The sequence below is a fragment of the Falco punctatus genome (genome assembly GCF_963210335.1).
Source record: "Falco punctatus genome assembly, chromosome: 3".
Taxonomy (NCBI): domain Eukaryota; kingdom Metazoa; phylum Chordata; class Aves; order Falconiformes; family Falconidae; genus Falco; species Falco punctatus.
The window spans coordinates 50,567,812-51,051,188 of NC_137582.1; the positions used below are offsets into that span (position 1 = coordinate 50,567,812).

Below are 483,377 nucleotides of genomic sequence, written 5' to 3' on the forward strand. Positions count from 1 at the left end.
TGCATGATCTCTTTTACCTTCCTAACTTTCTCTTACACTTTGTAGCTTACTAACACATGCCATAGTCTACCCTTTTGCAAGGAAGAGGGACAAAATATATGTGGAGTACTACTATTAAGAAAAAAATAATGTCTAATAATGTCTACTAATGACGTAAATATGCTAGTAATTGTTGAACTGAGGTCCAGAAGAGTAAGAGTACAGGGATGAAATTTCTGCTTTTGGACTCATTCTACCACAGGTAGTTTATTAAGAGATACAAATCGTGGTTTCAAAAAAAAAAATGTGGAGGAAGAAATGTCTCCGTTCCACCGTTTAAAAGAGTAAACAGGTCTTTGCTGGGCTCTTGTTTCAGGGTCCTGGCTGTTTGTTGTAAATACAGTGTCTGTGTTACCGTTCATGCAAATATTGTACAAAAATCCTGCTTCCTTGTAAAACTTTTGGGATGATCACTCAACTGACTAACATAAATTATGCAAAAGCCACACGCAGACTAAATGAATAGCAGGATAGCACTTTTTTTCCCATTTTTTTCTTTACTCCTCCTCTCTGCCTCTCCTCTCCTGTTCTAGTCCCCACACACTTTTCAGCAAATCACTGAATTGTCTCCACTGGCTTTCCTACTGCCACGGTTTTATTATGCTTACAACCATTTTGTGTTCTAGTGCTTGATTAGACACAGAGACTCAGATTAAATACATTGATAACCATCACCCTTGAAGGTATAACTAGGCACAAAGCAAATTGTTTTTTCATGCACATTGTAATAGCTGCTTCATTTTATGTGGCACATTCTTGGCTCCAGAAAGCTATCAGAAAAGAGCTCTTACACTGAGGAGGGAGCACATACTGTAGCGTTATGCAGCACACTTCAGTGAGTGAACAAGTTCTAACAATAGCGCTGCAGAGCAAGAGCTGTTAAAAACAGCTTCTAATTTTACTTAACTGGAACAATACTGTTCAGATCTTTATTTTTATCCTTCTTACTCTGGGGACACGGTGTTAACTCATTCGAAGGGTATGGCCCTTCAGCTTCACACTGCAAAACAACCACAAGACAATTGCTCTTTGTGTTTGCCTCTCTTTACCGTGACTTACTCAAATCTTCAATTAACTAAACAGAGAAGTGGCAATCATGTCACTGTGAGATACTGGAGACTTGCAGTCAATAATCCCCAGGAAGCAGCCAGGCAACTCTGGCCAACTAAATCCTAACACACGATTGCATGTAATTTTCCAAACATATTTCAGATTCTTCAGTACGCTGTTCTGGATATATTTTGGCTTTAACTTCACTCAGTCTTACAATCTTCAGAGTTTCTATTCCATAAATAAGAATATTCTCATTAGAAATCTTTTCCTTTTAGAAGTTTTAACACAATTTCACTTCCGTTTATTCTAACAGATATTGACTGACCCTTTTGAAATGTATTGTGCAGACTTGGCATCAGCATTTTGGTCTATTTATAAAACAGAGAAAGTAATCAGAAATTCTAGAAATATAGGAATAGGCTTTGTATAAGACAAGGGTCCTCAAACTACGGCCTGTGGGCCGGATACGGCCCCCCAGGGTCCTCAATCCGGCCCCCGGTATTTACAGACCCCCCTGCCTGCCCCCCCTCCCCCCGCCGGGGGTTGGGGGGGAAACCAAGCAGCCGCAGGTGACTGCCTGCCACTGCATCTGCGCGCCGGCCCCCTGGTTAAAAAGTTTGAGGACCCCTGGTATAAGGTATGACAACTTACAAAACCAAGAATTATCCAACAAGAGGAGAATATTTCACTAACCTCTACTGTCAGTTCTAGGGGAGACTTGTGATAGAAAAGCACTGATGACACAGACATAATAGTAAACAGTAAAGAATCACTGCAGTTCAACTATGAGGGAATTGTGACAAGGAAAATGAAAATAACTTGACAGTGAAGCTGGCTTTAGAAAAAGGAATTTTAGGATCATTTTTTTTTTACCCAAAAAGTTTAGTTGGAAAATTTTGAAATTAAGTGGAATTGTTACTCAAAAAGATTTAAAATACTAAAATGAAATGCTTCTTTGATGCAAATTTTTTTCTGATTGTCAGCTCTGACACTTTTAAGAATTCAATTTTTTTTGTCTTATAACACCAGGGAAGTAATCCCTGTTTTCTGAAGGACTTTAGTAATCAAAATAACCTTCAGAAAATAAATATTACAAAATCAAACATGTGAATTTAAAAAAATATGTATCAATTTCCTACCATTTCCACATGAGTATTGTGATCTCAATTTAGTGTTTTTAACTTTACTAATATCTACCAATGTAAGAGAGCATTTAGCTAAAGGTTTAATTTCAAGAATAATAAAAAGGTGTCAGCTTTGGTCTCACATGAAGTATTGTCAAATTGGGGCAGAAGACCTGGTTCAAATGATGTCCCACTCATGAAGCAAATGAACTTCTATTTTAACTGCCATGTCCTTGAGTGTCTGAGCTGTTGCCCTTGTGCATGAGCTGCCCCCTTAGCATCCAATTTGCTACTACCTTTCTTTGTATGGAAAACTTGTGTTAACTCTGGTGTATTCCAGGTGTTCCTTCTGATTTATCATATTTTGCATTAAGAACAGCCTGTTAATTATTCTCTTACTCTCCATTGCAGAAGTGACCTCATTTGGTCAATCAGTGAAAGCAGACTTAAAAAAAAACCAAACAGCACCATCACACAGTATTTTGTGTCCTTTGGGTCCTGTACCTGTCTCGTTCTTGGTAACTACTGCCAGGGAAAATGGATACATTGCGGTATGACCAAGCAGACACCGTTTTTCACAGATCTCCATCTGATATCAGATAAGAAGATAACTTCCTCCCATTGTGCAGCTTCTTATGGTGACAAACCAGTTGCCCGTTATTGCTTTTGCAATCTTTTGTTAGTCTCTCCTGTCCTCTCTCCTCACTAAAAGTACATGGCTAGAAGAGGATCTCTGATCAGAGAATCATTTCTTCCTCTCCTGTCATTGCCTTCACTTTCTGTCTGCCCATGTGATCCAGGAAGACTAAAACAAATTGCAACAACAAAAAGTGCAATCATTTGGAGATTTTCTTTTAATATTTGTAACTCTGGTCAAATGACCAGCTGTGGAAGGAAGTGGTATGTAGAAGGATTAAAGTGATTGGAAAAGGAATGTTTTGGAGGAGCTAAGAAAAAGTGTTAAAGCAAAAGTCCATGTTTTATAAACCTTTTCCAGTCCTGCCATACCATCTAGTAACATGTGGATGGGCCTGGTCAAATGATGGATACTGGTGTGCAAAATAAAACATACCATATTTTTTTCTCATTACAAGCCTGCAAGTCTCCTTTGACCTCTACAAATCTCCACTGAATCAAGTGTACTGCAGTTCTGCCCTGAGCTTTTTCATGTCATTCATTGTCAGGCTCATTCAATAAGCCTAAGGTCATGAGACTTCAGAGGTCAGGCTCAAAGAGAGGCTGGAAAGTCCAAAACTAGCATCTTTCTCATCTATCCTAATAGAGAAGGTGAAAATTAAATGGGCATGGAAACTGAATTCCCTCTCATCCCTAGAAGTTTATTACAGACACATTTAGGATGGAGGGAAGATGTGACGTAGCTGTGTTGCAGTTAATCATGCTTTTTCTGCTATGTGGTTGAAGACTTGAATCAGGAGGTCTGTCACTCCAGTAGTTTTCAGAAATAGTAAACTATTTAGAGAGCAAATACACTTTCTATAAAGTGGCAGGAAAACTGGAAGGAATCTAGCATTATATTTTGGTTTGGCACATCACAATTACACTGTAGGGAAGCTGTAGTGAATGGACACTGAAGTCCATCTTTTGCAGACAAAAGTTATAAGACTGACTAGAAATGATTACACAGATTGGCTGAAATTCTAACAAAGGATATAGAAAAGAAGCCCTGCAGTCATGTAATATGCACTGAATGGCATCTGCAGCTACTTGCTGTAATGATTTTCCAACTTTGACAAGTCAAAGTTCAGAAGAGGAAAAACATTCATAACCAGCATCCAGAATAATGGAAAGTTCATACTTGTCTGTCTCCATTTTCCTGACCCAATACCATCCCTGTGCTTCTGCTTTCTCCATTAAGATGACTGTCATGAGATGAGAGTATTTCACGTATTGGTGATGTAAATCAGCAGGACTGCAATTGACAGAGGAGTGAAGAGATGAGATGGTTGCTAGTTTTGAGCTAGTTTTGAGATATGATGATGAAGTCTGCTTACATAGTCAGCATAGTGGATTATGGGTGAGTGTTTAAATCAATACAACATGCTGGCGTTTAGTTTCTAAAACTAACTAAAAATTAACGCTCAGAGTTATTTCGTAAAATCCTGGACCTACTGACTTCTGAGCTTCTCCAAAGGTACATTTCCCTAATAAAAGCTTTAAAATGGAAGAAGAACCAGATGAGCTCCCAGAGCCTGATTTTTTTTTTCACTACTGTTTCTCCATTACAGTTGTTTTTCTTAACCCAGTAATCCTAAGAATAGTCTAAGGTTTAATCTTTATATTACAATTTGTTTATGAGATGATGTCTGACGGCTATCATTTTACCCACAAGAAACAACAAAATCTCATAAAGTAGAATTTTGACATGAGAAAACCCACAGGACCTGTTCCTTTTTTCATAAGTGAATTCTCTCTGTAAACATGCTTATTCTTTTTTTTTTTTTTTTTTTTTTTATTTTAGTATGATTTTTACTTTTCCCACCCAGGCAGATTACTTTCCATGGCCCAGAATTACATTACTTCTTCCAAGAAAATGTAGGCTTGGAAAATGAGACATTGTCATTACAAATGTATCAAGAACAACGTTCCAGGGAGCGCCTGCAAATTTGATCCAGAGCAAAATGATCATTTCCTCTCATAAACATAGAAGAAATGTCAATATCCTGAATCTGTTCTTCTGTGAAAATTCGCTTTTTCACTGATGTTTTCTAGGTACTGGAATTAGACCTCACTGCCAATGTCAGGAGGTATCATTGCATCTGTCAATGGCATTATAAGGCGATGTGAACATCCAGAGCAGTCAGCAGAAAAGAGTGTGGAACTCGATAGCAGCAGCACTACAGAGAACCAGGAACTGTGTCCATACCCAAACCCACTATTAGCAAAATCCCAGTTGTTAGTCTTGTTTTCTCTCCTTTCTGCTTGACACATCACTTTGAAGCAATAGTTACTCCAACAAATGTAATGAAACAATATTTGTGTCAAAACCAATCTCAGAGGAGAATTATACCTTAGCCTCCAAAAGTAGGTCAAGGACTCTGTTTGTAAATGCAGGAAAATGTTGGAGCTGGTAGGCCATAAGCAGCAAATGGGCACAACCAGCCAGTGATACCAGCCAGTGACATACAGCCATTCCACAAAAGAAAGGTACTCGCAGAGTCTGGGCCCCAGAAGAGGAAATTAGCAGTCATATCTCTGGACACTCAGTATAAATCGTCTTCATTAGATTGTACTTATATGCACTTGATTTTTCACTAGAGTTAATTTTCCATTACCTTATTTTCCTTGCAGGCTGAGGAAGAAAATACAAATTGAGTATTTTGGCACTTTAGAAGAAAAAGTAGTGAATATGCAGCCTGGAATGGCTCAGGGGTTTGATTCCTGTTCCCTTCTGTAGATATAAGAAAAACAAAATAATGGAAGCTTGACTCGAGCAAGTGAATAAATGAATTTACAAGGGATAATCTAATTTGTGTCTTGGACTGCCTGCAATTATGAACGTTTATTAACCAGTCTGTCTGGCTTTTGGAAGGGAAGAGTGCAAGAATCCCTGGAGCAACCAAACTCAAACAGAATTATCAGTCAAAAGGAAAAATATATAAAAAAACCAAACCCAGGGAAAATGGCCAAGCAGCATGCTAAACAGTATGAAACTTCCAGTGTTACTGGTGGGCTTAACACGGTCTGAATTGAGCAAGCTTTATATGCACAGTGGTCCTATCGACTGCTCAGGAACCACTAGCATGAGTAAGGGGATATCAGAAATGACTGGATTCTCTGTCCTGCTGAGATAAAAAACAGGTGGCCAAAGCCCAATCCAGCAGCAGACGAAAGCATGTGAGTACACTTACTGACTTCAAAGGCACAGCCCACATGTTTAATGTTAAGGATGTGCTAAAGTCTTTTGCTGAACTGGAGCCCATGAGATTTCTGAGGTCTTCACTCCCAAAGACTTTGAGGTTAGCTGAAGTAGCATGTTAAGCCTGTATTTCCCCAAAGGATAACATCAAGATTTTCTCCTGCTGTTTTGGTAAAAAAAATAATGGTATCTTAGAAAATGTTTTCTTTTAGAAAGTCATGCAGTCAGTCTTAGGAAAGAACTTCCCTACGGTCCTTTAAAAGAAAAATTAAACAAACAAACCAAAAAAACCAACCCACTAAAATATTTATTTCTGTGGTGCCAGTATGTTACAGATAGGTTCATTAATGCCCATATCTCATGTGTTAATGCTTAGAGATGGTGGATTCAGCAATGAAAAGCAGCACAGCTTTTTAATCTATTCACTCCAATATATTTTTTGAGTAGCTAACAACTTGCATAGACTCCATACATGCAGCACTGTGCATGTTTATTTGAGTGCACAACCACTTCTGTACATGCAAGCCACACAATGTGGTTGCACAAACCAGAAAATAGCTGGGCAAGTGGTCATTTGTACATATAAATATCCCAATTACAGACCAGTCTTGGCAGGATTACCTACAGCTGTAGACAGTTACAGCTAGTATATTTGAATGCAGATTATGATCTTCTCTTTTTGAAAATAGAGGAATGCAGGATGAGAAGGGAACTCCTGGAGCTGTGAATCTATCTCCTGCAATCTTAGACAATGTAGTCCTCTACTGAGCTGATTGAGCCTCTTACTGAACTACACTAGGCCTCTTTTTTTACCCCTGCTATTCCTTGTTGATAAGAAACTCATTCTAGTTTCCAATCTTAATGTATTTGTGTCCAGTTTACAAACAATTACCCATACGCCAGGATTGTCCTTCAGCTTAACTAGCTCTTCTGTCTTCCTGGGACTTCCTTCTTTCAAGTGTATATATACCGACAAAAATTAATTCATCTCCCCTCTCAATCTTTTTCTCTTTATGAACTAATTGGATTCATACTTCATCTGTGTAGGCACAGCTCTTAGACAGGTGTGGTGCTCAGACTGCATCACCTGAGGAACAATTCAGGCTGGCAGAGTGATTTAGTGACACACCTGTGAGTCAACGTTTCTGCCCAGCTTTCCCTGTGCTGAAAGCCAGTAGTCATCTGGCTTACACTCTTTCCAGCAGTCATTGGCTCCTGGCGGTTTAAAGTACTGCATTATAACTAGGGGAAAAAATAGCCCTTTAAGACAAAGATTTCATGTAAAAAGAGGATCCAGTGCTTAGAATTTGGATTATAATTTATTCCAACAATGCAAGTCCTGCTTTTCAGTATGAACAGAGCACTTCACAGTGTTCATCTGGGATGTCATTAGACAGTAATCTCCAGCTGCTGCCAACACTTTGCGCTGTGTCTACAGTTTTACATAAACCTTTCATGACTGACCACTGAGTATGTTTCCTGGCTCATCTCTGGAAGACCTACATTTTCATTTAAGCCTTCATGATTATCCTAAATCCAACAGTAAGATTGCTTGGCCCCCTGCACTCAAGAACATGTTGCACACCAGTCACTACTCACCACACAGTTAAGAAGTAACTTTTTTTTTTTTTTTTGTGGTCTTTTATTATGAAGCAATTAATGCTGGAGTATGAGTTATTTCTCTGTTTCTAGCACATTTGTTTCAGCTGCCTGGAGTGTCTTATGAGGAATGGAAAGGCACTGTAACATACTCAGGGACTGTATCTCCTGTTCCAAGGTCCCAGCTGCTTTATCTTCATAATAGGGTATAACGCACATGTGTATGTCAACCCTAGAAATGCTCATAAGCATCACTATTTCCTTCATGATCAAAGCAGTTTCAACTATATAGGATAGTTGTTTTGATGTATTTAGTATCAGCTTGCTTTCTAATCCGTATTGCTTTCTAATAGATTGTGGTAAGATCACATGTTCATGTCATATCCAAATTGGATTTCTGTATTCCAAAAACTCAGCCATTACATCCTTTCTAGTAAAAACATACTTCTGTGTGTATCAGAGTTCCAGTGACAATTGCTGTGCCCTGCTTCCTTCTTTTCATAGCCCACCTTCCAAGACCCCACATGAGCTGTGTCCATACAACACCTTACCTGGACTTTGTATTCTAAAAGATGCCTAAATTCATCTTGTGCCACATGCACAAAGATCCTCATTTCTGCAATGCTAGAGGTAAGAATGTGAAAGCCTAGTCCTCCAGGAACACTGGCAACCTTCAATACTAGTGTCCAAGCCTTCCCTCCTTCTAGTGCCAGGTGTACTCAAAAATTAATCAAGATACAAATCCTGAATAAGAACAAGGACGTCACCATGCTTTGTTCATGTGAAAGCCAGTCAGACAGACACATCTGTTTTTCACTTACACCCACCCAGTCTGCCTTAGCCCCAGTCTGGGTTGGCACAGAAAACAACAAAAAAAAACCAACTTCACATTAGCTGAAACAATCTTGTTGACTCTATTTTTTTTTCCTAAAGACTTGTTACTTTTACAGACTTATATATTTGACCTTCCCTAAATTTCAAATGCAGAAGACTTGCAATTTATGCAGACATTTAAGGGAGAGGGAAGTAGACTTGACACTTGAGTATCACTTGGATGGGGTTTGCTTTGGGCATAAATCTGAGGTGCTTGGTCCCAAGGAACACACTCAGTTGTTTAAAGGTGTGTCTATGTAGACATAGCCACGATAGTTCCAGGGCTGCTCTGTTTGATAGTACTTAAAGCCTGATATATCATTTATATTTTTCTTTACTCCTTCAAATGCCTGTTTCTTGGTGTCTCATCGTACGCCCACTATGTGCTAACTGTCTCAAGAGTTCACAGGCTTCTGATAAGCATGTGCAGAATCTGGAAAGATAAGTTAGGCATCCCTATAAATCACTGAACTTCTTCCCACCCTTTAGTTCCTAAACACTCTACATTTTTCAGAGTGCAGCTGGAGTCTCTCAAAAGTCAACAGATGTCTAGGAAAGAAGCACAAGTTTTCTCAGCAGTTCTCTGTGCTTGTTTCAACAGGTGTATTGTTACCTCTTCTTTGCAGGACTGACAGTTCCTTCTGTCCAGTCTTCACTGGAGCTAAGAAAACTCTCTGTATTCTCACTGTCTACATGTTCAATGTGTTTCTATCTTCAGCTCACCACGAAGCATCCTCCTCTACCTACTCTAATACATGCTTTCTTTGGTTTTGCATGTTGGGTGAAAGCCAAGGTGACTCTTGTCCTTCCCTTTTCACTTTGAGGATATTTTGGTGTTGGACTGGAGCACAGTCCAACAAAATCACAAAGATTTGAAGTTTCCTAGCTTTCTACATGGGAAGTCACACATGTCATTTTTGTGTGGCAGCTAATTGAAACTATTTTTCTGATTATGGTTATTGCTTAAGATCAAGCCACAAGCATTCACACATACACACTACTAAAGGATCATGCCCCAGGAATCCTAGTTCTTAGGGGAGTTAAGACAAAGGCATTCAGTACAACAGCAGAGAGAATAGAAAGTACCAGCAGTTTCAGACCTTTATGTTTCTCAGAATACAAATCCACACCACTTAGTCACATCTTTACCACCTGACAGTGGTATTCCACAGTGCTGTTCAGTGTGGATGTGCTGACTGAAAAGACAAGGGATGAGTGGGTGAGGATAGAGCAAGACCATCCTTGTGAAGCTCAGATGAAGAAAGTGAAGAAAAGGGAAGAGAACATTTTTAACCTAACAGTCTCTCTGTGCAGAGCTGAATCCAGTCAAACATTGGTCTAGTTGCAATTATTTGGTGACATTTTACAAGTCTCTTTTTTTCCTTTGCCACACAGGAGGGTGAGGAGAAGACCTAGCCTAACAGTAATGTTCCCAAGTGGAAAGGTAGGAGCAAGAGGACTTTCTTCCAGTTGTTATCATCCAGCAAGCGCTGGAAAATATATTGTCAGCAGAGTTCCATCATTTCTCCTAGCACAGGGTCCTTGCTCTAGCTCAGTGCTCCTAACAGCTCCAGTCCCTTGTTTCACAAGTTTCTTATTCATGCCCATGCTTGCCTATGGAATCAGGACATTTTTATTGTATGCCACTTGCACTTGGTCACATTTCCCCAGTCTAATACTGCCATTTACCAGAGCCATTGGGATTATATTTTGCCCAGCTATATAACGTAGTTGAAACAAAAAGACTTCTGTCCATCAAAGGAAAGAGAAGAGAACCTAAACATTTTTAGAGCAGGCATCAATAAATTTCTGAGCAGGATGAATTGTAGTTTTCAGGGGATCACAGACTGTGGTCTGAGTTGGATGTTAGTCTAATGGCATAGTTGCAAGATTCATTTTCCCAGCTGTCATGGTTTAAGCCCAGCCAACATTTAAGTATCACTCAGGCACTAGCTTGCTCCCCCTCCCTGCCCTGTTGTGATGGGGAGAATTGGAAAAAGGTAAAACTCATGGATTGAGATAAGAACATTTTAATAATCGAAATTAAAACCAAATAATACTAATAACAAAATATTTGTAATGAAGAGGAGAGGGAAAGAGAGGAATAAAACCCAAGGGAAAAAAAAAAACCCAAACAAACAAGTGATGCACAATACAATTGCTCACCACCTGCTGACCGCTGCCCAGCCAGTCCCCAAGCAGTGATCGGTGGCTCCTGTCCAACTCCCCCAGTTTATACACTGAGCATGATGTTCTGTGGTACGGAATATCCCTTTGGCTAGTTCGGGTCAGCTGTCCTGGCTCTGCTCCCTCCCTGCTCCTTGTGCACCTGCTCACTGGCAGAGCATGGGAAACTGAAAAGTCCTTGATTTAGAGTAAGCGCTACTTAGCAACCAGTAAAACATCAGTGTGTTATTAACATTATTCTCATACTAAACCCAAAACACAGCACAGTGCTAGCTACTAAGAAGAAAATTAACTCTATCCCAGACAAAACCATGATACCAACAAAGCAGGGTGGCTGCATCCAGACTGCTTATTCAGAAAGATCCCTGCTTTGTGCTATCTCACATGCAGAGATTATCTGGAAAACATTTGTTGATATTGCTAGAGCAATAGCAGAGACCATGCAAACAAATGTACTGTTTGAACAATCATCAGCCACTGTTCAAGGCTTGACCTTGTTTTGTTTACCAGTATAGATGTCGCCTACAGCACTCGGAGAAATCTGTTCACTTTGTCATCAATGCAACCCTGTTGTCAGCAGAATAAGCATTTCTCTTCAGCGTTCGTATTCCATCTATTTTGTTAAGGTTGCAGCTAGGTTTCTCTCCATCAAGTTTGAGGGCACAGGGCTTGTCAGCTACCACCTTAAGGTGCCTCTGAATTTAGGATGTCCATTATGGCACCTGAGTGTGACTTGTTTTATTCCACTGTTTAATTTCTAACTCGTCTCCTTGACTTCTACAGAGACTAGGAAGTCTTCCACTGATAGAAAGGACAGTTGTATTTGGAAAGCCTTCAGTCCCAACATCTGTCCCTCTTATATTTTTTTCTGCAAGTAGGTGCTGCTTTGACTTCAAGATCTAGTGCCTTCTTTCTTACCAACCTCAGGACATCACAGTAGGAAACAATACAGACAAGCCCATGTTCTTGAAGTGGCTCTTTTCTAACAGAGCTAGTTTCAGAGTTGCTGCACTTGCAGTCCACCAGCTATGCAGAGGCCGACTTTCTCATGCTCCTTTCAAGCTCTTCCTCCTTACAACCTGTACTCCTCAGACTCGGTATTAGGAAGCATTTCTTTACAGAGAGTGTGGTCAAACACCGGAACAGCCTTCCAAGAGAGGTGGTCGATGCCTCAAGTCTGTCAGTGTTTAATGGGCATTTGGACAACAGCCTCAATAATTTGTTTCATTTTGATCAGACCTGAAGTGGCCAGATTGTTGGACTAGATGATCATTGTAGGCACCTTCCAACCGAAATATTGTAATATATTGTATTCTGTTCTGTTCTATTCCTTCCTTCAGGTTTGGTGTAGGTTGCTGCAGGAAGGAAGCCACCACTTAAGCTGTTCTCCCACCCACTTTCCTTTGGGGTAGGAGTAAACAGGCACAAAGTCCTAGCTATTCTTTCACCCCAGGACCCAAACTGCCTCAGGAAAGGGATCCTTGCTCCATTCCTCTCAGACATGCATAGTCCAGGTCACAACGTAGGGAAAGTTCTTAGGTACCAGCCTTCAAAGAATATCACAGAACATCCGTTGCTGAAGAAAGACATCTGCATCATCTGGATTATGTAAAACAAACATCTGGCAGCCATGGCTTCCTCTTAGCTTTGCTGTTGTATGTAGTAAATGGAAGCCCCAGCTCCCACAACTGTCATTTGGCTCCAGCAAGCATTATAACTCCCCTTTTGTGAGAAATAAAGAATAATCTGGCTAAATCCCAGTTTCAGAGCTAGCAAACACCAAAGGTCTAGTCCCTCCTGCTGTTGTTAAAAGCTGGCTCCCCACTTCCAGGGATTAGAAAACTATGCGGACATTCTTAGGAACTGAAAAATCAGCAGACTTCTGCTTTGCAAGCTCCTAGCAGAAGTCAGAACCGCTCCCCATTTCACTGCCATGACCAGCCATTTTCAAAGCCCTGGAGCAACAATGATATCAGTATCAAGCAAACTTTTGATTCTCATCTTTTGAAATCTTGCTGCATCTCAAGTGAACACATGGAATCTTCAGCAAACTCTGGACTAAATTATTTCTAAGCAAATAAATACATAAACATCATAAAATAACAAGCTAAACCCAAAGACCTAGCACCCAATAAAAGCAATGAAAAAGGCATCAGTGTCTGGAATAGCTTTCTGGAGTTCCAACACATTCTCAGAGAAGGATGTGGCCCTGCCTCACTCTGTATCCCCATAATCAATCCCATACCAGAAGTCCCCACTGAGACTGTAACAATGCACATAGTATATACTGCCCTTCTATTGTCTCTTTTGTCTTTGCCTAAGGAAAATACAGTGATTCTGCTGACAGTAAAGGCTCTGTAGCTGAGGAGCTGAAAACTAAATTTTTCTCCAACTCAAACAAAACTAAGTTTAAAGGGAGAAAAACCACACAGGGGAACAGTGCGTATATCTCAGTAGAGCTATATCCTTTCTCACCACAACTGCACTCTGAGAAATCTAAACAGAGGTAACACAGGCAATTACTATAGATCCTTTCAACAGGGGGTATTCAGAGCCCCTCTGAAAGTTTTTTTCCTGCTCTATATGTAAAACCCAAAAATTAAGCATGTATCTCTACTTTCCAGAAAAGAAATAGAGTCTTATCTACCTTATTACTTCAGGTTCCCTCAAACCTCAAGAAGAAATCTTCAGTTTTCTCCTTCTTTTAATTTTAAGATTTAGTAGAATTCAGGCAGAAAGAGCCCATGGTATCCGTCTGAGGTCATGGAGTGACCTGTGGTTCACATGCAATCTTTTTTACCATTTTGAGACCTCTCAGTAATTGGGCTTTAGCTTCAGGAACCCATCTTCTACTGAAACAGCTATCATTGCTGGTTTTTGAATTTTCTGCCTATAATTAGGCTGTCTATACCTTTCTTGTAAATCCAGGTACTCACTGTAAGTGGTCTATAAGGGGCTACAGAGCTACTATGACTACAATAAGAATCACAAGATTTGTTTTTTTCTGCCTTTCCCAAGGTACAGATCCACCTTCCCTCAATAGACTCCAAGACAATTTTAATCAATATATTCATTATTTGGTCACATTTTTATGTCTACATAGTTAAGGTGCTAGCAGAATGAACAGAACTGTGATAGTAACATCTCCTATTAATAAAGAGCACAATAAGTGAAATGCAGTAGCTAAGGTAGTTAATAGGTTGGTTAGTGGAGGTAGAGTTGGTTTTGCTTATTATACAAGTTTGCCTTTGACATTTTGCAACATACAGTCTGTCTTTTAGGATCAAATTTAGTGATCTACTGCAACAATGACAATAAAGATCCTGTTAGTGTTGAGTCAATGGGCTTTGCACTGTATGCACAGTACAAAATACATGCATAAGGCTGGCAGCTGCTAAACTCATTGATATATAACACCAGTCCCAGAATAGTGATATTTCACTTCTGGAGCTTTATAAATTGTTAAAGAAATAAAATCTGCCTTTGGGAAATAATGTTTCTTTATGTATCATTGTACTCATTCCCTCCCTCCTCCACTCCCTTCAAGATTAAAACAAATAGTGTTGAACATGTAAATCATCCCTATTGGCACTGGAAAGCCCTCAGAGATCTTCCTTCTGTGCCAGTTCAGTAGACAGAAAGTCTAATGTACAGAGGGGTGATGTTGCTTTATTTTTTTTTTAGGTAGAGAGACAGAAAAACATGTTCCACCTTGATCTCTTCGATGTACATCAATATTTCTTCAGTCATATTAAAGTCATTGCACATGCTCCAAGTGGTTTCAAGGAAAGTCACTGGGAAATGAAGCATGCCTGGGGATTTTAGCTATTATTGTCTTGTGTGGAGAGGTGCATCTCGAAACATTATTTAAATGTTGTAGGCAATGCCAGTAATAGAACTGGACCAGTCACTGCCCTAAATTGTACATGGTTTTGAAAACTCACTTGCAGAAATTCAACCTCCATTACTTTTTTTTTTCAGTGCACACAGAATTGCCCAATCTATAACTGGATAAGTGATAATCCAAGAATTGGATTTTTACCATGAAAACTCAAATTGAGAATTTCCGTAGTTTATTTAAAATTGTTTTTCTGCTATTATTCCTGAGAGTAAACTAGAAATTGCTCCTGGTTTTCGCAGACATCGATCAAGCATTTCTGACACATCTACCCACTTACATTTTTCAGTGACAGGAACTGTCTTTTTTTCACCCACCCATCATTTCCTAGCCTCATTTCCTTTGCTTTCATTTCAAGAAATAGGGGGGGGAAACATAACAGGTTTTTCAGAGGTTTTCATGGTAAACATGAGCTTTGCATTAGAATGTCCATCAGTTACAGCAAATTCATAACCAAAAAGACACAACCTTCTCTTCTCCACCCCACTTTTTTTGTCCTCATAACAAAGAAAAAAAACCCAAACCCAATCCCCCCCCAAAAACTAGGGCAAAATAATCAATCTCTAATAAAAGATCAGAACATTACTTATAAAAGCAAGTAAGTAAAATAACTGTTCGTAGGCTGCATTTTTTCCACTTGTAAAGCTGCACAGTGCAATCAAAGCAGAATTCCCAGCCATGCTCTCTTCCTTTATACTACAATTGCTCTCCTCAAAGGAGAGCCACTGTTGGAGGACACACCGAAGCCCGAATGGTACAAAGCAAGCTCAGGCCATCACTGCAGTATCTGAAACACCCCTAGGTGCCCTCAGGCACAGATATAAGCACTATAAATTAGCTGACAGGAGTGTGAGTCCTTGGATCCTACTCACATAACTGAGCATGTGGAAAGCCTCTCAGTAACAGTGGCATTACTGTGCATGCGTAGTTAAGGGCACGGAAATATTTGTGCAGCATTGCGACTTAAGAGAGGAAAAGATATCCCACTTTATCACAGTAAATTATATCACTTTGATCTTAGGCATATTTAGGCCTTTGTAGGTTTTCTGTACTAATCTCCAGTTTAATAGGCATGAGCTGGATTCTCATTCCTATGTCAGCCAAGGTAAGCACAGTCTCTGCAGAGCGGGACTGAGAGCCTGTGGGACACAGGGAAGGGGTTGGGGAGCTCTGCTGTTGTATACACATTGTAATTCTCCAACTGAGAGCATCTTTCACAAGTGCTCAGTCCACACACAGACACATCCCAAGCCTGTTCTGCCTCTGAACAACACCCTTCCCGCCCGCTGACACAGGTACCTGTAAATAATTTTTGCTGAGACATTCGAGCTCTGATTTACTTTGTGCTTGCCCATCTTGATAAGCTTGAATCAGCATCTGCTGCCATCATATAATATTGGTACAGACCTCATCCGAAGGAGGCCGATCATATCACATCATCTGGCCTGGCATTTGTCTGTCACGCTGGGGCAGGGAATGTGATACCAAGCTGACAAAAAGCAGCACAGGGCCCTGCCTGGAGAGCCCCTTTGTTCATCTAAGCCTCCCCTGCTGCTTTTGTAACTCCAAATGGATTTCTGATTCCCTATCTCTTGGCCTTTTCAAGCCAAATGGTTTGGTCAGATCACAAGACAGCAGGTGCTGCTCCGCTCAACATTTGCACCTTCCAATCCAAACACACCTCTCCCTACCGACCCTTAAAATCAATCAAAGGGACTTATCAGTTTGTTTTAGCTTTGATGTTTGTCTGGGGTTTGTTTATCTAGCAGTTTATTCCTGGGAGTATGTTCTTGACATCTTGGAGTAGGTGGTAATTAGCAACAAGGAAGAAGGGCTGAGATAAGAAGTGGAATTTGAAAGTGGTGATACTTGGGGAGGCAGCTGCACTGCGTCCCTCCTGCTCTCCTCTCAGCCACAGGGCCAGCAAGAGACAGAAAAGGGGCAAACAGCAGCCACCCTGCCCTTTCAACAAACACTGGCCAGCCACACCATGCCACGCAGCATGGTCCTCTGCAGAGAAGGAGCCCCCGAGGGGCCCACTTTGCCCCCCCTGCCATGTCACCACCTCCTCCGCCTCACGGGCACCCATTCGGCCTGCCTCTGAAAAGCCCTTTTGTCTGAACAAACTTTCTACCTGTTGGTTTCCCTGCAGGAGCAATTTCCTCAAAAGATGGCCTGAGGATCAGGTCTTACCAATGCGTGACATCCTCTCTGTCTGCTGTCTTCTACTGAGCAGCATACAGAGTAAAGACGACTCCATTGCTTCTGTAATAGGGAGAATAAATGCTGCTATGTCTCTGCATTTAAGGCATTCACTACGCACGCAGAGAGGGGCTTATGCATGAACATGGCATAAATAAGCACTCGCATGTCCACACACTGTATGGGCTGTCCTATGCATTCATGCATGCACACATATAGTGAGAGGCAAAGAGCAGTGAGAAAGCAGAGCAAAAAATTTTGCTCCAAACAGCTTTGGACTTAGCACATATTTGAAATATGAAGCAAGGCCTGGACCTGAAGTTTGCAGATGGCCCCTGTCTTTATAACCTTCCCAACAGAATTCTGTACCATAATGTAAGCCTTTAATTGCATTTTTGAGTACATAACGTGGAAGCAAAAGTACACTAACCTACTCCTACGCTGCATAGCCTGCAAAAGGACCCACATAAGTACACATTGCATGCTCGGGAGAGGAAGGACTCTTACAACCAGGATGCTCCTGAAGTGCTCTGAAGGGCACAGTGAGAGACATTCCCTGGACTGGCTTGTGGAGCAAAGCCAGTCTGCAGAAAATAGTGTAAAGCAGGAGGCTTTCAGAGGCTGCCTGAAATAAAAAGTCTCCTGGTCTGAACTGTGCCACAAAAATATTTTCTCAGTTCAATGAGTAAACCCTAATAGCTAAAAAGAAGCCCAACATTTCTTGAGTCAACCCAACTCCTGATTTATCTTACAAGCAGGCAAGATCAAAATTTTACTTAGAACAACCAGATCACCAGCAATCCCCACTTGCAGTCCTCTGTTTCCGGGGTGAGGGCTGGTACTTTTAAGTCCACATTTTTGTTATGATTATTACATGTTTTAAAAAGAAAAGATTAAGAAGAAGTCTTAACCAGAAAGGTTTTAGGGGTTTAATGTTTTGTTTTATTTATTTATTTGTTTGTTGTTGTTTTTTTGTTTGTTTGTTTTTGTTTTGGGGTAGGGTATTTGCCCCAGGGTAAAATAATGTATTGAAATTAACCTGAATATCTGCATGAGCAAAAATTCTCTGCCTTTCTCAGGAGCAGGCTCTGGGCAAACTGTTTCACCCAGATGTACTCTGGAGGATCCCTGTGGGAGGGTGCAAGCTCACTTGGCAAGGCATTCTCTGCTCAAGTAGTAGATGACTTCACTCTCATTATGCACATAAACTTTTCCTACAGAGTGTACATCAAACCAAAATTATATTGCATGTGTTAAGCTTGTATGCACCATTTTATAATGATCACATTGCTTGTGTCCCAAGGACATTTTAAAGGGGGTATTTCTGCCACTGCTTATAATTCTGTACATTGCAAATAGGCAGCAGTGTTTTAGCTGCATACAGAGCAGGGCTGTAGCTGCATACAGTGAGAAGACAGTACTTAAAAGCCAGCCTCAACTTTGAGGTTGCCCTTAAACTAAATGTCTTTTTTAATGCCAATTTTTGCTCAATACTAGTATCTATATTTACAAGTGACAAGTCACCATGGCTAAATGTCATGCATAATCACAGTTTGAATTAAAATGGTGTTTCCAAAGCACTGCAAATACCTGTCATTAGATATTGTGTTACAACCATTTGTTTCTAATGGAGCTGCCTTTTCCTGTTGGCATTGATTTAGCACACAGGCATCAGAGCATTAACAGATACAGTCCTGTCTCACGTGTAGGAAGACAGTTATGACAATGCAGAGTTCATGATTCTGAGCCTATTAAGTTTTTTTTTTTACTCTATTAGACATGAAACATTGTAAAAAACAAAGCAAAAAAAGCCCTCAGCAACATCAGGCATTTGCATTCTGTACACCCTTTATAGCATATGAACATAGAGTTTCTGTTCTGATTTGTTCTGTATAAAACTCAGCAACATTGTTCACTTCCTATTCCAATGTTTGGTGTCAACAGAAGTTTAGGATCTAGTTCGGGTCCCCACTGAAGTCATAGGAATCTTTTACTTGATGTTAATGGCAATTGGATCAGGCCAGTAATTGGAGACGCTGAAAGGAATCCCAGATGCTGCATAACAAATGAACTATCCACTGAGGTATTGACTCTGCTCTGGGAAGCTGCCACTGGGAATTGCTGCTACCTTTCTGTGGAAATGCTGCAAAAAAACTGATGTCAGATGTCAAAGCTGACAGCCCCACAGAGAGTTTTAGTGACACAGAAAATTCTTAAAAATCTAAACAAAAAAGAACGCCACAAAGCAAAAGAGCTAACTATTTGAGCTTTTAATGGGAAATAGAAACACTTGAAAACAGCAAATCATGTTGCTAATGTTAGGGAATCCATCCTTTGATAGAGCAGGTTAGCATGGTTTGAATCTGGTTCCCTGAACAATGGTGTGAGACAAAATTCTTCAGCTCTTTGCATGTAAAATTTAAAGCAAAACAAAACAGGTAAGCAAATTTATTCTCATTTATTTATTCATTACTAAGATCCCATACTCTTTGCCTAGTAATTCCCATGCTTGATCAGCTGTGGAAGCTGCAAATGTATTTTGCATGTTCTTTCACCTTCTTCCCCAAACTTTGCAAAGGGGCCAGGCATTCTGCTGTAGTGTGTGGCATTCACCTCCTCTTAGCATTAAAAAGGTGCATCCACCTCAGATCCAGTCATGACACTGATGTGCAGAGGCAGAACCAAAGTTACAGTATGGGATGCAGTGATTCATCCTTTCCTGAAAATGACTCAAAGAGGAAATTGCATACACTGAAATGACATACCTCCCTGTGACCTGTTGTGATTATGCCCACCTGCCATACCATACTCTGCCTTTTCCCTGAAAATTAGACAGACATGCCACACTTCAGATACAAACCACTACAAAGGCAGCAAGCTTCCTATTAGTCTGCCTTTCTTTACACAGCTGACAACTCCCAAAGTCTTGCTGCCACGATGATCCAATTCAGTGTCACTGGAAACACCCAAGGTAAGTTCAAGCGAGTAAGGGGTGTGAGAAACCAACACAAAAGTTAGCAGAAAATAAAAAGGAACTATGAAAAGAAAAAAAAGTGTGCCTAGTGTGAATTACTTACTTTTCAACATTCATAGTTGTCAACAAATAGAATAGTAATGAATCCTTTGCTAGAAACAGCTCTTAAAATTGCTGGCTGTGGCATATTTTCACATCAGAATAGAGACTCCTGCTCTACTCTAACCCTACAACATGAGGCAACGTGATTTTGTAATTAAGGCATAAGTCTATTCCTAGTTGTCTGCTATAGAATTTCCATACCAACTTGCATATATTGCTTTCCATTCTGTGTTTTTAAAAGCAACCTTTTACCTCGTTCATTGTGAGAATGAGTAGAAATCAATGTTATATTAGCACAGAATGAGTGAACTCCTGTGTCAGTACACCCATGGAAGACAGAGGCCTAAAAGGCCTAAGTTAGTCGCCTACCAAAGCACAACAGCACTTCGTGAAAAGTTGCTGATTGCTGAGTAGGACTCTCAGGTTATCTAATCCTAGCTGCTCTGCACAGCATACAGAATACAGACTTCAGCTATGTTTTCTGAGAACAGGGTAGCAATATTTATCTCTGCATGTTTGTGGGGACATCAATGAAACATTGACATTTTGCTGCATTGAAAGAAGCCTGAGATTTCCTGGCTCAAATATCTTAAATTACTAACAATGAAAACCACATTTGCAAGTTTCCTATTCCCCTTCTCACTGCAAAAGAAAATTCATCATAACCAGATTCTTTGCGAGCACACTGAATTTTGCTTCATTGACTGGAGTGAATCAGTGTTTGCTTACAACATCAAGGCTTTCAATACATGTTCGGCAAGGCTTAATACGGATTTCTGGGATAGGTGAAAGAATAATTAAAATGATAATTAAGGATAAATCCTTATTTCCAAATTCTCATAAATCTATACAAAGCTACTTCTCATGACAAACATCAGGATTTTTCTTATATTGCTGGCGACTTATTCTGAAAGCTTTGAGGAAAGTTATTCAGTCTCTGGCTGTGAAATAGGGATCTCCTTTGCTCCTCCGTTTTGCGCATGGTTGTCTGTTTAAACTCCAGTTTCTTTTGAATGTATACCTTTTCCATACTTGTTAGCATGTTAGGACTCACATTGGTTGACAGATCCACATGCTTCAGTAACAGCAGCAACACTAACAAGTCCTCAAATGTTTCTAAAGAGTCTTAAAGATACACATAGAGCTAACGCAGAGGCTGCTGGTTTTTGCTTTACAAAAAACGCTAAATGTCTGCCCTGGAATTCCCCTGATAGCTCTGATTGGGTCGTCTTACTCAGCTACGTTTAGATTGAACTGGTTCTTTGCACAAGCAGCAAGCATCTCACAAGGCTTTTGCTGGGGCATAAAGACTGAAATCTTAGTATCTCTGAAAAATCATTAGGAGGCTGAAGCAACATGCTTTCTTAGCAAAGTCCTAATATAAACTGTGGCAGAGGGAACTGATATGAGGGCTCTTATAACTGTTTCGTGAAAGGCTTATACCAAAAGCCTCTCAGAAATGTGCCCTGTCAAAGAGGACAATAACCATAAAAAGACAGGAGAGCTTATGATTTTATGTTTTCTTCATAGTTTTGCAGCATTCTGGTGTTTTATAGCACTAACAAAATACGACATTTGGCTTTCTCATGATACTTTGTTTCCCAGCTTGTGGGAATGCCACAAAAATACCAGATGATATGGTATCTGACAACATATATGGCCCACTTAGGCATTAAAAAGGCCAATGAAAATCATAAAGCAACTCACATACTGAGCTACTCAATTATATATCTGGTTCATCCAAATTTCATTTTTCCCCCTCTTTTCTTTCTGCCTGTCTCCCTTTTTGATCTTATAAGGCTACACACAGAGCCCCAGTAAGATTTTAACAAGAAGGGCCAGTCTTGCTCAAACATGCAGAAAACCTGATCTGGGGATCGGCTTCAGCCAACTAGCTATAATGATGGCCAATACCCATGAAGAGTGTGATGCCAGTGAGCAGATAACCTAATTGCCACAAAGAAAAGGTTAACCAATCTACACTGCTCCTCTCTCTCCGTTACTTTTCAGTCTGACACTAGAGTCCCTAGCCACAGACACAGAAATTGTTCTGTAATGACAGCCATCACCAAATATAAACAGCTGGTAACCCTAAAATTAGACCCGCTGGCTCTCTCTTGGTTTGGGGATATGTTTTATTATACCTTCCAACTGGCAAGCTAACTTTACAGTTAATTTAACCCATTAAAAGACCCTTTTATCTAGTGCTTGGGCCTGTTGCTTTGTGTACACTCTCTTCATTCTTATGAGGAGTTTTGCCAGCACAGAAATAGAATTTAGCTAAAGCTAGTTGAAACTTTTCCATCTAAAATACATTCTGGCAGATAGCTAAAGTTCTTGATTAAGCAAGGTTTTTACATCTGAAGTTTCTCTGCTTTCAGGTGACCATACAGAAGAACCATTCAGCAACAAAAGTAACCTGGAATAATTTTCAGGTTTTAGCTGCAAGGCCTCCTGGCCAAGGACTCATACAACGTACTATATGAGGCAAGAAAGCAGAGATACTATGATTCCACTCCTGGGATGCATGCTAGTGAAGAAACCTGGTGGATACCAAAAAGCTCAGGCATAACACACCCAAACTACAAATATTGCAATGCATCACTTAAAATTAATTCTCTACTTCTCAGTCCAAAATTTTCAGTTGTTTAGATTGTCATTAAGTTTTGAAATGTTCTCTGGGGAATAATCAGTAAAAGGAAACATAATTAGCTGTAGATATTTCCCCAACCTAAAACAGACTGCTGTCTTCAAAGTTAGATATACATGTGTGAACCCCGGCCACTTCTCTTTAATAACCATAAATTTAGAGCCTGATATCAGACACCTGTGTTTGACACTTTTTTAATCTCTGAGCTTGAAATTAGCTGGGAGTGTTGAATAACAAATTTATGTTTATTATTTAATTAATTTTAAGCAAACACTCCTTTTTTGACAATATTCATTCTGTCTTCTTGTATGACCACCACTACTGGGGGCATATGACAATCTTAGTAGTACTGCCAGATTCTGTTAACGTTTCATTTATTTTTCTTGTGTAGATTGGATGTAAAGCTGAATCTCTCCTACAAGAACTGAGCAAAGTGAAATTTTCTGTATTTAGTTGAAATGCTAACAATGACTGAGGGTCAAGATATTTGCTCTGACATTCACAAATGGGTGGAACTGCCGTCACTTTATTAAAACTGTTAATTAGGAAAAAATTTAGGTGGGAATCACGCTTGTACTTTGGTCACAGGGAAAGCTGGCAGGCTAAGGGAACCTTGCACCAAGTACGGAACAAAACGGCACCTCATGAGTCATGCACTGAAATCACTTCTAACCAGGAGCAACACACATCTGGCAGCGATGAATGGTGGATGATGGGATACCTTTTCATCCTTTCTTCTCTAAGCCTACCAGAAATCCCATGACTGGCTTCTGGTTCTCATGACTGTTAGCAATAACAGTGTGCAGGCAGGAAAAGTATTTCTTCAGATTCCAATCCAACAGCTTTTCCCAGGGTGGCGATTGGCCAAGCCCACTCTGCAGAGCTGTAGGAACATCACGCAGGACCTTCCGTGGTACTCAGAACATTAGGGCTTCCAGCATCTCCTTTTCACTGGCATTCATCTGATTTTTACTTCAGGTTTTCAGGGAAGCAAACTCCTGTTCCTTGGCAACACAAAAGGTGAAACTGGCCTGTTTCATGACTCTGTCAGAGTCTGTTAACACACCTTAATAAACCCAAAGGTATAATTTAATAGTGATCTTATGCAACTAGAATAGGTCAGAGTTCATTTTTTCACTTCGTTTTCCACAGTTTCTATATCACTCTGAGTTTGTAGTTTAGAAACCCATCAGTATTTCTTAGAAATTTTCATATCTTAAAAGGCCACCATCTCCTTAAATGTTAAAATACCTCATTCTGGGAGCACAATGAGAATAACTAAATGGTTTACAAACATATTACTGATGTGGTTTTCATACTTGTGTAATCTGCTCAAAAGTAGATCCATCTTTGAAAACTTTCTGGTCATTTTATCAGCTTCTTTTTCTCCCTCAGCTTCCTAAAATAAAATGCAAATATATTATTTAGTGCACTGCTACAGAAGCAAATGACAACAGAATTCTGCTTCACTATACAGAAGACTTAGTAATACTTTAGAGAGTCTTAGAGTATCTCCAGGCATATAAAATGTTGTCCATTACTTGGTAAAGTGGAAACCATGCAGGTTTGGCAGTCATGCAGACTACGTTTGCAGTTTCATGTTGCCTCTGAATAGTCCAGTCACAGAACACCAAAGCAGAGCCTGTTGGAAACCTTTCGATTCAATGTCCGGGAATTTTCTAGGGGGTCTTTTTTTCTTTAGTAAAACACAGGTTCCTTGAAACCATAACTATTTGTGTGAGTTTTTTGATAAACTTCCTTTAGGAAAGGTTTCTCACAGTGATGATCAAGTTTTAGTCAAAGTAGGGGGGGGGGGGGGGCGGGGGGGGAGGGGCGGGGGGGGGCAGGGCAAGGGGGAGGAGGGGTGAGTGGGGATGCAGAACATCAGAGAGGGAGAGACACGAACAGATAGCTGTGAACTGTTGTGGAAACTGTCCCAGGCTGCCCTTATGGTTAGGTCACCTACCAGAGTATGGAAAACTTGAGTTCATCTTTCAGTTCTACCTGCTTCAGAATAGGGACTTGGACTTAGATTTCTTACACCTCAGGTAAGTGTTATACCCACTAGGTGAACGGCACACAGAAGCACCCTCTGGAGTGCTAATAGCTGATTCATCCTGGGCACAAAATCAGTTTTCATTGAAACAGAGACTTAAAGCTGAGTGTCCTACATCAGTGTCTTTTCTGTTCACTCTTAACCAGCCTGGAGGAGGACTCTGTAGCGTACAGAAATTTTAAGGACTGGGTTTCAAGTTCATGCAAATGGCATAAAGGATGTGTTGCAAACATTTTTAAGGGAATAACAGAAACACCACACATTTAGTTTTACTTCAGGAGTGTAAGGTCTAATAAATGCAAGATACTTCAGGTAAGAAATTAGCTTGGTTGCAAAAGACTTTCGAACACAACTCTTCAATTCAATAAATAGATCCCGGTCCCCAGCTCACTATTTGCTGCCTAGACGCATTCAAGATCATTTTTACTTTACATTTAGACTATATGCAAAATACTGTTGAAATAGGAGATGCAAGAGCAATCCAGGACAACTTTCTCCTGGGTAACTCTCATGGCAGCAGCACCAACTTACAAGAATGTCTGTTTCTCAGTCAAATGATGCCCAGCTTCCACAAAGACACATTTCTTGGGCACAGTTTACTACTACTGCCCTGTGCCTCTGCCCCCTTCCATTCTACAAACTACAGAATCAAATTTTCCTTCCCAATCCCTTTGTAGCGATCTCAGAGCTATGGATGGGCAGGTCCATTAAAGGGCTCAATAACATTTAGAACCAGCCAGTGGCCAAAGCAAATAACAGTTTTGCTCTTCTCAGAGGTACTGAGGAAATATACTGGTAGCTGTATCCTGTAATTGTGATGTAATCCTCTTGCCACAAAAAATTATTAACAGAGAGAAATTCACTTAACACAGCAAGTACAACACTTGAAAGAAACATTTCAGCCGTCACTTTCACATCTTTGTCTGGAACAGTGATGTTTAACTTCACATACGGACAAAAAAATCAAACTAGTTCTGCTGAGAAAGAAATAGACTCACACTTCCGCCTACAGGGTCATGGGCAATTTTTGGCTAGAGATACTTCACTTTGAAAGAGATCCCATAACTTCTTCAGGCATGGAGTCTTCTCTCCCTTATTTTAACAGTCTCAACAGTAGCGGCCAATTCCATGGGTTTTTTCCGTTGTTGCTGCAATATCACGATTATGGGGAGACTTCATTTTGGTTTGTCCTCTTTTTAACTCACACATGTTATATCAAAAGGAGAAATTGGAAAGAACAGAGTGATATTTCAATCCAAATTATAATCATTTCTAGGCTTTAAGGTACATAACAAATTCAGGAATAAGTGTGTGTGTGTGCATATATATATATATATAAACATACTCTCTCTATAGATATATTGCAGCATTCTAGTAACTGATCATTATTGCAGCAAGAAGGAATGCTAGGACAGCTCATTCTGACCCAGCACATCAGCCCTTGAGAAGGGAAGGGAAGAGAAAGGACTTCTGAAATGTGTCTTCTACCGGGTACAATAATGCTGGGTGTCTAGAAATAGACATGAGAGCCAGTATAGTGTGGCAACAAGAAGTTTAAGGCCCCCAAGCAACAAGTGCAATTGATTAGAAAATGAGAACAACATTGCAAGTACCCTGCACAGGAGATGAAAAGGCAAAGGAGTTCAGTGCACGTTCACAGACCTTGTACAAGAATATACATGTAACTCACAAACAGGTTGTACCACACCACGCGGAGAAGCAAGTGCTGGCTGCAAAGTATATCATCCTGTCAGACCCCTGAAGACAATGGGACCTCACCCATGGACAGGCTACATCTTGTATTTGTCCCCCTATTCTACACTGGTTTTGCTGGGTTTTGTTAGCTTGATCCTTCCAGAGCAGCTGTTGAGGACAGAGAGGAGTGTGGTGGTCTTAGAGATAATCAAGTTCTACATCAGACTTGGGCTATATTCGGCTTGCCCTTCCTTCCCCAGATTTTCTGTACTATTTGAGCATATATATTGCTTCTGTTAGGCCAGGCTGAACTTCTACTCTGATTGCAGGAGCTTGGGCCATAACATAAGTTGATGGTGTCAAATTCATTCCAGTTTGGGAAGGTTTGGTGAGCAGTTTTTGTCCCCCAGTATGTCCCATTTTTATACAGCACCACTTCATTAGGAATTTTGGACTACAAAACCTTTAAGGCAAAGGCTGTTCTCCTTCATTAGTCATGGCAATACTTCTTAATGTATGAGCTACCTCCCAAGAGCATCATACAGCATATGAGTGCAAGGGAGAAATGACAGCTCAATCAGAACACCAAGGGGAAGGAGCAGCAGCAGAGGTGACCTGTCAGTGTTTTTACAGGCATTTCCCTTCTCACTATTGCACCAGCCAGGCCAAGCATGGTGATGGACACCAGGGACACCAATATTGCTAGTGTGAAATGTACCCACAGCTCTGCCTTCCCTGACAGCATGGGTAGTCAACAGTCTCTCGCCTCGCTGCCTCGACAGAAGCTGCAGCTGACTTCCTCAGGAGCTGCTCGTGGTCCATTACGTCCTTTCATGTGCATGATCTATTATTCCCTGCACAAGGGAGCTTCAGCCTTTATCTGGTAGTGGGGTTGATGCCGATTGATGCAGTAGTATGCAAAATCAGAGCATCTGCACAACCAACCTTAAAGTTAGAGATATGAAAACATAATTTTGAAAGGTATCCTAAATGACATTAAAATCTATGCAAGATCCTATGATCCCACAGCTGATTTCTGAGGAGGTTAAACCACTTGATTTCTATCCTAATGAGCTGCTACTATAATTTTTTGATAGTTTATGTACTCAGGGCTCTGTGAAGAAAAGAGATCATGAAAACATCAAAACAAAGGAAAATCTTCTTCACAACTGGTAGCATTGGTCAAAGAAGTTCTGGAAGACCTGTTTTCCAGAAACTGTCTTTTAACAGAAGAAAAACCTGCAAGTTTTGTAAAAAATGGTGGGGGTTTTTCCACCACAAATGAAACCCCAAAAGTTTCTAGGGAAATGTTTCAGACTTATATGTTGTAAAACATATATTAGAGCAGGGGGGAGCAAATTAAGTAGTATTTTGATGAGGATTGACATGTTTACAACATCATTTTCTTTCAAAGGTGACAGAAAAATCATAGTTAGTCCATTAAACCATCTGGTGAAGGTCCCATTTCCTGAGGTTCTATAGGGGCCTGGAAATGGAAATACTAATTGGTGGACCAGAATATAGTGCTGTCTAGAAAGCAATATAATAACTGAGTAATTATTTTCCACATCTTCTATTTTGTTTTGCCTTTGCTAAAAGCTCAGCTTAGCTACCACTCCGATTTATTTTTGTTGGTTTGTTTACAAAGGATTTTCACGTTTTCAAAACTGCAGACACATAGGTAGATGCAGGTCCCGATATCCCTAGCGTATTAAGTGATGCCTTCAGCCAGCTGAAAACTCTTTTTGATCTCTCTGATAATACCAGGAAAGCACTGATCTGAAAAGACAGATTACCCCCAAGGATTAGGCAGTACAATAGCATGCTGAGAATGCTAGAGAATGATGAGGTTTAGCAAACAAGCTTGGAATATTATTTGAACTCAACATCAAACCCCAAACCAAGTCATGGGAATATTAGAAGAGAATTGAGGGGGTCGGCAACTGCCATGAAAAATATTTTATGAGAGAGGGTAAAATTGTCTAGTTACTAGGTTTTAACTTAAAATCAGGACAGCTATTCAAGAGAGTACATTCTGCACAGAAAACTCTTCTCTAGCTGAATGGGCACAGAGACTCAGCTACACTAATTTTCTTGAGACAATCCTTTAAGGCATGTGGCTGGAGCAGGTCACTGCTGTTGCTGCTGTCCTCAGGCAGTATGACACAGTGAAGACAGGACTTTACAAAGCCCTTTTTTTTTTTAAAAAAAAAAAAAAAGAGCATTTTTTCTAGGACTAGCCACAGTAAACAGAGTGGTTATTTGGTATGTGAGATAAGTATTGGCCAATATCATTTGAACACACTAGTTTTCTTTCAGCATTTTGTCACTTGACCAGTTTAATGCTAAGGTTAAAATGCTGTTACACAATATGTATCCACCCTACTGTGTGCCAGAAATGTAAGGAATGTTTGCAAGAAACAGCAGCTTGCTTGCGTACAATTCCTGTCACCAAATCCCAAAGTTGAAATGGCTAACACTCCCTGGATCTGTTTAGCTCACCTACAGAGAAAGAGTTTGCAGTGCGTGTGTGCAAACAGGAGCAGAGTCATTAAAACTGGAGCAGCTTTTGGGCAAGATCCAGTTTGCATATTACATATTCATAAATAGCTGTGTTAGAATGGCTTCCAACAGTGCAAACGTCAATGAAGCCTGCTGGAGCAAGCCTTAGGTATGCCATCTATGTGTCTGATTGCCTGGAGTTCAGAGGAACTTGCTGAATGTATTACCAACGGGAATGAAAAAGCTTGCATCAGGAAAGCTGGCCAGGTCCAATTGCTAAATGCTTAAAGGGACGTGTTGGTGTCAAAGGGTTTCACGGCTTTAATTTTTTTAAATCATTTGTTGTTTGTGTAATCTTTGAGAATCTCAAACAGGAATATTTCATTTTTTTTGTTCTTTCAAAGAACATATTAATTTATGTTATAACAAAAAATGTTCATTAGGGCTTGGCTAAGAGCACTGATTATTTGTTTATTTTCAGTCTGTGCAGCCTATTTAATTGTGTGTACACATACCTGTAATTACCACTTTGAAATGCAAATACACAGTTACTAAGGATAACTTCTCGTTTTCAAGCAGCTAACATTTCTTTTTTATAAATACAAATCATATCCTAAGCTGCCTGGAAAACAGCACATTTTAAGCTCTCCCCACATTGCAATGGCTGTCTCCTGCTCCAGATTACTCTCTCTGCAACTATCACAGTTTCCTTTAATTTATCACCAGTCATAGCCCATGATGAGGGCTATGAGATCATTTGACTGAGGTACCAACCAACATACAGCTGACCTGATGCTGGGACTCCTCTAAGTGATAGGAACAGAAGTGGATGAATTTTCTGTGTCAAATAGTGTCTCATCAAGTCTTCAACTCCACTTGTAACTTATCCATGGAAAGACCTGGGTTGGCACAGGGTCATTGTTACTCTCAGTTATTCATCAGATAGTTTATTGATACTTGTTTCCACCCACAGATTGCTCTCACACTTTTATCTGCGATGGGATTTGCTTCATAAAGAGGATTTGAAATTTGACTAAGCAGCATGAACAGGAGAAGATATCATTTAACAATGGTCTTGCTTCCTAACTGTCAAACCCACAAAGTGCTTTCAAAGTGACCATACCAACCCATCTTCCCTTCCCCACCTCTCCCCCTCCCCCAATCCCAAATCCTTCTGCAGTTACAGACATCAGTGGTTACTCATGGAAGTTTCTCTTTGAGCAGTATTTTTGTGAACAAATATTTGCTTGTCCCCCTGTTCACAGAAAGCGCGTTAAAGAGGCATGTCAGTTAGCGTGTGGGCTGTCTTTGAACAGATGTTATGAATACTGTTTTGCAGGATTTGCCCAGCAGTAGATGAGAACAAGTAATGAGGAAACTAGGAACACGGGTAACGAGGCCAGAAGGTGTGGAAGATTTCCAGGAGCAGGGGCAGCTGGGTGGAGAAAAACTTGCCTTACCAATATATAGCCACAAACCTTTCTCAGACTTTATTCGTGCTTCTTACTGGCCACTCTCAAGAAAAAGTATTTACCAGGGCTCATTCCCTTGAGAATTAATTTTCCTGTGGCTCAAAAGTGAACACAGGCATGTACACTTCCATGTAACTCCTGTAATTCCATAAACATGGTATTGAGAGTGGGAAATTATTTAGGATTGATCTATCTTATGTATTTTAAGGGGGGGGGGGGGGGGGAGGGGGAGGATGAACTGTATACTCATAATCAGGTTGAATACTTGTAACTGTAATCTTCTCATAAAGACACAAAGAGCTCCTTCACCTGTGTGTTTTTCAACTAGTTTATTTGTTCTATATAAAACATATAAAGACAATTAATGGGCTGCATTGTAAAAGGGCTGTCCTTATCCCTTAGTGGGAAGCACAGGGAGAGGTAAAATGACCCAAATAATAATTACAATCAGTGAATGAACAGATGATATCTCAGTTCAGCTTCAAGCCCTATCCAACGGTACTTTAGTAGAAGTACCAGCAATGCAGCACACAAATAACATACATATCTTGTAGATTACATAATTTATTTAGAAATGTTTTCATGCAGTTAAATAAACTTCAGAAAACTACAGTGGAGCCTTCTTATAAATTAGCTCTAGTGCCTGAAATCCCATGAGCTATGAAATGTTAAAAAAGAAAAAAATTAAATACATAGTGTTGCTGAGCAACATAGCTCACTCTTAAACAACTTTCCCTTGTATGAAGTGCTTCAGAAAGGGACTACTGTGGAGTCTGTGTAAGTACTTGCCCTATGGGTAGTGTGATTTTGTTACAATCCTTCAAAAAACAGCTACACAGACTGTTACTGAATTCATTTACAAGGAGTCTCCAGGGTTACTCCATTACCTCTGCCTTTAGCCTTTAGCTCACAGTCTTAATTCAAAACTTAAACTATTCTTTTTTCATTTCAATAATTTTAAAAACCCACCACATTATATGAACTTTTAACATGGAAATGGCTAAAAAATCTCTTCTGCTGTTTCAGTTGAATAGGAGTACATTAGGAAAGTCTCTACCTTTACAAGCCTTTGCTAAGGGCAGGATAGGTTTCCCTCAGCCCTGCCTGGATGCATGCTGGATGCCCAGGGTTTGGCAAGCACAGAGCAGGACAGTGCCTGACAGGCTCTGCCCTGGAGCAGGTCTGGGCTGTCACTAGATTGCAAGCCCTGGGTTGCTGTGTGAGCATCAGCTCCAGGAGGACGAGCCCTTCCCCTGCCTTGCGGGGACTCTCCTAGCCAGCTCAGAACCCCAAAACTGTCCCAAACTATTAAAAAAATATATTGTTGCCCACAAGTTAGAAATCTCACTTCTTATTCTGCTCACGCTGGCACTGGGGGTGTTTAATAAGGTCACATTGCATTGCTCACTGCTGACTTCAGCTTCTGTAGATCAGCATTTCATCTGCATGCATCTACATGCATCTGCAATTAAGTTTATAATGACAAGGAAGGGGTTAACCCGGGGAGCAGGTGGAAAGCAACCCAGCTGCAAAAAGATCTAAAAAGTGGTAGAAGAACCCAGCCTGAAAGGGAAAAAGGTCGGCAGGCAGGCCAGGAGAGGAGGGTATGAGCCTGGGGAGGAGGCTGCCAGGGCCACCCTGGGGTGGGGGTAGCCGGCAGGCTGTTGCCTTGAGTGAGACAGGTGTCTCCTGGCGGCAGCAGATGTGGCTTTGATCTGTGGGCATACCTAGGTGGGGAGAGGTCTCTGTGGGATGGGGACACTCTTTGGGGAGCCGGCTTCTTTGCAGGGTTTGATTCAGTGTGGCTTTAGCTCTCCTCAGCTTCTCTGGGAGCTTGCATGAGGGATACTTTACCTGCTTGGAGCAATGTCATTATTTGCAGATTGATTTTTTTAAAGATCTTTAGGCCTCTCCTGCCCATAAAAATGGGAACTGAGCACTTAGATACCTCTTTAAAAATTGGGTCTTGGTAAAATTCCTCCCTCAGACCAGACCAGAGCCAAGCTTTCTGCTGAGGTTTGAAACGCTATAAATGAACTCTCTATATTGTTGCCTTATGCTTTCAACTTCAGGCACTTCATCCAGACAGAAAAGTAATGAAAGACCTGAAGAAAGTCGAGGGTTGGAAAGGAACAAAGCAGTCCTGTGGCTCTGGGTCCTGTTCCCAAAGCTATCGCTCACTCGCTGTGTGGCCTTGAGCAATCTGCTAACAGGCTGATCCAGGTCCCAGTAAAGTCACTGGGAGTTTTCCCATAGACTCCAGTGAATGCTGGATCAGGCCCTTAGATTCCTAAAGTCCCCTCACTACCCACCCCTGCAAAGCTGGGATAACAATATCCTTGTCTCACAGGGTAGTAAGGGGACTAATTCATTAATGTTCATAAAGCTTTTTCAGATCTACAGATGGAAGGCATTATGACAGCATAAATTATTCTTAATTATCATTCTCATGGTATTTCCAATTGTCTCTGCTCACTAAAGCCAAGAAGTTCCAAAAACTTGTGAGAAAGTTTCTTCTCTGAAGATTGCACCCCATTTCTGGCCAAAAAATATGTGGAAACAGATTCATTTAGATGGCACTAGAATGCAGGAATATATACTGAAAGAAGTATTTGAGTCTTTGGGGGTTTTTGCATGAACCCTGAAAGCAGAGAAGCATGCAAGACTATAGAAAGGACAGTCCTTGAATTTTATAAAAAGTACCTAGAACCATAGTCTACCAAGCAAAATGCTGAGGCCAAAATCTTCAAATCTGATTCTCAAAGCTTGCTGCCAGTGGGAATTCTTTAAGGTCTGCTCCCTTGTGTGTCAGAGCACTTTCAGAGGAAAGGTGGACTCTGGCTCAGGTTCCTTGTTGAGAGAAGGAAAGGAGGATTCCTTTCCCTCTCCACACCCCTATTGCCTGCTAGGAGTTAGTCAGGCATCAGGTACAGTCATGGAAAAGCAACAAGGTCAGGTGAGTAGGCAGCAGATAAGCGATTGCATTGGGGAGAGGTCAGCATAAGCAAGTAGTAAAGTATCATTTGGGAAAGGGAAGAAATGCTGCAAATCCTACATGCATACATAACTCACTCATATGAATGTGTGTTTATGTATCCCATAACATTCCCTACAGCTATTCTCTTTCATGTCCCCTGACCCAACTTTTAGATATGTACAGCTTTAACTATCTGACTTCAGCCATTCTCAGTACTAAAGGTCAATTCTAGAGAAACTCCACAGGTGTAAAAGTCATGTAAAGAGACAGACAGATACTGTCAGGAACATTGCACTGTGGAAACCAATGTCACAAATACTGCATTTCCCTTTTCCCCATCATCTCACTCCTTCCCCACATGTAACTACCCCCTTTCAGGTAGAGAGCTCAATAAGCTGCTTTGGGAAAGAGGTAAATCTTAACGTTCTGATGGATCCAGCTCTTTTAGCTCATGCATTATGTCAAAACTGGTCAAAGACAGGAAATTAACCTCCCTCCCCTGACTGTGCACACACGCACAGACACACGCATGCACAGCCACAGCCAAGGCCTTCGGCAAGCCATCTGATAGCAATCAGTATTTTGAGAAGTGATAGCTCATCTGTAGATTCAGCATTCTTTTGCAGCAGAAGGTATTATGCAAACTAGCCCCATTAGAAAAGCAAACATCAAAGCAAAACATGTTTTCGAAGAGACAAATGCATAAACCTTGTGGTACCTGACACTGAAACAGAAATAGAACAATTACCCTTGCTCTCAATGGAAGGCATAGCTTCAGAGGATAATAAAGGTGCCTCATACGCTCTACCCCATCGTTTCCTGTACTGTGCATGAAAGGGAGAGTAGTCAGCTAGGGAAATGCAGCTGGGGAGAGCCTGAAAGGGCTGATAGTGTCCTCCTCAGTGAAGGATGGCAGACCATGAGCTAGACTGCAGCTGACTGTGGAGCAGCGCTGCTATGCCTTGCCCTTGGTACCAGCTGGAATGCAAGGTGCCACTCCAGCCTTAGGGGAAAGGAAGAAAAAAAAAAAAAGAAGAAAAAAAAAAAAAGGAGTGCAGCTAAGGTTACACAATTACCTGTCTTGAAAGCACACAACTTTAAAAAAATATGCATACCTCCCTGACCATAAGTAGCCACAAAGTATGCTCCGTGGGTCTTTGACTAAAGTCTAAACAGAGGAAGTTCTCTGTAGGTAGTCTTTTGCCTAGCAGTGGATGCTGTTGCTCAGTCACTGCTAATGCAAGAAAAAAAAAACAACCTCATGGGCAGGATGGAAGATGGAAGGTGTGAAATGAGGCTTGGATGATGCTGTCACAGTGCCGGTAAAACAACACAGCCAGGTACCACTATTTCATTCAAAGGAAGAGCAGAGTAAATCAGAGACTATCAGGACTTGTATAAAAGTTGAAGAAACTTACTTTAGGGAAGAAATACTTGCTAAAATTCCCAGGGCAAGTTGGAAGTACATACACACGGTCTGTCTTTCCGTTACCTCAGCCCCCCTCTTTTTGTCTTTCAGAGCCCGTTTCTCCAGCACGCAGATCAGCTATCAGGCTGAGAGAAAGAGAGTGTGAGGTGGCCGACCTTGTCCTCCAGTGCTGAGGGCCTGTGGGTTTGGGCCAGGAACAGGAATTCCCTGTACAGACACTGAGTCTGCTGGAGGAGACAGGAGCGCCTACTCCACAGAAGAGCACTTTGTTCACTGCCACCAAGGAAAACTTACACAACAGACACACACAAACATGGAAATATGAATATTTTAAAAGTGTGGTTTTTTCCTAGAATACACAGTGCTCTTATTTCCTTAGGGGTGCAGTAAAAATTGGGCAAGAGCATATTGCCAAATGCATAAGAGTTAGTGAGGATATTAATCCTGCATGCTGCAGTTACGGAGGGCAGGGCACCAGAGCAAGGTCTGAATAGACCAACAATTCAGAATGAGTTACCAACAAATGAAATGTTCACCTATCGTGTCTAGCACAGAGGTCTTTTTTCTAAGTCCTCTCTGCTTTTTAATATCTTTTCTGTCAATTCATCACTTCTCAGAAGCTGCAGAGCTTAAATCCTTTTCCTGTTGTGCCCCAAAAGTATATGCGCATCTGTGTTTGTGTGTGTACATAATTTCTATGTGCAAAATTGGAGGTAGATATTGATACCAGATAGTGCTGGTGTGCAGCTGTTTTATGCGGCAACACTAGCACAGAGCAGCCCTTAAAATGGCCTGAGCAGCCTCGTGTGAATGTAGATAAGAAGGCGAGTTAAGACTCCAGCCTTTTATCAGGAAGCCTAGCCAGAATTCACATGCTTCCAAAGGTACCTTATTAAACTGCTTGGAAAGGAATTCCTCCTGCTTTAACCATCTAAAAGGTAGGTGCTACACTGGACACCCAGGCTTCCTATAGATACAACCAGGTGGTGATGCACCTTATCTTCAGAGTTACTCCATTTGTCTTCACAGTTACTCCATATGTCTCCCTTTGTCCTGCCTAAAGAGTGAGCCCAGATGGGTAGCTCAGGCTTGATAGCTAGCCCAGATGGACAGTTTAGACTTAATAGCTAACTTTTAGATGGCTAATGTTAACTGATCTCTCTCTAATCCATACTTCCCTATCTCACAGGGGTCATATGAGAAAAGTTCATTAAAGATTACGGGTTGCTTTTCTATAAAGAAATGTTGTATTTGCAACTGTGAACATGCTAACGTTATTTCCCATGCAGTTGAGTTTACAGCAGCAAAACACAACCCAGTTTGCAAAGATGCACATCTGAATGGGGAGGCCATGCAAATGCCCTGAAGCCCTGGGCTGGAGGGCCCCTGCACATGAAGCTGTGGAAATGGAGAATGACTGAGAAAGCTCTGACGGGGATGTTAGGCAGGTATTCCTATTTCATTCCTAGCACCAGGTCTGTGCCAAATACACTACGCCACAGTTTACTCGTGGTCTTCTAAGTTAAATTGGGGAACTGGCCTAGCAAATTATCACCACAGAAAACAAAGTCAGCTTTGTATCACCTTTCTAAACTCCACCTCCCAGACTAAGTAAGGAGCTTCTTGATGAGAAGCTCAGCTGTGGTTGGTAGGGTACATGGGTACATTACCCAGGGGTTACCATTAGAAGTTAGTTTCTGAGAACCACTGCAATACTCTGTGTGTGTGTGTATGCACATACACAAAGACTCTGTATATTGTACATAGGATCATGGTTTCCCATTTACTCAGTCCTGATTTAATTCTACGGATGATGGAGTTTCTCAAAAAAGTAAAATAAAACCCCTTATCTGAATTCTTGTGTGGTACATTTTAAAAATCTGTGACTAGATGTTAGCCAAAGAAAATATATTCTTATAGGAGACAAAAATTCTACATTCCTATGAACAGTGTTGTGTTGGGGATGCACTTTGCTTAGGTTACAAGTATCTTGCCATTCCTCTTGTGCCACATCAGACGGGGGACATTACATATCTCTGCCATGCTAATGTAAATAACTGCACAACACAGAGATGCATCACCCATACTAGAAAAATTTAACTTTGTAGATCTCAAACCTCTTAGCTTCTACGAAGTGTTACTATGAAATTTCTCAACCCATTTTACTTTTGTCCATTATATCTCCCAACCACTATCCTTATCTCAAATTCCTCATGCCCCACATTAGATGCTAAAAAGGACTGTGGTCAGTTGACCCTGGCTGGATGCCATGTGCCCACCAAAGCTGCTCTATCACTCCCGTCCTCAGCTGGACAGGGGAAAGAAAGTATAATGAAAGACTCATGGGACGAGATAAGGACAGGGAGAGATCACTCGTTGGTTCCTATCACGGACAAAACAGACTCAACTTTAACTTGGGGAAATTAGTTTCATTTATTACCAATCAAATTAAAATAGGATAATGAGAAATAAAACCAAACCTTAAAACACCTTCCTGAACACCCTTTCCTTCTTCCTGGACTTGACTTCACTCCCAAATTCTCTACCTCCCCCCCCCCAGCAGCGCAGGGGGACGGCACGGGGCTGGGTCAGTCCGTCACACGCTGCCTCTGCCGCTCCTGCCCCCTCGGGGGAGGCTCCTCACACTCGGGCCCTGCTCCAGCCTGGGGTCCCTCCCACAGACACAGTCCTCCACAAATTTCTCCAATGTGAGGCCTTCCCACGGGCTACGGTTATTGATAAACTCCTCCGGTGTTGGTCCCTTCTGTGGCATGCAGTCCTTCAGGAACAAACTGCTCCAGCATGGGGCCCCAAGGGGTCACAGGTCCTGCCAACAAACCTGCATGGGGTCCTCCATGGACTGCAGGTGTGAGATCTGCTCCACCGTGGACCTCCATGGGCTGGGGGGCACAGCCTGCCTCACCAGGGGCTTCACCACAGGCTGCAGGGGAACCTCTGCTCCAGCATGTGGAGGCCCTCCTGCCTCCCTCTGCATTGACCTGGGAGACTGCAGGGCTGTTGCTCTCACATAGTCTCAATTCTCTCTCCAGCTGCAGTTCTGCAGGTCTTTTTTCTCCTTGTTAAATACGTTATCCCAGAGGCACTACCACTGTTTTTGATGGGCTCGGCCTGTGGCAGGTCCATCTTGGAGCCAGCTGGCGTTGGCTCTGCTGGACATGGGGGAAGGAAGCTTCTAGCACCTTCTCACAGAAATCACCCCTGTAGCCCCCCCTCCCCAGCCAAAACCTTGCGACGCAAAACCAATATGCTGTCACCCATCTCAGGATTTCAGCAGGGTTTTAAAAACATGACTTGCTTCCTCCTGCACACCATTCCCCCATCTCAGTCTTTCCCTCAATGTTGCTTTCATGAATTATCAAGGATTTTCTGATTAATATAGACAGGGAATTATAGTATGTGGTTGATCAGGAAAAGCCAAGAGCCCATTAGCTATAGATGGGAATAAAGGAAGAGCACACACTCAGTAGTCACCTTGATGGATCTATCAGCTATGAGGTTCTCCAAAGGCAAGAGAGTTGCTGATGAGGGTGATAAGAGGAGAACTGCAGAAACTTTCCAGTTAGCTGGAAAAACCCACAGAACCTTCCAGTGAATAGGAAACTGAGGAAAACCCATTGGACATCACACAAAGGAGGGGGAAGTCAGTGCACTACTGAAAGACAGTGGAAAAGTAGATGCCTGGGGTCAGGAAGACCAAGTCAAAGGCTTAAGGAAACAGATTGTGTGTTTCAAACTTTTTTTGAACCTAACAAATGTTAATTTTGGTTCAAGGAAAAGGCTTAGGTTCCAAGTAGGTTCCTATTTTAATTGGATCAGTTCACATGTTTATAACTACAATAATGTGAAGGTATGTGATTTGTAAATCAACTAAGATGAAATCTAGCACACTGCATACTTCTTGCTTTTTAATAATATCAGCCAAGTTTATTGGCTGTTGCATATAGTCTGTATTTCAGATGTATACATAAAATTGTCTTTCTTTTGTAGATTAATATCATTACAAAATATTACAGATGTTTCATCCTAAAATAAATTATATCATGATGGTCAAGATACTGTTGTAACATCCGCACGCTGAACAGTGAAGGGGTACACGCAGCTTTTTATCAAAATTAGGCAAGTTCCAAAGACCTGCGGAACCCTTTGCCCTCAGGTGAGTTGGCATAGACTGTAACACATATTTTGGCGTCTGGGGAATGTTTAATATACGTAAAAAGTTATGCTTTCATTTCTGTTAATGCCAAAGCTCAAAACATGTGTTTCAAATTCCATAAGCGTACCAGGTACTTGGAGATCACAGCTTACTGTTTTGCTTTTGTAGATGCCTTTTGCATGTGCCAATAATGCAGTTGGATCACAAATAGAAAACACAAACAGAGGAGTGGGGAAAAAAATCACTTGCTGTTCTAGAGGCCTGGCTGAAGTACATTACAAGTACAAATGCTGGGAGAATATCATATAGTGTTACATCATGTACAACTTCATAACCATTCACAAAATAGCATTTCAGGTGCCAAACTGCTGCTCAGTAGCATTTTCCTGAGTATCACTAGGATGTGCAACTAATCTTTTTTGCTAGGCATCATTCCTCCACTTTGGGCAGTGAGCAGAAGACCCTAATGTGCAGTTATAGAAAATACCCTTTCAGTGTTTTTCCTTGGCACATACAAAGAAAATTCAACTAGTGGCTCTGGAGGAATCTCAAGTCTGCCACATAGGTGGTCTGCTGCCTGCTGAAGAAGTCTGGATATCTTTATATTTGGGACATAATTTTTCTGTCACACTACACTCACTGCTCAGAAATTCCAAACTCACTCCTTAAATCAAGCCCGAGGTTTCTCAAACACATAATTTGAAAAAAATCCTGAGGAAATACTTTTAGTGCTACCACAGAAAGGGTCAGAGAATCCCCACAAAGGTGAGGTTTAAGCTATGTATAGGCATGGCAGCTAACAGATTTCTAGGTGACTATAGGTGACACATTTCCTGTAGATTCTCACAGGACGTCTCATTTCTTCCAGTCTGAACTGCTTCAGTCATCACAGAGCTAAATGCTATGTCTTTGCCAAAAAAGTGAAACAAAAAAAAAATATCCCCAAACAGCAAACAGGACTGAGACTCAAACCAAGACATTCACTTTACAGAGTACATGTGTGTGTGCTCTTGTACACACTCTGACATGTACACATGCACACACAGGCAAACATGCATAATGTGCACTAAAAACATGTAGTGTCTAGGGTGCACAGAAACCAATGTTATCTTTCACTCAAAAAGCAGCTATCGACCCTGTGCAGAGTGTCTCTTTCAGGAGACAGATATCCCCTCAGAAAAATAGAAACTCTGTCTCTGGGGTGGGGGGGTGGGGGGCCGGGGCGGGGCAGGGAGGGGCGTGAATCAAACACAACACAGCAGCAGAATTATATCATAGCCCAAATGTAGTCTGGTCTGCAGAAGAAGCAGTCATGCTGCTGGTTGGCATAGATCAGGGGTCCTCACACTTTTTAACCAGGGGGCTGGCGCACGGATGCAGTGGCAGGCAGTCATCTGCGGCTGCTTGGTTTCCCCCCCAACCCCCGGTGGGGGGGGGGCGGGGGGGTCTGTAAATACCAGGGGCCGGATTGAGGACCCTGGGGGGCCGTATCCGGCCCGCGGGCCGTAGTTTGAGGACCCCTGGCATAGATAATACATTAACTCTGAGACAAAGAAACAAAGTCCTTGCTATTCACTCCTGGAAAAATGCAAGACTTAGCTAAGCATCTTTGTTCTTGGGTGTTATGGAAGTGACTTCAGCAGACTCAGCTTGCTAAACATACAAGTCTGCATTGCCTACAATGATTGTTAGAAAATACCAATATTCTTAGGAAATATATCTATATTCTGAAAAAAAATGTAATATTGTAGTGCCAAAACTACTGATGATTCTCTAATTATGAATAAAACGGAATTTGTTGACTCTGAACAAATGAACAGCAAAAGCTATCTCAATTCAATAAAACTGATTCATTGCATTTGACAATGCCACTGTACCATAAGATGACCACTGAACTTTTCTTCAAGTTAGACAACTATATAGAGCAGAAGCTCAATTTTCTTCTGTTTTCTCTGCTCCCTCCAAACTTTTTGACAGCTTTAAATGGTGTTATCTACATAAGAACAGATCAGCTTTTCAAGACTTGCATCATCATGTAGGTACAGACTGTGTTTACATTATATGCTAAGCTTGAAACCAAGGAAAGTTGCATCCAGTTGGGGATGGAGTAATCCAGAATTAACAGAATTGTGGCAGTGTTTCAACAGAGCAACACCCAAATATAACCCAAAAAGGAAGAGATGCACACAGAGAGAAAGAGTTCCAGCATAAGTAATACATCTTTCATTAACCTCAAGAAAGGTTAATTTGCTGTGAATAGCGCCATAAGTCTTACTTCAGCTGCAGGGCTTAATCATTACATGAAGGACAACAGAAGATACCTGGCACTGAAAGAAAAATTCAGGTCGAAACCAAGTCGGTATTCAAGGATCCCAAAGAAAAGAAGGATCAGCCAAGGAGAAATATCCAGGTGGAGAGCTACTTTTCTCAAACTCTTCACCACAGCATCTAGAAAGGAAACATGAGAGAGCACTCTCAGAAGCAGCTATCAACAAAATTCTGAGAAACCTATTTGCTCGGTTTCCACCTTGTTTACAGACAAATGAGCTCCATAGTAGATAGTAAAAGGAGTACAGCAGAAGAACAATAAACTGTGATCATATACAGAAAAGCTAAGGTTCCTTTCCTGTTCCTGGGCATGTATTCCAGAAGACAGAAAATCTCTGTCCACCTATTTTAAGTAATGTCTTCACAAAACCAAGACATGACATTGATAGAATTCAGCCAATTCCACAAATGTTTCCCTAAGAGAAGCCATCTGATGAACAGTGTTTTTACAAATTTACTCCTTTAGTCCAGGATTGCTTCAGGTGACCCAAGAGAACATAAAAGCAAGGCATACTAAGCAATGGATATTTGACTTGAATTACTAAGATTTCTTTGAAGTGGAGTTTGCTAGGCTAGTCTCCCAAAAGAAGGTGCAAAATCCCATCTGAGTAGAACCAAACTCATAAATCATAATCCAATATCCAGTGGAAATAAACAAATTACTTCAAGGACCAAGTATTCAGATTTGATTCAAAGAGTAGATCTGTAAAAATTAATCATAGCTAAAGTACCTGCCAACTTGCATTTGCATATACACAGATTGAGAAAATAAATTTAAAAACCAGATATTCCATGAAAAACAATTACACTATTTCCTATACTAGTCAAACATACCTTGGTGCTTATTTTATTTTCTAGTTTACCGAATAGAAGTACAGCACATAGTTTATCAATTTCAGTATTATAGGTTCTTTTTCATGATTTTAAAAAAGATAGGGAGGGATCAAAGATATATGATCATGGATTTAGCTGTTTGTGTCATGTGTTAGTGATTTTTTATTTTAAACATGTTTTTCCTATAGCATTCAGAATAGTGACTATTCAGTGAAATTATAGTATGAAAACCCTTATGGATCATATGAGAAAAAGATGTCTAGCATAATCCATCTTGGTAATTTTACTTAAAGGCTGTGATAAAGGAAATCCTGCCCAACACTGAAAGCCCATTCACTTCATCCATGAAGTAACAGTATACTTAATGCTAAGTATGAGCATAACTGTTTTACTGAATCTCAGTTGTGAAGAAAACCAAAGTTTTATATTATTAAGAAATCATTTTATATGAAAATAATCATCACCTAAAAATCATTTACATTGATATTTACTTTTTTTTTTCTAAGATTTTTACACTTTTTTTTCTAAAGTTGGACCTTTGCAAGGTTCTCAAGGTGACCGCTAATTACAAATCCTCTGCTTTTGCCAAACCACCCAGGATACGTGTTGCTAAAGCCCCCAGCTTCAGAGCCTTGGCCTTTAACTCAGGCTCTGAAACTTGTGGTGTTCACTTTGGGTCCCTGATATGTCAGCTAAGAGGGCAGCTGAAATACAAGCTGTGACTGAACCCAGACTCAGGCTGCTGTGGTCCCACATGCCTGTATGAGCCACTTTGGAACATGTAACTGTCTAGTTTGTGTGCATTACAAACCGTCCCAGTCTCGAGAGCCTGATCTGCAGAGGTTATGAGATTTTAAAACAGCCAGCTAAAAAGCTTTGGCTTCAGTTTTATGGCAGCTTATGCTTTGTAGCTGCATTCAAATCCTTCATGTCAGCCTGAAGGAGGTTGTCACCTTGAGTGCTCTCCACTGCTGTCAATAGCTGTCAAAGTTGAAGGTACTCAAGAATTCCTAGCTGCAAATCAAAGTGATGCTTTAACAAACAGAACTGCATTGAAGCAACATATTTTCCTTCTGGGAGTAAAATTTGGGCTGCAGATCATCTTATTTTGTCCTTCAAATTAGCTTAAATTAGCAAAAAAATTGGAACTTAATTATTTATTTGATGCAAGCCTGCACATTAGAGCAACACTACATGAATAATTACAAACCGCTGAACTGTACTCCCATTAGTCTCATGCTACCAAGGTTTCTTGCACACCAAACATGTATGACAACCTGTATTCCATGTGCTAAGTTAAGACCAACTCACTGGACAACATGCATTTTTTTATTACTATAATTTGCTTCACAATCATTTTGTGGAAAGAAATTGTGGAGAAAACCTTCAGGTCTGTATTTCCACTTGAAATTATAGAATGTCTTGGATACCAGTACAGCAACACTTGGATTACTCTATCAGTGAGTTGCTGCTGGAGTCTTCAACTTGAATAAAGGAACAGAAAAGCTGCATTACTTTCAAAAGTTTGAGCACATCCACAGTACGTGCAAGTATAAGATCTGCAGAGGAAAATGGGACAGGAATTCATATAACAAATTGAAATTAAAAATACCCATCTAAATGAGAAAAAGCATAATGATTATTGTTGCCAATATCTTGAGGTTTTAAGATAAAATAAAAAATTATTAAATGCTATTAAAAATCTTTAAAAAATCAGAAAACAAAGGAGAAGGAAAAAGAAAAATGGCAGTAGTAACAGAATAGCCAACTGGAATAGATATTTCCTTTATGGAAAAACTGTGGTTTATATTTCCCTTTGGAGTCATCTTCTTAAAAGACAGTTTTCAGGAACTGTTATGAGAACGCAGACCCAAAAAAAGTGCTTTGAAAGTATTTCTGTTCAGTCTGAAATACTCATATTTATGCTCATAAAAAGTTTGCCTCCCTTTTTGATACAATGCCCAAATACATCCTCAAAAAAGGAAGCAGCATTGCTATAATATTTTTTTTTTTTTTACTTACACCTAGAGGGGCTTTTTCCCCCCCACCATTCTATGTGCTGTATTGAGTTTGTCAGTTCTCCAGAGCACTGCTTTGAATTATATTTCCTCTCCTCAAAAAAATAGAAGCTAAAAATAGTCTAAAAAGAACAGTTGCCATTTGGAAAATGAACAGACCTCATTTAAACAGATAAAACTTATCTGGTAACAATTATACTTACATTGAATAAGTTAAAATGTTGCTCTTTTGTCAGCCCTAGTTAGGGAAAGGTGAGGACTGTGTTTCTTAAAATATTTGATGTGAACACCTTGTATAGCATGCGTCTGTAGCTGCAGAGTTTAAAATTTCCCAGACAGAGAAATAACTCTATTGCTTGTTCCCATATGGAGGCTCCTTCTCCCAGTAGCTCATGGGACCAGGCCAAGCCAAGCCAAACACACCTAGCTGGCTTTTACAGTTTCATCTGTGGCTTCATCACATATTTAGTAAGTCACAACCGTTGATGTTTGCATAACAAAGTGGATACCACGGACCCACATACTAACACAGTCTTACTTTCTTTCCTTACCCACAGCTACAGAGGATTCAGTCCCAAAATACCTACTGGGACTGTCAACACCTTTGCTCCTCAGTAACAAGAGCCTGTGTCTAAAAAGCATCCCTATTTGCAGCAATTAAATGTATTTTACATATTCATATGTGCTGTGGTTACCCTATAACATAAACATATTGGAGTATGAAGAGATTTAACTTTTCTGAACCACTGTCATATTGCCACCCATTTCATTTTAAAAATAATAGTAGTTCAAACATCACTTTATGGATGTGTGGATCCAAGTTTAACAGGATTCCTTGGGGGAGACTAAAAAGGCGCATCAAGAATGAAGGTTCAGGGACACAGGCTGGAGGTTGATAAGTATTTTCCACATGCTGGATGCATTGGGGAAAAGAATTAAAAACAACAGCAGCCTTTGTATCCTTGACCCTTTGCCTACTGTGCATTTTGGACAATCATATGCATGCAATCAGAGCCTAATGAGAGCCTGAGTGGCTTGCCAAAGCAAAAGTTTGACCTCAATCAAAAAGTGATTTCTGCAGAGATGAAGGAGGATTAGGAAAAATGTATTCCAATTTCTCATCAGGCCAATGCTAACCAAGCCAAGGAAGTTATCTTGCCCCCATAGAATCAATATTATATTAAAGAAGCCCTTACACTGAAGTTCTGAACTATGCAACCCAGTGCTGTGCCAAAAAAGCTGTTAGTGGCACGGTCACATCAGATTCTTCCCCACTATGATAGGGGATACTGCAGCTGGTTACGTCTGCGCTAAACTGCCACTACAGCTGATTTTTGGCTGAATCCCAGGGGAGATTCCATAAGCCTCATAACAAAAATTTTGGTTGGTTGGGTTTTTTTTAAGAAAGAAAGAAAAAAAAAAAAGCTCAAGATAATCTACAGATTTCAAATGTCTAAATGTATCACGTGACTCAAAACTTCTCAAGGTTTCATCAGCTCCAGACATTTCACAGTGCAATCTACACATATGATTTAAATATACTATTCCAGTTGGGAATGTAATCCTGTCCTCATACAAGCAGCACTCTGCAGAAGATGCAAAACATTCATGTCATTACTGTATCATTGTAAATAAACTAACATGCCTAATATGCTTGCTACCACCTAAATTAACAAGATTGCAAGATTTTCTTGGAAAGGGAGCAAATAATACTGCATTTTTCTTCACAGAAAGAGCAGTTGCCTGCATCTGCAGGAAACCTTTCAGCTTAAGAGCTGGAAATAACTTCTCAGGTGCACAGTGAGATTGCAGATCTGCACCTCCGTGGTCCACTTCTGCCCACCAAGAAAGCTAGCCTGTGCTACAGAAATGAGAACAAGATGTTTACGGCATGAACTCAGTTAACTTGTGGAGTGCTGAGACATAGTGTACATTCAGGGGTTGGGCACCATTAACATTAATGAAAGACTAGGATGTACATCTACAAGTTTTTACAGATGATGCATTAATGGATATGTATCATACTTCCTAAGGGCACTAAATCAGCAAAACAGCAAACCCGAAATTAGACAGCTCTGACTAGAACACAATACACTGAGCAGCTTATATCTTTGAGCAAATGGATTATGTGTGAAGGAAATCAAAAGTTATGACAATACATATGTGAAATGAATATAAAGATAAGCAAAACAAAGAACTCTGCTTGTGACCCTGTGTAATGAAATTCTACATTTAGTGTTTGCAGCTGGCTGGGGTTCAGATTTGTCTTTATTTTTTTCTTTTTTTTTCTTTTTTTTTTTTTGGGGGGGGGGGTATAAAAGCCCATAGGAACATAAGCAAAATAAAAAGAAAGGGGAAAAAAATCATAAAATTATTTGAAAAGGAAAATATGGCACTCAAACATAGTATGCCCAACAAAAGACATACCATACAGTGTAGTCATATACCAGCATTAAGTGATTCAAGAGTGCCCCTCCTAACTGTTACTGTCACAGTGCTCTTAATGGGCTGACATGAGCGGAGAGGAGAATATATTTTAGTTTTCTGTTCCTTTTTGGTAGGCCATAAATCCGTCTTCAGTTACATGCATGCAATGCTGCAGTTCCTCCATGGGGTCTCTGGTTGTGTAGTCACTTGTAAATAATATTTCTGTTGAGGCAGCTAAACTGGTAAAAAAGAGCAACATTAGTAGTTTTTCTACATTTTAGTGTCCAAAAAATGTGCTTGAACTCAAAACACAGGAAAGCAATTTTATTTATTTTATTCTTGATGTGAGGAAGGGTCTTTGTCATCAGGTGGTTCAAGCAATGCCCTGAGGTCCCCCAGCCTTCGCTCCCTCCCATTTGAACTGCCACTTTTCCTGCAGAGGAGCAGCTTTGCCTCCCCTAGTGAGGGAAAGGGGGCAGGACTGTGGGTCTGCAGGGGCCTCAGAGGGCAGCTCTGGCACTACCTTGCCAAGGACCTGATGCAATGGGGGAGAGGGAAGCAGGGGAAAAGCATCATCTCAGAACTGCAGCCATCTCCAGAAAGGCTGATCTGCCCTAACATGCTACGTATGGGTAAATCTGGAAAACAGGGGAACTAATAAGTACCTATTCAACCAAGCTGTTTCTTTTATCCTGTCATGGACAATACTGATCTGCCCAAGTATCTATTTTCCTTTGGAAATGAACTTCACATTCTTTATCCAGGCAAAAAGGGCTAGGAGCAAGTGGGAAATCCAGCAAGCAAAAGAGAATGAAATAAGAGGAGGAAGAAAGAAGAAGAGAGAGACAGGAGGAGGGAGGGAGGGAAAGGGAGGGAGGGAGTGCTGTGGTTTAACCCCAGCAACTAAGTACCATGCAGCTACTCGCTTACTCCCTGCCCACCGCCAGCAGGGTGGGGAGGAGAATCAGAAAAAGGTAAAACCTGTGGACTGAGGTAAGAACATTTTAATAATTGAAATAAATTTTAAAAAATAACAACAATAATAATAATAATTGTAATGAAAAGGAGAGGGAAAGAGAGGAATAAAACCCAAGGGAAAAAAAACAAAAGCAAGTGATGCACAATACAATTGCTCACCACCTGCTGACCGCTGCCCAGCCAGTCCCCAAGCAGTGATCGGTGGCTCCCAGCCAACTCCCCCCAGTTTATACACTGTATATGACGTTCTGTGGTACAGAATATCCCTTTGGCTAGTTCGGGTCAGCTGTCCTGGCTCTGCTCCCTCCCTGCTCCTTGTGCACCTGCTCACTGGCAGAGCATGGGAAACTGAAAAGTCCTTGATTTAGAGTAAGCGCTACTTAGCAACCAGTAAAACATCAGTGTGTTATCAACATCATTCTCATGCTAAATCAAAAACACAGCACTGTATCAGCTACTAAGAAGAAAAATAACTCTATCCCAGCTGAAACCAGGACAAGAAGGGAGGAAGGTGGGAAGGTAGGATGAAGGGAAGGAGGGAAGCCTTGCTTAAACAACCGAACAGCAAGATGTGACACCTCAGTCTAACTTTGGGATCTGCATTTAGCAGCCACCCAACCCAAGATACAAGGATTATTTAAAGACTTCCCATTTCCCACCCTAGGCAAACAAAGCACCAGTCTGCCATCAGGCCAGAGGAGTGGGGCATCAAGCCCTGCCGCAGCCAACAAACCCAGAGTCAGAGCAGACACCATGCATGGCTCTGTGGCAGGACCAGCACCTGGAGCTGCCTGTTGCCCCTTGGCCCTGGTGGGATTAGCACTGGGGGCTGCAGTGCCCTGCAGTCTCCTGTGCCTCCAGGAATAACAGCCACTGCGACATCCTGAGAGCCTGAGAGACTCAGAAGGGCATTACACGTGCACTGTGACATGGGAACTGACAGCACTCATTTTTTAGATACCAGGTCAGTCATCTGAGCACTGACCCTAGCAGTAAACCTGAGGAGGTTTGAATTCACCCAGGTCAGGCGAGCTCCCTTACCCAGACTTTGCAAGATGAGGCCTGAATGCAGGCCCTGCAAAGTGGTGTCTGCCTTTGCCTTGTTGAAGATGACCCACTGTCTATAAAACCACGTAAGACAGTAAGACAAAGAAGCAAGTTCAAAACTAAGCCTATAAATCTATGAATTAAGGTACCTTGATGGTATCTAGAAATCCTTCCTGGCTCACATTCTCTGTTCCTAGAGTTATTGCTTTTTTTTTTTTTCTTATTAAATCACTGTTTAATGTAAAACACGCAAAAATGCAGAAGAGAGGAGCAACACTGAGAATCACATTGAAAGGGAAAAGGGTAAGGCCTACACAAGTTCTTTGGAAATGGTACCATGTGAAAAAAACCCTCTGCAATGGGAAAATCAGTCATCCAAGAAGCTGATGGGTTCAAGGTGATGGAGATGCATCAACTTGGGTGTTTAATCTCCAGGCAGATAGATCATTGTTTCAGTACTCCCTATTGGGACATCATGAAAGAGCTGACCCTGCCTACCACTGGGAATTTTGATCTCCCTTCTGAAGCCTCAGGAGCTAGATTAGGGGGCTAGGCCTGTACAAATTAGGCATTATACTGTGTAATGTGTAAACAGTTTTGTCCTCCTCATGCTACCTCCCAAAGAGCTAGCAAAGTCTGGCTTGTTATTCAAACCTTTCCCTAAAGTCTGACTTTACTGAGAATTTTCTTGCTGTACATCTCAACTGCATTGCTTCTGTTCAAGCTTTTTTATTACAGGGGTTCTCATAATCTCTCCATTCCAGTTATCCCAGCACAAAGAATTTATTTTCCCATCTTAGCTTACATACCTGTTGGTGCTAGTTGGCACACTTTGGTAGTCATACAAAATTTAATGGAAGTTTAAATATAAAAAAAAAAGTTGAGTAAATAAATACATATTTCTCCGCAGCATAGTAGACACTATTACATTATTATATTTCCTCAATACTGCTACAAATATTAGATAAATTATCTCTGAGACAATTTTATGCAAAAAGGTGTAAGTAAACTTTTTACATAGGTTGCTAGTGGCATTTCTGTGGCTTCATCAAAACAATGCATTAAGACTGCAATATAATGTATCCTGCTTCATTTTTGCTAGAATATCTGTAGGGAGAGGACTGTGATTGTCTCAGTTCTTTTAATGGAACTAAAATCCATTGCTTATAAATGGAAAAACAATGTCATCTTGATTTCCCTTGTGATAGCTATTTTATATAGTAGAAGGGAAGTATTAGTAGTACCACTGTTATTAAATGAAAAAAATTACCTCTGTTCTATTCATGATTTTCTGCCTTGGAGGACAACAAAGAAGCAGAGTGATCCAAGAGGAGCTTGAAACAGATGTGGATTTATTTCCATACTTTGGGCTTAACTGAAACCTGGTATTCAGCGTGTATGGTACCGTCCAACTGGGAGAGCTGTGCATCATCATGAGCAGCTGAATTTACTGACATTACTTTGAAGACGTTAACATCTGCTCTCTGAGAGAGATTCTCTGGTTCCATTAATTAAAAGGGGCATTGTAAGCCAGTAGATATTGTTTTAAAATGCCAGATTACACTTGCAGTCACAAGTAGATAAGATAGTCGTAGACCAGAGCTAGTTTTCATTTTCATTTCCTCATTTTGTTAGGTTTGAAACAGTGAGAGTGGGCTGCAGTGATTAGTACAAACAGGAGAGCCACATTTAAAAGCTGTTAGGGTTTTTGTGTATCTGTTTAAGCTCCTCAGGCTAAGAAACAAGTCTATCCTTGCATGTTTACAATGCCCGCAAAGCATAACTGACAAGGATTTTCAGGCCCAACTCTAAGGGCAGAGCTCTTGTCCAAGCCTTGGACAATTTATGTCAGATTTTTGTAATCCACTCTGCTCTGCTATCAACAGCCACAAAAGGAACCCCCTCGAGATAACTCAGAATACTGCTGCTAACCCTTCTCTTCTTTCCTACTTGTGGCTATGTGCTACTTTGGTGTAAGCCCTTCCCCTTTTTCACTGTATCCAGCACAAATTTCTTGGCCTTATCTTCAAAGCCCATCACAATTTCATCCCACCCTACCTCTCCCATTGGGTCTCAATGGAGGTTAACTCCCACCTCGCTCCACAATGCTATGCTTTGTGCTCTGTCCCACTCACAAACCCTCACCAGCAAAGTTTCAAGTCAAATGCATCTCCTGACACACAACCTTCACCTTCCCAGGCGCACAGCTCACAGCCCAATGAACAAAGCAGGACACAGCTGTATTTAACGGTCCCGGCTACTGGTTGCAGGGCTTCTTCAAAACAGGGGTGCCATGTCTTGGGCTCTGCTACAGGGTGCTGCCAAGAGGTTGCAGGATTGCTTCTTCCAGCAGCATGGCTGATCCTCACTGGTTTGAAATGCATGTGCAACTGCAGCCTCACATTCAGTAGGTAACAGGATCTCAAGCAATGTTGGTATTAGCAAGTCAGGTTTACTATAGTGCAAGGAGGTCTGGGGATTTAGAGATTAGTGTGAGGAAGAATTTATTCTCTTACTTTTCTGTCATTTAGGTCAGAGTGTAACCTCGGTTATCCAGGGAGATTTCTCAACATGTACATTTGTTATTGTTTGGCATCAGACTCAGCAGTCTGAACCTTAGCTGTCAGAGATCCCCCATCTATATCACTTTTTCCATTGCTGGGCAGTGCATTTGATTGGCGCTCAACTTGCAGCCTGTAAAATAACAGCACATTACTTCACACTGTGCATGTGCTCCTGAGCAAACTCCCAGCAAGATACCACGTACAATGCTTGCAGAAAATTGTTGACACTTCCCCTAAATGTGCTGGCTGCTAGTGTGGGCTTGCATATCTATCCACCTAATACTCAAGTTTGACAGTAATGTGTATTCAGCATGTCAGGGGAGGTGGCACTTAAAAGATACTGGCACGAGCAAGGCAGGTGGAGCCTAGGAGGCTTTTACATTGCCAACAACAGCTGCCCTTTTTACACAGTCTCTCCTTTTTTTCTCTTTGTGTGTGTGTGCGCGTACACGCTGAAGATTTGCTTCATTGCAAATGCTTCCAGGAAAGTAACACTTCTGTCTACAATCCAAGTGACTTGTATAAGAATTGGCCCTTGGCATTTCAAACCTGATTACAGTTTTAATCACATTCATATGAGCACCCAGCCAGCCAGTTCAGTGGGCTATCTAAGACCTCATTATGAAGACATCTTTCTAGCCACATCAATCAGTCAAACAGAAGCTGGATTGAGATCTTCCACCTGAGCTTGCATTGTTCAGAATTAAAACTGAGATGAAATTTACAAGCATAAATTGCATTCATGTATTGTATATATCTTTTCTTTATAACAAAAGTATTTTAACTTTCAGGTTTTCTATGCGTGTCATTCATATATGATGGATAATTTGGCTTAAAGTAAGAACGGACACTAAAGCTATGTGTAAAATAGCTATTCTGTTTGGACTCCTTTATGTGAGTAAATATAAGCAAGTGATCTATTAATTCACTTCCTGATACTATTTGTATTCATGGCAAGGACACATGGAGGTTCAGTGATTAAGAAAAGGAAAAACTTACCAATGCTGTCTACAATTATTAATTCTCCCAAATCATGATTCATTTTATCAGAAGATTTCATGAGGGCACCTGGTGTTGCCATGGCTTTTCTTCTCTATTTTTGTTTGCTTCCTTTGTCAACAGATATTTGCCCTGAATCTATTTGGATTATAAAGGCCCAGTGAGCTAAGACCTGAAATGTAAAATTGATGCTACAGGATACCACCAAAATTAATCTCACCAAAAGCAAACATGACACATCTCTAGTCCCAAAGTAAGACAACTTTACTGTACTTTTTAACCACTGTCACAGTTAAAATACAGTCTTGCTGCCTTACACTCAAAGCCTCAAACCCCAGAGAAACCCACTCTACTTTTAATGTTTTTAACACTGATGTCCCTCAGCTGCACTGATGGTTACTCATGTTCTCCTGGCATTCACAGGGAGCTGCTGTGTACTTGAAGGTGTAGTCTAGTGCAGGTACCTGAAGCAAAGGACTAGTCATGAAGTTGTATCTTGCTGGTTCTACTCATGAAGTTGAACAGCTAGATGCATTTTCATTTCTGGGCTGGTATTCTCAACAGCACTTTCGCACTGCTAGATGCACTCATGCTGCTAGGAGGCTGGTATTACCAGTACTTAAGAGTTTACAGCTAAGCCTGTAAGCTCCACAGCAAGGTATACTGCTTTTTGTGCTGCCCAGCAACCTGTCCATGATTTTAGGCTGGTACAGTGACCCAAAATGTAATGGTGTGTATATATATATATATATACATGCATGCATGTGCTGTGTGAGTGAGGAAGTTACAAGCAACTAAACACTCCTAAAGTTACCTTATGCATTTGTTACTAGAATTAATAAGGATTTGCATAGAAGATGGGACCTTTTAAATACTGGGTAGTGCAGTGGCAGACAAATCATACCAAATAGCACAATACTTTCCATTATACACTAATCACCACATTTAAAATTGTTATCATCAGATTATGTGGATGCATGATTCACAGCCCACTCCCTGTCTCCAAAGAATCGGTTTTTAAGCAGGCTGCCACGCGCCTACTGCACCTGATTGTTTCATCGGCACATTCCAGCTAACAAAGGCGGACGAGCCAGGGCAGAGCCTGGGACACTGATACACTTGTTCTATCCCCACAGGTGTAGCAGCCTTCTGTTTTGAAAGCTTCTGGGTGTAGGCGTTAGGGCTGCATTCTTTCTTTAATTTGTACTCGCTTCGTTCGGAGTCAGATGGAAAGGCAGCCAAGTGAGGAGCACACAGAAGGAGCGAAAACCCACGTTCAAAAAGCCCTGCTAGAACATAGACCATTACAGCAGACCCTGAGCCCTTGCTTTCAGACAGAGGAAGAAGAAAGGGAAAAGAAGGGAATGATACGGGGGGGGGGGCGGGGTTAACATCAAAAGCTCCTTCCTATCCTCATGGATTTTCAGTCAATGTTGCTGGCAGAAAATATATTCTGTATAACATAGAATAGGCAGTTCCATGTGAATGTGTACTTAATCTGTAATTATTGATACAAGCCATTGTTTACATGGCAGTATAGGTCTACATTCCATATGTTTTATGTACAATTATTAGAACCAGCCATTATTTATATGGGACTACAGATGTACATACTCTTTTATTGTCAAACAAGCAGAGGGGAGACCACATTCTCCTCCCAGTTTACACCATCTCAGGCCAGAACAGACCACTGTACCCATCCAGTCTTATGTCTCACACTCTCACACTAATTTCCTCAGTAACACTAATTATAATTCTGAAGTCCCAGTCCCCAAAAGCCAACAGTCTTCTACATTAATGCTTGGGTAAGATGTTGCATTCTTTCTCTAATTTGTACTCACTTCTTTCGGAGAAGTCAGCACTAAAAACTGAAGGTGCTGATGTAATTGGAGGACAGCTGTGTCAGAGGCAACATGTCACCTTCTGAAGGGAGGGGATAGGTCACTACACCCCACACAGTCACTGCCACCTCTACTAAGGTGGTCCACAAGATTTCTTGTAACACATCTTGTGACAACTACTTGTTCACCAGGATTTTTATGGAGTTTTACCATTTTCTTGTGGATTAACTTACTCTGTCTGCATTGAACTGGAGACTTTTGCCAGCCAATTAGGAGACTAAATTAGCTCACTGATGCTTACAAAACTTCTGTGAGCAAACATAAGATTTGTATGAAAATTCAGTTTGAACAGGAACAATTTTTCATGGTCCATAAGAGGTAGTGTAAGATGCACAAAGATGACATTCATGACTCCTGCTCATAGCTCAGTTCTCTGCTTTTAATTCCCCACAGATGGAGCTAAGAAATTACCCTCGCATTTATTAGAGAAAATATCCAGGAAGGCAGATTTCTTGCAGCTCCACCTGCTTTTAAAGCCAGCTTCAAATAAACACAGAATTCTGCAATCTGAGAAAATAGCTTACATCTTCTTTCTTTTTCTTTTTTTTTTTCCACCAACCCAGAGTTCTGTTATCTTATACTTATTTTGATAAGCTACCTTCAGCTTTTCTGTCTGCACATGCAAGGAAAGAAATCCAGCTCCACTTCCAATGCAAGTTTAGACAACGTGGTTAAATTAACAGCTTGAACATTAGAAAAGAGATTAGGATAATTAATGCCAAGATGATAGAACTAGAAATGTTTTGTACTGTAGGTAGGGCCACTATTTGGGAGGCCAAAAGAGGAGTTTTACCACCAGCTTGCAACAGGTTCTAACAGTGGAACTTGAAAACTGGGATCACATTCCCCTGAAATGCTAGCCACAATTTCAAAAACATGTGCCACAAGCTGGTCTTCCAAATGCAAGTGGAAGCACCTGAAATATGCCCTGTTTCCCCATTTTAACAATAAGAGTTATTAGATGCCCACATTATTCTAGAAAATTAAACATTTCTTTGGATTACTTTGTGTGCTTCAGCTCAGAGTTGGCCAAAGAAACACAGGTTTGACACCTAAAAGTACAGAGTAGCTGCTATCTATCAAAAGCCCAGAAATTAATTCAAGGTTTTTTTGGAATTAAACATTTTATTTGCTTGCTCCAGGGGCTGTTCAATTCCCTCCCTAAAGACACTGAGATCATGAAATAATTAAGAGCATATTTCTTGACCTGGAATTATTATTTACTGTCAAAGTGCCAGGTTCTTCACAGAAAATGCACTACATAAAATTATACTGGGAATTAATGGCACTGGTTATACAGACCCAGTTAAATTTCAGGAAGACAGTTTCAAAGCCAGGGGGAAAGGGAGATGTTTGATTCATGTCTGAATCATTTACAATGTGCTAACTCCAGTGAAATAAGATGGACAAGAATTTCAATATTTTAAAATGTATTTTTGCAGGGAACAAATATAAGCTTTTCAAAGTCCAGTTTCAGAGCTTTTCAGCCCTCTCAGAGCATGTAGCTGTAAAGGCTACTTCCTAAAAACACATGCAATCACCATTTCCAGTCTCATGACAGTGCTTGATCTGTGTAGTGCATTGATGCTTATCCAGGAGGTTTTCCAGGGGTGCTGGGTGGGTCAGAATCCAACAAGAAGAGACAAATTTCTCCAGAGAGACCCTCCAACTCCCACCCCACCCCTCTCCCCACACACCCCCCCCCAAAAAAAGGAACTAAAAGATGGCAATTTTTCTTTCATTAAAACAATGAGGTGGTTTGTCCTCTGTTTTAAGGTGAGGTTTGCTGTTACTGTGTCTGCAGCCTTCTTTGACAGATGCAAGAAAAATGGATTTTAGAGAGAAGCACGTGAAACAGAGAAGCAGGAATACTGGAAGTTGGATCCACGGTTAAACCAATAAGTAGAAATGGCCTGATTTTAAGAAGTGTTGAGAACTCAATGTCCTATTAGTTCCCATTCACATCACTGGAAATTTGATACTCTAAAAACATTTAAATTTATATTTCCATAACTGTCTTACCTTGGCACCAGAATACAGGTTATCATAACTTTCTGTTCTTCTGTTCTACTGCCCAACCTCAGAGGACATAAAAAGACTCATGTTCAGAGGGCACAGGCTCAATACTCCCCCAAACCCCAGCTCTCTTAATGTCCAGAGTTAAAGATGCTCACTCTAAACTAGGATACCCAGAAGCATTAATTTCATTTTAAAACCTAGACTTTCAGTTCTAGTCTCTGTGCCCAAGTGTGATCCTAGGGCAGAAAACAAGTCAGTGACTGGAGAAGCTGCTCCCTGAATCGCCAGGGCTGAGGCCACCGGAAACGCATTCAGAGTTTTTCTCCCATCTCTTCTCAGGAGAAGGTGCTGGAAAATCACTTCATCAGAGTCATTACATCCCAAAGCAACATTAGCTTCGTTTGATCTGCAAACTGCTCTGTCCTCAGCAATTTGTGGCTTTCTGTGTACCCTTACACCTCCAGCTTGAACCCATCCAAAAAAATATTCCTCCCCCAAAGCACACATCCTTTTATTTATTTTTACCTACCCTCCTGCCTGTTTAGCTGTACACTGCTCTATTATGTGGTCTCTGTGTTTTCCAGGCAGATTTTCCTCATCTGAGGGATCTCTCAAGTGAAGGCTATTTGAATAAATGAGGATGATATAGCCCACCCACCCTAAGACCCCGATCTGTCTCCTGAGAGCTGGCCTTTGCTGAGATCCAGGAGCTTGTCTTTGGACTGCAAATGTCTAGAGGGATTCCTTTAATAACATGACTAGCTGTAGAGATTTGTAAATTAATAATTTAGATACACAGGCAAATAAAGCCTAAATATCTTAGAAAAGTAGACTATTGAAGACTTCTTTTCTTGCCACTGAACATGAGCTAACCCACGAACTAATTTTTATGATCTCTGCAAATCTGAGATATAGTTCTGGGAATCCTCAGAGACCCTAAGTCCAATCACACCAAATTACAACATTTTAGTTTGTGTGTGCACACAGAGAAGGTGTCCTGGGCCTTGTGGCTGTTTCTGTCTAAACAAGTACTTCCCTGAGATGCCCTAAGATCACAACAAACTGATATTTCACTGGACAGTAGATTTTGGTTTCTTTATCAACATCATATCAATGTTGCAAAGCTTGTACTTACAGATATAGGAACGTGTTATTGCTGAAAGAAACACAGAAAGGTTTTATGTATTGATACACTACATTTATATATTGAGCAGCTACAAGCAGGATCAAGCCAAGTGATGCTTGGAGGTGGGGGCTGGGAGATGGAGGGGCTCTTTTTGTACTGAAGGCATTGCTGCATATCAAATGGCAGGTATCAGAGTGACAGCTTTTGTTTTCATAGCCTATTGAAAAGTTAACGAAGTAAAGAAGATATAATCATTCAGGTAAAGCAGGATACAAAGCAGGCCAGGGCTTGCACTAAAAATGCATAAAGTTATTTCACTAAAAGACAGAGGCACTTGCCCATGGCAGGTGCAAAACTTAGGCAGTGCTCTGATTGCCTCAAGAAAGGAAAAAACCTGCAGAAAATGTTGGGACATGTTCTAAGCCTCCTCAACAGCCTCTCTCCCTTCCCTCCCCTCCCCCACCCCCACCCCCCACCCCCCCTTCTTTCTTTTTTCTTTTTCCTTGTTGAATACTTTAGGTCATATCTTTATTGTCTGCCAGCAAAGGCTGTGGTTTTCAGGGCTCCAAGCAATTGGAGAGGGAAGGCACACTCAAAAATCTTGAGTGGTTTAGAGGAGTCTCTGAATGAGGAGACTTCTTTTCATGACGAAGATGATATGGCACAGCTTTAAAGTATGCGTCTGCTGTAAACCAGAGAAAGGACAATATTAGAGGCTGACTCAGGTCTGTCTGACTCTGCTCATGGGTTGAAGGAAAAATGTCAACCTCACCTCAGCTGCCACTTGAAAACTGAGTGTTTGGTTTCCTTGGTTTCCCCTTGCTGTTAGGTGTTCGGGTCCTCATGCTTTTGAGACACACTTGCCCCCATTGCTCTCAGTGTATATACTTATTGCCATCTCACAGCATGCCCTGGTTGGCACCAGCTTCCTGGCTTCCTCGCCTTCCAGGGGGTAAGCAAACCCCCTTGCCTGGAGAAGCCAGAGCATGCAGTGATCCAGAGTGTAGCCCCTACCTGTGGTACAGGTGTGACCTGGCAGCCACTGAGGTCCCCATAGCATGAGCCAGGTGCCCGCAGCAGAACCCTTCCCATGTCTCAGTTACATGCAGCTCCTGTGGGGACCAAAAGGTCTGTCACACCCAGAAGGACCTTCACACCCCCTTGGCTTTCCAAAGGGCCCAAAGTTCAGGCCCAAGTGTCATCATGTGAAATGCTGTTCACCCACCTCCTCCAGCTGGCTGAGCCCAACTCTCATGCACACTCAGCAGAGACCACTGCCAAGACCAGGAGGGCAAAATTCTGTTCAGATCAATGCCTATAAAGCAAGGGCAAAACAATACACTGGAAGCAATGGAAGCCCTTGCAAAGCAAAATCCTTTAAGATCTGGTGAATCACCATGTGAAGAACCTCTCAAAGCTGCCAGAAAACACAGACACAGACAAAGGAAGTCTTTTGATATCAGAGTAGTCAAGAGATGCCAATTTGTTCGGCCAAACCCATCACCGTGTGATAGCACATTGATACCTGTTTTGCTAGCTGCCTTCTTTTGAAATGGTTAGAGACTCCCACTGAAAGCACGAAGTGGTGGGGATCCAGTTTAAAGGAAATTACTAATTTGGACTGGAAATTGAAGGTACTTAAAAACAAGTTAAACTTCTCACTATCATTGGGGAAAGAAATGGAAGCAGCCAAATTTATGTTATACCTTATTGCTCAAGCTCGGCAGTACCTGGAAGACTCAGAAGCAGGCACTGACCTGCATGCATTTTTCCAGTCCCAGCCCTTGATGATATGAGTAAGAGACAGGAAAACAGAAGAAGCTTTGAAAAACACAGGCTCAAAGGACAGAAGTGCCTGAGTGAGTCGTTTTCTGCAGCAGCTGCCGTGCACCAAGGACTGTACAATCTAACAAACTCCCTTGCAAAGCAGATGGCAGAGGCGCTTCAGCCAGGAAGAAAATTCCCTCCTGGATGTAGTTTTGTTTGTTTGTTTGCTTGTGTGATTGATACACACACACGCAAACACACACCTGTCTCTCTCCCTTCCTCCCTTACATGCACAGCCAGGAGCAAATTTGTGTAGGAGAGCCCTTTGGTAACACCACTCCTCCTGTCCCAGCAGCTCCTCGCTCTCCCTGGCAGCCACCGAAGAAAATGGATCACCGAGCGCTTCCCCAGAAAGAGGAATTTCGGTGCCTACAGGTAGATGGTGTGCAGGGGAGAGGCACAGTTATTGCAGCGGTTTCCTGTTAGCCTGCCATTCATCAGCCTTCCAGGCACACTCCTTTCCTCGCAAGGCAGGCCGCAGCACACTTGATCTTTCCACATCAAACCCAAACACTTCTTGACTTCTACCTCCCTGCCATCCTTTTCCCCTCATTTCCCATCCCGAGTTCCTCTCTGCTCCAGGTGTGTGTTTTAAAATAATTCACCGATCAGTCTCCCTCTGTGAGCCAGATAAGCCATAGGGCCAAGGGAGAAAGAGATCAAAACCACCACTTTTCTTTTGGCACATCTCTACAGCCTGCAAGCTTGTAGCTACCAGCCAGCTAGAAAGAATTGTGGTGACTGCTTGGACTTGGGCCGTCTGTCATAAGCCAAGGGCTGTAGGTGAGAACAGAACTTCAGCACGTGCAAGGAGCAGCCAGTGGATGGAAAGAGCTGCGGCGAGTAAAATGAGAATAAAAGTATACAGCCTACAGTCATGTCTACTTGAGGTAAGGGGGTTGCTGCATTGCTGTACGTCTACTCCGTGTAAGACTCAGTGCTGCTAAAGGCATGTAGGTAAACTTCCAGTCTATGTCGGGTTTCAAACTTCAACACTTTCAGATTCAAATTTAAACAGAGTCACAAATCCAGGGGAATACAACTTTATTTGGCCGGCCTTATTGGGATAAGCATTTGAAACAAGAAAAGGCCTAAAAAATTGTGTTCGTGACTATCTTCACAGAAGCTGATCAGCAGTATGGAAAAACTACAAAAAAAGACGCATAATAAATAACAACATGGAAGAAAACTAGTGGGAATGGCAGGAGAACTTACAAATGATGGAAAATGACTGGCTGAGAACAGGATGTCAGCACGAGTCCTGTTGGCAGATGAGCCACTGATGTGTCCTTAACTCTAAAGATCTCCCACCACCTTTGTACAGAACTCTCTACAGTTTACGCTATAAGCGTAAACAAGATGATACGTCAGTGAGGCCTGCTCCAAGTAAGGAAGATGTAAACCCTCACTGATAGCAGGGGATTTTTCCAGCACAAAGGAGGATAGCTTGGCAGAGGACACATGAGAAAATACTGGACTCAGAATTACAGTGTGATCCAAGATCTTCTCAAAGCAGGATCTCCGTCCAGATTCCCAGCCTGCCTGTCCACACTCAGTCGTTTGGGCCAAGGATTATTTTATGTCAATAAACTCAGCCCTTTTCCAGGGAAGAGGAAATTCATCCAGTGTGGATGAACTGGCTGATATATGAAAGGAACAGCTCCAGAGAAAATAATTCTAATTACATCGCAGGAGAGGCAGCACAGGCAAACAGTAGAAAGTAAAAAACTCAAGGGAAAAGGAAAAGCTGATTCCAAAAGAATAAGCCCAAAGAGGAGTTTCCATCTGAAGTGTCATCAGTGTATACTTTGCACTTCTCTAAGATGGACTTATAAAGATGTGACATGTTAACGTGTTGTTGCCTTACTCTGGGGTAAAGGGCATACTACATGTCAGGAATCTCTCACCCTCTATCAAAGGACTGATACCTGCACTGTGATACCACACATTCCACCTGATTATAGATAAAAACAGTGTATCTGATTGAATTTTTCAGCAGAAACTGTGATTCTATAACTCCCTTATTTAAAAAAAAAAAGGCAGCAGCCACTTGTACCTAGTATGGTGAGAAGGAAGTTCGGGGGTAGGAGGGTGGGGGTGGGGTTGTGTCAAGAAAAAATGTTCCCATTTTAAGATATAGCTGACCATCAGATCATCCAGATCCTGGGCCAGTAGAAAGTGGCAGGTATTCTGAGCTGCATTTAAGAGGAAAAATAGACTTTCTCAAGCTATTGTTCAAAAACCACCTGTGAGGACTTAATTTTTCTATGAAAAGCTGCTCTGATAAACTTTTTACTACTGGAAGGGGCAGGTTGCTCCTGGGATTTCCTTTGCTTAGTGCTCAAATCTGAGGAATGGCTTTTGCAAGAAGTCTTCTCCACTCTGTTGAGTGAGAAATCTTAGTACTGGTTTGGCCTTGAATCCACACTTTAACTAAAGGCCCAAATCAAACTGACAACTGATTTGCTCAACTCTGACTGCTATATTGCACAGGTGAAATGTCACCAAATGGACTAAAAAAAATATTAAGAATTGTTTTATAATTATCTTGGCAGCACATGTAAGACAGTTATGAGGAAATTGCATTTAACCACGTTTTATGGGTTTAATTTTCTGTTCAATTAATGCAATTGTTTTGCAATTGTTAATTCTTAACTTTAGCCCAAATATTTAATACCAAGGGAGAACAAATTTTTTAAAGAGCTTTATGGTGCTGATTTGTTGTGCATATAATAATAAGATCAGGTTGTTATAAAATGAAGGAATTCTTTATTAAATAGTCAGCTTTACTGATCTTAATTGCAAGCTGCATCTCTACACGGCACCTGTACATTCTGATGTGTTGTCATAACCCTCAGAGCTATGTAAACAAGCAAGTCCTGTCGTGTTGCTGGCTGACTCCAGCAATCACAGAGACAGACAAAGTGATCTCCAAGGAGTCAGGTATACATACGTATATTAAAAAAAAAAAAAAAAAAAGTAAAGAAGGAAGGATCAGTGGTTAAGCAATAGATGATTTTAAATATATACATGTTTAACGGGGAAGAAGGTGAATCACTTTAAAATTCAAAAGGAATACAAGATGAGCAGATCTGAACAGCTGAATTCCTGATTTCAAACCTAGTTTTTACAGGTGCTGGGGGTTTCTGGTTTCCACAGAGGTAAAACTAGCACCTCTGGGAAAAAGCCCACTTCAGTGTCTACATTTTTTTGTCCTGGTTTGAAACTGGGGCTCTCCTATTTTCTTGAGGCTAATTTTGAAACATGCAGCTCTCAACAACAGTTCCTCTGGTTGATCCACAGGTTTTAAAAGAAGATTTATAAGTCAATGCCATGCTGGTAGGAGTACAAGCAGCCAGATTCTTAGCTGGCATAAATCAGCATCATTCCACCAAGGTATATTGTGCAATGTTGATTTACACCAGCTATGAAATTAGCCCACAGTGCTCTGCCATGAAAAAATATAACTCCCGGCAGCAAAGAGGTGAAAACCTTCAAGCTAACCTGATATTTATCTGTCTGGACCAGACAGCTTTTGATCACTGTCGCATTCCCCTTTCATTTATCCATGTAGTGCTCCTTGGCTCCAGAGGTGAAATTTTCAGAAGACACTAATATTAGACTAAACTGCTTACACAGTGGGAGCAGGGTGAAGCTGAAGCTAAGCAGTTTACAAAATCTTGACAATCCACTCATTCCCAAGTTACAATGTGCACTGGGGCTGTTTCTGATGTAATGTGATGTACCCAGAGGAAAAGTGGACTTCCAGGGAAAAGGTAGACTTTCAGCAAAGAGACTGAGGCTGGTGATGTGTCTATAAGGGGAAGACTGAAAAACAAAAGAAGAAATTTTGCCTGGTGATCTCTGCCAGAATTTCAGTTGGACTGTTCATGTACCCATTCTTCAACCATTTGCACCTGTGAAGCTGGTAACATCTCCCTGTAATATTCCCTCAGCCCTTTGTGATACCAGCTTGGATCTTCAAAGAAGCACAAAATCTCGGGAAATAAATATCCTGCATTTTGCACTTCCTTTATTTGCAGCACTTAATAATCCAAAAGCACCTCTTAAACAGAATTAAATTGTTGAGGCAAGCATCATTCTCAGTCCTCTGGCTCTAATGTATGCATTGCAGTGCATGCTTTCATTTGATCAAACCATCTGTAGTAGTAAGGAGAAACAACTTGATTCTAAGTTCAGACTTTGCTTTGAAATAGCCAAAGACTTGCCAGAAAGCAGCCTTTTGAATCAGCCACAGTGTTCTCAGACACTTTGAGAGCCACTGGCAGATAAACCCTCTTAAAACAGTGATTATTCAAGCCTTGCCAGCAATATCTGTCGTGCAGCATACTTTCCTTTGCCTCACCGTGTGATCAGAGAGGAGTTTCCACAAGTTGTTTTCTTATTGATGGAAATCAGAAAATGATGCCTTCACCACCCTTCTCCCAGACTTTCTCGATACCTTTTTCCCAGGGTCAAAACTTTTTAGCCCATGCACAAAAAGCAAACAGAGCTAGCAGACACTGCCATTTTATATATATGTTTGGGTTTTTTTCAGTTTCACTTTTTCTTCTGCTTTTGCTTTGTTTCTACCCAAAAGGCAAAGCAAAATACAAACCAACAGTTTGCTGCGTGGAGACGCAGAGAAGGAAAAGTGGCTTCAGCCACGCTTCCAAGGCTCTGCCTACCTGCGAGCCCTCCCTGAGCTGTGCTGCACAGCTGCGCACACCTGCAAGGTGCTGCGCGGCTCGGGAGGTGTACGTGCTAATGTGAGTGCCCCCCTGTGGTACTGGGCTGCCGGCTGAGGCTCAGGGAAGAAAAGCCACTTGTTACCCTGCAATAACCTGTTCCTGCAGAAGGCATCGGGTTTCACGGCAGGTTAGCTTCCCTCTGCTGCGCGAGCAAAACAATTAGAATAAGCTGATGGAATCACCTTTGGTAAAGCCCATCTGGAAATGCTCCTAGGAGCATGGGAACGAAGCAGTGAAGCTCTTCACAGTGTTGAAGCTGTATTGAACAATGTCATTAAGGGCTGGGTTCAGCCGCAGTTGTGAGTTATTATGGTTTGTTTATTGTTAGCATTGCCCGGCCAGGCCTTTGAGGCAGAGGAGCTTAGTGTGTGAATGGCAGCACCTAAGTGAGAGTCACCACCACTCTTGACTTCTGACTTCAGCACAACTGATGACAGGTCCCAAGTGTGAAAAGAGCTTCTAAGCAAGAGGGGCATCAAAATTCCGGCATCACCTGTGATACCCTGAATTAAGTTTGCACAATCTTGTAGCTGTTTCTCTTCACTGAATGCAATGGCGGCGGCAGCAAGCTGGGGAGAAGCAGTGGAGAACTGGGCCATGTGCTTGAACACTTCCCTTGCCCCAGTATGTAGGGGAGCCACCACATGGTCTTCCCCAACAGAATGTTGCTTTAGCCCATGGGCAAAACTCCCCCAGAGCCTTTCCCCTGAGGCTGGCTGGAGCAGGAAGGGGGAAAATGTGAACCCTTGCAAGGCCTGTCTGTGACCTTTTGCCTTTACTTCTGTTACCTGCTTTGGAAACCAAGGTACTCGGTTCCCCTTCTTTCAGAAAAGCAAAATTGCTGAAGTCTGGATCAAAGCTTTCCTTTCCTGATCTTTCCACCCATTTGCGTTCAGTGTAGCTCTAGGTTCTGGTTCACACCTTGGGAAGCTGCAGAGGAAAAGTCACTTCTATTCACTTTGCTGGGACCTCTTGGTGACCATGTTCCTAATGTCACTTGTTTGACTGCTGACCTTTGCTTTACTGCGGGTAGTCCTTTAATCCATGCCTCCAGTCAGGAATTCCAATAAATATGTTGGATGTTCTCAGTCAACTATGTAATAACTCCATTTTCTCTTGCTATGATAATAATTTGGGGGTGGGGGGTCTTATGTGTAGTACAATGTGGTAAAGAATAGGGAGGATTTTAACCTACATTTTTGGGCAATATAATTTTAATTCCTTAATCTCAGTTATTCTCTGAGAATCAGGGCTGAGACCTTGAGCTTTCACTACTCTTAATGACAGTCTGTGTGAACCACCCCGCCTCTTTCATATCTTCCTTTGGATATTGTGTCAAACTTTCAGAACCCAGGTTTGAAAATGTTGCCCATACCTATTTACTCATGCTTGTAATTAGATAACAGTGATGGGAGGAGTTCATCTTTCTTTTACATGATTCAAGTAAGGGCACGTCCACTACCTTTCTCTGGAAATTACTCAGCCTAATAGCCTTGCTTTTCAAATCTTTTTCTTGACAATCAGATGACTTTAAAAGCTTGCTCTGTTTTCAATTCAAAAGTCATTTCATTCTCTCTTATTAGCCTTTGTGAGAAGCATCTCAGCATTTGAAGGAAATATTAGACCAATAAGTCTTGATTATGAACTCCACAGAGCAAGTTTCCTGACATTGCCTTGTCAAAGTATCTCAAGCATGATTTTTAGAAATTGCTTTAAAACTATTGCATCAAATCTCACCCTACCCCTTCTTAATGCTTTATCTCTCCACTAGGCCTGTGAAAGGGAGAGGTGGTTACTGGCTATTTTGGTGCATATATTAGGACATGGAGATATCCACAGGACCTCACTGCAACTGGTTCCTTACTGGCTTCATTGCTAAAAAGCTCCACATGGCAAGAAATGTATTTTCACTCACTACCAGACTAATATTTCTTTGAACAAGTGACCTAGAATGGTATTTCATCATCAATTCACTGAGCCATCCCATCCCCACAAATACAGTTTCACTTAACAAAATTGCATTTGACGAGTAGTTAATCAGGTTTATGCTTTAATCCCTTTTGGTATTTCAAAGAAAAAAAAATCAAAGCAGCTAAATATTGAGGAGTTAAAATTCACTATGGACTACAAAGTAATATTCTCCTAAGGATTTCAGGAAAAATACGTTTTGGATAAGAGGAGAGGAGATACATGGTACAAATGACATATATGGTTCTTACATATATTAAAACCCATCTTATATGATAAACAAGATTACAAACAAACAAGATATCTCACTATAAAAACAAATATGGACTAAGCCTTTTTAGAGTGCTGTCTGTATATATATCTGTAAAAATCAGAAGTCTGAATGCCCTTTCAGATCTAAGTATAAACAGCTTCCCTGGAGAACTGAACAAGGTTTTTTCAAGTCCCAGGAAAACATCTGAACCATCTTTTTGCCTTGCTGATGGTTACGGTGGTTTGAAGAACTATAGAGTGACGTGCTGAAACTCTGTGAGCTACCTACCCACTGTACCAAGCCCATGCTTTCTAGAATGACAATAAAAGGTGTTCCCCCCCGCCCCCCCACCCCCCCCACCCCCAACAATTCTGGGTTCTGGGCCTCTCAGGAAAAAAGAAGTTATGCTTCTCATTCCTCAACCCCATCCAGCTGTTTTTCATTTCTGCATCAGAAGTGTCCATGATGTTCTGTCTGCCAATATGCAATATGCTACTTGTACATCTGTGAGAAAACTTGCCCTGCCCTGCCCTTAATCGGAGAAGGTTCAAAATATCCTTGAGCAACAGTGACTCTATAGGATTGCAAAAGGGAACCGTTAAATGCCAGCCACCATCCCTTTCCTTGTATGTTCTAAGAGAGTGTTGTCATAGCATCTTAGAAATATTGCCTGGAGGGAAAACCTCTGGAGGTTGTCTAGGCCAGCTACAGACTGTGGCCAACATGAGGTCAGGTCAGCCGTTGATTTGCTAGATGAGTCTTAAAAACTTCCACAGGTCGCAATTCCACCAATCCTTCAGATATGCTGTTCCAGAGCCACGCTCTCTGCTGATTAATAGTTTTCAAAATTTTTAGTCTGAACCTCCCTAGTCACAACTTACAATTATGTCCCCTTGAATGTCTGTTTCCTCATGTAACTACCCTGTTTGTCTAGTAACTAACAAATAGTTGTCTGGAAAGAGCTTGGTTCATATCTTTTTTATTTTCTTTCCAGAAATTGTAGGATACATTTGATCATCTCTTTTTCTTCTCTATCAAATGAGACAAGCCCATGTCCCTCGGCCCTCTCTAATACACTGTGTGCTCTACAACGCTCAGTATGTTAGTAGCCTGACACTGGACCTTATCCAGTTTCTCAATATCTCTCTTTAACTGGAAAAACCAAATCTGGCACAGTATTTCAGGTGCAGCCTCACCAATGCCAAGTAGAGATAGATCCCTCAATCTGCTGTCTAAGCTCCTCCTAATGTAGCATGTGGTTTCCCTTATTTACACTGAGAGCACGTTGCTGGGTTATATGCCATTTGGCACCTGTCATAACCCTCAGGTCCTCTTCCACAGTGTTATTTCTCAGCCAGTAATTTCCCAGCCTGCACTGATGCAGAGGGTTACCCCACCCCAGGTGCACAACTTTGCACTTCACGCAGCTTTTGTTGGCTGAGATCTGAAGTTTCTCTTGGCCCTTGCAGTTCTGCTGCACTGCGTGTCAACCGCTCCCCCTGACGTGCCACCATCCACAAATCTCCAGAGGGTGTATTTTGTCAAATCATCCAGGTCACCGATGAAGATACTAAACAAATAATCCTAGTATCAGCCCTTTGGTTACTGTACTTATTGCTGGCCAACAAGCTGATCTCAAGCCATCAGTTACCACTCTTGGAGCCTGTCAATCCTGCTGATTTTCAAGTCTTCTAATAATTCACCCATCCCACATTGCCTCAAACTACTATGCAAAACACTGTGGGAGATTGTCTCAAAAGCCTTTCAAGATATATTGCATTCACTACTCTTCCTTCATCCACTGTCATTTCACCACAGAAGGCAATCAGTTTGGTGAAGCATGGTGCCCTTGGTATTTCTATGTCTACTGTTCCTCGTTACATTCTGGTCCTTCATGTGTTTGGAAATGGAGTCTAGGAGGATGTACCCCATGATTTTTTCAGACACTGAAGTAAAGCTGACCAGTAGCTCCCCAGATGGTCTTCTTGCCTGTGTAAAGATGAGCTTAACGTTAATCTTTTTCCAGCTATCAGGAATTATCTTCAGCCGCAATGGCTTTTCACTGAGGACAGACAGCAATCTTGCAATCATGTCTGCACCCTCAACACCTTCAGGTACATCCCACCAGCTTCTCCCTAACATTTTGTTTTCCTGTTGTTGGCTGCCTCTCCCACTCCCATTTATACCTGTACGCACAGAGGTCTGGGAGAGGGCTCTGCCTTTGAAGAATGAGACAAAAAATGTGTTGAGTACTTGAGCATTTCCCATGCCATGAAGTCTGGGAACCTCAACAATCGTTTATAGAGTGTGGTGTTGCCACTCAGTGCACACATCAATTCTTACATGGTATCTTGGTCCTTGTAAGTTTGGAGATTAAAGTCGTCATGGAGATGGTCTTTTAGCCCTGAATACTGCTTAGAGTTTAACAGCCAGTAGCCATTATCTACAAAATCCCCAAATTAAGGCAATAAATGTTAGGTGGAACAGGAGAGATCACTTAACTCTACTGTTCCACACATTACTGGATGTACACATCTATACAAAGGGACATTTTCAAAGGAATAAAGGAAATTAGGCTGCCAACTCCCTCTTTGAAAATCAATAGGCATTGCCATTTTCAGCCACTAATGTAGGTGTTTAACTTAGAAGATTGTCTTCTGGTTCAGTCAAAGGAGAGAAAGGCTTCCAGGAGGCAATTCAGTGTACCTAAAAGATAGGTCTCCATAGTGGAAAAGCTATGAGTTGAGGTGGAAAGCAAGCAGGGATGAGAAGGGGTGACTGTCTCCTTAGATGTTCTTCATATTTTTTTAAAAGGTAAATCCAGTATTCGTACCAAATGTGCAGTGTTCCTACTTCACTCTGGTCTTAAATGTCATACTCTCTCACTTATGAAGATAAACTTCTCTTACAAAATGTTCAAACACAGTTTTTTGCTCCACAACTGCATCTTTTTTCCACAAGAGGGAAAATAGAAGCACATACTTAATGCGCCAGTGCCTAGATAATTTTTTTAAGGAGGGCTAAGTAAAAGAATGATAGATAAAAGCAGGATTTTCCCAGCATATTAAAAAAAAAATCCTTTTTATTTGTCATTTTTTGGAAAGGAGAGCATGACAAGCATCTTTGATGTGGAAGAAAAGCTTGTTTGTATATGTTGGAGAAATTATTCAAGGACAGTTCACTCATATAAAAAATTACCCCTGCATTACTGCCAAGGTCAATGAGACCTAGAGCGACCTGCCACAAAATTGTAATTCTGTCTGCTTGTTTGGCCAGTTTATCCCTTTTCTCTATTTCCTTTTGGCACTTTGGAGACAACTAACACTCCCTCAGTTCCAGTGTACTTGGCACTTTACCCAAGATGTATGACAGTCCCTCAGAAGGATAATACTGACCTTATGAGGTCATTTTTTCCCACTCATTCTTTGGAGGTAGGTACAAAGTCATGATACTATATTGCCTATACATCAGTTGACAGGTGCCATCTTTTTTTCCCTAGTTGTATCCCCAGCTCTTTTACTAACTTCCACTAAGTCTTAGTACTTTAGCTGTTTATGCTTCATATGATCATAATTAGTTGCATCTTGCCATGGGTTTTATCTGCTGCTTATGAAAATCTGTTCCCCATCTCATGGGTCTCAGATCTTATGCCTGTCTAAAATACTACTGTTGATAATGTTAGGTATTGTACACTTTTTATGGTTAGTATGCTCGTGACACCACTTTTATTGCGGTGCAGTTCTGTTCTTTCCCCTCCCTCTAACTCAAGGAAAATGGAAGCTGTACCTTAAAAAACTCACAGGCCACGTAAAACTACCAGTGACATCAACTGGAGCCAGTTAGGTACATCAGAGGGATTAAAAACTGATAAGAGAGGGAAGGAGTAGGACTACTTTTTCATTTGTACATTAACCACACATTCCTCATCACTCATCTTTTTTGAATTCTTGGTTATAGTCAAATGACCTTAATTATATGGTAGCCTTTGTTATCTAGGAAATGAAATACAAATAAGACTTTGTTACAAAGGACAAAGACAACACCAAAAGTAATAATCACAAAGCAAAGAAAATCCTTTTAACCACCCCCACCAAACCCCAAAGAGAGATGCTGCAATTTTATTTACGCTGTAGACTGTAGGAACTAGTAGGTGAAATCAATGGAATGTGCCTCATAAAGACTGAAAAGAAAGAGCATATTCTTTCTCTATGTCCATAAGAACTATGAATGCAAAATTTAAGATGGTAATGTACAATAGATTTTCATTTTCATACAGTAATTTAATCTTACTGAGAGCACAAAAATCTCTTCTGATACAGTTTCATTTGCCCAGTTATTTACTTTTCCTAACATTGAGTACTTATCAAGTGAAAAATGTCATGTGAAAGCAGTGTATGCATGCATTTAAGTGTATGGAAATTTATCAAGGACATTGACTTCCCCCTTAGCACTAACCACTTCAGCTTAACTGTGCATCATGTGTTGGGGTCACAGCTGCATGCCCCTCCACTGCCCTCCCAGTCAAAAGATCCTATCGCCTCAGCGTATGTCCCCGCATAAATGCATATGTATGCACACGTATGGACACTTAATGCATGCACATATACGTATTCACACATACATAGTGCCTCAGTTTACCAGAGCCCACTTGAACAACTGGACAGAGATAGTATATGGTTAAAAGTGAGCTGAGTGAAGTAACAGTCATTTGGAGCTCCAGGAAAACCAAGTGTTTCATATGGAAGGGATGGCATGGAGCAAGTTTTTATGTCACTACTATAATATTAAGAAATCTTACCTAATTTCTTTAATTAGTCCTTTCCCATTGTGCCTATAGCCCAAAAGGTTTACCTACCTGAGCTCAAAAGGGTGGAATGTTTTGGCAGCCACATTAAGTTGCTTTTAATTGAGGTTTTTGGCTGTCTGCTTACATTTCTTTACTATACCTAATGTTGTGAATGTTACATAATAAAATTTTGCACAATTCTTTTTTCTTGGTTGCTATACTAACTAAATCCAGACCAAAGTGCCACTGAGATATTGAGAGTCCTACCAAAATGTAAATTAGCCCTCTGTCCATATGAGAATTTATAATTACTGCAAACTTTCAGATTTTTGTGGGGAGTTAAAAGTGCAGAGAACATCAGGTCCGGACTGACACTGTCCAGTTGTGAATTATTGGAAACACAGTCTTCCCCATCACTAAAAATGCACAAAAGCTTATGTAAAACCCATGGGGAAGGCAAAAGAAGAGAGCTTGATAGCAGCTGAAAAGTTCAAAATTAAAACCCAATTAAAATTTTGTGAAAAGTGATTTGGTTTTTTGATACCTAAACAAACAGTGTATGTATTACATGACAAATCCACTTTTTAAAAAATATTACTACCAACTTTACCAGTCAAACACTTTGCAATATCAGCCACTTATAAATATTAAAATTATCACAAAACGAGAACTGAAACACTTTTACAAAAGCTCCAGGGCCACCTTTTGAACATTTACATTCTTTTTAAGACTCCAGAGAGAAAGATGCTTAAGGCTAGCTGTGTCTTTGAAAGGCATCAGAAGCAACTCCATATAAGTTGATGGTGTTAGGTTAGGGTAAAACCAGATTCATAGTTAACATCTATATAAGGCAGATACAAGAAGATAGCACTGAGCTTCAGGGCTCGTGTGGACAGGAGAGCCCAGGCTGGAGCTAGAGTATGAGTTTGGTGAACACGGTACAACCATATGCTATCATAGCAGTGTGGGTACTCTTTGTACACAGCTAGGGTGGCTTTAAAGAATAAAACCTACTCTAGTTGCAATGCATTTTTTCAAACTCATTCTGTACCATAGAAAACCTGCCCTAGGCTCAGTACAACTGCAAAAGAAAAACTTCAGTAGTCACCACCAACTTCTATAAACACAATTTGCACTATGTGTAGCTGAGCCCTCCTCACCAAGCAAAAAGCACTTTGGAGCTACCAATTATGATATGAAATGTCAGCTGAAGTTTCTCTAATGAACTTCTTCCTATCATATGCTTCCTACTGGTATTATATTCATTTATTGATATGATTTGGGACTTTCATTTCCTCAGAGTTAAATCTGAAAATCTCAGAGGGCCTTTTGAGTTAGAGAGAGGGGCATAAAGGGGGCCTCCTCCAAAAGAGGAATGTGGAAGGGACAGCTGGCTTCCTCCTAGGCTTCCTGTCTTCATATGATGACACAACTGGACTAAGCCAATTCTTTTCCGCAACTCTTTTACCTAACACAAGGGTACACAGAGGTGTGCAGGCACCCATGGGGGAGAGGACTTACAACAGAATTGGGATTAATGACCTGATATCACATGTCCTGGCTCTCCCATCAAGTAATGCCATACCTTCCCCTAAACAACTCATCGCTGCTTTCCCGCCTTCTTGCTTTGTCTGCCTCTAAACAGGACTTCCCCTTCTGCTATATCATCTGCTTCTGGGGCTTTCCTTTTTGTTCCCACTCCTGCTCACTCCTCACCAGTTTTATTAAATGTGTAAGAAATCACTCTGTTTGCTCTCTTGTGTCCTCAGTCTTCCTCCTAGTGACACAGCCTGACACAGTATGGTTTCCTGCCCAAGTTCTACAGTCCTACTATGCACAGCTGCTTTTCCTCCTATCTTTCTCCTGCTGCCTACTTCTCTGCTGGTGTCCCTCCTGGGATTGTCCCCTACCCAGCTGTCCCACAAGCTTTCTGCTACACAGCAGCTGTGTACAGCTGCATACAATATATAACCCCAGGGTGGGCTGCATGGTGGTGCTTGCAGACACATAGCTATGCTGGTGATTTTGTAAATAAAATGGATGGTTTCGTAGAAATGATCCCACGTAGCAGTGTGCTCCACAGTTAGCACTTGAACCAATGTTCCTGGCCTACCATCACCTCTTTCTTTCAATCCTTCCTGCTCCAAGTTCAAGTGATAGTTGGGCATGGATTTTTTCTGAAGTCATCAGCACTCCTTACAAGTGGAGGTTATTAAGAGATAATACTTCTGTCCCTGAATCTCTTCCCAGCTGCTCCTTGTTGTTGTTCCTAGCTTCATAAATTCACTTCTAAATCTCATATCCTTCATTTTAGCCTGACTAAAGGTTTCAAAACAAATCTGAGCATATCTGGACTATTTACTTGCTATATATAGACCAAAATAAAATCCCCAGCTACAGCGTGAGCTAGTGAGAACATATGGAATGCTTCACAGATCTTAGCAAGAAACAACTAGCTATGGAAAAGTGTAATTAACTCATAGGAAGGCTACTGTGACGTGAAGGAACAATTTCTACCAGGTTCTGCTGCTGGATCTGGTTCGATCTTATAGAATACTGTACTCTGATATAGGGAACTTCTGAAACTTTTGGAAACTTTCACATACATACAGACACACGCATATATATAAGGCATAAAGTATAAAAATGTTAGAGGTGCTGAATTTGAGCCACAGTTGTGGATGAACCTTGGGGAGGAAGGGGGAATACCATAATTTTGGTAATGCTTCTGTTTAAATTAGCAAGTCAATTCTAACAAAATTCAAGGTATAGGAATACTGAGAGCTGAGAGTGATGCCTCGGAAACAGAATTTTCTGTTTTCTCTACAGAATAAGGTCTGACTTATTTTTCCTTTATATGAAATAATTGCTTAAAAAATCATTCCTACTGCAACCAAAAAGTTTAGTAAATACATACGGTCACGTCATTGACATTTCAAATATGCTTTATTGACCATGGTGAAAAAAAACAACCAAAGGATAGGATAGGGTAGGGCAGGGTAGGGTAGGCTGGAACAGAACAGGAGAGAATAATTTCGACTTCCAGAACTTCCATATGGGTGGCTACACATACTGGCTCTAATCAAACTCTTGGCAGAAATGAGGGAAGTATTGGAGACAGTATGAAAAATCGGAAAAACTTTGAAGTGCAGACTTTGAATTTCAGTACCACTGCCACATATATGGGAATCTTCAGAAATGCTGCTAAAATTTGGTATAAGGTAGAAAATATAAGTGCTGAAAAACACAGTAGTCATTGAAGAAAAGTTACAGTCAGCTTAAAAGTAAACTAAACAAAGCCAACTACTGCTCCACACATTCTCAGCTGATACATTAATACACAGCAAATAGGTATGAAATGTCTGAGAAGAAACACAATATAGAGAGGATCTGATGAATTAGAAAAGAACAGTGACAAAACTGGTTTTATTAATTTCACCAGCATCCCTAAACACTCTGAGCAGATCCTCAGCTAATTTGCAGCAGCTGAGGTTCTGCTCCCAAATTTTGGATATTGGGCACTATTTAGCAGTATTTGATCTAAGGTTTCTTCCTATTTTATTGTTAATAATCAGCTCCAGTGCACTGGCTATGGGCCACCGATAGGTGAAAAGTCAACAGACATTGCAATATGTTTGTCCTGTTTCAGGCTAACATTTGCAGGCCGCACCTTGCAGAAACGTTATTATGGGAGTTATTAAAAATCTATTTTTGTTGAAAACAATGCAAACGGAAGGAAGTGAGCCTGTCAGGAGACCTATTTCCTATTCAAGCCGACAGGTAGTTGGAGAATGGCCATCTGGAGTTTAAAAATTGCCAGTCAAGCCTCTCGGATCTGTCCCTTCCTGGATTAACACACTAGCTCTGGATAGCGCAGCGATGTTGTCATGGCATGACAAACAAGAAGCGACTTTCTGGTGGGGGAAGGAATCGAAGGAAGTTAGTTAGCCATGAGAAAACTTGTTTGCTTTTGCAGCGCTAATAGCCAAAAGGCAAACACTTGGACAAGATCCATTCATCTGGAAACATTTTTGTGTCGTGGGAGTGCCGAGGTACTAAGCATGAGAAGCCACGAGGCGAGGGCTCAGCCACTGGCACGGCACCCCTGCTACAGCCCACCTGCTGCCCCACAGCCAGATAGGCCAGCATCCTGGCGCCCATTGATCCTGGCAAAACAGATCATTCCTCCTGCCCACGGTTCCAGGGTACTAAACATTCATTTTCTGAAGACTGGAAAACTCTCCACCTGAAGCCCCGAGTCCTGCTGCTCCTTCTACAAGGATTTGTGCAGGGCCTCATCCCTCCAGTCAAGTGAGTCTAACAGAATCACAGCCCGCCTGGAAAGTGAGTGAAAGCTTCAGGAGAGAAAAATTCAGCAGCCCTCCATTGCCTCCCCCTGCAGCCAACCACCCTTTTTTGCACCGTGCTCTGTTAACAGGGTTACCCTACAGTTTTAGGCTTAACATGACATAAGACTTCTGAGCTAAAGTTCATTTTCCTCACTGATGAGTGAAGAGGAAACTACCCACGCAACTGGTTTGCTTGGCTTGTTGCAGTTCTTGTGTTGGCTCCAGCAAAAATTTCTTTTCACCTTCAGCATCCTTAACCTCCTGGCTAGGCAAAACATCACACTCCAAGGGTCTATCACCAGAGCACGGCTTGGCAAAAGGTGTGTGTTGCAAAATACCACCTGACCTAAAAAAGCCTTTACATAACAGTAAGCTGTCACACTTTTACAATCTCCCCTGCATATGTATTGTGTGCCTCAGTAGTTTATAGAATACACATACCACAAAGGCAGAGTTTCGTCAGTAGAAGCTAGAAAAAGAGGCATAAAATAAAGAAGTTAGAAAGTTTTGGAAACACTTCCATTGGACAGGGTTGAAAATTATGGAGGTTAGTAGGGTTTTTTTCCAGCTGTTAAAATCATAACATTTGGGGGGAAGATTACCAAACTCTTCTGCTCACCAGAAAGTGTAAGCACTGTGTACTTGGGGTGGGGGGTGGGGGGGTGGGGTGAGGTCTATCTTTGAAAATGTTGACAAGCTCGAGGAGAAAGAGCTTGCTTTCTCTCCACCAGACTTTTGGGCCCCATTTCAGCACCCTGCTGAATCGGGACCTTCGTGTGCTGAACAAGGGCAGCTGGTATTATTGAATATTAACATGGTAAGGTAATCCCTCAGCAATCCATGACACTTATGTTTTTGGTTTTACTTAAGTTGTAATTTTCAAAGTTGGACAGGCTTGGAGGAAAAAAACCACCTGGCAAACAAACAAACTTTAAAAATTAAAAGAATTTTCCAAGTTTGCTGGATTTGCAAGCCTAGGCATACTGCAGTTTAATTACTAGTCAATGAAGGAGAAACAATTACACACCAGAAAGTAACATTCAAGAACTCATGAAATGTGGCCCCAATGTGTTTCTAATTTTTTTTTTAATACATGAAGGACTCGGCTGCCATGGTGATAGGCAAATAAAATAAATAATTATAACAAATATTCCACAAATCGGAGTTGTGAAATCTGTGAACAACATGTTATTTTCTTCTTCCATCCTCTTTACTCCAGTTTGGAGGAAAGAGCTGGTCAAATGTGCTCTTTGAGCCTAAACTTGTCTGTTCCTCTTTTATATTCTTTATAACTGTTCTAATGTACACTGCCAGCTGGAAGGGATAAGGTGATGCAAGGTGAGAGTCTGATCTCAAAACTACTTTTGTAGAATGTAGAAATATGCATGAGACTTACAGAGATACTGCTCTTTACCCCAAAGAACTAACTACAATAAAAGCTACCTACATGCTACCTAAAGATGCTTAGACTTGCATGCAAAGTGTGTATTTCTTACCTTCTTCATTTAATCACATGAAAATACATGTCATCAGAGGGACCTTAGGCTATCCATCTAACCATAAAATCAATTTTCTTCCTGTATTTGCAGTGCAGAGATCCCATGCTGAACATTCCTTTACATTTCAGTTGCCCTGTTGGATTTCACGTGTGGAGTTTATACCTGGGGTATTTCAAACTCTGTTTACTGTTTTTCTTTTTCTAAAACGTGTTCTTCACCCCAGCTGAATGCTCATATTCATTGTTTGAATGGCACGTTTTATACTCGGCCTTGAATTCTTGGCAAACCATATACTCAAAATCTACTAAAAATATTATATCCTTGGGGAGATAGCAAATTCCCTTGAGCTTTTTCTGTAAAGACAGATAAGTACCATAATCATTTGCCTCAATTACACCTGCTATGCCATTTGCACTTTGATTTTGAAAGGTGAATTTATTCTTTTTAATCATTATTAAGAACATATGTATTTCCTGCCAAGGCAGTCTTATAAAAACATTGGAGGCATATGAGAAAAATTCCTCTGAGGCCTCAGGCACATTGAACTGTCCTGAGAATGTGAAGCGAGGAGAGATTGATGCATGGACTACTTGTCCAGGAATTCAGTAGTACTGGATCAGATTTTCCATGGTTCTCTCTCTTTATTTTTACTGAAATTACGTATCACTCGCATGTATGCATCCATGCACGCCTACAAATGTATGCACAAACGCACACAAAGTGCTCCTACATAGCAATGAGGATAATGTTAGACAAGATCTTGCTGCAGTTTAGTTACAGAGGGAAAAACGAATTTCCACATCTTCATATATATTTTTGAGAGCGTAATTTCCATTTTAGCTATATGGCTATAGCTATTTGTAACTTAAATATTACATATGGTCAATATCCCCTGAAAGCAAAGTAGGTGAAAGGAATAAGTAGTTACTACTGGAATTATAATTGTCAGTAAAGCATAGAGCCAAGACATGCAATTCCAAGGAGATTCTTTGATTTAAAAAAAAAAAATAATTCTATCTATTAATCTTTCTATTATCTCCTGGAAAACATGTGCTGAAGACCATTGATATTTTTTCCAGTGATGCGAATGAAGATGTTACATACAGAGCTACACAAAAGCATTTCAAAGTGAATCAGCTACTATTTCAAAAGTTCATCTCCTGTTTTTGAAATTCAGACACAGGACCGTAACCGCTGCTGGTTATTGGTACAAAATCAAGAACATGAATACCTCTTCTCCCTCTAGCAATAGGAATTAAGGCTAGAAGACAGACAGTTATGAGCCTTTAGTCTGACCTCCTGCATAACACCAGTCTTTGAATTTCACCCAGTAATTCTTGCAAACCCATCGCTCCAAGTTGGCTTCATAGTTTTAGAAAGATGTCCAGTTTTGATTTAAAGATTTCAAGGGATGGAGAACCCATCAAATCGCTGTGGTAATTTGTTCCAATGGATAATTATTATCACCTTTAAAAATATATTCCTTATTTCCTCTCTGTCCTCTTCAGCTTCCAGCCACTGGATCTCTATTGTTTTACTTTATCATTCAGAATTACAAAGCATTGACCTATGTAGGTAATTACAGATAGTGATTATCCTTTATTTTAACAGGCAAAAGGACGGAATGTCTTTCTTACTTTAGTCTCAAATGCTTCCCCTTTCCAGTTTTACTGGAAAGAAGGAGTAAATTCTGAGTGGAATTACTATGAAGCAGAAAAGATTAGACTTTTCCCTCAAGTTGTTTTACTTGTACAGGCAGAAACAAGGCATCTAATCCATAAAAGTCTGTACTAAAATCAACAGCTTTATTATGCCTTACTTTGCACTTTATTTCCATGTCACACAGTTTTGTAAAATAGATTTCATGTAGATTAGACAGTCAGTCCAAATTTTGTGCATTTAAGTCAGACTTCCAATATCACTTTAATGGGATATTTGGGTCAACAGCAACTTATCTTGACTTCCTCACTTCAAAATGAGAGAAACTCACTAGATTCTGTAGCTTCTCCAGGAGACATTTACTTGAAGCCAGACTGAATCCTAGGGGACAACTCCAGCACTGCCTTGTACCCTGTATCACTCAGCTGAGCGGGGTTTCACAGGATGTTCATCAATACAAAAGCTGGCTTACAGGCACTAAACCTACACAGTGGGCAAGGAAGCAGACAGGACAGCGACTTTAGCAAATCAGATATTTGCCTGACTAGCCATTTATAGCAAAATTAATGAATGGCATTCCATTTTTCAGCTTAAATTCTCTTTGCAACCATCATGGTAAAAACACATGTTTTGTAGTCTACAATCTTTTTTGGCACAGCTGAAACATTTTGCATAGCTTACTGATTTATTGTCTTGATGATCTTTTCTTTTGCCTTAGCAGTTCAAGATGTCTCTAGTGGGATTGTTTTTGTCAACCTGATACCTGAGTAGAACTCATTGCTCTTTAGCTACTACCAAAAGGTAACAATATCGATGATAATTTAATGGTTAGTAATATATACATAAGCCATACAGACCAGATCAGGTGACATTCACATGAAATGTTAGCCCCAAAACTAAGTCCCTAAATCCCTGTGTAATTACACCTATCAATATGTTTAGTGCATATGTATTCGCCATCTCCTGTACAAAAACCTTCAGTGTTCAGTTTGATCCTTTGCATGCAGATTTGCAGCTCCTGTGTGGTAAAGACCATGCTCAGCTACTATGTGCAGGAATCCTACGGTGTTTGGCTGAGCAGAACACAGTGGACTTTTTCCGATTACTTTTTTGTTGAATTTAAAGTGCATGTACACTGCCCAAATGTAAAATATTATTTTCCTCACTGGTTATTTGGATAGCCTAAATTTATTGCAGATTAATTCCTTTTTATTCCTATTTAAGTTTGCCTTTGTTATCAGTGCCAGATTTGCCAGTTAATAACAAAACCATCACAGCCTTACAGTCTGTGGATCAAGAACAGATCCTGGTGCTTCCTTTTGTCTTGAAGTTCAACTGCTAACGAAATGCAACCAGCAAACCTCGAATAGACTCAAGAAATGTTCAGTTCTAAAATCATTAATTGGCTTTCATTCCCTTTGCAGAATTTCCTTAAGGCGGCAGCTTCCCAAAACATTGCATGGTCTTCTCTTTGGGAAACCAAACGTCTAGAGGCATGTAGACTGGATCCAAACATGAAAAGATTCGCTCATTTGCAGTTTGTTTCTACCATATGTCAACACACTGGTCTTCCTTTCTGCAGCACAAACTGATGTTCCAGTGCATTTTCAGTACCCCAGCTTTTCTGACAAGACAGGAATACAAACCATCTGCTTTTCAAAGAGAAAGGCGAGGGCTCTGCCTAATATCACTTCCCTACAGACAATCGGGTTTGTGCCAATTTACTCAGGGGGCAGGAGGGAAACCTGTGCCTCTGCCTTGAGCCCTCACATGCCAAGCTGCAGTCTGGAATTTTTACAGCTCCGTCCTGAACCTCTGACAAGAAGGGTTTACAACAGAAATCTTGCCAGACCCTTAACTATAGCGACGCCACTATAATATTTATAAGTACATTATACTCCTTCCAAACATATGTGCTTATTACTTATGTCTCTGCTCCTGCCTCTCTTCTGGGGGACTTTTCTGTATAAGCAAAACAGATTCTCTTGCTTATACTTAGAAAATCTAATTGCTCTGCGTCTCTAGCTGTTATGCAAAAGCCCAAACAGCCAAGAGATTCTTTCAGTGCATTTACACAGCAATGATTCTCTACAAAAAACATAAACTTCCTTTTCCACTTTGCTCTTCTTTGCTTTCATAAATCTGCTCATTTCACTGATGTTTGGGTAAGATTCTTCTTCTAAAACAAAAAAAAAAAAAAAAAAAAAAAGGCAAGTCCGAGGTGGATAGGCCATCAGTTACACAGCCCAGCCTTACAAGAGCTGACAATTCTGTCCCTTTAAGTAAACAAAGGAACAGAAAAGATACATAAACAAAAAGACCACTTGCAGGGCTGAAAGCTTGTCTGCTCCAGCAAAAGCAGGTTCCCATGGAAAGTGATTGCCTAATAGTAATAGAGAGTGACAGGGATTTCCTAGCTTTTCCACGAACATCTCAAAGCAGTTCGGTCCTGGGCATGGATATGCCCATTTCTGTTGATGAGTTAGACAGATGTGGCCTGCAGGTGAGAAACTGCTCAAAAGTAGCTAACCCAGAGAAGCAAACATTCACCTTTGCAAGGTTTTAACTTCAAGGTCACCAGAGATTTTAAATGAACACAAACTGGGATGTTCTTGGCCACTTTTGAGTTGGGTTTGCATTGGGGATTCAGGTTTGGAAATCAAAGTCAAACAAAGGAACAGTCTCAGAATGGCTTCAAGTGAGCTTAAAGCAAAATGAAAGAGGACTCAAAGCTGAAATAGTAGAATTTTAGTGATCTTTCTTGTGAGATTTTAGCTACATTTCAAACAGCACTTGAGACAGGTCTCTTCCAACTATAAAACAATCAGACATCGAACATGTAAAGATATGAATATGTAGCCTGGTTCTAGTCAGGAGTGCCAGGTAAGTTTTTCATTTCAGCTGCTTTTTTATCCTCACTAAGAAATATTTCAGATGGATTGTTTATCTGTTTCAATGCTTAGATAATTCAGAAATTAAACTACTTGGAATTACAGTATGTATATAACATGTAAAAAGGAGGTGTTTGGGGAAAAAAGACTTCTAAGAATGTAGTACCTAGAACACAATATATACAGGAATTGTGTAAGTCAGGTAAATGGGTCCTGCATGGGATTTTGTGGAAAACAGCTTCTCTGGTCTGTCTAATGCTGATGCAGTCTCTCTTATCAGGAGACAGATCAGAAGGAAAGTGTACTGATCAGCATTTTTCTTCTACAGTTCTTCTGCAGTCATAAACAGGTCATAAAAAAGTGAAACAATTTTTCAAAGAAGCTACTATCACATAACAAAAGCTTTCTGAAAATATTCTTTCCTGTTGCACTTTATTCTTTCTGAGCGTTCCTTTTCTCAAATAAAGGATTTAGTTTTTGACGAGTAAGCTCTTCTGTCTACACATATGACATATGTGATACGGCTGCAGAAAAAGCGGGAAAATAGTAGACTCAAGCTATCCCTCAATTATACAGTGAGTGGTCTAAATGACTGATCTGATCGTAACAGTGATAAAATTATGGGATGTTGGATGAATGTCTATGTTTCTAATCCTGATTATTCTGAGGATGTGAAGACAAAGTTACCTGTGAAGAAAAAAGTATGGAAGATTGAGTATAACCCATATGTAGGAGGAATTGTATTAAGATTGTTCTGTAAATGTATATGAGCTGTGACTCCACTCTCAAAATATTTGCATTAAATTCTGGGAATTGACCTAAGTGGAACCTCTGACAAAACACCTCAGAACTCAATCACTAAAGCTGAAACCTGGCATTGATATTGAAAATACTTGAAAATATTTCTGATCATTCCTGATTCTTCTGAATTTTAGAACTAAACCCTGCTCTGAAATGATAAAGCATAGATTTAAAGGCTAATAAACTCTTTTATTTTCCCCTTATTTTTGGCATGGATTGTGTCAGAGCACTTTAGCCTTGGATGAACTGTTTCCTGACAACTAAAATCAGGAAGTCAGGAAATTCAGAGACTGTTAAGAAAAAGGAGACCACGGGGGGAAAAAAAATACAAATAGGTTTGATGACAAGGAACAAATTTCATTAAGAAGAAAACCACATGAGGAAAACCAGTTTTTACTTCACTGTTTCAATGGACAAAGTCAGCAATATAAAACAACCAGGTCATCCATCTATTCCTCCAGGAAAACCACTGGAGCCTTCAATATCATAGTGTCAGCTGCTTTTCTATAGCCTGACCTCATGAGCTCAGAAGCATGAACTCTGCTAAAAAAGATTCATTTGGGTTCTGTAAGGCTGCCTCCTGTTTTTAAGTTTTCTCTTTGTGTGTGTGTGTGTGGGTATTGTGACACCTGCAGTCTGATAGAGCTGTTATTGCTCTAACTATGCAAACTAATTTAGGCACCATGGCTTTTTTTCAGTTGTGCTTAAGTGGCTGATTTTAGCCTTTGAAAACAGGAAACAAGTGCTATAGTTTTAAAGAAATAATCTGGCAATCAACCCATCAAGAACAAGAAATCAAGGGTGAATTTTTGAGTCAGAAGCTTAAAATTGGACACAACTCAGACACCACTTTCCTTAACTAACCCCTGACTCTGCTTAGAGCAGTAAGGAAGTGGAGGAGGAGCATGACTTAAATGGACTGAACCAGAAAATAATAAAAGAAAAACAATGTTATTCTCTGGAGAAAAGAGTGCTATGATGAAAAATCAGTTTATTCTCAGTTAGAATAAATTTTGAAAGAACGAACACATAAGAAGATAATTTTCAAAGGAACTGCTCTCATAAAAAATTGATGTGCGTATCATGGGGATAGCTTTAAAAAGGAAGCAATAATTTAAACACCATTCCCTTTCCCAGAACCTTTGCTGCAAATTTATAACAGAATAATCAAGTGCAGAGGTGTTTAGAAAGGCAGTTAGATTCACCTGAAAGTAATTTGGGCCGTTTTTGTTTTCCCTCCTTTTGTTAATTTATTTTGATTAACAGCTAAGATGTATTTCAGTTATAAGCAGACCTAAGTTGTTAAATCAAACTTAGTAAACAAGAGTGACCAGCCAGGGGGAATGGAATCACTTTTCCTCCCCAGTGCCCAGCGCAGAATCAAAACCTCTGCTTTACAGTCCGTGAGTCAAATCATGACCTCAGATACACCTGTAACTGAAAGATCAGTGGGAACTGTAGGTGCACAGCTAATTAATAACTTTTGTCCTAGGTGCTAGAAGATGAAGCAAAGATGCAGCAAATCTCACTCCTAAGAAACTGAACCCAATTTTTTTGAGGAACAGGATGACAGATATATGCAGCCAGCTATGTAAATCCATGACTTGGCTTGTCGGCAATGACATTAGGCAGAGTTCCTGGGCAATGCAGGGATACAGACATCCTCTGTTTTATGTTTTGGACTAGAAGAACCTAATTTGACTCCCATAACTGAAAGTTTTGGATCTGGGTCTGCCTTTAATGCTTATTTGCTGAAGATGACGGACAGAAGCTGCCTCTAAACTCCTGCCTATATCCTGGCACTACTCCCCTGAGCCAGTGTACTTTCACACACAGTGTCTTCTCAGTATTATTCGACAGGCGTTTCCTCCTACACCATTGATACAAGAACAGACCACATGAAAATGGAATAAGCCCTAAGACACTGAGTATTTCCCCTCCCCATCCTGAATGTTTACAAGCATTCTTTGCTGTCCAAACAGTATTTGTACAAACCAGTGACTGTGCTGGTGTATTTCAGTCTAAGCATGTGGCTAGATATATAGAGAAACACTCAGAAAACAACTTTCTTAAACAAATAAACAGCTCAGCTCTTGAACTTTATGCTCACAGTAATCTCTGTCATCATTAATCAAACTCTGTTTGACTTAGCAGCCTAAATGGGCACAGGGGAGGAGGGGGAGCAGGAGGAGCAGGGGAGGAGGATAGAAAAGAAGTCATAACCCTCTGTTCAAACCAACTGAGAACCGTTTTCTTAAACATGAAATATAGGATGGGCCTGATCCAGCTTCTGGGGAGCACTGATCTCTTGAGGAGACAGACTTGATACCTTTGGCATGACTGTTACCACAAGGACATGGAGGACATTCACAGGTAATTGTTAAAAGCCCCAAAGTCCCTCACAAGAAGACTCCACAGACCAGCACAGTGTCTGGGGCTGTATATTAGCTGTTCAGCTAATACTGTTATAAAACTGTGATACTGTGATAAAAACACAATCCGACTCCTAAGACAGTTTCTGCATTAAGAAGATTCTTAGGGACTAGGATCACATTAGAAGCCTTGAAAGGAAGTCAGATAAGAAGCTCACAAACCACTTTTTCTAGCAGTACCCTTACTTCTCCTAAAATGAGTCTCTCACCTGTAGTCACAAATACAGTTCGAGAAGCTAAGGTAGTCTCTGTTGTTAACGTATATTATTTTCATTATTCTTCTATGACACCAGAACATTCTTGATTTATATACAAGTTATTGGAGTCATCCACTTTCTGTTCTTTGGAAAGGGTGAGGAAAAGAAGATGGCTGCTGGAAAGGTCCAGTGGGGCAAGAGGTGTGGGCAAGGAAAACTGATTATTGCTGCTAGCAAAGTTTGTTTTTTTCCCACTCATTGTCAAATAGTGCTGTTCAGCTGATGAAAACCAGCTGGGCCCTCAGACACTTGACAAAGCCATAAGGTCCACATGCTGAAGGCTAACATGAAGCAAAGGTGCTAATTACTGGCTTACAGGTAAAAAAAAAATAAATTCCACCTGCACACTATAACTTCTGAACCTTCATTTTCCCAGGAAAAGGAAAACTATAATTTAAACAACCTGTCCCCCTCATTGTTCTTTTATGAGGGAAAATTTGAATTTTAAGGTAGATTATGACCCTGAGTGACAGAAAAAACTGTGACCAGGTCTACACATAGAAATGATTTAAGAATCAAATGGCTTCTAGATAGAGAGATTAGCTGACACGTAGTGTAGGACCAGCTGTGTCCCTCATTATAGCCTCAGCCTAGTCAGAAATACAGTCTGAAAATCTTTAGTCCCCTGTAAACAAAATTGCCAGAGTCCCACAGCCTTAGCAGGTGGGCCTGATTCCCAGCTGCTGTAAATCAGCTGTGGATCCATGTATGAGATTATGGACTTTTGTGTCTATTAATCTGCTGCTAATGGAGTTTGTTCTGCTGCTCATACGTGAGAATTGTTTGCTTGCTTTCACAAACACCGCATGCTTACTGAAGAAGCTACAGAAGCCAGGAAGGTGACAGCCTTTCTGTCTCCATCCTTACTATTGTATCCCGTGATGCCACCACAGCATGATTAAACCTTGAGTCAAATGATGCTTGTGCTCATGTTGCCTTCCTTGCCCTGGTCTCTTTCCACAGTCCCATTTCCTTTCTTCCACTATCTTCTCTTGCCTTCGTTGAATTTTGTTTCAGGACAGATTTCCACCTTCCTGCATCATTTATTTTGTTCTCCTCAGAAGTCCCTACCCCACAGGGTAGGCGTGGCTGCAGCACGGATGTAGGTGGACATGTGGGACAAGCTAGATGCAGTTACGAGCCTGCCTCCAAGGCAGTGTTTGGAGGAAAGGTGGGATTGCCTCTGGCCAGTTAGCAGGCAGCAGCACTGCAGTATCATGCTCCTGCTTCTGACACACTTCCATTCAGCAGCTCTGCATGATGGGGTAGGCAGCAGAGAAAGCATGTCCATAGGATGGGCCTGTCTAAAATCAGCAGAGCAGGGCTCTCCTTGTGGACTTGTACCCAGCTCCCTGTTTTGATGCACAATTCCCTGTCTGCTGCTTAATCCCAGTTTGGCTTTAAAAGATTACAAAACATATTTTTGGCAATGGCTTTCTGAGATTCCTAGCAAACAAAACTTATTCTTGGGAAGATGCCGAATTCTAATAAAACTCTTTGTAAAAAATGTTTTCTAACTATAGCTACTATGACCACTTACTGCATTTAAGCACTGATGTTCAAAGTAAGCTGTTATGAGATAGATTGATACCACACTCTTCTGGAAATGATTTATTAGTACTGATGTCACCAAAAAAAGACTATAACCCTGTGGGACGGCATGACCCCTGGATAAGATTAGACATGAGGCCCAAGTTGAAACAGCTTTTAAATGTGATTCAGAGGACTGTGCCCTTTCACAACTGAAACTACAATAATGGGAGACTTGGAAGTAACAAATGCTACCAAATAATTTCTTAGATACCACTAACTTGGAGATAATTCTATAACATGGTATTTTAAACCTAAGGAATCATACAGAGTAGATGTCTTTGAGGTATGCAGTCTCTGAAACTAGAATAAGATAGAAGATTTTAAGGAAGGTATAACTAAACAACTACAGGAATGTTTGTGATACAATCCTATTAATTTGGGCAATAGGAAAATATATGGTATTAGAACACTACTCCATGGTTTCTGGTTGCACCAGAAATTTTATCTGCTTGATATTATTTTCTGCTGGGGGGAGGTGTCTTCCTTTTATTTAGCGTGTATTTGTTTTTTAAAGAGGTGTCATATCAAGTAGAATTTCCTCTGATATTCCTGAGTGTATGGATAAAATCATTCTGCAAAGTGAATGTAAGAAGTAGCAATGGACATGCCCTAAATCCAGCATATATAGTTCCCTCAGTGCATATATAGAGAAAGATCCCACAAGGCATCAGTGGACTCAAGATCAGAAGTTTCTTCATTTCATAGGTTTGTAAAATCCATTGTATGTCCTCAATTTTGCTGTAATCCAAGGGGTGCTTTTCAATCAATTAGCAGTATCTCAGAGGATTTCTCGGAAACGTAACAGTGATAAACAGACCTCAGATTAGGCAGTATTCCGTTAAAACCTTTGGAAAGCAAATGTTTCATGTCCTAGCTTCCTCATGTTCCAAATACTGTTTAGAGCATACAGTAAACAAAATCTAAATACAGCCAATGAATACAATTCTTACTTTAGTTCTATCAGAAAATTCTAGGAGACCAACTTATATCAATTTTCACTTGGCACCCAGACCATTCCTTTGTAGCACACGCTCTCTCCTAGGTCAGATCTAATAGAAATATGGTTGCATGGCAATACCTATTTTCTTATAAATCCACAAACTTTCTATGTAGATAGTCATAGGAGAACATTACACACACGCAGAGAAAAATTGGACTCCTGATTCCTACAAAAACATGAGGCATGAGCTTCAAATAAAACAAGAAGAGGTTTGGATAATTTCCATGTTAAAATGGTTGGATCTAATGCACTCAGATGCTAGACCATGTAAGATTGTATACATAAAACTTTTAAAATGCATTACAAATTGACTAATTATATCTTGGAATTACTTTCTTTTTTATTGGAAAGATGTCTCTGAGGTGAGACAAAAGAAGACTGAGAAAGGACGATGACAGTGTCCATCTTTAAAAAGAAGATAGAAGAGAAAAAAGGCAATTTTTACATTACAGCTCAAGGTTGCTGGAGAAATGCTAGAACAAATAGTCAACAAACCATCTGTAAATACCTAGAAAATAAATGTGATAAGCATGAGACAGTTTACATTTGCCAGAACAAACTGTGCAAAACCAAATTCCTACAACAATGTAACAGAACTTTCAGATAAAGAAGTCATAGTTGTTACATAGTTCATCTTAAGAAATGTACCAGACAGTATGATGTGCTCCATGGAAATTTATGGAATTGGGGCGCAGGTGAAATGAAAATACAATTCTCTTTTCAGAAGGGACTAATCAATGGTTAAAGGGTCTTTCCTACATCAAGTATAACTCAGTATTTTCACTAATGATCCAGGAAAGAAAAAAAAAAAGGTATTTATCAAATATCAAAATCAACCTATCGAATTTGAAGATGACACCAAGATGACAAGCTCTTAATGCACTAGAAGACAGAAAAGACATCATAATCCTCTTACATTAATGTTAAACAGTCAGAAAGCCATAGGATACCCCTCACAGGGGAGAGGACTATTTATTGCCTCTGTACAGGAGTAAACTGCTGCATGAATAACAGATAGAGAATGGGTGCCTACGAAGTATTTTGGTAGGAAAGAACTAGGAGTTATGCAGTGGATCACAGGGTGAACGATGCCATTGTTCAAATGACACACAGGAGTAGCCTGAAAAAGAAGATATGCAGCCTGCAAGAGACAAGATTCTCCTTCCCCTTTCAGAGCTCCCAAGACCTCAGCTACCATACCTGAGTAAAAATATTGAGGTAAATATTGAGAACTACAAATTATAAGCCTAGAAAATATGCCTTAGAGGAAAGACTGAAAGATCTGAGGGTGTTTGGTTACTGAAAAGAGGATGGAGGGGACATGGTAATTGTCTCAAAATGCACAAAATAAAGCTGCAAAGGGAAAGAACATGTTTTCTATGCCCTTGGTGTATTATTCGAAAGATTTAGATTAATGGAAATATTTAGATTAGGCATTAGCAAAGGCTTCCTAATATTATGAACAGTGAAGCTCTGGAGTAAATACATGAGGAAACTGTGAACTCTTCATCATGAAATGTTTTTAAAAATTGATCAAATGTGTAAGACATGATACAAACACGGTTGATATTGTCTTTCTTTGTATTCATTTTGGAGTCTTCTATTTCTGTGATCCTATGAAACCACAGAAAGCTGATTGGCTCTATGGTCACACTCTCTAGACCCCTATGAAACAGTGCATCTCTGCACTGTTCTCAGCTGAGTACAGTTCTCAAGTAAAAGTGTAATGGCAAGGGCAGACAGTAGTCCACAAAAAATTTGAGGTTTGGCAGTGGTGGGTTAGCTGAAAAACCTTGGAGATACTGGCACAGGCCCTACCTCAGAGTTTGAGCTCATTTTACATCCCACCTTTATTCAGCCAGAATCTCACTGAAATATGGCAAAAAATAATATTCAACTCCCCCCCTTTTTCTTTTTTAAACTCATGGAAAGCAGGAAATTCTCCCATTTTTGCCAGCGGTACAGCAGTACAATTTTTTTATTTTTTTTTCACGCAACCAAGGTGGAGTAACTTTAACCACCCAAGATGTATAATTATCACCCTGAAACGTACTGCCTGGAACGTATTATTGCTGTCATGAAATAGAATTTATACACAGTAAGGAAATAGTTAGCCCCACAGATTTACTGGACATTATCGGCAGGGCTATGACATCAAGGGCAGCCAATCCAACAGCTCCAAGCGAGCTCAGCACTCACAAACCATTTTGAACTTCTAAGTACTTATTACCAATAAAACAAATGTTATTACTGTGTATTTTTAGGTAGTCCAGTTGATTTGTCAGCCAGTCTTTTGTATGCTGAAGGCATCTATGTGGCACGGTGAGGCTAACTCAAGAGAAGTTGAAGACAAGGCGTTTTCTTACACAGCTTGGTTCTGCATTTCAGGAGCTGCTTTACAGTAGCACTGTTGAAGCAGAAGTTCACACACAGAATAAAACCACTGCAAACAATTTCTGCTGATGGAGAACAAATCCTCATGATGTTTTGGCATTTATAGGTATCAAACTGCAGCTGTACTCAAAGAGGAAAGAACTCCTGGCTATTCCTGCTGCAGCCCCAACCACAGTCAGCCCCAGCAGGCAGGCAGTGGTTGTGGGTGTCTCTGTAAGACCTACCCTGGTCTGATGGAGACACTCTGAGCAATATCTCAGAAATGCTCCAGCTCACCAGCACCAGACAGACCTCACCACGCATTAGGATCTGGCTAAGTTTTAGAGCCGTGACACATCCTGGCAGGTTGGCATCTGGTGGTTCAAATGCACCTGCTTACAATTAGTTACAAGAAATTCCACATAAAATACCTCATTGCTTGGATCAGGGTACCTTGTTCACATACTCATATTTTAACTCTTTCAGTATCCTAGCTTTATTAAATGTTAGCCACAGAGGTTTCCTTTAACTTTCCTTGACCTTTTCCTCTTCAGGGCTTCCCTTTAAAGAGTTCAATTTAAGGACCCGATATTGAGGACAAAAGAAAAAAGCCTATTAACAGTGTAGGAGACCGAATTGGACCATCTGAGGACAATTAAAGTAAACATAACCCACTGAACAGTCTCTGTGATTCTGAGCAGAAATAGATTAAGTCCTAATATGGAGTTAATACTCCTCCAAAACATACAATAGCATTTCCTTGTACTACTAATTATGACAATAAAACAACTGTGTTTGGAGAGGAAATGAAGAAACACCAGAAATCACCTGGCTGTCCAATACACGTGCATTATTGAGCTATAAACTTCCATTTTTGGGTACCACTACCACATTCTGCTGCTACACTGATATTTTTAATGCCTCACAATACGAACTTAAAGAGGTACAGATTGCCTGGTTTATATACTATTGTGGGAAATAGAGATTTTTACTGGGACAAAATAATGAACTATCAAACAAGCGTGCTCTAATTGTAGCTAATAAATAGTCACAAAATCCTGTTAACTCCAAAAGCCTGGGGCAAAAATGTATTTATTTCAGGAAAATAAGAAGTAAATTAATTTGGGATAGGATGCACCTGGAGGAAGTTTAAAGCTAACTCTTGGCCCAAACCAAATGTGAAGGATGTCTGGATCCAGTTCCATATTCATATTCCATCTTGCTTCTATCTCTTTAACGTGATGGAATAGGAAAAGGCAAACTCCAGATCCAGTAATACAGCATATTTCAAGGATTAATATAACCACTTTTTCTTCTTCAGTGAAACATAGAACAACCTTGTAGTCAACATGGCACAAAGTAGATGCAAACATAAGCATATAAAATTTAACTCTCTTCATCCATGTCATATTTCTTTTGACAACAGTAACTTCACACACCTAACTACATTATTTTCTTAAATTAAGAAAAATAATGCTCATCAACACCACAGCCCTATAGCAGAAAAAGATACAGAATAAATATTGAGTATCAGCCTTTCAAAAACCCCTTCCACTCAGGTTAAAAGTGGGTAAGGAAATTTGTTATCACAAAAGCATTTGGGCTGCTGGTCTCCCATTCTTTTTATTTTTCATTTAGGACTTTAGTTAAATTGAAAAAAATATCTGAATTTAGACTGAATGGGCATTTATAAATCAGTGTGTTCACAACAAGATCAACTCCTTCTTGTAAAACCATGGGATTAAACCCAAACTATATTGCAACATTTTTATTATTTTTTTTTCAATCATCAAGGTCAAAATAACATGGTATGCGTATCCTCCCCTACTCTAGCTGGCAACCCTTCTGCTTCCTTTCTCCAACTGGAGGGGAAGGTGAGAGACTGCTTTGCATTGTCTGGCAGGGGACGTTTGTCTCATGGGAGAGAAAATGCCTTCCTACAGACTACAAAAAAAGTCTCAATAGACAGGATATACAGCGCACTCCATGTAAACTTCATTTTGATGTAATTAAGTGAGACTCATGAGGCATATCACCTTATGTGTTACTAAGTTTGTTAAGCCCACCTGGGGCCAGAGAGCAAGGAAAAGGCTGAAGACTGCAGACTTCCGAGTACAAAACCACCTGGTAGGTTTTAGATACTTAAACCAAATTGTCACCTATGAAGGCACAGACTGGTTTAAGCCATGTGGATCTCGATGGCATCAGTATTAGAGAAGCTAATACACTTAGATAGGTATTGACAGATCTGTAAAGAAACATAAGGGGAACTGGAAAGGGCACAGAGATCCCTTACAGTCTTAGACAGTTAGTAATAGGGTCAATCCTGAAACCATCTCTGGTGCTTTCATAAACTCATTCCAGAAAAAAAAAAAAAAAGAAAAAAAAAACCTACAACCCTAAATCACTATTGCAATATACCAGAAGAAAGGAACAGGAAAATTACTGTACACAGCTTTAATCAGTTCAAATATCTGTATTATCAAGATAATACAACAATACAACCAAAGTATTTTTTTTTATATCTAGTCCACAAAAGCCAGATGCACTTAGATTGTGTGTGTATAGATATATAATTCTCAGTGTGAGTTGTGCAGGGGCACAGTCTTCTGACATGAAGTACTTCAGCCATGGAAGTCACAGAAAACTTACCTTGTCACTAGTCTCTTGGGGTGCCTCTGACTCCTATTCGGTAGCTCAGGTAAAGCAACTTTTTTTTTTTCTTTTAAGAAAAGCTCTATGAGGCTTTATTAAAGACTTCTATGTAGAGCAGGATTCACAAGATGTTTGCTACTCCAACAAAGATTTATGCCAACCAAAGCCAACATGGGTCTTCAATATAAACCAAATCCCCCTATATTTAGTTGAGCTTCAAGGATTCAGTATCACATTCACGTGAATCTAATAACTGAAAGGATAGTATCTATAACTTGTATTTCTCTCCCTATAATTCTTGTTGATTTGACATAGTACCACTCCCTCCTAACATACTCTTATTTCCCCAAAGCTTGAAAATCCAGTGAGAGCTGTAACAGCATCTCAGTCCAACAGCTTTCTGATTGCTCCCTCTTCATATAATGATTTCCCTGAGTTTTGTGCTTCCTTGACAGCTCTTTCTCATTACAGACCTTTCCCTACCTCATTACTCAGTATCCTAGCCTATATTGTCCTTGAACACAGAAACCTCCCCCTCCCACATTTCAAGTCTCAATAGGAGCCCATGACTCATTTTTATACTCCCTCCTCTGGAACCATGAGTTTCCCAGGTGCATTTCATAAGGGAGAAGCAAATGGTTGCTTAGGCAAAAATATCTTTCAGGTGAATGCACATCAAGGCAACAGAAAAGCAGCATGGAGGAACTAGATTTACCTTTCCCATTGTTTACTTATTCCCAAAACTAATTCCCTTCATACACTGCATCACCAATTCATCTTGTTCTTCACAGTTGGCCTCTGCCTTCCTATATCCTCTTCCCTCTTAATTTTAGCATGCTTAGGAGAAGAAAATCACCCCAAAGAAATTCCTGGGGGAAAGTCCTTAGGCAGCTATGAAGTATATAAAGAGGAGTTTGTTTGCTCAGCTTATTGACAAGTAGAAACTTTGCCAAGCTGTAAAGAGCAGGAGTGTTACTACTTGATTATGGACAGCTGTTTCACAGTTACAAAACTCAGTTTTGCTGAATGTTTGAATTTTGGCTGGTTTTTTCATAACTATTTTGTAAATGCTTGCGAAAATCTCCAAAGCAACAAATGGTATTTACTATCCTTCTTTTCCTATGGGAGTCATCCTTATGTTATCCATACAGGTGCTCTCCTTATAGCAGCCCTGGTACACAAAGTGGGGATCAGCGGCTCCATTGCGCCATTTTCATTCTCCTTGTGCTGTGGTGTCAAGATTGTTCTGCCTTCACCACCTGGTGCCTTCTCTGACCTCTCCTTCACTGAGCCTTTCCATTTGATTCCTAGTGTATCACACAGGGACTTGTTTTCAAAGGTGCCTAATTTCCTGTCACCTGTTGTGGTGGATCTTCCTAGAAATCACTACTGTCGCATCAGTACACTGTGGCCTTGTTCCCCTATCAAATTTCCTTGGCATTAGAAAAGAGCGATGGAGCTCCAACATGAGCAAATGTACTTGGGCAATTTCTTAGCTGGTGTCATCAAATAAGTTCACTCCTCCACACTAAATTGTTACAGAAGTTGAACTTACAGGGATACACAGGGATTTTTACTGCAAACTGAGAAAACTTTGATCTCCATCGTTCCCTATGAAATTGGCAGAAATGTTACGAATTTCTCCAGGCCTCATGGGTGGTTTTTGAAAGGCACAAGATTCAGTGAAAGTGTAAAAGAGGAGACCACGATACGGAAAGGAAAAGGAAAGTAGGAGAGGAGGCCCTCTGTAAGGGCAGCTGGAGAAAGAGAAACCCTTCAACTGCATCAGAGAGGTGGTGCTGGCTGCCTCCAGCCCTCTCCTCAGAGTCCACACAGGTGCTGGGCCCTCCGGTGCACTGCGACCTGCGGGCTGATGGCACGAGTGATGAATCACATGCTGCAGCCAGCGATGGCTCGTGACCTCCAGGTGGGAGCCCTGCCTCCTTCAGCGGTTGCAGCAGTGCAGTACAGATGCATGTGGCAAAAGGAGATGGATGAAATACATCTCACCGGAGGTGTGAGGTATGCTGTGTTCCCATGCAAAGACCGTGCCACTCGGTTAAAACCTCAGTCAGATGCAGCACTTTTATTCAGCAGGTTTATGAAGCGCATTAGGAAGGAGGTCAATGCTATTCCTTGTGTTTTGCAGACCAGGAAAAGGGGGCACAGGTGAATGAAATTACTAAGATCACCCAGGAAACATCTAACAAGGCCAGGAATTGAAGCCGATTCTAGCTTGGTGCCTATATATGGCTTTGGTACCAGATTATCCATTCTGGCCTATCAGGTACAAAGAGAAACACTTTACAAACAACCTTTCCTAACAAGGTTTTTTCTTCTATTATCATTCCTCTTAAAATAATCCTGCCATTAAAACACAAGTGAATTCACAGGCATAAAACTCCATTTAAATAATATTATATTGACAGAACCTGACACAAAGCCTGGAAATTCAGAGTTATGGTTGGCATTCCCTCCAGAACTCAAGTCACTGTGCCTTTTATTTTCCACATGAGCATTAGTGTCAGCCTTAAGTGTGGATTTCCTGACTTTTCAGCCTGTGTCACAACCTTCACTTTATTTAAACACAGAATTTTTCCTGCAAATATCTACTGAATAGGTCACCAGAATTACAGTGTCATTTTGCTGCTTCTAAAGTAAGATCTGGCAAACAAACTAAGAAACAGTACAAATCTTGATCCAAAGGCCAGACTAAACCCAGTCCTAAGTTTTCTGTCTTTAAGAAGAAGAAGATGGGTTATGGGTTTCCTTGAAAAAACAAAACAAAACAAAAAAAAAACCCACAAAACTATTTTGTCTCTTTTTGTCCAGGACTGGAAGGAGAAATTAAAAAACAAACAAAAGGTCTTTTCACATGGCTTTGCTCTGCTTTTGTGAAGGCGTGGAGTGTAGACAATTCAGTCATGGTCACATATCTGAGCAAATGCTGTTTATCAGATAAACCCCCTGGAAGTACTGCCAGGCCTTCCATCAGTGCGCTGAACTTTTGGCCATGACAAACCAACCAGGCAGTTAAAGTTCCTGGTGCGTGCATAAGGGAGATGTAGAGTCAATATGAACTGTGGGGTAATTAGTACAGTGGAGGAACACATACATTTTACTGTCAACATGCCATGCTCTCCCTGCTACTTGAGGGACACATCCAGATACACAGCATCATGTGTACTTGCCATGGACCCAAGTGATATGATGGGTACACAAGCAGTTCAATGGAAGCAGGACTGTCTTAGGAGATCAGGACTCAATGTGCATGGTCAGACCTGCACACATGCACACCTTCATGTGTGCCTAATGGAGATGGGTTGAAGGATGGCAAGGGCAACACCAGCAAAGAGCATACTGCCTCAGGAGAGAAAGGAGTTCTCCAGCCCTGTCTCTGAGGGACCTGCGAAAGAAGGTGATGGATGGGCAGGCCACAGGTTGGCTGTTTGGTCCTGCAAAGCCAAATCTGGATCATGAGTGCAACAGATAGAAATCATCCATTTACCAGCCCTGTGACATACCACAAATGTATCTGTAGTGCCTTCTCTTTAAAGCTGTCTCATGCCAAATCCCCTAAATTGGGCGTTTGCTCTATATTCTACCAGTTAAATGTACATATGTGCTGAGACCCCTCAGATGCATCTGTACAGGACTGAAGACACCAAAAGGGCTTTGCTGCTTATAGCTTCACAGAGCCCCAGCCCAAATCTGGCCCACAACCCAGGAGACTCAGCAATCAGCTTCTCCTTCAGCAGATGCTGACCTAGCTTCTCTCCCTGCTCTCCCTGCCAATAATCTGCTCCAGAGAGCTGCAGGGGATGAAGGAAGATCTCAGAGCAGCTCCTTTGATGGAGATGCAAAAGAGAAATCCTAAAACTTCAATCCATCCTTCCAGTGTGGATCATCCAGGTCTAAGTCATCTTCCATAAAGGCTGCAGTGTAAACGCAGTGGATGACCATTCTCTTCAAATTATGCTGAATTTCACACTAGTCCTTTAACTTACGAGTACCCAATTGCATGAGAATTCCCAAGGAATTACATGACTAGTCCTACCCAAACATAAATATGGGCAGAGTTTGGGCCCTTGTACTACCTTCAGCAAGCATATGTACAGGCTGCACTTGCATAGATTGCATTTATGCAGGTTGACACAAGGAATTAACAATTCCTTGTGGCAATTCTTTACCATATTTGCTCAGATTCTCTTGTTACTGGCAGACAGCAGGGCTGATTTCCCTCTGTATTAAGGCTATGTCTAAATCAAAGTTCTTGGTGCTCTGAGATGACAAATTGCAAATTTTTAGGTGTTATTTCAGTTTATCAGAATTTTACTGGTTGCCTAATTCCCAGCTTCTCAAAAATATTGCTCTAGAAAGTAGCTCAGCAGCAGAAAACTGGGAAGATGATATCTTTATTTGTCTCAGACATAGCCTGGTATTTTAAAACAAAACACTAAAAACTATTTCTATCACTTATGCAGTTTCTAAAGTCTGTGTGAGAAACTACAGGAGAGGGTCCAGTTCATATAATCCTCTTTAAGATAGAAAATAAGACAAGTCCTTATCACATATTTTACATAGAAGATCACTGTAAACTGTGGCTCATTTAAGGCTTGGTAGTGAGGCTGCAATGTTGAGATCAAAGTAGTATTCAAAAACATAATCTTCTTTTAAGAAAAATCTGTAGATTACTCAGTGTTTGCTGGGTACGCATAAACAACCAGCTTCATGAAACCTAATCACTTCGTAGTCTTGAGACAATGCTATATTTTTATGAAGCTTGTCTGTGACAACTCATTATGGCAGAAATCTAAACGCGTACATAGACCTGATTACTGAAAAATCTTTTCTCAGTTGAGGGTCACATTCTGCCTTATAAAAAGAGGAAAAAAAAATAAAAAAGGTGCTGTAAAGCCAAAAGAGAAAAACAAACCCCAGACTAAGGACAACATAGACTTGGACATATACATGTCTACAACACATCCCAGTATGGTGATATGTAGGTCTATTAACATGATCCAGAAGACAAAGAGGCCAAATACTTTGCCTCTCAGTTGTTTTGGTGCTGGAGAGGCGTGCAAGGCTGCTGGGACTAGAGCTGTCCCTAGGGTTTGCAGCCACACTTGTTTCCCCAGTGCCAGAAATGTGCAGCACAGAGCTGGCCCAGCACTGCAGACAACTGTGAGAAGTTCAAGGGAACAAGCAGCCATAGCCAGAACCATGCATGTAGCTCATTTTTGCAAGATCTCAAAACTATTCACTCTGGACCAAGCCAGGGACCTCAGTGCCTAACTGCCATGTATTTAGTGAGGAAGGCATTTGATTTCCTCTGTGGGTAGGGCCTCTTCTTTCTTTTTTATAAGCAATTAAGAAGAGGTAAGATTGTCATACTATTAGTTTTCAGGATTTCTTTCACAATATGAATATATAACCGTATACAGAACCAAGCAGCCCACTGAACTCCTCACTGACGTCTGGAAGGGGGACCAAGCAGAGAAACAAAAAGCCAAAGCCCATCTCATTTTCCCAGCAGGGCAACGTGCGGTGCTGCACGAGCACACCCCTCATTGCACAACAGCAACTCCTGCTTGAACACAGCAGGAACGAGCAGGGAGGCTGTGACAGAAGCAAACCTCCTCGCCTTGAAACACTGCCTGCCTTAAAAAGTCATATTTGGGTTCGGCCGTCTGTAAGGGCTGGGAAGCAGATAACACCTGTCAGTCAAATTCAAACCACCCGCAGAGACTGGGTGGGAGCAAAGACCAGTGGCACCCCCACAGTCCCAGCCCCAGCTGCCCCCTGGCACCCGCACAGTCCCCGACTCTCCTCCCATGTCAGGAGACCAGCAAGGGAGACTCCAAACCATAGGCTCTCAGCTGGGAAAAGAAAAGGTGACAGAAGGTTTTTAATCTGCAGAGTAGTCTTTTCCTCAATACATAATGTTGTGAAATCCTGTTTCATGCTTTTATGATTAGTAACCCACATGCAGCGCTTGTTCCTAAAATTACATCGGAAAGACTTAAGGACATGATGGATAAACATGCATGTTAGAACATAGAAGCTGTTCCCAAAAAGCTAAAAAGAAAAAAACTATTTTTTCTCAAATCCAGAAACTTTGACATCACATGTATGCATAAAAGATTAAGCAAAATGCCAAAAGTAACAGTTTCAATTGGATTTCATTACTCTGTGATGAGGTTGTCCTGTGTTATTTTTGGTATAGCTCTTAATGAGCTGAGCAACCATGCCAGTCTAATAAGCATTTGCTTCAAAGTCTTTCCTTAATTTAGAAAAAATAGTTTCAAAAAAATCCCAATTCATTCTGAAGACAAGTGACATAAAAGATTCAGTTACAGAGCAGAGCTTTCTTTTTGTGTCCACGTTCACGTGGATAAGAGGGTTATGCTGGTGACGTCCCTAACATTTCCTTTTTTTTTTCTTTTCTTTTTTTCTTCTGGATTTCGATGAAGCATGAACTGTTCTTTTAATGTTCTGGAACTAGAAGTTTCAGGGGGTGGAAGTGAAGAAAATGCGAGAGAGGAAAAATAATTTCACACTTAATACCTGATAGGGTGGGTCATTTTTGGAGAATGGAATATGATTTTTTTTTAATTTCTTCAGAGTAAAATACATTTGTCCCATGTTCCTTACACCTCATTCAGACATGAATGTCTCCTTTCTTCACGTACTCTGGAGAAAGATGTCTCCATGTTGGAAAAGACTAAGTTAGACAAATAAGAAGGAGATTCTCTGAGCATGAAATTGCTTAACAAAAATGGAATATTTCATAACAGAAATGAAAAATCAAAAAGACCTCTCCATGTCTCTTCATGAATTCTTTGTCTAAATGAGTGCCACATGTCAGGGCTTCTCATGGAGCAAGGAGAATTTTTCTTTCCGAATCTCACATATGGTACACAGTCTAAATCAGATGGAGATAAAAATGCAACCAAACTATGCACAACCATATTTTTTTTAAAAAAAAGGCAGAAAATACTCATTTTGCAGCAACCAGGCCCACTCCTTCCCAGTGAGATTATTAGTGGTGAAGTAGAATGTAATCTCATTAAAACATAATTTATTACCACTCTAGATACCTCTCCACATACTGCAAGTGATAGGCATCATTGAGACTTGAAAATCCATAGAGTTTGCTTTTAATACCTCAGAAACCTTGTCATTCTCAAGGCCATGGAAGACCTTTTGATGTATCAATACAATGATGCTACTCTGCAACTACAGGCTTTGGATGCAGGACCTCAAGTGTAAAAGACGGCAGGATTAGATCCCAAGTCTCCCTGGTTACCTCCTTAAACAGCTTCTTCACAGAGTCCTAAAGGTTCTTGATGGGCCTAAATCCCTTGTTTAAAAACACAGAAAGTTACTAAAGGGGAAAAATGTTCTTTGTTTTAATCAGTGCTTGAGAAGCAAGACTATATAACTAAGAGCATATTACCTTAAAATCCTTGCAAATATTGACATTGACTTATATCTTCCTAAAATAAAATTCACTTTGACATTCCTTCATAGCTAACCATATAAAAAAACCATGCCACAATTACCTCTCGTTTAATAAATTGCTTTTTCTACTTACCTGGCCTTTCAGTCTTCCCGGAATAGCCTGGCATATGCTTGGATGTCTGTTAAAAATGGAGATTAATAAAGTTTATGTTTTAAAGAAGTTTAATAAAGTCCAGAACAAATTAAATCAGAAGTAGCACAACAAAAAGACTATTAATATTGCTACACCAGGGACCTCTTAAAGGTACACAGCTTTGGTGCATTCCAAGTTTCATCTCTCACAGTACCTTGGACAGGATGTGGGTTGAGAAGGTTTCACAATGTGTTTGGTACTCAGTAAATCAGTCGTTACCTTTTTGGGTTAGTTTTCACTGAAATTGTCAAATGATCATTGTTCCCAATTTGATTTCTAGAGCATTTTATTCCCTTATTAGATGTATATTTCAGGGCACACAATGACACACACTGGGTTTTTTTTGATCTACCTCTACAGAGTCAGTAAGTTTAATTATTCTAATAATAACCCTCACAGTTAGGAAATGTTTCTGCCCCATTGCAGTACTTATACCCTCTTGGATCACCCAAAATAATTCCTTTTACCATGAAAATGTAATATTACTTTCAAGTTAGTGATCTTTTACTTTGGGAGTCAAAGAATAGAGTAGGATGTAGAGTACATCACTGGGATGAGCAAAAGCAGAAAAGGAGGCGTAATTCAGCCATGTTAATTTCAATTATCTATTAATATTTAGGGCACTTTGCTGAATTTGAGATGAAGAACAATTACATGAATCAAAATGCTGAGCTAGTTAGCTGCTTAGTTTGCAGTTTCAAAAAGCTGAATATATTTATTAAAATTTAATTAAAGTTCAAAACAACAAAAGATAGAAAATAACTTCTGAATATGAGTAATCATTCACAAATAGTAACAACCATGTAAAGGAAGCAAAGGCAAATACGTTCATATCATATATTTAATTTACTAACTCAGGAAAAAAGTATCCCATGTATAACCAAAGCAGTGTTAAGTCACCTGGCTATTTACAGTGAAGTATCTGGGGCTAAATCCACGCATGGGTGTGGGCATGCCATAGCTAACTTTTGGGGCCAACGTTAAATCCACTGCATTGACAAGTCTGAGTTAGCTGCCTCACATCCCTCCCACCATGAGCAGGAAAATGGGCAGTATGAAGCAAGGCTCACAGGGCAACAGCAGGGACACTCATGGAGACTACATGGGTTAAGGGAAGGAGAGATCATGTCTCTGCCATCCTGCCTCTGTCCTCAACCTTAAAAGCACTGATTTAAGCACCCATGGGAAATTGGTCTTCAGTGTCTTGCACTAGGCACCTACGGTTTCTGCCTGTGTGTGCGAAATAGGCCTATGGTTTCTCTTGAACCACAGCTGGAAGAAGCATCAGCACAGCCCATATTATATACAAGAACCTGAGCAGCACGGTCCCCTTCCTGGGTGCTAAGATACATCCTAACTTGGAGCATGATGTTCTTCACACCTCTTGAAACTGGGACACTGGACAGTCCAGCATACAAAATACAGAAGGACTGGCGAGAAAGAAAAAGCAAGACAATGCTGCATTACTTGTGACTTAATAGCAAGGGCAGTCTTGCTGGGAGAAGAAAGATGTGGATGGTGGCCAGAAAAGCATATCTAACACAAATTCCTATCCCATTAGGTTTGCACACACAGAAGAATACATACGTACCTTTTATCAAACTTCATCTCTCCCCTTGGAGACTCTTCTCAACTTTCTATCGAACTCTTAGGAGTTTTCCATCCTCTGTTGTCTCATGCTTTTAGTAACCTTCCCTCAGCCTCTCTGGACTTGGCTCCCTCTCATCATTGTTGCTGTTTGAATGAGATGGACAAGTCACTCACTCTAGGTTGTCTCCGTCTTTGCTCCTCTCACACAGCCTCTTTGCCTGAAGTGGGGCATCCAGCTCAGTCACTCCCAGGCCCAGCTGTGCACAGCACCATAGGATGCAACTACAGGCCAACTGTGAGCTATTAGAAAGCACATAGTGTATGTCAAATTCCTTTGCTTGTTAGGGTCAAACTTTTAACCAAATACCACATTCAGCAAGAACACTATTCCTGAAAAACATTCTTCATGTGAAACAAAAGACCCTGTTCTGCCATGCTTTCTTCTCTCAACAAAGAAAATTATAGCATGATAGAAAATAGTTTGGAAGAGATGTCAAAAGACTATTTGAAGAGATATCAAAAAACCCCAAAACTTTTCTGCTCAGCACAAGCTGGAATCAATTTCATCTGAGTTAATCTTGATAGGACATGTATGCAACCTATACTTAAACATCTCCAGTATGGCAATCCTGCAGCCTTCCTCAATATTGTATTTAAGACCTCAGTTATCTTTACAACCAGGAAGTTACTCTGAATGTATTACTTAAATCACTCTGGAGTAGTTTAATCTTTTCCCCTTCTTAATACCTTTTATGTGTTTAAATACAGCTATTGTACTCCTCAGTCTCGTTTTCAAGATAAACTAAGTTTTTCCAGTCTTTCCCATATCTCAGATTTGCCAGCCTAGTCTGGAACCTTCTCAATTGTTTCATGTCTTTCTTGGCATACAGTACCCAAAACGGTCACAACTCTCCAGCTGAGGTCTTGAGAGAGGAAAGATGGAATGGAAGATACAAATAGGCCCACCAAAACAAATTTTACTGAATTCACAGCAAAGTGTGGGTGTTGGTGAGTGAGGCTGGCACAATCACAGTAAGATTTTCAAAAGCTCTTAGTATTTTCTCTGCTCCTTTTTCTTACAAAAATGGTAGAAGGTTCAGTACTTTTTGGAAAGCAGAGCCTTCAAATGTGCATTAACGCATTATGTAGAATCAAACTGTCATTTGCAATGAATATCCTTGAGCAAGGGATGGCCAAAGGCTGATGTCAGCTCTTTTATCTGATACTACTAATCATTGAATGCGCTCCTATAATTTTTAGTTGGGGGATGAATTTCAGCCTTGATCCTGCAAAGGACTATATACCACCTAAGCCATATTTCTGTATAGCATTCAGGGGGACCCTCTGCAATGGGATTAGTTTCTGTTATGTAGAAAACCAGACAACTTTATAAAGGTGGGAGGGAAGGCAGTAGAAATTTGGGGGTTCTCAGAAGCTATAAAAAATTTTACTTTGAATATCGTTTGAGCCAAAAATAGTTCTCATAGGAAAAAAACATTCTCTTTTTGTCTAACACTTTCCAAAATGGAATAAAACCTTTAAATGAGCTAAAAGTTTTTATACCATGGTATTCTACAAGGTTTTAAATTATAGGTTCTTGATTCTTCCATACCTAAACAGTAGCCAAATATAATAATGTAGGGAATATAATGCCAGTTTAGCAGGTTTGGAAATAATGTTGTTGTGTTTCTTAATACAGAGCACTTTCACATGGTTCCTTCTGTGTGACTTTCAAGAATGGTGATGTGGCAATGTGCAGTTGGCAAGGTACACTCCATGACAACAGTTAATTAGTAAATAAATGGTCCCAGGCCCATTTCCACTGAGTTCCAGTTGTAATAGCACGGTACACAGGTTTAAGCTCCAAGCTGACTAATTCTAATAGTTATAAATGAAATGTTGCTTTGCTTTGATATATCCTTCAATTTCTTCCCTTGACAAGCAACAGATCCAGGATCCAGATATAGTTCTGGTCTACAGCACAGTGGCTCTAAACTAGCCAAAACCAGGGCAAACAGCTAGTGAAACATGTTGGAATGGTACAATCATGTATACACTTACAAATTATTTTAGAGAACAAACTAAAGCTGTTTATTCACAGAACTTCATAAGGACCCAGGACTGTCCCCCTGCTGCCAGCCTGTATTAAACCTATGGAGGGAAGATTCCTGCACATCCTGATCCTAACATCAAGCACAAGAAACAAGACTGTAGCAGCTCACACAGGGACCACATCATACGGTCATTTCTAGCAGGAATTTAAGCTTTCCTCTGACTTTGCCTTAAGGCAGAGTAGGAGCACTCACATGGCAAATTACAAATGGAAGGCAATTCGGGAAGTTACTACTTCGCAGAAACAGCCAAGGGAGATCCCTTAACACAACAGTGTGGGAGAATTCATCAGGCACAATTAGCTGGATGCTGGCACTAATCTTGCAAGCTTGCCATGATGGTGAATGCACACTGTCATCTCACTGAGCAGGCATAACCTCAGGAAGAAAGGTGTCCCTGGCAGCCTGGGATCAGAAGTCTCCGTTGGACTCCCTGTTCCACTAAAAGCCTGCTGCATGGCCTGGGCAAGCCATCAGCATTCACCTTGCCCTGCAGGACCTGTCTGTCCCTCATTCTCCATATCCCTCTATTCTCTATGGTGGGACTATCTTTGGTACCATGCTGATGCAAGACTGTCTTGGGTACAATGCTGACAGCAAGCCTTCTATTTTAATAATTTAAACAGCAAATTCCCCTGCAATTTATAAATGAAGGAAGTAGCTAGTGGCCTTTTTTAAATTGCTAAGCATGCTATCTAGGTCAATTGAGCTTCATCACAGATTCTAGGTCAAGATTTTCACATGCGGAGGGAATTCACATATGTCTTTCCTGTCTTGTTTCTCTGGTCTCTAATAAGGGAGAAATTTATGCTTCAGCCTTAGGATACTTCTGTAAAAGTCAACAGCAGCAAGGTACAAATGCCTTAAAAAGCAGATGCGTGTGTGTTCATTGAACCACTTGTTTGGTCAGATCCATATGCTGAACAGAACTTAATAACAAGGAGACCAAACTTTCTACTGCTGTACATCAGCAAACACCAAGGAACTCAATGAAGATTCACACTTACTGTGAATCTGATTCAAAACACAACATTTTCTACATGTACAAGTCTGGAGGTTGGCTGAAGCCTTCGTACACAGCCTTCGTACACAGAACTTCTATTGGTGCCAGTGGGAAGGCCTGAGATAGTGTAAATATTTTACACACATGCTGGTATATCCTGTGTCTGTAAAAGAAAATGTTTATTTAATTTAAACTAAATGCATGTAGTGGGTCACATCCTTAACTTGAATACACTGGCTTCTCTGCCAGAACCAGGTCATCTTCTGGTGCAAAAAGACTGCACAACTTTGGAGATGCTAAAATCCACAGCGAAGCTTGAGGATATTTTAAGATTCATGATATATAAAAAAAATACTTTTACTTTTTAAATATTCTGTACAAATTATTGCCATGGAATATTAAAAAGGATATAAGGAAGACATAGCAAAGACACTTCCACAGTCTGCTTAACATGAAACAGAAACTCATGATCATATAGACACGTTTCCTATACTTCTCTGAAAAGGATATTTTTAGGATAGTGGAGAAATTTAAATATTCAATAAATACTCAATAAAAGAAAATTTATGTAGAGTAAACCTTGTTTTATAGAAAGTCAGTTAGATAATCTTCTGACTCTCATCAGCTATTACTCTTCTGAAAAGTGTGAAAAATCCACATATTGCTATGTTTTTGCTGTTTATCACTGTTGAAGTTTCTAATAATGTATAGTGACAGTATGTTTCCCCATCTTATGGTAAGGTCAGCTGAGTAAATGTGGGGGTTTAAAAAGTGTATCTTGTCAGTTTTAGGGTGCAATTTTGTTGTAATTTATTTCATAAGCCATAGTTTGCAAAAATTACTAAAAAAAAAAAAAAAAAAAAGCCTTGGACAAACTCTGAACTTCATTGTACCAAGAATCAGGCCAGCTAATTTTCAAGGCCTGGTTTTTATCTCCAATGGCCAAAATTTCTTACTCTTGAGTTGATTTCAAATATATAGTGGTACTTTGCTGCAGCTCTGCTTCATCTGTGTGAAAAGTATGCACTGTCAAGTAAAATCTCAATTGTCAAGTAAATAGCATGCACAGTCAAGTAAAATCTCAATAACTATCTCCAGCATAGTTCCAAGCAAAGGTCCACTTTGGTTTGTGCTTTCACCCATTCTTAATCTTCAAGGATAGAAAACATGCAAAGGATGCAATTATACCATTTTAAGATTAGAAAAGATGTCTTTGAGTGAGATCTCTTCCCTAACCCTGGCCATAAGCTTTGCAATAAAAGCTCCTGCTTCAAGACCAGCAACTGTTTGACAACAGTGTATCTTTAGCAAAATAGCTGTGATTTGAACCATACCAATCGAGTCAATAGTCTAGTGATAAAGAATATAAAATGTAACTAAACCCTAAAACCAGATATCTACATTTAAAACACAGATCTTATTTCTACTTGATACGTGTTTGACTTTAACTTCCAGTCATTGGATATTGCTATACCTCTCTGTGAAGAGTCCACTGTCGACGATTCCCATTGCTTATGTAGGTATGTCAGAGTATCATCAAGTGACCCTGTAACCTTTGTTTTGAAAATAAATTAATGCCTGCACTTCCTCTGTTATAAAACTGTTTCTGTAATACTGTTTTTCTTTTGAAACCATCCAGTTTATCTTTGGCCTTCTTGAGTTGTACTAGAACTGGATGCAACATTGCTGTAGCAGTGCTCCTCCACCAAAACCAGAGGTAAGGCAACCTCTCAGTTCCCAGTCATATACCACCACTCACATATTTTGTTTTTTGTCCTGTAGCCAGACATTAAAGTAAGAACCCATAGCCACAAAAGCCCAGCTTCTTTTATAATTTTATTTTTTTCCCAGGATAGACCATTCAGCCTTTGTCTTTCTGCAAGAGTGACATGTGTTACTTGATGTATGACCTTAAACACAGTCAAAATAAAAAAATATGACTTATGTTTACAACCCATTTTTTTTTTCTCATCCCTAGTTATTACTAGCACCAAATTCACAGGGCTCTTTGCAAACCATTGATGAAATTGTTAATGTTAATGAACTTACACGGGAACTTGTCATGCAGTGATGATTTCCCATTTCAATTTATATCTGAACCCTATGACTTAATGAAGTCTTCATCTATTTCACATGACACATTACTTTTGAAAATCAGCCTATCTTGTTAATAATCACTATGCCATGTAATCCTGTGTCACGTGGCTTACACAAGTCTAGCTATATTCCATTATTCATTCCACTGAACTTTATTCAGGGCCAAAAAATGTTCATTATAGACAGATTGAATTACTTTTACTGGCAAGAAGTAGTTTCACAAAGACTCATAGGCTGACATCTACTTTCTATCCCAGGGAACCCTTAAACTGCCCTGCTGGAGTCCAAGTTTCAGGTCAACTTTTGGACTTAGGCTCTGGCTGTCAGGCTGAAGTCACTGACTTTGACCAAGGAAGGGGGGTGTCTCTACCAATCAGTGTCCACCCTACCAGTTTTTTTCATTTTCAACCATATTATCAAACATTTTCCTATTAAACAATTTTTCAAACTTCCAGTGGGTGCTTGGTATGGCTGAAAAAAACTAATGTAATTTTATACAAAAGATGTAACAGATAAAATAATTGTAACAAATCTCTTTTTTTTTTTTATAGTATTGCTGCAATGATGATGTATATGCAATGCATATGTAAATGAGAGAAAAGATGGAAAAGACTGAAAATGTAGATTGTCACCATGGGTTGGATTTATAGCCAGACTCTATTGCCAGCATTCACACTACGTTTTGCCTCACTCTCTGCTGAGTTTTGTTAAGTTTATCAGCGCAGTGCCTTCTTCTCAAGTTATTCTTCAGACAGTGCCGCTTCGTGGAATAATGCTTGCGTAGTGAAACAATTGGGTTCAGTAAGCTGTGTAACAAGAGAAACTTGGCAAATGTAGTTTGCCTACTTCTCATTTGGGCAATAGGGAATCACACAATCCAGCCTGGAAAACCATACCAGTAAACTTACACACTTTTCTATGTATCACAATATCATTGATCCGAACTGTGTAAGGAGTTCATTGAAATCAGGGAGGAAACCTATTCAGTGGCAGCTTCTGCATTGCATCTTTGCAGCACAGCTGTTTTCCCAGCAGATGTTGCTGCACTGTTTGAGGAAGATTCAGTCAGCAATGCCACAGCAGTGTGGGGCCAAACTGTTAGGAGTTGTGACATTGCATTCCTCAGCATCACAGCAGGAGGTATCATTTGTGCGAGGAATGAGGGAGTAGCTATGTATCGTACATAGCTGGCCACCATCCTGCCTGAGCATACTGGTAACCAGCACAGGTTCAGCAGCCATACTCTAAGGGACCAGCCCAGCACAAAGTAGTCTTAGGCCTGGAAGACTTCAGAGGTGAATTTTCCTTCTCCTCTTCAAACTACATGATGAGCAGATCACCCAGGCCCTGGGAGCTGACATTGTGTGCACATTTATTCAATCATTTTCTCTGTATCTCTTACTTCCCAAGTCCCTCCACCCTACCCCTGAGAAATGTCTTTGCTAACAGGATTTATTAAGAGATTCAGGTGCCAAAGCCACTCAGCAATTTGGTCATCTTGTTCATGCACTCAAGCTTACAACACTGCTAAAAGAAATGCACAAAAAGGTATGATTTCAAAATCTGCACCCTTATTCTCTGAAATAAATAAAATGCAGCAGAGAAACTCTAGTAGAAAAGAAAAAGTGAAAGCAAGATGAGCAACAGAATAAGTAATGGAGCGCAGAACTCCTTTCAGATGAATTTGGAAAAGAGGAGAGAACTGTAGTCATTCAGACATCCCAGAAGAGTCAAGCTCCACACCCAGGACTGGAAGTGTCTGTCACCTACAGATCATGCATGAGTGCAGGTATCAGTAGAGATTAATAAGCATTAAGGAGGAGAATTTTGTTTGATTTTTAAAGTTAAAAAATCATATGGAGTTCGTGATCAGATTAATGTCTTATGGGGAGAGATTTAGTTTATCAGTCACTATGGTTTACCCTTAATTTCTCCGTCACAATGCTCCATTAAAAATCATGTGCTATGCACACAGTAGGACTATAAATCACAATGCTCAGTTTCACCTTTCATATATAAATGCATATGTTGTTTCCTGGACAATTTGCTGAATTCAGGACACTGTTAGTCAAAATACATGGGGTGCCCAGGTAAATGCTCAGGGCAGTGGAGTTCAAAAAGTGGCAAGAATTTACTCTGCCAGGTCCTTGACCAGTCTCACCAAGAGGCTAACGGTGTTAACCAGCTTCAGCTGCCTCCACCATCTCACTGATCACAGTGCTCCTGCAGAGCAGACCTGCTGGGGGGGAATGCGTGTCTGAGCTTTAGCTTCCCCAGTTTACACATCTGTGTACTTTTGCAATGACAATTAACATCCACATAGGTTTACTGAGATGGTATTTGAACATAGAAAAGAGTAGCTTGTGAGAAGGAGGTCCAGAATTGATCCCACCATGACCTAATTCTGAAATTACCCCAAGCAGAATAACAGTTTGACATCCAAGGTCCTGATGTAATAGCTAAGTTACCACTGCAGGTACAAACAATTGCCTCACAGTGTACTTCTAACAGTTTAGCATCCGCGAATTTCACACACACAGTTAAGAGCGCTGAAAGGTGCTGGCCTCTCTCCACCTTTTGAAAAATGGTTACCGAGCACCTGACCCTTACTTAGAATATTAAGGCATGAAGGAAGAAAGAGAAACATGGATAAAACTAGGTGAGGCTTTAGTTCTGCAGTTGGAAATTAATTCTTTTTCAGTGTTCAGGGACCCTTGACAGCACCCTGTGAGCACACACCTATTTAAGAGAAAGACATCCTTTAGAATGGAAAAATAGATGCATTAACATGTTCTCATCACATCTGCCTGAGAGACCTGCCCAGGATCTCTGAAAATTGCCTGTGTCCAGTGACCATGGCTGACATTGGCAGTGGCCAGTAAGGGGGGAGGAGAAGGCAAGAGCCATTACTCCCAGCTTTTCACACAGCCGGAGTCCCAGCACACTGTGACTGCAGAACGGGGCCACTGGGGGACCCAGGAGGGACAAGTCACCCATGGAGACGTGGCCAGCACCAACTAGCCAAGCCCAGCAGAGGCACCAGCTGCAGGCAGCCCGGAATGTCTCTGTGAGACGATGGCTCCAGAGCTAACAAAATATCTACCCTCTTGTCCCATTCAACGCCTGCCTTCGCTGCCTCTTCCTCACTCTCATCAGTCATGGTGAAACCCCAGACACAAGCTGTGATAGCTGCAGAGTCAGGGAGAGCTGAAACGAATGGGGCAAAGTTTCCCTGGGCAGCACAGAGAGTGCTGGCACCGAGCAGTGGGCTGCCAGGGCAAAAGAAAAAAAAGAAATGTTTTGCTCATTTTATCTCCAGACCCATGGGAACTGCCCTGGGCTCCTGCCTCCTTCCTCCTTCCTCCCCCACCACCCTGGCAGCCCCCTCTGTGCTGTCAGGCACAAGCAAACCCTCCATTAGTCAGAGGAAAAACATTCAGAACTACTTGTTATGGATTTATTCAGTATAACTTGTAACCATATTTTGAAATGCGAGATCAATGCCACTGTATATCTACCATTATTTTTTATATGGAACAGATTCATTTTCACACTTGGCATGCAATTAAACACCAGAGTCATGAAGAAGCACAATTTCTAAAGGCCAGCACATTCCATGCTGGGACAGCACTATATAGCTACCCCTTAATTACATGCAATACAGACCACAGCAAGGCACATACAGCATGTGATAGTTTGATTAAAGTGAACACCGTGGCCAATAAACCAAATGCCTAAAACTGTAAATATTACCTAAGCTAAACATATTAAAAAAAAAAAAAAAAAAAAAAAAGGAATGCAGAAAACAGATCTGACAAGTCCTTGAACAATGTTTCAGCTTCTCATGGCTTGAAATCATTTTCTCATGTTGGGACTGTTATTTGCTCTAAAGTGATTCTTATGTGAGGGCAAATTCACTGTAACCTTTCCCACACGCCTGCTCTGCCGCATGTACGTGGCTTAAAGAGAAACTTCCATGTTCTGGAAAGCTCACCAGCACACCAGCATTAACTGCAAATTTCCTTCACCACCATCATGTTTCTCTTCATTAGTCTGCTCAGAGATGCCAATTACCTGCACTAGCTGTGTCCAAAACCAAGCTGCTTTCTCTTGCAAGCCCATTTTCTCTCCTCAGTTGAGTCTTCACAGACAACTGCAGGAACAGGGGCTGCATTTCACCCGTGAGGGTACATTTACATAGTGATGCAGACCCTTGCTTCTCTGCTTTTACTCCACTGAGCTAGGCATGAGCTGGTTGCATCCTAAAGGTCATATGGCTCTGTAAGCCCAGGATTATGCCAGGATGAGTCTCCCATGTGGCCACTACCATACCTGACCAGCCCAGGGCACAGCAAATCAGGCTTACATCTCTTATGCCTAACACACAGCCGGAGCAGAAGCAGAGGGGATTTCCCAAGGTCCCTACCTACAAGGGGTGCTTCAGCTGCATGCTCTGCTGACATGAAGTCCATTCCTCCGGGAGTGCTGCCTGACACCTGCACTGGAGCCCAGGAGGGATTGGTCATGTTCTATTCACACACACACACACACCATTCCTATAGGCTCTGGGACAACTTCCCACCACGGGGGTACACAGAAGATGTATTAACCTCTGTAAGCCCACAATGCTGTTTTCTTTCGCTTTTGCATAAAGTGTGCAAGGTGATGGGGAAATGCTTTGTTTGCTCTCACCCTAAGGACCCACATATCGGGCTGTGACAATCTGGCAGCATGGCCTGGATGCTCCAGGGCTTATGAAAATTCTTCAAAATCTCTTGCTTTTATTCTGAATTTATTCTTCCCAACATAATCAGAGTCTTTCTATCCCCTCCTCATCCCCCTTCTCCTGCACCTAAAGTGGCTCCTTACTTCTGGCTTCCAAGAACTCCCCTCTCTAAGCTATATTTTATCAGGGAAGTCTCAGTTTTGGCACACTTTCTTCTGGGCTCAGCTGGCTGATGTCTTCCCATCCCATGCATTCCTTAGGTCAAAGGTATACCCCAAAATGTACTCACTCCCTCTAACCCAAGGGAAGCATTGGAAATTGTCAGATTTGAGGACAGCAGCTGGATGAGCGAAGACGGCCAAGACTGTAGAGTCCACATGATTAATTTCAGGGAGGTATTTACTGAAATCATGTTAGCTTTAAAACAAAAATAAAAGGGGGAGGGGGAGGGGGGAGAGTTGAAAATTTGGGCTGAGGTTCATGGCAGTTGCTATTTTTATTGAAGTAGTTTACCCATCCCTGGTGGATTTGTGTTATCACAATAATTTCTATGCTGGCAGCAGCCTTGCAATGTCAGAAGCACAGAAGTATGATTTCACTGCAGCCCTAAGCCAGGGAAGAATCTGGATCATAAAGGAGAAAGTTCTGACCAGAACACAAATAGTTTAAGAAGTCACAAATACAGTTTTGGTGAAGTAATTTCTTTTCCTGAAATGCTCCTTCTCCCCACTTCCAGTCCACTTTCACTACTACATCTCAGGGTCACCTCTTTTGTGCCTTTAGGCACCAGCCTTGGCAAGAGAGGTCTGAGGGTGAATTGCTCTGGGGACAGCAAAACAGGTAGCAGAAAGGGAATAACTTTTACTCTTGGTCTTCAGACAACTGCACTATAATCTTTTAATGAGCAAAAGAATGTCATAAAATGCAACCCTCTATATATCTGAGATTCCTGCTGCAGAACCTCACCTACTACGAAAAGTCTTTTATCACTTGAGAAGTAGATAACAAACCTTCCATAAATGAATGTGCGTTTAAGGAGCATAGATGAAAGCAGTACAAGGCAGCAGAAAACTTACGGAAAATGTATGTCTCCTGCAATCAGTTTTCCATGAAGGAGGATCTCTTGAGGCAGCAGAAGCAAAATGGAAAGGCTTGGGTATTGCTGGAAATAGGGATTTTATTTCAGCATTCAAGAAATTGGTTTGTGCTAAAAGAAACAAAACTCCTATGTAACCCGATGATGATGATGATGAATAAATTATCTGTGCCCTACAGACCATTTAAAAAATAAAACCTGACTTTTTTTGGTTGATTTCACTTTTTCTGGTGCTGCAAACACAAGTGTCAACTTACATGAAGCGGAAAAGGTGTTTAGTGGTCAGGAAACATGTTCTTTCTAGTGTACAGGGAATGCAACTCTCAGGCAGAAATAGCCCACAAAAAAAAAAAAAAAAAAAAAACCAAAAAAAACCTTCATGATTTGTTATTCAGATTTACAAGCATGACAACTGTTACCTCTTGTAAAAAGCATCACTTTTACATCACTGCCGAAACCTATAAACACCAAAGAACAAAAAGCAAGATTTTGCTACCTTGCAACAGCAAAGTAAATTAAAATGTGGGTTGGAAAAAAAAATATATATACCCATTTCTGTTTCTGATAAGCTGTAGGAAGGTGCTGTGCTCACATTATTCCTGAGTGACCATGGCCATCCTAAGCTCCGTTCCTCTAGAACTGACACTGTTGTGTGTCATGACACAAACTAACAGGTCCTGCCACTAAAATACAAGCCACCTCAAAGAATTTTATTCAACACGGTGCTTAAAACAGCAATGGCAGACAGCAGCTTACTGCAGTTGCAGTATAGTTGAGCTGCAGCTCACAGGAGTGAACCAGCTTTTGCACAAGGGCCTTCATGAGCAGAGTGCAGCTTAATTTAAAAGGTAGCAGAGATGTCTCTAAACTAATGCAAAGTGCAAAATTCAGGAAATCCTACTGTGAGGAACCAAACAGCTCGAGGACTTCCACAGGCATCTGTCAGAAATACTCAAGATGAGAAGCCTTGGGTGAGAGAGCAGATTAATTCCCTCCTGGGTCTGTTTTTCTACCATTCTTCTTTACTAGGACACAGGAAAATTCTTGACCAACACTAAACAGTCATGTTCATACTGCAGAGTGGCTATTTTTTTAATAAATATTGCAAGAAACCTTGTGTTAACATCTTTAGGATTATGAAATAGTAATATACAAGACAAATGTATACTTTAAAAGTCATATATGCTGTCAGTACCCTAGGGTACTGAACAATTTTATCATGAAATCATGAAAAATGAACATATATGACTATAAAAAAACCAGCTTTGATTTCTTGACAGTTACCATCCACCATCTAAAAGTATGTAACACAGTTGTGAACCAAGCAGTAAAACAGAGACTATGCGCCACAAGTTTTTTCTTCATTGTTTTCCAAAAAGTTCACAGATTTCTTCTAAGCTAACAGCAAATATAACTTGAGAGAGTCATATGCTTCCAACATTCTGCAAAAAGCAAAGCACTTTTGTAGATGAAGTAGAAATAGAGCAGGTGAGGTAACCTGGCAGATATTTGGGGGTCATAATGTGAAACTTCAGGCCCAGAATGCAGTCACTTCACTTTATTGAGATATATTCCTTTTATTGCCTTAGTGTAAAAGCTATTGAAGCAGCTGCTGAGTACAAAACTGAGCTGATGTACCAGACAAGCCTTAGTGTCAGAGTGGGCTGGAAGAAACTTTCTTTTAATATGGGTCACGTTTGCATTACATCAACAGTAGTCACTCATGAAATCCCAGCTAATATGATTTGGGAACATGTCAGAGCTACTATAATACAAACATTTAGGCTGCACTGGGAATACACTAAACACACAATAAACTATACAGAGTACAAAAACAATGTGGGCAGTTTTCTGGCTGAATCAAAACTAACAAGAAAATAAGGAATTGAACCAAAAGAAAAAAAAAAAAAAGCAACAAGTCTGGTTTAACAGCTGTACAGCAAACACGTTAATAATGTAAAATCCTTGGGTACATCAGCCCATCCGCTCCTTTCTTAATGTCTTCCCGCCACATAATGGTTAATTCTCACAAAAGTACTAGTCATCTACAAAACTCTGTTACAAAGCCATTCCCACTGAAGAGAACAAATACAGCCAGACCTGCAAACAGCAAGGGAAGCTAATAATAGGGTACTAGAGAAGGTGCAAAAAGCTCTCATCTCTTATGAGTTGCTTTTTATTCAAATTATATTTCATATATATGTGGCAGGAAGAACGTAGGTGGTTTCTTTGACCCTGACTGATCTGAGGACCCAGGTGTTTCTGATAACAGCAGAATCCTTTTGTCCTCATAACATTTCATGTCTCTTGCTTCAATATCTGGTTTCTTGCTAAACATTTGCCTTGAAACCTGTCCCAGCGGTGCAGAGCAGTATGATCCTTCACCACATCAGCTATAAGGTAGCATGCTGGAGGTTAGCTCTATTACCACAGGGTACAACTTCCCCAAACTCGGCTATCCTCCATCCTCTTAAAGAAAAGTCAAAGCCTACTGGTTTCTCAAGTGGCTCTCCATTAGCCTTCCTTGCTGCATTATGCCACAGGGAGGTAAAAACAAGTTTCTCACTGCACTGACAACAGGAATCAGAACAGCAGCACTCTCTTTGGGGACACAGCTTGTTTATAACACAAAATTATCTCAAAGACTTTTAAAAGGTGAAGAGAGAGAACAAAGATTGGACTGCTTTACTACACTGGTTCCCAAGATGAAGCTACTAGTAGTTGTAATATTAGAACAGAAAGGAGAGAAGAAAAAGGTTGGTTATATTTTTAAAAAAGGAAATGTGATAAAAGGCACACCCACAAAAGGTTGAAAAACAAAAAGACTGCAAGTACTCAGTTCTTTCAGTGAACAAACACTTAGTCAAAGATAACCATGGTCCTTGGACTGACTCTTCCCTGCACACTGCCTTTGTTATCTCCTCTTGGTTTTGCAAAAGTTTTTCTCTTCCTTTTCTCAGCAGCTGTTGCTACAGGCAAAATCAGTGTCTTCTTCACCATTCGCAGGAAATTACGGTGCTAGACATCACTCCATTCACAAATCGTGGCTCCACAATGAGTACAATGATGTGAAGCCTGAGTAGCCCAACTGGTTTTAATTTACATCAGGTAACTGGATTTGCAGCTGTGCCAATGGGAACAGTACCTGGCCCAGAGAGCCAAGCCATAAACAGGTGGGAAGAAGTTTGGAGAGAGTTCATCACCAGGGATATGAGAAATGTGCGCGTGAAAACAGTTTAGTCAGCAATCAGTCACCTCTAATTTTATTATTTTTTTTAACCACAATGGGTTTATCCAAGAGCTCTGTAGACTTTAATCTGGGTACATTATGCAACCCTGTCTACTACAGCATTAAAAGGCAGGTGTATTCAGAGACATGCATGCAGAGATCATTCGCCATCTCTGAATCACAGAGATGTTTCTGCTGGCTTTTTGTTCTGCCACCTGTACACTCATCATTAAGTCAGAGAACAGACCCGCTGGCTGATCGTACAAGTTCAGAAAATCAAAGCCAGGCAGACGATGGCGTGGGAGGCTGAGCATGAATTGTTGCCGGGCTCTGACTAACACTCCAGCAGGGAAGCACGCAGGAAGCTGTGCAGAGCCAGGAAGGACGCTGCCCCGGTGCTTCCTTTCTGCCACTTCAAAAATATCGACTAACAGACCTCTTTAAAAAAAAAAAAAAAGTGCTTTGGACAGATCCTGACGTTAGCTCTTGGCCTTTGCCTCATATTATCTTACCAAAAAATAGAAGGAAAGTACTGCAAGTAGTTAATAGCTTCTCTTAAACAGGATGCTGAGGATAGTGATTACAAGGCACTCTGTAGAAAAGACTTTGAAACATGCAAGCTGTGTATTCAGTCTGGGCATGAATGCAGTTTGTACAAGTCCTTGTTACTGTTTTGTGAATAAAGAACACCGTGCTTTCTTTTACTTGCTCCCTTCCTAGTCCCTCTTCATGTACTCTTTCTCCACGTATTGTTTTAAAAAAGAACGTCAAACAACAAAAAATAGCCTTTATACTGGTTATACTGTATGCAGTCATTTGTGTTGTCTTTAGTTTTGGAGTTCACAGAGGCTGTGTTATCCCAAAGTCAGAGCCACATTGAAATCTCGGTTTGAGACAAAGCCACTGAACCAGTCTCTGACCTTGAGCAAGGTACTTGATCTCCCTGTGCTTGGATTAGTCATGTTATAAAACTGGGTAAAAAGCAGCACCCCAATGAAATGCAGATGCTTCATCAGAGATGAAGCTATCTTCCGTAAATAACACACAGAGGCACACACACAAGAGGGTCTCATACTTTCTTGCCTCATTTTGGTAGCTGCTTTGCTAAAATTCTGCACAGCTCCACATCTGTCCTCGTAGTATCAGCATATTGAACTTATGTACAAAGGCATATCTGATTCACAGCTGAAAAGTAGCCCTGATAAAATTCAGCTTTATGCAACGTGCCATCATAAGCCTTACTGAGCACTTAGCGTAAGCCATTGCAAGCAGGACTTAAAGTAGCAGGAAGCTTGAACTTAAGAAATGGCAGCTCTGTAATTGTTCCTTGTTTTAAAATTGATAGGTTTGACCTTTTGCATTTATCTTCTCTGGTCATTAATTAGTTCTGAGGTGAAAGCTGAAGTTGCAACATGGTAATCCCTTTCACTATTCATTTTTAGTTAAAATTCTAATCTTGCACTTTGTTTAATATTCCACACAGGGAGTGGGGTGAAATGGTCCCCAGGAGCTTGACAATCCATGCATAGCAAACCAAGGGCCAGGCATTCACTGTTAAATTAATTAACAGAAGTGCACACCAAATTATACTGTCTTTTAAGGCTGTAAAGGGATTTCACTCCTACCTACCAGCTACCTCCAGAAAAAGCTTTAGGATTTAAAAACACTATTCCAGCTACTGTATTCCCTGCAAAATTTCAGACAGAAAACCTCCAAATCCTTCTTCATAAATTCGTGAATCACAGACTCTTTGATCAACATCAACTGTACCATTCAAGGATTTTTGTAAATCCTGAGTGCCTTGGGAAATGCAATGTACATGTAGCAAAAAGGCTACCTAATGGCCATATGGAATGTAGGTTATTCTTGCCCACTTGCAAGTAACATAGAAATGCCTGTATGAAATGTCTCTGGGGGCCTGGCGTGAGACAGATGAAAATTCAGGAAATGGGTAGAGAGGGGAACGGAGTAGTAGCTTTCAATGTTGAACTACCATTCACATCAGCAGGACTTTGAGTCAAAAATGAGGACAGAAATGGATTATCACCTTTTATAAAGAGCAAAGTCTACGACATGATTTAAAGCTTGCATCATAGGTATAATCAGACTTCAATGTATGCGTGCTACACTATGCAGGGCTGCACACAGAGAAGATCTAAGCAGACTTTAGGAACCCGAGTAATCTACAAAGCCTCAATGCATGACCTTCATACATTTTTTTTTCAACCAAAAGCTATCTAAAAGAATGAGCGTTAAAAAAGTTTGATGTTGATTAACCGGGTCTGACTGTAATTAAGTTTATGAATAGAGAGAAAAATGCAAAATTTTATTAACTGTGGAAGGAATGTTGGGTCCTTAACTGCCCGGCAAGTTTGTGAAGACAAAGAAGATCAGTTTACAAGGGTTAAGTAAACATAATATTTTATATTACAGTTCAAATGAATCCAATTTCAACAAGACTGTGTAAGAGTCTAAAAATTGGTTTACCAGATTGAACATTTTTATGAACATTAAACCCCATTACATTGCTCTGAAGTACAGCTACTGAACAGCCAGAGCCACATAAAGAAACCATTTGTTTCTTAGCCCTATGGCTGAATTGCTTCTAGCCTCCTTGCTATTCATGTCTGGTGGGTTCCCTGTATTTATTTTTACACGCCTACATGTTGTGCATCTTGTATTCCTTTCAGTTTCTGAGGCCATGTCAAAACAAAATGCATTCCTCAGTGGGTCAGCATAGGAATAGCCACACCAGACATTAACGTAATAACTTGATGCTTACTGCAAATCTGAGAAAAGTAACCAGCTGTTGTGAAACACAGATTTCTGGTAAGGGAAGGAGGTAGTACATGAACACAGTGCTCTGAAAAATGCTGGTTAAGCAGTAATTGACCTTAAGGTCCTTTATTTACCTATAGAATAGATATAAATTTGTAGCCTCCTCATTCTGTTTAGCTAATCACTGGCTCTGATGAGACTGAAAACAAAGCTGTTAATTAGCACTAATTATGATAGCAATATTTCATTCAGATTGATGAGTCTGAACCACTGAGCTCCCTTGGAGAGGAAAAGTCCTTTTAAGCACGTTTCAGAAGATTTCCAGCACCCCAAAGAACTGGACCACAGATACTGTAAGCGTGTATCCAACACTGATAGCTCACCATCTGAGGGAAAATAAGCATTAGATAATGGAGATACTGTTATACAGCATGACACAAACAGCATGGATCCTGTGTGCCTCCTGTAGCATGCAGAACGGTTCCCCCATCAAACCACAACTACCTCTGCATAACACACAGCCCGTTAGGAGCCGTAAAATTCAAACAGTCTGCATCCTGCAGCTGATCATTCCTTTTCTGCACAGCTGCTGGTATTACAAGCATTATCAGTTGTCTTGCTTTACTGGGGCCATGCCTGTGTCATGGCCAGCACAAAATAGCTGAGGCGAGCCACTCTGCTGAGAGCCAATGGGCCAAAGGCTGCCCTGACACACGCACCAGAGGCAAGTCTGTTGAAGCCTATGTCAAGGAAAAAAACTGACCTTGAGCATTTTGAGCTACAGTTTTTCACAGTCAAATTACAGGGCAGATAAGCCTTCAATGTACCTCGTGAGCAAAGTGCACTAGTCCAGGACTAAGGTTGATGGATGAAGAAAATCAAAGAAATGAAAAGGTGTAGGTTGTACTGCAGGCTTAGCCACAGCGGCTCAGGTCCCAGTGCCCCAGCAGCAGCTCTGCATGTGGCCGTCCAGGGCTACACCTGGTCCAGCACAGGGATCTGTTTGGAAGCACTCTAAGAGAAAATCAATGTCACCACCAGCAGCTGCTCACGTCAGGAAGCAGCCATGGTTTACTGCACCTGAAACACAACACTTGGCTTCTCAGGACGTGTAAGTAACAGATTTGTCAGGTGAGCCAAAAGGGATCCTCCCCTTAGGCAGGCCAGCAGAAATGAGTATCAGGCTTGTCTCGTCCAGGACTGACTCTTGCTGCCATTACACTGAAAGGACACATTGTGAGAAGTGAATTATTAGCAACATTAAAACCACCCAGAGCATGGACAGGATTGCCCATACCATGTATACAGTAAGGGGAAATGCATGGTTTTGTTTCATGATGAGCTGTGGCTCTTCCTTACTCTCCTCAAGGCTCCACAGGAGCAGGTTGGTGATGGGCAGACTGCCTACCTGCATGGCAGGAGCAGGGCTGGGAAAGGGTCCAAAATCCAAAGTGGAGCTAGGGAGTAACCCAGTGACTGAAGGTCTGGTTTGACCAGGAAAAGTTCAGCCTTCCCAGTAAAGAAGATGATGAGTTGCAATACGAGTGGGTGGGTAGGGTGGGGCGAGAGAAAGCTTGAGAGAACTGAGCCCAGATGACTCCCACACTCCAGAGAGCTGGAGACTGGGAGACATCCTTTCTGGAAAGCAGTGTGCTGGGGTGTGCGAGTAACAGAGAAAGACATTACTTCTAGTAGAGATGGGTGGGAGCTGCAATATTTGGACTCCAGTTTTCAATACCACCAAGTACAGAACGTGTATGGGTCTGAGCGTGTGGACCTAACAGACCCATCTTAATTTCCTAAGAGTTGTAAAGGCAAAGTTTTAGCAACACAAAACATAAAATATAAAACGCAGGAAAACCTGCTTTGCTGGGGGAGGCAAAGAGGCATGCCTTAGCTTTCAGGGGAAAAAAGCTGTTTTGGCAAGGGCAATAATTAATCAGCCAGCGTCATTTAAAGGGGGCATAAATATTTGCATCCCAGAAACATTTGCCACCTTCTCCACACTCCCCTTCCCTCTGTTTTTTCCCTTCTCTGCAGTCTCCTCTCTCACGCGCTCTTTCGCTCTCCCCTCCCCTCCCTGCCTGCCTGCCTATCATCTTGCTCTAATTGTTTCCAGATTTGTGTGGGAGGTCAGGGCCCAGGAGTGCTGCTTCATGCCAAGTTTATAAACAGAGCAGTGTTTCCAGATGGCCACTGGCTCCAGCCTGGCTAGCAGGTTGATTGGGACCAGAATAACAACAGGTGGAGAACAGACAATGAATTCCTTGACACTTATTTTACTCCCTCTGCTTTTTCCCCCATTCCCTCCTCCCTGCATCCACCACAGCTACCACCAGCAGACCTTCAAGCTCTTGAATCAGGGCAGGGAGTCAGGACACGAGGGAGGGAGAAAGGAGGAGAAATCATGAAAGAAAGTGCAAGTGACTTCCCTGGCTGAAGAAATGGCAGGGCAGGAAAGGAGACACGCTGCTACTTCCCTGCCAGCCATTACCACTGCTGTTAATGAAAGTGTCCTTCAAGCCCTCATGGAAGAGACCCTCAGAGATTAAATAATAATGGAGAATAAACAAGATAACTTGGACAAATAGAGAAAATTATAAGATTGATTTAACAATGCTCCTTAGGCAATTGTGTGCTCTCAGTTATTGGCAAGGCAGTCTGGGCCACCAAGCCCACTGGCAGCGATGACACATCTGCAGCCACAGGGAGCTCTGTACTCTATTTTTCCAGACAGAGCTAGTCCCCCCCAGGCTCCGGTTTGCTACCCCCGCTCCCAGTCTCCTGCCCTTCCCAGTCTCCCTCGCCTCCGAGCTGATGTTTTCTTCCCACTCTCCACACCAAATTCCCACTTTCCTCATCAAAAGTTGTTTATAGAAATGATGGGGCCAAGGAAAAGAGGTTCTGCAAGGCAGTAGCAGAGGTGCTTTTCTTTCTGTTTCCTTGCTCATCCCAGTGAATTTGTGGGCGTTGTTTGGCACAACTGCATTGCTCCAGTGACTTGGATTAGAGCAGATCAAAAGGTGGCCACAGATGACGCAAAACTGCAGTAGGTTCAGGTTCGGGAGAAGCCTCACTCCAGCTGAAGGAAAGAGAGGCATAAATTAAAGCAGACAATGGCCTTGATTTTGGGCCTACAGTAACATGAATGCACACTTTATGTGCATACACGGAGTATAGTCAACCCCTGCTACGATATCACTCCTGGAAATCCCAAAAGAAGGCAGATCCCGGGAGCAAATGGGAGAGAAAGAGACAAGGTAAAGAAACAGACAAGGTCAGAGGAGTAAAGCTAAACTTTCAGAGCCCAGGCTGCTTCAATCTGTAGTAAAACTTTTAGGAACCCATCAGGATGAATTTGCAACGTGTTTTGGTTCTGGTGGCTGTGATTGCCACCTCCTCTGTCCCCCAAGAGACCACCAGGATGCATGAGCTGGATGCAGTTCCAGCTGTACACTAGAATGCTGGGACTCCAGCTCCTCCCCCTCACTGAATGTCCCAGGGATCCATATGACTGGGAGTTCAACTTCAGGAGATGGTGAAAAGGGAGTGAAAGAGGTACTAGTGAGGGGAAATAAGGAGAAACAGTCTTCCAGGTTAATTCATTTTATATTCCCAAACTGCAAATGTTCCTATTTCCCTGCTGGCCCAGTTCTGCAGTCCTTAGTGTAAGATAGCAGAACCATTAAGTAGCAAAATTGTGAATTATCAAAAAACATTACAATCTCAACTGAGTTAATTAGTAATGAGACAATTATCAAAACTGCTGGATAGGCTCAACAAATTTGTTATACACAAGAGAAAGAAAAAAGGGTAAAAATGTCTGTCCATTTCCCACTTGTGCTTGCATTCTCCAGATGATTAAATTTACACTAGAATGACTATACTAGAAATAAACCCATAGAGAAGTTTTAGGATTGTAAAATTCAAAGTTGCTGACTTAAAAATATTATTCCTTAAAAATTCAATGGCTGCCTTAAACTGAATGTTATCCAAAGTTTGTAATTAAACCAAGACGCCAAAATGAATTGTTTATTTTCTATTTGCTGCACTCCTTACACGTAGAGAAATTGAAAAGGCAGTGAAATGGCATACACAGTCTCCTCTGTTCAAATAAAGTGATTAGTAAACTGACTGAATTACTCACATGGGTGAAGCAGACAGGACTTACCCTGTTCAATATTAATAGTATATTTTCTTATTTGTAACCTTATATTCAGATCCTTAATGGTTGACATGTACTCTTGGGTTGTCTGTAAAATACCCCCAAAAAACATTTTTGGCATAAGTGTCAGCGTGAAGGTGAACTGAAATTTAATAAGACTACAGTTTGCTGCTACTCGGAAAGCTTTTATACAAATGGTGTGTGAAAAGCAAGCGTGATTTAAAAAGCATTTGCTAATATTTGCAATGCAAAAGACTTCAAATTCTTGCATATGAATACCTGGAAGCAGATTTGGAAGCATTTAGGGGTTTTCATGAATGTCAGCAAATTGTTAACAGGTTTTTATTTTCCTGGAGAAATTTCATGACTAGTCTTAACTGTCAAATTTTATGCTGTGTAAGTTCTACATCTACAAATAAACACAAAAACATATTAAGCCAGTTAAAAAATCTTTGCAGTTTCAAAGCCTCTTATATCTCAGGATCTCAAAATACTTTAAACAAACACTGTGCCTAATCCTAAAGATTGGTTTAAATGAGGTCACTCAGCACCTCTTAAGTAGATGTTTAGGATATTTTGCCAGATGAGCTTTTAAGATAGATCATTTTATGGCAATAGGGTAAGCTACAACAGTGTGGAGATTCTCCCGGGTTTCGGACTGTAAATTCTTTGGGGCAGAGAATGGCTTTGACCATGTGCTTAGGCAGTAGAGTCTTGATTTTACTGACAATTCTGGACATAACAGATGCAAGTAGAATAACAAAGAAAAAGAATAGGAAGTACTGAAGACAAAATGCTCACCAAGGCAGGATTTGGTTCTGATAAAAAATTGTAATTCTTATGTTCATGCGACTTCCAAAATTCTACTTGTGCACAAACTTTCCAATTATTCGTGGAGTATTATTGGGACTGTAGACTGATCATTTTTCATGCGCCACTAACACCACTGGTTTTGGCACAGCATTATGTTTTGTATAACTCAGAAACCCCAGGCCATGCCTTTCCTGTGGTTGCTCCTGTGTTCTACAGAAATCTGTGTACTAAGTTTTTCAAAAAGCAGTGCAGTTCAATGTTTGGTTCATGGAGGTTTTGTAATATCTGCGTTTCTGCTGCATGGAATTATCCAACTCTGACTTACCAAATCCAGGATAAGGAAACTTGAGATTTGACTGTGTACCAAACTCTACATTTCTATAGTGAAGGTATTGATCTCATGCTAAACTATGGATACTTATCTGCAATCCCGGTTTCTCTTTCAGCAGCTCATCATTGACTGTGACGACCAGAGTCACTTGTGGACACCTCTGTGGAAACAAGGCAAATGACATTTGCATTTTAAACCAAAAAAGAACAACTTTCAATAGGTGGAAAGCTGAAGATAGGCGGAATTACTAGCATAAAGTGATTCTTTTAAGGAGAAGAGTTTGTCTGCATAATGCTAATTTGCAGTGTTGATGTCCACATGAGCACAGTATGATAAGCAGGTGGTTTTGTTCTGGATGTGACTCCTTGCTCCTTTTCACACCCAGGCAGCACAGTGGGAAATGCCAGGGAGTCTAGCTTCAGTCACTGGCTCAGATATCAAGTTAAGATTGAAAGGTCAGGTTCTGGGAATCCACACTGCAGAAGCTTTATATGTAAATGTAAGCAGAACGATTCGTCTCACCTAACTGCTTAAGTCTAAAACATCTACTGAAAGATGCTTAGATTACAGATGCTGCTTCTATAATCAGCAGAGACAGACATCTCCACAGGCATCTTCAGTGGAAGGATCTCTCACTTGCACACAGTTGACTTGTTGTGGTTTAACCACAACAGATGTTAAGGACAGAAGGACTTCAGAAAACTGAGATAGCTAGATACATAAGTTCTTTTAGATGCTAAAATAAATTCCGCTCCAAGCATGGCAACAGCTTTTTGGACTTTGCCAATGATTGAGCTCTTCACACAGACATAGCTATTGAGACGTGCTGGTGCAACAGCATTTTCAAATGTTGAATGTCTCTGAAAATTCCTGCTATGGAAAGATTACATAAATGCTTCCTGAAATATAGCTTATTTAGAAATGAGGTGCATACCTGACCTAATGTTCCTGAAAAAAAACCAGCTAAGCTTCTCCTCACACAAGTTTTGAAACACCTCAAACCAGAATGAAGTTATTTTTCCCTTCAAGAAGCTGGCAGGGTAGTGAAAAGTCTTGTGTGGAGGAGGTGAGAAATACCGTTTCTAAATGCTGAGAAAACCAACTGTCCACAATGACAACCCATATTCAGTGACTAGATTATTTATTATGCTAGTTTGAACTGCTACTCTAAACCAATGATATAGGAAAAACTGTGACTGAAGGCAGGAGAACATGCAGATATTGTTCATAAATTTTCCTCTAAATTTTTAAATTAAATTGGAACTCAGGTTTTTGCATTCAGAGTCCACTCACAAATATTCAAGTAGTTGGGTGCACTCTCCAGAGTGTTCAGAGACTGCAAAGTATGGCCCTGTAAGAGGACCACTGTAAAGCCTCTGAACAGCTCAACACATACAGAGCTCTCATAAAAGCTTTTTTCAGGAAGCACCTTACAAATTCAAATAAACACACAGAGGATGAGATAACTGGGCCAAGTGAGTAAGTTAGCTTCATGTGACAGTGCCCATTCGCTGTTACTCTGAAGAGCAGGCTTCAACTTTGGGCCCTAAACTACTGGATTTCTGGACCTCTGTCAGCCAGAGTCCAGATTCTCTGGGCAGAGAGGCACAACATTGTCTCAGTGGGACACCACAGTCCATCCCAGGTGGTCTGAGAGTTACTCAGTATGTGCAGCAGGTCCTGGACATAACTATGGCACCTATCCCAGTTTGTGTGTTTTGAAAGGTGCATAAATGCTACCAGCAATTTCATTGCGAGGAGTCCTGCTAACAAATATAGGATTAATTAATAACAGACATTCTTCTGGTATGTTTTCTATGTAGGAGCTAATCAAGCCAACTCAGGCTGGTTTTGTGTTCTGTTGATTGTCACCCTAAAGACAGGAGAGCAAATACATCAAATATGCTTGACCAAAACAGAGAGCATCTTAAATGAAAAGCATGTAATGGTAGGGGCTGCTCCATCTCAGCAAAAAAGCAGATTAAAGAAATACAGGGAGAAAGATTATAACTATGATCACTGAACATCAGACGTAGCAAGTACACTTAGTAAAAAAGGTGACAGTGAACTGCGGATTGCAGGGAACCTAACTGGTGAAATTGCTCCAGCAAAATTTATTGATCATGAGGTCTAAGCAAAAGGAATTGCCTGGGAGATTTTTCCTGCATGTTTAATGAGATATTAACTGCAAAGCTTAGTTAAAAATATGTGAAGAAAAAAAAAAATGGTGCTTTGCTCACTCTAGATTGTAATACCTATATAAATATTAACGTGATAGAATAATCTGCTCCAACATTTTCATCTGTATCAGCGTAATTGTTGCATTGGACTGCTCGTTTGCTTAAGAACGCCATAGTACATCTATTTGCATATCTCCTACTGCTATACCTTATAGTGACACAAGACTCCAGCTCAAGGAATAAGTTTGTGGCAACATTCTGCAGTATACAGTTTCATAAAGGTATATTGATATGAATGCAATTTTTTAAAAAAATATTACAATGAACCTCAAATGTTAGTCGTAATCCCCTACTTGTTTTCTGATATAACTGCAAGTATAGTGGTCTGGAAACTACTGACAACTATTGACTGTATATTAACTAACACTATGCTGTTCTTGTACCTTTTGCATAGAACAAATTGACAGCAATGGACTTCTACCTAAGAGCTGCTGTGATATCAGGGACTGCACAGTGAAGCCCTAAGGTGAGCCACTAATGTCTGTAAACCATTATTATAATAATACTTTGCCTAATTGATAGAGACTAAAAGGTCTAATAGATTAACACATTCATCTGTCTGCCAGAGGGCTGCCCATGTTCTGAAACTTCACAACAATCCAAAGGAGAGCAAATAATAGTAATTAAGAAGAAAAGAACAATGTAGTTGTTGCACTGGAGTTGATCTCTGAAACAAAGCAGAATTTAGCAGCTAAATGAAGTGGAAGCTATTAACTGCATCTTTATTACTATGCAAAGGCAAGTAGCAACTGTGTAATTTAAATAGGTCCATTATGTAACATTTTTTTCTAATTCATTCCTGATCTGCTAAACTAATCTCTATTTTTTAGGGGGTTTGAAAATGAATTAAATGGAAGAAAAATGCAGCTGAAAGCCAGGATTATTTAAGGAATGAAGAACAATAGGAAAGCATGACAAGGAAAGATCAGCCATTTGACAATGAAGCAACATCCTGAGCCTGAAGCACAATATTATTGAGTAAGCATCTGAGAAAATGTTTTATTTCTTCACCCAGGATGCATTTTCTTTCCTCTTTCTCCTCCCCTCGTAGCAGTGGAGTTTGACTTGGTGTTAACCTAGAGAAGTTTAACTTGGGGTTTCCTAGATGGGACTAAGAACTCCATTTGTGATGTAGCTCTGTAATCCCATGTCCTATATTTATAGCGTATACTGCAAGTCACATTTTTGTCAAATATGGGCACTGAATGGAGGCAGCTACCTGTGGGCTGTAGGACCCCTAAATGCCCTTTACAAGTCAATGGAGAGAAAGAGAGACACTCCAACAGCTGACAATTCAAAGAACCAAAATATGGCTGACCTTCTGGAGATCTCTCTTCCTCATTGATTGTAAAGGAAACCTGAAATAGGTACACTTCTAACACAGGTGGCAAAAGTTAGGCGGGATGATTCCCATCCAACTTTGCATGTTCTCATGCTTTTACAACTCCTCCTTCACACCAGAAGTAAAGGTTCAAAAGGTTCTTCTCTCCACAATGTTTTTTATGTGGGTTTCAAAAGCTATTCCTACCACAATTTTGCAGGCAGCATGAGCAAGGATATTTACCTGGTTACAACGCTAGGTTCCTCCAAATAATGTCTTGTCATGTAATTATTAGAAAAGAAATGTTTGTCTATTGAATAATCATGCTGCAATCATGCAGGCCCTAAGATAAAAAGACAACCCTAAGACACCATGGTGCTTATCAGGATATAAGGACTTTTCACAGTGTTTTTTGATCATATGCACTAAGCCTTTGCAAGAGTGGTGCAGCACTGTCAGTTAATTTAGTGCAGCATCTCAATAATGGAAGTCAGGGACTTTTGAAGATTTGGAAAATATATTGAAAGGCTATATATTTAAAACTAACACCTTTTCATTTAGGCATGTAAAACTAGTGTTACCCTTTTATCTAATTTCCTGCCCCTTTTACTAGCGATTCTGTTACAGCTCTTTTCTGTTAGGAACTGGTGGTTCAGTAGTTCAGTGCACCAGAAAGTAATGTAATATTTTGCAAGTTTTGTTGGAAAAGTAATATGGTAGTGCTATTACTAATGAGGAACATACTCATACTACAACTGGACTTTACTTAAAAAAAATAATGGAAAATAACAAGTACGGCTCTGCCCACTGTTAGACTTGTATATTCCTTTGCAATTAACCTAAAGATACAACTGAGTCCTGTGGCTGCACTGAACCTACTAAAAAGCACCAAGTTTGAACAAACTCACTTACAGAAATAATTTAGACTCACACATTTCATTCATGCCCTGCATAAGGAATCCATCATATTTTCTTAGTTGGTGGACAACAGTATTAGAGATTGGTCTAGCTTGCAGCCCCAGCCAAAATGCATTTTATAGAGGTCCAAAACACAAACCTGATCCCAAACTAATTAGATTCTCCCTCACAAAAACACAGTTTCCAATACTCATTTCTTCCTCCAGAAAATCTGAGCAGGGGATAATTCTTTAGAAAATTGCAATTCTTATTTGTATAACTCGATTTAAAATTCATAGAGAAAAAAGTCTGGCTTGACACAATTATTAAATCATCGTTTGATGATCACTGAAATTTGTTGGAATCTTTCTTTAATCTTGGACATTTAAAAGCCCTTGAGTTTTATGTGTTGTGCTTCAGGACACCTGAATTGACTGCAATGACTGTGATTGGAATTTCACCTGCCTGATAATAATAAACTGTACTTTTGCAACAATTTTGTGGATAGGTTCCTTTCCCTCTCCCTTAACTTCATCTTTAAGCTCTTTTTTCACATCTACTGTATTACTTAATGTCTGAATTTTTATTCTTGTTGCTTTATTTCTACTTTTTTCCTCTTTTTCCCTCTACTTCATTTTTTTTCTGTTCTTCATTTTTGCTTAGTCTAACATTTATTGTGGTTTATTTTTTAGGATACATATATATGTGGTGTGGAATTATAATCTGAGCATTTATATACTGAATATATGTTTTTGTTGGAGAAATACATAATTGATGATTGTTCTTATTCTTCTGAGAAATGCCAATTCAAATGGTAGGCCCCAGTTCAATGGATCCTCTACTGCTTTAACAGAACAAAACACCAAAAGCAGGCAAAGGAAGTACAACAGTTTATCTTGGGGTAAGAAATACTGCAAATGTTGGTGCTCGACTGTTTTGCATCTGTCATAATCTTATGCTGAAATACCATTCAAGTGTTAATAATATATTTTGTAAAAAACATGGAACAGATATACCGTAAATAATCACATTGAGAGGAAATAACACACTTGAAACTGGAAATTCCTTTTCTACTTCTAGGCAGATTTCTCAGTTTATTTAGATGTTAAAGAGATCTATTGCCCTTTAAAGTACAGTATTAATAGCTAGGTTAGTTTAACTGCCCTTTTCCCACACATGTTTTTGCAGACTAACACCTACTGATACAGTTTTCAAACACTGAAATCTCCTCTGATTCTTTAAATGTTCTTCTGTCTTCATTTCTGGATGGTGGTCACAGAGAACAAAGCCTACTGGAATAAACAGTTTGTGAATGCAACTTCCACAGGTTTTGCTGCTGTTTGAGCACATATGTAGGTCCCAAAGTTGCATTTGCTTAAAAAACCCACACTGAGCTAAGGACTCTTTAAAAATTGGTTATTATTTGTCATGGCCAATTCTCTTTTAAATCTAATACATCTGGATAGGATTCAAAAGAAGCGTTACAGAGTGAGTAACTGAGTAAGGATAGACAGGGGCACATACTTAAAGTGAGGCACCCACATGAGCCAAAGGGACATACCAATACACAGTCAGGCACTGTGACCTTATTGGCACCACTCAGCTCTAGTAAATTTTTGACTTTTACTTTTGCTACATTAATCCACAATGCTTATTTTTTCACAACTGGTCTTTGTTGTTAGGTGCAGAAGATCTACTGTGAAGTAGTAGTTTCCAAAAGAGAGGACTGGGGAAGGGGGAGGTTGTTGAGTTTTTGAAGGGGGTTGTTTGTGTGTTTGTTTTCTGACAACTGGCAAAAGCCCAGCAGCTATTCTCCAGAAATTTCACAAGAAGCATTCATATGGGCAGGAAATCTACTGGCAAGAAATGGCAGATGAAAGAGTTATGTACTGCTGAATTAGAGTTTTGCACCTGCACATTGCTTAAGTTGGAGAACATGTTATTAATATAATCAAAATAGTATAACTAGTAGGATGCGTAGTCATCTACCAAGGAGATTTCATTTTGAGAATTCGTGGACGCTTCTTGCATTAGTGCAAAACAAGGAGTTGAATCAATTTCTAATGTGCGCTAAATGGAAAGGGGAACAAAAAGCAGTCAATTATTATCAGGATACCACATTTAAAATTAAGATGGGAACTGTGTAAGTGAGCTCAGGCCAGTCTACTGGAGGTCCAGGGACACAAGTGGGATTACAGGCAGATATGCCCAGTAAGTAAGGTCAGAGAAATCCTGCTTCAGGCTCACTCATTGGATTCTGTCTTATTTTTATTTTATTTATGGAGAAACCTTTTTTTTTCCCCTCAGGGTCATTAAACTTAGACTGGAATAGAGCTGTTCAAAAAACTCCTATGGAACATTTTTGGGGGTCAGGATTTGGTAATTCATTGAAATCAAAATATTTCCAATGCATATCAAAACATATCAACAAAATTTCAAAATGTGTTGTCCCAGTTTTGAAACCTGGAAGCCCTGAGGTCTCTAGTTCAAAGGTAGACTACTTGGTGGGCCATTCTGCAATGACAGGCCACCAATCCTCTATCCTGGCAGTCAGAGGACTGAGCAATGTTCTGCCAGCTAGGCAAGACTCCTCCAGAGCCCTGCAGGCTTCCAGAAGAACTTAGCCAAAATCCAACTGTCCCTGCAAAAAGTTTAGATTTCAGTCAACTGCCAAGGTCTCTCTGAAGTTTGCCAAACAGCTTTACTTTTGAGACTGGTTCCATCAGCTTTCTGTGTACAAATGTTGGGGGTTTGCAAATAAATAACTTCACCCCAAACAAACCATTTTATCTACCTCAGTAATCACTTAGATCATGCAAAATTATGCACCATCCCTGGATTTGTACCTGGACGCATGATGCTGCTTTAGGCTTCAGGCACAGAAAGGTTATTACAGACCTTGGAGATGTGCAGTTCAGTCTTTCCAAGTTGACCAACACCTCTGCCACGCAGTCAGTACCCTCCTTATTGTATTTCACCTCAAGTGGTTTTTAAACAGCCATAGGGAGGCAATGCCCAGTGCTTCCCTGGGTTAGAAGGCTGAGACCTGGCCAAGGTGGTTCATGAGGAATTTTGACTCTTTCCTACTGGGATCTGAAATGCCAGGAAAGTAAGAGAAAACATAATTGTGAAGAAATTACTAAAATCAGCTAAATCAGTATCCATGAAAAACAGTAATACAGAAGTATGCTAGCTATATTGCCATCTCTTGTACAAGAATTAAGGCATATCAACACAGAATATGCAACAGCAATTGTAAGAACCCCATGGGGGAGGCACTGCTGAAACTTTGCACTCCCACAGTGCAAGAGCTGCTGCCTAGCCACACTTGCAGCCCAGGCCAAATTTTCCTATGTGATAGGCCAGCCTCCATCAAGAGTCATGGAAGCAACCTACCCATCTGGAAAGCCACAACTGATCCACCAAAAGGCTAAAATACTGAGCATGGTTTGTGAACTGAAGGGAGACAATGAACGAACGCCCCTAGAAAACTGTATGGTGATCAAAGATTTTCTAATCCCATAGACAAAAATGTTTGGGGGGCTGACCCAAAGCAGTTTATTCGTAGATTTACTGAGCAAGATTGTTTAACAGTCTCCATACTGGGTAAACCACTGTTTTCATCAGAATGAGAATTTTACTACAGTCTTTAAAGCCAGCTAAATTAACACAGCCTGCATCAGTACGTTATCAGCAGCAATGTCTTCTGAGGTTTGTTTTCTCTCCTTTATTCACTGCAAAACCTATTGAGTTGCAAGGAATACTGAGTGGGAAAAGCCATTTTAAACTGCATGTTTATCATTTTAATGTCATTTGAATAACTAACCCATAAACTTTATCATTTTGCTATTAGAAAGAAGAAATAAAAATATATAAAACCTGTAAAGAATCACAGAGTACTCATCCAGATTGCTGACAGTCAGTAAATGCCTCAAAAATCTCTCCCACTTCTTTACAGAGGCTAAAATTCAGCAGTCCAGCAAACTGGACTATAAAATCAGCAGATCTGCCCCAAAATTAACACACTTTTTCTTTGCAGTAACAGAGCTAAAATGCATTTGTGGGACAGCAGGCTGGCACTGGGTCATGAAAGGTATTTGTCATTTTGTAAAACAAAGCAGCCATCCATAACCTTTTTCGTCTCCAGATAATAAAAGGGAAAGTCTCATTTTGCGACTATAAAAAAAGTTACAGCAGTACAGCTGTAAGCAGAAATCCAGTCCACTTGTGGTTTAGAGAGCTCCATGCCTACCGTACATAAAATAATATGCTGTTATCATTAACATAGACAACAGCTTGTTTTCAATTTGGCTGCAGATAATGAAATTATCCCCCAAATTGCCATAAAGTGGAACAAATAAACACAAAAGCAAACTCTTTCCCGCCCCGCCCCCCCCCCCCCCCCCCCTTCAGCAGAGCTGGCTTTCAGCTATTTAGAATAAAAGCAAAGCTTCTGTTTTTCCAGAGCTCCAGTTTTGACCTCAAGCAGATAAAGAACATGAAATGACAAACACGCAGCAAAGAGTTACTGTGTCCTTCCCCCCGGCCTCTGTTTACATTAGGAAATGTACCCAGGGAGGAGGGAAGGGGAGGCAGGAGGGCTGCCTTTCAGCGCCGTGCTCAGCTCCGCTGGCTCCGGCTGGAGCTGGCCCCTGTTTCTGAGTAAGCTTACTCCACTCCAGATGTGCCTCGGCTCCAGCGTGGCTGCCATGTACAGTAAATCGGCATCTGAGGGCTCGTCAATCTGTGGGGTAGAGCAATTGCGGTCTCGCCAGGCCGCCCCACTGGCACAAATAGAAATTTGCGCTGCTGAACTGGAAAAGGAGGAGGAGGAGGGAGAGGAGGGAAAGGGGCGACAGGGAAGGAAGGAGGCAAATAACGGGAGAGCACTGTGTGAAAGGTGAGGGGCTGGAAGGTGTCCGCTCCCGGGAGGAGAAGGGGAAGAAATAAACACTAACAGCCAGCAGGGGAAATGTTCTTAATGCATTTGTAAATTTACTTGTAAATGTTTTACACTTAGAGAGAAAGGGGAATGCTGCATATCATTTGGCAATGTTGGCTGTCTATAGGTCCCCGTGGATAGACTGATTTAGTACGACTTGTAACCAGGGCAAGAGAAACATAAAATAGCCGGGGAAAGACAGCCAATTAGTCATTACATGTAGATTGTAAAAACAAGAGACAGAGACGGAGAAATAAATACCCTTAGCAAATTGAGTGCCTCTTGTTTATGTCCCTGCAACATGAGTATGAAAAAGCAGAGGCAAGGATGCCTTCTAATCAAAGTGTAACTTGCAAACCCGTCAGTGCTCCCATTCAAAATCCTCCAGGGTTTCCTGACGCTCACAAGATTTACCTATTTGCTGTCATTGTAAAATACAAATTGTTTCACTAATCAGGCAGTTTGCTTTGGATCTAACCCCAGTTGTACAAACTCCAATTTGGACGTTCATTTCTGATCTCCTCCCGCCTACACAGCCGTTGCTAACTGAGTTTTAATAGGATGAGAAAACGATCTTTTCTTTTATAGTGGGTTCAAATGAGCTACCCAGCTTCAAGCTGACTATAGCTCTGTTTTCCTAATCACCATTTTTTTATAGCAATTCTGAGGATGAAAATGCCTGCTCCCCCTCCCTTTGCTTCCAACAGTGCCAAGTCTAAGAATGTAAATAAGTGTTAAATGGAATCACAGAAGAAAAATGGGTCAGATTTAGTGTAATTGAGTCATAGTTAAATTTAGGCTGCTTTTATTTGCAAATGTGCACTTTAACAGCAGCTCTATACAGCATCTCTGGGTAGAATGAGATGCCTCATTTATTTATTATTTTTATTGTGGTTGTGCCTGAAATTCTCTGCAAAGGCTCCCAGTCCCATTGTGCCGTGCACTGTAAAAGATGAGCTGTGCGTTTTTAAGACTCTCCTTTGCCAGAGAGGCTATCCTCTGAGTGCCATCTGGGTTAAATGGCAGCACCTTAAATGGACAGAAGTATTGTCAGCTGTTCCAAATTTTCAAAAGTTGTGAATCAAAGCTGAAAAAAATCATGGGGCTGCAGGAAAAGTCATAAGACTTTAGAAAGGGTATACACAGCATCCTTGCTTGTCTCCTACTCTGTGAGTTTCCAAAGCTTCCCAACACACTGTGTGGCTATGAAAGCTACTTTCTAAAAAGGAATACTTAGATTCTTGCAGTATCCATTCATTTAAGGAATAAAGGCTTAAAAACATCAAATATAATTAAATTTGAAATAAAACCATAAGACTTGGCAGTACAACAAACAGTTGTATATAGTACTCGATTTTCCTTAACACCCCATTGACAGAATGAGGTAGTAAGCTCTCTTCCCTCTAGGTTAAATCAATCCTGCAAGGTACGAGGTGCTCTGACTCTGACTACAAAGAACATATGTAATCATATACAATTAAACAATTAAATTAAATGTGATTATTCTTACGCATAAATTTCTTACTGGGTTTTCAAGCACTGGAGGCATTGAGATCATTACCTTAGATGCAGGGCAATACAGAAGCTCAACAAGCCCCCAGCAAGCAAGCAGGCATGCATCTGCCAAAGAGGACAAGTCCATGCACAAAGAGTATGTGTCACATTACCAGCTCTTCTGGTGGACCCAAAGGAGGCGTGCTGCCTCCCACTTCTTCCTCTCATCTCAGTGTCCAGCCCATACCCCAGCTAGCCCCTGAAGAGGGTTCTCACCATTGCTTCATGCTTTGTGCAGTCATTTACAGCAGGACAAAATGGACACAAAACAAATGTATCAAATCAGGATGGCAAGATTAGGATCAAAATTACCTCTAAATCTGACTGTTTAAAACTAGGCCAAAGCACTGACAAATGTACAGCAGGGACTTCCCTTACACTGACAGAAATATGAACTGGGTGATGGAACAGGTGTTTTCAACGGCCAGCATTTCCATGCAGAAAGGCAACACAGGCGGGTCTCATTAGGCAGTAGCAGAGTTTAACAAGGAATGTGACTTTTCCCACCCCATGTTGAATGAGTGGCCCAGGGGAAACGTGATACTTTGAGGACACCAAGAGCAGCACAGTTCTTAGCTCATCCACCACAATGGCACTAATTTGAGAATAAGTGAGCGTAAAGCTGATAATAGTTGTCTGTAAAGAACCATGTAGGATGGTAAGATGATATCAGACAATACTAAGTGACCATGGAGGAATGTATCTAGAAGCCAGGACACAAAGTGAGTGAAGCATGAAGAGGGTGTTGAAAATGAATCAGTGAGAGAGGTAGAAACAGCAGAGCAAATAGTGCAGTCCCTCTTCAGAGAAGCCCTGTTCAGTGTTTTGCTCCTAACTCACAGCAACAATGCTCTTCCACTGTAGTTTTAGGCATGTTTTCACAATGTAAAATCAAGTCCTTGCTTACATCTGTATCATACATGCAGCCACTTAACCTCAGGTTTATTGTGCATATGGTCAGAAAGGACAATTTCCCTGACAGAAGTTAAAGAAAAGGCAAAATCAACTGAAAATCTCACTAAAATATGGTATCTTCTTTGATGTCTCAACTAACACAATGTGCCCTCTTGCAGGACAGCAGGTACTAAAGCCTCAAGAAAAATTGCCTGGAAAAAAAAAAAAAAGATGGTTCATATTTCCAATGATAACTTCCTTTTAATTGCACATTAAAGTCTTGGATCTACTATTTTCTTCTATACACATTCCAATGCACCTGACAACTGAAGGAAGGACAGTACTGTCCAGCCATTGTGTGGGCAATGTTGTGAAAAATACCACAAAAGATTCTGCCAAGCCTCCCTCTCACACAGACCTCTGACACCTGCATTATTTGGAAGGACTACTTTCTGTATCAGTGAATTCCCCCCAGGGACTGAAACAAGATGAGCAACCAAGAACCTGGCTGCAGAGCAATGCTGCGGAGAGGATAGGGATGCAATTATCCTTTCCTACTTAAGGAAGATGCAGCAGCCCCATGTTCTAAGGAAGACAAAGATGGCTTCACACATCTTCTAAAAAAGTGGACATTAAGAAAAGTTTGTTAACTATCCTGTCTACAGTAATCTAAAAATAAAATCTAACAGCATTGCAGGAATAGGCTGTGTTGTAATTGAAATTGTCCATAACACAAACTGCAAACTTGGCATTTCTGTTCATAAAAGAACTATCAATAAGTTCACCAGGCTTATATATGTCAAATGTTCAACATCCTAGTAGCATGTTCTTTATGATGCCTTTGACACCTGCAGAGAAATTACATCAAATCTGTAACAGCAGTATTAGGTAATGCACCAGAGTTCAATGTTCAAAACATCCTGTTCTTTACATAGCCTCTTGTCTTACACAAAAGCAGTTAAAAATAATAGAGCTTGTTCAAGTGCCAGATTTACAAGCTTGTGTTCATTGACTTTGTAAGATTCATCTTGCAAAATTGTTTTGTTATACCTGTGGGCTGTGAAAGGGGTGGCAGGAGAAGGCACAAAAGGGAGGAAAGCTTTGTGAATTGGTGGTTTCAAGCTTTCAGGAAAAAATGAAATAACTTCAACCACTCAGCTTTTATGACAATTAATTTACTTTTCTGAAAAGTAAAATTAGTAAGAAGTGAATTTTTTAAGAAGTGAGTAACTGAATAAGTAACCTGTAGCTGGACTGGAGATAGATTAAAGTCATGGAATATTTATATTTGCAGTTTGAGATCTGGAGGCTTGTATCAGCTAATTAGTAAGACATATGCCATTTGCAAAACTTGGATGTTGATCCTGATGCAGATTTTGAGCTCATCAATCTTTTAGAATGTTTAGAGGAGAGGAAGCTTGGCTCTGCTCTCAAATTTCACACTAGAAGGCTCTAGCTGGCTTCAGTGATGAAAGAAAAAATGAAAAAAAAAAAAAAAGAAAAAATGGCTCTGTGTAGGCTTCTAGAGCCTTGCTATATAACGTGCACATTGTAACAACCTCAGTGTTGCTGTTACAAAACTATGTGAGCAATAGGCCCCCTCCTTATTGGGATCTGGGGTTCCTATTGTTGTTGAGAGAAACCTGAGCAGAACAACGCAATCCACCAGTGCCCTTCTGTTCTTGTCACATTCATGAGTCCTACGACTAATCTCTTTGCAATCAAGACCCAAAGCTATAATTGATCACTTTAGTCTTATTTTCATAAACTGTTGAGAGCTTTTCTGTTATTAATTCTGTTTATGAAATGCTCATTTTTACTGGGAAGCAGCATATTGATGGTGTGTTAGACTGGGAAAAAAGGGACCTGGCTCAGCACATCAGTGAAGTCTGCTACCAGCTTCTAGCTGTTGAAGCATTTCTTAAGCATGGATTGTATTTACAGTTATCAAGTCTAAAAATTATAAAGTCCTTCATCATTGCTTAATAGGGTGCTTTGAGATTACAGATGAAAAGCACCAGGAAAAAATAATTTGTACAAAAAAATAACCAGTGCTGCAGAATGAAGCACCAGATCAGAAACAAGATGAATTTCACACTTCCATTGAAGAGTCTCCAGTTCATACCAGATCAGATTTGAGCCCAGCTATTTTTTCCAAATACCTACATACAGTCTATTTGTAACATATCCCTCATAAAGCTCTTCCTGTTACTTCCTGTGAATAGGAATATTGCAAAACTGCACAGAGGAAGTGGAAGTTTAAAAGCTTTGCTGAGACCAGATGGAAAATGTGATAGGAAACTGAAAAACAAACATTTTGTGTTTTCATATATATTAATTACACTTAACAAAGGTTAACTTCCACTCATATCTTTCCCTCAATTTTTTTACCCAGAACTTTTCATTCTTGCACTAACAGTTATACACTGCAAGGGCTTCTACCAACAACAATAATAAGAGTCTGGTAAATGTTTTATTACCAAAGGCAGCAAAAAGTCTTATTTTATGTAGAAGAAATAAGCCAGAATCAATAAAGATATAACTTGTTGCCTTTATCAATAATCACTAGAACAAGACCTCTATTATTTTTTACTAAAATGCAGTTCCCTTTCCTAGGATTCTCTGGGTGACTTTTACCAAGGTTTTCACTGCAGGAAATAGTGGACAAACTCCAGATCTCTGAAAGAATGACAAAACAATATGAAATACAGGGGCTCCCAAAAGAATGCTAGGGACTTCATCTCTCATGGACCTGGGAAAGACCAAACAAAATTTACACATGGCCTGAACCCAGGCTGGGGTCTGGCATTTGAATAATCCTGGAGTATATTCAATACATCTCATTCTATCTTAGTAATTGCTTTATTGTTTAAAGTGCATTAAGCTCAAAAGATCTTACTTAGGCCACTGTTGTATCAGCTGATTTTTAAATTCTTAGCATCCATCAGCAGACCTGAAAATGAGAACACTCATTTTGTGTTGTAAAGTGTGAAACAGAAGTTTGAACATTGAAGTCTGTAAATTCAAATTAATCTGAATATTTAGTCTTTTGTAGTTACGGGCCACTAAAGATTCATGCTGCTCTGTAACTCCTTGCTGATGAACACATTCCTCTGGGTGCCTAATTTGTGAGAGATTTACACTGTGTAAACATTATTTACAGAGGGCACTTGATTCTCTCTAAGTCAATTAGATATGCCTTTTCAGGCACATTTTCTGTTGGAAGCTGTCAGGAGAGGGTTTTCTTTTTTACCTGTAATGGGGATTCCAAAATGACATCACTTCTGAGAAGCCACAGGGTGTCTGGGAAATAAAACGGTCCTGCCAGTGCAGCCTCCTGTATAATTGAAATGCAGTTTAAGGGGTCTTCAGAGGAATTTCTCCAACTCTGGAGGAGGCCGATCAGCAATCTGACCTCCAATAAAGACAGGAGAAGGGAGCTCTCTTTGGAAGATGGAGGAAACTTTTCTTCTTTGAAAAGCATTCTTACATGCCATCTGCTGATACAGTACAGACTCACCTCCTGAGGTCCAGACAAGTCTGTGTTAGCGATTATGCCAATATGTCTCATGCAGTTCTCACTGCCCTTAGCTAAAAATGAGAAAAGTCAAGGAGAGCAAGTGAAAAACAAAACAGAATCCTACCTAACAGAGAGGTTTATCATTAGAAGTGTTCTAAATGCACAGAGAGATGTCTCCCTGCATATATATGAAGTTTAGGATTTTTACTGTTTTATTGCTCTCTGGAAACAATGAGGCTGTCAACAAAAAACTAGCAAAATGTCTCTAAAAACATAGTGGATACATATACAAGCAGGTAATCGTATATGCAATTATGCATTGTGTGTGCAAAATGAGCATCTATACCTAAAGTTATGCATAAGTTCACGATGTTCAACACAGGCAAATACTAACTCCTGCATCTGGAACAGTCTAGAGGCCAACATATTAGAAAGCAGCTTTGCAAAAAGGACCTGGGGCTCCTGGAGGACAAACTGAGCATGAATCAGCAGTGCATCTTTGCAGTGTTAAAAGCCAACCTCATACTGGGCTGTTTTATTAAGAAAATAACCAAGTCAAGGAAGTGATTATTCCCCTCTGTTCAGCACTTGTGAGACCACATCTGGAGTAATGCATCCAGTTCTGAGACACTGACAAACTGGAGCAAGTAAAGCTGAGGGCCACCAAGGCGGACAAAGGGCTGGAGTATGTGACTTGAGAGAACAGCTGAGCAAGCTGGGTTGGTTTGGCCTGGAAAAGGGAGGGCTGAAGGAGAAGGCCTCACCACCACTGTCACAACCTAAATTATTCATTGAGTTTATATTAGTACACAGAAGTTCATGTGTTATCATGGCTAACCTTCCATCTCACACCAGAAACCAAGTGCATGATCTGTGAGTTAACAATTTGTGGGACAAAGTGACCCACTGCTGGGACAGAGTAAGACTAAAGAAGACCTGGAGTCAAGCCAACCAGCATTCCTCAAGGAAGCCAGAGCAGTGCAATAAACTAACCAAATCCATCCAACCTACAGCAAAAATTCTCATGACTCAACCGCCTCTGTAGCCTGTCAGCTCTACCTCCCACCTCTACAGCCCTATCTAACACTAGAGCTCAAGCTGCCAGATACTTCAATCCAGACACTGTGGTTATACAGCCCCCCTCCAAGACTAAGGCCCAGATCCATGAATCCTGCTTTAATCCACTCCTGAGAATGTGTGTATTTTTTGGGCTGAATTTCGGTAGCCTATATTTGGAAAGTCTCACCCACAGTCTTTAGCTAACTGAAGGAAGCCAAAGAAAATGCAAGATGTAGTGGTTACCAAAGCTGAAATCCTCCCTCAATATGACCATTCCTTATGTATTTGTGCACTGTATGTGTGCCTACCAAACCTCTAGGAACTCAGTCTGCTCCTTATTTTATTTATAAAGAACGGATGAGAAAGAGTCCATTTCTATAGAATTCCCTGGATAGAATCTACTGCAGAATACATCATTAATAAAGGATTTTTCTATTTATTTGTTTGACCTAGAGCAGCTGGTTAGTCATATCTCTCTGGGGCATGTCAACCAATAGTTATTATTTCATAAGCTGAAAATTTTTTAATAATACTGTCTTGTCCCTTCCGTTCGTATTACATTACATGGGAGTAAGGAAGTAAGTTTGCCTTATACTGTTGAAATTTAAGGGGGAAAATGTTTACGAAACACTAGAAAAGGATTGAGCAGAACTGACAATTATAAAAATGCTGATAAACCTTCTATAACAGGTTATGTTTCATACCGTTAAAGGCGGATGCTAAGAATATATCTGAATCATGCGCATGTGAGGTAGAACTAGTGCATGACAACCAAGGAAAATGTATTAAAAGCAGCAACTGGCTTTTTTTTCCCCCACAGATCTCAAAGCACTGAAGTGCCACCAAACTCAATAGGAATCTATTATTGATTTCAGTGAGAAATGCTGGCCCACTAGCCTCATTTTCACAGTTGGAGAAACTGAGACACAAAGATGTTAAATGAGTTGCAGGATATTACCCAGCAAATGGCAGAGCTGGGAATAGTACTCAGCTCCCCTGGAGGCCAGTCTGTGCGTCATCCACCACACCACTTCCTCATACTAGAAGGCAGCAACAGAGCACAAATTTCAGGGATTTTCTTTAATGAGAATGGGAGGTTGAGAGGTCTGGAGGCTCATCTCTAAAGTACAGGAATGCTGGACTTGTTTGACTGTTATATCCAATGCACAGCTGCTGACACTAAGATATGAACGTGTCTTTGCTCATATGCAGACTATTAAGGGAAGAGTCAGAGAATCAGGAAGCATCATATGGACAAAAAAAATTCATTTTAAAAACAAACACATAGCAGTGCAGATTCTGCACACATTGAGTCAGGAGGCTAGTTTGCAAATCATAATCAAATGTGATTTAAACACTTTCTGCTAAAGTGGCTGAATCAACTAGTTGGTTGGTGTAAAAGGAATACGAAGCAGGGGTCTTACATTACATCAGATGCCTACAAGTCCTGGCTTTTCCAGATTACTTCTCTTCTGTTTGAAACAGGTGATATCAGGCTCTTTAATAGAAGACATGACTTGCAGCGTTGTTACTTATGTCTTGCCACTATATGAGTGGCATATCTCTTTATTCCTGAGACAGATGCACTGGCTTTGCAGCTTATTCCTACAACGATATTTTAATCATTTAGAATTATGAATATGAATCCATTTTCACAGCAAATACTGTTTGACAGTTTCCTCTCCCTGTGGTCACTGCTGCACATGATTTGGTATTAGTCTCCCTTCCTAGGGAGGTTCTGCATCCTCAGAAGAATGCATGGGATGGGACAGGACTAAAAGACACCAACTTTTCATTGTCTGGCTGAATGGTTTCAGCCCATGGACCCAGCATATTTGCTCAAACACATGCCAATCCCAGGTAGGGGTCCCCTTCCTTTAGCCAGCAGATCATGCCCCCTGGTAGGAGTCCCCTGGTTCTGAGAGAAGAGCAGTGGCTACTGATGCCGCTGACACTGCTTTGGAGCAGACCCACCCGCCTCAGTGTGGCTGATGGTTGTGCTTACTTACTTGTGACTACCTGTGCGACACTTTTTTTCTAGGTTTCAAATCACTTTACCAAGCTGATTGCTACACATTATTATAGTGACAGTTTTGTGAAAAGGAAGGTTAGCAGTTACGGCCAAGACTGTCTGAGATGGTTGCTAATTTCAAGTGATTTAAATTGAACGACATTGTAAATACGTAACATGTTACCTTAAGTGAAGGCAGTGTGTGAATGGCAGGGCAGCAAAAAGATTATAGGATACATTTCTTACAGTTCAGCAACCTTTCAGATGGACCATGCCAGGATTCAGGGACAAATAATCCCTGCTCTTCAAGTCACTTCAAGCCCTCTGACTTTGTTGCTTTCATACAAACCAACCACATAATTGAGCTGCATGACTGCTAGTGGGAAGTAAATTTTAATGAAGCTTCAGACTTCGAACATTTCAAACTTTTCCTCCCATTTTAATCTTTGAAATCTTGTAAATAAATATGTAACTTTGACATTACAATCCTTCAGCAAACAGTTTCTTCTTAATGACATTTTATTCATTACACTGTTCCCACCTACCAGGAGCTTCACTTCTGGACTGGGTTTGGCTTTTATTGTTTTGGCTTTTTTAAAAAAACCTTGCCATTATGCAGCTGTGCAATATATGACAATAGAGGGTGATAAACACTGCACAGCTGAAGCTGAAAACAAATTGAGTTAATGGAATGAAGGTGATGACACTTCTTTCTTTTTTTTTACACAGAAATTCATGAGATATTTTAAACAATACGCTTTACACAGACACAAAAAGAAATCCTTCATTTTTCCCTGAAGAGTCTCTGATGCAAAATTCATTCCCATTGGAGAACACACACAAAATAAATAAATCCTAACCTCTATCTAATGACTTCATGAATTCACAGAAAGTGGGATAACATTTGTGCTTTTAAAATCCAGGTGAAGTAGCAATCCTCCATTCTGCTGCTAAAATCGTCTCTTGCTGGTGGCTGCTAGAAATTAAAGTGTTAAAACGGAGACCACTGAAAAAAGAGTACAGCATATGTTATATGCAGCATGTTACTTGTTCACTGGGCTTCCCATGGGCCAGTGAAGGTTGGGAACTACTTCTGTAAAGGAAATGTATATGGTGTCATGTTATTAGACAGTCCTGTGTGTTAGCTCCTTCTCTGCAACTGATTACCCCCAGAATGACTTTGGCCTCACATGGTTTCTTACAAACATTATTTAGTCAGGCTTCAACATTTAAATTGGCAACACTGTTATTCCCAGTTTACAGATGAGTTATAAGTGCAACAGGGTTAACAGCTACTGCAAGGGGACACATTAAATGAGCATCAGGAGCTGGAATAAAATTCAGTTTCCCAACCTTTGCCCACTTAATTGTAATGTCCACAGTCTAAACCACTTAGATTTAAAGAAAAAAGTATAAGCTCCTTCACTGAAACCATGTCCCCTGAAGCCATTTCTGATGCCTAAGTAAGGACTGTAAATTTAAAGCTACTGTGCACCTGTAGCTTCCAAATTGTTTCCATAGGTTGTCTACCTATCCTAATTTTTCCCAGCCCCATCTTCTTAAATCTTTCAAAACATGGGAAGAATAACTATCTGCCTCTCAGTCCTCCTGCTCACTGAGGTCAATGAGAGACTTTCCTTTGACTTCAGTGGCTGTAAGACTTTCATATTCTTTTCCTTCAGTTTTGGAGAGCAGTTGTCCCGGGGTGGGTAAGTGTCTGCTTCAAAAGAAACTGTTGTGTTGAGAATCACTATCTAATCACTACCACCCATACACCACACAATACAAACAGTAAAAATGACAAGCAAATAAAAATAAAGAATAAGAAAACAGCACAATCTTCCTAACAGCAATGACTGGAAATTAATCTTGGAAGGCTTAACTGTTCCTGTGGCACAGAAGCTAGAAGTGATTGTTCTGTACCACGATGGCGTTGCCCAATAACCCATTCTGTCTAAATTAACAGAGCTGGCTAAATTATCCTGCCTTGTGTTCTCTTTTAATTAATTGTTTGGTTTAAAGAGAGGATAAAAAAGTCTGGCTGGGATCCAAGCTCAATTGCCTGCTGCTATGACAGAAAAAAGTACAGATCAGAATATTTCCCTGCAGAATGAAATGTGTATCTCCTGGGCTTTTAGCAACAGCAAAACAGTTTACATTTCTGTCTCTAATACAATTCTGTCCTCTAAGTCATTAACAGTTCCTTGATCTCTTCTCTTATTCCTGCCCCCTTTATCTTATTTATTGAAACTTGTAATATAAACAGCATTTCTTCACCTACTGTCTTTTTGAATTGTTGATTGCCTGGAAAATGGCACTAGCGCAAGGTTTCAGGGCATTTCCTCTACATAGCAGTGGTGTTTCAGTCACATGTGGGTACTGTCAGACACCAGCTATCATTTAGAGCCATCAGGGGCAACCTGGAGAGCAAGATACTGGGCCAGTGTAAATCAGCACTGCACAATGTGACCTCAGGAACATCAGGCAGATTCACATAAGGCTGAGGATCTGGCCATGTGACTGTTTCCAGCTAAAACCGCATTCTTCTCCTACCACACACTGGAAAATTAGAGACTTCAGATCTTTCTGAACATGCTTATGGATGTAGAAAACCCTTTCATAACGGGGATGGGGGGCAGGGGGCAGGAGGCGAGGTTTCTTCTGAAAGGCAACATAGGACAGTATTGGAGTGCCAGCACTTTTGCCCCCTTGTTGTCACATTCCTTTCCCAGGCCCGGCTGATGAGGCGGTCTGTGAGCCATTCTGGCTGGGAAAGATCACATTGCTGAACGGGGATGGGAAAGGGAATGTGGTTTCCTGAAAGGTTTCCAGCAAGTACATGGGAATGGAGCCCTTGAAAGAGACATGGAGCTGGAAGCACTTCCCTTCTGAGAAACACTTCCAATCCACTCCCTAGGCCAAATGTAATAACAGCTCTGACATTATTATTACAAAGGGGGGAAAAGTCATTTTCCAGCTCGCTGCTGTGATTTCTCCATTTTGAAGCCACACCTTCTTTGAGACCTGGAAGTCATGTGGTTTAACATGCAAGCCTGCTCATAAGGGATGCTTCTTGGGCACTTCTCTACCAGCACTTATCATCAAGTCTTTCTGAAGGTGCCAGGAATGCTTCTGGCAACAAAAAAATGAACATAAAGATGATGTGTTTTTCTACTTGCGTGCCTCCTTATATTTCTTGATTTACATGGACTATATTGCCACAAGTTGTCTGTGATATGTGACAACTTTTTCCTACTGTCAGTCATGAGCCAGTATCTAGATACAAGGGAATATTTTGTGTGAAAGCCAGCTATTTTGCCATTTGATGTAGCAAATTTAGTAGGATCCTTCTACAGCTGCAAACTCCCTTTCCTCACTTCATACACTACACTGCACAACACGAGAAATTATTTGAAACACCTTTCTAAACAAGCCTACCGGAGAATATGCTAACCGGTCCTTAGGAGTGAACACCAGCAGAATTGTGCTAAATATTCGGACTATCACCAGAAGGGTTAGGAAATAACGTATGAAGGAAGAAATGAAGAAGTAAAAGCAGCAAGGGACCCAGTTTCTGGTTTACCATCCAGGAATATGCTGGAATATGCACAGAAGAGTTACAAAACAAGTGATGTTGACAGTACAAAGGGGAAAATAAAGCCATTAGTAACAGTATAAATTGTACTGGCATGAATAATGTTTCTCCCCAGGCTTCATTCTAGAAAAAAAAAAAAGGGGGGGGTGGCATTAAATCAGCAACCTCCGTTTCTAAATAGGTTCAGTTAAATTGGTACAATTTTTGTTTAGATAAGGCCTCAGACTCACTGACTCTCTGGAACCCCCTCTTAGTCTTACCTCTAACCACTTTTTCCAGCCCATGGCAGGGAAAAATGTACCACAGGAGGCAGAGCCAGACACCAGTAGTATCGTAACAGCCTCAACCAAGAGTGTCTCAGCAAACACAGGGCCAGAATCCACCCTTGCTTACAGTGAGCAATTCATTTGATTGGGACTACTTAAAGAGGCAACTTTTAAGCTGCCAGCTTACTGACACCTGACAGCCATCAGCCTGCAGTGCCTAAGCTGCTGTAAAACATGAGTCAGTCAACGAATTACATGATTTTTTGGAAAATAAGAGTAATTTAGAACATTCTATTCACATTTCTGTGTATGGATCATTTAACCTCGTGGGTGTTTTGGTTTTTGCTTTTGTTATTTTATTTTACTTTATTTTAACGAAGCATATAAAAGGAATAAGAACACAAAAGTTCTTACCAGTATCAGGAAAAAGTAGACCATTTTGTACAGGGTTATGTCCATATTCTAAAGGACAGGAAACCCTTTTGACTTTTGAGAAAATACAGCCTTGACTATAAAACCCAAAACTTACAGCCTACTTTACTTAAAATTCAAAACAGGATTTTAAACAGCTGATGGCTAATTTTAGCTGATGTTAAAAGTGCAGGTAACAATTGAAAGTGCTGTTTCTGTAGTATTTCTGCGTTTGTAGCTAACTTAAACATCCATACACTTCACAGCCTCATTCACATGGAAATTTTTTTTAGAAAATAAATGCACTACACTTTGGATGAGTGTTTCTTCTTTCAGTTTGATTCTTTCAGTGAAAGAATCAAAGATTCATAATAGAATCTAGAAAATACCATTAAAAATACCAAGTAGCAATAAAACTCTCATAGGCCAAAGAACTCCTAAACTGCAATCAATTTATGCAAAAGGCTGTACAAATATGCCTGAGGACACAGGTTCTTGCTGTCAGAGGTAGGTGGATATGAGGCACCTAAATCCGAAACAGTGACAAAAACCTCTGCCTAAACTTAAAGATAGCTGAAGTCACTGGAATCCTTCTTATATGACATGAAGTACACTAGGTTGCAGGAGATTACTTCTACAAAAGTGCAAGGTTATCAGAATCTGGTTTGATAAACACATTTACTCCTGAATACAGCTGTGATGTAGAAACAAGGTGTTTCTCAGTTTGCATCCTTCAAGGAAACAAATTCAACAGATGCTTTCAGAACAAGCTCAGCATACACTGGCAAACTGAGGTCTCCACAAAAAGCCGGTTTTGGACACTGTGTTTAAATGGAGCAGCAAGAGGAATTTGTGTCTTTGCACTTCTCATTCAACACCAGGTTAATAATATACAGACATGGGCCTGGAAGCAAGATTCCTCCCTCCCAACACGGTGCCCTAAGCACTAAGCAACAGTCACATTGCTTTTTGCTCACTCTCGTTCAATGGATCTCATGTTTCTTGCAAGCAGCTGACAGCAGCATAAACAAGAAACTATTCTGGGTCATCCTGTCTCACACCTGTAGCTGCACACCTTTTTAGGGTGAGAGCCTGAGGAGAGGATTTGATTCCTCCTTCCCCCTCCATACAGACTAAGGAGAAGACAGAACCCACATCTCCCTCACCCAAACAAGCACTCTAACCTGCAAGCTTTCTCTCTGGTTACAATGTGGAAAAGCAGTTGCCTGCTTTCTTTCACACATTTCAAAGAGGATACTGGTCTCTGGTTCACAGCTAGATAGTGGAATCTTCCTGCAAACCCTGCTGAGGTTTGGTGATGGCTATGACTTCAGACACATCCTAGCTAAAGTTCAGTGCTCCCTCCTGGCTTGCTCTAGACAGCTGGCTATTCGGTGTGGGGGTTTTCCAACTCATCCTTATGAGTCACTGCTTTTTTGGTGTACAGTCCAGTGTACTTAGACCGATGGTTTCCCATCTGGTGAGAAGATTGCTGAGCTCATCAGACATAGCATTAATTAACAGTGTGACAGTAACAGACAAACTGTTCTGGAGCAGTAAGTACCCCTTCATATTTGACTTGCTTTCTGAGTGACTTTTCCTGATGAAAAGGCACTGGAACAGCATGTTATTAGCATCCTGTTTTATTAGTATGACGGTCCTCATGTACGTCAACAAGAGATTTACATGGCAGACCAGCATGACACTGACATTCTGAATCACCAGCAACGCCATCTGTTTTTTGCAGGGTCTCATAAAACCAGCATGTGTGCCCGTAAACTCAGAAATGCCATCAGCACCATGGAGGAAGTTGCCACTCAGGCAGAGTTACCTTCATGTGATCTTCAGGGTTGCAGAACAACGTAATTTTCATCAGACCAGGCTCAAAAATTCTGACAGTGCAGACTGTGCATAAACCAGAGGAAGGAAACCTAGAGGCCAAACCATCAATAACCGTAAAATTAAACATTAAGTGACCAAGCAGCAGATAATTTAACCAAATTTAGGAAATCAGGGTCACCACTTTGATCTTATACTTGAATATTTCATAACGTCCTCTATAGTTCTACTTCTGCTCCCATTGCGCTTTTCAGCAAATACTCCATAGAGGCCTCACTGCTCTCCACCCCTGAGCTTGACACTGCTCCATGGTGAATTAATGTTGCAGCCTTGCTGGATGTGTTGGGCCTATCGCTCCAGTTAAGACAAAAGCAGATGAGAGAATGCAGCCACCAAATGGAGCAGAAATATGGCTGAAATTATTCTGAAATGGTCTTACCATCTACACTTGGCTCCCTGTCAAGCCTCCGCACCTCCGCTGTCATTTTCTCCCCTCTTTTATGAGAGTAAATGGATGCTAAATCAGCAAGTTATGTTCTCTCCTTAACATAACAATTACTAACAATACACCTTTTCCCCTTTGTTATAAATTACTTTAGTGTGCAATTCAGCCAAATGAGAAGACAGGCACCACTTATACACACTGTCTCCATTCTTTTGTGTAAGGCAGGACTAGCTGCATTCACCAGCCTGGAGATCTGCAAAACAACAGCTTTTTCCTTCCACTCTGGCAGCATCCATAGCTCTTTCTGATACTACCTCTCTTCATCCCCAGGAAACCAGGACCCCAGGAAATGAACTATTGCAAACAGAGGAAGAATGAGAATTCAGTCATTCACGATCCTGAAGACTAGAGTTTAACCTCCAGTTATTCCACAGATATTTTTTCTGTGAGATTGGCCCCAAAAACGTATTTAACACTATTTCCTACTCTTACTCCAAACTCTATTTGAGTTAGAAGTATACCTTTGGGGATGGGCCTTAGTTTCTTCAGCTATATAAAACATACCCTGTTAGGTCACTCCGGCAACAGTGGAGTACACCATTGCACAATCACCCACAGCACCCGTAGGCATGACATCAGACCCACAAAACCTAGTAACATCCAATAACCCCTTCCTACTGCTTTGCACTATACCCATCCCATCTGCACTGTGCTTACCCCACAACCTTAACATACAGCACTACCTGACTCATGCTGCTATTTGGTAGCCCTTTAGCACAGGGGGACCCAGGAGCATGAAGGGAAAATGTGAGCCAAGGGAAAGTGTGAGTCAATCACGTTCCAGACCCCCACTCTAGCTTAATGACACCCCTACCAGGCAGCTCCCATAGGAGAGAGGAGGCAATACCTGCCTCCGTAGCCTTCATGTGCCTTAATGTCTGCACGGAAAAGGGCTGTCATTTCCCAAAGACTCCGTACTGGGTTATACAAGCTTTACCTTGTATATATATTTACCTTGCTTCCTTAACGTATCTTCAAAGGCTTGAAAGTCCTCTCCCTGTAGGGAGCCTACAGAGCTAGACAAGATCACGAGGACTCACCAACCCTCATGCACACAGCAAAGCCCACATGGGGAGGGAGAGCAATGGAGAACTTCCTGACACTAGTATGTGTGCATATGCAGGGGGGATTGGAAGTGATTCCAATTCCAATTCCAGAGTGGGCCACTGGAAGCCACATAAAGCAATGGACAAGGAAAACAACCTTCCAGCCCACCCTGACCCGCATTGCAGCCCAGCAGCCCAGAGTCTAGCTTAATCTACCAAAATCCCGATATGTCAGCTTTGCAAAAAATAGGAAACATCAAGAGGTCTCTTTGGACATGGCTCTGCACAGATATCTTGTCAAATCTCTGTGCCGACAGCATTTGGCTTTAAGTCTTGCACAACCCACTGAAGAAGGACACGCACTCTCTGTTCTTCCTGGGCAAACTCCAAATCAAAATCAGAGTGACCATCCAGGGCTCTCAGACAGATGACATGGAGGGAATAGTGCAGAGGTCCTCCTAAAGCCCACTCCCTGACAGAAAAGGAAGGGAAAAGGGATGCCCTGCTGTCCTGCCTCATGGGGACTTGTTTGCTCTGACACCTTCTGCAGAGGAGCCACTGTGGTGGCTGTGGTGCTGCCTGCAGGACACAGAGGAAACCACAGAAGGGCTGTCGGGAATTTGCCACAAGGCTCAACCCTGATGTTTAGTTCCTGCCAGCCCTCCCAGCTGTTTCACTCCAAATCTGATTGTCTGAAACTTGTCAGCAGGCTGAAGAGATGAATTTCACACAGCCTAGGGATACCAAGTCATGTGGATATGCCAGTGCGTGCATAGTTTGGGCCCTAACTGACACCATGATGATTATCTGTAAAAGCCGAATATCTATACAAATTAGGAACATTTGGGGAAAAATTACATGCTTGGAATAGATCATGATAGCATTCTTTTCTGAGGACCAAACTCTCAGGTGAATACACATGCTGTGGACACTGGTGTGTCCCTGGTTTGTTCAGATTTCAGGTCCTATGCTTCCAATTCATTTCAGAATTTAGTCAAACTTAAAAGTCCATTGTTATTTCCAGTTCATTTGAGACAGCAAGCCTGACATTCACAGCTGACTACATTTTCTTTACATACGTACTGTGTAATTTTAACTCCCTCCTGACTTGCTCTTTTGTAGTCTATTATAAAAAAATATCATTATTAAGTGATTTAATCCAATATTAAACACTAAAGGCCAGTTCCATAATTTATGTGATCAGTGTAGCTGCACTGAAGTCCTTGAATGATTGCTAATTTACACCAATGGGTAGTCTTGTACTTTTAGTATCAGGATTTTTAAAAAGCTTTATTTTATTTTTATTTCTTATGCGGGGAGGAAGCAGTGTCATTACTCTTTGGCAAGACTCTCTCAGTTTCATATCTATTCTCATGAAGCTTCCAGTCAAGATTTTGCAAACTCAGGCATTTAGTTACTGTGGTTTCAATTTGTGCCTCAGCCTATAGATGCTCAGCCGAAGAAACCACCAATTTCAATCCTCTGGTAGTTCACCTATCATCACTGGTGTAAACCAACCAGCCTTTCTTCCATCAGCAGCCTAAATTCCCCGAAGCACTGTTTCCAGATGGGGAAACTGCCTTCACAGGCACCTGTTACATCTTATAATATCAGATAGCACAATGTCTGTAATTCTACCTCAGACTCATCCTACAACTTTGTGAGTCATATTACATGTTTCACGCACCCAGCAAACTAAAGCAAACAAACAGGAACTATCTGTATTCTTCTTATTTATGCCAGGACTCATAATAAACCCCTTTGGAAACACTTCCGAACAGGTAGCAGCCGGCACACAAGTTTTGCCAGGGATTTAAACTAGTCTTTACCTGTTGCAGCTGTTGGGAAATTTCTAGCCGTTGCTAGAACTGTACATGTACCTGCATGCTGAGATTGGGAGTGTGAGCAGGTGTTTGCAAACCACAGTTATATTGCTAACCATGCTTACTGTCTCAGACTCAATACTAATAACACTAGCAATGTCTGGTACCTGCAATATCTTGCTGCAAAGACTCTCATTCAATTTGTCTTACAACACTGATCAGAACTGCTCTAAACTATAAAAGCCCCTCTGGCTAATTTCTGTGTGCAGGGCGATGCTCCTTACCCTGAAGGCCCTTTAAGATTTGACCCCTTTCACTGTTTTTCCTGCTGTCAGCCAGGACAGCAAAAGAAGAGGTGGTATGCAGAATGAAAAGCCTAGCAGTCCTCAATCAGCCCTTTGTCTTTCATGACCGGCTTTTTATCCAGGGGCAACAGTCTTTTTCCATTACCAGTAAAAATGAACCCCCCAGTAGGGGTGATGAAGAAACAATAAAACTAATCATTAAGCAGGCCTGCTGAGAAGTGAATTCCAGTCCCAGGTCAGATCTAATTGCATTCTGACACTGAAGCAATGGCCTGGTCATTTATATTAACAATGTCATGTTTCTCTTTATTTATTTGTCTCCATTCTGCTCTCTGTCCCCATAAAGAAAGAAATATAAACATGTCGATCAATGAAAAGATGTACGTAGAGATCAAAATACACAAAATACAGTCCTGTGGTGTACTTTGCAAATTTTTAAAATACTCTCTTTTTAGCCAAAATCAGTTGTGGAAAAGCTAAAACCAAATATAGCTTTTTTGGAAAATGATGAGCAACTGTTAAAGGGAGATCTAGTAAAAATTGTGGTAGCGTCATGGCCTATTACCAAGGAAAACCATGCACACAGGGGAGGAAAGACAAATTTAATCATGCATATAAACACACAAGATACGTATGTGTAACTGTGATTTTTGAAACTGAGGAGATTTAGATCCCTACCTTTGAGCAATTACAACAGAGATACGCTACTTTTGAGTTCAAGTACAGCATATGCATGCATGTGGCATACACACACAGCCATGAATATATAGCTGAAAATATAACTATCTTTAACTCCCTTACCTCCCTTGCCACCTTCCTTTTACTGCTTTCACCATTACTGATGTTTTGCCCTGCTTTGCATCCTCAGCCTCCTCCCCCACTGTTTTTTGCCCAGACACCCAGCCAGCCTCCCAGCCTGAGACTCTTCCTTCGAGAATCTAAACAAGATGCCTTTGCATCTGACAGAACACAATGGGCCTCTCTTCAAAGCCAAGCAACATTTTTCCTATCATTGTTTGCAGGGGAAGAGTCACTCTGCACTCTGCTCAGATATTACGGTCACACAAGCCTTATTAGCTTACGGGTATATTTGCTGTCATAAGAGTGTTCGTACAAGTAACAAGATTGCTTAATCCCTTCCCAGGTCCCTCAGCATTTGTAACAAGTTTTGTAATTGCTTTTTAAATAAAATGCCCTGACCTTGGAAACTCATTTGCAAGCCAGCTCAACCCTCTGGCTTTTTTCCCGTCATACAGCTTTTATGACCTCTCCTATCTGGATATCAAGCCCTTTCTCAAAAGTATCTTAGTCCAATCCTCTTGATGCTATCCAGAGCTAAAAGCCCTCAGCATGTGCTTTGGATCCAATCCCTACCTGGCTGCTATGCGCAGAGGGGCGTTGATCAAATCTGGTAACAACAAATGAGGGCCCAGAAAATGTATTTGTAGAATCTGGAGTTGTTCCATCTAATTGCAAGCAGGCTTTCACAATTCATTTACTGAAGAAAACTTCCTTATCAGGTGAGGATGTGACTAACTTCCACTCAGATTTCATGCTGTGGTTCTTATCAAAAGCACTTGAAAAGATTTTTCCTTTATCCATTAAATCAGCTTTCAAAACTTGCTTTATTGAAAGCCACAGCACGGCACGGTGCCAATTTTGCCTAATATTTGCCATGCACTTCATGTTCTAGGGTTAGATGAACTACGCCTGCCCTGGTAGTACAGGACTGAAGCAGGCTAGCATAGGTATGCCACAGTTAGTTTTTTGTATTAAGCTCCATGTCACTATGAATACAGTGCTACCAATACCCACGGCAGCTAGTTTAACAACTCAAATCTTCTGAACGTTAATCATTGTCAGGGAGGGCACCCATTCCCTGTTGGGCTTGTGTGCCCATACTGGCTTTTTTTAGTTACCTGGGGTGAAACTCCTAAAAGTCACCCATGGATGCCAGGCTGAAAATCTCTGTGATGTTCTGGGAGACTCCAGCATTTCCTGTGCAGACATGCCATAAGAGCCAGGCTGTAACACCTGGGTTCTCCTTCTACCTCTGCTGCTGAATTGCTGGAGAAATTTGAACAAATCCCATAACTTGCGCCTATATTTTAGCCTTTCATCTAATGTATACAGGGGAGTTCTCTACTTCCCTAGGGTATTCTGTGGCTTAATAAACACTTAGAGAATGGGCTGGATCAATGTGTAACAAGGTCTAAGGTATTGGGACTTGCATTTAGAACTAATAACCTACCAAGGATCTAAATCACATTAAAAGCTACAGGGATTTCATTCCCAAGAAAGTGAGCATCTAAAACATACCCAAAATGTTACAGACATCACTGAAATGTAATTAAATAGTATATATTATTATAGTAATAACTTAGCACTTTGCTTTCCAAGACTGAAAACACATTTTGGTAAACTCTAATTAAGACTCGGCTCATGAAACACAACCTCTTTGCAGTGGATAGCAATATGGTTTGCAGCAACATGACCCCAACAGATTACAGCAGGACAGTGAGGAAGATCCAACCTTCAAGTTCATCCAACCTTCAAGTTCAGAGAGAATTAGGTGAACAGAAGGATGTCAGGTGGAACTGGGATTAGGGCAACTTGAAGTAAATTAACGCTACTGCCAGAGAAATTACTACAGAACACTTAAGACCAGTAATTGTGAAGAAGCTTTTTCACATCTTTCCTGAAAAATATTACTGGCATCGGTGATTGTCCCTATTGAGACATGAGTACGGACTCAGGTGAGGATGTGCCACCTACAGAGGAACTACTGTTGACTGCAGTACTTGGGGGCTGCAAGAACTAACCCAGTCCCACTGAGATGTCAGAACTGCAATATGCAGCAAGAACTTCTTGCACAAGACACTTCACAGGATCCTCTCTCTTCTCATTATCAAGCTGCCCGGGACCTTTCTCTCCCGTAGTTCCACAAATCTCAAAACATGAGCAGAGGAATTTAATTGCAAACAGGCTCCGTTCCTCTTATATCCAGACTATAAGCTGCTATTATGTTTTATACCTTGCATAAGTAAACTACATTCATTTTCACCAAATATTTTCCCTCAATCTCCATGTCCTTCCCTAATCTTGACAAAAATATTTGAAACTTTAAATCCATATTTTTTCCAGTATTTGTCATTACTGCAATGAGATTAGTCTTTTTCCTAAAACTCCAGACTATATCTAAAAAAAGAAATTACTTGTTTTTATACAAAACACACCAGTTAAAAGTACTGTATATCATTTACCTGAAATGAATGAAAAATTGCCATTTTATAGTTTTTATTAAGCATATAACACATCGCATGAATATATCTACTCAAATGTGCCCTGGTACTAAAATTTCAAACACTCCCAAACTCAAGACTTCAAGCTAGGTCTGTCAGGTCTTGATTCAAAGCTCTCTGAACCCAGAGACAATCAGTTCACTGACTTTTATCGCTTTTGTTCCATGCTCTTAAAGGTAACATCAGAACATTTGGAGACAGAGCTGAATTTTCACACACAGCTAACCTCCAAAGTCCAAGAAAGCTTGAGCTTTGGAAAGACAATCGCAAAATTATCCACAGAAATGGTCCCATGTAGCCAGAAAAAAAGTTGGAGATTTGTTATACTGTCTTTCTCCAGATCAACTTACCATCAAAAAAATACTATTGGGAAGAGTTTCTATTTTGTGGACATCTCACCAGCATCTCCTGTATAGAAACACAGGACAGGGTCACAGCACTACGTTTCAGATGGACACCACGCACAGTGCAGTAACCCTGGCATAAAGTTCAAAGCACTCACCCCATTTCACTTGCAGGCTGCTCAGTGGTCAACTGAGCTCAGTGGAGTCATTTGAACTTCCAGATACGCCACGTAATGGATTATCATCACTTACACATATCACTGAAAACTTCTCCTGTGACACTTGCACTTTTAAATAAAATCACTAGGCAAATGGAAGTTGGTAGACCATACCTTGTCTTGTCCCTCTGCTGCTGAATTTAGAAATGTCACCTCTAAAATTAATGTCCTCACACAAGTTTCATACATTGTCTCCTAAGCTCCCCTGAACCCCTTGAAAATCCATATGAACATTACTGAAGGAAAAAAGCAACAAACAAACAACATGTGAGAGGGTTGTCCAACACTTGTCAGCACTAAATTTAGGAAAACTGGAAGTAAATGTACCAGCAGACAATCAGGAACTTTCTAAAAGCTCTGAGAACAATTCTTTACTTACAAAAGCCTGATTACAGCCTTCGCAATACTCCCTCCAAAACCCTGTTTTGTAGGATAGTTATTCTCAGGTTTTCTTGTCATTTATGATTTTTATTAATATAAATATATCAGTTTCAGCATCCCATCATGGACTGAATTTCCAGAAGCTCCATTTCATAAAGGCCTGTTGAAGCCTATTGTACACAAGAAATTACTTGGATGAAAATGCTGGAGTCAAGACAGAAGAAAAATCTTTTCTCTTCTTCCATCCTCCAAAAGATTTACAGAGACTCAGTGTAAAAGCATATTTTACCAGTAGTTTTCTTACTCAGGAGGGAAACTAATTTAGTAACCCCACCGAACAAATGACAAGTCTGATTGTATCTGGGAGAGAAGTGAAGGAACAAAGAAACCTTGTCACATCATGGTTTTTAGGATGTTATTCAGCCCCCACACCCTTGCCAGCAATTCCCCATGACTCATTCTCTGAAAACACTGTTATTGATCTTACATTGAAACAATGAAATTTGACTAATTTGGTGTCTGTTTCTGTTCAGTTGCCCTTTCACAGAAGCCAGAAAACAGTATCTACATGTATTTATAAAAACTGGAATGCAGTAAGAAGATTTTGAGAGAACTTATTATGGGTAAGTGTGATGAATAAACAGAGGGCAAAAGTTACTGAGCATTCTTCCAATTCTACCTCTTCTGAGGAAGCCATAGAGAAAGAGTCTTTTCAGCCTCAGTCAGAGAAAACTCCAGTTTCAGTCTCAGTTACCTGCTAGAATCCACCAGCCCAGGTTCAGCAGGATAGAATACTGAATGCTCAACACCAGCAGCTATGTATTACTACACTGCGGATACCAACACAGAAAAGGCAAAGCCTTTTTTATTCTCCTTACACCGTCTAATCCTGACCACTTGCACCAGCTATTGCAGGTCTACAGTAATACCAGAATGGACAATTTTAGAACATGATCTTGCTTGTACTGAAGGCAACAGTAACCTGATTTTAGTGTGAAAGCCCTTTGGGAATCGCCCTCGATCAGAGAAGAGCCAGAGGGTAAATGTCACCAGAAGCATACTCCACAGGGATGATGAATAATGAAAAAATGAGGAGTTTAAGCCTAGGTGCTCTACCAAGATGTATCGTTAAGCAGGCAATCTGCTGAGCATCCCTTTACGCCTTGCCCAGCTCCAAGCCTTCAGCCCTGCTCCAAATGAGCCAGGTTCCCTCAGGCCCTTTCAGCTGCCAGAGAGCTCTTGAAACCTCACTGGGGCTTGCTCTCCCTCCTGCAGGACCAGGTTATTAAAGGGCCTGTATTCCTCTGCCTGCCCCCACAAACATAAATCCTCATTTTACATTGCCGTTTCTTTAACAGTGAACATAAAAGAATGTACTTTTTATTGGAGTTTTATCTTTGCCTGGGTTTCTAACAACCCATACGAAACACTCTGTTATTATGGCCCCTTCTGGATTTAGAGGCATATAAGCTGTTTGTGCTTGGCTGCATACATTGGTATTTTTATGTTCTTACGTATCTTTATCTGTACAGTATCTCTGACTACGCTTAAAATTGTTTCAAAAAAAAACATCCTAAGACTTCGTTCAAATACAACTATAGAAAAGTGATCTGCTGCATACATATTTCCTCATCACTTGAACTTTCATGTTCAGCAAGGGCTGGAGCATTTAATTTTGGCCATTTGTTTTAATTTGACCATCATAGTTAAAAGGCCGCGCCCCAGATTTGGCCCTGTGAAGAGGTCGTTTACTCCAGTTTAAATGGGTATGAGAGAATTTTCACATCATAAAAAATGCCTCTCTCTTGCCTTTTTTTTTTCCCCTAATGTAAATTTTGCAACGCTAATTCCTTTCATAAGAGACGTAGGGATAAGTGGTGGTTTACAGCTCAACCTTCCCTTGGTACCCATAAATATTTATTGTTTCTTGCCCTGTTTCAAGGCGCAGATGAAATTCATCTTCCGGGGGCAGGGAGGGGGCGGGTGGGGGGCTGGGGGGCAGCGGGTGTGGAGAGGGAAGGGATGTGGAGGGGCAAACATCATCTTTAACGTATAAATGTGAAGAAAATGAAAACAGATGCATGGAGAGGAAAAGAGAAGTTGGTGGGAACACGGCAGGGCTGAAGCACATTCTCCCTGGGAGACACCAGGCTGCACACTTCCCCGGGATGCCCAGCGGGCAGAGGGCTCCCCTGGGGACAGCTTCCCGGGAGGCCGCCGTGGGCTGGAGGGGCGCAGGCAGGCTGGGAGCAGGCCCCGCTCCCCAGCCAGGAGCCTGGCAGTGCGAGTGCACTGTCCCGTCTCTAGTTAAACCTCAGTCCCTTCCAGCCAGGGAGGAAAATTTCTCCTGGTCAGAAAGCAGAAGGGCAGCCTAGCGCTGTTCCCTCACCCAGGACCTCCGCGGGGCTCTGCAGTGGGGCGCTGGCAGCCCACCCCAGTGGGCGCCACCTTGCTAGCACAGGGCTCTGCAGGCCAAGCAGCTGGCGGCAGTGGGGAGGAGGAGGCAGCGGGGAGGAAGGAGGCGCTGGGAGGGAGACCGGGAAACTGTAACTCATTGTGGATGGGCAGGACTGGCCGGGGTGGCGAGTGCTCACAGGCCAGCACATCCATCAACCTGCCGAGCGGCCCGACAGGCTGGAGCCGCGGCTGCTCCCTCTCTCCCCGTGTCAGGCGTGATCCAGCCCAACTGCGCCGAGGCGGCGCGGCCGGGCCAGGCCAGCCCCGGCCAGCACAAGCCATTGCAGCCCAGCTGGCTGCCCAGCAAGCTCAGCCGCGGCCGGCTGTGCACCTCAGGCTGCCGGCAGGGCTCAGCCCCTGGTGCCTCAGCCCTCCCATGGCCTAAGTGTTCCGGCGTTTAATCCCCTTTCAATCCCTTCGGTTGCACCCAAGATCAATTTAACCCAGTCATGTCCACTCGCATTAAAAGCCCTGTTTGGTCTCACATCACCTTTAAATCGGCCTGACACCACCTACTCCAGCAGCCCCCATGTGTGCGAGGGAAGAGCCAGGCCCTCAGGCTTCCCCCAGTACTTCAAACAGGGTAAACCAAGCGCTCTGTTTTCCTCCATTTTATGAGGTAATTTGGGTTAAGTTCTTGTATTTATTTTTGCAGTCCTGCTGTAATGATGTTGCTCTCTAGCACAGGGCTATTAAATGCTCTCAGCTTTCTATCGATGATGTGCTTGGCAGAAGTGCCGCAGCCTGCCCCAGGAGCTGCCACGGTGGCATGGCACAGTGGGTCTCTGCTCCTCCGCTCTGGGGCACTGCCTTTTCTGTTGGCTGGTAAATCCATGGCCTTGAGAACCACAACAAGACAAAATGCCTGGGCACAAGGGCAAACCTTTGTTTGTAACTTGCCCCCCTACCCAGCTAATGAGACACTGGCGTGGGACATGAAGGCACTGGCTTTGCTGCAGTGCCTGATATGCATCAGCTGCAACACCTCCCCATGTCACAGGGCCTTAGCTCACAGCTCGTGCTCTAAACTTCCTGCACTTTGTCTACTTAAAGTAGAGCCAGAACACTACTTTATTGATGGGAGCGCTGAGAACGATTTGTCTAATTTCAAAGCTTTTGCTTGAAGGATTTCAGGATTATTTTTTTTTTTTTTTTTTGGTAGAGGCTGATTTAAATAAGCATTTTGAAAATACATATAATAGCACTTCCTAAATGTATGCAATTTTCCCAACACGGCAGACCAGCTATATATGATACAAACCCATCTCTGATATGTTTTCCACATCATCTCCAATTTTTCATTGATCTTTTTTGTTTTGCCAGAATTTGTATGTCCTAACATCCTAACATGCCCACATAAATTAATGGATTTCTCTATTACTATTGAATATTATTCAGTAGTGTGGTTTTTATCCTAAAGGAGAAGATACAATTTTCATCTCTAAAAATCCCAGTGCAATTTATAAGCTTAGGTCCTGCATTAGGTACACGTCAATAGGAGAGCAGTTAACATATTTTAGCTTTAGATATTTGCCCACATCCTGCTGAAGTCAAAGGTACTGGAGCACACAATCAAAATAGGGGAGGGGAGCTTTTATAAGAATAAGCCTCAAAATACCCAAAGAGCTTTCCTGCAACTGCCGCTTAAAGGGTACTTCTGTCTTAGAATTATTCCACCATCATCACAATGTCTTCTTTTTTTTTCTGGATTGGAACAAAGAAGTATGTACTGTATCGGGGGGAAAGTTAAATGGGATCCTGTTTTCAGATGAAATGACAGGGGGGATTTTAGATGGGAAACACAACTATTCAAAGAGGATTCTGCCAAGAAAAAAAGGATTACTATCCCTATACCTAAAGAAATACACAGTCAAGAGCTCAGTACAATATTCATCCAGAATCTGCAAGTTCTAATGGTACCGTTTTAAGCTCTGTTGTCCATGCAGTTCCAGCTCAGGAGGCCTAGTACAGATGTAATGATGATTTCATCGTGATGTCTATATTTTGATATAGCCTGACAGTAATATATATCTTACCAGGATAAGAGAAAAGGAGGAGGTTCAGGAAATCTATGAAATCACCTCGCAAACCTAGAGATTTGAACTGAAAGCACATCTTGCTGTATTCTAAGTGTTTTCCAGGAACCTCAGCCTCTGACAACAAGCCAGTCCTGTCATGCTCAGAATGCTAGATCTGACAGGATAACATAACAGAACGGTTCCCCTTGCCTCCAATATAAAATACTATATGCACAATGCGCAAGGTGGCTCTCATGTTTATGAATGAGCACACCTCTGCAGAGTCAGGCTCACCTCCAGCACTCTGATCTTTCTGCACATGTAATTAGCACTATCAGCCTAACATTTTCCTAAATGATCCCTCTGCATTCTGAGGACTGCATTTTCTATTCTCAGCATTCATACAAGTGGAGAAGCTACAAGTATTAGTAGCCAATTTTAAAAGTATCTTCATTGCAATCAGCAAGGGCAACTGTTTCTGCAGCAAAGCAGGTAGGAAACCAAAGGAAGAATTATATTTAGAGTGGTGGTGGTCCAGTTTGTAGTGTAGCTACTGCATTCTTACGAAATAACACCAGGCTTTCACTGGTGTCTCCAGAATATCATCTGCTGTGCAAGGTATGTGCTCTCTCAGCTGTTGCAGGACAAAGAACAATAGGGAAAGATTATATATGATGTCTCACACTGAAAGACCACTGTTCCATCAAACTTTTCCACTTCTAGAACTACATAATGTCAGAAAACACAGTAGGAAAAAAAAGGGAGAAAAAAAACAAGAAAAAACACCTTGAAAATGTGAAAGCATAAAGCCATGCTCTCACCAATGCAGCATTCTCGCCAATGTAGCAAATCTTAATATTTATAGAAAGACTGAAGAAATACACATCGGAGAAATTAATCAGGAATTACCTTTCAGAGGTGACCATACATGAGACAACTTTGTTAAGCCATTCATTGTTCATTAGAAGGAAGTAAAAAACCTATTAAAAGAGAAACGTTTTCCTCAGAAAACCTCTTTAAAAAGTTTGTTGAAGTTTAAAGTGAACCTATTAAAGGATGAGTACAGGCAAGTCTTGAAAAATATTTACGGATTAAAAAACTTTACCAAAATGCCAGCAGTCACACAGCAATATTTATGCTAGATGGATGCCCTGTATTAAATGATACAGATTAAAAAGGCTTCATCTAGTCAGATAACATCCAAATTATAATTGAATCCAAGCCAAAATCCTAGATCCAGATACTCACAAGCTTAGATATTTATGGAAACCAAATCCAAATGTAACATGATTTCATAGCTAACAAAAGAATAACAAGTAGCTGTTGCTAGTTACTGGACCTGTCATACATAATTAATTGTGCAGCAGCCTCGCCAGCTCTCATAGTTGTCCTGTGCTCAGCTTTTACAATAATCAGTATTTTTCTTGAAGTCCTCATTGCTGGAGTCATATGAATACATACAAATCTCACCTTTCTCTATATATTATTTTAGCATGTCCTAACAATTTCTCACAATAAAGTACTACATCTTTGCTATACAGAAGGGGAAAATCAGAGCCTTGTCTTACTTCCTTTAAAGCCTATAGAGAAACTCCAGGTTTATTTTCATCAAACTTTTGGCACAATACCTGGGCCTGAAATGCAGTATGTGTTACATAAGGATACACAACCAAACTGACTGAGATACTGCATCTTAATAAGCTATTATCTGTCAAGTAAGTGGAAGTAGCTGGCTGGGGGAGTGCTCCTACCATGTCCAAACTGTGAGGTACTTGTGAATTAAAATGCCTGTTCTGCAGCTGACATCGAAAGTGCCACTGACCCAGGAGCTAGAGGATAAGTATGAGCAGAATTAACAGCAGAATCTGAATTCATTATGAATCAACACTTTTTAATTCATTAGATAGATGCTCTTTCATCTCAATGAAGAACACAATGAAGTACACCTGGCTTCTGGCCATGTAGAAAAAACCTACTAATATTGGCCCACTGCTTCTACATCCATTTAGTAAAGCAGAAATAAGCCTATTGTAACAGAAGTTTGCTATAGGATCCGTATCTCCAGCTTTGCAAATGAACATGCCTTGATGTTTAATTTTCTGTGAGTTCCTCTGCATTTAGGTACCAGCAGGAGACCATTATACTGTGACAGCACTCAGGTCTGATGACATTATCTCAAACTTTTCCCAGTTGTCCGTCCTCACCCCTGTTGTGCTGCCATCATCTATTAACATTCCACTGACAACAATCAAAGATGTTAGAGCAGAGCATGTTAACCGCAGTAGCCAAGCTGGGGTGCTTTCACCTGGACGTACACAAACATTTGGCAGTAGCTAGATAGTTAATTAGCTGGATCACATCACGCCAATTCCTCACAAGGCTCGTCTGAGGTGCTTTGTATTTATAATTCATGTATTCATAGATTTTTACGGCCAGAATAAATCATTAGATCGTCAGGCCTCCCCTTCTCTATTATAAAGGCCATACAATTGCATTCACTTACTCCTGTTGTTAGCCCAATTACTTGTGTTTCACTGTCTTCCAAAAAAGACATCCAAAGACTTCAAAAGATGGCAAACCTACTTCTCCCTTGGAATTTTATCCCAACAGCTAATCACCCTGAGTATTACACAACTAATACGGGCTTGGGACTAATAAAGCTTAGTCCCCTATGGATTCGTATTTCATGGTTGATTAACTTCAATGCCTAACAAGCTGTGAGCTGTGATTGCAGTTTCTTCCCATATACAGAATATTTTTGAGGCATTTTCCCCAAGTCCTTGTGGATCCTCTGCATCTTACTAATGTGACAACTCACAGTATAGCCCTGACAGTACCTCAAATCATTATAGATCTCTGTCAGGATTCTTCTAAGAGAGTTTTCAAATATTCTTGACCACATACTTTCATGAAACCTGTAGAAACATAATTGTTTTTCAGATGTCCCCTCCACCAAGACTGACTTCAGAGAAACAACTTCAAATGGTATCAGAGGCACCTGTACATGTACATGCATGCACACATACAGATGGCATGATTCCTTGCATCTTATTTCCTGAATAATTGTGCCTTATTTCTTACTTATTTGCATTTGTTGTTCGCTTCCTCACTATGTCTTTCTTTTCCTCCTCAGTATGACTTTTGTTTCCAAATCAGAGCACCCCTTAGCACCTAGAATTTGCTCTTTACTGAAGACATTAATGGACCCAGTATTCTTTTTAATGTGATGAACACTTTGAGTTACTTCTCTTTCTTACCGTGTTGTGTTTTTTCCCAGATTGGAATAATTTTTATTTCTCTTTTCTGTACTATTGCAAATTTTTCCCAATGCAGATGTCATGATGTGAAAAAGGGCTCATATGCCCAACCATTTTTCCATATTTTTGCAAATACGTTAGCTGGTCCAATTTAAAAACGTGCATCCCTTCCTACAAATCTACCTTGTATCCTTAGACCACCATAGTTACAACAACATTTCTAAGAGACAGGAACAGTATGCAGTATTTTCAGTGTTAATCTCCCCAGCGCTAGACAGAGGTAAAAACACCTCCTTATGCTACTCACAACTCCCCTTCTTATATATCAAAGGGCCACATCAGTCTTTTCCCAGAACATCTCACTGGGAACTCATGTTGAGTGACTTGTCTTCTTTGACCTCTAAATCCTTTCCAGAGCTTTCTAAGACACAGTCTCCCTATTGTTCACAAAAACTGATAATGTTCCCAAAAATAATATACATATTACACTAGAAGAAAGGTTGGTTGCAAACAATTATTTTGAATGGACAACAGTCCATAGCACAGTTTCCCAAGTTTTTACCCAACAGAAAAATTTAAAATTTAGAGAGGCTGAACATACTATACTAATCTTAATATGTTAAAATTCTGCTTTAATATTGTTGGAAAGATGGAAAGAGTAGAAATGGGACTGCACATGCTAATTTTAATGATTTATTTTTTGGAGCAAGAAACAGAGAAAAAGTATGTTGGAAAGTTCTGTAATTTCCCCTTTTCTTCCCCATATTTTAGGCAAGCTTTGTTCAGTGATACTGATAATCAAGTTTTATATGTCTGAAGCTAGTGAACTGAAATTGTGTGAACCAAAATTAGAGGCCAGGAAGCTTGGCTTCCCTCGACCTACACTTCCATTTCAGTAATCACGATAGTAAAAATTAATTTGTATCTCAGAGACACTCATATTAACAGCTTTGACAGTCTCTTAGAAGAGAAAAGCAGATCTATAACCACTGAGAACATAGAATCATAGGATCATTTAGGTTGGAAAAAAACGTTGAGATCATCAAGTCCAATCATTAACCTAGGACTGCCAAGTCCACCACTAAACCATGGTCCTACATGCCACATCTACACGTCTTTTAAATAACTCCAGGGATGGTGACTCAGCCACCTCCCTCGGAAGCCTGTTCCAATGCCTGACAACCCTTTCAGTGAATAAATTCTTCCTAAAATACAATCTAAACCTCCCCTGGTGCAACTTGAGGCTGTTTCCTCTTGCCCTATTGCTTGTTACCTGGGAGAAGAGGCCGACCCCCACCTGCCTACAGCCTCCTTTCTGGTAGCTGTAGAGAGCAATAATGTCCCCCAAGCCTCCTTTTCTCCTGGCTAAACAACCCCAGTTCCCTCAGCCGCTCCTCATAAAACTTGTGCTCCAGCCCCTTCACCAGCTTTCTCGTCCTTCTCTGGACATGCTCCAGCACCTCTACGTCCCTCTTGAAGTGAGGGCCCAAAACTGAACACAGTGTCCGAGGTGCAGCCTCACCAATGCCAAATTACAGAGCAATGATCCTTCCTTCATCCTGCTGGCCACATGGTTTCAGATACAAGTCAGGATGCTGTTGGCCTTCTTAGCCACCTGGGCACACTGCTGGCTCATGTTCAGCTGGCCATCAACCAGCACCCCCAGGTCCTTTTCCACCAGGCAGATTCCCAGCCGCTCTTCCCCAAACCTGTAGCTTTGCGTGGGGCTGGTGTGCCCCAAGTGCAGGACCCGGCACTGAGCCTTGTTGAACCTCAAACAACTGGCCTCAGCCCATTTGCCAGCCTGTCCAGATCCCTCTGCAGAGCCTCAAGCAGACCAACACTCCCACCCAACTTGGTGTCATCTGCAAACTTACTCAGGGTGCACTCAATCCCCTTGTCCAGATCATCAATAAAGATATTAAACAGGACTGGCCCAGTACTGAGTCCTGGGGAGCACCACTTTGTGATCAGCTGCCAGATGGACTTCCCTCCATCCACCACTACTGTTCAGGCTTGGCCAGCCAGCCAGCTTTTAACCCAGCATAAAGTACACCCATCCAATCCATGAGCAGCCAGTTTCTCCAGAAGAATGCTGTGGGAGATGGTGTCAAAGGCTTTACTAAAGTCCAGGTAGACAACATCCACAGCCTTTCCCTCATTCACTAGGTGGGTCACCTTATCGTAGAAGAAGATCAGGTTAGTCAAGCAGGACCTGCTTTTCATAACCCCTTGCTGGCTGGGCCTAATACCCGGGGTGTCCTGCATGTGCCACATGATGACACTGAGGATGATCTGCTCCATAACTTTCCCAGCACCAAGCTCAGGCTGACAGGTCGGTAGTTCCCCCGATCCTCCTTCCTGCCCTTCTTGTAGATAAGCGTCACGTTGGCTCACCTCCAGTCTTCTGGGACATCTCCAGTTTGCCAGGACTGTTGATAAAAAAAATAATAATAACAGGACAGTTAAGAAATGTAGAAAGGGAGTTTTGATCAAGTTGCTTTTGACTGAAGCTTGCACACAAAAATAAATTTTAAATCTAATCTTTATCACAGTAGTAGCATTAAAGCAGTAGTACGATGCACTAATGATTTGATTTTCCTTCATAACTTGTCTAAGAATATGCAAATGCCCTGCAAGAAAAATGAGAATCAAGCCTTTTAATTGAGAGAAATTAACAGGTATTCTCTGTCCTGAATGTTTTCATTGACTTTAATGGTTGCAGAAATCCAATTCTGCAAACACTAATGCACAAAAATTACTTATCTGCATCAAGTTATTTTCATTATCAGAACCCAATAACGGCTCATTTGTACAGCTGTTAATATTAATCAACAAACCCAATAAAAAATGAAGTTAGAAAAAGTCTAAGCTGAACCTGAGGCAGTACATAAATTTGCTGAGACTGCAAAACCAGCACTCACTGCATCCACGGAAGAATAAAGCCAAGGGAGGCAAACTAGGCTTCTAACTATGGAAGTTAATTAGCCCTATTTTTAGCTAGAAGGGGATTTCTGTTTAATATTCAGCCAGGTTTCAGGTTACAATGATTTAAGACTACACACTGAAAATAATGTACCTGGAAAATTTGATTTAAGGCCTTGAACTACAAAAAAAACCCCAAACAAACAAAAAAACAAAACAACAAAAAAAAACCCAACAAACCAAACCACCACCCTTGATAAAATACTAAAGCAGTCTTCAGGATGCACCCATATGCTCCTTCCAGCCATGCTTGAAAAAATATTTGTCATGAGATTACAAACAAAGAGGGATTAGTTATTAAGAGATAATTCTCATGCATTGCACAATGCATTCATCTCCCTCAACTCAGCACATTTTACTGAATGATAATGTTAATAGCATAGGTTCTTACTGGTCAAAATTACATATGCATGATGCCTCTCAATTTTAAGACTGCAAAATCTTAAGGGTTTTGAATCTGTATCAAAGCATAGGAGACATCAGTAATAAGATGCAATTTCTAACATGGGTTCATTCCTGATCTGAACACTTTTTAGTTCAAACTATTGACAATGAACATGGGGGGAATTTGCTTTTGATTTTGTCAGCTTTGGGAACAAACCTATAGGAAATGTCATCAATGAAAGCTGCCAGTGCACATTCCCTTCGAAGATGATAACCTAGAAGAAAAACTATGATCCCTCTGAAGTCAAGATGATGTGAGAATTATAGGAAGGCTTCTAAACATCAAAGGAGGAAAGTTCTGGTACAGTCTTTCAATAGGAAAAGCAAAAATTTTAACGTAAACTTTAGATGGAGCTAGATTGGTTCATGAAAATGCTCTGTGGTGTGGTTGCCTGTGACAGCAGAGGACTGTTGCCCTAGAGGTGTCTTCCAGTCTTACATTGCTGTATTCGATGGAAAACACGCATTTAACATCATTGTACCTGAGAGCTCTCCATGTGTCCTGAATTTGACTGCAAGTCTACCTCTTCAGATACTGAGGTCACATTTGAAAGCACAGCTTTTAACTATTCTGCTTCTTTAGTCATGAAACAGGTACACCTACAGTAGGTGACAGATTCATATGTACATTTGCAAATAAATCATTGATAGGGACAGAAAAATCCCATGTCGCTTTGCTGTGCCTAGATACAGTGACATTTGAACACAAAACAAAATACATAGCAAAGAAGGTCTGAGAAAGAGGAGCCAGTCCTAGCAGCTATTGACTGAACAGAAATCTCTGGCAATTTTTAGCTGGGATTGTCAGGTAGCTCTAAGGAGATCAAGGATAGGTATCTTTATCATTAAGCAATAAAGCTCGAAGGCAGAAGAATATGCTTGTGAATATCATCTGTCTAACCATCCCTGATAAATTAACTGTCTTCACCCCTTTTCCCACTCCTGTTCTCCACCCGTCCTTTCTTTCTTGCAAGTGACTACACCCTTTCACCTGCTTCACCCTCACCCCTTGCCAGCTTCAGTGCTTAGAGCAATTGAGAGCCCTGCCAACAAACCTCCAGCTCCACTCACTGCTGTGCTGCTCCACCTCCTGTCTGCTGCTACAGCCTGTCTGAAGAGACAGAGATTGGCTAGGGGGCAGGTGAAACCCTCTGAGAAGGCAGACAGCGGGAAGCAGCAGGTTCCCAGCTGGTAGCAGACAGAATAGGACTTTACTTTTCTCCCACGAGACCTGAGTAACCCATAGCTGGATGGAGTTGCCCTCCAGTCACTATTCATTTTCCAGAGAACATCAAAGGTCTAGCATGCTACATTATGCACTGCTTCTTCAAAAAAGTGAGATGCTATTGAAAAATCTAGTAAATGCACAGCATTTTCATGATAAAAATTATAATTGCCAATGAAGTAGCATTTAATAATTTTTAAAAAAGCTCTGAGGCATTCTAAGAAAAGAAATATAGGACTAAGAACCTTTTGTAACATAATGCAAACCCCTCACTCAATAACATGTTAATGAAATGTATTTAATTAATTAATGGAAGTTAATGAACATTTAAACGTACTGTACCTTTGGCTATCACAGGGAAATATTCTGGTCAATGAATGAATCAAATTACTTAAGGGACTGCAAAGATTTTTTTTAAAGCAAGCATGAAAAGTTACCTGTAAAAAAAATATGCCTCAAATATAAAGAATAAGCACCTTGAACGTGTAGCATTTGTGTCTGAGGTCACTCACATTTAGAAGCTCACTAGTTCATTGCAGTTACAAATTAACACTTTTTCATTAACACTTGTATTTGTGGATATAAAGAATTGCATTGCAAAGCCAGAGAAAGTGCTGGCTCCAAACCAAACCAGGGTACAGAGAGGTGGTCCCTGAGATCACAGGAACTAAGTACAATGCTATACACAACATATATGATGATAGGAACAACAATACACAACATTTCACAGAAAGTGACAATCACCTCAATTTGCTAGTGCACTAAAACACTGCAAGAATTTTCTCCATGATCTTGAATTAGGAGTTTATAGATACTTTTCCATATTTTTTTTCAAATCAAGTTATTGGAAAACAACAACAAGGAAGTAACAATATATGAAGGAAAACATACTGTCTATGGGTCTTATATGAAAAGTCTACCAACAGGATCAGTTTTGGTAGAAATTTCAAATAGGACAAGCCTCCTAGCCTTTTGCTTACAGCAAATAATCATCTTAGCCAAAATCGCAACACTTTCTGGAATGCCAAGTTACATGAAGAAAAACGAGATATGAATCATGTTTATTCAACTTTTATTTAAAGATAGCAAGAATTTCTTTGCACTCTTTGGCAGCCTAGGGCTGCTTACAAGTTACACCTGTAACTTCCATTAGGTTAATAATATTATACCTACTCATTAACCCTCAGTGAATTAATGGCTAATTATGTGTCTTATTATTTAAAAATGGATGCACCCATGTGGGTTGGGGTATGGGAGGAGATGACCCAATTAGAGAGAAAAAGTTTATGTGTGTGAAATGAAAAGGTAAGGCTATATCTACAAAGGGTTCTTAGAGGTTAAATATTTCAGGTTAGGAGATTCATTATACTATATTTAGATTAAATGAATGTGCAGGTGGAATAAAGACAAAGCACTGATATTGTAACTTGCAGCAGCCATTCACTTCAAAGATGCTCCTGATATCAGAGTGAATTTCTTTAGTGTCAGTTTAATCTTCTCTCTAGTGCACTCATACGTGCCCTATAGCATGGAAAAGCACAAAATGTACAAAAAATCTGTTCCCAACTTCCCCTCTGAGACAGTATTAAATTCAGGTCATTGTAACTGCAGCGAGACAAAAATTGCAGCTACAGTCCTTTTTCAGAATAGAGGTGTTGAAATATGCTATGTAATGTGCAGCCATTTTACCCAATGATTTTGTGTAGAGGGGAAAATAAGGATATTTTAAAGCATTTTCAGTATCAATACTATTTAACTCTTTAAAAAGCTTAATATTGTTTCAATGTGAAGCATTTTGATCCCTGGATTAGAGAAAACCTTATTTTTAAATCCTCCTGAAGTTACTTCTCAAATAGTAAAACTCTTCCTCAAAATCTTCTCTGACCCCTTTTTATTCAGTTTTTCAGAAACTGCTAGCAAGCCAAATAACCCATCTTTCACAAAGTCCTTTCTCTTAAACACAGAACTTCTCAGACAGGACTTAGTCTGCTGAACCTCATATGATCACTACCACTATAGCACATTTATGGTGTCATGCAAAAGATAATGCCACTGAGTCTCTAGGTATGAGAAAGATGATTTGTTTGACTTGATATTTTTTTCCTCATAGCACTGAGAAATCCCTCTAGGTGAGATTTTTTTTTTTTTTTTTTTTTTTTTTTTTTTGCGGGCAGGGGGGCATGTTTTAATTTCTCCTTAAGCAAAAAGGAGTGGGACTCATTTGTTAGGTGTGTGAGACTTCGCAGGTCTGGTTTTACAATACACCATTTAGTCTTTGGTGAGGCTTGTTAAATCCTAAAAGAAAAGTCATGCATTGACTGAGTGACGCCACCCTGAGGTTGATTCCCAAGGGAAAATAAAGACTCAGTCCTGCCTTAGAATTGTTAGTGTGACCGAGAACACCTTCTAGCAAGTGATAGCATACCAAACCTTGGCAAGCTGCATAATAACATTAAACCCAGTGATCTAATTATTCACCTCTAATATAAAGGGCAGGGTTCCATGGGAAATAAGGAGCAGGGCTGAGAAGTACATTTCACAATACAAACGGAGGCAGTTTGTCAAGAATCTAACCTGGGAAAATTAACTTACGAAGCTGTCCTATGCATCTACTATGCCCAGTTCAGAATAATTTCATATTTATGCAGGGAGGATCTTTAAAGCACTAAATCATCAGCCTTGAACACCTTGTTTAAAATATCACTTCAATTTGTTGTGGCTCAAAGATCTTTAACTTTTTATTAATCACGGAGATACATAATATAAATACATAGATAAATAAAGGATAGGAATTTAAACTAACCCCTATTGACCTGTGAACATAAGATAAAGTCATAGGTAGAAAAGTAATATCTTTTATATATGCCAGCACTCAAGTTGGCAACACTCAAGATGGCATACAAGACCTTTCTCCAATTTAATACTTCTTTTTCATGATCACTTCTTCATTTTTTATTCTGTATAATCAAGTGCATTGCCATGTAAAAAATCTTCCTGTGTAAAGGTACAAATTTCAAAATATATCCCTAAATACACACTGAAAATATTTGCATGTCCATTCATTTGTACACCTGAAAGCTTGGATTTGTTTACAAAGGAATTGCTAGCTACACATGCCAAAGAAGTGACTGTTCTATACCCTCTGTACACAGAAAAATAGATTTTTCTGCAAGTATATTTCAGACTGTGGAATATTTGAACTGCAGCCCAAGTAATTACCTGAGCAGTCTACTGGGAATGTACATATTAGAACAAGTTGTAAAATAATCTCTTCCAACTAGCTATTAAAAGCAAAATTACAAATCCTGGGCCAGATCCTCAGCTGTTACAAATTGGTGGCTGTTACAAGTGTCTTTGACTTCATGTGTGCAAAGTTTGAACTCTGAGAGAAATTTTACAGTAAAACTACAAATTAATGAAAAATTAGGTATTCACACCATCTCCTTCAAATTCATGTAGGCATTTAGCTTGGCTGCTCTGAATCATGCCTGCCTTCTTTGCATCAGCAGTATGAGGAATCTGGGCTCCTCCAAGCTGCACCTTAACAGACAACTGAAGTATTATCAGCCAGACAACGTAAATGCCCTGAATATCACCAAAAAAAAAGATCATGTCTTCTGTCAATATAACTGAATTCCTAAAGAGACCCTGCCTTCAAGCAAGAAAAAAGTATCAAGCCATTTCTTTGTAGACATTGTGGTTATTTGCAAAAGCAAATCAATTGTTGCACCAACTTCTGCATCACTTTCGAATTTCTCTGGGATTCTCTTGATTAAAAAGTGTTCTGAATAATGTCTTGCTGTCTATAATAAAAAAGATTTTTATTTTCTTCTAATGATGGTCTAAATCTTGTGCAGTAACCAACTGACTAACACAGGGAAATCCCAATCTTTCAGCTCCGTTGTATAATTTATACAATATGTTCAACACTTTCCCACATAATAAACGTGGGAATCCCTTACAACCAGTCCAAGGTCTGAGGTTTTTTTGTATGAATCATGTTCGCTGCATCCTAGCTTTACCACACCCCCAACTGCTTCTGCTGGGAGCCAAAGAGTTACTGCAATCACCACTGGTAGGAGATAGCATGTGCAAAAGCATTATTTACAGTAGGATGCAGTGAAGATGAGAGCCAGAGTCTGATAACTTTATCTCAGGGGTTACCTGGGAAAGACTCCTCTAGGTCTATTTAAAAGAGTAACTTTAAATAATGAATAAATTAGGAGATATTATCATACAAATATTACTTCTTGCTATGACAAATCTTTCATGTAACCCTTAGCCAGGTTCTGTTTATTTAAGGTGATGCTCATTTGAATAGTTTGGGAAAGAAGTGCTTTCACTGTACCTGTTATTCCATTTGACAGTTCTTTGCAACACGGGAAAGAGTCAAGTTTGAACTTGTACAGAGAAATGTCATTGTCTTGTCTTTAGAAAAGATATTCAAGATAACTCAGATAATGTTCACATGCATTTAGCCTCCCTGACTGGCAATTTTACTGTCTGGCAGAAGTTTATATGTAAGAGGGAGGCAAACAACAACAGGTTGCACCATTATTAATGCAAAACTGACAATTTTAATCAGCTCTCAAAAACTAATGTATACTTTCTGAATTGTGCTCAGTGTAGGGAACTGAAGCAGAAGGTTGCCTGTGACATAGATGTCTCCACTGTACATTTATTCCTACTGCTTAGAGCCCTCATAGATGTACAAGTGTGTCATAGGGATAATCACCTCTTGGTCTTTTCTCCGTCATATATATTTCACTTCTTTTATACTGTATTGTCAGATGAATACCAGCTCCACCTATTGTAATCAGGGAACAAGAGTTTGTCAAGGCTTTAGGCACTCAGCTCAAATCTGAGCACCTAACTTTTGCTCTGAATCATTCTCTGGAAGAACCTCCTAGATACACACCTGTCTGTTGACTCCAGAGGGAACCAAATCTAAAGACTAGTCAGTTAACCTAGCCACCTAAGTCAGAATCTAGATTCTGAATGTGAAATAAAGCCACTCACTTTTTTGGGGAAAAAAAATTAAGAGCAGAAAAGGATCTGCTCCTTTATATATATTCACACACACACACACACACACATTCATAAAAGTGAATTTTTAGAGCATTTCACTCTCGTTAAAGCTAGTTTTGGAAGGGGTAGGAGGAATTCATAAAAGGAATTGCTTTTGCACTATTATGCAAAGGTGCACTAGCCACGATCCAGCCACTGGTTCTGTTGACTATTGGGAGTTTGCCTTGTCTGCATTTACTGCACAAAGCACTGGGGTCAGAAATAGGGATCCTGAGTTTGGTTCTTATCTGCATCACTGATTCAGTCTGTAATATTAAGTAAGTCAACTAAGTGGTGTCAGCTAGACACCACATCACAGAAATGCTGTTTGCTGAATTAATTTATGCTTATGAAGCACTTAAACTTTTTTGAGAAGTAGTGTAGTAGTATGAAAAGGACTTTCTCGTGGGTTCCAGACGAGCTGGGATCCATAACACTGTGGCAATCAATCAGCAGTATTACAGAGTGAAAGCACTGTGCCTCTGTGAAAGACAAGCATACACAAAAGTTAAGAAATTGTTTATTCCAGCCGTAATAGGAAACTTTTGTATATAATTTCCCTGCTTACTCAGAGGGCACTCTAACATCTGTCAGGCCAGGCCTAGCACTTAGCATACAGATCTGAGGAGAGAAACACATGCCCCATTTCCTGATAGCGGCTCACCCGCCACTGCTGCCAGACTCAGTGACCACGCATGAGACATGAAGCTCAGTTCCACCAATGTACAGTTAGACTTCACAGACCAAATCCAAATTTGCACACGTGTAAATGAGAGCCACCCAAACTGTTCAATGTCTTTAATGACATTTCAGCTCTGATTGCATGGCTCTTTCTTTTAACTGTTTGAGAAGGGATTAGGACTGAAGCCAAAAGCTGGTCACCTTCCATTCCTCGCTTCTTTGAGGCACACAGTATTTTAACCAGCATCCTGATCAGCAGCTCTGAACATCATTTCCCCCTCCACCCACTCAGGCAGTGCCAGCCAGGTCAAACAGCAGTCACCACAATGTTTGGAGTTTTTCAGGGGAAAGGTGTTTAAGGGGACCCACACTTTTCTTTTAGATTCCTGATTTCACTCAAAACCTATTCAAGGTCTAAAATAGAAATGCTGCAGCTTTAACCCCAACACCACCAAACCACTCTTCTTTCTTTCTTGTATTTATTCATAATTCTTATTCATTGCATTATTATTTTCTCCTAAATTTATACACCTGTGCTCCTCTCCACTTCTACCTATAAACTCATAACCTTTGGGGATCTGGTAATGTCCAATGCTGCCAAGTTTCCCCATGAGAGCAAGCAAGTTCAGAGTGTGACAGCGACAGTAATCACTGTAACAGAAAATTTCAAATATTATACCTCCCTCTTACACAAAAGGGACAATTTTTCCAGCTTAAAAAAAAAAATATATAAAAACTGTAAAACTTTAGAATGTATTTGAAGCCAGTCAGGAAAGCTATGCAGGCGTTTTCATTTTTATTCTTTACACCTACAGAAACCTACATGTGTTCACATACCTATACTTCAGAGTATTTTATCAGTTCAGTCATAATTCAGAATTTTTAAAAGGCATGCAATGCAAGATATTGCAACTGATTGCAGTTTATTTCTATCCCCCAAAGACTTTGGAAACATAAGCAATGTTGTATTCCTTATCTGCTGTAATTCCTTCTCTTTCTCTATTACAATACATTTTGCACCCTGACAGAGGATTAATCACCTGATGGGAATACCACAGACTGCAGAGATCTGCTGGGAAATATATTTCTGAATGACTTCACACTAGTCAGAAGTTCATGATGTCTATGATTTGTTGTCTCTGGTGAATTTCTCATTGCTGTTGAGAATTTAAACTAGTTCAGCTGCTTCTAGTGATGAGGCACAGAATGCAAATACAAGGCCACAGTAACGTCTGTGAAGCTCAAATTTGGAAAGCAGCTTTTCCAAAATACACAGAGAAATGATGAATTTAGACCTAAGTAGGAAAAGAGCAGCTTGCTTTTCAGCTGTTTCCACATTCCTTTCTGGCTGTGCCATAAAGCCTTGTACATAGCAGAAAGACAGAAGAAATGTGGCCAAAACCTGAAGTCCTTCAATTTTCATCACATTTGTATATGGCAAACTACCTCTCAGCATACTTCCATGTAATAAGATACATACATGGAAAAGCAGGAAAAAAACAAGCCCAAGATGTCAGGACTGCTCTTTGGCATATTCAGGAGGTACCAACTGGAAGCTGAAAAAAGAGAGAAGCTCAAGTAACCGACACTGTTGGACAGATGGGGTTTATATACCCAGGAGGGTAGAAAGGCTCAGTTGGATCAGTCAAAAGCACAGGCAGATGGCAACATGATACAAGTTCTACCTTGAATAAGAATTTCAGGTACAGAGCCCTGATCAGGAGTGAATATGGCTTGGCTGGCATCATTCAGTGTTTCAACTCATCTTGAAAGCAATTTGTATTTCTTAATATCTTCCTTATCGTTGCTTTGTTATTCAGTGCTATGCCTTCTCTTCAGCCTTGTATATGGTTAGGAATTCCTTTGGGATCATGAATCATTAAAAGCATTGTTTATTCATACAAAATAAGCACTTAACATTCTGCAATCTCTAAACATACTTCAGTGAAATATACAACATGTTTTTTGGCCCGAAAAGACTTTAAAGGCTGTTTTCACTCAGCAACATTATAAAAGGACTAAGAATATTCAAGATACTTGCAGTGGTTTAGATGTTAAAAAGTAAAACACATTTGATCATGCAAATGAACAAGGGTGTGACGTCCTGACTGGTTTGCCCCTGTGTAAAGGGGGGTAAATTTCTACCATTGTCATGTGAACAACTGAAAATGACAATGCTAAGCAAAAGTACTGGGAAAAAACTAAGGTTATCAATGAATCAACCAAGCTAGTGATCAAGCAGCTATTTCTCCGTAGTCAAATCTATATAAATCTGAGAAACTTATAAATTTGAGGGCACAACAAAAGCAGAGAATTGGCCTAACATATGACCTAGGAAAAAAGAGACAGGAAAGGGAAGCACACTGGGAGATGAATAGGTTGAGCTTTCTTACCTCTGTCATTCCCCTACAGTCTCGATGTGCCTGACCTCCATTTTGAGAATTTATGTGTTCCCCTGTAATGAACGGAGGTTTTGTATCCTTTCAGCTATCACATTCACTTCTTTCAGAAGGTTAGCTTTGCCCAAATTCTTTGACAAGGAGTGAGTGACTGAAGTCAGTGGGAAATTTGCCATTCACTATAACAGAGCCAGGATTTCACACAAAGTTTACATCCGTAGAAGACCAGACTGAATCTAATCCAGTGTTTTTGAAGTACTTTGAAGTAGAGAGTGTTGCAGCACTGAAAGTATTGCTATTATTATTATTGCTATTGAGTGCATGACAGAGAAGAAAGGTAGAAACCTCAGAGTGAACTGGAAGGAAATACTGATTCTGCAGATCTTTCTCAGAGGTCAGTACATGGCATTTTTCTAAACAGTTTCCTTTAAAAGTGTCTAGTAAAATTCTCTTTCAACCTAAGTACTTTCTTGGCATGTTAATCAGAAGCAGATCTTCCTACCAAGTACAGCCATCCTGACTGAACACATCACATCCTATCTTTTCTTTTGCATACTTTTCCTAGAGTTTTACTATTGCTCTCTAAGGATTAACTGAAGTACTCTACAGAGAGCTTGAAATGTTTTCAGAAACACTGCAAAAGCCCAAGCGGGAAGGGAGAAACAATGGTTTCCTTTCAGCCTGTCTATTCTTCCTCTGAACTACAGTGTGGCCTTTGCACTTCACTGGCCCATGGAAACGAGAGCCTGGGATTCAGTAAATGTTGGCAATGATAAGCTATTTCACTACTTGTGGCTGTCGTGTATGTATTACCACCAGACAAGACAACGGTTGATCATCAAGGGAAAAAAGCCCTCTCCCATGATCTCATTAACTAGTTTATTCTGCCACAGACTCATTCAAAATTCTTTTCAAGTTACATGGACAACATGGCAGTCAGGAAATGTGTTAGCTGCTACCAAATGAACTAGCATTTGGGTCCTGGCTGTCATTTCACCCCAGTATCCTCAGATCACAGTCCCTACAGTTCCCCCAAACATCTTGCTCACTAGAAAAGAACGCTCCCTGTAGGGTTCAGACATTCAGGGACGAATCTTCAACTGGTGTAAACTGTCAGTGCTCCGTTAACCTCAGGCAACCCAAGGTTTTAGGCTGCAGAGGATTTATCAGCAACTCGGCAGCTGTGAGAAGAGCACAGCGTTAGGTCAGAGAGTGAACAGGCCAGCAACTGTGATTCAGCCATTGGCACACTCAGCTCAGCTGAGAATTCCCAACCACAGCCTACAAAAGGGAGTTGTTACATCTTGATTAATTTCAAATTACACTGTCTTCTTCCAGTCTCTACCTTTTTTGGTTATCTCAGTGCACAGCAATGGTCCCAGTGGTTGAGCTCTGCACAGTCGAGTTCTTGACTCTGATCTTAATCATGTGGCCTGTGATGGAAACAGTGACAAATTACTGCTACTAGTAGTCAGTTACAAAGAAAGGACAAGCTTGTATGGTCTCCCAAATTTAATCCACCCCACTATAATCCAAATAAAGGCAGTGATGTAAAATATGCTATCAAATACTTCACTAAATATTAAGCAGCTAGAAAGAAACATTAAATGCCATAACCTAAGAATTTTATGAAAACAGTTTCTACATTTTCTGTTCTTGATCCAGGTGTCACTCACTAACAAGCTATTGCTGCTAAGACTCAGCACATTAGGTTTTAGCTGTGCTTGAGAAACTTGCCTGAATGTTACTTCTTTGGACTTAATTCAGGCTTAAATTCATATTTTTAATAGGTGAGACAGCTAGATTCTCCAATGCAGATATGCAAATGTAGGTAGGCCTCAATGTTATATGAAGACACTTCTATAAAAATATCTGTGTAGACCAAAAGTCCTGTCTTAATAGCTTAAACTCAGCACTGCATCAATGCACCTATACAGCTTCTGGAATGAGTCCGGAATGGATCTGGTTTCTATATGGACAATTCCTTCTGCAGCTCAGGAGAACACAACTGTCTGCATGCAATCATGTCAGCACTTCACCTGATGCTCATACAATTATTTTTCAAGAAGGCTCTTAGTCTCCCAATACTTTGGAAAATGATACCACTTCTTTGTAAGTTGTAACATGGATTTAAATGCCTAACTTTATACAGACAGATCTTAAAACATTGGCAAGAGTGAACAAGTATATCAACAAGAGCAAAAGCAAAAATAACCTATTTAAGCATTTGCTATAAATATATATCTATATGCCCTATTTAAGCTTACCAGTATAAAATGCTATGTTTGGATGTAGCATTTCAACCAATAAACACATACTTAAGGGAAGATATAACATGCTTTTCTACCACCCATCACAATCAAACTCAACAACTCCATGTGTTCAGGACAGTTCATATCATACTTAGCTCTTAGTGCTGCTTTTCATGGCTGGTGACATAAAAAAGAAGGTAACTGGGCCCCACTTGCCTTTCTTAGGAGGGTACACAACACTGCACAAATCAGTACTTCCTTCATGCAGCACTGCTCTTCAGCATCCATGTGTGACCTCAAGAACACAAACTGGTTTTTGACTCCAACAGAACAGGCAAGAGAATTTAGAGGAGAAAGACAGACAGAGAGGTATCCATCCCCTCCTGTGCCCTCAAAAACTACACAAACAGCTTGGGCTAGAAAGACTTTGCAAAAAGGATAGGTAGTTTGCAGGCAATAATCTAGTATTTTACAACTCTCTGAAATCAGCTGTAACATGCTTATGGATTTTAGTGGGGTCAGGATTTCCCTTGCTCTGTTTTTTCTTGACAGAGAAAGTTTAATGTTTTGTTAAATTAACTTAATTGGGGTCTCTTATCCCTTTTCTGACATTTGGGGCAGCAAAAGACCTAGTGCTGCTAACAACCCTTTGATGTGCCAGCCCTCTACAGCTTCCAGGTCCATGTTGCCTTTCGGGGTCACACCTGCTTGCAGCCCCATGACTGAACATTACCTCTCAACATGTCTTCCCTGCCTTCCCTACTGCTGGGAACACACAAGCATCCTCTAGAAATGCATCTTGTCTTCTCAGCAGCTCTGGAGGCCTGTGGTGGGTCGGCTCCACTGATCAGCTGGAGATTTTGTTTAGAAGGCTTCTTTATGCTGTTTATGTTGCTGTCAAGTCTAGCTCACCACAGACCTAACACTGCCACCTCTTTGTTTACATACCTCCACTCCAGGACATTATAACCTTCCTCTACTAACACTGCCCAGTGTGTGAGGGCGCAGCTTCTTTTTTATTTTTATAAGGTTTGTTAACCACATTGCTATAAGATATTCACATTCCACCCAAATAGACCTCTTGCTGTCAGCATTTAATTATGCCTGCATTCCTATGTAAATAGAGTGTTAGCCAAAATAGAGCCTATTATAGAAGATAAGGTCAGACACATCTTTACAAGAAAAGGAAGCTTTGGAACCTTCTGTACTTTTGACAAGAATAACTTTCTGAATGCAAGAATAAAACATAGAGAACTGAGCCTGTTCTGCTGGGGATAAATCACGCTATTTAAAGTAGTACTCTTTAGGTATCTTTCTTAGAAAGTTTAAAAGGACATATTTAATATGTGTATGTAAAGTATGTCCTTGTAAGACTACAAAGTCTTTTCAGATTTCCCTAGAAAAATAATATACATGTAAGATCACTCTTTTAAAAGATTCACAGCTCAGGAAAGATTTCAACCAAGATTTTCTCCCAAGCTGGATATCATATTATTTGACAGTCTTCTTCTCAGTTTGGCTCATGTACATAAACATCTGGAGAAGCATTATGTTCTAAGTTTAACCACAGATTTTATATCATAAGATAAGCATACATTTTAAATCCTCATTTAAATCTTAAAATAGTGAAATCTCATAAATTCAGATGGGTCCCTGGTCTTCCAAGTATAAATGTCCATTTCCCTTTCAAATAGGTTTAGAAAAATAACATAATCCTTCAAACAAAAATATCAGACCCCACTGTATTTAGATTGATGGAAATTGCAGCAAGCCTCATATGATTTTTCCTCAGAAACATGAGTCTTAAATCAATTGTCAGGTTTTCTGTCACCTCCAATCTAGATTCCTGTGAAAGGTCATATATATCTAATGCAGTGGCTCAACTTTTATTGTACCGGGACATTGTAGTTAACTTAAGATTCCCAGCTAGCATTCTCAGTAACCACACTGAGAGGCAGTACTGAAATCACGCTGAACAGCTACAGAGGGCTATTTCCATGACAGCAGCTTGTGAAGTTAAACTTGTGCAAGTTTCTAGATGATGAGAAACTGCATCAGCTATTTCAGCACTTGTTTTGGTCACATTCCATTTACGTGAACAGGAATTAAATATCAGTTAACCTGTTGCTGCTCCAGAAATCTATATAGAACACAATTCACTGTACTCAAAATGAAACTTAATGTTTTATTTTCTTGTGGCACATTTGCCTTGACAATACAATCTCAATTTATCCAAAGGTTCCTAAGTTTCTAATAGTGTCAGAAGTAAGTATCAGAATAATTTTTGCTGTAATAGTTTCTATGGATCACCCAAGTTCTTCTTTCTGAGACACCAGCAGAAAATTAAAGCAGAATTTGGCTCACTGTATTTTCACTTGTAGACCTCTAAGTACCCTAAAAGTGCTTCACAATGAAGATAATAATGAGGCATTTGCAATTAACTTATTTTATTGGTGAGTACCACCCCAGTATTGTAATGTAATTCACCTGCACTGTTTCACCTAAAGGTAATTTGAGCAGTTGAAGCTGACATGTATTCTCACAGATCCGCCCTGTTATCTAATGTTGCCTACTGCTGCATTAGAGAAGTGTAAAAATTATTTACATATAAATATAAAATCAGTTTTATACAAAGTACTCTGAACAAATGTCTTCTACTATATACTTTAATAAAAAGACATTTTATTTGGCTGGAAATGCTTTGGTAAACAACAGGTCTCATTGACTGCAATATTGAAATGCTCTAATGAATTTTTAATGTCTTTAAGTTGTTTAACTGGATCTTATTACAAAGAAGCTGAAGACACAGAAGCATGATGTTTCCTCCGCTGGCACATTTAAGAAATCAGCAGAGCCATGCCAAGAAAATGTTGTGCTTTCAAAACAAGGCTCCAAGACTGAACTCAGGGGGGAAAATACAAAGCATTTTTTTATGGCTTCTAGAATTAAACTAATGCTGTTGATTTGAAAGCTATAGTACCATTTCCTCAAACTGACTACACTTTGTTCTGTCCTTTACATCACTGCTGGTACAATATTGCATCTGTGACTGGCTGGCAGGTGGCAGAAACTGATCACAATTGGAAACAAATTAAAGGTCAGAGAGCTCTGATTGCACAGACAGTAGAAGGGAAATTCTATTACATAGTCTCCTGTATGTCCCGTTTCCCATGAAGTTAAAACATGATTTTCAAGATGATGTGTGCTTCACTTATCATTGCACAAGCCTACGGACTGCAGAGATCTGCTCTGTCCAGGAACCCTGTACTAATTAACAAGATGGAACCAAGAAAGTTCACCTTAAAAATTTTCCTCAGGTCATTCATTCATTATCAACACCCCCATGTCTGCTGCAGGTTTTAAATCTCATATGCGGTCCTGAGCAACAGAAACCCAGGCACATTAAGACAATAAATCGTTACATACTCCTCAAGCATTCTGCTGTTTGTCTGGCAACCAACCCATTGTGCTTTGAGAAGCCTCCCAGCTTGCCTGGAGGCTTACTTTGCTGGAAAAACCTATGTATTATCATCACCAGCAAAACAATGGAGCTGACTGCAGGCACAGTGGTAACACAGCACACAAGCAGAAAGAATAGCCCCATGCAGAGCTTGCAGAGCAATGATTGTGAGGAGTGTAATACAATGAGGCCTGCAGAGTGCTAATGCACATTGGGGTTGCTGTGCCAGTGCTCCACTCAACAGGCTGCATCTCCTGGCAAAGTGACAGGGTAGTATTAGTGCTGGTCAGAAAGCCAAGCTACTTGTTCAGTTTCCACATGTAAGAAGGACAGGAGTAATACAGCAGGGATAGGAAGAGTTTCAAAGCACACAAGGACATGAGAACTGTTTCCACACTGAATAAAAAAATATAAAAAAAAAAAAAAGAAAGAAAGAAAAAAGACCTGCTCCTTCCTGCACAGCCTTTTCTGAGCATGGTGAAGAAGGTCCCAAAGTTCACCTGCCCATAGATTTCCTTGAATGAGAAATAATGTGTAGAAAACGGGTGTCTTCTTCCCAGAATACACTCCAGAGTGTTTGAGTATGTACCTCATCCTCCCCCACATTTGTTTGTTTTATCCATCTGTTATTGCCCCATATTTGATTATGAATTGAAAGCATTCTTCTGGAGCTGCACTCTGAGCATTTTAAACTGAAGTGTTTGAATAAGGCTTGTCACTACAGGAAGGATGTAGAGGGCATCACATTCCCCAGCTGCCTCCCATCACCCTTTCCCCCTCCCTGCACCTCAGAGCCAGCAAGCAGCTCCGATGCAAATGGAGAAAGCTCTAAGCAGCTGCTACCACTTCCCTGCTTCTCCTGCTGAGCAGCTTCCATGCAGGAGGTGAAGAGTGGCTCTGTTGCTTGCTTTCAAGTAAGCTGAAGGAGCCTGAGGGCTAACAGAATGGTTCATTGGGCTCTGTCTAATCCTACAGTGGCACATTAGTAGACGATGTGTTCCTCCATCCTACACAGCCATGAAGAAAAGGCAGACAAATACGTGAAAAAGGGGTCATGCAGCTCCCTGATTCTCCCTGCCCCAGCCACAAAGCCTGGTTAAAGAAATTTTCGTAATTTTTCCCAGATGAGTATCCCAAGGAACTGTGCATAGTCCTACAATGCACTTCTTCTGGAAAGGTTTGCAGAAGTAGGATGTTTTGGCGGTACTCTAAAGCGGGAAGTCCCCCTTTCAGAGGACCTTCCAGGAAGGGACGTTTGGGAGTGATTTCCACTCCCTCTGCACTGGCTGAACTGACATATGAAATAGCCTGGGCTAAAACAGTCTTGGGCTGAGAAGGAACTTCCCTGCTTCAACCAAATGCCCTGCAGAGCAACCTAGAACTCTTCTGCTCAGCCTAAAGCATATCTCTCTGCCACTGCCAGAGTGTGACAGAACCCATCAGGCTGTATGGCAGCCAGCAAAGCTGGGAACATCTGTATTTCTTGTGCACCATTATTGAGGGAGCAGAATATAAATCTTTTAAACGTATAGCCTGTTTCTTAAGAAGTTTTTTGGTTTTTTTCCTGAATTACTCCAATAAACCGTTTCCATTTTATAATTCAACTGATACAGGGGCCATTTCAGGTAGCAAATTTGTTGCTTTGTTCTTCACAACATGAGGAAATTTAGTTTTAAGAACAGGTTTTTAACTTCAAAGCTTTATAACCTGACATGAAACACAGCGCACACAAACCACCCTGCTTCGCATTTTGGCCATTTGCAGAGCCGAAGAGGTGTGGAGCCAGCTGACAGTAAAGGGGATTGAAAAAGAGTTTCTGTGTGGGCTTCTGCTGCAGCCAGATTAGATGAGGGAATTAGAGATAGGGTGTGGTTCCCACCTAGAATGCCTCTCCTGCAGTTCACAGACCTTCACACTGTTTTATTAACGCTCACTTCCCTCTCTCCTTCCAAATATGCAAACTGCACCCTCTCCCAGGTCCCTCCTTAGCTTAAGGGTGCTGGCATGTTCTCTGCTGACTTTCTGGAACCCAGGGATTTCCAATTATTTCCACATCCTCCTCCTGTTTCTTTTCTGGCTGTGGTGCCTCTGGGCTGCCTGCTTGACTTCCCACTCCACAGGTCTGCAAGGCAAGGGCAGAAAGGCCAAAAATTAAACGAGCAGAGAGATATTTGCACAAGGCAGAAGGGAAGAAGAACAAATAGAAATCGCCTGGGGCCAGAACTGCGTATTCTATCTTGCTCTTCTCTCCAAAAAGACAGCCTTCATGTCTCCTCAAATTCTTGTTAAAATTCCCAGTTACCTTTTATTTAGCATCCATCTTGGTCTCTCTCAGTTCCTAGGAAGAAAGGAGGAGTGTCTTCTTTGCCTTTAGGCACAAAAGGCTGCATTGAGGTGAGGTACAGGCAGCATGTTTTATTACAGCAGGGGGCATAACACAGTGCCTAAAGCACCTGAGAGGCCTTGAACGTATTATTGCAGTGTTTGAAATTCTTGCGTTCGGTGACATCCCCCCAGATCAAAAGTTGGTCCCAGTCTTGATAAGTGACTATTTTTGAGCCTGCACCTCAGGCCTGTCCATCACTCAGCCTAGCAATTCCCTCACCCACTTATCAGCTTGGCCCAACCACACAGCCCTCACTCCCTACCTTGACTTTCCAATGCTTGTTTAACTACTCTTCCATTTTGCAGTGTGTCAGAGAGAGTCCTCGCTCCATACCTTCCAGACTAGAAAGCTGGTGGCTATAGGCAGTCTCCTCCAAATCCTCCCCCGACCCAGGCTACAGAGGACCTCCACCCCCTTGTTTGCTGCGGGTACTACTACAAGCAACCCCCTTCCCCCTGCTCCCAGGCCAAGTACTGCAGGGAGGGAAAGGGAAGGAAGGAAAAGGAGATAGCAAACTGACTTATTGTTCACAAGAAGGGTGGGGGAAGCATAGAGAAAAGCTGACCTGAGCTGCAAAGCTCTTTTAGTTTCCTTTTTCTCCTGTAAGGATGATTTCTGCTGTTCCCACTCTTCCCCACCCCACTCCCCCACTCTTATCCAAATACTTCCTCTAAAGGAATGGGAGGAACTGTGCCTGCCTTTTGCAGAAGTCCTGGCTTGATGCTTTTCTGTAGGAAGTCAGTCAACCAAAGCAGTGCTTCCCACTGGCAAAGCTGGGAGTCTTGTAAAGGCCTAGGGTCAAGACGTTGATAGCACTGTAGGTCTTTAAATGCCTGCATATATTGGGTTGCTGCAATAAGATAGGAACCAAGCATTTATCTGGGTAATTACTCCTTTCATTTTCTGCATTATTCCCATTTCAAAATCTGTATGTATACATTTGTGCATCCTAACAATAGCATGTTTGTGTGATTCCAGCTGACCAAACAACAGAAGTTATTTATAACTACAGATGACCGGACTCTGCTGTATTTTCACTTATGTAGTTTTCCTTAGATCATTCATTGGAAAGTGGTCATACTTTCATGTTTCTCACACGCAGAGGCCCTGTAGGTTAGCACACAGGAGATTAACCTTGGCAGTCCGCACTGCTGGACTGCCTGAAGAGGAATTCTCACTGCAGCTGTCTCAACCAACAACCCACAGGGGCTGTGGGGGTTAGATAGCTGTTCTCAGTGCCACACCAGGCAGCAGGTGGCTGCAATGGCAGTACTGATGATTTTCAGATATAAAGCTTTGTAAAACTGGTATTGGTTTGTGGGTTTAGTGCGTTTGGGGGTTTTTTGTCAAGGCTCACTGGCATTGCAGTAGAACAATCAATGCCTGAGAAATTCCAATATGAGTAAGTAGGATATTGAGAAGTGGTATTAATTAAACAAGATAAATGATCATAAGGTGAAGAAACTTCTTAGACAGTAAACAGAGCCACGGCATGTCCATCCATGCTAACAGAGCATCACTTCCTATCCACATAGATGCATTAAATTCAATAATGTTTTTAATATTTTCAGACGCTTTTCTCTGTACAGGCTTAAATAGGCACAGGCATGAATTTGTATGATAACACCTGGGAAATCAAAGGCTATCTCTTTGAAACCATTCTACCTACAACCTTTTCACATTATATGGAAGGCTTACAGTAGGTAGAGCACTTTCTGTAGACCCTTCACTAGCTGGTAACACTATCCAAGGCAAATTCATTCAAACAAGTATACTACTAACAAAAAAGACAATTTTCAAAATCCTTTGTTTCTGTATAGTAAGAAGGGAAGTCCTCCACAAGGCCCCTACAAGAAAAGACAAGACACAAATGGAACTGCAGCATTCAAGGTCCCCTCTGAGGGTTGCACATCAAGATTCAGAGCAGCCAGATAGAGACAGCAGTGCATTTTACAGTATACAATGTATGAAATAGGCCTCACAACTAATCCAAACAGACACATATCCAGCCAGAGCAGATCTAGTAAATAAAGCCACAAAACCTTGTCCTTAAAGTAGAGAGTATTAAGGAATTTGGTGATTAAAAATACACAATAGAACTCATAGCTGGCAGTAAACAGGACAAAAATGAAGTCACTGAGGTTGTATTACTTTATCTTGAAACAGCCTTCTTAGGCCTTCTTATTTGGTCCAGCCAAAATACCAGATAACAATTTATTCAAACATTCAAAGAAAAAGCAAGGATCTTCTTTGGGTCCTTTAAATATTAACCTACACTGATGAGGCTGTGTTCATGCATATGAATAGCAGTGCTGTTCTCGTCTCTAGAACAAAAAATTTTCCTACTTCACAGCGGGTTATATTTTCCTTTTTTTTTTCTTTTTTTTTTTTTTTTTAACGGGAAATTTAGGCATATTCAGAAGAGTTCAGAAAGGGGAAGCTGGCTGGTATTGGGAATTCTGATATCACAGCCATGGAATGCCACGCACTTATTTAGCCAAGTGTTTCCATCCCTCTGTATACATGACTTTTCCCTCAAGCTAATAATTTTCATAATCTTTTGCCCTTTCCATGGCATCATAGCTATTTAGTAATATTTATTCTTTTTCCCATCTTGTTAAGCCTGCTAGCCTTGCTAGCTTGTGGCTGATCCCTACATAGATCAACTCAAACTCAAAAAGTAGTTCACAGAGTCTGTGTTCTCTGACATACTTTCTTCCAACTATGTTAGTCAATACCTACTAATGCTCCCTAAGGAAAAAGACATCCAAATGATTAGGAAGGAAGAGGAGGTACCACAGCTTTTTAAAGCTGTTGTCTGGTGCTTTTAGTCTCAGGCACCAGTCTCACAACTGAATTTTCTGGAAGAGCTTTTCTCTTTTGAAAACCAGTGCCTTCTGGGCTAATACTGAGAACATGTACTTGGCACCATATCCAACATAAGTTTGTAATTAACAGCCAGTATAGCACTTCTGTTGACCAAATAACCAGCTGAGTTTATTGCTAAGGATTTATTCACAATATTATTATCTACTAAAACTAGACATTATTGTAACTGCTATATGATTTAGGCCAGCTAAAGTTCTATTCTCTTCCTCATGTCCACTCACAAGAACCATGAACACTAGCTAAAGTGCCAATATTTGTCAACAAGTTCAAGACTTTCTTTACAGAAGAGCAGAAAAGATCCAGCTGCAATTTTTACCTCAGAAAGAAGACTGAAAGTACTTTTATCCTAATTCCCAATGTAGAATGGCATGTGAATGATTTTTTTCATCATATATATTAAAATGAATGACTGTCCAGAAGAGTTGAATCAATTAACCAACTTGAGCAGCTACACTTTCAGTAAGACAAAACTATGTTGCCTAGTGACTGTTGAGAAATCATCCTGTAGAGAATAATGACAATTTAAGAATATAGTTTGTATTTCTTCACATCCTGGAAAGTCTGTACTGAAAGAAAAACTGATTTGAAATATGCACATTTAATTTTTACTGAGTCCAGAACTGTGTCTGTGAATAGTACGTGCTATATACAAAGTTCATTTTGCCAAGAAACTCCAGGAATATACACCTCCCATATTGCAAATCAGAACAGAAGTGTCCCAGACCTGCCAAGGTTCCCTGTGGTGCTGTGTGGGTACCTCAGAAGCTTTGTGCTTTGCATCCTCTCTTCTCAGCACGGCGTCATCTGCAGTCTCTGCCTCTGAGAGCGATCCTTTGTGGCTCCTACTACCTCTAGCAAACTCATATAAAGGATCTGAAATACAGAAACATAATGTGGGAATAAACCAGGGTAAAACTCCTGTTATCTCTCTAGTGCGTTGAATTTTCAAAACTGTGAACGCTTTCTTAGAAATCTTACAGACTAAAAAAAAGTATATAATGAAGTGTAATACTGACCCTTAGTCCTTTTAACCTTGAGCAGAAAAAGTAAAGGAACAGTCAGCTTGGGAAAGCTTACAGAAATAAATGCATTTCTAAATGTTTCTAAACAGTTTGGACTTCATGGAATTTCTGTACTCCTTGGTAATCTTCTCTTGCTGATGACAGTCTCTTCTTTATCTATTAGAGGTCAGTCCTATCATGGCAAAACATCATTGGATAGTGACTAATTATGTAGTGAAGTCAATAAAAATGCAATAATTTTCAGGTGAATGAAAGAATAAGAAAATAATAAATGAAGAAATGCTATGTCTGGAAGTCTTGCATACACGTGGAAACACTGCAGAGAATATCAGTAGTAGCCATACACCAGGAGAAGCACAGACTAATTATACAGAATTTAACTCACACTTGCCTGCCTGTACAGGATCTCTGGTGTTAAAAACGTAATTTTCAATCAAGATGCTGGTGCTGCTGTTGGGATTTAAGGATATCAGTTCAGCTTTTAAAATTCAGCTCAGCTTTCACAGACTTCTCTCCTGGGAAGCAAGAATAGAAAAACAGAGCTGTGGAGAAGAAGCTGTACAGAACAGGACCTGTGTTCTCCTCCAGGTTGCTCACACTATATGACATACTGCCCGCAGCATTGCTGCTAGAGGCATTCCTGAGAAGCCTGAAGGAATTCAACAAGTGTCTGGTAAAATATGCAGGGATCTCTGCAAGATTCAGGCCAAGCATGGAACTTTTTATTCCTGCAACACTGTTGCCCTTTTGTTAGTTTGCTTGATAAAAGCCATAATCATTCTTCTCTGGAGAGTCAAAGCAACATAAAGGCCATTTAGGCTGCCCACCATGTATGGGAAGCCTTGGGTAGGAGATCTGCCATACAGGTTTGTGTAGCACCTCTCCCCCAGCTCCAGAAGTTGAAGGGGAAACTGTAAAAGACAGTGTTACAAACCTCTAAAGTATGCTTGGTATCGCCTATCCCTCATTCACCACCAATACTAGCACTACGGACCTGTCCAATTTGGAAATATGAGTTCAAAAGCCTTTTGACTCTCTCAGCTGACTTCCATGCAGCTGCTTAACTTGTGCTTGATATGTTTAGGTCAAGGATTTGGTGTAAATGGGGCTTATTTTGCATAGCTGTTTGAGAATGTCCCAGCACTCCCTTTTCAAAAATAGGCAAAAGACCAAATATTTCTGTAAAGCTTTTAAAATCCTATAATCTACAGATGTTAAATCTGCTAAACCAAAATTGAACATTTTCAGAGAAAGTGTGCGTTTTTCTGGGAGAATGTTACATTGCTAAAAATGTTGAGTTTAAAAGCTTTCAGATAATCCTTATCAATAAACTGTACTACAAAGCAGAGAGGACAATTCCGCATGAATTCTGCAGCTTCCAAATGGCTATAGGTTCCTTTAAAGATTGACCCAACAAGGCAGCATAATATAAACTCTTAGTAGAAATGAAATTAGTAACAGCATTGCACACAGTGATGGGTTTGTAATGTACCTCATATTTATTTTGGTCTCAGATCCACCATGAGAAGAGAAAGAGGTTGTAATTTCTTGAAGTAATTTAGTGAATGGGGGACAAAGACAGTAATTTAATCACTGGTTTAAAGAATTTATGTGACGGCCATGCAGTTCCTTTAGCCTCTGTTACACAATGTGTCCTTTTTTTTCCTAACACTTTGACAAGTGTGTGACAGCTAAACCCAAGATTTGCAGAAAACCCAGGGTCTCTGTGACAGAGAATCAGACTGCAAATGAATTAATTCCTCTTTGCTGCTTGGAATCAGACTTGTAGGCACAGCTTTTCCCAAGTTTTTTTCACCCCAAAAGCTACCTAAGTGTACGTACACATTTTCTGGTGGGCATTACAGCATCACAGCAACCCTTGCATGGGGCAATACTGAAAGATTCCAGAGACAAGACAGGGAATGGTTCGAGCTGTGCTCGGCCCAACACTGATACGCCTTTCCCTATGCAGCTGAAAAGTCTGGTGAAGAGGGCCACATGCACAGCTCAATCAGACCAACCAAAAGGATGCTAGGTGACCTTAAGAAAATGCCATAGGATAATCCAAAGCCATAGGTGGCTGAAATCTGTTTGACTCTACCCATTGATGTCATTAGGAATATTCATCTCCAGCACCAGTCAATCTGGCTTTCTTTAGCTCCAGGACCTGCAGACCCCTCTGCAGAAATGTTTAATAGCCATTTAGACATTTCTGGCTCATGGTTATTCTTATTCTGGAGAACAGATTGCATTCAGAAGCTCTTGGGTTTTCAGGTGTTGAAAAACAGGAAAAGTTGAAAATCAAGGACGAGAAGTAATCTAGTGTTATTACCCCTCTTCAAACACTGTACTTATCTTTGAGGCAGGAAAAAGTAAAGTATGAGACATCAGTGAATCGAGCCTCTTTACCTCTCAGATAAGTTTACATGGGAATTCAGATGTCCTGGTATAATTCACAGATTCCTGAGTTCACATGAACAGCAGCAAAAGAGGAAAATTGCTCCATATCCTGTAGAGAGGAAATGAAAGGTATCAGGAAGAGAAGAATGTGCTGTGTGGTGCGAAAATGCTGTTTTGATTCCTGATGCTAAACATCTGCCATATTTTTGTGTGGAATCACTTGACTTAGTGAGAGAATAGCATCCTCAGGATTGTGCAAATCCTATTCCAGACTGGAGCTGTCTGAATTGGCAGCTGTGGGAACACCCACAGGAAGCATGGGACCCTGGAAGAAAAAGTGTAGGAGTACATCCTGTGGGGATAGATAAAAGTCAAAGCTGGGCTATGGGAACCTCTTCAGAACAAACATGCAAATACAGTTTCGCAAGTCAAAGTCCCAACTGTTTGTTTAGGGATTTTTTTGTTATTTGTTGCTTTTATTTGGCTTTCACAGAAGAGAAACAGAAAAAGGATCTCAGAAAAAAAAGATGAATGAAATTAAAACCTTAGATGGTTTCTTTATTGTTTGGTGTGAGTTCATGTGCTTCGTATGCAGTGCCACAGCTTGCTTCTTCTGCCTTGCATTAGAAGAATGCCATAATATACCTGTTTCTGGTCCACTGAGTTTCATAGTCTGTCTCCACACGCAGAGTAGCACTAGAGCAGAGCTGCCCATAATTTCTCACTGTCGTTGTTTCATGGACAAATACCTCCTCTCATCCACATGAAATCTTACAATTCCCAGTGATTAAATTATTCATGAGGAAGAGTAACAATGGGAATTTGATCAATTTATTAATCATTAAGTGCTCCCAGTTACTGAAATCAAGTAGAAATCAGTGTCGTGCAAACAGATGGCTTCCCATGAATAGCAACAGGTGACTGAGAGACCCCCTGCCATAAGAACACATGTTCCCTTGTTACTCCCATTGTCAAGGTAATATGCTCATCTTCCTTCTTGCCTTTATATGCCCTGTTGAATAAAGTTAGATGGATTTATATTTATCTTACCTGAATGACATTTTCATTTAATATTTGTGCCAAATATTTTTGTCAGATTTTCAGCGAACTTTCTGTTATTTGTACAAATGATGTCCTGCAAAATCAATGCCCACAGATTGATTACATGTTGTGTCAATTGTTATTTCCTTTTGTGTCTTAACGTTCCCAATTCCTAGGTCACAGGAAAGGTTGAAAAGGAGTTTTAAATAGCTTTTCTGCCTACTAACTATTATTTCTAGCGTGACCAGTGCTATATGGTCTCTTGTTCTTTTTACTTTCCTGAGTAAATAAACCTAATCTTCTTAATTTCTTCCTACAAGGAATATGTAGCTCTCTGATATTTTCACTACCTGCCTAGAGCTTGTTTCTACTTCTGTGCCTGTCTTGTTTTAGATGAGGTTATTAAAACCAAATGCAATAATCAAAATGAGGACATGTCATCTTAAATGCAACATGTAATACTCCCCATGTGATTGTCTACCCACTTCTAACGTGCAGTCTAGTAAGTCATTTTTTCTGTCACACACCCAGAACAGACATTCACTGTGTTGTCCATGATGACTCCTAGGTCTTCTTGTTTCCCAGGAGGTTACTACTACATTCAGAACCCATTTATATGAAAGAATAATTTAAAATGTATTTCCATGTCCTTCTGTTGTTAGTTTCTTAAAAAAAAAAAAGAAAGAAGAAAGAAAGAAAGAAAGAAAGAAACCACCAGCTCAGTAGAAGTTTAAAGAAGTAAACATTTTACAAGTTATCATGCAGCGTAGAGAATTGGTGACCATCTCTCAAAGCGCCTTTTGATTCCCCAAATGCTGATGGGAAATATTCTGGAGGCACAAATAGACTGCAGATGTTGGAGAATACATCTTAGAATTCTGCTGAACATATTACTCTACTGGGAGGCTGTTTCGAGTCTCCGGGGACATTCCTCTGAGAGCCCAGCTGATTGTCTCATATTGAAACAACATGTCCGAGATACATTCCAAGTAAAAGAAAATAGAACAGGGGTACTCTGACCAAATATAAATCATGGGGCTAAAGGGCAGTTTATCTTCCTTCTTTCTACCATTCCTTTTCTCCCCCAATGAATACTCCCCCCAGGGAAACAGACCACTGGGTAAATAACTGCCAAACATGATGACTCAGACATTAGGCACTGTCCCCAAGTGCTTCACAGATGGTGTCTGGATGGGAAACCCAGAGCTTTCGGCACCATAAGCCTTGCTACTTTTTTTTTTTTTTTTTTTAAATTCACTGCAGCATTACTTCTGATCTCATGTCAAGCCCTTACAGCACTGTTGCCCCCCACAATGAGTTCTGATCCTAACCTTATAGTAACCAATGTCATTGGCACATAAAAAAGATAGGAGAAAAATCCTAGCAGACCTAGGGGAGTGGGAAAAACAAAGCTAAAATAAACATATTACTTAAAAGATTAACTTGTATCTAACTAAAAAAAAAATACAAGCACACATTTAAATAGAAAAGTCTGCTGTAAAAGACATACTGCGAATTGTACATTAGTACAATTGTATAATAGTAGGTGCTATGACAGAAAATGTTTTCTGTACAGTTTTTATTGGTCTGCTTCTTTTTGTGGAATCCTGTTTGTTTCAGTAAAATCCTGTTCCTTTCAGTTTGCTTTATGTTCCCCAGAGCTAGCACATCTTGGGATGCACATCTGGACATGGGCAAGCTGAAAGCAATGGCATATTGCTCTGCCTCTCCAGTATTGTATGTTCGCACTAGACACTGAAAAAGTTCTCTGTGGAAAAAAGCAGCTATTTTTCCTCCCATGAAGACAAGCTCAAGAAAAGCCCTGTAAAGGCTTGAAGATTATGCACAATGAATCCAGCTATCACAACCCTTAACAAAACACATCATGGGAAATGTGAAATAGCCCTTCCTCTCAAACACACACGAACACACACTCTCACATACACACAAACCCAGCTGCAAAGGATAAAAAAGAAGGAATTGCACACTGAGAAGAACCAGGTCCAACACATAAATTTTTCTTTCTCTTCTTCCTCTCCTTTTGTTTTTAATGTTTACCACCAGTATCATCCATAAGAAACAAAAGAAGAATTGTTTACTCCAACTGGAAAGGAGAAATAACTAGGTATTTTTTGTGGGTTTCATTATGTCTCAAAGGTTATGAAGCAACTCATCGAACTACTCCAATTTACACAAATTCAGCTGAGCAGTAATTCCATTTAAATCCATGGAGTTATTTGAGCATGTGTATAAGAGAGAGAAAATACAGCCATTTTTCTTCCAGATCCAAAGTAAAAGGTCTCAGAATTAAAAGCAGCAACAATTAGGTCAGTTGGTTTCTCTGTTATTTAAGAAGGGCCCCCTGATAAAGTTGATAGCACTATGCAGAGCAAATCTGCCTGAGCCCTGGGTTTGACAAGCTGCATGAACCCTTGCAGCACTCTGCCTGATGGACCAAGTCAGGGTCACAGATACTGACTACCATGGGTTCCTCACTGGGAGACAGGCACTTCAGAGTCATGACAACTGGAAAAACATATTTCTTAACAGCCAGTTGGTGAACTGCTAAGGAACCAACGGTGTAAATCAGCAGAAAACTTACCAGCTTTCTAAAATATGCCTGGCAGGCAGTTTTCAAGCCCTGCCTGGTTTTGGAAACAACTTTGTCAAAATTGGACCCTCTCCACAAAGTGCTTTGATGTTGATGAATCGGTAAATTCCAATGAAAACTTGTTTAGTCAGAATTTTTCTGACCAGCTCTACTTCCTCCTTCTGCCAAGCCTGTTTACTGATTCTCAAACTCTCCGTTTGGCTCCAGGTGAAGGTTTTCTGCCAGGACCATCACAGCTGCAGGCACCGCTGAACACAGGCACTTGCCACTGGGATCCTCCCCTTTCATGTCCCCACGGGAGAGCAGCACCATGCCGCAGCACAGCGCTCAGCCTCCCTCTCCATCCACAGCACCTCCCTAGCACATCCATAGCTCCATCCAGACCTGTGTAGCTCAGGAGGCTTTGATATAGTGAGTAAAGTACCATTATCCCCGTTTTACATCCAGAGAAACTGAAGCATAGAGAAATAACCAGTTAGGGAGTGTCACAGCAGCATTAAAAGCAGACTCCCGCTCCTGATGCCCGGCCTCACATTGAGTTCAATGGTCAGTAACATCTACTGACACATTTAGATTCACAGCTACCGTTGCGAACTGGAGTCCAGCATGCATGTGGGTGAGCCTGTGCGTAAAATGGGGAGAGAGGCTGGGAGAGAATACACCAAGATTATATTAAACCATTTCCAACCCAGGCTTGCAAAAACAATGCATTGCGCTGAGACGAGGTGTTATTGTCTGCTTTTAAGTGTACCCTCCCTTTCAAGTTTTTCCTTCTTAACACAGTATCTGAGGTCATGCTATTGTTGTTTGAGCTTGGCGAGTGCTCAGCAGCTGTCACCGTGGCAGCAGGAGTGTGCCTGGTGCCAGTCCCCTTTGTCACGACAGCCACAGCAATGTAAGGAGAAGGGCCTTGCAGGATGCAGGACAATACTGGGAAGGAAAAGGAGGGAATCCTCGACCTTGGGCCAGGGCCTGGTGGCAGACTATTGAACCCTGCGCATCTCGACAAACCACAAGGAGTAAAAATTCTTGGAAGCTGCAAAGGTTGCAAGTGAAAACAAAAGATTCTATCATGTAGGAAACAGAACAAAATGCAGAGAAATTTGTTTTGTTTTCAGAGATAAAATAAGAAAATAGTACTCTGTGATGGTCAGGAGCACTGCACCCTGCATGCAGCACTCACAGCAGGGCAGAAGGCAGAAAAGGTGGAATGAATCTGGAAGCAGGTAGGAAAATGCTCCATAGCTTTCCAAATCTTGCATTGTGGGCAAGGGACTCCCTCATGGAAAAAAAGGACTATGACACTCTACTAGAATCTAAAACATAAAATAATCTATCCAAACAAAACCCTGATGATGCAATACAATCAAATAATTATCTTTTGAGCCCAGAGCTGAGGCAACTGATAGAAATACATGAATCACCACCACTGAGCTTTGCCGGCTGGGTGGTTGGAAAAGCCCAGTACAGGATAACTAGCACCAATTTCCTTACAACTCAGTTAAAGCAAGACTAAAATCTGCACCCATAAGTGGCTGCACACACAGACACTGAGGATGGTGTTATCAGTCCATGGAGACTTCTATTTAACTTAATAAATGTTTCCCAGCTGATGTGCTGGATTATTTTGTCCCTTTTTTATTTTGTGTTTATATCAGTAACACACAGAAGTGGCCTTGACTCGGAGCTGCTCAGTTGTTTCTTTCCTGCTCACTTCTAATCTGAAGATCCACTCCAGAAATACCAGCAATTGCTAACCCACACATAGTAAACAGTGCCGCCTGTTTTGCACCAGAGATCCTTGTGTACTCCATATGCACAACTTTCACAGCTTTGTGGGTGTCCCTTTAGGACAGGAAGTGAAGAAATAAATCACAACCCAGCAGAATCGCTGGTGGAGCTCTGGGCTGGTGGGACACTGACTAGGCTGCAATTTGGCTGGGATGCCTGGGCCAGTACCCCTGTATTTTGAAAAATACCGTGGCGTTTTGAATGACCACAAGTAGCCAGAACCTCAGCTTTATTCCTTATCCAAAATAAAAATACCTTTTGGAGCAGAAAAGCCCCACAGTGGGTGAGCAGGACTCACAGTGCCATCTGCTGAAGCACCAGGGTTGCTCAGGGTGGCAGCTGACATCCCTCCAAGAGGCCGGGGAAGGCTAGCTCCATGGCTGTTGCAGCCAGCCCAATGTTAGCACCAGCTTGTCCTGCCCAATTTCCTACCTGTAAAAAATGTACCTCAGCAGATCAGGGGGAGAGGTGCAGAACTCTGTGACACCGTGGGAAGGCAGCAAGGGATTGGGTTTTGTGATGTGAGAAAGATACTTGCCTTTCAGCAAAGCTTTGGGTCACAGCAGCCTCTGTGCCAGCAGCCGCACTGGTTATTACCCTGAGACAATACAACTTGTTCTTTTTCTTTCTCAGTAATTTCACAGCTTCCAGCCCCTGCTGGAGTCCTTCACTCCCCTCCTCCCCACACTCTAGTCTGTGGGTCCATTGAAAAAAGATGCTGGTAAATCTCCCTCATACTTAAAAGGAGGCGGTTAATTGCAACAGACTAAGGACACATATTTTAACCAGCTCCTTTTGCCTTTTTCCTGTCCTCTCCTTTGTCAGTATGGGATTGCAAGTAGCTAAGACCTGGGAAAAAAAGAGCATCTGATAGAGTCCTCCCTCACACCTGACAGTGTTGTGTAGTCAGTCACCAGCTCCAAGAAGCTCACATCCAGTAACAGCAGTAGAACTGACCCATATATTCCCCGACAGCAGGTGCATTATTCCCCTGAGCTATTTCCATCATAAAAGACCTCACACAAACTGCCCCTCTGTTGTATGACACCACCATCTGAAATGATATAAAGCATCTGAAGAAGGGGGAGAGTGTCCTTGGTGTACTCCATAACAGAGAGGAATGACACCAGGATGTGAATAAACAGGGTTGGTTTTGTTTAGGCTCAGGTATTGTATGCCTTTCAAGAGAGCATGATAAAACCTCAAAAATTAAGCAGAAAGGTAAATATATAGTATCTTCCCTGTGAGGGTAAAAAAGTAGCATAGACTATTGACAGAATAAACTGGCGCAGGGAAAGAGGAGTCCAGCTGGTGGGTAACAGAGACATTGTACAGTCCAAAATTACTTGGGGAACGTGTGTGCGGGATGTATTTTTCCAGGCATGCCTACAGCAAAGAGGTTCACATGGTACTCACAAATCAGCTGTCCTTTCCCTTGTACCCTGCTTAACCTTATTTATGCTTACCATCTCTTCCACTTTTTTTTTATATTACTAGTCCAAAAAAAAGAGAAAAAAAAAATCAGTCTCTCGCCTGCTCATAAACTCTTCTACAGCTTTTCTGTAGAGAAGAAATAGAAGGGGGAAGGGACAAGCAAATGTGGCATTGGCTCTGTGACTGTGGTTTTTGTTTCCATAAACCTTAGAGCACAAGAATGCATGAGATATTTACACAAATCTTTCCACAATTCCTGTGGCCTTTGGGAGCATTGCATTTGCATGACTTCACCACTGTGGCTGGTTTGTGCTTTCTCAGCAGCATTGCCTGCAACAGGGAGCAATCCTGGCCATTCCCAGTAGTTCTCCCTCTCCCACCCTCAGATATGATCACACCAGTGCATGTTTAATACAAACTATGCTAATGCAGGAGTTCCTGTCCTGCTTGTTGTCCAGTTTCCCAGGGATGGTACAGGAAGTTTCCCAGTCCATCTCATAAATACAAAGAAAGAAAAATGTTCTGCTCAGAGAAAGTGTTGGTCATTTAGATCTTGAGGGAAATATCAAGGGATATAAGGAGGAGGAGGATGCTTCTGAAAGGTTACTGAAGTGAGACAGAAGTTGGTCAAACACATAAGGAAAAATGTAAAACATAGCTTTTGCATCAACAACTCACCTTACACCTACTTGCCCTGCATCACAGGATGGTGGGAAGCTGAGTGGCGTGGAGACAGTGTCTCCAAGTGAATAGGCTACTGAAAAAGAACTTGGCTACTGGGGCTCTGTCCTTCGTTGCCCTAATCAGGGACTTCCAGCAATCACTTTGCTCTGCCTATACCTGGTTTTCTCAACCTAATAAAGGGATGTTGCTCAACCTTTGCAAAATACTTGGAGTCAGTGCACAAAAAGTGCTGTGTTAGGACCAAGGCATTTTTTTAACTGAATGGGAGTATCAGGTCACTCAACACACAGGCTGCCAGTTGGGGAAACAAAGCCACAATGTCTACAAGGCAAGGCAGTGTTGTCCATTCTCACTGTTGCAGCTGTGACCATTTGGCTGTGGCAGCTCTGGCTTCTCCAGTGCTAGTAGATGCCTTTAAAAGGGAGGTTGCATCCTGGCTGTTTGTTCTGGAGGATTTGAGGGTGGCGGGGCTGGGGGGTGGGGGGGGGGGTGGGGAGGCTAGTGAAGAAGAGCACACACCACAATACATAAGTCTCAGGACTGTTGCCATGCTCTTTACAGGGCAGCCAGGTTGCTTCAAACCATGTTCAAAGCCATGCTGCACCTCTCTTCCCCACTCTGGCTGAGCCTGAGGGAGATCCAGCCCAGTGGCAAAAGTAATAGCAGATTCACTTGCAGGAGTTGAACACTTGATATCAGAACCAGTGTGCAGTGACATAAGGCAGAAGTATAACCACAGACAGCTTGTAAAAATTCAGCTTTGTCCCTCACAAGCAAATCCATAATTAAAACTGCAACTATAGTCCATTGTATGTATCCAGCAGGAGGACTCACTCCTGCTACCACTTGAGTCAGCAAGTTTCTCTATTTACAGTAATCCTTTACTTTGTCTTTCTTTCATTATTATTAAAACAATTTAAAACTCTTTAATGCCAGCCAAATGGTGTTTCAAATTATATTTTCCAGGAAAGAAAAAAAAAAAAGAAAAAAAGACAGTTGAATGTTCAGAGGGGATCACTTAGTTATGTTATAGTTCAGCCTGAGACACTCTGGTGACTCTTAGAAAGTGTTGAAATTACAGGTTCATGACGTACACGGTGTTGAAACACCATGTTACTGCAACACTTGGTCCAACACGAACTTGCAATTTCAACACTTCCTAGGTCTTTTGTAAAACCCCATAACTGACCAGAACAAATGTAAATTCCCCAGAAGTCTAAAGCAATGTGCTGTACAATAGCACAGAATGGAAAACCCATTTCATTTCCAGTGCTGCTACCCTTACACAGGATAATCATTCTCAAAGTATGTTTAATTTGTAAGAAACCTGTCATCCAGGATTAGCGACTCTCACAGCAAAATACTAGTCTCAAGGCACAAGTGTCTGATCCAGTATGGTATTATCTGTCCTCTTCCAACTTGTTAACTTTTTCCTTGGTGTCACAAAATATCCAACAGGAAAGTACCTGCCTCAGCCTAAGCAAAGATATTCACCAGCAACCTCTAAAATGTGCTGTCCTGGAACTTAGCAGAGACCATAATAATAAAACATTAAACGCAAGGATAAAACCTTCTCAACCAAAGGGAAGCTGCAATTTCAAAACACAGCAAAATTTGATATTTAAAAATACACCATGGCATTATTTCAAAATACCATTTGTTATACAAGCAGGAGGCAGCGGAGCAGGCAGGATCATGGCTCACATGATGTTTGTTTTGAAGACATGGAGAGTACAGGATTTGTGCTCGACCTCTTCGCAGGTTACACTTAGCTCATTCGGTTTCATTTACAAAGGAAAAGAGTTTTCAGTCAGGGGAGTTGCTGAGAAACAGCTTTATGCCCCAGCTCCTGTAAGCAGCTCGGATCAGAAGACTCCTACACTTAAAGCCAGCAGAGGTGCAGCCACCTGGAGTGCTTGGCAGGATGGGGACACCTGGGTTCCTGCCCCTGTGAGCAGGCAGGGCACCATTCATGACTGTCGCCACTCAGGGCTGGGGAAAGGATGGAGTAAAACAAGCCCCCAGGCTGAGAGTCCACACAAAAGCCAGGTCTCATGTTAAGTGGGACTGACTGGAAGGGATGTGTGCCTGCTGGAGGAGTCCCACCGCCAGCACATATCCTGTTCAGCACTTACACAAAGCACCCTCCAATAACAGAGGTGAAATGGGAGTTTTAACAATATATTGCCTTTTCGTTATCTGGCCCTGTTCTGAACATTTAATGCTAATTTTAGTACTTGGGCAGTTGGGAAAGGATAAAACAGAATAAACGTGTTGTGCATATTGGGCTGTAAATATATAGCCCCCTACATAGCAGCCTGGGTTTCTCTGCATCAATCACAGCTGGAATTACAGCAGAAACAGCAGTTTTGGTGTTATATACAACTACAGTTCTCATTTATTTTTAGAGAACATAATTTCTTAAGATAGCAGAGAGCTTACTTGGAAAATCATGATAAATTATAATAGTCTCTCTTCTCCGCGACTTCTTACAGAAGCTGCTTTTTTTTGGACCATTGCAGTGTGCTGCATACTAGGAAGAAGGTACTTAGGATAGGATTTATTTGTAGCTGTGAGCCAAAATACATATTGCCTTAGACGAGAGTCAGTATTATCACAAAGAGCCATGCCGACTGGGGTTTAATGAAATTGGACCTGGGTGTCAGATTTTAGCTTGGTAAAGTAGCAGCTGGGATGAATTGGACCAGAAATGTGCTGTGTAACAGGATTTCACTTGAATCCTTGTGAAAAAAAAAGCCAAAAAAACCCAACAACAACAAAAAAAAAAAAAAAAAAGCAAAGCAAAAAAAAAGTATGTGGAATATGTCACGCTAACAGTTGACAGTGTAGCTGTAACACCAAACATTAAATAAATACATTCCATACGTAACACAGGCACAAAAAAACTTTTCAGGAAAGTGCCTCAGAGCTGTATAGCCTCGCATCTATAAATCTCCATTAAATCAGTTTCAGTGGGGCGAGTGTTAGAGACAGAGCTGCCAGAAATAGCTCTTTTCCTGCAAGATGTAGAAAAGATTACAGCTGAGATTGAGACGGCGGGGTGGGGAGGGAAAGCAGGGGAGGGGTGGGGGGAAGAGCGGCAAGGAGTTGAGCTGGAGGAGGCGGAGGAGCTGTGAAAGGCATCTCATAAAAGTCCCATTTGTTGGAAGGCTGCAGGAAGTGGAGGCAGCTTTGGCACACGTGTCCATGGTGCTAAATTAACTGTTAACACAAATAATCAAAGTGCAAGGCCCATCAAGCCGCTGGCGCCAGCAAAATGAGGGAGCGGCCAGGTCAGCGCTGCCTCTCGAGTGAGCCGGCTAGCAGGTGGAGACCAACCAGGGACTCGACAGGATGGAAGTGCTTACAGAACACAGTGACCCACTGACAGAGGAAAACACCGCTGCACTCTTGCTTTCCAGCTATTGTGTGCAGAGCGTCTTGTATGTGTATTTTTATTTTGCATTTGTTTATTGTATTTTGTGTAATTTTTTCCCCATTTGATTTTATTTTATCTTTTAAAAAAAAAAAACTTTTTTTCACTGCAGTTAAGAGATTGGACACCCCAGAGTGAGTTGTAGTACAGCTCAGCCTTTATCTGGCAGCATTGATGGAGGAATAGCTGAGCAAGACAAAGGAGGAGTTATCAGACGCAAAAGCACCAGTTACCCTCCAGCGCTACCCTTTGGAAGAAAAAACACTGCTTTTCAGAAATAGATGCTGAAAAGCAAGGTGCACAGGGGTATTTCTATGTGCTTTGTTCTCTCTCCCTTTTAGAGTTCACAGCCCCATTCTGTACTGCAAATATGATGCAGATGCTTTACGTAGGTATCATGGCAAAGCAGCCACCCCAGCAGTGAAGCACAGAAACCCACCGCAGTGAGCACTGCTCTGTGCAAGTGGAGGCAGGCAGGATGGTGGTACTCACTCCCGCCGAGGAGGATTAGACTTGTAAGCAAGCAAGACTGCTCCTACAATCAAATTTGGACATGCTGAGGTCCACTGCAAGTCTCAGAAGATCTCATTGTATTGTACTGTGGAAACATAAATTGCTCCAACTATCACCCTGCTCCGCTCTCAGTGGTGAGATAGCTCCGTGGAAAGGCTGCCTGGTGAGCGGCTTTCACCACACCAAAATAGTAGGAGTCCTGTGCTGGATTAATTGGCTGCTTTGCTCAGCTTTCTGACACAAGACAGCTGTAAATCCACTTTAACTGCCCAGTAAAGCCAGATTTACAATTACTTTGCATGACCAAAGGCCTGCAAAGCAATCACAGCGCAATGGTGACTCAGGTCCTGGAAATACCAGGATCTTTCACCTCCTTGCCCAGGTACAATACCTACAGCTAGATGTTATAATAAATCACTTACCTATCATATACATGTGCTATGTACATACATATTTACATGTTTCATTTCTCTTATATATATTCTCTACAGATACAGCTGTGGATGCATATATTCACAAAAAAACTACATGCATTTATAAGGTGTTACAATAGACAGCATGTATCATTGCTTAGCATAAAATATGCTCCAGAAAACAAAACCCAGAAATGAGCACTCACCATGCAACAAGTTACTTATAATTATAATTACTTATATAATGAGTAGTATGATAAAAAAAGATATTATTTCAGTGAGGATACACACCATCAAAGCATCTAAAACTTAATACACATATTCAGAGTACTTAAACCTTAACTATGCTTTTAATTAATAACTGAAATGATAAAAATCTCAGGTATCTTTAAAAATTCTCATTAAATTTATCTCAACCGACAGCAAAATGCTCAATAAATATGTGGAGGGTGGGGGTGTATAATCTTATCATAGGGCATAGTCATTGCTTTAAGTGAAAAAGTTACTAATAACTAAAATTACAAACAAAATCATAATTAAGTGTGCAGTAATAGTCACACATTTCCTAGAAACAATGTTTTAGTGAGGTCTAAATTTATAGAAATTATATATAATCTTCTCTATACTCCACAGTCACTTTGACATCTATTTGATACAAAGTCTGTGGTAGATCCAAAAATGTATCGCAGTTCTAACAGTATTTCAGATCAGCACCTTTAATATCATCTTTAGCTAAACTTTGTAAACTTTAACTTGAACCATAGCCAGCTGCATGATCTGTACAAAGAACATTCAGGAACTTTAGCAGCAGACATCTGATGTGATCCAAGAAGCAGGTATAAAGATAATTCGCTCATAAGTCAGTTAGATTTGTGTAGACTTTACCAGGACAGGAAAATGTAAGATCTCTCGGGAGAAGAAATGAGGAGAGAGACACAGAGAGAAAAACAAAGACAGAAAGAAACAGAGAGGAAATAATACTGTCACAGGCTAAAATTACCCTTTGACTCCTTCTTGATAAGGGTTAAACCAACTTCACTGAAACCTTCCATGTGTAAAAGTCAACTTGACACAGACAAAAGTTTTCTACAAGAGGAATTGGAGAAGCTACAAAAAATTGAAAGCTGTGACTTACACCAGAGGTTAGGTGGCCTCTGGTTTATGTGTCGCTGTCAGATTTACCTCTAGGGACACATCACACACACACCCCTTAAAGATTTCACTGTGTGTGAGTGGGTGGGTGGTTGAATGCATGCATGTGTCAGAGATGGCAAGTGCTATCACAGCTACCAAATTAATGTAAAAGTTAAAATTATTCTCAAAAATGGAAGCCAAGCACTTCTTGAGTAGGCAGGAAAAAGTAATTGCAAATTTTAAAGACTAGAGAATCTTTGTTAATTGAATAAGAAAACTAAAATCCCATTAAACAAACATGTACGAGTAAAAGCCCCTTTCCTGACCCTAAGCCCAGTCAGGGAAAGAATATCATTGTTACAGTTTGATAAAAACTATTGAAGATACAAAGAAACCAAGTCAGAAAAACAAAGTTCCAGACATATAAAGATGAGATCGCTCCAAACACATCAAGATTGGGTAAGAGCTAACTTGGCTCCTGTCCTACAACTCATAAATCCAGCCAAAAATTTGTTACTAGAGTTTTCAGAGTATATTATAGCTAGCACTAGCTGTGTCATGTTTAGCATAACCAGCTCAATGGTTATCCCTTTTCCAATACACCCATTTGTAAAGACACCACAGCCTTGGGGTCTGGTGTTCCCTGTGGCCAAACCTTGGGGTAGGGCTCTCCACAGCACTTGTCTCCATTCTGTGCCTCCTGCTGCTTGTGGGACCTGCTGAAGCATGTTATTGCTTCATTTTGGCCTGGGTTTCCTTCCAAAGAATACTCTGGCACGAGAAGAGCAGTCCAACCAGAATTTGGGTCATAACTGAGCTGAACTCCTGTGAGAAAAGATGGGCATTGGGGCAAGTAGATTTCCTGTTAAGTGATGCAATGTATATTACTCTGACCCCACTACTGATTTATGCCAGTATGATATAAAAACTACCCCACCCCACCCTCCTTTACATATTTATATATATGAACTGTTTGTCCTTTCAACTGTCAGGAAGGAATTTCTCCTCCCCACTGCTCAAAGCAAAGACAACAAGAACAAGACCCTCACTTCGGTGTGAGAGAGGGGGAACAAAAATTCCCTTTAGACAAAATAACTCAGGAGACTGCTGTAGATCCAGACCGGGAAGGAAACCAATCACTCCTTAACACATAGGAATGAATGTCTCCTAGTCTGAAAGAATAAAGGTCAGATAAAAGGGGAAAGTGAGCCTGGGCCCATTTAAAAAGCCCTAGCCTGGGGTTCAGAGGTTTTTTTATTACCTAAAATCTAAACACTAGGAACCCTCCACCAACATCTGTACATGAAAATCACAGAAATTCTCATTCCACCCATTTTTTCTGCTCTTAGTAAGACTCAAAATATCCAGAATAGGAAACAATAATACAGTGAGACATCCAAAACTGTAACAAACAAGGAAGAAAGAAGCAGCAAGGGTTTACCAGAGACAAAATGGTTGGGAAGACACAGGCAAGGTATTCTGTTCAGAGGTACATTCTTCCCACTCCCTGTTGTTTGCTGAAATAATTTCTGTGTACCTTTTGCAAGCTCAGTTCTAAACTCTCAAGAACCCAGAGTTGTAACTGAAGAACACACAGTATAATTTGGCCAGTATGTTTGGAAATGATCTGTGATTTGGCCCTTATCTTCTATACAAGTAAAGAATACTTAGTCTGTGCAAGAAGACAGTCACAAGTCTCATATGACACCAACATCGTGTAATGTCCATCCCTAATGAAAGCTCTTAGATATGATCACTGGCAACCAGGTTCCTGAAGCACAGGGATGCATAGACTGCAGAACTGGTTAGCATAGTTTGGGATGGAGGCCATCTACCAACACACCCTCTCAAACACAGACAAAATGCAGTGGTTTTCTGCCACTTATTTCTGTGTTTAATTTCCTTTAGTTGTTTCGCAGACAGTATCTGTGAAGCTTCTTCCTCTGCAGGGTACTACAAGACCGCTGCCCTGCCAATAACCACGTATGTTGAAATTGGAAGTTCTCAAGATTTATATTAAATCCTTTCAGGCAACTCATCCAAACAGATGTCAGTTTATACAACACACCATCTAATGCAAAGAGATTTCCAGATCTAGTTCCAAGGAAATTTTTGCCAGCCTCATTCTGACACAACATCATGCACCATTGCTAGCTCAGAACCTGCAAGCAGAAGTTATGTTAGCACTACATGGCACCAAAGCAAACCAGCCCTGCATCCTTCCCCCCACCCCCTGTAAAGCTATACTAAACCTTTCAGACTCCAAGCTAGCTCACCTGATGGTGGTTCAGGGATGTCTACACCGCTTTACATCAGCGATACGCATTTTCATACTCCTGCCCTTTCTTACAGCCATGACTGCCCGTTGGGCACAACCAAATTGTCAGATAATAGACCTAAGAACGTTGAGAGGTCTGAGAGCAAGCCTCCATCTGTCCAAGTCATATCTGTGTAGTAACAGAATAAGCATCTGTTTCATTTCAGCAAGTTAGTATAAAGCTAATTTCTCCAATTTACTTTTCTCACAGCAAAGATGAATCATAGAATCATAGGATCATTTAGGTTGGAAAAGACCTTTGAGATCATCAAGTCCAACCATTAACCTAGGACTGCCAAGTCCACCACTAAACCATGGTTCTACGTGCCACATCTACACATCACCAGGGATGGTGACTCAGCCACCTCCCTCGGAAGCCTGTTCCAATGCCTGACAACCCTTTCAGTGAATAAATTCTTCCTAAAATACAATCTAAACCTCCCCTGGTGCAACTTGACGCTGTTTCCTCTTGCCCTATTGCTTGTTACCTGGGAGAAGAGGCCGACCCCCACCTGCCTACAGCCTCCTTTCTGGTAGCTGTAGAGAGCAATAATGTCCCCCAAGCCTCCTTTTCTCCTGGCTAAACAACCCCAGTTCCCTTTCATGAAGTGACACTGGCACACCTGTACCAGTCCAGAACCGGAGACACAGAGCTGTTAGAACCTTTAGCTGAGACAGAGAGAGGCAAAAGCCAAAGTGAGATACTCAAAAGCAGCTCCTGCCCCAGCACAGACAGGCATACACCCCAGGGCACACTAGCTTAAGTTCTTCTTTATTTCCCCCAGGTCCTGCCAGGCTGTGCAATGCATTTCCCACCAAAGGCTTGAAAACCGTTTGTATCTGACCCACAACTTCAAATGAACATGCAGGAAAACACAGCAGAATGGATCTGGTGAAGAAAGCTTTCCCATTGTTCTCAAATGGGTCAACAAACACAGGCTACAACTTCCCAAGAATTTATAATTCCCAGTTCGGCCCATATCAGTACATACAATGAAAAGTGAACTTGATTTAACTTTAATTTCTTGTATCATCAGCAGAAGTCCAAGGAAAAAATGATCACTGAGAACGGTCACTAAGACCCTGTTTTCTAGAGGATTGGGTAACATGGCTATTCCTACGGGATTTCAGAAACGCTGACTGCAAACCACTGTTTATTTCATTTCCATCTTCAGAACAGGCAATTCTCAAACTACTGACAAGCAAACCCAAGAACTCCCCGTTTCATAACATAGGTGTCCACCTACACTAACCTAATGTGGTTTGCTGCCTTTGGTTTCCAGGCTACATCTGATCCTAGAGTCACATAATAGGCAGTACTTAATGTTGCCCAAGTGGCCTTAAATAATCCTTTCATTTTCAGTTGCCATTAATCCATGAAAGGAAAGAAGAGGCTGCCTGAACTAGCACTTTCTCAGTTTGTTCTATCATGAACTGGTTTTACTCAATGGAATTGTGCACAAGCAGTAAAGATAGCTATGCCAGGAGAGGAAGGGGGGAAAGGAAAGAGGCTTTTTACTCCTGAGGGCTTTTCCTCTTTCCTTGTCATTTTCTGGATGATATAGCTCCTCTTTTCATTGCCCAGCAGGGAATCCCAGAGGCCAGAGGCAAATTTTCCCTTTGGTCTTGGAGCATTCATGACGGATTCTTGTTTTAAGAAGAGGTTATTAGTTGTTTGCTCTTGAGAATTATATCATCACCATTACAGCAAAGTTGGTCTCATTCTAAATTTCGTTTATTCTTTGGCACACATGAGGTATCTTGGGTTACACAGCTAACATCCCTTTATGCAACAAAGTCAATAAAACCCTTTCCACTGGCTCCAATGGTGGCAGATGAAAAGTTGCAAAGGTGCTGAAAAAATTATTTCTTTAGGGCTTAATTCTGTTTCCACTGGTAAAATTCCCTCTGACTTTGACAGGGGTTGCTTTAAGCCCACCAATTTAAACAGCTTTTTAGAAACCATGAAACTATTCAGTTATCATATAAGCTTCTGCTTGATAGGGGATGCTCATAGACTTTGAACTTTGTTTAGGTTGCACCTTGTTAATAGAAGTTATCACTTTAAAATGTCTTGGCTACTGTTTATATTTTCATTACTTATAATTCATATAAGTTACTGCAGAAATAGCAAAAGATACAACATTTAGAAGAGATACCCAGTTAGGCACAGTATCTGCTTAAATTTTTAAAACATCCTAGTGTTTCCAGGTTCTTGATAAATAACAGAACATTGCTGATCCTGATCAGAAATTTCACCTTCTATTATATAATATATAATATTACCTTATACAGCCATTTTCAGCCCCTTTCATTTAAGTTTCACGGTTTGGGAAAATACAACCTAGCCTCATCTCAGTGCTTAACTTCCCAAGGCTCATAAGCAAGCAAAAGATTCCTTTGGTGCTTTTCCAGTTTTGTAATAACACCGATGTGCAGAAAAAGATCCATTAGTCAAAAAGACTCTGCACATTCATGGATTAAACACTATTTTTATCATTTTTCTTCTCTCAGTATGTCTTTGCTTAACAAATTAAGACAGTTAAACATGCACACAGAAAATCAACCTTCCGTATACTTAAGGTATACTTGGGTAGGAGGTGCTTTCTCTTGTTTTTCTGTTGTTGTGCCTGAAGGATTATTTTTCTGCATCCCAAAATAGTTTGTGTTATCATGTATTAACTTCAAGAAGTTCAAGAACCTACAACCAGAAAACTCTCAATGTTCAAAGAAGAAAAAAGGCACCTTTTATCTTATCTGTTCCACACATACTTTTAATTCTGAGTCTGACATCATTGCTGGCAAAACCTTCATAGTTACCAGAGAACTAGCAAGTTCACTACGGTAATGAGCTTCAAAAAGTAAACTTACTGAATCTCTGTTTACAGATGTCAGCATCAAAGAGTTTGAAAATTCAGAGTGTTACCTGATATTTCTCAGAATACTGACTTTAATTTTTCCACTCCCCATTGCTTCGTCATCTCTGCTAGCTCTGGAGATGGAGTGTGAGAACTCCGATACAAATTATCATGTTTACTTTGCGAAGAGTTTCAGCTCTGAACACGGTTAAAACCAACCTAGTGATTTCAAATTCTTTCAAACTTGCACTGTACACTTGATAAAATTGACTAACCCTCCCTTCACTTCTGCTCCCACCACCACCCCCTGAGACTGAAGATTCCCATATTCCAATACTTTAATTCATAGTGCAAAACAGAAGAGAAATGAAATGTAGGTTCCTGGAAAAAAAATAATTTACGCAAATATTTCAAGAGCTATTTTAAGATGTTTTATGCATCTCTAGGTTTGCCACTTGCACCAGAGCAAGATCTAGCTATGCCAGTTAATTACTTGGATAGACTATCCACATTTATTAACCACCTAATTTTTTGCAGTGAATGTCAAGCATTGATGCCTGATACTTGGGAATAATTGCTTCCACAGAAGAAGGGCTTGCAGTACCTTTGAATTTTCTTTTCAAGGCTATCAGGATGAGGTCATTAAGGGAAGTCTGTGTCCTGTTATGCATAACAGAGCACTCCCATCTGCTTTCTCTGCTTTTGCACAGTACTCCTGTGCTTACACAGGTAATGCATACTGCAGGAACAAACAGCCAAGTATGGCTTGTGTGTTTACACTGCAGAAGATGTTTGGCCAAAAAATTTTCAAAAGTGAGCACCTGCCTTTAGATTTTAAAAAAAGCAGGTTTTGAACACCTACTTAAGTGCTGGCATCATCAGAGGTGCCAGCAAGCAATCAGAGGGTTACATCTTATTCTCTTCCTTGGGCTGCGAGACAACCCTGTGTTCTCTTCTAGCAAGGGCTAAGGCAAAGCAGAAACACTCATACAAAAGCCTGCAAAGGCAGAATTAATAGCAGCCTCCAGGGCAATCGGAATGGCGCTGCAGCAGAGCAGCAGGTGTTCAGCTCTTCCTCTCCTACCCCACCGCAAAAGCTCAGTTTCTGTCTGTCTTTTTTTTTTTTTTTTTCTTCTGAGCTAGTCATGCTTCATCTTGACTTTTTGTTTGTTTGTTTTAAGGAAGAGCAAGGCAACAGCCTCGTCACGGCTTCAAATGCTGCCATTATATGCCACAAGTGGGAAGGAACTGGTTAGTAGGTTAGACAGGGAGTCACCCGGGGAGGAGGAGAGGCAAGAGGGGCTGCGGACAGGAGGGAGAAGCAGGATGGTTGCCACTGGGCCCCTCAAGGCCATTACACAAGCTCTTCTGCCCTCTCTAAGCACCATGACCTTCTCTGGGTATTAAATAGGGCTGTTTTGTTTTCTTCGAGCTAGGATGATTCCTGCCACGTATTTGATATTAGAATCTCTCTCTAGTGGTTTGCAAGTATTTGATCCCCTAGGGCTTGTGATGCTGGATCCACTAATGATTCACACAATGGCATTAATGTCATTCATGGATGAAACCACATTTCCTTACCCTACAGGGTGAGAGCGAGATGGGAAGACTGTGGCTAACATTAGGAAGGGACTGGGTGGGAAATAAAAATTGAAGTATTCAGGTCAAAAGACAGTGGGTGGCTAAATAAAAATCCGTGATTTCTGATCGTTTTGGAGGTGGGGTGAACAATAGAGATTTCACCCTCAAATGCCTGAGGATCCAGCACTGAAAAAAACAGACAATAAATGACCCCCCAAGTGAGCAATTTAAAACGATTCTCTTTGAAAACAGTTCTTGAAAATGAGTTGGCAGAACAGTTAGATCTCCCCACAGCAATGCATCATGAGATCACGTACAAGGAAACAGCAGAAGTATCAAAGCATGCTTTACTAGAGTATGCCCTTAGTTGCTCTGCCGTCTTAAGCCAGGCAGCCCAGACTAGTGCCTAACGGCAGAGGCTGAGTGAGGAACTGGGTAGATGTTGCCAGCCAAACAGTGCCTTAAATCCTTGCCTTTGCGTGGGAAATGGACTCTCAATTTTTATTTATTTAAAGTAATCACAGCAGACTGAAAGTAGGAACTTACATTTAATTGCTAATGTGCATGCAAATTTTGAAGGAACATTTCACATACTAATTTCCAGGGGAGCTTCCACTGATGAATGGTATGAGGAAGGTGAGCAATAACACAGGAATGTAGGAACCAACAACTTCCAGGAGTACAGAGGGACTGAGCCAGCTGACTGAGGCTGGCATGCAGGAACATCTTAACCCAAAACACAAAAAGAAGGTTGAAACAAAAGCAAAAGACAAAAAAAAAAGTCCCTGAAGAAGTGCATCAGAATTATCTGCTTGTGTGGGGATGCTGATAGCACCAGAGTGATCATCTTAGAAAAACATGCCAGAGAAATTTCCAGCAGAAAGGTCTGTTCCAAAGCTGGGCCAGACCTAGGTGACTCAGAGGGCCTTCCCAGCTCTGGGGTGGAAGAAAGAGGAAAGATTTCCAGTTCCTCACGAGAAGGGAAACAACACTTGGACCAGATATCAGCCTTATAATCAAGGTGCACTTTTTGTAATCTTGAAATGTCCAGACTGAGAAAATACACATTGTTCACTGGTTAACAAAACACAATAACTGTCAGAAAAGGGGCTTGCATATTGATTTGTGGATATAATTTATATGCAGGAGAGTCTCAGCTCCAGCTTCAGTTTTGTGGGTGCCAATCCTACCATTTAAGGATGTGATCTTGGAGACAGCTACTCCTCTGAGCCACGTCACTGACGTAATTTCCCAGCGAAGTCCCCTTACACCCACAAATCAGGTGCTGAAATCCCTTTGTGGGATAGTAAAAATGCTGGCACAACTAACTGCCAATGTAAAATTATTCCTGAAAATGAGAGGGACAGGTCAAAGCCCCTTTAAAAAAACAAGCCTTGGTGGCTACGCAGAAAAGGATTATATTATGCTTAGCTAGTGCGTGGGTGTAGAGAACAAGGGACAGAGACAGTCTTCCTCAGTACACGCTCCCCACAGCCCCTTGCAAGGCAGAATACATATGCAACTTTTCAACCTCAAACCCACAATCAGATCGAGATACACTGGAGGGGAGAGAGACAGCTTGCTTGTTTTTTAATAAAAGGTAGGATTAGGAAAAGACGTAGGTGGGGAAGGTGCAAAACAAGCAGGCAGGCAGTCCTTACTCAGCTTCCCTCTTATATTCATTGCTCTGAGAAGTGGACAAGCCTTAGGAAGAAATAAGACACATGGCTGTGGGTAAAGGGAGGGAGGAATTAGAAACTGTAATTCAATCTAATATTTGAGGCTTGGCAAATGCACCTATGGGATTTCATGAAAACCCCTGAATCTTTTTCATTTCGGAGCAATTAACCAGATCCCAGCATCGCTGGCTCCAGTGAGCCGCTTAGCTCTCTGTTTTATTACCCATTTCCTTTCCCCCTCGCCAGCACTAGCTCCCATCCTCGCACTTGGGGAAAAAAAAAGGGGAAAAAAAAAAACCCACACTGTTACAATGCCACAAAGGGGCCACCACAAACAAGTGCCAGCCAGTGCATTTCAGAGCAAACACAGAACACACATAAATGAGGCTCACATTTGGATTAAAACGCTGTTGTGTTCAGGCATTTATGTGTGGCATAATTAAAAACATCCAGCCGTAATTTAATAGTTCCCACCAAGCACAGACATAAAGTCTAGCAATTTTTTCCCTCTGCATATTTAACCCTTAGAGACAGAAGGAAGAGGAGGCGGGGGCAGGGGGAGGGAGCAGGAAGCCAGGGAGAGACAGAGGTCTTTTGAACACATTTTTTTCCCCTTCCTTTGTGTTACTCTAGTTTGCTTTTTACCTTCTCTGATCTTTTGCTTCTACAGAGAGAAAGCAAGTATCTTCTGGATGTCGTCGAAATAGGAATCACATTTAGATAGCATTTCTGTAGTTCAACAGCAGCAGGGCTGGGTACAGGATCCTCGATTTGCAGAGGATAACATCTGTAGCTGGATGCACTGATTCACAATTTGTGAAGATGCCAGATTTTTCAGGCTTAAAAATCAGCTACTAAAAAGACAGGCTAATTTCACCACCATTACTCACCCTGAGCACAGTCTTTCTATTCAGAGCTGCCCTTCTACATCAAAGGCAGCAGTGACAAGACTAAGTACAGTGTTAGGACGGGGAGGATAACCCAGCATTTGCAGCAGTAGCTGAGCACCTGGGACACCAGGGTGGGTTCAAGTCCCTGTTCTGCCATGTCGCTGACTTTCAGAAAGACATCTCTAGGGACTTTTTTTTTTTTTTTAAATGCCTAGCTACCAGCTATGAGACTGAGGCATCTGAGTAAGGTCACATCTGTACCACTGGAAACCTGAGTGTTTTGAAGTTTTTTACCTCTCCCCATGTCAATTCCCTATAGGCAGATTTGGGAAGATAACTTTTTCTTCCATCACAAAGTATGTTACAAAGAGAAACATACTAAAGATTGGGAAGTGCTCAAATCCCACAGCAAGGAAGAAAGTTAATAAAGAGTGGAAAATCTGCTTGGCCCTACATTTCTAGATGCTGCAGTCTTCATGCAGGCAACAGTCCATTACCTTGACTCAGCTGCACAGCAGAACTTTGCTTAAGCAAGGAACACAGAATCCCACCCTTATTCTGAGTGAAACCGAAGGAATTGCTCTGCATAAATTAATAATCTCAGTCAACTTTGTCCCAATTTTCCATCAGTTGTGTATATAATAATTAGCCTAGGACCTTAGATCTACTAGTCTTCAGAGACAGAAGACTACCTATGCCTGTAAAAGACATATAAGATTTCTATGACTAGCTGTTCAGCTCTACCCTTTAAAGATGTTCCTGCCCAAAAGAAGATATGTGTAAAAATACAAAGAGGGCAAAGGAAAAGGACTTCCAGGTCAGTAATGTAAAACAGAGCAAACTGAGAAACAAGCCACTTCTGTGTGTATAATTTTTTATTTTAAGATCATTCACTCCTCCCTTCAGCCTTTCTTTGTCACATCTAGGTCAGTATCTACTGGCATGAAAATCTGTAGAAAGTGTATGTCAATCTTGCCATTGTGAGGAATAAGAGGAAGCATCCAACCTATTCACTCATGATTATGAAAGCCAGCAATGCTGTGAACTTGTCCCAGGTAGGTCAGAAACAACAACTTGAAAGTCCTGGTACCTAACTGCAAAGTAGCAGTCAAGAAGCCTGGTGATGCTCACAGAATGGTTCATAACCAACATACAGAGAAAAGATCTGTGAAAAACAGCTTTCTAGAATATGTAAAGCAATGAATGTGAGAAAATGATGACCAGTTCATACGTATCCTGCCTGCTGATAAAAGAGAATACATCAACTTCATTCTGAACTATTTGCTCAGCTGTACTACCAGGTGAGAAGCACTGCTACCTGTGTCAGCTGCTGTCCTACTGTCAGTGTAGCCAACTAACCACAGCTATGGGGTGAAGGAAAGGACTGCCTAGTGGCTGCAGCAATAGCTCTGGATTTGTGAAATGTAGGATCACAGGATCATACAGTAATTCAGGTTGGAAGGGACCTCAGGAGGTACTTTCAGCTGCTGTGAGGTAAGTCACTCAGGCATATCTGCTTTACACTTCAGAGCCCCCAAACACTGACAGCTCTGACCCCCCAGGCACCATTTGGCTGCAGTGCAGCACAGTATGGTGCAGAGACGTGGAGAAGTTCTCACCCAGATCTGCTGGCAGGGCAGGCCCCCAGGCCCAGCACATCCCTGAGAAATACAGGTTTCTCCTTAGGAGGGTCAGTTAACCTGGTATGATGTGGCACTGATGTAAATGTATTGGCTCCCGGCTTCAGAGTCATTACTGCCATCTCTGTACTCCGTACCTGTAGTGTCCGTATATCCTTACCTCTCTGCACTTCCCCTTCCCAACAATAAAGCCTTCCAGGCTGCTGTGAGAAAGAACTAAATTTAAGAGTCTGACGGCCCCAAGTACTCCGAAGAGGAGACTCATGTAGGTGCCTAAGACAGATAGCTGTGTGGGAGGGGGTTAGGTAAATAAGTTCCAAACGAAATCCCACAAACTGCAGCTCAGGACTACTGAAGCGTTGTTTTTGATTGCCACTTTATTACCGCTTTTATTGCCTCTCAAATAGATTGCAGAGAGCATGGCATGCCAAGAGAGAAGAATGAGCCCCCCTGTCCTAGTAAAATCATGGGTTTCTTCCAACTAGAAATCCTAACCCTGATCTCTTTTTATATAAATAAAAGTCAGAGCAGGTCTTGCACTGTAGCAATTTCTTACAATGTCATTTTAAAAGTGCTCTGCTGCAAACCTCTCTGCAAATGAAAACAATCCGTCTTCTCAAGGCATCCTGCAGACTGTGTAACTTTTCAGGCAAGGCAGGAGTGGGTGATGCTGAAATGAAGATGGAACAGGGTGACACAGTATACCAGCACTTCATGAGATCTGTTTTCTGCATCCTGACGCTTACTAATGAGAAAAAAGCTCTGCTGTGCCTTAAATATCATGAAATTGCAGACAAGAACAACTAGCTGATAATGTCTGCCAACAGTGCTTCTTTTCTCCCTCTAAACCTCCACACCAACCAGTGAGTGCTGGGCTTCAGTAACACACGTAACATGGACTAATGACATGAAGGCACCCAACCAGCTGAGCAGCAGATCTGCCAACCTGCTGCTTTTGGTGTTCTGCTATAATGATAAAGTCCTGAGCACACAGGTAGGACAACAATGTTTTACATGGATATTTCTGTCATAAAGTTGCCCAGGTAAAAAATACTTGAAAGGCACTAAAAGTGGAGAGAGTCATAGAATGAACAGGTTTTCTGTTTAACTGAGCCAGAGCTGATGCTGAGGTTCTAGCCAGTCCTAACAGGGAAAAAAAAGCATTTTTTCTTAGTTTCAATAACATGGGTGAACTGGAAAGCTGCCACCTTTCCCCCATAGCTATTTTGCTTTAACTTCCACCCACCTTCACTATCCACCATCATTTTAATGCAATAGATTGCACATATATAGTACTATATAGGTGTCAACCATGTTACAAATAAAGAAAAAGAGCAATCGAATCTGTTCCATACATCTTATGTCACTGTGGCACCCCAACATCACCACAATGAGAAGCACTTCCACCACACAAGCTGAACCGGTGAGCCCAGCTAACCCAACGACGTCAGCAATGAAGCTTCAATATATAACTCACTCACTGCTTCAGAAATCTGCATCACCACCAAAACTCAACCACTGCTGGACTGGAAGTCATCCACTGACTCATGGCTTGCTGCACAACAGTTACTGTGGGACATAATTATAGTCAAGAACTCTGCAACAAACCACTACTCTTAGGAAAAAGCATAGCGGCATCTTTAATGTCTGCACAGAGCAGATGGGGACTGGGAGTCCAGCCCTGCAAGCTTGACTAAGCACATTAGTAAGGCTGTGAGCCACGCCATGAAGCTTCCTGGCATGATAGGGGCAGAAAGTATGACAGTGAGCTCTGAGGAGCTGAATTCACACTTAAGAGAACAGCACCGCGAGGCCGTAGATACAACTGTAATTCACACTCACTTGGAAGCCCCTTTCCCTTTGCCAAGCTGGTAGGAGTGTAAATAGGGCTCAGGAGCCAGGGCTTGAAAGAATGAAGCATTGTTTTTCTTAAGGCCATGTTTTAAAAAAATATAATAATTATAATAAATAATAATAATCCCCCTATGTTTTTCTCCTGCGCTTTGCATGCTAGTCAGAATGCACTTTCCTGGGAAATGCATTATAATAACCAGCAATGTTTAGTATCACATCTGAAGTGAGCACATCCCAGTGATTAAAATCCAGGCAACAGAAATAAACACATCAGCAGGACATGCTGCACAGTACTGAATTGGGATTTCTTTGTTTTATGACTTTCTTGAACGTTAAATACTGTGTGAGAAAAACATTGTTCAAACTTAACCATCTGTATTTGGTTTCTTCTGAGTGCATTACAATCATCAGTAATCATTTTAAGCCTAAAATCAGAAAACCTGGTTGTACTTGTGGGAGACTAATTGCGGCAGTAAAAGGTGGCTTATGCAGCAATAGAACCATTTGATTTATTTTTTTATGTGAATTTATTAGAAACTTGTTTTTACATGGGGCTACTCCACGTTAAAGTGGCACAGCCCATTATGTTAAGCTGAGAGAGAAACGGTTTCCCTGTAAACAGTTTTCTAGATATCAATATTTTTTCCACACTTCCAAGTGGGAGGAAAAGTTATTAAAATTATTGAAAATTATTAAAATTTTCAAGGCCAAAGACCTAGAGCAAAGAAAAAAACCCTGGAGCTCAAGGCCAACATTTTGCTTTGACAATTTCAAAACATATATTTTCAGTAAAACTTTTAAAATATGCTATTAAGTTTAATATTCAAAACAAAAAGTAAATTTGAATGAGAAAGCCATTCGGTTAGAAACTACGAAAACATTCTGACAGTTCCAAAACTTTATTTCCACAATAGTTTTCGAGTCAAGATACTTGTGAAAGCCAACCCTTTCCCACAAACAGTCTCAATTTCTGTGAATCAGCATGTTCCATCTTCAAACACTTTATTACCAGCATGACACAAAGGCTCCCACCTCACAAGACCTCTTCTCCAAGAGCCTGTTACTCTCACACCCTCCTGGGAGCTGCCACCACAGGGAGCGCTCCGAGCTGATCTCCCACCCCTCACTGACAGACGATGTCCTGCTGCCAGCTGAGGTTCTCAGCAGAGGTCTTCTGTCTTTGCAGAAGTGTTATATCCCTCTAGCCAAATACCAGAAGCTAACAGAGAGGAAGAACACAGGGTAAAAGAAATGCTTCACCTGCAAGCGTCACCTCACACCTACCTCTTGGGTAAAGCTTCAGATCCTTAGAAAGGTCACTTGGAGAAGATCAGCATGAAGAGGAAGAAGCTGGCCGTCCCACCCACAGTTCCTTGAAATCTCACAGTACAGAAGTACAGTAGTAGCCATCAGGATATCTGGTGGTATCACAATTGTATTTTAATCATCTACACTGAAAAGCATTGAAATGGTCTCTCTCATTTGTCCTACCTCATTGCACAATATAACTCTGGCTTCCAGGTCACCCTCCAGGCCTCTCTGGCCACGTCCATGGTCACAGGATGTCTGTTACCCTGGATATGTCACCTCAAGGCTTCCCAGCCACAGCCTCAGCACACACCCCTCAGCAGTCCAGCTTACAGCATCCCAGGGATCCTCTCATTCTACCAGTTCCTTGTTCCCCATACCAGAGTTAGCAGCTGTTCTCATCGCTTTTGAGCTCTACTCATGGAAATCCCAGCCTAGGCACAGAGGCTGGAAAAACTGCCTTAATCCAGGGTAAAACTTTCTGCTCCACACATTAGACCTACTTGCGTGTTGAACAAGTGACTAGCTGGTTGGATGTGCCTGCATCATTCTGCAGTCTTAGTAGATTAACCAGTTGAGGCCATACTCAGCAAAAGGCATGCAGGAGATGCAGGCAGTTTTGTGCCCAAATAGGATAAAATCAAAACTTGGTTTCTAAATTGCTTGCAGAAAGGCTGCCCACATAATCCCACTCTTCCTTTCTCTAGCAGCGTCAGCATTAGGGGTTTTCTGCGTGTCTTGGGCCATTAAAGCCATCCAACCTTTGGCCTCATGCCTTATAACTCCACCCAAGGCATGTTGTAATTCCCTAGAAATGCACTGTTTGCCATGTTTTATTGTTTAGCTACAGTCCGGCTTTATTTTATTGATACATGTATGTTTCTTGACTAGCTGCATGGGATTTTTTATGCTGCTGAAGGCAAGAGTGGGAGCAGAGATGCTCTGCAACCATTGCCATTACCAGAACTGCGGTACTCAGCACCTGTCCTCTTCTGTTTGCTGGCCTTGCTCGTGTCCGCCCTGGAAGCATGGCCCTACCGATGAGCACAGTGCCAGCAGCAAACTCTACACTGTTCATATCTCAGAGTGGACAATGTCATCGCGTCACATTGTGTATCCCCAGACTCCCAATGATGAGTTAGTCATCCTTTACACCTTGGTAATTTCTTAAATCAACAGAAGTGAGCAAAGGAAGCAAATGAGCTTTTATTTGAAATATTATCATTTTGATGCAAGTAGTAAAGTATTTGTCTTCACAGATTTTTATTCCAAGAACCTACATCAGCAGGCACCAAAAAGAATGAATGAACAACACATCTAAGATGTTAATCAGAAAAAAAAAAAGAGGGAAAAAAGCAAGAAAAAAATCAAGTGATTTGGTCAGTCATTCCCAGGTCCAGGATGTTTACATGTCCTAGAAGTATAGAGTCTTAGGATGGAGGAAAAGCAAAGCAGGCTGATGCAGCTTCATTTCTCAAGGCTTGGCCCAGCTGAGCACACACAGAATCTGTGGTAGTACTAGACAGACTGACAAGGTAGAGCATCCAGTAGGAGGATAATTATTTCCACATCAAGAATCCTGAGGTCATTATTCATATAAATTCCCATGGAAGTTGAGCAAAAGTTTGAAGAATTCCCCCACAAATATGAAAGTATCATAAGGGTATTTACAGTAAATTTCAAAATATAATCAAAGTTGGATGGTATGCTCTAGAATCACTCTCATTCTTACTAGCTATACTGATCTTACCCCTCTCCTCTTTTTCCTCTAGACTGACCAGTTGCAAGAAATATAAGTCTTACCTAGCTGAGAAATCCTTTCAAATAGGAAACTGCCTATTTGGAAGTGCGTAAGAAAGGAGGAATAACAAGCACCCTCTGTAAACATCCCTTACCTCCTTTCATTTTGCCCTTTCAGAGAAGGGAATTTGCCATTTGGAGCCAGTAAAGTCTTTTTGTTCCCTGCTTCTGGGTCCCAGTTGATCAATATTTCCCAAAACACAACACTGCTGTTTGAGTTGCATGTTAGGCATCTAGAGTTCAACAATAACAGAATTCTTTCTGTTTTGGCAGAGCTTGTCTCAGTTTGGAAACTTTCAGACTTGAGTTTGATGTCACTTACAGCAGTCAATATGCCCATCCAAAAAAATAATGCTAAGTAAATAGAATTACTGCAACTTCTGCTAAGGCAACGGACATCGTTATACGTTTCCAAAACTTTTGCCAGTCCAGGGATAACAAACAAGCAATACAGATTTCATTATATATATATGCCTATATAGATGTATTATAGATATATATTTAGTTTAACTGATGGATACTGTTAGGGATTAAATTTGTGTAACTGTCAGATCACAAGCCCAGGGAAGGCCAATTGCCCTCATAATTTATGCCACAGCCTATAGAATCTATGATGAGATTAAGGAAATAATAGTAATAAACTAGTTCTTTTGGCTAACAGAAATCCTCCTGAGTGTGAAATTGCCAAACTTGAACCAGAACACTTTTGTGAGTCTGCAAAAAGAGAGGCTGAAGCAATAACTGACAAGGTGTCTCTCCTACGTTAATAGTTAACTCAAAGGACCGCCCCGGGACATTGAAAATGCCCATGTTGCCAACTCTTTATTGCACAGGAAGGAGGAGGAGACATGACCCCTCCTCTTCAAACCCCAGAAAGCATGGGAATGAGAAAAGAAAGCTAAGGTAACTGTTAATAAAATTCTGGATTATATGCATGACATTTGCATGACTATGCATCTCTGATCCCCTCACAAGGAAACATTACCTCTGTTTTTCACCTTGCACCTTCTTTGATCCCTAATAAAAATTAACACTGAAATACTCTGTCTTTAAACTAATGATTTGCACATGAAATGTCATTTGCTACAAATTGATTTTTAGACTTAGCTTGTAACCTCTAAAATTAAACATTACTAACCATCACCTCATATCTTTACATGTCAAAAAAACTAAGGATGTTTGCCCATTCAATGATCACAGACAACTTCACATACTGAAATGGCTCCATAAGTACTGTGGGGTCCTCACTAGACTGTTTTCCTAACAGCCTGATGTTTCTTGGTAGTTATGGTATGACACATCAATCACAACACTTTTTAAGTATAGCCAACTTAGAGAGTCTGTGAAACCCACAGCTGCAAGGGCTTGGAAAAGCAACTTGCAAAGTTACTTTGAAAAACTTAATTTTTGAGGGGAAAAGTTTCATTTAGACATTTTGATGCTTTTATCACCCTTTGAGCCTGCTTTATTTTTTAAAAATTGGATTGGCTTCCTATGAAATCAGTCAACAGTTAAGTAAACGAACATCTATTTACTTGGCCTGCTACAAATAACAAGAAATCCCTCCTGTATTTAACAAAGTCAGGGATGGTTCCTGTGTAGTTGTCTGTCCCCTTCCTATTTGTCCCTGAAACATATTTATCTTTTTCACTAGCTATGAGCTAAAGTTTGGATAGACCTGCCTGCAACTATTTAAAGGTCTCTTCCATAAACAGTAACAGCTAACATGGAGTCTAGCATTGAATAACATAGTCGCAACTGATTCTCCTCCCTAAATGAATTATTTTGCATTTATTAACATACAATTTCTAGTCATTAAGTGTTATGACCTTTTTCTATTGCCCTGCAAAGGACTTTCCTGCTCAAATAAGCCAACGTTGCCCTTCATCCTCTCATAAATACACCAACAGGCCCAGGTACACAGACTAATCTACTAAGACCCTAGTGGAAAAGTCTCTTTACTCCGCAAACAAATTTTTACTTCTCACATCCTTCTCAGAAGGGAACCTTCCCACTTAACTGAACACCATAATTTTATAAGAGGAATGGTGGTGGTGGTGGATGATGTTTCTCGGAAAGGCAGCACACAGCATCCACCAGTCCTACTTTAACTCCTTCAGAAATATCAGTAGAATGTTGAAGCAGGGCTACAAAACCACAATGTCAGTTGTTCATGATACATATTCCTGTGCCTCTTCACCTCATCTTCATTACTTAGCTTCTAACAGCCTGCCTGACACAAAGCCAGACACTCTAGACTGGCAACGCAAACAGCCACTTTCCATCACTCTGCTAGTAAGAGCTAGGACGTGTATCCCAGTTAGACATTTGGCAATTTCATATTTGCGTCATTTAAACTCCTGGGTAAGCAGCATCTGTCCTCAGAATTTCGTAAGAACTATGTTATACTCAGCCTAAAACTCAATTTGAATATATTTCCTTGCCTCACCTCCTACACAAAAAATGTAGCAGCTGTAAGCTCCTTCATATGGAATGTCAGTACCATGCCATCACTCTCCTTCCATATACTGATTCCACAGATACACCAGTAGACTATATAGAGTTCAACTTCTAATGTGTTTTGAAATAGAACTGATTTACTTTTATGTCTTTTGTAATTTTCTTCAAAATATTTTTGGCATACCTTACTATGGTTTGACATGCATTTTGTGAAATTTTGTTCTGTTTTGTATGTTCCTTATTTGGAATGACTTCCACATATTCAGTTACGTCCCTTTATTTATTCTTTTTTAGTCTGTTTAGAAACTGATTTTTGGAAAGCAAATGCACACTACCTACCAAAAAGACCCTAAAGCCACCCCTTATACTTCATGGTACTTCAGGAAATTTAACATTTTGGCTGTTTAAATTTCCTTTCAGAGGGGTTTTCTCACTTTTATCTAACACCTCTGTGGCTCTTTCATTCCCACAAGAATATTGTGCTTCAGTACACAGTGATCACTGTTGCACTGACTCTTTGACAGTTACATTTAGGGCCACATCTGGCACAGTAACTCTGGCCTAAATCACAAGCTGTTTCTTCTCTTGTTTGTTCTTTGACCATTTACTCTAAAATTTCATTCATGGTGTCAAAAAAAAAAAAAAAAAAAAGTCTTTGTCTCATATACCCAATATGATGCTTACACTGTTTATACAGAAACAAAGTTTTTCATTATTATTGTGATTTTTTTTACTCTCTCTTAGCATATCATGTTCATTGTTAGTTGCCCAACCAAGAGATCAACATTGTAACGACATTCTAATATTCCTTGTAATTGAAATCCACAAGCACACTGTGATACCATTAATTTATTTAGCTTGTTTGAACCTGAATTTTAATGTATCATGACACTTCTTCATCAGCAAAGGTATTCTGTTATTACGGTATGTTTTCTACTCTAATATTATAGCTGCTTTCATTCGTTCTACCTATTGGCATACTTATCTTAATATCATTTCTGAGCTTCTAAATATGCCCAACACAAACAGGATGCTTCCAGAGGGCTGAATAAATTTAGGGCACCTCTTAGTGGCTGATGAGGGCCCGTGTGCCAGCTCTGTCTACATTCCACAGAGTGGAAGAAGCCAGGTCTAGTCCTGCAGCCATCACAGTGGCACCATCTAGAATGATGCCGAGTCCTTCCCATCTGGAAGTGAAGACAATTTCACAAGCAAAATACCATACTAGCATCACTGTCATTATTCAGGAGATCCATTATCCCTGCTTCCTGAACTGACAGTGCAAGAGGAGAAAGGATGAAGTCTTTGGTTTCTACACAGCAAGGCATGCCTGCAAATCTTAGGTCAGGACCTGGACAGTTTAAAGAAAAGAGAGGGAGAGAGCTCTCGTCTCCTACCCTACAATCTAAGCAAAACTGCTCAACACAACAGATTAGCATATTTCATTTTTTAACAATTAGAATTTATTAATGTGGCTGCTTTTTTCTGAAGAGAGCCTGCCTTTCCAGTTAAGAATTAAACAGGGTAAAAACCCAGAGTTTAAAAATTTATCATTCTTGTCAAGATACAACCCATTTTTAATAAGGCTTATATGACAAAAAAGCCAAGAGGTATTGGTAACTTACAAAGGAGCAACAAGTCCCTTTTTCCTTACTGCTTTTCTGTGGTACAATCCAGAAATTCAACAGAAACCACCATCTCCATTTGGACCAGTCCCCTGATCACACAGGCTATAACTTCTGGTTGATTTACAGTGTATATCTTTAAGAAAGATACCTTGTTTTAAAGACTTCCTTATGGACAGTCTACTATATACCTTAGCAATTTTCTAATAAATATTTGCCCTTGCTTAACTTATTTTTCAATTTATTCCCAGGTTAAATCTGATTAGCTTTAAATGTCCAGTCTTTAGATTTTGTAAACCCTCTTTGTCAAAGTAAAGAACCCTGAACTATCACCAACTTTTGCTCAGATACATATTTAAAAACATAGAGATCAGCCATCTTTAGTCTTTATTTTTTCTGCACAGACTGAGTTATGATGCTTTTCTGCTGTTGCATTGAGGAAAAGAAGTGAGAAGCTAAAAGGAACCAGAGCAGAATCAAAGTGAGAGTGAAGATGAATGGTGATGATGCCAGCGTTTATTTTCTTTTGCCTCCCTGAGGCAACTACTGTCCCAGTGTCCCAATGCTGTGAGATGTGGAACACAACCAAAACCCTCCAGCCACTTCAGTAAGTCCTCCAGGTATCAAAGTCAAAAGCATCATGGGTGTATAAACTTCATTAGTGATGATTCAAACTACCACACAATAGAAGCGTTTTGCATAGCTCAGCAAAAGATTATTCAAAGATGTAAATCCAAATCAAAGATATGGACATCTTTGTTTTACTGTTAACTGTTTGGTTATTAATAATTGCTTATATGATTCCACAAGTAAATGTAGCCTTTAAACAAAACCAAAAACCAAAAATCAGGGTAAGACCTGTTCTTTACAATGAAACATAATTTTAGCAAGACACCTGCAAAACAGACATGCTTCTGCATTCAAGGAAACTAGTAAGGAACCTGGCAACTTAACAGAGCAGATTCTGGTTATAAAAACAAACACAGGATCTCATTTCCCCTGATTCTACAGCACGTGCATTATGCGTACATGTGAACAGGACATCTCCACTCCATAGTCCATCACTTGAATAAAGAAAGCATATTTCATCTACTGAAATGTGACTCGTGCCAATCAATAGTAGACACAAATACACTCCTATGGCTCCTTCCTCGGGTTCAGAAAGGAGGGTACTGACTTTGCAGTCTTCCTTTACTGTTTTGACTGACCATCATGCAAGTAGCTTGTTGAAACTTCAGTAATAAAGCAAATACAAAGAGCAGTTCTGGAGGGTCTGACTGGTGCTAAAGATTCTGGCTTACAATTTCAGATTGTAATCAGACAAACAAGCATGGTGATTTCAGCTGCATCTCTCTAACAGACATCATACACTCAACATGGCATAACCAAGAGCTGACTCCAGGAGACCACCTGTTGAAGTCACTAAGGCTTTTCTCCCAAGTAAGGACTAACGAGGAAATGGAACATTGACCCAAGGTGCAAAAGAAGAAGACGAACTTAAACTAAGGAGGAACTAATGCCTACAAAATCTGTGGATTTGGGGAAAAAAAAAGAGCAAGTGGTAGAATGTGTTTGGAAGTATAAGCAAAATGACAGAAATGTATCACAATAAATGAAATGTTTAAGCATGTTCCTAGCAGCAAAACAGAAAGTATGCATCCTTTTCTATCAGTCATGCTACAGCAACCAACAAATGAAAGCAGATAAAATGTCATATAAGATCTGTATTGATTTATTTCTTTGATTTGTTATTTTTTTAGAAAACAGCCATTCACAAATAAACCCAAATCAAGTCTGCTATTGCTCTTCATCAGCAGGAGGGAGGACTGTAAGATTGGGAGCTTTTCAGATGTTATTTCCCTACAATGCTGGTGGTCTTAGGCTCCTGGCCTTTTTAAACTCTTTGCGCAAGCCAGACCAGCATAACAGAGACTGGGAAGAATTAACACCACTACAATAGTAAGAGTCCAGAGCATTAGCAACACCTAAAGAAATGGATCATATTTCCAAGTTACATTGAAATATAAAAATATTTCATGGCAACATGTAGAATCAGTTCAAACAAAAATCATCAGTCACCATAAAGCATATTGTTGTTTTCAAAAACTATAGACCGGATAAAAAAATAACATGTAAGAACGTGAAATTTAGCTAAGCAAAAAAACATAACCAGGATTCTGAAAACCCTGTAATTTACAGAGCACAGAGATACTACATTTGCCTGTTAATTATCTGCTCATGAAAGCTTAATTCTGCTTGACTTCAGCATATGCAAATCCCACCACCAACAATGGAGAGCTGTGAGCAAATATTGAGAGAACAGACAGTACTGTAAATAAAATGTTGATATAAATGTTCAGCCTTCTAATAATATTCCCCTTCAAAATACAAAGTTTTATGAAATTCTTTAATTGCCTGTATTCAGTCTTGGATATAGGGCAGATTTTAAGGACTATAAAAATATCAAATAAGGAAATTAAATTCTTGAGCATAAACCACGTGTGCCAAGGTTGTAAGAATGATATGAAAGATAACCATTGTAGCAGTGCCTTACAATATCACCATAACTTCAGGGCTGTCATTTGCTTTCTAAGTATACACTTCTTTCTTACAGTACATGTAAGCTGTGCTGAAGCAGCATTGCTTATCTTGTTATGTGCACTGTGTGACTCTAAAACTGTCATTTTATCCTGGTTAAAATGCAACATAAGAAAAATTTATTTTCACACTCAGCACCCCTAGACCTAAAATGATGTGCACTGAAATACAGACGTGCCTTATTACTTCTACATGCACTGACATCTTAGAACAAAGATGAAAGAATATTGAAATTATATCTCAAATTCCTGGCATCTTAAACTGTAACTTCCTTCTCTGCATTGTACGGGTTTATGTTTTAGGCAGACAGGATTCTGGCTTTTCTATTTCAATTCATGCAAACTGCATATTTTCACAAGATTTATGTTAAGGTCTTAGACAAAGATTTGATAAAAAATCAGTGATCTCATTTTATTAATTACTCACAAGTATTTAATGAAATTTCACTTAGGTGATTACTGATAGAAACCAATAATCTGACGTTTCTCTCATTTAAGCAGTAGTTCAAAATCAAACACCAGCTCATCAATAATAACCAAAATTTACCTCATGGCCATGTTTTCAAAGCCTATTCAGAGGACATTTCATATGGCTCAAACAGATATGTTTGGCTTTCCTGCCTTGTTCAGACTGCATCAGTAATTGATCCAGATTTGGGATTAGACCACTCAGAAATGTACCAGCAAGCCTTCTCAGAATTTTTCTGCTATCCTTATCCTATGTAAACATCCTACTCATGATATATTATCACTAAAAGTTAGACAACACTGAATTATTTTCTGCCCAACATGCAAAAATATATGACAGACTAATGGTTAGTACACTCTTAAGTCCTCTCTAAATTTATGCCCATTTTAAACACAGATTTCCATATTCAAACTGCTGATCACTTCTGGTGTCTGTGGAAAGTTTCAGTCCATCCAGTGTATGGAGAGTTCAGACAACCAACATACAATAGAAATTAGTGAACTCCACTGTGGAAGGTGGGAAAATAAAAATGGTGTAATGCCGTATCGTGTTGCTATCAGCCAAAAACCATTGCCAAATCTCAACCTGTGTAAGCTACTGGCTCCAAATAAGGTCATTTCTTCCACAGAGAGGTTAAGCAGCAAATGCAGAAAGTTGATACAGAAATCCTCCAGTCTTACATCATCAGTGCCAGAGAAATGGCTTCGCAACTATCATGTCAGGAACACGAATGAATGATATATGTGCAGTCACTAGATGTGAGACTAACCACAAAAGCGTCAGCGTAGTATGACAGATTCAGTGGAAAGCTTTATTTTCATCCTTTTCCTCAAAAGATTTGGGGTCTTTGGAAGTTTCTTGGGTTTGGTTTTATTTTTCCTTTTAAACACAAAGAAAAACATTCATCTCCTAGAACTGCCTTTTCCTCTGTCAAGAAGAAACCACTGAATTCAGACAACTTCAAATATGCTATTGTAGTGATCACCTGCATCTAAGGAGGTATTACAATCTGCTAATTTACATAGATATACATAACATTACTCTTACCATGTTTTCCCATCACTTTGCCTTCCCCACCGACCAGTCCAATCATTTCTTGGTCAGATGGCTAATACTAGACTCCAGTCCCACAGGGGACTGGACTGCCTTTGAGCTTTTCATTCAGTCAGTGTTTACAGCACAGAAAATGCACTAGAAATAATAATAAAGAGTTCATTGAAATCATCTTCTATACTCCTAAACCGCCTCAAGGGGGGAAATAGTACAAATACTGAAATTCAGCATCAAACAAATGACATGCTTTCTTGTTCACATGCAAAGGTCCGCTAGCTCTCTAAAGAAAATGGATCTGACAGAGCAGAACCACCACACACATGCCAGTCTGCCAAAGTCCTTGCAGAAGACAGGAAAGCAAGAAGCTCCCTGTTCTGCTTTCCATAGTCTGACTTTCTCCTCCCTAGTCTTCTTGATATCTGGGGCTCTTTCTGGATTACAATTGGTGAGGCACAGCAGATCCCCCTGAGCTTCCCTGCTCTCTGCAGCTGGGTAGCAGCCTGGTGACTTTGGTGTGCTCTTCGAGACCTCACCCGGGGACCGAGGTCTCCTGGGCAGCTCACTCCTGCCAGTTCTCCAGACAGGCTGCTAAGGCCAGGGCAGACCACACAGGCTGCTGCAAGCACTGCCACAGCAAACATCGCCACTCTTGCAACACACTAGATTCCCATGCCTGGGGAGTTGCTGGTGTAAATAGTCGCTTTTCATCCTTAGTCCCTATACCTCAGCAAAACATTTATACATAGAGAAGTACACATGTACACACTTACACACATTGCTATGCTGCAAAGCAATGTTACAGACTTGTTCAATCAGAGATTTACTTAGAAGTAGGTTTAAGTTTTAAGCATTTTTTTTTCTGGAAATATTAAAATGCAGAAACAGAGAAAACACAGAGAAAACGGGGGTAAAGAATCCACAAAAATACACACAAAGACCTTTTCATCCAACGAGAATCTTGCAATAATTATTTCAGTCCTGATACTTTACTGAATATTGGGAACTTGTGTGAGTACACAGTTGGTCTGGTAAGCTTGTCCACCCACATTTAGTTTTAATTTGGCCTTTAGGATGAATACCCTAAAAAGCCCTAGTCATTTTGCAGCCTCAAAATAAATTAGCTCTTCCTCTGTCCCAAGTATTCCTTTAGCACCTTGGTGAGCTGAAGGCAAGCCTCTTATTTGCTTTTCACTCCTGGCATTTGTAAGGGGAGACAAAACCCAAAATACTGATGTTACTTAACAATTTATGGTTTCAGTTATCATAGACTTGAAAGTATCTTACATTTGCTATATAAGCTCTTTCATTCTTATATATTTGTCTTATCATACACCACACATCATTTCATGGATACAACAGCACATGGATTCCACAAATATCATAAACCGTTGCTCTTTGTCTGCAAACTGATGTGTGCCAACTACAGTGTATAAGATAATGAAACACTTCACATATTATTGGTAAAGTATATGAGCTGTTAAATATGGGACCTCACAGTCTTACAGCCAAACACCTGGCAAAGTTCAAATGAATTCCACAGGTTTGGTAAAAGCTCATTTTTCGTCACTTATTCCGTGTCTACTCAGAGACATTTTGGTTGTATAAAACTATGTATAGCTCAGTGTCTGGGGAGGAGAATCTTTCCCATCAGCCTCCCCAAATGAAAAGCAACCTAAAAAGCATCACTTAACATTCTGCCAAAATAAGCCTTCTTTGGAGGCTGAAAAGGTTTGGCAAGAATGGCATCCCACAACCAGCATTTTCTCTCCTGTTTTTGCCTCATCACTGAACTCAACTGGGATCAGCAGAACATCAAGAAAACAGTCTATCTAAACACCTTCTGTTCAAGGCAAAACAGGAAGCCCTGTCATAAGTGAACCTGCTCATCGCTTCCTGTCTCCAGCCTGAGAAGTTCAGACAGCCTGGATGAGTCACAGAGAACCTAAAGATGACTTCTGGGGTATTCAGCCAAATAAATCCCAAATTTCAAAAGTCTGGAAGCCTAGCCATCTGTATGAGCATCTCCTCAATGAGGCTGTTTCTCTAACTTCAGAAAGAGGCTGTTTCTCTAACTTCAGAAAGAGCATTACAAGGTTTCTTCACATGTATGGACACCCTGCTCTGGATTTGACTTCAAAAAGTCTGGTGAGTGCTCAACACAGCTTTTGTTTGCTAAATGCATACTAACATATGTGAAAAGCATTCTTTTTTCCAAACCAAACATTTCCAAGTCTATGGTATATTCTGCTGCACAGGTATGCTCACTCATGACTACTATCACCTTGAATGCCACATGCATGCCTACGCTGACAAAAAAAAATTCTCTGTGATCTCAGCTCTCAGCTCATCTGCCATTACAATTGCTTTTAATACTGTCTTGGGAATCCTCTTTTCATAGTTTTATGATTTTAAGACATAACCTTGTAAAGCATAATGCATCCTGTCAAAACGAACACCACAAAGTCTCTTAGAATGGGATGCTAATGGATAGAAGATGCCTAGAAGAACTGCACGGATCCACAGCGATCCAACGAACTCAATGCTCCCATCTAATCTACTTGAGCTCTGTAGGAGGATGACATCCAGCACACTCCTGGGGGTTATTTAAAAGCCCAGTGAGAGACTGAAAACACGTAGCTGAGAAGGATCCAGTCCAAAACCAGGAAAGTCAAACAAGGATAAAGGCATTCAGAACCTCTTCTATCCAGGACATTGGTTAAAAAATGTGATAACCAAAGTTGTTCCCATTTGACAGCTGTTTGGTAGCCTACACAAAAAGAAAGAGTGGTTTCACTGCAGTTGGTAAACAGATGTTTACATTATAGATGGAACTACATGGCAAGTTCAGCAGGGAAGCCAAGCAGTTTTACTAGGTTAACCCACCAGCAGTAACAGAAGGCAGCATCCAAGTCTGACACTGCTCGCCACCACTTGCTGTTCATGGGGTCAGTCCAGGTTGCAGCCAAGAAGCCACGCAGGAAGTGCTTATAATTCCGCTATCTGCTCCGTTTGCAAATACAGAAGTCCAGACAATACAGCATTTCACACAGATGCTAAATTAGCATTTGTAAGCATTTTTAAGTAACACAAACCTCTCTTCAAAAAAACCCGAACAACTACATGTGAAAATGGCTTATATTCCTTTAGCCCCTAAACAACTTCATACTGTGAACTGACTTTGAAATATGAATAATCCCAAAATCTCAGTGGCCTTGGCCTCCTTGAGAGTCAGTCTTGAAGTGTGGAGAAACCGCTCTTGATGTTTTCCCTGACGAATGCACGCAGCCAGCGTGCAGTTACAGCATGGGGCTGTGTTCTTCACATGGTTCTGTTCCCCAAACCCATGCATGCAGTCAATGCATCCGTTCTTTTAGGGAGAATATTCAATGAGGGAAAACTGAAACACGCAAGGTTCAAAAGGGCAATTGCTACCGAAATTCAGCATCCAAACTACTTGCTCTGATCCATTTGAGGGCTGCTTGCTGTTTGTCTTAAAGAAAGATCGCTCGAGAGCCCCTCTGACGAACAGTGCACTCGGTTTCAGTCTCTGGCATCTACCCCTGTCACCATGAGGTGACCCCTGTGCTGGCAGCTCCGTGCTCCCTGCAGAGGCCTGACGGGTCGCGGTCAGTGCCAGGGTCCCCAGGGCCTGAACTTAGTGACCGTGCCAGGCCCCACCGGGGCCGCTCCCAACCCCGCCCGGGGCCCCGGGCCCATTTCCCCACAGCGCGGGGCCATTAGCCCCTGCCACGGCCCCCGCCCCGCCGCCGCACGGCCCCACCGCCAGCCTGTGCGGCCAGTGGCGCAGCCGGTCCCCGGCCTGGCCACCGCGGGGCTGTGCCTGGCCCCGGCCCCACGGCCCGGCCGCTGGCCCAGACCCGCTCCGGAGGAGCGAGACCTGACAAGCCGCCTCCTCCGGAAAACGCCGCGAGGCAGCGCAGCCCCCCGCGCTGTTCTCGGGGGCGGAAAGGCGGCACCGCCAGCGCCAGGCTCGGCACAGGCGGCGGGGATCGCGCTCCCCGGGCGGCCGCGCAGGGACCGGAGGTGCCGCCGCGGCCCCGCCGAGCCGCCGCCGCGCCGCCGCCCGGCCGCCGCGCCCGCCGCCGCCGCCTCCAAGCCGTTGGGCAGGGCGGCATCTAGCGGCCGCTGCCGGCGCCGCCGCTCCCGCAGGCGGGGGGCCCGCCCGGCGCCGCCGCGGGCGGCCAGGCGGCAGGTCCGAGCCGCGGCGGGGGACGGGGCCGAGGCGCCGGGCGGCGGGCGGCGCGGCGGGCGGGCTGCCGGGGCGGGGGAGCTGGTGGCGCCTTGCCGCCCCGCCGGCGGCCTTGCTCGGTGGTCTCCCGCCTGGCGCGGGCCGTGCCGCCGCCCCGGGCGCGCTGTGCCGCCGCTCGGGTCGCGATGCAGCGCGGAGCGTAACCGCGGCCTGTTAATGGCGGGCGGCACGGTGGGGAGGCGGCGCTGCCCAAGGTGCCTTTCCGAGCCCGCTGCCAGCCTGCGCCCTCGCTCCCCGTAGCCCCCTCATAAGTCCCCCTGCAGCCGCCAAATAACGCTGTAACCCCCCGACAGGTACCGCCACCGGTAAACCGAGCAAATGTTACAGAGAACAACGTGCGTGTAGCAGGGAGTTACAGCTACACAGCAGCCACGCGCAAGAGACTCCTGGGTCAAGAAAGCCATGTGGCTTGGCCAAGAGCAGGGCTGGTGGCGCCGGGATGGAAAGCCAGGCCAGAAAGGAGACACGCACCTCCGCACATCCTGCGGAGACGGGTGGTTGCAAAACACACGCAACCGGGCTGGAGACCAGGCCAGATGCAAGATCTGAAATCCATGCTCTCGAGAAGAAACAGCACGTAACGCTTAACAACATCAAATGGTCACGGCCCAAGTTTGAAATCTCCTCTGAAGGAACAGCATCTCTACTAATCCAGTTCCCACTATGAGCACACCAGGGCAGCGGTTCAAGGATGACTGGGAGGGAATGCTGCCATTTCCTGACTCACCAGCCCCGCTTCCTGCAGCCCGGCCTTTCAAGTCTCCGGCCCGGCCCGTTACCAGCTCCTGAAGTGAACCCTCTTATCGTGTGAAGTGCAATGAAGTCACAGGCCCCCCCAGACTATGTCTATACATACTCTCCCTCCTCCATGTTTTTGTCTGGAAATTTGTTGCTCATACTGTTCATGTGAACATTTTTCACACCCAGATCCAAGTAAAATTATTCATAAAATGAATCAGGTTTGCCAGTAACTACATGGATTGTGAGAGCTGGTTAAGTTATTTTGTACCTGTGGATGCTCTGATGCTGTTGAAAGGCTTCCTATTAGGTTTTATTCATAAAAAGCTGAAAACTCACTTGACAGTGCTCCTCCTGTCAAAAATACAAGTAGAATGAACGCAGAAGTATTTAGTAAAAAAAAAAACCCTCCCGTTAACAACAGTAGGTATGAGACAGAGATGTTACTCCCAAATGATAAAAAAAAAATTCCTCTCTGTATCAGCGATATAGTGCATGCTTTATCTGCCGCCTCCAAAAAAAATGGAAGAGCAGGCCTAAACAACAGCATATACTGAGACATTTCACAGCGAGAGGTCACAATTTTTTGGGTACAATTTTAACCAGCTAACTATGTCTGGTTTAGTCTGTTCAGGAAAACCTAATTAACATCAAACAGCGTTTTGCAAAGTGCTAGCTCTAATCTTAAAATATATAAATCACTAGGGAAAACTGCATGTAGCCCCTGATCTGCTGTGTTTATTTCTGCAGAGATCTTTCACGCAGCTTTACCCAGGTTCACTCAAGTGTACAAAACTCTAATGAAATAGGTGAAATTCACTTTGGTGGCATCTCACCCGTGGGGCTGTCAGCTTGCCTTGGGTAGCCTTAAGGAGGTTATATTCTGAGCCCACTTGAGCTGGACCTGCAAAGTAATTAGAAAGCGAATGGGCAGGGAAGGCAGCCATTCTGAGCACACCCGCAGTGCCAGGCAATGGAAATTCAGAGCCCTCTGTTTCAAAAGGAAAAACAGGAGTGCTGGAAGCCTGGCACAAGTCTGGAAAATTACTTTGACACAAGGAAAAGCAAGGAGATCAAAACTGATTAATTCTCTATGCCAATATCCAGGCTCTGAAGCAAAGCAAGTGAATTTTCCTGAATTACTGCAAACAAAAGAATTCTCATGAAAAGCAATGAGGAAGAGGCAATCAGTAGCAAGGATGAAGAAATAATGCCCAATAAGCTATAAAAGAAAGTAAAGAAAGCAGAAATCTGGGGACAAAATAACAGCGAAATTCAGCGTGGAAAAATGCTGGTAGTACAACTGCATTGCAACTTACATAACTAATAGGAAATAAAAAGATGCTGCATGACAGAGAAACAGCAAATGGTCAAAATTTCAAAAAGAAAGTGACCACAAATGAACATGAACTGATGGGGCATTAAGGTGTCTGGCCTGCAATATCCAAGTGTAGTTTTAGGTCCCTGGCCCGTGCACGCATCTTAACAATATCCTAACTCCATGGCCATAGGAAACCTTAATTGGGCACCAAGCCTACACAATTATTTGGTCTTGCAGGAAGGACATACAGGCACAGAGGCCAAAAGGGCCCCACAGAGCCTTTTGACCTGGCCTCCATCTAGCTTGCTTTCCAGGGAAAGTGCCTTACTGTGTGCAGATGCAGCCATAGGTCTGCTTCCTCTTGAGGTACTCGCTAAACTCTTCTTGTGGCTCTCATTGCTGAGGTCACCCCACTGCAGATCTCCCTCATGGTGCTTGCAGCCTGATTTTCCATCCCACACATTGGAAGGACCCCATTTTCAATATTTACTGTGGATCTCTTCTTTATTTTCTTTGGTCTTCCATCTCCGTTGCCACCAACATGCAAACAATTTAAGGAGAATTCTTTCTGGCTGAAGGAAGCAACGTAACAAAGTAGGAGTAATAGATACAAAATGAGCATCTGTGGGTGAGAAGGGCTTCATGTTGGGTAGATGCAAAAACAACAGCAGCAAACAAATACAGAATCAATTAACTCATACCAGAGAAATTCCCGAGGACTATATGGGAAACAAGATGCAGAGGTACAAAGCTCAGCCTGTCCCGAGAAAGCCAGAGAAACTGTTGACAAGTAAGTTTATCATTCTGTGTCCCGCCAACCTCCTATTACAGCATCCAGCAACCATCAGCCCACCCAAGTCCTACTGTCAAAAGAGCTGTATGTTCTCACTGACAAACGTAGAGAGTTGTGGAAAAATGTGTCCAAACCCCAAAGCCTCACACACAGCACCTTACGATTTTTGACTGTTATAAAACCACCCTGAGTAATTTCCAAAATCAGGGCCAGACCCTAATGAATAATTTTTCAAAACAATATTGTGGATGTTTCCGTTAACAAGTTGAGTCTATAATTTTAATTTCTTCATTTGGAGTGACCCTGTCCTAATATGCATTATGTTCCGTTCAAAAGGCAGCAGAGAACAATGCGGCTGCACTCAGTCAGGGGGCATCTTCTGGAAGGAGAAGGAAGTTGTGCTTTTCCAAGAGCAATTGAGCAACTTTTCAGGGAAAAAGTTTCTGGAGCACAGAGCAAGTCAGAGAGAATGGAGAAATGCACAAAGAGGAGGAGCCTGGAGCACAGCGACAGCAGAGCTCTGAGACAGGCAGAGGAGACATACACAACCAAGGGCCCAAGCTGATGTAAATACTTCTCCCAGGATGCTGAGAGAGGATTGTGAAGACTTCCTTACAGTGCATGAAGCCACTGAAATTTGTGGGCTGAGAAAAAGACCAGAACATAAGGGTAATGAGAGAGAAGGCAGAAATGGGTTAAAAGCCTTTAATTTCCATTGTCTCAAAGTTTCTTCTTTTTAGAAAATTCATAGTTCTAGCTTATCTTCTAATGAAATCATGTTCTCTTTGGCAGCCTATATACTAAAATTCGAATGATACGGAGAAGATTAGCATGGCACCAGTACAAGCTGGTTTGGGGTGATGGGAAAGCTCCACAGTACAGGAAAAATACTGACACACCGGAGCAAGTCCAGCAGCAGGCCACCAGACTGTCCAGGGGGCTGGAGCACGGGCATATGAGGAGAGGCTTAGAGAGATGAGCCCATCAGCTTGGAGAAGAGGAGGCTTAAAGGAGCCATGACTGCTGAAACTACCTGGCCTCAGGGTACAAAGAAGACAGAGCCAGACTCTGCTTGTAGGTGCACAATGATAGGCAATGGACAAAAGTTGGAGCACAGAAAATCCTAATTAAATATAAGAAAAATCTTTTACCATGAAGCTGGAACAGAAGATGTGGGCTTTCTATCTTTGGAGGTGTCAAGGGCTTGACTGGGCATGGCCCTGAGCTACCTGATCTAGTCAGACCTCGTCTGAGCAGGAGGTTGGACTAGATGACCTCCAGAGGACCCTTCCAACCTAAATTCTTCTGTGACTCTGTAAAACTCACCTTATAGGTTCAAAGAGCTGATGTTTTCAGATGTTCTTCGCCTTAAAGACAAGGTGCAAGACAGATCTCTGACAGAGATCCAATCAAATTAGGCCAATTAAAGAAATGTCGTGGCGTTTTTGTGATTAACATTTATGTTTTGTACTGTTGATGGCATTTCAGATAAATATCACTCCTTTTTATTTGTATGTCCTGCAAGACTCTGCTATCTTGGGCACTTGATTCACCAAGCTACTTTAAATCCCTTCTGTCTGTTTGACCTCTGTGCCCTGCTCTCAACCCATAACTCGCATCAACACTAATCCCTATCCTATTGTTTACCCCCTGAGGACTGGAAAAGTTTCTACAGGTAGTGGTCTGTATGATTGTAGGGTAGTAAAGCTCAAGATATACATAGCTTATTTCCCCTTTTTTTTCCTAAAAGGAAATGTACATCCTCATCCAGTGCTTAACCTGTCTTCTAAACTACAAATGATAGTTACAAAACAACGAGGTTCCTTACCTGCATATGTGTGCACACACCCACATAGATGTTCGCATCTGCATGTATACACACATACCAGACATATCAAGTCTTGTGCATTTATTGTTTTCCATCTCATGCTTTCACAGAAACCCATACCTTCTGCATTTGCAATGCAGTGACTCAGCAGTGGTCCTATCCTTTGCTGTGCTGACCAGCTGTACCCAGTGTATCTCAGGAAGGCTTTCAGGCTGCATTCACATCGAGAGCACTCATACAGGACTACAGTGCCTCCTGCACAGGTGCAGTCCTCACAGCCCTCCCTGCTGCACAGGTGGCTTTGCTCTGTACACCAGGGACAGCCCTGTCACACTAGAAACACTTCCTTCTTGTACATCAAAGCCGACAAAAATGTGAGTCACACAACTTGCCGTGCCTTCCCTTAATGCTAGCTTTTGGGTCTACTTTACAAGTAAGAGCTTAGTATTGAGAAGAAAAGAAGTCAGGAGCCTGAAGTTCTCCTTTTGCATTTGCCACAGACTCACTTTCTGATCCTCAGGAGGTACTTCACATGCATATTTCAGCTCCTCCGTATATAAGAGGGGTGATTATAGCAACATCACAGCAGAAGCCCTGGGACTTAAATCTACAGAGCTCTTTGCAAATATAAACTGCACAAAAATACAAATTCTTGACTGTAACCCCTTCAAAATAAAATATGCAGAAACTGGTACTTCCTCACTGTTTCTCTGCTGGCACGGAGTAAGAAGTGGCCACAGTGACAGAATGCTGACTCTTTGTACACAGTCTATGATCTCAGACAAGCAAGATTTGCCAGTTTAATGAGATACCGCAAGTTAGTCAACCATTTCATTGCTTTGGCCCCTAAGAAGTGTGCTAGGCATTGATTACAATCACATAGTGTAAGTTATTCTGGTTTGTTCAGTACCTCAAGCAAGCAGCAGTAACTCCTCATGTGTTTGAACTCTGATGCTGGCATTCCCACGCCGTACCGTGTTAGACATTCAGACAACTGTGCTGATCACATATTTCCTCTTACTTTAATAGGCCTTTCAGGATTGAACAAGCGTTCCCTTGTATACTACTATGGTTCCCATCACTTGATGGTCACACTTAATTAACCACTAGTTTAGCAGAGAGCTGGTTACACTTCATTTCATTAAGTGATTTCACGATCACCAGAGGTACACTGACAGCTCTGTTAGCTGAAGCTATGTGGAAAGGGGCAGCAGAGACAACACTAACATTTTGCAGCACTTCCTCATCAGTGATTTTCCAGGCGCTACTCTTGCAGAGTACAGCTGGTTACATTTTCATTCCCCTTTAGCTTTTTGGCTCAAGGCTATCTCAGCCTTGAGGTAAGATAGACTATATCCTATTACTAGTACCTTCAGCAGTGTTGGTCGCTGCATCTTTAAAGTCATCATTTTTATATAGACAGTAAGAATTTCTTCATCTGTCTTCCCTCCTTTAGGCTTTTCTGTTCATGGTCAGCAAATAAATGTGTACAATTACAGGACAATGTCCCATTTAAAAATGCAAGGAATAATTAACTGGAAAACAAGAAAATGTTAAAAGGTTCTACAGCGTGATAAACCAGGCAGTTTAAAAACACTAGGCAATTAACTCTAAAGTATGTCAGTATCACATGACAGGAAAAACACCTCCAATGTTACATACATTAACATAAGCATGTAGACATTACAGGATACCTGTAAAACCATGCATTAAAGCTGCATACCACAAAAGCCTTCTCACAATAGTTTATGCTCATATGTAATGCACAGATGGTTTTACGTTTCTAATGTGAAAGCATTTTTTCTAATTGAATGGGGGGAATTTTGCATGGCTGTACTTCAAACCTAGATCTAAAGTTCAATCTGTCTGTGTTTTAAGCCATATTTCTGTTTAAGAGAGAAAGAAGTGTTAGAACAACAGAATCATAAAGGAGGGTGAGATGAAAGAGGTACAGATGCATAGTATAAACCAAAAATAATGCCAATTACTTGAATTTTGTTGTGAAGTCCTTCATCTCTGTCACAGAGATTTGTGTTTAGAAATTGTGAAAATTCATAAACAAACTATATTTCATATAAAAATAGCACCTTTTCTGTAGCTATCTATTTTTTAGTTCAAATCATATGAGGAAATAGTAGAACATATACCATTCACTATAAGCAGACAAGGAGAAAACCCAAAGTACCTTGTGCCAAACAGTCAAATGATATGACTACTTGTTACTGCCGTTCCTTAGAGTCTTGTTCTATATAAGAATCATGAGAACTGCGTATTTTCCTACCAATTCCTACAAATTTCATGTTTTCACTTTCATATATGTATTACACTATGAGGGTTTGTGATGAGATGGAATTGTCCCTGGAGTCCAGAATATAAGGGAGCCACTTGTTTCAGGAAGTCCTGGGAGGAATTCTGGTTTGTGTGTATTCAAAACACAAAAAAACCTCATCTAGCAATGGAACTAGTTAATAATGTATGGAAAAATGCAACATGCTGTCCCCCACCCAGCTCACAACACAGTTAAGAGAAGTTCCATGTAAATTTTGTGAACTTTTCTTCAGAAATTGCACTTGTTACTGATGGCGGGGGAATTCCATCCCACACTGCTTTTTGCAACTGGCCTGCACAAAATATTATTATAGAGTATAATATCTTTCACACATGTTCTTTTCACAGTAACTATGGTGGATCTGTATCACTGTTCCAACTGTAAAGCAAGAGCAAACAGTATGCCAAGCATTTAAGTGACCAGTTCAAAGTTGGGTAATGAGTTACAGATATCCTGGCTGTCCGCAGCCCTCGTACTCTGCAAAGTACACCCCAGCTACAGTTTGTACTGAGTCATTTAGCCACAGATACTATAAGCAAAAACAAATTAGATTACTCAGGTCTTAGAAGGGTGATACTTTGTGTACTCAGTAAATAAAGGAAAAGGAAATCAGCAATGGGCTTTGAACCAAAAATGCAAATTCATGGCAAGGTTATTCAGATTTGATTATCAAGAGGAGAAGAAGAGATTCTCACATCCTTAAGGGGAAATCACTAGGGGGTTCTAGATTAGATCTCTTGTTCTGCTAGCGCACAAACCCTAATTCCTTCAACTTTGCATTTTTCAGGTAGGTGAGGCATAGATCAATAGTGACAATGACCTTACTAGTGTACCAGTGAAAAAAAGATTACTAATTTAACAGGATCTAAATAAACATCCACCTTCATATCTCTTGGATGGGTGATTTGCAAAGCATTTCTCACCCCACATATGACATTTTAACTGACCATTTAAAGCACCCTTCTCACATACCTTTACAAGTTTCTGGGCTGCCACCTCTTTGAGTTGACTGGACACAAGTTTTAAAGTGCTGTGCGTTCTCTGTGGTGCTACAAAAGCAAGATTATTGATGATAAGGACAGGATCCAGCAGGGAAAACAGGAGAAAATCCAGCAAATCTTTGATCCATAGGAGACTCAAAGCTGCATGATTCAAATACCAGAAATTCACTTTCAGGAATTTTGTCAAGTTTTTTATAACCAGTAAGTTGTTACTAGTTTTCCTTGGTATTTATTCTAACAACATTAATAGTGGTGGATTCCTTCATACATGTTTGATTTTAATATCCAAATCTGTGGGAATCCCTCTGGTATTTAACAGAACAAAATTAAACATCAATTACAAAGTCACAGAAGGAAATCTAAAAGTGTCTTTATCCAAAAAATTGTTCACATCAATTTATTAACAAACAACACTTTCCAAGTTTTCAAACATTGTATGACTCAAAAATCATGAAGAATTAATTAATTTGCACTCAGTTTGTAAATATGCTGCTATATACACAAAAACTACTCCCACAATTGATCATGTTGCTTCCCCATTATTAAAATTTGCCCCATACCTCACTGCACATGAACATAACTAAAAATGTTATCATGCCAGATGGAAGGAGAGAAAGAGAGCCTATTCCAGGAGCTGCAGAAATTGAAAGAAATGTAGGCAACAGAAAACCATGTTAAGTTTCTCTTGCTGAGAAGTGTGATGGGAATTTGGAAGGAGCCCCACAGTCAATACCTTTCTGTCATGCACAATTCCCCCTTTCAACTTCTAATGCATGTAGGCCAATAAGAAAGGCCAAGCCCTTGTTCCTTTTGGTTGCCCACCTCTCTCAAGGCAGTATTTCCTCTCACTTAATCATACATATTCCAACATAAAAACACTGATATGGAAACATTCTCCTTTTTAACAGGCAGATACTCAGAGGCTGAAGATTTAGTCTTCACTGAAACACTTTGCCAACGTAACCACTGCCAATGGTCATGATATTTTTTCATTGGGAGGCATAGACGGTGTGACAAAAGCATTCTTGACATCCATCCCTTCACATCCAATTTTATGTACATCTTCCATAAACACACGAACTCTTATTTTGTCTCACAAGCATTTAAATTAATGGATTTCACAATCATCAAACAGCTGAAGAGACATAGCTCTGGGCTCCATTCCTACATGTCTAGATACAATAGCTTTTAAGCATCTCTTCTCCAGAAGGGATCAAATGGAAAAGCTCTGATTTTTTTTTTCCCAAGGAAGAACATGGCCTCAAAAAGAAGTGGCAAAGCCTAAGAACATATCCATGGCCATGAATTCAGGGGCTGTTCACCTGCATCAGGGCTCTGTGGTGCCAGCTGGAGCCTGAGCCTCTCCTTTAGTGGGAAAGGCAGCAGGTCCTTCCTAGTGATCACCCCAACCACTCAGTTCTGTGGGTCAACAACAGTAAGGTGGCGCAGCCTAAGGGTGTGGAAGATGATGTAGGTGTGTTGCAGTGAGAAATGAGCTTGGACTGACATTGCAGAATTGTTTATGTATGGGTCCTGTAAGGCAAAGAGAGAAGACATAGGGAGAACACAAAAGCATGAGTGCACCCCTGCCACAGGGGTGGGAAGGAGAGGCAGAGGAAGGAGGCTGGGGAGAGGGGTAGCGGAGCTGAGGGACAGGAGCCAATAAGAACATTAATTCTTCTCTCCCTGTTCCCCATCCCCAATTATACCTAAAACACCAGGAAATACCATAGTAAAAAGACACTTTCTTTTTTTGGTAAACCATCAGGTTCACTCTAAATAAACTATTATGACTGGAATGTACCCAGATCTCACAGGCTAGAAAAGCTAAGTTGAGCTCCATTGATATGGTCTGAGTTTTTACTTGGAAATAGTCAGTGACCTTAATATTTATTAAGTCTTAAGTTTTTTTATAGCTGCTATCTCATTACACAACCATTTATGACATCCTGTAATATTTTGCAGTCAATGCTTATAAAAGTCAATTCACATAGACTGCAGGGAAGAGGACAAAGAAAACAATCATATGGCTCTAAGAAGAAGGTCTGCAAGTACTAAACTGGTCACTGAAAACTATGAAGGCTATAACTGTTTCTTGATAGGAACAGAGCTAAAGACCGCTTTATTGTTAACCAAGCTGGTCTTTATAGCTTATATAGGTATTCACTAGGTTTTTACTTTTCATTTAATTCTACAGCATCCTTCTTATGACTTGGCCTGTTCTGCCAGAGAAGGTATATTATGCTTCCCAGGTGTATGCTTCCCCAGACAGCAGGAAAATGAAACAAAGACATGATAAAATAATATAAATCAATGCACAGATAGAGGGGCACATCTCTTCTCCCTCTTTCGTTTACAGGACTGACAAGACATTCAAAGAGGAAAAAAATTAAAGGCAAAATGGTTTCTTCTTTCTATACCACACATCATTTTGCTGTGGAACTCACTGCCACAGGAAATCATTATGCCCAAAGACTTCACAGTGGTTATTTCTGTGGATATCAGAAACAGAGCTTTCATGAGTGATAATAACAAGTTGTAGGAAGGGATACTAAAGTTTGTGCTTCAGGAATCACATCAGGCACTAAAAGGTTAGGTATCAATGTGAAACCTAATTGAGTGCAATAGGTTTCCCATAACAAGTAACTTGTGTGGCCCAGTGGTGCAGGCACTGGACTGAGTCTTGGCTGAGCTGGCTTCTACTGCCATGTATGACCTCATCTTGAGCTTTGAAAAGCCATGCACCCTCTCTCTACTTCAGTTTCCCCATCTGTTAAAAGGAAACTCTTAAACCAAACTAGATAATGGATATTAGGATTGTTGTGGGTTTTATAACTTTTCTCTCCTTCTAGCTATTCTCAAAGCAAGGGATTCAGACTAGATGAATCTAAAACTCAGTCTCATCTTCGTTACACCTAAGTAAACAGAAGCAGATTTTATATCTTCTTAAATAAAACCCATCTGAATTAGGCTCTCTGGCCTGGATTTCCTAGGGTCCTCCCCGCCTCAGTTTCAATGCTGCAGACTGGAAGTCACCAAGGCAGAAACTACATTTGTTTATAACATATTTATTTTAGGCTTTATTCAGTATACCAAACGCATTATTGCTTTTGGACCCAGTATTTTAGTATAGTATTTAGGAAATAAATGTGGCAATGTCATAGCAGGGATTAAAAAAAAAAATAAAAGGGGAAAGAAATATAGCTTTATTTATAAGTTGATGTATAGGCGCTGTACCGTAATGGAGCCTAAAACCTCAAAAGTATTGCTTTGTATTTGCTTTATAGGACTACAAGAGCCAAATAATGACATTTAAATGATCTATTCCATTAACATTGTATCATTTTGTCAATCTGGAATGTATTTTAATCAAAAGCCCCCTTGAAATGGTCTCTTTTGTTGTATTTTCTTTTTGGCTCATTTTATCAACATCTGTTATGTTTATACAATATGAATTAAAACTTCGGAATGCTGTTTGTACTCAGCTACTTTTGTTGAGAATGTAGCGTCCCAGGATTGGCAGTGTTTATGTAAATCAGTGCGGCTGACACAGCCATCATAAACAAATGAGAAAATATAACAAACACATTGTTCATGAAGGAAATGTTTGTTTTTAGAGTTGGCTTCAGTCTTACCAGATTGATGAAGAGTTGCTGATACCGGGGATCTGTAGCGTAGCGATTCAGCAGCATGGTTAGGTGCGACAGATTGGGCAGCTTCTTCACTGTTATCTGGAATAGGCAAGAATCCATTTCTCTTCCTTTCTGTGCTGCACATTAGAACCCAAGGTTCAAAAGCTTCCCAGTCGGACTCTTAAGAAAAAGTTTTCTAGCAGAGCTACACTGACAAAGCTTGTCCAAACTTTACAAATTCTTTTGCCAATAAGGCTTAAATAAGCAATTTAAAATAAAACACTTTACTTAGTGTAACTGTATCTCTATTAAGACAACGTAAATTCTGTTGACTTAGGGGTGAGGTTTTTCACGCTGTGAAAATTCACACACTAAGTGGTAATTACATGATAGCATAGTGCAGAAAAATGCAACAAAACTGGTATCAGCCATCAGCTGAGCTTCAGCCCTCTTCCAAAGGAGAAGCTATTTGTATCCTGGCACCTCATCCTATACATAATTGCCCCGCTCCTTCTCAACATTGTTTTGCCAGCCAGATTCCCATTTGCAAACCAAGCTTCAATAATATATGATGACTTCCCAGCTGTGCCTGTATAAATTGCTCAAAACTATGTTACCAGTCTTGCCTTGGTAATAAACTATTTTCTTCTACCACGCTTAATGTTTACTATTCCTAAAAATCCTTTAGTCATTTATCAAAGGGAAGAATGCTACATGCTTTTCAAGTTTGAAAGCTTTTATAAACACTCATCATTCAGAGAGATGCTATCCCATACAGAATTAAATATTATAATAATTCTGCTACCCATAGAGAAGTTGAGAGAGAGAAGATTGGACCAGCTTATCTGAGCAAGGAAATTCTTTGCCAGCAGTCTTCCACAACATCCAGACTCCAAGTGGCATTATAGTTTATGACAGCTGTCCCTGGAAGGTCTCTGGCCATCCTTTAATTTAAATTGCACCTGAACACTTCTTTATCTCAACCACATACATTACATCATTCCATCCTTCATGGAGAACTCATCCTAAATCACCCAGTATACATGCTGATTAAAGGAAAGAACTGAAAGAAAAGAGGTTAGCTTCTCATAGCAGAGAGGATGAGAGGAGGAGAAAGACTCATCATTTGTCTCTGGTTCAGAGATGCGCTCATTCTCCAAAAGCATGCACAGTTCTAACCTAAGGTTAGAGAAGAGGACTACATTCATTATAAGGGGCAAATTTTGAAAAGCAAGCACACATTGCTTTAGCAGCAGCTATATGATGGTACCTTAAGTACTGTGTGCAGTTTTGGGCACCTCAATATAAGGACATCAGATTATTAAAGTGTATCCACAGAAAGGCAACCAAGATGGTGAAAGGCCTTGAGGGCAAGACTTACAAGAAGCCGCTGTTTGTTCAGCTTGAAGAGAAGACTGAGGGGAGACCTCATCACAGCCTACACCTTCCTCAGGGGGAGCAGGTGCTGATCTCTCTCTGGTGATCAGCGATAGAAATGAAGATACATCAGGGGAAGTTTGGATTGGATATTAGGAAAAGGTTCTTCACTGAGAGGGTGGTCACTCACTGGCACAGGCTCCCCAGGGAAGCTCAAGGCACCAAGCCTGTCAGAGTTCAAGGAGCATCTGGATGATGCTCTTAGTCATATGGTTTAGTTTTAGTCAATCATGTGAGGAACAAGGAGTTGGACTCATGATATATATATAGGTCCCCTCCAACTTGAGATAGTCTATGATTCTAGAATATGATGGCCTGACCATATATTTCACTTTCCCAAATAGCAGCATCACACAAGGTGTTTTCTGGTTTAGGTTTGGCTAATTAGATTAAAGGACATCATCTATCCTACATGTTCTTCTTGACCTAGATCAATCTGCTTGGCAGGACCAGCTCATACACTGTCTAGTTTGCACCCAGCAAGACAAAACCAATAATAAACAAATACAATTATCTGAATATAAGTAGACAGACTGTTGTCCTTCCCACATCCTTCTTAAGTAACACCTACATTAAAACACAATATCTGCAAAAAAATCATGTCATATTTTAAATCATCGATGAAACCTTCTCTCACAGTACTGCACTCCAGAGTTCATTAAGACATTTAATATTCTTGCTGATTTAGTCATGTGAAAATGGATATCTTTATCAATAATTATATCATTTCAAACCTTTCTTTAGCATTCTTCCCTTCTGCACTACACATATAAGGCCTTGACAATAAATATATTTAAAATTATCACTTATATCTTAGCATCTTTATATCATTTATATTCCTTGCTACACACACACACACTCTACCCATACTGTCCACTTCCAGCCTTTTAACTTATGTTTAGATAACAAACACCTTGGGGACCACCACAAAGCTTTTTGTTTTGCAACGTATGTAACATCATGTTAGCCCTGGTCTGTGATTACAACGAGGAGCTACTACAGTAGTACTAAGATGTGCAACACACTGCTAAATTATGGGCTTGAGGGACCCAGAGGAAAGGAGACACACAATCTTCATTAGGGCCTCCGAGAAATACAAATGAGGTACAAAGTGGCTTTTGTGACCGGAACACCAAGCATAAGCTGGGAATTTTTCAAATAAATATTTCTGTATCCAAAAATACTGCTTTGTTCAAACCAAAATTTGTTATAGGAATTCATTAGTTTTAACACAATGTCTCCTGGGAAAGAACGGTCTGCTGTAAGGTGGGATTAGCACTCCACAGCAGAGGACTTGCACTAAGACAATGTGCCTGCCAGATCCAAAAGCTGGTGGTTAGTACCCTCCCTAGGGGCAGGATATGGAAGAACTAGGTCCAGGTCCTTTCTCCATGGTCTCCTTCATAACAAGCACATTAGTGGCTATGTATGGCAGTCTTAATTTCTCCTGTTGGAGGGGTTCCATGCTGAATAAACAGGGATCTGTACAACCAGCCCCCCCCCCCCCCCCCCCGTTCCCACTGGCTGCTCTGACCAGCAGGCTGTTTGCTGTTCTATTATTTTCTTTCCAAACAGTCTTCCCTTCACTATTCAATACTTCTTTGTCCTGCATTTGATGAAGCTGGATCAAAACTGTAAAGAACACAAAGAAAACAGCAAACTTACTATGAGATACTACTGAGCTCTCGCACATGAAGAGGTGACATTAAACTAGTTTCCACTGTATTACAATAAACTGCCGTTTCACGTGTTTTGGGTCTTTTATGTAGTCTACCTTTTGTCCAACATAAAACCAAAATACTCTGGGAGCATCTACCTCCGCATTTTAGTTCAGATCTGGAACACACACTTGAACGAAACTATCCTATTACCTCCACCTCCCATAGGCTGGTTAGAATTGTGAAGCAGTCACCTTTCTCCTGAGACAGCCAGCTGTTTCACTCTGTAGAGCCAGTCTTGAAATCTGCATTTTGTTAACGTAGACATTGGTCTCTCATCTAAGGTTCTCAATGGGATTTATAAATAAGCATGCCTGTGGCTGGGATATAGGTACCATCCTTTTACAGGTGAAGACCTGAATGTGAATACAACTTGTGGAAAGACATCAGTTCTGAAGCAAATCAGTGGCACAGCCAGGAATACTAGGAGTCTGTCACCTGCTTCCACCTTTAAAGCACATCCCATTCACAGGACAAACAAGGAATTCACTATCCTTCATAACTACAGAAACTTTATTTGTCTGAATTTAATAACTGGACAGCTTTGGTTTTCATAAAATCTGTTTCAGATTACAAAGGAAAGTGCAACACTGCAGCAGAGCTAACTGCTGAGAAAACTGCACTGAGGAAATACTTTGCCCTGGGCTCACATCTCTCCTCCTGGGAAAGTCACTGGCATGCCCTAAGCCTCTTGCCATGTGCATGCCAGCATATGGACATGTTGCATAGACAATTAATGGACTTGGGTTTGAGGACAATGATGAGAACACACTAAAAAGAAGAGTATAGGCATGCTCCAACAGGCAAGATCTACTCCCTTCAGGCTACGTTTGGAGGAGCAAATGGAGAAAAACACAATATACTCATAACGTATTCACTGCAGTAGAGGACATAAAGAAGAAATCAATGCAGTCATGCCCTATGAATTACCTTTGGTGCATGACACACTTTGTTCTGCAGGGCTCTGTAAAGATTCACATTTTATGGTCTTTCACAAACAGGTCTGTAATCGTTCTTAGTAAGATATAAATACACAGATCTAAATTCTCCTCCAAGACCATCACATACAGCTCCAAGAAGTCACTTACAAGGATGATCACTGGGCCAGGAATACTCTCAAGACTTTAATCCTAACATGTATATATAGATGTCAAGTGCGAAAGTTATGATCCACCCTGATCCTTTCCCAGACTCTGTAAGCTGAGGTCCAAAACACTGTTCAGGTCTGTCCGTAGTCCAGACCACCATTTTCCACTTGAACATCATGGGCTGGAATTAAAAAAACAGCAACATTCACCATGAGCTGAAAGAGCAGAAACATTTGCTTATCACCAGTGGTTTGTTGGCTGGTTTTGGCAGCTTGCAATTTGCTCGGCACCGCTCTTAACTAAACCCAGCAAGGAGTCACTTAACAGGGCTTTGGGAAGTGTGAGAGAAATTTGGCTAGTCAAAAAAAAAAAAGCACACACAAACACAATGAAGGAAGCTGTTGGAACATTTCTGATAAGAATCCAAGCCTATTAAAAAGTGCCATATTCAGGAGAAAAATGAACATACATTATTTCACTCAGACTTCCAGAAGTCATGCTTCAGAGGTATAACAACATCACTCTTTGATGTTACATACAACATCCTTCCTATCACATCATCAAGCCTTAAAAAGCAGACCAAACATGTTTCTTGCACTATTTTGTGAGGTTTAACAGGAAGTGCTAGGATTTAGACTTGGAGTCTGCAATTGTTCGTTTACTCTTTATTTATTTAAGAAGGAAGAAAACCCTGGAGTAGGGAATCTCATTTCAAAGATACTCTGGCAAAGCATCGCAGTAGTTTCATATGCTCTATCTGTTATAAAGCATGCATCATGAAGATACACCTAATTAAGATAACACATTATTATCCCAATATCCACATGTCAGATTTGGCATAGAAGTCAGGAATGAAAAGTATCTGACAGCTGATTGTGTCACTCTTCTTGTCAAGATGGCCAATTATCTGAGGAAACTACAAATTCTAAATATTGGGGGAGTGACATAAAAGGAACTGCAGCTCCAAAGTAGCTGCAAATGAACAGAAGGAAGATTAAAAGGTGATGTCACTGGCAAAAGCATTCAGGGCAGAACTCTCCCAAAGTGAATGGATAAAATACACAGTGGGGCGGGGAGAGGAGGGAGGATTAGAGAACCTGAAGCATCATTTTTAGCTTGCTTCAGAAAGTTTTAGGGTTATTTCTCCTGCATTAATCCACCTGCATGGTTTTTATTCTTGAGCTGATTATTCACTGGTTTATCTTTGACCAAAGGGGCAGGAGGCCTGCATGGATGAGCAAGGAGCTTCTGGCAAAAACAGAAGCAGCAAGTTTGTGTGGATGTGGGAAAAAGGACAGGCCACTTGGGAGGAATACAGGGATGTCAGAACATGCAGGGAAGCAATTAGGAAGGGTAAGGCCTGTTTGGAACTAAATCTGGTGGAGGAGGTCAGGGACAACAAGAAGGGCTTCGTCAAGTACATCAGCAGGAAAAGGATGGCTAGGGAAAGTGTGGGATGACTGCTAAATGAGGTGGGTGCCCTTGTGACAAAGGATACAGAGAAGGCGGAGTTACTGAATGCCTTCTTTGCCTCAGTCTTTACTGCCAAGGCCAGCCCTCCAGTTTCCCAGACCCTGGAGACAAGAGAGGAAGTCTGGAGAAAGAAAGACTATCGCTTGATCAAGAAGGATCACATTAGAGATCACTTAAGCAAACCTGACACCCACCAATCCGTGAGCCTTAATGGAATGCACCTCCAAGTGCTGAGTACCAGCTGAGGGAGCTGGCAGATGTTATTGCCAAGCCACTCTCCATCAACTTTGAAAGGTCATGGAGAACAGGAGAGGTGCCTGAGAACTGGAGGAAAGCCAATATCACTCAAGTCTTCAAAAAGGGCAAGGATGACCCAGGACACTACAGGCTGGTCAGCCTCACCTCCATGCCTGGAAAGGTCATGAAACAGCTCATCCCGGTGGTCACCTCTAAGCATGACTAGGAAAAGAAGGTTGTCAGGAGTAGTCAACATGCATTCACCATGGGGGAAATCATGCCTGACCAACCTAACAGCCTTCTGTGATGGAATGGCTGGCTGGGTAGATGAGGGAAGGGAGGTGGATGTTGTCTACCTTCACCTCAGCAAGGCTTTTGACACCATCTCCCATAACATCCTCACAGGTGAACTCAGGCAGTGTGGGTTAGATGGGTGGACAGTGAGGTGGGTTGAGAACTGGCTGAATGGCAGAGCTCAGAGGGCTGTGATCAGTGGCACAGTCTTGCTGAAGGCCTGTAGCTGGTGGTGTTCCCCAGGGGTCAGTACTGGGTCCAGTCCTATTCAGCTTATTCAGCAGTGACCTGGATGAAGGGACACAGTGTGTCCTCAGCAAGTTTGCTGATGATACAAAACTGGGAGGAGTGGCTGACACACCAGAAAGCTGTGCTACCATTCAGCGAGTCCTGGACACGCCGGAGAGTTGGGTGGAGAGGAGCCCAATGAAGCTCAGCAAAGGTAAGTGTGAGGTCCTGCACCTGGGGAGGAACAACCCCACGCACCAGTACAGGCTGGGGGTGACCTGGTGGAAGGCAGCTCTGCGGAGAAGGACCTGGGAGTCCTGGTGGACAGCAAGCTGGCCATGAGCCAGCAGTGTGCCCTGGTGGCCAAGGAGGTCAATGGGATCCTGGGGTGCATCAGGAGGAGCATGGCCAGGATGGAGGGAGGCTGTCCTCCCCCTCTACTCTGCCTGGTGAGGCCCCATCTGCAGTGCTGTGTCCAGTTCTGGGCTCCCCAGTTCAGGAGAGACAGGGAACTGCTGGAGAGGGCCCAGCAGGGGGCTGCAAAGATGATGAGGGGGCTGGAGCATCTCTCTGAAGAGGAAAGACTGAGGGAGCTGGGGCTGTTCAGCCTGGAGAAGAGAAGACTGAGAGGGGGCCTTATCAATGTCTGCAAATATCTTAAGAGTGAGTGTCAAAAGGACGGGGCCAGGCTCTTTTCAGTGGTGCCCAGCTACAGGACAAGGGGCAACAGGCACAAACGGCAGCATAGGAACTTCCATCTGAATATGAGGAAAAACTTCTTACTTTGAGGGTGACAGAGCCCTGGCACAGGCTGCCCAGAGAGGCTGTGGAGTCTCCTTCTCTGGAGACATTCAAAACCCGCCTGGATGAGGCTCTGTGCCACCTGCTGTAGGTGAACCTGCTCTAGCAGGGAGTTGGACTAGATGATCTCCAGAGGTCCATTCCAACCCTGACCATTCTGTGATTCTGATTATAGCTTATTTTTTGGCCAATATTCAACTCAGTGAGGGCCAGTGATTAACATATTCTGACCAGAATAAAACAAATATCCTTCCATGTATTAAAAATCTACTGTCTCAGAGTTTCTCTCAGACATGTTTAAAATCCAGCAGCATCAGTTACTAAATTTGGATTTCTGTCAGTCATTTTGAGAAAACAATGACAAAAGAACAGTAACAAGTAACAATAAATCACTAACTAAAAACAATAAATCACTAACTAAATACAATAAATCACTAACTAAAAACAATAAATCACTAAAATAACTGAATATGGCACCCTGGGACTCTTCATGGTCCTTCCTCATCCTGATACCTGGCTGGTATAAATTATTTCACAATATCAACAAGTCTCTGAAAACTTGATGCAGCTAAGACTTAGTGTCTTGCACCTTCAACTTCCATAGCAGTAGAAACAAAGGGAGTGCTTAGAGGATTTTGTAGGATCTGATCACTGCTCTGCCCTCAGCAGAAGTTCTAGCGCAAGCATGCAACTCTTCCAAAAGGGCATGGTGAGAGAAGCTTTTTACATGGACTGTAAAATGTGAATTCTATTTAAGAATAGTTCTTACTTTATGTTCTTGGTAAGATAGCCGCTAGTATACAAAATGCATTTTTCTTGACTTCAAATAGCATTGTGCCTTTTTTTAACTGGTGAAAAAGAGTATCCTGTATACAGTGAGCTAGACAGTAGGTAAGGACTAGATCATCACATACCAGGAACTGTTTTAAAATCCACTGAATCCGTGTCTTACACAGAAAAATCTCAGGGTTACAGGGTTGTTTCAGGTTAGGCAGCCTAAATAATTACTGTTTACTTAATGTTTTGTTCTTCAAACCAAGAAGGAGCTTTGCATGAATTTTTGGCATTTACCTACAAGATGATAAAAAGGTCATTATCAAGTAGTGGACTGAGGTTTTCCTCAAATCCTGTCTATGCCACAGCCTTTCAAAGGATGCTGAATAAATATTTAATCTTTGTGCCTCAGTTTTCAGATCTACAAAACAGGGATTTCTTCCACCTCAGTGCTGTGTTTTGAGGTTAATATTCATTACTTAAGTTGCCAGCTGTCTGCTTTTATGGGCACCATCAGCAGGGTGAATGAGCAGACAGTTAAGTTCACAGCTTCAACATGAAAATGCAAAGGTAGCTGTTAATAAACTGTAAATTCAACCCTACAGAAAGGCTAGATTTTAGGAAAGGATGAAGGCTTAGGATCACATTTGTATTTCTCTACAAGCTGCCTTGTTACCAGGCAGATTTTCAATGTCAGAGGAACCTACCACACATTTAAATGACAGGGCAAGTATGCGATCAGTCTTTCCATTCACACACCAGGTTTCCCCATGCCTATATTTGATTTCAACATTTAACAACACTCTGCACTTGCCTAAAAGCCACCCACATGCTGCAGTGAGGCTGCATACGTTTTTAATTTGGCTTTTTGACTTAGCGCACAGCCTCTGCAGCACTCCAGTTTTCCCTCCAAAGGGCTCCATCACAAGTCCTACAGCACCTGCACAATTATTTGTATGGCCAAACAGGCCTACTAATTTTAAAAGTATCATATGATGTTGTTCTTTGGAAGAAAATTTTCACACTTCAGATATGAAATGAAACCACTGCCACATACTCTATAAACCTTCCTCCATCTGTGTTGTTCACGAGCTGCAGTGCTCCAGGACCCTGACAATACATGGGAAGATCATAATGGCAAGGGCTTTAGTTGAAAGTGCTGGATTCCATTTATTTTAATAGGCAAGATTACTGTATAGTGTATCATTGAAATTAATTGGATCAGCTTTTCAAAAGCAGGAATCCAGACAGCGAAAACAAACAATGTGCTGACAGACTTTACTCTCTAACATGAAAACCAAGTAATCACAAAAGCACTTTGGTATTGCAGTCAGCTCCCTAGTCTGCACACCTAAAAATAGTTTTCAAGTCCCTAACGTGCTCTCCCTCCCATTTTTTTCTTCTTTGCTGGCTGAGTTCAGACGCAGCCTCCAAACCACTGCTAATGGTGTTTCTAGCTTGTATCAGACTTGGTAGAAACACCATTTCTCAGAACTTACAGCAAAGTCACAGGGACAAGGGAGGGGGGAAGCTGTTCATGATCTTCTAGCAAGAAACAAAACCTCATTTTTATCTCCATTTACTGCATGAACTTTGCAGACTTCTGCGTTTGATTGAGTAACTTTGCATTCCTGTGATCTAAACTTAGCAACCTTTCCACAACAGTGCCAGAAGAAGCTCTCCAAGAAGCTTTCAAATCCATATCAGTTATTTCAAGTGTGCCAGCAGCAAGGCTGTCGCAATATTAAGGTAGACATCATTAAGCTCAGTAATTAATTTATGAATTAAATGTTTCAGGTCTCAATTCATCTTTAACTTTCCATTTGTCCCTGAGCTGTTGCACTGCATTGCTTACTGAAGGCAAGTACTTCTCTTGCTAAGAAAAATAAAGGTCTTGCCTTATTAAACAAGTGTGTGGACTCGCTGTACACGTGCACATGCACACGCCTTGAGAGCAGTGTTTCATTAGTCCCAACTGGGAGGGCAGATTAAAGAAAAATACCAGAAACCATACCTACAGCCTGACATATCTATGATATGTTGCAATGCTAGATCGCCTTTCCCACAGCACATATCAATATGCTCTGCTTGGCAGAAAGCATTCCTGACTCACAATGGTTTCTGTTCACTGGACTGACGAGAGGCAAGTCATAGCTAATAAACTGCCATAAAATACACATACGGATACCGCTTTGGATCAATGGTTTCTCTGCTAAAGGATGTTACTGTGTAATACAGCTTTAAGTTTTCAACTTTGTCATATTTTCTAAACTCTGATCTCTTCAATTTACTTTCAGTTATGTGACATTCCCCCTTAGCGGAGTGAAAGCATGCATTAGCTAAACAATGTGGTTTGGATTTAGTGTTCCCATGCATCATCGTGAAAATGTTTGTATCAGCAGTAGTGTCATTATTGTTACTGGGAACAGCTGCTCTACCATGTCTTCTGATCGTGGAAAGCAGAGTGTCTCCCTTCCCATCCCAGTTTACAAGCAGGAAATTTAAAGCAGGACCGTCGAGCAGGAGGTTTATGAGTACGCACTGTTCAGTACCTGGCTTCCTCCTGCCACAGAGGAAGCAGAAAGTGCAGCGCAGCCACAGCCGCAGCAAAATAAGTGTTGCAAATATAAATGTAGTTGGCTCCCTCCACAGGCAGTTCTTCTGGCTCCGGACCGGGGGGCTAACCTGGGGCAGAAGTCCTCCCCTCAGGTGCAGCGCTCTGGCAGCTCGGTTCCATTCAACTCGACACCCTTTGAGCGAGAATTAGAGCCGCAAGTTTGCTGATGATTAAGCAGATGTTTAATATCTCCCCCGAGTTTCTGAAGTGGAAAGATGTAACCCTCAGCCGCCTTGCCAGCGCTCCCTGCCTCACTGATGTAAGTTTCCACATCCAACTCTGTGCGAGTGACGCCCCGCCAGGAGCATCACGGCGGCGATGCCGAGCTCTGTGGGGCCCTGCCACTTGGTTCAGGCCAGCTGGACATTTTTAAGGAAAGCTCACAAAACTTAGAGCTATTTGCGTGATCACACAGAAGAGCAGGCTCTAACTCCCCTTTCAGAACAAAACCTTCAGGAGCAATTAGGCTTTATTTCAAGATGGATAAAATCCGTTTTCCAGGACATTAGACCTTTTGAAATGTCTTTGGATGGGAAGCCATGCTTTCAGTCACTAAGCTGAAAGTCCAAGCTTTGGTAACTTTTCAACTACATTAAGACCTCAGCTTTTGAATGTATTTCTTTTTGTGGTTTAGAGCACAAAGTTCTATTTTTTGAAAGAATCTTAGATTCCCAGCTTTGTTACAAAAACAGAAATTAGGTACTCTGAACGCTTCATTTGTATCAAACAAACTTCGTTTGAATTTGGCAGTTACGTAGTCAACACACTCCCATATAGCATATCAAAATGTGTACTAGAACGGTTCAAACATGGTAAGCTACAAGGATTTTTGACAACTTTACCTTCAATATTTTTATGGAAATGTCTTTTTGGCACAAAAATAACAATTCCCATCAACCACAAATGCTGAAGTTTCAGTAAACTTAATGGGTGGGAAGAGATGGGTTTTCCTAGGTGAAAAAATACACGCAAAAATGCAGGCACGATGCCAGAAATGTCACATCCTGTACAGAAGGAGCAGAAGACCAAGTTTTACCCATTTCTGCTTAGACGGATATATTCCATACAGTCTGCTTACAGTCAAAGATACTGTGGTTTCTGCATAACTACTTTCTCCCAATCAAATTAAATTTCCTTCAGCTAAAGGACAAACAAAATGCCAAGTAACAGCTAACAGCTGTGTAGGTAAGAGTGCAAAGGCAAAACCAAGGAATCCAGCCTTCAGCCTTACCACAGGAGAGCTATGTATGGTACAGATCTGAGTAGTTCAGACACGAACAAAATGGCTTATTTGTTAGGGTAAAATTCCCGAGCAGGTTACTCAGTGATATTTGTCAGCCCAGTAGTTTCTCCAGGAAAATTGTCTCATAGCTGTGTTCAGGGCAGAAATTAAGATTGCCGGGCACTACTCCAGCTTCTGCCTCTCTGCACCACTTCTCCTCAAAGGAAATGGTGGGAGAGACCAGCATCCACTTGCTTTTCCTCAGTGAATACCAGGAGGATTTCACTGCAGTATGGAAACCCTGCTCCTTCATCTGACTTGACAAAAGTGAGGTAAAGGCAAGAAAAGCCACCCCATCAGAGCAGTCCCTGAGATTAACATGGTATTAGTCACAAATATGCAGTAAATCTACACATAATAAGGGATAAACAGCATCTCCGGAAAAAGGCACCTAGGCAGAAAGCACATTGTCACCCATTTTGGTGGAAGAAATCAGAGAGTACACGAGTGTCACACGTGTGGAGGGAAGTGATCACACATGGGAGGATGCAGAGCATGGCAGCAAAGACACTGCTGATGACGATGACGTAACATCATCCTCCATGTTATATCCCAGCCCTGTCCACAGCGTGGGGGAAAGAAATTTGTTACCTACAGCTTCACTCCTCAAATCCTCCATGTCTTCTGTTTTTAATGTGGTTTACATTATAAAGTAACCTCTGGCAAAGATGATGGAGCAGCAAAACACAAGTGATGATGTGTCTAATCTCTTCATCATGTCAAAGAACCACTTCATTGCCCCACAATGGCCCTACACTAGTACATTATAACATATGTGGAAGTGAAAAAATGGTGCTTTTTTCAGTTTTGGTCTCACAGAAATTAGGCAGAAGCACAACTCTGTCTTTCCCACTGGAGGAAGATCTGGAGCCACAGACTAGAGCAGCCAAGGCAAGAGAGCCAGGGGACCTCCCAACAACTCCTCAATATGCATTTACAGCTTCACGCAGTGTCTCTGGCAGAAACTTCCTGGGAAGGAAGGCAGTGGTCCTATCCTCAGGTCTCTCTGAAGAATGAATTCCACCTAGCCAGGAGGGCATGCCATCTAGGGCATGACATTTATAGCTCTCAGCAGACTCTGGGCTAACACATTCATAACAGCCCAGCTCCCTTCCTGCAGTCACTGAGGGAAGATGGGGGAGGCATTTCAGCTGCAGCACAGAAGAATAGCTTGCTTTATTCTGATGTGCAAGTATCATCGTTACCGCGTGAGAAATGAAGGGGGGAAGCCAGTCCCCCAACCCTCTGTGTTGCACACAATAAGTCTATCATCCCCATCAATGCCATGCATCAAGTTCACCAGCCACACGTTCCTCAAACTGAATTCTGCAAGGGTTTCCCAGGCATGCATAGAGCTCTGCCTATGGCAAAGTGTCAAAAGTATTACTCTAAGGAGATCTTTGTTTTGGAAACTTGCTTCTCAGCTACAGTTTGCTTCCTCTTTAACAATTTTAAAGCCAAGGAGTTTTCTTTAGTAGTTGCTTTTGTTTTTTATCTCTGCTGCTCACTCAACTGGGGAAGAGAACCGCTTCAGATTTGGGTCACCCACATAAAAATGTGTTTGGTGATCTCATCTTCATCCCCAGTGGGTAACCTTTGAGATCACAAAGAACAGGAGAAAAATCTATCCCCACTAAGCAGATTTGGAAGATCTGGGGGGCTTTGTTTGTTTGGAGGGTTTTTTTATATAAAATTGGAATATCTGGGTGTTTGCTGCAGGCCAGCACTGAGGTGCATTTGTAGGCCCATGCAAGTTCCAGCCAACATTGCTTGGCCACAGTCCTTGCTTTTGTAAGAACTGACACTGACCTTTTCAGAGGGTCAGAATCATTCATATGTATTACAAAACATAACAACACTTTGTCCTTGTACAACAACTCTCATCACTACAGTTTCAAGCATGGGCTGGTACTGAATAACTTTTACATTTGGTCCAGATTTACAGTGTTTCATCCATGCTTATTTTATGAGAAGAAATGGTACAGGAAAACACATAAATGAGAAACAGTATTGAAAAACTATGAGCTGCTGCTACCTTCATGCAAGCTTAGCAAATCGTTTGCTTCTTTCCCTTCATTAGCTTGTTGCCTCCTTCTTTTTAACCTAATAACAATATTTTTTTACTAGAAAAAAAATCCAAGCATATTTGAGAATCAATAATAATGCCCAAGGCAATCCTCAAGAAAAACATCATGGCAGTTATTTTTCCATCATACTTATGGCACCTTTTTTAAAATATGCCAGACAAGCCACATTTCCTCCACTTCAACACTACTGATGTACAAGACGGAAAAATAACTTATCATTTTTCTGACTGTGGTCACATCACCTCCACATGGGATTGCACTGGATCTCCTAGGGTAAGAGGTTGAACAGCACCCTTCCCCTTTAAGGAGTTCACAGCATTTGTCATCTTGCTCTTAACAGTTACGTGCTGCAAGAGCTGTAATTTTATGAGTAAGATGGAAAACCTGAATCCTAACTGCTTATGGTTATGAATATAGTAATTCCATGACACATCACATTTTTGGAGGCTTGTTTCAGAGGACGGCTGCAGAGCATTCCCTTCATGGTGTTGGTGAGAACAGCAGAACAGTAAAGTCTTCTGTGGTCCTCGCTGGGGACAAGACACCCAGAACTCATCACGCAAGTGCTCAGGCTGCAGGGAATGCACTGAGGCAAAAAGGGGTGTCAGAGCACCTCAGGATGCAATGCTTGCTCCCAGACATCATCTCTGCATGAGTTTCACTGGAGTGAGCCACCAACTAACTAAAAAAGCCATTTCCTGCTTCTTTGTCAACCATTTAAAATGTTGTCTTGGTTTTACTCGAAACAGTCTAACAACAGTTAATTTATGCTGAAAGTGACAGGGAAACTTTTTCATTCATCCCTGTTAAAAGGCTGTAAGAGAAGGCAGCATAAAAGAGCCCTGTGGGGATTAAGCAAATGACAAGCCTACCAGGACTGTCAGATATCATCAGCTTTGCTCTGAAGGCACCTCTTTTTGGGATGTGCTAGTGACCAGCCTTCCATCCCCCCCTTTTTGCTTGCTTCCACACTAGTGTGCTCTCCATCACAAAGCACAGTGGTATTTGCATAAACTCAGCAGAGTCCTCAGCAGCCTGGGATGCTCACTTCAAGGTGATTTGGTGAATTAATAAGGAAATCATGAGACTATAAATTGAATTTAAAAGGAACTTTGGCTGTATCGGTTGTTAGAGTGCTTTCTAGATTTATTGCTGTGGACAGCTGAGAACTAAAAAAAGCACACCATTTTTTGCTACATAATATCTTCAGATTGGTGCACACTGCAGACTATCACTCAGAAATTTAGGTTTTAGTGCCTTAGCACATTTCTTATTAATAATGTTTATGATAGCATCACCATGAGAGAACAAGTATACATATCATATACAAGTATATGATACTGCATTTATTGATGTCATTACTTCTGCAGGCCACTGCGACCCAAATGATTCCCCTGTACAATTCTCATTGCAAGCAGAAATTTCTCTTCCTAAAGGGTTCATACAAACTGTTTCACTTGTCAATGAAGCAAGTTCACAATTTTTATTAAATATTCCCATCTTCATGCTCCAAAAGGGCAACGGACCACATTGCTATGAGGTAAGTTCATGTGATCCAGCTGCCAGCGGTTCATCCTTGAAAATTTGTTATAAAGCAGGCAAGCAGACAAGTCCTAACCAAATTTCCACTGATGATGCACAGATAGCATTTTTCCCCATCCAGATCAACAAAAGAAAATGCTTTTATCCTTGTTTGCTCACTGATAGCTCCCAACTGCCACGCAGTCAAGGCATTAAACCAGAAGTGGATAAAAAAGTAAATCTACAAGAAAAGGTGTAGAATACTACAGTCTTTCAGGACAAAAGACACCATGCAAATTGTGGAAAAGCATGGTATTACAGTACAAAACTGGCCACGTGTTTGTATTACCGCTGTTGGAAGCATAATTCATAGAGCTTTGCTGTGTGAACTCCTATGCAGTAGAGTTGCATATTCATCTTCTTTCCTCTAGGATACTTAAGGTAGAAATAAAGTCATTGCATCTCCCACTCATGACCCACCCCCCACTCAAAGGACAGTCTTAAGATACTCCTGAAAGAATGAAATCACTCTTGTAGTCACATGAAATACAGTACCATAAATACTTAATTTATCAGGAGATTTTATTACACCTTTTGAGAGTCCTCCATATGGCAAGGATTCCTTCAGTCTAATTCTTGTTTACCCTAGCAGGTTACTTCCACTGATTTTGTTGCTTACCTCATCTGTGATATGATTTATGTTCACTCATTTCCTGTAAAAGCATACACTAATAAAATGAAAAAATTATGAAGAAATAGCGGGCCAGCTTTGAATTGGCATGGGACATTTCATGAGTAACTAGATTCAAATCCTTTTAAATTACTGTTTCAGTGAACCTTTAAGATTCTGAAGGGCAATTGTCCCCTTTTCTACAGTTCCCATAAGGTCATTTCATTGATGCTGTTTCAATAAATCCCTGATGAAATAGATAACCTTGTATAAAAATGTTAGGTCTTTCTTTAAAGGACACCTGCTGTTCATGCTAAAGAAAGTAGGAACAAGTTTCATATCCATCCCAAATAATCTTCACAAACAGATGCTTAAAGGAAAACAGTCTGATGAATGGCCAGAAACATCACATGACATCAATTTGATAGCATTTTTACCTTCTAATAGTTCCCTGGAACACCTCTGCATCTTCTGGCTTGGGCCTGCAAACCACTGGGAATCCGCTATGGCTTGTACTTGCAAGAAGCTGAGCCAAGGAGGCAATGTTTTCCTTCAGGTGAAGGACCCTGATGCCAGGCTTCATGACATCCTTGGCAGAGAACAATTCCAGGTTCAACCTGAAAGACAGAAAGCAGACAGCCAAAGCATTATTTAGTAAACAGGAAATGAGGCATACTGTACCACGTTAGCATTTGACAAGTTTATAATGTGTTAGTAAATTACTTCAAGATGGAAATCAATCTGCTTTATTTGCAAATGTAAAAAAAAAAAAAGTAATTACCCAATAAAACTGCTTATCAAGCATTGCCTTTCTTTGTGTGAGATACATGATAAATTCAACCATATGCATGACATGGTCATCCTAGACAGGATATTGTAAGACCCATTTATCAATTTGCATGACTTTTCACTTATCAATTTGCATGACTTTTCACATTTAAAAAAAGATTTTTAATCTGAGCTGAAATCCTCTGGAATTCTGGCTGATATCAAATAGTTTAGAGCTAAGCACTTTGGAAAAATTCAGGCTTATGCTTATCATTGCATAAGGGTTTTTTGCAGCGGTAGCAGCTAGAAAGATAGCTCCTTCAAAGATAGCTTACAAATCATATACAGATTTTCCAGTATTTTCTAAAACTTTTCAGGTTTTAGGCAAAGTTTCAGGAAATATGAACATACAAAACTGAAAAACATATGTACCCATTCTCTGACAGTAGGGTGAAATGAAAAATAACATACTTACTGCAAAATTCAGGAGTAATTTCTATGGAATTACAGTAGGCCAGATTCTTACAACAGAAGTCAATGAACTGCTCTAGTTTTAGCTTGGTTTATATTTTCTATTTTCAAAAAATTACATTAATTATTCTGACTATCATCTGGACACACCATAAGCCAGGATCTCCTGTTCAGACACAGGCTGACACAAACCACAGCCAGTCAACTGGAGCATAAATTTGCCCACATCCTGTTTTACCAATGTACCTTTCATCCCTGTGGTAAAAGCAGCTCTTTCCATATGCTGTTAATTATTGTCCTCCCTCCTGAGAGACACAAGCTTATTTTTTCAAGCCAGCTACTCTGATGGTTTGTATGTGATCACCTGCCTAAGAGTAACAGAACTGAGGAGACAATGCACTTCATACATGGCACCTACACAGCTGTGAAACAAGTTTCTTCTTCTAAACTGGGATGGATTTAAATGAATCCTGAAAAAAAAAAGTCTTATATGCATCAAATCACATCATACCCATCCCCAGTTATATGAAACAGACTGCAGGCAATGAAGATTTGGAACACCATTACAGACCCACGTTTCAAGGGACCAGAATACCAACTTATGGAAAAATTAACCTTTCTGAACCGCATTTTGCTTGTGAGTCAAAATGAGCAGATTTTTACCTTGGAAATCAAAATGGCTGAGTGCAGAATTTAGTATCAGCTAGTGAAAACAAAACCTAAAAATCCCAGAGAGATGGATTTTTTTTCATTCTTAATCTCACTGGGTGCTACCAGTTGATGCAGTACAAGTGATGGAACTGAGTGGAAACCACGGATGCTGCTCAGGATGAGTTGCTGTCAGAACTGTGCTGCTGTGGCTCCATAAAAGGAATTTTATTTCTTCTAAATGACTAGATTCCTGTTCATCCTCTGCCTCTTTTCCATGTCCATAGGCCAGATAAAAATCTCTATTTGCCTGCCTTAAGCTTTGTCTAAAAGTACTACACACTGCATTACTATTAAAAGTACTGTACCTAGCAGAGGACACAATGTGAATACATGATTAATGATAATAACTAATTCCTGAATTACATGTGCAAACCCCAAATGATATTTAAATAAGAGGAGTGTGAATACTGTTACATTCCAGCAGTTCCTAGAGTATTTCTTAGCAGCATGTAGGTTTTCTGACTCCACAACTTCACAGTTTTGCTCCGTTGCATTGGAAAGCAAATGTTCCACATTATTGCAAAAGCCCATGAAACGTCCTTAGGTTTTGTCAAATCAGACATTTGTATAAAAGCAAGGGATAGCTTGTTACACAGTTCTGTGATCTTGGTTTTGTCTGGGATCATAAGGTGTCTGCATTCTCTACGTCAACTATACACCTCGTATTGTCATCAGTCAGCTTTTCCAGGTCTAAGAACACACTAAGGACTGGCACTGATTCACTGCTCATTGCCAGTGACTTTTCTTTCAATGAGTCTTCTGTCTGTTGCTGTAAAGAATAACCTGACTTTGGGAGTGGAGGAGACAAGCAAGCAAAAGAGTTGTTTTATGAAAGACCTTTCAAGGCCAAGGCATCTTTAAATAGAATTGGCTAAAGAAAGCCTTCACCAATATATTGCTTCTCAGCAAAACATCAAGCCAAACTGTAGTTGTATTGATAAGATCATAAGAATGAAGGAGCATTCAAGTCAGAAGGAACCTCAGCAGTTCTTTAGTCCAGCCTCCTGCTGAAAGTAGACTCAGCCATGAGCTCAAACCATGTGCTTGGGCCTTTCTCCAGTCAGGTCTTAAAAACCTCCAAGGATGCAGACTGCACAACCACTTTGGGCAGCCTGTACCACTACCCCACTGTCATCATGGTGGAAAGGTATTTCTTCATATCCAGTATGAACATCTCTTGTTTCAACTTGTGCCTGTTGTTTCTTGTCCACCACACACCATTGTGAAGACCATGGCTCCATCTGCTCAGCGATCTCCAATAGTTATGGAGAAGCGTGGTGGGAGGTAGGGGGGAACAACGGACAGATGACAACACAGGACTGTTAGATGCCTCCAAAGTCTCCTCATCTCCATGATGAACAAGCCCCAGTCCTGCAGCCTCACAGTGCAAGTGGTCCAGACCTGAGCATCCCAGCTGGGCAACACCCATAATTCTCTTGAAAGTACAGTCCATTTCTCCTCCATGTCATTTATGAAAATGCTAAACAGGCCAGGTCCAGGGATAGACCCTGCAGTGCTCCATTTGTTAGGCCTCCAGGCAGTTTATGATCCACTAACCCCCACCCTGTAAAGACAATCATCCAACCAGTTATTCCACACCATCCTAGCTTTTCAGCCTCTAAACTGTAACATCTTATCTTGGATACAAGAACATGATGCAAGACAGTGTCAAAAGCCTTGCTAAAATCAAAGTCACTGACATCCACTGCTCTCCTCTTATCCACAAACCCACTCATTTCTGCATAGAGAGCAATCAAGTCAGTCAGGCATGGTTTGCCTTCTCCTTCATATGCCCAGAAATCTGTTCCGAGATGACTCCCTTCATGATTTTCTCAGTGACTGAAGTGAGGCAGACTGACCTGTGGTTTTCTAGGCTGACCTTTTTTTGTCTTTTTTAAACACAGGCTCAATGCTTACCATTCTGCCATCATTGAGGATCTCCCCCAGTCTCCACAACCTTTCAAAGATGAACGACAGCAGCCTTGCAAAGACATCAGCTAGCTCTCTCAGCATCCTTAGATGCAGCCTATCTGGTCTCATAGACATGGCTCAAGTTTTCACAAGTAATCACTCACTTGGTCCTTAATTACTGCTGGTAGTTCTTGAATCCTTACACTAAATTCAGAGACCTAGGAGTCCTTGTTGGTAAGACAGTGAAGCAAACAAGGCATTGAGTGTCTTATGGCTGCTGTCACTAAATCATGTGTCCTCCTCCATCTGCTTCCAGAGCACTAAACCTATTCTGCAGTCAGACCTGAAAGTGGAGAAGGTACCATTTTCTTACTGCCAGGAGTCACAGGTCTCCAGCTTTCCCCACCATGGCAGTCTCCATTTGGCACCCACAACATACCATGATCTCCTGGTGCCCCTCATTCCATGTAGCTGGGGGTTCAGGCTATCATTAAATGGGTGCTTAACACACCTTTACGAGGATCAGCCTTCCCAGCAGCCACCAAGATCCAAAGATGGCAAAAGAAAGCCACAGAAGAGCCAGGAGAGTACAGTGGACAGGACCTAAAAACCATCCCAGGCACCTACACTAGCCTGCCAACAGCCATGCCAGCTGCCCAGGCTGTGCTCACAGCCCTCAAGATAGTAGTGCTGCCCGCAGGCCAGTTAGACGGCAATTGCACACTGTGCCCAGGCATCAGCGCCTGCACAGAGTGCCCCCCGGTCCGTGGGTCCCTTCTCCTGCACAGCCACGAGCCTGCCCAAATGCCATCCAAGGATGCTTTGCTTAGCTGGTGAGTGTCACTGCTGCTGCACACTTGTGTTTATGCAACAATGTCATTTCAAGCAAGGGCATTTCATTTACCATGTTAAAAATGCCTTTTTGTATGGAATAACAAGAGGTACTTACACGTGGATTTTATCAAGTAGGTCTTTCTTACATAATTAGACTTACCTCAAGGAGAGATACAGAGTTGTAGCCACACTGCTAAAACAGGTCGAGTGTAATTTTTTCTTTTATAGGACATGTGAGAACATTTTCTCCCAAAATGTAATTCACTATAGTAACGTAACGTGTTAAAGTATTAAGGCTATTTCACCAAAGTTCTGATATCCAAGTTTCAGGTTCCTTTCAAGTGCACATCCAGGAGACTGGATATAACGTTGAACAAAGACAATCTGCCTTATGACCTAAAGAAGAATGCCATTTGGTAAGAAGCCAATATCCCTGAATGGTAAACTGTCTTGAAATGATTCATGGAAATGTAGTTCAGGCCCTGTTGCTATTAAATCCAATGGAAGTTTTCCCACTGAAATAAATTGTTAAGGATCTAACCGTAACAGATCTAATCATAACAGGGAGGTTTCCTTAGACAACACGCAGTACAAGAGAACTTTTCTTCAGATAGGATTTACTCTGTATTTTATGCAAGTTTGAAATTATTAAAAGGACTTTAAGAGGGGTGGGAGAGAAGCATAATCCTAACTCAAACACACTCCAAGGACCACAGAGCATGAGAGCACAGGCAGTGCTGCTTGCTTGGATTTATTCACAGATTTGCCCTCATCTTTTTCAGCTGGCGCTCCTGTGCTCTTTCTGCACAAAGAATGTTTACCCATTGACTCACCGCTGGCCATCCTGCTCAGGACAGCCCTAGGTTTTATTTGGGCTTCTTGTAAACCATTGTTTTATTGCCCTGAGTGACCACCGCATCTTGTATAAATAATTCTCAGGAGGTTGTTTCGGGGGTTGCTTAATGCTTGTGGTGATTTTTAGTCTGAGCATAGTCAGGACTCTGAACAATTGAAAGGGTGGGCTGGTTAGCTTAGAGGAACATCATTAGGTTGGAGGTTGTTAAAATTACTTACCCGTGTTTTAAACTACAGCAAGTATTAGAGTTATTCAGTTCTAGTTTCTACTATTCATGCATTTTCTGAGACTAAGGCATGCTTTTTTTTTTTTTTTAATACACTTCATTTGGCCAGAAAAACTGAACAGGTTTATTTCATAATTATCATTCTAGTACAGAACCATCTACACTGCTATGAATACCTGTAGCTGCTACTAAATATAAATACGGTTTGTTTATATTAGCTTTCTTTTGTTTTATCATCTTTAAAGAAACCCCATTGTGAATAAACCCACAACACCGCAGGAAATTGCTTACATCTAAATGCAATTATTTTTTTTCTTAAAATGTTATAAAAAAAGATTTCTGCATACTTGTCACAGGCCCACCAATTTTCTTCTCAACAAGACATTTGGTAAAAACAGACTATGAAAAAGCTTATCCAAAAGTTACATGCCAATATTGATCTCACTATATAACAGAATAGTATATATGTACCACAGAAATGTTAATCATGTGCAGATGACTGAATTCAGTAGTTTTGCAAGTGAATTCTGTGAAAAAATCGTTCTTCAAATATGTTCACAGAATACCACTGAGATGAATAAAGGGAAACAAAAAGCTCTATAAAACCCCCTTATGCTGGAAAAGGACACCACTTAAATGAAATTAATTTTAAAATTGATTTGCTGTGCTCAGTGTTAACCCCTGAAATAGACACATTTAAACTGATTCAAAGTTAAATTACACCAATAAAATCACCATGTGCATTGATGTAAGTGTATGCATGCTAGTGATGGGGTTTTGTTTAATTAGATCTATATAAAAACAGTTTTCAGTGGAACTTTGCATGGCAGACAAGGCCTACAACTGCTTGCTGTCTCTGTTTTAGCTGAACACTAAACTGAGTGGGAAATTCTTCTCATTACATCAGGAGCCAAAAGTTTGGCAGAGTTCAGTCTCCATTCAGTATATCTACAAATATTTACACTGACTGTAAGATGACAAGCTTCCCAGCACCCCCTCATCCTGGGTCCCTCCATATCCTTAAACGAGTGGACATTTAGCTATACAGTCTAAAGGCCTTCTGATAGTACAGCACTTATTATGAAATGTGTTGTTTGGGTTAGCTGAATGTCTCTGTCACTTACTTCCCAGAGAGGATTTGAAAGTTACGTATGTTTAGCTACTACTGTATACTAAAGACAAATGGATTTCCACAAGGTCTCATAATCAGCTGGGAAACTGTCTCTCTCTCATGCTTGAAAAATTGCAGAACAAAAAAGAAACAAAGGAAACAGATAAGAAAGCCTTTGTGTTTTGGAAAAGAGATGGATTGGGGAGTGGGGGGAGAACGTTGAATGTTTGGGGGTTTTCTGCCAAGAGTTTGCTTTTCTGTTCCTTTATCCCTTACTAAGTTTTTCCCATGAGCACTGTCAGTATAAAATACTACTGAGTTAGAAGAATAGCGGCTCCTTCCCACTTTGCATAGATGTAGCTGTTTATACAAGGACATTCAGCTTTAAAAAAAAATTAATTAGGTTGTGCGTGAGACCTTGGGATAAGCAGTAAAGGATCATGTGAGTGGATCCACATGCTGGAATTGCTCAAACAGCAGCTTAAACACCACGGCCTCAGCGCACCCCATGCAAAACTGTAGGTAAAAACATGTCATAGTTCTTGACTTTGTTTTCACAGTGCGAGTTCAAAAACAAATGTACAAATTGTAACTACCAGCCTACTTTAGCCATGTCAGCATTAAGGGGAGTACAGGCATTTGAACATTCAAAGCTATTGACAGTGCCTGCTCGCTGCTTCCACCCAAACCTGAAGGCATCTAAACTCACTTGGTGTTTCTATTCAGTGCATTTCCCCACATGATTAGTAGTGAGTGTGGAAATGTCTTAGAACAAGCAGCTGTCTGGCGTGCACCTGCTCCCAGCCCTTACACATACAGCAGCAGCACTGCAAGCCCAACACAAAGCTCTGCACCATGGTCATTGAAGTGTGGCATCCAACAGATAAGACCTGTAGAAGACTACATTTGGTGGAAATGTGAGAGATCAAAAATGGGTTCTCACCTCAGCCATGGGGCATCCAAACCCTCACCTGGGAGCTCCAAGGCATGGGGGATACTGCAGCACTCAGGCTCTCAGGGAACCTGCAGCAAACACCCTCCCACGGAGGCTGCTCAGCTAAATGCTCAGGAAAGGAGGACATCTGCAAGCAACACCCAGTCATCTCTAGAGAGAACAAATATGAATGTACACAAATGTACACAGAAAGACCGACCCAAAACCAATTAGCTATCTTGATGTCTCATGGGTTAACCCTGGCGGACATAGTACTTATTATTACTGTATTCAGAATGAGAATGATTTAGCTATCCCTGTATTTTCCAAATTATTATCTAAGCCAGAAGGAATCTTTAAAAAAAAAAAAAAGTGTTAAGCTTGTGTTAAATCCATCTGCCCTGGCATTATAACCAACCAGAGGCAAAGCAATTTATTTCTCAAAATGACACCAGCACAAGCTATATATATTCAAAGAAGTGTTTCAAACAAACTTCCACAGGAATAAGGTGAGAGAAGCAAGTAAATTAAGCACTAAAATAAATACCTCGTGATCTTGCTTATAACCAAACAGGGAAATAAATAGATGTTCTCTGGATAGGTCACTGCACAGCAATTTCCAAGGGAAATTTGCAAAATACTAAGCTGCCCCTTGCAGTTTGAATGCAATGACATAATGAGTTTCTTGCAAATGTATGCCAAAAAACCCTAATCCAAACTGGAAAGAAGAGAGGAAAGATCCTATAAGACAGTTTTTATAAAAGCTTAATTCAGGGCCTCCACCCTCATGTACTGTACCAGCCACCTTAGCTTTTCCATTCTGCCTGGTCCAAGAAAGCACTGACTAGCATATTAAAAATACTGGCTTTAAAATGTTTGGAAATGGACAGTGACAGCAAGATATGTTTTAATAATCAGACACAGACTATTAGATGACCTTTTAGTCAAAACGAGGTACAGAGATTTAGGTCTAACAGACTACAAAATGAGTAAACTAAAGTAATACAGTTGGGAGAAAAAAATATGAAAAAGATGTCAAATTGCTCAGTCCTTCCAAGAATCAGGCACTTTCTAGTAGAAAAGTGTAGTCAGGTTATTAAAACATAACGTTGGGTATCTGGCGATACAGATAATACCCTGTTCCCAGTCCAGTAAGTAGAAGGTTTTGACACCTGTAACCAGGATTTCAAGCAAAAGCACTTCTCCTTCCAGCTGTACAATCAGCTTCCTTGGAAAAGGCGCTTAACCCCTCAAACTTCAGCATTCTCATTTCTAAAACAAATCTAGCCCACTTCTTACACCACAAGCACACTGGAAACCATAATTAACTTTTCATAAAAATACTGTAAGCTACAACTTTCTACATATATTCATCATCTATTTTTTTTTTTCTTTAACTAACCCCTCTGCTCTTATGCACCATTCATGTGCACCACACGTTTTTTCCTCAGTTATGACTTATGGCAAGGACCCACCACAACAAATGGAGAATATATGATGTGTACTTACATCCCAGTTGAAAAATAACATCATGAATGCTGGTATTACTTATCTGCTTTTCAGAAAATGAGTGGTGATCTCTCTGCACCTGACATTCTGGGAACAAATTCTGTGTATCTGACTTGCTTTCTCTCTTTCCTTCCTTACCCCCAACACCAGGACTCAGCTTCTTCAGGCTTTTTCCGTCTGCTGTCGCTTTCATCTCCCACTCACCTACTGTCACAATGTATTGAATGGCAGCGGCTCATAAAACTATGCTCATGGCTTTATGGCTTTTCATAAAACTACTGCTTTCTATGCCTTTTTTTTTTTTTTTTTTTTGCCTTACTTCTGCAGTGGCTCTGTATACACCCAGTGTACTGAAGAACAAGCCTCCTTTGTGATTGTGTGAAATAGCATTTAACGGCTTCGCAAAACTGATACTATTTCTAAAAAGGGTATTTCATTTCTCAAACATGTTGAAATTCATTAAAGTATTTTGTGCCATCTGTTTCCTCTTTGTAAATAAATAACTCTTTCCATCATGGCAACTGCTACGACAAGCTACTAATATTCATGAGGATGTAGCAACACTCACAGGAACAGAAAAAGTGACGTATATGTGAACAGCAAAGAGAACCCATTTCAGCTTAAGGTGAACTTGGAAGCAGTCCCCAGTGCCAGAATGAAGATGATATCCTTACATGTAACTCTTACATAAACAGATGTATGTATTCCCGTATCCAGCAAAGACCCCCAGGGGATTTCAGCCCACTGCGAGTCAGACCCACCATTTCTTGAATGAGTTCAAACAGTTGTTCAATGACATCTTCATGAGATCAGCTCTCTGCCAGCACAGCTGGCTTGCTGGTGAGGTTGGCTGGCTTTAACTGGAAACTGTTGGTATCTGCCAAATGGGGGCCAGACACTGGAGCAGACTTTCCAATTAGTGGAATACTCCATCCGATGGCTGGATGCGATTTCTCCATGTGGGTATGTGCACGCTCCACCTGCGTGCTACCACATCTGAAGGCTGCGCTGGTACCCGTACGGCAGCCTGCCCTCCCAGGTGAGCCAGAAGGGAGGCCATCTCCTCCTCACTGGGCCAGCAGAAGCCGGCTCAAGTTTCCCACAGCTGAAAGTTGCTGCGTGCATGTTTTACGTAAAGGCCCGTAGGAGCCGAAGCAGCTCGCTCGCTGCCCACCAGTGAGCTGTGAAACACAGGTGATTAGTTCCAGATGCTGCTTCGGTGCCTTTCCTTCTGCAGAAAGTGTGCAGAAGTCGCTTCTTTCAGTTTCACAGAACTCCCCAGAAATTGAAAACACACCAAAAGCCACTATGGATTTGTTATCCCTCCCTCAACTTCAGACAGGCTGCAGCAGCAACCAAGACATCTGTGGAAAGACGTCTCCACGAGGTGAAGAGGTCTGTGTTACACTCGCTATGGACCTTACAGCTGATTCATCTCATAGCAAGAACCAGAACCTCATATTAAGTTCACGCCTGTTGTCACAGCATACCCAATACTTGCAGCAGGTTTGCCAGCCCCATGACAGTCCCATTCACACTCTGACAGGGACCTTGCTTCGGACAGTTAAGAGGAGTGTCTTGTGACAGAAACCAAAGGAGCAGGATAGCTGCTTCAAAACTCAATGTACTTGATCTGCCTGTTTATGCCTCCAGTCTTCCTCACTAAGGTTTTGACCAACTGCACCAAACCAGTCTTTCAAACTCCTTATAAGTTTGTTTCTTTTAAAAATCTCACCACAGGAAAGCCATTTTTCTCACCACTTCTGAATTATAATACAAGCAGATCATGTAGCTGCATCTATCTGATAATTCACAGCACAACATTCACCTGTAAATTCAAAATGCTTTCTTCTTAGCACACTGTGAGCACAATCAGTACATAATCTTGGTAGAAACTGCCATTTCCTTTCTGCATATTCAGGGGCAGGGGAGAATCCAGCTTTAATTGTTCATGAAAAAAATGCATCAATAAAGAAGCTGAGCCTGCAGTTTTTAGACATATCAGAAAACGTAATTTCTTAGAGCCTGAAAACATTCCAGTGTAAAACATTTTGGGCTAATGGAAAGGTAATTTTGCCCCATGTAAACAGTGAAGTATTTATAAGGTCCTCCAAGGATTTCAATCAGACAGGCTGTTGGCTCATCTTCACTATCCTTGTCATCATATTTTTCTGTATTTGTGCTTCTATTTTATATACTTGGTTATGAGAACTGCAGTAGCTACCAATAGCCTTCCAAATGCAGCAGATCAGCTGTGAGCTGTTACTCAGCCTCCAGCCCTTTCCATCAAAGAAGGGTGCTGCTGCCCAGGACTCCATGAGCCCTCCTTTTGACAAGCTCCACTGCCCTGTGTAGGCCCGCAGCTCCTAACCTTGAGGGCACAGCACCAGCTCCTCCTCTGATCCTGGACACTTTAGGAAAGTGAACAGCTAAGGGTGGGAAAGGTTTATTTTAGGCTGGAGGAAGGGTTATATCTGCTGGTATTTACTGTAGCATAGGAAGAGTAACTTGTTTTATTTTTTCAGACTCCACTCTAAAAATAAACAGTAATGCAACCAGAATCTTGGGCACCTTTATACAGTTTTACCAATCTAAATAAATAAAGTCATTTTGATTCACATAATACCTTTAGGTAGTAACTTCATTAAATAGTCAAAACTAGAGCAGGTCAAAAATCATCTTCTAGAGTTCACACAAAATTTTGCCTTTATATAAGACCTTTTGTTTAAAAACTTGACAATAATTGGTAAAGACAACAGATGCTGGAAGTCACGTGAACTAATTTCCCTTCTATAATTGAGAAGATTGAAAAATAAATTGGTTTGGCCAAAGCAACATAAGGAAATGGGGCAGACCCAAAAAAAGAACAGTCGCTCCTCCTTGGTCTCCTGCTTCCCTCTATAGCCTTCCTCTTCCTGTCTCGTCTGAATATTCATATTAATATGATTACACTGTTTGCATGTGACTTTTTTTCCTAAGAGACATTATTCAAATTTGGACACAAATAATTTCAAGATAAATTTGAAATTTGGGGTGAAATTTAACAGTAAAAAATTCCAAGAAAACAGCATCTCTGGTCATTGAGGATTAAAGTTGAAAAGGCCCATTAGCTCATTTTGTAGATCACCCAGTGTCACTTGTTTTTCCCCAAAATCCTATAAAGAGAGATAACCAGATCTCCTGAAAACTGCAGAGCTAAGTAGCCTTGTGTATCACCACCTGTCACAGAGCAAAAAAAGTGCATCAATAACGTAAGTATCGGGGTTAATATACAGCAGTAACTCTGCCCAGCTGGAATTTCACCTTCCATTCATGTTCAGATTAAGACGGCCATCATCACACAGATTCAGGTGCACCAAGTCTTCACCTTTTCCTTTAGAGCAGTTCTAGATAATTTGGAGCCAAGCACAGCCTGAAGGCTCAAGCACAGCGAAGCAAGCTAGTATCAGTCTCTTGCCAGATTAAAGGGATTGCAAAGGGAAACAGGCTGGGTTTACCCACAGAGATGTGCGGGAGCTGGTTCAGGGTCAGGAGGGAGCAATAAGTCCTTTCACCCATCCCACATGGGCACCACCAACCCCACGCTGAAAACAAGGCAAGGCTGTGCTGTTGTTCTTCCACGCACACAAAGCAACATCTGGCTCTGCCATAGTATTTTTGTCAGGGGGTCAGTATTGCTGTTCGTGGCTCATACAGTTGCTTCTCAGGTAATGGAATCACACTAAACTCAAAACCCAGCACAGGAGAATAGGCAAAAAAGGAGATTAAAAATGGTTCTTTGCCATGTTTGCTTAAGTGTGACGTAGAGGCAACTTAAAGCCCAAATGTCATTTTAACAAACCTCACCCACATATCACCACCTTCCCTCCATCTTTTCTGTAGCAGCCAGGGTTCTCCCCAGACAAAGCGTAGCCTTGTTACAGGAGCTCCCTTTTTCTTTTGTGCAGCCAGAACAGGATCCAGCTTCTACCGCAAACACTCTACAAAAGATGGGCTGGATGCCCTCTGATAAGAAACCATTGCCAAGCCCACCCCCTGATGATGCCTCTCAGGATGAAAGTGTCAAGCAGCCATGAAACACCCTGGCTTCTCAAAGAGGCAAGATGGGATGCACCACATGCATCTTGGTGAGCTGTCTTTGAATGAACACTTGTGTCAGCAAGACGGGTGAGGAATCTTTTGGTTTAGCAGTTGCTAGTCTAGGCCCAAACCAAAAGCACCCCCCTGCCCCCACAAAGTCCGGTGATTTTTTAAACCCAAAGCCTCATCTAAGAAGTTCGCTAATTACCCCAAATTTTATAACAGGCCAAACCAGGACCTTGGATCCCAAATAGCCCTCAAACTTGGGTTGGCTCACATTCTGGATCCAATGTCTGCGGTGTGGGCTAAGGCAAAACTAGAAGGGAGAAAGAAAAAAAAAATCAGCCCTGCTCCATGGATCTTTAATATAGGGCCACCTCTGATACACTCTAAAAAAATATAATGAGACCACTATAATATATATTCCAGCCAAAATTCTTGGCTCCCAAAACCATCTTTATATGGCATGCAATACAGAAACACCCAGGAGACGCTATAAGAACTTTGACAAGGCTAATATTAAGCTAGAACAAAACAGAAGTACTGGCACCAGCTGCACTCAGCTCTTAAGTAAACTTGTCCCATTAAAAAGTAGCCTCTAAGATATTTTCTCTCTGAAGTGTATAGTAGCTTATAAAAAGCAGGAAGAGTTGCCAAGTCATAGATGTGTTCAAGTACTCCTTACCCTCATTAAAGAACATTCCCTGGCAGCCAGAAGCTTTGAGTGCTCCAGTGAACCAGATTTTATAAGGGGGGGTGTTTACAGTGGTGTGCAATGTAGCTGGAAATCACAGTACACTGTAGCAACCCTGTACTAGATACAGCTGTGTTTGGAGCCTTGTCACCCAGGGCACAGAATACAACAGGCAGGGTGATCAATGACATTCCAAAGCAATAATGTCTATTAAGAAAAGAAATCTCAAGCCTCTCTGCTCCGTAGAAAAGTATCTAGAGATGCCAATGCCTAAATACACATTAGGTAATGAAATACCACTGAGGATCTAGGTCTCGCTTCCATTAGCTTCATTTATAATTGTATTTACAGAGATGTCTTTATAGTAATCATGGACATAATTTAGGTTCTTAATGTACCCACTGATTTCCATAGCAGTTAGGAGTTAAATTCTTCTGTGGATCTGGACCTTAATGCCACCCCCCACCTTGTTCATGTAAAGGCTATTTTCGCTTCTCAGTTCAGTGTCTAGCACATCTTCTGCCTGGTGATGTTATCCAGCCCTCTAAAAGGAATCAACAAATTATCAAATACAGAAAGTCTTTTCATCCTTAACACCAATGAAAAACTAGGGAAGATAAGATCCACACTTTCTCTCTAACAGTGTGAGTGCTGAGAATGTAAAAACATGCGTTCTCTTGGGTTTCTCATTTTTCCTCCCTGCTACCAGCAAGGCACTGTTTTCCAAAGGCTTTTCAGTTTCAGTTGAAGAAGGATCCCAATTTATGTGGCATTTCAGCAAGCTGCTAGTTATCCAAATCCTTCAGGCTGCATACACAAATACAATTTATCACCTGATTATTAAGATATGCTAGCTACCAGTTCCTACACAGCTAACCCCCATCCCTGTTATGATTTGGGGAATCCAGCAATGCACAGTGTATACATTTTGTGATCTTAGAGAATAACCAAGATTGAACAAAGAGGATGTAGACCCTGCCACACACGTAATTGTGTCACTGACACTTTCCCAGAGCAGCAATAATGTGGTTGCAAACCCTCAGCCAGTCTGACACAACCAGAGAAAGAGGATAGCCTGTGCAAAATTACACCTGGGTGTAGGCATCTGAAGATAAAAATGATCCCAAAGTGTAGCAAGTAATTAGAATTTAAAAACAGCAGAGCCTCACATACTCTGGGTGGTCACTCTGAGATAAAAGAAAGACTAGAGAAGCAGATAGGCAGGCTCCCACAGCATCTGGATAGCTGCAGGACTAGTCAGGAAGAAAACAAATGAGAAATCTTGGTCTGCAGGGAAAAGAAATGGAAAGAAAAGTCATGGCCAGGCACCTTTCTGTGGAGTTTTGACTCAAGTTTCAAGCATGCTCAGAAGTGATGAGGAAACAGAGATAAGGAAACATGTACAGGGACTAATTTCTTTTTAAGCGCCTTGTCTTAATCTGTGTATTTCCCATGCTAGGTAAAGTAACAGGATCTTGGTTTTCAAATTCTTACAAAGACTGCATGTTAGGCTTCATAGTTTGTTTCAGTTATGACATATTTTGCTTTAAGAGGCAGATTGTAAATCCAGAGTTCCCTTGAGTCAATATTCAAGGTTTGGGATGCCTAAGCTATAAGACAGCTCTAGGGAGCAGTCCACATCCTGGAGGTCTAAGGTGGCTTAATGGTGAAGCTGCATTTGTTTGAGGGGATGACAAGGTAATATACAACATCCAAGAAGTATGCTGGAGAGACCAAGAAATGGGCCGGTGCCATAGAATCACAAAACCATGGAACAATTTGGGTTAGAAGGAAACTTTAATGAACATTCCCCTGCCACGGGCAGGAACTTCTTTCACTAGACCAGGTTGCTCAAAGCCCCATCCAATTTGACCTTGAACACATCCAGGGATGGGGCACCAACAACTTCTCAGGGCAACTTGTTCCAGTGTCTCACCACCCTCACCATTATAAACGTCTTCCTTATGTCCAATTTAAACCTATCCCCTTTTAGTTTAAAATTGTTGCCCCTTGGCCTACAGGCCCTGGTAAAAAGCCTCTCTCCATAAGCCCCCTTTAGGTATTGAAATGCTGCAATAAGGAGTCCCCAGAGCCTTCTCTTTAACTCTCTCAGTCTTTCTTTACAGAAGAGTTGTTACAGCCCACTGACCATTTTTGTGGCCCTCCTCTGGATCTACTTAAAAAGGTCAGGAGGTTCACAACGGCCCACTCCTCAAGTCTGTCAAGGTCCCTCTGGATGGCATCCTTTCCCTCAACCATATCAACCGCACTACTCAGCTTTGTATCACCTGCAAACTTGCTGAGGGTAAAATCCTTCTATCTGTATCATTAATAAAGATAGTGAACAGTACCAGTCCCAATATGGACTCCTGAGAGACACGCCACTTGTTACCGATCTCCATTTGGACGTTAAGCCATTGACTGCAACTCTTTGGATGCAGCCAACCAGCTGATTCCTTATCCACTGAATATTCCATCCATCAAATCCATATCTCGCCAATGTAGCTAAAATGATATTGTACGGGACTGTATCAAAGGTCTTACAGAAGTCCAAGTAGATGACATCCATAAGTCTTCCTTTGTTCACTGATGCATTCACCCTGTCACAGAAGACCACTAGATTAGTCAGGCATGACTTGCCCTTTGTGAAGCCATATTGGCTGTCTTGGATCACCTCCCTATCTTCCAAATGCCTCGACATAGTTTCCATGATCTGTTCCATGATCTTACTTGACACAAAGGTGAGGTTGACCAGTTGGTACTTCCCGGGGTCCTCCTTTTTATCCTTTTTAAAAATGGGTATGGTGGTTCCCTTTTTCCAGTCGCTGAGGATTTCACCTGACTGCCAAGACTTTTCACTAGTTCAGTTGTTTATCAGTCTAGTCAGACTATGTCTGAGAGGATTTAGACTGAAACTTGGCAGCCTGTAAAGTATCTAGCTATAAAATCTTTACCAAATTGTGATACTATGTATTTTGCTTCAGAGTATCAGTATATCCTGTGACCGCGTAATCCAGAAACTTTCTGTAATGTTCCTGGAGAGGAAAGGGAAAGGAGTGGGAGGGAAATGCAATTTTATACATATTTGTATATACACATTTGTCCTACAAGTGAATAGGACCTCACTCTGAACCAGGAAAGCAGCTATAATTCTTTCCATGGACTAGTCATTTAACTGGATTACTATGGGAAATTTTATGGCTTCTTCCCCTCTGTTTTATCTGCCATGGTACATATAGAAGTCATCCATAATGTCACAGATTGTTTTTATTTCCTCCTACCACATTGCTGGCTCTTTTTCCTCTCATGTCAAATACAGTTAGATTATACCCAGTACTTAGTGTGCCTGCTAAAAACTTTCAGATATGGCTGCATTTGGAAGAAAGTTATAAAGTGTGGACAGTGTGAGTCATCAATATTGTATTCTTCTAAAGGGTCATTTAAAACGAAGATATTGTCCAAAAGACCTCAATACTGGGAGAAATGACAGCTAAAGTATCCTGCAAACAGCTTTGGCTGTGGAGATATACTGCCCAAACATGCCTTAAGCAAAACAAAAAGCCTTTCTGTAGTAAATAAATTAATTGATTTTTCCTTCTATTTCTTCACCACATTACCTAATTCATTCATAGAGAATATCTTAAAAAATCAGCAATTCTGCTAATTATTTTATAGAAGACAATAGTACAGAGTGCTCACCACTTACAGATAAATGTAGACTCAGCACCTACATTTAGGAAAGAAAACTATTCTTATTACTGGTTAAAAACGCCCATGAACAGACCAAAGTTTTGGATACTGGTTCACACACTGGAAGATACACAACACCGGTTGGATTAGCATAAATTAAAAAATAAAAAATGTAACTTTTTTTCTAAGCTATTAATTTATACTATAGTCAGTGGAGGCACTTCCAGAAGACAATTCATCCTACCTGCATTAAAATTCTATCCTTGGATGGCAGGAATTGCTGCTGAAAATGTACATCTTACAGTACCAAACACACGGGAAGCCCAGACTAGTCATCCAGAAGTCAGGTAAGGCAAACTCCACCATCAGGGACTCTACATACCCCGTTGTTTTTCTGCTCTATGGCACCTGTTCACAAGAAACAGTCACAACTCTCTGTGAAAACCTCTACTAGAATTCCCGTTGGACCAATTGAACCACTAATAAACAGCATCTAAAAGGGCACTATAGAGCACTTACTGCTCTCAGGACTCTGGCGACAGTGGTAATTCAGATCATACCATAAACTTGAAGAGAAAAGGAGCCTCTTGTTTTATTTGTACGGCACATCAAACTGTGGGGACACTGTTCAGGGTCAGGGTCTCCTTTTACTCCTTTGTCCCTCCAAGCTCCAGCTCGCAGAGATCCCAAACAGTCTCTGTGCAGAACATGGCATAGAAAACTTACAGATCAGCAACGTAAGAGACCTCACCATTTTCTCCTGTGATGAACAAAAGGTTCCATATCCAAGTAGGGAATGCATTTTAGCTTCAGGAGGGAACTGTACAGGGATGCACTGAACAAGTCACCGATCATCCTGGCCGCCATGACAGCCAGCGTTACCAGTAGCAAGGACTGAACATCATTTGTGATCTCTACCTAAGGAGGAAACAGAACAAAGGATTTTCCATTTTTTTCATATACCTGGAGACAATGGCAATGGTTGCACAGGACTGCCTACTTCTTTCACAAGGGAACAAGGAGCAATTCAGTCTGCTAAAAGTGGAAGGGTGCTCCTCCCTCCTTTCCCAGGGATAGGTAATCAATCAACTCTTCCACTAGTCTTGGCTGATGCAGTGACAGCTCCCCCTCCTGTTCCTATCAGCTTGAAGCATTACATTTACATTAAGACTTACATCTGATTCCCATATTTCACATGGCTTGTAATAATTTTGAAGTATCAGAGGAGGGTAAGTGGAGATGGAGTAGCCAGATTGCTTAAAATAGCTTGGCATTGTGACAAATATTAAAAAATGCAAACAAATCCAAATATTTTTTCTTTCTTGCTGAGCTCAGGAGATATAAAATTGTTTTCCCATACTGCTGCTTCCTGACAGAACAAGCTCCTTCTACAAACATTGTCTTGAAGGATGCCAGAAAAGGGAACAAGAAGCTTTCAACAGAAGTCCAGCTCAGGAGGTCAACAGCAGGAACATCATGCAGTTACCATGCTGAACAACATTCAGCAACACGAGGCATGGTGCAGGCATCCCTGTCCCCATGATCACAAATCCATGAATGTGGCACTGCAGCACTGTTTGCAGAGAAACATATGCACAAATTATGGTATCTCACCTAAAACATCTTTCCTAAGTATACTTGCACTTTCTCCCTATGTGGTGAGCGTATGGTCAGATAAGCAGCAAAGTATGTTGTATGGGTTAATACTCTATCCCCCTCCAACTATTTGGTTTTGCCTCAGCGGTTGGACACAGCCACCGTAACAGCTCTGTGGGCTGAGCTCACTGCAGCGCAAAGGTAGGCTGAGTTCACTTGCCCTGCTACTGTGAACGTCTAACAGCTGTGGTGGCGGTGACTTAACAAACCACACCAGTACAACTGCCTTTGAATAAAGGATTCAGAGCAAATTCTCGTACACACAGAGTAATGTGAATGCCCATAATACTGCTCATGCCCAACTCACAATAAAGTCAAATATTTTTCATGGTGAAAATGACCGCACAGAAACATTCTCTTTACTCTACCTTAATAAGACTTTTTTGTAAAACTTGACTCTATCTCCTTTCAGTTCCCACTCTTTCCCCTACTACTGCATCATATTAAAAAGGGATATTCATTAGCAATTATCTCGGGATTAAATATGCAAACTTTTCTCATAACACTAAGAGGCTTTTGCTCAGAAACTTCTAATTCAACCAAAGTGAATTGCAGCACATTGCTGTTTAATAGACCTCATTAGCTAGAGATTGTTAAGTACTCCAAGAATCTACATTCAAAGAATGCCAATGAACACTGTAGCAAATTTACCCAGGCTTATACTTTCATCCTCCTTCTGTCTCTGTTCTGGGTTTGGAAAGATAACATCCAGGATGATTTACAGTATATCCCAACAAGGGACGCATAGGGTATGGTCAGCCACATACAACAGGGTCATGCAACTGTCCTTTCTGCTTGGACACAGCCAGAGCTTTCTAATAACACCACAGCATTCTTTGAATGTCTCTTTAAACCTAGTATTGAACTGTTTTATTTAAAAACACCAGGAACATGTCAGTTGAAAGGAAAACAGCAACTGTGGGATTCTAAGAATTGCTTCATCATATCTGCAGCAACTGATTCACACAGATGGAGACTCCTTTGTTGTGGATTCCTTTAAAGGTTTTATTTAAAAGTATCTTGCTATGGGGAACTCTTCTAGAATAAAACCAGCATTAAAAATTATTATAAAACCACTCTAAAACGCTAAATTTAAAAGCTCTTGAAACTCAAACTTAAAAAACACTCTCAAGTGATTGCTTTAACCTATACAGAGTATCTCCAGAACAGCAAGAGCCAGCAGGAACTGGCTTTTCAGTTCCCCTCCTTGTTTTTCATCCCATTTTATCCCTTCCTCCTACCCTCCCACCCTCTAGCAGTCAAGCTGGCCTGGCCCAGGCCCTCATCCTTTATTGTCACAAACATCCAGCAGCATTTTACATCTGCTGTTGAGAAACTCTGAGGCTTGTGCTGATTTTCCCCAGCCCTGCAACCCTCCTGAGTGCTGGGATCTGGGAGGGGATGGCTCCTCTTTACAGAAGTGCATCAAACACAGCAAGTGCCTCTGGGTTCAGCATCAGACTTCAGTTCCTCCAAGAGTTAATGCCTGCCGAGCAGCAATGCTGTTTATCTTTGGCAGGCTAGTATGGTTGAGGTCATTAAAGAAAGACATGTTATAAAAGCATTTTGAGCAATATCTTTTGTATGTAAGTAGATTTAAACTTCGGCCAAAATAGAGCTGATAGAGTTGTCCTGAACTCTCACGGCAGATGGAAACTAGAGAGGCAATTTTAGTGATATGAAATTCACTTGGAAATAGGCAATACTAAAGCAAAACCATGAAGCCAATCTGCAGATGAGATAGAAATCAATTATATCTTTGAGGCATGAGCATGAAAAACAGATAAAATTGTTTATAAAATTTCAAGAAAACTTTGCATGAAAGTTTTACTCATTATGTGACCTTAAGATAAGGTGAAGGTATACACTAATTATAGATCAAGTTATTTATGAAGCCCAGCCTAAAGCAAAAGTTCTATTAAAAAATTACTTGATTTCACATCCAAGTATTTGGAGAGCTAGAGAAAACCTTATTTCCTTCTTACTAGGGACTCTCAAGTTGTGAGAGAATATTTATTAGCTATAAAAAACGTACCAAATACAAGAATAAACTCCAGAGATCAAATAAGAAATGCTGGGGAAGGAAATCACAACAAAGAAAGATTCACACACAAAAGATGCAGTCACTCATACAAGAAAAAGTATGCCACTCTTAGCACCGGAGAAAAAGGAAGAATTCATCAAAACCTGGACCTACAGCCTAAGTCCATTAATGACAGGGAAGACAGCAATGCAGCAGCAAAGTTCTCCTTAGGGTATCTTGATAAAAATCAAGGAAGCACAAGTTAATCCAAGAACTGTGATAGATTCAAGTCATCTGACATAAATAAATGGACACACACAGACTTACACACGCACACAATATAATGTGCTCTTCATAAGGCTTCATTAGTATTCCCAGTTTAGAGAATGGCCGTCTGCTCCCTGCTGAGAGAGACAAAGTGCAGAGCCTTGGGACTGGCTGCATGAGGACGTTAGTGCTGGGTGATCTTGGGTGTGAATTTACTGCGTATTAGCTACTTTGCACTAACTGCCCTGGGTACCCTTGGTGCTTGGGAAGTGAAAAACAACATACTTTACCTTCAAAAAGGAGCCCGCCTAACTCACGCAAAAGCACTCAAAGTCAGCCTGCACAAAAGCACTCTTAGTAGGTACTAGAAGCATCCACCCAGGGAATTAGTGCCAAGTAACTAGCAGGCTGTAAATTCACACTGGAGCTCCCTGCATACTAATTCTCCCCACACATGGACCCTTGTAAGCCCCGAACAGCAGCCAAGCAAGCCCAGCCGCAGCCCAACACCATTAAGAGCCCATGTGGTCCGGGGCTGGAAGTTTATGCTGCCTCTCCTTTAAAAATACCTATCTGTTCAAACCAGTCCCTAAAGAATCTAAGAAAGGAACAAATTATGCAGTGTATTACAGAGGGAGAGATAAAATAAAGGTGACAAAAGCAGAGAAAGGAAGGGAGTAAGTTGGGGGCAGCCACCAAATACGAACTCCTTGGCCATTAAATGTGATGTTTTGTTTATTGATATTCATTCCGAGCCTGCATTTTAGGGGCTGCTATTTAGGATGCAATTTACTCTCGGTGTATGTTGCCAGATATTTTTTTTTTTCCGTTTGATCCTACGGGTGCGGCAGGCTGTGCCAAAAATGTCTTTGCCTAGGGCAGTCGTCTATGTAAAGCCAGCAGCGCTAATAGGCGCTGGAAGCACTCGACGCTGACACTTCATACATCAGCAGCCTAGTAAATTGCACCTATTTTTTTCAATATTCTCTCTATATACAAAATCTTGAAAAATGTCATTTACACACAGAGACCACAATTAGTTTATTAGCACAATTACTCAAACCTATTTAAATATCTTCTTTGTCACTGGAGGCACTTTTCAACAACCCCCATGGTCCTGAGTTTCTCAGGCCTCCACATCATTATAATCTATTAGGCACCTTCATGTCAGCTCTGTTTTATTATATAACACATAATTATGCATTTCATTAACAACATCACCAGGCACAGTACATCAAAGGGAGAAAGGCAGCTGCTCAGGAAATTCAAAAGATGCAGTTTACTTAAAGCTCACTGTTAAAACCCTCCCCCACTTTTCAATCAAATTGTGGTTAACATGTTTCAAAGGTTTTACTCCAGCTCAGAGAACAGAGTCCAAACAACCTCATTAGGCACAAGGCTGCTGATACAGTGAATATTCCCTGAACCCTTCATACTTCAATAATGTCAAAAAAAAGATCATAAGCCAGCTACACAGTGCAAATCGATTTTCTTTCTTCTACTGGAAACCCACCTAGCAAGAGCGCTCTCTTGCTACTTGTAGCTTACAACGACAAATGCAGGAGAGAGGGCCTATAAAAAAATAAAATTAAAAAAATATATTTTGTAGCCTAATTCATTTTTCAAGATTTGTTCAAATAGGAGAGCTGTCTGGCAAACTGAACAAACAAAAGACAGAATCTTCTCCCTTCCCATGATATAAAGACCATCGTACTTGGTAGAAGCAAGCTCTCCAAAAGAAATACTTTTTATGTTCTTCATCAGGTCACAAACACTTAACTGCAAAGTCTGGAATTTGGAAAATATTTGGAAAAAAACAAGCGACTGCTGGACAAAGGTACAAGACAATTATGTCTGAAAGTTTAAAAAGAGAGTGAGTGGGAAGTCTTGGTACTATCAGCCACATCCAGTTGTTTGGGAGCTGAGGTTGCAGCTGGCACAAAACACCAGCTCTAGGCGCAGTTTCCTGGTCTCCATGCCACCAGATTTTGTGGAGGAGTACACATTCCCCCAGGAAAGCAACTTTTGTTTCTCTCACATACAACCAGAACTTCTCTCATTTGAAATTTTTGCTAGTATTGATTAAAGACACCAAGAATAAAATCATTCACAGTCAACAGAACATTACCAAAGGGTGGAGGGCTTGTAACCAACAGAAAACCTTTGATTGTTTTTTTCATGGAGCAAATGCCAACAAGGTTGCAAGCTGATTGCTTGACATAAAGAAGGGAAGGAGAGAACAATTCTCTATTCACAGCACTAAAAGAGCTGTTCGTGCAGCTTTCTTGAGAGCAGGAGTTTATGGTAATAATGTCTCCCATGATTAGATATTTGTATCATCACAGCCCTTTCATAAACAATGTAGATCTTCATTTCAGTTTCTTTAATCTCTAAATTATGACCTGCTGGCCCTTACCAACCTGTACGTTGAACGCTTGAGTCACCTTACTTCCCACTTAATAATGTCCAGACAAACTATGAATTGAAATGCTGTTATCATGGTCCGCTGTTTTCATCTGGGATTACTCCAAAAGAGGCACCTTCTTCACATATCGATCCAGCTGAATACTCCCTCCCTGCATTTCCATTAATCTCTCTCTTACTAAGTGAAAAATATTCCTTTCTTGTGCACTTCACCTTTAAAGAAATCTTTTACAGTCCTACGACTACATCCATTAATTCAATTCACTTTATCTCCTTATCACTCATCACTATCACTGCTGGAAATTTTTGGAAAAGTGGGATGCTGCAATACAGTAAACATAAATCTCCTAAAAAGACATGATTGTCGTGCTAGCCCCAAAAAGTTATGCATTCAAGTTCCCTCACACTGCTGAAAATGATTATTTCTTGCAGCCTCAGGCACACGAAGCTGTGCATCACGCTCTACAAAGGGCGGCACACCCAGCGTAGGTTCACTCTGAGGACATCCTGCCAAACCCCAGTGCCAGGAGGATTACACAATTAGTGGGATTCTTCCTCTTCCAGAGCTCAACTCCATTAACTATTCCAGGCCATTACAAGAAGTAGACAGCCTCTAGCACCCTAGAGCTTAATTACTACCAAGACAGAGTGCAAAAAAATGTCTTAGTGCAGGGCGCTTAGTTTTGCTCTTCAAGCAAAGTAGTTCTTATAATTCACACTCATGCACTGCTTCTTAATTTACCTTAATTCATAATGTTCAGTGAGATCTTGTCCCGTTTTTCTCTGATGTAGGTTTAAATATTTGTGGGAGTTTTTCTGAAGCCAACCAGCATTTTGTTGATGATTTCCTTGTTAAAAGAGAGAACAACTTTTTCTAATTCCAAGACCAAGCACAGCAGCAGCAGATTGCTAAAGAAAATGTAGAAATACCCAGCACAGCTAAGTAATCCCTGGAAACATATCAAAATCCTTTAAGCCTCAGTCCTTGGGAACTTGAATGGAAGATGCTATGCAAATGTTTGATTTCTTGTTTCAGTCCCTCAAGGTCTATAAATACACCTGTTTTGACAGGTTGTGGCAATGGATGCAAGTGATAGCGGAAACAGTAAAGGTGATAGCAGCAACTCTTGCCAAGATCCCCTGGAAAGATATTTATCAGTGATTTTTTTGCAATCTGGCTCTTTTATCTTACATACATAGCAGACACCAAACCCTGAAAGGAGGTTTTAAAGCTGTCTAAATCTGTGTCTCAGGAAGGTTACACTGGTTCATGTTGTGCCAAGTGAACCTTCTATTAATAAAAACAGCAGCATTGTGTATGTGCACTGCTGAATACACCTAAACATTCAGCAGGCTCACACATTAAATCTTTTCAAAACAAGCACTGTACAGTATAATAACCCAGCTAAGCAACCTTGTACTTTTTTAACCCACAGTATCACAGAATTCTTAAAATTAGCATTCATGAGCATTTTTTAAAATAAGATAGACAACTGCAATGAATCTCTGTCATATTTAAGTGATGCTAAACCAAACATCTCCAGAATGCCATGAAGAGAAGAGCCCAGTGACTACAGACAGCTGCAGAGTGGACAGTGGATTTAGCAAGGCTATTTGATAAATGCTCTACTTTAAATTTCAGCTTTAAATTCAGTAGGAGTTTAGGCTTTAAATACCAGAACAGAAAACTTACAAAAGCTTGTTCACAAAATGAGCTTAGGTATCCATTCACTGAGCCTCCAGTTTCTTAAATAAATGCATTATGAAATCTGAGGTCCTAAAACCCATTCCCCATACCCTTCTCCATGAGAGTACAGTTTCACTTATTTCATTTTCCAGACAAGCTACTGCCAAAAAACACACAGTGCTCTTCCCCTAGTTGGAGCAAATTCAACAGAAAATAGTAGGACTTGATGTATTTACCAGTTTGCTGATTATGCATTGCTATTCCAATTGTTTTGGGATCAATTTGAGTAAGACTAGGATCAGTACAACATTACTCTGCACCTCCCCTTCTTTGTAGAAAGGTGACATCACTTGCAATCAGGTTCTGAAATAACATTAAATATACCATTCAAACACACAGGGCTCCTCCTGACAGGCAGTGTAAGCATAGCGAACGCGTACCCAGTTAGGAATAACTGTAGGCTTGGAGATTTTGAAAAATTGTTTTGACTAGGGTTTAAACACTTCATTAGAAAAAAATCAGGAAGCTTACTAACAGAAAATTAGACCCTGTCAAAACAACTTCTGTGAACCATCACAGGTGTAATCAAAAACATTAAGTGAGCGCTAAAGTATTTAAGTGTGACGGGCTGATGCATTAAACAGCCTAGCATTGGGAAGAACCTGCCAAATGAGTTTCCAAATAATTAAGCACTTCCTCTGTCTGCTTTTGAAGGAAACATGATGTGAAAAATCTTGAATACTACATGTTTTTCCCAGCTTCTGCAAAAAAATTTTCCTTTCTCCACCAAAATCAGGTGGAAAACTCTCTCCTGGGGAGTTAAAATGAAGACTGTAGCCATGGGGAGAAACCTGACCACAGCTAAATTCAGTATTGATTAACCCTGCTTCAGTAACTGTTCTGAACTATTTTTAAGCACTTAAGAAGAAAAGAATTGGAACCTGACCACTGAGTAGGCACATACGCCTTCCTGCCTTTCTGGTGAGGACTCCATAGTATGTGCCTTATTAATCAGCAGTGCAAAAAATGCTTCCTGATCCAGAGCACGTACACGTGTATTCATTCTAAAGTGAGGGTCAAAATCCCAACAAATGCTGACATGACCTGTCGTGAGGCTCCATTACTTTCTCACACCGGAAGGGCTCTCCTGAAAGGCAGCTGTGTGCTCCTTATCATTTTTTCTCCAGAGCACTGGCCTATGTTTGCCTGAGGAGCCTAATGTCCCTTTCACACCCCTCCATCTTAAGCAAGTCAGAGGAAGGCACAATCAGAGATCTCCCAAGGTCTATGCTGCCAAAGTGTGCTGTGAGGATGTATTCATTTTTTTCAGTCTGTTCTTTCCCTTGTCTCAAGCATTGCATACACGCTGCTAAACAAGCAGGAGAAAGGGAAAAGTAGGACGCAAGCCTCCCAAATACATTCTCTTTTCTTTGAACAACGGCCAGGCTGAAGAAGAGCATGAGATGGGAGCAGTATAACCACAGTAACCTGAGTCTTCATGCTATGTGATCTGAAGCACCAGACATCTCCACTCCAGCCATCTCCACAGCTGTGCAACTTCATCCTTTCCAAAGCCAGGCACCGCTGTTTCACAAGTTGCACCAGCAACTGCAGCAAAGTCACCTGCTGCTGCATAACCCACCAGTGGACAACTGCCTGGGTGGGCACTGCCCGTTCAGGGTGTTAGTGTGTTGGAGTTTTTTTAGAGGTGCAAGAAAGCAGCTCAGGTCTGGCTCTGCAATCTTGCCTGAGGCACAGCCATTAGGCATTCAAGTCTTCTTCCATCATCACTCTTCAATGTTTCAAGATGACCAAAAAGCCGCCATTAAGACAAGTCCCACCATTTAAGCTCCTCTTTTCTGCAATGCTTCTACTTTTCCACATGCTTTCACAGATTCCCCTTGGTGCCTGCTTCCATTCAGTCTCGCTCACAACAGCAGCACACCTTTCACCAGCATTCACCGCCACCACCATGTGTGTCCTGGACCCAGTCTTATTCCTTTTCCCAAAAGCAGGAAAAATGTTGAAACTGCAACAAAATGTGTTGTTCTGCCTGTCTTTAGCAGGGGGGGAAGGCCATGCTCCTCCTTGGGGATTTGCCTCTCTCCGGACCTACAGTAGGAGCCTTCTTCCCCCTGACAGACCATGTCCATCCCAGCAGCTGCTGTGCCATGTAACCACTTTGCTCCTGTTTCAGCTGGGTCCAATAATCAAACAGGAATTTCTGGCCCTGACCCGCCATTCAGTAGAGCACCCAATTACATGGGGGTTTTAATTCAAGATGATAACAAACCCCTCAGGCTGGAAAAAAGAGATATGCTTATTATGGTAGCTTTTGTCCCAGAGATAAAGCATTTCCTCAAAATTTGGAGAAAAACACTATTGGCAACGTTCTGAAGGCTTTAAAGTTAAAAATATAACAAAACTTAATGGTTTCAGATGCTTTTCCTGACAATGTAACTGAAAAATGTCTTTAACTTGGAAACAAATTAAATTTGCCAAAGAATTAGTACATAAGACAGCCCAATTTGATTTTGTAATTTGAAAAAAATTAAAAACAGATAAGATACTGTGAATTAAAAATAACTTTTGCACATTAAATTCTCATGAACTTTCATTAAGGTTTGTATTACATGTCCCAAATGTACAATTGTATGCTAGATCGCCTTATTTATAAAATACCTTTAAGGCTACTGAAAGACAGAGCCAGAAAAATGACTATATAAAAATGTTATCTTCTTGCATTACAACTTCATTTCCAATGTGTGTATTTAAAACATTGATGCAGTCTCAATTTCAGTATCTCAGATGCACAACTGAACTTTCTAAAAGTTCAATGCCAATTGAATCCATGTACAATTCAGTCATGTCTGTTTATTTTACTGATAAAAACCTGGTGCCAAAGCTGAAACAGCTATTTTAAAGATAAAGCTGGATTCTCTTCTAATTTGTGAATTACCTACAGACTAACCCACTGTTCCCTAGTTGCAGTTCTTTACAGATGATGAATGAATGAATCAGAGGGGACTTGTTCTGACTTTCTTGGGCTGGGCTCACAAGGCTACCATCCAGAAAGAAAAAAGGTTTTCTTTCATTTTTCCCTACATACTTTTTTAATGGAATGTTCCAGTGGCTTGACAAATGGTTTATCATCCCTATTGAGCAGTATTTTTTAGGTTTAAACCCAAAAAGCTATCATTTAGAGTATTTTGGCATCTCTTGAGAATTTTAAACTTGGATTCACCTTGGCCTCTCAGATTAAACTACATCTCCCACGATGCACCGTGGTTGCTGCCTCCTTCCTCAAACATACCAAGAAAGTCTCTTTGGTGTTTCATGGGAAATATTTCATTCCATACAGAAAAATGCTAACATGAAACAACAAAGCTTACAGCAAGATATTTTAAATACTTTTTCTTTATTTCCGTTTTTCAGATTTCAGCTTTTTGATGAAATGTCAAAGGTGTTTGTAAAAACAAATCTGAAGGCCTAATTTTCAGTCAAAAATAGAGTAGAGGGCATTTTTTGAAATCATTCTAACAAGGGTGGTGCTGAAAAAATGAGCTGTTGCAGACTTCCATGTTTACAGTCACTCACACCACAAAACTAGGCACTGAAGAACATTTTGCTGTATTTGACCATAAGATCATACTAATCTTATTTGACCATAAGATTTTTCATGTGAACAAGAAATTAACGTATTTCAAATCAGCCTGTTCTCCTGCTTGCTGGTACGCCAAAAAAGTACTCAGCACTCAGAGAAGTTTTCTCCTGACACCTCAGCAAACTATGAACCTTATCAAGGAAAGGATCACTCTTTGGATGGTATTACAAGTTTGGATGGGAACTTCCTTCTCTTCAACTAATCAGATGTTACATCACATTTTATATGCCAAAACCAAGACTGGTTTCTTTTAAGACAAGAAGGATCGATTAAATAATTCAATTTGATATCTTGCAAAATATCCTGCTTCCTGTAGTTACTCATGCCATAAGACCTGCCCTGAAGAGCTCTTCATGGACCAAGATCAAATAGCCTCCGTTTTCTGAAGCCCACAGCATGACAGTGCCACAACTCTTGAGTCCCACTGCTTCGGGGTCAGATGGTCCTCACTTTGGGAAGAACATAAGGGCACTGGTACACAAGGCCAGCTTTGTGCCAGCACTCATTTTGTACACTTAATAATTTACCAAATAAAAGTAAGGCAAACTGGGTGGAAACTGTGCCTTACAGAAAGGCACCTGCACTGTAGTTGGTGTTTTAAAGTCAGATGTTTAAAGGGTATTTTTTTTGTTCCCTTCCCATACTAGATCAAGATCCAAGAAGATTGCAACTACATGAACAAGCCTCACATAAGGCACAGTTTGCACTGAAGACCCTTTGCACCATTAAGTTCTGCCAACTCTGCAGAAACACCTCCTTGAGTAACATCCAGCTCCCTTCTCAGGCTCTCCTCGTTGGTTACACAACAGTCCCGGGTACTCATAAGTCAGAGGGGTCAAGCCCCAGAGAATGGCCAGACAAGACAACCATTTCGTACCATGAGCTGCTTCCTTCCTTACTTCCCAGCTCAAGGAGCAGAAGGGAAGAGGGAAAAGCAGGAGGTCTGGGTGGCAGAAACAGCCCCCACCCAAATGGATGTGGAGGCTGCCCAGGACAAATGGGCACTGCTGGTTTGTATGACGAGCAGCACGTGCACCACCAGAGCCATCCTCCCTCCCTTCTCAGGGAGATCTTGCCCTGCCAGCAGCCAAGTAATAATAGCAACAGGTAACAAGGGGGCAGCAGGCAGGCTGGAACTGAAAACTGAAGAAACATCACTCATGTTCTGACAGATGTGCAGAACATCACAGGGAAAGCAATTCAATGGGCAACCCAGCATTTCTGCTAAAACTCTCTCTCTGCTTCTCTGCATGTAAATTAATTAGATGCCCCCAAAAATCACTCAGAACAGCACAATATAAGTAATTTGCAGAGGCGAGCAGGGGAAATTCACAGAAATGCTACAGGGTATAACCGGGTACCAACCAAGACCCAAACACCGCTACTGGCAATCCAGTCCATGGCTCCCCAGCACCACAGAGGAGGAAGCTGAAGTGGAACATAACACAGCCCAACCACTCCCAGCACGTTGAAAGGCACACCCATTCAGACTTTTTCTGGCATCCCATTAGGCAAGAAGAAATCCTAGAATTTATATCTGTTAAAATTTACATTTAATCCAAAAGTAATACATATCACAATTTTGTTGCCCAGTTAACATACAGTTTACCCATCCTTGCCCATAGAATAGAACTGTCATCCATTAGATCAGGCCTCATTCAGAAGAAATTTAATTTAAATCAACTCTATGTTGTCTAAAGACAACTGTATGTTGCAACACAGACAAGGAATGCCATGAGCAGCTAGGATTGTTTTCACTGTTTGGTCTTCAAGCACCAGCTATGTCATTTTATCTGACACCTCCACCCAACAAGGAAAGATTCAGGATTTATTATTGGTTTAGCATTTTCAAAACCATCCTTCCTGCTGGCATCATCATGACTGCAAACCGTTCAAAATGCAGCATCTTGTGTCCTACAACCATTGAGCAACACAGCTCTCTGTTTTAGAAGTCTTGAGCTTATTTTTCTAACATATTACCATTCTGCTTTTCTTAAAACTTCCTTCTCATTAGTTGGATTGGGTCTATGCTGTATCTTCACGTTGCATATGTAAAACAAGACGCGTCTGTCATATATACGGTAAGTGCCCACAGCTGATGCTCTACTTAAATTTCTTGTGCAATGACTTCAGCTTCTTGAGTTACTCTCTCAGAGGAAGTGAGAAGATTAGCCACAAAATGTGCAGCATTAGGTCCTGCCTATAATTTGAGGTAAGCACATTTTACCTAAATTAGATGTACTGAAGAATTACAGAGAGAGGGGAGAAGTTAGGGTTTGATTGTTACTAACTGCTGATACAGTTTATTTTATTGCTCTTACTCAAGACAACACATAAGACTGCTGTGAAGCATGTCAGGAGTATATATTACAACTGAGGTATCCAAATTATGCAAAAAAAAAATAATCATTTTCATTTCTTAATGGAATGTATATAACAAAGATGCCAAATTTCTTAACTATAGGACAGTGGTCACTTACAGCAGTGTAGTTTATTAAATACAGTGCTCTGCCAGTGTTCCTGTCTGGATGTAGGCATCAGAAAGTAGAAAGCACAAGCAAACCTCATCTCTGAGTCTTCAATACTGTCTTATGAACCAGATGATTTTACATACAGCTTCTTATTTCTGCCATATTGCAGATGCAGACAGACATCAACAAGCAACATCTGATAGAGCTCTGAACACCCATCAGATGGTCATTTTATTTCAGTACCAACACTATGCCCATAAGCACAAGCCACTCATTCACAGCAGCCATACCCACCATTAGCAAAAGACTCAAGGACAGACCTTAGGTGGTTTAATCCCCTACGGAGATTTCCCTTTGGTTTATGTAATGACATGGCATTTCCCCTTCCAAATCCTAAGGAATACTCTATTTTCTCCTTTAGTCTACATCTGTCAAAAGACTGATACTTCCATGTTTCACACTCAGAGGAGGATTCTGAGCCTTAACCTTTTCAGAATTAATTGCATTCCCCATATTAATCAGAAGAGATTTCTTGGAGAAATAAATTAGACCAATAAACTGATACACTGCTTTAATTCTGTTTGAACAGAACAGTCAAGAAAGGGAAGAGAGGCATGGCTGTTTTCTGTTGTGTGTAACAGAAATGAAGGCAACCTGGGTGACAAAGGATCAAAATAAAGCTTCTCTCAGCTTGCACACAGGGGCATCAGCAGTACTGGACAAGAACACTAATCGTAGGCTAGCCCAGTGCCACCTTTCATCTTTAAACCTTGTTATTGAGAAGTAAAAATACAAAAGGAATGATAAAAATACAGAATGACCCAGAGACAAGACACACTGTAGGAAGATGCTATTCCTCTTCCCACATTTAGAGCACCCTGAGACCAGCAAGCTCAGGACACGTGACACTTAAAAAGACGTGGGAGACAGAAGGCTGTGGGAAGGCAAGTCATAAGGCTGGTCCTTATACTTGCCAAGGAAAATGTCACCACATCTACCATTTGCTGCAAAGAGCTGAGGATGAGGGTCAAGTGGCAGCATGGGGGGTAGAAAGAGGCAGCCAAGAGAGAAGAGGTGGGCAGATGCCTGTGGGGTCTGCCATGAAAGGAAAAGAGAGAAGAAAAAAAAAAAAAAAAAGAAAAGCATCTTACAAACCTGTTCACTACAAATCCCACATTCATAACTGTTTCCAAATGGAAGGCTGTGTGAAAAGCCAAAGCAAACATTCTCAATTCTTTTTGAACCCATCAGACAATATAGGAAAAATATGTGCATTTTATGGTTTGAGGGCACAACCTTTTAATTATGTGTTTGCATTGTCATGTCCAAGACCTTTTTTCTCCTCAAAAATTAATATTTCCTCAAGCAATGCAGCTATTTATCTTGGATGAACATGAATTGAAACACAATCTGCCGCTGCAAAGAGTGGCGCAGCAGAGTTATACCATGACACCTAGGGGAATTCAGAACGCATTGCAATGCAATCCTCAACATTTTTCTAGCGCCTTTTCAACTGAGTTTCCTACAGTTCTCTTAACAGTTTCCAGCTATTGTTTTGCATATGCCGTACATGCAAGCTCAGAGGCACTTGGAAAAGAAAAAAAAAAAAAAGAGTAAGTGCAGGTAATGGGAAAGGCAGGGAGAAATAGAAGCAAATAAAATGCAGGCTTTTTCTCTCTACTGGAGCCGAATAAAACACAGTTCTGTCATCCAAGACCAGCAAGTGTTCTGGCATGTAATCACCTCTCACTTCCCTGTGATGAAGCACAACCTCATAAGCACAAAGCTAAGGAAGATGCTTTTGCCACTAAGGACTTGTATCTTCAGCAAGACCATAAAGTAATGGTTTACAAATGATACCTAAATTCATAGAATCATAGAATGGTTTGGGGTTGGAAGGGACCTTAAAGATCATCTAGTTCCAACCTCCCTGCCATAAGTAGGGACACCTTCCACTAGACGAGGTTGCTCAAAGCCCCATCCAACAGGTCTACCTTGGAAAGGACGTTACATTTAGTGGTAATTGGGACTGTCAAAAAACTTACACCTAGTGTTCATGCATCAACTTTTCCCCCTTCAAGTATTACAGACATAGTAGCTGGCCAACTAATCATGCAGTAACTTCTGAAAGATGCCTAACAGCAATAAAAGAAGCAAAAATACCAGAGTGTGTTCATACTTATCGGACAAGTAAGTGCTAAAGTACCAAGAGAACACCGAGGGAGGAGTGTTTCCACAATCAATCTAATTATTATTTCACAATAGGGAATTTTTTATGCACATACACCACCTTTCAAGCTAAAACATTTAAAAAATGCTTCCTACACAATTTACACAACCTATCACTAAAATGAACCCAGTTCAGAGCAAGTGCCAATAAACAGCTGCTTTATCAAACACTGCGCAAGAGCATATTAGGAGGGAAAATCCTGGCTTGGTCACTCCAGGTAAATCCTGACATCTGCAAAGATTTTAATGAGATCCTTTCGGGCAAAGTCAGCCCGGCAGCCAAGACTGAGTTTAGTCATGGGTGAAATTTCCACACACAGTAACACTCACAGGACTTGAATGTCCTGCTGTGGAAGGGTGAAAGCTTCCCCCTTGTGTCATCCACACCACTTCTCTGTTGACTAAGCTGAATTTCAGCTGTGCCTTACAACTCACCATCCCCAGGTGTTGCAGCTGGGGGGAGCAAAGAACATCCTCTCTAATTATAAGAGTATTATTCGCAAATCCTTTAGCTTTCAGAGGTTTGCCTGTAAAGTATTGTAGCGCAGAGTCAAAATCTTCTGCTATAAAAGGTGGGGGGGTAGGAAAGATAAGTATGAAACGTTGTTCCAAGAGAATCTCAGACTTTCGAATTTTATAAGGCATAAATTTACCAGAGAGATCTAGGAGGCATCCCATTGCATCACTTGGCCATACTACTGTAAATCCTTCCCTTACTCCACCCTGAAGGCCATATTCAGCCCCAACGTAAAAAGATGCATTGCACAAGGCCCCCAGCCCCCATAGAAGTCAATTCACAAGCCAAACAGTGTGATCTACCATTTTTTTTGTAAACCAGAAGAAACCAAAGACAGCATATTCTGTGTTCTTGTTTGTAAACCTCAGATGCCATTATAATTTCTGCAACCCCCAAAAAAAATTAAACATTGGAAAACAGATAATCAGATTTCTCAGTCAAAGTGTTATTTCCAAACTTACACTTCACAAATAAAAGGTCCCAGAAAAAAAGAAGAAAAAGAAAAAAAACAAAAACAAAAACTCTTCAGGCAAGCTAGAAACAGCCAGGCCAATAATTTATTTCTCTGTGATTCAATGTGCATGGAACACCTGTGGTTCATTTAGCTGCAGCAGCAAAAGCTCAACTCAACCTTGGCCACACAAATACTTAAAAACTGAACATATATACCATTATCACAGTGAGGGAGATGGGTTAGTCTTGACACACCACTGAAGGAGGCAGCTCCAATGGCAGCAAAGAGACCTGGATCAGTCCATGCTCCGTATTCATTAGTTTGAACACCAAAAACAGAAACAAGGATCAAATCGATTATCCTGCTGTACAAAGCTCCTGTGTACCTGTATGCAAGAAGAAACAAAGCAATCCTCTTGCCAATGATAGTGCTTTCTACAAATGCTTCTAATATTCTGCTGATCTCGGATTAATTTTGCCAACTTCTGTAGTGACCCCTCTCCCAAGAAAAGCTCTAGCACCCTTCCTTCGTATAACCATTTACTTAGTGTTGATCACTAGCATGAAACTGCCAGATCTACCATATTTTGAAGAAAAAGGACTATCGGCACGTCTGTCTTGATGTCCTTCAAAGTCAGATGAAAATGAACCTTACTAGAATCCAGTCAAAAGTATAGATCACAGATGCACACACTGGGATATTTCAGATAAAAAGCCTACACTTCTAGAGCTCAGGCCTTATATAATTTCTTAAAATTAAGTCTACCTGTGTCCCATAAACCTGGCAAGTAAAATAATACAGCCATATAAAAAATGGGCAAAATAGAGTAACAGGTACTAATGACCTGCTCAAAGCTAACCAGGAATGAAGCTGTGAAGGGAACCCTGGAGTCCTCAAACCAACCATATGCTACACTGAAGAGCAAAACCAAAATTGAGCACAGTTGGGCAGGTAATTGCTGGCATGATACACAGCATTTCATTCTATATGCAAGGAATTAAATACACAGATTCAAGCATCAGCCAATGAACTGGATTTGTACAGACATTCACCTTCCAGAAATGGTGAATTATTATTATTATACAAAAGCCATCTATATGATATAGATTATTTGATTTGGGGAGCATCTTCTTGTATCATTACACAACTTTTTCCCACTTACTCATGCAATTGATTCATTTTATTTGAAGGATGCAATTCTAATATTTCTAGAATTGTTATAAAAATGAAGTTATTGGGTCAGAAACACGGGTGCTTGCTGACAGACTATCTGTATCTATTCAGCCAAGTATGCCATGTTTCAGCAAACACGGCATATTAAAAATTGATTTAGATAACAGTTTGGGGAACATAGGAGGCAAATACTATGGGGTAGGGCAAAGGCAGAAGGTTGTACACTCAACTATCTCTTTTTAGAATTGTTTCAGTATTTGAACTGCATTATGCTGGGTACCCAGTCTCCAGCCATGGCTCCCTGATTGCTGAACATTAAACCTCTCAAAATTAGTGTAAGAACTTTGCTCAAGCCTGCCACAGCTTTCTAAAATGTAAAACAATAGGCCTAATTGCAGTTTTCTCCAAAGTCTAGGGTGTTGATGTCCAAGATTAAGATTCAAGCTATTAGGTGCACAAGAAACAGATGAAAAGCCTGGATCTGAACCCATATTTTACAGTTACAGAGACGGAGCCAGCAGCCAAGACTCTCCAGGTCCCTAAAGGACTCAAATGATCTATACTTGGAAAGCACATAGTTTTGGCTATAGTCCTTCCACAGCTATTCTCAGATGATTTTTCTTCATTCTCTTCCACAATTTTAGCATCTCTTTCCAAGCAAACCATCATGTTCCACCTATATAACCTCCTCCAAGCAGTTATAGCTTTGCTATTGCCAAGCTTTCAGCTTACAATTCAGACTGTTGCTACTCAACACAGGCCTTTTGTACAGGAGGCTCAAACCAAGACAGGTGAAGCTTACAGCATAGGAATAACCAGGCCACTGGCAACAGCAGAACCTGCTGTCCAACAGCTGAGGATGAAATAAAATGCCAAAGCAGTGCAGAGGGAAGCATATCCAAATTCTTCATGAGTCCCACATTTAAAAAGATATGTGATCCCTCGCTTCCCATTTTCAACAAGAAAAGCAACAGCTGCAACACAGAGGAAGAGATGTGGAGAGATACAAAACATTAAGAGGATCCTTTACAAAAATAGAATAATAGTGTTCATATGCCTAAACCTGATTAAAAAGAATCAGCAAAGTGCATAGACAGTTAATTGGAGTTTACATGACAGCCTGAGCATCTGGGGCACTTTCAGGAAAACAAAGAATATTTGTTCTTTCCAGTCTGGTCTGAGTGACGTTAATCTTGATCAAAACAAGGAGAAACTGCAGCCATTTAAGCCAGAAAGGCAACTATACTACTTCAGCAGGGCTCTTTGCCTATTCCTTTCAGGGTAATAAGTCAGGAACTTCCCAGCATACTTGGCTCAAATATGGAATTTAATTCTGATGTATCCCTCAAAAGGGAGCACTACGTTACTTTGAAGAAAACCAACATTATGAGTAAATATACTTGGATATCACCTCAAATTACATAAACGCAGTTTGTTCCCAGGTACCAATCATTTAGTTCCCGTTACCTTGACTGAAGGTTTGATTAGAATATCTGACTCCATCTGCACCAATCCATGTGCTTGATGAACAGCTATATTCTGAAATTTCCATCTTAAACTGATTTATGCTTAAAGACAAAAAAAAAAATATAAATGGATGAATAAATCACCTTAGTGCCTGTACAGAACGTGTCTATTAGATATAAATTTTACACAAAACCCTACTTTCCCTTACATCTCTCAAGCTGTTTTATTAACTAATAAATCTAGTGTACCAGATCAGTTTATTAATTATTCTACTAAACTAATAAATCTGGTTTAGCAGAGCTCATATTCCTCTGCATAAACAAGCCTCCTGCTGAAGAAACCCAAAATTTCCAAAACCAGGAATCACATTAGACTGCCTAAAACCGGAAAACAGAGGGAAAAAATCTGATTAAAATTCCCAGCCAGGCCTTGGTCTCCTTATCCATCACATATCATTGTAACACTATAAAACAGGATTAGCAGACCAAAAATTTATCATTCCTGATGAACACCTTCAGTGGGTACGCACAGTGTCCCAAGCTGACAGATGCATTTGCAGTTAGAAAGCTTTGCACAGGAGAGCACATGGAGAACTGGAAGGACTTGGAGGTTTCCTCTTGCACAGCAGCATAGGCTATACCCAAACCACACCTAAAAGATATTTGTCCAACACGTTCTTAAAGCCCTCCTTCAGTAAATACTGGCACTAGTTATTTCAACATCTTGCAACCTAGACTGCCGGTTATCATGCTGACCATGACCAGCCACCTTCTCAATCTCTGTCATCTGGAGCAACTGCACTCTTCAAGCAGGTACGACTTTCTTCTTCCAGTCTGGAAAGCATCCAGCATGTTTTCGACATCACCACAACCTAAACAGTAACACTATGAACTCTGTTTCTGGAACAAAGAGCAGGAGATCTGTGGTATTTGACCCACCTGAACTCAGTTCCCTGCTCAGAACTACAAGGAAAACTTAAAATGCTGCCAACATCTAGTACAAGAAAATTTATTCCAGACCCCAGATTGGCAACCAGAGGAACACAAGATACTTCCCAATCCTGTATTTGCTTTTTACATTAATCCAACGACACCAACAAGAATATATTCCAAATTCATAATCGTCAATAAAAAATAAAAAAACTTACTACTCCGTCCTGCTTTAGAAGTCATATGGTTGTGTAACCCACTTATAGCAAAGGCTCAAGTTCTATATAAATGTCTATTACCATTAAAGAAGTGCGCACACAAAAACCCACACATCCGAGAGGCAATTTGAAGCTTGCAGCAATGCCAAAGTAACAGAGAGAGAAACAACAAAAGAAAATTATTTTACAATTAAAATACATGGTTGAGCAAGAAGAACAAAGCATAGAGGGTGGAGACATAGTACTTGTTTACACGCAGGGTTTTGTACCACTAACTCTCTTTCCACTTGAAATCAGTACAGTTAGTTAAGACAGATTTCTCCCTGGTGCCAATAGGAGGACTGCACTGCCATACTGCATGCTGCAGGAATACATGTGTTGTACCCAGACCTGCTAACAGAAGAAGCCCATTGCTCCTTTACCTCCTTCTCCTGCCTCCCTATGACCTCCTATTCCTCCTCGTAGGAATATCAAGGCCTGCTGGAAGCACTACAACATGCTACTAAAAGGACCGCTCCAGCATAAATTTATGAGGATGTTATGCTAGAAGGAAGCACTGTCCTACTGACATAGCCGCATACAGCCTCATCTGGGGCTGTAGCTCTTATACTGTCATGTTTTAAATGAAAAAAACCTTACACTTCACTGAGTTGGATCAGCACAAAAGACAAAAACATTTTACAATTTTTTCATTACATAGTTCTTATTAGATAACTTAAAGCAGCAAGGGTGCCTATTACTAACTTGTTGGATCTCCAAAGGTTAATGATACTTACCTATCTCTGGAGCACTGACTAAGAACCTCAGATCACACCAAGATGAGCCAAATCTAAATGGTCCTAACTGCAAACATAATTCCCTTTTTAAATGTCTAAGAACAGGAGAACAGTGAAGAAACTTCTTTTTCAGGTTTAGTCTTGTACTTTATTACAAGCTTCCTAGAAACATTATCCCTACCTTCAGCACACGCATAGCCTTGCAAAGTCCAGAACGATTTGGTGTTTAATTTCCTTCAGATCTATCCATTTTCAACAGCATGTACTCTTTATAACTTGTAGCCACACCAAATGAAAAATTGGCACTAAGACCATTTAGCCTCTAGGTTGGATCAGCCTGACTATTTTTGATTCAGAGACAGTCAAAAAAAAGCAATTAAATTATCATGGTTTCAGATGTTTTTCCTTTAGAGCAAAAATAGTTTTGTTTTGAAAAATAACATTTTGCAAGCCTTTAGTCCTTAAAATAAAAAAGGCTGTCAGGGTGAGGAAAAGGGCTTTTCCTGTACCAATCCAAAGAGCCATAGTCACCAAATCCTGGTGCTAAGTGCAAAGTTTGCTTTTATAAAGAATATGTAAATACATTTTATAGCAAACAATACTGAACAAGGTATTGCAAGTCAAGTGACAGTCCAGAATTGAGCAAGAATAGAAAAGTATGTCTGCTTTCTATATACTTAATAAACTATTCAGGGTCCACTCAGCAATGGCAAGTTATTCAGTATTTACAGTTCTTATGCAATATATGTGACGCTGCCCACCTGGAAGGAGGAATTCATAATTTTTGCAAATTTATGAATTTGTAAAACTAGAAGTTGGTAGTGACTTTTTGCAGTAACTGTGAAATCAAGCTGTCATTTAACCTTAATCTGAGCAATTCTTTTTTTACTTCCTCTGGATTCCTTATAGGTATTTCTCAAGAAAGGAACATGGACTGCAAAACCTGTATCAGATTCAAGGATCTCTTCAACTGCATCACCCACAAAATCCTTAGCCATTCAGCCACCTATTCCCTGCTTGTTTATTAACACAACGTTTGTCATTTTAAGTGTCTGGATTACAGTTTCTGCTGTAGTGGCATGTGCTCTGGTGTTTTTACCTGTCAGCGTTCTTGTATAGAGATCAAACCATGTCCCTCAGCCAATATCCTCACTGAAGCTGAGGATAACAAAAGTTTTTCACCAGTTTCCAGTTTCAGATTTCCAGCTAAAGCACCATCTGTCTCCTATAAGCTTATATACCTATCTGTAAAGTCTATACACCTTTTAAAGCAAAATTAGGATTCTAAATTGAAAAAGAGCTTGTGTGATACATACAGCCATGTTTCAGGCCCTTTTCGTTTAACTCACTCTTGTTTCTTACTTCCCCCCCCCCTTTTTTTTTTCTTTAATTTGACATGATGGCAAATGTCTCTCACTGGAAAGGTTTAAGTGTGATTAAATTTCAGTGATTAAAAGATTAAGTGTGATTCTTGTCTCTACAGGAATTCATTTTAAACATTCGGCTCTGATGCACCTTTGAATTTTTCCATCCCAAATCCTTGTAACAACTAACTAGGAGAAATGGTTCATAGATAATATTTACATAGCTATGTTCCTGGTGATTCTCCCCACTTACATTTCTGCATTGTTTCTTAGCTGGTTGCTTCTTATGCTCATGACTGGAGTGCAAGGAAAGAAATATGGTAAATATACTGTAACAGTTGTCGTACATACCTGCAGGCATTAAAATAAGTAAACAGACTATTGTGAGATGTAGAAACAGACAAAAACAGAAAGAAAAGTGTCTAAAAGCACTAATGGCAGCAGCTACCACAAGGAAATTGTCCTTTTGTATTGCCCACATATCCCAGAAGATCAGCATTTGCTCATAAGCAATAGTTAAGGCCCAGATTCATCCTTTCTAACTTCAGAGACTGGACTTGCAACTAGGCAACTGGCCACCAGTTCTGTAGCTACCAGAGACCACCGCTACCTCCAGAAAGACTTGCAGCATGTGGGACGCTCTATGCATGCCCAGCCTCCCCACCAGGCGCCACGGCAGCCAGTGGAGACCCAGCCAGAGTTGGGTCTCCAGCTTCTTGCAGGCTACTGGCCTGAGACTGCAACTTGTGCACAGCACGGATCCGGGATCTGTGTGTCTTTCATTAAGGACCTAGTTTTCTGGTTGGTACTTCAAATTCTGCTGTATGTCAAAAACAATCACTGCTTCAATTTAAATTGCTTCCTGATTTATGCAAATTTAAAGTCCCTTGTTAGAATGAACAGCTAAAGACTTGTTCCTAACTTGCAAACTTATTGCTTCCATTCTCTTATAAGGAGAACGTTTTGAAAGGACTAACATTCAGTCAATCGACAGAAGGAAGTTCCTAGACATCCTAGCAATACCTGACAGCTCTAATGCCTAAAGCAGATTACATACTACACAGTAGACACACAGACATTGCAATCCAAATGGACGAAGGGACTTTAACAGGTCTTTCTACTAGCTTTCCGTATACCCATTCTGAAGTAAACATGAATGAAACCAAAAGTGTTTGAAACAGAGCACAGCAGAAGGTGTTTTCACTGGCTGCTTTGCATACATCAAGAGCAAAAGTGTTTTTCACATGAGAGGACTATTTCAGTTACACATATTTTTCAATACAGCATAGTTCAATATAACAAAGCTATATTTCATTCAAAACTAATGTTAAGGTTTTTATCTTAGCTGAGATTAATTCACATTTCTAAATAAATGAAGATACATCCAAAACAAAAAACAAAAAATATTTTAAAAAAATGTCAGTAGACATCTGGAGAAAAACTACTGGAACACACAACCATATTTCACGCACTCTGTGGATTTTTATAAAAGAGCTCAGATAGCACATTTATAGACACCCTCAAGCTGAGATTCAGCTGTGTGCAGTTGTAATGATTTGTCAGACAATCGTATCTCAAGCCTTTGTTTCCCTGTATCTCAAAGATTATAAGCTTATGTGCAGAGCACATCTACAAGAGATAGATGAAACTGGGAGCAGTTCAGTCTTCACAAAGCTCAGGTCAGGTTTTGTTTCTGAAAACTTAACTCTGAGAGAGTTCAAACCCAGGTCAATTTTTTGCCAAAGCCTCAAAGTCCAAAGGGAGCTAGAAGGACAGCTAGCCTGGAGCCAGTGGCTACATATTTAAAATAGTAGCCTATCTTCACAGCTAGGTAGACAAAAAAAAAATTAATCTTCTCAAGCAACCTTTTAAAGTTTTGACAGCTTAATATATAAGTATATATGCATATATCCTTAAATTGTCCACCCTGCCCATGGAAATACTGAGCTTTTGGAACAGAAGCATTAGTCAACTTGATTAAAAAAATAGAAAAAGAAAGATAGCTCTGCCAGATTCTTGGCAAAACATTATCTACGTTGTGATTTCCTCACAGAGAGAAAGGTGATGAATTGAGGAGAAGCAAACACAGGCCAAGGGGCAGAAGGGCACTTAGGAAGACGGCTTTGCCTAATCTATGGGCTGAAGATTAGATATTCAATTCCAGTCAAAGGAATGGTACTTCGGGTTATGTTGTGGGTGTGGAAGACACTGTGATGGGTTCTTTCCAAGTTTAAAGGCAAACTGGTTTATACAAGATTATTTTTGGTTAAAGTCACTGTGACACAGTTTCTCTCAGTTGCCTGATTATGTTAGTTTATTAAAAAAAAATCTATGCTTCTCTCTCAGATCAAACAGTTTTTTTCCTGAAGTTTTTTGCCAAGTTATAATAAAATAAGGACTGTGACCTGAGCAGGATCTTCTAGAGCTAATAAAAAGGAAAAACAGTCTGAATAAGAGTTCATGCTACAAAGTTAATGTAAAAAATCAGTATTTTTAAAAAAACATTTACAGGATGAAGAAAAAGTATACAAACAGAAAAGCTCTGGTAAGCACTACAGCCCTACAAAACACATGCTGTTCTCCCAGTTTCAGGTATGATCTGGCAAGGTGCTAACCACTGCATGAACTGTTGGAGTCAGTAAGGCACTACTCATAAACAATATACAATAACTCTTAGGAGGCATTTTCTTTGTCTGACACTAAATCTTCGCTAGCTGATGTTTGGTCCTATAGTATCTTCTAAGATACTGGGTCTCATTGGCTTATGTTGTGGTTTGTTTGGGTTTGGTGGTTTTTTTTCCAAAAAGTAACAAGGAACTGTGTGGGTTTTATGTGTTTAAGTAGTTTATGCATGGGTTTCGTAATGTACTATGAGAAAGCCAAACCTTTCCCAATAGTAGGAGAAGCAGCTATCAAACACGCAGCTCCAGCTCCAAATTATGAAAATAGTAATTGTTACAAACCTGACCCCTCACACACAGAGATCCTTTGGAAACCGTGGCATCTACACAGGGCTAATGGGAATCACACATGGGACTCTATTCCTCATCCTGCTGGTTTGAAAACTGGATTTTTGTCAGGATGTCCCACTGCAGCGCTCTACAGCACAAAGCGCCAAATCCTTTGCAAGACCTGGGCACAAATTTGTAGCACAACGAAAGAAGGCTGGGCAGTGGAAAGACTCTCCCTAGAGCTGAGAAAACCCCTTTTCCCTACCGCCCTTTACCCAGTCCTCCGAACGTGGAAGCAAAAAGCTTCGAGTGAGCTTCCTCAAGGTGTCACCGCTCGGCGAGATGTCGAGCAGACGCGGCTGCAGACTGACACGCCGGCATCCTGCCGCTAAGAGGAGCTAAACGCCTCTGGTCTCGATGGCATGGACCTGCTCCCGCACCGCCCCTTCCCGGGCATCCCGCCTCCTTCCCGCCTCCTCCTCCTGCCGCAGGTCACGATTCACCTCCGATGTGCCTACGAGGGAACCCAACGAGCAGGTTGACCCTCGTCGCAACAGGCAGGACCAGGCAGAGGAAGAGGAGCTGCAGTGCCGCAGCACCCAGAGCTTTCCAGGACTGAATGAAATCCACTCTTTCAGACCGTAACGAGACGAGAAATAGTGCAACCGATGGGAAACATATGCAGCCCTGTACCAGTCTGTGGCGAGCTTGCAGAGACTTGACCATGTGCCTCAATCTACTGTTATTCACACTTTTGGATCCAAAAGTTTCTCCTCTCGTATTTAAAATACCAGTTGTTTTCCTCCCAGTATCATCTAGGTCACTGATGCACACCAACATTATTGCTTTTCCCTGAAGCGTATGTCTTTTTGTTGGCTCAGAGCAGGGGCCACTGAAGGCATGTCTGGGCTGATGGGAGGAGAGCACCTATGTGGCCAGCCCATTCGTCTACAGTAGAGCAACCCTCTCTCCACGAGAGAGGGAAAAAAAGTAAACAATATAAAAAAAAACATACATCGCCTACATAAACCATACTGGCAAGTCTGCCTAAGAGAGGGCAGAAGAAAGGGGCTTCAGTGTGCACCAATTTCCCAAGGTCATCTCAACACCTAAGAAGGTCTGAAAACTCCTCAGAAACACTTACTCAAAAATGGTGGAAAACCAGGAAAATTATGACAAGCAGCTGTTCACTAGAGAAACTTGCAGAGAACCCCAGATTTGCACTATTTACTAAAAGTGCAGCAGAAAAGCTCCAAAAGCTTCCTTCCTCCACATTTAATAACATACTTAGTTAAAACCAAAGCACAGAATTGAAAATTATGAAAATGTTCAAAATATGGGAACCTTTTGTCTATACCCTTTTCATTCCAATGGCATGACCCTCCCCAAAGTCATAAATGCCAAATGGAAACTCCAAAGCTTAGTAGTAAAATGGGCCCATCATGCCTCCCCAGGAAATCTGAGACTCCAGGCTGACCTCCATCAGTAACCACTAGGGATAACTGACTCCAGATACACAGTTAGCTCCAGAAAGTTTTGTGTACCTATCCATAACTTTTAAACCCTCTTAAACCATTTATTCTTCATGTGTGCATTCTTCTTAAACCAGGAAGAAATCTCGTATTTTGTCTTGAGGCAAAAATACACATAGTTATGGTTATAGTGTCTTAATTGTTCTTTCCAACATAACAGCTGAAACAGTGCCCAGGTGGGGAGGTGTGGAGGAGGATGCCCACCTGGTTCTGCTACACCAGCAAGCTGTGTGGGGTAATGAGAGGATCAATCACTAGCAAGGAAAAATGGAGAAAAATTGATGAAATCTACTTGTGACAGCCCTCTGTAGATTGTAAATAAATGCAAAAGCACACCAACATAACTGCCACGTGTCACTAAGATGGTGTAGTACCATCACAGTAGAGCAGCAGTGTAAGAGCAACTCTACAGGTAAAATACTTCAAGCATAAAAAAAAAAAAAAATCTCTTCTCCATTTCTTATATACCCACCAACATCAAATACCTATATGTACTTTGGAAATCCATATGTTTGCTGTAATCTGTTGCATGTTATCAAGTACCAGCAGGTCAGATCCACTTTTCCATACATCCAATTTATGACCTCCCTCATTAGACACTGTAAATATTATATAATGAAGAGAACCATATTATTTACTTACAAGAGTGAGCACAGTTTCCAACAGCTTGCTTGTTTTTCTAAGGGATACTTTTGGAATTGAATTAAAGAACCGCATACCTAATTCATTAATCTTTACATTTAGGGAAACAAAGAGCTCCCAGAAGACCTCCAAGCATTCCAAGGAAGACGGGTGGAACGAAGGCCAAGACATTCATGTCCAGCAAGTTCTTAACCTGAATCAAAGGGAAAAAAATGTTCTGAGCATCCTGCCAGTAACATGACATATTGCACCCTCTCTTACAAAACCTGATACCACAAAGTGATTCCCATACAGGAAATAAATCTTTCCTTGTGGTTTAGGGAGCTCAGCTAATTAACTTAAAGCTGATCTCATGAGAGATGGTGTACATCTCACAGGAGTGGAACCAGCAGGTAGACACTGGTGTTGGCACACATAGCAGGAAACTCTGTGATGCACTGCAGTTACCACAAGCACTCAGCATTTCAGGTTACATCCAAGTAACATGATATAATGGCCTTAATGAACACTTCAAAAGACTCTGCTGAACCAGAGCTTTGCTCACTGTTCATATATTGTGTCAACCTGCATCCATGTGCATTGAGATAATTTAGAAGTAAATTTATTTAAGTAAAACTGTGAAAATTGATGCTGATCTGGAACAACTCGCAGAAAAACAAATCACAACATATAGAATATAAACTGGCAGCTGGAATAGTTATTGAATTTTCTGCTTGATTACTCAACAAGCACTAAGGATGAGAGCAATAGCATGTTTTAATTTTATCTTCCAGCCAACAAAGAGGGGTCAACAGATTGGTGGCAATCTATTACAAGCTGTGAGGATATTATTTCCCTAGCCCAGACTTGGACTTATACAGCTTTTTGTCAAGATTAGGATCTGGACAGAGTAAGAGATTACAAAATGCTCAAAAAAACTACCTGGTAAAAAGGGTTGTCTGAAAAAAAGTCCTAAACTGGTATAATCTTGGGGGTAGCAGATGGAGAAACTCTCAGCCTTCCATCCAGCCAAGCTTGAAGAGTTGGTCCATTGGGTGCTATGGACTGAGAAACTGGGTCTGGAAGAGGAAGAATCCCAGCAGCTATTCCCAGGCAGAAGCAGCCCAACACCTGCAGGATACACTCTCAGGGAGTAGGGAGAGATGTAAGGCATATTGTGCCTTATAATCAGGACTACAACCATCACATATGTCGGTACTCTAAGTACTAAGCAAAACTAATAATGCTATTTTTACCAATAGCTGCAACAAAATCCATCCTTTTCCAAAGGATTTAAAGAGCTCTAATATTTAACATGTTGAAATTCAGCGAGAAGTAGCTTAATTTAAAATAGAAAAAATCTGGTTTATTTACTGCAGGACCCAGGTGTCTTGCATTATATTCTACTTAATTCCAAACTTGCACTAAAACTAAAAATGGACATACAAGGTTTTATTGTTTTCTCTCCCTGCCTCCATTTTTCCTAAGGGAAAGATATACTGGGATATTTGTTTTAAAGTACTGTGCATGTACATGTGAGTGCTCCATGCACTGGGAATGAAAGGTTGCACAGTGTATTGTTTGTTTTTGTTGTAGTAGCAGCCACAGGCTTTGGCCAGTCATCAAGAAAAATCTGCTACCTACAGAGCAAGTTTCACTTCTACAACTAATCCAATGGTCTATGTAAAAATAAAGTGAAGCTTCCTGCAAATCTCATGCTCTGGAGTACAATAAACCCCCCTTGTAACATTATGCTAGGTAGTATGAAACTAAAGCAAACAAATAGTTTTCTTGAGAAACATAACCACAACCTTTCAACTCGGAGTTTATCCACCGTAAACTGTGTTGGTTAATGCCACAAAACATGGAAGAAGTAAAATTTCCCCCTGAGCCCTGTGTTTGGTGAAACAAAAATATCTCTGGTTATCTGCACTGCATTGAGAGCCAAGAACTATTGAACCCTGCCAGAAGTCATGGTGATAATAATTTTAGCTATCTTTTTCCTCTAATGACACTAAGAGAGAAAAGAAGGAGACAGAATCCACTTCTCTTTTCAGAAAACAACCTGAAAGGAGTGTTGAAAGAGCAACGCTTATTCTAAAATAGCAGTTGAGGTGAATCCACTCTCCCTGTGCACACAGCTGTTCATTACACAATACATTAGCTTCAGCAATGAATCTGAAAGCCTTCAGAAAGCCTGACCTTTTCCCTGTCCGTGTAGTCTCACCTTTCCACCACAGATTTTTATCTTCTTGGTTGTGTCACTGCAACTTTTTGGGGGGCTGCAATATGAGCTGGTCGACACAAAGAATCTGGGTTGAAAACCAATGTCTTCTACACTTGCCCCAGCTAAACTTGTGGTAAAGGAAATATACCCCAAATATTTTTGCACAGCATATGGAAAATCATTGTATCAGGCAGCATGCACACAAAAAAATGTTGCCCATTTTCCCAGCCAAGCTATGCCTACCTGTGGAAAATACCATAATCTCTGGTTTCTGCATTGCTAGAGAGATACAAGTCAGAAGAGATTCAGTGAGCAATTAAAGTGATCAGGGAATTACCTTAGGAAAAACTGAATTAGTAGCAAAAAGTGGACTGGGATTCAGGTCAGGTTTTTATCTCTAGCTCTCTAATTGATCTTCAAGTCAAATACAAAGAAGAATATTTAGGCAAGAAGTGAAGATCATGATACTTGCACGTCACTATTGAATCACCTTGCAATAAAAATGAGCGAAAGACATAACAAAAACAACTACTTTTAGGCAGACACAAGATAAAATTCAAAGGTCAAGGTTGTGTCGTGCTGGAAGGACTCAAGTAAACGTAGCTGAGATTGAAGGTCACCTCTGTTGTGCAACCAGGAACAAACAATGATTACATATTTTCAAATGTTTAATCTGTAAGCACAGTACAGCAATGCCTGCAGCAACAACAAGGAGCTCAAGCCAACTACAGGAGAAGAGGACACCCTATTTAAGAGCTTATCTGCTTCTTCTTTTACTTTAAAGTAGCCCTCTCCTATCCAGCACCAATACAGAAAGTTATCTTAACAACTTACATGATCAGCTAATAAGCAAACAGTAGATGCTTTGTTCACTTCAGTTTAGAACAAAACAACTCTGTATTGTATCTAAGTGATTAAAAGATGCCAAGTATGAAGGCTTCTGTATCCACTGATCTAATAATTGTACATATACCATCCTTTCCCCTTCTCAGCCCCCCTTCCCCACTACTCCCCCAGCAACAATGCTGAAAGAGACAAACCTAAAATACTGCACCTCTTTCCTCCCACACCCACACGGTACATACCCAAAATATAATTATTTTCTCTGCTTCAAAAAATCCAAAATTACCTCTGTAAACAAACCCATAGAGGGAAGAGGACCGTAAATCTGTGGTCAACGTAGCCATCAAGCAGTAGAAGAAGGTTTGCCAGGCCAGTCTGATGTCCCAGAATGAAGACACTTCTAACGTGAACAAGACCCCGCTGCCAATGGGGGCACAAAATACTGAAGCTACGCGTGCTCCCGCCCCAGCTGTAATGAAACTGCACCTACAACAAGTAGAAGAGGCAAAATCCAGGTAATGGGAAAAAAACAGAAATGAAATACCTCCATAAACACCGTTTCCTGTCAAAGCTGGTTTTACGGGGCTGAATTTAAAGACTTGTTGGTTTATTTTGGGGTTATCATAGTGCCTTGCATCTCTAGGATTTGAGTTGAGATCCATCCGTCTTCACCTCCAGCCTTGACAAAACCCTCAATTCTGTAACATCGTGCAGGGACCACCACGCCATACCAGCCAGCTGCTGAACCAGCCTGACTGAGGCCGGGCAGACATGCCACTTCACACCTGGGAAGCAGTGCAGTCACAAGGGTGAAATACTGCGGGGAAAAAGGTAAGAAAGCTTGGGATTCACTACAGAATGAGAGTACAGCCCCAGAGCCTGCAGGCTCAACACGTTGCCTCAGTTTGCAAATGTGTGAGAAATCCACAGGGAGCACACATGCCTTGTTTCCCTCCCTGTGAAGGCGTGCAGCTCACATACACCCTGAACAGCAACAAACTTCTGTTGCTGTAAGCTGCACTAGGAGCTCAAATGGCAGAGATCTGCACTGTAAGCCAGTTACAGTGAAGGAAAAAGAAAAAAAAAAAAAAAGAAAAAGGAAGAAAAAAGAAAATTAATCATAGTGTTGTAAAGAAAGGCATTAAAGGACAGACTTCCTTTATACTCTTATTATTTATTTTCCCACACACAACACCATTTTCTTTCCAAAGCACCCAGTTCATTATATGAAAACGACATCTTGCATCAGACAAAAGTTGCATTTTTAAGGAAGGCCACAGTATGCAAAACAGAGGGAAAAATATAGAAAGAGGAAATAAAATTATACTTTAATTCTGCCTTGGAAAATAGATTCAAATCCAGGCTTTGGGGGGATACTGGGTGATGCTGATACATATAATGCACTAATCACTAGCGCTCACCAGCTTATAAAGCTTGCATCCTCTGGATGTGCTACCTGAGACCTCAGGGATAATTTGCAGAAATGCTGAGCATTCAAGTACTAGCTGAAGTCAACAAGCATACAAAATGCTTGAGTATTTTTAAGATTAAGAAATGCCAAGTTCTTAGCAAAAAACTTTAAACAGACCAGAGTAATCTCTAAAACATCAGAGGGCCCTTTTGTGTTCTCTGTGGTGTCCACAAATGTTATCAGTGCAAAGATGGGTGGCAACAAGAATAATGGACAGAAAATAAGGGAAAAGATTAGAGAGTTCATGTGTCAAAGCCCTTAACAAAGCCCTCCAGTAAAGCTACACAGGCAACTTTATGTCTGGTATTTCCCAACTCACAAACGCTGAGTTAAGATACCCTTGTGTGTGGATTTTTACTGACATATCATATCGTATCTTCACAGTGACATTGTTTCCAGCAGCAGGGAACTCAAAAGGTACTGCACGCCACAGTAAAAGCTGGGCAAGCTTTGCTTGGATGTCTTCAACCTCTTTCTCCTATCAGTTGTACATGCTATGTATCCCACCAATAGTATCAACAATGAAATTGGACCCCTCCTACACATCCATTACAGCTGCCCGATGGAGGGATGCCTTAAGATCCTTCAGTATCCTAACGCTTGCTGAGTTATACCTCTGCCTGTGACTGTACTCCGAGAGCGTACATCTCTTGAGCTTACTTAACTCCAAAAGATACCAGGAGAGTGGAAGTCTTTTGTCCTGGTCTTTGTAAAGAAGCAAGGTCTCACTCGGACTGAAATTTGTCTCTGCTGCTCACCAGCAACTCCCTCTGTGAAGGGGACTCCCACAGAATTTGTCTCTCCCAGGATGGCTCCCAACTGCAAGCTAGCACTTCTTTCTAATTATACTATAACTGGATGCTGCAGAGAAAAACAAAAGTTCTCGCTGCTTCTCTTACTGCAATTGCCAATTTCTTCCATGACTAACATTTTGCTTAACCAGCACGTCTCAGATTTATTTAAATGACCGATCTTAAAAGGCTAAAGGCAAAAGAGAGTCCATATCTTCCCTTTGATTATCTTTTAAGCTACAGATAGTTCACAGTGACTGTTCATTTGAATTCTTTGTATTTCTTTGGGAAATTAACACATGGGGCTCTTTCATTTTTTCCTTGCTTTAAGAAAAAAATGGTATCGTATAGAAGTTTGTATGTCAAGATGACAATAAATACCGTCCAGAAGACATAAACTGGTTTGTAATTTCTTTGTCTGGAAACTAATCTCATTGATTTCACAAAAGAGAGCTTACCAGAGTTATCTCAGACACACATGAGCAGAGAAGAGCCATATTAAAAGTGTGTCACAAAAAATTTACTTTTTCAAAACTAGAAAAATACAGCAAGGGCCCCCCAGGCACATTGTGCAATCTCCATCATCTCTTTTTTTTTCCCTGGGACAGCATCATTGATTTGAGGATAAAGGCCATGTGTAAAAATCCTGCATCTTTCTCCCTCCTTTTACAACCCAGAAGGCAATGGGAGAAGGTCTTCAGTATTAACATATTATTTCACAGGCATTCAATAAAGCAACTTGTGAACTTTGTTTTAACTAAAGACCTTTGTTTAATTAAACAACTTATTTTCAATTAGAGCAGGTGGCTTTTTCCCCATTCCAAAGTGACAAACAGCAGGAAGGCTGAAAGATTGCTGGAGCGGTACCTGTATTCCCCTTCCAGATGCAATGGGCTCAACAGTGACTTGCCGCACACCCCCGGGGCACCAAGGGTGGGTGGTGGGGCAGCCCCCCCAGGGCCCCACAGCTCTGCCCATCACTTATCAGCTGAATTCCAAGATCTGATGAAGATCAGGAGGTGGACGCCAAGGGTGTCTGACTGCAGCTGTCTCAGGCCAGAACCCAGGAGAGCACTAAAAGTGATGTTGTATAATTGAGAGCACTCTTCAGTAAATTATTCATAAATCAGCCACGATTATAGGCAGAGGAGGGCAGAGCCCTAGCTGGCGTGCAGCAGCAAACCTAGATTGGTTTCAACAGATTTAAACACGGAAAACATGAACACATCTTTCAAATATGCAAAGTCCTGTTGACATAAAGGAGAAGGCTACTAAAGACTTTCAGATTCTTGACTCAGAGACTTAAATGTCTCTTTTGAGAGAAGTGTTGTGATGATAGACCATGAAATGCCTTTTGAAGAACTGCATGTTAATGTCTGCCCAAGTGTGGTGACACATCAGACTACAGTCCATCATTTCAGTCATCTGTTCCCAGGTTAACAACCATGGCAGCCAGAACAGCTCTGCTTCTAACAGAATGTGTGTAATGATTTAAATTATTACAGTGTGTTCCCAGGCAGCACTTCAAACTACATTTAAAGGGGAGGGGGAGGGAATCCAAACCCTTAGTGAAAAGAAAAAACTATTCATTGTATAGTCTTGGAAGACTTTTCTACAAGACTTAAATTAGGAGCCTTAATGAATGTCTCAGAGGCTTTTAGCAACTTACGTGTGTTTATGTTTAATAAAAATGGTGGATGGTTCCAGATAAATTAAATTAAACTAGCTCTTAATTCCTACATTTTAAAAAGGCATCATGTTAATACCATGCTGACTTTCTTCATGGAAATATGATTCAATCCTTTGGCTCATGCATCACTGTTACCAACCCAGCACAAAGGGGGAAAAAAATTACAGCTGCAGTCTCTGAGCTCCTGGAGACAAATGTCTGAAAGCAAAGAAAACAAAAGATACCTAAAGGGAGAGCTAAACCTTGGTAATCATTGTCTGGAAGGTTTGTGGCTGCCTCTGACTAACCATGCACTCCTATTTTTGAACATCTGAGTCATCCCCTAGGTTGCTGCACCTCCGTCCAAACGAATAAATAAATATAAACCCATAGAGTAACAACAAATGTGAAAGGGTCGTGGGGAGGAGGGTAGGTTTGGTCAGGGTGGTGAAGAGGAAGAGAACAAACCTCAGGGATGAATACTTTCCAAACCCAAAAAAGATCAGAAATAAAACAGCAAACCGGCCAACAAACAATCTGTATCATATTAGCAGGGACTAGTTTTGCCATCTCTGCTCAAGATACAGTTTAATGATGGTGGTAATCAAGTGCAGCAGGATTCTCCTCCAAATGGTGAATACAGGAAACTATCTCACTTACCAAAACAGCAAAGCCCAAAACCTGGCCTGCAGTTACTAAATTTGGCTGTATTGCAACATAGCAAATTTTAAGAATTGCTCTGACCTACAGAGCAGGACTGGGCAACTGTCCTTTCCCCTTCTTTCTACAGCATGATGGGGATTCTCTTTCTTTGTGTATAGCAAGGGCTGGCGATAAAGTCATTATCCTTCAAACGGACTATAAAGTCTGCTTTTCCCTACCTAGAAAACATTGTATTACACTACTGCATGAACAACAAGCAGATCCAACCTGACCTGCAATTTGCCATCTGCAGAGCTTTGCGAAGCAGTGCCTGGTTTCTGCGGTCGCCCTTAGCTGACACCGGTGGCTGCCGTGTTCGTAAGCTGGAAACATGGGTCCCAAGGGCCTGGCTGTCCATCACTGCGTGCCTTACACAGCCACTTCAGCACTTCTGCAAGGTGGCTGTAAAATTGTTGCCCCTTTTGTGCACAGCCACTTGAGACTGGCTTTATTTTTATACAGACTTGGTGTAAGTAAAAGCAGTTGTACGAGATGCAAAGGAGCTGGCAGGCCATAGCTGTGGGATGGGTTGCTTTTCAGAAACAAAATGGACTGCAGTTGTCCAGATAACTACTTGCTGAGTCTCAACAGGGAATCGTACTAGGGAACCAAGCCAGTATTTAAAACACACAGTGAAAAATGTTTTTCTTCACTGCATGGCATGAATAGTTGTGCTAATGCAAAGGAAGGGACAGCAGAGGTGAAAAGCACTCCCAGCACAGGGTATTTTTTAAGCCAGTGTTGCCACCAAGACATACATTGCAAACCCACACCATCAGCCTGATAGCTTTAACTTTTGTCTGCTATTTCATACCCCAAATGGATCATGGGACCTTTTGGCCCGTAGAACAGCCCAGAGGCTACAGCCAGCACACATGAGACAAATGTCCCTGAAAAGGTCTTGATGTTACAAAAATGTTGAATAGAAGTCCCATTCAAATACCCGATGATTTCTGGCAAGCCCAATGGTGACCCTGCTGGGCAAAAGAACTTGGGGGGAAGAGAGAGAGAGAGAGAGAAACAGAATCAACAATCATTAGATGCTGATGTGTTAGATGAGTCAGAGTTTTTAAATCCAGCCCTCACCTTGCTCTGTTCACAAACAAACTTTCCCAGAATTAACAGATGATGTAGATACACATATAACTTCTGGCTAGACACAAAAATTCAAGCTCCCAACAGCATTGCTATATGTGTACTGGGGGTAATGAGAGAAGAAAACGGCTGACGAGGGCCCCTGCCCCAGCACCCTGCCATGCCTGCCGATGCCTGAAGGCAACCAGCCTCTTGCCTTTGCACAGGCTGTCTGCGGGGCAGGGTGTACACGTGAACCTGTGTGGTTTGTCAGTTCAGACTTTAGATAGCTTAAAACCAGTCAGTTATTACTCACATAACAGCAAACTCCCTTTTTCTACTGTTGCTGGATTTCACAAGTTCAGTAAACCATTCACTTTTTCTCTCACCTATGCTGTTAATTGCCTGTCTATAATTAAGTTGAACACAGCAGGACAGTAAATGACAGAAACGCTCAATGTTTTAGCCTTGCTGCCTTGTAAAAGTACTGATCTGGGCTACAAGGGATACCCACATAGCACAGCTAAAAGATCAATCTAAAACCAACAGTAACTTTTATATGGACTGATGGTCTTTGGCTTAGGCCCCTTCCAAACACTGAGTTTTCACAAGTTATACCAGCTGCCACTTGTATTTATTTTATAAACACCACATGCTAAGTGTAAATTGCATCGCCACCACCACTGATTTCACCCCAGACACTTTTATACAAGTTACGGGCAGTGGAATCCAGCCGTAGGCCGAAGGCCAAGACAGACCGCTCCAATGGGGTTGTATAATAGAGGGGAGTTTTTAAATGAAATACTGAATTAACCAGTATTTGGAAGGGCAAGAGGTTTGGTTTATCACAGCGTTACAGGCTTGTTGTGTAGGACACTTAGCACTTACCAGCACTGAGGCTGACGACAGAACCACCACAGCCAGCTCACGTGAATGTCGCCATCCTGCCCGGCTGGCAAACAGATTACTGCATTGGCACCCACAGACCACGTCCTACTTTTCCATCATCTTTTGCCCCACAGATTTCTGCAGGCAGAATGTGTACCACAGGGAAAAACCAAAACAGGCAAGCAGTGCAGGCTCTTTAGAAGGATGGGAATGAGTAACAGTAAGGTGAACGATGACTTTCAGATTCAAGTCATGGCTTTTTTCCAGGACTTCTTGCCCATCTTTAAAAACACTATAAAGGACCCGTTGTTACTCATCAAGGCCCTTTTCAGGTCAGAAGCAGAGGTAAAGGACCTTAAGAACATGCACAAGGAAACACTAAATGGTGTCTCTATATGGTGTCTTCAGGAGACATTTTGCCTGAATGAAGGCTTCAAAGTCTTAAATCAGTACTTACCTTCATAAATTTCCAGCTGTTACTAGTAGACAGAATATATGTGAGCAAGCTCTTTCCCGCTTTATTTTAACCAAAAGGACATTTCTCATACTAGGCCTTCTCACATTTAAAAAACACATTTCAGTCTCCCTGGGTTTTCAGTTTGTTTCTCTGTGCTTGTTCTGACTGCAGTTCTCCACGACTCCTCAGCTCCCACACACTTTGCCACCTTCTCCAGCACCCAGCAGCGATTCACTGTGTGTGCAGGTCAAGCACAGCCCTTCCACTCCTGAGGTCGCAGCGTCACAGCCAGCCACCGCAGCCTTCCCGGCAGCCTGTCCCATACAGGCTTTTGCAAGCGCATCATGCCGCACACCCAAACAGCAAAGTGCGCGAAAATGAATTTTGCTCATCTGCAGCTGAAGGTGGTATTTAGATGGGAAGGCCTTCCAGGGCAGGAATTACATGTTTGTACCGATATCAGAGCCTGTGAGAGCTTACCTCCTGTGTCTCTTTGTATTAGTTTAATACAACAGGACAAATTTTATATTATGACAGGACCAACAGCATGTGTAATGGTTGTTGTGGTACCCTGGAATCAAACTGTGGTTTCGTTCTGTATATTCCTTATTTATACTTTAGTGTGTATATACACACATGCATGTATATGCATACAAATGCATGTGTATACACATGTATGCATGTGTATTCATCCACTGTTCATATATTTTATAAACATAGACATAGTTTATATATAAGAAACCCCAAGGAAATAATATTCCAAGTACTATATATGCTTTCCTCGTGGAAAACCTAAAACTTCCCCTATGTCTGACAGAGCCAGCGCCAGCCGGCTCCAAGATGGACCCGCCGCTGGCCAAGGCCGAGCCCATCAGTGATGGCGGCAGCGCCTCTGGGACAGCGTATTTAGCAAGGGGGGGGATAAACTGAGCAGCAACCTGCAGCCAGAGGGGAGTGAGACTGTGAGAGCAACAGCCCTGCAGACCCCCAGGCCAGCGCAGAGGGAGGCAGGAGGGGCTCCAGGTGCCGGAGCAGAGGTTCCCCTGCAGCCCGTGGTGAAGACCACTGTGAGGCAGGCTGTGCCCCTCAGCCCGCAGAGGATCCCATGCCAGAGCCGGTGGATGCCCAAAGCAGGCTGTGACCCTGTGAGAAGCCCACACTGGAGCAGGCTCCTGGCAGGACCTGTAGACAGAGGAGCCCAGGCTGGAGCAGGTTTGCTGGCAGTACTTGTGACCCCGTTGGGGACCCAGAGCTGCAGCCCATGGGAAGTTCTGACACTGGAGAAATTCATGGAGAGCTGTCTCCCACGGGGAGGGGTGGAGTGTGAGGAGCCTCCCCTGAGGGGGAAGGAGCGACAGAGGCAGCTCGTGATGGACTGACCCAGCCCCATTCCCCATCCCCCTGCACCGCTGGGGAGGAGGAGGGAGAGAATTTGGGAGTGAAGTTAGGCCTGGGAAGCAAAGGGAGGGGTGTGGGGAACGTGTTTTAAGTCTTGGGTTTATTTCTTATTACCCTACTCTGATTTGATTGGTAATAAATTTCCCTAAGTTGAGTGTTTTGCCTGTGACAGTAATTGCTGAGTTGATTGCTCCCTGCCCTTACCTCGACCCACGAGCTTTTTGTCGTGCTTTCTCTTCCCTGTCTGGCTGAAGAGGAAGGTGATAAAGTGGCTTTGGTGAGCACCTGGCATCCAGCCAGGGTCAACCCAGCACACGCACCATCCAGGCCATTAGTGAGGATATCCACAACAGTATCTGGCCCAGTATTGACCCCTGGGGTACACCCATGCTGACTGGCCTCCAGATGGACTTTGTGCTACCGACTATAATGCTTTGAGCCCAGCAGTTCTGCCAGTTTTAAATCCATCTCACTGACCACTTATGTAAGCCATACATCACCAGTTTGTCTTATGAGGATGTTATGGGAAACAGTGATGAAAGCCTTGCTGAAGTCAAGATAAAGAACATCCACTGTTCCAGTCATCTCATTAGTACAAGATTGTTACCCACTAAATCCATGCTGACTATGCCCAATCACCTTCTTGTCCTTCATACACTTACAAATGGTTTCCAGGGTTATTTGCTGTGTCATCTTCCTGGGGTCATGATGAGGTTGACTGGCCTGTAGTTCTCTGGATCCTTCTTGAAGACAGGAATGACACTGGCTTCCTCCAGTCCTCAGGATTCTCTCCTCAGTTTCCATGACCTTTCAAAGATAATTGGGAGTGGCCTCACAATGACATCAACCACCTCCCTCAGAGTACCTTGGCCTTTTCCAAGTCCTTTGTCACCAAGTTCCTTACCCAGTTCAACAACCAGCCCATGTTTTTCCTAGTCTTCCTTTTACTGCTGATGTACTGGTAAACACCACCTTCCTTTCTTGTTGCCTTTCAACATCCCTGATCATATTCAATTCCAGGTACACTTTGGCTTTCCTAACCCCATCCCTGCACACTCAGACAGTGTCTCTGTATTCCTCCAGGGTCACCTGTCCCTGCTTCCACCCCTTGTGCACTTCCTTTCTATGTTTGAGTTTTGTGAGGAGCTTCCTGCCACCTTTTGCTTGATATCCAGTTCATTGGAATGGATTGTTCTTCACTATGGAGGAGATAATCCCTGAAAACCAACCAGCTCTCTTGGTCCCTATTCTCTCCAGGATGGTCTCCCTTGGGATTCTTCCAACAGATCCCTGAGTAGACTAAAGTGTTCTCATGATGTCCAGAATTGTGGTCCTGCTTTTTGCTTTTCCCCCCTCATCTCAGGATCCCACATGTCACCATCTCATGGTCACTGCTGCCACCAACCTTCACATCACTGGCCAGTCTTTCCTTGTCAGTAAGTACAAGGTCCAGCAGAGCACGTCACCTCATTGGCTTCTTGATCATCTATCAGGAAGCTGTTATCAATGCACTCCAGAAACTTAATGGATTGCTTGTGCCCTGCTGTGTTGCCCTTCCAGCAGATATTGGGATGATTGGCTAAAGAATCCCACAAGGATCTGGGCGAGGGACCATGAGACTTCTTTCAATTGCCTGAAGACAGCCTTGTCTAATTCTTCATGAGCCAGCAGTCTATAGCAGACACCCGCAACATCACACATATTAGCGTGCCCTCCAACCCTGATCTGCAAGCTCACAGCTTACTCTCACCTGTACTAAGGCAGAGCTCCATGCATTCCCACTGCTTTCCCACAAAACAGAGCAACTGCCACTCCTAACCGTCCCAGTCTGCCCTTCCTAAAGAGCTGCTGCAGCACTCCAGCAGCATCAGCTATCCCACCGTATCTGTGCAGACCAGGAGCCCATCTGCCGTGCTCCAGCCTCAGCGAGAGGTCACAGGCACTGCCCACAGCCACAAACCTACAGAGCTGCACCCTCCCTGGGGAGCTTGCTCTAGGTTAAGCCTGAGAAAGGCCCACGGCTGAGGGAGCTGGGCCTGTTCAGCCTGGAGAAGAGAAGACTGAGAGGGGGCCTTATCGATGTCTGCAAATATCTTAAGGGCGAGTGTCAAGAGGACGGGGCCAGGCTCTTTTCAGTGGTGCCCAGCGACAGGACAGGGGGCAACAGGCACAAACTGCAGCACTCTAATTCTGCTAATTCAGGGGTAATTTCTGCCCCAGGTTCTGGAGACCAGCTCTGGCAGCTCCTTGCCACTGTTGCTGAGCCCAAAAGCACTGTCAGCCCAGACCCTGGCCCCCCCTCTGCATAAAGTGCTGCATCTGCTGGCTGCATGCCATGGATGATGGTTACACAGGCTGCCCCCAGCACCAGCTGCCAGGGTGCCCAACTCCCCCTGGTCAGGGTTCAGTGGGAATAAAAGCTCAAAGCCCCTTTCTTACAAGAAGCTCTTTGTTATTCATACTATCTACCATAGATACCACAAACCAGGCAAAAATTTTACCACTTGGTTCTCTCCACAGGTAAGAGGAAAAACCAGTCAGTGTCAGAGATGCCTTAACATTTATATTGGTTTTAGCCACTCAGTGATTTTTACCACCACCATCCCAATTATCACAGACATGATGATACCCATCAAGGACAAATTAATCATTCAACAATAATCTATTACAGCATTAGCAAAAGATAGGTGCCCCAGACACACAAATAAACAACATATCTGACACTGGGTCCACATTCACTGAGCACCTTAAGAGAAACTTAATCCCTTCCCTTGGACATCAACCATACCTAAAGCAGCACATGCCCCTTAGGTACAAGGGGGAAGAGAAAGAGGAGTATTTTAAAGACTGCCTTTATCAATCTCATGACAAGAACATCATCAAACATTATACTGTACTATAGGTTAAGTTCTTGCACAATATATCAAAGCATACCTACACAAAGCACCACAGGATATTTAGTGTCCACACCCACCTAGAGAGACAGAACCTCTAGTCAGTTAAACCTTCATGATGTGTGTTTTCTAATAAACAAACATAGAAGAGGTCACTCTTGCTCACCTGCAGGTAATTTTCCACCAGGTCCCATTTCAATTTGATGAGACTCAGTTATCTGATGAATCAAAACCCCCAGTGTCCCAACTGCTGTTCCAATCAGCCCCATTAGCAGCCATTGATCCCACTCTTTTCTAGAAATAGGAGAACACAGTTACCTCCCAGCCTACAGCACAGGTCTATTTCCCATGCTTCCTCTCACAAACATGCAAATTCCATTTTTAGAGCACTTTGATTATTAACCATGACTGCTTTTGCCAACATCCCCTTAAAAAGTGTAGACTCAACAAAACTCTACCTTCAGGTGAAAGCCATTTCCATTTGAGTAAGGAACACAGGGTTTTTTGGTTTTGTTTTTTTTAAATATATAAGTAGCAGTGCAATCTGCTTTCAGATGCTGATTGTTTGATGCCATTTCAAAATTCAAATATGTGACTCAGTAATTAAGCATTCAGTAGAGCACTTAGAACTCATTTCAAAGTAATTCCTGTTTTCTTCTATTGCAACTAATGCAGAGTACTAATCATATAAGTGTGCAAACCTTTACCTCTAGCTTATGTTGTTACTAAATTTACACTTCAAATAATAGATGTGAACCAATAATAATTACTGATTTATTTCTAGTATCATTTAAGACTACAGCACCCCTACTGAAATTCAAACAGCATGTTTCCTGGACATTACACTAAGAGGCAGTGAATTTCAAGAAAAGTCTCAGTAAGACAACATTCCCCCAAACCTCTGCGAAGTCTCATCCTTTTATGTTTTATAAATTGAGTAGTTAATAACATATTTTTTGCATAGTCAAGAATTTGTCAAGAGCAAAGGCATAAGCACTTTCAAACAATGCTCTTCATCAAATTTGCTTGTCACTTGGCTCCCTTCTACATACTATTGAAATGTCTTCCTCAGTAGAAACAATAAATAAAGTTTTCTTAATTCCTTCTGCTATCAGGCATCTCCCTGGATTGTCCGAACTACCCATAGCTTACAGGCACCTTAAGAGTATTTAAGGTAAGTCTACCTGTTTGTTTTCTCTTGTAGCCACTTCTTACAAACTTTACTGTGTAAAGGCAAATAATCCTAACTCTCATGGGCTATCAGGTGTTCTCTCTCCCCCTCTTTGCAGTGATAATATGCAAAACTGCTTCTCCTGATGCTGCATTGCCTCCTAAGATCCTGAGAATGAATCAGATCAGGCCCATGATCTTCTGCCATTAACATCTCCTCGTCACCATTTTCCACATGTGTCCTATGGGAAAAAAGTGATGACATTACAGTGGCTTCCAAGAATCTTTGGGAAGCCAACAAGACGATGTGAGCCCAAGAACAGTCTCCTTGAGACTGAGATTAATGGAAAGCCACCCAAGGATGGAGTAGCTGTGGCACAGAGATTGGCTGGTTTGTGTTTGGCCTTGGTTAGCTGTCACAGTCAAAGCAATAAAAATTTGTCTGAGCTGGAGCTCTCTGGTGAAGTCACTCCAAGAACAGACTGACCACTGTAACAAGATTATTGCACCAGATCCTTGCAGGCTGTTCAGAGGACAGGAACGCTTAAGCCATAGGGGCTTTGTCTGTTTTAAAATACGATCACTTGCTGTGCTTTGAGTTGTCCAAAGATCTTGATCCACTATCTAATCACACAATTTAAATAAATTAAAATCTAGGTTGCAGTAACATTCAGTTAGACCCCAAATTCTCAGTATTATATAAGCACCCTAAAAATGCTTATTCTCTAACACAATTGCCTTTGAATTTACATGTCAATTTTCTTTTTAGAAAGGTAAAACTCATTTGCTGGACTACCAAACTCACTACAGCTTGGATACTTTACCCAAGGTAGCTTGCAAGTTGACAGTTCAGTCAAAGCAGAAAAAGACTTGATGCATATCAAATATTTACTGTAAAGACAAATCAGTAACATAACGCATGTTTGCCACCTCCAAGGCGTGTTTTTGTTACCAAAGACAGAGTAGAGAAGATTGCTGCTGCTTTCCAGTTACTAGCGTGTGGACCAATTTGGAAAGGTCTCATCTCAGATAATGAGGAAACATACATAGTTCCTCAGTTGTCAGGTAGTGAGTACTAAATGGCAAGAGAGAACAAAAGCCACATGCAAATTATCTGAAACCAAGGCTTTTGACCTATGATTTTGCAATGCTGAAAGTTTCCTTGTGGCCCACACTTTTCAAATGTAATGAAACATATTGTCAAGGCAATACTGCCCAGGGCAGGGGGCACCTCCACATCAGGAATATAGCAATAGCCCAAGTCCAACTTCTTATACCATGACTGTAGGGTTTTGCCAGCTCAGTCAGGCATTTTGTTCTAGGCATTTCAAAAGTACTATGCAAATTCAAGACCTGGCAACTCTCAGCCTAAGGAGAAAAAAAAAAAAAAAAAAGGAAAAAAAAAAGTTGGAGACATGATCTACATGGAAACCAAAGACTTCAGAAAATAGTTTTTCCTGGAAACTATGTGAATGGCTACAAGCAACAGTAAATGCATCAGAAAAGTTAATGTTACTTTCCTTTCAGATGTAGGGAAATAAATTTATCTTTGCCACCAAATACATCCACAGAGAAGTTATCTGACAATAAACACACATTGTGTAATCAATTAAATCACTCAAGTCAAAGGTGAACTGAGGAGGAATAGCCAGGTCCTCACTCTGATTTTGACTTGTTATCTAAAAAGTGGCAAGCACTTTATTAGACTAGCTCAGACCTTAGTTTTGGGTTTAAGCACAAAAACATATTGTACAAGCTAATCAGTGTTTGTACAAAAGTTGGGTTTAACTAATCATATTTCAAGTTTAAAACAGAGCAAAGGAAAACAGAGCCCAGATGAGAAAAGCAGGCACCTGAGCAGAGCTCCTGGCTAGGACCCCCCCCACATACACACACTGCTTCATGCAGGGGTGCCCAGCCTGGCTACCACAAGGTGTCTATTTAGCACATTTCTTTATTTCTGCAACATGGGGATTTGTATGATGCCATTTTTCTACTCGTGTTAGATCAAACTAGTATACGCAAATAGATCTGGGATTCCAGTGTGAACAGAAATACAAAATCCACTGATGAACACAGAAGGGGACACCATCCACCACCCTCCAAAAATAAAGCTACCTTTCTAGGGGCAAGGGATGAGGCTAAGTCATTCTGCTCACAGACAACACAGATACACCTCATTCCATGTTATGGTGGTTTGTTATATAAACAGGACGGCAGTTTTTCCTCAGACAGGAACACCATTACCATCCCTAACAGCATACCTGAACATTTGTCTTTGCTGTCCCCCGTTGTCAGAAAAACTGAAGCTGACCCCTCCTCTTCCATGAGACACGCATTCAACCCAGTCTCTGCAGCAGTGGCTCAGCTATACTGCAGATTCTCACAGGCATCCACTCATGCATTCAAAGTGTTAATGAAAAAAAAAAAAAAAAAAGAAAAAAAAAAGAATGAAAATGGTATTTCAAACTTTGACCCCTATTTTTTTTTTCCCCACAGACTCCTCTATAGTTAACTTAAACCCACCAGTACACTCACTTATCTGAAACACACTTCATGAACCTCTGTGAAGCAGTGCACACATGGTCAGGGTCCAAAAGTGAGAAGGCAAAAAGCAGAGACATTTGAGATTGCAAGGGGGGCACAGCTGCATCCCAGAGATGCAGGAGTTGAGACAAATCTACAGAGGACAGACACAGCCTTACAAAATATGTACAAACACAGGGCATTCATTCATTATTTTACAATGAAACCTGACGACATTTTCCCTCCTTAACAGAAAAAGTTATTTTCAGAATACTTAAATGAACAAAGCAAATGCAGATCGGGGTTGTGAAAGTATTCTGTACCAGAAATTCCGCTGCTAGAAGTACATACTAAACCGCCCTGTCAGAACTTGACCCAAAACCTATGCATTTTGGCCGTCATTGTTAAATCTGCTCCCACACAGACATACACATAGACCTCCCAGTGCTGAACATGAGCTTTCATCTTTCTTCTGAAAGTATTTTGGAGAGTGTATTACCAGTTCTGTAAAGTCTGCATTAAGGATTGTCCTGCTTTCTGCAGTGAGTCCTCATCTCCAAACATCACACAAGGATGTGTCCACTTACCCAACAGTTTTTTAATTCCAACTTTGCCATAGATAAAGGCAACCAGAGGCAATGATTAAAGTATCTTCCAGCACTGAGAAAGTATTAAATTCCCACCCCTCCCCCTGCCCCGAGGAGAGCGTTTAAGTCAGGCTGTGACCAGCTCCCAGGTTTTCCACTCGTTTCTGACTTTGATACCTGCACCTACAAGGCTCGATACCTGCTTTTGCAAGGCTTGCTACCTTACTTGCAGGTTTTCTTATGTCAGAGGGATCACAGTCTAACTGGGAACTGCTGCCTTGGAGGCAAGCAGGCAGCTATATTCTGTGTTCGTCACCACAAAGCTAGTAGCTACACACTTAACTTCAGCATGTGCTTTAAGGATTGAAGTTATAAATTCAATTTGACTTAGTTGGGGGAAGAGTTATGAAATACCGACGTGGGGAAAAAGCATGCTTTCAAGTTGCCAAGACCTCAATTAGGGAGCCATAGAGCTCCTTGTTCTACTCCCAAGCAGCTTCCATGCAGACCATGGGCCTCCTCGCGCAAGGGCGAGGGCAGAGTACGGAGGGTAGGCAGGCACCAGCGCGGCGCTCTCCTCCTCGGTCACGTAAGCACACTGATCTAGGCTGCCTCCAGCCAGGACTGGAAAGGACTCCCTTGAAATCAGAAAGATCAGCAAAGGACTGGACCACTGCTACTTGGCAATCTTGGTGGGTTACAGGTGAGGGGAGGCAAACAGAAGAAAGGCAGCTACCACATGATTATCACTAGCTGGCCATTCCAACACACAGTTTTAAGCTACCCCATCTAACTCCTCTTCCAAGCAAGTGGGAAGGAGCAACAGTTTTATTTGCCTAAATGTTTTTTAAGTGTGCGAGTATGTGCATACATTGCTAAATTAGCAAGTAAGAACTACCCACCAAACAGCATTAGCAATACAGCACGAGTTTAATTCCAGAACACTTTGTCTTTGAATCCACTTGTCTTTGAATAGTACAGACATAAATCAGAATCCAGCTATTACACATAAATGCACCTACACCAGAACTCCAATTCTTGTTACGGTTGTACTAAACCATTCCTACCTGGACACCAATTACCAATAACCTGTGTATCCAGATGGCTATATAACGTAATTTCAGCTGTGTAGTAGCAAGCCTGTAAAAACCCAAGCAAATACTTATTTGGCACCCCAGTTTTATGCAAACAGAGAACGAAGTACTTTTTGAATGGTGTCAGGAGGTGTATATACTTAAATTATATGAATTCCTTCTCTCTCCACTGCCCCCTTGTCTTCAGCTACAAGCTCATTACTGCGGCGTAGGCAATTTGTGCATCTGTCAAGTAAAACAGTGCATCATTTTTGCTGGCTTCTGTTTTAATATGAAGTATCAAACAGTTATTATAGAATCACAAAAATACAGTAAACCATTAGAGACTGAGAGTTAACAGTTTTACACTGAGTAACACAACAATTCCAAATCAATCCGAAGGTGAAGTGAAGAGTATTTGAAATACCAGAAAAAACAGTTATTACTCTAAGGAACGTGAGTGGTTCAGAGTTTATTTAACAGATTGAAAGCAGGGTGGCAGAATGAAGAGCTTCCGAAGCAGTGCTCTATTCACAGCATCCCACTCTGAAGATCAAAACCATTATACTACTAATTGAGGTGACACTCAAAAGATTTTAGATAATGAGTGTTTAATGCACAATCTGAATTTCAGCTCAAGGAAGAAAATAACGATCCATAGTGACTGAATAGCGATACAAAAAAATCACTAACTGGAAACATCATGGCTATAATTCATTTCACATTATTTCAGTACTTCAAAGTTACAGCATTTAAGGAATGAAAGACTACTAACTTAGCATGAGAATTTTGCTATAAATGCAATGACTCTTACATTTGATGCTGACTGTAAGGACACAGACATTCCAAATATTTTCTGATAAGGCTGTAACAAATCTAATATATTGTTACAGGCTAGTAGTACCATACAAGATCGTAACTTTAATCTGCGTATCTTCATACAGAAAAAACCTGTACATATGACAGGAAACGGTTTCAGAAAGCAGAAACCAAGACGACTATCGCTGTCTCCACAAATCCTGACATTGTGGCAAGGAGTTATTTTAGAAATTTCTCACAAGCAGACAGTTCCATAGTTCAAAGTGCAACACACCACCCAGAGATGAGAAATAACGTGCTTTCCTGAAATTAGAGCCCAGCAAACAAACTGTGGAAGAAACCGTTGGCCAGAAAAGGCAGGGGTCAAGCTTGCTGGCAGTTTGCTTGATACCATGACAAAAGCAAAGAGCTTTTAGCATAGACTCTTGTCATTAATGGTATTGACACTATTAACCGCATGCATACATTTAAACTTTAAGCTGCCGATCACCAATCACTTAGATTAACCTGGGAACAAAAGGGCCAGCTGCCAGCATCACAGCTGCCATGTTTTTGGTTTACACTGCTCCTGGCGGTGGCAAGCTTTGCGTATCAAAACCTAAAACAAATTCGAGTCTTCTCAACCTGCTGTACTTCATCACAGTGTTTAACAATTTTAAGCTCTATCTCAAAAAAAGTGAACAAGATCAGTAGAACTAGGTTAAGTCCTGTCAGGCTGAACTTCAGGAGTGCCAAGTGCTAGTTTATCTCCCAAAATCATTCTGCAAGGCTCAACCCTCATATTAATCCAATTTTCATGACACTGGAAAGATCTGCTAGAAAGACGCCTCTACATCTCCATGATAACTTCACACCTCTACTCTTTGAGCTGCTTTCATACAATTTGTAACAGCTTTTATTCCTGTGACAACTGGGAAAACAGCCATTTTTTCACAGTCTGTTCTCAAGTCAAGTAACAAATGCATTTACCTCTCTACCAAGTTTCTTGTTTTCTTGGTAACTTTTATCAGTAGAAATTGCAGAGGGAAATCAAACCCTTCTGCCTTCCCTTTCTCATTCCTGCATGCTTAAAAATATAATAATAATTTTAAATGAAAACAGCCAATGTGTTAAATCAGCATACCTACACATCTATGATCATCATCAGGGAGCAGAGTGGGAAGAAGCACAAAGCAGCTGATGAAAACCTTCCTTGTTTATGTCTGCATAGCCATTCCTTCAGTATTTCTGAGTTAAATATACAGGGTTTTTAAAACCCCAACTGCATAGTTTATACATTATAAAACCATGTCTACAGTTCATCCACACTGCATACATTAAAAGCAGAAAGTTGTGATGCTTCTGTTAAGAAATGATGCAAAGTCATAAATCAGTATAGAAAACATGCATTATACCAGGAGATCCCAAGCACTGGTTATTTGTGCACTATCTCAACATAATCCATTAAGTTATTCATTTATATAGTTTGGCACTTGTATAAATAATAAAAGGCCTTAAAATTTATCACTATTTTAAAATGGTTAAGACTGAAAAACATCATGGAATTGTTTGAATATGTGAATGCTACTTGAGAGTTGGCATATGACAGTTTATAGAATGGAATTCACTGTACATTAATTTACAACCGTTTATCGATTGAGCTGAAGGTACACATCCATTTAGTAAAAAAGAAAAATACATTATAAACTGCATTAAGGTAAGAAAGCTGGTATTTTACCCATTGAATGGAGTACTCATTCCTACAGAAGTTGAGATCAGCTAGCGATCTTTTACGTTTTTCTAAAGCAGCATAAGTTATATTCATACTTCCAGCATTACAGACAATATACCCTTCATATCATTTTAGCCCATGATCAGCAGGGTCTGCAACAGAAAAGATTTAATACACTATTTCAGGAAATAACACAATCATAGAAAGGTAAAAGAAGAAAACCCTCTCGCACAATTGTTCCATTATGCAGAGTTAACACAGATGCATTAACAAGTTTGGTGGGGTTTTGTTTGGTTTGGGGTTTTAATTTATTATTATTAAAGACCACAGGCATTCATCATGTCCCTCCAATACCTCCTCACCTCAGAAATCTTCCTAGGCTTCAGAAGAGTTCTGTACACATTGTTTAGAAAAACGTATGAGAAGCATTCTGTCCCACCGCTTCACTTCTCTCTGGAATTTTACTTGCACATAAGACCAACTATATTTTTAAGTCATCCTTTTTTGTTACAGTAACACAGATTCAGACTTGTTTATTAGACCAGTTTATTCCTTCTTCTCTAGCAGTGAAGACTAGCCACACCAGTTTTCAAAAACCAGAGGTCAGAATAAAAACAAGTAGCAGTCAGACACCCTGCCTCTGTCACAGTACGATTACCAAGCCGCCTGCTTAAATGAGCTTTCTGCATCAAAAGATAGCAAGAGAAGTGTAATAAATATTTTTAGGCCCTGAATTACTGTCCCAAAAGCTAAATAGGAAATACATTTCCACAAACTCACCACGCAAGTAGTCATGTAAACCACTAATACTTGTCTAAATTAGACAGTTTATTATTACTATTATTATAGTTGATCAATTGCCATAGAATGCACTAAAATTCTCCTTTAGGCATCCCCAAACATTTAGGAGGAATGTGCATTATGCATTTATTTCATGATAGTTTGAGGGCTTCATTCCTGACTTTCTCTTGCTGGTCGTCAAGTGTTTTCAACCTGCTTTCAGGAAGATGAGCGCAATCAAGGCAGTTGGTAGGTACACACCTTGCAACATTTTATGTACTTTATTATCAATGAGTAAGGCACGTTATTTGTAATATGGATATTTCCATAGGCTTGCTCATTGTACCCTAAGGTTTGCGAAGCATGAATCATACAGTCTTTGGGTTTTTTCTTTGCTTCACAGTACGCTTACCCCTCCCTCAAACAACCAAAACACAACACCTTTGGTAATGCTTTAGAGCACAAAGCCCAGGTGATCACCACCATGATACAGATTTTCAAAGCCAATTTGAAAAAATCTTGTATTTAGACCTTTTCACTTTGTCTCTCACAAAAACAGCTTAAAATGGTGCTCTACTTTGCAAGAGGTACAGAGGTTTGAGAAGAAAAAACCCACACATTTGCTAACAACAGCAAATTAAAATCTTGCCAAAAGAACATAACACAAATTAAATAGTTGTAAGAGGAAGAATAAAATTCTGGCATCGAAGTAGGTTACCCAAGAGAAACCACAAGAACATGAGAAAACAGATTATTAAGTAAGCATTGATCTGACATGGATACCTATAAAACAACGTAAACTTTGTGGAGGACAGTAAGCAGCAGTGCTTCAAAATCTTCAGGTAGTAAGAGTTTTGAGGAGGCTCTCAACTTTATGCAGCAGTGAAAGACACTTTAAAATTTCATAATTAATTACACTTAAACTATTTCAGTGGGAGCAAAATGGAAAAACACCACACTTAAAAATCACTGCAGGCATATTTTTATAGCCATCTTTTATATTACATACTCTGGTATCAGAGAAAAGGTCAGTTCCCTCCACCACTTGATTTTTCTTCTGCAAAACCTATGTGCTGGCAGCTAGATAAGCAAATTTTCACAGATACAAACAGTTACAGACAAGGAGGAATCACTCCTGCGGAATCAACCTGCACCACATACAACCAAGGGAACAACCAGCCTTTTTCATGCTCTGTGAATAAGTCAGCCTCTAAAATTGTTACCAACCATGTAACAGTCTATGAGTATTTCTCATTCTCTCAATAGTTTATGCTGAAATTTTCCCAAAAATTCACCTCTTAGAACTGTACAGTTCCATTATTTTAATTGATTAAATATAAATTAGCAGTGTCAGTGTAAGAAAAAAAGATTTAATGGCATAAAAATCATTCAAATTGTATCAAGTAAGAAACTGTTGCAATGCACTTCAGCCAAACCATCACAAATGATACGTTATATAAATACAGACAGGAGGTAGCTGGCAGCTACAAATTCACCAATTCTGAAGTGTCCAATTTGTCTAAAAAGCATAAACTGACAAATACTAATTAAACCTTTCAATTTAAAAAAAAAAAAAAACCAAAAAAAAACCACCTAGTTTATTGCTTTTAAAGGTTTGTTCTTTACATCAGAAATAGGCAAAGGCATATCAAAGAAAGCTACCTGGCTATTGATGGCTTTTGATTATATTCACTTTTTCAAAAGAACCACCAAATAAAATTTTGAATGCAGACAGGCAAGTCACTCCCAATGTTACATGTTCTTACCAAAATGAACAAAGGCTTGCATTCTCCAAGGGGGAAAAGTGGGAAGGGAAAGAAGGTATAATTTCCGAAAGGATAGCATTGACTACTTTCTTATGAGAAATCAGTAACAGAACTAAAACCAGTGTTCCCACCAGACAGAATACATTGAAAAAAACAGAACAACTGCAGGAGAGGCAGAAAGCATTCTAGCTACAAAGACAGTCGTGTAATGGGATACGATACATGGAATGCAGATGGAAATATGAAGATCTGTACCACTGGAATAATTTTTATTAAAGCTTCCTTTTTGGGTGTTTCAGAAAAGGCGAAAGTGGAACAGAAAGAAAGGCAAGAAACATAGAAGAAGAAAAGGTGCAAAAAAGCAAGAATCAAGGCAGGAACTGCAAAAGCAAAACAAAGGACTGAGAAGTAGGGGCGGACTTCAGCAATGGGGTCTGACAACTGCTTAGAGGTCAAGTAAGTGAAGTGAAAGTTATGCTCATTTCTCAAAAGAATCTGGAGGGGAGGGCAAAGGGAGGTGGGTAGGCAAGGGTTTTTTGTTTTTATTTTGGAGTCGGTTTTGGGGGTTGGATTTTCTTTTTAAACATACATATCTACACAGTGCAAGCTTGTCTAAAGGATGGTACTACAGGTGACAGAACTTACTCCCCTGCAACAAACGGAATACTTTGACCTCTCAAGTAAACTAAGCATATAAAAGTGGTAAGAATAAAAGGTGCACGTAAAACCAGCAGCAATATTATGTTTGGCTTTCCACTACTTCTGCAAGTTACTGTACATATGTTACATCACTATTATAGAAATGGCACAACCTCAGACACTTTCCACATTTTATTTACATTTTAAGACTAACTTTAATCTCAATCACATATCCATACATTTCCTTTGTTTCACTAAAACTTAAATGCATGGTTTATTAGAACAAAGACTGTAAACAAATATTTGCCATGTCCGATACATGTAACACACAGGAGCTGCTTAACAGAAATTAATCCCCCCATTTTATAAATACAGGTATCAAAACAATCCTGAACATACTTTGTGACACTACTAGTAGTCGGCACCCACACCCTTGCAAAATTAAACAAGATGAGCAATGGTATCACTGTACCTGCTACTTTAAAACAAATCTAACTGCAGCTCTTTTACTAAGCAAGATGGATAAAGCATGCCATTTATATTTTGCCTTCTCAAGAGATTATTTTTGGAAACATATATTATTCCACAGCAATCTGACACTTTCTGTCATGCTTTCATCTTGTAAAACCTGAATTCCTATTTTAGGCTATTTCAGGCTTATGCTTAAATGACAGTGCCTCGATAAGAGAAAAAAAAAAATTGTGCTGCCTTTTTCTCCCATAGTGCCTGAAAACATATTGGGCATACATATATTATATATATTCTTACAAATGTCCAGGTCATGTATACCAGCTGAAATTCTTTTAATGTGTGGGTGTTTGCATTGTGAGATTTAATCAAGACATTAACATGAGTAGAAGGTTGTTGTTTTAAGACAGAAGTTTGAGAATCAGATAAAATTAATTGTTGTAAGTTTGTCCCTCTGGAGGTTGTGGAAGCTTCATATTTTCTTTGGACATCATTAGACGTCTTAGCTCTTGAAGTACAACTTTAATGCTATAAGAATTTTGCCATTTTGCTAACACTGGTATGCTCCGTGCATCCACCTGGAAAAAGAAGAAAGAGTTCTAAAGTTAATGATGAAATAGAACATCTCTACATAAACAAATTCTATTGACCTAATTCTTCTAAGAGCAGGTCTAAGCATTCCCTGACACTTTCTCTGTGGCGTAATGTTCCTGTGTTCAAGAAATATTTTAAGGAAAACCACCATATACTTACACACAGATCAGATTCTGCAATAAAATTCATGCAGGTGGACCCTTCCATCTGCGCTGATACTAACATTAGTGGACAGGAAAGGGAGGAGAGGAAGACATCAGCGAACTGTTCACTACAAAACTGGAGCCTTATCTTGTAAAATTTGTTAATTTGTTTCAAATTACCCAAAAAAAGAAAAGTCACCTTCATTATGCCAAAATACACTTGGATTTTCCTTGGTTCTTCAAAAGAACCTGCCATGCAAGAGTCCACAGAATACCTTCCTAAAGGAAAAATTCCCCTTGTTTTTTCCCTTGCTACAAGTATTGATTCCTCTCACATCAATATTACATGATGCTTCTGATACCACAAGTCACTACACATAAGAAATGGCTTGAAATATTGAAATAACTGATCCATAACGTTTGGACATTTCTTAGCTCTTTGCATCCTTCTTAGAGCAAGTCACCTTATGGAGCCGTGAAGATTACTGTACATCACTTACCAATTTGAATATGAACTGAAAGGAAAGGACATGGGACTTCTCCTATGCGTTTATAAAACCTGTGGGACAATTTACACAATTATATTATAACAGGGAGGTTTCCATAGGAAAAGTCAGCAATTGAAAGTCAGCTTGGTAATTCTTTTGGCAGCGGGTAAGTCCTGACTACCCAGCCCCTGCAAGGAGGAACTTAAGACAGAGGGGTCTACAGCTGTGCAACTGCAAAGCAGGGCCGTGGGCAGGAACATGGCTATTGCATGCTACTGAGTTCCATTGGCAGAGTAGCACAGGCAGCCCACATGGCTATAAAAGTGCTGGAAACCACTGGTTTATGACTTAGCTTAAAATATCAAGAAGTTTCTTATCCCATCTTAATTAGGGCAAACTGAAAGAAAAAAACAACATTGGAATCAGAAATAAGAACATTAACACAGGTATTTTATTTCTAGATTGTTTGAAGTGAAGCTAGCTATTTTCAGAACACCAGATGAGACTAAACCTTTTTGTAGGGTGAAACTAAGGCTAAGGTTTAACAACATGCTGGCTTGGGCAGCAATACTAACCCAAGAAACTTCTGCTCCCTCTCACTAGGCACTTGGTCCTGTAACAGTGCTACTGCCTATCACCTCAGGTGAACCATGAAACTTATGGGGAGCAACTTTCTGACCTGAACTGATAGAACACATCCAGTTAAAAAAACACCTTAGAAAGAAGTCCCTAAGCAGGATTCCTTGATCCAATTCACAGCTCAGGACTCTAAGTGTTTCTCTTCACACAAATAATGTTCTGCACGGAGTCAGGAACCCCTTAAACTCAGCAAAGCTGCCAAAGACAGCAACATCATCAAACCACAGTATAAAAGGCAGTCAGATTACTTAATAACTATTGTAAATGTTAATAAATTAAGAAGAAAAAGAGCATCAAAAGGAAAGCTCCATTATGCAGCAAGATCATGCCAATTTAAAATACACGAGTGTATGAGCTAATATAGAAAGGTTTTGAAAGCACATTAGTCAGACCATCACTGTAATTCCTGGGCTACAATCACTTCTTTTTTAAAGGGGTATTTGGTTTAATGTGGTAGATAAGAGGCAGTATCACAGCAGAATAATTTTTGCAACTGGAAAACAGGTTCCCTTTTCTTAAAAGGGCAGACTATGAGATAAAACCACCAGTGAATAAAAGGGAAATTCTGACAAGAGATCACCTGTGTTATCAAGTAGCAGCTTAAGAGTAAGGCATCATTTAGACTGAATCTTTGTTTTAAGGCACCAAGCTCTTACAGATCTCTTCCTCTCCAATATTTCCAGATAAAATTAAAGAAAGGTGCTCCAGAGTTTCTATCCAATGAGTCTGACCCAACAGGTAGGGAACAACATTAATTCATTTCACAAGTCAGAACGGTAAATATCACTCTACTCAATATTGTTCTCCATATAGAAAATGCCATGAGAAATGCATGAGACCACCATTTTTCCTCATGGGGTCCTACAGAAAGAAGAAAAACTTCATTGTGGTTAATTATCATAGTAACAGAAGAAACAGGGGTTCAGATCTCATGTTCAGTTTGCATATAGCTGTAGATGTTTTCTCTAGCTTATTTCTCCCCCTCTCAGATACAGACACACTCATTAACATTTGTTAATACTTCTCTGCAGCTAACCTGACATCCTCTTCAATTTAGCAAAATGAAACAAAATGTGAGAGTACTCCCTGAATGCTTTGGTACAAGTTCTTTGGCAGATCAGTAGTTTAATAAATTTCCATGTTAGTCTCAATCACAATACTTTCTACTAAAGTAGCTGAGGAGAGATCACAGTACATGTCACTGACCTGCCAATAATTAAAAAAAAATAAAAAATAAATCAATACTTTCCCTGAGAAAACCGGGGAGAAAGCAGCCACAGAAAACCACTGTCAAGAACCAGGTAATGGTTGCAACAAAAGATTTCCAACCAGCAAAGATGTGCACTTGGGGGTGAAAGCCCACATGATAATAAGCTGTTTTAGAAAATCACTGGTAAACCAACATGGATAATAAGAAAAAGGTATGTTTAGATTTCAGTAGGTTTGAGGAAGGAAACCAATATAATTAAATATTTAGATAAAGACTGGGTAAGCAAAAAATGGCTGGAAATGCAGTTGCTCTGGGACTCCCCAAATGAATATCTTGTCTTCAGCCTGGCAGTTCGGCTTTTATGCTGTCTTCCTTCTGCTCACTTCTCAACTCTTCCTTTGTAGGCTCTCTCAAGTCTGGAGATCTGTCTCAATTACAGCACAGAGCAGTCTGTCACCAGTGCTGTTCAGACAATGCAATTCTATATACACTGGATGTACTGGAATATGAAACCTGATCACTTAAAAGTAAGCTCCTCCAGCTTTTCTTTCTTGGCTAGGAATTTGTAACAACATACTCACAGACTGTAAACTCTGCTTTAACAATGTTATGAATGTTTTCTGAGTTAAGACTACTGCAACATGACATTTTTGTTGCTGTTTATCTCAAGTCTCTTTTCTGCAAGTCACCAACTTTTCTCTTGACATCTTGCAGCAGCAAAGATTTTGGCTCAGGTTCCATTTTCTGTGTGTTGCAGAATTTATTTCTGAGTTAGGGCACAATAAATTCCCTTTATGAAGAACAATAATAAGATATTTGGAAGAATGACACAAACTATGTTCAAATCACACAAAAAGCATTAAGTAATACGAAAGTACACATCCTGGGACACAGAAGGAGAAATTTCAAGGTCATGTAAAAGCAAATAAAACTGAAAACTGCAACCTGAAGCCTATTTTCTTCTGGGGGTACACCACTGTAAATCCTTAAACAGCAGCACAAGAAGCAATATGTATAATGCATAATTTTTTCTGACATTTAATTTTCAACTGAAATTAATACAAATATTTTTATACAATATATATTCAGTGTTTATAATCTTCCCAGTATCTTAACTTCAAGAAGTAGCAAACTGCTTTAGTCTACAATAAACATGCAAAGCAATAACTGGACAATAGTTTACAGGTTTATAGCTGACAGTCTCAAGTGAGTTTAAAGGAAACAATTCTTTCCAGCTGTAAATAATATTTAAATGAACAGAAGTGATTGCAAATCCTGCAAAACAGACTGCTGAAGAGCACTCTCACAGATGCAAAAATCAGACATTCTCAAAAGACCAAGGGAAAATAAACAGCCTGTCAGAATGCAACCTGTGTTTTATCAGTACTAGATGCACAAGTCTCCAAGAGAAGAGACCCCACAGCATTAAGAATGACAATTTAAATGCAGTTTTACAACAGTGATGCCATTAGCATATAAAGACATTTTGTCTGGCCCTACATAAGTACATGGACTAGCTTTTTTGAACTTGGTACCCTCATTCTGTATACAACAGCAGTAGTTCCAGAGGTAAACTGAAAAGCAGATAACCTCAAAAACTAACCTGCAGATAAGGAAAGCAATTTAACAGGGCGATTCAGAGCACCTAAGTTTAGTCTTTTAAGACAAAATACTCCTGAAGCAACCCTCTCCTTTCCCGCGTTAAATTTATCAAACGGCAGTCTCGGGGATCCCTGAAGATATGCTGGTGGAAGTTACTAGCAAAACTCTCTCTGGATAATCAACCAAAAAAGTCAATAAACTTGTAGCTGTCAGCATTGATAAATTCATTACACACAATGCACTTTTCATGCAAAGTGTAAAGGGACTTACTTGTAAGCCAAGAAGGCTGAGAACTGCTGCCAACAAGGCAATGAGACTAGCTTCCTTATATCCCAGTACCTCTAGCACATATCCATCTACCCCTCTCCACCACTCACTCTCGAACTCCACAGAAATTATCCCCCTCTGAACTCATGCTGGGGGCCCTACTTCTCCTCAGGTATTAAATGGCACAGGTCTCCTGTAAAGCATACCTTAATGTTACAAATGTTTTGAGTAGCATGGCAATCCTGCTACAACATGCCATTTTGGTTACTGTTTATCTCGGGTCTCTTTTCTGCAAGTCACCAACTTTTTCATGACATCTATAAGGAACGTAATCAAAAGCTGACCATGCATAAAAAAAACAGGATGCATGCAGAAACATGGATAGTAGAGGTTGTCTGAAAACTCAACCCTATCATTCCTTCAAAGAATGCAGAAAACCACTTAATGATCTATCAAATGACAATTAATCATACAGTGGGAGAGCAGCTTGGAAGAAACAAGAAGGAACTAAAACAGGAAGCAGCAACGTGAACTGTTCCAGGATGCTAAATGTGCCCCCAGTTTATCTGACAGATTCTAGCAAGCACAACAGTCAAATAAGCTAAAATGCAACACACCAGGACAATGGGCACCTTAAAAATTGCATAGTACCTGTGTTTAAAATTCATTAGTTACAAAACTGTTTTCATTAAAAATACTATCTAGTCCTATTTAAGTCTACTAAAAAAGCAAGGCATGCATTTGCATAGCAAACACTTCATAAGACACACTAGTTGGGGAAAAACTGAATGAAGGTTTTGTATAAGCTTACAAACTTATTAAAATCAAACACACCTGCAGCAATGACTGGATTTTAACAGTACTTTTAAAACAACCAGGTGAATTTCCTGTCACAATACTCACACTATTCCTCAGCAAGCTGAGCAAGCATAATAGACTTCTCCAAACAAAAGCTCAAGTCAACTGGCTCAGTAAATATGAGCCTTCAGGCACAAGTTTGGGATTCTGCTTCCAGGAACCAACACCTCTACTCTCAGGCATGCACAGATGAAGCAATGAGACCACATTTCTTTGCTGATTAAGAATAATAGATGTTACTAGGGAGAGGTATGAAAAAAGTATGATAAACATACTAAAAGCTCTGCTGCATTCCAGATTGCCAGCTAATAAACACATATACTTAGGCAATGAGCCACAGTTGGGATGAAGAACAAGAGCTGGTTTGTAGGTAGCAGTTTTAATAAAATCTTCAGTTAGAGTACAATTATACACAAAAAGTCCTTTCAAATTAATTTTAGATTGTCTGAAGTGTTAGTGCACTGGCTTTGGATGACCAGCTGCTTACCACCCTACAGCAGCTGAAGTGAACCCCTGAGAGCCTCACCCTCCACTACAGTCATGGAGATACTTAAGCTTCACATTTCAGTACTGTTAATCACACAAATCTTAAATCTTACATATTATTTAAAATCCAAACACGCTCTCTGACTCCATGTTAACTATTACCTTAACCCAATTACTCTGCATTCGCTAAAGACAAACAAACAGATGAGTGTGATATATTATTGCATTTCCTGCTAGTATACACATATATCACTGTAAATGCAAGACAGTTCACACCTTTTTCCACTGAGCAATGAGGTATGTCAGCCTTACTCACAGGATTTAAGTGCTAGTAAATAATGGAGTAACAAACTTGCTTGAGGTGCTATCATCACTCATCCCACCCTAAGGGCTGGATCAGTGAAAGTATCTTATTGCAAATTGATCTTTGAAATGAAAGTTAAGACTATCTATTTCAAAAGATCTTAAGACTGAAGCTCACAATCACCCTAGATTTGAATAAACCCACTACAAAGAGTTTAAATATATCAGTTCATTACAGATGAGTTACTACCTCCAGAGACTCATCAGGAATAACCTCCATTTTTTATTAATGGAAACATCAGATAAAGTTTGTAATACTCCTGTTACAATACGAATCTAATCCCCTTTTACAAGAGTATTACAAGGGAGATACCCACACACAGCTTGAACACTTTTTTCTGTTCAAAACTAAAATATCCAGCTTCATTTAAAAGAAACAACTGTTTCAATACTATAGATAGTGCTCATCTCATTGATAAGCCACCAAGAACCACTAACATATTGTAAATACCTGAAGATGTGTAGTAGTAGGCAACCAAAATCTGACTTAAACTAGTACTTACATTGGAAAATTTAAATAAGAAAGCTATGTCCAACAAGCATATTCCTCACCTGTGTTTTTCACAGAAATAATTTATAGTACAGATTAACAACATGGTTGATCTTACCATTTCAACTTACCATTCCATTGGAATTATTTATTCCATTCATATTAATTTTAGTTACAAATCTAACTGTAGGAGGTGCTTCTGGATATTTAGGTCCACACTCTACTTTCAGACTGTATATTCTGTTTTCATAGTTTGTCTAGAAAGCAAAAAGACAGACTAATGCATCTTACTGAAAGCTGATATTAATAAATCATTAAAAAAAACAAAGCAAAGGCAAGAACAATAAAGATTAAGAAATATGAAATAATTATAAATCTGTTATTATGTCCAATTGATGGTCTTGGATTACTGACTGATATTCCACTGTTTTAGTTACATTGATTACTTGATAAATATGTATAAATTACACTACTTATTGACTATACCATACAGAAGTTTTAAGAGAATAAAATCCTTTTTAATTCACATTTACCCTTATCCTTCCTACCCACCTGCATTCCTAAAACAACTTTGGCACAGTAGGGGGCTAAAAGAAAAATCAATGATTTTAGGAAAATTACCACTTTCCCCTGTTAAAAAAAAAAAAACTATCTGAAAAAAAAAATAGAAATGGAGAAAGACAAAGATGCCAATAACCCAACAGTTAAGACACAACCAAGTACACGACGAAAACAGTATTTGCAAAAAACACATTCTGGAGGTAATTAACATTCCAACAGATATCTAAGACTTCACAGCTGAAGATTGTTTGGTTTACTAGAGGATTTAGGAACTTTGGACAGTAAAGTGACAGCTTGTTTGCAGAGACATCACTACAAAGTGACCATGGAACTGATCATTGTAAGTGCAAATTATTTCATTGAAAGTCCAATTATAAATGAATACAGTCCTATCATTTTTTTCATCTTGTCAAGTAGGCCATGCACAACTAAAAGTATCAGTGGCTTTACTGGTCACTGATGCACATACCTCTGTGTTCCAAAAGGAAGATAAACCCATTTTCTATACCTGTCTTTCCAGTGGCACAACAGGTAACAGCTAACGTGAAGAGCAGTAACGTGCCTCTGAACTTTCCAGAAGCACCATCTTTCAGCTGTTCTGTATCAGCCACCTGTCATTCTCTCAGAGTAGAAGTATCAACCATACAGTCAAGCTATCAAATGACAGTCCATTTTGTGGCCAAGGCAGAGTGGGAACTGGAGTACTGAAGTACCCTAACCATGTCCTATAATTTCAAGGAGCCACAGAGACCAAGCAGCATGTAGGTCAGAAAGAAACAAGGCAAAGCAGGACATGCTTTGTTAGAAAAAAGGTTTTTCTATTATTCTTTCACATTAAAAGCTAAGGCCCAATGAAAGTAATCTTGTCCTGCTACAGGTAACATTGCTGCCCCTACTGCAAGAAAACACAGCAACAGAAATTCTCGTTATTCTCTCAGATAAAACAATTTACTTCCTTAGAGAGGGATGCAGTCAGTTACAGTGGAAAGAGGCAAAAATGTATATACACTACTCACAACTCTGAAAAATCCTAAGAACAGCACTCATTCTCATTCCTTTATTCCTAACCAGATGGCTTCTCAATTTTGCTCAGTTTTTCAAGTCACTGCTTTCCTGCAAGCCAAGCACCCCTGGCCAGCTCCTCAAAAAGCCTAAAACCTCATTTTTGGGAGTCAGAAAAATGTTTCCTTTAATCTAAATCAAATCTTCCCCTCCTCCCTCCATGCTGGTTCACGTTTCAAATGAATCAAGAAAAAAAAAAACTGATAAGCAATTTTTGCACAGCTCTAGAGAAGCCATATATGTGAAGACATGTATTGTATGTAATATCTATTATATAATATATATATAATAACATGGACATTATTAGCAACCTTCTCTGTGTTCTGACTAACTGCATGCTGTCTACAGAACTCAAGTAATTCCAAAAACATCTTCTACAAATCCTGAAATCGAATATGCAATTCAACTAAAGGTGCCACCACTGGCTTTCACTTCCTACAATCACCACATACTGCAAGTCATTCTATCAGCAAGACTACATATCTCCAAAATGTATTACTTGCCCAAAATATTACTTGCGTGCACTGTTTCATAAAGAAAGTAAAATGACAGCAATATAAATTGACCAGAATTAAAAGTGACTCCCAGGTTGGTTTCTTTTTTTATTTATTTTTTAAAACATATTAGGTCCTACATAATAATCACTCCCTTCAAAGATGTGTTGGGCATCTACCTTACATTGAACCAGAAAGCAGTCTCAGGCAGTTCTGAAGGCTATTTGGAGAGTCAGGGAGGCACTACTTAGCTCATATTTGCAAGTTCTTTTCAAAACCCATAAGATTACAAATTTTCTTCAAAATGTATTTAAACACTGTGATTCCACACAAGCTACCATCCAAAGCGTACCATCATTACACTTGTATTTCAAATTGGTTCTTCCTCAAATGCACCCAAATCTTAAAAGCTCAGCACAATTATGCAGATGTTCAAAACAGTCTGTGCAAGTTGCAACTAACTATGACTTCCACAAGGAGCTTGAATTACACTGAGTCTATGGAACTCTTACTCTGGAAGACATCTTCACTGAGGCCAAGTTCTGATCTCAGTTCTTGTTTTGGATAGTTCTTCCAGTAAGTCCTGCAGTACTGAAGGACACACATGGCAGTAACCCCATGTTAGCAGTGAAAAATATATGCTAACTTACAGCTACCTGATGTATACTCATTTGAAGTTCTCATTTCACAGTGATCTTCTGCATCATATGGTAACTCATGAGAAAGCATGCACAAAAGTCAAGTAAAGATGTGTCCATTCATATCTGACGGGAACGATTACTCAGACACAGGAGATGGTTACATCTCTTGCAGGTTTTATCAGTCTAGATGACATCCTACAGAACTTAGAAGGTCAGAAGGTTTTGAACTTTGTGTATGTACTTTATCTTAATAGAAGTAATGAAAAACTGCTTGGTCTTTAGGCAAGATTCAACTGAAATGCATAAACTGCTATACTGAAAGACTATTTGATAAAACTTGTGAAAGTTGAAAATATACTGCCAGTTTACTACATAACTGAAATTACTAGGCAGATACGATAAACTGTGGAAAGACAGTTATCCTGTTTACTGTACTATCACTGTATACTTACGTGCAGTAATGGTGGAAATACAGACTAAATATATTCCAAACTCGGTAGTAAGTCTCAAATCACAACTGAAAACACTTTCTAACATGCCAGGAAGTGATGAATTCTAATACAAACACAGTGTTTCTACAACTTCATACACTGAATTTTAACTAATCCTTTACACTGTAGAAAAATAATGGTTTGGGGGTTTTTGGTTGTTGTTTTTCTTTTGCATTTGGCATTGCCTAAAAACTTAAAAAAGATATTTTAATTCATGACACTTACCCTTGGTGGCCCGATAATCATTCCTGTCCATCTGGTGAGTGTCATATCTTCATCATCTTCAAGGCCCCAGCTTACTGTACCATCACCTACTCCTTTCTGCCCTTCTTCAAGTTCTTCCAACAAGCGAAAATTACGAGGTACTTTAACTAGATAAAAGGAGAAAATAATTAATACTGCTCACATCAAGGAAAAGGAAAAATATTTTATTGCTTTTATATGCTATGTACTAGCGACTGCTGAATATACTTTCAAAGCCAAACAGGGATTTCCTGCGTGAATTTATTTAGCACTCAAATTGTGTTGAAGCAAGTAACCACTGGAAGCTAGTTACTACCAAGTGACAGCAATACAAATTGTAAAAGAGAAAATAAGAAAGGCCTCTTTTGTTTGAGATAGAGCATCTGAATTAAACATTCCCAAGAACAGTACTGTTCAGAGTCAGTACATTTCAAAACCAATTTCCTGTCTATCAAAGATTTAATCAACTAGAATCCACATAAAATTCATGTGGCAAATTCCCTCCAGAAATAATTAAAGAATGCAACATTTAACACAAATGACCTTAATAAATGCAAACTTTAAGAGAAATCTTGAAACATCTTGATTTCATTTGATTTAAAAAACACTACTATCTGAAAACTGATTAAGTTGTTGAAGAGTGATAATGACATATTCACAACAGAACATGAAGATGTACTGCCCCTAAAGAGAGCTGAGGAATATTCACTTACTGAACTATAATTACTGGATTATGACTATAATACATGAAAATAGACAGATATTGATTGGTATTAAACAAGTGGATGCTTAATTGCTTGACATCACAGAAGCTAAAATGGTATTTCAGCACTGATGTAGGGAACAAAGCTAATTAACACTTGTGCATTCAATCATAGTATGCTTTTATTTTCATATAAAATATACACAATTATGTAGTACCAATATTACAATACAATCAACCTTCAGTTTTCTTATAGCTCCTTATAGCTATACATTTTTTCTCATAGCTACTTACAGCTATTGTGTTTTCCATGTTTTTTACTACAAAACCTTTCTTGTACCAGAAGAATCCAGGTACTCTATAAAACTAAAACTCTAAGACTGGGTACACACAAAGTTCTTAGCAAGGAATACATACTATGCAAATTTGAAAAAGATGGGGATCAAAGAAAACATTTTTCGTATCAGTTACTCAGTCGCTGGGATTTCAGGTTTTATATTACCCTATCCTGTATTACAAGTGGTCTCTGAGAAAAAAAATTAAGACCAATAGGACACAATATGATTATTTAGTCAATATATATGCATATGGGCCAGTATAGATAAATAGATAAAACACCCTTCCAAAACTGTTCAAACAGCTTATCTCACAACTGCAGTTTCTCTCAAACTGTGTTTAAAACAGTATTTTTTTTTAAATAATGCTGACAAGAGAGAGGCTCCTAAAAATTGCAGAAATTATTGCTTCCAAGTTTTCCAAATCCCCAGGGAAAAGCATGAAGAGTATAGTTATCAAGATAGCGCAAGGAAATTAAATCACTCATGTACGGCCTCACCTTCCTTCCAGCTTTGGTATTGCCACTCATCTGAGCCATAATGAGCTACTTCAGCTTGCTAACTGAGCAGAAGATTATACATTTTGGTTAGTCTCCTGACAGCTTAACAAACCAGCCCAGCTCACAGAGAGATCTAAGAACTAGCATGAAAGTGCAGCCATGGCAGCAAAAACTCAGATAACCTCAATGTAAAAATATGTTTTAATGGAGTCAAACTACTCTGGAAGCTTATTTTCACAGATAAGAGTTCACATATGATTACCTGAAAGCACTAGCACAGTACATCAAGGAACAGATCAGCTGGCATACTTCCTTTTAAAAAGCTTTGTTGAAATTCATTTGCCCATTCTTCTGGTCCCATCCTGACTTGTTATTACCATTAGATCTGTACATTTACATATCCAATTCAGGCTAGGGATGAGAACTGACAATCATGCTTCTGTCACATTATAGAGCACAAGACATTTACTTTTGCTCCAGATTCATACATTCTCTGGAATCAAATCTGGCAGTAAAAGGCTAATGCTCATCTTTTTTTATAAAATAAAATAAGTAAACCAGCAGAATAAACTTCTACTAAACTTCATGGTTTGCATCACATGACTGAATAGCTTCTGACTGGTACATGGAGCCTCAAACACAAAACCCCCACAAACAACCCCCACCCACAAACCCCATGTACTTAAGCCCCAGGAGAAGATAATGATTGGATGCTAAATTCCACCATTTCTCAGAATTCTTGCTCTGACTGCAGAACTTCTGATTTAGAATTCACCTCTTTAAAAAGCACATAAAGACAGTAGCAAACAGGCTTTAAGTTTGTTTCTGATCATTACTACCTTGCAGTGCAGCTGAGACGACCCAACTGCTCACAGCCAGGGGAGAAGACATTCTATGCCTTCTCCCAAAACTATGTTGCTCTTGCACTTAACAGGCTCCTCTATTATCCACTTTGGCACACTAATTTAGCAAAAAGACGTCTTTTTTCTTCAGGCAAAAGTGAAATCCAACCAGTTAATCAAATTTACTCAGAAAGCAAGATCAACAAATGCCAGAGCTGACTGCTGTGTCTTTCAGTGCCTTCCTTTGCAAAACCATGGATGTGGATAAGGGAGCTTTATGTAGCAAAAAGCCATTGGACTGGCTCAGTTCTATCATAAAATTGTACACAACACACTGAACTATAGGAGATGACAGCTGTTAGAAAATAACAACCCTTCATGACTGTCTTGTGTTCATCACATTTTTTCCACTGCATTGTCTGTGCTCACTAGATCCCCTAACTGCCCAAGGGGAGCAGTGAAGGGCTTCTGAATTATTTTCTAAAGGTTTCTGATCTGCTCTAAAAAGAGACAAAACTATCTGACAGCAAATGCCACGCTCCTCACACTAACATTCCTATCAGTGCTAGAACTATGTAGCAAAACACTACTCTGAATTTGAGTCAACACACCTGGTGTTTAAAAAAAAAAAAGCCCACAAAACCCACACCACACCACCCTACTGAGATTCCAACCCATTAAAAACATTCCCAGAAAAAAATAAATGTTAGTTTTCAAAACTGCATGAAAGTTATGTTCAAACAGGTTCCCTTTCAGAAAGTTACACAATCCTACAACATTTGAGTTGGGGTGACCAGAAATGATTGTATAAATCAAGATAGAACTACCATTTTGTAAGAGTACTTCTATATTTAAGGTACTTAGTTCACGTCTGCAAACATATTCTATTCCTTTATTTATGAGTTCCTAAGAAATGTGCAAGATCTTTCTGTGGTGGGTTGACCTTGGCTGGATGCCAGGTGCCCACCAAGCTACTGTGTCACTCCCCTCCTCAGCAGAACAGGGGCAGGTGGAGAAAATGGGAAAAAAAACACAACCTTGTGGGTCAAGACAAACACAGTTTAATGCAGCAATAGCAAAGGTCGCATGCGTGGAAGAAAAGGAAAACAAAAGATGTTATTCTCTAGTTCCCATCAGCAGGCATGGGGATGCCCGGGAAGGCAGACTTTAGTACACATAGCGGTTGCTCTGGAAGACAAACATTGTAAATAATGAATGCCCCCCCTTCCTCCTCCTTTCTCTTAACTTTATGTCTGAGCAGACATCATATGGTGTGGAATAGCCCTTTGGTCACTTTGGGTCAGCTGTCCTGGCTATGTCCCCTCCCGAGATCTTGCCCACCCCCAGCCTGCTGGTGAGGATGGGGGGAAGGTTGGGCAGACAGCCCTGATGCTGTGCGAGCGCTGCTCTGCAGTAGCCAAGACACTGGTGCGTTATCACCACCTTTCCAGCTACCAACACAAGCACAGCACTAGGAGGGTGCTATGGTCCTCAGCCAGACCCAATACACTTTCTTTAATGCAATTCTGTATTTAAAATTTGGCCCACCTCTCCCAGATACCCTGATCAGTCAACAGACATCAGAGGGGCAGAACAACAAGCTGTGCACATCTTAATTATAAATGTCTACTAGAGCTTTTTGCAACAAAGGATTACCAGATCACTATTTCCTAGCTTGGAAAAAAACAAACAACAAAAAAAACACCAAACAAAAACACACCAAAAAGACCCCACTAAACTGCTTCTATTGCCCTGGCATACATAATTAACGTTTTATCCTCAATACTTCAATTGAAGTCACTACTGAATGTTTTATTGAAAAACCACTGTTGATAAAGTTTCTGGTAAGTGACATGGAATACTTTAAAAATTAACACAGTGGATAAAAAAAACAACCCTTACCTTTTTAATTACAGTCCTAGAAACTACCAGCAAAATGACATAAATACTAACGCCATTCTGAGCATCCCCTCATGCACCTGTGCCTTGGTCATGCTATATAACCTTCACACAATACAAATCTACCTAGCTTGAAGAACAAAACAAGCGTGTAAGATTGGGCTTTCTTTCCACTAAAACAACTGCAAGAACTTCTACCTATCAGGTAATGACAGTCTGGATCTTATGGAAATTAAGGTTGCAAGTATAAAGTAAAAAATTCTTGTTCTTCCCACCACTTCAAATATTCTAGAAGGCACAACCTAAGTTGTATGTTAATGGTGCATACACTTGCAGTTGTCTCTAATTGAGGCAATACATCAAGTATTTGCTAAAAAAACTTTGAAATACTCCTTCATGGAATCTGAATATTTCATTTACAGAACTTGGACAATGAAACAACATCTTTCTGTTCTAGTTTGCAGCTCTTCAGAAATAGGAAATCACAGAAACTACCCCCATTCTTCAGCGGACTACTAGACCTCAGGTGTACCTTCTGGAACAAACTGGCAATTGAGAGAAATGCATCTAGCCTTTTACCACCATGGGCCTGCCAAATACTGTTCTCCCCAGTTCCACTTCCTGATGGGACCACTAACCAGCTTCAGACAAGTGCAGACAGGTTGTTTTAGTTCCCTGTAACAGGCATCCACCAGCTAAAACCTCTCAGTTCCAAGTGAAGGGGATTAAAGCAGTCAGGAGTTTTTATCACTGGCTGAGCTGTAGGACTGGTAAACTCCACTCAGTAGGCTGTGACTAACCACTAGGTACAGCATTGCATCCAGCACAGCTGTTTGCAATGATAGACTAAGGGTCTCCATGTCAAAATATAGCTGGATTCATAAAGATTAAAAAACAAAATAAAAGCAACCTCACCCCCAACCTCTTTTCAGTTTCTCTGGAAAGCTTACCTCACTATGGATTTTACTGAAGAATACCTCCCAACCCCCCAAAACCATACACAGGAACTGTCAAACACTATTTACCAAGTTTTCACAAAGAGTTGAAGTAAACGTATTTCACCTAAAACAAACAACACCCAGTCATGCTTACATATACCAATGGGTTTTAATTTAGAAGTTTAAGCATGAAACTGGACTACAGAAACTGGTAACTATTAGATATTCATTAAATTAACAGTGAATTTAATACCTTGGAACAATGAGAGAAGAATAAAGTCAGAATTAGTAAATAAATTAAGCAGGAGAGTCTACTTTCATACATATGCAGCTACTTCAGACATCACATTCTAAACTATTAATAGAAGCAAGCAGCAAGTAGTACACTATCCCACAGCACACACTAGAAGTTTCAGCTATGCTTTCATCCAGAGTCTCTATAACCTGAAAAAACACCAGGGTGGGGGGGAGCAGAGAGAGGAAAAAAAGGGGGGGAAGGAGGAAATCTTCAGTATCCTTTAGTAGCACAAACAACTTTCCAGCCAACTCCCCTTTAATGCTCCAGTGATGGACCTGCTTTTGCTACTATGTCAAGACACAATTCCACATCTGGCAATGCCAGATCACCCACTAGTACAGAGATTTAATCAGCATCAAAACAGAACACACAACTGCACTTATGTCAAATTTGACAGAGCACACTGGCTATAATAAATCACATTTTTAAACAATTCACTTGGACATACTCCTTCAAATACAGCTGGGAGTCCAAGCTACCTGCACATCAAATGATTCTTTACTGTGTAATAGGCAAGAGTGGGATAACCTACACTCTGCTCTTCTTCCTGCTGCTTGTAAGAGGGAGCCATAAACCTGATTTTTCATAGATTGGCTCACAACCTGAAGTGTGAGGTTTTCTGTTACATCCCAAACTATTTTTTATAATAATTGTCTATTACAGCATCATTGTTTAACCCCAGCTGGTAATTAAGTACCACGCAGCCACTCACTCACTCCCCCCTCACCCAGAGGGATGGGGAGGAGGGTTGGAAAGGAAAGTAAAACTTGAGGGCTGAGGTAACAATTTGATAGTTGAAATATAATAAAAATGAAAGAACAATAATAACAGTTATGACAATAACAGTTATCATGAAAAAGGGAAGGGAAAGAATAAAATCCAGAGGGAAAGGAAGAAGGAACACGTGGTGCACAATGCAGCTGCTCACCACCCGCTGACTGATGCCCAGCCAGTGCCCCAGCAACGACCTGCCTGCCCCGGCCAGCCCCCAGGTATATACACCAGGCAGGGCGTCCCATGGTATGGAATGCCGCCTTGGCTAGGTCAGGTCAGCTGTCCTGGCTGTGTCCCCTCCCCATTCCTTGTGCCTCTCCAGCCTCTTTGCTAGCAAGGCCTGAGGAGCTGAAAAGTCTCACATCAAAGCCAAAACAAAGTACCATACTAGCTCCTTAGGAAGATAATTAACTCCATCCCAGCTGAAACCAGGACGTATAGTATCAACACCAACATTCAGTTTCTCTTAAAAACTCCCTTACCTCTTGGCTTCAATCACTCCTGGAAGTTACACCCGTACCAGGAGCCTTTTACCATAGTTACACCAGCACAGCCCATACTACCAGCACACTCCCCAAAACCACCATAAAAACAAACTTTAATACACACCCAAGAACAATTATATCAATAAATTACACATTAACAAGCTAGGATACTGTCAGGGATACTGTTCTTCTTCATTAAAAGAGCTATGTCAGGAAAAGTCTGTAGCAGAAACAATTTTGAATGAATGAGTTACCTTTTGCTCACTGACATCCAGCTAACAGAAACTGAAAAAAAGATACGTATAGCATGGTAACAAAAAGAAAAGCTCTCAAATCCCATTTAACAGCTTCAGGCTGGCAGAAAAATTAGTGTTTTTTAATGACAGGGAAAGGAAGAGGGATGTCAGCCTTGCAAATTCAAAGCCATAACACAATTTCTCCTGGGGCAAGGAAAGGAAGAAATAAAAAAATCCAAAGAGAAACACAGAAAATAACAGGTTCCTTTCAGCCTGAACAATTCAGAAGGCATCTTGCCCTTGACAAAAGAAAGCAAGAAACTGAAATACTGTACTAACAACAAAAACACACCATACACCCACAAAAAGAGCATAAAACAACCAAAACCTTAAACAGGCCCTGAAATGGGCAATACACAAAAGAGAGAGGGAAGACAGCAAGGGCATGTGAAATGCTAACATATTCTATTCTGCCTGCAAAAGATATTCCTGTGGAATTACGTTTTTGGAAGACATTGTTCTCTGAAAAAAACTACTTTTAAAAAAACATCATCTATACTTTTGTTGGCCAGTTACCCTGCTGATATCACATACTCTTTTGCCTAGTAAAATACTCTGTGAATATGCATACAAAAAATGGGTGACTTACTATTGGGAACCTACTATCAATAAGTATTACCAGGTTTACTGTAATTATATGGTAATTACCTGAGGTTGATCACAGTAACCTGACTCCAAAAAACAGAAGTATTTCTAGTAACCTGCCTATTAATGAAGTTGGACACAGTTTTGCCCACAAAAGAACTCCATCACTACCGTTAGTAGTGGAATGCAGCAATTCAATAGTAAACCATACTTTTTTTGTTTTAAATCAGAAACGTTACTACACACATAGTAAAAGCACAGTTTCCAATAATGATAAAAACATGATTCTTCAAGGCAAACAGACATTTTCAGTGAAAAGCAATACCTGTTCTTCCAGTAACTACAAAAGCATTCAGCTGCTGCTGTGGAACTCAATCTCCGAATTAACCCAACCATGCACTACCAAATGTACAGTGAGCCCACACTGAGAAAACCGTACCTTCTTTAAAAGGGTTTGATACATCTTGATATTTCTGTTAATTGAAACTTCTGCTCTCTTAGAATTACAGGTACGTTCCACTTCTTTGAACTGTTTTCCAACCAAGTTTCAATGTACTTCAGTAAAACTCAAATCCATAATTCTATATATCAGTAGTATTCATAAAGCTACATTTACTATACACTATTTTTTCTACATGGCCCAAACACATTGATCAGGATGGCGAATAAGGTACTAAGCAATTCTAGCATGTATGGATGAAACAGCCATATAATGCAAGTATAATATTTTCCACAGAATCATTCTAGTCATCACTGATTTTGTCACATAAAACCAAGTAGATGCATCTCTATCAGTGATAAAAGAATACAGGACTTTATTAAAGCTACTCAGTACAGACAGATGATACAAGAAGAAAACAGAAAACAGAGACCCCAGAGCACTCTGTGCTTCCAAAATTAATCACGCACAACCCCTCAAAAACAACAGTGATCTTGAATGCTTTCTGCCCCATTTTGCTGAAGTATGCATTGTGTCAGATCAATTGAATAGCGTCTTATCACTACTGTCCACAACTGGCAAAGCTGTAAGCAACAGCAATATAGGTTTGCAGGCTCATGAGGACTAACCTAAGATTACCTGTGGAAAATTTCTAGGAATAGAAGTTCAAGAAAAACAGGCCTGACATAATCATGTAAAATTCCATTTCCATTATTTATCCCAAAAGAAACAAAACAAGACAACTAACTACAGGAATTGGTAAGAAAAGAGATGAGTAGCAGTAAATTTTCACAGCTCAAGTAAATAGCTGTACATCAATGAACACATATAGAACAAATTTATTCAATGTGTTCAATGTTTATCATAATTTGGGTTATATTATTACTATCATAATAATTATTAATTTGGAGCCAGTTTTGCTATAATCCTAAATGTTAGAAAATTATCACCTTGCATGAATTAAAGAAATTGCCTGTACTCAGCAGAGCTTCTAAGAAGTGAATGGGCTATTCTGCTTCTTTTCAGGACTTACGTTTTTACACATATATAACATTGATTATGTAACTGGTTAACTTCTTTTGCCTTTTACAATATTTAAAAATTAAAGAAAAATAAAGCACACGTTGGAAGACTTCAAGGAGGTGGTGCAATTCTAGGAAGCACACTGAAGGTAAAGTTTGCATTTCATCAGTTTTGGGTTTTTTTCTTATGAAGACATACCACTTGCTGAGGAACATTTCTTGGCAGGAGCCAAGAAACAGTCATAGCAGTGTGGAAGTTACAAACTTTCATCTTAATACTTTCCTTTTAGTTAAAGCTATATACATATAACTAAAGTAATATTCCTTTACAGAATTACATTGGTGGTAATCTCTATTTATTTCACATAAGTGAAATTGTACATTTGTTAGTCCCAACAGACACAGTTCTGAACTAAAGTTAGGCTGCATGAAAACAACTTTGATAGGGATTTCCTTTATATTTTAATCTAGTCACAGCCATAAACATTCTGTGTATAGCTTATGTTAAGGAAGCTTATGAGAAACTATGTTAATACAGCAGAAGCTTCAGTCATTTATTGCAATCTAGCATGCACATTTTGGCAGAGGGAAAAAGGTCCGGAGGGCTGAAGGGGTATTTATATCTTTAGGGTAGGGCACAAAGACTAGTGTTTAAAAAAAGCAGTAATTTCACTGAAGACGGAACACAGATTTACAGAAGCAGGGATTTTTACTTTTACTTTCAAATTCATTATGCATATTCATAACATTAAGACATTGTCAGTTATGTACCAGCAGTAATACTTGAAAATTATGAATTCTAAATAGAATGATAGTTGCATGTTGACCTGGTTTTTTGGTAGTAGTTCTAGTTGCCCTGTGTTAAAATTTGCATTCAATACAACTTAAGCTGCTTCATGTCATACTTTTGAGTTCAGCTGTCAAATACAGCACAACAGGTCCTCAAAGGAAAAGAGCTTACTTTATACTTGCATGTTTAGGGGGCAGGCAGACTACTAACTCAGAAAGGAAAGGCCATAAGCACAAGTACGGTCCACTACCCATCAGCTCCCACTTTTGAGGCTGAGCCCACCTCAGAAGCACGTGGTGCTATCCAATTCTCTACCTTTCACATACATCCTACCAGGGGCATTCACAAAACAGAGGTGGCCAGCTTCATAAGGAAGGAGAGGTAGTAATACCACTTTGCCTCACAAGGCCCCAACCTACATTTAATTCAAAACAAAAAGAAAGAAGTGTACTTAAGACACCAGCAAATCATAAAAAATAATTAAAAAAATGAACAATATTAAAGTTTATATAGTTTGAGGGGTGGGAAGTAATTTTTATAGATTTAGGCATTAGTAGTTGGGATGTCATGAACATGCATCTGATTTACTAACACATTAAAATGGCTTAAACCACAAATCTTGATGCAGGAATAAGAGATCTCAGCATAACAAAACTGCAAAAGTGACATCAGTTAATTCAATGTGTTTCAGTTGCTGTTGTTTTCACACTAAGGATGACAAGACCTCAAATTTGACTCTCCAGCAGAGTGCGCATTCCAAGTGTATAACTTCATAACTTCAAATAACTGCAATTCTAGGTTTTATTAATTATATTTGTAAATGTGAGACATTACTAACAGAACAAATAGCTCTATTATCGAGGCATCCTCACCTAATTCCTCCCCTTCCTTTATCCTGCCTCTTGGATAACCAGAAGGAAGTGAACTAATTGCTCCTAGTAATTTTGAGTTCTACCAATTCTGTTCCATAATGCATCAGATTATTTACTGAAGGCAGCCTTTTAGACAGGACTCTTCCTGTGATGGTCAACAGCCTCCAGGATCTGTTTAGTTTTTACTCACTTCTAACCACGCTCATGGCCACTCCTCTCTCACCTCCTTCCCTGCTCCCCACTGTCACCTCTTTTGTCTTACCCTTCTTAGAAAAACAGCAGAGGGAAATGCAGCTGCCATTAACTATCTGACTCATCAGAGCTGTTCCACCCCTTGACCAGCATCCATGGAGAAGCTATTTCTCACAAATACAAAACTAGCATGTTTTTCTCATTCTGTGCTATCTCTCGTTACCAAAGTTCATGCCTCACTGAAAACCTCCATTCCTCATCTCCTGCAGTCCAACTTCCAAATGACCTCTTCACTCTTCTGATTTTTTATGCAGCAATACCCTAAACATTCTAAAGTTGTACAAGGTACACCAGTAATGAAGTGTAAGAGCCAAAACGTGTATGTCAGTAAGCATTAGCACATAGAGTAGTTAAGACTGGATACATGCACACATAGAATATAGTCCAAATCTGAGAGAGATTCCAATTGGACTAACTTTGCTAGCAAAGATGCAACATTTAGTTTGTTTCACTCTGCCTCTGCATTTTCATGCAAATAAGATCATCTTGAGTACATTTGCAGGCATGGAATTACTAATAATGGTCATAAAAATTGCACTAATGAAGAAGCTTGCTCCACTACAGACACAAATGTTGTTAGACTATGGAACAGTGAAGGCATAAGCAAGTTCAGTAAAAAAAAAAAACCAAACAACCCAAAAAAAACCCACAAAAAAAGCTCCCACAGAACAAGTTTTAAGTAATTAAAATACCTCCACCGAAAAGATCCTCAAAAAATAGTTATCACACAAAACTATACTATAAACCCACTCACTAAACCACACTGCAGTTCCAAAAGAAAGTTTGTGTAAATTGCTTAAAATTCATTTCAGAAATTTGCACCAATATTAAGGGCATAAATTCACTAGTCTATACTATATCTAAGTATAATTTCATTGTTACAAACAAGACCATCGCTAACTCAAGAGTTTAGTTATATCAGACACCGCATGTCCAGTTGTGCCTAACCATAAGAAAAACCATACAGGAATTAAACAGTTAAACAGCTCCTCAAATGACATCCAAGAAGTTTTGGTGAAGGGTGGAAATGCACAGGCTGACTTCGGTTTAAAAGTTAACTCTTTATAGGCAACCAGTGAATGAAACATAAATGAGATATTAAATGGTTCAACTGTCTTCCCATATGCTTTAGTATATGAAATGCTAGATTATGAATTGTGATACTTAGCAAAAAAAATGAGAATTTTATTACTATTTCAATTTTGTACAAAACAATTGAGGCAGGAAACCAGTAAAAAGGGTTTAGAAAATATATCCATCATTTCAGAAACCACCAGGAATATTAATTGTGATTTAATAGTCTAAGGAATCAAGATTTTATCAGGCAAATCTTTCCAATTTCTCTTGTCAGAAGCTTAAAAAAATACAAAACACCAAACTTGTCCAGTACAAATTAACCCCACTAGTAAAAACATAAAAGCTATATAAAGGCTAAAAAAGCTAAAGTAAAGGTGTAAGCACATAGGCTCAATTTCTGAAAGTTTTATTTTAAACCTGAGATTGTGTTGGCAGAGAGGAAAAAGGATTTCGAATACATGGTTTTTAAGCTATCTTTTAAAGTATGATGACATAAGATATATTTTTTTTTCAGATAAAGGGACAGCAATGGGAGACTAGAGGAACCCAGCAGAGGGCAATATCTAGTCATGAAATGGCTTTCACTGGGTCTGCTTTAACAGTAGAATGTAATGTGTGACCCAGATAACAAGAGTAGCATCAAGGACTTAGTTTAGCAAAGCTGTAAAGCTGTCTAAAACGGGTTATGTCATTGATTAGCAAACAGTTGTTCTAATATTTGCATGAAGGTCCTTTCCAACATGACTCAGCATGCACCCACCCACAGTCCAAAACAGAGATTCTTTATCTATATCAAATAACTAACACGATCCATTGTTATTCTTTCAGTTATACCCATAAGCGTATGTACATCAGCAAATGTACCAATCACCATGTATTTAGCAAAAAGAACTGCCATTAAGTTATTTTCCCACATTATTTTTATGACAGTCATATTTTAGCTTGCTATCCTCTATATGCTGTGGTACTCAAAAGTTCAAATTACTTAATATTTACACAAACATATATTCTACTTCAGTAAGAAGAAAAATCTTAGGAGTTTTTCAAGGAAGAAATTGTAAGTTATATGAGTAAAACTGGACATTTTACTAAGACTGTGTTGGTATCCTGAGTAAAGGACACTCACTATTTTTATATGTATTGGGAAAAATGTTTTTGATTTACTCAAGCAAACTGCAAACACACAACTATCCAGTTACGAATAGTCACAAATGCACGGAAAGGAGGTGATTTTTCTTTGTGCAGTTTAAATGTCTAATGCAACATTTTTTAAAAAAAGGAGATACTGAGTCTATCTAGATGTTAGACATCTTTTTTTAAAAAACCTAGTTTAAGCCTCCCATCCTTCTGAAATAAAAGAATTAATTTAGAGCTTAGAATTCTAAGTGTTGAAGGTTCCATTTGTTCCAAAATGCTAACTAGAAATGATTTAGTTACATACTTAAAGCACCACAGATTTTCAAAAAGGCTGTAAAACAGAAGCTCATGTTATTCAGAACCAGTTTGACAGCTTCACAGTCATAGGGTTTTGTACTGATTTTATTCAAAGTAGTATTTGAATTATATCTCATCAGTGTCTTCCAAATGACAAATACAAAGAAAAACACTCTTTCAGGCAGGATAGCATGTAGCAAAACCCTTCTGAGTACAGCTTAAATCAAGACTATTTTGAATGCTTTCCCCACAGCACCTTCTTGTCTCTCCACAATCTGTGCTGAGGCTTTCACAAGCTAATTGAGACAGCAAGGCAACAAAACCTAAGTGACATGAGTAGCTGAAGCTGATCTAGAACTTTTCATAAAGTTTTGGTCAGGATGAAATACAAGCTACAGTCTATGAAAAAACATGTAAGAGCAGAGAGACAGGGGAGGAAAGGTCTGTCAATAAAATGAAGCTGAACACTTTCACAGCAGGTACTTAACACTGCCTTTAAGAAAGTTTTCCATAAGGCAAAACACAAACACTTAACAAATATGCACGTACTTCAACTCCACCAACTACTCAAAAGACCTGGAAATCCAGCTCTCTCACACGAGAAGCCTTCTCGTCCATGCTTAGATTTATGGTTCATCTACCTCCAACTGCTGAAACTGTATGTGTTTTATCTATAACCAGGCTAAAATTTTCCAAGTATGTACAAAATAGTTTAGATAATGGGCTTATGCCTGATAACATCCTTGAATTTCAAACAAGCTCTTAAAACAAATAGACGATTACAAAGTAGGCCACTTTTTTATCTCAGAAGGAAGGTGTTTAGCCTGTGTAGCAGAAAGACCTAAGTTGGGGCTTGTATTTAGAGACAGAGTTGTAAAATACCAGCAACAAAGACAGGAAAATGGTACAGGCAAAGCTCGGAGAAGAAACAAGAGTATCCTGCCTATTGCAAAGAACTGATGGTCTACAGGTAGTTTAAAAGTCTTTAGAAGCCAGATTGTTCTCAACCCAGCTGAAGCACATCTAAATTATTTGTGGTTTGCCAAGATGTTTTTAAGCAGGCAGAACAATCACAGTAGCAATTCCTTGTGCACAGGACAGGATGGAAAAATGCCCCACACAGAGTGCTTGCTGCCTCACAGAATACAGTAATTTACTACTTTTTTTTTGTCTGATTACTTGCAGCTTCAAGAAGCCTGTGCTTACAGAGCTAACATTATAAATACACGGAACAAACTTGAAGGAGTATAAAATCCTAACAGCTTTTAAACTGACTTATTGGACAGGTTCTGGATAAGTGAACAATGTGACAGAGGCATAATAGAGAAAAGGGGAGAAGTAATACAGTCCTGAAGGTAAACTATACTAGACAAAAACCAGACAATTTTCCTCCACACGTTAAAAAAAAAAAAAAAAAAAAAACAAAAAACACCTCACAAGTGAGGAAACAGGCATCCCCAACAGGTCAGAGGTGAAGAGAAGCCTACCTGTGCAGTTTAACACACAAGTTTTCTAGATACAAACCTTAAGTTATACCAACTCCTATATGGAAAAACCAGTCTTTAAAACATTACTTATACATCTTACTTATGAATAATTTCCTTTATTACTCCTCTGAATGGCTCTTAATATCTAGGAGTTTCCACACAGGTTATGGTGATCCATCAATCCCTATCCCACTAAGCACAGAACAGACAGACATCAGCTTGATTTGGAATGGAGAAGAGTTGCAAAGGATTTAGGGGCAAGTATTACAAAACCCTATCTCACATTACAGAATCTTTTTGAATGGAGGATTTGGGGTGGGGGGGTGGGGGGAGCTTTCAAACCAAACAAGAACAAAAACCCCAATCCCCAGGAAAAATAGTTAGTCCTTGCTTCATAACTCAGGGAGTTAGGCTGAACACACTCAAGACCATTTCTAGCCCTTCATTTTTAATAACAGCCTCTTTACAGCTGCATTCATGCACACTCAGAACCGCTTTTACCACCACTAAATGTTTGCAAACAGAAGTGAAAATCAAAGTTAAGAAAACAAGGCACTGACATTGAGCACTGTGCCATTTCTATTCAAAGAATGAATCCTATATAAATTCAAAGGAAAAGATCTTTTTCATGGGCAACGTAAGTCACACGAAGAAGCCAATTCACCCTTAGAGAACAGAATAGCTGGAAACGAGAAGTATGGATTTTACAGAAAAAAAATACTTGTTTGGGATCTAACTGCACTCCTTTAAAGACAGAAAAAGCACTTTCAAAAAAGGTTGCTTGTGACTACAAGCTGACTGTAGGTCAGTTGATTTCCACCCCCACCCCCCCCTCAAGTACACAGTTTCAGCAAACAGAGGGGAGTTTGCCTTAATTTAGCCCTATTCACCCTCCCCTAAGCTCTTGAAGCCCTCAGTTGACAGGGAAGGAGATAAAAGCTTTAGCAGCCCATAGTTAGAGGAAAGTATTAGACACTGCTGCCTTAATTCTCATCTTTTCACACATAAGTTCTAACTGCTTAGTGACACGATCACTGAATTTTAGAAAACATTAGTATTTTAGGTAGGTATATCTATATCCTATACACATACGGTAATTTTAAGTAAAACCCAAATTATGGAAATGCAGAAATTAACTTCTGAATTAACTCCTTTTAATGATGTTACTCATCTGTCTCTCAAGTTACACAAGAGATTTAAAATGGCATGCTTTGGTAAAATTTCTTTTAACCTGAAACTATGCTTAATTACATCTTCTGCTCTGTATTCTCAAAAGAGATTAACACAATGAATCTCCAGGTAACCAATATAAAATCAGCTCATTATATCAAAAATAGCTGTTTCTCTTCTTTAAAAAAATTTACTTGTTTCTCCCCAGAGCTTCAGCAGTAGCCACACCAACAACCTAGGTCCAGCTTCAAGCAGATGGAGTTGCAATATTGGAAGATGAATCAAACTTCAGCTTACAAATGTCCCATTTCCAGGACATACATATTTCCATGTAAAATTAGACAATATAGGAGATTTTAGAAAGCAGGTAAGATACTTATTCAACAATAATACAACACTGACATACACAGTTTCTTTAGCACACATTAAAGAACAGCTACTTTCAAACTAAATTATTTGTTGTTAAAGGCACATATTTTTTTACATGATTTTTCAAAGAACTAGTGAGCCCAGGAAAGGAATTTCTGGGATGAAACTGAGACAGTTGACCTTAGTAAAAGTTTTGCTGTTGACTTCCTCAGGGCTAGCATTTCATTCCTGGCCTTCATGTAACCAAAACATTCTTTTTTTCTGAAATAAACAAGGATCAAGTTGAACTCTAGCAAGAGCAGATTACATTCATAGAGCTAGGTAGAGTTAAATGTTATGTCTATAGCAAATCATTCCCTTCCCTCCTCCACAAAATACTGTAACACAGCTTCCTGGCAAGAGCAGTTCTTCTTGGCGAAGTCTTAAAAATCTGAATTCCTGCATACTATGTGGAAAGAACAAACCAAACAGACACACACACACACACACACACACACACACACGTCTGTGCATATAGCCATAAAAAGCCATCAGTACTTTCTCCACATGAGAAACTTCAGTTTCTCCAACATATCCATTCTAGTTCAGTTTATCATAGGCAATAACGTATCTTTTTGGACTGCTCTTCCAGAGTTGCAAGAGCTGCTCTATGCACCAGTTTGTTGTAACCTTACCAAATTCCACTCTCTAAATCCCACACCCCCAAAGTTATGTTACCAAGTGCAGAGGACTCTCCCACCCCAAAAAAATCTGCCCAAGTTCTCCTTACAGAATCAGCAGTAAGGTACCACAATCAGCTTCAATACAAAGAAGTTTCTTCTGTTTTGCTATAATCTCAATCCCTCCGTGATCCATTGGATTGGAAGCAGAAATAAATCAGTGGCCCACATTCAGCCTAGACTGACCACTGAGGTAATTTCATTCCTCTGTGCTGAAGTCTGTCAATCCCACTTACAAAGTTTCAGGGGTAAGAGAAGGGGGAAAAAGGCCCTGAAGACTTCAGCTTTTTGTATGGGGAAAGGTCTTTTTATATTTCAAGCTCCTCATGAAACTGAGGCAGTATAATTGTGCTTCTTAAACTTCTGCATTTAGTACCTGAAGCAATATTCTTGTCCCTTTCTTTGCCACCACCTTCAACAATATTCTGCCATGCAAATGCTCAACACGGGCTTTACTGGTTACTGATATGGGATTCCTGGTACGACTTACAGCTCTTTGCCTTTCCGTTTGCCTATAAGAGAGACCCTTTGGCTCCAATGGCTGTCTAGCAAAACACAGCAAGATGCTTCATCGCTCTTCCCCACCATGCTGCAGTAACCACCAAACTGAGGTACCTTTGCTCCAAAACACAACACAGGCCCGACTCCTTTTCCCCTGCATCAACATGGGAAATAGCCAATCCTTTATTTTAGACACTGCTACCCCACAACTCGTATACTTACCAGATGGTACACTGGCACAAATCTTTGGTACAAATCTTTTTCCTCCATCACTTTTACCAGGCTAGCAACATCTCCTCCCTTCCCTGTATGCACACACATCGACTCAATCCTGTCTCTCAGCAGACAGTCTTCTCTTCCAGCACCCCACCACTTTCATTACAGAACCAGAGCCCTTTCTCTCACCATTCACCCCTCGGGCCAGGCTCTCACTGGGCTGTCGCTGCCCTACAGACGGGAGGGCCCGCGTCTGGAGCACGCCCTGGCCCGGCTCCCCCGCAGCTCCCCTTCTGCCCCTGTCAGAAGATAACTCCTACCGCTCCGGTCGCTCCCCTCAGAGGCAGCTCGCCCCCCACCCCCCGAGAAAAGAGACCCCCCCCGGCCCTTGCCGGGCCACCTCCCGAGTACAAGCCCAACGCTCCGCTCTCCCGCACCAGCCCCAGGCCCACCGAGCCCCCCTCACAGACCTGTGGATCCAGCCATCTTGTCCAAACCCCCCCGCACCGGTCCGGGCCTGCACGCGATGCGCGTCACTTCCGCTTGACGCACCCCGTCACTTCCCACAGGGCAACCGCAGCTCCGGAGCGCGGAAGCGCGCGCGGGAAAGGGACGGGGCGGGAGAGCGCACGAGCGTCGGGGGCGGGACCAAGGCGAGAGGGCGGAGCTAGAGAGGCCGGAGCTAGAGAGGCCGATGGGGCGGGCCCAACCGCCAGCCTCCTGCGCGGCCGCCCAGCGGCGCTGTCCCGCCAAGCCTTGGGCCCCCGAGCCGCCCCGCGGCGGTCTGGCCGCCCCCGTGTCACCGTGTAACACAGCCGGGCTTAGCTTTGCAACTGCGTGGTCTGTGTCAGTGCAATCACCACGGCGAGATCGCTGACCAGCCCTGGCTGTGTCGTTTTATGCCAAGAGGGAAAGAGTCGTTTACAACTTAGGGTCGCTGAGGAGACCCCTGTGTAGGTAGCTAGTGAAACAAACCTGGATCCTCCTGGGGCTCTCCATACAAGGGAAGCAAATTAAGCTTGAGTGATCGGTCAGCTGTGACTATAGGGTCGACTATTGTTTGAGACCCCTTGGAAGACTGTGATACCTGCAAGGAGCATGCGCGACGCTTGATTAACATAGTACCGCCTAGTAAATGAATATGTAGGATTTTCCGAGAAATGTAACGCGGAAACATACGCGTGGACTATATCATTTCGGTTGAACGAAACCTACGGCATGCACGTTAGGTGGGGCGATCCCCCGCGCATCCAGCGCTGCAGTAAAGGAACGCCTGCTTCTTAATGCTACACTGCCATTAAGGAGTTTTCTTATTTCCGATTTCGGTGGCTCCCGGGAGTCAACGCCGAGCTTCCCCCCCCTACCCGGGAACCATCCCTGCAGGCCGGCACCGCGCCCGGGTCTCGCCGGCAGCTGCCAACCGGCACCTCCCGTGCGGGAAGCGGCGGGCCGGGCCCGTGGGGGCAGAGGGCGCCCGGGGCAGCTGGCGGGCGCCTGGCACAGAGCCAGCGCCGGCAGCCACCGAGTGGGAGCAGCCGCCGCAGGCTCCGTGACGTTGCAGCGAGGACTCAGCCTGAGCACTGGGCTGCCGCTAGCAGCAGCTTCTCACAAAAACGACTGTCCCCCACACACCTCACTAACGAGCGACGACACCCGTACGCTGTTCTTAACATCGTATTTTATGAATAGACTTAATTATTTGCTTTACAGTTTATAAAAAGAGAGCCTTAAAATCATTTACAGATTCTTCTGGTAGGGATCGACAAGCAAGGATGCAAAATATTTTTCCCTCCAGCTAACCTGAAACACCTCCACCAACGAGGAGTCGCTACCACCCTTGCACAAACAAGTCTGCCTCCCTTCATTTTTCCTTTGTTAGTTTCCTACGGATCAAATGGCGTGGTTGCTGTCTGTGCGTACATAAAAATGAAAAATCTACTATAGCTTTTAACTCTGCCATTGATTTCCATTTCCCTTTATAAAGTTACTGGCTTTGACTAGATTTCTGTAACAAATAAAACAGGAGTTTCAATATTTACACCAACAGAATTAGAAGTAAGCTTTCCAAGTATTTAGTGAAACTGTTTCTAAAGCTGCATTTTAATACCCTGTGGAGCTTTCTTGCTGTCACAAGCTGACTGCAGGGATTCCCTTCTGTGGCCTATTTCAGTCTTTCTTTAAGTGAAAACAGTTGGGATACCGACAAGAAAGTCACAATATTTGAAGATTTTTCTCTGCTACTATAACATAACTAGAAAATATTGTGGACTTGAACAGAAAAAGAAAAGCTGTGAGTTGTCCCTTTTTTCCTATTCTTTGTGATTATCAAGAGCAAGTGCAAAAGGGGTATCAGAGACTGCTACACAAGCCTGGTGTAATTACCACCACAGTGGTAATCCTGAATGTAGTCAGGAGAAGCAAAATATATTTATTTCCCCAGCTGGTGCTTATACTTGCAGTAACACTAGAACCTGCCTGTCTCCAAAGCCAGAAAGTCACCCCAGGCCACTACAGCCACCCAGTGCCCAGGTCCTCATTTCTTCAAGATTCATCCTTCTTTTTTGGATGATCCTATGCTAACAATGAATAATAAACCTGCATATCTTCTGAGACACGACAAAAATGTAGTAGTTGTGGGCTTACCAAACAAAAGCCAACTTGCATTCCTTGAGTCTGTGAAAGCACACAGCAGACTCCACAGTCCATCCATGCCTACACTCATCTACCGAGTGTAGAACTTGCTTATGTTTAGCAGGAACAAGTTATTTCAATAGTAACTGCAACCACAGGAAATAAAGACAAAACAAGGGCCAAAAGGTAAAAAAAGTATCAGGTCACCGGCCTAGGTGAGGAACCCCCTGTGCTGAACAGCTATTTTCTTTCGCTCTTCTGCTGCTACTTTACTTATATGGTTTTTTAATTATATTTTTATTAATTTTATTTAATTTTTAATTTTTATTTTATTTTATATTTTATTATATATATAATAGGTAAAAATAATAATATAAAATATAAAAATATTATTTTTAATTTAATATAAATTATAAAATAGAAAAATATAAAGATATTTATTTAATAATAAAATATTGTTATATTTTTATTTATTATATTATTATATATATTTATTATTATATATATGGCACTTTACTTGAGGTGGTGGTGGTGGTTTGCAACACTGGACTTGAGAGGAAAAATACATGACAACTAGAAGCTGAACACATTCAAAGGTGCAATTTCCTTCTCTTCCAAACAGTCAAGTGCTTACACACAGTAGCGAAGTCACCTCTCACTCTCTTCAAGAGTTCTTTCTCCTTTGACCAAGTAAATATAACTTGGTCAAAATAGGGTAATGGTAATCACTACAGCAAAAGCCTTTTACAAACTTCATTGTAAAGTATCATATAGCACCCCCTATAAGAAAGCTTAGAACTGAAGTGTGCTTAGCTTAGAAAACCAATGTACTACAATATTTATTTTAAAGAAGCATTTCACAGAACTGAGGTTTTTGAGTGCAGGTTCTACAAATGGTCTCTTGCTGTAAAACACTGTCTGACTCTGAAGTTGCCAGATGATGGTCCCCAAACTCCACCCCCACCCAGAAAGATTTTCCAAGTAATACTTGGAACAAAGTATTGATGCAAGGAGAAATTATTCCCCTTTCTCAGAGCACAACAAACACAGACAGAGGATAACAGTATCTTCCAGCAAGTTTAGTACAAACAAATGCTTTTTCACAGAATGAGTAACTAACTTGTGTAACTCACTGAAGCACAGTATTACAGAGGACATAGTCTGTGTGAATGGCAATAGCAACAAAATTCAAAGCTTCAAATCAATCAAATTCCCACATAGTTCTTTACAAAGAGTGTCTCTATGCAACTTATGACTCAGAAAGTGCAGACAGAATCAGAGTAGTCACTCCTTTGACACAAGGCTCTGGAAGCTGTATAGACATCATCAGGTAATTTCCTCCCACAGGTAGTGCTTTTGGGGTCTAGGACCCTTGCTGCTCTCAATCCAGTAAATTCTACACAAGATAGTTTACCTAAAAAGTAAGGACATAAAACCATCACATGGAATGAGAAAAAGCTTTTCCTTCTATTCATATCATGGTGCGTTTACAAGCCCCAAGAGACAGAGGAGCGCCACTGTAGGAAGCTGGGCATAAATGTAACAGTCATTAGTCCAGACAGCTTACAGCCAGAAGCCATAGCTCTGAGGGTCATTGCAGAGTGCCTCTGTACACAGCCCCACTGAATTCTCTCATTTCATCAGTGCACAACTTGCATCTGATTAGCTGGCAAAGAGCAACATTACTCATCCTCTTTGAAGGACAGAAAATGTCAGGTATTGAGCAATAATAGAAACATAGAAGCAATAATAATCACATTGAAAACTACGGTAAGAGTCTCATTCCAAGCAAATGGATATGTAAATCTTTACCTAAGCCCAGAGAGAACTGAGGACCATAACATTTTTCTCTCCAATAGGCTTCATTTTAACAAGCATCTAGCAGTCAAAGTCTCAGTAACTCTTTTCTCTCCAATATGTGGTGAATACAAAAGAAATAAGCAAATTCAGTTTCTATCCCATCCATCCAGAGGTTAATATCTTTCTTGTCATGTCATGGCAGGTTCTCCAAGCTCCCCTACTTTCTCCACAGGTGCTATCTGCACACCTATGCAGCACAGTATCTCCTCCTTCCTTAACCTGAAACCCAATTCACAGGTTTTGTTTCCTGATTTCTGTTTCATATGTGTACACCCAAGATCCTGATTGCATGAATTCACTGTATTTATAGGAAGTACACTGTACTTGTTTCCTCATGCTGCCTCAACCTGGAAGTACAAGCAAATACCTGAGTGAGCAAGCAAGAAAATCAAATTAGAATTTTTAAAAAATCTCGTAAGACTTAAAATGCGCAAGCACAGATTCACATGGAAGAGGAAACTTCCATGACATTTCACAGATGTGAAAACTTATGAGCAAAGGACACAACCTTGCTACCAGAAGTAGCAGTTATATTCTAGCCCACTGTTTCTAATAAATAGCCTAAACAACCAAAATATAACAAAAATAACAAACATTACAGCAGAAATACAAAATTTTGTTCATTGTACACCAAACTATAATATCAAACACAAATTTAACTAATGAATCAAACCATAAACCAAAGATTTAAGGGCATATTTTAAAAATCCATCACTTATTTTTCTCTATAATTTGTTCATCTCATTTATTATTGTATTAAAATGCTAGTAAGTTTTGTTATGTCATGCAAAGATGGTATTTTTTTCTCCCTGTATTCAAAAGATCAAACATGATTTGGGAAAAAAAATGAAATATTTAATACGTTAACTTTTTTAGAATACAATTATTTAAGTTTTCTTTACCCCATCATACAAGAAAAATCAAGAGTAAATATTTTTAAAAGCTGCGGGTTATTTTGTAATTAATTAAATGTTGAAAACATACACTGGAGAATGCGGGCATCGATCCCGCTACCTCTCGCATGCTAAGCGAGCGCTCTACCATTTGAGCTAATTCCCCACCTGAAAAAAAAGCTTTGAAACTTGTAGTTATACATGCTACACTTATAGAGACATAACGCAATTATGTGTGTTGATATTGTCTCTTGCTGAGTCATTCTTGCTACTTGCCAACAACTGACTGCAACTCACAGCTGGAATCATGCGATACATCTTTTATCACATACACTACCAGAATAATCTTATTCGTCCCTTTTATAACACAAGTCTTTGTTGTTTAGCTGTTTTCATACAAGAGGCTCTCCAAAAGACCAAGTTATTTACATGAAACTGGATTTGTTACTGAAAAAAGCCCCAACTTTTATGGAACAACTGTTCCAAACTCAAGAAGGAAACCCATGTTCTTTCTGATTTTCAAGGCATACACACAAAAAAACTGCTTTGGGAAATGTTTAATGAGAGGAAAATACTATGTTCTTCATTGAAACAGTTTTCTAATCAAATCTTATATATATATGTATGCGTGTGTATATAGATATACACACACACATCCTTTTGGAAGGTATCAGGGGTGACAGTCAAGTGAAATTAAAACATATCTGTAGTTTCCTTATTTAGTACCTTATTTTTCTGATTTATTACCTCACCAAATGCACTTCCCAGTAATTAATAATTACTTTTAACAGCCTTAAAATACTGACTTTCTGAAAAATGAACACATCCAGGCATGACAAATGCTTGCATGACTTGACACAGAGCATAAAGCCTATATCGTAGACAGGGAACATAATGATGCATGGTAACAGACCTTTCACATTTTAATTTTCATCTTTACTTGCCGACGGCAAGTAATTAACTCAAAACGTAGATCTAGAGAGAGAGTTATCTACTACTACTGCTAGCTCAATTGATACACTTGGAAAAAGCTTTCGATTGCACAAGTCCTCCTTCCCACCCACCTTAACCACTAGCCCCACCCGCGCCCCGGCCCGCCTCGGCCCGCCACACCGGGTACGCACCGCTACGGGAGCAGCGCTGGCACAAGCGCTCGCCCCGGCAAGCGGCGCTGCCCCCGCGGCAGCAGAGCCCGCGCCGCGCCGCCAGGGGGCAGCCAGGGGAGGCCGGCCAGCTCCGCTCCCCGCCGGTCCGGGCGGGCCCCAGCCCCGCTACGGCCCCCCGCCCGCCGCCGGGCTTCGGCCATCCCTCCTGCGGCTGTGACCCCTCACGGACCTGCCCCACGGCCTCGTCGTGTGCCGCTCTACGCCTGCATTTGCTTCTCCGGTCCCTCAGAACGACCCTCCCGTTCCACAAACTCTTGCCCACGGTATTCCCGACTCCCCCTGCCACCCGCCCCCCACCCTCTTCCATCCCTTCCGCCCCCCAGCTCCGGCTGCTGCTCCCTTCCCCGAACCCAGCACACAACCCGAAGCACAGGTGAAAGGGGGGGTGACCAAGGAGTCCGGAGAGGGGCCGGAGAGCTCTCAGCACAGCCTCAAACTGGAGCTGCTGGAGTTTGCACGTGCATGCAGTTCATCAACCCAGGTTTTTCAAGCTCAACCAAACCCAGGCTGAGTTCCAGTTTACATCTTCCCCCTACTTACTACTATAACAACAGAAGTCTCTCCAGCATCTCCTGGAAACATAAGCTTGCTACCGTGTATAGTGATGTAGCCAGCAAGAGGAGCAGGGACTATGCTTCTGTAAACTCCTCCCACCCCTACAAACTCTGCCTGATCAGACACAGCAGCACACACTTACTCTTCTCCGTAAGCTCCATGTACTCTTGCACTTACAACCAAATTACATAGCTCATAGTCTACCACATGGTGACATTCTGACTGCTGCTTAAACATCTTCATTTACAGGTTAGATTGCTCTTGTGGTGTGCCAGCACTACAGTGGACAACGACTCTGCTAAAAGTTAGGCCCCATTCCTCACTCCACAGCAGAACAGGAGGTGTTACTCACCCATCAAGTCTAAGTCAGGCTAAGAGGAAATACTCAAACCAGAGTGTGAGTGGAGGCATTGCCACCTGAACCGGTTTCTAACTGGCCTGGCATGTTTTCACATCATCTTACTGGCTTCTGGTGACGCTCAGTCTGCTGGTTGATGCACATTAGCCCTAACACGTGACAGATGGCTTGGAGCTACTCTGCATACACATTTGTTTGTTCCTGGAGCTGGATTCTTTGGCAGGTGACAACACATAGCAGGAATAACTGCAAGTAACCCACTGTGTTTACTCTGTGTGGCCGTATTCACTCAGTGCTTGAAAAGCTTCAGCACTGATGCGCTACAGGTTTCTTGATGGTGCCAGCCACAAGAAAGATAGGAAGGAGAAGAAAGAAAAATGGTGCGCAGAAGAAAAACATAGTTGTCAGCTCTAAGAGCATGAATGGTAGAAGTGAGAGTAGTAATTTGAAATAAAGCTGCTGTGGATTTATGGCCATCTGTAAGTTTAAGCTACGTTAGATGCTTCTTTTTTTTTTTTATTAAAGCTAGTCCTGCCAGAGTTCAAACCAAGACTTTTTTGACAAGAAATGAACAACTGTGTATAGGGGGTTTTATGTCTGTAGAATGTTTTAAAAGTTAAAACCTGCATGAAATTGATGTCTTTGTATCACCTGAGATGTAAGGTGGTATCTTTGACATATAAATAATTAAATTTTCTATGGCAGCTGCTAGAACATGCACAGACACTTCAGCAGGTTTTCTGTGTTGAAAACGGCAGGTGGAAAACATTACAGTTTTCTGTGTCTCAAAACCTCCTTGTCCTTTCTGAAAGTTTTGATCTAAAACAATTGATCAACTACTGGTAATAAAACTTAAGGAGACCCTTGGAAGGCATCATCAACTGCACATAACCATCAAATCAGACTTGCATGAAAAAATTCAACCCAGAAGTGAAGTCTTTGGGTGGTTATGAGGAAAGATACAAAAGCCACAACCCATTTCTCACTTGGGGAAGCCTTCTTATCACAAGCATTCCATTTGTAATAGATACTGTTGATACAAAATCCATTTGAAGTAACTTTTTTTCCATGTGATCTCATTTATGCAGAATCAACTACCTTTGGACTCTGATCTGGGCCTGATAGCACCTGCTTACTTGATCATCTATAGGAATTTAAGAGTGAGGTAGCTAACCAACTAACTATTCCATAGCAAAGGACAATTATTTTTAGCAGTGATAACAAAGAGCGTATTTAGTCCAGGCATTCCTGAATAACTTCATGGTTGGGTATTGTTATTCTAAAATAAAAGGGATTGAAAAAAAAACCTACACTTTTAGTTTTTATCCTCAGAAAAGATAAAGCTTTCCTCACAGAAAGGTGTTTAGAGATAGCTACTATCAATTCAAGTGCTGCTATAATCTAAAAACGACTGGTAAACAATTCAAAGTCTTAACTGATTTTATTTCAGGTTGTCTATTGCATTAGTATTTTTTTCATAACCTTTTATTGATTTGAGAAGTGTTGAAGTAGCTTTAATTTTACTAACGACATTTAGCAAAGGGAGCACTCATGAGCTACAGAAATGCTTTTACCATCAGAAACGTATCTCAGCTCTTGCTGAAAGAAATTCTTGAATGCCCGTTTTTCCTTAAGTTGTGGTTTGGTTTTTTTTTTTAGGAAAAAGATCTAGCAATATGCAAAGGTTATAAATGTACAGTAGATGTGTTATTGTCAAGACTTCACAGACCCTAAGGAGCTGAGGAATAAAGGCGCATGCTGGAGCGGCTTAGCTTACACAATTTCACCAAGCCTGCTAGCAGGAAAAATCAAAGGTGGTTTTCCCATCTTGTAATAAAACCTGCCAGCAGTTAACCTGATGTTTTGTGTCAAAGGTTCAGAGGCTAAGATTTTTTTTGTAAGACAAGAGAAGCTTGTACAGTTGTAAATGAGCCTGAAGTTCTGTAGTCTCTTTAAGGAAAAAAAAATAATATGGAGTGACAGAGAAATATGCATATCCAAGATATTTAAAGGTCATACCCTCAAGTACTAGAAACTACCAGGAATTTGGTTGTAAGATAAGAATTCTGTTCTCCTTAAACACAGATCAATATATGTATTTTTAAATTTTCTTCCAACCACCACCCTCAAAGCAAAGCCTAAAAAGACACACGAGCACAAACCCAATTATGAATTTACATTCTGAAAAAACACCAAGGTTCATTTAAAGGCATACGCACTCAGCTGTTACGCACATAGCTTACAGCCGTCACATGGGGAAATCTAGGACAACACCAGCTTTTCCCAATACCACCTTCTCCCCTCGATGATACGGAAGACAAGGCTGGCACCAGGCAGCTCTGCAGGGCACACTCCAGGCGGCCGCCCGGCTGACCGCATGGGCCAGGCTTTGCTTCTGAAGACTGACCCGCGATCCCAGCCACAGCTTCAAGGACTAGGAGACCCAGCTACAGCACTTCCCTGTTCGTCCCACGACAAGTCTTCCAGCGCAACCTGTCCGCCGCGCCATCTGTACCTGAAGGAAAAAAGCGGGGTGAGCGGCCGCGGGCGGGCGGCAGGGCGGGAACCTGAGGGGCGGCGCCGCCGTGTGGGGTTTGTCAGGGCTGAGACCGTCAAAAGACGAAGTCGGCGGTGGAGGTTTGGTTGCGGCATTTTACCCAGGGGTTTATCGAGTCGTTGCGGTTGGCTTTACTGGGCCTCGCGAAATCTGGTTTTACAGGCGCGGGGGTGCTTGCTTGAAGGAGGAGATGCAGGGAGTGGTGCTACTGCTCGTCAGGGGAGCGAGTGGCTTTGTAGGTTTTTCTGGGGCATGTCCCACTGCTGTGCTGTGCTGTGCTGCCAGGACTCGGGCGCCAGCTCTGCTTCAATCACTCTCAACACGTGCCACAACACCAATTCTACATTGTATTAGTAAAAATATCATAAATTATGTTTTCTTTCACTTCTGATACGGTTCAGCCAAGAGTTCGCTCAGGGTGTACTGTTAAGCCCAAGAGAAAAGTGGAAGAATTGAATCAGAGGATAAAATGGGCTGAAGAACTTGCTGAAGTGGGTGCTGATTTAAACTTAGTGTGGTTTTAATCCAGCTTGGTTGTGACGTTTTTGTGCCATACCTGTGTTAAGAGTACACTGTAAGCAGGTGGCTTTATCAGTGAACACATCTCTTCTAGTGGCACGTCTGTTCTAGTTCCAAAATGACTGTACAGTATGGTGGTGTATAAGTACAGAAAAACCCACAACTCCTGAATTTTCATATGGACCTAAGCAATCAGATGCTAAACATACACTGAACTTTAGTGAGTTCTGTGTACCTTAAGCCTCTGGTCCTTGAACACTGCATCCAAGTATATTTTTCAGATCATTCTATATAACCAATTCCTTGGGTTTTTTTACTGGTTGTTTTGTTTGTTTGTTTGCATGAGGTTATTGTTCTTAAAACTGCTTTTATTATTCTGGAGAAATTCTCATTTAGTGAGTGGATAGCTTTAGTAAATCCACAGGATACAGGAATCTTAATCTTCTTAAATCTTCTAAATTAGGAAAATCTTCATCACTTTCCTCCCTGTTAACTTTTGCACCAAAAGTGAAAGACAGATAAAAATGCAAAAGATAAAGAAATTGTCCTGTGTTTTGTGGAAATCCATGGCTCAGAAAAGCCACTAAAGCAACATGAGGAGTGTACTGTATGTGCTGTTAAGGGATAGCTGATTAGCCAAATGTAACCAGCACACATTGTCTCCTTTGCGGAATTGTAGGGGATGTAGAGAAAATTCGAATTGTTACAGTGGTGATTTAGAAGAAAGATTGCAGATCCCTTGGAATTCAGGTGTAGTCAATCTTACAGCTTCTGTAACAACTTATTATTATTATTAAACTGTTTGGAAGGAGTAGCTGAAGCTGGATAGTATGTAAAATTAATAATACATTTTTTCTATATTGTCATCTTAGTTCAAGGAGGGCATTGTACATGAGTCCTATGATGTTGAAACTTTTTTGAAACCCCCGTTAGGTTTGTAGAGATGTCAGGTGTTCCAGAAAAATTGAAGTAATTTGTGACATGTAAGTTGAGTCTACCCATTTTCCTAGAAGAGAAACCTAAATGCATAATCATATTAATATATGACTTACTATTTCCCCATCTGAAAACAGAATGAACTCTTTGTGAATATGCAATCCTTATGATAATTTGGATGGAAATTTAAAACTCATGGGTGCTTTTAAAGAAAGGGAACGGTAACTCAGATGTCTTGCTCAGTACTTCAACTTCCCTCTGAAGTTTGAGACGTTACAATTTGAAATCATAATGGTGATTTTGTGTGGTCCAGAGGGAGATCACAGAGAGTAGCATGAAATGCTAGATTGATCTCACTCTGAGTTGATCTCCGAGCTCACTGTCTCAGTGCACAGAGAGCATGACATTAACTTAAATGCCAATCTGGTAAATACACACAAAGAATGTTGTGATTTGTAGTTCTCACAAAAGCAGCATATTTAATATGAATTATTTGGGCTCTTGCAAATTGCTGTTGTGGCTGATGATGAAGAGGTTATGCAGGATGCCTGGCTAAGCTGTTTTTAACATTGATTCTTTGATCAATGTTACAGAATTTTATACCAATATATTACATCCCGGATGGACTGCACTGATTTTCCTCAAACAAGATATGTATTACTAATAGTCGCAAATCTTTAGCATGTTTTTGTTTGGTTAGTTATTCTGGGTTTGGGGTTTTTTAACAGGTTTTTGTCCTGTGGTTTGGGTATGAAATGATGAGTGATGGTAAAATGGAGGCAAAACTTTGGGAGCAAACAGTAAAATCTGCATCAACAAATCAAGTTCTACTCCTTTTGTGGCCCTTAAGAACAGAAAGAGTCCTGGGATTCTGGGAAGAAGTTTCTTCTGACTTGTATCTGCGGTATGGCTTCTTATGTGATTTACAGTACATTTTGTGTGGGGGGGTGCCTGTTGTTTTGGGTTTGGTTTATTTTTTTTTCTCTAGAGGAGGGTGTTGATTTTTTTGCCGAAATCCGTATTTGTATACTGCTTTTCAGTAAAATTATTTCAGAGCTCCAGAAAACATTTTCTTCAATGCTTTAAATACAAATTTGGATACAGAACTGGAGACATATTTATTTGTTTCATTTTAATGCTAAATCTACTGACTTGAAGGTTAGGCTATTTAAAAGAATGAATTGAATGTACTCTAGCTGTACTTAGGTTATTTTGCCACTGCTTGATTTATAGTTAGTTCTGGATTTTGTTTTGAGTTTAAGTAAGTTTTCCCCTACTTGCTGTGTTAAAGGCTTAGGACTACCAGTGCTTGGTAACAAATTAAGAAGTTTCATAGACAGCAGAACTTGCCAGTTTGTGTGCAGATGTAAGCCTGCTTGGGGTTCTCCTTAATTAAGTGATGTAGATGTGCTTTACCATTCAAAAACCGGTGTGATGAAACCCTGTTCTGCCTGGGCTGTGTTCATACAAGCCTGATATAAACACGATTAGAAGGGGTCTGGTTTTTTGTTTGTTTTACAACATAGGTGTTTTTAAGACTTAGGTGATCTTTTATTCAGAAGGAATACTAAGGAAAATTTCAGAGAAACCAAACAGAAGTGAAAAACTAAGGATTACAGTTGTTTGGTTTTGGGTTTTTTTTTGTTTTTGTTTTTTTTTTTAGATCACCTATTTTTGTCAGTCGTACAGAGAACAGAAGGCCTTATGGCAAAAACAAAGTAAAATACTGAGTGGAATTTTTAGTAATCAGGACAACTTATTTAAAGATAGTTTGTTTCTGTAGTGTACTGAAATGTATAGTGTCACAACTGTGGCATAACTCTGAGTCACTTCTGAAAGTAGGATTTAGTCACTCGTACTCTGGAATGTTTTCATTATAACCAAGTGCTGTGTTTCACATTACTGTATTACTAAGCAAAGGAACTTCTGGACATTTCAGAGCTCTGGGTTCAAAAATACGACGGGTCACGTGAAAACATCCCAGAGCATAAGTAGCAGAAAGCTTGCTTGCTTTGGCAGAAATATGGAGTAGTGGGGCTTTCAGTCACCAGTTGCTTAAATATCTGTAGTATCTGCAGAGTAATTCCAGCTGTAAGAACTTAAATTATCTTCTACAAATTAATTTCAGATGCTTCTTTCTGCATTGATTAGGTTTTAATAGGAGAGGGAGAAATATTTTTTTTCCCCAAAGCTGGCTGTTTCAGTTAAGAGTGAGGGAGAAGGTAGCAAGATGCTGATGTTTGTTAATGGAAGAGTGCGTACAGGACTTCTGGTACATGGATTTGGGGTTAGACCAGTGGGCCTCATCAGGTAGTAGTGGAACTGACATCTTGGACACTGCAGCAGTATTTGATAATTTCAGAAAGTGGGGTTAGCATTAGTGATTTGTAATTAATGAGATTACTAGCTTGTGAATTCTATTTCTTTCTCTGGTCAGTGATAATTAGTGTCTTGCTGTTGTTCCTTCCCTGTTTCATTCTGCCTTCTCTAGCAAATTCTGCTTTCTATTCCTTTTGTTATGATAATTGGTTTACTATTCCTAAAATAATAATGTTCCCAGAATACCTTTGAATAAAAAAAGCTCTGGGTTTGTCTTCAACTGCTGCTGTTATTCTAGCTTGAAAGTCAATTTGCAAACTGCAGATCTACCTGGGCTTCCCTTAGTTGAGCACGTTTTCTGTGCTGTCTTTAGAAGCACTGCATATTCTGAGCCATCTGGTGATGTGAAGTTTCTAAAATCTGTTGTCAGTGTTTTAAGAGTTCAGTGTGTATGGTATTCAAAAATTACTGATGCCATGATGAGCAAAGGAAAAAGAAGAAGGAAGGTACTTGTATTGCTAAAGAATGATCTGGGTTGCTTGAACAAGAAAGCCTGTCATTCAGAATTTGTCTTGTGGTGAATGGAACTTGCAAGAAAACTAACGAGAGAATAGTGTTGCATTAGAAAGCCAGAAGTATCTTCACAGAGTATCCCCATCCTTTCCACAGTAAAAACTTTCTTAAGAGTAAAACCACTCATATATGTACAAATGTAAACTTGAGATGTTTTCCTTTAAATGTTTTTCTGCTAGCACCTTTCTTTCCACCCTTTTTGAGATTCTTCTAGTCCTAATGCCACAGTACCATGTTCTCTGGGATCTTCTGGAGCCAAAAAAAGAAAACAAAGTTTGGGTAATGCATTTGGAAGTCATATCTAAATTGGAAGAGCACAATGGCTAGGAGCTTAATTGTCAGAGTTGAACGGGTGAGAGTCTGGAGGAAATGCCATAGAAGTAGTTGTTTCTCTGTTAAAGTCAGGATGGTGAAATATTTTTAAAGCATGATTACATATAGGTTGACTTGGAGGGATTTGATACTCTCATAAAATTCAGTTGTCTCTGAATCTGTAACTTTTGGTTATGGCTAAGTACTGAGTTGCTGACTCCAGAGAACTTCTGGAGACATTGTTGAATTATATATGGCATGGCACGAGCTGTATGTGCAGAGGATGACTTAAGATATATTCTTTAAATATTTGTCTCAGCAAAATTTTCTAAAATTTGAGACTGATTTATTTTATGGGCACAAATATAATCCCAGTGATTAAAAAATCAAATACGTATTATTCAGGTATTAACTTGGATGTCCTGCAAAGGCTGGAGTTTGGTGATTGTATGTTCTGAAATCACTTGAGTCCTTGGAGTGGAAAGAATTGAAAGATCTTTTTTATATCAGTGTGATTCATGTGTCTTAAAGGATCTTGGGTCAATCAAGAAAGAAACTGTAAAAGAGTTGTTTCTAGAGTTATTTAATAAATTTAATTTCAGGTAGTAATTTTTCCAGGAAGGCAAAGATGTACTACATTTATAATATTAAATAGAAGTTCACAATTCTCTCTCACCACCTTTTTTTAGAACCAAAGCAAAAGAAAGGCTCAGACTATTACAAAATTTCTGAAGGGTTCACTCAAATTCCCCTTCCTCTTTTTATAGAGAAAAGAAACATAATTTCCAAAGGTTCCTTTTCTTAGGGTTTTAACAAAGTCAGTTGGATGTCTTTCCATTACTGCCTGCTATTTTTTTTTTTAACCATTTCAGTATTATTTCCTCACTAATGAACAGCTGACCACTGATTATTAACATACACAAACTATGATTATTTCCAGCACTCTCAATCAGCAGGGATTTGTGCAAATCTGTATATTAAATGACAGTATATAGAGGCTGAGGAAGTAAGAAGCTGAAAACACATGAAGTGTGTAGATATGTGATTGTTGCAATACCTCAGTCACATTAGGTCGACAAATCTGCATGTTCCAGTTCTGGCAAAGTAGATCTATTTTGCCTTCTTTATTTCTGTTTTAAGGTAGTGTGAGATCATAAAGAGTTACTCCCCCCCCCCCCCCCGCCCTGTTTCTCTCTACATGCCACTTTCAAAAGGAGAAAACATAACTTCAAATAACAGGGAACATTGGTGACCCTACTTTTTTTTGTGGTTTATGACTCTGATCTAGCAGAGCTGAAACTAAACCACTGAGCAGCATTTCCACTGCTGTTCCACTACAGCCATGGGGTTTTTACAGTTTAATTATGTATTCTTGATTTTTTATATGTATCTGTGATTGTGTATGCCTATCTGGTAATACAGTCACACCTTAAAAATTCCTGAGAGATGTAAATAAATAATGTGAACTATTACTTTGTTTCCCAGTGTTCCATTTGCCTGGGTGCTTTTATTTTTCCCAGTCTTGTAATTTGGGCACAGACTTGGTTGCCACAAGAGAAAGAACTGGAAGAACTCTACCTATTCTGTCACATCTATTATAATGTAAAATGTGGAAATGGGTAAAGACATTTAGCTGATTCTTTTCCACCTAGGGATTACAAATAGGAAAAATCCGTTTTAGAAAAAGACAATCCCTAAATATATCCATATTCCTCTAAACAGTCATAATTGTTTGGTGTGAACGTAAAAATGCAGTTGCTTGGAAACACAGACCTTTTGTTATCCAGATGTAGCTCTGCTGAATAAAAGACGTGCAGAACATCAACGCTCCAGATTTCACGTTATGCAAGATACCCACTAAAGCTGTCAAAAGCAGTGTTTTAAGAAAGACCTAACTGTTTCTGCATTTCACTGGGAATTGTGTTCTGTTATTGACTACCAGTAACTTCAACAGGGGATTAGAACTCAATCGGTGGGCTCTAACTATCCAGCTACTGTGTTTTTGTCCGGGGGTGGTGGGGGGGAAGTTTGTTTATACTGGAAACAGCAGATGAAATTGAAACCCAATGTTGAAGTGTGTGTCAGTGAGCAACATTAAAGTAGGAAGGTAGGTAAACAGAGCGGGGCGGCAGAGCAAGGGGAATTAGCTCAAATGGTAGAGCGCTCGCTTAGCATGCGAGAGGTAGCGGGATCGATGCCCGCATTCTCCATTTGTTACTTGCAAGAGTTGCTTTTTATCACTACTGTAAGCAATACTTTTTTTCAGTTACTAGTTGTAATTTTTTTCCTGTTTTGAAAAAGAGAGACTTGTAAATTTCTATTTTGTCTAAAATTAGGGTAACTGTGTGCACCAAAAAGAAATAAATACCTCTTAATGGCTTTTGTTCCTGTTAATGGGTAATTGACAGATGCTGCCATTTCTTCTGGATTTTGGCTGTGATACAGATTTAGTTCCCTGTTTACACTACCTTATATTGTGGGGCTATTTTAATTTTAATCTTTACAAAACTGCTACAGAAAAATGGCTGTAAAATGAATTTTAAGAAGCACGTGCACAATATGCATGATTTAAGTTGTTAATGTTGATCAAAGATGAGTTTGTGGGTTTTTTTAAGTGCTGATTATTTTCTTATAATGGGCTGAGGAAGAAATTGAGTGAAATTGTGAGAGACTGAGTGTCACTTGCAGCTCAGATTAGGAACAAGCGTGTTGTGCCCATCCTAGCTACAACAGGTGCAAGGTAGCTGAAGAGACTAATTCTGTGGTAAGCTGATGATTATGTAGACAACCACATGCTTCTACGTTTTCTTACAGACAATTTCACTAACTTTTCATATAATGAGAAACCATGCTCACACCAAAAGTGAACGCACTTGTAAGTAACAGAAGCATATTTGATTTCCCATATTACCGAATGCTTTTGTGAAGGAATTGTTTTTCAGAGAGTTCATAAGTATTTCGGAGTCTGCTAATGGAGACTGTTTTCCTGTTTTATTTGCTGTAAGAAATGGTATGTGTTAGTAGCTACGCTTTTTCTTTCACAAACCAGTATGAAAATGTTCTCCTACCATAGGTACTCAGTCTCTCAAAACACTGGAGAATGCGGGCATCGATCCCGCTACCTCTCGCATGCTAAGCGAGCGCTCTACCATTTGAGCTAATTCCCCTTGGTTAACAGTGCTAGGGGCGGACTTACTTCTGCTGAATCATAGCGTGGCTGCTTTAGAATTCTTTTTGTTGAGTCTGTCTGCCTATTTAGTAAGACCGAATCATCGTGGCATTTATTTGGAAAGCCTGGTAGCTTAAAAATCAGAATACTCAGTTGACATATGAGAATCATACTGATGCATTTTCTGCTTTGTGACTCTGATAATACTTTCCTTCCTCTGCTGTTTATTCAGGAGGGAGAATGAGCTTTTTTTTTACCTCTGTTACAATGTGTGTACCAAGAGACTTGTAAATCTAGAAAGTATACTGCCAGAAGTCATTGAAGGGTAATGAGATTTTACTTTTCCTTGTTTGTCAAGTCTTTTTATTTTCTTTTCCAGCTTTATTTTCTAATTACCTGTATATAAATTATAAATACAATGGTTTAGCAGTTCATGTTTATCATAGTTTGTGGAAAGTATTCATTTATATCCTACCAAATTATATTCTAGGTATTTCTACTTTTTTGTATTGACTTTGTTGTTTCAGTTAAAATAGTACTGCATCTTAAATACATGGGGTTACTAAAAATATTTCAGAAATAAAAAAATACAAGTGTAGTCATACTGACTTTGCAGTAAGAATCAATTCCCAGGTTATTAAATCAAGGAATGCTTTCTGGATTTAAAGAAAGAAAATGTAGTTTACAGTGAGCATGGTCACACTGATACACTATACACAACAAAGGCAATGAAAATTATGTAATAAAAAGATTTCTCACTTGCTGTTTAAATGCAGAAAAGTAAGTTCTGCTAGCAAAGTAAACTGTGCAGCACACACACACAATACATGTGCTAGCGGTGTTCCCTAATGGATTTAGCTTACTGGATCACAGCATACAGTCAAAAGAAAATAAATTATTAAATTAAGCATCAGATAGTTACAACTTGTCTAAAGTAAGGTAGTACTCTAAATCTATCACAATCCAGATTCAGGCCAGGATGTGGAACTAAAACCACAGTATCACTGCAAATGTTCTAGAATGTAAATAGTCTCCTGCCTTACCTCAATCTCTGTACAACAATAAATAAAAAGTTGTTCTTGCCATTTCTTGCACTATATTGTAATTGACTTTATCTGCCTCACTGGAGTAAACTTGAGGGAGAAAACATATGCAAAAGTGTTTTCAGTCCTTCTCACAGGCACATATCTCAGGCTTAATGATGGCGCAATGCACATCTGCAGCTGGGATCTCTCCCATATCATGTTTCACAAGGTTCAGCTCTACGTACAGTTTCTTTATCTACTCTGTGCAGTCTGATTCAGTATGAAAATGGCAGTTTACTTCTCCCTGGTTTTCATGCCCAAATCGCACTCTGCTGCCCTTGAAAAGGCCTAAGGCTTGGACAGGTCAGCTCACGGAAAAACAGTTTATTTGATGCCAAAGTTAGATAAGGGTAAGGAAAGACCTCTGCAATAGTACTATTTTCAGTGATTAAAATATGTATTTCATATAATTGACAACCCATTATTTTGTGATCTTGAATTTGTTGAGATTGCTAATTTTTTTTCTAAGATGATGAGTAAAACTTTAATTTCTCCAGTTGGTTGACAGAACTCCCTTACCTGCATGGCTGAAAATAACTTGACCTTCTTAGTCCCATTTTTAGCTTTCTCAAGGTTATTTCAGCTGTGAAGGCTTTTGTGTCCGCGTAGTTTCATTTAACACAGATCACTTTGATGCAGCTCTTTGACAACACTAATGTAAACTGATGCGAGCAAACTTAATGAGGTTTGACTTTTGCTTTCTACATGGTCTTCTTAGGAGATGTCAGGGAAGATGCGAGTTTTGTATTATCTTCAAGCTGCTCCACTGTGTTTCCCTGTGACGTGACTTTCCTCAACACAGAAGAAGCAACCGCCCTCTTCAAAGAAGGTGAGTTGGGTGGCACTGAAAGGCTGCAGGTCGTGAGTTTGTCATGCAAATTAGCATGAAGCATCTTACCACATTACTTGGGGACTTTGTCATCTTGGACAAAAAAATATACAAGTTCAAGGTCAAATGGTTGTGAGTGCTCTGAACACTTGCCCTGGGGTTACTACCCATGATAAAGGAGCAGTCGGTAAAGGGAAGGAGTTTGCATTTGTGGTTAGTAAAATCTATGGTTATGGGATAAATTAGTGTACTGTGGGAGTAATTAGCTCAAATGGTAGAGTACGTGCTTTGCATGTGACAGGTAGTGGGATCGATGCCTGCATTCCCCAATGTTGTGTTTTGTGGTGGGAGAAAAATAAGTTAACCACAAAGATGTTTTCATGTATTGAATTGGAATTTTGAAGTAAAATAAGCTCTTATTTTTTAGATGTACATGGTTTATTTCTTAAACGCTGCGATATGTTTGACTAGAATAAATTAGAATAATTAACTTGTATTTAGAATAAAAATAAATAGAAAATTACTTTTATAGGGAGAAACCCAAATGCCAGAATGTGCTTCCTCTCATGAATTGCAAGTAATAAACTTTTAAAAAATTATTTTATACAGCTGGAGAACACATCTTTTCTGGATTGTCTTGTTTCTTACTGCTTCATTTGGAAATGCTAAATGAAATTCTAAAAAATTGTCACCTGTTTTGAAATCAAAGTGGAATTTTCATTTGTGACTAGAGAAACCAGAGCAAGAGAGAAAACTCTTACTACATGCATAGAACTGCAACTTTAAATACACCCTGAAGATCAGAGTTTCATGATTTCTACTAACAGTAAGCAGCAAGGGGAATTAGCTCAAATGGTAGAGCGCTCGCTTAGCATGCGAGAGGTAGCGGGATCGATGCCCGCATTCTCCAGTGTTTTCTTCAACAGTAATTGTTATACCGAGCAGCAGAAACTACCGAAACAAAATATGTAATTATTTTGGTAAACTGTCAGGTTTGTTTTAATTGGGGTAAAACCGCTATTTTTTTCCTTCTTCCCTTCCTTCCTCTGCTTGCTGTACTACTAAAATCAGGCTTACATAACCACATATATCAGTCCTCTGTCGTAACTGTTGACTCTTCCTGGCCAGTTTAAACCAAATTTCTCAGAAACAGAATTCTGTCATACAATGTTTTCCCACGCTTTATGAAAAATAATGGATGAATGATGGTTAGATACCTGAATCAGCGTGTCTTTTGGATCAGACAGTGGAAAATAGCAGTTTAGGAATGCTTGCTCTTCCCTAGCTACTCCTTGTAGTCCCTGTCCAGATATACAGGATTTTCTTTCCATTTACAATCTTTGTGAAGCTGTAGTATGATCTGGATTGGTCAATTCAAGTGTAAGGGTAAAAGTTGTCACCTCTTTCCCCCCCAGGTCCGTGTCCTAGAAAGCACACTACAGCAAATGTATCTTTTAGCAATGACCTGTGTGCAGGTTATAATTGTGCTCTTTAGCCTTCTTGCTTCCATTTTCACAGAGCTGCTTTTAAGAGGCTAATGTTTGCCACACTTGTGTTAGAACTTCAGAGATAACCTCGACCATCTAACTGAGTCACTGACTTCCCCTAACACCTTACTGTTTTCTTCTGATCCTTCTCCAGATGTTGTGTGTTTCTTCATAGTGCACTTGCCCCTGACCCTTCTAGAAGCAACTGCAAGCTGCACAGCAAGTGCAGCTTTTTAGGTCTTAGTGACCAGTGCTGCTAAATCTGTTCTGAGTGTTAACTAAGCACTTTACAGTGTGCAAAAAGGCCTACTTCTTTCCTTACATCTCCTGTCTGTTCATGGATGATGAAGAAAATGTGCATGGAACTAGCAAAAGACTGTTATTATTCCAGTTTTTGGCATGTCTCCCTTATACTTTGGAGGCTGAAAACTTAACCTTCCCCTTGAACACTTGGGCACACCTAAAAAAAGCGGTACCAGTCTGGTGACTATTTTCAGTATGATTAGTAGACAGAAGATGCCTAGAATGATCATACCAAATGCCATCATTCTGGCAGCGGTCTGGGACACACTTATAGCTACAGTGTACAGGCTTATTTTCAGCAGGGTTGTTCTCAGTGCACATCGTGTTGACACTGGGTTCTTGTCCTACCAACATCCTTTAGTAAACCTGCCTTGTACAAAATGATTTCTGATCATTATCTTTGATACGCGATTTCTTATCAACGGTTGTAAGAAGCGTGGACGAAGATAACTTGTGCACCCATATCTCAGGAATATCTAATGATAAACCTTTTCAGAGAAGGAATACCTTTCCTTCTTTTAGGATGACCACTGAGTATTCCAAGATCTCTTCCATTAAGAGAATAGATTGATTTATTGTTTTTCCCTCTTACTCTTCATGAAGTGAGGGCGGAGTACATAGTTTGGAATATCTCTCAGTAACATCCATCTTCAAGTTTGCCAAAAGGGCTATGCAAGGATTCTAACCTGCTTGTTGCACTTTAGAACAGAGTATATAAAGCAGTTGTGCTGCTTTGTACAGCTAAGGGAGATCTACACAGCATTGTATTTTTCTATTAAAAAATAACCAGTACCAGACACTTGGGAACATTATTGCTTATTCCACAGGAAATAGCTTACCTATTGGGGTCATTCTCACATGTACAGTTAAAACAGCGCTAAGTCTGTTTTAGCTTCCTGATCCTGGGACTGCTTTTTTCAATAATTGAGAGGAAGCTGAGAACAATAAGGAAATATTTAGATGGATTTCTACAGCTAGCCCCTGTATTGCTTAGAACCTGAATCAGGCCCATAACGATGTTTACTTTGTATTGGTTGATATTAATTTCAGTTTGGTAGGAGTGTTTATCCATCATGCAGATTCTGTGAGAGACTACTAATAAGGGTCAGAGAGGCAATTATTTTTTAAAAGTGACAGGAACCGTGTGATCTGGGTACGTAAGTGTTACACAGCGATGGAACTGTCAACCAAGCAGATGTTGCCAAGACTGTTTAAAAAGATACTGCAATGAAAGGCCCAATTAATGAAAAAAATTCTGCCTAAATGTCCTTTAGCTTCATTGTTCCTGAGTATCAGCTTAAGAGCCTAATGGCTGTTCTTTGCATGCCAAAATACAGGCTAAGAACTAGCTGGATGATGGAGGTGCCTCCCCTTTCTTCACCTTCCCACCCACATGTACATGTACTGAGCAGAGGTAACATACTACAGGCCTAAAACTGAAATAAAGTCATAAATACCAGTGCAGGTACCCCCCTAGCCTTAATATATTGTTGGAGGTTGAAAGCTCAGCTCACTCAATGGACATTTTGTGCCTGAATAGATAGGTTCAGTTCTTTCTGGCTTTAAATTGTAGATGTAGTAACGTGCAGTTATGTCCTGAAATCGTATTTGCATTCTCCAGGCTGAAGTCTGGACCTGGTGCTGCTGGAAAAGATTGGCAACTGGAAAGTGCTCCTGATGAAGAACTAGAACCAGGAAGGAAATCTTCCCTGGCTCCCAATTCAGTAAGCTTGAGCCAACCTTTTCCTCATTGGGTGAGAAATGCAAACTCTGAGGGGTCTGTTGTGGTTACTACTTCTGGGACAGGGGAAGGAAATGACACTTCAGTACTACAGCACTGGGCAGCATGAAAGACTATGACAAGAAAAAGCAATTGTAAGAACAGCCACTTCATCAGCTTTTTTTTGTGTGTGTGTTTCTGAGGTGTTCAAATTGGAAACTTTATACTTAATTAAGAAAGTGGTTCCACTTTTCTAATGCAAATCCAAATATGCAAAGAAAAGCAATCCAAACCTCTTCTTACCCTAGCTAGTAGAGAGGTGGGACGTGATAAGGAGTCATTGAACCAACCAAATCAATGTCTCCTCTGCTATCAAAATGTAGGGCACAGAGAGAATGCTTTTGGGATCTACAAGTAATTATATAGTAATTATATAAATATAATTAGGTCTTCTGCTCAGATTTTGTGAACTACTATTTCTCATAGTAGCAAATACAATGCTTTCGTTTTCCTTATCAGTTTGGAGTCCAAAGATGCCAAGCAGAAGGGAAGTCTGGTTGTGTTTGTACAGACAAACTGTACTCTCATAACCTTACAACCCACAACTAACTAGCATTTTGGTTTTGAGCATTAAATAATTCAAGCTGACGCAAGACTGTCTGTAAACGTTCTTGTAAGGTGGCAATGCAAACTGAGAATTGGATGACAGCCTCCATACTGACTGCCAGTTTACCTCACAAATGATTAATTCCATGCTTTAAAAGTCAACTATGCATGTATTTTTACACTACGTGTGGTCTTGCAGACTCAGAATAAAAATGCAAAATGCTTACTATCTTCAGTCCATATTGCTGTATCCAGATGGCAAGTTACGTAGCAACTCTCATTATGAAATTAGATAAATACAGTGCAAAAGTGAGATAGAATCACTTCCCTGACCAGCTATTTGATATGCAGTCTTCAGTGCACTTTCTTCTTTCCTGAGATAATCCTGAAGTCCTAGGGCATTCTAGGAAGATAGAACTGTAATTCCAGAGTGACTACCAAACATAAGACTTAAGTTTGATGAGGTTGACTAGAACATAGTCTTGAGTACATTATCTCAGTTATGATGGGCATGGGATAAACTTGACAGATGTTTCTCACTTAGGAGTTTACATCTGTTCCTACTGAAGCACCTAACAAAACCAGGGATGACTAGGATCAAGTCACTTTCCTTCCTATCAAATCTGTGTTTGCAGATGAGTGCCAGCTTTGAAACCAATAACAAACGACGTTTTTCCCATTTATCTTGTATAACTTCCCCACCTACCTCAAGTAACCATTGATTGCATTCTATGCTGGAAAATAGAAGCCTACCATTCTATTTCACTTGACCAACAACTTTTCTTTATAGCATTAGACAAGATAGCAGATCATTTCAACTATGGTCTCTCAAAGTGACTTACTAGAAATATAATTTCTGCCAATAGGCTTTTAACTATTTTTTTAATGCATTTTGTAGAATATATATGAGACTTTCAAAGAATAGAAGAATGTCAAGTTTCTGGCAGGAGTCCTTTTCCTTGGTTGCATATTTCAGTCCTTAAACTGAGTTTTAATAACAAATTTAATTATAACTACTAACAGCATAGAGTAAATAGAGCAGTAAATTATGATACAGAGTTTGAGGCTATTGCAGAGAGTAAGGAAAAATAGCCTCAATTCAAGTAGATTACTTCTCCTTTTGCTTTGTATGCATTTCAAATTATCATACAGATGGTTAAAATGGTTTAATCAGGTGGTGCTTTTTTAAACCAAAACACAGTTTATAAGAATCTCCACTCTATCTGCCTAATTGCAGAGTGGCATTTGCAGTCCTTGCTTATTTAAAAAACAAAAAACCCACTACAGACTAAAAACAATCTCAATCAACTACTACATACAGGCTTTAAGAGCCACCTAGTGGGATTATTCTGCAAGTAACCCTGTAAAATCAAGTAATTCCTAATAAGCATTTTACTTAAAAAAAAAAAAACCATGAACAACCCCCCACACAAAGAACTAGAAGATGGTGAATTAAGAGTTACCTTAAATCAAAATGGAGCTGAAATCAGTTTTACACACAAAACTTTCTTCCACTTCCTAGAACACTTGCTTTTGTGGCTATGCAATTCAATATGCATTTAGAATTTGCAAGTAGATGAACAGTCCAATTTCTGTTTTACATTAATAGTTTCCATACGGACAGCCAGTTTTAATTTGAGGAATTTTGCTGGTGTAGCCAGATGTGTCACTATTTTAATGTCTTTTTTTAAAAACACCAAATCAACTTTCTTAAAAACATAATTAAGAAACTTTCTTGGTGCTGTTTTGTCTGACAAGAGGAGGTACCAAGTAGTTAGGAAGGGTAGTCTTGTTATAGCTATGAGAGCAGAAAAACAGCAGAGAGAAAGGTTTGTGAACTGAGGTAGTACCTTAAGGACCAAGCAGTGTAAATGGGAAAAGTATGCAAGTGATACTTCAAAAAGTAAAAAGCTTAGAACTGTATCAGTCTCATATAAAAGGCAGACAGTAACTATGAAATGAAGGTATGTTACGGTGGGGAAGGAAAGAAGAGGTCATGAGACGGTTGTTTTCTAAACAAAGTATGTAACTAAATAACATGGCAGAGGAAAATAAGATCCTGTAAGACAAGTGCCACTACAGAATCTATGATACCAGTATTTAAGGGAGTTTGGAATTTTATTTTGCAGACTTCTTTTGAAAAAGGAGAAGTGCCAAGCTCCTGACGTCTCAGCTTACCTGTATCTAACTTTCAAACCTTGAGTCATGGAACCTCGACTGCCTCTACAGAAAAGCACAACGTGAACTACATCTTTCCAGTCCATAAAAGCCAAGAAGATGAGGCAACAGTGACTTGTTAACGAATAAACCCGGGGAGAGATGGCTGTGGCTTAACCTGATCCTTCCAACATACACTGTATTTTTAACTTTAGCATAGACCGAAAAAGTACAACTACAGTTAAGCAGTATCTTGCTCATATAATGAACCAGTAGCAAGAAAAATTAGGTTTTAAGTTGGCCCCTTTTCACATGGGGGCAATTTGTTTCCCTTCTGTTGGAAGCAGTGGCACAGAATATAGAAGCACTTAATTCAGCTTAAAAGGGCTATGTGAGCCATTGAGATCAGCCTGGTGCTGTCTGTACCAAAGTTAACTGGGCAACTCTTCTGCTAGCTCAGCTGTGAAAACAAGAGCAGCTATTGACATGCAAGGGCTGAGAGCATCTACCCTGGCTAAAACGTGGGAAGATTCTCTAGTCATGCACTACTAGACCTTGTTCTTTCAGGACAGATTATATGACATTATACCGAAGGTGGTGGGTATCTTGATTTATCCAGTCATGCTTAAAATTGCAGTAAGAGATTCTGCTTAAAACCAAATTTAGCTGCCTTTCTTAAATTAAGGATACTACCAAAGTACACTCACATTAAAGAAAAAAAAATAAAATCCCCAAGGCTCCTTTCATGCTCTCACAAAGAACTTCCTAAAAAGCACAGAATTCTATATTGAGAAGTGCTCAGCACAGAATACGCTTATTTTTACTTGAAATGAATGCTAAAAAGCCTTTTTAAGTCAAATAACTTTATTTCAGATTACAATAATACTACTACTAAAATTGCATTTCCTAAAAAGTAATTTAAGATGAATTTTTACAATTCAATTTGAAAAACATAAAACATTGTTAATGTGTCCTACAAAAACTCATAAAAACACAACACTTGACATAGGAGTAATTACATTTAGCTACAATGTAAATAGCATTACTCAAATGAGGATTTTTAGGTCCAGCATAATATCTTGTGCTGACAGGAGCGCCATTTAATCGATGCTACACTTATGATAGCAAATGATAGCCCCAAATCTTGAAAATCTGGCAAACTAGCAATATTGTAAGGCAAAGTAAAGCCATGACAATTGGTTGGCAAGGAAAGGCTACACTTGTCACAGAAACAATAGTCCAAAATCTGAAAGATCTTGCAGACTGATGCTATCTCTTAGTAAAGCAAAGTAAAAGTTTGGCTTGCAAGGAAAAGCTAACTTACAGCAGTCTAACAGTTTTTCCAGTCACAGTTAAGAAGTCATCATCAGCCAAAGCACGAAGCGCTTCTTCAAACATTTCCTTTGTGATAGCCTTAAAGAGAAGTAAATCAAGTAAAGATTGGGGGAGGAACACCTGAAAAGCAGTAAAAATTCCTTACCTCCTACCAATTTTCTTAACAGGTTTTTTAACAGTTTGTTCTTTTGGCAATTTGAAATGTGGCCTGGAACCCTGAAGGTGAGCTTGCTATTTCAGAAGCTAGAATAAACTAAAGTACAGTAAAGATTCAGCTCATTTATCTGTTGTAGAACTGACTTTCTGGTCACAGCATCAGAAAAAGTTAATGTCTCTCTTTCCCTCCATAACGTGATTGGAGGACAGAAATACTCCTTTGGAAAAACACCATGCTTTTAAAAATTAATTAAAATGTAAAAACAAAGCAGGAAACTTACTGTATCAGACTCTGCTCGCAGATCATCAAAAAGCTGTTGGTACTTCAAAGCTGGTGATTTAACCTTCGACTGGATAAGCTTCCTTAAGGCTTGAGCCAGCTCCTCTTTCCGCTTACGAGCTGTTGCACTCATTCCTTTTAAAAGGAAAGAAAATACCTTTTAGAAATCAATAAGGAGGACAGGTTCTAAGTTACATTTAAAAGTTCCAAAAACTCAATAGCATCTGAACTTTTAACGCTACAAAACCACAAACCTGTAGTGAGAATGGATATGTCCACAATTCCGGTCCTTGGATCAGTAGCAGATTGTTTCAGTGCTTCCCGATGGAGGCGTTTTGCTTCTTCTACATCAACTGTTTCAACTTTCTCAGAAAAGCGTACTTTAGCATGTGCTTCTGCCAGACGGATCAGAGACTCAAGTTGTCGAGGGTATGCAGAAACCATTCCCCTGCCACTACCAATCTTTCTCATGTCCACGTATGCCTGAAAAGGAGTGTCATTAAGTATTTCAGTAAATACTGTTATATTCACTGTTTTCAGAGTCCCCCTCATCCCTCACCTCTCATTTCAGAATATGAGCAATTCTGGCAAGCCATTCCAAATACTGTATTTCTGCTCGCATTCCTTCACAATTCTTCTGCAATGAAGGATAACTACATCACATATACTTCTTTGAGTTATAAAGTAATTAAGCCATGACAATGAATGAAGTTTTGAATCACTTCACAAACGTAGGGCTAGTCTTACATAATAGGGCTCGTGTCTGTGATAATACGTTTGCTTTTGTTTCAGTAGAATTTTACGCTCTTTATGTGATGGAACCAAATGAACACATCTGAAAACTAAAGATTAGAGAATGTGGAATGACTTCTATACTGATCCCTCTTTCCTTTTAAATGCTGGCAATTTTTAGGAAAGATGTTACAGAAAATTGTATGTAGATAGAAAGCATACATACTAGGGGATTTTGCCATTTTTGACAAGTCAGGAAGGACTCTGAACATTCTTAACAGCAATTCCTTTACCTCAATAAGGGCTTGGCTTGCTTCTTCACTTAACCTGGGATTTACGTAACCACGAGCATACGCAATGTAATCCCTCAATACTGCCATATCCATGTATTCCTCCTCCATCTTTTCTTCACTTTGGTAGTACAGTGAAACCAAATGGCGAGCGAGACGTCTGTCATAAGCTTCATCACGTGGATCCAACATCAAAAAGATCAAGTCAAATCTGAATAGGGTAAGAATCTGGTATTAGTGTGTATACTTTTTTGCCATTGAAAGTAGTTTGCTTTAGGCGTTTTGACTTAACAGGTAATAGTCAAATAACTCCTCTGGTTAATTCCTACTGGAAGGAGTTGCTTTATTAAACTCAAAAGATAATTCTTCTAGAATTTGCAAAGTACAAAACAGCAAAGTGGATTTGCTTTAATTCTATGGACTTTAAACTGAAAGAGATAACATTCTGTGAAAATCAGATCCCATGTTGAAGACTGACAGTTTTTGCTTTGGGGGGCAGGGACAAGATGGGAGACAGGACAAGCGAACCCCAAAGAACGCCACCCACCCCACACGACCGCACCATATCAAATACACAGAACAAACTTGCTGCTAAAGAAACTGCCCTGGAAGGCAGCAGCAAACAGGGTACATACCTATATAGTTATTTTATGCATATAAAAACCATAAGTAAATAAATCTATGTATAAATACATAAAAAAAACCACTTGCAATTTAACCCTGAAGGAACTGGTTTATAATTTTACAAACAAGATATTAAACTACACTCAACTGTAGGCAGATATGAATAATACATTTTTAGTCAGCCAATCCTGTATTTTCATAATGCAATAAATGGTGGAATTGAGATGCTGCTCAAGCCTAGTTTCATTCTGTAGACCTGTACTAAGGTACTATTTGTCACTAAGTGGCTAAATTAAGCAGCTCTTAATTAAAATCTAAGCTGTAAGTGGTCTCAGAATATCCAGTATACCACTAGCGTACTTCAGATTTACAGTTGTGAGAATTCCTAACAAAATGCAACTGCAGGACACAGAAAATTAAACTATCAGCAGACACCAAACGTTGCTCTAATAGCTGTTGCCCAAAGGGCTCGCATTGCCACCTCCACAGCTGAACTTTACAGAACAACATGAAGCTGACACCCATCTTCAGATTCTACCACCACTTCTGCAAATTCCCTGATCATCAATATCTCACTTCAAAAGTTTTACGGAGCTAAGAAAAACATCCTGAGTTTTTGTTGAAGTTACCAGTACCCATAGTAGAAATTTCAGAACAACTCTTTTCTAAGAGATTATTGTGAAACAACAGAAAAACAACAATATAGAAGTAAATAGATTATACAGATCTCATCACATTTTCTCTTTAAGATCAGCGTGTAAATACCAAAAGGCAGTTATCTGCTCACATAGAAACTATAGGAACAGCATTTAAAACGCTATAGAAGTTTTCCATTATGCTACAAAGAACACAATTGTTCCGTTCTACTATAACCATTTTCACAAAATGAAGTACGACATCTCATAAAAATGAGACATGCAAGCAACAGTTCAGTACCTTGACAAGAGCGTATGAGGAAGCTGAATGTTTTCAATGGTAGTCTTTTTTGGATTCCACTGTGATTCTATAGGGTTAGCTGCTGCTAGGATAGATGTACGAGCGTTCAATTGGCAAATAATTCCAGCCTATACAAATGAAAAACACTTCTGAAACCAGCTGCAACTATGTGCCACCAAATCTTTTTTCCCCCCAGCGTTATGAGATCGCCAGTGTTATTAAATGGGGTCTGTAATAAAAAACCTGCATTGCAAAAGCCTTTTAAAGCAAGAACAAAAGCATCTGGAAACACTAGTTTGCTACAAAAGCTGTATTCTTTTGTAAATGAGTTTTTACATAATCTAGGACAGATCCACTGACCAGAACAGATAAGTGTCATCGTTTGTTCTGGTAACTTTTTGGTTTCAGCTGCCTAGCACGTGTCACACTTAGTGGAAAGACCATGGCGTTAAACAGATGCCTACCTTTGCAATGGAGAGAGTCTGTTGTTCCATTACTTCATGTAGTACTGATCTTGTGCTCTCATTCATTTTATCAAACTCATCAATGCAGCAAATGCCGTTGTCACTAAGTACTAGAGCACCTGTCTGAAGAACCAGTTGTCGTGTTTCTGGATCCTTCATCACGTATGCAGTAAGACCAACTGCACTTGAGCCTTTGCCAGATGTATACTGGCCTCGAGGAACCAGGTTATACACATACTGGAGCAGCTGTGATTTACTAGTACCAGGATCTCCGCAGAGAAGAATGTTGATCTCGGCACGAAAATTGCCTCTTCCTGTGTGAGTAAAATCCTTTCTTGATCCCCCAAAAAGCTGAAGCAGAATACCCTATAAAAATAATTCTATTTAGAAATCAAAACATCACCTCTCGTATAACTAACAGAGCAAATCCAGCTGTTGAACAGAAACACTGCTAAAATTAATAGAACTCAGACATGAAAGAAAACACTTGAAACTTTTTCTAAGTTGTAAAAGGGTTCACAGAGTTAAACTGCTAGATCCTACAAACTTAGGTTCCAATTAAAAGTCTGTAATTAGATTAATTCCAAATCTATTCCAAAACCTACATAATCAAACTTTTGATAACAAATTCTGCTGAGAATAGGAAAGCCAAAATAGACTACTGTTTCCTCTAAGGCTATGTTTAATCTAGGCCCAAAGTTCTACTATTACCTCTTTTGTATCATTAGAAAAGTGCCATTTTTATCAGCTTTGTAGTCAAGACCAATCAAGTATAATTTTCTTTTCAAGAAAACTGCTTTACTGGATTCACAGCATTACTTAAGTAAGAGACCTTAAACTTCCTCTTTATGGGCAAGTAAAGAACTTATTTCATCAGACTTTACCAACACTTTCGCCTTCTTATTTCCTAATTAAAGCCTATGCTTGCAGTGGTAGTAGAGAAATAAAAGTAACTAAATTCCGGTATGTTGAAAGTACTGGAATAATCAGTATAAATACTTGCTTGTAATTTTATCAGCCAGAATTATCAAGGAGGATTTTTTCATTTTCAAATTTGCTAAATTATTAAATTCATCATTTCCCAGTATTCTTTTTATATTTTTTTCCTCTAACAGCATATATATGCTAGAAAGTCAATGAAAAGAAGTGACAGTCCATGACAATGACAGCTGAAAACAGCAAGGAAAACTGTACACTACTTCATGTAAAGCCTCTGCACAATTTCTTACAGCACAAAAACGTTGCAGAGGCATGGGGTGAGCTATTTTGTATTAGTTCTGTTCTCTTTTCACTTGGAAAAACTTGCAGAGATCAGTAAAACCTGTTCTGTAGTTACAAGTAGTATGACCTGCCCCATTTTATTTTCCTCGAGGTCTCAAATATAGAGTACTGGCGCTCCAATGCACATGGGTTTCAAGGACTTTCAAGTATTAAAGATAGAAACTTTTTTATGTTGAAAACAGATTTTGGTCAGAACCTGAGCAACCTCCTTTGATGAAAGGTCCCTAGCTTGCTTTAGCTCCTCACTAGACATCATGTGCCTTGTTAGTGTGGTAAGGAGGTAACAAAGGCAACAGTCATTACCGTATTTCCATTTAACATGATTCCATTAGACATGATGTGCCTTGTTAGTGTGGTGAGGAGGTAACAATAAAGGAAACAGTCATTATCATATTTCCATTTCAGTGGGAAATCATTGTGTGGCTTTGAATTCAACTTCTAGCCATTTCAGAAACCTGTCAACTATGATAATACATAAATTGATAAATTAAAAACAAAAGGAGTATACTTGAAGAGGATTGTTTGGTGTCTGACATCACCTTGAGATCCACTACTGACTGCAGTTTCTGCAACAATGAAGTTGTAGTACCTCAGGTCAACATTTTGTTGGAACAGTCCCTTCTTGGATACATGTAAGTAATTGTTTTGACATCCCACAAGTGAGAGCCGACCGAATGCCATTTTAAAGCTACTGTTGTCTTGTGGATGCCTCTTTTCAATCAATTACTTCCTATGGTATAGCTATTTACTATTCTTGGATCACCACTAATCTGAACATTTGAGAAATGTCCAAGATGCATCCTGCAATTAAGTCTTCTCGGTTCTGCTGCTTTCCTACCTTACCAATCTCCTTCCTCTTAATTAGCACTCCTTAATGCTGTGAAAAGAATTAGGATATACTTACAACCAACTGCATCCTGACAAGACCATGGCATTTTAAGGCTGCTCAGGATACAGTTTTTTGAATTCTGAAGCCTCAGGTCATTTTTGTAACAATAAATACAAAGCTACTTGCATATAAATACATGTCTTACAAGAGAAATACAGACTTTTTCTCACCTTTTTGATATCTTCATGCTCATAGATACTTGGGGCCAATGCTGAAGAAAGTCTCTCATATATGTCTTTTTTTTTAGAAAGCTCTTTCAGAAGTTCCACACGTTCTTCTGTGAAGATTTTTTGCTCTGTTTCCTCATCAACACCGTGCAAGCGTTTTGAATCTGTCTTGCGATAGTGTATGACATCAATGTGGGTCTTGTAGACGGATTTCACATTGCTGACCCTTGGATTAACTCGAATGGGGACTGCCCTGTAGATACCTAAATCCAATTTTTAATCACAGTATTAGATATTAAGAAACATAGTAATTTGAAAACCTGAAAATTTTACATGTTCCCTTTAAAAGCAAAGTTTTTTAAAATACTTCAGTCACTTGGTTTCCCAGTACAAGTCACATAGAAGTCAATCTAGACCTTATTTTTGCAGCTATGTACATGTTTAACATTCTGTCACAAGTGTTCTCAACAAGGAAAACGCTTAAGCATTTTTGAAAATAATTAAGGCTTAATGCTTTTGAAAGTCCTGCTCTGATGTCTAAAGTCAACATTTTCCCCTTTTAAAAATGCCAAGTTTAACAGATCAGTTCTAATGCATTATAACAGCTAGCAGCACAGCAGTTGTTTTAAAAGCAAAGTGGTTTATAACACGTGGTTGCAGTATCACAGATCTAACTTTTATGTTAACACTCTCCTCACAGCATATTTAAGATATTGCCTCTTCCACACATACATTCTCAGAATGACTGAATCATCAAGGTCAGATGATCTGGATGTTGTCTAGTCCAACCATGGGCTCAAACTGGAATCAACCAGAACAGGTTGCTAAAGGCTGTGTCCAGTCAGGTGTTTAACGTCTCTAAGGATGGACACTCCACACAGCCTCTCTAGGCAACCTGTGCTGGGGCTTGACCACCCAAATAGTAAAAAAGTTCTTATGTTTAATTGCCTGCATTTCAACTTGTGCCTACTGCCTGCCAACAGGCACGACTGAGAAGAGTCTGGCTGTTTTCTTCACACCACCACCACACCAACCACCAAACTGGGTATTTATAAACACATTTGTAAGAATCCCCTGAGACATCTCTTCTCCAGGCTGAGCAGTCACAGCTTCCTCAAACTTTCTGTATATGACTGACTCCATTTATCATGATGACCCTTTGCTGAATTCACTCCAGCATGTTCACATCTCCCTTGTACCGCGAGAACCCAGAGCTGGACACAGTACTCCAAATGTGGCCTCACTACTGCCGAATAGAGAAGGATCACCTCCCTTGACCTGCTGGCAGCATAATGCAGCCCTGGAAGCTGTTGGCACCACGCTCACATGGTCTTACCAAGCACTTTGTCCTTCCCATTTTGCTTTTGTCTGCAAGTCTGCTGAGGGTGCCCTCTGTCCCACCATCCAGGCCATTAGTGAGGATATCCACAACAGTATCTGGCCCAGTATTGACCCCTGGGGTACACCCATGCTGACTGGCCTCCAGATGGACTTTGTGCTACCGACTATAATGCTTTGAGCCCAGCAGTTCTGCCAGTTTTAAATCCATCTCACTGACCACTTATGTAAGCCATACATCACCAGTTTGTCTTATGAGGATGTTATGGGAAACAGTGATGAAAGCCTTGCTGAAGTCAAGATAGAGAACATCCACTGTTCCAGTCATCTCATTAGTACAAGATTGTTACCCACTAAATCCATGCCGACTATGCCCAATCACCTTCTTCTTGTCCTTCACAGACTTAAAAATGGTTTCCAGGATTATTGGCTCTATCACCTTCCTAGAGGTCACGATGAGGTTGACTGGCCTGTAGTTTCCCAAGTCTCCTCCTTGCCCTAGGAGTGACTTTGGCTTTCTTAACAGTATCTTTACCAGTCACCGTGACCTTTCAAAGATAACCGAGTGGGCTTGCAAAGACAGTGGCCAGCTCCCTCAGCATTTGCAGGTGCATCCCATCAGGTCCCTTTATAGACAGTTAAGATCTGTGAAAAAGGAGGATGCAAATACTCACGACGAAATTTTACCTGTGACATTAACTCTATCACCTGGCTGGACTTTATCAACAAGGTCATTGTGAGCAAACAGCGCAACCGTATGTGGCGTCTGTCCAGCTGGCATATCTTCAGGAGACTCCTGAAGTTTGATCTAGCAAAAACATGTAAGTTTTAGTTTCAAAAAAGCAAAGCTTTCCACAGAACATACAACAGAATCCTGTATTAGCATGGTCTTCAGAATAATTTTGAATCGGGGAGCACTGCTCAGTAACACAATACCCCCACCCAAACAGCAAAATGATTACTAGCAAAAAGTTATAATGAAAATGAGAATTCTGCTGGTTGCTACTGATATGGCTAAAATGCTGTTACAGCCAAGACTCATCTAGTCCAGAGAGAAGTGGACATACTATATATAAAGGGGCTTCCATACGGAAACATTAAAATGCATACATCATTTCACCCCTTTAATGCATTTCTTCTCTAAAGTAGACTTACGCTTTTGCTAAGTTGTTTCATCCATTTTCACTTTCCCCTTTTGAAAGCATTCAGTACCAAGACACATACATCAATGCTGTTGGTATTAGGGACACGGTGCAGCAAAAACTAGGAACTGATTAATTTTAACCACCACCTAAGCACAACGTACCATCTGTTTGTCAGAGAACATAGATCGATTGTGAATCAGCGCCATACTGTGCATTGTGTTACAATTCTTGCATACTGATGGTTCAGCAATCCTGCCACGATCAATTTCTACTCTGGTGGTGAAAGCGCAAACCTGGCATTTAAAGAATGCTTCCTGCATCTCAGGAATTAACTGGGAGCTTCTGATGACCATACCGCTGATGGTGATAAGCTGATCAATATCTAAAAAACGTAGAGACTCATGTTATGACTTCATACTCGTAAGTTTTAAAATAGCCTTCAAAACTTCGTATTACATTAGCTTTTAGGTGGGAGGTAGACATTCAGTCAGGTACTAGTATTTTGTCTATGACAAAGCAAAGAATCATAAATGCGTAGTACAGATACTCTAGTTTATGGGAGTATTTCTGCAAAAAAAAAATCCTTCACACTCGCAGAACTAAGAACATGAGTAGCTGATGCCAAGAAAGATTTATTTTATGGATAAATTATTCTGCATTTGGGCTCTAAAGCATTGCCTTCTGAAACAGACTTACACAAATGAAACACATTGGTCTGGATAGACCATAAGTACAGTTTTATACAGTCTTCGTGTAATTCTATGTTAACATTAAGTTTATAGAAAATAATCTTAAGGATTTATAACATGGTAATCAAAGTTTACCTTCTGGGTTTAGACTTCTCATATTCCTAGTCTTCAGTGCATTATATGGCCTTACTTGAATTTGATGTTCTAATATCGAATCGGGGTAATGATCAAAAAAGATCTCATTGGCAGCCATGTCAAATGTTGGAATAACTTCCTGTATAAAGTAATTAGAAACAGTTCAGCCTACAAATAATAAATAAATTAATTAAAAAATCATAGAATGAAATATTTTGGCATAAAGCATTTGATGTGCTGCTGATCAGCCAGGAATGACTAAAAGTTATGTCAGCTAAGCTTCTTCCTACATAACAGAAAACTTGCTGTTTAGATCAGATTTATTCAGTTGAGTATGGCAAAGAAAAAAAAAGCGCAAGACTCCAAACACTGCAGTTTACCAGCTTATTCTGCATGCATGAGGTACCCACTGTAATATCTCTTATCAACTACTATGAAACAACACATTTTATATTAAGTAAAACAAAGAAGTCACAGAGATTACACTGAACACAAATTTACAGAAACATACAAAGTACGCACTGCATTTCAACAAACACATTAAAAGACAGAAATATGAAAGGGCCCCTTAAAAGTCAGAAAACAAGTGCAGTAGTACTTCACCTGAGGATAGCAAATCAGTTGCCTGTAAAGATTTTCATCAAATGATCTGAGGTGGTCACAGTTTACATTCAGGAATGGTTCCCCAACCATATTAATCTGCAAGATATTTGAAAGGACATCTTTAGCTTTCAACAGCATGTAAGACAAAAAGAAAAAAGTTAGATTTTGCTGTGTTACAAGTACCTCTTCAAGTCGCTGCATATAGCGTGGCTTGTTAAGATCCAAGCCAATGTCTTCATCCTCTTTAGCCAGTGGATCAATAAACAGCTGAAGAAATCTCTGAATATTAGAGGTACAGGGAGACAGATGGGAAAGATGAGCAGAATTTCATGGTAGGAACACGTACTTTGTATCAGATTCAACTAATATTTGTTTAAATCAAACTAACTTTTCACTTAAAAAATAAAAAGGAAAAAATGTAGTTGTTAACCTACCTGGAATTTTTCTTTGCATGTGGCTACATTAACATCTGTTCCCCAAATAACAAGCTTTTGTCCAAGAGATCTGTCAGTTGCTACCATATCCTCAGCTGGCTGTGCAGAAACAAATTAAACATGTAAATATGCATAATTATTTTAAAAGAAGTTGTCAGATACAAGATCAGAGACATCCACCTACCCCATCTGAGTGTAAATCAACTTGTCTGGCTTTACGGGCAGAGCCGAGATCTGGCCTCTGCCTAACTGGAGTTCCTTGTACACCACTTCGTGGCGTACTCTCTACCCGGGAGCTGGGTGTGCCGTATGTCAGAGGTGAACTGATGTCAAAGTCAAGAGGAATAGCTATTTAAAAAAAACCAACAAGGTTTATTATGATTACCAAAACATTTTACATCTAGAGCAGTCTAAAATTCGGCCTCTGTGTTTGTCTCATCATTCTTTCAACTCTACCATCATAAAAAGAATAGCATCCATCAAATTCCACTGTTTTGTTAAAACAAAACAAAGCCAATAAATATGTTGCAAGTCTACCTGCAACTTCTTTTTTGCGTTAACATCTCTACTGAAAGATCCCAAGTTCTAGTAAAGCTTCATTATAAAACCTTAAAGCAACACTGCATTTTAAAACTACGTTGGTGTTCTGGCATAAAAGGTGAACATGCAGCATTACCGATGAGACACATTTTTCAGTCTTTCTGGGGCTGTAAAACGAGTAACACAACAAGGACCATCTACTGTAAGTAAAACCAGTCCTACCTACAGAAACAACTAAGGCTTTTTATGGCAATCTAATAATTCTTCCTGCGTTAATAGTTTTATTGACTTACTGTATTCTTCCCAGATAAACATAAAAGGGTCAGGTACAGCCCCCGGCAATACTCCCACCATAACGTGAAGTTTCGCCAGCAGACCTGCACCCTGACGCCGACCACGCTCCCATGCTGCTCACTATGCGCAATTCGAATGAGAAACTCGGGACAAGGCTCATTTCTGGCCCTGCAGCGCTCCCCAGCCGGGCGCCCCCCCGCCGGCCGGCGGCCCAGCAGCCCCGCCCGCACGTACCGGAATGGCGGAACTGCGGGGGGCTGGAGAAGAGAGCCTCGGCGGCGCCGGGGCTCCGCGCGTCGGCAGCCGGGGAGGTGGGCAGGGGTTGCAGCTCTCCAGTGGAGGTGGAGTCCTCTGTCCTGCGCTTCTGCGAAGGAGGAGACCGAGCATCTTGCGCTGCAAGACACAAGCAGAGCCGGCGTTCGAGCCGTCCGCCACCGCCCGGGGCGGGCCGAGGGAGCGGCGGCCAGAGAACGGCCCCAGGGCAGAGACGGCGCAGCTGAGCCCACCGGGCAGCCCGCACATCCCCCCCCCGCTGCCAGTGAGCCGCAGGTTAGCTCCGGCTCCAGCTCGGGCTCCGGCCGCCTGCCCCCGGGCCGGCCCCTTCCCACCGCAGCACTTACGAGTCGGGGGGTTGCTGCCCCGGCCGCGCTTCCCGCGGCGGCGGCTGGGGGTGGAGGCGGGCGACGACATGGTGCTGCTCCGGCTCCCGCGGCGATCCTACCTCCGGGGGTCGGTGAGAGGAAGGCGGGATGCGGGCGCCCCGCCACCGGCCGAGCCCTGGGCCCACACGGGCGGGTTTCGTGCCCTCGCCTCACGCACGTGAGCGCGCACCTACCCCAACGACCCCAACCAACTCCGCGCCAAACCAGCCGCCTGCGCGCGCTCTCGCGGGCTTTCTGACCAATGGGTAGGCGCGATCGCAGTGGGAGTGCCCAATTGAAGCTGAAGGGGGGGGGATGCGGAAAGGAGAAATAAGATGAACCCTCCAGGCCGCCGAAGCGAGGGTCGCAGCTTGCTCGGCCTGTCACAGTAGGGACAGGAGTATACTGCAGGGTACTCCTTGTGCTACGAGACGGAGCCTGTCCTCAGCAATGGCACATCGCCGCACCCCCCAGCCGAGAATGGAACCGCTCGCATCCGACCCAATTTCGAGGCAAAAAGTGTCCTGCGGTGTGGCTGGGAGGCGGGAGGAAGTCGGAGCAGCCCATTCTCCGCGCGAGGAGGGGGTGTCGGGACTACTACTGTATGTGCGGGTCCTGAGCTGACCCTGCGGCGAAAAACGTGAAGATAACCCCGAACCCTTTTCCCTGCTACCGCCCGTGGCGCCTCCCTCCGCTCGGAATGGTCTGGCCGATGTCTACCCGCGTTTCCCCTCCGTCCGAGTTCACCAGTCCTGACGCCGTAGCGCGTGTCTGTGTCTCTCTGTCTGTGTCTGTGTGTCCCTTGCCCCCCCCCCCCCCTCCCCGGCTGGCTGTGTTGGATCCGGCCGGGGGCGGGTCCTTTGCTCCCGCTTCCGCCTGCCCCCTTTCCCCCCACCCCCACCCCCCCCCCCGCGCGGGTGTTTGCGCGGTCTGTCCGGGGCGGCATGGCCGGCGTGCAGGAGTACCTGCACCAGCTGCACCGCTGCCTGCAGCCCGGCGATGCAGCTGGCGCAGCCCTGCACGGCTACAGCCTGCTCCGCAGCCTGGGGGAGACCTGCCTCACCAGCCTGGAGAGCGACGCTCAGGGTGCGCCTTCGGGCCCGGCCCGGCCGCGGGGGATGGGGACGGGCACGGGGGCGTCTCAGGGGCTCTGAGCGGGGCTCTGGGGCGGCCGTGGCCTCGCTGGTGGCTTTAAAACAGCAACTGATCAGCTTGGGGAGGGCTTGTGGGGCGGCTCTGCTCTCCCTCAGTTCTTCACTCAGCACGACACTTGAGGGCTGCTGGCGTGAGATGACAGGTTGATTTCGGGGGAGAGACGGGGCTCTTGCTCCAGATAAACCATTCACCTGGTAAACGCCCGTTGGCGCTCGCCCCTGTCCGCCTGCCGGCCGCATTTGGCCTTCCCTCGGCCCGGGGCAGGGGCAGGCCTGGGCCCGAGTCCATGGGACGCCGGGAGCGCCCGCCGTGTGTGTGTCCCGTTGTCTGGTGACGAGCGTCAGGTTGAGTTTTTTTCTGGTGACAAGCATGGAACCAATGCTTGTCACCAGAAAAAACCCATGGGACCCGTGCTTGTCATGGCCCGTGGGCAGGACCTGTCCCTGGCGTTCAGGCGCCCTTGTGGCCGGGGTGAGGGCTGCCTGCCTGGCGGGGCAGGGCAGCAGCCGCCTCACGGCTGGTTTGTGTCCCTGCAGCGCTGCACCTCTCCCTGGTGTTTTCCCAAGAGCATGGCTTGCTTGTCTTTATCCACAGATCCCTCGGCATCGAGGAGGTAAGTTCGTAAACTTCAATTTTTAAAGAAGTGTTGGGATGGTGCTGTATTGTTGTATTACGCACATTAAAACTAAATCTTTTTTTAACTGTTCAGTTTCGAGATTGCAGGGAAGAAGCACTGAAGTTTCTTTGTGCCTTTATGGAAAAAGCTGGTGACAAGGTTCATCCTTATGCTTGTAATATTAAGGTGGGTAACGGAAAAATATTTCCTAAAGGTCTTTGCCAAATGGTTGAAACAATTCTGGTGGGTCTCATGCCATAACAGATGTGTAACTATCCTTCACCCCCTCCCCAGTCTGCCTTACCCATCTCTAGCAGTCTTGTTAGAGATGAAATAACTTGATTGGCATGAAGTGTAATTTGTACAAAAGAGGAGTGTGGAATTGCTTCTTCAACTGTAGACTTAATTTTATTAACTTCTCTTTATAGACCATAACAGGTATTGGTTTTGAAAAGAAGTTATTGATATTGAAAATAATAGTCTGTGTGAATTAAAAGTTACAACTTCTACAAACTGAAAGAGTTTATTAAAAAGTTACAACTAAATTTATAGTTTAAGTGTAGTATGTTAAATGTTTCTGCAGGTGATGGTTAGTTTTAAATACTGATTTTTAAAAGTTTGTCCTGAAAAGTTGTTATTTTTGCAATATATACAGAAATTGGTGGAAGCTACCAGTACCTCTGAAAGTAAGATTCCTTGAGTCTAGATTGTTGAATAATGCTGCTTTGCATAGAAATGCCTGACTACACCGCTGCACTTTCTGATCTCAAATTAGTAGCTTCATATTGTAATGATAGTACAGAGGCAGAAAACACACAGTGTGTGCCCTTTATTCCAGAAACTACACTTTCTTTGCTTGAGCTGGGATTTGTTATTATGTCAGACAGTGCTGAAGTGTTGTCAGTGAAGCCACTTTCAGGACTGAATATTTTTATGGTTTTGTTCCATTTTTTTAAAAAACCTTAAAACTTTTTTGGAACAGATACTTCAAAGAGGTAGATGAATACATTGTTATGTCTGAATTCCCATCTCTACTTATGAGTATTATAATTTCCATTTTCTTCCCTATCTAGCAAACTTGTGTTAGTGTTTATACAAAAGAGAAAGCAGCAAAATGTAAAATCCCAGCTCTGGAACTTCTGATTAAGGTAAAATGCATTTTATAAATCTGTTTTTTTCTAGAAAAAGTAGAAAATCTGTTGTATTACTATAGTTGCGCTTTATCATGCAGAAAATCTGTAGCCTGCAGCAGCAAGAGAATAGTGTAATATTTAGATGTTAGTAAGAGATGTCATAGCACAGATTGCCTTTGATATTCCTTCAATAGGCTGCTTAGATGTGAGCATGTCATTCCTTGATCTAGTAGAGCAAGACACAATTGTTTTGGGGGCAGTTGCCAGTCGTCTCTCTCCTGGTTTATTATGGTGCTTCAAGGAGAAATTGTGCAGTTTGGTTGTATTACTACATAATGCTATAATATAATATGTTAGACACTGTATGTGAAAGGTGTGGACATGGGCTTTTTTCAGTAGTTTTATTACTGTATGACACAGTAATTTTGTAATGTGCTTTCTTAGAATGCATTAGACTTGTTTTGTGAACACTTTTGCACCTACTTAGTTTTGTTTATGGGAAACAAAACTCGCTTCTGAGTTATTCTGAGTCAGTCCTGTGAACTGGATTGGCTTTATAACAGCAGGGAGAGAAATACAATATGATAAAAGCTACTGCAGAATTGCTAAGCCTGTGCTTTTGTGGGGTTTTTATATAATAATTCATACAAAATTATACTGTACATCATTTTCATGTAAATTATATATATTTAATATGAGTTATAAACTCTAAATCTTACATTTATATATCTATGTAGGAAAGTATTTTGTCGTTAAAGATTTTATACTAATACTCTTTCCTGGGCCAGTCACCTTAAATCTCTTTCATTCAATAGCGTACTTAAGCTGAAGTTACACATATGAACTGTGTTTTATTTAGACCAAGTAGGACTGTGGTAGTGAGACTAATGGTTTTCCTAAATTCCCATTTTTTTTTAATCTGTCTTAGTTGCTTCGAAGTTTACAACGTTCCTATCTGATGGAAGAAATGAAAGTTGGGGAGATATTTAATAAATTTTATGGGGAACTTGCTGTAAAAAGTAGAATTTCTGATACAGGTAAGCTTTAGTTTTTCTGTCAAAGTCCTTTGTTTTGTTTACACTCGTTTTTTGTTGGATTATGTCCATGGAAATTTATAATTGTTATTCCCATGACAAGTGTGTTTAAAATGATAGCTGTCATCTTTTAGCACTAGTAAAACTTGTTTAGGTCTTCTGATCACAATCATACGTTAGCTGCTTCTTAGCAGACATGTATAGACGTGTGAGCTGACACACAGAAGAAATCATGTAATTGCATTTAGTGGCGGCAGTTCATACTGAATTTAAGCATAGGTCTGGTTTAGGATTCCTGACATAAAAAGAGTATTTGTATGTCTAATATGTTATTGTTAGTCTCTGAATGCCTAAATCCTGAAAGTAATTCCAGCTTTCCTGTCATTAACCAACCTAACTTTGCTAGGCTCTTAGATTTTTTTTTTTCCAGATTCAGTGCTAACTGGGTGTAGCTGAACCTCTGAAGTTACTCTTATACCTGTTTTATAACTGTACGCAGACATACCCCTGTAACTTTGAGCCTTAAGAGTAGTTCTGATACCTTCAGTGAGTGCTCTTTGTCAAAAGCAGAGGCTGCCCATCCCTGTGAACTCCAGTTCAATTGCTTGGGGTATTGGTCGATGGCTGGCTGAGTATGAGCCAGCAGTGTGCCCAGGGGGCCGAGAAGGCCAACAGCATCCTGGCTTGTACCAGCAACAGTGTGGCCAGCAGGACTAGGGCAGTGACCGTCCCCCTGCACTGGGCACTGGTGAGGCCGCACCTCGAACACTGTGTTCAGGTTTGGGCCCCTCACTGCGAGGGGGACACTGAGGGGCTGGAGCGTGTCCAGGGAAGGGCAGCGGGGCTGGGGAAGGGGCTGGAGCACAAGGCTTATGAGAAGCAGATGAGGGAACAGGGGTTGTTCAGCCTGGAGAGGCGGAGACTCAGGGGAGACTATCACTCTCTACAATTGCCTGAAAGGAGGCTGTAGCCAGGTGGGTGTTGGTCTCTTCTCCCAGGTAACAAGTGATAGGAAAGAGGAAATGGCCTCAAGTTGCACCAGGGGAGGTTTAGATTGGATGTCAGGAAGAATTTCTTCATCGAAAGTGTTGCCAAGGATTGGAACAGGCTGCCCAGGGAAGTGGTTGAGTCACTATCCCTGGAGGTATTTAAAAGACATGTACATGTGGTGCTTAGGGACATGGTTTAGTGGTGGACTTGGCAGTGCCATGTTAATGGTTGGATTTGATGATCTTAAAGGTCTTTTCCAACCTAAATGATTCTATGGTTCTAAAGCTCTTTGTAACCTTATTCCAGCCACAGCCAGTTTTGTTCTCACAGCTGCAGCTTTAGTGTGATAGCTCCTGCACTGGTCACCCTAAGAGCTTATCAGTTCCTGCCTTGTGTACTTAGTGTTCTTTATGATGTTAAACATACTAATATGGGCTCTAGTGTGAGCATCTTGGGTAGTTACAGCTGAAATCTTGGGATTGACAGGTCTAGTCCTCAAACAACTGGTTGTGCCTCTGAAGAGCCCTTTAGTCTAAACTCAAGCCTAGAAACTTCTGCTCGCTGTTGGCCTTAACCCTGATGGTACGATACTCTGAGACCCAGCATAGTCTCAAAGCCAGCAACAAACTTGGGTTAGTGGTAAATGCTTCCTCAGTGGACGTGGCCTTTATTAATTGCTTTTCTAAGCCACATTTAAAAAGAGTAAATGTGTTTAACTTATTAATGGAGCAGAGGATGCATCTCTCGTCATAATATATAAATATATATATATGTATGTACATCATAGAGCCATCTTTCCTGCATGCTAATTGCCAATTAAAATTAAACCATCAGGCATGGTTTTCTCATGGTTGCAAGTTACATAAGAAGTGCAATGGAAATGTCAAAGTAATGATTTCAGTAATTAATACTTAATAACATTAAATTACTTTCTAGTACTGGAGAAGATTTATGAACTTTTGGGAGTTTTGGGAGAGGTCCAGCCTAGTGACATGATTAACAACTCTGAAAAACTATTCCGAGCTTATTTGGGAGAGCTTAAAACACAGGTATGATTGGAATTTCTTTTCAGACTCTTGCACTTCCTTGGTTTCTTTGCTTTGATGTGTGTAGTGCTGTATGTTGGAATACTATCGTAACTAGTACAATTTGTGGGGATCTAACTGAACATTTGTAAATGCTTCCTTAAGGACTTAAAGTTTGTGTTTTCTGGTTCTGTGAAGCTTTGAAAATAAAAATTCAAGGCCATCCGTGACAGTGAATTAACCAGTTAACTATGAGAAGAGATGGCACGTGATCATTGTTGCAGTAGCACCCAAGAAAAGTTATATTGCCATGCACTGGTAGTTTTTATTTTGGTCTCTACTAGCTGCAAAATCATTGCACTTCAGGTAGGTATCACAGTTCTGCTGAACTTTACTTTCTTATATTTTGCACTTTAAAGGCATTAGTGTCTGCTATCTAAGCTTTGCTATGATTGGTCTTGGAACATATTTCATGGTTTTCAAAGGATTTATTGTGCATCTGTAGTTAAAACCCCTCGCAGATGATATGGAATTTCTGAGGAGTTGTTTTCATGGACTTGTCTGATAGAGGTTGATGCTGACGTAACTGTATGAAGTTGGAATGTTATTTTATCTGCACTTCTAGGAACTGGAAAGCCTTTGTGTAAATGTGCCTTAGCTTGAGGATAATGTTTTTTTTCAATTCCCACTTTTTTTAGATGACGTCAGCTACAAGGGGACCCAAGCTAACTGTTGTAGCAGGATGTCTGAGGGGACTGGTTGCACTTATGTACAACTTTACCAAATCTGTGGAAGAAGGTGAGTTCTTTTTTGAGGTGAAAGATAGTTAGTTATACAATTTGATATATTGTAACCATTATACAGCCAGCAAGCAGCAGAGTTTCTTGCTGTGGGCTTACAATGAAAGTTTCCCCACTGATAGAGATGGCTTGTACAAAAGCAAGGCCTTTCCAGCTACATGGTCCTCGTAGTCTGTCTTTGTGTGGAGTGGCTTCATCAGTGTGTTTCTGTACACAAATATTTGACATGCTGTTTTCTACCCAGAGAGTGGGCAGCTGAGAGCGCCATATTGCCCTGGAATGCGGCTTATACAGAGATGTGTTTCCTTTAGAAGAGACATGTCTATTAAAACATGGTTATTGAGGAAAAAAATCAATAAATATAGATCTGCTATTTTTTTCAAATTTAAGAGTGTTTCAGGAAGAAGCATCTCTGCCTCTTAAAATGAGATATGTAAGGCTTTCCAATATTGCTTCTTTGTACCAAGCTCTGGATAAAAATATCCTTGTCTTCACTCTACCTCTTGTGTGTTAATAGTGAAATACTCATTAATGGATTGTTTCACAGACCCTCAGACTGCAAAGGAGATATTTGATTTTGCAATGAAGGCAATCAACCCACAGGTAAATCTACCAAATGTTAATTGTTCTGCATAAATGAATTGGCTCTGATGAAGAATTAATTCTATATGACAAACCTTTTCTGATATTACAGGTTGATCAGAAGCGATACGCAGTACATTTAGGTAAGTTTGTAAGTTATGTCAATTCATGCTGAGGTGGATGCTGTGCATACAACGGTGTCTTCTGTCTGGAATTGTTTATTCTCCACTGGCTGTTTTCAGATGGGTCTAGTCTTCAGTCTTCTAAGCTGAGCAGGGAGCAGAGCTGGTATACTTGAAGTTGGAATCTAAAGAGATTGTATTTGGTTAAACTAGGCAAGGTCTAATCAGCTTATTAACAGCATTACACTTGATGACATTTGCCCCTCTGGAGTAGTGCAAAACCCTGGGATGAGAAGGAGATCATGGTATGAGTAGAAATAAGAGGAAAGTAGCAAATTAGGAGAAGAGAGAAGATGGTGGATTGGGTTAAAGGAAAAAAATAATAGGAAGAGAAGGAGAATTTCACTGGAAGAGGGCAATTGTGAACAAATGAAGTTTATGAAGAAAATGAGAAATTTGCCTGTGAAGTGCTTATGCAAGAATTGCAAAAAATGCAAGGTTTGGGTACGAAGCCCATGGCAGAAATGAAGGGTAAAACCCTATTTAAAAATAGTCTTCCACCCCCACCCACCCCCCTGAAAATTAATTCATTAGGGATCTTGAAATTTCATTTATGGTAATATTTGGGATTGTGAGATTACCTGTATTCTGAATTCTTTATTTTCTTCGCACCACAGTTTGGTGGAGGAGGGGACTTGAGCAAATGTCCTGACCACAGAAACCAAATCCTTGTGAATTGTGTGATCAAGTGTTACTATTAGTAACCAGTAGACCCCTTTTCTTTTTCATTGTTAATGTACATTACTTCAGAACATAGCTGTGCTTTCCATAATGGTGTACATTAAAAAAGAGGATTTTGGAGGGTTGCTTTTATGCTTAAGTTCTTAATGTTTGGATACTGATGCTGTAATAGCTAGACAAATACATTTTACACCCTCCAGTCATGGTAGATGTACTTACCTAAAGTCCACATGTGTACTTTGTAGTCTGGTCTGTTTTTTTGGAAAGTGGAATGTAAGTCTGGGTTTCAATAAAAGTTGTTTTTAAATTGCAGCTGGTTTACAGTTGTTTAGTTGGCATGCTGCTCAGTTTGGTCCCTTGCTCCTGGACAACTATGTCTCCCTCTTTGAAGTAATGTGTAAATGGTGTGGCCACACAAATCAGGAGCTGAAGAAAACCAGTCATTCTGCACTAGATTCATTCCTCAAGCAGGTATTGTAACTTCGCTGGGATCTCTGAGGCTAAAGCAAAGTCCAATTTCTTGAAACAGTGGGAATGTTTGATGCTTGGAAGTTCAGTGAATCTGTTTTAATTACTTTGTTTGAAGTGCTTTGTGTTACGAGCTAAGTATCTTTTAAGACTTGCTGTATTTTTTTTTGTGGCTTATTTCGTGTTTCTGGAAGTATTGCAATTTTTTTGTATTTGCTTTCCAGATTTCTTTAATGGTAGCTAAGGATGCAGAGCTACACAAGAGCAAGTTACAGTTCTTCATGGAGCAGTTCTATGGAATCATCAGAAGAATGGATTCGAGCAACAGAGAGTTGTCCATTGCCATTCGTGGATATGGGCTTTTTGCAGCAGTATGTGCAGGAAACTTATCCTGATAAAGGAGTGTACTGAATGGATTTAAAGCTAGGATTCATATACCATTAATTTTACAATTTTACACAGCTTGTTGTGTAGGGAATGCTCCTGTTTCTGGATTAAGTGTTGAACTTAATTAGCTAAACTGTAAAATACATTGTGGTTGAAAATTATGAAATGCATACTGAATGTAGTGGGAGTGCTTGCAGCATTGAGGGTTGTAGTTACTGCTGCTTGTGGACTGGTCCTGAAGTGGAAGATAAGGGGCTTCACATACAGCTGTTACAGAAGTTAAGGATGTGCTTAATCATTTAGGTACAGACAGTACCTCCTTAGCTCTGTCTGCATTTAGATGGTAGAATCGGCCATCCCTGCTCTGGAATCAGTTCAGATATGTTTCCTACAGAACAGGAATCACAATCAGAAAAGCCAAAATGCTCTGCTGACTGCAGGGCACTAGGAGGTCGTTTGTGAAACAACTGCAAATTTAAAAAAAAACCCCAAACCCAAACCATACTTACATATGTATGTGGAGGGCAGTTACATTTGAAAGTTCAAGTACTCTTACGGTAAGTTACATTGCATCAGTGAATTATTATTTTAGTTCATTTCAGGTATGATGTTTCTCAAAGATGTAGCAGGCAGAATACTTGAAGTTAGTTTATTCAGACATATCGAGTTTCTGGAAAAGATCAGAAGATTATTCTTATGGTTCGGTGAAGACTTGGTTGAGTTTTAGTCCTACAGCATACACTTGCTTGGCTGTACAAAGTTGCTAAATCAGTATTTTATTTTCTCTCTAAGCCCTGTAAAGCTATACATTCTAAGGATGTTGACAACATGTATGTTGAGCTTCTTCAGCGCTGTAAGCAAATGTACCTCACAGAAGCACAAACAATAGATGATCATCTGTATCAGCTACCAAGTTTCCTCCAGTCCATTGCAAGTGTGATATTCCATATAGATACAGTAAGTGGAGTATTTAAAGAACCAGTCAATTTTCTTTTATGCACCTCCAGATGTATAAGGAGGTAGTAGCTCTGAACTTAGCTATGACAGGAGGTATTTATCTGAAATATGATGACATTTAGCTCCTAGGGGATGGGAAGAATATCAGGAGAATACTTTATTGGATTTTATTTGAATAAAGACAGTGCACGGAGTATACTAAAGTGCTACAGCATTGTAATGAACACCATGATAGCCAAATGTGAATAGGTTTTTATTTATTTTAGGTGAAGCTAATTATTTGGACCTAACCTCATCTTTTTCTTTGTTTATACCACTCTGTTGCTGCTTTTTCTTTTGGTACTGATACTTAGCATGTTCTCTGAGATTGATACTTCGATTTTCTTCTGATGCTGTGTTGTCTTTGTTCTTATGAGGGCTTTCAGGATCCTAGCTGAAGCTGGCAAGTAAGGTGGCAGAGAGGAGACTTTCACATGCATTCTGTATTCAGATTGTTAAGGATGAACAGATTATACCACTGTGTTGTTATTGGTTAATTAAAAAGGTACTTTTGTAATAAGCTTAAGACTCATTCCATCAAAGCACTAATCTATTCAGGAGCTACTTTCCATAATGTGTTCAAGGAAACTTCCTGGTTGTTTTGTTTGGTTTTTTGTTTTTTATGTCTAAGATGAATTAACTTGCCAAGTCTGTTACTGTTCTCAGAGCAGGTCATGATCTAAACTCTTGTAACAAAGTATCTTCCTGAAATTTAGCATAGTTCTTCACATTGATACTGAATTATAATCATCCTCTTTGTATGACGTGTGTACTGTTTTTATTTCTTCTAGATTCCTGAAGTATACACTCCAGTTCTTGAACATCTAGTTGTGCTGCAAATCAACAGCTTTCCACAATACAGTGAAAAAATGCAGTTACTCTGTTGCAGATCTATAATAAAGGTATTTCTAGCCCTCTCAGGAAAAGGTCCAGTTCTCTGGAGTTTTCTTAGCACTGTGGGTGAGTCTGTGATATTAACTTTGTTGTGTTTGGGGGAGGGATTGTCTTTTTTTCTTTGGGTTTTTTTTTTCCTCCCCTAAATTGATTTAACCACCTCTAAGAGAGAAATGTGGAATAGCTATTTAGGGTCAAAAATGAAGCTTTTCCTGTCCTCTAATAGTGGAGGGTTAGGGTTCTTATGGTGTTATTTTTCAATATCTATTATTAAATCACTTAAGGAATACATTTAACAATTGTTTTGGGTGACAGAGCAGCTATCATGAAGGGCAGGAGAATATATTTTTGTGATAATCTGTTTAAACATAAGACTTATGTTCCTGCTTTGAAGGATTATGGGAGGAAAGGGATTTCACAGAAAAATGTACAAAAATCTATTCTTACCCTTTCAGTAACCCGTACAAAATACCACAGAAAGTAGAGTGAGTGTTGTCTTTATTAGAAATGCAATCTTCTTATGCTCTGAACCTCGTACGTAGTAAAAATTTCCAAATGTGCTGTTAGTCAGGTGCAGTACTGCAAATGTAATGAACGCGTCAGCAATGGTAGCTGGCATTTCAAGTAGCCCTCAGCATGCTGACATTTAATTATAATGATTTTCAGAAATGATTTTTAATTTTGTTGAATTATTTATGGTGGCTTTTCTCTATTGCTGTGACATTTTCATTGTTTTCCACATTCTTGATTTGGGATGTGGTGCATCCAAGCACTGTGGCAGAATGGAGATCCTAAATCCATGTCTGTGAGAGTCATTGTGAGTTGTTGCCTTTTTTGATGTGGGCAGTGCCTTGGTCATCACTGCATTCAGAGTCAGGAAAAAGTCAAAGCAATATTGAGAAAAGGCAAGAAGCAAGTTCAAAATTGGTTTCCTGTGAAACAACCTAGAGTTTCAGATCTGGTTTTGGCTATATTTGTCCTTAAAGAAAAATCTGTGTTCTTTAGCCTCTCCTTCATCCTGACAGAATATAGGAAGTAGAAGACTGATTGAATTCATTGCTAACATAGTGATAAGGATGCTGTGTCTTTTTAATTCCGTTCAGACAATTTTTATTTGTTTATTTCAGTGCATCAGGGATTAATCAGAATCTTCTCCAAGCCAATCATATTTTCAAAGGTAAAATAACTGTTTACAAACACATCTATTTCATCTAGATTCCTAGAGTATACATTCCAGTTCTTGGAAGATCTAGCCCAGTAAATAGGGGAAGGCCTGTTTTACAGAAGCAAAAATAGTAGTGTCTGTTGTGAATTGTGGCTCAGTTGTTATTAAACTCTGGTCCTTACATCTCAGCATAATGAGGGTGTACCTCTTGTACTGAATTGTTCTCTGCAGTTCTTGTTTGCTCAGGTTGTCTGTAACAAAGTAGGTTGTAATTAAAGTCATCCAGCTTTCTTCCAGGGTAACAAATTTTGGACAATTTAAAAGTTTTACTGAATGTTTGTGTAAAGGAGGATTTTAAAGCTTTTTAGTCCTGTGCAGCAGGGTAACTGCAGAGTTTCTCAAATAACTGACAACTAGAAGGGAAAAAGATTTAGAGCTGGGATTTTTTGTGCTCTTTCAGATTGGTTAAGTGAGAAAGCTAAACATTTCATGTTTCTACCTGCAGAAGTAATTTTACATTGTGTTTTAGCTCGGGTCAGGTAGTTACATATGCAGTTGTACTGGGTCTGACTGAGATGGAGTTAATTTTCCCCATAGCAGCTCTCATGGGGTTGTGCTTGCATTTGTAGCTGGAAAGGTGGTGATAACACACCAGTGTCTTGGCTACTGCAGAGCAGCGCTCGCACAGCTTCAAGGCTGTCTGCCCAACCTTCCCCCCATCCTCACCAGCAGGCTGGGGGTGGGCAAGATCTCGGGAGGGGACATAGCCAGGCCAGCTGGCCCAAAGTGACCAAAGGGCTATTCCACACCATATGATGTCTGCTCAGTAATAAAAGTTAAGAGAAAGGGGGGCATTTGTTGCTATGTTTGTCTTCTGGAGCAACTGCTGTGCATACTGAAGCCCTACTTCACGGGAAGCGGCTCTGCATCACCTGTTGATAGGAAGTAGCAAATAAATCTTTTGCTTTCCTTTATTTCTGCACACAGCCTTTGCTTTATTAAACTGCCTTTATCATGACCCACAATTTTTTTCTATATTTTTTTTCCTCCCATCCTGCTGAGGCAAAGAGTAATACAGTGGCTTGGTGGGCACCTGGTGTCCAGCCAAGGTCAACTCACCACAACAGTGTTTCTGAAAAATAGTGTGTACTTTCAGGATTTTTTTGCAAAAGAAACTTCTGGATCAGAAGAACCCCGTGAAGCTGGAGAGGCTGGGACACGGAGATGGAAAGAATCAACATATAAAGACTATCTGTATCTCTTTAGAAGTCTACTGAACTGTGACACAATGAAGGTAAAAGCGTAGTTAACATGGAAATACAAAAGGAAACATGATCCTGATTTTTGACACTGCTTTTCTAACCCTAGACTTTTTCCAAATGTCATGCTGTAGAAGAACTGTTTCCTGGCTTTAATTGGATTTTGTGGCTGATAAATGAATTAAATAGGGGTGAATTTAGGCTTCCATAGCTGAGAAACATCTAAAGCTGTATTCTCTGGATTGTTCAAATCCTGGCTTGTAAATTGAAAAAAATAATTTTCATTTGTCTATTGAAACATGAACTTTTTTCCTCCTACAAAGGAATGTGGTTTTGACGATGAAAACTTTCTTACTGAAAATTCAACACTGCAGTCCCTGAATCGCTTGCTATATGATGAATTTATAAAATCTGTTTTGAAGATTATTGAGAAATTGGACCTGACTGTTCAGAAACTGGATGTTAATGAACAGGTGAGACCTAATGACTCGTCCATTAATTTCTGCTGTTGTAGGGGACCCAAAATCACATTCCCTGTTTTGCTTTCATTATGCTTAGATAGCACTTCATAGTGTCCTTGAAGCAGTATTTGTACTAGACAAAATGTTTTACTTCACATTTATGAATTTTGCATTGCAGCATTAGGAGATGGAAGCATTGGGATTGGTAGAAGTTCACAGACTCTCTTATTTTAGACTCCCTATTCTTGCATATAGTGCTTTTCATTTGTTACTTGCTTTCTCCTTAGAAGCCAGCGTTCCTTATAATTTCTTTGAATTATTGATGTGTCAATTATTAGTCTTTTGTTTGTGTCAGATTAGCTAGTAGCAGCTTGGAAAAAAGAGAAGGGCTGTTTATCTGGAAAAAAAGGTGTGTGTGCTTTCTGTATTGTCACAGATCCAGTGGTTTTGCTTCAATATTTGTTTTTAGGATGAAAATGAAACTGACAGTGCTTTGGTTGGGCCTACTTCTGACCCTGCTTCAAACCTTCAGCCAAGGAAGCTGACAGACTTTATTGCCTTTATAAATCTAGTGGAATTCTGCAGGTATTGGTATGTTTTTATATAATTTAGAAGTTACAGAGTGGTTGGGAGAAATCTGAATTGAGATTTAAGGTGCCAGCTTCTGACTTACGATGATATGCCATATTTCAAAGTGCACAAGGTGATTAGCAGGGGGATAGTAAGTGCTTTCGATATCTGGGTCATAGTAAGAACTGCTAGTTTATCAGCTTAGGTTTTTTTAAAAGAGTACAGGAGACAAGTCATTCACTTCCATTATTTGAGTGTAACTGTTTTTCAGTAGATAGTATTGTACTGACCATAAATCCCAAATACTTCAGAGACCAGGAATACAGTCTTTGTAGAGTAGTATTGGACATTAAGTGAAAGGTACAGCATTGTTTCCCTGTGGTGGTCTAGTCTATTTTCCCTAGGGATACTGCAGTCTTGGCAATGAAATGTGATATGTGAGTATGTTCATGTGTATAAATTCAAAAACAACATATAATGAGGAAGAAATGGCTTTACACTGTAAAGCAAAATAAATAGCTTCCTATACTTGCCTCAGAAGGCAGCATGTAATTATTCCTTCACTGTCTTTGGAGCTGCTTTGCTATAACAATACTTCTCTTTCTTGTACCGACTTGAAAATTTGAAAAACAAACAAACAAATATTTTGTTCTGTTTCTTCCCCCCACCCCCCCAATATGTTTCTGTGCATCTGTTTTAGAGAGATACTTCCAGAGAAGCGTGTTGAATACTTTAACCCTTGGGTGTATTCCTTTGGTTATGAGCTTATTATACATTCAACAAGACTACCTCTTATTAGCGGATTCTATAAGCTGCTTTCTGTTACAATGAAAATTGCCAAGAAAATAAAATACTTTGAGGTGAGATCTCTTTTTTCCCCAACAGAGGGGTAACATGTGTGTTGCAGTAACGTGCAGTAATATGTTGATGGTGTGGTTCTTTATATATAGTCTTTTATGCTCTATGGAAAATAATGCATTGAAACTGTTATCTGGTTGTTTCAAATGTTTATAGCATCCTATGCCTCTATAGTTACAAACACATAAAAAGTCAAGATTTAGGCACCATCCATGTGTCCTTCTGAAATCTTGAGCTGGGTGAACAGAGGGATGGGAAATACTCTTGCAATGCAGGCAGTACGGGAGCTTGGAGATCAGAAATAGCCAGAACAGCAGAGACCCATACAGGTTAATTACTCAAGTTCTGGGGTATACTTGTATTTTATTCACCAGTTTCCATAGGAAATATGATGCTGTAATAGTGGATGCACCATTTGCAGTATGGAAGCTATTGTGAAGTGGCAGTGGTTCATCCCATTATGTGTTTAGCCACTACAGAGCCCAGAACTGTCCCTGCCACTGCTGGTCATGGCACCAAGTAAAACAAATTTGGGAACTCATTGGTATAGATCCTTGTACTGTAGATGCTGTTGTGGTTGTGAATTGCCCTTTTCTTATTCTGCCAGCATTCTTGCCACCTGGACATCCACTGTTAGGGATGTGGGTTTTTTCTTTTATGGTTTCTTAGATGGGTGGACAAGTTGAAAATTAAGTCACTGAAAAGTTACTTTTCAGTCATATATATCTTGCTTATTTGGGTAATATTTTGTGTGTTCCAAAAAGTTGACCCTCAGTGCAATGTATTAATGCTAGTATGCAAGATTTGAGAGAACAAACGTACATTGCAAGTTTTCACTGATGCCAGTTTCATATTGGACAGTGATGTATGTATTCGGAGTTGAACTTGTGCTTCATATTTGTACTATGTACTACTTAATACGGTTGATTTGTGGTTTCTGTTTGGTAGGGTGTCAGTCCAAGGAGTCTCAGAAAATGTCCTGAAGACCCAGAAAAGAGGTCTTGCTTTGCACTGTTTGTAAAGTTTGGGAAAGAGGTAAGTGATCTTGCTGACTAACTTTCTTGGTCTGAACATAAACATGATGAGTCTATCAGAATCATAATTTCTGAGAAAACTTGCATATATGATGGAAGTATTCTGGCTCTTTGAATTATGCATCATAGTGGGGGTTTGAGATCTTTTCCTGTTTTTTACTTAATGTCAGAAGAGGTGTATTGGTCACCTGTTGAAGTACAAGTGAGAGATAGCTGTATAATTGTACATTAAATACTTTCTGGTAACTGTTTGCCGGTGAGTGAGATTTCAGTATTGTTTTTGAGATGTTTATTTTACATGGATATTGATATAGTTAAATCAAGATCTTAAACAGTTTATGACTGTTCTTGATCTATTTATCTGAATTTTAGGTTGCAGCAAAAATGAAACAGTACAAGGATGAGTTGTTGGCGTCCTGTCTGAATTTTTTGCTGTCTTTACCACATGACATCGTCATGCTTGATATCAAAGCATATATTCCCGCACTGCAGGTAGGCCTAAGTGATGTACAGCTAACACTTTTTTTCCAAAACTCATACAAAAATTCTGGAGCAAAGTTGGTATCCTGTTGAGCAATTGAGATAACTATTAAGCTTCATACTGTCTTCAGTGAGATAAAATACAAATTATTTGACTTTTTGGACAAACAAATTGTCAGAATTTTCCTTTGCCCTAAGCTGACTCTGTTAGTGCATGTGTTGCAATATAATATGTCTCCTGTGCTGATTTTGAGTGAGATGTTAAGCAGAGAAAAATTATTAGGAAGGAAGATGTATTCCCTGCTAAATGCTTTCAAGTATGGTCTTTTTTACCTTTAAATAGTAGTAAATGCAAATGAAAGACTGATAGTTTTACATTTGGCACGTAGAATGCATTTAAGCTGGGCCTTAGCTGTACCCCAATGGCTGATTTGGGACTGGATGCTTTGGAAGACTGGTCAGCTCATATCCCCAGACATATAATGCAACCTCACTACAAGGACATTCTACCTCTTCTGGATGGTTATTTGAAAAACTCTACATCTACAGGTACATACAGGCAAAAAATTGTTAGTCTTGAGGGAGAAGAAAATAATGTTTTCATAGTTATGCCTAAATATATGGATGTGACGTAATTTTTGTCTAAATTGTGCGCTTCGTGTGGTTGGAGCAATATAACTTCTTTTGCACCCCAAAATTTACCTTTTTCTTAACTAGTATTTATTTGCTGCTGCCAAACAATCATTAATTGTAGCCATTTTATATGTCACTTCTCTGTGATTTGTCCTTTGTATCCTTAAATCAGCTTAGTTTTTACTAATAGAGACTTACTTTCCTTAATAAAGACTTTAAATAATTATTGTTGCATCTTAAAAATAAAAATGGGCAAAACCAGGGTGGGTTTTTTAAAGAAGCTATGAGTAAGTGCATGAGGTGCTGGTACAATAAACTGATATTAACATGCTGGTTTTTTTGTTCATCAGTCGAATCCCAAAATAACTGGGAAGTAAGGAAACTTTCTCGAGCAACCCAGAAGGGATTTAATAAAGTTGTGATACAGCGTTTAAGAAAAGCAAAGACCCTTTCATTGGTAAGAATGCTGTTTCTTTTTAGAGTTAAATGTGAGTTAATAATTTCCCACTATTTCTCTTCCTTTCTTGCATGCATGCTTTTTTTTGAGGGTTATTTGTACCTTAGATCAGTTCAATGAAGCCCATTCTACAGCATGGCTCAAAAGGCTGTTACATCAGCGTAGGTGGAAAGATGTCATATTTTAAGGTGAGAGTGGCAATGAATCGGTGAAAGGGAACTGGAGCTTATAGGTCAGCATCACTGCTAGACTGATACATTATGGAAACAAAAATTTAACTCGCACACCTAAAATCAGGTCTCGGGTTAGCAGTGGTGCAGTGTGCAAATACCATTTTGTGAATGTGTAATTTTTTGTGGTTTTTATTTTTTTAAAACTTTCTTGTAGATAGGCTTATAGTCTTAGAAGTCAAACATACATATTATTTTGACCAGTGGCTTCTCGATAGCTCAAAATAAATGTAGTTTTATTTGTATATTCCAGTGCAGAAACTAACTTGTGATGAACCTTTTTTAGGCATGAAACTAATAGTTACTCATATATATATATATATACATGTATAACTTTCCAGCTTAGTGGTCTTCCAACAAAATGAGTAAACTTTACATTCCCTATAAGCTGCTATTGAAAATTGGTTGGCTGCTTACATATTGGTGCAGGTTCTGAACTTTAAGCTCTAGGATCAAAGTAAATGAGAAGAGTAATTTTTACTTCAGATTTCTTCCACTTTTTGAGTATTATGTCATCCTGTAGGTGTTACCTGTGATGATAAAATTTTAACCTTTACTTGAGGACTGTCAATTGAAAGCCCACAAAATGTGATGAAAATGCTTTCCAGTTGTGCACTCTTCAGTTTATTGAATGAAAACTGTTCTCTTGTTTGATGTGGTTCCTCCCACAGGTTCTTCGTTTTACCTTCTTCATCCATATGTTAATAAAAGCCATAAAAACCTCATTTGCTATGTAAACCAAGTTAACTTCTTTCTAGAAGTAACTCTTCTGTCACTAATATAAATCTGTTGATTATTTAGGATGATAGTTCCTCCTTGGAAGCGGTGAGGACTAGAGTGGCACGCCTTCTGGGATCTTTGGGAGGGCAGATCAACCACAACTTAATTACAGGTGAGTGTCCTGTCAGTGTCAATAAAAATATTTACAGGCCTCTGCTGTCTCTCTTGAAAGTAGATTTCAACGAGGTCTCAACATCACTTTGTGAGAATGCATGAGCTTTTCAAGGAAAACTATTTTTTGTCGCTCTTTTTTAAATAAAATTGGGTTTATTTAGTTCTGGAGTTTAGAAGAGCAAAGTATTCACTAAGTTACTATGGAATACAGAAAATGTGTAGAAAGCTTCAGTTAAAGGCAAAAAATTGTATGCATCTGAGTATATGGTTTTATTTACTCATCACGTTCACCCTCTGGCTGCAAAGCCATTTTAAAACTTTGGCCCCATTCGTAACTCTTTAGTACTTGTTTCCACCTTTTTGCTATGGTTCTCACTTAATCCAATTTTTCAGAACTGCAGCCTGTGAATTGTGTAAGTCTTGGCAAGCTTACTTCTTCACTTGTGAGCTTAAGGTGCACCATGCCTTTAGTATGTGCAGGTAGTAGAGCTCCATTTGAGTGCCTCCTCAAAAAAAAAAAGTTTTCTGCTAGTCTTTGTTCAGTTTTGAGTAAGCTTTATAATTTAATTATTAAATATCATAAAATCTATTTAAAAGAAAATGGAAAAGCATAGTTTAAGTACCTGATGATGAGATTTAAGGAATAAATTCAGTGTAATATTTAGTCAGTCTAAAACCTAATGTAGTTGTATAGAAGTTTTGTTTCTTTACTTTCATGCCTACGTTTGTTTTTGCTGCCTTTACAATCAGTGTTCTTTCTGCTAAGTACTTTCTCTGTTGCTTATTCAGAAGTATTGTGAGAAAGTAACATTATTCCCTGGAAATTAAATACATAGTGAGGTCAGACTTTGTTAAAAAAGTTAACAAATATGGTAATATAGGGAGAGAAGGGAGTAAATATGGCAGTTTTCCTTGGAGGACATAGCTGTAAATGTAGTCATTTTCTGTGCAACCACAGGAGTCTGTGTGTTGGATCTTCTTGTATGATGTGATTTTCAAGAATTTTTTACAACAGTAGAAGACAAAAGTAGTATATTGGATGCCTTAAAGAAGTATTTTAAATGAAGTGTGATTTAATGTCTTCTGGGTTTATAATTGCCTCCAAATTTACTTGTATCAAAATGGGAGGGTTCTGTGACTGTCTCCTGAAATGTTGGCTGCAATTATTTTTTTCCACGTGGTGGCTAAACGTCTGTCTGAATGTACAAATAGAACCAACCTTCTAACATACTTCTTGTACTTGTAACATCCAGTAATTTATAAAGCATGAACATTCTATGGCAGTCTAACTGAAGTTGGAAGGTTACAGATTTTTTAACTGAGCTGTGGAAATACTTTTTGTTTTCATCTTTTTCAAATGCATTAGCTACCTCTGCAGAAGAGATGATGAAGAAATGTGTATCCTGGGACACTGAGAAGCGTCTGAGCTTTGCTGTACCATTTGCAGATATGAAGCCTGTTATCTACTTGGATTTGTTCTTGCCTCGTGTGACTGAACTGGCTCTCTCTGCAAGTGACAGACAAACAAAAGTATTTTTTTTTTCTGCATCTTTTTTTATGCTAGCTGATAAATACTGTGTAAAATAATGCCTTCCTTATTGAGAAAGACCTGTTTTAATTCCTGTGCTTCTCTGGTGCTCTTTCATGTTGACATTATTCTGAGTGTGTAAAAACTAATGAGCAGAAGTTGCTGTAAGCTCTATCAGACAGCATTGTGCTTTGAGAGTTAGACTTCACAAAAAATGAATATTTTAAAGTAGTTGATCTTCAGTGTTGTTTGGCCACAATCTCATGCTTAGCCTATGAACTTGTGGGCCCAGTCCAGCAGAGCACTTCAGCAAAGCAGCAAAATATTTGCTTGATTGGGATGCTGATATCCAAAGACAGTCCAGAATGGCGGTATCCTTGAAAACATGATGATGGCTGATTTACAGTGATCAATTTTCTTCAGCTGAAAAGTGCCTGTGATAGAGACTGAAACGTTAGGAGAAGGGCCAGTTATAATGGGCTTAAATTTTTTCCATAGACATCATCTGTTCCTGGAACACTGATTTAGCATAGATTGGAGTGATTTCTCAAGTGTACCCTTTCTTGTGACTCATTCTATCCTGTCCACAATTTTCTCTTCTCTCTGAAAGTAATGGATGCATAACCAAAGGGATTTTTTAATTTCAGATTGCAGCATGTGAGCTGCTACATAGCATAGTCACATATATGTTGGGGAAAGCATCTCAGATGCCAGAAGGACGTCAGGGTCCCCCACCCATGTATCAGTTAAATAAGCGAATATTTCCAGTACTGCTTCGTCTTGCTTGTGACGTAGACCAGGTAATCAGATTAATTTATAAGCATTTTAGCTTGTTTAAAATACTTCTAAGTGTAGGAGTTGATTCATAATTTTATTTAGAAGTTATCCTGTTAGAAGTTATCCTGACATGTTACCCTTTTTTTTTTTTTTTCCTAAATTATTGTATTTTGTAAGCTGAAATTCTATTTTAGGGATAGTTTTTTAGGAATAATGGCGTGTAATTCAGAGTAACTCAGAGGAGTTTACCAATAAATGAGAGTTTCAAGATTCAGGTGTCAAGGTTCATTCAAAGTGTTTCTGGTGGTAGCTGCTCTTTATCTTTGTATTTAATTTCTATGTTTTTCTTTTTCTGTAATAAGTTAATTTGAGGTGAAGTTGATTAGTTCAATATTGAATGAGTGCAAAGCTACAATCCGCAAAAAAAACATTTGAGAGAGAATTTCTAGCTGCCTCATTGATAGCTAAGGATGATCTATTTAATTCAAACATCTGAATTTGCTATTTCTTCTCCTTTACACAAAACAGAATAGACACATAGGTTCAGCTACACTTGAAATTATAGGTCTTGTGCCTTTTCAGATTACTGTTTGGACCCTGGCATCCAGCTTCTCTTTTTAGACCAAAGGTACTTTGTGTTCTGGTAAAATATGCAGGAAGCTGTGTTACCAATTTCGGTGAAACCCCTTTTGCTGACATATGGCTGAACATAAACCATAACTAAATAATGTCTGAATTGGTCCATCCAATGCACACAGGCATAGACATGACACTGCATTATAAGCATGTGTGTATGCCTATCTAAGTGTATGTAGTAGTTCTTCCCTTCATGTTACAGTGCGATGGCATTCAGTCAGGTTGACTTACAGGTAGAATTGTTGAAATCCAGAAAGTTAGAATAACGTGTATGGTAAAGATTGAGATTCTAGAACAAAATACAGCTTAAAAACAAACTTCCCTGCTTCCCTGGCTATATATTGGTGTGTCGGCCTGTGGCATGTGATGTTCTTTTTCTCAGAGGATCTTATTGAAGGTAAGCTTAGAGATCTTTTGAGACTAGTTGAATAGAAAGTAGCTAACCAGATTTATTATTTTTTTCTAATCCTTGATATGGAAATGTAATATGAAGCTGATTATTCATTTTATAGACCCTTTTTCAATGAAGTACTGTCTTTTATTCTTATATATTTTGAATAGCAAAATAGCATAGAGATACAGAAACTAGAAATTTATTTATTCTTTACTCTTTTCAGGTAACAAGACAGTTGTATGAGCCTTTAGTCATGCAACTCATTCACTGGTTTACCAACAACAAAAAATTTGAGAGTCAAGATACAGTGGCATTCCTGGAAGCTATCTTGGTAAGCATTCTTCTCTCTCTTTTTTTTTTTTTTTTTTTTTTTTTTCCTGTGCCATGTGACTTTATGTTTAACTAGCATCATTTTACTACTGAAAGAACCAGGAACTCATGAAAAGATAAAATGTTTCTATATTTGTCTGAAAGAAGGAAAAGAATGCATCAATTTTTATTTCTTTTTTCATGACCACTTAATGTTTCTTAATCAAGATTTTGATGATGCATTTCTCTATTTCTTTGGCATTCTCAAAATGCAGGTGTAGGATATTTAGAGTCTTCATAGAATTAATGAAACACACTCTTTATCTTCAGTGTATACAAGGGACTACCGAAATGCATTCACACCTCTCTCTGAAAGCTGCATTTGATGTGTGCTTGATTTTTCTCTGTTTCTTTGCTTTCACCAGGTGCAAAAGCTTTACATTTAAAACTGGCTTTTGCACTGAGCTGAAGTGGTTGGAGGCAAGGTAGGTCAGGAGGTTCTGCAGTACTTTTTGTAAATGAAAGTCAGTGTTGTCACACCACTTCTAAAGCAGAGGGAACTGGTCCATCAAAAGATGAAGTGGCTTAAACAAGACTCCTGAACTAGTAGCTGATACAGGAATAGAAATCCAGATCTTTGAGGCCTAATCCAGTGCTGTGAGGGCTGAAAATGCTGCCCTACCTTTGGACAGCAATAATTTTGAAGTTTTGTTATTTCTGGGAAACTGTGAGCACAGGTTTTTAACTTACAAATAATACTGTGTAAATAGGCTGCCCTAATACTGCACTGAGACAATGGCAGGTTTTTTTCATTCTTGTAATGAAATAATCTTGTGTAATTTCAGAGTGGCATAGTGGATCCAGTTGACAGCACGTTGAGAGATTTCTGTGGTCAGTGTGTACGAGAATTCTTGAAATGGTCTATTAAGCAGACAACACCGAGACAGCAGGAGAAGAGCCCAGCAAACACCAAATCTCTTTTTAAGCGTTTGTATAGTCTTGCTCTTCATCCCAGTGCTTTCAAGAGACTGGGGGCAGCACTTGCTTTTAACAGCATCTACAGAGAATTTAGGTGAGAAAACAGCTTGAAATAACAACTAGCTTGGACTAAAGGTTCAAGGTGATAAAAAGACTTAAGTGTAGAATTCAAATAGTCATCCACTGACACTAATTCTATTAATGTATATGATAACTGAAAAATTGGGTTACTCAGCTTATTCATTTTTAATTATAATTCTGTAGTTTGGGCTTTCAGCAAGTGAGGCGCATACAAATTTAAATTTCTATCACAAGTTTATGGGAAGTCACTTCTGCATTTTAAATACAGTCAGCAAATTCCATTGCTATTTGTTAGAGTGGTTTAGATGTACTTTTTTCTATGCAAACCTGTGGTTTATCTCTCTGGTATTTTAATTTGTTTTTTAATTAGAATTTCACACTTAGTGCTTCTTCTACTCATGTTTCTCATAAAATTTATTCCTGATGTTTAAAGGGAAGAAAACACTCTGGTGGAGCAGTTTGTATTTGAAGCATTGGTTGTATTTCTGGAAAGTTTGGCCTTAACCCATACAGATGAGAAATCAGTAGGTGAGCTATAATTAATTAACTATGGAATTAAGAAAAAAAACATTCTGTTGAATCTTGAGTTAAAAAAACCCACCTATTTTATGATTTTTGTTCTGTGGCCTTGAAAAATTTACTGTAGAAGCCCAGAGTAGTGGAGCTGGTAGACATTATCCAGTGTGTAAGTTTCTGGCACCGTTTCTGTAATGCTAATACCTCAATTAATTTAGCCAAGTTACTAGCATTTATTTATAATGTCAACTCTCTTTCTAACAGGTACCACTCAACAATGTTGTGATACTATTAATCACCTGAAGCGCATAATCAAGCATAAAGCACCTTCTCTGAACAAGGAAGGAAAACGGCGAGTACCACGGTCAGCAATTTGCCATTTTTTTGCTTTTTTTTATTAAATATTGCAGTTTATTTAATGACATATGTAGTTCCATTAGACACTTGGGATTCTGAATGAGTCATTCATCCTGTGACTTGCTGATGCAGATCTCCTCATATGTCTGTTGAACCACTGTAAGGAAATGCTGAACATGATACTAGAGGATCATGATGATCATTCTTTATTCCAACATGGTGAGCTTGCTTTAGTTTAGCAAGGATAGGCAGAAAAGTGTATTTCCCTCGCAGCAGTGTTTGTCATAACGTTAGCACTGGGTGGAAAACTTGGAGCACTTGGGGGAAACTCCTCCAAAGTCTGTCTTATTGCTGTTAGCATTAGCAGAAGTAGGACAAGTTGAAGTAGGATGATCAGCAGTTAGAGGGGTAGTGAAAAAGGTGGGAGAAGAGACAATGGATTCAGTATCAGGTTGGATGAAGCTCTGAGTAACCTGGTCACATAGCTGACCCTGCTCTGAGCAGGAGGTTGAACTAGAGACCTCCTGAATTATCATGTGATCATAAAGAAACGGAGAAGTGGAGTCTCAATTAGCTCACTGATGCAGCATTTGGTAAGTTGGGAGACTAGATAATTAGGGATGGGGGAAAAACTGTGCAGGCTTACTTAAGCTTTAATCTCCATTTTTGTCTCTGAGTGTTACAGAGAGAAGGGAAGAGACTTGATCCTGATTTTTAAGTTGTTACCACAAGGCTATGCTCTGAGGATCCAAAGTAGAGTGAGGAGAAGGAAAAGCAGTGCAAGATGTGCTTGTAGAATGGCTCTTCCTTGTAGTGCAGATGGGTTGTGGTTAGATAGATAAAAGGACATTCATAATACTCGTGGAATGTTTTTTTTTTTTTTTTTTCCAACTGGAAGACTTAAGATAATTGTTAATCCCTCATATTTTTGTGCAGAGGATTTCCAGCTACTAAGTCAGTGTGTCTTCTGGATGTTGTCATGTGGCTCTTAGTGCAGTGTGGACGACCTCAGACAGAGTGTCGACATAAAGCCATGGAGCTCTTCTATGAATTTGTACCTCTATTACCAGGTATTTTAAGATACCATGCACTATTTTCTTTGCTGCTTTCTAAATACTGTGCATGCCTTCTCTCTGTTTTCTGTGCAAAGTATTAATCAAAGGAAAATATTATTTTTGAGGTAAATGTCTGTTCACTCAGTGCTGTTGAACAGGAACTGAGTAATTGCTCATATTGGAAGTCAAATACTCTGAGAACCTCAGGGTTTGTGGGATGTTTGTGGGCATAGAAGAGGGTTTTATTGCAAACTTCCAGCTAGCCAGGAAGGAAAACTTACAGCCCCAGAACTGCTGTTGTATCCAGCTATGAATACTGCTGACTGGAAGGTAGTGGGAGTGTCTCACAAATTGGCCTTTTCCTTGTTGGGTAATTTAAGTAGTATGACAAAGGCTAGACCAGAACCAGTAGCTCCTACACTAGAAGATCCAGTTTAAAACACAAAGTTTGGCTGTGTCCGTCTATTGCCTTTAATACCTTGCTAGTTTGAAAGGTGTTTTTCCTAGAGAATTTATATTCTTTTTTTGTTTCTATCAGGAAACAAGTCTCCATCTTCTTGGCTGGCTGATGTTCTAAAAAATAAAGATGTTTCTTTCCTCATTAACAAATTTGAAGGAGGTGGCAGCGATGGCAAAAGCCCATCTGGTATCCTTTATCAGCCAACTCTCCGTGGTATGCAGGAACCCTTCAGTTTACAAATTGTCATGCGGTGGATGGATACGTTCTTGGCAGCACTGGACTGCTACAATACATTCTTTGAGCTGCGAATGATCAAACCTCATGAAATACTGGGTGAGTGATTAACTGATGAATTATGTTCATACATGCCTGTTACACAAAGCCCATCCAAGATGAGTTCCTTACTTGGACTTTAAACTTTTTTCTTAAATGTAGAATTGATGAATTTTTCAAACTCTTCCAAAGGTTTCAGTGATAGTTTTTGCACTGGGATGTTGTTTTGATAAAGAAATACTTTGTTAATAGTGTATTTTAAAATGTATCCTTTTAGTCCTGGAAATACACCTTTACATTCCTGTCTGTCATCCACCACTTACCTGCAACTCTTCTACTCTATCTCATCTTCAAAAATTACACTGTACAGGTAATGTATTTCTGCTGAGGAGAGTGATAGTTTTTGTTTGGGGTTTTTCTTCTTTGCAACTGAAGAAGTCACCTTTTGACTTCAAACCTTATACATGTTACCTTTCTTCTGTTCCTGATGCTTCAGCTGCGTCAGGTCCACAAGCCTTGTATTTGAATTTTGATCAGGTGCATAGTAATACCTTGTGTAGCCATTGGATGTCTCAATTTCTTTTAATTCTTCATGCGGGTCTAAATAAAATGCTTTTTATCACTGATAGTACAGTTGCATAGTTACTTCATATATGAAGTCTTGTACAAGTTCCAGGTAATGTCTGTCAGTGTCATCTCCGTCTTGGTTTAAAACAATACTGTAAGATCATTGTTGGATGCAGTTAGCATAGGGCGTAATTATTCAAAACTAGGATTTTTAAATTTTTTTATATGAGCCTAAGTCATCATCATCATTAATAAGTGCTTGTAATGATCAGTAAGTAGAAAGCTGCCCTTCACTGCACAGAATGTTAATATTTGGAACTGGCATAGGACTTTTAGGAAAACACTGATGTGACATGGTGGCTTTCTGATTGTTATCTCGGTTAGACTGTTTTCTTCCAAACAGAAAATAATATATTTAAAAGTTGAGAGCTGCCTTACCCTTTCAACTTAGTATGATTCTTCTTAGGTGTAAATGAAAGATCCTCGTTCTTGGAAGCTATGCAGTTCTTCCTTGAAACAATTGCTTTGCATGATATCTACGCAGCAGAGCAGTGCTTTGGTTGCAGTTCAAAAGGCAGCATGTTCAGCCCACAAGAGAGGGACATGTATAATTACAGCAAGTGTACCGTTATAGTCCGAATCATGGAGTTTGTCACCATGATCCTGGAAATGTGCCAGCAGGATTTCTGGAAGGTAGGCACTGAAATCTGTAACAGATAAAAGGTACAGATTTTACACTTAAAGATTTGTGTTTTCATTGTGAGGTTAGTTCACTGTAGAACATAATCTTTAGTGATGTTTTAATTTAAGTTGATGACTAAGCATCGCAAACTGTTAGTCTTCACATGTAAATGAAAAGAATTGTATTGCACAGTTGAATTTTAGTGTGTGATCTAGTTTTGGTCAGAGGAATTATTTCTTGTATAATCCAGTTGTACATTGATTGTGAGATTCCTGTATGTTGACTGTGTTGTTTTGTGTGGAGGGCTTGTAGTGAGTATTTCCTGTATGATTCCTGATGGCCTTAAATGTGTAGAGGTGATAGCTGCTTGAAAGGCAGATTATGGCAATTCTTTCTTGAATTCAGTATAGATATTCAGGTATCTTCATTTGCTTAGCTTTGATGCAAGGTAAACTATTTAACTATATAAAGTGTAGTACTTATGAGTCTCTTAAGAAATTTGCAGTGCCAACTTTAGTTCTCAGACTGTAATTTTCTCCTGTTCTCAGTAAGTCTCTAATAGCGTGCACAGAGGTGCACATCTGTATTTCAAGGTAGTTACAGGTGTATAAGTCTGAAGCAGGCCTGTGTGGACTTAAAAGATCTTACGTGCAGTTTGAGGTAGCGTATATCCTATGTATATTTTTATAGATACTTAATTTCTTTGTATTAGCACGATTGACAGTCATGACATTTCATGGAGAAGGAGAATGTTACGCAGTGAAGAATAATTAGTGTTCCATGTTTGGTTTCATTTTAGATAGAAGGGCTAATGATAAGTTATAAAGAATAAAATAGAGATATCTAAATTTAATTTTTTAATAAAGCTTTTATTTAATGTTTTATTCTTTCTAGCTACTTGAGAAGGAACTGCTTAATGCAAGCCTTGTAGAGCTTGTGGTGATGACAGTATGTGATCCATCACATGTAGGCTTTAACACAGCTGATGCGCAAGTCATGAAAAATCTCCCAGATATCTCAGTAAGACTCATGAAAGCTTTGATGAAATCTCCCTTTAAGGAATCTTTGAAACTGTGCATAAAAAGAACAATCACACCACAGAGGTAAGGGCTTTCTGGTTAGCATGAATCCAGAACAAATGCCATTCACCATGAAAAATGGGAAGAAAATAATGTTGTGTATGGTTGCACATGTTGCTCCCCACCAATGTAATGTTATTGCTTCTCTTTTCTCATTAGCCTTGAGGACCTTTGTTCTGTTGATCTGTTTAATTCAGATGCACGTTTTGATCGAGTTAGGTTTACTGCTGTCCTTTCTGCCTGCAAGCAACTCCAGAAATCTGGCCTGCTTCATTCTGTTCTTCACAATCAGGTAATTGTTTATCCAGAAAATAATGGTGAATATTTATATACAATAAAGAGCTTTTCCTGTGTAAAAGGCCAGTATGAAATCAGAACAAATCAGATGAAGTTGTGTAAAATGAAATCAACGGTGAAGAGCTGGTGTTGAGAGGGATCAGAAATAAATGCTTTATGTTTATTCTACAAACGTGAGTAGCACAGTCTTGAGGCTTGAGCATTCTTCATAATTATGTCTGTCTTTCCAATTTCCAGGGCCTGGAAGCAACCAGAATCTACCTAAAACTTCCTTTTAGTGAGCTTCACAAGACTGAAAGCTCAAAAAATAAGTTTTTACTATCCTGTAAAGGGAGGCATTTTTCAACAATCTTTAAACAGAGAATATGCAAAGTGATGAGGGAAAGGGAAACTACAAAAGGAATACCTTCTGGCTGATCAGAAGCAATATAGTGGGTATGAGTTGCAGGACAACAGAACAGAGAGCAGTTGGGGGGTGGGGATCTAGGTTATATTACTCAAATTCTTTCTACTAAGTTTCTGATTGTAGTAAATCTCTATTTTACTTGGGGCAATTGAAGGAAAGCAGGCTATGCAACAGCCACAAGGACTGAGAGAATTTGCCTACTGGTGAACAAAGCTATATTTAAGAAGTAACAAAATATTTCATTTCTGTGGCGTTTGGCATCCATCTTCTATGTCTAAACAAAAACTAGAGCTGTGATTGTAGGATGGTGATATTCAAGGAGCCGCATGGTTTACCTTTTGCAGTCCGCCTGTTTTGACCAAACGGTTCCTTTTATTGTTGTAATAATGGTGTTACCTGAAAAAAAAAAAATTGAGAGATGATCAGAACCTTTTGAAGATTTTCAAATTACTATTCATTTTCTGAACTTTGTATACAACAGGGTTGTCTCCTTTAAAAATCTGGTTCCTCAGTTGGAAAGGTGTCTTGGCATGGTATATTTGCATAGCTTTATATGAAAATGACCTGGAGTTAAAGTGTTTTCATTAGCTATCCAGGTGGATTGGAAGGGTCTTTATGTTATTTTTTTCAGCTTATATTAATTGTCACTTGTTTGTTTGCTTATTTCCATAGGATAAAGAGCCTCATTTCTCAGTTGGCTCTAAGCTTCTCTCAGTTGTTTATAAAGGCATTGCACCTAGGGGTGAAAGGATATCTATTCCATCGTTAGACATCAGCAGTAAGCAATTAGCTGATGGACTCCTGCAGCTAGCCTTTGCTATTGATGACCAGGTAGGATATGGTTCTCCAGTTTTAATACTCAATCATCATTTAATACGCATCAGCAATAGTCTTCTACCCATATTTTGGGTAGAAGGGGCTGATGTTTTATTCGTATTCCTGCAGAGGAGCTGTAGTGATTCTCTGGCTTGAGTGACAACTGTAGATAATAAGCATTTCACTATTCCGTTTGTGCTTTATTTTTGTGCTTTCTGGTAACATAAAACACTTTGGGATGGGACTTCAAAAAATTCATGTTGTTTTCTAAGAAATGAGGGAAATTGAATGTGCTTGAGATAACTTTGTGTCTATACCTTAATTTTCACAGTGTGAGGAGCTAGTAAGTCTGCTGTTGAACACAGTAGTGTTATCTGTGCCACTATCGGGAGCATCCCAGGAGAACCTGATCAGTTTCTCTCACGGACAGTATTTCTACAGCCTGTTCTCAGAAACCATCAATCAACAGCTGCTGAAAAACCTGGATGTCATCATAGTCCCACTTATGGAATCATCTGTCAGCAATCCCCAAATGGTATTGGATGACTTTTTTTAAAAGGACAAAGTCAAATGGAAATGTTAGAAGTAACGCTTTTATTGTTGTTACTGTAGGTGGATGTAGTATGTAGTGGGGGGAAAGTGTGCTTGGTTGCACTTTGGGGACAGCATTCCATTGATAAATACTTTTTTAAAATTTTATTTTATTTTTCATGGCCTACTGGTGCTACCTTCATGGTCTCTGGCAACCTGACGTAACTTTTTTTGTCTGTCATCTCATGTTAAACTGAACGGGAAGTGCTTACCTCTGAAATCTATGAATTTCAGACTTTTTTTGCATAGTACTTCAGATCAAGTGTGTCCTTTCAAAGCAAGTCTGGTTGTTCCCATTTACTGTGCATTGATTTTCATTGCAGGGTGGTTTCAGAGCATGTGGACTGGATTTTTTTTGAGGTAAAACTAAACTGGAAAATGAACTCCAACCACTAATGGGTGTTTAGTTCACAGGACTAGAGCAGAGCTAGATCAAAGTATTAAAAAGAATTGCATACACATATGCACACACAACCTTCCATGTGAAATAATTACAGGGTAGTTGTCATGGGGTCAGTCTCAACACCACTTGTTTTGCTTAACAGATTTTCTCCTGTTGGTCCACACTACTTACTAGTATAGAGCTCACTGTCAGTTCCACAGAAGAAATGTGTGATAACTGAGAAGACTTCTTTCGGTGCTCCTGACAAACAGGAGGGTCAGAAAGACAGATCAAAAGTCCCACTTCCCCTTTTGTTTAAAAAGATGTTCAGGAAAAGTGATCATCCTTTTAAAAATATTTGGACCTTCTTTAATACAAGATGTTATGCTTAAAGGTGTTGCTTCTAAGTAACGTTTTTATAACTGGAAGCATAATTTTTTGTGATTCCAGAAATTAATTTAATTGTAGAAGGATATATACTTCTTTCAAACAGCTGGTTCTTGTGATGACTTTGTAGTGTTTCCCATACAGAGGATGCCACAATAGATATACTTTTAAAAAAGTGTCTCTGATAAATGATAGGCTACTAATTTACACTGGCTACATGTGGCAATGGTGTTAAAAGTCTTCACTTCATGAATTTAATTAAGGTAAATAGGAAAATCGGTCATACTTGCAGACCATTTCCTATTGTCTGCAGTTCTTTGTCTGACTCTTTTTTTGAACAATACATTATGGATGACATTTGATAAAATATCTCTTCTGTAGTTTTATGCATTTGTGATGTACAGGAAGAAAAATGTTTATTTTGCTGTACCCATACATATCTGGTGAAATTACAAGGTTGATAACATTAATCCAGTTTATTAGGTGGTTGCCAACTATTCAAAAGGAGAATGCAGAATTCAGGTTTGGAAGTCAGTGACCATTGGTTTTTGAAGAAAGGAGACTGAAGCATACTTAATTCATATCTAGTATGCTGTGGTTTATTTTTCTTTTTGAAGTGCATGCAGATAAGTTAGCTTATGTGCTATTTCTCCTGTTCCTCAGCTTCACACTAAAATTTTCAAGTGTTCTGGATTGTCATTTATTTCTCCATATTCACACAAAAGGTATGGGAAGGAATTGCTGTGTTGTACTCTGAATGAAACAGGTAAATTGGGTGGAACTCTCTTTTTTTTGAAAAGTGTGTGCTTTTAATTTCTGCAGAAAGATTTCCTCTCTATCTTTTTGAGATTTAAATCTAGCATTGCTACATGATGCTTTTTTATGATTGCCCATACCAATAAAGAGATACTATCCTACTTTCATTTGGAATGCAAGAATCTACCTGTTGCTTTTTCTTCCAGGTTGGTAGCATTTTGAATGGCATGTTAGATCAGAGTTTTAGGGAGCGTGCTGTACGTAAGCAGCAAGGGATGAAACTGGTCACAGCTGTACTAAGAAACTGGGAGAAACTTGACAGCTGGTGGGCCAAAGATTCGGCTCCCGAGAGCAAGATGGCAGTCTTGACTCTGCTGGCAAAAGTTCTGCAGGTATGCATTGCTTTATAAAATCCAGGTAACTCTTCTAATTCTGTAGGACTTTTATCTTGTTTTAAATGCTATTTCATTCCAATGTTTTATGTTTCGGGGCGGGGGGGGGGGGAGAAGAAATTTGGAGAATATCAGAATCTGATTTTGTTTCTATTTGCAAAGTACAAAAAATATTTGGATGGGCAGAAATTACTAGATTTTGCTCTTTTCTTCCCCCCGCACTCCCCCCTCCTTTGTTTTGTTTTTGGGGTATTTTTTTTTAACTTTTGTCATGTTTTAGCTGCCTCCTCTCTGTTTACAGAATTGCTACAAGTGCAGACGGTAAACCTTGAAACGGAGCAGCCTTTGATAACATTCTTTTATGTTGGCATCCAGAAAGTCATAATTGAGGAGTTCTACCCATATCAACATACTGCAGAAATACTTTTATTTCATAGACCTTTCATTTCTCTTGCATTGGGGTTTTGGTCTTTTTCTTTTTTCTTTCTCCATTTTGAAAACATGATATATCTCCTTTATCCTATTGGGATTTTTTTAGGAACTTGTAAAAGTACCTGTACACAAACACACACAAAGATCACTTATTGAGAGGTTGGGTTTTTTTTATAAATAATTATTTTAAACTTGAATTGTTTTAAAGGTATGTTTTAGGTCACAGAATGGGAGCTGTATTGCTGTATTAGCTGGCAGTGAAGTGACTAGTAGGAAATCTGGCTTTGAGAGGGAGCTTAATTTTTTTTTTTAACTGTAAAATATTCAACATTATGATTTTGCTTGTACTGTGTAGGAGCTTTTAGAATTCTTTTTTGTAGTCTTTTTAAAACCAAAATCACTGTATGTGCTTTTTGAAAAAAAAATTCTTAATGTTTTTATTTCTTCTGTCATTCCAGATTGACTCTTCAGTTTCTTTCAATACCAATCATGAAGCATTTACAGCTGTTTTTAATACCTATATTAGTCTACTTACTGATCAGAATTTAGGCTTAAATCTTAAGGTAAATTGTTCACTTCAGTGGATTCCCTGCTGTCCCCAGATTAGAATGTTAGCTTTCATGAAATTCTGTTATTTGGATTAAATTTTACATTAATATGCACATAACATGGACCACTTCTGGTTTTTAATCTCCTGTTCAACATCCTAAAAATTGTAAATGATCCTTTTTTGTTCTTCAGATAGAAGGCAGTGCCACAGATGTCATGTTTTGGTTTTAGGTGTTCTTTTTTTTCCTGACCAGATGAAAGGCATGTAATTTTTAGGAAAAAAAATTACTGTCAGTTGCAAATTGTTTAGAATTTTAAAGTGTTCATTTGAGAAATGGCAGCTAATCAGGCTTTTAGCAAGGAGTGGCATTTCCTATGGATCAAATTGCAAACATGGGCCACGAGTTTAATGTCCGTGTCTGCAAGTACAAGACCGGTATTAATGGATTAACTGCTGTGTGTGGCTTGGTCAGGAGCGAGAGATAATGTACTGCATACTGAAAGTGGAAGATGCTGGAGCATAACGTTTGAATAGAAGATTAAAAATTTTGTACTTATGAAACAGCTTTGCACAGTTGCTGCTCTGCCAGCCTCTCTTTTGCTAGACAGTGCTTTGTACTTTCCTGTGCATTCAAAATAAATACAGTTTAGGATGTTACTTTAGCTGCCACACATTACATTAAATCACCGACTTGTGTGAGAATGGATGCTTGCTTAGAAGAACAATGAGGTCTTATTCATAGCTATGTCAGCCATGAGATATTAATTAGCTTTTAACTTTCATTCAGCAGTGACCAAAGGTGTTTTCTGAACTAGCACCTGAAAGATGAGCTGCTACATAACTTACCTTTATCAGTGCACTGAGCCATTGAATCAGTAAGCACAGCCACTGTTGCTATTTTGTGGTCCTATTCAGCTTGCTTCATATTTAAGAGAGTAATCAGGTGTTTTTTAGTGTGAAACTGCATTATTATTATTTTTTTCCTCCAGGGCCAAGCAGTGATAATTCTCCCGTTCTTCACTAATTTGACTGGAGAAAAACTTAATGACCTTAAGAATGCTCTTGATCAACTCGTAGCTTTCAATTTTCCCATGAGGTCTGATGAGTTTCCCAAAGGAACCTTGAGACACAGTAACTATGTAGACTGCACTAAGAAGGTCAGTGTTTTTAAGAAACATGTAAATAGAAGCCTAAGTGAACTATGTCTATAAACAGTGTTTCACAAGATCTGGAATTAAAGAGAGACCCCGAGTTCACACGAGGAAATCACCTTTTCTGGTTGTGAGTTATGTCTTTATCCAGAAGTTTAATGCAGAGATACACAATTGAACACATGCATCTGCTTCTGATCAGTATTGAAAAATAGTTACATAATTAGATTTATTTGATCCCATGTGGCTCCTTAGTTATGCATTACTTCTTTTTCAGTTTTTAGATGCATTAGAATTGTCTCAGAGTCCAGTGTTGTTGCAGTTGATGACAGAACTTCTTTGTAGGGACCACAGACATTTCATGGAGGACTTATTTCAATCCAGCTTCAAAAGAATTGCCAGAAGGTGAGTTTAGTCTATTGGATTTTGCACCTGTTCTCATTAAATAATGTGCTTCCTTTATTATGTTGTCCTTGTAATAATGATGGTTTACATTATAAAGTTTTACATCATGGTTTTAATTCAGATTTTGGTTTTGTCTTCACATTTCTAAAATGTTTCTGAGGTATGAACAAGTGGCACCGATTTCCAGATAACACTTCCAATGCCTGGGCAAATTTTGTAAATTCTTCTGTAAATTAGCTTGTTCTGGCAGATTTCAGTTGAAGATAGTAATTGTTTGTGATACCTATATTTGCTATACCTGTATAACCATATGATCACTTAAGTTGATAGCACTTAAACTGACAGTGAATTACTTTGTTCAACCTCTTTGAAAATAGAACAGCATGTTTATATATTTGAATATTTCAAGGGTAGTAAATCATAGATGCAGACGTGCTCTTGTCCACAGGAGTCTTCAGTCTCTTCCAAACCAAACAGTCCAATTCATGATGGGCTATTAAGTAGTAACTGTTCTGGAGCATGTAGTTCCCTGGACAGTCATTTACCTTATGCCCAAATCCTTTTTTTGAAATTCTAACTTATATAAAATTATTCAGAATATCAGTTTGTGTACTAGTGGAACACTTGATAAGCCACAGAAAGACCTAATAACTGTGAAGTCTCCTTTTGTTCCTTCCTCTTTGCCTCCATCCTTCATGTGTACCACATAAATATTATTTTTTTGGTTTTGATTGGTCAGTGAAAAGAAACTGAGAAAGCTAATGATTGCTTTTGGATTAAACTAACAAAGATATACAAACAAGTTTACCATCTGTTGCAGAGTAAGAAACTGAGATTTTCTTTGGAGACCTCCACAATAAGTGGCAGTTCAACGGGATCTTGCATGTTGTGTAGGATGATAGCCCAAGAGGGTATGGATACAGACAATAAAAGTTTTAAATGTCACAGGGGTTTGAGACATCATTGGAGTCTGGTAAAACAGTTTTCATCTTCAGATTTCTGGGTTTTTTAGGAGCACCACTGACAAACAAGTGATACTGTTGGACACCGTTCACAAAATGTTCCGGAGTGAAGAACTTCGTTCAAATACTACTCGTCAAGCATTTCTGGATCGCTCCCTTCTCACTCTTTTGTGGCACTGCAGCTTGGATGCACTGAGAGAATTCTTTGGCAAGATTATAGTACAGGCTATGGATACACTTAATTCCAGGTTTATAAAGGTATGAATTACTTTTTTTTTTTTGTTTGTTTGTTTTAGGGTTGGGGAAGGCCTAATAAAATTGGTGTTGGTATATACATTTTGCTTAACTCTGAAGGAAACACTAATTGAAACCATTTGCTTTCCAGTTTTCTGTATCTTGGAGCAGAAGTTTGTGCCAATTATATAGCTTATTACTGGGAAACTTTTCTTTATTCTTTATTCCCCAGCATTTCTTTTGAAGTTAACATATGTTTGTGTATCTACTGTGTATAAAGATTGGAGCTGGAATGTTACCTATACATATATATATATAAAGGGATCTGAAGTTCTGTCAAAAGCGAACCCCCATTCTAACTTTGAAATATGAAGGCTGTATAAAATTGTAGCCTGTTACTGCGTTGTAGGGGAGAGATAATCAGCCTTCCTAATGAAAGCTTTTAAATTTGGGTGCCTTACCTTTATAGAAAGAAATAAATCTTCTAATCATTGCAAAGATCCCTCAGCAAGGGATTAAGAGGACAGATCTTCCTTTCTCCATTTATAGGCTATCCTCCAATTTAGAGTATAGTTACATGCAATGATTTTGTTGTCAGAGAAGGTCTTTGCTCTTGCCGTAGTTCTTTATTCCCATGGTTTTGTTGATGCAGCTGTTTAAAGGCAGCAGGACAAACAAGATGCTGAAATGATCCAAGTGTAGTGATAGTTATTTAAAATAAAATGCTAAAATGAAGGCTTACATAGAGTCACCCCCACCATGTTTCAGCTGCTGTAAATGTTGGCACCAAAGTGAGATGCATGAAGAAACTCATGAATGATACCCGGCATGGTGACAGGTAGAGGTGTCATGAGTCTGAGCCATTACTTGGTGTTTTGCTTATTTTACTCCAATATCACTATAATGATTTAGGCCAATTGTAGTTAAGACAGCTCACCTAATAAAGAGCGGGTCAACATTGTTTTAATAACTGCATTACACAGGAACTCAGTATCTGTTAGTCTTTTATTATCAGCTCCTTTCTCTGTTTTAGAAGACAGAAGTAAGCTGAAGGTTGTTTAGTAGAAACTAGAGTAACTGTGGAGCTACTTAGGAAAGGCAGGATCCAGGAAATCTTTCTGAGATGTTGCTTTTTTGTTTCCAGTCCAATGAATATACTTTTGATACACAAGTTACCAAGAAAATGGGGTATTACAAGCTGCTAGAAGTGATGTATGCACGACTTTCGAAAGAGGAAGTTTACTCCAAGGACTCTAAAATTAACCAAGCTTACCGTGGCTCCATAAGCGTAGAAGGAAATGAACTTACCAAGACACTAATAAAGTAAGACGATTATTTGTTTTACTTCTTTTTAACTTCTAATTAGGTTTTGGGCAAATACACTTTTTAAGTATGCTATCTAAAGCGGAAGATTAATTTGTTCAAGGATAAATGTAATCTGAATGTAGCTTTTGGTTTTAAATAAAAATGGAATTTGCACAATATTGAATTTGCATTGACAGGATCATTTCTAGCATAGACTACAATCCTATGTCAGAATAACTTTTGCCTCCTGTTTTTGCCTCTTTTTTTTTTCCTGTTTCTTAAGCTTGTGCTTTTATTTTTGCTTTTCAGTATGGTTCTTGGCGTTTAACTTGTGTTTTTACGATTTTGATTTCAGTATACTTACACTTTTATGCAGGGGTCCTCAAACTACGGCCCGCGGGCCGGATACAGGCCCCCAGGGTCCTCAATCCGGCCCCTGGTATTTACAGACCCCCCCGCCGGGGGTTGGGGGGGAACCAAGCAGCCGCAGGTGACTGCCTGCCACTGCATCCGCACGCCGGCCCCCTGGTTAAAAAGTTTGAGGACCCCTGCTTTTATGTAAAGTATGGTTCTGTGTTGTAAGGTAGGCATCTATGTGATTGATGAGATGATGGGATTTCATTATACAGCAGCACACCCAGTAGGTATAATTTGGTTTAATCACCACTGCAGAGAGGAACAGAAGATTAATACTGAATACATATGCTAATTAATATAATTTAATTTATTTAATATTCTGAAAAAATATAAGATGCCTGAAATGCTCTTTTTTTTTTCTTTTTTTTTTTTTTTTACAATACTATTATGTCCTGTGAAGACTTTTAAAGAATTTCTTGGCTATGATTTGCAGAAGATCTGTAAATCTTTTTTTTGTAGATCTTTTACTATGGGCAAAAGACTTAAAAAAATTGCATCTAAACTGGTTTTCTCTGGCTAATCTATAGCATAGCTTAGCATATATGTCCATTCATATTTTCTTATTTTCTTGGAAAGTACCATGAGAGAGATTTATGCATGCATTGAAACATATCTCTGTCTTATCTGAAAATGGCCTATCATTGTATTTTTGACATTAAGGACTGGTGTGTAAATGGTTGGGGAAGCTGGCTTTGTCATTGCAGAATGGTTCCATTTCAGCACAGTGTGCCTGCAGAGAACTTGAAGTCTGAAATGGTTTACTGCTGTAAAAAATAGAGATTTCTGGAAATTCTGTTGATTCACTGGTCTCTGACTGGGGCCTTTCCTGTGCTGCTTAAAAAAGAAAAGAATATTCTGATGGTGTTTTCTTGGCTGTTTCTATTTTAAGGTCATGCTATGATGCATTTACGGAAAACATGGCAGGAGAGAGTCAGCTGTTGGAGAAGAGGAGACAGTATCACTGTGCAGCATATAATTGTGCTATTGCTGTTATCAGTTGTGTCTTCACAGAAAGTAAATTTTATCAAGGTTTTCTTTTTACAGAAAAATCAGAAAAGGTGAGGTGTTGTTGCTTTTAGAAGGCTTTCAGAGCATGAGACGCAAAGTGATTTTACCTGATTGCAATAAATCAAAGAATCAAACCTGAATGACATGCAATTATATTAACAGAAAACCCAATGAGACAGTAGGTGTCATACATAGCTAACTTTCTTGCATCCTTCATGCAATTTGAGTTGCTGATGAAGGTTTTACTGTCTGTTTGGGAATGGGTGAAGTAATGATACATTTACCCTGTTTTCCTTCCACTCTCAATCAATTTTCTAAAATAGGAGAAAAAAATCTACCTATTATTTAAGTTCTCCAGTGCTTATACTTCAATATAAGTTCTCCAGAATATACTTCAATAAGGGATACATACTTTACCAAGCCCGTTGTCTGTACTGTGAATTCCTGAGTAGCTGAATAGCAATTTTTTTCTTGAAAGTATGGATCTAGAAAATATGGCATGTTTTCTCTTCTATGTTGTATGTTGATCTGTTGTTTTTTAGAAGAAATAAAATGAGTTCAGAGCAATTGTTATTGTGTGCTTAATTTTGTAGAACTTGCTGATTTTTGAAAATCTGATAGACCTGAACCGTCAGTATACATTTCCTGTAGAAATTGAGGTGAGTGGAATTTCTGGACTTCAGTGTTCCTAAGTGAAAAATGAATATGGCTTGGACAGCGGAGTCACTGTAGACCGGGTCAGTTCTCACATACAGAGAAAGAGGATTCTATGATGAATAAAAACTGGAGTACTCTTAATGTTTTAAAATACATTTTTCTAAGGGAAATCCAGACTTGAAATCTAGAACATACCTGCAGTACACATAACTTTAATACACTTTTTTAGCACACTTTATTCTGGTAATAAACAGCTGTAGGAGCAAGTAATTTAGCTGCTGTTCTGTAGCATTTATTATAATAATTTACGACATAGGATTTCTCTTTATATTAAATAGTTTTGATGATGATTTGGCAATTCTGTAAATAAATAATTGTAAATAAACTGTAAATACAAGATTTGATTAACTTTTAAACTTCTCTTTCTTGCTGTTCAGGTGCCTTTGGAAAGGAAGAAGCGATACATTGCTATTAGAAAGGAGGCCAGGGATGCAGGGAACAGCAGTCAGGGTATGCAAGTCATAAATGACTGAAAAAAACCCAACTTCTTACCTTCCATACAGTGTTCATTGATGTGTTGCTAATTGGCTTCTGCAGTAGCAGAACAAATAAAAACGTTCAGTGTACTTCATCTAACAAACAATTCCCACCCCACTCAAGTTTAAGTTGCCAGTAAAGGCTTGTTTCTTGTAATTACCTTGATTAATGGTCTATTCTTTTTCCTATTTAGATGAACCCAAGTATTTGGCTTCTGCCTCATACATGATGGATAGCAGTTTGAGTGAGGAAATGAGTCAGTTTGATTTTTCTACTGGAGTCCAAGGTTTTTCTCATAGCTCCCAAGAAGTTACAGCTAGCAGTGCTCTTTTCAGGAGAAAGGTAATTTAGTGCTGTGAAGAAGAGAAGTTTTATTTAGCAATTGCATATGTTTATTGGGGTTGAGAAAGAGAAATTTCTGGTCTCCTGTATTTGTTCTACTTGATTGAGAATAGGCTCCTCCAGAAGATGAGAGGACTTCAGCTGTGTTCGATTGAGTGTTTTTCTTCTTCCCTCTCTCTACTGTCTACAGCTGGAGAAAATCAGTGCCCTACCTTGCGTTTCTAAAGCTGAGTAATGTGAGGGAAGTACAACCTGAGTTGTAAAAAGGTGGCTTGTAACTTTGTGTGCTCTCAGGAGTATCCTGTGGTGGTTGTGTTTTGCTGTTAGGCACCTAGTTTCCTCGTTTCCCTCTTCTTTTAGTCTTTGAAGGCACTTGACCAACCTGGCTGTATCAAATCATGGAATAAGTCATCAAACACTTTATTATTTTTGTATCTCGGTTGTGGCAACTTGTATTTTAACTGTTGCTCTTGGAAGAACAGCATTTAATATCTTCAAAGAATTAAAATTGTGTTCCTTCTGCAATCAAGAGGTGTCTTACCAAAAGTAGTAGTGATAGTATAGGTGTTTGTTATGAAACAAAAAAAAAAGCTTGTTAAAGTGTTATAGACACCGAAGATAAAATCTGTCATAATAACTTAACATTGGTAAAGATACACTGTTTCCATGTTTTGGAGCAAGGAGGTGTTATAGCTGCAGTGAAGTTAATCAGAAACGTACTTTCTATATGCTTGGTGTAGTAATGTTGTAATTTCTAACTATGAACAATTTCCTGATGTACTCTGTGTAGCTGTGGTCACTAGTCGGTGTGAAACAACATAAAAATAGGTCTTTCCCCCTGTGGAAGGTGTTAATGCATTCTTTCAACTATGAAATGAAATAATTTCTGTAAAGTTCAGCTAATCCTTCCTGCTTCCAACAGCTGCCACATCTGGCGCGGCAGGTAGTGAAGTCAGAGCAACATAAAGTTGGCACAGTCAGAGTGAGATCTGTTGGCACAGAAAGTAAAAGATGTATACAGCTGGTACATGTATTTGGGAGGTGTCTGAACGACGTATCTGATGTATTCCCTGTTGCACATAAGCATACAGTAAAATCTGTAAACACAGATAAGATCAGAACGACTCGTGATATTGTCATGATTTGAAAGAAAATACAGTATTGTTATTAATCATAGTAACACTTTTTTTCAGGAGCCCACAGAATACATGGTTTTAAATGATGAGGTGGAACTGGAAATGGACGAATTCAACCAACATGAATGTATGACTTCTATGACCACTCTGATTAAACATATGCAGAGGAACCAGATCACACCCAAAGTGGAGGAGGCCAGTATTAACCAAAACGTTGGCATTTTTTCACTGATTATACCACAAAAAGGGAGTCATGATTGAATCCCTTCATTTATTGATTTTCTTGGCTATATTATAACGAGACCTGTGTGGCTCAAGCTTAGGGCTTTTTGGCTTGGTAAGCCTGTTTGATCCAAAAAGTGAGTTGATTTTTGCTCATCTCTTTTAAATTTCAGGGGACAGTTCCAGTAGATCTTCCTCTTTGGATGAAATTTCTGCATGGCAAATTAGGAAACCCATCAGTACCCCTAAATATTCGCCTCTTCATAGCAAAACTTATTGTTAATACTGAGGATGTGAGTAAGTTTTTTGGTTATCTTTTTTCTGTGTATGTTAACAGGTTATATTATAATATCAGCTATGTAACTCTTGCAGGGTAAAATACTTCATCAACTGAGACTTTTGGGGCATTCAGATTGAGTAGTTTGTCACGATAAAAGGGAGTGCATTCATGGCCCAAAATTCCAGATAGTGCCAGTATTTTGAATGTAATATTATTACTTCTTCTCCCAAACTACTGTAAGTAGAGGGTGTCCACAATGTGAGTCTTCTGTAAACTATAAGTAATTGATTCATTGATACAGGGTAAGAGGCATGGTTGATTATATTTGCCTTTTGGGAGGAGCAAATGTAATGTTTTTTTCGAATGGTCACAGATAACTTATGGAAAACCTTTGATTTAAATCAAGTTCTAGTTGCAGAAAGATACCTAAGATAGCATAATGGATCTTTGCCTGAGAAGAAACGTTTTCTAACTCATCCTTCAGTCAAGTGTTTTCATCCTATTTTTTGCAGTGATTTTAGAGTATAATGTTTCTGTCCAAAATACTCCAAATACAAACCCGCTGAATACCAGAATTAATTGAAGAAACTTTACACCCACTTAATGCTACCTTCTTAGTAAAGCTGTCTGAAATGGAAGGGTAGAAGAGTGGCATACTCTTCCAAATCCTTTAGGGACAAATTTCTGCGTGAGAGCCATATTATGTGGGCCCTAGTGAAATAATTAACTTTATGTGAATACTTGGTTAAAAGTTTCTAAGTAGAAGTGAGGAATGTAGTTATGGATACTTTTTATTTTAAAGTTATTTTAAGATTGTTGTGGTTGTTGCTTCAGAGGTTAAGCAAAGTGATAAGAGATTGATTTAGAAGTCTTACCTGTAATTGTTATTGAAGAACAGGTTATTGAATAGTTGGATAATTTGTGCTTGATCACTGATTCTGCTGTTTTTCATAGGTTTTCCGACCTTATGCAAAGCAGTGGCTTGGTCCATTGCTGCAGCTTGTTGTTTCTGGAAATAATGGAGGTGAAGGGATTCATTACATGGTAGTGGAAATAGTAGTTACTATACTTTCCTGGACTACAGTAGCCACTCCCAAAGTAAGAAAATGTGAAATGCATTTGTTTTATTATTGTGAGTATTTGGTAAGGAATGAGTGAGTTTGTTATTATGCACTTACAATAGTTTTCTACATCAGTCCACTCTTTTTTTTTTTTTTTTTTTTTTAGGTATTAACTTCAAAAATAGCTTATTTACTTGCTTGCTTTCATATAACAGTGTATATCTTCACGTTGGAGTCACTGTTTATTTTTGTTCCTATTGATTGTAGGGGAGTATTAAGGATGAGATTTTAGCTAACAGATTGCTTGAATTCTTGATGAAGAATGCCTTTCACCAAAAAAGAGCTGTGTTCAGACACAATCTGGAAATCATAAAGACAGTTATAGAGTGTTGGAAGAACTGTCTCTCTATACCTTACAGGTAAGCATTTGGACAATTGCTTTCTTTTATCAATATTTCAGGAATATAAGTGAACATTGTCAAAGGAGATGAAAAGGCAAATTCAGCTGCGATAGTAAACTTTTTGTCCGTGTTGTAAACCCTTCTGTCTGAAGTAGAACTTCAGAACTGAACTCTCTCAAAAGCCTAAATTTGTGAAACAAGGAGACAGAAAAAACATGCAGAAGATTGCAACAGCAAAAGCAGGAGTAATTTCTGCAAAGATGTACATTTTATTTGAAATATTGGGTATTATCACTGAATATTGGTGCACTCTTGCTAAGACTTATGCGATCTGCTGTGCTCCTGAACTTGTTGCAGAGAACTTGTGTAGGCTTACAATGTCTTTTGTTGTTGTTTGGTTTGGTTTGTTTCTTCTTTGATGCTAAATACCTTCTGAATATATGCTGTCTATTGGTTTTGGTGGGAGTATATATGCATATATACATACTTTCTGCTGGTTTTGGTGGAGTTGTATGTATGTATATACACAGAGAGTAAGTGATTTATGGTATGTGTATTTTGGGGTTTCATGTTTATCATTACTTTTATGTTTTTCTCCAACAGTTTAATATTTGAAAAGTTTTCTAGTGGAGACCCTGATACAAAGGACAATTCAGTGGGAATTCAGCTGCTGGGGATTGTTCTTGCTAACAATTTACCTCCTTTTGACCCAAAGTGTGAAATAGATCGTGTCAGGTGAGAAATGCAGCTTTTTGATTAATTATTTTGATAAAAGCTTAAGAGAGCAAGTCTAAGTTGTCAGCATGAAGTATGGGGGCTGGATTGTTTATCCTGTCATCCCTTTGCTATTGTCTGTTAGGTGGTCCGCATTTGGCAGCTAGAAAAGCATTACATACTTATTTTGGAAAATATCTAGAAGGATGTAAGTTACAGTGGGCCCCACAGTTGAAGTTTCATGGGAATTATCAGAGTCAGGAATTGCCAAAGCAGGGATTTGAGACACTGCAGGTGGAAAAATCCATGTTTTGCTGTATTCAGATCTTTTAAAAGCAGTCACTGTTCCCCTAGGCAGCTCAGGTGAGTTTTTTGTTTCAGTTTAAAACTGGATGCTGGAGTAGTGGCTTACAGCAGATCTACCTTTTGTGTTAGGTATTTTCAGGCTTTGACCAGCAACATGGGCTTATTAAAGTATAAAGAAGTTTATGCAGCAGCAGCAGAAGTGTTGGGACTTGCTCTTCAATATATTTCTGAGAAAGAAAATGTAAGTGAACTGTATTGTGTGTTTGACCATTCCTGTCTTAATTCTGTGTACACCTTTTATACAACTACTCAATTCATCTCCAAAAATGAATGTATTTGAAACCCAACAGTCTTTGTCCAACAGATCGAGTTAAGGTTTACACTGTTGACTCAAGAGGAAAAGAATGTGAGGGCAAGCTAAGTGCAGAGTTTTTGCCCTGCTCTTATGGGGCTGACAGCGAATGGTCCCTTTCTGAGGCTTTGTTCAGCCTTTGCCAGCCAGCAACACTGGCATGGTACACTTAAAGTTGGGTTTGTTAGGGGTTTTTTTTAAGAAAAAAAAAATTTGCGAGCTGGGAGGTTTGGGACTACCTTCTGAATATCTGTATCTGAGAATGTTTAATAATTTGCAAGTTTTAAAGGTATTGTATTTAATTCTGAATCTGGTTAATTTCTAGTTAGTGGATAAGGTGTATGCAAAACTGTTATTCACCAAGTCCTACAGTACTAGAACTAGGGGGCAGTGCTTGAAAATCACAGAAATCAATTTGAAACAGGTGCTAGAAGTACTTCTTTACAGAACAGTTAGTGAACTTCTGGGATGTGTTGCCAGAAGAGGTTCTAGGGGTAAGTAGCAACAACAGGTTCAAGGAGAAATTAGGCGAATTCATGCACCAAAAAGATAATCCATGAACAGGTTCTAACAGCAATAAACAATGTACATTCTAAGATCCCTAATGTAATGATGAATGCATGTTGGGTTGTATGAGAGAAGAGGAAGACAAAGTGCAGCCAGGCTCATGCTCCCCCTAAATACCATTCTGCAGCTGCCATTGGAGACAAACACACCAAGGTGTTGGCTAGGTGGATTGGTAGTCTGACCTTGTAGGTTATTCTTACTTCTTTCCCTACTATTCTTAATACTTTTCCCCACTCAATTGCATTCTGGTTGTTCTTTCAGTTTGTAGAGTACATTTCGTAAATTGAATTCCTGCAGTCTTTCACAGTCTTCCAAATTGTACTATAAGCAGTACTTAGAATAAATGAGCAAAGATGGTGCAAATATTTTATCTATACAAGGCTTATTTCCTTCACATAAAATAAAAGTTACTGATTATTTTCCACCTTTTCACTAAAAATGTCTTATTTTTTTACATTCGTTAATTGGAAATCTGCCATACTGAATGAGAAGCTACTTGTTATTTATTTAAGCATACTAAGAAACTTGTATTTCAAAATTAAGGCATTGGTTCCAAACCGATCAGAGGAAGCTCACAAATGTATCGTTTATGCAGTCAATCGTGTTTCAGCCAGGCACAGCTGAGTAGCAGCCATGAAGCACTGTAAATGTCAAGATGAGGCAGGTGGGTCTTACCTAGTGAAATGCACTAGATTCAAACAGTACAGCAGCAGAACCATGTGTCATTGAGGTCATTATGAGGTTTGTGGCTGTCTTTATCTTACTGTCTTTCTCCTTTTCAGGTACTTGAAGATCCGGTTTATGACTGTGTCATAAGACAATTAAAACATCATCAGAACACGCAACAGGATAAGTTTATTCAATGCTTGAATAAAGTTGTTAAGAATTTTCCACCTCTTGCTGACAGGTATGTCATGATTTACATGGTAAGTTCATTGTAGATCTAGAGGAATAATAGAAAATAACTTGGGTTTTTTTGTGGGCTTCTGGTTCTGTTAAGGTTTATGAACGCAGTATTCTTTTTGATACCCAAACTTCATGGTGTGATGAAAACCTACTGTCTGGAAGTAATAATGTGCCGGGCGGAAGAAGTACCTGATCTCCACTTGCAATTAAAGAGCAAAGACTTTATCCAGATCATGAAGCATAGGTGAGTGGTTATGTAATTACAAATGTGGATGCACAGTCTAAATTTCTTGATAACTTTTTCTGTGCTGGCCGCAATATTTTTACATTCAGAAGCATTTATAATTCAGGTTCACTTTTTGGTCACTGCTTTCATAATTTTAGCTAATGGAATCTGGGAGTTAAGTATTGATACGGTTAGCTCACTGTGAAAAACAAAAAAGCCCCTTAACAGCAGTAAGCTGTAACACCACTGGGATGTGAATTTCTGTAGTATGTATTACTTTAGTTATATTTTTAGATTGAACTCAAAAGTATTTACCTAAAGCCCTTTATACAAAAGCAAATATTATTGCTAAAACCTGCCTGAACTGATCTTCTGGTTCTGCATGTAGCAGTGAAAAGCAATGTAACTATTCTTTTTTTCCCCCTCTCTTTTCAGGGATGATGAAAGGCAAAGGGTTTGTTTGGATATAGTGTACAAGATGCTGCCTAAACTAAAACCACTAGAACTTAAAGAACTTCTTCCTGGGGTGACAGGGTTCATCTCTCTCCCTTCTGTTGTATGTCGGCAGCGCATGTATGATATTCTGATGTGGATTTATGATAATTACAGGTGTGTATTCACTGCAGGTGTTGTCTTTCAGTGGTTTGTCACAGGCAGAGTGAAAGTGCTTGTAACAGCATCTTCCGACTTCTTGTCCCTCAGTGTGGGATTTTTCCACTTCTCAGAAGAATAGATCTTCTGGTTTGCCTAAGTAACTTTGCCGTTTGGTGGCAATTTTATCACTTCCACTAAGGGACAAAGACTTAGACCTGAACTTTAGTTCAGAACTGGGGTGTTGCATCACCACCGCATGATGGCATAAGAGGTCTTAGCTCTGATGTGCCCACTTTTTTTCTTGTTGCTGGAATTTGTAACTAACAGGAATTGTACATTTAAGAAGTTTGCTTGTAGGTAGCAGGTATATTAAGGCACTTTGGCATGATCTGGAACCCTTCAAAATGCTTCAGTCAGTAAAAAGATGGGGTTTGTGTCTGACCCCTTAGAGTAGGGAACAGGCCTGTATTCAGTTTGATGAGTTGCTGTCGAATTGTCTTAACATAGTTGGGTGCTATTAAGAGCTTTTTTCCCAAGATGACTTAACTATTTGAATGATTATTGTGAGGAAAAAGTAAAGTCAATTTCTAGTCCAGTGTCACTTGAGAGAAACTTAATTCTCTGTCTTTTTTTCTCAGTTTTAACCTTGTAAGCTCAGAGTTACTTTTGTGTAGCCTTCATAATAACTACCTAATATGTATTACTTAGCTTTCTGATTTTTTTTTCTGAGTTGTGGAAACAGCAGACGTTTTTGGCAATGAAGACATCATATTATCAAAAAAATGCAGTGTTGTCATGCCAAGTTGAGATTTTTATGAGAAGGGCATGTTCTTCCTTTTCTCCCACCGTCCTCATCCTCTTATTTTACTACGGGTTGTTTGAGAGAAGTTATTGAGAGACATTTTTTTTCTACCGTCAGTGATCCAGAAAGCCAAGCAGATGGTGATTCTCAGGAAATACTCAAACTGGCAAAAGAAATGCTGCTTCAAGGATTAATTGATGAGAATGCTGAACTGCAGTGAGTAAATGGTGGTGTGATGACTGAAGTAACAAATCCCTAAATTACTCTTCCCTTATTTATAACAGAAGAGTTGATCCTTGGAGGGTTTTTTTACTATTTTAATGTAAAAGAGAAACAGTGAGATAACATTATTCCCTTTTCTTCCAGTAAGTTAATTTATAAAATTGTGTCCCATAGTTTTACAGCAAATTTAAGTGAAGCACAGAGCTTTTGAACAAACTTCCAAGCCATGGAGAAATTATTTCAGTATATTAAAGTTAATTCTGCATTAATGTTCTAGAGTTTTTGAACAAGAAAGCCCTCACTATACACAAACACACAGAAGTAGATGATTAAATGTTTGAGGTTGGTGGTTGTTTTTTAGTTTTTTGGTGAAGCAAAAGATAGATTTCTGCTTATTTACCCATAGCACTTCTCAAGAGGAAAACAGCTCAACAGAAATAATTTTTTTAGAGTTAACCTTTAATATCAGTTGAATGGCAACAAGCATGGTAGGTGAATGAGGAATGGGTTATAATTCAATGGAAGATCCATGGCATGAAAGGGTTAGTTGAAGGTTTTATAATCTTATTGTGTTTTTATTTTTTTAAACTTGACTCTTTTGATAGTGTTGTGTTTCCTGTTTGCAGATAAAGAATAACTTTATTTCTTGCCTTTACAGATTAATTGTTAGGAATTTTTGGAGTGATGAGACAAGGTTACCCACAAATACTCTTGATCGCATGCTGTCCTTGTTAAATTCTTTCTATTCCACCAAGATTGAAACACAGTACTTGAGTCTCATCACAAATTTTCTGCTTGAAATGACTAGCAAGAGCCCAGATTATTCCAGAAAAATATTTGAGCATCCACTGTCTGAATGCAAATTTCAGGTGAATTGTAATATGTTATCCTGTGTGCAACCGTGTAACAAATTCTATTCCTTCATGTAGTTACCACTTGGACAAGAATGGCATAGTGAAGGAGGTTTTTGAAAGCGTGTTTTGTGCTCCATAGTGAACAGCTGTTATGGGTAATGCACAGTATCAGAAGTTTGACGATTTTTGGGGGGCAATAATTTTGTTTTCTTTTCAAAAACTGAAAGATTTAATTAAACTAGTTATATATACGAAGTATACCTGATGTGTAGAGTACTGAAATACCTAAAAAAGAGAAGCACCATAAGCTGAAGATAAGTTGTGAAGAAACAGGAATACTGGTGCAAGGGCTGTAGATCAGTCCTCAGCTGACCAGCCCAAATTAGTGAGCTTTTTTGCTGAGCTTTGGGGAACTTCTGTGTGTTTGATTTTGGGTTTTTTTTTGTAGTCAAGTTCTGCCCCTGTACCTGGAATGATGCTTTAAGTTCTGTATTTTAATTTCTGCTATCCTGTCTCAAGGAAGGAAGACAAAAAGCCTCCATTCCTACTGTTCTTACTAGAATCTTTTTGTGTTCATAGGACTTCGTAATTGATTCCAGCTGGCGTTATCGAAGTACCGTGCTCACACCTATGTTTGTGGGGACTCAAGCTTCTCAGAGTATCCACAGGAATTTATCACAAGAAAGATCCCTTTCTGCTTCTGGGCCAGTTGGTGGTCGAGTGAGGGCTACCCAACAGCAATATGAATTTACACCTACACAGCATGTCAGTAAGTCCAGACCAGCGTCTACTGAAATTTTTTTGTTTGCAATAGGAATGATTTCATTACTGGTGCTTATGAATTTTTAACGTAAAAGTGTAAATGCATTTAATATTTTGCTTTCAAGGGCTTTTTTTTTTGTGTTATGAAGAAAAAACATTCAGTCTCTTATGAAGAAAAAAATATATATTAGTCTCCTATGTATTTAAGTTCTGTCTAATGTAAAAGAAGTTTGTTTCTTACCTAACAGCTTGAAATCTGTTCTGCCCATAAACACTGGGAATTAGGGGGGGGGGGGGGGGGGGGAGGAAAATTACCTGCTTCATAGATGTTTTCATTTATTTGTGGAGATGTTACAGCTTTTTTGGAAATTTTTTTTTTACAGGTGGTAGAAGTTCTTTTAATTGGCTAACTGGAAGTAGCGTTGACACATTGGCAGAGTATACAGTTCCTTCATCCTCTGAATCCTTGTCTTCATCCATGCTGTTGGTTAACAAACGGAGTGAAAAATTTAAACAAGCCACCTTTAAACCAGTGGGGCGAGATTTTGGGAAAAAAAGGTTGAGTTTACCAGGAGATGAGGTGGACAGCAAAACTAAAGGTCTGTAAGCCTTATGATGCCATTTGTATATAAATATTATGTTTTTATAGACAGTTTTTGTCAGTTATTTGGCTGGCAGTCCATTGTCTTTTAGACATTCTAATTGAGGTTCAACTTCAGAGATTTTGTTTCCAGGAGTGTGTGGTGATACGGAACTTGTGGCAAAAAGCTAGAATTATGCTAGGAATTGCAAAACTATATGTTGCTAGATGAAAGAACTGACTGGATAAGAAACCAGCTGGTGTGATCTTTACATTCCTACCTCTCCCTAAGACAATCATAGCATGAATTTCAGGCAGTTCTGTCCCTTCTGTTTTAACTGCTTATCTCTTTAAAGAAGAGATCTCTTTAAACATATTTTTCCCAAACCATTTCAGCTGTGCTAACACAATCTACAACATATTGCATTCTGTCATTAGAATTACCTGCTGTTTTCTGAGAATGCTCCTTCATCCACCCAGCAGGTAACTGAAAACTATCAGTACTATTCTGGAATAGCTTAGACTCCTTCTCCCCATTTCCGCCCCATTACACCCTTGCCTACCTTGTTGTTAAAATTTTGACTGAAAAGATGAGAATAGGAGTTCCATCAGGGAGCTATAAAGGTTGACCTTTTTGATACCTGAGAGGCATTTCAAGGCAATTTTGAATGGACCATGCTGAACTATGGAAACGGAGAGGTCAGCCTACCTTCCAGTCAGTTCCTGATCTTCTAACAGGAAAATACCAGTTACAGTGGTACATTTCTGTTTGCTCACTCTTCTTTCCTAGGAAATGGACTGAAGTGAACAGTGTGTAAAGTGGCCTTTCTCCATGAGTGTCCTGAGCAGCAGTTAATCCAGTGACAGTTCTGTAATAGTAACTTAAAAAATATAGTACTGTATTATTATTACCCAATCTTAAAATACATTTAGCACCTCTTTTACGTAGGGAGCTGTATACTTTATGGATTATGGTGCAAATACCATGCTTGCCTTTGAGAGCTTAAAATAAATCTGTCATATGGGACAAATTTGTCCATGAATTTTAGTGCCTTTCCTAGTACTAGTTTGGCCCTTATACCTCATCTATGTGCTTGAAGTTTTTATTTAAATGCTTACTACCTCTTCTCCTAAGAACAACTTAATTTGTTTTAATTTGCTCTCTTGTTGAAAAGCCTTGCAGTGAGTTGTTGGATATGAAACTTGGGAGACTAGCTGGTAAGCTAGTAAATACAAAGATGATGTTTGTTATTATATAATGCTCTTGCCTTAAATCTGGAGTTTGTTTGAGAAAGAAAAAGCTGTGGACATGATCCCGTGTTCCCTAGGTATAGAAGAACGAGCAGAAATTCTAAGACTGCGGAGACGTTTCTTGAAGGACCAAGAGAAACTCAGTCTAATTTATGCTAGAAAAGGTGTCGCTGAACAGAAAAGAGAAAAGGTTTGTCAATCCAAATAAGTTTGAAACCTTAAGTCCCAGTGCCATTTGCAGTCTTGTAATTCATTTCCAGAAGTAACTTCGTAAAGAAAGAATAGGTTTAAGACACTGGTTGCTACTTCAAGAGCTTTAGAAGGTTTTATTTGGAAATCATGCTGATGTGTTTAAAGCTAAATGAAGTTACTTAGCATGAGTGAGAATAGAGCTGGGTGATAACACTTCCCATCTACCGCTTAATGTGTATGAAGTGATTTTACTTGGTAGTGTCCCTAACAGCTATGGGAAGCTCTTTATGGTTCTCATCCTGGAAAGTAGGAGCCTTGAAGCTGCAGTACAGTGCAGAAATAGTTGGAGAACATTATCCAGTGTCTGCAGGTGAACTCAAAAATGTGATACAGCTGATGGACTAACCAGAACTGTTGCATACTTTTAACCTGAAGGGTTGTCAGTAATAATAATTTGCTGAGTGTTTATCAAGGCCAGAAACTTAGTACTACATGAGTTTTCTTGTTGCGTTATGTACTTAAAATAAACTTATGTATTTTTAAGCTCTGTAACAGTTTTACAGAGGTTCATGTTACTAAAAGTAACATATATTATCATCCAAAAAAGATGTTAGCAGTTAGACTAAGAGCAAAGGAACCCAGGATTGAGACCTACCTGTTTGAGACACCCTTGTAATTCTTTGCAGCTGCAGACGACTCTGTAAACAGAACTTATGTCTGGAAGAACCACACAAACACCTATTTTAGCCAATTTATATTCACTTGCAGGCTAAAGCTACCATTTCCTCCCACCCTGCAAGAGAGAATCTGTAAATGTGTTCTCTGTGACAGTCCAAAATACAACCGGTAAAACCCTCTGTGGTATTCCACAATGAAAGACCAGAGGAGACTGAATGCTGTCAGGACCCCTTAAACTCTTCAAGAGATTTGTTACGTGTAAACACACATGTAGCTTGGTGGCTTGCATTAGTACTATACCTGATGGGGCAAAACAGGAAAAAGCGGGTCCTGACCAAGACATTATTTGCGAATAGTTTTAGCAAAGTCCTAATTTCTCCAAGCATATTTCTCTTGAAAGTTTTTTGAAAATCATCCCTTTGAAGTTACGTAGAAGAAAAATGGGCTGAAACAGCAAAATTCTAAAAAGTTTACAGAGGACATAAAATTCTTCAAGCTCTCTTCTGTTTCCCTCTTCAGTTCTACCAATATATTCACCCATTGTCTGCTGGTTTAACTGGTAATGGCAGTAGTTAAAAATAAAATCCCACCCTCTAAACTTACTGCTGATTTCCTTATAGCATATCAGTGCTATGAAAAGGAAGAAAGGCAGAAGAAGAGGTAGGTTTTGTCTATATCTGGTAGTAGCTCTTGTTCAATTTAAATGTATTTCTTTAAGCCTCAGCAAAAGGCAGGGCAGCTGTTTAACAACTGCAGTTTACAGCAGTTTCATTACAGTTTGCTTTAAGTTTTACTAGGAATCAGTTCTACCAGGCTCATCCTTCTTCCTTCCCCTCCCCACCCTCCTGTGTGAAATAGCTTTAGGAACCTCATTTTACTTTGCATCTGGACCAGGCTCATAACCGTCGTATTCTGGACTGTTGTGGCTCAGCTGGCAGGCAGTAACTTACTAAACCATAGCAGCTCACTAGCTGTCTGTCATAATCATTCTTTTAAAAAGTGAGTTCTGTGCTGCCTGTATGGAAGCAGGAGCTACAAGGCATTGATATTACAAGTTAGTGGCTGAAGTAAGTCTATGATCAAGACTTTGGAGTTTTTAATTGACTAAGATAATTTGGAGTTTAACTGTATTACAGCTTTATAGAAAATGTATTGGTTTTTTTAATAAGCTTGGAAAGAGTTTATAAAACACTTTGGAAATTCTCTTCCTTCTTTTGTCTTATCTAGATACAGCTCTAAGTAATACGATTATTGTTTTTTTAACATGAGCAATGCATTTCAGGAGATGAAATCGGAGCTGAAGATGAAGTATGATGCTCAGGTTATTTTGTACAGAAGTTACCGAGTAGGAGACCTTCCTGACATCCAGATTGAATACTGCAGTCTCATTGCTCCTCTGCAGGGCCTTGCCCAGGTCTGTCTGCTTTTCAGAGGCCATTTGTGAAGCTTCCTGTTCTTGTACAGAAAATGACGTGTAGTTGGGCAACTGTTTAAAACATTGATCTATTGTTTTGTGGTCAACCTCTGTGATACTCATTTAGAGTCTGTTTTGAGGGAGTGTTTCTCCCATCCCCTGGGCTGGTGCAGTGATGAGAGAAGCTGCCTTGTAGCTTGCCTCACCTGAGCAATTGATTTGAACACTGAGGACCTGAACATCAGCTGTTGTCCATTGCCTCTGCGTTCCTCTGCCTGAGAAACAGATGACAGTGGTCTTTACAGAAATTATTGCAAAGGACATTCACTCACTGTACAGCAACAAACCAGCCATTTTTATTCCTTCACATGGCTATAGTGGAGGTGTAAAAATACAAATGAAGTTACTGTGGCTAAGATTGGACTCTGACTACCCAGTAAAGCTGATCCAGTATTCCATTTTCTGCCTGAGAGTGGTAGGAATTGTAGGCTGAACCTATTGTATTTTACAGTGTTTGGGAAGTCAGTGTTCCTGGTTACCTTTGTATTTAATTTCTTTTGGTGGTCCCTTATCTCTGTGTGAAGGGAGGAAGTAGCACGCTCAGGAGTTATCTGAATAGCATTAGATCAAGAGTAGACCAAACTCCAGTCCTGTGATAGACCAGGATGCATAGGATTGTTGCACATACAAATGTGTTTCTGGGTTGAAAGAATGCCTTTAAATCTTGGATAGAACTGTCTGTACACACAGTCTGTCTCTCTGTGTTAGCTGCCTCAGTGTTAGGTCCAGGTCTCCTCATGCTTTGATGTCTTCTGTTTTTTTCCTGAAACCTTCTTCGCTGGCAGTGGTGTCCATAAGATGATACTGGGTGTTTGGTTCCATAGTGGGAATTGTGAATATGTGAAGATCATAAATTCCATGTTCTCCCAACGCTGTGGCCTGGTGAAACCTGTATTGTCTTGGAGTTTCTTTATGTAGAATAATTAAGATGGGATTTGAATGGGTAGTACAGTAATTTATGGCATAGGTGTGATGTATGCCAGACTAATTATTCCACTCCCAAAGAGTGTCCACATACAGGGATTAGGTACAGGGTGGGTCGTATATCTTTATTTATTAGTTTATTGTGTCGCAGCAAAATTCAGTGGCCTTACTGCTGTTGTTGTGATTTACAGAAAGATCCAACATTTGCCAAGCAACTTTTCAGCAGTTTGTTTGCTGGAATTTTTCATGAGGTACAAAAATCTAAAACTCCTTCTGAGAAAAACACCATCATCCAGAAGCTGCTGAACAACTTCAATAATTTTCTGAGTATAAGCCTGTCTTACTTTCCACCATTCATTGCATGCATCCAGGTAAATCTTGCTATATGGCATGAAAGTAACTGAATATAAATAATGTCTTTGAACGTGTGATAAACCCACTGGTAGTGAAGGTTAAATTGTATTACTGAAATTTAGACAGAGTTGGAAAGAGAATTGTTAACAAAGTGGATATTTCAAGCAACTGTGTTGAACAAGGTATTTCATGCCTCTGAACTGATTTTTTCAAGATTTCTGCAATTTCTGACCTGTGGAGTTTGAGTCACCTTTTAATGTTTTAATTGCATCAGTAACAAGAAGAGACTTGATTTTAAATGAAAGCCACGAGAACAATTGAAAGGGGTTTACGTGGGTGTCATGTGCTTATCTTCCTGTTTCTGGGAATTTCCTGTTGAGGAATACTTCAATATCTTGAGGATATCAGTAGCTGTCAGACTATTTGTTGTTAGCCTGTCTCATTCGTTTTTTTGGAAATTAGTCCCCCTGAAGTAATTGGGATTTTCAGTAATGAGGGGAGGACTCTACTCCCACCAGAAGGTGAGTTGGTGCACCACAGCCATTTCAGTGGAAAGGAAGCACAAGCCTTTCTACTATGAGTGTATACTGACTTGGAATGGATTGTGAACTTCATCTTCTACCTCAATTTTCAGGGAGAAAAAAAAAATTGTTCAAGCACCTGCTCCATGCTCATTGTCACTGTATCTAAAGTTTCTTGTCAACTGTGTTGACCTTAATGTTGCATCTGATTTGTGGCTCTCAAAATAATCTTTCTTCGGGTAGCAGGTGATGGCTTCTTTCTGTTACGGAAATTCAAAGTATCTGTGACAGTAGATGTCATTTGTAATACAGGAAAAATGTCTAGTTTGGACTAGCTTTTTAAACAGTGACAGATTTTGCTTCTTAGTACTCGTATTTGCACATCTGAAAAAATGTAACTTCTTGTTTACTTTTTTCTGTGCAGCTGCATAAAAGGTCAAATGCTATGGGGATTTTTCTGGGCTGTCTTGGTATTTTTTGAGCCAGCATCTCACAATAGCTGTCTGTTAGTATTCCCTCTTGACATTGCAGTTGTTGGTTTTCAGTCTTGATATTATTATTTGTATTGAACTATGCTGTCTGTTAGACTGTATTAATAACACTGTTGTTAGACTACTTTTTTTTCTGAGTAGACGTAAAATGAAGACTCAAAAAACAGGTAAGTTAAAATCAGTCAAAAATACGGACTTTGTAAGAGCGTAAGAGCATCTCATTGCCATCCCCGCTCAATAACAAAAGAATAACAGCACAAAGCCTCAGCCTGTGTCTTTGAGCATCCTGCATAACAGTCAGAGGAAGGTTTTTGCCCAACAGGGAACAGAGTTCATATTGATCAGGAGAGCGAGTTGGGAGAGGGTGAGAGCACACAGTGCTGAGGCTATCATTTAGCTCACAAAGGGTGTCCTGATCACTGGCCATTTGGAAATACAGCTTCTGTTTCCTATATACCAACACTATAATAAATACTAGCTTGTTTCTTCTGAGGCTTCCTCTTTCACTGCCATTTCCTTCTGGTGGTTTGACTTTTTGGTTTTCTCAGGCTTAAGTCCCATCAGGAGAGTAACTTGGTGATGAAATAAGCTGTTCTCATCTACAGGTATAATCTTAAAACTGACTATGAGGTTCTGGGATTGGCTTTCAGGACAGATTAAAAACCAGCTGAAATACTAGGAGAAAAGTTAACCCCATGACAAAAGTTTATATAGACTCCATAGTGATACCCTGTCTCTGAAGAACGTAAATTGCCTTATAAATATTTCAGCTGTCAGGCCAGCTCAGATACCATTTGTCCTAATCTTTGAACATGTGGTGCAAGACAGAACGCATTACATATGGAGCAAGGATCATTCCCTTTGCTTTCAGAAGTGATCAAATAGTCACCAAAATGCACTAGATAGAAAGAAATCTGCTTTGATGTGGGACACTGTCTCTGAATTTTGAGTTTGGGAGAGTATTCATTCTCTGGATGTACAGTTATATTTGCACAGTTCTTACACTTTTTTCTGGGAATCCCTGAGTTTTTGGTCTTACCTTAGCAAAGCTGTTCTTAAGCTTTTAGATTGTGCAGTGGACACTGTGTCCCTGACATAACCCCTGAAAGTTGGCAGTCAAGGAGTGTGTGCCTTGTACGTAGCAGTGTCTGGGGCACATGTGCAGCTTTGAGAGAAACTGCTAGCTGAAACTGCCTGAATTAGCAGGTGAAGCATATGCTAAGCCAGGGATTTACCTGGTTTGTAACTCGGGAAGCTACAAGAAACTGTTCTCTTTTTATTGAGTACAATTTATTGGTGTGAGAGTCTCAAGTATACAAATTGTGTAATGAGTTTGCTTATGCCAGGTGCCTATTCTGCAGTTTTTGTGGTGGTTGGTGGTTGCCATTTATCGAAGAATTGTAGCTTGGTTGTTCTCACAGTCTGTTGTTGCAATTTCAAATAGCAATTCTTTTTTCACTTGGTGTTCTTGAACATACTGTGTTGCAAAAGTCCAACGTTAATTTTTGTCCTAAAACTCAATGCTGTTTCTTGTAATGAAAGTTATGTTACCCCTCTTCCATGCTGTAGATTTTTTTTTTCTTCCTGTTTGGTTAAGATATTCGTGCAACTTTTGTTTAGGTTCTTAAATGAAAAAAAACCCAAACCCTGGCTTTAATAAACTTTTCTGCCTCTTTCTTGATATTTGGGTTAATGATTTAAGTATTTAAAAAACCCTTCATGTAAACAAGAATATTTATCCTGGAAAAGAGTTTATTCTGTAGTTGGACTAATGTTAAATACAGTAAAGACCTGCTAGAAATACTGTCATGTTTTGAAATGGAGCAGGACTAGTTGGGTACAGTACTAAATGAGTCTGCCAGGAAGCTGTGGTATGCCAAAACTGGGTATATAAGCCTCCAGCTCAGAGAAGACATCGTGGTTAATCATGCCTTTAATTTATGGCAGGAATGCACCACTCAGCAGGTTAAGTGAAATGCAGCTGTTGTGTAGCAGGCACCATGCTGCCAACAATTGAAAAGATTGAGGCTGTGAATGGTCCATTTACCTGTCCCCATTTCCCCTGTGTTTGTTGAGAGGGTTGTCCTGTGCCCTGGAGACAGACGAAGTAGAGGGGTTATTCTCTACTGTTCTCTGTCCAAAGAGCAACAGACAGGGGAAAAGATCCCAGTTTTCTCAGAGTTTGGTAGAGTTCTTCTGGAGATTTAATGGCTTACTTCCAAAGCTTACACTGTAAGGAAAGGAATGCCAAATAGGTGATCTCTAAAAGGTGATCCATATAGTTTTAGACCAAGTAGACGCCTGTTGTTTTGTTTTATTTTACAGGAAATGAGTTACCAGCACAGAGAGCTACTGGAACTGGATTCAGCTAATGTGAGCACAAGCTGCCTTGCAAGTTTACAGCAACCAGTGGGCATCCTTCTTCTGGAGCACACGCTGATGGCTCTGTCCCCTGAAGAGGAGCCCCCATCCAAGCGGATGCGTGGGAGGACAGAGCTTCCCCCAGATGTGATCAGATGGATTGAACTTGCTAAGTAAATTCTTGTTTGAGACCATTTACTCCCATTTAGGTTTACCTTGTGAAGAACTCTGCCTTTATGGCTTATGAGATTTCTTCTTTAGTCTTTCCCTCTTTTAGACTTACATATGCTTTCAATTTCTTGTCAGTTAATTACTATCTTTCACTTAGAGCAGTTAGATTTAACAGCTGGGCACCCTGATGATGCTATCAGACTGCTGAAAAACATGTTATTGATAGCTTTTCAACTACAAGAATTTCCACAGTTCAGGTATCCTACAAGATGAAGTTTATCTGGTTCGATTTATACTTATGATCTAAAAAAGTATTATTACAAGCCAGTAGTATTAGTGTTTATTGAATTAGTATTTTTAATAGCTGATGTTTGCATTAATATACATTTGTTCAACTAATTAAAAGATTTCCCTTTTCAATTTTACTAGGTTGTACCGATCTCTTGGGGATTATGATGTCCTTCGTGGCATTTTCAGTGGCAAGATTGGAACTAAGGAAATTACACAGAAAGCATTGTTGGCAGAAGCAAGGAGTGATTATGCTGAAGCAGCTAAATATTATGATGAGGTAAAATGACAAGAATATTTTTTTGTTTCATAAATATCTCGTGACTTAAAACTAATAAGCCAAAATTAAACATTTTGAGAAGTAGCATATTGTTTAAAAAGTCCTTGTGTTTCGTTTGATTGATGATTCAGTCTGTAAAGACATGGGAACAGATGAACGGTCACAACAGAGCAGTGTGATACTTTTTACTGTTTGTTACAAAGTTTCATATGTGAGATGCCTAGGCAGACAAGTAAAATACAATGGGCGTGCTGCCCACCCCAAGAAAGCAAGCTGCATGTGTTCATGGCAAAGAAAATCTGAGTTATAGTGGGTAAAAATTAAGAAGGATCTGTTTAACCTTGTTTTAAAGTCTTCACTTTAAAAATGCAGGTTTACTAAAGATGGCTACCTGAAATAAATTTATATATAAATACTGCCGAGCTTGAATTTTCTGCATTTAATGTTGCTGTTAAAGTCTGGTGAGACAATAAATTATTGTTAAGCTCCTGGTTATTTAGAGCTGAAACATGTCAGATTCTAGCTGAGAACCTTCCTGCCCCTCAAATTAATTCCCTAGGCACTCTGTAAAGAAGACTGGCAAGATGGAGAGCCAACAGAAGCGGAGAAGGACTTCTGGGAGTTTGCATCTCTGGAATGCTATGACCACCTCACAGACTGGAAGTCTCTGGAGTATTGTGCTACCGTTAATATTGACAGTGGAAAACCTCCAGACCTAAGCAAAATGTGGAGTGATCCATTTTTGCAGGTTTCTAGATATCTCTTTATTGATACTGTACCATTTTTATCTCTGCAGGCATGCCCTACAGTACTGTGATTGTGGGTGGAAATCAGGTGCATTGTTTGGGTTACTTTATTATGGAAATTAGCAGAGATTCCAATATATAAAATATAATCGAAGCAATTACTTTAGCTGCTTTTACATAGTTTAATTTTTACCTTGAGTCTATGGGTGATCATCATCTGTTGTTGTTGTTGCTTTTATCACTTTTATTTGATCCATGTTTTACAAGTTACCAAACTGCTGGTTTTGAAACTGGTAAAATTTGCTAACTCCTTGAACCTATCAGAAAAGACTGCTGTGATTTTTTTAGCAAATTGGTATTTGTCTAAAGAGAAAACATTTAAAAAACAGTTCAGAATATATTTATTTTATCTGCCACTGATAACAAAACTGATCATGTAATGTTCCATTCCTAGAAATAAAGACTATATTTTCACCTTGTAGGAGACATATCTGCCCTATATAATACGCAGCAAGTTGAAGTTACTGCTCAGTGGGGAAAATGACCAGACTTTGCTAACTTTTATTGATGAGGCAATGAAGACAGAACAGAAGAAAGACATTATAGAAATGCATTACAGCCAAGAGCTTAGTCTACTTTACATCCTGCAAGATGATTTTGACAGAGCCAGATATTACATTAGCAATGGCATGCAGATCTTCATGCAGGTAACAATCTCTGCTGTCACTGATATGATTTTTGTATGTAAACTCATGGAACAATGAAACTATTGTTGCTGTTACTGCTGCTGGATTATACTCTGGAGAGAAACACTTGCCGAAATACAACAAAATCTAGGTGCTTTCCCATCATATGACAGAACTTCCTTTGAATTTGCTGCTTGCAGTGATGAGAGGGGAACCAGCCAGTGGAGCATCCTCTCATTTTAATTAGTTTTGTTTTGCTGATTTCATCTATTAGAAGTTTTTCGGCGTAACTGTTTGTGCTGATTAATAGCAGTTTTATGTCATTCACCTTTTTAGAAGCCTTCTGTGCCCAGAACAAACTTGAAAAGAGTATCATATTGAGAAGTTACAAATTCCATCCATTACCAAGTTTTGATTAGACTATAGGACTATCCTAAAATGTAGGATAGGAATTACAGCTAGAGTATGCCTCTATGCTTGTCAAAAGCCGAGTTGTTCTTAGCTTACAGGCTATTAAATTACTTTTAAAAGGTTGGGTTGTAGAGCATACTATATACCAGCATCAGGTCACTAGTTTGTAGAGCACTGCATAGAACCACGTTGTAAATTCTGTAAGTGATATCTCCCATTCTTTCAATTTCTTTTCAGAGCTATTCCAGTATTGATACTTTGTTACCTCAAAGTCGAATGACCAAACTGCAGTCTGTACAAGCTTTGACAGAAATACAGGATTTCATCAATTTTATGACCAAAAGAAGTAAAGATATTTTTTTCTTAATTGATTTTCCTTTCTTTGTGTTAAATAAGCATGGTTTCCTGAACTTTGAATTTCTATTTCCTCACTTAGAGGACTGAACTCCTGTTTGAACGAGCATAGGTCTGGAATTACTTCTTACTGTCTTCTTGACAGTTGTGTAAGATAAGCTTGAAGATAATTCTGTGTTATATTGCAAAGTTTTATTAGCCTAGCTGTTGTGTAAGAGTTAAATACCTCTTTTGGAAGTGTAAGTAATAGTTTTAAACTAAGATTTTTGTTGGGATCACTTTTGGTAGCAAATAATGCTTAGCAGAGATAAGATGGATGTGGTGTTTAATTTATAGCTACTGAGGTAGGCATGAAATACAAATTTAGGCACATAAACGAAATTTTATATAAAATCTAGTTAACTATATTCCAGCATATTCCTGTATGGAGAGATCTACGCAGTAGTGATTCCCAGTGACAGTTGATACCATGCCTTTATTGAATCTCCTATGCTTCAGCAATAAACAAAAGCAATATGATCGCCAAGCAGTGTATTTAATGCAAGCCCAGAAATGCAAGTTGGTTCTTTTATTACAGTTTTCTGAACTGAACTAAATTTTTGAATGTTAGACTATGTTTGGTGTAGGCCTTTTTCATACTGTTTGGATTTAGATGCATTGACAGTATTCTTAATTGATTTCTAGGTAACCTAGCTTCACAGGCTTCCCTTAAGAGACTTCTCAGAATTTGGACAAGCAGATATCCAGATGCTAAAATGGATCCTATGAACATCTGGGATGATATCATTACAAATCGGTAAAATTACATTCTTGGGTTAGCTTTAGTTCTGTCTGCTTGTTGAGTTCTGAGAGGTGCTTTTTCTAATGTTGCTTGTTTCCATGGGACTGCAGGGGTGATATAGTGTATGCTCTTTTTTTTTTTTTAACTGTTGTAATAGCTTTATCAGTACAACTGGGTTTTGTGTGACTAACTTGTGGTGAGAAGCAAAAGGAGGTTGAGAAATGGCCAGGGAATAAACTGTATTTTGATAGGGAAATGTAACTGCTAGTTCAGGTGTTCTCTTGCATCAGTGACTGCATGCGCTGTGCAAGCTAGCCCACTTCAGCAGCCCTTAAACACATCCCCTTGTAACTGAGTAGATCAGCTGCATTCAGCTCAATGAAACACCACCCAAAAGGCCAGTCTGTTATGAATAAAAAGGCTTACCTACTTTGCAGGCAGTTCCAGAGTTAGGGTGTCTACAAAATAAGCCCAGCCCTGTCGCTATCAGTGTTTCACATGTTTATAGGAAAGTCTATGACTAGTGCTGTAATTAGAGACTTCTGCAGTGCAACTGTTGCTAGAAAGAACAAAGGCTCTCCAGAGATTCTTTTGGATTAGCTTCAAAGAAGCTGGAATGCTTTTCCAAAGCTGACAGTTTTCTGTCCTCCCGGTGGTATCTATCTTCATCCCAACCACACTTCCAGTGCAAATCTAGATTCTTTCTTTTGCTGGTGGACAACTTCTTCAACAGCTCTGCTGATACCCACTGTACTCTGTAATTTGTTTTATTATCTCTTGGTATCAGGAAAAAATGGCTACAGAAGAGCTTATTGCAGGTAAATATTAGGCAGCATATATGGTATGGCTTAATCCTTTACAAAGTCTCAAAATAATTATGAATTGAAGGGTTACCAGTGTCTTAAACACTTTTAAGTGCTTTTAGAAAACCTTTATCTCAAATTAGTGACAGAGGATGTGCAAAACCCCATTCCAGACTGCAGTGCTAGCCTCTGCATTGAATAACAGTCTACATGATGAGAGGTGGTATTAAATAAGATAGGACTAGTTGTAGATTGAACAGAATGTAGCATTTCCCTTTCAAAAGCTGATTATGGTCACTTGTCTTTTCTGCAACACAAATTTCAATGTTTACACGTGTGGTGTGATATACATTTGAATTTCAGATTGACATAAAAAACAGCCTGGCCCTTACACTATATAACTGAGACTCCTGTTTATCAGCACTTCCGTCAAGTTGGAACGCAAGTCATGGCTTGGTGAACTTAGAGGTTGTAGCTTTGAAATCCCACTCTGTTATGGACATTTCTAATACCTAATCACATCAATCCAAGATCCTAGAATGCTGTCAGTGTCAGTATGTCCCCAGTTAGGACTTTCCAGATTCCAAGGACTATATTTAGCCCTTGCTAAAGGTGATCGCTGTATCTTGTTGGTAGCTTGACTACTTGCAGTGTCTACTGTCAGGTAGATCAACACTTCAATGTTCCTGCCCTCGGATGCATGATGGAGCGATTTGTATTCCTGTTGTTGTTGTGCAGGTGTTTCTTTCTTGACAAACTGCAGGAGAAACTTCTCTGTGATCAGGCCAATGATAGTATGGAGGTGGATGAAGAATACAGTGCTGGTGACCAAATGGAAGTAGATCAACAGGGTGAAGACATGTACTCAATGATTAGAAGCTGTAAATTTAACATGAAGATGAAGATGGTAGAAAGTGCCAGGAAACAGGTGACTGTACTGTCTGATAGCTTCCAATTTTGAGAGAAAATGCATAGAAACTACAGCTGAAAAAGCATTTTAGGTGGTCTTGGGTACCTTTTTGTCAGGGCCTGCTGTCCCGGACATTTTGAAAGCTCAAGAAAGTCAGTTCCAAGTGAGAGAAAACAAATGGATAAATGTTAATTACAAACTTGATGACAATTTGTCATTACTGGAAATGTGCCTGAAGGCCCCTTTTGATCCACAGGTGGTTTCTGGCATTTTAAAGGGCAGATAAATAAAGTATCTGAAATGCTTCAGTCTTTAATGGATGGGATGCTTGCAACCACTTTGTTTTCTCATTTACAAACAATCTCTTCTGTACAAGGAAACAAATCAAGTTCAGATTGAATCAATATAACTTTAGTCAGCAATAGTGAAAACATTTTATGAGATTATATATATATTTATGGTTTTCATTAATGCTGTTAGGTTAACACATAAAGAACTAAAGCGAAGTGACTTAAAATTTTTGGTTTGGATCTGGCTGTTAAAATGACTGTAACAGCCTTCTTTGATGGACCTTTGGTGTTTCAAGCCTGAGACAAAATGAATATTATTTAAGTTGAGGTCTCCCCCATCTTCTAAGATGCTGCAGAAATCTGCAGTCGGTGACAAGACTTTAAGTACTGTAATAACCAAATACAAGGTTAGAGCTGTGTTGACTATACACTTAAAGGAGTAAATGAAAAGTAAGATTTCCCTTAATGTTAGTTAATGTGAAACTTTTCATCAAAACACAAATATAAGTGATTTGCTTATGGTATTATAAACCAAGTTACATTGCCAGTGTGCTGCAGAACAGTTAATGCTTGTTTAGTCATGCAGATAGAATTACTTTCATTTTGTCAGACTGTTAAATCTCTGGGTTTTGGTTTTGGTTTTTTTTTGCATTTCTCCATTAGCATAAATCTGTTTTTGAATATGAGACCCAACTAGTAATGGACCTCTCCACGTGTTACCTAAATATTCTCATCCCTTAATTTAGTTGCAGAACAGTTTTATTTGCTCTTCAGATATATTATCTGAAAATTCTGTCTAATCTGAATACAGAACAGCTTCTCAGTGGCCAAGAAGCTTCTGAAAAACCTATTCAAAGAAGCCAAAATGAGGGAAGACTGGCTGGTGAGGTGGAATCACACCTATTGCCGCTTTACACATAGCTGCAGCCGGAACCAGAGTTGTCCTGAACGTGTGCTCTCAGTGTTAAAAACCATCTCCCTGCTTGGTAACAGCTTTCTCTTTGCTTCACATTGTTTATTGTACAAAGCTGCTTTGTTGTCAAATTACCAACTTTGGTTTTGAATTCCACAGAAGATACCAAATCTGACTATCTTAGCAAGAACATAGTGGCCTTCCGAAACCAGAATCTTCTTCTGGGTACTACGTACCACATCATGGCCAATGCTCTTAGGCAGGATCCAAGATGCCTTGAGCAAATCGAGGAAGAAAAGGCTGGAAAAATATCAGTACTATCAGGAGAAAGTCTTGCGAGTCCTGAAAAGGTAAATGAGAGGAGAAAAGCTTTTAGGTATTTCAGTATTGTGATCGCTGCTTCAACAGGTACAATAGGTAGTGATGGATGTGGATAGATACAGAGAATGTGAAACCCATCTGCTACTAGCAGTGATTTGTCCAGGAAAAATCCCTGGGATGGGGGAAGCTCTGGCTGCTGTTTTGTCTGCTTTTTTGCTCTCCTGGAGTTCTGCACCACTGTAGCGTTTTCAGTTTGGAGTGTCCTTGCAATTCTCTGTTCCTGGATTTTGTGTGAAGGGGGAAGACAGTCATAGCATCTGCATGCACTGTGGCAAGACAAGGCTTGGGAACATGATCCTCAAAGAATACCTTCATTTTAGCTGGGCATTTCTGAGCTGCTTCATGCTGTCAGACTATCTTATTTTGTAAAGGGTTCTTTATAATACTGATAATGCTACTGATACAGTTATTTCATCTAAATAATTTTAGTGATAGAGAGGAGAGGTCTTTTTAAGACAGAGCATATGCAGGTCAACTTTGCCTGTTTTGGGAAGGTGTGCACTTGAATAATACAGTGACAGACTGCTGCGTCTGAAATCATGTGTTGTCCATTGTCCCAGATGCTGTGGCACTGACTTCTTGTCTGTCACATTGATGAAGAATTTGAAGTACCGCTGTGACTTATTTCTGTTAATTCCTAAAGCCACCATGAAGACCCTTAGATACAAACCATATCAATATAAAACAGCAGTAAATTGGTCTTAATTTGTGTTTTTATGGTTGTTAAAACAAAAAAAAAGGCAGATTAAGAGATTCCTGCAAAAAAGATTCTAAATTTTCAGGTACGTAGAAACTAAGTGAAAGCTTAAGCTTCATTTATTAGATAATTATGAAGAGCATTCTTCTTAAGGAAATCTAAAAGTTGAGCATAAAAGCTCTTCTGTGTCAAATGAGTCAGATTGGGATACCAGGTATAATCTTATAAGATTAAGGAGCTTAGCCTTATTTTAGCTTATTAAGCAGTACTCTGACCCTGGTAGTTTCCCTCCACCTACCTGAAATTCAAACTGTTTAATTTCAGTTACAGCGTTGTTCCAACTTGTTCTGCAGCAATTTTGTATATTGTTTAATGATTGCAATAGCTACAATGTCTGAGGTTGGTAAGCTTGCTGACAATAGAACATATGTACTTGATATATAAAAATTCAGTAGTAAAGGATCTTGTAGAGTCCTTCATTGCACAAGCTGCATTAGAAATGTATAATCAATATGACTGTGTTTGTCATAGGGAAAAAGATACCGGATTTTTAATAGTTTGACGCATGCTTTTTTTAACACAGATTCTTAGTTGCTATGCAGATGTTGCAGATATGTCTTAATAGGAAAAAAACCAGCATTTTTTATGTTTCCTGTTAACTGTTTGGAAAAACTCTAGTAAAATTAACTTTTTTGCAGTTATAAAAATTCCACATAACATGTCCAAAGACTAAAGTGTGTTTTATATTTTTTAATTGAAAATTGTGGAATACTTGAATACTAGAAATACTAGAAATAATGTCCCAATTTTTTCCTTTGTGTCAGCTGCTCGAAACATCTACTACAATTAAAGTTTTATCTACTCAAGACATGCAACCAAGCTTCAGTTTCAGAAAGAATTGTTGAATGCTATTTGCTAACATATCTTTTTTTCTCTTGTGTTTGAATTTCAGGTATTGGCAAGTCTGAACAAGAAGGCTTTTCAGTGTTTCAGCAGTGCCGTGAGGAAGTCCGAAGAGGAAGAGCATTCCCACTCCATGGAACATGTAGATGTAGCGGGAATTATCGATGCGTATATGACTTTGGTTGGTTTCTGTGACCAGCATCTGCGTAGGGAAGAAGAAGGCTTGCTTGGTTAGTCAGGATTTCTCCTAAGCGTGTGAGGTGGATTTATCTGTGATACGTGAGCTTTTGTGATACCCAGCAGATCTCCCTGAGCAGTGCAGCTTGGATTTAAATGGAACAGTTTGTCCTTCGGTTCAACAGTATTTATATTCCTTCCCCCCACTATTACTGCTAGCTTTGATACTAGTGAATCACTCGTAGTCTCCCTCTCGCTTGTGAGAAATACATCATATCCAGCGTGTGCTTCCCTTGTTCCTTCCCAGACCACAGCAGTGCTGTATTTAAAGCAGGCAAGATACCAGCAGTGATGCAGCTTCCTGATAAAGCTAATCCTTACAATCCCCAAGTACATGTGTTGCAGATGTGTGCAGTTCAAACAGATGGGAAGAAGAACAAAGTAAAAATACAGAATACACTGGGAAAAAAACCCGACAACCTGAATTGTAAAGATGAATGTTCCAGATGATCAAAGACATGGAACAAGTGATGGTGTTTCTGATAATTCTTGTTTAATGTCTCTTGGCAGAAATTAACCCTGCAGATCTGCAGCTATTCCCAGCTATTGTGGTGAAGAGAATGATAAAAGCTTTAAAACTGAACTCCAGAGAAGCCAGACTGAGGTTTCCTAGACTGCTGCAAATAATTGAAAGATATCCAGCAGAGACATTGGGTCTAGTGACACGAGAGGTTAGTTGCTTCCATTTTCCTAGCAGCAAATGTTTCTGTAAATCGAATTTAAAAGGTGGGGGTGGAGGCTGGACGGATAGAGGTTAGACTGGTAAGTTTTGCTTCAGGTAAATCAGATAAATTTTATCCTGTCATTGTTCCTTGTCTTTTCTCTAACTTGCTGAGCCTAATTCATACAGACAGAAACTTTGTTTTTAAAAGTTTAACTTCTTATCATTACTCTGATTCCAAATGTTAGTTTGAGAGCTGCTGGAGGGGAACTGTGTAGTGGGTTGTTTGGGTTTTTTTTCTTCAGAACAACCTAAGTGGGCTGATAAAGGTAGTTAGTATTAAGGTGAGGAATGTATTTTATTTCTGTAGGCTGCGTTTCCCATATGCAGGAAGCCAGCAGCTTTTCCAGACTCATTTTCCTCATGTCCCACCTCTCCCTATCATGCCTCACTTCAGAGGTTACTACAGCTTCTTCCTCCTTTCCCGCTTCCTCCCTTTCACAGCCTGTCCAGCCTTGTTCCATGGCAAGATACAGTGTCCCCGCTGCCTCCCCTGCTGCCGTGGGACAGATAAGCTGAGAGCTCCTCTGTGACTCATGCCAGTTTCTGCCTTAGCCTGGCCACCTTTTCAAGCCCGCGCCATTGTGCTGGCGCTCACAGAGCACCAGGCCCTGTCAAAGGAACAATTCAAGAGAGACAGAAACACAGTTTAGTTTTCCCAAGAAACTGAGAAAGTAGGAAACCAGCTGAGGTGCACAAGATGTGGCCACAGTGAAACTGATGGTTCAGACAGAACCTGACAGCTGGCCCAGCTGACAAATCTCACCCAGAAGAGGAGTTCACCAGGCAGTTCTTCATCCTCTCCTCTGTCGTTCTGTGAGATAAATACTGGCAATCTGATCTCAGACTCCACTAGAAAGGTAGGAAGGGATGATACAGGAGGAAAGGAGTCGGAGTTTGGCCTCTGGTTATCACCAGAAAATGTATTATAGTACTCCTTTCAAAACTTGTATCACTTTTGAAGAAGAAGTGAGCATGAAGTGTATTGGGGGAGTGCTTTACTGAAATCAGTATGTGTCAGCAAACCCAAACCTGTTTAAAGTTGAAGAAAGGGCAAAATTGTGGTAGGAGTTCCAGTGTTCCCCTTCTTGGCTCTTTTTTTACTCGCATCGAGACTTCAACCCAATGGTTTTTGAACTGTCTTCACATTTTTGAGGTTTTTGTATGTGGTGATCAAAAATTATTGTATTGCATCCAAACAGAAAATCCACAAGTTTGAGTATAAAGCCTCATCTGAATCAATAAACTGCAAATCTTTATAATGGAAAACCTGTTAAGCAGCAGCAGTGGTGGGGGTGGTAGTAAGTAACAATAGTAATGAAAATCTTTGTTTCACTGGGGAATGTTTTGTGCAACCTAGTTGACAGTTTCCTTTTTGTGTGTTTCTGTCTGTCAGGCTAGGCCACAGAACAGTTTTGTTTGTTTGCTGTGTTTGGTATTTTCGAGGAGGACCAAAGTTGAAAGCAGTGTCTGTCTTTTGCAGCTTGCTTCGGTACCCTGTTGGCAGTTCATTGGTTGGATTAGCCAGATGATGGCACTGCTTGACAAGGATGAAGCAGTAGCTGTGCAACATACTGTTGAAGAGATCACAAATACCTATCCCCAGGCAATCATCTACCCTTTCATGATCAGCAGTGAAAGTTACTGTTTCAAAGATACTGCAACTGGTTGTAAGAACAAGGAGTTTGTAGAAAGGTGAATTTGCTATTGGAGTAGCTCTTTTGCATGTTTTCTTATTCAGGAGTGTAGAGGTTTGTTTATTTTTCCTAAACAAACTCTTTTCTTTAGGGGGCATGAGAAATATTAGAGGGTAGTCTGACGCACACTGTATTTTCATTTAAAGGCCCAGGGAAAATCAATACATAAAGTGTCTTAGTATTAGACATACTCAGGTTAGTGGCCTAAATACTTTCTGAAGTGGTGAGTGCATATAGTCCCCAGGCTGTGGGATGTTAGAATTTTTCCAAGATAAAACAGAAAGAGCACAGAGAGGCAACTGCTTTCTCCTTGTAATTCTGTGGTTGTTGAAGTTTCAACTTCCTTCTCCCATTCTGTGGAGGTAGAAGGGGGATCTGGTGCATGTTTAGGCTCTTACTGTAGTAGACTTAACAGCAGTCAAAGTTAGGACCCATCAGAGATGAAGATGAAGCTTGCTTGGACACTTACAATCTTTCTAATGCCAAGAGAAAGCAGACGTGTTTAAATAGAATACATGCTCCTACCAGGCTTCGGAGAGGGCTAGTGAAACAGATGCATGTTATCTTGGGGAATGACATCTCTTGGTTGCATTCTCTTGCTTATTCAGTGTGCACATACACCTTCCTCTAAAAGCCCTCCCTTCCCTGTTTGCCATGCAATAAAACCTGAGTAAATCCCCAGGCAAAAGTCAACTTTTATCACACAACGCTGTAGAACCACTAATACAATTTTAGGTGTCTTTTTGCCATTTTTTCAAATCTCTGATACATTTGCTGAATGCCTTTGCTTAAAATAAGAAGATAAAGTCTTGTGCTTCACAAATTGTATGGCCATTGAATAACTGTAGTGACAGAATATGTGGTCTGGTTAATGCCCATTTCTGTTGCAATATTGTTTCCACTTGCCCACCAAGCTCCTATTTTCGTAGTGGCACACTTAATTAAAAAAAATGGGAGCTGTGTGGTGAGAGCCGTCAATACATTAAGTCATGCAGTCCAAGAGAGAACTCTGAGGGGGTCCTACCTGCCCACCCTTAGAATTATTTTACCAGATGCTTGAATATAGCAGACAACCTGGATCATTGCTTATCTGCAGGCTAGATGGTGATGGTAGTTCCTGTTGCATTATGATGCGCTTTTTTTCCTTTTAAAGGATCAAGAATAAGTTGGACAGAGGAGGAGTAGTTCAAGATTTTGTTTGCTCCCTGGAACAGCTCTCTAATCCCGTAATGCTTTTTAAGGTAAAGTGTTGTGGGGTTTTTTTGGTGGGGTTTTTTTTGGTGGGTTTTTTCGTTTGTTTGTTTTTTTATTTTGTTTTTATTATTATTTATGCATACACACCCTGCCCCCATCATTGCTCACCCTGTGTTTAGGAAAGAGTGTGCCGGGTGGAGCCTGTCACAGTTTGGTTGACGCCACAGCCGCAGGAAGCGGTTCAACCCAGAATCAACTGGTGATGATGCTGGGGTGCTGTCAGCAGCTTTCACTGGTGATGGTCTTCCTCCCTTGTGCCAGCTGGCTGTTTTGTAGTAGCCCTTTTCAGCTTTCTCCTTCAAGGTCTCTGCCCTGCCCCATAGTCAGTCTTCCTCAATTGTTCTGAAACCATTACAGAATTATCATTTGTGGGCCATCTCTGTAATTTCTTACCGACTGCTTGTGTTCTTACACCCTTTCCCTGCTCTCTGCTGGGCTTCCCTGTCTACATTCTGACCCTGTTGTCTAAAGGATTCTCATTCATGTGTTTGGTACCACTCCTGGTGCCATAGAGGCTTTCTTGGTTTGCACTAGACACTGTGGTAGTGAACGTGATTATCTTAATGAAGTAGAAACATTTTATCAACACAGAAAGAAAGGGAAATATATCCATAGCCTTTTGATTGCTCTTTTAGTTGTCAAAAGACACATTAATTGACTATTAGTAAATATGGTCACCCAGAAGTAATCTGCGTGGATCACTGAACAGCAAGAGCCTTTCAGGGGTCTTGCTTCCCCTGAAGCAACTTTTTCTCAGTACTCATCTGTTCCCTTCTTTTTGCAGGATTGGGTTGAGGATGTCAGAAACGAGTTGGCAAAAGCTCAGAGAAATAAAAATAAGCTTAAGGAAATGTATGAAGGAATGTACAAGAATTTGGGAACTTTAGAGGCTCCTGGCCTTGGATTGCTGAGGAAAAGGTTTATTCAGGTATGTGTGATTGCCAAGTAGTGTTGGCATTGTATGCTTGTAGAAGGCACTAGGAAGTCAAAAGAAGGGACAAGATCACAGCTTTTACAGGTGCTGCAGGACTTGATGAGACAAGGGAGCAAGTCGGGAATACAGGACTGGGATTTCTTTGCTAGAAGCAGGACTGAATCTTCCCTCTTACTCACCTTCTGCCACCCCTGTCCTGCACGCTGCCAGGTTCTCAGGGCCTTGGCCTCTGACCATCCATGAACCTGCACAAGAATCTGGTCTTGTTTTTTTTCCTGCTGCCAAGGGTATATGAGCACCTTAGGGTGGTTTGCTATATTATGCTACTCAAATTTGATGCTGATACTAAGTTATTTAGGGTAGGTTATTCAGAAGAGTTACAACTACGAAAAATTACAGAAAGGACTTTACAAAACTGACAAGAGCTGAAATAGTAATATGCAGTAATACATAAATTAAACACTGTTGATGGATTGTATTAATTAAAATACAGTGTTAAGGCTATTAAATATTTGCTGCCTTGAATTTTAAAAGAAGTCAAAGAACAGAAGAGAGAAAGCAATTCAATGATCATCTGGAAATAGATTTAAAGTGATAAAGATGTTGACTGTAGCAGTCTCTTCTTCAGAAGGATATTTTCTGTATTTTCATTTACTTCAGTGAAATAGTTGTGTCCTTCATAGCTTGGGAGAAAAACGATCAGGCATTAAAAAAAGAAGTGAGCTTACATGTCTTTCCAAAGTGTTAATACCAATGAGGTCTGAGAGGGGACATGTCGTTTTTCTAGAACCTTGAATTATGGACAGATGAAGTCAACTCAGTTAACTACTTGCAGATAAAACTCACTTTGTTTATTAAATGGATCAGTGTGAAATGTTGTTGCACTTTAACAGGCTATTTAATACACTCTAAAAAATATGGTTTTATACACTGTACATCTAAATTATCTCAAAATAAATCATGAATAATAAATGTGATAGTAAGTAAAACACGTATGTTGGTATTTTCTAAGGTGATACAAAAAATTAATACATGAAGCTTTATGACATGCCTTATGTATACATATATCTTTTGGTTAGCAAAAAAGGTATATGTGAAATTAACTAGGATGTATTTGCTTACTATGTAGTATGGTTGAGTATGGTTGCTGCTAGTTTAAAAAAAAAAAAAAAAAAAAAAAAAAAGAAGAGAAAAAAAACCCAAACCCAAAACCCCACACCTTCCATAATGCACAGAGTATTCATATTTGAGAGGGGAAAAAACATTAATGAACTTATCCATCTGTATTTTTTTACCATTTGTAAATCAAACAGTTGAGGGTTTTGGGGGTTTTGTTGCAGCAGTTCGAAAGTGTGATAACTAGATCTAAAGACCGGGGCATCAATTAAATGTCCTGAGAATAATCCTATATTTAGATTCATGATGGAATTTGTATTTTTTAACAGGTGCAAAATTGAAAACTTTTATTTATATTACTGTTTCACTAGCTGTTCTTAAATTTTTGTAAGCAGATGAGTTATGTGTATTAAGTCTAATGAGCAGCATTATTGATATGCTCACCCAGAATCCAGCTGCACCTGGAGAAGGTAAAAGGGCCAAGCTTCTGGTTTTGACATGGCAAAAAGGTTTTTGATCTCATTCTATAGATCTTTTTGATGTCACTGAGTTGGTAAAATGTAGATATTTCTGTTGAGGACAGCTGGTGAGTCTACCAAACAGGAAGCGAGAAGGTTCTGACAGACTAGAAGTAATGGAGAAAAAAAAAAAAATGAAGTGGAAGAATGACTGATGTATTTTAGGAGCTCAGATGAAGCTGTGTGTGTAGATAGGAAAGTACTGTTTTGGTGTTCTTGGGACGTTCCTAGCACTGTGTTAACAGGATTCCTTTCTGTAAATGAACCTCAGGCTTTTGGGGAAGACTTTGACCGTCATTTTGGAAAAGGAGGTTCAGAACTGTTGAACATGAAGGCTAATGACTTTGGTGAGATTGCAACTTCTCTCCTCTCAGAAATGAACAAAAAACATAAAGAACCTGGAAACCTGAAAGAATGTTCACCGTGGATGAGTGAATTCAAAGCTGAGTTCTTGAGGAATGAACTAGAGGTTCCTGGTAAGTTCCTCTTCAGTGTCAATGGTGAACTGCCCCTTACAAGGAAGTTGCTGCTCTTGAGCCCTTCTTTTTATGTTGGCTATATGACCCTTCTTTCTGGCCTTATGCAGAAGTAGATTTCATCTGAAATAGCTCTGTTCATTCATCGTCACTTAAATCTGATCTTAAGCTGTAGTCCTGATATTTTTAAAATTCTGTCTAAAATTGTATCTTGCCTAAGAACTTCTGTGGTTTTTTTAAAGGCCTGACTCCACAAAATCTGACATATAAGTCTATGTTCAAATCTAGTTCAAAAAGGACGTGTCCTCTGAAACCATTAAGAGCTGCAATTCTAACAGCTTTATAAGGAAAGAATATTAGTAATTCACAGATAAAATTATATGATGTATATGTTGGATTTTTATGCATTTTAAAATATTTTCTTCACTACCATTCTACCAATTTGACTAAATATTTGGAAGTGTGTTCTATTCTTAAACACTTTAAATTAAAAAAAAATAATAATTAAGGTCAGTCTATGTAACTTTTTTCTTGTATTTTTTTCCATTACCACTTCAGGTCAGTATGATGGAAAAGGGAAACCACTGCCAGAGTACCATGCAAAAATCTCTGGATTTGATGAACGGGTATGTTAAGTGTGAGTCAAAATCCTGTGTGTTATAAATTTGTGTCTGTGTTCCATTTGAAGAGTTTGACAATAGCAAAGCTTGTTGCTTGTGTACGCATCTTGCAGCACATAAAGGAAGGTCTGCAAATGGGCATTTGTTTTTCTAGTACTAATTGAGCAACTTGATTATGCCATCTCGGAATGACAGATATGTTTAATTTCAGGGATGATTCTGTAAGGCCAAGTCTTCTGTCACAAATATTTTGGGTTTTCCTATCTTTTTACAAGATAAAGGTAATGGAATCCTTGAGGAAGCCAAAACGTATAACAATCCGAGGCAGTGATGAGCAGGAGTATCCTTTCCTTGTCAAAGGTGGTGAAGACTTGCGACAAGACCAGCGTATTGAGCAGCTGTTTGATGTAATGAACATTATCCTTTCCCAAGATGCTACATGTAGCCAAAGGAATATGCAGTTAAAAACTTACCAGGTCATCCCCATGACAACAAGGTAGGCATTTATCTTGAAGGAGCAGAAATCTTTATGTTAATATCTGTTACTGTTGGGATGTTGGAACGTGAGATTTCTGTGTGCCACATTCTGGTTCAGAGTGTTTTGGGTCTTGGCTTAATTTTTTTTCTTTTCCTTTTAAACAACATTGAAATTGCTTTGTCTGGAAACTGTTTTTCAGAGTATATTTAAATTGGTAGCTTTCAGCCTTTTTTTAGGAGGCACTAGAATGTGTTGCTTGCTATTTGTGGTGTTCCTCTAAAGTTCAGCTGAGCAACTTCTTCACATCTCTGGCTTCTTTGTTCCAGACTGGGACTCATCAAGTGGCTGGAAAATACTTGCACTTTAAGGGAATTCCTTAAGAATAGTATGTCTGAAGAGGAAGACTTCAACTATAACAGGTGATGCTTGGTTTAACTGTCTGCTCTAATAGAGACCACTACTAATGGGCTTTTTGATACGGACAATCTTGTGGCAGCATTTCTTTTTTTGAAAGAATGAAATAAAAGGCACCTATAAGCAAGGAGGCAGTTTGTACTTCCTGACCCAAATTAGTAATTGGCAACTGTTTGTTTAATGAGTACCATTGTACCTGTAATATATCTCCACCCAGCTTGTTTAAACAAGAGGCTTGTAATTATAATGATGTGTGACGTCATTATCATCACCATTTCCTTATCAGCAGATTGACTTTGCAAGTAAAGGATTTTGATCTTTTGATTTGATCAGGCAGGAAATGGACCTAGGTCAGAAAAGGGGGGAGCAGAGGAGAGCAGAAGAGCGCTTTTCAGAACCTGGGTTCGGCAGTGGGTCAGTGGTGGGGGAAACTGGCAGCAGATGCACAAAACACAGCTGTAAAAGAACACTATCTCTGACTTTATACAAATGCTGGTTTGAATAAATTAGCTTGCTTTCTCTGGATTGTAACTGGAGGATGAATATTTGTGAAATGTATTTAATTCTGGCATTTCAGTCTGTTTCTATCCTGGAATTTATGGTTTTATTTGCCAGTTTTGTTCTCGATACATAGTCTCTATCTGGGTTTGTCGAAGTGTTGTCAGCACTTATTTTTACTGGTTTTCATGCTTATGGGGCAGGTTGGAGGAACCTCCAGCATGGAGGTTGGACTCCAGAAAGTCTTTATTTCTACAGGTATTTTATTTTTGAGCAGTTTAGGAACTGCTACTGTTCCTGCATTACCACTGTCTGGTTCACTTTTGTGAACAGCAGCAGTGTTATGTTGGCCTCAGTTCACTGGGAAAATGAAGAACTCACATGGAACCACCTCGTGGGGGGAGATTTCTAATATGTTAAATGTACGTTATCAGTGTCTTTCCAAAAACAATTAATGATTTACCCCAACACATAGCTTTATTTTATTGCTGTGTATTGACTTTAAATTAATTTTCCCATATGTTCTTCAATCAAGTCAATTAAGACACTTTATGTTGAACTATGGTTGAATGACAGCACTCGCAAAGGAAAATTCTGATCAAATCCTTGCTGGCAATATTCTGGTTGGGGTAGGGGAAATAACTCTTTGAAGTTTTGAAATCCTTTTCTTTATCCCAAAGTGATGGGCTGTGCAGTCTATAAATGATAAATACTTCTTAAATGGAAAGGATCTCGGGTGGTCTGCTAAGTTGCTGCCTCTCTGGAAGAGAATAATGTCTAGTATATTTATAGTATATATAAGATGGGAGAAAAATATCAAATTATTATATAAGCAGTGCAAGTAATGAAGACTGTCTTCTTAAGTCCAAGCCCCCATTCCTTCCCTCTTGTACACACTAAGGAGATAATGGACTGCCTTCCTGCATTCCCCACCTGTTTGGATGGACAAATGACAGCACATGCTGTGGTAGGCTGTATAATGCCTCTCAAATGGATGTGAGACTGTTAAAAATATCTTTCCCTCCCTGAAGAAATTATTTCGGGTCTTTCTTCTCAAGTCAGCATCTAATTTTCACAGTACCTACTGACAAATTAACACCTTTGAGATGTCTAGTCCTCTGTCAAATATGAATGAAGTTCATTCAAAGCTGGGGGGAAGGAGATGTATGAATCAGCATATGCACTGACCGCATAAACTTCATTTCCATAGCAAGGCTACAATTAATGTAGGCTGTAGCTTCCTGACGCCTCCCGTGCATAAAAATCTCACGGGTCATGGTAGCACACAGCCTGCGGATATTTGAGTACAGAGTGGAAAGGTAATATAGGGAAATCATCAACGCGCTTTTTTTTTTTTCTTTCTTTTTTTCTCCTTAGCGAAAAAGGACCTCGGGCTACCTATTCTAAGTGGCTGTCCCAGATGAGTGGGAAAGCACAAGGCAGCTCTCGATACCATATTATGTACAGGTAGGTTTTGAAAGAGAACTGCACATAAAATGTAGAAGCTAGAGTGTGCACACACACAAAGTTGTAGAAGTTCCAGGAAAAATATGATCTGCATTATAATAATGCTGGCTAGATCTGATTTTTGCTCATTTTACTGCTTCATCTTACTGGAGATGCTCTGCAGGGGGAGTTTAGTACTGCCAAAATCCCACCAGAGGACAGGAGTGCTTCCAGAAGGTTGCTCACTTCCCTAAGAAAGTGTCTAGAAGCAGATGCTCCTCTTCAACTTTATCTTCTAGGTGTCTTGGTCCTGATTATGCAATTAGGTAGGCTGCCTCAGAGCCAGAGCACCTGCTGAAGCTGGAAAGAGAAAATCACTGTGATTCACTGAGAATTTAAGAATATTTGATGGTTCGGTTTGGGTCCTGACTTGAGGATCCTCTCGGAGGAGTTTCCACACCTGCCTAGATCTAGCACTGTAGTGGAGGGAAGTGAAGTTTCCAGCGGAGCGTTTCTGATGAGCTCATAACATGCTTAAGCAAGCATCTTGCTTTTTAAAGGAAACCTTTGACTTCTTTAACTGAGTGGGTCAACGTTAAGACTTGTATTTAGATCTGGAATGTGCTTTTGAAGTAAATTCCCTGTCACCCCCCACTCACCTCACATTGCTTTGCATCACAGAGCTGTCCCCTGGTACACCGCTCTGCTCCTTTCAGATGAAACTAGGCCGGCAGGAGAGCACTCTGTGCGTTCCAGCTGCTAGGAGCCTTCAGTTCCCAGGACCAGGCTAGGCCAGAGCACTCATCCACCCTCCCCAAATGTGTACAGCATGGATGTCCTCAGCACCAGCTATACTCGCCTTGTGCTGCACTACTCTCTAGTGTCAGTATAGCCTCTGCGTGCTGCTGAGAGATCTAATCTAGGCCTTAGTTTCTCAGCTTGGAAGAGACTATCCAGCCAGAAAGAACACAGTTGTATTGCTGCATTAAAACTTAACCCATCTCCTTACTTTGGGGGAAACTAGACAAAACTACATACTGTTTTGTATTCAGAAATGTCAGTCTTGGAAATAACTGTTGGCAGAAAAAGACAGGAGGGGGAGTATTTTTAATATCAGATAAAAATTTCTCAGCAAACTCTCTGTGTGGCTTGCTGTACTGTCTGCTGGGGTAAGCAAAACGTGCTAATGCAGTCGTGTACACAACTTTTAACATCCAGTGGGCTGTTACTTCCATAGCTAATACTATTCCTTCATTAATTTGCAGAAATGCTAGCCGTAGAGAAACAGTTATGTCTTTCAAAAGCAGGGAAAACAGTGTTCCAGAAGATCTGCTGCGGTAAGTGTACTGTTAATGACTGCACATTGTGAAATGAATGTTGGTGTTTTACCTGTATGCAACAAGTGACTTCTGTTTCGTTAAGGCGTGCCTTTGTGAAAATGAGTACGTCTCCTGAAGCCTTCCTGTCTCTACGGTCCCATTTTGCCAGCTCTCACGCACTGATGTGCATCAGCCACTGGATACTTGGTATTGGAGACAGGCATCTGCTCAACTTTATGATTAACAAGGAGACAGGTGGCATGGTGGGAATAGACTTTGGACATGCGTTTGGTTCAGCTACACAGGTATTTGTTTTCTAATTAATTTGTTACAGCTTTTGCATTTATTATGTGTAATTACATGTGTATTGTCAGTACTAAATTTGATGTTCTTCATTTGTCATTGTTCTGATGCAAAATAATCTTGACAACTTACTTCTAGTTAATAGAAGAAAATCTCTGTTTCCAGATGTTCTCAGACAAGCAGAGAGCTATAGAGTTTCACGGAGTCTATGTGGTTTTGTTTTGTATAGTTCAGCCAGGCTTTCAACCACTATCGCTAAATATTCATGCCTAGAACTTGATGTCAGAACTTGGTCCTGTCCTGTGTTGCATGTTATTTTCAGTTAAGTGGCAAAGAAGGTTTCAAAGCTTAAAAAAATATATATATTTATTTCTAATACTTCTATTCCAAGACTGCTTATCTTGTTTTCTTTCAACCGTCCTTCCCCTTTGCTAGTTTTTGAATGTGCCAGAGTTGATGCCTTTTCGTCTGACTCGCCAGTTTGTTAATCTGATGATGCCAGTGAAAGAGTGGGGTCTCATTTACAGTGTGATGGTGCATGCCCTGAGAGCTTATCGTTCGAATCCGGATCTCATCATCAGCACAATGGATGTATTTGTAAAAGAGCCTTCTTTGGACTGGAAGGTGGGATTTTTCCTCTTCCCTTTTTCTTTCTGTGAAAACTGTTAAAATGTAATAAGGATAAAACAGATAAAAAAGGAAGTATTTCTGAATGCTTACTTTCAGTGCTTCTTTTATCTTTCTTTGTTTCATTGGGTTCTCAGAGAAACTGAACTTAAAGGCTTTAAAATGACAGAATATTATATTGATGGATGAAGAATAATAGCATGTATCTGTGCTATCAGTGTACTGTTCTTTATCTGCGTGATAATCCTAAAAATATGCATTATCTCTTATATCTCTTGATCCCGTTATGTCACTTAGGACAGCAGCATAAAGATTTTCAGCTTTTTGCCTTGAGCCTCTTAAATGTACATAACAACACTGTATACATCAAACTAATAATTACAGAGAAAAAAATCTGAAACTAGTTGCACTTCAGTAACTCCAGTTGTAAATTAAATTTTAAGTCACGGGCAAGCTAGATATTGTCTCACTACTTTGCCCTCCATTTACGAGTTACTGGCTTGACTTGCTATGATCTGGTGGCTTAAAGGTCTTTTTAAGTATATGATTTAGGTCAAATTTATTTTCTCTTTAGAACTTTGAGCAAAGACAGCTGAAAAAAGGAGGCACATGGATCAGGGAAATAAATACATCTGAAGTAAACTGGTACCCTTTGCAAAAAGTCAACTACGTCAAAAGAAAGCTTACGGGTGCCAATCCAGCAACAATCACTTGGTAAGATGGTCTGCTTCTGTTTTAAATTGGTCCACCAAGAGCCTTGGCAGTCTCCTGTGTCAGGTTTTGATCACTTCAGGTAGAATGGCAGCTAGGAAAAGAGAAGAGGCAGATGGGGCAAAATTTCAACAAACCTCCTGTCAGAATTGTTTTGGTCCACAGACAAGCAATCTGAATCACCCTGTCGGCCAAAACACCAGGTATCTCCCTGCGAGTGTTCTTGCTCTAGCTCAGACCTCCTGAGCAGTTGTACTGTTCCTGGCAATGCACTCATCCTCACCCTGTAAGCCTGCTTCTCACTCCTCAGACTGCTGTTCCGTATTTGCATCTCCACAGCTTTTAGGCTAGGGGTAGTATTTAAATCAATATGCTTCTGCTGGACGGTTGCTTAAAATGGAACCTGAACTAGCTCTGCGGGAGGCACAGAGGTAAGCTGCTTCCCAAAAGCATTAAAATCAAATCTGATGGCATTTTCAGGTTATTCGTGTCAGCCTAGTCAAGTCTGGGTCAAGTTGGAATGTCTTTAAAGTTCAGTTAAAGTACAATTAATCCCTTCCATCCTCTTTTAAAAAGACCTTTTGGATTAATCGAGGAAAAAAAAAAAGGGCGCAAAAAGCAAGCCTGTTTTAAAACCATACAAATACTGAAAAGCGCAGGACTTGGGAGGAGCCCCTTTTGTGGTCAAGGCTGAACGGGAAGAGGCAGCAAAATACTTCTTGCATACACAAAATCAGCAGGGCAGGTAAGGAGATAACAGCTTGGATGTGAACTGCTGCATCCTTCTTTCAGTTAGAGACCTTTGACAAGATGGGAATATTTAGCGTGAATATTTCATAGTAAAGGAAATCACCTGAAATCACCAGTCCTCACTGGCCAAGACTTCTGCAGTTATTGAACAGTCTCCACATCTTGAAAAATAAAGCTGCGTGAATCATGTTCAAGTACTGTTTCGTATTTAAAAATCCATCTGAGATTTTTTTGCTTGTTTCTTTTAATAAGAGCTTATTTTTGTGTTCTCAATTTTAGTGATGAGCTACGCCTGGGCCACGAGAAATCACTTGCTTATAATGATTTTGCAGCTGTGGCTCGTGGTAATGCTGATCATAATATCAGAGCTAAAGAGCCAGAGGATGGACTTTCAGAGGAGACCCAAGTGAGATGCCTGATTGATCAAGCGACAGACCCCAATATTCTTGGCAGAGTCTGGGAAGGATGGGAACCCTGGATGTGAGGGACTGCTCTCTAAAGCCCAGTCTGCCAAGGGACCCATACCCTAACAGCTGCAACCAGATCAGAATTTTACAGCCAAATAGGAAAAAATCTCTTAACCTCTTGTGTCATCATCGGTAAACTTGATTAATATAGAATATAATTTTTTTTGTATTAAAGCTGCATTCAGTGATATTTTTTAAAAAGTTAATTATTTTTCTTGTATGTGGTTCTGGAACAAAGCAGCCTTATTGTCTTTGTTAAAGTCAATGTAGAAAGAACTGGAGAGACTGTAGAGCTTAAAGGCTTACTTGAAAGGCACTGAGGTCAACTCAGAGGAAAGCAAAAATTCATACCCTGGAAACTTGTAGGCATCCTTGTAGTGCAAGTCTGCATTTGTCTTTTTATGGAGACCTTGATGACAATCGACTGAAACCATTCCGCAGACATGTATTATTTGTAATTAAAACTAGAAGATTTTTCGTATCAATAGTAAGCGAGGCACATGGTAAAATTAAATGGAAAATGGCATTTAGCTCTAGATAACACCTAAAGTATCTGAATGGTTATTTCATTACTGGATAATAAGATAGTAATGATAAGACCATTCCAGCAGATCGTTTTTTAGCAATTAGAGGTTATACTCTGTTATCTCTATTCTTTAGAAGCCTGCACTCCTCGTGTTGTGTTAATGCCAAATTATTCATTTGGCCAAAGCCAAAAGTAGCCACTGCCGATGCAGCAGGGCACTGGAAGCTTCTTGCCATAGCTGCCCCACAGCACGGGAATGGCTCCTGCACTTTGGTCTTTGCTTTGCCGGTGTGGAAGTTGTGCCAGATGTGGCTCTTCCTTGCTGGCAGCCTGTCTTCAGGTGCTGG

General features: G+C 40.3%; 4 protein-coding genes and 3 long non-coding RNA genes across 12 annotated transcripts; 2 read left to right on the forward strand and 5 right to left on the reverse strand.

Annotated features, from left to right (window-relative positions):
* Positions 1-61,415: 61,415 nt before the first annotated feature.
* On the reverse strand, positions 61,416-104,640 carry LOC308061489. The gene is made up of 3 exons (XR_013927251.1): positions 101,467-104,640; positions 99,816-99,861; positions 61,416-98,942 (listed from the first exon to the last, which is right to left on the reverse strand). It is a non-coding gene; the product is annotated as an uncharacterized lncRNA (long non-coding RNA).
* A 7,948-nt stretch (positions 104,641-112,588) lies between these two features.
* On the reverse strand, positions 112,589-191,254 carry LOC308061485. 5 transcript variants are annotated; one of them, XR_013927243.1, is made up of 3 exons: positions 188,532-191,254; positions 132,945-166,451; positions 112,589-131,365 (listed from the first exon to the last, which is right to left on the reverse strand). It is a non-coding gene; the product is annotated as an uncharacterized lncRNA (long non-coding RNA). The 5 variants fall into 5 exon arrangements; XR_013927244.1 differs by having other exon boundaries at positions 112,589-123,974; positions 131,171-166,451; XR_013927245.1 differs by having other exon boundaries at positions 112,589-122,758; positions 122,950-166,451.
* Positions 191,255-241,978: 50,724 nt separating this feature from the next.
* On the reverse strand, positions 241,979-332,283 carry LOC308060263 (chloride channel protein D-like; the record flags this gene model as incomplete). Its single annotated transcript, XM_080378729.1, is given in 20 exon segments — positions 241,979-242,110; positions 242,114-242,230; positions 244,333-244,428; positions 245,412-245,508; positions 260,994-261,173; positions 279,103-279,269; positions 295,959-295,979; positions 295,981-296,128; positions 297,719-297,890; positions 298,384-298,484; positions 301,924-302,021; positions 306,796-306,910; positions 306,912-306,988; positions 310,087-310,330; positions 313,088-313,180; positions 315,292-315,485; positions 321,292-321,400; positions 321,402-321,482; positions 322,373-322,431; positions 322,435-332,283. Coding segments are annotated over 20 exon segments (2,490 nt in total). The 5' UTR covers positions 322,624-332,283.
* Positions 332,284-332,436: 153 nt separating this feature from the next.
* On the reverse strand, positions 332,437-361,990 carry UBE2V2 (ubiquitin conjugating enzyme E2 V2). Its single transcript, XM_080381517.1, has 4 exons — positions 361,833-361,990; positions 343,342-343,487; positions 339,999-340,124; positions 332,437-333,305 (listed from the first exon to the last, which is right to left on the reverse strand). The coding sequence occupies exons 1-4, from the start codon at positions 361,846-361,848 to the stop codon at positions 333,159-333,161; spliced, it is 435 nt and encodes a 144-aa protein (XP_080237643.1). The 5' UTR covers positions 361,849-361,990; the 3' UTR covers positions 332,437-333,158.
* A 2,497-nt stretch (positions 361,991-364,487) lies between these two features.
* LOC308061488 lies at positions 364,488-387,562 on the forward strand. Its single transcript, XR_013927250.1, has 2 exons — positions 364,488-384,638; positions 387,370-387,562. It is a non-coding gene; the product is annotated as an uncharacterized lncRNA (long non-coding RNA).
* Positions 387,563-388,539: 977 nt separating this feature from the next.
* On the reverse strand, positions 388,540-401,146 carry MCM4 (minichromosome maintenance complex component 4). The gene is made up of 16 exons (XM_080381475.1): positions 400,350-401,146; positions 399,964-400,122; positions 399,080-399,243; positions 398,896-398,994; positions 398,645-398,740; positions 398,462-398,557; positions 397,859-397,997; positions 397,196-397,416; positions 396,577-396,697; positions 394,555-394,814; positions 392,215-392,580; positions 391,751-391,878; positions 390,194-390,401; positions 389,423-389,651; positions 389,170-389,303; positions 388,540-388,810 (listed from the first exon to the last, which is right to left on the reverse strand). The coding sequence occupies exons 1-16, from the start codon at positions 400,417-400,419 to the stop codon at positions 388,718-388,720; spliced, it is 2,583 nt and encodes an 860-aa protein (XP_080237601.1). The 5' UTR covers positions 400,420-401,146; the 3' UTR covers positions 388,540-388,717.
* A 127-nt stretch (positions 401,147-401,273) lies between these two features.
* PRKDC (protein kinase, DNA-activated, catalytic subunit) lies at positions 401,274-482,873 on the forward strand. 2 transcript variants are annotated; one of them, XM_080381459.1, is made up of 86 exons: positions 401,274-401,456; positions 402,062-402,138; positions 402,235-402,327; positions 403,215-403,289; positions 404,203-404,311; positions 406,235-406,347; positions 407,022-407,121; positions 407,671-407,726; positions 407,818-407,848; positions 408,882-409,039; positions 409,261-409,407; positions 410,216-410,380; positions 411,211-411,379; positions 412,441-412,490; positions 413,635-413,772; positions 414,061-414,210; positions 414,668-414,783; positions 415,469-415,628; positions 416,575-416,661; positions 417,033-417,152; positions 417,530-417,689; positions 418,124-418,230; positions 419,262-419,352; positions 420,721-420,884; positions 421,530-421,682; positions 422,913-423,020; positions 423,844-424,070; positions 424,491-424,585; positions 424,838-424,937; positions 425,867-426,000; positions 426,524-426,778; positions 427,752-427,978; positions 428,862-429,070; positions 429,206-429,338; positions 430,422-430,580; positions 430,897-431,100; positions 432,888-433,073; positions 433,964-434,068; positions 435,045-435,212; positions 435,484-435,611; positions 436,624-436,831; positions 437,952-438,130; positions 439,419-439,587; positions 440,131-440,196; positions 440,632-440,704; positions 440,925-441,073; positions 442,267-442,404; positions 442,605-442,724; positions 443,666-443,809; positions 444,040-444,191; positions 444,777-444,908; positions 445,323-445,434; positions 446,895-447,019; positions 447,113-447,262; positions 447,680-447,853; positions 448,758-448,856; positions 449,521-449,731; positions 450,296-450,485; positions 450,862-451,077; positions 452,387-452,499; positions 454,462-454,593; positions 455,769-455,948; positions 459,269-459,477; positions 459,905-460,043; positions 460,603-460,791; positions 461,272-461,496; positions 462,124-462,232; positions 462,925-463,036; positions 464,563-464,752; positions 465,836-466,010; positions 466,097-466,287; positions 467,968-468,148; positions 468,666-468,826; positions 470,360-470,571; positions 471,727-471,814; positions 472,612-472,755; positions 474,667-474,871; positions 475,430-475,497; positions 475,767-475,987; positions 476,296-476,388; positions 478,259-478,348; positions 479,593-479,664; positions 479,750-479,951; positions 480,385-480,573; positions 481,151-481,290; positions 482,317-482,873. In XM_080381459.1, exons 1-86 carry the CDS (start codon positions 401,315-401,317, stop codon positions 482,519-482,521), a joined length of 12,411 nt encoding a protein of 4,136 aa, XP_080237585.1. In that variant the 5' UTR covers positions 401,274-401,314; the 3' UTR covers positions 482,522-482,873. The 2 variants fall into 2 exon arrangements, with proteins under 2 accessions (XP_080237585.1, XP_080237586.1); XM_080381460.1 differs by having other exon boundaries at positions 466,100-466,287.
* The last annotated feature ends 504 nt before the right edge of the window (positions 482,874-483,377 follow it).

Bases quoted from the DNA above. Each gene is read 5' to 3' on its own strand.
- UBE2V2 (XM_080381517.1), bottom strand. The intron at 340,125-343,341 runs GTAAGTGTCATG...TTTGCTTTCTAG, and splicing joins TGATTATCGGGCCACCAAGG to ACAAACTATGAAAACAGAAT. The intron at 333,306-339,998 runs GTAAGTTGAAAT...TTCTTTTTCCAG, and splicing joins TAAATAATTCCAATGGAATG to GTGGATGCACGGAGCATACC.
- MCM4 (XM_080381475.1), bottom strand. From the start codon at position 400,419: ATGTCGTCGCCCGCCTCCACCCCCAGCCGCCGCCGCGGGAAGCGCGGC. The intron at 400,123-400,349 runs GTAAGTGCTGCG...TGTGTCTTGCAG, and splicing joins GGGCAGCAACCCCCCGACTC to CGCAAGATGCTCGGTCTCCT. The intron at 397,417-397,858 runs GTAAACTTTGAT...TACGTTTTTTAG, and splicing joins GAGAAGTCTAAACCCAGAAG to ATATTGATCAGCTTATCACC.
- PRKDC (XM_080381459.1), top strand. From the start codon at position 401,315: ATGGCCGGCGTGCAGGAGTACCTGCACCAGCTGCACCGCTGCCTGCAG. The intron at 439,588-440,130 runs GTGAGGTGTTGT...TTAATTTTGTAG, and splicing joins TTACAGAAAAATCAGAAAAG to AACTTGCTGATTTTTGAAAA. The intron at 470,572-471,726 runs GTGAATTTGCTA...TTCCTTTTAAAG, and splicing joins AACAAGGAGTTTGTAGAAAG to GATCAAGAATAAGTTGGACA.